This window comes from Sceloporus occidentalis, unplaced genomic scaffold (genome assembly GCF_023333645.1).
Source record: "Sceloporus occidentalis isolate IW3139 unplaced genomic scaffold, rSceOcc1.0.p SCAF_3, whole genome shotgun sequence".
NCBI classification, from domain to species: domain Eukaryota; kingdom Metazoa; phylum Chordata; class Lepidosauria; order Squamata; family Phrynosomatidae; genus Sceloporus; species Sceloporus occidentalis.
The window spans coordinates 248,454,974-248,993,855 of record NW_028316983.1 but is presented as its reverse complement, the minus strand read 5'-3'; the positions used below and the strand labels follow the sequence as shown (position 1 = coordinate 248,993,855).

Genomic DNA, 538,882 nt, shown 5'->3' with positions numbered 1-538,882 from the left:
GCAGAATCCCAGCCTGACTTTTAGCAAGGGTTATTCTGGAAAGCATCCTTGGCTGGAGGACCACAGCACTGAATTTCCAGCAAAAACCATGGCTCAGACTTCTGCAGAGACTCCCATCCTCTAGGGAGCCAGAAAGACACACACACACACACACACAAAGGTCACTCCATCCCTTGCCAGGACTTTGCACAGCAGAGATTGCAACCTGCCAGAAATTTGCACACATTGCAAGAGCCACCATCAATTGCACAACCTTTGCAACATGCAAAAGAAAAGGCAGCAGTTGCATTGGAGGGAGGGGGGTCCTTTGCAAAGTCCCTTCCAAAGAGGGACCCCCAGCCTCCTCTTGACTAGCCCTGGGAGCCTTTTGCTTGCCATGCTGGGCGACCAGGGCCTTTGCAAGGCTCCTCCTTTGATCCCAGCTGCTGGGATGCTCTTGGCAGCCTCATTAACAAGAAGAGCAGCTGATGGGGAAAAAAAGAGCACCCAGGCGCGCTCCCGAGGCCCAGGCGCGCTCCCGGGGCCCCTTTCCTTGCCTTTCTCGCCCGCCCGAGCGACTCCCAGCGAGAAAGCGGCGCCGCCAACCAAGCGATCAATCCCCAGTCACCCAAAGTTTACCAGTCACCCTCTGACATCACAGCCCTTGAGCCAATGGGGTTGGAGGCATGCTAATGAGGGGGGAGGCTTGGAGGGAGGGGGAGGGAGAGCAGAGGGTCCTCCTCCTCCTCCTGCTGCCCCCTCCCCTTTTTTGCAGAAGGATGCCTTTAGGAGACATATGTCCCTAATTAGCAAAGAGCCCGGACTCCGCCGGGATGCGATGCTCTGCTGCTGGCCTTCTGCAGGTGGCTGGGCTTCTGGGGGGCAGCCAAGGAGGGCCAAGAAAACCCCAAAAAGGGACATTCCCAGGCTTTGGGGCTCCCTGGGGCCTCCTTTGCAAGACCCCCAGGAAGCCCACCTGGCCAAGGAGGGGGCAAGCAGGCAGATACAGGGAAACCCTAGGCTTCCATTTAGCCCCAAAGGAATGGGGGCTAGGGGAAACCGTGTCAAGGGTTTGGGGTTGGAAGGGAACCCCAAGGGGCAGCTAACCCAGCCCCATTGTGCCATGCAGGAAGGCTCATGAAAGATGGCCACTCGGCCTCTGCTTAAAGACCTCCAAAAAGTGGGGGTCCTCCGTCCTCTGAGTCCTGCCATCGGGCAGCACTTGCAGGTGAGAAAGTCTTCCTAATATCTGAGTGGGATCTCTTTCCTTGCAAACTAAATCCATCCATTTAGCCCCCAGTCTCTGCAACAATAGTAAACAAGTGTATTCTGTTCATGACAAATTCTTCCCAGGACAGTCCTCAACTGAGATCATAGAAGAGTTGGGAGGGAGGGACGCCAAGGGTCATCCAAGCCAACCCCCTTCAGCCATGCAGGAATACACAGCTAGAGCCATCCTAAGAGATGCCCAGCCAGGCTGGTTTTAAAGGCTTCCAAAGATGAAGAGCTCATCATCCTTTGAGGCATTTGAAACCTTAAAAGAGCTCTCCAAGGCGGTGGAAGTCTAGCTTCCAAATGAATGCAGCATCTTGGAGACCACTTCAAGCCAATTCCAAAACCTGGCATAGATTCACTGCCTCCCTGACCTGGGATTCTGCCCTAGTTCTCACCGTTAATGGCGAGGGAACCTGGGAAGTGCAGTCCCATGACACTTTGGGCACTATGACTCTGGAGACCAGGATTCAATTCCCAGGTAAGCCATGAAAATGCACTAAGTGACCCTGGGTGAGTCACACTCTCTCAGCCTCAGAAGATGGCAAAGGCAAACCCCCTTTGAAGAAACTTGCCAAGAAAACCCCATGATAGGTTTGCCTTAAGGTCGCCATAAGTTGCAAATGAAGGCACACAACAACAAAATGATTCCTTCTCCTGGTTCACCCTGCAGCATCTCCAGGGGCTCCTTCCCTCTTTGCTGTGGAAGGTGCCCAGGATGATGGGACATCTCAGTTGGGGTCCATGCAACTATCCTCTATGGTACTCAGCTCATGCCCAAAGCAAGGCTGCTTTAAACTCAGGGCTCTTCCAAAGGAGAGAGGCCTTTCTACACAGACAGTGTGCTCTGACCAAGGTGCTGAAGTGGCTTTGCAAGGCTTCTGCTTCCGATGTGCTGATGGTGCAATGCACTGAACTTGCAAATGAATGCACAACCAAAGGAAGGCTGCCAGACAAGCTGGTCATGGGGGCCAAAACTGAGAAAATGAGTTTCAGTACAGAGAAATGTAAAGTACTGCACTTAGGCTGAAAAGATTAAATGCCTAGATATAGGCCGGGGGACATCTGGCTTAAGGAGATTCATACATGTGAAAGGGACCTAGGAGTCCAAGTAGACCACAAGTTAAACATGAGTCAACAGTGCGATGTGACAGCTAAAAAGGCCAATGGATGGCCAGCTGTCACTGGGGATGCTTTGATTGAGAGTTCCTGCAGGGCGGAAAATGGGGATTGGACTGAATGACGCTTGGGGTCTCTTCCAACTCTATGATCCAGTTGAGCTTCAAAAGCTTGCAATGTGCATATTGTGCATTTTGGTTGGCCCAATGACGGCATCACTGGTGGGTTTTTGATGTTATTGGATTTGCTATATGGCCAACACAGGTACCCTTGGATATGCTTTCTGCATTTCAAGATACTGCATTATAGATGCAACAGGGGAATCCTAAAGAGAGAGCCAATGGACTGGGACCTTTCCATTTGAGGTTTCCACCTCCAACAAAGATAAAACTTTTTTCTTCTTAAATTTGGACGCATTGCCGTGTTTTCCCTCAACATCACCTACAGTTTTCCTGATGCAAAAGCATAAAGACCTTTTGAGAAATGTATTGTTCTTTGCCAAAAAAGGGCCTTGTGGCCTCACCAAGGATGGAGACTCTTGGGTTGCAAAGGAAGTATCTGTTTGTTTTACAAATACTTGGGACTAAGCCCTGAGATCTAACAGTCCTGACAATATGGAAAAGCCTTGGCCTCACAAAGGATGGGGATGTATTGGATTGCAAAGGAAGTGTCTTTGTTGTGATGCAAATGGATGTCACATTTCCTGGATTTTGAGTATCTTGTATACTTGCAAGATATGCCCCTCCATAAGATCTGAATTGAGAACAAAAACAGCAAAATGTAGGCCTATGACTAACATCTTCACTTGTTTTTCTCCTCTGTGGTTTTTAACACTTCGCCTGATGAAGAAGAAGCCAGTGAAGCTTCGAAAGCTTGCAAGATGTATATTGCGCATTTTGGTTGGCCCTATCACTGTTTGGTGGATTTTGGGTGTTATTGGATTTCCTGTCTGAATCTTCATTCGCGAAGCAAAGCCAGAGAGGGGGGGATTTCCTGTATGGCCAACACAGCTACCCCTGGATGTTCTCCAACATCTTAAGGTCATGGGCCTGAATTTGCATATATATATATAGGATGGGGGACACTTTGCTTAGGGAGACTTATCCATGTGAAAGGGATCTAGAAGTCCAAGTAGACCACAAGTTGAATATGAGTCAACAGTGCGATGCAGCAGCTAAAAAGGCTAATGCGATTCTAGGCTGCATCAATAGAAGTATAGTGTCTAGATCAAGGGACGTAATAGTAATAATTCTACTTTGGTCAGGCTTCAACTGGAATACCCCTGTGTCCAGTTCTGGGGACCATAATTCAGAAAGGATGTTGAGAAACTTGAGCCATGTGTCCAAAGGAGAGCAGCTAAAATGGTCAAGGGTCTGGAGACCATGAAGCCCTATGAGGAGAGACTTAGGGAGCTGGGGATGTTTAGGCTGGAGAAGAGAAGGTTAAGAGGTGATAAGATATCCTTGTTCAAATATTTGAAGGGATGTCATGTTGAGGAGGGAGCAAGCTTGTTTTCTGCTGCTCCAGAGAATAGGACACAGAACAATGGATGCAAGCTCCAGGGAAAGAGATTCCGGCTCAACATTAGGAAGAACTTCCTGACAGTAAGGGCTGTTCGACAGTGGAACAAATTCCTTCAGAGAGTGGTGGAGTCTCCTTCCTTGGAGGTCTTTAAACAGAGGCTAGATTGCCATCTTTCGGGGATGCTTTGATTGAGGGTTCCTGCATGGCAGGAAAGGGTTGGAATGAATTGCCCTTGGGGTCTCTTCCAACCCTAAGATTCTATGCTTCTATGGGCCCGAACAGACAGGCCAAAATAAAGCTGCTTTGGATCACTTTGGAGGTATGCTGTTTAAATGACACACACATCTTAAGAGGCCAGAAGTTGTGCCAAAGCTGCACTCCAGTCCTTAGGATCAGAGTGTGGCTTTGGCATGGCTTCTGGCCTCTTAGGATGCATGCATCATTTAAACAGCACACTTAGTTCCAAAGTGGCCCAAAGCAGCTTTATTTTGGCCTGTCTGTTTGGGCCCTAAGATTTATTTTCTCCTGTAGTATGAAGACACCAAGGTCCAGCATGGCCTAGTGGTTTGAGTGTTGGACTGCAGGGTTTGATTCCCAGCTCAGCCATGGAAACCCACTGGGAGACCTTGGGCAGGTCACACTCTCTCAGCTTCAGGGGAAGGCAATGGGGACAAACCTCCTCTGAACAAATCTTGCCAAGGAAACCTCATGATAGGATTGCCTTAGGGTTGCCATAAGTCAGAAACAACTTGAGAACACAAGACAATGACAACAACTTTCAAAGCTAGTAGTGAGCAAATGAGGGGTATTAAATGAGGGCAAGAGAAGACCTTGGAGAGCACCAGCATGGTGCAAGTGGGTTGAGCGTTGGACCATGACTCTGGAGAGCAGGGTTCGAATCTCCACTCGGACATATAAACCCACTGGGTGGCCTTTTGGGCAAGTCACACTCTTTCAGCCTCAGGGGAAGACCATGGCAAACCTCCTCTGGACAAATCTGGCCAGGAAAACCCCATGATGGGTTTGCCTTAAGGTTGCCAGAAGTCAGGAAGTACTTGAAGGCATGCAACAACAACAAAGGAAGACATCCCCAGCTGTTTTTAATTCTTGCAAGTGAGGATGAGGGAGTCAAGGATTTCCATCTGAGGTCCACAGTTTGGGACCAAGGAGCATCCTTTGCTGGGTTTAGTATTCTGGAGCAAGCGGTGCCACCATCCAGAGGGACAGTCCTTTCTCCAAGGGCTCAGACTCGTTACTTGGCTGCAAAGGACCAGGCAAGGCTCTGAACAGTTTGTTTGGGGTGCCTTTTGAAATATTTAAGCGATTCTCATTTCATCTTTCTGATGGGTATTAATGCCTTTGGGAACAGGGTGGCTAATTAAAAGCCATGTAAACGAATGGATAAACAAACAACCACCAAGGTGTGAGGATGGAGGCAGGACCAAAGGCAGTGCCTGGCTGCCAGGGGTGCATTGCAGCCCCCCAAGGCCCTGGGGTGACCCCTTGCCCCTCCGTCCCCCATGATGTTGACCTCCCCTGCAATGGCCAGGGGTGCCAAGGCAAGCGAGGGCCACTTGGTGGGTGCCTTCCTCTTCCTCTGCCCCCATCAATTGTACTGCCATCCTGAAGAAGCAGGTGAGTGCAGTCCTTGGCCTTTGCATGGAGCCAGGAAGAGAGGATTCCAGCCAAATGGGGGAGAGAGATCTGATTTGCATAATAATAGTCTAGGAGGCAACGCAGCAGCACCCAGCCGCCTTGTCTGCCGTTAAATCAAAGCGCTTCATTAGCATTTAATTTTCACTCTTGCAGTTTATAGGGGAAGCCAAGAAGCCGCCCAGGGCTGCTCACTGCTTCCAACCCCCACAACGCACACATAGGCGCACACAGGCACAACTGTGGCAACAGGAGTGCAACACAAGCCATGGCCATGGGGACAGGGTGGCCTTGCAAAGCAAAGAAGGGAAGCCTTGGGCTGGACGGACCCTATTGCCATCCTCTACCTCTGCACTTTTCCTTCTCTCCAAACAGAGCACTTATGTGCTGGAGGCTTTTGCAGCCCCACAGATTGGAAAAGCCTTGGGAGGCATGTGGCCCTTGGAGGGTCAATGCGGCCATTGCAACTCCTAATGACCTCCAAACTCACAGCCCCATCACCACCAATTTCTGTCCACACATAAGAAAGACATTTTAAATTGTTGGCCCAGATCCTGTTCATGTCTTTTGCATGTGTCGGTTCCCTTCCACATACAACAATCTTTTTCCTTTGGAACGATGCATAATGTTTGTATTCCATTGAAGGCTGTGAAAGTCAAGCTATGCATGTGGTGCCATTGCACATCACTGCACATTAGTGTGTTGTGCATTGAACACATTGCTTCGCCGTAGCGTAAATATCCGCTGGCGGGGTGTACATTCTGCAACTCCTGCGCTGAATGTTAGCATAGGTGGATGTGCATGGATCAGTGCTCAGTGCGTATGGATGACAACCCATTGTGGAATGCGCACAATGCACAAAGTCAGTTTGCAAAGGCAATGTTCACTCCTATGCTGCTCCGCTTGCATTCAGGTGCTACTGCATGTGCCATGCTCCCAGAAGTGAAAGTGCACTTATGCCATTCTCAGCTGGACACCAGCAACAGGGAAGTGGTCAAGACAGTGGACACAATGGCTCCTGAGCATCTCCTCTTGCACAGTGGAGCCAAGCCAATCCTCTGCTTTTCCTGGGAATTTGTGGTGATGAAGCAAGTGAGACAGAGACTAGCGCAACCTTGTTGTTAACTGTCCCTGAATAGTGATCCTATGGATGAGAAACCTCCAAGACCCCTGTCCTCCACTACTGTGCCTAGGTCCTGCAAATGCATACTTGTGACCTTCTTAACTGAATCTATCCATCTGGAATGCAGCCTTCCCTTCTTTCTCATTGAATCATGGAATCATAGAGTTGGAAGAGACCCCAAGAGCAATCCAGTCCAACTCTATTCTGCCATGCAGGAACTCTCCATCAAAGCATCCCCGACAGATGGCCATCCAGCCATGGGTCTGTTTAGCCTGGAGGAGAGACCGCTGAGAGGTGATATCTGAAAGAGGTGTCATGTAGAGGATGGAGCAAGCTTTTTTTCCTTCGCTCCAGAGACTGAGACATGGAGCAATGGATGCAAACTTCAGGAAAAGAGATTCTAGCTCAACATTAGGAGGAACTTACTGACAGTAAGAGCTATTCGACAGTGGAACACACTCCTTCCTCGGACATTTTGGTGGAGTCGCCTTCTTTGGAGGGCTTTAAGCAGAGGCTGGATGGCCAACTTTCAGGGATGCTTTAATTGTAATTTCCTGCATGGCAGAATGGGGTTGGACTGGATCAGGGCCCTTTTTGGGGCCTCTTCCAACTCTATGATTCGATGACTCTGTGGTTCTGTGTCTCTACATTGTGTGCTGGCAGTGGTCTCTTGTCCTAAGCACAGCTTTCTCATCAGGACTAACCGATGTAGTGGCACTCCCAGGACTCAAAGACCCAACACTAGACCATATTGGAAGACCTGCTCCATGGCATTGCAGGCAGCAGCAAAGACATTACCTTTGGCTCCCACCATTGCATCTGCAAGGAGCTCTGCCAAGTGGTCAGAGGTCTATAACACACTTCTCTTCAAGTACAAAATGCAGACAACCCAACAGCCTGCTGCAAAGAATTTGTGTGGCACTTTGTAGACAAAACCTCTCAGATGTGCTCCAATGTGGATGCTGGGGTCGATATGCAGTTCTGGTGGAGGTACCCTTAGCTCCTGCTTGTCCAGTATTTGGATATCTTTCGATTTGGGCAAGCTGAGGATTTGGACAGGGTCCTCAGAGAGGCGAGAGCCACCAAATGTGTGTTAGTTTGCAGAGAGATCTTGTAGCACCTCTGAGACTCACTGAAAAAAAGAAGTTGGCAGCAGGAGCTTTTGTAGAAGAAAGTCTACTTCCTTGGATGCATTTGTTGGAATGGAAAGCCAGGGACAGACCTATATATGCCATGAGGGGTATGGGGATGTCATTTCAAATTCAAGATCCTTGTATATGGAAATGAAGTGGCAAATCCAGTTTTAATGATGGGCGATGGGGGACAAAGGCATTGGGAACTAGCCTTTGTGTACGGATATGAAGTGGCAAGGCCATTTCCAGACACAATTTCTAATGCCTTTGTTCACAAACATTGTTAAAACTGGACTTCATTTCCATACACAAAGGACTTTGAATTGCCATGCTCACATACTAATGGCATATATATGTCTGTCCCTGGCTTTCCATTCCACCAAATGCATCTGAGGAAGTAGACTTCAGTCTAGGAAAGCTCCTGCTGCCAACTTCTTTCAAGGCGTCTCAAAGGTGCTGCAAGATCTCTCCACATACTGATTCTACAGAGTAATACGGCTATATTTTTGAATTTTGCCAAATGTGTGTTAAATCCTTGTCCTTCCTGGTTTATCAGACAGGTGAGACAGGCAGTCAATGCCTCCCGACAAACAAGAACATCCTGATGGCAAGAAGTGGTCCATAAAGGAATGGACTCCCCCAGACTCTTTGAAGGCAGAGGATTCTCCTTCTTTGAAGGTTTCTAGACCTACGCTGCTTGGCATTTTTCCACCCAAAGTGCAGTACCTTACATTTCTCTGTGTTGAAGTTCATTTTGTTAGCTTTGGCCCAGCTTTCTAGTCTGTTCAGGTCATTTTGAATTTTGATCCTGTCCTCTGGAGTATTAGCTGTTCTTCTTAATTTGGTGTCATCTGCAAATCTGATAGGCATGCTTTCTATTCTTTCATCCAAGTCATTTTAAAAAATGTTGAATAGCAAACTGGGCCCAGGACAGAGCCCCACTGGACACCCCTCTGGTCACTTCTCTCCAGGATGAAGAAGAGGGGCCACTGCTGAGCAAACTTTGGATTCGGCGCCGTCAACCAAGTACAAATCCTGGGCCCAGGCCAGAGTAGGTGACCCTTGGTGTCCCTTCCTGCTGCCATGGCTCCTCTGCCTTCTTTGCTTTGAGCAGTTCTGTGGCCCAAAGGACCGTTGTGGTTTTGCACATGCATGCGCCGGCTTCTGATCCTGCACAGGGGCCTTTGCAGAAGAGCCGCCATCCCTCCATCTATGTATCCATCCTTCCCTCCCTCCCTCCATGCCAGGCCCAGGCGATGCGCTTTCCTCCCTGGGGAGGCCTCAGTGAACTCCCCTTCTCCTCTGATCACTTGATTTTTGCCTCATCATGCTCCGCCGGGGCACTTGGGCTTGAATAGCTTATTAACTTTATTGTCAGGTTGTGCAACTGAGGTTGAGCTGCATTAGCATCCATGGCCCAAGGGCTTTTGTGAGGAGGTGCAGCTGGGACCAATTCAGCAACCAAAAAGAAAAGAAAGCCACAAAAAACACCCTCAACCCTTTTTCCTTCCTCTTCTCCTTCTCCTCTTCCTCCTCCATCCAAACTCAGCATCATTTCCACAGTCTGGAAACAGAGATGCACACAGAGCATTGCAAGCATCCCTAGCATGGAAATAGCCCTTGGAGATTTTGTGGGGGGAGATTTTGTAGCAGCCGGGAACCTTGGAAAGAGGTTTGCAGCAGTTGCAGATTTGCAGGACTGGGTCCAACTCCCCCCAAAAATAAAGGGGTGAGATGGTGCACCAACACCCAGCACAAACCCTCCTTAACATGTTGCTCCAGGTTGGAACAGAGACTGGGAGACGTTTATTTTGGGCTAACTGGGGGATGCTGGAGGTTGTAGTCATGCCTAACCCTAACCCTAAAAGGAATTTCCCCAAAAACTCTGTGCCAAAAGCAATATAGGTCCAATTTGGCACCATAAGCCTTTCTAAACTATCTGTGGAAGTAGACTCAAAGATCCAAAACACACTGCAGAAATAATCCAGTTTGAGACCACTTTAACTGCCCCTGATCAGTGCTAGGGAGTCCTGGGAATTGTGGTTTATTGTGGCACCAGAGCTTTTTCTGACAGAAAACTACAACTCCCAGCATTCCCCTAGCCTTCAACCGGGGCAGCAAAAGCGGTCTCAAACTGGATTATTTCTGCAGTGTGGATGCATCCTGGGATGTTGGGATGCAACACAGAGGGGGAACAGCAACAGCAAAAGGCAATAAGCTTCTCCAAATCTTTCCAAAGATTGCTTTAAAGAGAAATATTTAGGTAGGAAGAGAAAAGGATGAGCCTCGGAGTTGATGGTGGACCATGGAAGAAGCAAAAGTGTCCAGAGTCAGAGCTCTGGTTTTTGAAGGGCTGCCACACTGTGGAGGGAGCAAGCTTGTTTTCTGCTGCTCCAGAGAACAGGACACAATGGAACAATGGATGCAAGGTACAGGAAAAGAGATTCCACCTCAACATTAGGAAGAATATTCAGGTCTGTAAGCCATGCCCTATGAGGAGTACCGTAGTTTAGAGAGCTGAGTATGTTTAGCCTGGAGAAGAGAATCACAGAATCATAGAGTTGGAAGAGACCCCCAAAAGGGCCGTTCAGTCCAACCCCATTCTGCCATGCAGGAACTCACAATCAAAGCAACCCTGACAGATGGTCATCCAGATTCTGTATAAAAACCTCCAAAGAAGGAGACTCCAACAAGATCAAGAGGGGACATGATAGCCCTGTTTAAATATTTGAAGGAATGTGATACTGAAGATGTAGTGAGCTTGTTTTCTGAAGCTCCAGAGAACAGGATGCAGAACAATGGATGCAAACTACAGGAAAAGAGATTCCAGCTCAACATTAGGAGAAACGTCTTGGCAGTAAGAGCTTGTTTGACAGTGGAAGACACTTCTTTGGAAAACGGAGGATTCTTCTTCTTTGGAGGTCTTTAAACAGAGGTTGGATGGCCATCTGTCCCAGAGAGGATTGTGAGTTCCTGCATGGCAGAAAGGGGCTGGACTGGATGGCCCTTGGAGTCTAGGAATCTATGATTCTATGAAGCCATTGCAACCGTAGCCCAAGAGGGTACACACTGTTGCAGCCACCTGCGAAGAAAACCCACGCTTGTTCTGTGCGCACCTTTGCATGGAAGTGTGTGGGTCTCTGCAATGCCATTATGGGAAGCATTTTCACCTCTTGCTCTTGCTCTTGCTCCATAACGTCCCCCTAGGCCCCTGAATTTTGGGGAGCAATGCACGGGCGATTGGGCTTAGGCAGAAAGCGGGGAGGCGGATGTCTGTAACAAAGGTACACGCAAGGAGACAAATGCAAACACAGGCCCTTGCGCACCCCCTTCCCTTTTGCTGCCCAGCTGGCGCCTAGGCCTGTGGGTGCTATAACCCATCTTGCTTGGTGCAGAGGCCTTTGTGCGTCCCGGACAAGGTGGCAGCGGCGACATTAATCTTATTTGTCATAACCGGTCCCCGGAGGGTCTCAGGGAAGGGGGGCTGGGGTCTCGGCGCCGCCTGATTGGCCAGCAGGGACCGGTCCCCTTTATCTCGGCTCTGCAGTGTGGAAAGTTGGGGGGGAAGACCCTCGGTTATGCAAATGCCGCCTCTGATCCTTGTCACCGGGCCCCACAGGGGAAGACCCCTTTCTTCCAGGCGGGGAACAAAGCCCACCCCCCACAGACTCCAACAAGGGGATGGAGGCCACGTTTGTTCATTCGTTCATTCGCATGAACCAAGAGGCCCACCTGCCAGGGCATCATCTTCGCAAGCCCACCCTGCGCCCCTCTGGAAGACGAGGCCGGACTGGGTTCCTCTTGCTCCCACTTCCCAGCATTTGTGCAGATGTTCAAAAGATATTGCAAAGACGCTGCTGCTGCAATGGAGCAGGCACCTGGACCACAAACCCTGCTTTCTGGGCTCACCTGAATCCTGTATCCCTAGAAGCAGGAGAGACCCTCCTCTGTCCAAGGGCATTGATGCCCAGTTGGCCCAAATCTCTCTAAGGGCATGCAGGGCACTGCCAAGAATGCCAACTTAGGCTTGTGTCTGGACACTTCACTGTTGTTTTGGATGCATCTTCGGTCTCTTAACGGCTGGAAGAGAAGGCTTCAGGTTGCCCTCAACTTATACACATAAGCATGCACACACACACAAACACACATACTTGAGACTAACTGAAATACAGAAGTTGGCAGCATGAGCTTTTGTAGATGTCACCCTACTTCCTCAGATTCATTTGTTGGAATGGAAGCCAGGGACAGACCTATATATGCCATTTGGTATGGGAGGATGTCAATTCAAATTCAAAATCTACTTCATTTCCATGTACAAAGGATTTTGAATTGGAACTGACCTTCTCACATACCAATGGTATATATAGGTCTGTCCCTGGCTTTCCATTCCAACAGATGCATTTGGAGGAAGTAGCCTTTAGTCTAGGAAAGCTCCTGCTGCCAACTTCTTTCTTTCATTTAGTCTCAAAGGTGCTGCAAGATCTCTCTACATACTGATGCTACAAACTGACACGGCTATATCTTTGAAGTCTTATATATATAATCATTAACTGCCCTCAAGTCAATGGCAACCATGTGCATGAGACATGTCCACGACCCCCTGTCCTCCTCCTTTGGAGGTCTTTAAACGGGCTGGATGGCCATCTGTCAATGGGGATGCCTTGACTGAGAGTTCCTGAATGATAATAGGGTTGGACTGGATGGCCCTTGGGGTCTCTTCCAACTTTATGATCCTATGATTCTCCACTGTTCTGCTCAGGTCCTGTAAATTCAAACCATCCATCTTGCTTCCTGTCTTCCTCTCTTTCTACTTCCCTTCACATTTTCTAGCATTGGCGGGGTACAGGCCGCCAGAAAGAGGTGGCCGGAAGCCACATCTCTTTTCTGCGTAGCCACACCGCAGCAATCAAATTGCACAGCATGGCTATGCGGAAAACAAAGAAGCACTGAAAAGCAGCTCCTTTTAGCACCGCCGCAAACTTCTGCTGGCGGCACAAGCACGTCGCTGCTGCATGGGTCCATTTGGATGGCGTGCAGCAGTGATGTCACAGCCAGTCACGCCGTGTATACGGTACCATGCAGCGATGACATCCTGGTGATGTGCTAGGGTTGCAGGGCATCTGGAAACGGCACCCTGAGGCAACCCTAGCATGTCACCAGTATGTGCTAATGGGCCCGTCTGGACCGGATCATTATTGTTTTTTCTAATTAATCTTCATTCTTGGCCCCACAATTCCAAAAGGGATGTTGAGAAACTGGAGCCATGTGTCCAAAGGAGGGCGACTAAAATGGTGAAGGGTCTGGAAACCATGAAGCCCTATGAGGAGAGAAAGCCAGATATGTTTAGCCCGGAGGAGAGGTGCTATGATAGCCCTGTTTAACTATTTGGAGGGGTGTCATGTTGAGGAGGGAGCAAGCTTGTTTTCTGCTGCTCCAGAGAATAGGACACAATGGAGCAATGGATGCAAGCTCCAGGAAAAGAGATTCCAACTCAACATTAGGAAGAACTTCCTGACAGTAAGAACTGTTTTGTTAGTGAAAGATGCTACCTCTGAAGATGGTGAAGTCTTCTCTGGAGGCTTTCAAACAGAGGCTGGATGGCTATCGGTCAGGGCTGTTTTAATTGAGAGTTCCTGCATGGCAGGGGTTTGGACTGGCCTTTGGGGTCTCTTCCAACTCCATGATTCTATGATCCTATGAACAACAGCAACAACAAACGTCTCTGTCTTATCACTGGAAAGTCCTGGGTTCAATCTTCGCCAACTTTTGTTGCTTGGAGAAACCAACTGAGCAGCCTTGAGTGCCTTCTGCACAAGTCGGACTGCAACTCCCCAGACAGCTGTGGCTGTGCTGCCTCAGGGATGGTGGGAGATAAGAGTCCCACACACAAGAGGGCACAGCAGAGCCTTTGCTTCCAAAGGACGGTTCCTTTCTGGGATGGCATTTCTGGGGTGCAGACGGGGCAGGAGTGAGAAAGAGGACTGCCCTGGGGTCTGAGGCCCAGCTGAGCATTGGTCTGAAGGAGGAGGGTTGGGGTGCCCTCTGTGTGCGTTTGTGTGTCTGCATTTCGGGAGGGGGTTTCTACCACATTAGCATTTTGATGAGAGCCTGGAGATCCATCGTGGCTCGTTCCAGGAGGCTGCCCAGGGAGAGCGTGGCACCATCTGGACACGGCCAGGATCTCGTTACAGACACCGGGAGTCCCCTGGCCTTTAGAAATCCTTCACTCCACATGTGAGCCCACCTGGTACCCACGCATCGCTCTTTTCCACCATGCGGGGCATCAGGTTTCGAATATGCGGAAAACCAAAGGACAGGATCACCTTCAGCCTCGGATGCAAACATGCCGGGATTTGCCCAACATTTCTGGACAGTCTAAATGGCTGCACAACAGTCTTGCAGAGAAGCTGGTAAAATGTGGGCTAGACAAGGCAGCTGTTAAATGGATTTGTAATTGGTTGATTGTCCGAACCCAAAGGATGCTCAGCAATGGCTCCTCTCCTGGAGAGAAGTGACCAGTGGGATGTCCAGTGGGGTTCTCATCACTCTCTGAGGGAGTGCCATCCAATGTTGAACAGCTCTTACTGTCAAGAAGAGCTAGAATATCTTTTGCTGCAGTTTGCATCCATTGCTCCATTGTGTCCTATTCTCTGGAGCAGCAGAAAACAAGCTTGCTTCCTCCTGAATATGACCCCTTCAACTATTTGAACAGGGCTCTCATATCACCTCTTAACCTTCTCTTCTCCAGGCTATACATCCCCAGCTCCCTAAGTCTTTCCTCACAGGGCTTCATGGTTTCCAGACCCTTCATCATTTTGATGGCTCTCCTTTGGACATAATCCAATTTGTCCAAATCCTTTTTTGGATTGTGTTGCCCAGAACTGGAGACAGGGTTTGCAAGCACCAGAGCCCAGCTGGTTCTCCTTGATGCTCCACAGGCAGCTGCAGATGCCAAGCCATGAGATGACCTTCCCTGGACACTTTCCAGTCTCACGAATGCCAGCAACAGCAGCAGAAGAAGCAGCCTGGCAGACTATAATGCTTGGTAACATGGAGGGCTGTAGGAAATTGAAATAGTCAAATATTTCCCATGCCTTGGATCAAACATTGCAATCAGGAAAACAGAAGAGGATTAGGAATGGGAAGGGCAGCCATGAAAGAAGTGAGATCGCAAAAAGCAAAGATATAGGACTGAACACTAAAGTTAGGATGGCCTAAGCCATTGCATTTCCTATCAGCATGTATGGATCTGAGAGCTGGATGATGAAGAAAGTGAATAAAACGAAAGTCAGTTCATCTGAGATATGTGTTGCTGGAGAAGAGTGATGGGGATCCCATGGGCAGCCAAAAGGACAAACAGGTGGGGCCCAGAACAAAGCCTGGACTCTCTTTGGAAGCCAAGACGACTAAACTGGGGCTGTCATACTTTGGCCACATCATGAGAAGGCAAGACCCATTAGAAAAGACAATAATGCCAGGAAAGGTAGAGGGGAACAGAAAGAGAGGAAGACCACCAGCAAGATGGATGGACTCTAGTAAGGAGGTCACAGGTATGAATTTGTAGGACCTGAGCAGAGCAGTGGAGGGCAAGGAGTGTGTCCAAAGGAGGGAGACTAAAATGGTGAAGGGTCTGCAAACCATGAAGCCCTATGAGGACAGACCTAGGTTGCTGGGGATGCTTAGCCTGGAGAAGGTTAAGAGGTGATATGATGAGAGCCCTGTTTCAGTACTTGAAGGGAGGTTATATTGAGGAGGGAGCAAGCTTGTTTTCTGCTGCTCCAGAGAACAGGACCCAGAACAATATGCAAACAGCAGGAAAAGAGATTCCAGCTCACCATTAGGAGGAACTTCCTGAGAGTAAGGGCTGTTCGACAGTGGAACACACTCCTTCCTCGGGAGATTGTGATGGAATCTCCTTCCTTGGAGGTCTTTAAACAGAGGCTGAATGGCCATCTGTCAATGGGGATGCTTTGATTGAGAGTTCCTGCACGGCAGAAGAAGGGGGTTGGACTGGATCAGGGCCCTTGGGGATCTTTTCTAACTCTAGGATTCTATGATTTTATGATAAGAGGTGGCCATCTAATCTCTGCTTCAAAACTTCCTCCCAAGAAGAAGAAGCCTTTTTCAAACAGCTCTTATTATCAGTTATTCTCCCAGGCTGTGCTTAGAAGAACTGTGGGAAAGGAGCTGAAGTTGTATAGCAATAGCAAAAGAGCTGTTTGACAGTGGAATGCACTCTCTCAGAGAGTGATGGAGTCTCTTTCTTTGGAGGTCTTTAAACAGAGGCTGGATGGCCATCTGTCAATGGAGATGCTTTGACTGGGAGTTCCTGCATGGCAGAAGGGGTTGGATTGGATCAGGGCCCTTGGGGTCTCTTCCAGCTCTATGATTCTATGATTCTATGACTAGAAGTCAGTAAACAATAACAACAACAAGATAGCCAAACCCTGGCTCTGATCCGGATTGGAAAGAAGAGGAACGATGAGCCCATAGAGAGGTCAGTAGAGACCAAGATGAACTATAATGCTTGGTAACATGGAGTAGGAAGAGAGGGAGAATGCGCTACAAGTGGATAGACCCCATCAAGGATGCCCTGAGTTTGTAAGACCTAAATAGGGTTGTTGAGTTCAAAGTCTCTCAGTCATAGGTTTGCCGTAAATGGAGAGTGACCTGAAGGCAGTTCACACACACACACACACACGCAACATACACACGGCCAGAGACCCACATTGTGTGCTCCCTCCTGCACTGATGCAACTCAGGGCTGGGAATTTTTGGACGACAACCCATTGCATCCTCAGAGTTGCAGCGCATTTCCAAAGTCCTGTTGCAAATAATACCATTGTGGCCTGTGGGAGCTGCCCAGTCCGAAAGAGGCTCTGTGTTGCATGACTGCGGTGCTGGCAGTGGGCAGTCCCGGCTGAGGACTAATTGGAGGATAATCAACTGAAAGGCGCATGTGGCGGCCTGGTTAATGTTCTCTAAACCTGCCTCCCCTGCCAATTCCCTCTCCCTTAATGGCAAAGGATTTCCAAACACATGTGCCCCTTTGGCAGGCAAGGGACTGAGGGGGAAGGGGTGCTCCAGGCCAAGCTGGGTGCAGAGGAACAACGACTGGGGTGTGTGCATGTGTGTCTGTGCAAGGGCGCGCATGCCGGGGTGATTTATCGCCCTGCGCGGAGCTGGCGTGGAGCAGATGTGCATGTTGATTCCCTATCAGACCCCAGCGCCAGCCGGCAATCTTCCCACATGTGCCTCCCCACCTTTAATTAGCCTTGAGCCCCCCTGGACCCATCGCCCTCATTTCCCTGGGGGGCCCTTGGCTACCCTCAGCTGCCATGCCCAGCCCCCCTGGCCCCCCGGCTGTAATTGCCCCTAAAACACAGACCCCTGAACCCCTGTCACACGCACGCACCCCCCTGCCAGCAATGGGCTGCTGGTTGCCCAAACAGGTAGCCCATATCCTCCAAAGTGGACCAAGGTGGCAGGGCTGGTCCCAATGAATCCTCTGGTGTCCCATGGAATTGGCTACTTTTGAAATGTCCCATTTCCTCTCTCTTTCCTCCACCTGCTTTCCCTCTTTCATAGAATCCTAGAGTTGGGAGGGATCTCCCAAAAGCCATCCACTTCAACCCCATTCTGCCATGCAGGAACTCTCAATCAAAGCCCTCCCTGGGACAGATGGCCATCCAGCCTCTGTTTAAAAACCTCCAAGGAAGGAAACTCCATCACTCTCCAAGGGAACGTCTTCCACTGTTGAACAACTCTTATTGTCAGGAGGTTCTTCCTAACGTTTAGGAAGGAATCTCTTTTCCTGGAGCTTGCATCCATTGCTCCAGGTCCTGTTCTTCTGTCCTGCAGGAAGACACCATCCAAGCCCTTCCTGGGATAGATGACTGCCTCTGTATAAAAACAGCCCCCAAAGAAGGAGGCTCCACCACAATCTCCAAGTGAGCGCCTTCCACAGTCGAACAGCCCTGACTCTCAGGAAGCTCCTCTGAATGTTGAGCTGGAATCTCTTTTCCTGGAGCTTGCATCCATTCCTCCGTGGGGTCCTATTCTCTGGAGCAGCAGAAAAAAAAAAGATTGCTCTATCCTCAATATGGCATCCTTTCAAAGGAGTTTATCACACTGGATGGATCCGGTGCAAAAACTGAATTTCAAATGCAAAAAAACCCACAATAGTGGGTAGATTTTAAGATGATGTCAGGGGTTAACCCAAACAGAAAGTGGACAAAACCCACAAAAGTGGGTTGATTTTCACACGACGTAAGGGTTAATGAGCAAGAACGCGGCATTAACCCAATGGAAACTCAACAAAGCCACTCATTTTTATTTTCAGAAAATCCCAAAAGCAAAAAGGGGAAGGCTTTGTCGAGTTTCCTTCCAGGTTAATGTTGTTTTATTGCTTATTAACCCTGACATGTCTGAAAATCAACCTGCTTTTGTGGGGATTCCAGATTTTTAAATCCCATTTCTGCATGGGATCAGAATCATGGAATCACAGTGTTGGAAGAGACCCTAAAAAGGGCCATCCAGTCCAACGTCTTCTGCCATGCAGGAACTCACAATCAAAGCATCCCCATTGACAGGTAGCCATCCAGCCTCTGCTTAAAAGCAGCCTCCAAAGAAGAACACTACTCTCCATTGAGGGAGTGTGTCCCACTGTCCAACAGCCCTTACTCTCAGGAAGGTCCTCTTAATGTTTATATGTGGAATTTCTTTTCTACTACCTTAAATCCATTGCTCCATGTCCTGTTCTCTGGAGCAGCAGAAAAGAAGCTTGCTCCCTCCTCAGTGTGACATCCCTTCAAATATTTAAACAGGGCGATCATATCACCTCTTAGCTGTCTCTTCCCCAGGCTAAACATCCCCAGCTCCCTAAGTCTCTCCTCAGAGGGCTTGGTTGGCTTCCAGATGATCCACCATTTTGGTCACCTTTCTCTGGACACACCTGTGGCCACTGGCTTCTATACTTGACATGACATGACATGAGTCAAAAGTGCGATGCAGCAGCTAACAAGGCCAATGCGATTTGAGGCTGCATTAATAGAAGTCTAGTGTCTGGATCAAGAGGGGTAATAGTGCCATTCTCTTCTGCTTTGGTCAGGCCCCACCTGGAATATTGCATCCAGTTCTGGGGAAAACAATTCAAAAAGGACATTGAGAAACTGGAGCCATGTGCCCAAAGGAGGGGAACCAAAATGGTGAAGAGTCTGGAAACCATGAAGCCCTATGAGGAGCAACTGAGGGAACTGCTGGGGATGTTTAGCCCGGAGAAGAGAAGGTTAAGAGGTGATATGACAGCCCTGTTTAAATACTTGAAGGGATGTCATATTGAGGATGGAGCAAGCTTGTTTTCTGCTGCTCCAGAGAACAGGACCCGGAACAATGGATGCAAGCTCCAGGAAAAGAGATTCCAGCTCAACATTAGGAAGAACTTCCTGAGAGTAAGGGCTGTTTGACAGTGGAACACACTCCTTCCTCTGAGATTATAGTGGAGTCTCCTTACTTGGAGGTCTTTAAAGAGAGGCTGGACGGCCATCTGTCAGTGAAGTGCTTTGATTGAGAGTTCCTGCATGGCAGAATGGAGATGGCCCTTGGGGTCTCTTCCAACTCTAGGATTCAAAGATTCTCCTTGCCTCGCTTCTGCTGCCGTCTAACGGCTGCTGCAGCAAAATATCTCTCCAGTAACAGTAGCAAGTTACATGACTTCTTGGGTGATGAAGATAGTGATTAAAGTAAAGAAGTTGTCCCAATCTATTCTAACCTCATATGTTTTGATAGAGAATACTGCAGGCTCTCTAGATCAGAGGAGTCTGGAGGGTAAGTGGATGTAGGACAGCAGCCCCTTGCTATGTGTGGGGTTTCCGTTCCACACACACACACATCCCACGCGGATAGCAAAAAACGTGGATGCTCAAATCCCATTGTTTTCAGTGGGCACACCCATTGAAAAAGCTAGGGCTTGCCATCCACGGAAGCTCAACAGTTGGCATGGGTGCACTGTGTACCTTAATTCAGCAATGTCCAAACTCTGGCCCCCCAGTTGTTTTGGACTTGGGCTCCCAGAAGCCTCAGCCACTTTGGCCAATGGTCTAGAATTCTGGAGGGCCAGAGTTTGGACATCACTGCTGATTTCAGTCAGGTTTTTGATAAGGTTTTGCCACAATACTCTTGCAGGCAAATTTTTGAACTGTGAGCTATACAGTCCTGCTGTTGGGTGGGTTTGTAATAGCTCAACCAACAAACCCAAAGATGGTTAACCGATGTCTCCTCTTCATAGAATCATTGCATCACTGAGTTGGAAGAGACCTCAAGGGCCATCAATGCCAACTCCATTGTGCCATGCATTCTCTCATCCAGGAGAGAAGTGACCAGTGGTGTGCCACAGGGGTCAGTCCTGGGCCTAGTTTGCTATTCAACAACTTCATCAATGACTCAGATGAAAGAATAGAGGCCATGCTTATCAAATTTGCAGGTGACACCAAATTAGGAGGAGTCGCAAATACCCCAGAGGACAGGATCAAAATTCAAAATGACCTTAAGAGACTAGAAAGCTGGGCCAAAGCTAACAAATGAACTTCAACAGGGAGAAATGTAAGGGTGAAAAAATGAAATGTATAGATATAAGATCATGGGGGACACCTGGCTTAACAAAATCCATGTGAAAAGAATCCAGGAGTCCTAGAAGACCACAAGTTGAACATGAGTCAAAAGTGGGATGCGGCAGCTAAAAAGGCCAATGCGATTCTAGGCTGCATCAATAGAAAAATAGTGTCTAGAATGAAGGAAGGAATCATGCAACTCTATTCAGCTTTGGTCACACCTTGTGTCTAGTTCTGGGCAACACAATTCAAGAAGGATCCAGTGGAAGATGGCCAAAATGGTGAAGGGTCTGGAAACCATGAAGCCCTATGAGGAAAGACTTAGGGAGCTGGATATGCTCAGCCTGGAGAAGAGAAAGTTAAGAGGTGATATGAGAGCCCTGTTAAATATCTGAAGGGGAATCGTAAGCTTGTTTTCTGCTGCTCCAGAGAATAGGACCCAGAATAATGGATGCAAGCTCCATGAAAACAAGCTTGCTTCATCCCCAATGTGACACCCCTTCAAATACCTAAACAGGGCCATCATATCACCTCTTAACTGCCTCTTTAGCCTGGAAAAGAAAGGTGATATGATAACCCTGTTTAGATATTTGAAAAGCTGCCATACTGAGGATGGAGCGAGCTTGTTTTCTGCTGCTCCAGAGAATAGAACATGGAACAGTGGATGCAGCAAGGGATAGGAAAAGAGATTCCAGCTCAGCATTAGGAAGACCTTTTTCTTTCTGTAAGCCCTGTCCCATGGTGAAATAAACTGTCCTGGAGGGTGAGGGGGTCTCCATCCTTTGGGGTCTTTAAACAGAGGTTGGGTGGACCTCTTTTAGCACACTTTAGCAGTGGGTTCCTGCATTTCAAGGGTGGATTAGTGGCCTTTTACAAACCTAAAAACGTAATATTCTAATGAGTTCTTTTTAAAAAACCCAAGCTCTGGAGACCATCCTAAAAGGCAGCCAAATGAGGCATACTGGAGCTGAGGGTCTGGAGCCCACAATGAGCTTTAGCAAGCAGAAGGCCCAGGGAGCTGACCAGTGGTGGCTTCCAAGTCAGTAGGGCCTTGAGTCCGCTCTGGGTTTTAGTCTGAACCTGAGAGGAAGCCATTCAAGGGTCTGCTGGGTTTCCAAGAGAGCTTCCTGGCTTTGGGTAGCCACCTCCACAGCCAGCCAAGGGGCATCCCTCTCCGCCTGCCACGGCCGATGCGAAGAAGGATCGTGGCCATCCTCTCATTAGTGTGGCTGCCAACCGACCGGCTCCAAAGCTGCTGTCGGTGGAGCCAATTAACTGGAGATGGCTAATTACTGGCACCTGGACCCAGCCGAGGAGGAGATGCCCGGCAGCCACTGGCGCAAGTGTAGTGGAGTGTAAAGCCTCTGCATTAACCCCCTCCGTGCCACGCCTGGTGCCATGGCAAACCACATGGCAAACATGTTGGCCACCATGGCAAGGCCAAACCTCCTTGGCCAAGCCAATGTTATTGTGAGGTCAATGTGAGGCCCATGCAGGGACCCTCCCTCCCTTTTGGTCCTTTTGCCCCAAGGATTAGGAGAAGGAGAAAAGGAGGAGGAGAAAGAGAGTAGGAAGAAGGAGAAGGAGAGAGGGAGGAAGATGAAGAATAAGAGAAAGAAAAGGAAGAGAAGGAGGAAAATGAAGAAGATAAACAGGAGGAGGAGGAGGAGGAAGAGAAAGAGGAGGAGAAGAATGGAGAAGAAGAGAAATAAGAGAAAGAGGAGGAGGAAGGAGAAGAAGGATGAAGAGAAAGAAGACGTGGAGGAGAAGGAATAAGAGGAAGAAAGAGAAGAAGAGGAGCAGGAGAAGAGGAAGAAGACAAGATGAAAGGAGGAAGAGAGGAAGAGGAAAAAGAGAAGGAGGAGGATGAAAAAGGAAGAGAAGTAGGAGGAAGAGAAGAGGAAGCAAACAAAAAAGATAAAGAAGAGGAGAAAGAGGGAAAGAGGAAATGGGAAGGAGGGGAAAGAAGAGGAAGAAGAAGAAAAAGAAAAAGAGGAGGAGGAAGAGGAAGAAGAAGAAGAAGAAGAGAAGGGGAAGAAGAAAAGAGGAAGAGGAGGAAGAGGCTCGCTCTGGTACTCTTCTACAGAATTGATGGGATTTATTGTGCCCTTTGCCTCTGTCTGGCCCAGTGCTGGCAGCCATGGCCCTCCAGGCTCTCAGGCGGCAGGCTCCAAGTGCGGATCCTTGAGGTTTGCAGGTGGCCCCCCAGGAGCTGAGTACCAGCCTGACCTTCTGCTTCTTCTTTCAGCAGAGGCTGGATGGCCGCTCCTTCAGTTAGCAATCCTTTGCTGTGGATTCCTCCATTTGGACGGAGGGTCTTTGGGGTGCCTTCCAACTCTGTGGGTCTGTGAGGTTCACATGCGATCACCCGGATTTGGCAGGAAGGTTTGGTCCTCGCTACTGAGCCAGGTGGATGGGCGACTTCCCACATGCCAAGTCCGGCTCCAGACCCACAAGCCCTTTGTTGTGTGTATGTGTGTGTGTGTGTGTGTGTGTGTGTCTGCGTCTCTTTCCGGATTGCGTGTGGCTTCTTTCTCAGGCCACAAGTGGGCCCTGCAGGGCTCAGACCCCACACATCTGTCTCCTTGCTAATGAGGGTTGCTTTGGCCCTGAGCTGGGCTTCCGTGCAAACTGGGTTTGCTGGGATGGCGAAGGGCGGGGGAATCCCATGATCCCGAAAAGCCAGGTGAGGATGCAGGAATGGTTCCTTCGTAATGGCAAATTTATAGATTCATTAATCCCAGAGCTGGAAGAGACCCCAAGGGCCATCTACTCTAATCCCATTCTGCCATGCAGGAACTCACAATCAAAGCACCCTGGACAAATAGCCATGCAGCCTCTGTTTAAAGACAGCCTCCAAAGAAGGAGACTCCATCACAATCTCTGAGGAAGGAGTGTGTCCTACTGTCAAACAGCCCTTACTCTCAGGAAGTTCCTCCTAATGTTTAGATGGAATCTCTTTTCCTGCAGCTTGCATCCATTGCTCTGGGTTCTATTCTCTGGAGCAGCAGAAAACAAGCTTGCTTCCTCCTAAATATGACACCCCTTCAAATACTTAAACAAGTCAAACTGCAGGAATTGTGAGTTCCTGCATGGAAGAATGAGATTAGATCGGATGGCCTTTGGGGTCTTTTCCAACTCTGCGATTCTATGATTCCAAGAGGGATGAGTTTGTGAGATGATAGAAGAAGAAGAAGCAAGGGGTGGAAAGGCTTGAGTGTGCCTGGCGGAGTTTGGTTGGCACCTTCAGGGTCCAAGGCTCACACAAACACACAAAAGCACAGAGGATGGGACGGGACAGAAGCAACAAAGGAGCCAGAGCCGGGTGATGTAGATGGGAGCTGGCAGCCGCACCGACGGAGGAAGCTAATGAGCGCCTGAAACATCTGTTGGCCCTGCCAGGCACCTGCCAGAGATTCCTGCGCAACATGCACCCACACGCCACCTGGCACCTGGCCGCACAACTCCCTTGCCCTCTGGGCACATACCTCCTCCTCCTCCTCCTGCTCCTCCTACGCCTTCCCAAGGCCTCTCTTCCAGCCCTGGGTTCAAAGTAGTGCATCATTTCCTGGGGAGGAGCTCCCTGGACTCAGAGGTATATGGGAATGATCACCCGCTTGCAAATATATGGGCAAGGTGCTTCAGCACGTGAAGGCTGTAAAACCTCAGGTATTCTTGGAGGAAACAGCTTATCCGGACCCATTTCAGTCTGGTTTCAGGATACAGTTTGTTGTTGTTGTTGTTGTTGTTGTTGTTAACTGCCCTCCAGTTGATTTTGACCCGTGGCAACTCAGTGGATGAGACGTCTCCAAGACTCCCTATCCTCCCCTGCTCTGCTTGTTGTTTATTTGTTGTTGTTAGCTGCCCTGGAGTTGGTTCTGACTCATGGCGACCCATGGATGAGGCATCTCCAAGAGTCCCTCTCCTCCGCCGCAGTCTTGCCCAGACCCTGCAATAAGCCCTTGGCCATAAGACCCCCCCCCCCATGGAGTCTCTCCGTCTGGTTTATGGTCTTCCTCTCTTTCTTCTACCTTTCCTAGCCTTACTGTTTTTCCTAGCGATCCGTTCCTTCTCATGATGTGGCCAAAGTACGATAGTCACTGCTTGGCCATCTTTGCTTCCAAGGAGAGCCCTGGTCTGATCTGTTCAAGAACCCATTTGTCTGTCTTCTTGGCTGTCCATGGGATCATCCTAAATCCTCTTCTCCATCCCCACATTTCATAGGAGTTGGCTTTCTTTCTCTCTGCTTCCTTCCCTGTCCATCTCTCCCATCCGTTCATGGGGATGATGGGGAATACAGTGGCCTGGACCATTCTGACTTTAGAACTCAGTTATATGTCTTTCCTTTCATAGCTGCCCTTCCCATTCCTAGCCTCCTTTGTATTCCTTGACCGCAGTCTCCATTCTGGTCAAGGTTTGATCCTGGGTAATATGGGAATTCTTTAACTTTTTCAATTTCCTCCTTCTCTAGATTGAATCTCTGTATTTCTTCTGCAGTCATTATTTTTGTTTTCTTTATGTTCAGCATCAGACCTGCCTTTGCATTTTCATCTTATTAACTATTCCAATTCCTGAATGTCTGTTGCTAATATTCTGGTGTCATTGTCTGCATCATATCTTCAGTTGTTAATGTTGCTTCCTCCTTTCTTTGCTGCTCTTTTTTCCGATTCCAGTTCCGCTCTGCTTAGTTCCCATAAACTCATACTTGTGATCTCTTTAAAAGAGTCCATCCTCCATCTGGCCTGTGGCCTTCCTCTCTTCCTCCTTCCCTCCATCTTTCCCAGCATTATGGTCTTTTCCAAGAGTCCTTCCTTCTCATGTTGTGGCCAAAATACGACAGCCACAGTCTAGTAATCTTGGCTTCTTCCAGAGAGATTTCCAGCTTGATTTGCTCCAGGACCCATTGGTTTGTCCTTTCGGCTTTCCATGGGATCCTCAGCCCTCTTCTCCAGCCCTACATAACCTCAAAGGAATAGATTTCCCTCTTATCATCTTAACTTTCCATCTCTCACATCCATCCATGGCAACAGGGAATACAATGGCTTGTATGATTCTAACTTTTGTGCTCAGTTGTGTAATCTTGGCATTTTAGGATCTTTTCTCGTTCCGTCATAGCTGCCCTTGCCATTCCTAATCTTTTGGTTTCTAGACTGCAGTCCCCATTCTGATCCATGTTTGATCCAAGGCATGGGAACTCTCTATATAACTCAGTATCCAGACCCCACAAGCATGGCTAGACCTTCTTCCCTCTGAGCATAAACCGTAAAAGGTTCCGAAAATAAAAGTACATTTTTATTGTTTTCCCGTAATTACGGAATTGTGGTAAAAATAAAAATAAAAGAAAGGCACACATGTGCGGAGGAGGGCACTCATAAGTGGGAAGGTTGATCTAGTGCCGAATAGATCATGGATTGCCAAAGCAGCGCACTGGCAGTGCTCTTGCGCAATTGCGGAGAAGTGTCATACTGAAAGTGTTAGCTTCACTAATGCGATAATTGCAAAAAAAGAAGAGGCTGTTGTGATAAAGTCTTCTGTTGCAACAGCAAAACCAATACAAAGCTCTTTGTTCTGTCCTTGTGCACTCAGACCTTTGCATTAATAGAATCATAGAATCGTAGAGTTGGAAGAGACCCCAAGGGACATCCAGTCCAATTTCTTGCCATGCAGGAAATCTCAATCACAGCATCCCGGACAGATAGCCATCCAGCCTCTGCTTAAAGGCCGCCAAAGAAGGAGACTCCTTTTTGTGTAGGCCTGCAAGTGGCCTTTCGGGGGTCAAAGGTTGTCGGGTATCTGATGCCTTCCCTTCCAGAATCTATCCTTCCTTCCTTCCTTCTTTCCTTCCTTCTGCTTCATCCTCAGAGATCCTCCTGACTTGGGCATGGCTGGCCCTGGGGCATTTGGAAACCCAGCTGCTGAAAGAGCAAACAATCCTTCAACACACTTATGCACACACACAACACACATGCACCCAGCATCTCGCAATTGCCCAAAAGGGAGAGCTCAGAGCTGGAATTCTTTCCTTCCCTTCCTCTGTGTTTTTGCACCTCTAGCATCCTTCCCAGATCTTGCTGCAACCCACGGCTGGCACTGGGCAGTTTGTGCATGGGAATTGGGGTATCGGGGTGGACAGGGCCCTGATGGACAGCTCACACACACAAGCGCACACAAGCGCACACACCCCGGTGGCTGTCTGTCCCGTCACACATCAGATTGGGCTGCCGTTAATCAGTTTAATTGCTCCAGACCGACCCTCCTGCTGTGCCAAACTCAAGGCGTCTGTTGGCTCACTTTCCACGCACCTGCCTTTTTTTGCAAAACGCCCTTTTGCGCAGAAGGAAGATGCGGCTCTGTGCACTTGTGCGCTTCCCAGCAATGTGTGTTTTCCACACCTACAGGTTTGCACACCACACACGGAGAGAGTTTGGGATGCGCGGCCTGACTCACAAACCAGTCAAAAGCAGAGCCTTGCCAAAGAAAGCCAGGAGATGTTGAAAAGTACAGGTTGAGCCTCTCTTATCCGAAATGCTTGGACCCAGAAGTGGTTTGGGAGTTTTTGGGGTTTTGCAATATTCACCTATATATATAAGATATCTTGGAGATGGGACCCGAATCTAAAATTCATTTACATTTTGTATATGAATCTTATTATACAGTGGTCCCTCCACATTTGCTTTTGTTAGGGGTGAAGGACTCCCGTGAATGTGGAAAACCTGAACTATTCTTCATTCTTTTTACCTCTCTAGGAATCTCCAAATCTTCCAGTGCAACTCTATGGTCAACATCTGCCAGAGGTTGATCATAGAATCACGCTGGAGGACCTACATATGCCTAGAGAAGTGTTTTTCTCCCTTACATTTCTCCGTGTTGAATTTCATTTTGCTAGTTTTGGCCCAGCTTTCTAGTCTATTCGGGTCAATTTGAATGTTGATCCTGTCCTCTGGAGTATTAGCGATTCCTCCTAATTTGTTGTCATCTGCACATTTGATAAGTATGCACCAATTCTGTCCTCAAGTCATTGATAAAGATGTTGAACAGTACTGGCCCCAGGACAGAGCCCCACTGGACACCCCCCTGGTCACTTCTCTCCAGGATGAAGAAAAGGAGCCATGGCTGACCATCCTTTGGGTTTGGCTGGTCAACCAATGACAAATCCATGTAACAGTTGCCTTGTCTATCCCACATTTTACAAGCTTGTTTGCAAGAATGTCATGGGAAACCTTGTCAAAGACCTTACTGAAAGCAAGCCTGTAGCTCTATCATAAAGACAGAGTTGTTCTTGTTGCAGAGATTTCTTTACTGCCTTTGCCCAAAGTGGCTGCATAGGAAGAAAGGACCAATGTGGGTCCCCATCCCGTCCCATTCCCCGCATCCAGCCCCACGGAGCAAGCTGGGCCCCCTCCCTTTGGACTTGGGGGGGGGGGAGACCGTGGCTGCCCTTATGATTGATGGGCAAAGGTGGCAGCGGAGATAAGGCTCATGAAGGCAAAGCCCAGTCTGAGACCCCCAGCCCCAAAATCTCTAGGGAGTGAGGGGCAGGCCTGGAGGAAAGGGGGGTTTGGCCAGTCTCTGTCTGTGGGAAGCAGCGCAGGATCCAGCCAGAAAAGCCTCTCTCTCTTATTCATACACACACAGAATGCACACTCGTTGTCACAAACACACAGACACACGTGCCTCTGGCCTTGCAGCACAGGTCAGTGTGGGATGTTCAAATGCAGAGCCCAGGGTTACAAAGATGCTTGGAAGATGCAACTTTTGGAACATGCGCAGCACCAGCTCAGGCAGACTCCTATTGGACAATGCAGCTGTCCAGAGAGCCAAAGACGTTGTACATTTGTCCCCCCACATTTGCAGCTTTGATTATTCACGGATTTTATTAATATCTTCTCTCTCTAGGAATGTCTAGGTCCTCCAGCGCAACTCTATGGTCACCTTTAACCAAAAGTCACACAGAAGGACCTAGAGATTCCTAGAGAGAACGTTCCCCTAGGCATTGGTAGTTCCTCCTGCACAACTCTATGGTCAGTGTCTGGCAGAGATTCCTAGAGAGGTGTCCTCTCAGGTAAAAACATGGTTTTTGCAGTTTTTCCATGTTCATGGGGGTCCTGTGCCCCTAACCCCAGTGAATGTGAAGGGAGCTGGGGCTGTTCAGGATGGAGGAAAGAAGGTTAAGAGGTGATATGATGGCTCTGTTTAAATATTTGAAGGGATGTCATATTCAGGAGGGAGCAAGCTTGTTTTCTGCTGCTCCAGAGAATAGGACTCAATGGAAGAATGGATTAAAGCTCCAGGAAAAGAGATTCCACCAAAACATTAGAAAGAACTTCCTGGGAGTAAGGGCTGTTCGACAGAGGAACACACTCCTTCCTTGGAGATTGTGGTGGAGTCTCCTTCTTTGGAGGTCTTTAAGCAGAGGCTGGATGGCCATCTGTTGGGGATGCTTTGATTGAGAGTTCCTGCATGGCAGAAGGGGTTTGGGTTGGATCAGGGCCCTTGGGGTCTCTTCCAACTCTACGATTCTATGATTCTATTTTGGGCCCTTGGCCCTGCCTATACCTGGGATGCAGATCTAGTGAATTTCTGCCAGGGTCAGCCCTGGGTTGTACTTGGATGGGAGACCAGCAATGGATCCCAGGTGCTGGAGTCTCTATTTTAGAGGAAGGAACTGGCAAAAACCCCTTTGAGGATGCCTTGAGCAATAAAACCCTGCAAAATTAATGGCCATCTTTGATTGTGAGTTCCTGCATGACAGAATGGGGTTGGACTGGATGGCCCTTTTGGGGGTCTCTTCCAACTTTGTGATTCCATGATTCTATGACTCTAAGAAGCAATGAAATGGAGTACCAACTCAAAATTTGGAATTAAGAAGTATGTTTAGTAGAGTAGGATGCATAATATACCTGTCATTGTGGAATAATGTTGTAATGTTTGGTGCCTATGTATGGTTTGTGTCAGTTGCATCAATGTCTTTTAGCTATATGTAAAATGGTTAAAACATAAAACAAAACAGGAGTGTGCTATAATTCCTGAGGAAGGTTGCTGGAGGGAAGCAAAGAGACAGGTGGGCTCCCAAGATGGATGTCCTGCAGTCCTTGGAAGAGATTGCATTCAGTGCTGCAACGGTGCGCAGCAGTGTGAGGGCTGAACAGGTGCAGAGGGAGCCATGCGCAGAATCAAGGCATGCAGGAACCCCTCTCTTGCCGCCTGCAAGGGCCAGCTGGGTCCTCCCTCTCAGGCACCTTCCTGAGCCTTGAGCCCTTGGAGGGTCCCTCTGCCCATGCTCTGCAGCCCCTTTGCCAGAGAGAGGGAGGGAACTGGGCCAGTCCCAGGGATGGCAGGCAGCATGCAAGGCAAGGCAGCCTCCAGCAGAGAAGGCCAGCAGCGCCACCTCGTGGCGGCAAGCGGGAAGGACGGGTCCTTCACATTCCTCCTCTTTCCATAGAACTACAGAACCCTAGAGCTGGAAGGGACCCCAAAAGCCATATAATCCAATCCCCTTCTGCCATGCAGGAAGACATAAAATCCACAATCATAGAGTTGGAAGAGACCTCAAATTCCATCCAGTCCAACCCCCTTCAGACATGCAGGAATACATAGATTCATAGAGTTGCAAGGGGCCTCTAAGAACCCACCTGTTCAACCTCCTTCTGCTATGCAGGAATACACAGAATCCTAGAGCTGGAAGAGACCCTCAAAGGCCATCCAGCCCAACCCCATTCTGCCATGCAGGAACTCACAATCAAAGCATCCCCATTGACAGATGACCATCCAGCCTCTGCTTAAAGACAGCCTCCAAAGAAGGAGTCTCCATCACTCTCCATTGAAGGAGTGTTCCACTGTCAAACAGCTCTTACTATCAGGAAGTTTTCTAAGGTTTAGGTAGAACCTCTTTTCCTGTATTTTGCATCCATTGCTCTGGATCCTATTCTCTGGAGCAGCAGAAAACAAGCTTGCTCCATCCTCAATATGACAAGCGTTGTTTGTTTGCTACCCCGGGTTTGCATTCTTTTTGATTTTGGTGCACCCAACAGCGGACCTTATCACACGTGGGGGGGTTTGCAGCTCAGATCCGCAGTCACTCCTGTTCTAGCAATGCGAAATGTCATGTTTTTCCACACCAGATCCGGAGTCTCTCCTGTCTAGCAATGCGAATTAAGGTTAAAATGTGATGTTTTTCCACACCTGTTTGCCTTTCTGCTGCCCTTCTGAATTGAGGGGGAAGCGAAGTCAGTTCTATTCCAAGCAAGTCACATGATGCGGATTCAAGCAAAGCGGAGTGAGCACACATTGTATTACCACACCAGAGCATACTTTGAGGGGTCAACGATTCAAATCGGCACATTTGCACATGCTCAGTGGGGCTCTGGATGCTGCCCTCCTTCCCTGCCCCCTCCTTAGCTGTCATCCTTCATCAGGGTGAAGAAACAGTCAGGGGATGATGGGATAGGTGGCAGGTTGGCAGAGAGGGTGAGATGGGGATGCCAGAGCAGTCGGGGGATGATGGGATGGATGGCAGGGGGTCACTGGGGCCAGGATTGGGATGCAGGAGAAGGCAGGGGATGATGGGAATGATGGGATGGGTTGCAGGGTGGCAGAGGGGGCGAGATGGCATGAAGGAGGAGGAGGGGGATGACGGAGCAGGAGGCAGGGGCCAAGGGGGGTGGCATCGGAGTGCTTTTCCACACCAGACCAATTCAAAGTGCAAGCGAAGGCAGCCTGGAAGCCAGTTCTCTGGAGTCACTTTTTTTTCTGGTTTTACCAAAATGAGGGGTCACTTTGGAATCACTGCGGAAGCAATTCACAAGCAGCTCCCATAGAAATCAATGGCATCTGATAACACAGTCCCTTTATGAGGTGAATGCGCATCGTTGGAAGCGCACTCACGTCGGAAATGAGCCAGAAAAGCTCCAGAAAGCTCCGTGTGACATACTCCAGCGTTGTTGCTTTAAATAAAACTTCCTTGTTCTCAAAGTTTGTGGTCCATCATTTTTCTCATCCCAGGAGGGACATCCCCAAGACCTTTGACATTTGACAGCCGGATGGACTGCCTTGGCAGTTGGTGGACTCTATCTATCCTTGAAGGTCTTTAATGCAGAGGCCAGGCTGCCCACCTCGCAGGGCTGTCTTTGGGTGCATCTGCACTGTAGAAATAATGCTGTTCGCCACTACTTTAAATGCTGGCGCTCCATGCTATGGCATTCTGGCCTTTAGTTTCTGGTGTGTTTTGCCTTCTTTGCAGAAAGAGTGGTAGCGCAAAACTACGAATCCCAGGACTCTGTAGGATGGAGCCATTATTTCTGCAGCGCAGATGCACCTTTTAATCTGTGTCTTCCTGCATGGCAGGGCGCTGCGGATAAGCTACAGAAGTGGATCTTTGTATAGTATAGATGGGGCAAAGTATGGCATGAGAAAGAAGCAAAGCTCTGTGTGGAGAAAAAGAAACCAGCTTAATAGAAAAGCGGGTGCCTTTTCTTAGGAATATAAATAATGGGACGGAGGGATGGAGGTTTTGGAGAGAGAGGCCAGAAGAGGAATGCTTTATTTGATAACAGCAGCTAGAATAGTAATAGCAAAAGAGCGGAAGATGGAAAAGCAGATGCATAAAGTGAAGTAAGAGAAATGGGTCGTCTTATAACGCATAACAGTCCAATGTTTAAAGTAGAAAAGTAGAGACCTGGGGAATAAAAAAGATTTTGGGGGGGAAATTAAAAATTAAAGTAGTCAAAAAACAAGATAAAGACGCAAAGGACAAGAAAAGAAGCTGCGAAATCAACAAATACATGGAAGAAAAGGGGGAAAGAGTTGGAATCCTGCCATGTAAAGGGAAATAGATCAATGTTGTTGACAGTTTTGTGGTTGAGTTTTTCTAGGGAAAGTAAGGAAGCATTATTATTATTATTATTATTATTATTATTATTATTATTATTATTATTAATTTGTATCCCGCTCTTTTCCCAGAATTGGGACCCAGAGCAGCTTCACAACATTAAAAACAGTACAATTAAAAACAATTAACAGGGATTAAAATGTCAGAGTATTAAAATAGGTAGCTATTAAAGGAATGAAACACATGTAGGATTACATTTGAAAAAGTGGGACCGTGAGTGAGGAAGAAAAACAGGCTTCTTCTAGGAAACCGGAGGGACAGTCGGAAGCCACCGGCCAGAAAAAGGTGCCCAACAAACCTCCCAAAGAACAAATTTATTGTAAGAATAGCAATAATAAAAATATATTTTTCTTTACAGAAAGATGTTTTGGAGAGAAGCGCCAAGACTTTCTCAGCCGACTTTGGAAGACCTGCTTAAAAGAGAAAGGGAGACAGAACAGAAAGCATGAGATTCTCATTGGGAACCAGAACGCTGCAAACTTTGGAACTGGCTCCAAAACTCTGGGTCAGTTTTGAAATCTATCCGATCTGAAGAAGCCAGGCCTTTCCCTCTGGGCTCCTGGGCGCCTTGGGTTCCCCTGGCTGTCTTTGGCTTTCAAAGGCTCTAAAGCAGCGGTCCCCAAACTGTGCCCTTTATAAGAAATTTTGGACTCCATCTCCCAGAAGCCACAGCCACGTTGGCCAATGGTCTGGGATTCTGGGAGCTGAAGTCCAAAATCCCTTAAAGAGCACAGTTGGGGGACCCTGCTCTAAAGGGAGGCAATAATGGCATTTCATGGCAACACTGGCATTTTGGGGAGGGGGACTGTTAGCACACCTTGCATACCCCACATCCATAGAATCACAGAACCATGGAATCCTAAAGTTGGAAGAGACCCCTCTAAGGGCCCTGATCCGGTCCAACGCCCTTCTTCTGCCATGCAGGAACTCTCCATCTAAGCATCCCCATTTGCAGATGGCCATCCAGCCTCTGTTTATTGTATTGCTTCTTTGGGGACAAATATTTTGTTATACAGTGGTCCCTTCCCTTACGCAGGGGATCCGTTTCGGACCCTCCCCCCACATAAGGAAAATCCTGTGTACGCTTGAGACCCATTAAAGACAATGGGACTTGTGTGTGCAGCAGCATGCCCGCCATCACTCTTTCCGGCATGGCTTTCAGTGTATGCTGAAATATATATTGCGCCCGCGTATGGCACAGGCACACTGTAATGGCAGTTAGAGAGAGAGCAAAAAGCATGGACCTGGGAAGCATGATGACCTTTCCCTCGGAGAGTGGAAAGTGGAGAGAGACCTTCTTCAGAGGTCTTTAAACAGAGGCTGGATGGCCATCTGTCAATGGGGATGCTTTGATGGAGAGTCCCTGCATGGGAGAATAAAGCAGTTGGACTGGATCAGGGCCCTTCTTGGTGTCTCTTCCAACTCTATGATTCTATGACCGTTAATGGACTGGTCACATAGACCTGAGGTCATGTGGAAAGGACCCATGTGCTGTGAATATTGCTGCTTCCCAACCCCCTGCCATGTGCATTTTCCTCTCGATGGTCACAAAGAAGTCTTTCAGCCTAAACCCAAAAGCATTAAAGCATCTTTCTGCAATCCCCATTGTGTTTTCCCCACATCTCATCCTATACCAGACTCTCTGGGGTTGTCCTGACCTTATTCCTGCTTGATTAAACCAATGTCACTGCCATCTACCAAAAATGTTCCTTTTGCAACTCTGAAGTTAAAACCACCAACCAACTGGGAATCCCATTGTTTCTGGGATTCCCAGAAGGTCAGCTCTAATTGCCTCGAGACAAGTTCAGCCCATAAATATGACCACTTTGGCCATTCCCAGTTTGGTCCAGTTTGGAACCAGGCAGAAACTCTGTCCGATTCAAGCTTGGCCCCACAGTACTTCTGGCTGGACCACTGAGTCCCATTAACTCCCAGCTTCTCCCAGTCTGGAGCCTGGCTCTAGGGACTGGAAAGCCTTGCCCATTGCAATGCTTTAATTTGCTACTCACTGCCACCTTTTGCATCTTAGTTCTTGGTTGTGTGTGTGTGAGTGCTTCATGTGAATGCTGAAATCCTCTTGTTATTCAAACAATTAAAATGAGTTGCACTTAGTACTCTGGAGTTGTAGGTTTTTGGAACCGGTAAACATGGCCCTCTGGCTGCTAAATTATTGAGCTGAATTAATTCCCCCATTGAATACAATTTGTGGGTGCCCTCCTGGGACCCTCGGTTTTTGGATAACAGCTCCATCATTTCTACAGAGCAGATGTACCCAGAGAGTTGGGAGGGACTCTGATGGCCATCCAGACCAGAGGTTCTCAACCTTTGGTCCTTCAGGTTTTTCTTCATTGCCCAAAATGCCTGCCTTCATCGCCCAGAATGCCTGACCATTGGTCATGTTAGCAAAGGCTTCTGGGAGTTGAAGTCCAAAATGCCTCCTTCGTTGGAGGTCTTGAAAGAGAGGCTGGATATCCACCTCTTAGGGGTGCTTCAGCCACGGATTTCTTGCACTGACAGAGGGCTGGACTAGGTGACCCCTGGGGACCCCTTTACCCTCCTATGAACCCTCACCCCTCCTCCCCCTTGACCCCAGGAGGCCCACCTTCACACGCTGGTTTCGGTCTCTGCATCCTCATCTTCATCCTTGGTGACGGTGGTGGGGGGCAGGTGGCGGATTACGTGGCGGGTGGAGATGTCCTCATAGTCAAAGTAGTTCAGGTTCAGGTTGCGGGCGATGCGGCGCCCAAGGGCATCTAGGACCTGGTGGGGCAATGCGTGGGTGGGTGGGTGGGATGGATGGATGGATGAGTGGATGGATGGATGGATGGATGGATGGATGGATGAGTTGGTGGATGGATGGATGGGTGGAGGAAGGGAGGGAGGGATGAATGGATGGATGGATGGATGGAGAGGTGGATGGATGGATGCCAAGACACAGAGGAGGAGATAGAGAGGAAGTTTGGGCCAACTTAACAGCAGAAAGGACAACATAATAAAATAAATAATAAAAGTTTTATTTTTATACCGCCCTTCTTCAAATCAGGGCGGTGCACAACAAGATTATACAAATACAATGTACAACAAGGCAATTACAAAAAACGTATCACAATAAAAAGCCTAAACTTATTAAAAACATTACAGACTCATGCCAGTCTATTGTGCTGGCAGAGAAAAGGGGGGGGGGGGGAGGTGAGCAATTCTGGAGGGGAGTATTCCGGGGTAGGCCTGCTCAAATAAATAGGTTTTCAGCCCCTTTTTAAATTGGGGTAGGGAAGTGGCTGCGCGGAGCTCTGTGGGCAGCGAGTTCCAGAGGCTGGGGGCCAAGATCGTGAATGCCCTCCTTGATGTAGAAGCTAGTCTAACCACCGGAACTCTTAAAAGTTGCTGCCCTGATGTTCTGAGGGTGCGGGGCGGATTATATGGGGAGAGGCGGTCCATCAGATACCCTGGGCCCAAGCCATTTAGGGCTTTATAGGTAACGATCAACACCTTGTATTGCGCCCGGAAGCGAATAGGCAGCCAGTGCAATTCTTTAAGCACTGGTGTTATGTGACTGGCCCTAGATGTATTGGTAACCAGTTGGGCTGCAATATTCTGCACTAATTGCAGCTTCTGGGTATGGTACAAGGGTTGCCCCATGTAGAGCGCATTGCAGAAGTCCAAGCGAGAGGTTACCAGAGCATGTACGACAGTTTCAAGGTCCCCCCGGCCCAGGTAGGGACGCAGCTGGCGTATCCGCCGAAGCTGATAGCAGGTGCTCCTGACTGTCGCATCCACTTGAGGTGTAAGGTGGAGCGACGAGTCAAGGAGCACCCCCAGACTGCGCACGGAGTCCTTCACAGGAAGCGTGATCCCGTTCAGGACAGGTGGAACCACCGCCATTCCTGGACCAGGGGAACCTATCACAAGTACCTCCGTTTTCTCTGGATTCAGACTGAGTCGGTTTTCCCTCATCCAGCCCATTACCGACTCCAGACAGGCCACGAGAGAAGAGGTGCCATCCCCGGTCACTGCATCAGTCGGAGGCATAGAGAAGACTATTTGGGTGTCATCAGCGTACTGATAACCCCGCACCCCATGTCTCCGGATGATCTCTCCCAGCAGTTTCATGTAAATGTTAAAAAGCGTGGGAGACAAAATGGCTCCTTGGGGGACCCCAGATGATAGGGGTCTCCTGTCAGAGCACACGTCTCCCAGCTGCACCATCTGGAACCTCCCAGAGAGGTAGGACTGGAACCACTGGAGCGCAGTGCCCCCGATTCCCACCTCCGCCAGGCGCTCCAGAAGGATACCATGGTCTATGGTATCGAAAGCCGCTGAGATGTCCAAGAGCACCAACAGGGACACGCTTCCCCTGTCGATGCCCAGATGGAGGTCATTGACCAAGGCGACCATGGCCGTCTGAACCCCGTAGCCCGCCCGAAAGCCGGTTTGAAATGGGTCCAGATAATCCGTTTCATCCAAGATCGATTGAAGCTGGATTGCAACTGCCTTCTCGATCACCTTCCCCAAGAATGGCAGCAGCGAGACTGGCCGATAATTATTATGCATCAGGGGGTCGAGGGAGGGCTTTTTTAACAGCGGTTTTATAGTGGCCAATTTCAAGCTGGATGGAAATTGCCCATCCCTCAGAGATGTGTTAATAATCCGGTGTAACAACGAAGTTACCACCGGTCCCCCCTGAGCCGCTAGCCATGAGGGACAGGGATCGAGGGAGCAGGTTGTCTTCCGAACGCTTCGAAGGATCTTGTCCACATCCTCGGTACTAACCGACTCAAACTGATCCAGTTTAATAGAGTCCACGGAGGCTCTGGATGCCTCTACCCTAGGTTCTGCCCTAATGCCGGCATTAAGACCTTCACTTATCCGAGAGGTTTTATCCGCGAAGAAGTTGTTAAATTGGTCACCGCAGGCCTTAGTAGGTTCAAGGATCTGGTTCAGGGTGGGAGGGAGCTGAGTTAGCTCCTTGACCACCCTGAACAACTCTGCTGGACGCGACTCTGCGGACGCGATATGAGCACCATAGAACGAATTCTTAGCTGCCTGTATCCGTAGTCCTCCAAGAGGTGGTCCAGGAGAGTCTTGTCGGTTAAGCGTAACATAAACCATCTCATCTCCTTCCTGAACCCTGGGGTGCCCATCTGGGGCCCGTTCCTGACTTTCACTGGAGCTCCTTCATGACTTGCTTTCAGTTCAGAGGAAGGCCAGCCATGCCAACTCCCATAATCCCCCAAACAGCTATGCTGTATACATAAAGCCCAGCCTTCTGTCTAAGTGGGTGTCCTCCATAGGTGACTCCAGCTCCCACCATCCCCAGCCAGCTTTGCTATATAAATCTCAGCTATAAAAATATCAGCCTTCCCACCGAGGTGAGTTTCCTCTTGTTGTTTTTGACTCCAGCTCCCATTATCCCCAGCCAACCATGCCACAGAAGTATTGGCTATGAAAATAACAACTTTCCCCAAGCAAGTATGCTCCAGATGTGTTTGACTCCAGCTCCCATGATCCCCCAGCCATCCCAGCCCAGATGTGATGGGCTTTAACTCCTAGAAGAGGGGCATTATGGGATACGGGGATCCAACATAACATCCAACTGACAGCATCCTAAAGCTGGAAGTTGGACAAAAAAACTAATAGCAAATTCTGCACCTTTCCCATAAAGAAGAAGAAGAAGAAGAAGAAGGGAAATGCAAGCTATAAAAATTAATTGTATTGATTAATTGATATCTATTACGATGTTTATATCCAGCCCTGCCTCAGAAGATCTCTTGCAAATCCTATCTCTTTAAACTATTCCAAACTGTTTTACAAAAGCAAAGCAGAAGGGAACGCTTAAACCATCCGAAAACACATTGAACCATTTGCCAGTTTAAAACAAGCGAACGCATTTTGAAACTATGTGTAGATGCTATAAAGATCTGGGTGGGATCATTAGATCCCGGAGGCCTTTAGTCAAAGCGGATGCCATCTGCCCGGCGTGCCAACCTAGGCCCACTTCCCCAATGTTTTCCTTAGTTTAGGCATACAGAGAGAGATGTGTTCATGGCTCTCGGGAAGCCATGCAAAACTGCTTCTTCGGATCTTAAAAACGGGGGAGCATTTCATAAATGGGTCAGGAAGGCTTGACTTGATTACAGACGCCTCTTTCTCACCATTCACAGCCCAAAGGTCTCATCCGCACTGCAGAATTAATGCCGTTTGACACCACTTTAACTGCCATAGTGCCATGCTATGGAATTCTGGGAACTGGACTTTTGTGAGACGTTTGGCCTTCTCTGTCAGAGAGGTCCGGGGGCAGCAATAAACTACAAATCCCAGGATTCCATAGCATTGAGCCATGGCAGTTAAAGCAGTGTCAAACTGCATTAATTCTGCTGTGCAGATGCAGCCCAGGAGAGGGACTGGAATACATTGATTATTATTATTATCTAATCAATAATCGATAATTGGTTATTAGTTTTATTCTGTATTTTGTGTTTGTGTGTGTAGCATTTAAGTTTTGTTTTGCACTGTAGTTTTAATTTTAATTTGTTGTCTGCCTTATTTTATTGAATGTTAATATCTATTAATAGGTATTATATTTAATTATTCTCACAGAATGTATGCAGAGCCAGGTTTATTTTATCTGTTCTAATTGACTGTATCTACAGCGCTATCTAAATAAAGCTTTATTATTATTATTATTATTATTATTATTATAGTTGACTATTGTATTTTACTGTTGCGTTTTACTATTGTACTTCAGTATTGTATTCTACTACTGCAGTTTTGTATTTTATATTGAAGTAGTTATATTGCAGCTGTCTTTTGTATTGAAGTGTTTTACTCTGTTGCAAACTGCCATCTACATCAATGGTACGATGCAAATAAACAATATTACTACTACTACTACTAATAGTAATAATAGTCTAAAATCCAACAGGTACACAGAATATCCTGGGCAGGAGGAGAGAGGAAGCCTCACCCTTGACATTCTGTAATTTGTAATTTTACATCATCATCATCATCATCATCATAATTGTTTTTCCCGCTTCTCTCTTCGGATTGAAGAGGGATGACAGCAAGTAAAAACATCACAAAAATGCATACATAATTTGGAATACATCAATCCCATGTATAAGTCGAGGGCATGTTTTGGGGCCACAATTCTGGATTTTGCTATGACCCATCATGGGAAAGTCAAGGGAAAAACTTAGGGGCAAAGGACGAAGCAAAGGAAAACAAGGCCAAGCAATGCATAACTATGTGTGCTCTTACTAAAGGCTGGATGGATGAGAGAGTAGAAGGGGATCAGTGCTTCCAGGGCATATGCGCGCATATATATATATATATATATATATATTTGGCTTAAAATACAGTACTTACATTGACCCATGGATAAGTCAACTCAGGTTTTTTGGGTCGATTTTTTAACCTAGACTTATAGCTGAGTATATATAGAGTAGGTCAGAGCAGCTACCTGCATGCCTAGACTTTCCTTTGGGGTGATGCTACAGGGACCATCGTGGCAAAAGCATGCCCCCCGAAATTTATCCCCACAACACTGGGGTCAAAGGGGTCCAGAGGCAAGGCCTCCCCAGCCGTGGGGCCCTTTCTTGGCACATCTTTCCCCATCCGCAAACCCGCGTTTTCTCACCTCGTATTGGTTTGACAGGTGTGCCAAGGTGAGCACCTCCAAATGGTATCCGTTGATGATCAGGCTGTAGAACAGCTTGCCATAGGCTAGAAGGGAAAGGAAGGAGGGTCGGGTTTATTACAGCAGTTGTAATTATGACTTAATTGTTTTTAAAAATATATCAATCAATCAATCAATCAATCAATCTCCTGCCTTTCTCCCCAGAGGGACCTCAAGGCAGCTCACAGATAGAAGCTTTAAAACTGCAATAGAATTCAAACAATTAAAACGCTTATATATAAAATCACATAAAATATAGACAAGTTAGAAACAGACTAAAAACCCACCGGCTCCATAGAACCACATTGATTTCATATATGAATAGTTTCATAAGTTTGCATTGCAAGCTTTTAAATTATGACGGGAACTGCCTTGCATCATCATCATCATCATCATCATCATCTGTATTGTTATAGATAAGCTTAAAATTTTATGTATAATGTTTATAGTTGATTTAACAGATGATTTTAATTGTCATATGTTTAATTGTCGTTTTAAGGGCTGGGTGGGAAGACTGGGCTATTACATAGGATATTGTTGGAATTTTAAATTGTAAGCCGCTCTGGTTGTTTCTTTTAACAGAAAAGCGGGATATAAATACATTATTATTATTATTATTCAGGTGGGGCCTGACCAAAGTAGAACAGAGTGGCACTATGACTTCCCTTGATCTGGACACTATACTTCTATTGATGCAGCCTAGAATCGCATTGGCCTTGTTAGCTGCTGCGTTGCGCTCTTGACTAATGGTCAACCTGTGGTCTACTAGGACTCCTAAATCCCTTCCATGCGTTGTCTTGTTGAGGCAGCTAATGTTACCGGCTTCTTTCTTTCACATAGTTTCAAGAGGCTGTCGTATTTTGGGCATATCCTGAGAGAGCAAGAGTCATTGGAAAAGGGGATGTATGCTGGGGAAAGAGAGAGACAAAGTGCAGGTGGATCCTGCTCCATCAACTGGACGTCTGCTTGGTTTTGGTTATTGGTATTTGTCTTGAATTGTCATTTTAAATCTGAGGGCGGGTGGGTCTTTGGGTTATAAGGTTTTATGATATTAATTATTTGTCAAGGAAATGCAACATGGGACATGCAGATATAGAAATAAAATATGTATGTCAGAGTCAGAATGACTAAGCAATTAAGAAATCACACAGGAGTAAAGGATGATATCATTTAGAAGTCTTGGAAGCCAAGGACAAAATTAAGGAATGTACATTGGTAACACCTGAGACTTGTTACTTGTACAAGGTGATCAGATGATGTTCAGGGGTTGGACTTGAGTCAACCAATCATTGTGAGAGTACACACCCGCTGGGTGGAAATTGTCTAGTGGGTGGTAACAAACATTTGCTATAATAATGGCCAGTTTTGCTAATGTAACCTGTGGGTAGTTGTGGAGTATTGGTGGAGTGTAGGGATATTGTGGATTGTTGGGCATATAGAGATAGTAACTGTATATAGTAGAATAAAGTAGATCTTTTATCTAAGACTACTGAGTTGTGTTGGTGTCTTGAGTGAAGATACAAGAACCAGCAGAATCCTGATGGTGTTTGGAGACATCTGAAGAAGAAGAAGAAGAGAGAGAAGGCTTGGAGAAGATTGTCAGGGTCTTCAGCCTATTCTCAGAAAACTCTGCTGCTTTGGGAGAAAGCAATAACCACTGACCAAAGCTGGTCAGCTCAGCTTCATTAACAAGGTGTTGCCTGAGGTGTAGAGCAACAACTCCCATCATCCCTGACATTATTATGTTGTATTGTACTGTATTTTAATGTTGTAAATCGCCTTGATCCAGTTGGACAGGCGGGATATTGATGATGATGATGATGATCCTTTCCATCCAGGAAGGCATCATTGTTGCAAGGCCTGAGCCAGGCTGTGGATGACCAGTGACCTTGGAGGTCTCTCGGTCAGAGAGTCGCCATAGGTCCAAGTCAACTTGGCAGCAAATGCCAACAATGCCAGCCAGTGCCCCTCGGTCCCTCCCTGCCTTTGACCATTACCATCCCGCTGGGCTACGTTCCGGACGTAGATCTGGTGCAAGGGCCCTTCGTGCCACAGGATGCCCTTGATGTAGAACTGGTAGTAGTTCTTGGCATGGTTGATGATCAGCCGCCGCTTGTTCATGTTGCTGATGACCAGCCAGAGTCCGGTCAGCATGGCATAGACAAAGAGGACCGAGAAGTCCTGGGAGCCCTGCAGCGGGAACAAGAGGTCAAGCAGAGAGAGGTTGGGTGACCAACACACTGGCGGTCCCAGCATCCTCTGCTACTAAATGCTGACCACCCGCTGACCATCCCAGTTGATGGCCTTCCCCATTGTTGGCATTTTCTTTGGCCAACAAGCTTTGGGGAATGGACTGCGATGGGCTTTTAATGGGGTGCTGCATGGTTGGTTTTTATCTTCTGTCCTCTCACTGAGTGTTTAATTCTTCTTGTTGTGGTTGTTGTGTGCCTTCAAGTCATATCTGACTTATGGCAATCTATCACTTAGGGTTTTCTTTGCAAGATTGCTTCAGAGGTATTTTGCCATTGCCATCCTCTGAAATGTTTTGCCCAGAACTGGACACAATATTATTCCAGGTGGGGCCTGACCAGAGCAGAATAGAGTGGCCCTATGACTTCCCTTGATCTCGACACTAGACTTCTGTTGATGCACCCTAGAATCACATTGGTCTTTTTAGCTGCCGCATCACACTGTTGACTCATGTTCAACTTGTGTTCTACTTGGACTCCCAGATCCCTTTCACACGTAGAAGTCTCCTTAAGCCAAGTGTCCCCCACTTCTATATCTATATATTCGTTTTTCCACCCTAAGTGCAATACCTTACATTTTTCTGTATTGCATATCATTTTGTTAGCTTTGGCCCAGCTTTCTAATCTATTCAGGTCATTTTGAATTTGGATCCTGTCCTCTGGGGTATTAGCTACTCCTCCTAGTTTGGTGCTATCTGCAGATCTGAACAGAGCAACTTTCCTAATGCCATGACCCTTTAATACAGTTCCTCATGTTGTGCTGACCCCCAACCATACAGGAGCAGTGTCTCGGTTCCTAAAACCATAGGAAATACAGTGCGCCCTTGCTTTACGCTGGGGATCCGTTCCAGACTCCCCCGCGTAAAGCAAATACCGCCTATGCCCGAGCCCCTTTTAAATGAATGGGGCTTGTGCACATGGCAGCGCAGCAGCATGTGTGCACCACAAACACAAGGCCCATTAGTCCCTATGGGACATGCTGCTCCTTCTCCCCGTGAGGCTTTCAGCGTATGATGTGGGTGCACTGTATGTGTTTTCCAATGGTCTTAGGTGACCCCTGTGAAAGGGTCATTTGACCCCCCAAAGGGGTCACGACTCACAAATTGAGAACCTCTGGAATAGGGGTAGCACAATGGCCCAGAGGAAAAGGGAACTTGGCAGAGCGTCCTGGGGTTGCGTTTATTCACCTTCTCTGCTCTGAAGTAGAAGACACTGCCCACCAGAGAGACCACAAAGATCAAGGCTCCTTTCCAGATCAGGTCCTTGTAGTACTCCATGACAAACACTGCAGGAAGGAGGGACAAAGGGACGTGGTCAAAGCCCACCTCAATGGACCCCAGTTAGGAACCGCAGCCCACCCACCCTCCACCTCTCTCTCTTTCGAATGTCAAAACTCTCTCTCACACACAACCCTTGCACAAAAATGCAACTTCCTGAAGGTATTTTCAGAGCGGCTCTCTCGCCCTGAGATCCTGCCTCTTAATTATGCCCCTTCCTCCTAGAGTTGGGACTCAAGGCAGCTCACAAGGGAACACTGACTCAGAACTTACCCAAGCAATGGGCATCATTTCATCTGAACAGTATGAAATTATAGTGAAGCACTTAGACCGGGCTCTACAGGTAAATGGTTATTCCAGCACTGTATAAACAAAGTGCTATATAAAGCATAATAATAATAATAATAATAATAATAATAATAATAATAATAATAATGGCTGCCAGGCCCAGGAAAACCCAGAGGAGGGAAGACAAGCAGCCCCCCAAAGGGAAGGTATTTTTACCACACATCAAAGGAGTCACAGACAGAATAGGCAAAGTGGTGGGAAGCACAACCTTCAAATGGTTTACAAACCGACAAAGAAAATCCAGCAAATGCTTGGCTCAGCCAAGGACCAGAGAGACCCTCTCACAGCCGCAGGAAGAGTTTAGCGCATGCCATGCAGCTGCAGACAAGTCTTCATAGGGACCCCCAAACGCAGTGTGCAAACAAGGATCAAGGAACACGGGAGACACTGCAGACTGGGCCAGCCAGAAAAACCAGCCCTAGCAGAACATGCCACTAACCATCCTGGGCACAAAATACTGTTTGAAAACACTGAAGGTATGGACCATGCCAAGCATTACCATGTCAGGATGCTCAGGGAAGCCATTGAGATCCACAAACACCTGGACAATTTCAACAGGAAAGAGGAATCCCTTAAAGTGAACAAAATTTGGCTTCCAGTCCTGAGGAATAGCAAAGTGAGGACCCAGCAAATGCAAATGGGAAACCACTCAGAGTCAGGGCCTTTCCCAGCAGATCATGATCCCCAATTAGCAGACACTCATCCTGCTTTGCATTATTAGCCTCCCAGCCTGAGGCCGGCCTTCAGCACAGAACAAGACACAGATTAACACAGGAATCACTCCTCCTCACCCAGGGTCTCACACACACACACACACACCCTCTCTCTTCCATGTTAACATTCTCTGAAGATGCCAGCCACAAATGCTGGCAAAACATCAGGAATAAATCCTTCTAGAACACGTCCACAGAGCCTGAACCCCCCCCCCCCAAACTATTTACATGTCAGTTAACCCATCAGTTACATTCTCATAGATCTGGCTCAAGGTATGAACCGTAACAAAATGGATCCTGCTGCAATCCCAATATCCACAATGATATAACCATTCCTGGCAGGGGCTCTCTTTGGAGCTGCTGCCTATTGAGCAAAGGATGGCATAGATCGGGGAGCTACTGGACCCTTGCTCCAAGGGGACCCTTCAAGGACCAACTCACCCTTGGGCTGCTGCAGCTGGAATGGGAAATATTTGTTCTCCTGGAGCTTCTCGGTCAGTTTCTTCTCCGAGTGGAAGAAGTTGAAATGCCAGAGGGCCAGGGAGCCTTTGAAGGGAGACACGGGCATCTTGCTGGGCCCTATAGGGAACGTCTGCAGGGCTCTCTGCCTGGAAGAAGAAACCCTGGAAAGGAGAGAGAGGGGGAACCTGTCGGGTGGTGGGTCTGCCCCAAACCCACGCCTGGCAAACTAGGCACCCGGGGCAGCAGAGGTGAAAGCGGAGACCCCAAGAGAGCCCTTGGGTAGTTGTGGGTCTCAGGAGCAGCCTGGCCCCCTGTCTCTGTTTTGTAAACCTTGGGTCAGGCAGCTGTGGGGAGGAAGGGCCAGAAAAAGACTAGAGTTGCTCAGCCTGGCGTCTGAAGAAATCGGACCAAAACTTCTGCTGCAACATCTTTTGCACAGTTAGCCTCAAAGGTGCCACAAGATCCCTTCGCATCCTGATATTTTCAGACCAACATAGCAATGTCTCTAAATTAATACATGTAGTCATAGAATCACAGGATCCTAGAGTTGGAAGAGACCTCAAGAAGGGCCTTGATCCAGTCCAACCCCAGTCTTCTGCCATGCAGGAACTCTCAGTCAAAGCAGCCCCATTGACAGATGGCCATCCGGCCTCTGTTTAAAGGCCTCCAAAGAAGGAGACTCCACCATCATCCAAGTCTTCCACTGTCGAACAGCTCTTATACTCTCAGGAAGTTCCTCCTAATGTTGAGCTGGAATCTCTTTTCCTGGAGCTTGCATCCATTGCTCCTTTGGCTCCTATTCTCTGGAGCAGCAGAAAACAAGCTTGCTCCCTCCTCAATATGAGATCCCTTCAAATACTTAAACAGGGCTATCATATCACCTCTTAGAATCACAGATTCATAGAGTTGGAAGAGACCTTTGCATTTCTATTGCTCTTGCTATTCATACCTCTGCTAATGGATGGGGATTTCTGAATATGTTTCAGTTCAACTGGTCCCTGCATGTTTCCTGGATAGAAAGAAACCGCTGCAGCCAAAGGGCACAGGTTTAGTGCCAATCCTTGGAACACAATGGAAGAAAATCGTTGCTGATCCAGCACAGCAAATCGCCTGAAGTGCACTGTTCTCTCTTTAAATACTTGGAGGGATGTGGCATAAAAGATGGAGCCAGCTTGTTTTCGGCTGCTCCAGAGCAAAGGACCCGGAGCAATGGGTTCAAACTACAGGAAAAGAGATTCCACATAAACATTCAAGCCTGCCATAGACTTCCTCAGAGAGCCTCCTTCTTTGGAGGTCTTTCAATAGCCACTGGATTGGCATCTTTAGGAAAGGCTTTAGTGGAGAGTTCTTCTATGGCAGCGGGTTGGACTATGGGAGATGGCCCTTGCGGTCCCTTCCCATTCTATGACCCTGTGCAAAGGATACTACATTTAACCATTAACACGCTCCAAATTGATTAAATGGCATTTTATGTTAGAGAGGGAGAAAATACAGGTAATGAATGCCACTTCGTAGCTTTTTGACTTAATTTTAAATGGGAATTTAGCATGAACCCAATAGTTGACCTCTGGTGTCCCTTCGCTATTGGCGATCCTATCATTCTGAGGTCTGCCACACAGAAAAATGGACGCGTCTTCGCTCTCCGGTCCGCCTTCCTGCAAAGCAACTTCCACCTTGGAGGGAAAAAGGGAGACGGCCCAGAGTCCAAAGTGACTCCAAGGGTTTCAGTGTAATAGCTGCCTCCAGCTGGCCATTCAACCCTACCTGAGCCTCTGGCAGCCCACACGCCGTGGCAACTGTGGGCAACAGAACCCCACATCCCCATGGAGACTGGGCATGCTCTCTGCACGACCCACGCCAGGCCTTTGGGAAAGGAAGGCAACAGAAGTGGTCACGAACCATAAAACCAGAGGGTTGGAAGGGACCCTAAGGGTCAGGAGTCAACAGTGTGATGCGGCAGCTAAAAAGGCCAATGCAATTCTAGGCTGCATCAATAGAAGTACAGTGCCTAGATCAAGGGAAGTCATAGTGCCGCTCTATTCTGCTTTGGTCAGGCCCCACCTGGAATAACACTGTGTCCAGTTCTGGGCACAAACAATTCAAAAAGGACATTGAGAAACTGGAGCCATGTGTCCAAAGGAGGGTGACTACAATGGTGAAGGGCCTGGAAACCATGAAGCCCTATGAAGAGAGACTGAGGGATCTGGGGATGTTCAGCCTGGAAAAGAGAGGGTTAAGAGGGGATACGATAGGCCTGTTTAAGTATTTGAAGGGAGGTCATATTGAGGAGGGAGCAAGCTTGTTTTCTGATGCTCCAAAGATTAGAATAAGGGACAATGGAGTCAAAGGAAAAGGGATTCCACCTTAACATTAGGAGGACCTTCCTGAGAGTAAGGGCGGTTCGACAGAGATACACACTTCCTTGGAGAGCAATGGAGCCTCCTTCTTCAGAGGTCTTTAAACAGAGGCTGGATGGCCATCTGTCAATGGAGATGCTTTGATGGATCATTCCTGCATGGCAGAAAGGGGTTGGACTGGATGGTCCTTCTTGGGGTCTCTTCCAACTACGATTCTATGATTCTATGATCTGCTCTATCCCCTTCCCAATGCAGGAAAGCCAAAGCTAAAGCCCCCTGGACAGATGGCCAAGCAGAGGCAAGGAGGGGCAAGATCTTGTAAAATCAAATGTTCTTCCTTTTTAATAACTTTAGCATCTTAACCACTCTCTTGATGTTGCTTAGGCACATGTGTCCCAGTTTCCACCTGTGGTGTTGGAAGGGATGTGACGTGACTTTTCAGGTAGATGCATAGAGTTGGAAGAGACCCCAAGGGCCCTAATCCAGTCCCACCCCATTCTGCCATGCAGGAAGACACCATCCAAGCCCTCCCTGTGACAGACGTCCATCCAGCCTCTGCATAAAGACCCCCAAAGAAGGTGACTCCACCAAACTCCAAGGGAGCAACGCCTTCCACTGTTGAACTGCTCTTACTACCATGACGTTCTTCCTAATGTTGAGGTGGAATCTCTACTCCTACAGTTTGCATCCATTGCTCCACGTCCTAATCTCTGAAGCAGCAGAAAACAAGCTTTCGCCACCCTCAGAATAGGACACAGGAGTCTAAGTAAGGTCTTACTGTCAGGAAGTTCCTCCTGGTGTTTAGGTGGAATCTCTTTTCCTGGAGCTTGCATCCATTGCTCCATTGTGTCCTATTCTCTGTAGCAACAGAAAACAAGCTTGCTCCCTCCTCAATATGGCATCCCTTCAGATACTTAACCTTCTCTTCTCCAGGCTGGCAATCCGAACGCACTCCAAACGCAATCACGCGTCACTCCAGTTAATTCGGTGAACTAGCAAAGTCACAAACCCTGTTCCTAGGCAATTTCACGCTCAGTGCGCTGTTGTTTGGTGTGATGTGCATGTCTGCTTTGGCCCTGGTCCCCCCCCAATCTGGAAGGGGGAGTTCCCATGAAGCCACGCTGCAATTCCGTTTCAGTTTTGCTTCTGCTTATCCTTCAGCATTGCTGAGGGGGGGCTGCTGCCTGCTAATGAAAAGGCATGGACCAGGAGCTAAGGGATAACCATTATATTCATGTTTTAACGTGACAAGAGTGAATATATGCTCCTTTTAATATGAATAGCGCATGTTCTTTCAACCCTTCTTCCCGCCACCCCTCCAACCTCTTCTGTAAATTGTGGGGTTCCTTGGTTCCTCTCTCTCACTCGCCTAAATATGCCATGCTCCAGTCATATGGAGTCTCCCTGAGCATGCGCAAGGGGGCCAATGCGCAATTAAGAATCCACCGATGTGATGGTTTACTTTGCACGGAATCTGGGTCATGTTCGGGGAGGCCATTGCAGCGAATTTAAGGTGTGATAAGGAATCACGTAATTGCGTGGATTTTCGAATTGCCCGCGCGATCTTCTCTTTCGAAATTGAGAGCCTCCCGTCGCGCGTGATAAACTCCGTTGAGGTGGAATCTCTTTTCCTGCAGTTTGCATCCATTGCATTGAACTGATGAATTCAAATTCCTAGAAAGGTAATGCCAGCAAGGTATTCACACTGGATTTGGCCATCTGTAATCTGTGCCCTTTGAAGGAGTCAGATGTAGGCAAACTGGACCTTGTATTATTACAGTGGGATTTGGTTCCAGGACTCTTTGTGGATACCAAAATCCATGGATGCCCAAGTTCCATTAAACATAATGGCACAGCACAATGGTGTCCCTTATACAAAATGGAAAACCAAGGTTTGCTATTTGGAATTTATACTTTTTGCATTATTTTCAAGCTGTGGATGCCTGAATCTGTGGAAAAGGAGAACTGGCGGTATTATCATCATAAGATTTATTTGTATGCCGCTCTTTTCCCAGAACTGGAACTCAGAGCGACTTCACAATATTAAAAAAATAATACAATTAAAAACATAGAAAAGAGGTGCATTAAAAGGAATTAAACTATTACAATGTTAAAATAGATAGCTATTAAAAGAATAAAATGCATTTAAAAAAGATAGAACTGTATAAAACACTTTAAAATGAAACAACATCCCAAGCCAGTCCTTTACAACCGTCCTGTTTCAAAAGCCTGTCTGAGGTGGGCTTTGAATGATTTCTGAATCACACTTTTGCCATAAGTAGCAAACCTAGAGGCACTAAATAACCACAGTTTCCCCTGAACTTCTTGCTCCCATTTTGGAAGGGAAAACAGCTTGGGTCCCAGAGGCAGGAAAAGACCGAATCAGGGAACGGCTGACAAGAGTAAGGAAATCTTTTAGCAAAAGTCTTTATGTTGCTCTGATGACTCAGGCTGCATCTACATTGTAGAAATAATTCAGTTTGACACTACTTTAACTGCCACGGCCCCATCCTACAGAATTCTGGGAGTTGTAGTTTTTGTAGGGCACCAGCACTCTTGGACAAAGAAGGCTAAAGGCCTTGTAAAGCTACACATCTCAGGATCCCACAGGATGGAGCTACAGCACTTAAAAGTGGTGTCAAACTGCAGTATTTCTACAGCACAGACGCACCCTCAGACTCAAATGGGTCACAAGAGGTTACTCTCGTGACAACCCTTTAACAATCAATTACTCAAGAGACGAAAGTGCCGGCATTCGCAATGAGGAAAGCTAGACCTTCTTGATTTGGGGGGAATAACAGACTCATTGTGTTTCTATCAAATAGGTCTTTTAATCTGAGGATTTTATGGTCTATTGACTATAAATAAAGACAGTGATCGTTCAGTAGTTCCCTTTGCACCCTTTAAGTCCCCTTATAACCAGAGAGAAATGATGGGTCCCATACAGAGTGGAAATTTAAAAAAAACAACACCTTTTATTCAGGTAGAGTTTGCATCTACAAACATTAGAAAAGACAACAGAAATAAGGTACAAAAAAGAGGGAGGGCTTGGCAGCCCAAATACCAACATCCCCAGCCACCATACAGTGCAGGTGAATTTGTTTCTGGCCTCTTTGCTGCCCACGGTCCTTGCAAAGGGCATGGAGACTGGCACCCTGGCAACACCCATCCTGGAAAACTCCAGAACCTGATCAGCCAAGGAAGACAGAGACTATACCGGCAATGGAGGCTCTGCAGGGTCCTTGGAGGCTGAACTGCTCATGTGGTGCCTTCTGGTCCAGCAGACTCCTCTGAGCTGGCCAAGAGCTGGCGCAAGCACTGACGGATCTCGTCGTGACCACGATACACCTTCTTCATCCCTCTTGGCAAATGGCGGCAGGAGGAAAGGTTGAGGTAGTTGAGGGCAGGGCAGCTAGCAATCAGGGAGCTTGCAGGACCAGAAGGAGGGAGACAGGAATTGAATTAGCCAGATGCCCAGTGCTCTGTGCCCACTCCGCCCCCCACTTGAGGAACTGGCAAAGCTAACGTCAAGGCCAACAGTGCAAATAAATACAGAATTTGCAACCTCAGAGCTTCAACGTGGCTGTGCTTTCCCAGCTGCCTACAGAAATGAGCATTCAGAGCCTGGGAGAAAAGCCCCCTCCTCTCTGCCCCCGTCGTATCTGCCTTCCAGCAGAATTTAATGGCAGAGCGACACTAAGGCCACAAATGCATCAGGCGAGTCATAAAAAGGAACAGGCAGAAGACGCTTAGTGCCCATTCTCTGCCCCAGCTCATTAAAATGGCATTGCATTAAAAATGGAGGAAAGATCTAAATAGTCTCTAAACAAACGGCAGAAATGTGGAAGAGCACAAAGGTCTTGCCAGCTAGCTGGTAGGACCATGAATGCGCTCCCAGAGGAGAGCAGGACAAGCAAAGTGGAAGAACGGACAAAGAGAGGAGGGACTGCCTGTAGGTGGGCCCTGATGGAGAGACCCTTCTGGGACTCGAGTTCGAGAACAACAACAAAAAGGATCTAAGAATGGCTGAATCTTTTGAGGCTCCCAGGGGAAGCTTCCCCGCCAGGCAGGTAAAGTGCTAGGAGAGACTGGTAAGTCTCTGTTTCCACAAAGCACCAGCTAGGAGTGCAGGACTGGAGCTTGGGAAGTTACTTTTTAAGCAAATAATTAGTTACCAAGACCTAGCCAACTAGTAGTTGTTCCAACTTACAATGCTAAGATGAACCTGTGATGGGGTTTATTTGACTAGGCTTCTTCAGACAAGTGCTGCCATGACTGCTTGCCTCTGAGGCTAAAAAAGCGTGACTCATCCATGGCCACCAAGTGGATTTCCATGGCTCAGCAGGGATTTGAACACTGGTCTCCCAGTTCAGCATTCAAATCACTACAACACAGGGGCTATGGATTCCTTCAGAAGAGGTTGGCCATGATTGCCTTCCTTTAATGCTGCCTGAGTGACTTGGTCATGATCACTCATTGCGTTTCTGTGGCTGAGTGGGGGATTCGAACCCTGGCCTCTTGAAGCTGTACTCCAATGCTCAAACCACTATTCCATATTGCCTCTTCTAGGGTTTTCTTGCCAAGATTTGTTCAGAGGAGGTATGCCATTGCCTTAAGCTGAAAGAATGTGAGTTTTCACCCAGTGGGTTTCCAGGCCTGAGCATGGATTTTTAACCTGGTCTCTCAGGTCCTAGTCTGGCACTCAAACCACAACACTCACTGGTCCCCCAATTGGCATCCTACACAAAGTACATCTTTCAGCCAAATGTGTCGCCTGCAATGGCTTTTCTTCATCGAACACATACAAGAGTCTCAGCCTCTGTCAGCATCCCATAGGCCAGTGATGGCGAACCTATGGCACATGTGCCAGAGGTGGCACTCAGAGTCCTCTCTGTGGGCACATATGCTGTAGCCCTAGCACAGAGTTTGTCAGAGTTTCTTACTAGAAAGCCAGAGGGACATTGCACTTTGCAATAAATAAGTGGGATATGGGTTGTAGTTTGGGCACTCGGTCTTTAAAAGGTTCACCATCACTGCCATAGGCAATCAGTAATGCAAACCCACCATTGCCACTGGACAAGGGCCACGTGGCCCCCAGCCTGTGGAACACTCCCCCAGAGTACTTACACTGTTGTCTTTCTGGCACCGCAAAAAGGCCTCAGAATTTTCTTGAGGTGCTTTTTGTGTGTGCAGTTAGACCATTTCCAAGAGCAGAAAGAGGTCTACTTCCCGAGGCCACCAAGATGGAGCAGAAAGTTAAAGCAACTTCCTAGATTTATTTATGACATGACACATGTTTAGCTACCTGCAGAGGGAAGACAGAGGGCCTTTCCCCTCCCAAATAAGAATTCTGGCATCCCCAGTGAAATTTTCTTTCAGTCTCCAAATGTCTAGCATTGCTGCCACTTAAACCTTTGCTGGGCATTCAGAAATCCAGTTCAGCATCCAAAGAAAAGGGATTAGGCAAAGTGGCCCAGGGAAGGTAGAGTTTTAGGTGGGAACTATTTTCAAGGTCTCATCTCTGCAACATCAGAAATGTGGGGACTGAAGGAAAATTTTATTGGAGAGCAGAATTCTTATTTGGAAGGCAATGTCCAACTGTCGCGGATGCTTGGACTGAGAGTTCCTGCATGGCAGAATGGAGTTGGACTGGATGGCCCTTGGGGTCTCTTCCAACGCTATGATTCTATGGACTCTGACTCATAGAATGAAGCAGTAGACATGCTGGAACCTTCTGTTGAACCAGAGCAGGAGAAGGTTCTAGAGTCCAGAGACTGAGAGTCCTGCTGCCCATTCAGATGCAGACGTCAGTTTACCCTTACCTACCTTTGCCAAGTGGAGACAACAAAGGGAGGGCTTGAGGAGGGCTCAGAGGATTTATAGGAAGCACCAATTAATTCAGCAACAGCCTGACTGAGCTGTTGATCTATAAATTCCTAGCCCTGACCTTCAGGAGTTGTCAGAGATTATCTAACCTACCTGGCTCCCTGTCAGATTCCTGAACTCTGTGCTTGACCTGGACTGTGTTTGTAGACTCTGGATACCAAGTACCTGATACTACTGAGCTCTGACGGACCTGAAGCTTATGAATGAACTCTATTTGGGACTTAAAGCTTGTATTTATTAAGTAAAATAAGTGCTGAACTGTAAGCTGCTCTGTTAACATGTTTGTTCATTAGCTGGTGTCTACTATTAGCTGCGTAGCAATCAGTCTTCGGCTGGTTGCCTGGACTGTGCATTGGGCAGCTACATCCCCAGGTCCTGCCCCTTCTCTGATTAGTTAAAAATAGCAAAACGTGATTCTCTCAATACAGCCCACTTTCCTGTTACAAGCTAAAAAGTGGAGATAAAGAAGGTGAGTCCCATTTTGAGACGGAGTGTGTAGAGAAAAAGGAAAACCTCTGGGAAACCGCTTCCTGCACCTGGCTCACCTGACGGTTCTGTGGGTGATCTTGGTCCCTGTGAGGCTGAGGGAACGCAGGGCCGGCTCCCCTCTTGTGCCCTCCTTCTGACAGAAAGCAGCCATGCCCTCCTCCAGGTCGTGCTCACTGAAGCTCTGTCCGGTGAGGTCCAGCTCCCGCAGGCTATGGCTCCACTTCCAGGTGATGAGAGGGCAGCCTTCAAGGGGCAGGTGGAGGTGGATAGCGCTGCAGTACAGGCCCAGGTAAAGCTGCTCTAGGTCTGAAGAACATATCTGACATTAGGAGGGAGGAGCGTAACAGCCATCAGAACTTGCACACAAGACTTTTGACATGAGAAGATGGAGCAGAGCTAAGTTATCATTATTCAGCAGGATGGAGGCAATCAAACTTTCAATATTACCAAGGCTGATATTTTACTTTCAGATGATACCAATTACGATTAAAAAATATATATTTAAAAATTGGCACAAAGAAATTTCATCTTTCATTTGGCAAGGGAAAAAACCCAGATCTAGGTTAAAATTTTACAGGATTCCAAACAAAGAGGTGGATTGGCAATACCAAATTTTGAGCTATATTATGACTCATGTTGTTTGTCTTGGTTGAGGGACTGGATCACATTGGAGAATGCCAATCTCTTGGCCATTGAAGGGGCGAACCTCTGATTTGGTTGGCACGCATACCTTATTTATGATAAAGAGAAGGCCAATCCTGAGGTCAATAACCATTGTATTAGAAGATCTCTGTTAAACGTTTGGAAAAGATACAAAAAGCGCTGGGTGCAAAAGTTGCCTGACTGGGTCTCCCCCAGAGAATCGTTACAAAGGAGGGACACCATCCAAAACGAAAACTGGCTCACATATAAAACGTTATTAAAATTTCAGGCTGGAAGAGTGATGCTAAAAACCCGAGAGGAATTAGAATCGGAAGGTTTTGAGATTGGCTGGTTTCCCTATAGACAGATGTTTGAAAGATTCCAATTGGATAAAAACCGTTTGGCTAATGTGGGGAAGGAAGGGAGAAGGATCTGAAGTATTTAAAATCATTACTGCAGGGAAAAAAGGATTGATTGGGAAACTCTATAATATTTTACTGAGAGAAAGTATGGAAACTGAAAGCATTAAAGAAGTGATGGTAAAATGGGCACAAAACATCGGACACAATTTGGATTTAGCAAAATGGGAAAAGGCATGGCAGAATATTAGAAAGTATACTGTATCTCAGAGAATCAGAGAAAACTGTGACAAACTTTTCTATCGTTGGTACCTGACACCAGAGAAAATTTCTAAGATGTGTAAAAAAAGTTGCAACCTATGTTGGAAATGTAAGAATGATCCCGGCACTTTCTTCCATTCCTGGTGGTCTTGTAAGAAGGTAGGAGATTACTGGGATATGGTTAATGACACGTTATCGGAAATATTAGGAACTCCAGTACAAAAGAAACCTGAAATGTATTTGTTAAACATATTCGATGAAACATTAGGAAAAAAATTTGGTAAAATCTTATTTTATGCAATTACTACAGCTAGGATCCTGTTGGCGCAGAAATGGAAGATTGAGGATACCCCTGGAAAAACTGATTGGTTAAGCAACCTCTATGAAGCACTAGAAATGGATAGACTTACTCAAATTATAAGAGGGAAAACCACAAATTCAGTAGATGAAGCTTGGAAACCTGTAACAGAGTATCTGAAGAAGTTTTGGACACATAACGACAATCATTGATAGGATGAAGCAGTGTGTAATTCAATATTTAAAGCGAAGGTGGTATATATGTTATATTGAAGGGGATTTATTAGTTAACAGTGTGAATAGTAGAACGCAAAAGATCGCTTAGAGAAAGTGTTTAATTTGTGATGTTGTACTAATAACAGATCAGGCTCGGCTGACCTCAAAGATTTTATTTGCTTGTTTTTTTTACCATTATGAAATCGAGTGTAGCTACACTTAGTGTATACGAGAAGAAAGTCACTATTTGTTATGATTTGTATAAACAGCGGGAGGAGGAAATGGAAGTCGCATGAATGCTAGAATGATAGGTTGAAGAGTGATTGGGACGTCATAGGAGTTAGATCCGGATACGAAGAGAGTGGAGAGAGGAGAAGAAAGATCTAAGGAACTAATTTCTCAATTGAATGTAACTGTTGATTGGAGGGGAAGAATGTTAATGTTGAGTAAATTAAGTAGAATGTTTAGAGTTAAGTTAGTATGTAGTGAATATGTATGCATATGTTTTAAGCTAATAAAATTTATTAAAAAAAAAAGAACTTGCACACAAGACTTTAAAGATGACACGGAATCATAAAACCATAAAGTTGGAAGGCATCGCAAGGGCCTCCCTCCGCCATGCAGAGGTTTACAGCAATGGTGCTCCCAAAAGAGATTATAAGCATGCACACCAATGTCAAATGACAAGAAAGGAGATTTCAGCTAAACATTAAGAAAAACTTGCTGACTGTTCAAGCTGTTTGACTGTGGAAGGTGGACTGCCTTGTGGAGTGGTGGACACTCCTTTTTCAGAGGCCTTTAAACAAAGGTTGGGTGGGAATTTTGGGGGGGTGCTTTGTGTATTCCTGCATGGCAAAGGTTAATAAGCTTTATTATTGGTTGGACTAGATTGCCCTTATCATCCCATTCAGCTCTAAGATTCAATAATTCAATAATTCCTAAAATGCAGGGAGTGATACCTAGTCTCTATTTTATACCCAATGGGCCTTTCTTGGGTGGGTACTTCACACTACGTGTGAAAGAGGTCTAGGAGTCCAAGTAGACCACAAACTGAACATGAGTCAACAGTGTGATGCGGCAGCTAAAAAGGCCAATGCAATTTTAGGCTGCATCAATAAAAGTATAGTGTCTAGATCAAGGGAAGTCATGGTGCCACTCTATTCTGCTCTGGTCAGGCCCCACCTGGAATATTGTGTCCAGTTCTGGGCGCAACAATTCAAAAAGGACATTGAGAACCTGGAGCCATGTGTCCAGAGGAGGGCGACTAAAATGGTGAAAGGTCTGGAAACCATGAAGCCCTATGAGGAACGACTCAGGGAACTGCTGGGGATGTGTAGCCTGGAGAAGAGAAGATTAAGAGGTGATATGACAGCCCTGTTTTAATATTTGAAGGGATGCCATATTGAGGAGGGAGCAAGCTTGTTTTCTGCTGCTCCAGAGAACAGGATCCAATGGAGCAATGGATGCAAGCTGCAGGAGAAGAGATTCCAGCTCAACATTAAGAGGAACTTCCTGACAGTAAGGGCTGTTCGACAGTGGAACGCACTCCCTCAGAGAGTGGTGGAGTCTCCTTCTTTGGAGGTCTTTAAGCAGAGGCTGGATGACCATCTGTCAGGGATACTTTGATTGAGAGTTCCTGCATGGCAGGGGGTTGGTCTGGATGGCCCTTGTGGTCTCTTCTAACTCTACAATTCTATGATTCGAGATGCACCAATATATATCACGTTAGCCTGAGTGAAGGGCAGGACAGAAAGTGGTACAAAAAATACAGAGGCATATGGGCCTTCTAAACCTCAACCGAGCAAAGCATGTTCCATGCAAGGCCATTTCTGTGGCCCACAAAGTGTCCCTACACATCCACTTAAATCTGTCATTCCCAAATACATCACAGCCTCAAGATAACATCTGATGTGCCCCCCTCAAAGCCTCTCTGGGGCACTTCAGGGCATTTTGGAATATTTTTGGGTTCCTTGAAGTTTTCCAGGCATATACATGCCCTTTTTCTGAACACGAAGCAGACAGGTGGTCTCTTTCTGTTTTGGGGGAAAACCTGTACATGCCTGAAAAGGGTAAAGATGATAACAAAACACCCCCAAAATGTGGTAAATGGCATCCACATATAAGGGGAAATGTGGCATGGGATGTGTGAAAATGGGAGGGTCTTTCTCTCAACGCTCCCCCCATTCTAAACCCACCTGGGCATGGCAGCAGCTCCAGCCCTTTGGGTGTGACACGGAAGCAGCCACGCAGGTCCAGCACACGCAGTTTGGTGGAGGCGCACAGGATCCGGCGCAGCATGTTGTTGTCAACGAAGGAGAAGGAGGTGGTGGCCAGGCAGAGCTCCTCCAGCTGCGGGAATCCGGGGGACTGTGGAGCTGAAGAGGGGATGGATTTCGGGTAGCAGATGACATTCAGCAATCTCAGCACCTGGTAGGAGGCAGCACAAACCAAACAGCAGAGTGAGGAAAGGCCAAAGGAAAATGTAGAAGCAGCTGCCCCTGTGCACATCTAGCAGAGAGCAGCCTAAATGGTGAATGGTTTGGACACCACTGAGCCCCATCAGGAGCAGCTTAGGGAGCCTGGGTCTGTTTAGCCTGGAGAAGAGATGGTTAAGAGGTGATATGATAGCCCTGTTTAAGTATTTGAAGGGATGTCATCTTGAGGAGGAAGCAAGCTTGTTTTCTGCTGCTCCAGAGAATAGGACACAATGGAGCAATGGATAAAAGCTACAGGAAAAGACTCCACTTCAACATTAGGAGGAACTTCTTGAGAGTAAGAGCTGTTTGACAGTGGAACAGACTCCCTTGGAAGGCAGTGCAGTCCCCTTCTTTAGATGTTTTCCAGCAGATGCTGGATGCCCATCTGTCGGGGGTGCTTTTATTATTTGTCTTATTTGTGGTTTGTCTAGTAACTTTGTCATATTGTTATGTGTTTTTAACAATGTTTTATTGTTTAATTTTATACTTGGGAGGGAGGGTTGGGCTGGGGTCTTGTGGGGCTTGTTGTTTTTATTGTTGTATATTGTTGTTACCTGCCTTGATCCTCAAAACGGAAGAGGCGGGATATAAATAAATATTTATTATTATTATTATTATTATTTGATTGTGTCTTCCTGTATGGCAGAAGGGGGGTCAGACTGGATGGCCCTGGGGGGGTCTCCTCCAACTCTAGGATCCTATGATTCTACACAATTCATCAATAAGCAAACTATCCACTGGAATCATAAAGACAGGAAGTCAATGAGTTCAGATCCCCAGTACAGGCCACCCCCTTTAACAAAGACTCGCGCAACGAAACTCAGGCCCATGACCTCCCTGGATGGCATCCATCCATCTGGCTGGCGTCTTCCCCTCTTTCTACTTCCCTCCACCTTTCCTAGCACTGCTGTCTTTTCTAATGAGCCATGCCTTCTCATGATGTGGCCAAAGAATAACAGCCTCAGCTTGACAATCTTGGCTTCCGTGGAGATTTCTGGCTTGATTTCTTCTCAGACTTACTTGCTGGTCTTTTTTTGCTGTCCACAGTATCCTCAACACTCTTCTCCAGCACCATATCTCAAACGAATTGACTTTCGTTTTATTCACTTTCTTCATTGTCCAATTCTCACATCCATCCATGGTGATGGCTATCCATGGTCATGGGGAATACAGTGACATGGACAATCTTGACTTTGGTATTCAATTATATATCTTTACACTTTAGGATGTTGCCTAGTTCTTTCACAGTCCTAGTCTTCTCCTGATTTCCTGACCCTATTCCAGTCAATGATTTGATCCAAAGTATGGGAAGTCTTTAATTATTTCAATTTCCTCTTCATGTACACTGAATGTGTGTGTTACCTGAGAGTAAAAAAAAAATCTCACATGGGAACAGGCTATTGGTCTCACTGAAGTTGTGGCATGGGAAATGGGATTCGACAATGAAGATTCTAGTGTTGTTCTCTACTGGGCTGTGTACCTTATTTATCCTTCCTTCCTTCCTTCCTTCCTTCCTTCCTTCCTTCCTTCCTTCCTCCTTCTCTCCCACTTCTATGCCATTGCTCCTGGAACAGCCCTCATGAATATGGAGAAAGGAGAGTACATTTTGGAATGGCTCCCATCTGCCTTAATGAGGCCTTGGCCCCAGGGCCATGAGTCAGTGTCACTGAGGGAACTCTTTAAGTTAAACCATGCTCACCTGAAGTTTTGGGCAGGCTGCTTGAAGCTGTTCAATGGGGAGCTGGAAGTGTTGGGTGCTTTGCTTTATCTCCGTGTTCACCTCTAGAAGCTGCAGCTCTGGGCAGCTGCCATTCTGGAAGGGAAAGTCAGACATAGATGGCTAATGGGAAAAGCACAAGGACCCAGCCTCACACATCAACACCCAAATGCGAGGAGGAAACGTCATTCTGCACTCCCTCCAGTCTAGCTTCAAACAGTGATAGGGACCCTGAGCTACCTCTGAAGATCTCAATGGATGAAGCCCTGGTGGCGCAGGGGTTAATAATAATAATGATATTAATAATAATAATAATAAAATTTATTTGTATCCCGCCCCTCTGAGAACAATCGGGGCGGCTAACAAAGTTAAAAATACAGCACATATAAAATCCCTGGTGCCCTCCCCTCCTTAAAAAAGTATTAAATCCAATGCAGAATTAAAAACAAACAAACAAACAAAGAAAAACATACAAGTTAAAAACTGTCCAGAAGGTCAACAACATCACATCAGCAAACCATCAATGGGAGCGGCAGTATCTTATTCCCAGACATTTTTCTGAGGCAGGGTTCTCTATTCTGGGAAGGCCTGCCAGAAGAGATCCATCTTAACAGCCTTTTTAAAGCTGTCTAAGGATGTAAGCAGACGGATCTCATCCGGAGGCCCTTCCACAGTCTGGGGGCGACGATGGAAAATGTCCTCTGGGAGGTAGCCGAAAGCCTAGATTTTTGTAGCTGAAGTAGGCCTCTCCCAGAGGAGCGGAGTGCGCAGGGAGGATTGTAGGGGAGAAGGCAGTCCCGGAGATAGCTTGGACCCAAGCCATTTAGGGCTTTAAAGGTGATAACCAACACCTTGTACTGGGTCTGGAAGCTAATGGGCAGCCAGTGGAGGGACTTTAGAACTGGCGTAATATGGTCCCTTCTAGATGTTCCAGAAATTACTCTGGCTGCCATATTCTGTACTAGTTGCAGTTTCCGGACCAAGCACAAGGGTAGCCCCATGTAGAGCGCATTACAGAAGTCTAGACGTGAGGTTACCAGCGCGTGCACAACAGTCTCAAGATCCCTTACCAGGTTAAATGCCTGTACTGCAGCCATTCACAGCCACAAGGTTGCGAGTTCAAACTCAGGGGCTCCAGTTAAGCTTACCAAAAGCACGCCAATAATGGCACTCATTCGGCTGCTGTACGTCAGCCACAGGTGCCGGATCCGAGACCCAGCCGCTTCCAGAAAGCTGAGTACCGCTGAAGCATCCATCTGGAAACACAGAAGGCAGGCAAGGGTTGTTAGAGCTCTCTCTCACTCCACAGTGGAAGAGCTCCAAGAGAAGCCCTCCAAGCACTGGCCCTGTCTGTTGTGCTGCGACCACCCTTGCCCTCTCCTCCCCAGTCCCTGATCCCAGCATGCCCTGCAGCACAGCTAGCGTTCACCTGGGAATTCTGCAGGTTGAGACTTTCCAGTTGCTGGCAGCTTTCAGCCAATGTACAGAGAGACTCTGTGGTCACCCCACTGCAATGGGACAGCTTGAGGGAGGCCAGGAGAGGGCAAGAGTGGCCAATCGCCTAGAAAATTGGGATAATGGAGATTAGTTCTGGCAGGAGGCGCCCAGGGCTGTAGCAACTGGGGGCACAGGAATAAGAGCACTGCCTGCCCAGGTAAGAATTGTGCTCTACCAAATGAAATTGCCCTTCTGTCCCCAAACGTCTAGCCCTGCAGAGAGGGACACACTGAAAAATCATCTACACTTAGAACTGCTCTTCTATTTGCTGCGTTCACATTCTCTTGACCACTCTGTCTGCCCCTTTTTGTTGGTTGCCTCATTTGTCTTTTGTGAAAGCTCAGCTGAAGTTTTAAGGTGCTACAGTTCTAGAGATGTGGAGAATGAAGGAAAACTTTAATTGAATGGGGAGCAGAATTTTTATTTCGGGGCATTGCTCTTGTTTTGCCGCCCTACACCCCTGCCAATACTCCAAACATTATGGGATACATATACAGTGATGGATGCTAAAAATTAAGCAAAACTCTTAGCTATTGGCTTCTTCTGCATCAGTTTGTCTATTTCCAAAATTCCATTTTTAGAAGCCAGGTATAAAGGCAAACGAACCAGGGCATGGCATAGAATCATAGAGTTGGATGCTGGCACAACATCAACCAGTCTCACTCACCTTCAGGACAAAAGGCACCTGACTTTTCCAATGACAAAGGGAAAACTCCCGAAGGTGGGAAAACCTACAAGGAGCAAACAGGGATAAAGTGATTCCCAGTTCCAAGCCTTATGCATACAGGGCAGGTGGGGAAAGTGTGGCCCATAGGCTGCGTCTTGCTCTCCAGGACCCACTATGGCTTAGGGCCAGGTTATCTGGCAGACTGTTTCTCCTGATACAAACCCAAGGAAATCCATAGGCCCACAGTTGGTAGGAAAACAAGTAAGACCCCTCTCAGTGGCTGCTCCTAGACTCTGGGACTACAATAGTCCCTTCCTTGCTGTCCTGTCGGCAAGCAAAACCCTTTTCATTCTGACACACTTTTAAAACAGGAAGTTTTAAAGCACCCCAAAACCTCCTTAAAACAGGAGGTTTTAAAAGACTGGGCTAGGGAGCAGTGGGTCACTAGGTTTGGCATCACCTGGTGCAGTCATTCATGGTGTCACCCCTGGTGCTACAATAAACTACAATTCCCAGGATTCCCTAGCACTGAGCCAGGGCAGATAAAGCGGTCTTAAACTAGATTATCTCTGCAGTGTGATTTGGACCTTGGACAGGGATTTGGCTGCCAAGTGGTTGTTGTAGAAGGGTTTTACAATGGAGGGCATCATAGTTTTATCACAATTACCATGTTTCCAAAGATTTTGGAACTCTTTTAAGTTAAGTGCTTTGAATAGGTTTGTATTTCTTTTAAAGTTTCCACTGTAATTGGTTTTAGTTGTAACTGGACAACCCTCAGCAATTAGGAGATTAGCTGTATTTTATTTTAACCTATGCTGCAAGCAGAGAGAAAGCATGAGTAGTGGTTTAAGTGTTGGTCTGGAAGACCAAGGTTCGAATCACTGCTCAGCCATGGAAACCCCTAGGACACTCTCTGAGCCTAAAAAGAAGGCAATGGTAAACCTTGTCTGAACAAGTCTAGCCAAGAAAAGTCTAGGAGAGGCAGTATGAGGTAGTGGTTTGGGGGTTGGCCTAAGACTCTGTGAGATCAGGTTCAAATCCCCCCCATAGCCATGGAAATGCCCTGGGTGACCTTGGGTGAGTTACTCTCTCAACCTCAGAGGAAGGCAAGAGCAAACTTCATCCAAATAAATCTTGCAATGAGAGCCAGAGAGGTATAGTTGTTTTCTTGTTGGAGTCAAGACTGATAGAGAGCAGGGTTCAAATCTCCAGGTAGCTGTGGAAAGCATCTAGTGATCGTGGGCAAGTCACACTCCCTCAGTTCAAAAGGAAGACCATGAAAACCCTCTCTGAAGAAATCTGGCCAAAAAAACAAAACAATCTCTACAAGAAGGCAGTAAGGTGTAGTGGTTTGAGTGCTGGACTTTGGGAGACCAATTTGAGTATCTGCATGGCCCTGGAGATCCCATGGGTGACGCTGGGCGATAAGTCAGGCTTTCTCAGCCTCAGAGGATGGCCATGGTAAACCCACTTGGAAGAAATCTTGCCAAGAAACCCCTTGATAAATTTGCCTTTGGGTTGCCTAAGTCAGAAAGAACATGAAGGCACACAACAACAAAAACAACAACAACAATGCCGTAAGCAGGACATCCATTAAATAATCATCACCTGTTGGCAACCAACCACTCCATGGTGCTGAGGACTTTCTTCTCTACAGCAGGAGGGAGTTTTTTGCCTGGGGCTACCCAGCAATGGCCAACGGACACCTTCTGCCACAGGACAGGGCTGGACGCTGCTCCGCACCAGAGCCGGCACACGCGGGAGACCCTGCAGACAAGAACAGCAGTCAATGGGGTGGCTTATTTCTTCATTATTTGTGATTAACACACACACACACAGACACACACACACACAGCCCTCTATCTAAAGACCTCAGAGTGGAGTACAATAAAATAATCCTGATAATTTTAAAACAATGGAAACAATCAAAAATGGTTTCAAAGGGCTAAAAAGCACATGAACATATCTGACAACTTAAAAGAATGTAGATGAGATTCAGTTATAGTAAAACCATTTAAAACCAGACCTATGTGTGGATTTGTGTAACATCACTTAGAATCCATAAGCTTGAGTAAACAGCCATGCTTTCAATTGAGATGAGAATGGCAGCATCGCTGGTATCAACCAGGCCTCAAACGGGAGGGTCATCCGTAATTGGGTTTCCGTAGCAGGGAAGGCGCTCGCATGCAAGCCTCATTCAGACTGTAATGCATTTTAAATTTTAATGTACAGTGGGCCCTTGTTATCTGCTGGGGTTTGGTTCCAAGATCCCCCGTGGATAACAAAATCCATGGATGTTCAAATCCCATTAAATGTAATGATATAGCAAAATGGTGTCCCTTATAAAACATGGAAAATCAAGGTTTGATATTTGAAATGTATACTTTTTTGGAACATTTTCAAACAGTGGATGCTTGAATCTGTGTATAAAAAATATGTGTATAAGAAGGCTGACTGTATAATTGTTGTAACTTTGTATTGTTTTTAAATTGTATTGTTTTAAACTTGATGTTTGTTGCCTTGAGTCCCTCCCTATATTGGGAGAAAGATGAGATACAAGTTGTTGTTGCTGTTGTTATTATTATTATTACTGCTATTATTGTTATTGCTGGGGAGTCTAGCCAAAAAGGAGTTCCAAGGCTCCACGCTGCGCACAAGACGCTCCTTGCTCCCAGATACAGATATGCATGTAAATAGTCTGTCATATCTGTATGGAATTCCTCAGCAGATAACATGTGAGGTGTGTGATGCTTCATGTACTGCAAATCAGGGTTGGCTGGGTTAAAACAGGTTGCTTTAACCAAATTACTTTTAAAAAAGCACTCCTGGTTTTCTAAGATGATCATTACTTTTTTTAAAAGGCTAGCTATTACTGTATTACTATTTTGCAATCTTCTTACTAAAACAACAGTGACTGTTTGAACTAAACGTTAAATTCAAAGATATAGCAGTGTTAGTCTGCAGAATCAATATGTAGAGAGATCTTGTAGCACCTTTAGACTAGCTGAAATTTCTTTCTTTCAGTTAGTCTCAAAGGCGTTAGTCTTTCAGTTAGTCTCAAACATGCCACAAGATCTCTCTACGTATTGAATTAACAGTTAATTCAAGTTAAAATGTGGAAACTTTAGTTTATTGGCAGTTAGTTGTTCATTGTTAGACCAGTATCTAGTGCCAGTTGCATCTTTTAACACTTTTTGTAGTGCAAGCAATTCAATTCAGAAACAGATCCTTCAATTTAATGTAAGTTCAACCAAAGCAATTCTTGAGAGTACTTTGTTTGTTTTATTATGTATAGTTATACATATATTCAGATTTAATAGAAATAATAAGCAGTAAAAAGCTGGTTTTATTGAAAGATGTATATCCTATCAAAGCAGACTAACTTTGGATTGTTAGTTTTAGAAAGCATTAAAATATGGTTGATCAAGCTTTCTAATTCACAAAGTATTGTTTCACAGTATTGATATAAGTAGGATTCAATGTTTTTCATTTAAAAATAATGCAAAAAAACTGGTTTAAACTAAGAAAGAAAGAAAGAGAGGAAGGGAGGGATTTGGAGTACTCTCTGAAACAGTGAGCTATGCTGAACTGATGCAACTGTATGTGCTTCATTACCAAAGTAAGCTGAAAAGTGTCCGAACTGAAGTATGCTAGAATCCTTATGGATTATGCAATGCCATGGCGTTCCCATCAGGGATAAAATGTGCCCAGACTATTGTAGAGACACATTCCTTACTCCCCAGCCACAGATGGGTTTTAGAGTTATTGTTAGTAATATGTTCAAACATTGACAGCTGTCCAATTGCATGAAAGAGTTGCCTTGTGCTGCAGATTGAGTCTCTGAAAAGGTTGGGACCAGATTTTGGATTTGTTTGGATTTTGGAATATTTGGAGATGGGACCTGAGTCTAAACATGAAATTCATTTATGTTTCACATACACCTTATGAAGGTGGTTTTTTATAAAACGTGTAACAACTTTGTGTATCAAACAAAAGTTTATGGACACTGAATCACCAGAAAGCAAAGGTGTCAATGTCTCAGCCACCCATGTGGACAATTTGGGATTTTGCAGTATTTTGGATTCCAGAGTTCTGGATATGGGATACTCAACCCGTAGTGACTTTGCTGGACACTTTTTGCATTCACTTTGCAGTTTGAGGCTGGGAAAAGCTAGGAAGGGTTCCATCTTCCACTGGGAGGAAGTGCTTCCCAACCCAGCTGCCCTGTGTCCAGGGAAAGGGATTGGGTTTAATTGCCAGCTGAAAGAATAGGTCTGGGTACAATTCTTTTGGGGGCCCAATTCTTCCATTGGCCGTGAAGGGTGCTGGACTCCATAAACAAAAGGGCTGGGATGCTTCTCTGCTGTGGATCACCTGCAGCATCATTTACCAACAATCAAGTTGATCCTAAAGCAGTGTCTGCGTTCTGCACTTTAAAAACCCTTAGGAAAGCCTGGAACTAGACCCAGTTCCACATCATGACAACTATGAAGTGTCTATCTGATATGATGGACCTCTAGAAGGGATGTTTAACCACTTGAGCTAACTGTTTTACACAACATATATATAGAAGCAAATATGAACCTGTGTGTTTAATCTCCTGTCATATGCATTTCTTGAAAGTTCAAAGCTTAAGTTGTTCTCAAGAGGAACGCTGATGCTGACCTGTCTGCTAGACAACACTGTTTGCAAACATGGGAGCACGGATGTCCAAAATGGAGAGCTGTAAGGAACTCCAGATAGATACTGGCTGGGAGTCAAAGGCCAATGGACCTTCTATCCCTCACTACGAGAGAGGAATGGAGGAACATCTCCTGTTTCATTTTGCTGTGGCCAGTGCTTCCATTTACCTGCAAAGGAAGGGCACCGCTCCATCCAAAGCCACTACGACCTGGAAGATCTGCACCAGGATCTCCACTGGGAGATGCTCCCCCCAGGAGCTACCAGTGCCTGACTGGGGGGCAATGGGAAGTGACTTGCTGCCTTCTCCTAGGACTCCAGCAGTCCCTCGCTGGCTGGCCAAAGTCTTTCCTTTGGTGCTTTTCCCTTGCTTCGTTGGTTGCTTCTTTGGACTCTTCCATTGACGCTGTATTGGCTTCCGCTTCTTCTTCTTCTTCTTTAGCGTCTTTCGGAGGGGTCGCTCTGGCGCTTCACCCACGTTGGAGATGATCAGCAGCATGTCATTGTCTGTCTCATGCACAAAGTAATGTGGGGCAGCCGTCCTGGGCGCTCTGTGGGATTTCTTCCTCCTCTTCTCCTTTGGGATCTGGCCGGCAGATTCTGTATTCCCACTCACCTCTCGCTTCCTCTTCCGAGGAGCCCGTGACCGTGAGCAGGCTGCTGGGGGTGACCCTGGAGACCCCAGGCTGCCTCTGGGTTCCTCCTCATCCATCTTGGACCTCTTCTCATTGATGGCTGATCAACAGCGCTCGCCCAGTGAATCCTACCTGGGAGAAGTTCAAAACAAAACAGTCTGGTGAGGCACAATAACAGCTGGTACTTACAGGACAGTATTTATTCATTTAATTAATTTATATCCTGCATTTCCCCTGGCATGGGACCCAAAGCAGCTTAAACACAGGATAAACAATGAGAAGAATAGTATGTTAAAATGTTTTAAATCTACTCTTCTGCCAGAAATGTTCCCATGCTGGTTTACGAAGATCCGTAATAAGATGTTCCATACCTTCAAGCTTAAGATACGAAACCAAACATGAGAGAAAGGGGGGAAAGGACCACTCGAAGGCAGCTAACAACAGCAACAAAGAAATGGAGAATGGGGGAAGCAAACTCAGGTACTAGATTTTAGACATAATGAAACATAGTAAGAAGTGCAAGGTACTACACTTAGGGTAAAAAAATGAAAAGCACCAATATAGGATGAAAGTCACCTGGCTTGACAATATGTGAAAGGGATCAGGAGTCCTAGTAGACCACAAGTTGAATATGAGTCAACAGTGTGATGCAGCAGCGAAAAAAGCCAATGCAATTCTAGGTTGCATCAACAGAAGCATAGGCCTGTTACAGACAGGCCAAAATAAAGCTGCTTTGAGTCACTTTGGAGGTATGGTATTTCAATGATGCATGTGTCCTAAGAGTCCAAAAGCCGGACCAAAGCCACACTCCAGTTCTAAGGAGTGGAATGCAGCTTTGATGCGGCTTTTGGACTCTTAGGACGCATGCATCATTGAAATACCATACCTCCAAAGGGACTCGAAGCAGCTTTATTTTGGCCTGTCTGTAACAGGCCATAGTGTCTAGATCAAGGGAAGTCATAGTCCCACTCTTTTCTGCTTTGGTCAGGCCTCATTTGGAATACATTGGCCTGAAACATAGGCCTGTGTATGCAGACAACATACACTCCCAGATCAGCTGGAAGCCACTCCAGGGCCGCCAAAGCTGTCCAGAGGCCATCAGAAAAAGGAGTATGGAAAATGCACTCCTTGCTGATGGCCTGTCTGGCACTACATTGGCAGCCTGCTTTCAGAGCAGGCCGTGCGGTTGCCACAGTCCCCGGCTGATCAGGGCTGGAGTGGCCAGAGGCCATTCCAAGTCCCTAATCTTCTTCAGTCCTGTCCAGTTCTGAGCACCACAGTTCAAGAAAGATGTGGACATGTTGGAGTGCGTCCAGAGGAGGGCAACCAAAATGGTGAGGGGTCTGGAAACCAAGCTCTATGAGGAGCAGCTTAGAGAACTGCTTATGTTTAGCCTGGAGAAGAGAAGGTTGAGAAGTGACATGATAGCCATTGTTAAATATTTGAAGGGATGTCACATTGAGGATGGAGCAAGCTTGTTTGCCAGAGAATAGAACCCAGAGCAACAGATGCAAGCTACAGCAAAAGAGATTCCGCCTAAATATTAGGAAGAACCTCATGAAGGCAAGAGCTGTTTGACGGTGGAAGACGTTGCTGCCTTGGAATGTGTTAGGAGTCTCCTTCTCTGGAGGTTTTTAAACAGAGGCTGGATGGACGTCTGCCACAGGGAGGGCTTGGATGGTGTATTCTTGCATGGAAGAAGGGGCTTGGACTATATGGCGCCTGTGGTCTCTTCCAACTCTGGTCTTATGAGGACTGTCTCTGCTAAATCAAAACAATTTGAAAGTATGTGAAGAAAAAGGCTTAAGACTAGGGTCTTATGCTGACCTTTAATGCTGGAATTACCCTCATGTTCTGTCTTCAACTCATCACTGCTGAATCTTCCCAAAGTCCAAGGCTGGCCCTTCAGGGACACTTGCCTTGGCAGGAAAACCATTCTTATCTTTATTACGGACATGCCGGAAAAGTCTATCATTACGAGTTTTCCCTTTGGCCACAGTCCACTGCAGTTCAAACTGGTTTACATCACTGACCTCTGATACAGAGAGTGAGGCCAAAAGAAATGCATCCCCTTTCCTGCAAAGTGCTGATGCATTCACAAAGCAAGAGATGGCAATCGGGGCTTTAAAAAGGCAGCTGAAGACACTTTGCCTTCTCTTTCCCCAAACCCTTCTTTACTAACTCTGCAGACTCAGATCAGATGCCTCAATCATTACAGGGACTGCATTGCACTGCAGAAATAATCCAGTTTGACACCGCTTTACTTGCCATGGCTCAGTGCTATGGGGAAGTGTCGCCTTGAGTCCCTGCAGTGGGAGAAGGGAAGGAGATAAGTGAATTATTATTTTGGGATGTGTAATGTTTTTCTGGGATGTCTATTTCTGGGAGAGCTTTAGCCTTCTCTACCAGAGAGCTCTGGTGTCACAACCAACTCAGAGTCCCAGGAGTTCATAGGATGGAGCCACAACAGTTTAAAGTTGTGTCAAACTGGATTATTTCTGCAATGTGGATACAACCTGGAAGAGCCAGATTTGGCACAATCAGGGTGGCCAGATGTCATAACCACAAAGGAAGACAAGGCACCGCAAAATGTAGGGCATTCATGAAAAATGGGGGACATCACCAAATAAAAGCTAAAAACATTCAAGTCAATGTAAATTCATGCTTCTTGGTGATGCTCAAAATAGAGGACATTTAGAAATTCCTCCTGGACAGGAGGTTGAAATGCAGGACATGTCTTGAAAAAGGAGGACATCTGGTCACGCTGGGCGCAACGCCCCACATTTTGGCTTAAAGAAGGTATTCCAACTGCACAAATTCTTTCCAAATAACCTCCCACCAAAAAATAAAAGAGCCGTACAAACACAAATGCTGTTTTGCTCCTCTGCAGGAGGGGCCATTTCATCACAGGACGCTATAATTGATGATATGCAACCATGAATTCCTTAATCTGCTTGACTTTATTAACCAAGAGGCCAATCTGAGGCGAACCTGTGCCAGGGCCATTCGCTATCCCTGATGCCAAAATCTGGTACCTCTCCTGTTTGCAACCAACTGCCTGGTAAGCACAACTCCGCCAAAAGTGTAAAATGACTCCAGCAGGATTTCCAGCACAGTTTTTCCGTCACGGTTTGGCTGAGTTGGACTCTGGGCCACTGCAATGGCAGCAGAAGAAAGCAGGTTGGACAGGAGACAGGCCTTGGGAAGAAAAACAAGGCTCTCCCAAGGACATTTACACAGGTGCCACAAATGGTTGGCCAAGGGCGCGCATGGGGATTGTGGGAAGGAGACACATGATGCAGAGGATGCTGGAAGGAAAACAACATCCGGGTGCAGGGCTCAATGGAGGTAGGAGAAATCAATAGGAGGGGAAATGGAGCCCTCGCTCTGGCCAAGGATGCACATGAGGAGGGAGACAATGGCTGTCATGTGCGCTGAAGATGCTGGGAGGAAAACAATGTTGGGGAGGAGGGGCTTAAGGAGGGCAGGGGCATAATGGGGGCGGGAGACGTCAAGAGGAAGGAAAAGAGAAAATTCAGCCCCCACTTTAGGCAATGGTGCACGCAGGGCATTCTGGGAAGGAGTCATAGAATCCTAGAGTTGAAAGAGACCCCAAGAAGGGCCCTGATCCAGCCCCAGCCCCTTCTTCTGCCATGCAGGAACTCTCCCTCAAAGCATCCCTATTTTGACAGATGGCTATCCAGCCTCTGCTTAAAGACAGCCTCCAAAGAAGGAGACTCCACCACAATCTCAAAGGGATTTGTGTTCTACAGTCTAACAGCTCTTACTGTCAGGAGGATCCTCTGAATGTTGAGCTGGAATCTCTTTTGCTGGAGCTTGCATCCATTATTTCATGTTCTTCTGAGGGACAGCAACCCGGCCCCCGGCTCAAAAAGGTTGCCTACCCCTGTTCTAGTCTCTGGGGCAGCAGAAAATAGTACCCCAGCTTGCTCCCTCCTCAATATGACTCCCCTTCAAACACTTAAACAGGGCTCTCATATCACCTCTGAACTGTCTCTTCCTCAAGCTAAACAAATCTAGCTCCCTAAGTCCTTCTTCATAAGGCTTCATGGTTTCCAGACCCTTCACCATTTTGGTTGCCCTCCTTTGGACACATGGCTCCAGGTTCTCAATCTCCTTTTGGAATTGTTTTGCCCAGAACTGGACCCAGGATTATTCCAGGTGGGGCCTGACCAAAGCAGAATAGAGGGGCACTATGACTTCCCTTGATCTAGACTTCTATTGATGCAGCCTAAAATCGCATTGGCCATTTTAGCTGCTGCATCACACTGTTGACTCAATGGTTGTGAGGCGTGCTAAGGATGGTGGGAGAAAACCAATGTCAAAGTGTGGGGCACTTAATGAAGGCAGGAAGGGTTTGTGGGGGCAATGGGGTGTCCTCCCTGGGAGAGATGGCGACCACTTTGTGGGCCTGAGGAGCCCCACTTTGGCCAAGGGCGCCTGGCTGTGGGGCATTGTGGGAAGGAAGGAAGGAGACCCTGGAGTAGAGGATGCTGTGGGGGCGATTAATGAGGGGAGATGGGATCCGTCAACAGAAAGAGGGAAAGAGGAACTGGAGCCCCGCTTTGGCCAAAGATGCAGGCAGGGCATTGTGGGAAGGAGGCAAGGCAAGGCCTGAGGCGCGCTGAGGATGCTGGGAGGAAAGCAGCGTCATGGCGGACGGAGGGGGGGTTTGCTCGGAGGAGCCCCCGCGCGGGGCATTGTGGGAGGGGATGAAGAAGGCACGGGGGCGAAGGGGGTCAGGCGGGGAGAGCCCTGAGGGGCGGCGTCCAGGGGGAGGCCAGGGGCTCGGGAGGGAGGGAGGTCCCCGGCGGGGCCTTGTGGGAGGAGGCGGGCAGGGAAGATGGCGCCGCTCTGGCTCCCTCTGGGCCCCCGTCTCTCCCTCTCAGTCTCACCTGCCCGCCTTTCCTTCGCCCGGACGGCTCCCAGGCCGGAAGGGAGCAAGGAGGAGGAGGAGGAGGAGGCAGGCCCGCCGGGGCGGAGCTTTCCGGGGAAGAAGGAGGAGGAGGAGGAGGAGGAGAGGCCCGAGCGAGCGAGCGACCGACCTCCTCTCCTCTCCTTCTCCTTCTCCTCCGAGGCTGGCGGCGCGTGAGTCGGGCGGGAAGGGGCTGCCTTTTGGGGGACCTGAGGAGGGTCTGCCCTGGCCTTGGCGCTGGAGGAGGTCTTGGGCAAAGAAGGGCCATTGGCCAAGCTCTTGTGCGGTTGGGGTGGACTCTAGGAGGACTACACCCCCCAGAATCCCCGTCCTCCTGCCATGCTGGGAGTTGCATCTCCCCCCCCCAAAAGAAGGCGAAGGGGTAGAAAGAGGGATGACAGTTCCCAGAATCCCCCATCGTTGTGGCTCGGGGATTGTGGGAGTTGCAGTCGGAAAAAGCAGCTTCTTTCAACCCACTCCATCGATCTGGGTTGGGTTTTTAGAAAGAGGGACTACACTTCCCAGAATCCCCACTGTTATTAGTGGATTCTGGCAGTTGTAGTCCAGAAAGCAGCTTCCTCCACTCACCTGTCGATCTGCCTTGCCTTGGGGATTCTGAGAGTGGAAGCCAGGGAGGGGTTGAAAGGAGGACTACAGTTCCCAGAATCCCCCTCGTTGTGCCCAGGAATTCTGGCAGTTGTAGTCCAAAAAGCAGCTTCCTCCACTCGCCATCTGGGGAAAAAGGATTGCAGTTCCCAGAATCCCCCAACCACAACAATGGGGATTTGGGGAGTTGTATATCCCCCCCAAAAGCAGAAAGCAGGGAGGCTGTTTTGGTTTTGTATATCTTGGGTGGGTGGGTTTCTGAAAGCCTATGTGAGCCAGGGATTATGGGGATTGTAGTCCCAGAATGCTGCTCCCCCCCCCCCCCACCATCATCCACTGTTTTCTTTGGAGTGAAAGGAAGGGAAGGACACACACTTTGGTCTGTCTTTGGCTTTGCGCACATGGGTCCGATGTGGCCAGGAGAGTCTGGGGCTGAGGGATTCTGGGAGTTGTAGTCCATAAAAGGCACCATTCCCTTGCCCAAGGTTTGGGGTAAACACACAATCACTGGTTGATTGATTGATTGATGCAATATTGATTTCTTGCTCTCTAGATCTCTGGGCAAAATCCCTTTAAAATTTTGAAAGGCTAAAAGAAAACCCATTAAAGAATTGCATCCAGTCAGAAGAAAGACTAATTAAAACCAGTTGGAATGCTTTTGAAACAGTTTGAACACAGGCTTTTGTCCTCCAGCCAGACTGAGGCTCCGGGGCATTCTGGGATTTGTAGTCGCTTTCCCAAGTGCTGGGTTTGGAGAAGAGGGAAGGAAGATAGGCCAATTTATTATTCTTTATTTCATTTCTGTGGCTCCTGTCCCCCAAAAAGGGACCCAAGGCGGCTGCCAATGGTTTTTGGCTTTGTGCCTGGGGGATGCTGGGAGTGGTTGTCCCCAGAAGTGACCTTCTCCCAGCTCCAGGTTGAGGGTTGAAGGGCAGAGGAGAGGCGCACGTGCTTTTGGCTTTGAACGCTCCTTACTCAAAGGGGGACAAAGTGGGGCCTGCCAAGAACAGAGGGAGGGTGTGACCAGGCTCTTTGCAAGTGCTGTCGCTCTGAAAGATTCATGGAGTTTGCAGGAGATAAACCAGAAGATAAACAGGGTCATCGTGACGAAGGCATATTTTGCAAGAAGCCAGAGGCAAATCCATGGATTGCTGCGGTTGACTGCCTCCCAGTCAGTTCCACCCTACGAACGAGGGATTTCCAAATCCCCTTATCCTGAGCTGCTCTGCTCAGCTCTTGTAGGTTCATCATAGGACAGGATCCTAGAATCTTAGAGTTGGGAGAGACCTCAAGGGCCACCCAGTCCAGCCCTGTTCTGCCATGCAGGAACTCTCAATCAAAGCATACCCAACAGAAGATGGCCATCCAGCCTCTGCTTAAAGACAGCCTCCAAAGAAGGAGATGCCACCAAAGTCTCCGAGGGAGTGTCTTCCACTGTGCAACAGCTCTTACTGTCAGGCAGTTCTTCCTAACGTTGAGGTGGAATCTCTTTTCCTGTAGTTTGAATCCATTGTTCTGGAGCAACAGAAAACAAGCTTGCTCCATCCTCAACATGGCACCCCTTTAAATACTACAGGGCTATCATATCACTTCTTAACCGTCTCTTCTCCAGGTTAAACATACCCAGCTCCTTAAGCTGTTCCTCATAAGTCATGGTTTCCAGACTTTGATCACCCTCCTTTGGACACATGGCTCCAGATTCTCAATGTCCTTTTTGAATTGTGGTGCCCAGAACTGGACACAGGATTATTCCAGGTGAGGCCTGACCAAAGCAGAAGAGAATGTCACTATTGCTTCCCTTGATGCAGCCTAGAATCGCATTGGCCTTTTTGGTGGCCATATCACATTGTTGACTCATGTTCAACTTGTGGTCTCCTAGGACTCCCTTTCATACGTAGAAGACTCCTTAAGCCAGGGGTCCCCATCCCACTTCTGTGCATTTCATTTTTTCCTGCCTAAGTGCAGTGCCTTACATATCTGTTTCTGTCCAGGAAGAATTTCCACGATGAGTGTTTCTAGCTTTTATTTGGTAATGCCCTTCACTTTTCTGGAATGTCTTACATTTTACAGTGCCTTGTCCACTTTTGTGGTTATGACGTCCGATCACCCTGAGCCTGCCTTGAGACCTTGGGCAAGTCTCAGCCTCATAGAATCATAGAGTTGGAAGAGACCGCAAGGGCCCTGATCCAGTCCAACCCCATTCTGCCATGCAGGAAATTTAAATCAAAGCTTCCCTGACAGATGGCCATCCAGCCTCTGCTTAAAGACCTCTAAGGAAGGATAATCTCTTTTCCTGCAGTTTGCATCCATTGCTCCGGGTCCTAGTCTCTGGAGCAGCAGAAAACAAGATTGCTCCCTCCTCAATATGACACCCCTTCAAGTATTTAAACAGGGCTATCATATCACCTCTTAACCTTCTCTTCTCCGGGCTAAACATCCCCAGCTCCCTAAGTCCTTCCTCATAGGGCATGGTTTCCAGACCCTTCACCATTTTTGTCGCCCTCCTTTGGACACATGGCTCCAGTTTCTCAATGTCCTTTTTAAACTGTGGTGCCCAGAACTGGACACAGTATTCCAAGTGGGGCCTGACCAAAGCAGAATAGAGTGGTACTATGACTTCTCTTGATCTAGACACTGTACTTCTATTGATGCAGTCTAAAATTGCATTGGCTTTTTTAGCTGCTGCATCACACTGTTGACTCATGTTCAATTTGTGGTCTACTTGGATTCCCAGATCCCTTTCACACATATAAATCTCGTTCACCCAAATGTCACCCATCCTCGGGAAGGCAATGGCAAACCTTTGAACAACTCTTGCCAAGAAAACCCTAGCATAGCTTAGTTTTAGGATTGCCATAAGTTGGAAGTGATTTGAAAGCACACAACAACAGTAAAATGAATATGACATTGAAGGCATCCATAGTTTTTGTGGAGCTGGTCCTTGAACAGTCTCACTGTGTGTCCAGGAAGGTTGCAATGTTCTGCAACTGGTTTTTGGGCATTGCTATTTGTAATGTTGGATTTGTATGTCCATTAACATAGAGGCAGTCCTGTTTGTCCAGTGTAGAGCGTGGAGGGGCATTGCATTGCCATATATATCGTGTTGGAAGAAGAGCAAGGAAATGTACTCAATGCATTTACCTTCACTTATCAATCTGAACAAGTGATCAAATTAGGCCTTGCTTGTGAGCATCTCTGGGGGACTGTGTCCCAGGAGAAACACTGAGCTAGCTGGCCTGTTGCATGCAACTCCTTTGGAAGAAGGAAGTTGTCTCTTGCTGAGCCTTTGCCTCTAAAGAAAGCTTGGAGTACAGAGTCCAGCATAAAGAGAGATCTGGGGTGAACTCGCTATACATGGCAGGGTCAGTTCAGGTGAGCATTTCAGTGCAATTGATTTTAAAAGCCAAGAACGTAAGAGGAGGCCTGCTGGGCCAGAGCAAAGGTCTATCTCATCCAGCTGCCTTTGTCTCCTAATGGCCAACTAGAAGGTTCTGGAAACTTACACTAACTTATTTCCCGCCTTCTCCCTTAAATTGCCAGTCCAGGTACCTTACAAATTAAAATGGAACCGGCACAAGGAGAGGCGGGAAATAAATAAATAACAAATAGGAATTAAACATACTAAAGGTCTATGTAAAACCAGACTTTAGCTGCCAATAATAATAATGTGTGTGTGAGAAAGAAAGAGTTTTTGCTGTATCCCCTTAACCACGTTTCCCCCCTAAACTAGCCCCGTCCCCCCGTGCTTTAGGCATTAGCAGCCCCATAACAATTGGAGAACCGGCTGCATTAATTTCTGTCAAGCCGGAAGAGTTTCATTGTCTTTCCTGATACAGTGGGCCCACCCCATTTACAGCTTTGACTTTTGTGAATTGGATTATTCACAGATTTGATTACTGTGTTCTCTCTCGGTGCCAGTCTGTGGTCAGTTTCCACCAGAGATTGCAGAGGTCACCCAGAGAGAACACTTCTCCAGGCATTGGGTTTTTTTGGTCCTCCAGTGAATTCGGTGGTCACCCTCTGGCAGGCGCTGGCAATAGAATAGAGAGATTCCTAGAGAGGTGTTTTCTCAGGTAAAAGAAACAGTGGTCTTTTTATTTGCCATCTTTCCACTTTCTAGGGGCCCTGTGTCCCTAACGCCAGCGAATGTGGAGGACCCACTGTAAACCATTGCATGGACTTAGTATATTCTTTCATCCAGTGTGGGAGCCTTGGCGTTTCACAGAATAGATTAAAACAAAAGCATGGCTGAAATGCAGTTTTATAGAGTCAGCCCTCAACTTTCGCAGGGTTGGGTGCAAGATCCCTGCAAAAGTGGGAAAGGCACAAATATAGGTCTGCTGTTGTTTTTACCTAACTTAACACTTCTCTGGGCAATTCTAGATCCTCCGGCACAATTCTGTGGAATCAATCTGGAGGACCTAGAAATCCCCAGAGAAAACATGTTTCCAGTTGCAAATAGGGCAGCAGAGGGGAGGTGACAGCAAGGGCAGCAGATTAATTTGAGCCGTCTGCAGATAATCAAATCTGCAAATACTTAACCCATAAATGTGGAAGGACCTCCGCATATTTTAAAAAGCTCATATCCTATGAAAAACAGCAGTAATGTAAAATAGTTTGAAAACATTTACAACGTAACAGAGGATAAAAATGCAGCGCTCCCCCTTTAAAAGCCTCTTCCAGAGCAACCAGTTAATGGCCCAAAGCCTGTCTGAATGAAAAGCCCTTTGCCTGCAGATGAAGGAGACAGAAAGGGGCCCAGTCTAGCTTCCAGTGGGAGGGAGTCCCACAGCCTCCTGGGAGCAACCCCCACCAACACCTTCTTTACACAGAACTGCCTTTGCCACTTGCTTGTCCTTTCACCCAGCCTGAAGAGGTCCCTTTGAAGCCCTTTGAAATCCACTTGTATTTTCTCCAGGCAGATAAGTTTGTGCAACCCAGAGGCCTGAGCAGCTCCTGCTGGTTCTTTGTTCCTGATAAGGTAAACACGCTTTTTAAAAGCCCAGATTCCCTTCATTGTGAAAACAGTCTCTTCCCCTCTGCTTCCTGTCCTTTTAACTTGTTTCTAAACTTGTATAGGGACCCATCCTTTAATCTCCCCTGTTCTAGCCAAAGGCTTGCTGCCCTCCTTTCAACTGTGGGGAGCCTGGAGGTGGGCGAGAGTCTGGTTGTTTTTCTGCAAGGTCCCGGACTTAAAGAGTTTCATGTTTGGGCGCTCTTGATAAGGATCTCCTTTGGAGCTGTAAAGGAGTAATTGAAGGGCAGAAGAGGAAAGTCTCTTTGCATTTGTGACTGTGGTGCTGCTGGTGCCCATTTCAGAGTTTGCCAGAAGGAAGAGGAACAGGGGCCTGAAAACCTAAAAGGGTTGGCAGAGCCAGAAATGTCCCTGTTGAGGTGCTGAGGATGGTTGAGAAACTGGGAAAGAGCTTGTCTAGATCCCCTGGTCTGGGGGAAATCAGCCCTGGATTGGTTGGTGGGATCTCATCAGCTTTATGGTGCCCTGGAAAGAAGATCTGGCTGGAAGCTGACCAGAAGGTGGACAGCAGGGAGGGGGCATGACACCGGCAGAGCAACTGTTCCATTTGTATAGATATTTCTTGCATGTGTGTTCTTCCCTTCCTTTAAGGAGCTCAGGGTAGTGTTTCAGCCTGGTCCAGACCTAGCAAGGCGGCGGGCACAGAGAGTCTCTGTTGCTAATGGGAGTTGTGTTTTCAGGATCTCCAGAAAGGCACACCTGGCAATGGAAGATACTTGACATTTGCGTGGCATTTGGCATCTGGGACCTTGTCTTTGGCTCCCCTGTTTGTGCACTTGGGAATGATGTTTCTGGCTCCATGGCCTTGCAGAGGAGGATGCACCTGAAACAGCTGGTGGCAGGTAAGAATGGTCAGGAGAACTCCTTAAAGCTGACCATCAGACAGACTGTCTCATGCCTGGAGATTGAACCTAGGATGCCTTCTCTTAGGGAGTCTGTCTAAGCCAGACCTGTCAGGTTTCAGGCAGGGGTAATTCCCAGCTCTACCCAGAAAGGCTGCTGGGACCTTCCACATTGGAAGAGAGGAAGCTTCCCTGACACTGAGTCTGACCTTGGTTCAGGTGGCCTAGTATTATCCATGCTGACTGGCGGCAGCCATAGCTTTCCAGCAGGGCTTCAGGTAGGATTCCTTTCCTAGTCCTGTTTGGACATGCCACCCTTGGGGCCTTCTTCCTAGGCACATAAGAAGCTGAGTCAGACCTATTGGGAGCTGTAAGGTTATACGGAAGATGTTGTTTTATGTGTTAAATGTTGTGGTGATAAGGAGGTGTTGGGAGCAGGTGGCTGAACAGGGTGGAATAAGGCTGGGGAATGACAGTTGGTAGACTAAAACAAAATACACAGAAGTGTGATACCCTTATTGGCCAGGAAAAAGGCACAAAACACTTCATGCAGGCTTTCAGAGCTCCATTGGCTTCTTCATCTAACAAAAGATGTTAATCATACAGGAGAAAGGAAGAAAACTGACAGTATTGGAGTCGCAGGCCTACATTTTGCCTATAAGTTGTCTCTGTTGTAGTTCCATGGGTTTGGAGGGATCTCAGTGCAGACAGAGGCCATGCCTTTCTTGACCATGTTGTGACTGAGACAAAGGACAATAAAATCTAGACCCCATTTAAATTGGGTTGATACCCAGTTAGTAGAGTTAGCAGTTAGAGAGTTGTGTGGTGAAGTGAGTGAACAGGTGAAGATTAGGGTTGAGAGAGCCATCTAGTATTTATGAGCCCATTAGAGCTCTAAGATCATCTGGAGAGACTCTCATCTCTGTCTTTGTTAATCTTCAGGTGGAAGAGCTCTCAGTTTTCTACGTGGGCGCGCAGAATTTAGGGCTCTTCCACCTTCATTTCCTCTATCTACTTAGGGCAGGGGTAGGCAACCTTTTTGAGCCGGGGGCCAGGTTGCTGTCCCTCAGACAACTGGGAGGCCGAAGCCAAAAAATAAACAATTTTATATATATATATATATATATATATATATATATATATATATATAAATAAACCGGAACAAATGTGAGACAACATTTTCAAATGGAGGACACTTTTTAAAAAAAAAAAAATGGAAGACATGCGAAAAAATTTGCTAATTTTTAAAAAAATGTTAATATAAATGCATGTTTCTGAGGCTTCTATAGACAATTGCTCCCCCTTGCCCCCCTCCTCCTGATAGGCCAAAGGCCCCTTGCCCTCGCGCGAGAGGCCAAAGGCCCTGGTGGCAATAGGCGGCAGGACCAGGCTGGGGCTGGTCCCAAGGCCTCACCGGGCCGCATCCGGCTCGTGGGCTGTAGGTTGCCTACCCCTACTTAGGGCAGGGGTAGGCAACCTTTTTGAGCCAGGGGCCGGGTTGTTGTCCCTCGGACAATTCGGGGGGCCGAAGCCAAAAAAAAATAATAATTAAATAATTTTTTAAAAATTTAAATAAATAAATAAACTGGGACAAATGTAGGACAAAATTTTCAAATGGAGGACACTTTTATATAAAAAGGGGGAGGACACGCAAAAAAATTTGCTGATTTTTTAAAAAAATGTTAATATAAATGCATGTTTCTGAGGCTTCTATAGACAATTGCCCCCCCTTGCCCACCACTTGCCCCCACTTGCTCCTCCTTGCCCGCCGATTCTGGAGATCTGGGATCGATTCCCAGGTCAGCCATGGAAACCCATTGAGTGACTTTGGGCAAGTCACACTCTCTCAGCCTCAGGCAATGACAAACCCCCTCTGCACCAACTTTGCCAACAAAACCTAGGAAAGGCTCGCCATAAGTCAGAAACAACTTGAAGGCACACAACAACAACAACAACAACAAGCTCCATGCAAGACCTAACCTGCATCTGCACCGGAGAAATAACCTGGTTTGGCACCACTTTCACTGCTATGGAATTCTGAAAAGTGTGTCAAACTTCTGGTATCAAACTGGGTTATTCCCCCAGTGTGGATGCTTCCTAAGACTCTTCTATACCCAAGGACTCCATCTCTCTACACTTCCCAGAACCCCACAGCCATGGCAGTGAAAGTGGTATCAAACCGGGTTATTCCCCCAGTGTGGATGCAGCCTAAGTCTCTTCTAGGAAACCCAAGGACTCCATCTTCTTCCTCTTCCCCTTGTTTTGGCATTTTGCACACAAAGCACCCGCGCCTGTTGTGGCTGCAGACCCGGAGGCGAAGTTACCTTCTCCAAAGGCGGGAGTAGGTGAGAGCCTCTGCGGCCAAAGCCTTCCAATCGAGGCCGGGGGTGGAGATGAGGCCTCTTGGGACCTTGGGACCGGCCCCAGCATGGACCTGCCGCCTTTGGCCTCTCGTGCGAGGGTGCAGGGCCTTTGGCGGGGTCAAAGGCCACTCGCGCGAGAGGCCAAAGACCCCGCGCCTGTGGCAAGCGGCGGCAGGTCTGTGCTGGGGGCGGTCCCGAGGCCTTGCCGGGCCGGATCCGGCTCGTGGGCCGGGTTTGCCGACCCCTGACTTAGAGCATCATAGAGTTTTCATAGGCAAGGTGTGGACTTGCTGTTGCCTTCCTCTAAAATATTGTCTACAGCCCCTGGTATTATTCCTTGACCGACTGACCCCCACTCAAATACTAACCAGGGTTGACTCTGCTTGGCTTCCAGGATCAGATGTGATCTGATGATTTCTGGTGCTGAGCCCCAAATGTGTGCTAATAGGAGGACAAAGAGGGAGACAGCCTAGCCTCCATTGAAAGTGAGTTCCACAGCCCGAGAGCAGCCCATAAGGAAGCCCCCGCCACAAAAGGTATTGGAAACCAAGCCAGATTGAGTGGAAGAATACAGGGTTTGGAGAGCTTTATAGATCAGAGCCAGCACTTTGCTGGTGAAGCTGTCATAAAGAGGGCACTGCATGCTTCCTGCAACTGACCCCAGTCTATGCCAGCTGAAATTCTTGGACACATTTCAAAGGCAAGGCACGTTACAGTAGTCCAAATGGAGTGTAACAAAGGCGCGTTCCGGACAGGCCCTATGGGGTGCCGTTGTTACGTGCGAGGAGCGGCACTTCCTGACACACCTTGCCCCTCGCACGTAAGGAGGGCGTCAAAATGGCAGCGTCCTGTACAGATGGGCACTGCCATTTTGACTTGACGGACGCTTAGCGTCCGCACGTCTTGGCGGCCTTGTGACACCACAAGGGCGCCATTGGCACCTTGCAACTTCACAACGTCACTGCAAGAAGAACCCGCTTTTTGCAGGCTCTTTTTGTTGCGCGGAGGAGCCGCGCGGTTTGTCTGCTGCGGCTCCTTCACGCAGCAGAGAAGGGCGGCGGCATGCATCCATCAGCAAGGCATATTAAAACTTTGTTTTCTGTGTATGAATACAAATCATTACTGCAAACAAAACATAGTCTATGACATCTTCTGTCCTGGTAGAAACAGGGGTATTCCTGAGCATGCCTAGGGAACATCACATCTGATAAAGAGGAAAAGGGGGGCAGGCTGTTGTTTATAATTATTAAAATGGATTGATTTCCTGACTTTTGGAACTGTCTGGGTACAGATTGCCTCCATTGCTCAGTATGTGAAAGAGGAAACTGCCATCTTGTGGTGAAAGATGGACGTCTACCTTCTTAATTTCCTCCAAAGGGAAACTGAGGCAGCTTCCTTTTACATTTATTGTAGTGGGGGCTTATGTGGGAGTGTCACTGCACCGGACATGAAGATGCACCACAAACAGGGCGATGCAGCAAATGGGTGAAACTGTGTCCAGACTTTGATTTCCAAACATTCCTTTCAGCATTGCCAGCAAGGTTCTTTCAGGTCTGAATTGACATTTTCAGCAAAAGCATATGCCACTTCTATGATTCCATCTTCTGTTTTCTTTTCAGGAGTGGTTTTCTGAGAAACACTTGGCACATTTCTGTTTTCTTTCTTTCCTCTGGATTCTAAGAAATCCACTTCATACAACAAACATTTATTTTCTAAATAAGTTACCCCCCAGCTCCCCCCTCCTGCAAGCAGTTGCTTAAACCTATTTCTTAAGAAGACCTGGTAATCTTGGAGAGATGCATAAACATTTAATTGGAGGGACCCCTTCAAACCAGCCAACTTCAAATAATAGAAATCCACATCTGAAATGTCCCTGAGAGGTGGTCTCTGTTTAAAAACCTCCAGCCAAAGAAAACCCTCTGCTGTTACTCCTTCTCACTACACATGTTGGGGGACCTGCTTGCCCCAAATAAGGAAGTGGCCCTATCAACTATAAAATGGGGATTGGGTGTCTCTCCTTGCATTTTATGAAGTATAGAATCTAAGAGTTGGAAGAGACCACAAGGGCCATCTAGTCCAACCCCATGCCATACAGGAATGCACAACTAAAGTGCTCCTGAAAGATGCCCACTCAACCTCAGTTTATACACCACCAGAGACAGAGAGCCCACCACCCTCTGAAGCAGCCCATATTCCATTCTCAACCTGTTCTTACCGTCAAGAAGTTCTTCCTAATGTTTAAGTGGGATCTCTTGCTGTTTGAATCCATTGGCTCATGTTTTACTCTCTGGAGCAGCAGAAAACAAGCTGGCTGCATCTTCCACATGACATCCCTTCAGATACTTGAAGGTGGTTATGTCAGGTCACCTCCCAGTCTTCTCCAAGCTTAACATACCCAGTTCCCTAAGTATTCCTCATAAGGCTTGGTTTCCAGCCCTTTGAGCAACATGGTTGCTCTTGGTCTCTAGTCATGTTCCATCTGGTCAGTATCCTTCCCAAACAGTGGTGCCAAGGACTGGAAACACTATTCTGAATGAGGGCCAACAAAGCTGAATAGAGTAGAATATACAGTCAAAAATTCAAATTCAGGTTTGCATTCAAAACATTTAATTCACAACAGGCATTTGCAGGTTAACATTCCTCCAGAGAAGCTAATCCTTCTAATACATGAGACTAATACAGAAGGAGACATGAAAGGAAGGGGATTCAGTGAGTCTGCAAATGCAGGGAGCCAGAATCATCATCATCATCATCATCATCATCATCATCATTATTTGTATCCGCCTCTCCCTGTATTGGATCAAGGCGGGTCTTTCAGAAGGATCTGAAAGAAGCTTTGGCCATATTTGAGCATGCAACAACCTGAGATTTTTGTGGAGAAGAAAGTTTGGCTTGGGTTTAGCAGAGCTGTTTTCCCAGGGATGGAGATCAGGTTTGGAAGAAAGGTTTGGAGAGGGGGCAAGGGAAGGCTTGTGGGGGGATGGGGAAAGATTTGGGTCTACTTTTTAGCAGGTTTAGGATGCTTTGAAAGTGATGGGGTTGTGAAGGGAAAGGAAGAGACAGTGAAGAGGGAATCAGCTGAAATGGGAAAAAGATTGGGGTCTGACAGTGAGGAAAGAGATGCAGATCCAGAGTTTTACATCTAAGAAATTCTGTGCTATCTAAACCCCACTTACTCTAAATAACAAAGAGGGAGGGAAGAAAGACTGCTGAAATTTCCCAGCAGAACAGACCCTCCATTTGCAGGCGTTTGGTGTCCATCTCAAAAACAGAATGCCCAGCTGTTTTATAGAAACGGAGAGGAAGGCCTACAGGTGGGAAGGCAACTGGTGGGGAGCCCAGCCGTGGCCTCTCTTTGGTCATTTTCTCTTTCCTCTCCTTTGGTCTCCATGGAGTCTGTACAGGTACAAGGGACCCCAAAGCAGAAGAGGACAGCCTCTTCCCTTTGTATCTGACTTTCTGGCAAAGGCTTTGCTCTGTAGAGCAAGTGACCTGACTGGTCAGGCCAGCCAGGTAAGCAGGGCAGGAAAGAGGCCTTTCGTGCCTCACCTTTCACAGGGATAAAGGAACCTGCCCTGACTTTCTCAAGCATCATATTTCCGCTTTTCTCCTGCAAGAGTTGACACAGCAAGAAACAGGCGTGACTCTTCCATCCACCTCTATTCCAGACACTGAGAGTTGTAAAAGATTACATTTCTCAACATTCTCAGGGGAGCCGGCTTTCCAATAACTTCCCAGAGGCTTTTCATTTCCTCCTGTGATTCCAAAATCACTTTTTCAGTAGCTGCTCAGAATCTGTTTCATCTTTCGTGGCAATCCCTCCTCGGTCTCCATATTGCTCAGGCCTCAGCCTCTTGCTTCTCCATCTGTCTGGAAGGCCCTCAACAGCTCTTTCTGAGAGAAATGGGGGCCTGCTTACCCCATAGACCAACCTAGTCACTTTGGTCTAAGGAAGAGGCTTGTGTGGTCAAAGAACCAAAGAGTTGGAGCATTCAGCTAGTGCCACATTCACCAGAGATGCTTCTTAGGGTGAGTCAGAGGAAGTCATCTTCTCAATGATCCCTCCATTGAGGATTGACTTCCCTTTAGAGCATGGGTGGGCAGACAGTATTGCCCCCCAGTGCTCATTTTTGCTCCTCCTCTCTCACCTTTAGTTGTTGTTGGCTGCCCTTGAGTCATCCTTGACTCCTGGCAACCCTGTGGATGGGACATCTCCAAGCCCCTTGTCCCCACTGCTCTATAGAAGTCTTGTAGATTCAGACCCATGTCCTTGTCATGCTTGGATTAATCCTGCCGTGATGTAGTGCTGGGGGAACCTGTTTGATCCTAGAGGTATCAGATGTTATATGATATGAAACATGTATGGTTATGATTTGTTGTTCTTATTTGTTGTTATAGCATGTAGTATGGAAGATGGGTACTTGGGGAAATATATACAAGGGGGGTGTATTTGGGAGTGGGTTGGATTCATATCATAGGGTAGTCAAATATGTGTTATTTTATAGGTTTAAACTGTTGTTAACAGCATGGATTGAGACAGCTGCAGGGAGAGCTTGCTATAACTGGGCCTAGAGAAAGAATGTGGGAGAGTGGTCCCCCCCCCCCCCTTTAGCTGCTTCAGCGGCTACAAGGACAGGGTTATCTCTGGATGGAGATCCTGACTGAGAAACCAGACATTGTAACTGAAGTAGGCATTGTTTTGGGAGAAAATCATTTTCAAGTGCTTTTATTATGTGTGTGTGTCCCTGATTTCTAACTTCTAATCTTCTGTGATTCCAGTAATAAATGTCTTTCTAATCATCCACTGAAGACTGGTAGACTGTGTCTGAGTTCACCTCATTCTGACAGTCCTCCTTAACTGACTCCATCCATCTGGCTGGATGGCCATCTGTCAATGGGGATGCTTTGATTGTGTTTTTCTGCATGGCAGAATGGGGTTGGACTGGATGGCCCTTGCGGTCTCTTCCAACTCTACGATTCTATGATTCTATGATTCTATGGGGTCTTTCTCTCTTTCTGCTGCCTTCTACCTTTCCTAGTATTCTTATCTTTTCCATTGAGATGTGCTTTCTCGTGATGGAGCCAAAGTATGACAGCCTCAGTTTAGTCATCTTGGCTTCCAGGGAGATTTCAGGTTTGATCTGTTCAAGGACCTATTTGCTTTTCTTTTTGGCTGTCCTCTGTGTCCTCAGCAGTCTTCTCTAGTAAATTACTTTTCTTTTTAATCACTTTTTTTCACTGTCCAGCTCTCACATCTGTACTTGGGGATGGGAATACAATGGCTTGGAGCTGTTGCTGAATTTGATGGTGCAGAGGCAGTGATGAAATAAAGCACATTCCCAGTTTAAAACAAGGCACAGGAAAACTTACACCTCCTTTTAAAGGGGACCCACATACCTCAAAGTTCAATTTTATTTTAAAACAAGCCATATGCTCCCAGCATAACTTGTTTTAACCTAGAAATAAGACTTTAATCTGCCATTGCCCCAGCAGATTTCCAAGTCTGTGTTTCTCCTGTGTATTCAGTCTCATGTATTTTCTGCTGGGCAATTTGCTGCCAGGGTAGCTGGAGCTAGGCTAGAGCAGGGACTGATGGTCTGGCTCAGTCTAAGTAAGCAGCCTGTGTTCATTTGTACACTGCATCTTAGATCCATAGAATCACAGAGTTGGAAGAGACCCTAAGGGGCCGTTAAATCCAACCCCATTTTGCCAAGCAGTAATGCACAATTAGAAGCACGCCTGAAAGATGTCCATCCAACCTCCTTTTAAAGACACCCAGTGATTTATTTTATTTTATTTGCAATTTGAATCCTCTGCTTTGTGTCCTATCCTCTAAAGCAGCAGAAAACAAATCGGCTCCATTTTTGACATGATATCCCTGCAGAGATTTAAAAATGGCTCTCATCATGCCACCTCTTAAAAACAAAGCTGTTTTCTCTCCCTAGGGATGAGCAGCAGTGCTCCAGAGGACCTCCTGGCATAGCTCAGGCTGCAAGATCCAGTCCTCCTTTGGATTCCTGGGCTGGTGGCCTTCACCAAAGGTATGGCTGCCCCACTCTTGTCCTTCCCTCTTCTTTTGGCCCCAGGCAGCAACCATCCCTTTGGTTGGGGCTCTGAGGCCCCTTCCTGTCCAATAGGCAGGCCTGTGTACTCTTCAGTCCCTGAGGAAGAATCCAAAGACATTACTGTATTAGTCTGAATCAGAGTGGAAACAGAATCTTGTAGCACCTTAGAGGCTGCCTAAGAGAAAAACATTAGTAGCGTAACCTTTCGTAGACCTAAATCTGCTTCATCTGATGCAGATTACTCAAGTGCAGATCTGATTCCTTGGATCCCTAAGGAAGGGCACGGCATGGCCAGGATCCAGGCCTTGCAGGTTCCTCAGCTGGCAGGAACAGGATTCAAAGAGGGCCACCAGTGCCCATGGTGGTTGGCAGCATAAGGGAGACAGAGGGGGGAAGTCAGGCCCTGCCCCTAGAAGATTCCTAGCTTGATATTGGTGGTGAGGGGGGATGGAGAGCTTTGAGGGACAGGCATGAGAAGAGGTGGTTGCAAATGCTTCATTGCAATTGGAAATAAAGGTCACATTCATTCATTGCTTGCTTGTTTTGGTCTCTTCCCCTGCCCGCTTCCTTTCTCTCTCTTATCCCCAGGCGAAGATGTCTCCCTCCCTGAACGGCCGGGCTGTGGTCACCCACTTTCTGGTGGCCCTCTTTGGGATGGGCTCCTGGGTCTCTGTCAACTCCCTATGGGTAGAGCTGCCGGTTGTGGTGAAGAGGCTTCCAGAAGGTAACCGCTGGGGCTGGAAAGTTGCTGGCCAAAGGTGGAGAAGCTTCTGCTTTGAGCACAGTTCCATGCTGGCTGGTTTAGCAGAGAAAGGAGGGCAAAGCTGAGTGCTCCCTTTGAAATTCATAAGAACGAGGCGCTTAGAGGAGGGGCCATATTTGAGTTGCAGAGCATGTGCTTGGCATGCAGAAGGTCCCAGCTTCATGCCCTGGCTTGCCTAGCTAGATCAGTTCCATAGGGTCTGGTAAGATCAGCTTTAGTGTTCCTGTGCAGAAGGTCTCAAGTTCAGTTCTTAGCCTCTTTTCACAGTTCTAGAGAAGAACCATGCGAAACCCACGCCAGAGTTGATAATATTGGCTTAGAAGGACCTCCATGGCTCAGACTCGTGGTTTTCCAAGCCTTTACAAGAAGCAGAAGGAAGAGGACCTGGCAAGGGATGCCAGAGAGATGCTGTCTCCTTTCCTCACCCCTTGATAGGTTGCTAAATTCCTTGACTCATGGTCCCATGACAGAGACAGCACCTCCATTATGGTTGACCCTGGGAGCTCTGGGTCATTCCCAGACAAGGATTCACCTAGTGAGGACATGAGAATAAGCCTTTCCTGTGTATGTATGACCTCTTTGTTTAAGCAGAGCCTCCCCCTCTGGATCCATAGAGGCACCCACCCCCTGCTCCTTATTGGAACACAGTGAAGGAGACAAAGAAGGCCTTTTTTGCTCAGTCTCTTTGGCCTGGGAGAGGGGAGGTACAGCTGCTTGTGATATCCATAGAATGCAGGCAGGCAGCTGTGGATTACTATCATTAACTCATCAGTTGCATGGCAGTGCTTCACCAAGAAGCCACACTTCTGCTAAGGAGACCCCAGTTTCCCTGTGCAGGTTGAATTACTATATATACTCATGTATAAGTCAAGGAATTTTAGTTAAAAAAATGGATCAAACCACCTGCGTTGACTTATTCACATGTCAGTGTAGGTTCTGTACTCTTATGAAAAAAGGTACCATTGACTGAGAGAAGGAGTGGCAAAGGTGACTGTTTAGTCCTTCCCAAGAGAACCTAAAAGAAGCACTGCCCCCTCTACTCTTTCTGCCATGGCGCCACTTTGGCCTTTTTTGAATGCCTGGTGCGAAAATAACAGCGGTATTTATCCATCCAGCCTTTAGGGTGAGCGCAAATAGTTATGCTGGAATTTTGTAAGTTCTTTGGCATTGTTTCCCTTTGCTTCATCCTTTATACCCTATGTTACATGCACTTATATTTTACCCTCGACCTATCCATGGGTCATATCAAACCCCCTAATTCTGGCCACAAAACCTATCCTCGACTTATACATGAGGTGGGCTTATAATCAAGTATACACAATAAAGTCACAGAGTTGGAAAGGACTGCAAGGGCTAGTCCAACCCCCTGCCTTGCAGGTATGCACAGCTAAAGTACCCCTGAGAGATGCCCACCTAAACTCTGTTTGAGGACCTTCAAAGAAGGAGAGCCTACCACCGTCCATTCTTGCAATTTGAACCCATGGGTTTGGATGGATTCATCCATCCTCTGGAGCATCAGAATATAAACCTGTTCCAGCATCCACCTGAAAGTCCTTCAGATATTTGTCTGTGGCTGTTAGATGACTTCTCCACCTGCTGTTGTCCAAGCTAAGCATATACATCTTCAGACCATTTTATCATCTTAGGGTGCATCTACACTGTAAAAATAATGAAGTTTGACACCACTTTTAAGTGCTGTAGCTCTATCTTATGGAATCTTGGGATTTGTTGTTTTACAGGGTCATTAGCCTTCTCTGCCAAAGAGTGCTGGTGTCTGACAAAACTACAAATCCCAGAATACTGTAAGAAAGAGCCATTGGCAGTCAAAGTAGTGCCAAACTGTATTATTTCTACATTGTAGATGCACCTTAATTTTCCTTCCTTGGATCACTATTATATTTGTGCTTATAAATGTAATGCAAATACAGTTGCGCCTCCTTTTTTGCGGACTTGGAATCCGCGTCCCTCGCCCATTCATGGGCGGCAAATGGAGGGGGACAAAATGGGGCACACCAATGGGGCTTGAATATCGGCAATTTCCCATTTTTGCAGGGGAGTCCGGAACAGATCCCCGTGAGAACGGAGGGGCGAGTGTAATTCCAATTTTTAAAATTGCATTGGATTGGGTAGGGGTCATGGCATTCAAGCTACTTTGGCACAGTTTTCTGGGGCAAACAAGAAAAAGGAAAAGGTGTGAAGGAGGGCTGGAGGCTCAGCAGTGGAGGGGACAGACTAGGACCATCTGAGGTTGGGGGGGCAAAGCCATATTTCCCACAAAGCCTTTTTTGAAAGGAAAGGCTGCAGGGATTCTATAGTAAACGATGTACACCTTTGGGATGTCAGCTCAGCTCCACTCTCTTCCCTTCTTTTTAGCATGGAACCTCCCTGCCTACCTGTCTGTCCTGATTGCCCTGGGAAACATTGGTCCCGTGGGCGTGACCCTGGTTCACCACTTTGCCCCTGGGAAGCTGAAAGAGCGTTGGCTCATCCACTCCATCCAGGCCTTAGCTGTGGGGGCATCCCTCTTCCTGGCGCTCTTCTGGGACCACACATCCACGGTGGCTGGTGAACAGCACAGCGTGGCCTACTTGGTGCTGGCGTTCCTGCTGGCCTTGGTCTGCTGCACTTCCAATGTCTCATCTCTGCCCTTCATGTACCAGTTCCCACAGCTCTACATCCGGACCTTCTTCATTGGGCAGGGACTGAGTGCCCTCCTGCCCTGCGTGTTGGCCCTGGGGCAGGGTGTGGGGCAGCTGGAATGCCCCAATGCCACGCAGGGTGGCAACGCATCCCAACCCCACTATTTGGAGGAGAATTTCTCAGCCACTACTTACTTCTGGCTCCTCATGAGCATGCTGGCCATCTCAGGGCTTTCCTTCCTGGCCCTGGTGATCTGGCATGAGCATGGTAATGGTGACGGTAGTGGCTCGGCTGGGGAGAAGAGCTCTTCCAAGGAGAGTGTGGAAACTGAGGAGTCCTTCCCACTGCAGACTGATAGCACACCTGCCTCTGAGTGCGCCCTGGAGAATGCAGCCACTACGGGGGATTCGGCCAAGCCTCCAGCTGCCCCTTTTTGGACGGGGAGGAACATCTTCCTGCTGGTGCTGCTGGGGGTCTCCAATGCCCTGACCAATGGGGTCCTACCCTCTGTGCAGACCTACTCCTGCCTGCCTTACGGGGTCATGGCCTACCACCTGTCGGTGGTGCTCAGCAACATTGCCAACCCTGTGGCCTGCTTCCTTGCCATGTTCCTGCTCTGTAGGTGAGTCACTAGTGATGACATTCATCGTTGGCATCATGGGCTTTGCTACACATGTTTGCTCCTGCATTATTGTTGTTAGTATTAATGTTGTTTTTGTGTACCTTCAAGTTATTTCCAACTTAGGGTGACCCTAAGGAATACCATTGGCATCAGCATCTTTACATTTATTTATTGAATTATTAATATACAGTGGGTCCTCGGTATCTATGATATCCGTGGGGGATCCATTCTGGACTCCCCCCCCCCCCACTGTGGGTATCAGAATCCGCAGATGATCAAGCTTACATTGTCTCCAATGACGGTGCGTGCATGTGGCTGCACCATCATTAGGGATAACCCTCATTCCCAGTGGCGACGCGTGCATGCAGCCTTTCAGGTGAAGTCCTGTCCATGTGTACATGTTTCATTTAGGACAACACAGGTTTGCCAGCCACGGATGCTCAAATCCATGGATAGCAAGTCCACAGATACCAAGGTCCCACCATACAGTCTTCCCTCCATTCTCGCAGTCTTAAAACTATGTTTTTTGCTTATGTGCAAGGGGCGAACGGAGAGGGAAACAATGGAGTGCGTGCCCGCATGCTCCCCCAGCAGCGCGTCATATTCTAGCTAATGGGGCTTGAATATAAGCAAAAACGCCATGAAAAAGGAGGGGTGACTTTATTGCCTTTTCCCTAGGCTGGGTCTCAGGGTGGCTTACAAAAATTATTACAGGATACATTAAAGATTATATTCTTTTCATTATCATCATTATTTCTTGCCCACCTCTCCCTATGGATGGAGACTGCAAATACGCAGAATGAGTCAAAGACACACATCAGTTTAAAATAACAAGACAAAAACATATTAGAACAATCAATCCAGATTTTAAAATTCAACATTTAAAATTCACAATTTAGAAATAATCTGGTTAGGCCTGTTGGAAGAGACTGGTCTTGAATGCTCTTTTAAATTCAGACAGCTTATTCAGTTGTCGGTCATTCCGCAGTCTCTGGGCAGCTGAAGAAAAGTCCTCTGGCTGACTGGAGCAACTGTCCCCCAGTATATGCCAGTAAAAACAGGCAACAAATAACTAAACTAGATGCTGAATTAAAAGCAGTTTAAAACACATCCATTAAAAAGGCAAGAAATGAAAATTAGAAGCCCTTATAATTCCTTATAATTTAGAAGCACAAGCCCTTTCCTTATATAAACAGTCAGTTCCCAGAGGCCTGTCAACAAACAAACAAACAAACCCTGGCTTACCTGGTAAGGGAAGGACAGAAAAGATGGAACCATTCCAACCTCCCAGAGAAGGGAGCTCCAGAAACTGGCAGCAGCCACCAAGAAGGCCCTGTCTCACTTGGTGCCTTCCTAGGATGGCTTCTCTGGGATGTGGCCCTCTAGACCACAAAGAGGCAGTACATGGCTGAGGTTCCAGTAGGAAAAGACCCTTCCTTTACTGGTCCTTGAACTGACCGTCCCCATGGCTGTGAGGGAGCTGGGTGAGGGTTGGATCCTGCTCTGACTGTCAGCTCTTTTGAGCCACATCGGAGGATTGCACTGAAGAGTCAAAACTGACGCATGCACACAAACTGGAGTGGGGCATCTCAGGGCCACCCCACTGGATTCCCTGCTTCTCTGTCTTCCAGGTCGTCCCTGGGTCTGAGCATCATCTCAGCTGCAGGCTGTGTCTTTGGAGCCTACCTGATGGGGCTGGCAGCCTTAAGCCCCTGCCCACCGCTGCTGGACAGCCCTGTTGGCACCGCCGTGGTGGTGAGTATGGCGGTTATTCTGGCTGCACTGCTTTCAGCATTGGGGTGAGGGAGAGGAACATAGCTGCCCCTTTCCCCCAAGGAGCAGTTCTCTGTGGCCTTCCTCTAGGTCAGGAGTGCCAAACCAGCTCTCCAGGCTTCCCAGTCTTTTGTTGGCAAGAAAGGAGGGGCATAAGCATTACCTGCCAGGGAAGCCTCCAGGAATAGTACCTGTTAGTCCTTCAAATAAGTCCCACCTTTACTGTTTAACTCAGAAAATGCCAATTTTTGTCTCCAAAGTCAAATGTGGTCTTGTGGCCACTTGTGACGACAGGAGACTTTTGATGGCTGAAGTGGCTGCGTGGACAGAATTGGGCCTGGAATGGGTAGCCTTCTCCTGTGCTTGATAGCCACAGCTCCTGTAGGAAACCATGTAGTTCCATTCTTTGTCCAGGTCATATTGTAAGAAAGAGCTTGTATGACTTCATGTCCTGCAATAACAGAATCCTACCCGGAGGAAGGCTGTGCTGGGTCCCCAAGTTCCCACTCAACTGTGGGGCTGGCTAGGCAGTGGTAGACTGGTTGGGCTGGCTTCCAACCTCACCGACAAAATGCACATTGCTGTGAGGGTAACAATGCTGGCTGGCAAGAGGTCAGGGAGACTAGTGGCCTACACAGCACCAGCTGTGCTGGTTAGGGCACATGGGAGCTGTAGCCCCAACAACACCTGGAGGGTCTCCTGCTCCAGCTGGGAGTAGCATTTCGATTTAGACCAACCTTCCCTCAATCCATTTGCTGTTCTTACCTAGAGCAGCCCACTGAGTCAATTGCAGAATGGTAAATCAACACTTACACAGATTGTGTGGCCTCAGAGCTACTCTTTTTGGGACTAGCAGTTGGATTTAGAGCAGGGATGAGAATCAGACAGCCCTCCATACATCTGCAACTCCAAGCATCACTTATCCTTTGCTGTGCTGGATGGGAGTTGCAATCTGACAGTATCTGGTCCCCATCCTTGATTTAGGGCCACATTTGGAAAGATGAGTTGCTGATGTAGTGAAAAAACAATGTCACTCATGTTTGAAATTGCTGCTTTTGAAAGAGAGGGTTCATGATTCTCAGTTGCTCCTAAACCTGTCAGCCCCAGGCCCAGCTGTTTGCCTCCTCCTGGTGCCCCTGCCAGACAGTGCCACCCACCCCAGTAGGCAAAGGAATGGAGCCCAGCTGAAGGCAAGTCTTCTCTTGGCAGGTGATCTCCTGGATTCTCTTCCTGGGCCTCTTCTCCTACCTGAAGGTGGTGATCGGCAGCTTGCTCCATGAGGCTGGACACACCGCCTTGGTCTGGTGTGGGGCCAGTATCCAGGCTGGCTCCCTGGTGGGGGCCCTGGTCATGTTCCCTCTCATCAGCGTCTACCATCTCTTTGAGAGCGGGAAGGACTGTGTGGACAACTGCAGGGTGTGAGCATTGCTGGGGGATGGCAAGAGGGGTCCCCAAGGACTGGAGGCCTCTCCGCTAGAGCCGGTCCCTGAGGCCTCAGAAGAACGGTTCCTCCGGCTTCCAAGGTGGCACTTCACGTTTAGCACTTGCGGCAGCCATCGCTGCCAGAGAGGTTTCTTTGACCTCTTTCCTAGCTTTTGGGGGGAAATCTCTCCTCCCAGACAATCAGTCTCCCCAGTCCTGGCTTTCCTGTCTCAGGCAGGTTTTCCATGGGAGTGGGGAGGAGGAGGAGGAGGAGGAGGAGAGGGTCTCCTGTAAGACCTCCAAACCCTTACCGTCTCCTTGGACCTAGCCTGTCGGTGGAGAGGCAATTTCTTATACTGCACACATGCACACTTCTTCCCAGGAAACCTCTGTTGCTTTTTGCCTTGGGCTGTGGGAAGTGTTGACCTTTTCTCTGTAGCCATACTGTAGCCATACAGTGCCAAGCTGGCCTCTGCAAATCTGTGGGTTGCCAGGTAAGCAAGTGCAGCAGTGGTGGGGGACTCATGTGTCTCAGGTCTCTGACTGTCCGCCTCAGAAGAGAGTGGTGGGTAGTGAACTATTGTATATGCTCATGTATAAATCTAGAGATTTTAATCAAAAAATCAACCCAAATAACCTAGATCCATTTATCCATGGGTCAGTATAGTGGGCCCTACTCTTACGTGGGGGATCCATTCTGGATCCCCCCCCCCGCGTAAGAGAAAAACTACATAAGCTCAAGCCCCATAAGGAGTAATGGGGTTGTGCCTGCGGCATGCTGTGTGGCGCACAACACAGTCACGCACTCCATTACTCCTCCTGGGGCACAGGAGCCTTTTTCTGGCACGGGTTCCAGCGTATGCTGAAAGCCGCGTATGGTGTACCCGCATATGACACAGGTGCACTGTATACTTACTGTTCCTTAACTCTTATTGACAAAGGAATCAGTCCCTTCTCTGAGTAGAATAGCAAAAGGGGAGAGCTTAGTCCATCCCGGAAGAATCTAAAAGAAGCACAAGATTCCCTCTACTCTGTTTACCATAGTGCCATTTCTGACCTTTTTGAATGCCTAGGTGAGAAAATGGCGCTGGTGACACCTCTTTGGCACTTCCCTTAAAGCAGCACTAAGAGAGTAGAGGAGGTCATTGCTTCTTTTAGGTTCTCCCGGGACGGACTAAGTTCTCTCCTTTAGCTACTCAGAGAAGAGGATGGTTCCTTTTTAAATAAGAGTTAATAGTGTACCTTTTAGCTTTTGCCTCCTTTTTGATGTGTATGTTTCCTGAGTTCTGTCTGTCCCATATCACACGGAAACCGTTTCCCTTTGTTCCCTCCTCATCCATCCAGCCTTTAAGGTGAGCACAAACAGTTATGCCTGCTGGAATACTGTAAGTACTTTGGCATCGTTTTGCTTTACTTTGTCCTTTATATCCTTGGTTAGATAGCCCTAAGTTTTACCCTTGACTTATCTATGGGTCATATCAAAAATCCATAATTTTGGCCCCAAAACCTGCCCTTGACTTATACAAGAAGTTGACTTATACATGAATATATACAGTAAAGCAGGCGTGGATGCTTCCATGCCCCTGGCTTGACTGCTGCTCCTCTCCTCTTCAGTAGATAAGCCTCATGCAGCTCTGGAGAATGGAGGAGTTTTCCTAATTCCCTTCTGCAGGGGCTGCTTTGTCCCAGGTTTGTGGGGCTCCCCTCCCTCACCAGCCTTGCCTTAAGCGTAGCACTCTCTTTACGTTGGGACCAAAGTCACCCCTGCTGCGGGGGGCTCCCTTTTCCTCCCCCAAATTCCTTGTCCTGAGTCTGGTAGGGCTGCAGCCTTCCTGGAATGGTTTTGGTAATGGCAACGGCTTCAAGGATGCCACAAGGAAAGGCAGTGACTGCCTTGTGGCACTGAACAGTAGGAAAGACTCGGCCTTGTAATGGGCAGCAGGTGACAGTCTGCATTGCGGGGAGATCAGGAATAAACTTTTTTTCTATCTCAGACTTTGCTTCCTTTGAATGCTTCATGTTCTGCAGCTTTTGCAAGAGAAAACTGCGAGCCACAACAAAATGAGGTGCCAGTGAGGTTTGTTGGCACTTTGCTGCACGCACCACTCACCTAACCCACAAATCAGTTCCCAAAATGTCCTTCCCCCCATTCCTGCCATTTAGAAAAGTAACAGGTATATCTCTGTTCCTGGGCACAGTTACTGCTTTTACAGAAAATCTGGTACCAAGAGGTAGAAATAGCACCGTTCCTACACCCCCAGAGAGCCAAAACAGGTCAGGTGAGCATTGCAAAAGCTTTTTAAAACTGTTTTGAACTGTCTAGGAACCATGTTAAAAAATTTCAAAAATTCACGCAGGGATGTCTTTTCTTCCTTTTCACCCGTCTCCATCCTTGTTACCATTTCCATTTGGGAGGCAAAAATGATAGTACCCTGTTTTAAAACATTGGTTGGTAGCTGTTGAGGCAGTCCTCCTTGCTCTGCCCTTTCCTCTCTGTTTTGCTGTCATGCTCAATAAGGGATTCTGGAGGCAGTGCTCTTTACTTGCCCTCTTGTAGGCAAGCCCACTGTGATGGTTCCCTGGAGAGAGCAATGCCCTGTGCTGGGCCCTTACTCTCAGGGAGCCCCTTAAAAAGAACTATATTTCCGCTGCCACCACTCAGTGAATTGTCAATGAACTATATTTCCCAAGCACACACTGAGACTTGCTGGGAAGAGAGATCTAGTTTCCTTTCTTGCTAACCCAGAGCAATCAGGGGAGTTAAGGCACGTGTACAGGAGCAAAGAGATAGCAGATGCTTTTAAAAGAAAGAGTTTATTTTAAAGAAATAATATAGAATAGGAAGGTATCACTCATGCCAGGCCTCCTTGCCTTGCAGGTCAGAAAACACAGTTACAAAGATATTCATTTCAGGCAAGCTATTAGATAAACATAACCAAAAAGACCTAGACGTACTGACTAACACTGTTCCTGAACTACTCACACAATGATGGGATTTGCAGTCCTTGTGGAGTTCTTGGAATCAGGGAGCTGGCTCCTTGCCAACTCTACCTGCATTCCTGAGCCGGTCCTCCGGCTGCTCAGAGGACAAAGACAAGCCTCTGGTTTCCCCAAGCAAAGCCAAGATGGAGAACGAAGGACACATGGTCCTACAGGGGTATTTAAAGCCCTCTCTTGGAATCTTTTGAAACTGCCGCTCTGGCACTGGTGATTGGACAAGTGAGCCTTACATCAGCTATGATGCTACAGCTCATTAGCATGTGATGTCATCTCTCATTAGCATGTACCTCCTCCCAGATTAACCCTTTGTAGTTCAGGAGAAGTCCTCAGGTGACTGGGACCAGTCATCACACCCACAATGCCAAATGGGGCTCAGCTGGGGCTCAATCCTATTCTTTCCCAGCTTTGTTTATTGTAGACATATTGATGCAACCTAACACTGAAAGTCTAGACTCATAGAGTTGGAAGAGACCGCAGGGCCATCCAGTTCCACCCTCTGCCATGCAGGAACTCACAATCAAAGCATCCCCGACAGCCTCTGCTTAAAAATCCCCCAAGACAGAAACTCCATCACACTCCAAGGGAGTCTGTTCCACTGTCCTACAGCTCTTACCATCAGGACGTTCTTCCTAATGTTGAGGTGAATCTCTTTTCTGCAGTTTGAATCCATTGTGTCTTATTCTCTAGAGCAGCAGAAAACAAGCTTGCTTCCTCCTCAATATGACATCCCTTCAAGTATTTAAACAGAGCTTTCATATCATCTCTTAACCTTCTCTTCTCCAGGCTAAACATCCCCAGCTCCCTAAGTCCTTCCTCATAGGGCTTCATGGTTTCCAGACCCTTCACCATTTTAGTCGCCCTCCTTTGGACACATGGCTCCAGTTTATCAATGTCCTTTTTGAATTGTGGTGCCCAGAAATGGACACAGTATTCCAGGTGGGGCCTGACCAGAGCAGAATAGAGTGGCACCATGACTTCTCTTGATCTAGACACTATACTTTTATTGATGCAGCCTAAAATCGCATTGGCCTTTTTAGCTGCCACATCACACTATTGACTCATGTCCAACTTATGGTCTACTTGGACTCCCAGATCCCTTTCACACGTAGTTTCATTCAGCCAGGTGTCCCCCATCATCCTATATCTGTGCATTTCATTTTTCTGCCCTAAGTGCAGTACCTTACATTTCTCCGTGTTGAATTTCATTTTGTTAGCTTTGGCCCAGCTTTCTAGTCTATTCAGATCATTTTGAATTTTGATCCTGTCCTCTGGGGTATTAGCTATTCCTCCTAATTTGGTGTCATCTGCAAATTTGATAAATGTGCTCCCAATTCTGTCACCCAAGTCATTGATAAAGATGTTGAATAGCCCTGGGCCCAGGACAGAGCCCCACTGGACACCCCACTGGTCACTTCTCTCCAGGATGAAAAGGAGCCATTGCTGAGCAGCCTTTGGGTTTGGCTGGTCAATCAGTTACAAATCCATGTAACAGTTACTTTGCCTAGTCCACATTTTACCAGCTGCCATCCTTCTAATGCTAATGCTATAAACCTTCCAGTTAGATAGGACAGGGAGGAAAAGGGTGGCTCTGGGTGTAAAGGTTTTGTAAAAAGGAGTTTTATTGTCAGGGGACTTGTTTTTGGGGCTGTGCCTGTAGTTGCCTTTCTGTGCTCAAGGCTGAACCGATTGCCTGGGCATTTTGTAGCCTCTCCCCAGGAGCCGGTGGCCGTAGCCAAGGGGCCCTGCTTGACCAGTCCTGGCTGTGTGCCGCTGGCATGTTCTTGGCACAGAGGAAGCAGAAGACATCTGGGCTGTCCCCTTTGTGTTGGGAGGGAAAGGCTTTGTTTATAAGCCCCCAGCCTTGCCAGGGACAAGGTTGTGTTCTTTATCTTCCTGGAATTCCTTTATCTCCCCAGCAATTTGAGGCCTTGATAGGGACCCAGAGTGCTGGCCTTGGAGGAGTTCGCCTTCTTGGGGGAATTCAGTTAGTACTGGATAATGATGATGATGGTGGTGGTGATGATGATGAAGACGAGCAAGAGCAATGCAGGTTGGCTTTTAAAAGCTAGCTCCCAGTTTGTACTAACAGCTTGTGAGGCTTGTAGCGAATACTCCGAAATCCAGCATTGTCCAGTTTGCTCCGAACATGCACCAAAAGTTGGGTTTTTCAATCCTAGGACCGTTGCAAAACGTGGTTGTCTTTCTGCTAAACAATTGCAAAGTGTTGGAGCAAATCAAGCAATTTAAAAAAATAATAATTTTATTTACAGAGACAAATTATAAAATGTAGCACTCATTATAAAACCAGAAACACAAAACAAACCATGCAAACAAAAACACAAACTAACAGTCACTTTCTACAAACATCCGGTACTTCCTTCCTGATTTCCGTAGTCTGCTTTACAAAGAAAGTCATACCTTTCACTTCATTTGTTCTTGTTTTCCTTATACCTCTATCTTATTCTTTGACTGATTCTGTAAAGACCGTTGCATTCAGAAGTTAGTTTCTCGTTCTGAATTCTTACTTTTGCAAGACATGTTCAAATGCCGACATAATCTGAGGCATCGTATTCCAAACATTTTCTGACTATTGGTATATGCATCTGAATATTATTTATCTGCATTTTATGTATCTTAATAGTAATGACTTCAAACATTTATCTTTATCAAATTCTTCTATTGGGACATCTCTAAGTAGCAAAGTTAGTTTATCATTTTCCATAGAGTCACACATCTTCACCTTCCATCCTGAAAGGTCAGGAATCTCAGTCTCTTTCCATCTTCTTGCGCATAGGATCCTAGCTGCTGAAACCAGAGAGAATCTATTTTCCCCAAATGTATTTTTCACAATTATCATCTATCATAGCTAGCAGAAAAAATTTAAATCGTTTGAGATGTGGAGAGCTTAAGCACTGGTTTGAAAAGTCTATTGCTCCCTTTTAAAGACAATCAGACTCTGTTCCTTGGACTTCCATTCACCTTTGCCTTCATAAACATGGGACCTAAAAGAAAGTAACGCAGTCTGAAGTGCCACAGTTGTCATTTTAACATTTCAGGTTTGTGGCTGTTAGTATCACTCACAGATGGCACTTCGAATCCATAGAGCATCAGCGAGACGGTGCCTCTCTCTTGCTTTGCATCCTCTTGTATTTGAAGGAGGAGTAGCTAATACTCCAGAGGACAGGATTAAAATTCAAAACGATCTGAACAGACTAGAAAGCTGGGCCAAGGCTAACAAAATGAAATTCAACACGGAGAAATGTAAGGTACTGCACTTAGGGCAGAAAAATGAAATGCATAGATATAGGATTATGGGGGACATCTGGCTGAATGAGAGACTTATACATGTGAAAGAGATATGGGAGTCCAAGTAAACCACAAGTTGAACATGAGTCAACAGTGCGATGCGGCAGCTAACAAGGCCAATGCGATTTTAGGTTGCATTAATAGAAGTATAGCATCTAGATCAAGAGAAGTAATAGTGCCACTGCTCTGGTCAGGCCCCACCTGGAATACTGTGTCCAGTTCTGGGCCCCACAATTCAAAAAGGACATTGAGAAACTGGAGCCATGTGTCCAAAGGAGGGTGACTAAAATGGTGAAGGGTCTGGAAATGATGCCCTATGAGGAAGGACTTAGGGAGCTGGTGATATGATAGCCCTGTTTACATACTTGAAGGGATGTCATATTGAGGAGGAAGCAATCTTGTTTTCTGCTGCTCCAGAGAATAGGACACAATGGAGCAATGCATTCAAACCACAGGAAGAGATTCCAGCTCAACATTCGGAGGAACTTCCTGACAGTAAGAGCTGTTTTGATAGTGAAAGATACTCCCTTTCTTTTCCCTCCAAACAGCATTTCCAGCCCTGAAATCCTTATGGAGCTGCCTGATGTTTACAGCTATGTCAAAATACTCCATGTCTGAGTGTGATGTATACACATGCGCACATCAGTTGTGTGTCCCCCTCTTGAACTCTGGGAGGCCTTTGTGCCCGACAGACCCCTCTTTGTTCTGAGCCATGTCAGGTGAGCAGCAAAGCTGCTGCATGGAGAAACTCGAGGCTCTTGCTGTAAACACTCACAAGACCGGCCAAAGGTTATCTTGAACCCCTGGGCATCTGCAAGCCATTTGTGCATGTGTTTGTGTGTGTGTGTGTGTGTGAAGCACCCTCCAGATTGTCTTTGCCAAGGAAGCCTTTCCTGGAGCCCCTGCCTCTTGCTGGCCCTCTAGCCCCACCTTTCACTGCATTGTGGCTTGCAAACATTCAACTGGAGGAAGCCTTTCCTAACATGGAGGGGTAAGATGCCCTCAGAATGGGCAAGGCTGGGTCAAAAGGGGCTCAACACTCTAGGTCAGGGGTTCCCAAACTTTATAGCCATCCAAATGTTTGGACTTCATCTCCCAAAACCCCCCAGCTAGCATGGTCAATGGTCAGGAATTTTGGGAGCTAAAGCCCAAATCATCTGGAGGTCCAACGTTTGGGAACCACTGCACTAGATGGACAGAGGTCATCACCCCGCTCCAGTCTTCTTGGGTCAGACCTCACCTGGAATAATCCTGTGTCCAGTTCTGGGCCCCACAATTCAAAAAGGACAGTGAGAAACTGGAGCCTTGTGTCCAAAGGAGGGCAACTGAAATGGTGAAGGGTCTGGAAACCATGGAGCCCTATGAGGAGAGACTTAGGGAGCTGGGGATGTTTAGCCTGGAGAAGAGAAGGTTAAGAAGTGATATGATAGCCCTGTTTAAATATTTGAAGGGATGTCACATTGAGGAGGGAACAATCTTGTTTTCTGCTTCTCCGGAAAAAAGGACCCAGAGCAATGGATGCAAGCCACAAGAGGACCTTCCTGACAGAGCTGTTTAATGGTGGAAGACACTGCTGCCTCCATGGAGAGCAGTGGAGTCTCCTCCTTTGGAGGTTTCCAAGCAGAGGCTGGATGGCCATCTGTCCCAGGGAGGGCTTGGATGGTGTCTTTTTGCATGACCAAAGGAAGGGGTTGGATCGGATGACCCTTGGGCTGTTTTCCCACTCTATGATTCTTGGTGGGAAGAGGAATGGCAACAGCCACTGAACCTTGTCCACAGATTACAGAACTGTAGCACTGGAAAGAGACCCCAAAGGCCACCAACTCCTTTGAGATGCAGTGCTGGGGAAGAGTGCTGAGGACCCCATGGACAGCCCAAAAGACAAACAAATGGGTCCTTGAGGAAATCAAGCTGGGAATGTCCCTGGACACCCAAATGATCAAATTGAGGTTGTAGTACTTTGGACACATAGACTCATGGAAGAGACCCCAAGAAGGGCCCTCCAGTCCAACGCCCTTCTGCCATGCAGGAACTCACCCTGAGAAGGCAGGACTCACTGGGAAAAAGCAATAAGGCTAGGAAAGTTAGAAGGCAGCAGAAAGAGGAAGGCCCCACGCCAGACGGATGGACTCAATTCGGGAGGTCAAGGGCTCCCAAAGCTGCAAGGCCAAAGCAGAGCAGTGGAGGACGGGGCGCTCCTGAAGATGCTTTGTCCAGAGTGTTGCCATACATTGGGGTCTCCCCGAAGGCAGCTAAGGCTCATTTTGAAAGAGGCAGCCTTTCAGATAGGCTGGATCCAAGCTGTTTGTTGCGATGTGCCTTCAAGTTATTTCTGACTCCTGGTGACCCTAAGGCAAACCTATCCGGGGGGGTTTCTCGGGAAGATTTGCTCAGAGGTCTGCCATTGCCTTCCTCTGAGGCTGAGAAAGTGTGACTTGCCTAAAGTCACCCAGTGGGTTTCATCTCTGAGCAGGAAATCGAACTCTGGTCTCCAGAGTCTGAGTCCTATGCTCAAACCACACCGGCTCTCTAAGGCATCGTGCTAAAATCAAAACTCAACCCTGGTCTCCAGAGTCTCAGCCCAAGACACAAACCACCAGTTGCACAGGACTTTAAAGGTCTGACTTCTGCCTGGACCTGTGTCCCTTCATTCCACATTCTCTGCAGAGGAGGCCAAATGGACCCGATCCCTTCCTCCCATTCTGCCCAGTTCCAAAGTATTGCCCCAGTTAAGGAACAAGGAACTGGCAGCCGTCTGTTGCAGCAGCATTGCTTAGAATCATGGAATCCTAGAGTTGGAAGAGACTCCCAAAAGACATCCATTCCAACCCCATTCTGCCATGCAGGAACTCTCCATCAAAGGGCCATCATATCACCCCTTAACCTTCTCTTCTCCAGGCTAAACCTACCCAGCATCTCCCTAAGTCTTTCCTCATAAGGCATGGTTTCATTTTGGTGACCCTCCTTTGGACACGGTTCCAGTTTCTCAACATCCTTTATGAATTTTTGGTGCCCAGAACTGGACACAGGATTATTCCAGGTGAGGCCTGACCAAAGCAGAATAGAGAGGCACTTAGCTTTGCCAGCCGGACGTTCTCGTTCTGGACCAAATGGGGCTCGGTGGTGCTTAGCTTGTCCCCTTCATGTGGATGTTGGAGGGTGGCCTGGTCTTGGCCCCATGCCCAAGAAGCCAAGGCCAAAGGCAAGGAAGCCAAGCAGGCCAGGAGGACTCAACCCAGCCCTTGGCCAGGAGCCCATGGCACGCCTCCCGGCCTTCTTGCAAAGCTGGGAGTGTGGCCTTCGCAAGGAAGGAGATGGAGGAGAGAGGAGAAGGAGGGCCACTCCATGCTGGGCTCCCTTTGCAGCGCCAGAAGCCAAGGGGCACCTCCTTCCATCAGGTAAGGAACCATTGGGCCAAGAGGGGTGGCCTTTGCATGGGATGGGGGCCGTTCAGACACAGGGAGAAAGCCTCATGCTCCCCAAGGACAGCGCCTTCTTCTCAAAACCATTTCTGCCATGAGAAGAAGATCAATCCAAATTTGCAAGATTAGCCTTGAAAACAAGGTTATTGTTCTCCAAGTGTACAGTTATTTTTAAAAATATATATTTTATTGATTAAGTAAAAATTATATCAAACATATAATATTCACTTCCCAGGTACAGTTTGAGTTTGTCTTCTTCGTTTGACTTCCATCTCTCCGTTCCGACTTGATTTGCTTCAGAGGACATCTCTGTATCCGTTTCTTTACGCTTTTCTCATACACCGGTTTTATTCTGACCAGAAACTAGAAAGACAATGATGTTTCTGTCCCTCTTTGTTCTGTTTCGTTCAACTTAGTTGACGAATAAAGAACTCCTTTAGGAACTCACTAAGCTCTTATTTCCTTATGTTTCCAGTATCTTGAATTATAGATAATGCCTCTAAATATTTTTTTATTTTATATTTTTACATTACACAAATTCAAATGCAGTAGAAAAGGAACCTATACAGAAAAAGGTACAAAATTATAAAATATGCTATAACATTTTGCAAATATAAATCTATATACAAGAGGAAAAAGCATATGTACTTCCTATACTTTCTCATTGGGAGCAATAAATGGTATATTAATATGAGCCTCTCTACTATTATTCATCTAATGATATATAATTCTGAATGTTTATTGCTTATATTAATCACTTTCCATGAAAAGTTTAAGTACAGTCCAGCCTTGCTAACATGAAGAGTGTCATCTTGCATGATTCCTTTCTATCACGCCGTTTATATCATTAGATCATCTTAGTTACCAACAACTTTCTTTTCTATAAAGACTTGCTTGAAAATATAACTTATAGAGCTCATTCTATTTTTCCCCAGAATCATTACAATTTGACATTAGCTTAATTTGATTGCATACAAATTATGTTTGCATTACATCTCTAAGTGCCTCTAAATATTGAGATGTGTGCAGTAAACATATTTGTTCCAAAATGCTAATGCAAAAAACAAATTGCTAATACCAAAAAATGCAAAAATGTAGAGTCATATCATGAATATGATGATGCCTTGGGTCCTTGTTGGGAGAAAAGTCACATCCAAATTAAATGAAGGAATGAACAGGTAAAGAAGACTTCCTCCCTTCAAGTAGTTTGTGCTGATTAGATTAAAATGCCCATTTATATACATAGACCTCAACCTACATACAGACTCTCCTGCTGACAAATTCCTCGCCTCTCTTTCACTTCTGTAATAGCAAAGTCATTTCAATGCAGATGCTAAACTAAACATTTAGATAACCAAAAGGATTCTTCTTAGTACATGCTCTAAGAACTTTTTTAAGTCTCAAGACACACAAAGACAAAGGCCCAGTCCTGATTGAATGTGTTTGCATTATGGTTAGTTGCCTACCTTATGCTGGCTGCTTCTGAAATCTGGCAGGGCAGCGGGAGCACCATTGGTTTTAGAGGGATTTGTTTTCGACTCATCATCCATGTGGCCCTTGCTATTCAGCTGCGGAGTGCGCATGTCTGTGGGAAAGGTGGCAAAAGTGGGGTTTAACAGCTGTGGGTTTGGCTAGAGAAAGGATGGACAGGTTCCAGGGCAGCTGGTGCTCAGTTTCTACACTGAGAGATTAAAAGAATGGACCCCAAGAAGGGCCCTGATCCAGTCCAAGCCCCTTCTTCTGCCATGCAGGAACTCTCCCTCAAAGCATCCCCATTGACAGATGGCCATCCAGCCTCTGCTTAAAGACAGCCTCCAAAGAAGGAGACTCCACCAAAACCTTCTGGGAAGGAGTGTGTTCCACCACCAAATATCTCTTACCATCAGGAAGGTCTTCCTAATGTTTAGGTGGCATCTCTTTTCCTTTAGTTTGTATCCATTGTTCTGGATCCATTTCTCTGGAGCAGCAGAAAACAAGCTTGCCTCAATATGACACTCCTTCACATACTTAAACAGGGCTATCATTATTGCCTCTTAACCTTTCTCCTTCACGCTAAACATCCCCAGCTCCCTAAGTCTCTCAGCATAGGACTTGGTGGTTTCCAGACCCTTCACCATTTTGGTTGCCCTCCTTTGGACACAGTTCCAGTTTCTCAACAGAACTGGACACAGGGCTATTCCAGCTGAAGCCTTACCTAAACAGTGCGATGCAGCAGCTAAAAAGGCCAATGCGATTCTAGGCTCCATCAAGAGAAGAGGGGAGAGAGGCCTGTTATGTTTGTTTGTTTGTTTGTTTACTTTGTATTGTACTTCCTGTTGTACAACGCTTTGATCTAATTTGGAAAAGCGGTATATAAATAAACTTATTATTATTATTATTATTATTATTATTATTATTATTATTATTAAGTATAGTGTCCAGATCAAGGGAAGTCATAGTGCCCCTCTATTCTGCTTTGGCCTCACCTGAAATAATCCTGTGTCCAGTTCTGGGCAACACAGTTCAAAAAGGAGGCTGAGAAACTGGAGCATGTTAGTTTTATTTATTAACGGAAATCTCTTAAACAGAGGACAGAAAAAGCCAGGGTTTAGGGAGGGAATAAATATCCATGGCCCCCATTCCCTGCCTTGAAGGAGGAGGAGCAGCAACCTGTGATCAGGATCCATAGGATTGTTCTGGTGCATTTGAGATGAATGGGTTTGTTTCAGCCCTTGCAAGACTGGTGCGCCTCCTCACTCTCTCTCTGGAAGGAGGTCCAAAAGGGTTCACTGAAGCCCAGGGGAGATTTGGGCAGACCTTGTTCCCTCCGCTCTGCTCTGGATCAGGTCCAAAGCCCAGGGAGGGAGACCCGGGAGAGGTGAAAGGCTAACCGGGCGGCAGGGGTCATGTTGCTATGGCCGGCCCTTCTGAATCCCTTGGGCAGAGGCTGAGGAGGATGCGGGTGACTGGCGGTGGGCAGAGGGAGCCCAGGAAGATCAATGCTGACAAATTAATTTCAACAGGGAGGGGAGGTACTGCACCTAGGCAGAGAAAATGAAATGCATGGATATAGGATGTGGGACACCTGGCTTAAAGAGTCTTCTACGTGTGAAAGGGATCTAGGAGTCCAAGTAGACCACAAATTGAACATGAAGCAATAGTGTGATGCAGCAGCTAACAAGGCCAATGCAATCCTAGGCTGCATCAATAGAAGTCTAGTGTCTAGATCAAGGGAAGCAATAGTGCCAGTCTATTCTGCTCTGGTCAGGCCCCACCTGGAATAATCCTGGGTCCAGTTCTGGGCAAAACAATTCAAAAAGGATGTGGAGAAACTGGAGCCATGTGTCCAAAGGAGGGCGGCTAAAATGGTGAAGGGTCTGGAAACCATGAAGCCCTATGAGGAGAGACTCAGGGAATTGGGGTTGCTGAGCCTGGAGAAGAGAAGGTTAAGAGGTGATATGATTGCCCTTTTAAAGTATTTGAAGGGGTGTCATGTTGAGGATGGAGCAAGCTTGTTTCCTGCTGCTCCAGAGAATGGGACACAATGGATGCAAGCTCCAGGAAAAGAGATTCCACCTAAATGTTAGGAGGAATGTCCTGATGGTCAGAGTTGTTTGAAAGTGGACAGTGCTGCTGCTTCAGAGGGTCATGGTGTCTTCTTCTTTGGAAGTCTTTAAGCAGAGGCTGGATGGCCATTTATTGGAAGTGCTTTGACGGTGTGTTCCTGCATGGCAGAAGAAGGGCTTGGACTGGAGGGTCTTTGGGGGTCTCCTCCAACTCTATGATTCTCTGAAGATCTTCCCTCCCCTGGAAGCTGGTGGCACCACAAAACAATGTTTCTGAAATGATATTTCCCAGAAGCCTTCTTGCGCAGATGCAGTGGAGGGAAGCCACAACTAAGGCACCTCTGAACAGTGAGGAAATAGCCAGGAAGCATCTAACACCGGCAAGAGACTCTATTGCAGCAATATCCCAAAGGAAGGCCAAAAAGACTCCATGGTAGACAAAATTTACCATAACTGAATGTAAAAATCTGCTTGGTAGGGATACTAGTAGCAAACACATGAATACATCATGCAAAATGCAATAAATACATAATGCAATTATATTGTCAAAAAGCGTGGTTTAGGAAGGATTGGAAGGAATCTAGCGCAAATGCATGGCTTTTGAAAACACTGAAGGGTTTTATGGAATGATAGGAAAGTATGTAGGACCTGTTCGGATAAATGGGGTGCAGTTATGTGATCCTGGTGTGTGAGGAAATGCATAGAGAAATTGCTAATGTGTAAACAGAGGGAAAATAAAAACTGATTTTGAGAAATGCCTAATGCACAACGCCCCATGATTTCTGATCTTAACACAATGAAGGAACAGCTTGCCCTGAGGAAGAAGCCAGTGGAGCTCCCAAAGCTTGCAACACGTACTTTTTTTTTGGGGGGGGGGTGAATAAAATTTATTCATTAAAAAAGAAAACCCCCAAATTAACATGAGAAAGGAAGATTGACAGCACAAAAACACTGAGAAATGCTTACGTAGAACATAGAGCATGGGTTATGTGATCCTGATCCTGAGCTTGCAAGCAGAACAATGCGCATTTGGGTTGGCCCTATAAAGGCATCCCTCTTTTGTCGTTTAGGGACAGAAACAGTCATCCTTCTTAGCTCTCTGAGGTTCAAAACTTTTCAAGCAGGCGGATGGGAGAAAGTGGGAAGAGGCAGAAAGTGTCCCTCCTTGCTTCCTAAAGGACTCCTCTGTTCTCTCCCAAGGTTTCACTATCTCTGCTTATCTCCTCCTTGGAATTTACACTTGCCCCTGCCTTTCGTTGTCCAGACTCTCAGGCCCCGGGTGCAAAACCAGACAGAACATTGGCCGCCTTGTTTTATCAGCTGCTTGGAGGTTTCTTTGGGTTCAGGGAGGGAGGTCTAGTAGGATTTGGGGGAAAGAGGACCCATCCTGAGGTCAGCGGAGGGATGCCTCCGCTTGGATCAGTGCCATTGTCCAAAACAGTGACGGAGGGATGTTCCAAATGCACAGATTTTAAGAAAGAAAGGCAGAGCCACACAGGCCAGAACGGTATAGCGGTTCGAGCATTGGACTGTGACTCTGGAGACCAGGGGTCAAACCCTCACTTGACCACTGGGTGACCATGGGTAAGTCACACTCTCTCAGCCTCAGAGGAAGGCAATGGGGGGGAAACCCCTCTGAACAAATTCGGCCAAGAAAATCCAGTGATAGAGTCGCCTTAGAATCACCCGAAGTTGGAAACAAAGGCTCACAACAAGAGAGTCTCCATCTTCTCTTCTCCAAGCTCCCTCAGCATTTTATAAGGCTTGCTTTCCAGGCCTTTGGCCACCTTGGTCATCCTCTCTGGACACTGTCCAGCTTGTCCATATCCTTCTTGAGCTTTGGTGCCCAGAAACTGGAGACAATATTGTCAAAAACAAAGGGCATGCTATCAGATCCCATTTATTTTAGCATGAGCATTTGTGGATATCAGCCCACTTTTTCAGGTGCACTGACAGAATGATATTAAACTATCCCTTAAGTTGGGAATAATAAGGAGTAATATTTAAGTTAGGGTTAATATTAAAGCCAGTCACACAGTCGTAGGATTGTGGCAGAATGCAATGTGATGCACAAACAAGCAAAGGGTCAGCCTGGCCATAAACCTGCAAAGAGCTGCAAGTGAGATGATACACAGAGCGATGAGTATTGTCATTTTAAGAACTTAATGAGTGTTTCCTGTCTCTGCTTTCCCTTTAACTTTTGCATGACCACAGTACCAGTTTTCCAACTACACCATTTCCCCCCAACTGCACATTCTGTGTCCCTAAAAAGAAAAAGGGAAACGTGACACCGAATGCAAGCAACCTGGCCCATCATCCTGAACTAGGCTCCCTTCCTTCCCTGAGGTTCTGGGTTGAGATTTTTTCCTAGTACCAGAAGTTTGAGGATTTGAGGCCAGCGTCTTCTTTATGACCCAAACAAATGTACTTTTTGGGGTTGTTGTGGAACTTGGTATTCCCGTCCTCCCTCTGCAGCATCCAAAGCCTCCCAGGATAGCTGCCTCCAATGGCCACATGGATGCTGGTGGAGAGTGGAGGGGTCAAAGAAGAATCTTGCTATGTTGCCATAGCCAGAGACCAAGCAGTGACTTCATCCATGAGACGGCCATTGGATCTGGCTGGAAGATGGCCTCCATGTGCCTCTGGCTATGTCCCCATAGCCAGACACAAAGCAGTGACATCTTCCATAAGATCTCCATTGGATCTGGGTGGAGGAGGTCCTCAGTCTGCTTCTCGCTATGTCCCCATAAAAGGTAAAGGTAGTCCCTTGACATGAATGTCTAGTTGTAACCGACTTTAGGGGATGGTGCCCATCTCCATTTCTAAGCCAAAGAGCCAGTGTTGCCCAAAGAACAGTGGTCCTATGGCCAGCATGACTGCACTGAGTGCTGTTACCTCCCCACTGAGAAGTGGTAGCTATCTATCAATTTGCACTTGCATGCTTTCGAACTGCTAGGTTGGCAGAAGCTGGGACAAGTGACAAGTGCTCACCCCATCATGCGGCACTCGGGCCTCGAACTGCCAGCCTTCTGATCTTCTGATTATATAGCCAGACACAAAGCTGTGACATTATCCATGAGACCTTCACTGGATCTGGGAAAAAGATGTCCTTAGTCTGCCTCCAGTGACATCCCCATAGCCAGAAAAAGAGCAGGGGCATCATCTGTGAGACCTCTGGTGAATCTGGCTGGAAGATGTCCTACATCCCCATAGCCAGACACAGAGACATCATCTGTAAGCGAGGGAAGTGACATTATCCGTGAAACGTCCGGTGCATCTGAGTTAAAGATGTCCTCTATCTGCCACTGGTGGCGTCCCCATAGCCAGAGACAGAGCCGTGACATCCGTGAGATGACCCCATAGCCAGTGGATTCTCTGGTCCTCTCCATCTTCTGCCAGCAACAGAGTGGCCATTGGTGGAATTATCAAAATGCAAGGATGGTTTCTGGAGGGTGGTGACAAGGAAGCTATATGGACGTCTACATGTGGCACTCTTATGCACTGCTGACACGAGAAATCTGCCATGCTCAAATGAATCTGTCAATGGTTAGCTTGTGTGTGACCCATTAATGCCTCGTCTCCTTGTTTTCCTCTTCCAGAGCTGTCCATAGGGCAAGGAATTGACTTGGCTGTCATGGGCTTGGCGGTCCACCTCCTGGTCTGCCTGCTGGGCACGGGCTCCTGGGTCGCCATCAACGGCATGTGGGTAGAGCTGCCCCTCATTGTGCCTAGCACCCCCGAGGGCTGGCTGCTGCCCTCTTACCTGACGGTCATCATCCAGCTGGCCAACGTGGGACCCCTGGCCTTCACCCTGGCCCACCGCTTCCGCCCAGGGGGGCTGAGCGAGGTGGGGGTCATCTACGCCATCCTGAGCTTGGGCTGCCTGGCGTGCCTCTTGCTGGCCTTCTTCTGGAGGTCCACCAGCCCGGTGGGAGGCATCCCTCGCAGCATGGCCCTCCTTGCCCTCCTCTTCTTCTTGGCCTTGGTAGATTGCACCTCCTCTGTCACCTTCTTGCCCTACATGCGGAGGCTGCGGCTGGACTACTTGACCACCTACTTCGTGGGCGAAGGGTTGAGCGGCCTCCTGCCTGGCCTGGTGGCCTTAGGGCAAGGTGTGGGCACCCTCCGCTGCAATGGCACAGGCAACGGCACGGGGAGGCCACAGGAGGACCTCCAAGAGCCCCACTTCTCCGTCCAGACCTTCTTCCTCTTCTTAACCAGCATGATGGGCCTCTCGCTGGCATCCTTTGTCCTCCTCAACTACCTGCCAGTGGCCAAGAGAGAGCGGGCAAAGGAGAAGTACCACGCGCGGGTGCAAATGGAGAAGACGGTGGGCACCCAGGAGACGGTGGAGGAGCGGCCCATGATCAGAGGGACGCCTGGACGCTCCTTCGGCTCTGGGACTTATTCCCGGGCCCAGCTGGCCATCATCTTTGTGCTGCTGGGCTGGGTCAACGCCTTGACCAACGGGGTCCTGCCGGCCGTCCAGTCCTACTCCTGCTTGCCCTATGGGAACGCTGCCTACCACCTTTCAGCCACTTTGGCCGCCTTGGCCAACCCTCTGGCCTGCTTCCTGGGGATGTTCCTGCCCCACAGGTGAAGGGGCTGGCGGGGAAGGGAAGGGAATGGCCCCCCAAGAAGGAGCCCAGCTGGAAAGAGAAGGGGACAAGCAGGCTCCATTTTGCCTATTTCATTGGGTTTGTAGGATATGATGGAGAGTCAGTGTAGCATACTGGTTTGAGTGCTGGACCAGAGTTCAAATCTCCACTCAGTTATGCAAACCCACTGGGTGACTTTGGACAGGTCACACTCTCTCAGCCTCATTAGAAGGTAATGGCAAACCCCCTCTGAAGAAGTCTTGCAAAGAAAACCCCATGATAGGTTTGCCTTAGGGTCGCCGTAAGTCTGAAGGACATGAACAACAACAAAGGTATGATGACAAAGGGTGTGTCTACACTGTAGAAATAATGCTGTTTGACCCCACTTTAAGTGCCGTAGCTCCGTCCTAAGTAATCCTGGGATTTGTAGATTTGCAAGGTCTGTAGCCTTCTCTGCCAAAAAAGGCTGGTGCCTCTGTTGTTGTTGTGTCTTGCCTTCAAGACATTTCTGACTTATGGCAACCCTATGTTGACTCTATCATGGGGTTTTCATGGCAAGATTTCTTCAGAGGGGGTTTGCCAAGGCCTTCCCTTGGGGCGGAGAGAGTGTGACTTGGCCAAGGTCACCCATGGGATTCATGTCTGAGCCAGGATTCGAACCCTGGTCTCCAGAGTCATAGTCCAACCCTCAAACCCCTATACTACAAATCCCAGGATAAGAAGGAGCCAGGGCAGCTAAAGTGGTGCCAAACTGCATTCATTCTGCAGTGTAAATGCACCCAAAGAAAGAGAAAGAGAGATAAGGAAAAGAGGGAAAATTAAAAGGGAAGGGGAAGGATGTAAAAACATACCTCCCAATTGGGAAGGACAGTCCCCATTAATCCTCTGCCTTCCCACTTTTCCAACTGCTTTTAAAAAGTCCCAGTTTCTCACTTTTCCTCCCACTTTCCTCATTCATTTTCAGCTTACTTCATTTGTTGCAAACTTAAATCAAAGTTTAAAAGGAGTTTCTATTCAGTTACTAACAGATGTTGGGAGTAGAGAGAGGATTTAAGGGTTTAAGGCAGGGTCCTCCTTTTCCAGGACATGTCCTCCACTTCAGCCTTCTGTCCAGGAGGAATTCCATAACATCCTTCTTTTTAAGCATGACTAAGAAGTATGATAGCTTTTATTTTGGAATACCTTCTGGTTTTTTGGAGGGAATGTCCTACATTTTGCAGTGCCGTGTCCTCCTTTGCAGTTATTAGGACATCTGGTGGTCCTGCTTTAAAGAAAGTGAAGAGGAGGTTGAGGAGGAACCAGAGGAGGCATCACAGCAATGGTACTCCATCCAGGACATGGATGATAGCTAGCATGGCATTCGCTTTGGCCATTGGGGTCAGATTTGGCATCCAGAACACGGGCAATACCCAGAATGGGGTTCCCTTTGGGGTCAGATTTGGGAGAAACTGCTAAAGTTGTTCCTCACCGTCTTTCTTTCTTCCTTCCTTCCTTCCTTCCTTTCTCTCTCTCTCAGGTCCGTGGTGGTCTTGGGCTGCCTCTCTTTGGCTGGATCCTTCCTTGCCTGCTACATCATGGCCGCGGCGGTGCTCAGCCCCTGCCCTCCGTTGCTTCATGTGCCTCTCGGAGCCATCCTCATCGTAAGTAACAGTGCCACTCTATTCTGCTCTGGTCAGGCCCCACCTGGAATATTGTGTCTAGTTCTGGGCACCACAATTCAAAAAGGACATTGAGAAACTGGAGCCATGTGTCCAGAGGAGGGCAACTAAAATGGTGAAAGGTCTGGAAACCATGAAGCCCTATGAGGAAGGACTCAGGGAGCTGGGGATGTTCAGCCTGGAGAAGAGAAGGTTAAGAGGTGATATGATAGCCCTGTTTAAATATTTGAAGGGATGTCATATTGAGGAGGGAGCAAGCTTGTTTTCTGCTGCTCCAGAGACTAGGACCCAATGGAGTAATGGATGAAAGCTACAGGAAAAAAGATTCCACCTCAACATTCGGAGGAAGTTCCTGAGAGTAAGGGCTGTTCGACAGTGGAACACACTCCTTCCTTGGAGTGTGGTGGAGTCTCTGTCTTTGGAGGTCTGTAAAGAGAGGCTGGATGGCCATCTGTCGGGGATGCTTTGATTGAGATTTCCTGCATGGCAGGTGGTTAGACTGCATGGCCCTTGCGGTCTCTTCCAGCTCTACAATTCTATGATTCTATGATTCTAAGTAGCCATGGGCTGGTGATTTGAATGTGGTGCTTGCACCCTCCCAGCTCCATCCCAGCTGAAGTGTTCAGTGCAGCCTTAGGGATGTCCAGCACTGCAGGGTCAGCGGGAAGCACAGTGGGACATCTCACAGGTCTGGGGGTACAACAGCCAGCCTGGCGGTGTATGGCTGCTTTGTTGTGCTTTGATGGTGCATTCTTGCATGGCTGAATTGGATGACCTTTGGGGTCTCTTCCAACTCTAGGGTCCTGTGTTGGGGACTGCTGCTCCTCTAAGTCCTGGAGTGGATGCTGGACCCTGCAGTTCTGGCTCCGATGTCAGGGGAGCAGTGAATCCACTCTGGGCTCTATTTGGAAGCTTCAACGAGCTGCAGAGTCATAGAGCGGGAAGAGAACTCAAGGGCCATCTTGTCCAACTCCAATCTGCCATGCAGGGAAAGGTTAAACAACGGTTTCACATGCAGGAAATGCGATGCTATCCAAACTTTATTGGTGGAGAGAGAATGCTAGGGGTTTTCCAGCAACAGAGGACAGAATGGTCCAGGGAGCCTTAGAGGAAAAGGCCTTCCATGCCACTGTCTCCTTGAGAACCCACCTGTCCATCTCATGCATTCATATTTATGCCCACCTTCCTCATGTGCCAAAGGCTCTCTTTGCTGTCTGGGCATCCATTTGCCTTCATGATTTCAGTAAGGCCTTTGACAAGGTCCTCCATGATATTCTTGCAAACAAGCTGGTAAAATGTGGGTTAGACAATGCACCTGTTACATGGATTTGTAATTGGTTGTCAGGCCAAACCCAAGGTTTGCTCAGCAACAGCTCCTCCTCTTCTTCATCCTGAAGAGAAGTGACCAGTGGGGTGTCCAATGGGGCTCTGTCCTGGGCCCAGTTTGCTATTCCACATCTTTATCAATGACGTGGATGAAGGAATAGAGGGCATGCTTATCAAGTTTGCAGATGACACCAAACTAGGAGGAGCAGCTGATAGCCCAGAGGAGAGGATCAAAATTCAAAATGATCTTAATAGATTAGAATGCTGGGCCAAAGTTATCAAAATGAATTTCAAAGGGGACAAATGCAATGTACTGCACTTAGGCAGAAAAAATAAAATCCATAGATATAGGCTGGGGGACACCTGGCTTAAGGAGAGTTAGAGCTGTTCAACAGTGGAAGATGCTCCATGGAAGAATGGTGGAGTCTCCTTCTTTGGAAGTCTTTAAGCAGAGGCTGGATGGGGATGCTTTGATTGTGAGTTCCTGCATGGCAGAATGGGGTTGGACTGGATGGCTCTTCTTGGGGTCTCTTCCAACTCTATGATTGTATTATTCATCTTCTTGATGCCCTGTTTTTCCCTGCAGGTCCTGTGCTGGGTGCTCTTTGTCGGGGTCCTCTCCTACGTCAAGCTGATGATCGGGGTGATTCTGCGAGACGAAGGCCGGAGTGCCCTGGTCTGGTGTGGAGCCGTGGTCCAGCTGGGCTCCATGGTGGGCGCCCTCACCATGTTCCCCTTGGTCAGCGTCTATGGCCTCTTCCGCTCTGGAGAGCCCTGTGGCAACACCTGCCCTGGTTAGAAGAGCACCGGAGAACAGACAGGGCCCTGGGGGGCATTACATGCATCCCCAAGACTGGCACCCTAGATGCCCTGCCAAGGATGCAGAGGGCCCTTGGCCACATCTCCAGGACTTCAGGTGCAGCTGCACTGTAGCAGGTAGACACTTTAGCAGGTAGTGCCATAGGCCAGGATGTCTCACCTGGGATACTCCCAGCGCCTCTTCTTCAGGTATAACCATAGTTAGGACTGAATCTCCCAGCATCCACACGGCCAGAAGGAGGAGGGGCCCGCCCTGCATCAGTACCCTTCCATACTATCTGAACTGAGGACCACAACAACAATATCTGGACCAAATGCAGGGTTGTGACTAACTTCATCAATTTCTTTCTCTCTTGCTCCTGTATCATTTTAACACCTTTTCCTGATGAAGAAACCAGCAGAGCTTTGAAAAGCTTGCAACAAGAATAATGTGCATTTTGGTTGGCCCAATAAAAGTAACACTGCTTTGTGGATTTTGGATGATGCAGTCCATAGTAAGGACTTGAATTCTCTTGCTCTCTTACTCATCTGTGAGTAAGTTCCCCTACCGAAGCCATCAGACATTTTTGTGCAATGCAGTTTTGCATTTAGCCCAGAGTTTTGGAAGTGCAGTTGTGCATGTGCTGCCGTTGCACAGGTGCTATTCTTTTGTACTTTCTCATTTATAATGCATCAAATGCAAAACTTTGGAATAAATCTGCACCACTGCGGTTTATTTTCAACAGCAGAATGGTGTCAGTTTTGAAAAACGTATTGCCTCCTTATTGTCTCTCTTCTTCTTACCTTTTGTTATTCTGTGCCTTGCATCTGACTCTGACTTATAGGGACAACACTGAGACCCTACTGAGCTTTGCAACCCCTGGGCATGGCATTCAGCATTATGTATTAAGTGCCAACCCAATTGCTCAGTGTCAGCGTATCTGTCATTCAAATACGCACACATGCACCATATTTTTTTCCTGTTTGGGAATTAAGGCAGAAATCCTAGCTAAAGAGGCTCTTCCCAGAACAAGTTGGCTAGTTGGGGAGGAACTCATCTAACTATAATTATATGATTCTATGAAAGGGCGAGGAGCCCTTCTCAGTTTTCAATCTGGCAACCTCAGCAGTCCAGAAAATATGCACCCAACGGTGTCTGGCATCTCCACTGTGTCCATTTTTCTGGCATGGCCATCGAGGCCCACACCCCAAAAGGCTGCCAGGAATGCAAGCAAGGCAGAGAAGAAAAGTCCTGGAGATCAGCAACCAGCCCTTTGACTCCATGAATGGGCAGAAATGGAGAGCCTTGGGTTGCAGTTCCGCATGGAAGCTCCCAGGGGGCAGCAGAGACCCACGAGAGAGACCTGTGTGGCTCCCCAAGTTGGCAGCGGGTTTAGTGGGCACAGCAGCAGGGCTGAAAAGAGAGGAATACATGGAATCCTGGAGTTGGAAGACACCCCAAGGACCATCCTGCCATGCAGGAATTCATAAGCTCCTAGAGCTGGAAGAAACCCCAAGGGCTATCCTGTTCAACCTCCTTCAGCCATGCAGGAATATATAGGATCCTAGAGTTGGAAGGGACCCTAAGGGGCCATCCTGTCCCACCCCTTCTTCTGCCCTGCAGAAATACACAGACTCCTAGAATTGGAAGTAATACCCAAGAACCACCCAGTCTGTTCTCCTTCTGCCATGCAGGAATACACAGAACCCCAGAATTGGAAGGGATCCCAAAAGGCCATCCAGTCCAAACACCTTCTTCTGCCATGAAGGAATACATACAGTCCTAGAGTTAGAAGAGATCCCCAAGGGCCATCCAATCCAATCCCTTCTGCCATGCAGGAATACATAGAGTCCTGGAGTCAGAAGCGATCCCTCGGGGGCCATTCAGTATGGCCCCCTTCTGCCATGCAGGAAGACGCCATCCAAGACCTCCCTGGGACAAATGGCCATCCAGCCTCTGCTGAAAACCCTCCAACAAAGACTCCACCACCCTTCAAGGCAGTGTCTTCTACTTCTGCCATCTTCAGGGCTAGAATAAACTTTTGATGTGGCAACCCTGGGGGGGGGGCATTGGGGAAGGAGGTGGACAACATCCACCAGCTGGTGTTCAAAGGATGGCCGGCTGGCCTGGCATTAGGGCGCCAAGGTGGCTGCAGAGTGACCAAGAGCCCGCCAGACCCCCACCTGCCCACCCCACCTGTCCAGCTCCAGGTACCAATCTCAGACTGCCATCTCCTGAGCCAGACCCCTCCCTCCAAAGGGACCCTTTCATCTGGGAACAAAGGGGCATTGATGCCTCCTGCCCCACAGCAAAGGGGCCCTTGTTCTGCTGGGGAAGAGGGGAGGGAGGCATGGGGGCGGCCCTGCCCATCACAGACGCTCCGGCTGCACTCTCTGGGTCAGGATATTAAACACACACACACACCAAGCAAACACACTTGTGCACTCCCCTGAGCATTGGTGCGCATGGTTGGGTGCTGAGAGTCATAGAATCAATGAATCCTAGAGATGGAAGAGACTCCAAGGGCCCTGATCCAGTCCAAACCCCTTCTGACATGCAGGAACTCTCAGTCAAAGCACCCCTGAGAGATGGCCATCCAGCCTTTGTTTAAAGACCTCCAAAGAAAGAGAGTCTATCATTCTCTGATGCAAAATAATTCACTGTTGAACAGCCCTTACTGTTAGGAAGTTCCTCCTAATGTTGAGCTGGAATCTCTTTTCCTGGAGCCTGCATCCATTGCTCTGGGTCCTGTTCTTTGGAGCAGCGGAAAACAAACTCCATTCATCCTCAATATGACACCCAAAATATCCAAACAAGGCTATTATGTCACTAACCCTAACCCTTTTAACCATCTCTTCTCCAGGGTAAACTTACCCAGCTCTCTAAACCACACCTCATAGGACATGTTTTCCAGATCCAAAAGTCTGGGTGTTGAGGTAGAACCTCTTTTCCTTGTAGCTTGCATCCATTGATGCAGGTCCTGTTCTCTGGAGCAGCAGGAAACATGTTTGCTTCATCCTCAATGGAACACCCCTTTAAATACTTAAATATCCTCAACCCATGGGTTCAGCAGGTGCTGCCATGTCCCATTATCCTCCACCAGGCCTCCATCGCTCCCTGGAGCCAGAGCCAGCTGCACACTTGGCCACAGGCGAGAGCTGATCCAAGGAAGGCTTTACGATGAGCGCATGGGGAGCCTTCCTCCCTGCAGCTGCTAACTGCCTTTCAAGCAACTCGGTTGCAAGAGGCCAGACACTCAGCTGAGGCCTGGACAATGTTGAGATGGGAGTCAAGAGAGACCCCTCTTTCTCCTCCCACATCCCTGGTCCTTCAAATGCACTGCTTTGGGGTCAGATCCTCACTCTGGCTAGCATGGCATCTCCTTCCCCAAATGCCAGTCCTTGGTCTGCCCCAAGGAACAGGGCCTCAGTTTCATCCCAGAAACAACACTGGTAATAGCAGCATCGGGATCCCCAACGGCCACCCATTCCAAGCTCCATCTGCCATTCAGGAATATGTAGAATCCTAGAGTTGGAAGAGACCCTAAGGGCCATCCAGTACAAACCTCCCTTCTGCCCTGCAGGAATACACAGAATCCAAGAGTTGGAAGGAACCCCCAAGGACCATCCAGCCCAACCCCATTATGCCATGCAGGAATACATGGGACCCTAGAGTTGGAAGGGATCATCCAATGCAATCCCCAGGGTTTGGTGTAAGCCCGCATCCCTTGCCCACCACCTTTGGGCAGGTGAGATGGCCAAGAGGAGCTCATCATACAGCCTCCTTTGCAGGGCTGTGGGTGGCACCCCAGACTGTCCTTCTGTGGGGAGGTGCTCTTTTGCACTTGGATCTGGGCCCCACAGCCCTCCAGCCCCCCTCAAGTGGCTGCCAGAGCCTTTAATCCAAGTGAGCCAAAATAAAAGGGGAGGCAACAAGGAGGGAAGCCTGAACAAAAGGCCATTGAGCTGCTCCAGAGCTACAAAGCTGCCTTTGTCTCCTGGGTGGTAAGGCCTGTCTCTGTTTGGGGCATATGGGGCATGGAGGGGCTGGATGGAGGGGGCTTGGGCTGGACATCTGCCCAGGCAAGATGGACCCAGATCTGGTCCTCCCTCCTCTGGGCTCTGGCTTGCAGCTTCACCTGGCTGTGCACCTGCAAATCATTTCCAACTTATGGCGATCCTACCCTGGGGTTTCCTTGGAAAGATTGGTTCATCTGAGGTTGGCTCTTGCTTTACCCCAAGGGTTCAGACTGTATCTGGGTTCAGACTGTATATTTTAACCTTGTAAGCCGCCCCGACTGCATTTTGTAGAGAGGCAGGATATAAATAAATTTTATTATATTATTATACAGTTGTCCCTCCATATTTGCTAGGGTCAGAGGAACAAGACCCCCGTGAATATGGAAAAACCGCAAATAACAAAAACACCATGTTTTTACCTGAAAGACACCTCTCTAGGAATCTCTAGGTCCTCCAGTGCAACTCTGTGGTCAATGTCCAACATACACTGACCATAGAATGGCACTGGAGTAGCTACAAATGGTCTTTCAGTGCAACTTTTAGTTAAAGTTGACCACAGAGTTGCACTGGAGGACCTAGACAGTCCTAGAGAGAACATATTAATGAAATCTGTGAATAATCAAATCCACAAATATCAAAGCCACAAATATGGAGGGATGACTGTATTATTATTATTATTATTATTATTATTATTATTATTATTATTATTATTATTATTATGGCTGAAAGAGTGCAACTTGACCAAGGTCACCCAATGGGTTTCCATGGCTGAGCAGGGATTCAAACTCTGGCCTCCAGAGCCATAGCTCAAACCATTAGACCGCACTGGTTCACTAAACTACAAAACTACAAATCCTGGAATTCTGTAACGTTGAGCCCTGGCAAATGGATTATTTCTGCAGTGTGAATGCAATCCTAGTCTTTTGAGTCACAGAATCTTAGAGTTGGAAGAGACTCCCCAGGAGTCATCCTGCGCAACCGCCTTCTGCCATGCAGGAATATACAGAATCCTAGGGTTGGAAGGGATCCCTTTAGGGCCATTCAATCTAATCTCCTTCAGGCGTGCAATAATACAGAGAATCTTAGACCTGGAAGGGACTCCTGCAGGAATACATGGAATCTAGGAAGAGTTAGAAGGGACCCCCAAGAGCCATCGGGTCATTCTCCTGCCATGCAGAAAGACACAATTCAAGCCCTCCCTGTAATATATTCCCAGCTAGTCTCCAGGTTTCTTGGTGGAGCTGGGATTCGAACTCTGGTCTCCAGACCTGTAGTCCAACACTCAAACCACTATGCCATACTGGCCCTTACTGGCTGGCTAAAGCCCCTCAGACCAAGAATGTGTGTCTGCACTAAGCAGTTGCAGCAGTTTGATCCTGCTTTCATCACTGATGTTTGCAAGATGATGAAACTGAGGCTGTTGTACTTTGGCCACGTCACCAGAAGGCAGGACTCATTGGAAAAGACAATAGTGCATGGGAAAGTTAAAGACTCCATTACAGGTGGATGGGCTCCTTCAAGGAGGGCACAATGGCTGTCCTGAGTTTGCAAGACCTGAGCAGAGCAGTGGATGTCAGGATGGCCTGGAGGTCTCTCATCCGTGGGGTCCTTGTAAGTTGAAGGTGTTGGCAAGGAATGACAGCATGAGTGGGGTGCTACTGGGGCTGGTGGTCTGCTTCCAGGAGAGCTATTCCCACTTGGGGGCAGCTGGAAAAGGATGGTCCGGGGGGCCTGGAGGGATTTGAGAGCCATGTCAGAGGTTTATCTGGCCCAGCAGATACACTTTATGCCCTCCAGCCCTGAAGGTTGTGCCAGCTGGAGAAGAGAGTGGACATTACCCGGCCGGACCAGGAAAGGGAAGGAGCAAGATGGCCAGATCTCATAACTGCAAAGGAGGACAAGGCACTCCAAAATGTAGGGCGATGTGGGAAAAGGAAGGTATCATCCATGCATTGGATGACAAATCTGCCCCCACATTTGCCAAATTTGCACTCAAATGTGCTAAATGTGCCCCCAATGTGCCAAATATGTTCCCAATGGCCAAAGTGAGCCTCACGCTAGTAGCTATCATCCCTGTTCTGGATGGGGCACCATTGCTGTGATGTCTCCTCTGGTTGCTCCTAAATCCTCCTCCTTCACTTGCTTTAAAGCAGGGTGACCACCAGATGTCCTAATAACTGCAAAGGAGGACACGGCACTGCAAAATGTAGGGCACTGCAAAACAAAAGCTGAAAACACTTGCAGAAATATAAATCCATGCTTCTTAGTCGTCTCAGAATGGAGGGCATTTTGGAATTTCTCCCCTCTCTTCCAGCTCTAGGATTCTGGGCAGAAGATTGAAATGGAGGACATGTCCTGGAAAAGTACCCTGGGAAGGAGAGACCCAAGTGCTGGCCAGGAATAAGAACTCTGCACCTTTGGGTCAGAATGCCTGGCACATCACTGCCCCTTGCCACGTTTTAGGTAGCTTCTCAGGTGCACTTCTCCATCCCTCCACAAGCCCCTGCCCCCTTTTTGAGATTGGCTGTGCCCCACAGCAACGCACTGCATGCTCCATGGGGCCTGGCTCCTCCCTGGACAGATAGAGACCTATATAATGGGTCCCTTTGTCCCTGCGGCTTCTCTGCGCACAGAGGGCATCATCGCAGTGTCCCTACCTGCATCCCAGATTCACCCTCCTGCCTTGGTCCACAGCATCACCTGGGATCATGCAGGTGCAACACAGGTGAGCAATGGGCATCTTCCAAGGGAGGATGGGCATGGCAGTGGTCCAGGGCCAGAATGTATGGGTTGGGGCTGCAAGGAAGGCAGGGTGACCAGGTGTCTGCAAAGGAGGACAAGGCAGCGCAAGATGGAAGCCATTCTGGGAAAATGGAGGGCATCGCCAAATAAAAGCTCAAAACACTCCTATAAAGGTAAATTCGTGCTCCTTGGTTGGGCTCAGAATGGAAGACGGTTTGGAATTCCTCCTGGGCAGAAGGTTGAAATGGAAGGAGTTTATCTCGCTGGGGCTAATTTTGGCATTGGAGAGAGATTAAAGTGCATTTAAAGCATCCTGCAAATAAAGCGAAAATGACAAGTAATTGTGCAAATGATTATCACACGCAACGATACTGGAATTGTGTTGTCACTGAAATCCCAAAAGTAAAAAGATGCACGTTAATGCTTCTTTGTGACCACTTTAATGGTGGGCTTTGTGTGACGTTGTGTGAAATCGTTACATGTAATTACACGATTTTTCCAGGATAGCCACAGGATAAACTCCCGATCTCCTTCGTGTGATAAACTCCTAAGACAGGTCCTGGAAAAGGAGGACTTTGGTCACCCAGCCCAAAAGTTAATCCTCTGAAAAGTGAATCCAGTACTCTCAAGTAACATGGCCAGTGGCCAGTGGATTCTGGGAACTGCATTCCCAAGATCTACTCTTACTGCTGGTTGAGTATTGCTTGACCATAATTCCAAAATCTCCAAAATTGTCCACTTGGGTGGCTGACAGAGTGACGCACCTTTGTTTTCTGGTGGTTCGTTGCGCATACATCCAAATGTACATGCTACATAAATGTTTGTTTCATGCACAAAATTGTTAGAAATATTGTGTCTAACATTACCTCCAGACTCAGGCGCATGGAAGACACCTTGGCTTTCTGGTGGTCTGTCCTCCTGGGCAGAAGGTTGAAATGGAGGACGCACTTTGAGAAAGGAGGACATGTCTGGTCATCCTGAAGGAAGGAGTCTACTGGGTTCAGGTAGCCGCTCTGTTTCAAGGGACGGAGCTAGTCCTACCTGGACAGGTGCATTGCAGGGCTCTGTTTTTCCCCAGCTGGACAGCCACAGAGGCCATTGCATGGGCCATAATGGCCGCAGCGGATGCTGCCTTGGCTCCTTGCTGACCACAGAGGCCATTATGGCCCATGCAATGGCCACAGTGCCTGTCCAGCTGGAAAGAAAAGAAACCTTGGCTCTGCAATGCACCTGTCCAGGTGAGTCTTGAGCCAGGCCCCTGCCATGATGGCTCAATGCTACAGAATTCTGGGATTTGTAGTTCTGTGAGATACCCAGCCTTCTCTCTCAGAGAGCTCTGTCACTGCAGGAAACTGCAAATCCCAGGGTTTCCTAGCATGGAGCCATAGCAGGTAAAGTGGTGTCAAACTGTGTTAACGCTGCAGTGTGGATGCAGCATTAGTCCATCAGCTTCCAGTTGAGTCTGAATGCTGGATCCCAGTCTGTGAACAGGGCAGCCACCGACAGGGTGACCAGACGTCCTCCTTTTCCAGGACTCATCCTCCATTCCAACCTTCTGAATTGCAAAAGGTCCTCCATTTTGAGCATGACTAAGAAGGATGAGTTTATATTTCTAGGAGGGTTTTCAGCTTTCAGCTTTTTCCTTGAATGCCCTCCATTTGACGGTGCCCTGTCCTCCTTTGCGGAGAGGACACTTGATCACCCTGAGCCCCTGAGCATGTGCAGAAGGTATTTTCAGCACAGGGAGTGGGTTAACTCCATCTCCATTTAGGATCAAGAGTCTCTCCTTTTTGTTAAGTAGCCCCACACAAAATAAAACTTTGTTTACAATGGTCCATATCTAGGATATAAGCAGCACCTTTCTTAAAGAGTCAAAATGCCCTTTGCTAGCATTAGTGCTGCAATCCTAAAGCAGCAAACTTTAAGAATAACTACTTTAAGTGATAGGAATTTGTCCTAGCTTTTTCCTTTGGAATCCTGGGATTTGTAGTTTGGGGGAGAGACTGAAAATTCTGTGCCCAAAAGCCCTAGTCCAAGGAGTCTTTGGTCTTCCAGATGTTTTGGACTTCAGGTGCTAGAAATCCCAGGCAGCTTGGTCAATGGGATGCTTTTTGCAAATCCCAGAAATTCTACAACTACAAATCCCAGAAGCCATGGCAGATACAGCATTGCCAAACTCCATCTAGTAAGATTCATCTGCTGCCCCATCCCTTGCTTCAATGGGGAGGCAGAGATGGATCTCCAAATTTGGGATCCCATGGCCAGGGAGAGCGAGAGAAAGAGAAGTCCAGAACATCCAGAAACACCAAAGTTTGAGACCACCGCTCCAGACGGCTTCCCTGAAATACTACTCTAGAGCTCTTATCAGTAAGGACCTCCCTAAACTACAAGTCCCTGGGTTCCAAAAGAAGGAGCCATGGCAGTCCAAGCAGTATGCAAGTGTGTTAACTGCACAGTGTGGACAGTCGATATTTTTACCTTTGCACATTGCATGCCTCAGGTCAACCAGGAGGGTCCCAGGTGAGGTTAGCTTTCTGATTCCAAAGACTTAGGAGTTATTCAGACCGTGAAAATAATCTAGGTAGAATCTGGGTTGAATCTTTGTTGTTCACATGCATTTCAAATGCATTCAATTAAGGGGTTATTTTTTTCTTGGGGGGGGGGGGGAGCTGCCAAAATCCACCCTGAACCCAGAATAATTGATGTCAGATTTTCCTCCTGAGTTTTCCTAAAAGATCTGCATTCTCAGCTGTGTGAATAACTAATGCAAATAGACCTGGAATAAACCGGGATAAAACTGTATGCTTTGAATGTGCTTTGAATACATTTGCATCGTTGACTCCATCTTTATTTGAGTGTTGACAAACATGAGCAGAGGTGCAATTCCATAGCGTGACTAACACTCCCGGAATGTGTGAGTGAGCTTATTCGCATCAATGTGCTAAAAAACAACAACGTGTGAATGACCCCTTAGCTGTGTTGTTAGTCTGGAAAACCAGTCTGCAAAGGGATCTTACAGCCCCTTTGAGACTAACTGGAAGAAAGAAGCTGGTGGCATGAGCTTTCATGGACTTGAGCCTACTTCCTCAGATGCATTTGGTGGAGTGGAAAGCCCAGGGACAGACTGACAGAGCAGTCTCTGCGTGAGAATCTCGATAAGAATGCAAAACTTTGTGGATGTGGAAATGTGAGACAAGTCCAGTTTTAATGATAGTCGTTGGGGGGCAAAGGCAGGAGGAAGGATGTTGCCTAAAGCCATATGAGTGAGGACTGGGAATTTAGGGTGGGAGCCAAGAAGAAAATGGGATGAACTGGCCAAGAGAGTTTGCAAAGGGATCTTGCAGCAAACTGAAAGAGAGAAGTTGGGAGCATGAGAGGCCAAGAGGGCTTTCTGGTGTGACTCTGAACTCAGGCGCTTATCCCTCTTCCTATTCTTCTCCAACACATTTCCAGTCATAGTCTTCCCTCCTCCATCGCCCTTTAGCCCAAGATCCAGCTCTTAGTCGCCTTTCTGTTACCTTTGATACCAATTCTATATCAAGATGGGATGTTTTAGGCAAGTAGCCCAAATAGGGGCTCCCCATTGAAGGAAAGCAGCTATATACTCTATTGATCCCGATGGCTCATCCTGGGAGAAGCCTAAGGCACTTGGCCAGGATGAGATCTCCCCAGATCGGAACCAGCACAATCCCTTGACTACGGGAAGGTGGCTCTGGACTGGGAGATGGTTTGCATACAACAGGCAAAGGGAATGTCCTTCTGGGAATTAAACTCTTCATTACTGTATATCATATCCCATTCTTCTCCCATGGGAAAGTTGCTTAAGCCCATCAGCTCCTGAAATACTGCCCTTAGGACCCATTTCTGGGTATCAATACTCAAAGGCTTTCATGACCGGCATCCAAACATACTTTTTTGTGGGTTTTTTGGGCTCTGTGGCCATGTTCTAGAAGAGTTTATTCCTGACATTTTGCCTGCATCTGTGGCTGGCATCATCAGAGAAGGCTGGCATAAAAGAATGCTGCCATGCCAGCATTCTCTGAAGAGGCCAGCCATAGATGCAGGCAAAATGTCAGGCATAAACTCTTCTAGAACATAGCTACTGAGCCTGAAAAACCCACAAAAAGCCATGTGTCTGAACCGTAGCAATTCGGCTGAGTTTTCCGTAAGGCAGAAGCATTGTCAGATTCACACTTGGACCCTCAGTACTGCTGATTCGGTTACACAGCAAGCAGACTGGGTCACATTCAACTCCCAGTTTCCTCCCAGTTTGGAGCCTGGCCTCTGGGACTGGTACGTATTGCCCATTGCAATACTGTAATGTTCTATCCAGTATCACCTCTTATACGTCTTACTTCATCTGTGTGTGTGCGTATGCTTTTGTGTGAATGGCGGTTTCCCCCTTTGCTGTTCATAAAACTGAGTTGTACTTGGCATTCCAGAGTCCTAGTTTTTCAAAGGGTACAAAGACACTTGGTGTACAAAGGGGTACAAAGGCTTGTGTCCCAGCCTGTGTTACCCTGGCCCTCTCGCCGCCATTAATTGGAGCTATTACAGTTCCCTTATTATATACACGTGTCCCTCCATATTCACTAGGGTTAGGGGCACAGGGCCCCCGTGAATGTGAAAAATCACAAATAACAAAACCACTATTTTTTTACCTGAGAGAACACCTCTCTAGGAATCTCTAGCTCCTCCAGCGCAACTCTGTGGTCAACATCTGCTGGACATTGACCACAGAGTTGCGCAGGAGGAGCAACAAATGCCTGGAGGAGGGTCCTCTCTAAGAATCGCTAGGTCCTTCAGTGCGACTTTTGATTAAAGTTGACCACAGAGTTGCCTTGGGGGACCTAGAGACTCCTAGTAAAACCCATTAATAACCACATCCACAAAAGTCAAAGCCATAGTGCAGGGGGACGAGTGTACAGTATGCCCACATTAAACGCAGGCGTGCCTTATGTGGCTTCCAGCATACGCTGGAAGTCCCGCCGGAAAAAACCCTGGCGCGCCCCGGAGGAAGTAATGGGGTGCGCACGCACACCATGTGCCCCATGCTGTGCCACAGGCACAAGCGTTATTACTTCTAATGAGGCTCAAGAATCAGCGTTTTCCCCCTTATGTGGGGGTGGGTGGGTCCGGAATGGATCCCCCACATAAGGGAAGGGCCCACTGTACTAATTTGTGGGTGCCATCTTGCTAACCCAGCAATTTGGGTAACAGCGCTCTTCTTCCTTGCAGGTTCCTCTTGCTCACGGCCGCCGCGGTTCTGCTCCTGGCCATTGTGGTTGCAGATGGTAAGACTCAGCCGGTGCCCCATGCCTCACCTCAGAGATGGGAAGGGCTCTCCACATTTGGGACCTTGTGGGGAGAGAGATGGGGGAGGCGGGGTATCACCTGTTGCAATGAAAACCACAGAGTTTGCTGGTACCTTGGAGTTGTTGTTGTTGTCGACTGCCCTTGAGTGGACCCCAACTCCTGGCACCTCCATGGATGGGATATCTCCAAGACCCCCGTCCTTCACTTTTCTGCCCAGGTCCTGCAAATTAAGTCTGGCATCCTCCCAGGTTGAAAGAGGAGAATATTCCATTCCTTTCAGCTTTGGCTTTTATCTAATAGTCTCTAGGATACTTCCCTCAATCAGGGCATAAAGCCAAGGTCCCAAGGAAGGCAATATTAGCCTTACTTGGCAGGCAAGAGAAGGCCAGGAGTGATGCCAGGGAGGGCAGAGCTCAGCCAAGTGCAAGAAATACAAAAAGGGATGGTTGATTTAAAGGCTGCCACCTTGAGTCCCTATATCGGGAGAAAGGGGGATATAAGTGCATTTGTCCCTCCCCATTCACTGGGGTTAGGAGCACAGGACCCCCCTGAATGGGGAAAAACCGCAAATAGCAAAAACACTATGTTTTTACCTGAGAAAACGCCTCTCTAGGAATCTCTAGGTCCTCCAGTGCGAATTTTGGTTTAAGTGACTATAGAGTTGCGCTGGAGGACCTAGATATTCCTATTAATAAACATATTAATAAAATCCGTGAATAATGAAGGCCGCAAAATTCAAAGCGTAAATCTGTAACAAGAGCCATTGCGGTGTAGTGGTTTGAGCCTTGGACTGTGCAGGCAGTCACTGATGACATTGTAGGCTTGGTCTCCTCCTGTGAGGCCAAAAGGACCTGTCGCTTTCCCCCAAAGCAGGTCCTCCACCTACTCTTCTGCGTAACAAACCCCTCTCTCTGCTCCCATTCTGCAGAGCCCTTGACTTCCCCGGATCCCACGTCTCCAGCAGGGAGCCAGGCGCCAGGTAAGCCGGAGGGAGCGTTCCTGCTTTCCTGAAGTGGGTTTGGGCAGAGCAAAAATCCCTGCCCTTTTCAACGTCTTTATCAATGACTTGGACAAAAGAATAGAGGGCACGCGTATCAACTTTGCAGATGGCACCAAATTAGGAGGAGTAGCAAATACTCCAGAGGACAGGATCAACATTCAAAGTGACCTTAATAGATTAGAAAGCTGGGCCAAAGCTAACAAAATGAAATTCAACAGGGAGAAATGTAAGGTTCTGCACTTAGGGCAGAAAAAGGAAATGCACAGATATCGGATTATGGGGGACACCTGGCTGAATGAAACTACGTCTGAAAGGGATCTAGGAGTCCAAGTAGACCACAAGTTGAACATGAGTCAACAGTGCGATGCAGCAGCTAACAAGGCCAATGCAATTCTAGGCTGTGGCCAAGCAAGATCATAGAATCGTAGAGTTGGCATAGACTATGGTGGCCGTGAGAGTGTGGCCGCAGTGTCATAAGTTATTCATGAGGAAGAACGGACAAGCCAGGGATTTGCTTTTGCCTGAGCCTCCTGGGAAGGGCGAGATTCGGACCCCCATCTCCTCTCCCTCCAGCGGATTGAATGCAAACTAATTTTGTACTCTGGACTCAGTTTGCAGCAATGGAAGTAAGATAAGGACAAAGTGGGAGAAGAAACCGAGACACTTTAAAAGCAGCTGGGGAAATGGGATGGCAGAGGATTAATCAGGACTGTCTGTGCCAAACCAGGACAATGAGAGGGTCTGGGGCATGGGTTCTCAAGGAGAAGCGTGGTCTCTGTCTCTATCTATGATGCATTCTCTGCCTCTCTTCCAGAGCTGATGGCAAACTCAGAGCCCACCGTCCCCGGCAAATCTGAGGCTTCAGGAGAAAGTGAGTCAAACCCCATAGATGGGAGAGGTATCGGGGTGGAAGAGGGAAAATGCGCATTTTGCATCCAACTGAAGGCTAAAAAAAAGAGAAGACCCCTGTACACAGGCCCAGGGTCTTAGGGTGCATCTACACTGTAGAAATAATGCAGTTTGACATGCCTTTATTGCAGTGTAGCTCCATCCTACAGAATATTGGGATCTGGAGTTTGGTGAGGCTCCAGCACTCTTTGGCAGAGAAGGCAAAAGACCTTGCAAAACTACAAACCTCAGGATTCAATGACATTGGAGTTACAGTACTTACAAGTGGTGTCAAACTGCATTATTTCTACAGTGCAGACGCACCTTCAGATAGCAGGAGGTGAGAAAGATCCGTCTTGGAGAGCCAAAGCTGGCAGAAGAGACCCATTTGCTGCTGAGGTACAAAAATGTGGGGAAGGAGCAGAAGAAACAGGTTTGTGGGGTGGTTTTTTTGACACATGTCTTCCTGCCACAGGTGAGATCGGGAGCCCCCTGGAACAGGTGACGGCAGGTAGGTTTGACAAGCCTCCATCCCACCCACCTCATGTCTGTGGAGTGGCGAGTCCGTTCCAGGCTTTAGTACGAACTGTAATGGAGTTCTCCCAGGTGTGCTATGGGCCTTCAAGTTATTTCCAACTTACAGCAAACGTAAGGTGAACCTATCATAGGTCTTTCTTGGCAAGATTTGCTCAGAGGGAATTTGCCACTGCCTTCCTCTGGGGCTGAGAGAGTGTAACTTGCCCAAGGTCTCCCAGTGGGTTTCTGTGGCCGAGCAGAGATTCAAACCCTGGTCTCCTGAGTCACAGTCCAGCAGTCAAATCACTGACCCCTCGCTGGCTCTTCCCCAAGGTGTATTTGAGGAACCCCATTCCCCAAAACAGGTGCAGTTTGCCTCGGAGAGGCTTAGACTAACATCTGGACTGGATTCTCCACCCCACTGACCTGGATCCCCATAGCTGGGCGCGTCCTGCCCCTCTCCTCCCTTGGCTCCATCCAACCCACAACCTTTTTGTGCCAAAGGGGGATTTGCTTAACCTTTAAAGGTTTGTGAATGGAGTATTTTAGTAGATGAACTCACTGGTCATAAACATTTGATAGTACGGTGCTGTCTTTAAGGTTGCCCTAAGTTAGAAACAACTTGAAGGCTCACAACAACAGCAGCAACAAAGCTATCCCTGTTTTGTGGATTTTGGATGTTATTGCACTTTACTGTATGGGATAGCCTTGGAGATGTAGGGTTTCTAGTAAGCTGTCCTCCCAATTCTGGGAGTGCAAGGTGGACCCCCGTCTTGCTGAAACTGACTGTCCTTGCCCCTCCTGGACAGGGGTGGCCCCTGTGAGCTTTGCAGCCGCTGACCGCTCCCACACGGACGAGGTGAACGGGGACCTTCTCCTCAACGGCGATGCCTCCAACCTCGGATCCTTCAGCTTGGACCCGCTGCCAGGAGATGCACAGAGCGGTAGGACAGCCGGGGTCTTTGTGGCCAGGAGTTGTGGGGTCAGTGGGGAGAAAGAGCGGGTCTTCTTGGCCTCCCAGCCCTCCTTCCTTGCAGATACCCTGACCTTTAGCCTTTGTCTTTGCGCAGGTGCCAGGTAGCCCCTCTCTCCTCTGTGCCCACCTGCAGGCATGCGCACTGTTTGCAAAAGACTTTCTAAACATGTGCACATGGGTCAACAGTTCTGGAGAGCATACTTTCATGCTTTCCACCATTTCACACATGAAACCCAAAGGGTGCTCAGCAATGGCTCCTCTTCTTCATCTTGGAGAGAAGTGACCATTGGGATGCCACAAGGTTCTGTCCTGGATCCAGTACTATTCAAAGAACCATACAATCTTATTGGAAGAGACCCCAAGGGCCCTGATCCAGTCTAACCCCGTTCTGCCATGCAGGAACTCTCCATTAAAGCATCCCCATTGACAGATGGCCATCCAGCCTCTGTTTAAAGACCTCAAAGGAAGGAGGCTCCATGTTTCTCCATGGAGCCAGCAGCATCTTCCGCTGTCGAACAGCCCTTACTCTCAGGAAGTTCCTCCTAATGTTTTGGTGGAATCTCTTTTCCTGGAGCTTGCATCCACTGCTCCATGTCCTATTCTCTGAAGCAGCAGGAAAAAAGCTTGCTCCATCCTCAGTATGACACCCCCTCCAAATATTTAAGCAGGGCTATCATATCACCTCTTAACATCTTATTCAACATCTTTATCAATGACTTGGATGCAAGAATAGAGAGCATGCTTATCAAATTTGCAAATGACACCAAATTAGGCAGAATAGCTAATTGATTATTTCCAGGATGTATCAAATGTCTGGTTCTGTTGGTTTGCTTGTTTGTTTTTTAAAGTGATTTTTATATTTTTAAAATTGTATTCCAATATTAAAGGGATGATCTAACTTTTTAGTATTACAATAATAAATAGTTTACAATAATTTAATCCCATTTTAATTATCTATTGTGTAAGTTTTTAATTGTACTGTGTTTTTTAGACCGTAAGCTGCTTTGGATCCCAGTCTTGGTAGAAAAGCAGGATGATGGTGATGATGATGGTGATGATGATGATGTCTTACATTTTGTGGTGCCTCGTCCTCCTTTGCAGTCAGGACATCTGGTCACCTTGTCCTTTTATGTCCATTTCTCACGTCTGGCTCTTTTGCAGGTCCTGCTCCGGACATAACGGCTCAATCCCACGAATCCCAAGAAAGTAAGTTCTCCCTGGTGGCCTGGGTTTGAGTTTGGTGGCACACTGCCCTTGGCCACTGTGCCACCCTGGCCTCTAATCCTTCCCAAAGGGACACGCGGGGGTCTGGCCGGTCAGTCAGCGGTCAGTGTCCTCCCCAAGAGGCGTTCACCCATAACCTGGAATGCTATCCTCCACAGGTTTGGACCACGAATTGGATTCAGAGGAGTCGCTTGCGTCCCAAGATAAGTATCCCAGGAAGGGCCCAGAATGAGCTATCCTTTGGGCCAGGAGTTCGAATCCTTCGGCCTTGCAGGGGTTTCCAGCCTAGGGCTACCAAATCTCAGGGTCTGGCCCTTCCTTTCCAGTTTTCAGGAGGAATCCCAAGGTCAAAGCGCTGCCTTGAAAAGTGTATATGTGTGCATCAGGGTCTTTGCATCCCTCCTTTGTTAAACTGGGTCCTTTCTATTTGAAAGGAGGACACTTTGCAATGATGGATGACCCTTAAGGAGTTTTTACACCTTGTAGGGGTGGTCCGCGCCTTGTGACATCACCCAGGCCCCCCATGACATCACAAAGGGGTCATTTGTAGGCCTCAAGGTCTGACCCCCAAATCTCCATCCTGACCTGGCATCTGACTGCAACTCCCAGCATTCCTCACTGTGGGAGCTGCTGGAAGGGGCAATCCAACCATACCTGGAGGGTTGCCAATTGTCATCCTGCCTGTTTCTTGCTTTATATCCCAATTTCCCCCAACACTGCGGCTCAAAGCGGCTTAAAATATTCAAAACAGACAGACAGAAAAATCAGCAAAAGCACTCAAAGCTATTTTTTTTAAATGTAATTATTCCACCGATAAAATTTAAAACGTTTTTCAAAACAAAGTTGCCGGGTCGGGACTATCCTGGGCCCTGGGATTTTGGGGCTGAACCTGGCACCTGGTGATGCCAGAAGAGATGGTGAGGCTGGATGGCCATGCTTTGATTGAGAGTTCCTGCATGGCAGAATGGGGTTGGACTGGATAGCCCTTGGGGGTCACTTCCAAACCTATGACCCTATGGACACAAGAGGAGGAGACTGGGACTCCTGGGCAATGGGAGGGAGAGGATGGGGGCAAATGCATGCCAGGACGAGGTGGTGAGCTGGTGTCTGTTTCCCTTCTCCTCCACAGGCATGTGAAGAGGACTGCTGCCCGCTCTTCCTCCTTCTCCTCCGCCGACACCAACAACGCCAACACCCTTTGCTGAAGATCCCAGGATGCCCCAGCGAAGATATAGTCCGCGCCTGACCCTGCGCCAGCTGTACCCGGGCCAGAAATGCTAGCCTTGCTCCACATCGCAGCTCCCACTGCCTGTTGCTCTCTCTGCCCCATTGTTCCTGCCCCGGCTGGTTTCCAGATGTGCACAAAGTGCAAATCCAGGGGTGCGCAGAAAGGAGGCGCAAATGGCGCACTGAGATCCTCATGCCACCTCTTTTTGCATCTCTTTTTTTTGCAGCGGTTTGATCCCACTTCAAATGCCATGGCCGCATCCTTCCAATGAAATTCCAGGATTAGGAAGTTTCATGCTGGAGAAGTTCTGGTGCTTTGCAGATTCTCTACATTTTGTGGGATGCAGCCACGGCGGTTAAAAGTGGGACCAAACTACATTAATTACATGCTTCTATAAAATAAATCCCCCGTCTTGACCACTGTCCTGAACCACCTTGAGATTAAATGGCTCAAGAGGTGAGAATTCTAGGGATCTCTCAAAGGCTATCTAAACTGACCCCTTGACAAACTCAGCCCACCAAGTTCCTGCCATTTAGCCAGATTCCCCCAAACAGAGCCAAAGTAATGTGTTGTAAGATGGCTGCAAACGGAGGGACCGAGCTCCAGCTGGCTCTAGCAAGTGAGCCAGGCTGCACAGAACAAGGGAAATCAGGACACATGCAGACAACCACCATTGGAGGGAAATACCTTGCCAGGCATAGGGAGGCAGCTATCCAGATGGACAAGTACCACATGCAAAAGCCAGGCCCCATCTCTCCCCAAAGGAAGGGTGCCCTGGACGCTGGCACCAGCCATTGGCATCCTGTTCATTCTTCAGGAATGGCAACCTGGTGGGTCTCAGACCCCCCCCCCCCAATACCCAGCACCACTTACAGGAATATGGCTGCGGGCAGCTTATTCGTTCCCAGCAGGGCTATGGCCCTATATATATCCTCAGACTGCAGCTCCCATCATCTTTTGACCTGGCTAGGGCTGACGGGAGCTGCAGTCCAGCAACATCTCAGTGTGAAGTTGCTGGGGGCTCTCAATTACCTTAAAAAAGGAAGCCATGGCAGATGAATTGTAGAATCCTAGACTTGAAAGAGACCCAAAAGGCCATCCAGTCCAATGCGCTTCTGCCATGCAGGAACTCCCAGTCAAAGCATCCCCTATGAGACATGGCCATCCAGCCTCTGTTTAAAATAATAATATTATATTAATTATATTAAAGACCTCCAAAGAAGGAGAATCCATTATTCTCCAAGGGAGTATATTCCACCATCAAATAGTTCTTACTATGAGGAAGTTCTTCCTAATATTTAGTGGAATCTCTTTTTCTGTAGCTTGCATTCATTGCTCTGGGTCCTGTTCACTGCAGCAGCAGGAAACAAGCTTGCTCCCTCCTCAATATGACATTCCTTAAACAAGTAGTGACCTCAGCTTTCAAACACTGACGGCATTGATATATTTCTGGGCAAATTCCTTTGCCCCACTTTCAGGTTTCCAGCCATTTTGAGGATGTAATGCTGGGTGGGAAATTGGGCAGGACCCTGAGAGAAGAAACTACCCTAAAACTATCATAATTTGTCCTAAAAGCCCAACAATATTCCTGCTAGCAGGGCTCCAAAATGGGATGGGAGATGGCAGCCTCCTCATTCCACATGCAAACCCAGTTTAACTGGGCAACTGGGACCCATGGTGGGTGGGCCAGATCCACCATGGTCCCTCTCCCCCTTGCACTGCCCTTATGGCCAGGGGCAAGAGAAGGACCCATAGGTCAAGAGGGAGGCCCAGTTTTGAGCATCCATTGCCCCAGAGATATTCCCAAGGAAGTCTGCAAAGCCAGCAAGGTTGGTACAGACGGTTGTGCCATTCTTCCTCTGTCTTGAGAAGAGCTGGATAAAAGTTCCTTATTTAAGACAACAGCTTCGAGATTGCTGGCTGGGGATTCTGGGAGTTGCTGTACCAAAAAGAGAACTTTTCACAGATCTAGCATAGCCTTGTCCTTTTTCCTAGGCTGCATTTGCATTGCAGAACCAATGCTCATTGATACTACGCTAACTGCCATGGCTCATGCTGAGATATTTGTCAGAGAGCTATGGTGCCATAACAAACTACAAATCCCAGGATTCCATAGCACTTGAAACAGTGTCAAACTGCATTATTATGCAGATGCAGCTCTAGACAGATGTAAGACATGTATCTGAGGTAGTAGGCTCAAGTCTACAAAAGCTCATGCTACCAACTTCTTTCTTTCGGTTAGCCTCAAAGTTAGTTTCAGTCTTTGCAGGCTGATTTTCCAGACTAACATGGCTCCATCTTTGAAGTCTAGAAAAGGAGGGTTTAGGATTGGGGTCTGGAGAACCAGGTGGCAATTTCTGGGCTCAATCCCAATCCCAAATCAGTCCTGTTTGGCCAGAAGAGTGGTTGGAGATGTAGTGCAATCCACAGGATGGTCCCAGGAATTTGGTGGCTTCCCAAAAATACAGGACAGTGTTGGCGACCCCTTGATACTCTTCTGTCCAGTCAACCTGAGGTCAAGAACTCCTTCCCAGCCTCTGTGCAAATCTCCTTGGAGCCATCTGGGTCAGGGCCAATGGTTGGCACAGGCAAGATGGGGAGCCAGCCTTGTGAACTCCCAGTCCCTACATTTGAGACGCTGGGGGCAATGATTCTCAAAGAGGTGGGATGTTTCTTAGCCATGCTATATAGCAAAAGGGGAGGTGCGTGTATGTTTAGAGGGGGGGGTCTATGGCTCCCTTGGAGGACAGAGCTGCACCAATGCCTTGCCCAGCTTTGGGGTTTTCTCCTAGATATGTGGTGTTGGGTGGGTCTGCCTTTTCTTTCGCTATCTCTTGCTGCGCCTTGCCTGCTTTTGCAGCAAGATGGCACACATGTGTCTCCTTGTTCAATAAAGACAAGCAAACAGCACCTCCGGGTCTCAACTTCTTACAATCCTAACATTGGAAGGGACCACCAAGGGGCATCCAAACCAAGCCCCTTCTGCCATGCAAAACTCAAGCCCTCCCTTTGACCACTGGCCATCCAGCTTCTATTTCAAAACCTTCAAAGGAGGTTTCACTTCTGTGAAAGTGATTTCCAACTATCGGAAACCAAATAGCTTGGAGAAAAGGGCTGGGACCAGACTGTAAGCTGGTCGCAGATGCCAGTTTCTGCTGACAAGAAGTTTGCAACTCTTTGGGGGAACCTGCAGTCAAGTTAAATTTCAAACCAGAAGCGTGCTTTGTGTAAACTTGGGTCTGCAAAGGGTCTGTGGTTAAGTTGTCGGGGCTGACATTGAAAGATTACATGGAAAAAACTAGTTGCAAAGGGACAAAAGTCAAAAGGGCATTGCTAGGAAGGTAATTATTTCCCCAATAAATCAGAAACATGATGGCATGGGAGATTCTGACTTTGGCACTTTCTGGTATTTCACTATTATTGGTTATAAATGTTTGCAGTAGGTGGTGGGAAAACCCTGGGCTTGCCTTCCAGTTGCCATGTTAGAAACGACTTGAAGGCACCCAGCAACGACACAGAGTTCCTGAGATATCCACAATCCCAAGAGCTAACTATCAGGAGGCTGGTTCTTTGGACTCCATGGCCCAAGCCCTTGCCATTGCCACCTCCTCTCCTCGAGCCTCTTGTTTCTAGTTTCTCCATCCCCTGCCCTCCTGGGGCTCCAATGCCACCATCTTTGGAGGGTTCAAATGCTACTTCTCCACTGATGCATCCCCATCTTGCAAAGAATGGCAAAGGCAGCCAATCAGTCACCTCATTAGGAAGTCCAGAAAAAGCACAGGGAAACATGGGAACAGAATCAGAACTAAATGGCAATTCCAGCTGCCTAGGTGCAGGGAGGCTTTTGGGAAGCCATGGCAAGAAGACTGGCCTCCCAGCTGCCCCAAGTCTGACCCGCCTGCCCTTGTCAGAGAGGCTGGCAAAAAACGAAAAAGCCAATTTTTCTTTTTCCTTTTCTGGAACATGGCCACATAGCCCAAAAACCCCACAAAAAACTACCAATTTTTCTTCTCTGGGAAACAGCTGCTCATTTGTCATCCGCAGCATCCCACCCCTGCAGCCACGGCTGGCTTGACCGGGAGGGTTGGGGTTCGGTGGGTTTCCCCTGCGGGACCCTTCCTCCCTCCTCTCCTCTTCCTTCTCCAAGACAGGCCACAGTTCACTGGCGCTGAGCTGCAAACTCAGCGCTCTTGCTCTCCTCTCCATCACGCCAGGCCCAGCCGCACTCGGCACGGCCCCACTGGTCTCTGGGTTGGCCACCAGTCGGGGGGCGCTGCCCTCTGACACAACCAAGGGAGACCACAACACTCCCCACACTTGCATGGGCACCTGCCAACTTCTAGCATTGCAGGAACTTGAAAGATCAGTCAAGTGTTTAGAAATATTGTTTTGATGTCCAAGGAAAAGTGCAAAAGCTAAAGCAACCGAGGGAACGCGAACATTGCCAATAGTTCCAGGCATGAATAATTTTCAACGTCTTACTCTCTGCAGTGCTAGAAATTTGGAGAGTGAAGGGAAAATTTCCTCTGGGTGAGGGCACAATTAGCGGAGTGGGAAGGGGCAAGGCTGCCATTTGCCCCCTCTGTAGCTATATCCAGTGTGGTCTCCATGGGGCACTGCCATGGAAGCTCAGGTGGCACCTAGGGAAACAATGGAAAGCATTGAGCGTGAGCCTGGGATGTTCTTCCAGCTTCCTTCTTATTCTTGGCCTTATTTTGAAAGGCAGACCTCTTAGATTACCTGGGGGAGCACCAGGCTCTGGGGTGATGGGGCCACCTTTGCCACAAGGATTTCTGTTCTCTGCTGAGCCGCTGAGCCTCGCAAGCTCCCTCTTGCAGCCATCTTGCACCCACAGGAAAGTGACTGGGAAAAGACATGGGCAAGTGTGCGCACACGTATTTTGCAGTGTCAACAGGGTAGGCAAGTGATGCCATCACTCCAGCCCATCTCAAGGGCAATGCCAAATGCCCAAGATGGACATGGGGCCTAGGGGCTCAGCATCATAGTTTATACCATGCCTTCAGCCATGGCCCTGATGCAGAGAGAAGCACGTGGCCCTGGCTCGCCATTAACACAACAAGGCAGAGAGCAAACCGCACAGCAAGGTGACCCTTGAAAGCAGGGCTGGCAGACTATTGAAGGCTTAGAAAACATGGAAGAAGATCCTCTGCTGCCCCCAACACCACCAAAAACTGGGGCTTTGGTGCTTCCAAATGCCATCCAACACCCCTTGGAAGCTTGGGATGAATTCTGCCACATTTGGGCCCTTTCAGGCCATTTTAGATGGAGGCCTTTTTCCCCAATAGGAAGTAACGCAGAAATCAATTTCCAGTTCCTGTTTAAAAAAAGGCCTCTCAAAGCCTCTAAAGGGCCATAAATCATGAAATCATAGAGTTGGAAGAGACCCCAGGAGCTACTGAGTTCAACCCATTGCTGTGCAGGAACTCTCAATCAAAGCACTTCCAATAAATGACCATCCAGCTTCTGTTTAAAAGCCTCCAAAGAAGGAGACTCCACCACTTTCCAAAGCAACATATTCCACCGTCAAACAGCTCTTACTTGCAGGAAGGCCTTCCTAATGTTGAGGTGGAATCTCTTTTCCTCTAGTTTGAACCCATTGCTTCTTGTCCTAGTTTCTGGAGCTGCGGAAAACAAGCCTGTTCTCTTTTTGATACAACATCCCTTCAAATATTAAAACAAATATTTAAACAAATAGCCCAGCAGGGTCCCAAATGCCCCTTCCCCAGACCGAAAAAGTAGAAAAATAAACCAATAGGTCTGGGAGGCCACCAAAATGGCCCTGGATCCAGACCTCAAAGAGGGAAGCAGGCAGAAGGACGCAGGGCATTCCTTGGAGACCCTGACCCAGAGGTGCCTGGTCTCCCATTATTCAGTCCAGTACCTTCAACTCAGTCCAGGGAACCATCTGAAGGCTGTAGAATAGCGACTATTTGGCTGTTCTGGCCATTTTTGGAGCATGGAAGTAGAATTGCTGTTGTTGTCTAACTGTTGACTTGAACAGACAACCAGAATCCTCAGCAGGGACTGGCTAGGCCCATCCAGAAACTTCTGCCCCGAAGGAGTGGGGCCACTCTTTAAAGGGAGGGTCTTTCGGTTCTCCCCCTCGGCAGCCCCCAGCCAGAAGGAACATTCCCAGGTCACGGACTGGGACCGGCTTCCCAGGATGGTCAGCTTGCCCACTTTGAAAGAACAAACCACAAGAATAAACTTGCCAATACACAACACAGCCTACAAAGGTGGGAGACCACTTGATATAGATATAGATAATATATTTGGGGTATGTATATAGAGATATTTATATAGCAGGGAAGGTTGAGAGGGGAAGGAGGGGGGGACTTCTCTCGTGTAAAAATCCAAAATACAATTTCTTCTAGTAACAATCAAAGTGTAAATGTACAAATTCCTTACTGCTAAGCCAAGGAAAACAGACCGGAGCAGGGGGTATGTGGATGGCCAGGGGAGGTGGGAGAGAACTGTATCACCCCCTCCCCCCCAAAAAAACCTGGTAAAACGACTTTAGAGGCAACCAAGGGACCCAGCCCTTGAGCCCCAGAGGGAGGGGGCGGCTTTTTTTGCCTTTTAAAACCAACAAGTCCATCCTGGCAGAAGGCAGGGAAGGGGCATTCTCCATCGGCTCCTCTTCTAAAGTGACCCCTGCCACGCCACTTCCACTGCAACCTCAGGGGCAAGGCCAGAGCTGATCGTGAATGTCACAGGCCACAGGCGCTTGGCAGCCAATGTCCACACCACTTCCGCCATGCCAGCCTGGCACCCCTTGTTCACATCTGTGCTGTGCTTGCCCTGGAGTGGCCGCCATTCATCCCTGGCAGAGGGCAGGGGCTGAACCCCTTGTTAAAGTGCGCACGCGCACACGCACACGCACACACATACGCACACACACACAACAACCCTTGCGACCTCCAAGAGCCAAAGAGAGCAGGGAGGTCAACACAAAGTTGGCGGGAAAGCAAGGAGGCAGCTGGCAGAGCCCCTTGTCCAGTTCATTCCTTCCACCACGCTGGCCCAGACTTGGCCTCTTAGGAAACAGCAGGATCCGGGGGCTTGGGGGTCTCTGTTCCGGAGAGGAGGGAGATGGTGGGGTCCTCTAAGTACTCGTCTCCCTCCGTGAAGCCAGGCGTTTCCCCCAACTCAAAGAAAATGGGCATGTCGGTGCTGCCCACGTCCATGGAGCTTGAGTCCACCAGGAAGAGGGGCTGGGCTGTGTAGTGCACCAACTGCTTGCCTGGGAAGGAAGGAAGGAAGGAAGGAAGGAAGGAAGGAAGGAAGGAAGGAAGGAAGGGGAAAGAGACAGAATGAACACCAGGAAGAATGGAGGGGGGTACATCTGTGCTATGGGGTCAGCCTAGCGGGTGACTCCAAGGGAGCCCTCAACCTCACACAAGTTCTGAAGGCATCACAGAAACTGACGGTACCCCAAGGTCCACCTAGTCCAACCACCTAGCAGATCAGTCTCCAGATGAAGGGGTCTTTGCCACAAAGCAGTCCGTTACACTGCTGAACAGCTCTAACTGGCAAGAAATTCCTCCTAATACTTAGTTTGAATCTCCTTTTCTAATATTTGAATCCATTGAGTCGTGTCCTAATCTCTGAGCAGCAGAAAACAAGATCAATCCCAATGGAGACATATTGAATTGCAAAAGAGGGGTCCCTGTTGAGATGCAAATGGACTTTAAATTTCTTGGACTTTGAAAATCTTCCTATTGCCAGAAGGAAGAGGAGCCTGCCTGCAAAAGATATACTCCCCAGCATACTATCTTTACTAAGGACTGAAACAACATGGAGGCAGCATCTGACTAACGTCTCCAATTATTTTGTTGTTGTTTTTTCTCTCCTGTTTGGTTTGCAACATCTTGCCTGATGATGAAGCCCATGGAGCTTTGAATGCTTGCGACAAGTATATTGTGCATTTTGGTTGGTCAATAAAGTTATCACTGATAGATTTTTGTTTGGATTTGTTAAATGGCCAACACAGCCACCCCTGCATGTTTTCTCAATCCCATCTTCTATGTGATATCTCTTCCGATATTTAAAGATGGCTATCATTATCTCTTGGGGAGCCAGTGTGGTGTAGTGATTTGCACACTGGATTACAGCTCTGGAGACCAGGGTTTGAGTCCCCGCTTGGCCATGAAAACCCACTGGGTGCCCTTGGGCAAATCACACACTCTCAGACTCAGAGGAAGGCAGAGGCAAACCCCTTCTGAACCAATCTAGCCAAGAAAACCCTGTGATAAGTTCTTAGCATCACCATAAGTTGGAAACAATGTCTTTCCATGCTAAAATTCCTCAGCTTCTTCAGCCTTTCATCAGGCAGCCTTTGGTTTCCAGACCTATGACTATCTTTGTCACACTGGTCTGGGGCACATTCTAGCCTGTCAACTGGGGGAATCCAGAACTGGATATAGGGCTATTTCTGGCAAGAACTGACCCAAGAAGAAGAGAGGCCACTACAGTGTCCTGGCATGGCAAGCTCACATCTTAATTTGCATGGAGTCCCTCAACAGACCAATATCTGGTACACAAAAAACCTTCTGAAGCAGAAAGGATAGGAGCTGGGGACCCCCTTGCCCTCCAAAAGCTCCCACAGAATGACCCACTGTATGCCTCCAGCCCACAAGGGACAGCATGTCCTGCCCCAGCTGGAATTGTTGGGTTGCGTATACAAGGAGAAAGGAATTATGTGGTGAAGAAGGAGGGATGTAATTCTTCACTAATTTTGTTCTCAAAGAAAACAACAAGCAAGTTAAGCATTTTAATTCCTGCAGCAAAGAAGTCATCAGAAAATGTGCAGTTGTATTTAAAAACTGCACAAACTTAAAGTTTGGGACTGTTATTGTTATGTGCCATCAAGGCGTTTCTGAGTTATGGTGCCCCTAAAGCGATTATTTGGCAAGATTTGTTGAGAGTGAGGTTGCCTTTGCCTTCCTCTGAGGCTGAGAGAGTGTGACCTGCCCAAGGTCTGCCAGGAGGTTTCCAGAGCTGTGAAGGGATTCAAACCCTGGTCTCCAGAGTCCTAGTCCAATGCTCAAACCATCACACCACATTTTCCGTGCCCAAAATAGCATTTTCTGCAGAGACAATAATATTTCTGCACAAAATATGATTTCTCTGTACAGAAAACACTATTTCCTCTGCACAAAATGCTGTTTTCTCTGCTAAAAAAGAAAGAAAAGGCCCTGGTATGAATTCTGCACAGAATACATCCTAAAGTGTGAAGATTCTAATCATTCCAGTATTGTTCTCATCAGGGTTTCCTGATTCTCGAGAAACATTGTTTTGACCATTTCCCAAGTATTTCTAAATATTGCATCCCTATTAAGAGCCAGTGTGTGACATGCAAGGGCAGCGTTGAGGGCAACCATTGCCACCCTGGCAGCAGAAGCAAAGAGCCCTCATGCCTACCTGTGTCTGCTGAAGAGTCCTCTGCCTCTGTCGGCTTCTGCTGCTCCTGGGAGGAGATAAGGTCTTGAATCTGTGAAGCAAGAAAGTGCAATTTGTTCAGCCAAAGCCAGCAAGGAGATCCAGAGGGTGAGATCAAGCCCAAGGACTAGCTTTGCGAGGCTGGAAGTCAGAGTCAAGACTATGAGCACCTTCCGTGGGGCAAGTGTTACACATCTTGCTTTCAATGCCAGCACAAATATTATAGGCAGGAGAATGGAACGTTGGACTTACCTGAAAGACGTCCCTTTACAGCAGAGAAGGTACGAGCATCCTGACTTCGGGTGGCTCCGCCCACTTGGCTCCTGGTAGGCAGGTAGGAAACAAAGAACAAAGGAAGTGACCGGGGCCCTGGCCCCCTCGCCCTTGCGGGCGGAGCTACCCAGGAACCCCAGTCAATTTTAAGCCGAGAAGCGTAATATTAATGTGGTATTGAAGAACTCAAATCCGCCCACCCGCGCCAGTAGGCCAGTAGGGTGGGGAGGATGCTCGTACCTTCTCTGCTGTAAAGGGACGTCTTTCAGGTAAGTCCAACGTTCCATTTAGCAGCAGAGAAGGGGCCGAGCATCCTGACTTCGGGATTTATAAAAGCAGACCAGTTACTAGGGAGGGCTGGCTGGCGCGGAGGGCGGATCCGAAACCACCTGTTGTAAAACCCTCCGGCCAAAGGCCGCCTCTGCCGATTGGAAGAGGTCAAGTTTATAGTGTCTGGTGAATGTCGACGGGGACTTCCAAGTGGCCGCCCTGCAGATTTCAGCCAACGGAGCATTGGTGGATAAGGCCGCAGATGTAGCTGCACTTCTCGTCGAGTGAGCGGTGATGTCAGCCGGAGGTTGAAGCTTAAGTGACTTGTAGCACTGGACGATACACTGTTTGATCCACCTTGCTAAGGTAGAGCCTGACACCTTTTTGCCCTTGGAGTTAGGTCGAAAGGATACGAATAGTGCCTCCGATCTCCTGAACGTGGCCGTTCTCTTGAGGTAAACTTTTATGGCTCTGCGAACATCGAGAGTATGCCAGCACTTTTCTAGGTCTTCAGTGGGTCGGGGGCAGAAGGACGGGAGGACAATGTCATGGGAGGTGTGGAACACGGAGTTAACCTTAGGGACAAAGGTTGGGTCAGGCCTCAGGAGAACAGAGTCCGGCCTGATGATGCACAATCCTTTGCGGACGGATAGGGCACCGATTTCGGAGATGCGCCTCGCTGATGTGAGCGCCGTCAGTATCAGTGTCTTGAAGGTCAGGAACTTGAGGGGTACTTCCCTCAGTGGCTCGAAAGGCGGGATGGTCAAGGCCTTGAGGACTTTATGCAGGTCCCAGGACGGGAATCGATGCTTTGTTGGGGGCGCCTTGTTGGCGACCCCTTTGAGCAGCCTGCGGATATGGGGGTGTTGGGAAATCCTGGCTGCGACCTTATGGGGCAGTATGGAGGTGATGGCTGCCACTTGTCTCTTGATGGTGTTGGGCCGCAGGCCCTGGAGGAAGCCATCCTGTAAGAACTGGAGCACTGTCGGAACAGAGATCTTGATGAAGTCCTTGTTTTTGACCTTGCACCACCTTTTGAATGCCCTAAAGGTGTATTCGTAGATCCTATTTGTAGATTGGCGTCTCGAAGCGAGAATGGAGTCAACCACTTCTGGAGAGTAGCCATATCCGCTCAGCATGTGGCGTTCAATTTCCAGGCGTGAAGCCGTAGCCAGGCTGGGTCCGGGTGATGGATCTGCCCTTGTGCGAGGAGGTCCGGCCTGAGCGGGAGGGCGAATCCTTGAGTTGCCATGGCAAGAATCTCTGAGAACCAGGGTCGCCGCGGCCATGCCGGGGCCACGAGAATAACCTGTGCGTTGGTCCTGCGTATCCTGGCTAGGAGCTTCGTGAGCAACGGAGTCGGCGGGAAAGCATAGAGGAGGCCTGGTGGCCAGGGGCAGTTGAGGGCGTCCATTCCTTCGGCCCCTTCCGTTTGGAACCTTGAGAGAAACCTGGGAGTTTTGGCATTGGCGGGGGAGGCGAACAGGTCCAGTACGGGTTGGCCGAGTCTGTCTGTGATGATCTGGAAGGTCTGAGGGTGGAGGCTCCACTCCCCTTGGTCGATATCTATTCTGCTCAGCCAGTCGGCTTTTGAGTTTAGGGATCCTTGAAGGTGTTCGGCCTCCAGGGTTATGAGATTGGCCTCTGCCCATGTTAGAAGGGATCGAGCCTCGCTCATCAGGGACCTGGATCTGGTTCCCCCTTGACGATTGACATGTGCCTTGGCTGTGGTGTTGTCCGTCCTGACCAGGACTGACCTCTGGTGAATCGCCTGACTGAAGGCGAGGAGAGAAAGGCGGATTGCCCGGAGCTCCAACCAATTGATGCTGTGTGTTTGTTCTTCTGGGCTCCATTTGCCCTGGGCCAGCTGTGTTCCGCATATCGCTCCCCAGCCCCGGAGGCTGGCATCCGTGGTGACCTGAACACTCGGGGGCCTCCAGATTTGGCGACCTCGGTGGACTGCCTTGGACATCCACCAACGAAACGACTGTCTTACTTCGCTGGAGAGCTGTATTTTCTTGTGTCTCCTGAGGATAATGGCCCGCTGGTGAGGGAGAAGGAGCCATTGCAGGGGCCTGGCGTGGAACCTCGCCCAGGGAAGGCACTGGATGGCTGCGATCATGAGGCCCTGGAGGTGGGCCAAGAGCTGGAGGCTGGGACGCGTGGTCTGCAGGACCTTCGAGATGGCGTTCTGTATGGACTGGATGCGGTCCGGAAGTAGGCGTACCGTCCCCGCCTGGGTGTCTATTATGGCTCCCAGATGGTGGATCTGTTGACCTGGAGTCAGCGAGCTCTTCTCGAGATTCAGGAGGAAGCCATGACCCTGGAGGGACCTGAGGATGTGATTGATGTCGAGAACCCCCTGGAGTCTGGAGGATGACCGGATTAGCAGGTCGTCGAGGTAGGGATAGATGTGCAATCACTGGGTTCTCCATCGGGCGACAAGTGCCACCATGATCTTGGTGAACACTCTGGGGGAAGAGGCTAGCCCAAAGGGAAGGGCTCTGTATTGGTAGTGGCGCTTGCCATATCTGAATCTGAGGAATCTTCTTGAGCAAGGGTGAATCAAAATATGAAGATAAGCATCTTGTAGGTCCAGCGAGGAGAGGTAGTCTTCTGGCTGGAGACTGTCTAGGATGGACTTGAGTGTCTCCATTCTGAATCTTTTCTTTAGGACGAACCGGTTGACCCCTCTGAGGTTCAATATGGCTCTCCAGGATCCGTTTTTCTTGGGAACAAGGAAGAAGGTGGAATAGCAGCCTTGTCCCCTCTCTTGTCTCGGGACGGGCTCGATGGCCTTGATGTGTAGTAGGCGCTCGATGGCCTCCAGTAGGAGGCGGTGTTTGTTGGGGTCGGCTGATCTGGGAGATGGTATAAACTTGTCGGGGGGCGTACGATGGAATATTATCTTGTAGCCCTGACGGATGGTATCTAGGACCCATTTGTCTGAGGTGGATGTCTCCCAAATGTGGCCGAACCCCTGCAGCCTGCCTCCTACTGGGGGAACGCCGTCATTGTGAACTATTTTTGCGGGGTTGTTTGGGCCCCGCTCCTTCTTTGGAGGGGAAGGGAGGTTTAGCCTGTTTGCTAAATCTTGAATCTCCCCAATGAGATCTGTTGGGCCTGGACTCTCTGGCTCGAAAGGAATTGGAGGAAGAGGGGTAGGAGGATTGGTTGGGGCGAAAGGAAGAGCGGTTCCTATACAGTGGTACCCCGGGTTACGAAATTAATTCGTTCCGCCGCCGCTTTCGTAACCCGGAAACTTTCGCTAGCCGAAAAGCCCATAGGCTTTAATAGCGAAAGCCGCGATTTCGTGTGAAATCGCGCCGAAAAGCACCAAAAATTTTCTTCGTAACCCGGAATAACCTTCGTAACCCGGAAACATTTAATTACATGGATTTTTTTCGTAACCCGGAAATTTCGTAAGGCGGCGCATTCGTATCCCGGGGTACCACTGTATTGTCTCTTATCGTCCCTTTTCTTGGAGGTGGGAAGAGCCTTTCTCTTGTCCTTTCCCTCTACTAGCACTGGCTCTAGGGATTCTCCAAACAGCTTGGAACCAAGGAATGGGGAAAAGGCCAGGTTCTGCTTGGATTTGGAATCCACGTTCCAGTTCTTAAGCCAGAACTGCCTGCGGACTGCCACAGCTGCTGCCTGGGCTCAAGCACACTGTTGGATGGTGTCAAGGGTGCCATCGGCAGCGAAGGCTGTCGCTTTGGCAATTTTGTTAATGGTTTGCTTAACCTTGGTGTCTGGGCTGGGCAGGAGGTCCAGAAGCTGGCGGGACCACTGGAGACTGGCCCGCATCACCATGGATACAGTGGACGCGGCCCTGATGGCGATGGATAGGGCCTCATGGGCCTTTTTAAGTGCCCCCTCGGCCCTACGGTCCTCTGGGTTTCTGAGGGTGTCCTCCCCATCCCTAGAGAAGACAGCTGATGAGACGAGCGCCGACACAGGGGCGTCCACGGCTGGAATCTTGAGCTTGTCCATGACGGCTGGCTGCAATACGTAGTACTTGCGGGTGATGCCGTGATTGGATCTGGCGGAGGCTGGCTTCGCCCACTCGTCCCTAATAATCTGCATGATGTTAAGCGGTCAGGGAATCTGCTGGACTGGAGAGACCGACACTGGGAACAAATCCTCGCTCATCTTGGGGAGGTCTGAATCGGGGGAGGGGGTGGTCTGTCCTGTGGGTGGGGTAATGCCCAGGGTCTTAGTTGTCTTTCTAATGAGTGGCACATAGTCCTCCGGTTTAAACAGGCGCGAGGACAGTTGTGCGTCTGTTTTGGGCTCTCCTTCATCTTATGACAGTTCGCCCTCCTCTGCCTCTGAGGCTGAAGGGCTGTGAGAGTCCTCCGAGATTTCGTCGTCAGAGGGAAGCGTGGTGCGAGGGCGCTTGCGGCTAGAGGTCCTATCGTGGCGGGGGCGCTTGGTTGGCGGGAGGTAGGAGCGCTCTGAGCCGGAGGAAGAGCATGAAGCCCCTTCCTCTTCTGAACAGTGGGCCCCTGTCTGGCTTAGGGGGGTGTGACTGGGGGAGGACTCCCTGGTGCCTAACCCTCGTGCCGGGGAGCTCCGTTTTCTGGACGCTTTGCGTCCTTGTCGCTCACTGGGCTGGCCCGTGAGCTGAGGCTCGCTGGCGGCGGAGGGGGCCTCCCCGACCCCCCCGGTGACACCACCATCCCGCGCTGCTGAATCCGGCCCCGCCGCCGCGTGTCCGCGGTGGCGGTGGCCGCTGGCCTCTGACTGGCCAAGATGGCGGCGCCCATGGGCGGCCGCATGGCCAAGATGGCGGCGCCCATGAGCGGCCACGTGGTGCCGCCAGGGCACTTCCGGGTCCTCCGGAAGTGGGCGGGGCGCGGGCCGGCGAGCATGGCAGCCGCCATGAGCCCCCGGAGAGAAGTCCGCGTTGGCCTGGGGGAAGCCCGGCGCCATCCCCCACCCCCTTGGGAAGGAGTCGCTGGGGAGAAAGGCCTGTGGGAGCATGGCCCCTGGCCACATCAGGAGTGGTCCCCCCCCTGGGAAGGCAGCAGTCCCCCAAGCTGGTGTGCTGGCCTCGCGGGAGCGCGAGCCTGCGCCTTCGTTCCCTCCCTGGAGTGCCCTGGTGGTGGAGGGAGCTTCCTGCTCCAGGAAGGCCCTGAACCACCTCAAAATCTGTGGCGGCGGGGGAGAGTTACTCACGTCCTCGCCGGTGTTGGAAGGTGAGGGCTCTCCCTCTTCTGACCACACCTGGGCCGCTTGGGAGTCCCTTGACCCGACAGCAGAAGGGAGGGCTTCCTCCGGTCGCTGCGGTCGCGCTTCCACTTCCAGGGGCGCTGATGGAGATGCCGCTCGGCGAGCAGCCGGCAAAGCCGGGGCTGGCCCGGGCAGAGTGGAAGCGAGCTCCCCTGTGGCTCTGGCATCCCTGTCGGTAGCCATGTCTCCCGCGGTGGGGGGGGGGAAGAGAAGGGGGGGAAGAAACAAGGTCGGGAGGTAGAACAGGAGATGGGCTGGTTTTTTTTTTTTTTTTTGAGAGGAGATTGAGGGAGGAAAGAGAGAGAGATGAGGAAGAGAGAGAAAGGAGCCAGGCGGGTCCGGGGAGCGATGAGCTGAAAACTCTGGAGCTGGATGAGAAACGTCCTACCAGGTGCGAGGCAGGAAGAAGACTGGGGTTCCTGGGTAGCTCCGCCCGCAAGGGCGAGGGGGCCAGGGCCCCGGTCACTTCCTTTGTTCTTTGTTTCCTACCTGCCTACCAGGAGCCAAGTGGGCGGAGCCACCCGAAGTCAGGATGCTCGGCCCCTTCTCTGCTGCTAAATGTCTGGGTGGGATGCAGTGGCAAAGGTATTTGGCCACCCACCTGAGTGGGTATATGGCAACCAAATACCTCCCCTTCATCTGGGCCAGCACCTGCAATGCTGTTGTGCATCCCCTATTCCTTTCGATAGGGCTTGCACAAAAGATTTTCCTGCTGGATCAGGCCCCCATGGACTGCATCACCTTGTCCCCTGTGCTTTCCTCAGAACTGACTCACCTTCCAACCCAGTGCCTGGCTGTGTGTGGTGTGTTAAAGGTCTGTGGAGGACCTAAAGATGGCAGTGCATGCACTGGTAAACTCACGGCTGGATTTCTGCAAGGCACTCTACATTGGGCAACCTTTATACCAAGATCGGAAACCAACCGGTTCCGAATATGGCAGCCAGACTGATTATGGGTACATCCAGGAGCGATCATATTACACCAATCTTAAAATCACTCAACTGGTTGCCAATTACTTTCTTGTCAAAATGCAAAGTATTGGTTATTACCTTTAAAGCCCTACAAGGTTTGAGTCCAGGTTATCTATGGGATTGCCTTCTGCCATACAATCTGCGCTATATGCTCAAGTCCTCTGGGAAATGGTCTCTCCAACTGTCCAGGAACAAACTGGCAATGGTTTCCCAGAGGCCTTTTTTTGTCTGCTGCCCCCAGACTGTGGAATGACCTGCTGGAAGAGATAGGACACCTGAATATGCTGATGGCATTTAGAATCATAGAGTTGTAGAGTTGGAAGAGACCGCAAGGGCCCTGGTCCAGTCCAACCTCATTCTGCCATGCAGGAACTCTCAATGAAAGCATCCCTGACAGATGGCCATCCAGCCTCTGTTTAAAAACCTCTATGGAAGAAGACTCCACTGCACTCTGAGGAAGGAGTTTGTTCCACTGTCGAACAGCCCTTACTGTCAGGAAGTTCCTCCTAATGTTGAACTGGAATCTTTTTTCCTGCAGCTTGCATCCATTGCTCGAGGTCCTAGTCTCTGGAGCAGCAGAAAACAAGCTTGCTCCCTCATTTAAAACAGGACTGAAGACACATATCTTCTGGCAAGCCTACCCAGTCAATTTTAAATCACGATTTTCAATTAGTACATTTTAAAGAATGTTTTTATATGAAATCATTTAAAGGTTAAATCACAATATATATTAACTGTTGGTTTTATGTGTTCTCTCTTTAAATTGTTTTTTGTATCTTAATGTGTTGTACTCGGCCTTGAGCTTTGCAGTGAGGTGGGAAAGAAATCAAAATTACTACTACTACTACTACTACTACTAGACTGGGAAACAGTGGCTCTCAGACTGGGCTGGATTTTCTGGGATACAAAACCATTTCTTTTTGTGTATACTGAGGGGGGGGGGGCGGGGTAGAGGGAGGGAGGGAGCTCTGTTGTCCAGGCTTTTGAGGCGATGAAGGCGACTTCTGCCGGCATCATCACCTTCATCGCCTGAGACAAACGACTTTAGAGAGGCTGAGAAGCCCAAGGCTGTTTTGAGAAAGGAGCACTCAGCACCTCATTAGCTGCATGTGAGTGATACGGCTGCTGCTTCTGCAAAGGAAAAAGCCCTGACCGAACAGAACGGCAGGGCTGCGGGGGAGGCTGAGCATTTCCTTCCGACCCTCCAATATGCGGTTGAGGGTCTGCTGAGGAACATGGTGGGAAGGGGGCTGTGTCTGTCTGCCCACCCACTCTTCTGGAGGTTTGCAAGATCTAACTCCCAGTGACACCATTGCACCTTTTTTGGAAAGAAGTTGACTACTTCAAATAAGAGATGCCATGCAGATAAAGCTGGGCGTAGGATGTCTAGTTCTTTATGGCTAAAGGTATTATAGAGTATTAATTATGTATCAGAGAAATATCTGTCATTAGTAAGCACACATATTCCTTTAAATTGTTTTCTTGTGATGGAAAATTTAGCTGAGGGTTAAAGTGGTTGGATCCCGTGTGCTTTTACTGCTGCAAAAGTATTTATATATCCAAGACTGGAAAGATAAAGATCCTCTTGTGAAGTTGGTCAGAAGTTCTTAACTGCCTTATCTTCTCCTGAATGTGTACCTCAAAGTAGACCTGCATTTGATCACCTTAATGCACAGTCTGTCCTTCACATTTGCAGCTTTGCCTTTTGCAGATTTGATTACTTGCATGTTTTATTCATATGTTCTCTGTAGGAATCTCTAGGTCCTCCAGGGCAACTCTGCCAGAGGTTGACCATAGAGTTGTGTTGGATGACCTTGAAGTTCCTAAAGAAAACCCTTCTCTGATAATAATAATAATAATAATAATAATAATAATAATTTTTATTTCTATCTCCCGCCTCTCCCAGTGGATCGAAGCAGAATCACAACAGAGTTAAAATTACAGTTACAGCATTAAAACCACAGTTAAAATAAAAGCATAAAAACATAAAAACATACATAAAAGCATAAAAGCCTAAAAACATTAACAACTATCAATCACAGGGGCAGCTGGTCTCGTTCCATACTAGTGGTCTTCATAGTAGGTCAGGAGGATGAGCGCGGCGGAAGAGCTCTGTCTTTACCGCCTTCTTGAAGGTTTCTAGGGATGTAACAAAGCGGGTCTCCTCTGGGAGTCCATTCCAAAGCCTGGGGCAGCTATGCTGAATGCCTTTAGGGAAGCGGAGACATGCTTGGATGATGGTATTTCCAGCAAGTTCTTCCCACTTGTTCTAAGAGTGCGGGGCAGATTGTATAGGGAGATGCGATCCCGTAAGTAACCCGGACCCAAGCCATGTAGGGCTTTAAAGGTAATAACCAACACCTTGTATTGTGCCTGGAAGCTAAATGGGAGCCAGTGTAGATCTTTCAAGATAGGTGTTAAATGGTCAAGTCTCGAAGAACTAGTGACCAACCTCGCTGCCGCATTTTGCACTAATTGAAGCTTCCGAACTTGATACAAGGGTAGCCCCATGTAGAGTGCATTACAGAAGTTGAGATGAGAGATTACCAGAGCATGTACTACAGCTTCAAGGTCCTTTCGGTTGAGGTAGGGTTGCAGTTGGCGTATCAACCGAAGTTGGTACCAAGCACTTCTGGCCGTCGCATCCACTTGAGATGACAAACGTAGAGACGGATCCAGAAGTACTCCCAGACTGCGAACTTCATCCTTCAGGGGAAGTGTAACCCTGTCTAAGAGGGGAGGAGAAATTTCCTTCCCCAGACCTAAGGAGCCTATGGCAAGTACCTCCGTTTTCCCTGGATTCAGCTTGAGTTTGTTTTTCCTCATCCAGCCCATTACTGACTCAAGGCAGGGATTCAGAGGGGAGAAGTCAGCCTTAGTTACTGTAGCAGTTGGGGACATAGAGAAGCATATTTGGGTGTTACCAGTGTATTGATAACCTCGCGCCCCATGTCTCCGGATGATCTCTCCCAGCGGTTTCATGTAAATGTTAAATAGCATGGGGGACAGAATGGCGCCTTGAGGGACGCCAGATGTCAGCTCTTTCCTAGAAGAGCAACTGTCCCCCAGCCTCACCATCTGGAACCTGCCTGAGAGGTAGGATCGGATCCACTGGAGCACAGTGCTTCCTATGCCCAGCTCCCTCAGGCGCTCCAGAAGGATAACATGGTTGATGGTATCGAAAGCCGCTGAGATGTCCAAGAGCACTAACAGGGTCACACTTCCCCTGTCTGTGCCCAGACGGAGGTCATCGATTAAGGCGACCATGGCTGTCTCCACTCCATATCCCGCCCTGAAGCCAGTTTGAAATGGGTCCAGATAATTGGTTTCATCCAAGACAGCCTGGAGTCGGAAGGCAACTGCTCTCTTGATCACTTTGCCCAAGAATGGTAAAAGGGAGACCGATCTGTAATTGTTTCTCTCTGGGGGATCTAGGGAGGGCTTTTTTAAAAGTGGGTTAACCACTGCCAATTTTAGCTGTGATGGAAATTTGCCCTCCCTAAAGTATGCATTGATTATTGATTGTAATAATGTAGTCATAGCATCTCCTCCCTGGACAGGGCAAGGATTGAGGGCGCACGTCGTCCTCCTTACGCTTCCAAGGAGCTTGCCACTTCATTGGTACTTACAAACTCAAGGTGATCCAGTCTAACATGGCCCACGGAGTCTCTGGTCACCTCTCTACATCTAGGCATATGTAGGTCCTCCAGCATGATTCTATGATTAACATCTGGTAGATGTTGACCATAGAGTTGCCCTGGAGGACATGGAGATTCCTAGAGAAGTGTTTTCTTAGGCAAAAACAATAGTGTTTTCTTTATTTGTGGTTTCCCCACATTCACAGGGGTCCTTTACCCCCAACCCCAGCAAATGTGGAGGGACCACTGTATATGCTTAGCCCAGGCACTAGTCTGCATTTTTCTTCTTTCTCTCTTTTTCCTTTCCTTTCATTCTAATAATACTGTCTTTGTTTTTTAAAAGAGTCAACTCACACTGGCCAAGCTGCTGTCCAGATCTGGCAAGTTCATATCCGTCATCGTCACCGAAGGACTGAACAGCTGTTGACAGGGAGGAAAGGATGCACAGGTTAGGAGTGAGGCACAGCCGCCTGGAAGCCGACACCCTTCATGCCAGAACTTCCACAATGGGAAGAAGGAAGAGGAGGAGGAAGGGGGCTTACGTCCAGCAAGGCGCTTGTGTCCACGCTGAAGCCATGGGTGGTGAGCATGGCCTGAAGGTTATCCAGGCTGGAATCGATGGTGTCAAGGTGCTCGTTCAGCTCATTCCTGGGGAAACAAGACAGATGAAGCCATGTGAGCCCAGGGTGGTTCTTTTAGTCCCCCTGCAAGCAACAGCACTATCTTGCCCCCGTGCCCAATGAAGAGATTGGCTTGGACTCTGAAGGGGGCAGTCCAGGGCAGATTTGACACTTCAGGTAAGACCCCCCCCCCCCCGCCATCCCACCCTGGATATGCAGTTTCTGAACAGTCACTGGTCTATTTATCTTTTGGAACGAAGAGTCCCACATGTATAAACACACCATCTGCACTCCTGAGGCCTGTGTATGCTCCCCCCTTCAGTAAACAGCTAGAAACAGACAGAGAAGAGGCTCCCTTAATGCTGATGTAGGCATACCATGCCTCTAGCTGGGCCTCACCCAACAATTTTGGGATGGGATGGGAAGGGCTTCTCAGCCCTAAGCTTTAGAGGGAACCCAGGAACTCCTAGACAAAGCTCATGTGCTCCCCACCAATGGACAAATCCACAGATTCTTCAGAGCTTCTTGAACCGAGAGAGCACTTTCTTCAGTGCGCATTGCAGTAATGCTGGTGCTTAGCCAGAGGTTCTCTGCATCTGTCACACTGAGAAGAGGAGGAGGAGGAGGAGGAGGGACTGAAGCAAGCCTTCCATGGATCTTGCAACTCGGAAGCCCCATGGTGCGCCTTATGAATGCATTGTACATGGCGTGCCTCATGGATGCCTCCTCTCGAGCCAGGATGCTGGCCCCAGTAGGCCCAGCATGGTCTATCTAGAACAGCAGGAGTGATTCTCCAAGATCTCCCCCAAGACAGCAATTCTGTGACTCTATCCCCAGGGCCTTGGAGGTGAGGACAGGACCTAGGAGGACTTCTCCTCCACCATCTACCTCCTGAGGGTGTGTCCCAGGTGCCAAACCCATCTCTTTAATACAAGGAAGACTTCCAAGTAATCTCATATAAGGGTCTGAAAGTGGAGGATGCAGTTGCACCTTGTGCCTAACACATAGACTGGCTCCTGTTTTTGAACCCACACCCAGATTCTGACATGTGTTCATTGGGGTCAAAGGCTGAGGTTCTCTGGGCAGTGTCTTATCTTTGGCTTGACCACTGTCTGTGGTTCCCCAATATTCCCCAAAGGTAACTGACCCCCCTGACAGTGTGGACAAGCCCCGACGAGAGGGTCAACTGGTTTGGCAGAAGAGATGTCTCCCAGCATCTCCTGCCTGGTCACCCCTTTCCCCCTCAGTGTAGAGCAAGGCCTGGGGAGCAGCGAGCGACAGAAGTGCTAACCCTTGCTGTGGTCTGCAGTGCAGTGAGGAAGAGGAAGGGCTGGGGAAAAGGCAGGTGACCTCAGACATCTGCGGAGTACGAGCCAAACTGAAAGATACAAAGAGAAGAGGAACACTCGATTCAGAATACCCAGAGCGCCGCATGCGTCACCTTTAGGGAGTAAAGGGTGGTTAACTTTCAAAAGGCAAGGAAGAGCAGGCAGTCTAAGGGGAGAGCAGAGGGTGCAGGGCAAGTGTTAGTACAGTCTGGGGCCTCTTGGCAGGACGGCCAAGTCAAGACCAGTGAATCGGAACAGAGATCCTGAGGATGGGTGAGAGCGAGATGCAAGTAGAGTAGAAGAGCAACTGTACACCCTGCACCCTGGTCTAAAACAGAGTATAACTGTCTGGTGCAAGCTCTGTTCCTGCCTCTGCTTCTCTCACAAAGATAAAGACCTCACCCTCCTGTCTACACTCAGTTGGCAATGAGCTTTCTTCCATCTCATAAGCCTCTGGATAAGTGTGTGTGGGTGGGTGCATGCATTCCCACTGTGACAGAGAGCAGAGTGGATCCACATTTGATAAGGAGCAACTGATCTGCATTTGTGGATCTTAGTGACAGATCCTTGGTGCAGGTTGGCCACTCCAAAACACAGAATGGAGAAGGTTTAAGGCCATGGGCAAGAGAGACCCTGAGGTCAGGTTCAGCCCTGGGCTAAAACCCAGATGGATGAAGAGAGAAGAGGGGGAGTCTGGCACTCCAAGGAAGGAAGGTTCTTCTCAGGAGTGGTATTTGGGGGTGGGGGTGGGTGGGAAATAACACCATTGGACACCTGCCCACAGCCCAGAAAATCCACAGCCAACCCCACAGAGCAGGTGTCGTCAGCCACACTCACTGCTATCTCCCCCTCAACAGCCAAACCCCACTGGCCTATCATACTGCTGCAAAATATAAGTCCTCCTGTCAGAGGAATAGGCAGGACTCCGGCTGGGAGGGATTACTGTGCCCCCAGCGGGTGCATAACAAATGCTTGCTTCCTATGTGTTGGAGCAAGAGGAAGAGGCGCCAGCCACCTTGAGTCCTAGTGACTGACTGACTGACTGACTAACCCACCTGAGGATGCCCTTCCTCCAGTGCTAGGAAATGGAGGACTCAGCTTCTCTGCTGGTGCTGTATCGCCTCCCCCCCTCCCGAACCAGCCCCTTCCAACACATTACAAGGTCCGGATCCTTCCTGTGGCCCCCAGCACCTCATCAGCTGGAGCTGGGAGTCCCCAGTTTGTTCATGAGCAGCAAGAGGATCTCTGCTACATTTGGAAGCCAACACAAGTGTGGTTTCTAGCAGCTTCTGGCATCTTTTTATCAGAGGTACTGTCATGAGGATATAGATGCCTGCACACAGGAAATGTTGTGACTCTGTAAGTATCTGAGACTAGGCAACCCCTTGTTGAGTCTCATGCAGAAGCCTGACATTTTGCAGCAGGAAGAAATCTGAGGGCTACATCTGGAGTTGATGTCCCAGACATACTCCCTGGCATCTCCCCACCACACCCATTTTTTCTGAAGGATCTTTGCTTGAAACCCTTGGGAGCTTCTGTGGACAGTTAGTGTCGACAATCCTTGGCTCAGTGGAACCACAGTCTGGTCCATGCAGGACAGCTTAACCGCTGGGGAGAAGAGATGCCATTGGCAGCTAGAGCTCACTGCCCAGGGCTGAGCCCAGTGCTCTGGTGAACTACTGGCAAAGGAGGTTGGAGAAAAGGGCAGGGTACCAGTTGGAGGTTTTGCCACTTCCTTCACCTGCTCTCATTCTACACAGATTGTACATGTACACAGCTACATCTTGCCTGTTTTAGGCTCTTATGATCCACCCTGTGTTTTGGGGCTGTGACTGGCTAAAAACGTTAACCATCAATCTACCTTTCAGAAAAAAATGGAAGCCTGCTGTGAGAGCTGGAGATTGAAGTCCTTGTGTATGGTTCCCCTTTACTGTGCAAAGGAACTCTGAGCTGCGTTTAGTGCAAGGAGAATGAATGACAGAAGTGGAAGAGCTTAGTTCCCTCTTGACTATATGGCTACTCCAGACTGTGACTTGGACCTGAGTCTTGTGCCTCTGCCAAGAGATCCAGCAACACACATGCACCTTGCACATAGACAACTCATTTTGAGGGAGAAAGCGAGGCTGGCACACTCCTTCTCTTTAACATATCCACTTTATCCCTTAGAGGGGCCTGGTCTCACACGACACTTCCCCATGTCACTCACAACCTGAAGGGCACATGATGAGTGGCTTAGTGAGGATGATAAGGTCAAAGCCTTCCAGAGAAGGAAAAGTGATCCATGAGAAACTGGTTCAGGGCCTCTGGAACACTGTGCTACTTTGGGGGTCCACTAAAAATGCAGGTCTGGGAAGCTGGTTGGTTAAACTGACAAGGAGGGGACTATCCTGAGAGGACAGGGCACAAAGCACAGCACCAGCAGGGAGCTGCTTGCTACCCCCCCCCCCAACTCCTAGAGATGGAAAGGATATTTAAAAATATTCTGTAACTGTAGGGAAACCTGATGAGGAGAATCCTGGACTGACAAGAGTCTTTGCGGTAGAATTCAAAGACAGGGCCACGTTGGTCTTAAAAATCAGTCTGCAAAGTGATCTTGTTTTACATGCATCAGAAAAGGTAGACTCAAATCTACAAAAACTCATGTTTACAACTTCTTTCTTTCATTTACTCTCAGAGAGTTTTGGAAGCTTAGGAATTATTCTGCCCAAAAATTCACCACACGTGGAGCTGTTTTGCACAAGACCCAATGTATTTTGCACAGGGAACAACGTTATTTAATTCTTTTCTTTGCAGACAATTCTGTTTCCTGTGCAATAGGCCAGATATGAACTATGTACAGACTAAATCTTCAACTGTTTTTGAAAACTGCAGAGGAAGAACACTGGCAAATTACTTGATGCTTCCTTCAAGAATGAAATTAGTGAAGAGTGACATCCCTGGTCCCTTGCCTTTAGCTGCTCCCACAAAAGGCAGAAACTCAGCTGCTGCCCAGAGGTGCTTTCCTCATTGGGAACAGCAGCTCCCTGGAGGCAAAGGAGGCCTGTAGAATCGACAGCACCAAAGTGAGAGGATAGCGTCCCCACAGGCCACACATAGTACAGTTCCTGCACACGCTGCTTCCTCCCTGTCAGAAGTGGGCTGGCAGGTGATCTGGAGCTTTTTGGGGCAGCAACCACCTGAAAGAATCCCAAACCATGTCCTGGCAAGGTACCCCTCTGGCTGGCCAGACCTGTTCACTAGCACTTATCTGTTCACCAACTGTGGGGCACTTTCATATGTAAGTTTGGTGTGACCTGAGATTATCACAGCCATGGCCTCCCAGGAGGGCATGACTGTGGCATTCTGCTCATGCTCCTGGGCTCTGTCTGTGGTGTCAGACATTCATGGGAAAGAAACCAGCAGCTGAGCATGTTCAACATGGTGAAGAGCAGATTGTGGGGTGATATGATGCCACTTAGTGTGTTTTATAGTGTTATTTTAACATGTTTTATATATATTCTGTTGCCCAATGGCCTGTTGGCTGAAATAAAGGTATGGTGAGAGACCTGATGCCCCTCTTTATATACCTCAAGGGCTACCACAGAGAGAAGGGGATAGGCATGTTTTCTGCTGCCTCAGAAGGTAGAAAGGGGTTGAAAGGCTTTAAGTTACAGGAGGGTAGATTTCAATTGCCTAGGAGAAAGAACTTCTTGACAGTGAGAGTGGTCTGGGAATGGAGTCAATTGCCTAGAAAAAGTGGTGGGGTCTCTTCCAAAAGACTCTGGACAACTACCTGCTACTGGGGATGCTCTAGTTCAGTGATTCCTAAACGTTTGTCTTCCAGATGTTTTGGATTTCATCTCCCAGAATTCCTGACTGTTGGCCAAGCTGGCAGGGACTTTTGGGAGTTGATGTTCAAAACATCTGGAAGACCAAAGTTTGGGAACCAAACACCTGCAAGGGGGAAGGACCGTCCATTTCGCATTGTGTGCAGGGGGAAGCTAACAGATTTGTTTTAAGTGGTTTGAATCCTAAGGATGGTTTACAGGTTTCCTGTGTTTTCATTTAAGTCTTCATATGTGCTTTTCTTGGTATCTCTTCTAACTTTTGTAAGATGGCTGCAATCCCAGTTTTGGAAAAGGCAGGGTATAAGTGAACGGATGCTGCTGGCAGTAGTGGCGCTAAGGGTGGCAATGACATCTGGGACATCTGGGAGCAAGAAGACCCTGGGTCACTGTTGCTTGGCTCTTTTTGGGGGGGGGCAGCTCTAAACTCTGTCATGGCCACAGACTTCCCCAGCCCCTGGTTTACTCTTCCCTCTACTTACTTGTCAAGGCAAGCAATGCTGAGGCACTTTTCTGGGGACTGGGGCTGAACGGTGGCGCTGCTGGCAGAAGGGGCCGTGTCAGCGGCAGCGGTGGACGCGTCATCTTGCAAGATGGAGTCGATGAAGGTGGTGGGTGAGAGAGGGGTTTCCACAGCGGGCACGCCGGCAGGGCTGGCTTCCTCAATGTGGGGGCTGCGAGAAGGGCTGGGGGGCTCCTCTTTGATATGGACCAAAGGGCTACTGCTCCTGAGGGAGAGAGGAAGGCAGATGGAAAGTAAGAGGTGACATGCTTCCACCCGGCCAAGGAGACTGAGTGCCACCCCTTCGACTTAGTCAGAAGCCACCCCATTATTATTATTATTATTATTATTATTATTATTATTACTATTATAATTATTTGCACCCCGCTTTCCTCCCAAAATTGGGACTCAAAGCTACTTTCCTCCAAATAAAACCTTTTTGTCTGACTAAAACTGCTCTTGGCTGGAGGGTACGGAGGAGGCTTGTCTTTCTCCCATCCTAAAGCTCTCTTTTGAGGCATAGTAAACCCATCAGTCCTGAGCTTTGCCCCCTGCCTCAGCCGTAGCTTCTCAGCTGGAGGGAGTCATCAGGCAGACCCAGCAACGTCAGGGACTGTCTGAAGGAAGAGGCCCCTCCCTCCTAAACTGTCATCTTGGCCTCAGAGATCAGGCAGACCCAGCAACATCAGTAACTGCCTGAAGGAAGACGCCCCTCCCTCCTCAACTGTCATCTTGGCCTCAGAGGGAGCGATCAGGCAGACCCAGCAACATCAGGGACTGCCTGAAGGAAGAGGCCCCTCCCTCCTAAACTGACATCTTGGCCTCAGAGGGAGCAATCAGGCAGACCCAGCAACATCAGGGACTGCCTGAAGGAAGAGGCCCCTCCCTCCTAAACTGACATCTTGGCCTCAGAGGGAGCGATCAGGCAGACCCAGCAACATCAGGGACTGCCTGAAGGAAGAGGCCCCTCCCTCCTAAACTGTCATCTTGGCCTCAGAGGGAGAGATCAGGCAGACCCAGCAACATCAGGGACTGCCTGAAGGAAGAGGCCCCTCCCTCCTCAACTGTCATCTTGGCCTCAGAGGGAGCGATCAGGCAGACCCAGCAACATCAGGGACTGCCTGAAGGAAGAGGCCCCTCCCTCCTAAACTGACATCTTGGCCTCAGAGGGAGCGATCAGGCAGACCCAGCAACATCAGTAACTGCCTGAAGGAAGACGCCCCTCCCTCCTCAACTGTCATCTTGGCCTCAGAGGGAGCGATCAGGCAGACCCAGCAACATCAGGGACTGCCTGAAGGAAGAGGCCCCTCCCTCCTAAACTGACATCTTGGCCTCAGAGGGAGCGATCAGGCAGACCCAGCAACATCAGGGACTGCCTGAAGGAAGAGGCCCCTCCCTCCTAAACTGACATCTTGGCCTCAGAGGGAGCGATCAGGCAGACCCAGCAACATCAGGGACTGCCTGAAGGAAGAGGCCCCTCCCTCCTAAACTGTCATCTTGGCCTCAGAGGGAGAGATCAGGCAGACCCAGCAACATCAGGGACTGCCTGAAGGAAGAGGCCCCTCCCTCCTAAACTGTCATCTTGGCCTCAGAGGGAGAGATCAGGCAGACCCAGCAACATCAGGGACTGCCTGAAGGAAGAGGCCCCTCCCTCCTCAACTGTCATCTCGGCCTCAGAGGGAGAGATCAGGCAGACCCAGCAACATCAGGGACTGCCTGAAGGAAGAGGCCCCTCCCTCCTAAACTGACATCTTGGCCTCAGAGGGAGTCATCAGGCAGACCCAGCAACATCGGGGACTGCCTGAAGGAAGAGGCCCCTCCCTCCTAAACTGACATCTAGGCCTCAGAGGGAGCGATCAGGCAGACCCAGCAACATCAGGGACTGCCTGAAGGAAGAGGCCCCTCCCTCCCCAACTGTCATCTTGGCCTCAGAGGGAGCGATCAGGCAGACCCAGCAACATCAGGGACTGCCTGAAGGAAGAGGCCCCTCCCTCCTAAACTGACATCTTGGCCTCAGAGGGAGTGATCAGGCAGACCCAGCAACATCAGGGACTGCCTGAAGGAAGAGACCCCTCCCTCCTAAACTGACATCTTGGCCTCAGAGGGAGCGATCAGGCAGACCCAGCAACATCAGGGACTGCCTGAAGGAAGAGGCCCCTCCCTCCTAAACTGTCATCTTGGCCTCAGAGGGAGAGATCAGGCAGACCCAGCAACATCAGGGACTGCCTGAAGGAAGAGGCCCCTCCCTCCTCAACTGTCATCTCGGCCTCAGAGGGAGCCATCAGGCAGACCCAGCAACATCTTGGACTGCCTGAAGGAAGAGGCCCCTCCCTCCTCAACTGTCATCTCGGCCTCAGAGGGAGCCATCAGGCAGACCCAGCAACATCAGGGACTGCCTGAAGGAAGAGGCCCCTCCCTCCTCAACTGTCATCTCGGCCTCAGAGGGAGAGATCAGGCAGACCCAGCAACATCAGGGACTGCCTGAAGGAAGAGGCCCCTCCCTCCTAAACTGACATCTTGGCCTCAGAGGGAGAGATCAGGCAGACCCAGCAACATCAGGGACTGCCTGAAGGAAGAGGCCCCTCCCTCCCCAACTGTCATCTTGGCCTCAGAGGGAGCGATCAGGCAGACCCAGCAACATCAGGGACTGCCTGAAGGAAGAGGCCCCTCCCTCCTAAACTGTCATCTTGGCCTCAGAGGGAGAGATCAGGCAGACCCAGCAACATCAGGGACTGCCTGAAGGAAGAGGCCCCTCCCTCCTCAACTGTCATCTTGGCCTCAGAGGGAGCGATCAGGCAGACCCAGCAACATCAGGGACTGCCTGAAGGAAGAGGCCCCTCCCTCCTAAACTGACATCTTGGCCTCAGAGGGAGCGATCAGGCAGACCCAGGAACATCAGGGACTGCCTGAAGGAAGAGGCCCCTCCTTCCTAAACTGTCATCTTGGCCTCAGAGGGAGAGATCAGGCAGACCCAGCAACATCAGGGACTGCCTGAAGGAAGAGGCCCCTCCCTCCTAAACTGTCATCTTGGCCTCAGAGGGAGTCATCAGGCAGACCGAGCAACATCAGGGACTGCCTGAAGGACGAGACTTCTCCCTCCTTTCTCACCTTGTATTTTGTATTGCATTATGATTTTTACTGTACACCGCTATGATCATTGCGGAATAGCGGTCTATAAATAAAACATATTATTATTATTATCATGGGAATTTTTAAAAAGAGGGAAATGCTTTCCTGGCAGATGGAAATGGCCTCTCGCACCCAAACTCCCCAAAAGACTCAATTAGCCCCGCCAGAACGGTCACCAGGTATAAAAGAACAAAGTGGCGATGGGCTGTTTTAGGCCAGCATCTGGTTCCCATTTCCAAGGGATGGTTCCTGGTAGATGAGGCACAGAAACACAGGTAATAAAGAGAGGCTGTCGGGACTTGGCACCAGTGCCTGCAATATTCAACCTTCCCATGTGCTGTGAGTGCAGGGGATGATAATAAACACAATACGCCAGGCTTTGCCCCTCCTGGGAGTGCCCAGGCTGCAAATATCTGGGCAGAAAAGGAGGACAAGGGACAAGGGCTGAGCTGCACAGAGACCCAAGGAAGGAACATTCCCTATTTTCTTCACTTTTACCTACATGTTATCTACCCACATTTCTTTTTATCTTCTAAGTCACCTTGAGTCCCAACTTTGAAAAAAAAGATTGGGTATAAACAACGTCATGCAATGTAGAATGATTGCTTCTGGGTCAGCTGCATTATACTGCATTGTATTACTTTGGCTGCATCCACACTGCGGAAATAATCAAGTTTGACACCACCTTAATTTCCGTGGCTTCATGCTATTGAATTTGGGGATTTGTAGAGTTGTGAGATTCCTTCTGAAACTAATCCCAAGCTTTGCACCCCACATATGGCAAGAAAACACTTTTTGCATTCTTTGGGCTCATTCACACAGCCACATATCCTCACACATCTCAACACAATTCAACATCATTACTGTGAAATGAGCAAAAAGAAAACCAGCCATCGCTGGCAAGAACAGGTCCGCCTCAAGTTCCTCCCTTGGAAAAGTTAACTTGGATACACACACAAACCAAAAAGCCATGATGCTCTCTAGTGTAAGGCCCTTAAAACCTCCACAGAGTTGGCACACAGCTAGAAAGGAATAAGTTCAGACATGTCCAGCTACTTAGCATAGCCCTGAGAAAACTACATCTCACTCTTTGGTTGGACATGGAGGAAGCACAAAAGAGCATACATTTTCATTGAGAATCTCAAACTTTAAAAGGACAAAAACATACATCTTGCAGCAATGCAAGAGGCAGAGGTAAAAACTGAACAGTTGCAGCCAAGGAGAACCTCAGCCAGGGAGGTGATGGGCACTTGTACAACATGCTGCAATAGCCTCCCTTTCAGGCTTCCAATCTAATTTAGGGCTTTTCATGCTTTCACGAACCAGGAACCAAGGCCGGCAATCTGCCAGGTCCGTTCATGCTAAAGTGAATCATTGGGCCAAAGGAGACTCTGTTGTGTACCTTTCATTGTCAAGGCTGCTGCTGGGCGAAGCGGAGGGGCTGGATGGGGCCAGTTCTGTCACATCTGAGATAATGGGGCCAGAGTTGGAGGAGGAGTCGGGCGAATACAGGTTGGAGCCGCTGTATGCCGGGGAGGCAGCCTGCAAGAGGAAAGGCAAAGACGGCTGTGAGGCCCACCCATCCTGCAAATCAGGGTTGGAAACCCCCCTACCGCCTGATCCCTGCTGGTTGCATAAGCCCTCTAAGTAGCCCACCCTCACCCTCTATTTCCCAGGCAAGACCTAGGAAAGAAACAGGTCCATCCTCAGCAAATGGGACCCTTTCCCATAAGCTTCATTGACATGTGGGAGTGCAGAGACTGAGGGAGGAAGAGCTAAACTTCTTCCTTCCTTCCTCCAAAATCAGCCTTGTGCAGCCATTAAGCTAGCTTTTTTTGTGGGTTTTTCGAGCTATGTGGCCATATTCTAGAAGAGAACTTCTAGAACATGGCCACATAGCCCGAAAAACCCACAAAAAATTATGTATGCGGGCCATGAAAGCCTTCGACTTCACATTAAGTTAGCCTTTCCTTTTCATTGCCGGAGCCCCCTGAGAAATCATCCCCCATGGCAATGAGCAATACCTGGAAAAATACTTTGGATTACACAGGAGTCCATCTGCAAGTATCTGGATGACAATGCAGGAGCAAGGAAGGATTTGTCAAGAACAAATCCTGCCAAACTAACCTTGTACCTTTTTGATCACTAGTTTAGAAGATGGTGGGAATGCTGTGGCTGTAATTTATCTGGATTTCAGCAAAACATCTGATAAGTTCCCCCATGAGAATTTGATTAGCAAACTGATTAAATATGGAATACATGGGAAAACACCATCAGATTGATCCAAAACTGGTTGGAAAACTGTACTCAAAGAATTGTAACCTGTGGCTGTGCTTCAAACTGGAGGTAAACTCAAGCGGAGGGCTGCAGGGTTCTGTCCTGGGGCCAACACGCTTCAGTGCTTTTATCAAAGAATTGGAGAATAAGGATGAGAAACCCCTATCAACTTTGTGGATGATACAAAACTGGGAGGAGTAGCTGACACTAGGTCTAATGTTTTTAAGTTACAGGAGGGTAGATTTTGTTTGAACATTATGAGGAACTTTCGGACAGTGAGAACGGATGGAGAATGGAATCAGTTGCCTAGGGAGGTGCTGAAATCTCCTTCTTTGGATGTCCTTAAAAAGAGGCTGGACAGCTACCTGATGCTGGAGAACCTGCACTGAGTTGGGGGTTGGACTCAGTGGTCCATGAAGCCCCTTGCAAATCTGTGATTCTATAATTCTGACTATTGTGAGAATTGTGCAGCCTTCCACATACTGTTGTGCTAATTGTACTGTCATCTACATCTACATCATCACCATCATCATCACCATCATCATTTACCCACCTCTCCCAACAACATGTGAGATCCATGGGGAAAGGCAGGTAAGAAATAAACAGAAGTGTGGGGTGAATGGATGGAGGAAAGGGGTATGAGCTTGGAGGAATGGATGGTTTGTGTGTAAGTGCAGGTATGACTGGCTCTTGCCACAGCTGGCATATGGCTCCCAATAAGATTTCCTTGAAGAAACATAAAAAGGGGGAAATGAGATGAAACCAAAACAGAATCTAGCTGCACCTTTAAGGCTGCCTTATTTTTTAGTATGAGCTCTCACAGATATCAACCCACTTGCTCAGATGCAAGGACAGAGTGATATTAAAGCCTTGGGTTATTAAGCATATTCAAAAAGTGGAACAGAATATAATCGAATCCAGAAAGATTCAAACTGTGACCCTTGTCTTGTACCTTCCTAGGGCTGTGTGAGGTGACATGGGTCTTCCAGGTCTTCCTCCCTCTCCTCTTTCTTGTTCTATGCTGCCACAGAATAACATGGCTGCTTCCCTGAGGAAACATGGCCCTTGGTATGTGAGTTGGGAGGGTGACTTTACAGGGTGCAGAGACCGGCCTCTGCCGTCCCCTCCTCACCCACAAAATACTTACGGAATAAGAGGACGGGCCGTGGACGTGCTCCAAAGAGTACTGGCGGCCATACTTGGGCATGGAATGGGCTGAGCTACCATCATTCAACATCAAGGGGCTGTAAGGAAAAGGAAGAGAGCAATGAGGTGCAGATGCCCCAGGAGGTCTCCTCAAGGGAGGGATGGGGGGGGCAGATAGGATATGCCAGGGTCCTGGGGACCACTACATTAAGATACTACATACACCCCCTGCAAAGTGGCAAACTCCCTCTCAGAATGCTGCACAGAAAAGGAAGAAAGGAAGCTGTGGGACGACTGTGGGGTCAGCTCTGATGCTGCGTCCACAGAGGGCACTTCTGGGGGAAAGAATTTCCATGCCGTACAGAGTCCAGGATTGTGCTGGCCACCAGGGAATCCTTTCCCACCTTTCCCCACAGAGTTTCTGGGCCAAAGGATCAAACGCGTATGGCTTGCTGCCCCAGGTGTGTAAACCAGATGCTCTAAGGTCAGACTGGGCAGGACCTCAGGGAAAAGGCTACTGTAGCTTCCTTGGGTTGCACATAAAGAAAATCATGACCGCTCTGAAGCTGGATCAGACTAGAAAGCCTATCCAGTCTAGCACCCTGTTTGCCAGTGGCTACCAAACGTCTCCAGAGTTGGAAACAAACACAACCACACTCTCTTGTCCTTCCCCACAAGCAACTGGTATCAAAAGGTACTCTGCCTCTGATACTAGTAGCATCACCTAGCATTGTGACTAACAGCCTTTGATGAACTTAACCTCCACCAATTCACCTAGTCTTCCTTTACAGCTGCCTTTCACTGGTGGCCATCACCATATCTTGCAGAAGCCAGTTACACTGTTTTAACACTATAGCAGGGATGCAGGAGTACAGACTGGCCCAAAGAACCTGCATTTCTTGTACTAGTCCTTCTCATCATCAGGCCAAAGAAGAGAGCCAACCAACTCAAAGCCTCATAAATCTGAGCAGAAACACAACTGCACAAGGGAGCAGTTGTATGTACAAGAGGGAACAAAAAGAAAACTCCACCGAATACATGCAGCAAGGGATAAACGCAGGCAGGGAAAGGAAAAGCAGGTACAGATAAGAGAACCTACTTGGGGGGGGGGGGGGGGAAGCTTACCAAGGCCATTTACATTTTGGTCAATATGAAGTGACTGGGTTTCCAAGGACATTTACAAGTCTCCAGAAGACATTAGTTTTGTATTTCAATTCCACAGTTTGAGATTGTAAAGTCTGTTTCATAGTGACCACCAAAGGTCTTCTCAGACAAGAGTGAGCCTCAAGGCCTTGCCTACAGTCAGCTTGCCCCCTGAACTGGACTCCAAACAGCACCCAACGCTCCACTTACATCTTTCGTTTCACCCCAAGAATACGGTTGGACTGCACCAAGGAAATCAAGAACTGGATGAGCTGTGGGGAAGAAAGACACAGAGAGAGAAGCCCTATAAACATGATTAACCTTTTGCCCAGGCAACCAAGCTCCCCAAAGCATGCCAGGAAAAGGGACACACACTTCAAATGTGGGGATCCTTCCCTTACCCTCAGTAACAATTCATGCTTAAAAATTCAGGGCTGATATAGACAGCCCTAAAGGGGTGGCCTGACACCGCCGTTTTGATTGCGGGATCGAGATCATGGCAACCATACACCGCAGCCCTGACCTGGCGTTTTTCCAGTCCAAAAAGAAGTGGTGGAAAAAAGCCAACCTTTCCACCACCGCCACCTGAGCTTATTGGTGCTCAGGCAAAGTGCCGTAAAGCCGGCCCACATGTGGGTTGGCAAGTGGCTCCAGGCGGCATCAACGCATGTGTCACGCATACGCCAAGCTGCCAGCAAGGAGGCTTTTATTGCTGGTCTGTACCAGCTCTCAGTTGTGCTAAACTGAAGCCTTTGATCCTAGCCCCACTTATGGAGGGAACTGGTGTTGGTTGCTCAGTTGGCAAAGGGAAGCCACTTTGCACATGCTTGGAAGCTCTCGCACATTTCTTTGCTTCAAGAGGCATTGCAAGATGGCAGCAACATACTTAGCATTTTTAGCTGTCAAGTCAGCTTTGATGTATGGCAACACTACAGACAAAGGATCTCCAAAATCCCTGTTCTTAATAGTCTTGCTTAGCTCTTGCAGACTCAGGGCTGCAGCCATAGCTTCACTGATGAAGCCAATCCACCTGCAGTGCAGCCTTCCTATGGCTCCTCATGGAAGGCTGGCAACTAGAAAAGGAAGAGCCCCACAAGGGGAAAGGGGCACTTACCTTATTGACCACCTTCTGCTGCTGAGCGTGCTTCTGCCGCAAACTGGCCACCTCCCGCCACAGCGCCTCGTTCTCACTGAAAGAAAGGAAGCAGACATTGTGAGCTGGCCAGCAAGACTCCCAGAGACACTGCCAGCCTCCTCCCAGCCGTTACATCAAGTCATGGTAGGTTTTCATTTTTATTCTAGCCTACTTGTACTGACACTTTATTTGTTTGGTAACATTTGTTTAGAAACTGAACCAACAAGGACTGGAAGGATCCATTGTACACAACCACCATGACAACATAATGGCCCACATTCACAAAGGCAACCATGTCCCTCTTAATGCCAGCTGCCAGAAAAAGTGGGGTAGCAAGTAGAGCATAGCAGGATGTCTTCCAGTTCATGCACATGAGCTTCTCAAAAGATATAGGAATCTGGATGCTCCATCAGTTACTGACAGAGAGGCCTCAGTCTGTTCCAGCAGACCCACGTATCTGACAAAACTGAGGAAGTGAGGCTTCAGTGAGAATGTCAGTTAGACTTTCTTTGGGAACAAAATACACAACACAGGAGTCGCCAGCATTAATTTGGATGGACTGGAAATGGAGAATCTCCAGGAGAACTTCATGACCACAAGAGGCATCCTCCACAGAAAGAGAAACCCTCTGAGATGTTATGCAAATGCTGGATTTCGTCACAAGTCTTGCCGATGCAGATGGCAAGATTGAGAGAATCCTGCTGCATTTGTGATCTACATTTGTGGCTTGCAGCACAAGCCAGCCCAGCCCTGTCCATTTACAACAAAAATACTGTTAGTAACCAGCATCCCACAGTCACATACCTTTACCACAGCCCCCTGCACTCACACCAGGGTCACAGTTGCTGGGCATGGTATCCAGCGCAACCTGCATCCCTGAAAGCCTACCAGCACTTCCCAAGTTCTATGGCAGGATGATGTTGAAAGGAAGGCATGTGGCGCTAGAGTTGGCGATCCCTGGGGGACAGGTTTTAAGAGAAGCAGGTGGGCAGGGGATGGAAGTTTATGGATAATCCTGTCCAATGGTGGATAAATAAAACACCCCTAAGTTCATTTCATAACCCCAGCCATGAAACCTTTGAAGCCAAGCCTTATAAACTCTTCACAGTCATTTAATTGCTCTATAAAAACATTGTGTGAAGAAAAGCATCTGAGCCTGGGCTTCTTTTAACTCTTTGCAGGCCTTCTGGAACTGCTGCCCCTTCCCCAGAATCTCCAAAGCCAGAAGAATGGCTGTAAGTGGCCTTTGGCCTCACTGAAATGCAGGAAAGTCATGCTCCACAAAAAAGAGGAGCCTGGAGCAAGCAGCCTTCATGCCCACCTCCCATGCCAAGGCCATGGGAATCTAGGTGGGATTCCCCAGGGATCAGGGGTGATCCAGGCTCAGCCAGGGATCCCATGTCTCCTAGACTAAATGCCACACCACACTGACTCCCAATTGGTTGTTTCTTGTTAACTGCCTTCAACTCGACTTCAACCTATGGAGACCCTATGAATGAGAAACCTCCAAGTCCGCCTGTCTTCAACCACTCTGCTAGCGCTTGCAGATTCATGGCTGCAGCTTCTGACTGAATCCATCCATCTGATATACAGTCATCTTCTTTTCTTACTGCCCTCAGCATTACTAAGCACCATCATCTTTTCTAATGAGTCCTTCCTTCTCATGATATGGCCAAAATGTGACCTCAATCTAGTCATCTTTGCCTCTAGGGAGAGTTTGGGCATGATTTGCTGTAGGATGCATTTATCTCAACCCAAAGCCTCAGAATTCTTTTGGATTATGCTGGACAAGGGATTTCTGGGATGCAATCTCAAAATGTACAGTAAGCTTCCAAAGCTTTGCACAATTCCACCACACAGAACATCAAGACCCCAGGAAAGGAAAAGTTTTGCTGCCCATGCTCACTGGGGCTACTCGGTTCAGGTGTAGATCCTGAGGAGATCACAGGCTCTCACAACCCTCAACATGTCAGTCTTACAACCTTCCTCCTTCCCATCACTAGTCATATTCCTCCATTCTAATAAGCATTTGCTCCTTCCTACCCGGTGGGTCTCAGTTTTGCATCACTGAAACAAGAGAGGCCAATGCTTTGCTGGTGCTCTAGATAGCAGAAAGGCTCATTTCTACTTGCTTAACTCTTTCCTTGTGATTCATATTGGACAAATGATACTTCCCAGCGACTAGAAGCATCTGAGTAAGAAGCTAAAGAACTTGGGGCGCAGATTGCTATTCCATCACTCCTTCCTGTTGAAGGATGTGACCCAGGAAGAGGGAGAAGAATGCAAGAAGTGAACAACTGGCTCTGAAGATGGTGCTTTCAAGAAAGGTCTGACTTCTTGGACCACTGGGGTCTGTGCTTTCTGAAGAGGACCTTCTGGGCAGAGATGGGCTGCACCTCACAGGAACTGGAAGAAATGTGTTTGCTAGGAATCTTGCACACCTGATCAGGAGGGCTTTAACCTGAGTGAAACAGGAGAGGAAGAGTGTGTTCTAGAGGGCAGAGGAACACTAGGTACTGGGAACAAGAGCCTGAGTAATATGGGAGGAACTGGGCCAAGAGTACAAGTGCACACCAGTGGGCAGAAAAACATCATCAGCTGAAGAGGATCTGCTGGAGAGAATGACCTCTATCTAAGAGACATCTTAGGTATCTCTACACTAATGCACAGAGCCTGGCAAATAAACAAGAGGAACTACTTCTTCTTCTGGGAACTGAGCCCTTCCCAGAAGACATCTGGCTCCATCCGGGCCTCTGAGGGAAGAGAAGGTAGGCCAATCCCACCAGGTCTCCGCAATGCCACCGGGCCTTAAGAAACAGAGCCCTCCCTCCAGTCCATCTGTCTTGGTCCAGGCCTCACCATATCTTGCAGAAGCCAGTTACACTGTTTTAACACTATAGCAGGGATGCAGGAGTACAGACTGGCCCAAAGAACCTGCATTTCTTGTACTAGTCCTTCTCATCATCAGGCCAAAGAAGAGAGCCAACCAACTCAAAGCCTCATAAATCTGAGCAGAAACACAACGCCAGGACTTGATCCCTTTCCCACCACCATTCCCTTCCCCTTTTGTGTTGTGTCTTCTTAGACTGTAAGCCTGAGAGCAGGGAACCGTCTAGTTAAAAGATTGTATGTACAGTGCTGTGTAAATTTACAGCGCTATATAAATAAAGCTTAATAATAATAATAATAATAATAATAATAATAATAATAATAATAATAAAGGACTTCTTCACTGTAAGACCAGTTTGACAGTGGAATGGGCTGTCTCCAACTGTGGTGGACTCTCCTTCTTTGGAGTCTTTTAAAAAGGTGCTGGATGGCCATCTCTCAGAGTGCTTTAGCTGCGCATTCCTGACTGGTGCGGGGTTGGATTAGATGACCCTTGGAGTCCCTTCCAACTGTTCATTCTAATTGTGGAAGGAATCAAAGAAAGCCTAGGTGAACAAAAAGGGGCATGAAGTACAGTTTAAAGCCCACAATGCCACTCACGCTTTGCCCGGAGGGGGTGGGGGCTCCTCTTTTTGCAGCCTGAGCTTCCCCTGCCCTCACCCCCCACCGGGCCTGGGACCCCGACCAGCACACCCGCTAAGCATTACAGCCTCCCGCAATGGCTCCTGGTTCCTCCGATCAAGCATGACCAGGCCCTCAGTCAAGGCATTCTTCAGCGGCAGGCTGGAAGCGCTTCCTGGAAGACGAACAGACAGCTGGCGCGGCTGGACCAGCTCCTCTGAGAACTTTGCAGAGCGTTCCCAAAGTAGAAGAGAAGCACAGACCTACTCAGCCAAGTTCCTTTTCCATTCATCTTTAAACAAAAGATTAATGCATACTGCCCCACATTAGGGCCAAAAACCTCCTTTTCCAGCTGCTAAATCTAGATGTTGCTGCAGTGGGGGAAAAGGCATGGGTGCAGGGAGTGGCTATGCCTGGGCTCCAGCATTAAAACCCTCAAGGGACCTGGAGGCTGTTTTAGCAGGATTCAACAATGACCTTCCTCCAGTCTAGCCATAAGCTCCCCAAGGAACAAGATTAAGCTATTAAACAATAGTCCCCTGAGGAGCCCTGCCAAGCCTTCTGAACCTCTCCTTTCGGCCCAGAAAGATCAAACACAGAGAGATCAGAGAGGGGTTTGTTTCACAGCACCTGCAGCATGGCCCTTATCAAACTCAGCTTCATAATGAGGTTGCTGGCAGATCCCTGGGAGGCCAGCCAGGCTGGGAACGGCAAAGACCATGGCATCAGACTGCCCTCTCTGCAGCCTCCCTGCCTAAAGGGAAGAGGCAGCCGCAGAGGGAAAGAGGCGCCGCCATGCTTCGAGATGGGCTCTCTTTGGGATCAGTCTTTCTGGCTTAATCCCACTCTCTTCTCGCAGGAGTAGGGCAGAGTGACTATACACCCATCCACACACAAAGAGTCGTGGGCAGAAATGTGCTACAAAGGGGACAGTGGGGTGTATGGAGAATCAGCAGGCAAGCCACAGCTCTGCATGGAAAGTGCTTTTTCTGAGGCCTCTCTTCTTCCCACCTTCTTTTAAGCAACATGAGCAAACACGAGCAAGCTAATGTTTCAAGGGAAGGTAATAGTGGGGAAGTAATAGTGCCACTCTATTCTGCTTTAGTCAGGCCTCACCTGGAATAATGCTGTGTCCAGTTCTGGGCAACACAAATCAAGAAGGATGTGGAACCAAAACTGGAGCATGTCCAGAGGAGTGCAACCAAAATTGTGAAGGGTCTGGAAACCATGCCTTATGAGGAGAGGTTTAGGGAGCTGGGTATGTTTAGCCTGAAGAAGAGAAAGTTAAGAGGTGATATGATAGCCCTGTTTAAATATTTGAAAGGCTGTCAGAGAATAGGACCCAGAGCAATGGATTCAAACTACAGGAAAAGAGATCCCAGCTCAACATTAGGAGGATCTTCCTGAGAGTAAGGGCTTGTTCAGCAGTGGAACACACTCCTTCCTCAGAGATTGTGGTAGTCTCCTTCCATGGAGGTCTTTAAGCAGAGGCTGGATGGCCATCTGTCAATGGGGATGCTTTGAGGGAGAGTTCCTGCATGGCAGAATGGGGCTGGACTGGCTGGCCCCTTTTGGTCTTTTCCAACTCCATGATTCTGTGATTCTATATTTCAAAACCAGGGTCTTCAAAGGCAGCCCAGTGTAAAAGGCAATGCAGTAGTCTACCCTAGTGTTTTTTTGTTTTGTTTTTTACCACAACAAGGATCATTATGGTCTTTTAGACATTATGGGGATTCAAGGCAGCTCAAGGATAATGGCAGCTAGGCTGCCTCTGGCCAAGAGATGATGCAGCTGACCTTCTGGCCTGAAGCAGGTGGAACAGCACTCTTTGGACACAGCAGCTGCCACAGGACCCACCGTAAAGCCACCCCAAGCAACCCTCTCCCTCCCCATGTAGTAGCCAGCCAACTTCAGACAAGTTCAGGAGAAACAGACCTTCTAGTCCAGGGGCAGGACATGGAGCTGATTCTCCTCAATTTCTCAGAGTCTTCTGAAACCAATGGCCACTGTATTCTCCTGGACCACTCAGTGAGGTGGGCTATGGTACTTCCACTCCTGTTTGTATGGTCACTTCCAGGGGACTAGGCAGCACTGGAAGAGAGGGCCTCAGCAACATGGTGCCTGAACTGTAGGATACCATCTTGCCCCCCCCCCCCCCAAATGCTTTTTAATGGGATATGAAGCTTCTCGGGGAGATTCGAGGAAAGGTGTCATCACTACAGCACTCTGATTCTTCACACCAACTGTATCCAGTGAGCCAGTGCTGGGAATGATCAGTTCTTAGAAACAGTCTAATAATAGGCTGGAGGAAGGCTAATAGATCATAAGAGTTGGAAGAGGCCCCCAGGGGCTATCCAACCACCTTCAGCCATGTAGAAAAACACAGTCAAAAAGCTCTCTGGGACAGATGACCATCCAGCCTCTGTTTGGAAACCTCCAAAGAAGGAGACTCCATGACACCCCAAGGAAGTGTATTCCACTGTCAAACAGCTCTTATAGTCAGAAGTTCTTCCTAATGTTCAGGTGGAATCCCCTTTCTTGTAGTTTGAATCCATTGCTCAGGGTCCTATTCTCTGGAGCAGCAGAAAACAAGCTTGCTCCACCCTCAATATGACATCCCTCAAATATTTAAACAGGGCCATTATATCATCCCTTAGCCCCCTCTTATCCAGGCTAAACATACCCAGCTCCCTATGGCTGGTAGTTTCCAGACCCTTACCTCTTCTGGCCATGCTCCAGCTTGTCCATGACCTTCTTGAAGTGTGATGCCCAGAACTGGACACAGTACTCCAGGTGATGTCTGATAAACAAGACTCCTCCATGGCAGGGGTTAGACTGGATGGCCTTGTGGGCACCTCCAACTCTGTTTTTCTGATTCAAAGGTGCACTCTTGGTAGGCATTTCCCAGGAGTGGAAAGATGGCCTGGAACTGATGCATAAGTTGAGGGTATGCCTGGAAACAGCTTTGTCACTAGTGACCCAAGTGCCTCCAAGTAAATTCTTCCACCGATGGCTGGTTCCCCTTCCAGCCTGGTCACAGTACCTTTGTAAGCTCACCTATTGACTGCTGTAATGCATTCTAGCTTGGGCTACCCATGAAGATAACTCAGAGGCCGTGTAAGGCTGATGCTCAATTATTCACTACTACACAAAGATAGCATCGTAGTGAATCACCTACTTGCTGTGATCTGCTATTTGCTTTCCATTCATCTTCAAGGTACTGCCATGGACCTCTCAGACTGGAGCCCAAGTACCTTGTCAGGGCTCACAGCTGACCATGCAGCAGTTTTGTAGCAGAGGGGGATTCTCATGGTCCCTTTTGCAGGCAGTTCCCAGGGGAGCTAAGCAAGGGTCTTCTCACCTGTGATATCCTCTGTTATGGAACTTCCTGCCAGGAAAAGTACACTGCTAAAAGTATAAGAAAATGAAGTCTGAGAGAGTGCCAAGGAAGACTGGTAAGGCAAAAAGTCCTGTGGCTGAGATGGAGTCCATGAAAAGGCCTCTTGTCTCCCTTCACCCAGGCCTAGACCATACACAAGGCAGCTTTAACCATGATCTAGGTCATTAAATAACCTATATCAACCAGACACAAACATCTGGATCAGAGCTGCTGGCATGGCAGAAAATAAATGTAGTGCAGCTAGAGCTCCAGATGACTTGTCCTGGACAAGTGACTTATGGAAGCTGCTTGCATTTTGCTGTATTCGTTGTCATCTGTGAGCTGGCTTGAGTCTCATTTGTGGAGAAAAGTTATAATCAGCCACAGCCACCTCTTATTATCTTCAATTCTACTATTCTCAGAGATGGCCCCATCCATAATTGAAGCATTTTTAAATATCTCAGCTGACAACACATCTGAATGAGATTCAGTCTGCCAGAGAATAGGCTCACAAAAGTGACACTATGATACTTCACAGATTCCTAACTTTTCGGATAGAATCCACAATACTGATAGCCCCGAACGCCTGCCAGTTATACGGATCCTGTCAGAAAAGAAGTGCCTGAGAGTGGGCCAAGCTCTCTTTTGCCTATTAGAGGAGAATGTGGCTGGTTGTCTTGGCTTTAAACAGGCAAGCTAGGCACCTGGGAGGAGGGAGGTGGGCAAAGGGGCCACAAGGGGCACTGAATTTCCTGGCAATCTCTCAGGTTGCGGCTACTAACATGTGACACATCTGTGCCTCCTCTCTCCCCTCCTAGTAATAAACTAAGGCCCCAAAGGCCCTTAACCTTATACAACAGCATGGCCAATAAAACCAGCTTCAGATGAGCTCCAGCAGTAAGTAAGCTCAAAGCACAGCTGTGCAAGAAGGCGGCGGCGGCGGACTGGGGAGGGGTGAAGGAAGACCGAGAGAGATTTTACACACTGAACGCCTTGCTTGGAGCCCATCAAAGCAACACTGAGACCAATGCTGACGGTTGACTCCAGGCCAGCAGAGTCCCCAGTGACTCTGAGAGCGCATGCAGCAAGACCACAGCCGGCCAGAACAGCTGGAGCCCATGCGGTGCTGTGCGCAGGGAGGCCATAACACGCCACATTACAATAGCCTAATTGAGAGGTCATAAAAGCCTGGCCCACAGTATCTGCCTCAGGCAGGAGAGGCCAGGCAGACTGGTGTCAGAAGGAAGGTGGCCCTTCATGCAGGCTGCAAAATCAGACCGGGCCACTTGCACTGTCCCTTTGGCTACCACCTGCCCAGCCCATGGAACATGAGGAGATTCTCTAGTATTCCCTCCCTTCACAACCCCAAGTAAGAATTAGGGGGACTAGAGCTCCTTTTCAGATCGGAAAGCTTCAGCTACCAACATGCTTGGAAGCTGCAGATGCTCTCAGGTGATGCTGGCAAGAAAGCACCTGAACCTTATGTCTGAAACCTAGAAAAGAGAATAAGCAGGGAGGAAGAAGAGAACTGTCTGGCCGCTTTTCCTGGTGCATGAAAGAGGAAGGCTAGGAGGACTCAGCAGCAACATGGAGCCCATCTTTTGGCTCACAAGGTGGGGCTGGGGCAGGAAGAGTCCAAGAGGCTAGAAGCCAAGAGGTCATCTCCCCATCTCTCTGACTGTCTTGATGGCAGGAAACCTTACTCCTAAGGTACACCTGGGAAGGAAGCCAGGAGGCCTCCACCACAGGGATGGCCTCACCTCCAAGGACAGAGGGGCCTTGGACTGTTGAACCAAAGCAAGAGTTCTCCTTCACAAAGTCTTCCCTCCTCTCTCAGCTGCCTGTGCTGGGGAGGGATTTCTTGTTATCAGGAGCCCTGGTGGTGCAGTGGTTCAATGCTGCCTGTACTGCAGCCACTCACTCAGAACCATAAGGTTGCGAGTTCAAGACCAGCAAAAGGGCTCAAGCTTGACTCAGGCTTGCATCCTTCCGAGGAGGTTGCTAAAATGAGTACCCAGATTGTTGGGGGCAAATTAGCTTATAGTTGTAAACCGCTTAGACACTGCTTAGGTATATAAATGAAGCTTGTTTGTTATGAGACAGTTGTTGTTGATTACTCTTATATTATTATAGTTCATTCATAAAGCACTGTAAGGTGGCACAGTGCTGTACATGCCATACAGTTTCCTACCAAACAAAAGTGGTTGACAGTGCTGGAGTTTCTCTTTTAAAGAGACCAAGCCTGAAGAAGAGTTCTGTGAAATGCAGAGGCCTGTTACTGCCCTGGCACACTTAGCTTTCATCATGAGAGATTTCCAGTCAGACTAACTTGGCAGCTGGGATTTTCTGTCCAACAAAGCACACAAGGCAATAGCCGTGGAAAGAAGAAAGAACGGGTGGGATAAACAGGGTCCAAGTATGCCAGCCCTTACCAAAGGTGAGAAGGACACAACAAGCTTCCCTCTGGAATGAGAGGACAGGACATAAGATACAGCTGGGACAGAGTGGCATTAAATGCCAGCTGTCTGGCAGCTAGAGCAACTCAGGCTCTCCCACAGGAGTATTTCCCTCTGGTGCCTCTGCCTAGTTTGGCCCTCTCTCCTCACCTCTGGGGTGGGAAGAGGTTTTTGTTGTTGTCGTGTGTCTGGAAGTTCATTCTGGCTTCTGCAGATCCTAAGATGACCCTTGTTGTTGTTGTTGTTGTTGTGTGCCTTCAAGTCATTTTGGACTTATGGCAACTCAGAGGTTTCATGGGTTTTCTTGGCTTGCCATTGCCTTCCCCTGAGCCTGAGAGCATGCGGCTTGCTCAAGGTCACCTAGTGTGTCTCATGGCCAAGTGGGGAGTTGAACCCTGGTCTCCAGAGTCATAGTCCAATACTCAAACCACAACACCATGCTCAGATTATCAGCCTATAATAATCAGCCTGCTATGACTCCATCCCAGGGTTTTCTGGGGCTGAGAGTGTGTGACTCATCCAAGGTCAGCCCATGGGTCTCTATGGCCTAGTCGAGTATCAGACCCTTACCTCCAGAGCCATAGTCCAACACTTGAACCACAACACCACACTGGATCTCAGGAAGAGATCATCAGCCTATAAATAGAGGATGGGCAAAATGCTGCCTACAGGCTAGATACAGCACGGTCTTCCAGAAACTCTTGCTCCTAGGCAACCACCTGAGCATCAGAATGGGTGGAAGGCCCAACTATCTCTCCCTGCCCTGGTGCAAAGCAGAAGTGATCGGAAGGCTTCTTGAGGCACAAGTGTCAAGTGTCCTGAATGGGATCACACTTTCCGTGAGGGACTCTGTACGCAGTCTGGGGGTGCTCCTTGACTCGTTACTCCACCTCACATCTCAGGTGGATGCGACGGTCAGGAGCACCTGTTATCAGCTTCGGCTGATACGCCAGCTGCGTCCCTACCTGAGCCGGGGGGACCTAGAAACAGTGGTACACGCTCTGGTAACCTCTCGGTTGGATTTCTGAAATGCGCTCTACATGGGGCAACCCTTGTACCAAACTCGGAAGCTGCAATTAGTGCAGAATATGGCAGCAAGGCTGGTCACTAATACACCTAGGACCAGTCATATAACACCGGTCTTAAAAGACCTACGTTGGCTGCCTATTCGCTTCCGGGCGCAATACAAGGTGTTGGTTATGACCTATAAAGCCCTAAATGGCTTGGGCCCAGAGTACTTGAAGGACCGCCTCTCCCCGTACAATCCGCCCCGCACACTCAGATCCAGTAGGCAGCAGTTGCTAAGAGTTCCAGAGGCTAGATTGGTTAACACCACCAGAAGGGCCTTTTCGACCTCGGCCCCCATCCTCTGGAACGCGCTGCCTATTGAGCTCCGTTCAGCAACCTCCCTGGCCCAATTTAAGAAGGAGCTAAAGACGCTTCTCTTCAGGCAGGCTTATCCCTGAGTCTTGCCTTGAGAGCCCTTCCCCCCCTTTTTGTCAGTTTCCTCCGTTAGTTCCCTTCAGTTAGTCCCCCTGTTAGCCATCTGTGAGCCATCCGGGATCTGGCACAGATTCTTTTATTGTATTTATGGTTTTTAATGATGTTGTTAATGATGTTGTTTTAAAATTGTATTGAGTATTTGTTGTGAACCGCCCTGATGTTTCGAAGGGCGGTATACAAATAAAGTTTATTTATTTTATTTTTATTTAACACTGAGCTTCTTCACTTGTGTCCATGTGCGTGGGGGTCAAGGGTGCAACCCACCAAGGACCAGGAGGAGGGTGAAAATGGCTCCCAGGCCTTTTAAAGATGCCCATCTCCTGGTCTGCACAGCAGATGGACAAACTGCTACCTGGCAGCTTTAAACAAGCCCCCCTCACACACTGTAGTTCTTCACTCTTTGGAGTAGGCTTCATTCCTGGCTTGCCACACACTGCTGAAACCAATACTTTAGTGTTCAAAAGCACAAACGGAAGGGCAAAGAGAGGGACCCCCCAAACTACCCCCAGAGCTGCCTGTGAAGGCGCCCCCTCCTCCCTGTTCCCCTACGGAGGCCTTTCTGAGGCGGGAGGGGGCTGCAGTTTGGCCGTCCGTCTGGCCCTTCCTTGGCTCCATTAGTCCCAAGCTCAGCTTTTCTCGGCCACGTTACTGACAGACACAATCTTTTCAGCAAATGTTCCGATGCAAAATATCCCTCTGGTGAGTGTCAAAAGGATAATATATATTGTTGCTTTTGGAACGGCGGAACCATAAAGAGAGCAACATGGGTCAAAATTATTATTTGGTATGATTTAGGGGGGAGGGATTGGAGCAGAAGGTAAACTAATTCTGGGGAAGGACAGCACCGGCAGAAGGCCAGGGAAGGGTGTCTGCTCCGATTTATTTTTACCAGGAGAAACTTTAAACCTTGACGTTCTGTGGGCAACGGGGGCCTTGTAAAAACGGCAGGGCCTTATAAACGCAGTCTGGCCAGGAGGAAGTGCTTGTGATGTCCCAGCGGCAGAGCCTCATGCGCCGAGCCAAGCTAAATGGGAGCCCCCAAAGATGGCGGCGGTGGCCAGGAGGGGGGAGGACACCGATAAACACAGGTGCAGTCACCCCAGCCACCCCCCTTGCCTTCGGCAATCTGTTTAGAATTAAGGCTGCGGATGCACTGCTGCTCCCGGAGGGCCCCGACCCAGCCAAGCCTTGCAAAGGCGGAAGGCCCCAGCCTCCCTTTCTTGCAGAGATGAAAAACTTTGCAAATATCAGTGGAAGCAGAGGAAATAGTACCACTCTATTTTGCCTTGGTCAGGCTTCACCTGGAATAATCCTGCATCCAGTTCTAGGCACCACAATTCAAAAAGGATGTGGATAAGCTGGAGCCTGTCCAGAAGAGGAGGACCAAAATGGTGAATGGTCTGGAAGCCCTAAGAGGAGCGACTTAGGGAACTGAGTATGTTTAGCCTGGAGAAAAGAAGGTTAAGAGTGAACGTTATGGCCATGTTTGAATATTTGAATGTGTGTCACATTGAGGTGCAGCAAGCTTGTTTTCAGCTGCTCCAGAGACTAGGACACAGAGCAATGGATTCCAACTAAACATTAGGAAGACCTAGACCTGATCCCTTCCCCACTGCCATTCCCTTCTCCTTTTGTGTCATGTCTTTTTAGATTGTAAGCCTGAGGGTAGGGCACCATCTAATTAACCATTTGTAAGCCACGCTGAGAGGCTTTGTGGCTGGAGAGTGGGGTAGAAATACCCTAAACAAACAAATAAAGAAGAACTTCTAGGTCTGGAAACTATGCCCTCTGAGGAGCAACTTAGGGAGCTGGGGTATGTTTAGGTTGGAGAAGAGAAGGTTAGGAGGGAACATGATAGCCCTGTTTAAATATTTGAAGTGATGCCAAATTGCAGATGAAGCATGCTTGTTTTCTGCTGCTCCAGAGACCAGGTCACTGAGCAATGCATTCAAACTAAAGGAAAAGAAATTCCACCTCGACATTAGGAAGAACCTCCTGACATTAAGAGCTGTTTCATAGCGGAAGACACAGCTGCCTTGGAGAGTGCGGAGTGGTCTCCTTCTTTGGAAGCTGTTTTGAAACAGAGTTTGTTGAAACGTCCTGTCACAGGAAGGGCTTGGTGGGGGTCTTTTCCACCTCTATCATTCTATGAGTCTCTTTCCCCATCTCCTCCCTCTCTGAGAGCCCCTCCATTGGCACAGCCAACATGCCAAGGAAAACAGGCAGTGTGGGGCATGGTGGGCACACTGCCTGAGAGCCACAGAGAGAGCCCGACATGCCCCTCTGCTCAGGGAAACCAGAAGCGTCTCAAAGAGCCAACTGTCCACCCGCAGGCACAATCCAATTCCATCCACCGGCTTCAAACAGGAAATGATCTGGGACTGAAAAGAAAGGCAAATGTCCTCTGCTGTCAGCTAGTGAAGGTAAATCTTCACAGTCAGGCCTCCCCCCCGGCAGCCAGGAACCAAGAGGAGGGTCTGAAACGAACCCCTCCACTTGGCAGATTTGTTTTTTCTTTCTACGGGAAGGCCAGCAAAATGTATTCTACAACCAAAGGCCATTTTGGCTGTGCTGTTTTCCTGAGGCTAGAGAATAACCCACTATTCCAGATTCCCAAACAGATGACAGAAAAGAGGGTCAAAAGACCAAGGCTTTCATGGCCGGTATCCATAGGTTTTTGTGGGTTTTTTCAGGCTCTGTGGCCATGTTCTAGAAGAGTTTATTCCTGACATTTCACCAGCATCTGTGGCTGGCTCCTTCAGGTCTTTCTCTGAAGATGCCAGCCACAGATGCAGATGAAACATCAGGAATAAACACTTCTGGAACATGGCCACACAGCCCCAAAAACCCACAAAAAACTATAGGGTCAGAAGAGTTTGTATTCAGTGCAACCTGAAGAGTTGAAATTCTAGGGGGATTTTTTTTCAATATCCTCAACAAAGACTCCTGTCTTGAAGTTGTGGATGAAATGTATTTTAAACTGAAATCCATAATAAAGGGTTTTTGGGGCCTCACATAGCCCTTGGGGTGTAATCCTTGCAAGGGCTGCTTTATAGCAGGCACAACGCAAAAGGCTTCTCTGCCATTTTCTCAACCCTGTCCAGCTGTAAGTCCCGGAGGAAGGGGGACCTGAAATCAGGCCTATGGTTTGTTACTCCAGATTTTGATGATACACCAGCTTCCCTGCTGTCCCTGAAGCATTTCAGGATCCGACTGGGAAATATTTGCCTTAAGGGTGACAGGCCCTGTGACGAAAGAGCTCAGGGCAGCTTTTAAAAGGGGAGCTCTCAGGTTTTAAAACCACAAATGTTCCAGACTCTTTTTCTTACAAAAACCCCCCGCATCTCTGAAAGGAAGCTTCTGGCTCACAGCTTCCATTTTTAGGAGGAGTTTGGGATCCAAAACAAACGGAAACACAGGAAGGGGAAATGGAGGCCATAGGAAGGTGGAGCTCCTTGGAAGGCCCAGGGAAGATTTTCCAAAGCAAAAGCCTGCCAAAGCCCACCTGCTCTCACAACGCCAGTCCCAGCCTCATCCTGGCTTCAGAACAATGTGCCAGCTGTTCAAACCATCAAGTCGCCTGTGATGTTCATTTCAACAGGTCCTCAGCCTGTCATCCACATGGCGGATAATACAGTATTCTCTTTTCACCAGGAAGGCTTTGACTACGGCAAGGCTGGATTTGAACTCAAGGCCCCAAAACCCAGCATTCTTACTCACTGAGCCACCTGGGCCTCTTGTGTCAAAGCTATTTCACCTTTCCCTGCTAACATTTCCCTCCTTCAGATCACCAGTGCTCCCCCTCTCTCACACACGCACTACTGTGCACAAGCGAAGTATTTTTCCATACCAGTGCTTTGGAGGATGATCATTTGACTTCTGCCCTCCAATGCTCTGGAGGATGCGCTGGCCTGTTTCTGGACATGGGGCTGGAGGTCTGACAGTAGAGGCATTGTGTTTTCTAATTTCCAGAGTGAAAAATCCAAGTGCAGTTCACAGGTAAGGGACACAGAGATACAGAACATTGAAGCAACTAAATGCTCTGCATCAAATCAATTTTTAGAAATGTGAAGAGAGTATTTTTGCAGCGGGGAACAATTCCATGCAGGGGAAGCCTGGGGAAGGATATTTAAGGAATGAGTGGGTGCTTAGCCAAATTCACAACAGAAGGAAGCCCGGTGCTCAACCCAGGGATGGAGCTAGCACTGAAAGAGATGAAGATCATCTTATGGAGAAAAACAAGCCATCATCACCCGAGTGCAAGACCACTAAGGGAGCAGATATAGGTGAGAAGCGGAGGAGACAGTGGCACCAGAGGGAGAGCAAGCAGGAGCTTCAGGTTCCTTTGAACAGAAGGACAGATGTCAGCTACAGAACTGATTTGGGCTCTCAGCCAGCTCTACAGCGAAGGTTAGGCAGAGCAATGAAGGCTTCAGTCTGTCCATGCTCAGGCCAAACCTCTTTTCCACCTTAAGTTTCCACTGTTCTCCTGTAGTTTGAGTTGCAATGAGGCAGGTGCTCAGCAGACACACAACACTCTGTTGTGATTTGCTGTCTCCTCTGTCACCTGGTACACTTAGGAAGAACCATATAACTGCAAGAGACACCAAGGGACATCCAGTCCAACCCCTTTCTGCCATGCAGGAACTCTCAATCAAAGAACCCCTGACAGATGGCCATCCAGCCTCTATTTAAAATCCTCCAAAGGAGGAGACTCCACTACTCTCCCAGGCAACATATTCCACTGTCAAAGAGCTCTTACTGTCAATAAGTTCCTGCTAACATTTAGGTGGAATCTCTTTTCCTGGAGCTTGCATCCATTGTTCTGAGTCATATTCTCTGGAGCAGCAGAAAACAAGCTTGCTCCATCCTCAATATGACATCCCTTCAAATATTTAAATAGAGTTATCATATCACCTCCTAACCATCTTTTCTCAAGGCTAAACATACCCAGCTCTGTCAGTCTCTCCTAAGAGGCCTTCATGGTGTTACCGAGTTTGGTTTTATATACATTTTGGATGCCAAGCGATCAAAAATCATGACCCCTGACTGACCCATCGCAATCCGCCATTACCCTAAAAGCGAGCCGACCACGTAGCCAGCCTGCCTTGCTGGACTTGGTCATAGAAAAGGGGAGATTTAAACCTTAAGAAACCAGTTCTGGGAGTTGCCCTACCAGTTTTGCAGGCAGCCCAAAGAGATAAGGACAAAAGAAGTAGCCTCTCTCCTAATGAGCAAGTGATTGTATTAACAAACTCTGCCATCTAGATATTTGTCTTCCCCTGAAAAGTGTCAGACCTCTTCTTTGTGTGTCCATTGTGAAAGTTTCAGCTTAGACAAAAGATAGCCATCAAGACCTTTGTTCACCAGGCAGCCATAGCCTGAGGATATGTTTCGCAGTATAAAGAGGACCTAGATTTCTGCCCTCATTGGGCTTGTCCAGCTGAAGTTCCGAACCTCAAAACCTTGCTTGTAGAGCTATTGCTCCAGGCTTGAGTTCTCTGAGCCTTGGGCTCCGCTGAAATCACTTGAGCTAAGCCAATGCTCACTGTCTCTCTCGGGCCTCTAAGTTAGCTTTGCCTGCCGGAACTCAGCTCCCAGCCACCACGCTCACCGCTTGCTTTCCCCATTTCCACGGCCATGTTTCACCATCCTCCACCCCTCACATCTGTCGCTTGGAGAAGACTCCTAAGGTAATCATTCCAACGGTGCCTCTATCCTTTCTCCTTTACTCCCAAACTCTTCTCCCTTCCTTGCTTTAGTATTGAATGTGTGTGTGCGTGTGTGATCCCTTTGGTTGCGTGGCTTTAATAAATGTTTATACTTTAATTGCAACTCATTGGCATTGGAGTCTCTGTTTCTGGGGGTTGGACTAGATGACCTCTGGTATACACACAGGGACACAATCCGCTGTGTGCGTTGTTAGGACACGTCTCTCGTAAATTTGAGCTAATTAAATTCCCCTAATTTGATCCTTCCTAACAATGGTTTCCAGACTCCTTATCATTTTAGTTGCCCTCCTTTGGACATGTTCCACTTTCTCAACAGTCTTCATGAATTGTGGTGCCCAGAACTGGATACAGGATTATTCCAGGTGAGGTCTGACCAAAGCAGAATCTCTCTCTCTCTGGCTTTGCTTCACGAACGAAGATTCAGGAAGAACTCATGATCCCTCGCTTTCTACAAGTGCGCTGATGACTAAAAAGGCCAATCTGAGATAAACAAGTCCGGTTGCAGAAAGTCTCCTTGTGTGATGTTTCCGGGTTGTGGTTCTTTCTGCGTTGTCGTTTCACTTCAAGATTCGTTCGGCATGAGCTTTCAAAAAAGGCTGCAGCATTGTGGATAGTGTGTCTCCATGCCTCCTGATGCGAGGCCAGGGCGGACCATTGTTGGTGATCAATTTGGCCAAGCCTGAGATGTTGTTTCAAGGAGTCCTTGTATCTCTTCTTTAGGGCGCCCCTCTTACACTCTTGACCCGTGGCGAGTTCACCGTAGAATACTATTTTAGGGAGGCGATGGTCCTCCATCCTAGAAACGTGTCCTGCCCAGCGCAGCTGCGTCCTCAATAGCATGGCCTTAATGCTAGTGATCCCTGCTTGCTCAAGGACAGCAACATTCATCACATAGTCAGTCCAGTGTGTATTTAGAATTGTGCGTAAACAGCGCTGATGAAAGCATTCAAGGAGTCGTAGGTGTTGGTGATAGGTGACCCATGTTTCAGACCCGTAAAGGAGAATAGACAGTACAATGGCTCTATACACACTGATTTTTGTGCTTCGTCTCAAGTGTTTGTTACTCCAGACTCTTTTGTGAAGCCTTCCAAATGCGCTATATGCCTTTGCCAGTCTGTGATCGATCTCTTTATCAATCTTGGCATCTGAGGAGATGATGCTTCCCAGGCAGGTGAACTGCTGGAAGGACTTAAGCACAGATGTGCCTACGGTGATGTGGGGATGGTAGTGTTCTTCCTGAGGTGAGGCTGGTAGAGAACTTCCTTTTTCTTCAGACTGACTGCCAGCCCAAAGAGCTCTGCAGCTGTAGTAAAACAAGATGTTAGGCGCTGCAGAGCTGCTTCCGTATGGGCAACGAGGGCAGCATCGTCAGCAAAAAGCAGCTCACGGACTAGATAGTTGAGAGTCTTAGTGCGGGCCCTCAGGCGGCTTAAATTAAACAGGCTACCATCAGTACGGTAGCGTATGTAAATGCCGTCATCTTCTTCTTTGAGATCTGCCATAGCCCTTTGGAGCATCATGCTGAAGAAGATTGTGAATAGAGTTGGAGCGAGAACACAACCTTGTTTCACACCGTTAGTTATTAGAAAGGGCTCCGAGAGACTTGACCTTGCTGGCCCTCATGTAACAGAGTAATCATTTTGAGGGAGCATCCTCGTCGTTCCAGGATCTGCCACAGACCTTTTCTACTCACAGTGTCAAAGGCTTTGGTGAGTTCAACAAATGTTACATAGAGTCCTTTGTTCTGCTCTCTACATTTCTCTTGCAGTTGTCTAAGGGCAAATGCCATATCTGTAGTGCTCCTATTAGCTATAAAGCCGCACTGGCTTTCAGGAAGAGGTTCTTCTGCAATGGCAGGAACTAATCTGTTCAGGAGTATCCTTGCAAGGATTTTTCCAGCGACGGAGAGCAGTGTTACACCTCGATCGTTTGAGCAATCGGATTTTGCTCCTTTTTTCTTGTACAGGGTGATGATGATGACTGCGTCTGGGAGATCTGATGGCAGTTCGCCTTTTTTCCAGCAACTCACAAGGAGCTCGTGGAGTTTAGCATGGAGTACATGACTTCCGTGTTTCCAAGCTTCAGGTGGAATTCCATCAATCCCGGCTGCCTTGCCATTTTTCATCTGTTGTATGGCTTTAAGGGTCTCTTCCAAAGTGGGAGCTATGTCCAATTCCTTCTTCATCGGTTGTTGTGTCATATGTTGAATAGCTGAGTCTTGGACTACTCAGTTGGCACTAAAGAGGCTTTGGAAATGTTCAGCCCATCGGTTCAGAATGGAAGCTTTATCTGTGATTAGTGTTTGACCATCTGTACTGTATAGGGAGCTTTGGACCTGATATGTAGGTCCAAACACCGCTCTGAGAGCTTCATAAAATCCTCTGGAATCACCCAGATCTGCACAGTGTTGTGTCTTTTCTGCTAAATTGATTCACCACTTGTTCTGGAGTTGACTACATGCAAGGCGAAAGGCTGCTTTTCTGACATGGCAGGATGGCTGGGCAAGGTGTGCCTGGTGAGCAGTTCTCTTCTTTGCCAACAGCTCCTGGATCTCTTGGTTGCTTTCATCAAACCAGTCTTGGTTTTTCTTGAGGGAGAATCCTAAGGATTCTTCCACAGATTGCAGGATGCTGTTTTTGATAAGTTGCCAAAGCGCTGTAGGAAAAGATTCGACAGGATGGTCTTCAAGTTTTGTTTGCAAGTTTGCCTGGAAGTTGTCTCTCATGGCAGCTTGTTGAAGATTGTTGACTTGGAGTTTCCTCTTTAGGATGCCACCCCTCTTAGGTTTAAACTTGAAATGAAGATTTAGTTTGCATCTTATGAGGCGATGATCTGTTTGACATTCTGCACTGGGCATCACCCGAAAGCAGAATAGAGGGGCACTATTACTTCCCTTGATCTAGACACTATACTTCTATCGATGCAACCTAGAATCTCATTGGGCTTTTTAGTTGTTGCATCACACTGTTGACTCATCTCCATCTTGGGGTCTACTCCTAGATCCCTTTCACATGAATTTCAGCAAAAGAAACCTCAAATGTGGGCTGTGGTCAGTGGGTTGCCAGGAATTTCATTTGATGGTTTCAGCAAAGCTGAAAAACTCCAGTGGCACCCTCATACTCCACAGCTCCACTCTCCCAGAACCAAAGCCTCTCCAGCTCCTCAAGTAACACTTATGGGAAAGTAAGAGTATGAGTGTAGGAGAAGCCACCTTTCTCCTCTCCTCCAAGCAATTCATAGCATACTTAAGAACTGGGGAGGCTACAGAACAAAGTTTGGGGTTTTTTCATCTTCCCCTTTCTAGCACACCCAAGTCACGTTCTACACTGACAAATAAAATATTCTGAGAAGAAACCATGCATTAATGTCTTCTGCCAGCAAGGGAGAAGACAGAGATGGAATACAATGCAAAATGCTGCAGCCCTCAGCCAGCAATTATGGAACAGTTTGCTTCCATTTTAATGTCCAAGATTTGGGACGGCAGAGTAAGGTGTGAGAGAATGCCTTGGGCAAGCTGAAGACCTCCTTGCTGTCATGTCTAGAAATCTAGGTTTAAATAAAACAGGAGGTCAGGCTTCTTGGGAGGCCACTTTTATGTGCATCCATCAGCTCTGCAGCACAACTGTGTGGACAGATAGAAGACCTGCAGTCTTGCACTCGGCTCAGCAAAAGTACCTCCTGGCTACCTGAGGAAAACCGCCAGCAACGAAGTCTGGGAAGGATGCCATCTGGCACAAACACACACTCGCCACCAGCAGTGTCCGGTGGTTCAGCACAATCCGACACTGGCCAGCAAAATGGCAAAAGGTAACATCATTTATGGCTACTGCTGGCAATAAAACAGCGGGGCCAGCACTGCCCCAAGAAAGACCAGGAATGGGTGACTGATGAAGACGACTGACTAATCTTCCAGGAAAAGCAGAATCTGCAAGCTTCGGACTTCATGCTGACACCGATATGAGCCATCCTTCACACCTGCATAAGACTCACAACAGCACAACAGTCTGCAGCTACACCCTCTGACTGCAGACCCCTACCTCTTCATTGTTGCTGTTGTCTTCCTTCTAGTTGTTTCCAACTAATGGCGACCCTAAGGTAGACCTGTCACGGGTTTTCTCGGCAAGGTTTGTTCAGAAGGGATTTGTCTTTACCTTCCTCTGCAGCTGAGAGAATGAGACTTGCCCAAGGTCACCCAGAGGACTTCCATGGCTGAGCTAGGAATTGAACCCTGATCTCCAGAGCTGTAGTCCAACATTCAAACCACTACATCATGCTGGCTCCCCTTCACTTTTGTTGTTGTTGCATGCCTTCAAGCCATTTCAGACTTACAGCGACCCCAAGGTTTCATGGGGTTTTCTTGACAAATTTCTTCAAAGGAGGTTTGCCACTGCTATTCTTGGAGGCTGAGAGAGTGTTACTTGCCCAAGTTCACCCAGTGGGTTTACATGGCCGAGAAGGAATCAAACTCTGGTCACCAGCGTTGTAGTACGACACTCAAACCACTATGGCACACTTTTACACATGGGGAAAGAAAGGGTCAGGGACCAGATGGGGATGAAGAAACTGAAACCAAAGAGAGAGGTGGTATTGCTTGTCCACCCATCTGCATCAGAGGCACCCAGCCTGCTCGAGATGAGGCTACACCCCAGCTTAAAGGGTCAGGCTGGCAATCCTGGGGTGTTTTATTAATCCAGCCCTGTCCTTCGAGACTCACATGAGCCCTATAGCTAACTGCCGTTCATCAGCTTTGACTGGCACAGATGGAAACAGCCCAGCCACGTTTACTTGTGGCCCTGGCAGCCCACCCCACATCTGGACAATGGCAATGTGCTGCGTGGAAGGCTGCTTCTAAGAAATGGCAGCTGGCCCAGAGCAGGGCTGCCTGGTTGAGTAACTCAAGTGTGCTTTTCAACACATTATATCTATACCTCTGCAGAGGCAATGGCACCCAGTTCACTGTCAGGCCCACATTAAAGTGCTCACCCTCACCTTTATAGCCCTAAAAAGCTTGGAGCCAGCTTGACAGCCCTGCCTCTAGCTGTGGAGCCTGACTGTTTTGATGTAGGCCGAGACCCTGCAGACAGATTTAAAACAAAACAAAACAAAACAGGGCATCTCATTTTAAAATTCTTTTCAATCCTACTAGCATACTGGATTAATGTTATATTTGTTTTGGGCTGTCCAGAAAACTTCTGCTCTGGGAGTAGTTATAAAAAACAGAATAATAAATAAAAACGGGGACACTTTGCCCACAGCCATGAAATTCTCACCAGCATGCCTCCTGGCACTGTAGGCCATACTACTGAAAACACCTTGAGGGTTTAGTGTTTGTGAATAGTATCTCCATCTAACCCCACCTTAAAAAGCCACTTTCCTCCAGGTGGAAGAGGCACAAACTCTTTCCCAAGCTTCTGCAGGAGAAGTTGTGCAAGGCTATAGTAGAAGTCAAGGCACAGGAGCCAACCACCTGCTTCCCTTTCATCTGTGTTTCATGGGGGAGCCTGCGCACCAGCCTGATGCGCTACAGAGGGGTAGACACATGTGGATGTAAGCCCTCACTCTTATTGAGTATACACAGTTGTGACCTAGTGCTGGCTGAATGCCTGGCTTCAGCGGATTTCACCTTCCAGAAAGTCTGACTGACCCACCCCATTTAAGTCAAATGGGATTTGCAATAACCAAATTAAAGAAATCTCATCCCTCCACCTTGCTTTACAGAGAGGCTTAAAAGACTCTTGCAATGTAAGGGGCATTGAAGGGCAGCATCCCATCTGACAGCCATGTAATGAAAAATGAGAGCAAAAGCATGCCTGACTGGGGTTGGAGGCAAGATAGGATTGCTGGTGAGCTGAGCAACACAGGCTGGGCAGGGGCTGCCCTTCAGGATGCACAAACGTCCATTGTGCCCACTTTACTTCCCACACGATTGAAGAGATAAAGCTAACCTACTTTTTCCTCTTTGCTTTGCTAAAAAAAGCAAAGGAGGGAACATTCTCACTTCCCTCTTTGGGTGATCACATTTGGCTTAGTTGTGCTGGTTGTTAGGCTACTTCCAAGGAGGAAAAAATGCAAGGCACAGCTTGGGCTTCAAACAGGCCAGGCTCAGCAAACACTACCTAGTTCTCCCACCACCCTTCATGACCTTTCTGGCACGGGGGCTCCATCCTGAATGCCTCATCCTCTCCAGCTGTTCTCAGGGTGGGGCCTTGCTAGATCTATTCATCCCAAACTGGATCAAGCTAGGAGCTGTTTAATGTCACACCTGAAAAAACGAAGGTCCCAGCATGTTCTACCTCAGAAGGGAGGTAAGCCAGGCAAGGCCCTACTGGGTAGCATTGTTGTGAAGGATGAGGGACTTGGATGAGACTCATAGGGGCTATACAGACCGACCATTAAGGCCAGCCTGGGGGTGGAGTCAGGGCGTGGCATCCACATAAGGCACAGTTCCACTCCGCCCCCAGGCTGGCATAACGCCGCGTGCCACAACACACAGTGGACAGCATCACGGTGCTCCTCTGGCGCTATGTCTACATGACACAGTGCCAAAGGAGAGCAGAAAAACCGTGGTGCAGGCTGCCATGGCTCCCTTTCTGCAGCACTTTTTGTGGCTCCTTTTTGCTCTGCAGAAAGGCGAGATTGGGGCTGCAGCGTGTGGTTGCCGCACCCCTGATCTGGCTTTAAAAGGGGTGGCTTGTACAGCCCCTTAGTGTAGGCTGTTTCTAAACTGAGTTCTGGCATTTTTAGAAGCTATTTATTCTCGTGGTGTCTGGCTTTTGTGTTCCACATCATGCTGGGTGGCAGGAAAAAGATGGGATAGAACTTTCTCAGGCCTGATCAAAGGAATCAAGACAAAAATCAGGCTAGCCCAGCAGCACTTGGCAAGAAAGTCTGCCAAGGAGTCATTGCAGCCCCTGCAGCAGCACTCAAATGGCCGCCATGGAATCTGCCAGCAGAGGGGGCTCGAGTACAGAGCAAGGGAGACTCATATCCCAGCTAACCCTTTAAACACAGGAGGCCCGGCTTGCCCCAACCCCTGCCAAGGGTGGCATACGTACTGCTTCATGGTGATCAGCTTGGAGTCCATGCTCTCCTGCTTGCCCTTCATCACTTGGACGTCTGTCAACAGCTTGGTCATGCTGTCCTGGCGAACTTTGATGTCTTCACTCTTTATGCTGGACACCTAGAAGCAGGGAGAGACTCATCACTGACCATGACCTGTCACTTCCATGCATCCTTCACTGGAGGCACAGGGCAGTTTCTCTTCTCAATCCAAAAGGGCAGCCTGTGGCCAGGAGAGCTGAAGAACAACACAGGCCCCACTTCTGGGGCACCACAACTCCCCAGGCAGCCCCAAAGGTAAAGGGCAGCAGTGTTAGGATCAATACTGTCTGTCAGCATAGCACACAAACAGGGCATTGCTGCCAATTTCAATTTTGCTTCCCTTGGTTTCGAATGTACCCCACCTGTCTGCTTCGCAACTCAGCTCCTGCATTCCTAGATTCCCTAGCAAGGTTGCTACAGATGTTCCAGACACAGCTGCATATTGCTTGCATCTACCTTGCACATGTGCAGAGTCATATATGTGTATGTGTACATTGTGGGAAGAGAAAGAGAAAAAGAGAGAGGACTGATCACACTGACAGGCAAACGACTTGTATCTGGAATATCCAAGCATCCTTACTGGTATTTTTAACTTGTTCAGAAACGATCTGGAATCACGGTTGAGCAATGAGGTGGGCAGTGAGCTGGTACCAATTTTTTTTAGGATGATAAATACAGTGAAGAGCTCAAAAGGGATCTCCCCAAATTGGGTGTTAAAATAGCCAATGTAGTTCTCTCCAAGGCAGTTAACAATGAAAATAACAACCAAGTTCACTGTGTGTGAAAAGTGATGAATCTTGAATGGAAACCATAACTTCATGTATACACTGAATTACTTCTTTTACTTTATTCGTATTCCATTAAAAACAGAGTGTTGGGGGTGGTGGTGAATAGATAAGGGTTCTATGTGGCTCCTGACTCTCCCATCCCTTAGAAGAAACAACTACTCTCCTTTCCCAATAGTGAACAGCTTGAGAAAAAAAACCTTTGTTGCATCCTTTGGTCTAAAAGTGTCCAAACGCATGCAGCATGACAACTCAGTCTGAAATTGCAGAATCACTAGGAAACACGACTGACTACAGAGTCTACAAGTGCTGGAAACACACAGAGAGTCTGGAGTTCAAGAGAGGTGCTCAGCAAAACGTGATGTGAAATGCAACAAACACTAAAGGATAATTTAAGCTTAGCCAGAGGCTAAACCAGACCTGCTTCAAACCACTTCACTAGCAAGAAGCCCCAGTATAGGAACAGGGATCACCTTCCCCTAGCCATAAATTGTAAAAGCTGTTTTGTTTTTCTATGCATACACACACACACCTGGTTGCTTGTTACGGGCAACCACAGTTGGGAAACTGAACATCTATCTGTCTGACCAAGCCTGAAGTCAAAGGAAACCCCAAGAAGCAAGCGGAAGACCCCCCCTCCCCGCAACCAGGTGGTGGCAGGTACCGGCTGGTGGAAAGAGTGCCCCTTCCTGCAGCCCTTCAGCGAGCTGCTCAGGAGGTCCTTTGAATCTGGGCCAGCCATTGTTTAGGCCGACTCACATTAGTGACTTTCCTTTTGATGTTCTCCAGGAGATGCTCCTGGCCACGGAGGAAGAAGGGGTGCTGGAACTCCGTGTCGTCTTTCTCCGGCTTCACCAGACCACCCTGTTCGATGTGAATCACCTTCCGAAAGCCATCTGAAGGACAAGGAACGAGAAACAGTTTGGCAACAGGACCAGGGAATGTTTGAGAAGCCAGGTCTGAATTTCATGCAGACAACATTCTCTCTGAACCTACAGTTTTAATTGTGTGGAGCTTGCAGGATCCTTAGCTGGATCTCCAAAGCTCTATCCTACCCTAGTTTCAGGTCTAGAAACTAGTATTTGCTGAGCCTGATTTAATGTTGTGATATTTATGAGCCAGTTTTCTAAAATCAGCCCCACAAAGCAGAGGCTGACTCTGTTTCACAAGTCAATTACCTCAGTCAGCAAAATGCAACACAGGCCTCCAAGAGGAAAAGCACAGAAAACGTCTTTTGGAGGAAGACAAGGTTCATATGGTCCAGAACTCTGTACCTCAGAGGGATCAGGCTGACCAGAGTGGCAGCACCTAAGCAACAGGCAGGGATCAGGGGAAGTCACTGGACTCCAACTTCCATCATCCCTGGCCAGGCAGAGTCGAGGTGAGGGAAGATAAAAGTTGCAGGAAGACAACATTTGGAAGGCAGATTTCCCCTTTCCCCCCAAAATGATTAGTATCTCATCCATCCCTAGCATTAAGATTCAAACAATACTCTCTGCAGTAAGTATCAAGTAAGTATTCTTAAATCTATTGTCCACGACTATCTCTCCTTTTAAGAGTGCTTCTTTAGATGGAATAATTGATTCTAACAGACCTCCTGTAGTCTAACTTGCTGTGTTTACTGGGCTATCGGGCACAGTATGCAACCTTTTCTTTAACCTTTGGCAATCTGCCCTGCAAAAGGAGGAAAGAATCAAAACATTATTTAAAATAATCCTAAATCTTCTAAAGCCCAGACTGACATATAGGTCTGAAAGACCCAAGCGTTTTTCTTTTTAATCATGGCCTGTTACAGACTGCCAAAATAAAGTTGCTCCGAGTCTCTTTGGAGGCATGCTATTTAAATGATGCATGGGTTCTAAGAGTCTGGAGGTCGCGCCAAAGCCACACTCCATTCCTAAGCACTGGAGGGCAGGCTTTGGTGCAGCTTCCGGATTCTTAGGATGCATGCATCATTTAAACAGCATACCTCCAAAGAGACCTGAAGCAGCTTTATTTTGGCAGTCTGTAACAGGCCCATATTAATCAAATTGTAGTTGAATGTTTTAATGTTTTTACTGTGTTTTAATGCTTTTATGTTAATAATAATAATAATAATAATAATATGACTGTTTAATCCTGTTTTAGCATTGGGAATGGGGGGTATAGGGATTGTTTTCTTCTTGGATTTTATTGTAACTTTGATGTATTTTACTGTTGTAACCCACCCAGATTCTCTGTGATAGGGTGGGCTAGAAATAAATCTTTATTATTATTATTACTATTATATTCTACTGGTCCAACAAGGGTATTGCCCAAGTCAGATTTTTGATTTTACTCACAAACCAAATGGCTGAGTTTCTTTTTTTAGTTATACAGTGTGCCTGCTCTATAAGCGGGTGCACCATACGCAGCTCCCACTTTATACGGAAGCTGCACTGCAATCAAATGAATGGGGTGCATGCCCATGGTGCGTGCACCCCACTGCAAGCACAAGCCCTATTCTATTGAATGGGGCTTGTGCTTACGCAGAATTTTCCTTACGTGGGAGGATAGGGTCCAGAACGGATCCCCCGCGTAAGAAGAGGCTGCACTGTATTGTGCCTTTCTACTGCAATACAATGTCAAGGTGGCATGTAAAAAAACAAAACACTACATCCAAAAAGCAGCACAGACACACACACATTTGCCTGGTAATGTTTTAAAACCTTAGGTCTGCAGAGCCTGAAGTGTCACAGAAGCAAACAATTCTCAGCTGGTGACGCAATGGCCCCCAGGAAGGGGGCAAAGGAGGTCTCCAGAGAAAGAGGCCTCCAGAGAAAGAGGCCTCCAGAGGCACTGCAGAGAACGGCTGCTCTGGCACATCCACTGGTTTCTGATACCAGCTGGATGCAAGGCCTGCCTCACAATGACCTGAGTGAGCAGGAACAACCAGGCTGAAGATGTAGCCCTTCAAGCATTCTGCTGTTGAAGGCTCTGTGATTTTAGGAGTCAACTCAGCACATGGATAGACTGGAAGGCCATTACAGCTGGTCCCAGATAATGTTTGGCCTTGGTTAAGCCTCAAGACCAGCTGTGGGAAAGTGTGACCCACTGCAGCCTGTTTTGCAGCGGCCAAGGGCCACACACATCCCAAATATTTGCGTTGGAAGAAAGGCAAAACCAAAAAAAAAGGCCTCCCCCCAAACCCTCCGCATGAAAACCACTGAATTTAGTCTAATTTCTAGAATTGGCATTCTCACCTCTGCTAGCCTTAGGAACGGCCGAGTGACCTGCGGTGGGAAGGGGCAGCAGAGGGGCCTGCAACCTTCTGCAACTGCCCACACCTGCTCTAGCTGCAGGTTTCCCAGATACTCCCTGACAGCAGCCAGCCTGTAAAACATAGCAGTTTAGCTGTGATGCCTCTAACGCATGTGGGACCTTGACCAGATCCCCCTGCCCCTCACAATGGTTCCAGTCAGTTCAGTGCCATCAAGGCTGCCCCCAACATTCAGGGGTACCCCCAGACACAGCCCTGGTGAGCTCTAAAAGCAACCATTTCCCCCAGCTTGTAACTCTGAAGAGTAATTTAAGAGAGACTTTAGTAGCTGGTACATACACAACTAGCTAGTACATAGACAATTCTTTTCTGCTACAATCAAATTGACGCTGGAGAAATGAGGTTAATGCTTATTCAGAAAAACAGAACAAATGGGGGCACGACAAAGTAAATTATGGCAGGCAAAGCAGAAATGCACCCAGATGTTTGACTTTTTTTTAACAGGCAGTCATGGATAAAAGACAAACACTACACTGAGTGACAAAAATTCAGTGATAACTCTCCCAAGAGTTATCCCAATGATAACTCTTGCAAGAGCATAGCTTGGCCCTAGAGCTCCTAAAAGAGGCAATCCATGTCCTGCTAAGCTCTCCTTGTTCTGCCTCCCTTCAAGGCACTGAAGCACTAAAGGGACATCTGAAGTGAAAGGGGTACATGCTGAGTTATCATGGCACACCTCTCCTCAGCAGGGAGTAGGCTGTACTTACACATGTTCAGCTGTCGTACAAAGCTGGCCATGTTGTTGTGTTTGAAGTATTTGGGGAGTACCTCCTTGGCAAACTGGCCTTGGTCAAAAACATGGAAGCTGTTTCCACTCTGCAAGAAGAACAGAAAAGAAGGTGAAAGAGATGGACTGGAGGTTGCTTCTACTGACCTCAAGTGAGTTGGCTGGCCCAATTTTGCACAGAGGAGACACACAGCCACCAGGGAGGACCTTGTGGCAATTTATAAAGACTCTGAACACCTTGGGAGATGGTTTTCCCAAAAGACCACCTTCTCCCTTAAGGGCGGGTCCCTGAGGTCAACTATGGAGGCCCTTCTGATGGTGCCACATGCTCCTAAGACCCACTGGGCAGTTGTTAAGAGCAGGATGAGGAGGATCTCTGAACTACGGCAAGGATAGTTGTTCAAGGCAGCAAGCAAGCGTGGCTGAAACGGCCTAAAAACCTTTAAGTGGTCTCTGAGGATACACACTGTAAGACGGCAACCTCTGAACTTCAGCTGTATAAACAAGATCCATGATTCTCAATTTCATGGCAGATTAAAGAAAAGGCCACATTAAACTTCTCTAAGGCCAGGGCCTGACAGTTCCCAGAACTGCCTGTCATCTCCACACTGTTCAATGTGTCCCTTGGGAAGGGCTGACGCTAAGAACAAAAGATCTGACTGAAGGCCTCTCCTGTCCAGCATTTTGTTCACCCAGGGGCTGATCGGCTGCCTATAATAGAAAGCCCATAAGCAGGACAGGAATGCAACAGCAGCTTGCCTCTTGCAGCCCTCCAGCAACTGATGTAAAGGGTCAGGCTGCGTCTGGTACTAGAGATGAAGTATGGGCACCTTGACTAGTACCAAGATGGCCCTAGCCTCCAGGAATTTATCTGCCTGACAACCATCATGGTAACTTGTGACAGCAAATCCTACAGTTTATGAACTATGGAATACTTACTTACTGGCGAGAAAGTAAGAAACACATCTTCCAACCTATTTTCTGGCATCATTTTACACATCCCTATCATGTGTCTAGCCTTACTCACCTGTTCTCCTAAAGCAAACAGTTCGAAATTTTACAAACTTTGTAGGAACATGCTCCAGCCTCTTGATCCTTTTGGTTGCCCTTCCTGGCACCCTTTCCAATTCAAGAGGATTCCCTTTTTTAGGTGTGGCAACCTGAACTGTACATATAGATTATCTCAGATGCGGCCACACTATGAATGCTTATAAAGATGGTGCAAAACAGGCAGTCTTGTGTTTGATTCTTTTTCTAATTATGCATTCAAGGTTTAGGTTTATTTAATGCCATTTTCCCAAAGGAAGATTGACGTAGTAGATAAAGCAAAGCACATGTATTCATAGAATCATAGAGTTGGAAGAGCCCACAAGGGCCATCCAGTCCAACCCCCGCCATGCAGGAACTCAAAATCAGTTCCTACCCAGCATGCATGAAATTCACAATGCAGATGGTTTCTCTGAGGATAGATACAAGGGCAAGAGTGCATGTGTGTGTCTTTAAGTGAGGTGTCAAGGCCTGGCCTCAAATGGCAATTCCTAGCACGTGGCAGGTGGCCAAATGCAACTTAACACCCGACTTTTGGCTTCCTCCTTTTCCTCACGTGCTTTGGCTTGACTACAATTTATCTTTCAGCTTAGGAACGTCCAGACGCAGAGGGGGTTCCCCCCTTCAGAGAGCCCTCCTGCATCCTCTCTGAAGCCCCAAATGTGTCAACAACCCCATGCCTTAGTCGCAAGTTGTCACTGGCCTTCTTACTAGCCACCAGTAAGGCAGCCTTCCTCAAGACTAGTAGCTGACTGGTAGGAGCAAGAGTTCAGCTGTTTTGGGATGGAAAACAGTCATGCAACTGTTTTACTAACCACGGTGTCATTACTTTTCTGGCTCGCATGGCAGGAATTTTATTGTCAAAATATAATGGCGTCTACAGAAGAGAAGGCGAGGGAGAAAATATTTTCAATCTGGCAGGGTGATATAAGAGAAGTAAAGGACTGTTTTACAACTGGATTTTCTTTCATGGCAGGAAAAAGCTCTGCCACTGAGTCATCTTCCTGTTAAGACAATTCCATATGGCGGGAGAACAAACACAGCTGATACCAATACGAGGTGGGAACCGAACCAGACAGGCTGCCGACAAATCACAACTCTGCAACGAAATTAAGTTGGCTAGCTCCAGAGAAAGGCAGGACCCCTCGGACCACCCCTGAGCAGGGACAGGGCTAGCTGGCCACCTGAGCCCCTCTTGCGCTTAGCAATGCACCATGCAAAGGTAGGGCAAACAGGGAAGACTCCCCGCAATGAGGCATTTCTACAACAGGACACTCGTGTGGTTAGCACCTGGCAAAATCAACAATACCGCCACGTTTTACACACACACACACAGAGAATCATAAGAGTTGGAAGAAACCCCAAGGGCCATCCAGCCCAACCCCATTCTGCCATGCAGGAACTCACAATCAAAGCACCAAAGACAGATGGCCATCCATCCTTTGTATAAAGACCTCCAAAGAAAGAGACTCCACCAAAATCTCCAAAGCAGCATCTTCCACTGTCAGACTGTTGGCTCATGTTCAACTTGTGATCTATTAGGACCCCTAGATTCCTTTCACAAGTGTAAGTCTCCTTAAGCCAGGTGCCCCCCATCCGATATCTGTGCATTTCATTTTCTCAGCCTAAATGCCAGTACCCTGGCACCCTCATCAGCCTGGGCCTAATAACTGCAAAGCAACAGACTCCACAGAGACAATTAATAACAAATGCCATTGCTATGCATTGTGAAGGGGTTGCGCCAAGGTTTTTGGTGTGTGCTGGATCTTCAATACTAAAAAGTCAGGAACAGCAGCAGCAGAAAGGGGCTTTGTTGGCTATTTACCTCTAAGGATGGCAAGAATTAGGTAGCAAAACTCAAGGAATGGGTGTTGGCATTTAATTTTTGACATTGAAAGGGCAGCACAGCTGAGCTTCTGCAGAGTTTGGGGAAGACCAACAAGGAGTCACCATCAGCCCTGAGTTCTGGTACCCATGCCAGTCTTGTGGAAATCCAGCATGACAATATGGCAGAATCTCTAAGCCAACTAATCCTTTGTACAACACCATTGCATGCTCGCTTTTAAAAGTGTAAGACGCTTTGGTATGAATTTGCTTTTGCTGCTTGGCTTATTGCAGAGGTGGGAAACTGCACAGAAGGCGAGGGGTCATTTTACTTCTCTGTGCTCCCTGACCCCAAAGGCCACACTGGCGCATTTCAGCATGCCTGAACTGCCACATCACCCATTTGGGCCCACTGTCTTTCTTTTTGTGTGTGCATTCAGGGGACCTTTAGGGAGCACTGGAGGTTAGGGAAAACAAACTGCTGCATTTTTGGTAGATCTGGTAGATTCTGCTTGCTTTCTGCTTCCCTTAAAGCTTTCAGCAGCTCCCTGTAAGGTCTGTCTGATCTCTCTCATCCTGCAGGTAAAGATTCCCTCTTCATCCCATTGCTGACTACAATTTTGGAGCGAAATTGTTAAAAACGTGAAGTCAAAGGCTTTCAGGGCCGGCATCCATGGTTTTTTGTGGTTTTTTTCAGGCTATGTGGCCATGTTCTAGAAAATTTTCTTCCTGACGTTTCGCCAGCATCTGTGAGAAGATGCCAGCCACAGATGCTGGCAAAACGTCAGGAAGAAAATTTTCTAGAACATGGCCACATAGACCACAAAAAAACATTTTTAAAAACCTTTCACGGAGATCTGGGGGTCCCAAGGGCCACACTTCAACATACCCCCCCCCACCAGATTACCAGGTGCTGCTTTTTCTCTGGGAGTTTATCTCTAACACCCCTCTTAGAAATCCAACCATTTCAAAGCAACAGTCCAGCCACAGCACTTTGTGGTTTCAGTTCTAGATTATGCTCAGCTGCAGCTGAGACTGAAGGTTCATTAACCGGCTTCACACACATGAACTGATTCTGTTTTGGGTTATTTGAGAACATCTAAACACTCACATCGTGATGCTGACTGGCAGAATCAGTGGGGCAAGCCAAAGGTCTGCTCAAGGCCCTCAGATAAGTGTGGACACAAGGAGGTTTTTGGCTGAACCACCATAATGTTCTGTGGTCAGTTGTGTATAGCTGTGTCTCCTTGTGTGGGTTGTGGGCTTTAACCTAGAATCAGCACACTCTTCTTGCAACAGGAGGCTCTCAAGATGGAAATCAGCAACAAGAGGCAGCTCAATTTCCACATAATGAAATCTGACATGTGTTACTTAAACAAAAAGATTGATTCATTCCACAGACAGCGTTCAGGTTGGATTGGCAGCCGCTTCATTAATTCCCAGGGGTGGCTGGGAAGAAATGAGGCAACTGTTCTGGGGAGGAAGGGCTGAAATGTAGCAGGAAAAGACTTGCTTGGCCAGACAAAGGCTCTACCGCTTGGGAAGCAAGAGGAGAAAGATACAACCGGAAGGACACAAGTATTACCCCTTTCAATGAGCAACAGGATGGAAGAGAGAATCCTTACCTGTAGGATGAGAGAGATCAGACAGACCTTACAGGGAGCTGCTGAAAGCATTAAGGGAAGCAGAAAGCAAGCAGAGTCATTACAGGTCCTGAGGGGTTTCAGGCTAAGGGCTTCCTTGGACAGAGGCTTTGGAGGAATAATAGAATCATAGAGTTGGAAGAGACCCCAAGGGGTATCCAGTCTAAACCACTTCATCCATACATGTATACACCTAAGACAGATGGCCATCCAGCCATCTCCAAGAAGGAGACTTCACCACCATTTGAGGCAGCAGCCTCTTCCACTATCAAACAGCTCTAAGCAGCAGGAAGTTTCTCCTGAGATTTAGGTGGAATCTCTTTTCCTGGAGTTTGAATCCATTGCTCTGTGTCCTAGTCTCTGGAACAGCAGAAAGCAAGCTGGCTGCACCATCAATATGGCTTTCCGTCAACCATTTAAATTGGGCTGTTATCATGTCACTTCTTAACCTTCTCTTCTCCAGGCCGAACATACCCAGCTCCCTAAACTGCTTGGTATTTTCCAGACCTTTCACCATTTTGGTTGCCCTTACTTCTGTGGGATATGAAGCTGTGTGTCAAACTGAGTATGCAAAATAATAGAGGATGAAATGGAGGAGGAATACTTAATGAAAAGGGAAGGAGGACAAGCAACAGTAACCCAGGAGGGGGCTGTGTCACAAGGACAGCCATAACCATAGTCTGGGCTTCAATTAAGGGAAGCTCAGAGCTGGCTTAGCTTTTCTATCTCTCTCTTCCCCATGATTCAAAGCAAAGGGACTGTTCCTACCCCAGGCTCCTGCACAGACTATGGTTACTTTTACAACAGCACAAAGCTGAATCACCACCAAAGATTGATTTACAGAAGAATTTGCAACCAAGAAGTACGTTTCATATTCTGCTTTAAGGGAAACAGCAGCCTGCATTCACTTCAGAGAGAGGGGAGGGTCAGAATCAGAACCGTTTCCATGGTATGTTAGGCATAATGTGTGAAAGACTCAGGTCAGCATTTGCCTTTTTATAAATGGAGAACCAAGGCCACACAAATGTCTCTTTCTTGAGGTCCCACTGAGCTGATGGCCAGAGATGAGACTTGAACCCAATCCCCTTTGGTTCTAGCATATATACTCAGGATAACCTTGATTTCTTTTAATATTCTCAAATATTAAAACCTAATGGGCACCTAATGGAACAATAAGTCAGGATGCTAGAATCTGAACTACCGCTATTACTTTTTGGGACTGGCTCCATCTTCGAAGGAGTACTAGACTAAGTTGACAATGAAAGAAAAGAAAGAAAGACCGATAGAATGTGGCAACCCCAAGCCACTAACTTTTGGCTACTAACACACAGGCCATCCCTTGGTATAAGGATCCAACATTTAAAATGTAAAAGATAAACCTCCAACATTTAAGTGCCCACCAAAGCAACAGTTAAGGCAGGCAGAATCTGAGCATCCTGGCAGAAGGAAAGCGTGTGGAAAGCTTGCTTTCTCTTTTGTATTACAGCCTTATGTGTCGTAAGGACAGACCAGAGATGAATATCAAATGCATGCAACATTGGCCATGTCTGCAAGAGAGTGCAATGCAGGCATGCAAAGAAGGCAAGGTGATAAAGGCCTGAGAACATGCTCAGTATCAGAAGGGAAGCGAGAGAGAGAGAGACCCTGACTCCTGAATGTTCTGAAACAGCTTCACGCTTGCCAAAAGGGAAAAGGGTCCGAACAGGGAGAGGGAAAAGCCGGCACATAACGTGGCAGCAGCCACTAATGATGTTTCCAAGCCCACAGGGCTTATTTATTATTGGCTTACAGGCTCCCACCCAACTAGACATGCTGCCATGCTTCTTCCTAATTCACTCACTCTCCCAACCCAAGCCCTATTTTGAGATTATGTTCATAGCAGCTTCTTAGACAGTATGTCAAAAGAGAAGGTATTAGCATAGACAAAATGAAAGCATTTAATCAGCTCTACCATGCTTTGGAAAACAAGAGCCATGGTGAAATCAGGCCCAAGTCCAACATTTGCCAACTGGGGGAATACCTGGATTTGTCCTACAATCCTTCATATTTTTCCAAGCTGGCAAAAGGCAGGATATACAGTGGGCCCTCCACATTCACTGCCAATAAAAACACGTTTTTTCTTTACCTGAGAGAACACCTTTCTAGGCATCTCTAGGTCCTCCACTGCAGCTCTATGGCCAGCACTCAGCAGAAGGTGGCCATGGAATTGCACTAAAGGACCTACAAATACATAGATAAGTGTTTTCTCTAGGAATCTCTAGGTCCTCCAGTGTGACCATATAGAATCATAGAATTGCAGAGTTGGAAGAGACATGCTGAAGGAGACAGAGATGCCTAGAGAGAACATTGTAATCAAATCTGTGAATAATCAAACCCACAAAAGTCAAAGCCACAAATGCGGAGGGACAACTGTACACTTTAAAAACTAATACAGTATTAACCCCATCAAGGGAAACCTGAGGTTTACTTGGAAATGAAAGGAAGCCTGAAGTTTCTGTTCCCTGAACCCCAAATTAAGACCTTAGAAATTGTTTAATATTTTAAATTTTATTTAATTTATATTTTGCTCTCTCCCATCATGGAATTCAAGATGGCATATAACATGGGCAACCCTGGTAACTCCTTTCTCTATCAGTGACTTGGCTGACAGAGTTGGGAGCATGCTTATCAACTTTACAGATGACACCAAATTAGGAGGAATAGCTAATACTCCAGAGGACAGGATCAACATTCAAAATGACCTGAATAGACTAGAAAGCTGGGCCAAAAGGAACTTCAACAAGGAGAAATGTAAGATACTGCACTTAGGGCCTGTTACAGACTGTCAAAATAAAGCTGCTTCGGTCTCTTTGGAGGTATGCTATTTAAATGAAGCATGCATCCTAAGAATCTGGAAGCTGCACCAAAGCTGCACTCCGGTGCTTAGGAATGAAGTGTGGCTTTGGTGAGACCTCCGGACTCTTAGGACCCATGCATCATTTAAATAGCATACTTCCAAAGAGACCTGAAGCAGCTTTATTTTGGCAGTCTGTAACAGGCCTTAGTTAGAAAAAATGAAATGCATAGATGTAGGATGGGGGACACCTGGCTAAAAGAGACTACATGTGAAAGGGATCTGGGAGTCCAAGCAGACCACAAGTTGAACATGAGTCAACAGCGTGATGCGGCCGCTAAAAAGGCCAATGAAATTTTAGGCTGCGTCAATAGAAGCATAGTCTCCAGATCAAGGGAAGTAATAGTGCCACTCTATTCTGCCTTGGTCAGGCCTCACCTAGAATACCCTCACTTTAGGAGGGTGACCAAAATGGTGAAAGGTCTGGAAACCATGAAGCCCTATGAGGAATGACTCAGAGAGCTGGGTATGTTCAGCCTGGAGAAGTTTAAGAAGTGATAGGAGCCCTGGTGGCGCAGTGGTTAAATGCCTGTACTGCAGCCATTCACTCAAAACCACAAGGTTGCGAGTTCAAGACCAGCAAAAGGGCCCAAGCTCGACTCAGGCTTGCATCCTTCCGAGGAGGGAGCTAAAATGAGTACCCAGACTGTTGGGGGCAAATTAGCTTACTTGCTAATTAGCTTACTTGCTGTTCACTGCTATGATCTTTGGAATAGCGGTATATAAATAAAACAAATTATTATTATTATTATTATTATTATTATTATTATTATTATTATATGAAAGCCCTGTCTAAATATTTGAAGGGATGTCACATTGAGGATGGAGCAAGCTTGTTTTCTGCTGCTCCAGAGAAGAGGACTCAGAACAATGGATTCATAGAATCACAGAATCATAGAGCTGGAAGAGACCTCAAAAAGGGCCATCCAGTCCAACCCCATTCTGTCATGCAGGAACTCACAATCAATGCATCCCTGACAGATGGCCATCCAGTCTCTGTTTAAAGACTTCCAGGGAAGGAGACTCCATCAAACTCCATGGGTTTGTAGATTCAAACTAAACGAAAAGAGATTCCACCTCAACATTAGGAAGAACTTCCTGACAGTAAGGGCTGTTCAAGGGGCTATGTGAAGGGAATGCCAGTGTTTAAATAACCCAGTAAAAACGATACTGAGGAATCTGAAAATGAACACTATAATCACAGAACATGTTTAATCTCCAGGAAACTTTACAGTCTTCCATTTTTTTTTGGGGGGGGGGGTTCACAAAAAAACTGATATACAAGGCACAACAGGGGTATCACAAGTAACAGTCCTGTTCCATCACAGTATACAGCACTCACTGATATTCAGAAAGCTGTTTAAAACTCCTTCCCAGTTTATACAATCTGTTCACTTCCAAATCTGTTCAATTCCAACATTAGGAAGAACTTCCTGACAGTAAGGGTTGTTTGACAGTGGAACCCACTCCTTCCTCGGAGTGTAGTGGAGTCTCCTTCCATGGAGGTCTTTAAGCAGAGGCTGGATGGCCATCTGTCGGGGATACTTTGATTGAGATTTCCTGCATGGCAGAATGGGATTGGACTGGATCAGGGCCCTTGCGGTCTCTTCCAACTCTATGATTCTATGATTCTAAATATTGCATGTGGGATAACTGGCACTGTTCATCCTTGCCCAAAGATACCCTACTGATTTCACAACTAACTGAGAAGTGGCATCTGATAGTTCAACCTTACTGGAGCTCAGTAGCTCTCATGTCCCACAAAACCAGTGCTTCCAGCACTGCAACTGAGCCAATCCAGACTGTCTCCTAGCACAGTGCTTCTCTGACTTCCTAATGAAGAGGAAAAGCACATTCTTCTCAATGTACTATTGACTGGCAGAATGGCTCCCAGACTGGCACTGGTCCCCAGACCATCACTAAGTAGCAATGCCCTAGAAAGCACAGCCTAGCTGTAGATGAAGCCAGAATAATAAATTGAACAGGGGCCCTGGAATTTGCCTCTGTCTGAGATGGCCTAGACTAGAGACATCTTCCACAGCAGCTGCTACTACCGTGCATGTTAAACTGCGGCATCCAAGAACTAGCAGAGAAGGAAGGGACCCCCAAGTGTCTAGATTGAGGGAAGTAACAATGCCCCTTTACTCTGCCTTGGTCAGGACTAACCTGGAGTAACATTCTGTCCAGTGCTGGGCCCCACAATTCAAAAGGATGTTGAGAAGCTGTCCAAATGTCCAGAGGGGGGCAACTAAAATGGCAAAGGGTCTGGAAACCATGAACCCCTATGAGGAGAGACTTAGGGAGCTGGATATGTTTAGCCTGGAAAAGCGAAGGTTTTTAAGAGAGGACATGATAGCCATGTTTAAATATTTGAAAGGATGTCATATTGAGGATGGAGCAAGCTTGTTTTCTGCTGCTCCAGATAATAGGACAAGGAGCTATGGATGCAAGCTACAGGAAAAGAGATTCCACCAAAACATTAGCAAGACCTTCCTGAGAGTAAGAGCTGTTCAACAGTGGAAGATGGTGCTTTGGAGATTTTGTTGGAGTCTCCTTCTTTGGAGCTCTTTAAACAGAGACTGGGTGGTCATCTGTCCCAAGGGTTGCTTTGAAGGTGTCTTCCTGCATGGCAGAATGGGGCTGGACTGGAAGGCCCTTGGGGTAGGTTTTCATAGACTTGGTTGATGACTTCACTCCATGCAGCTGAAGAAATAGACCTAGTCTAGGAAAGCTTATGCTACAACTCCTTTCACACGGTTAGTCTCAAAGACGCTACAAAATCCCTTTGCACACTTATATTCCAAGCTAACATGAATGGCCATGTCTCTGAATTTTCAGTCATGGAAATCATGCCTGACTTGAGTTTGCCGGACCTGAACAGGGCAGTGGATGACTGGGGCTCTCTGATTCAGAGGGGTCAACACAGCTGAAGTTGACTTGATGGCACATAATGTCAAAGAAACACACAGAACCGCACGGCGCCACTGTCACCCGCTGCATGCAGCCCTGAGCTTCCAAGACCTCAAAAGCACAACGAATAACAAGATGTCTTGGATGCAAAGGGATCCTGTAGCACCTCTGAGACTAACTGAGGGAAACAGGTTTCAGCATCGGATGTTGAGATGCTGGAGCCATGTGTCCAAAGGAGGGTGACCAAAATGGTGAAGGGTCTGGAAACCATGAAGCCCTATGAGGAGTGACTGAGGGAACTGCTGGGGATGTTTAGCCTGGAGAAGAGAAGGTTAAGAGGGGATATGATGATAGCCCTGTTTCAATATTTAAAGGGAGGTCATATTGAGGAGGGAGCAAGCTTGTTTTCTGCTGCTCTAGGGAATAGGACCTGGAACAGAGTCTAAGCAACAATTTGTAAGCTGCTCTGAGAGCCTTTTGGCTGAAGAACGGGGAATCAAGCTCCAGGAAAGCCCTTGCTGAGAGCGGGAGCTGAAGGGCAGCGGAAGGGGCTCCTTTGGAGATCTTTTCTTGTGACTTGTTTCCAGGATGTATATCCTGCCTTCCTCCCATCTTTTGGGGGTTTTAAGCTGTCAGAACTCCCCTGCATTCATATATTCATTTGTCATTTATATATTCATTTGGGGGTTCTGTCAGAGGGATTATTAGTTTAGGGTTTTGTTTAGATATTATTTGATTAAGGACATAATGGGTTTGATATATAACGGTTAGTTAGAATGTGCTAGAAGGTGATAGATAGATGGTTGGCTTCTGTGCTTGCTTATTAGGATTGGAATGTTACAATGTTAGGGAGTTACCCAGCCAGGCAGAGACTGCTCTTGTGTTGGGAGGGGTGAGTTAAACCTTAGGAGTTAATGCTACTACTTATAGGCTGTTATAGTAATATGTTCATGATGTTAATATATGTTGTTGTTATGCTTTATATGCTGCCATGTATGTTGGGTTGTGGGTTGATGGGATATATAACCATTCTTACATATACTCATAGGTTGTTAAGGTTTTATAATACTTAGTTCAGTAGTGAGAGATGTCTGAGTTTCAAGGTCACAGGTGCAAGGAGGAGATAACGCTTGGTGAGAACTTAATTGTTTTGAGAACAGGCCAGAGAGCCCGGACGAGAGGACACTACGTCATCGGGGTGGAGATTCCTCACTGCGCGGGAAAGACTGATCCAATTAATTAACTTTATTGCTTTATGGGGGTGGGTCTGCTCATAGGACTATATAACCCATCTGTAACTATGTATCTTCATTCCTGACAAAGAAGTCACTTCTGTTGCCTATACCTTCACCTTTCAATAAAGCTGTTACTCTTTAGAAGCACAGCCTCTTGTTGTTTGGGGGGTGGCAATTGGGAGCCTGACATAAGCGGAGGCTGGGGGGGGGGGGGGTTGACGGTGTCAGAAGGGGCCTGGGCCGGGGGCCCTGAGGATGCTAAGCCTTCCTGCCTGGCAGAAGGGGCCTGGGCTGGGGGCCCTGAGGATGCTAAGCCTTCCTGCCTGGAAGAAGGGGCTTGGGCTGGGGGCCCTGAGGATGCTAAGCCTTCCTGCCTGGAAGAAGGGGCTTGGGCTGGGGGCCCTGAGGATGCTAAGCCTTCCTGCCTGGAAGAAGGGGCCTGGGCTGGGGGCCCTGAGGATGCTAAGCCTTCCTGCCTGGCAGAAGGGGCCTGGGCTGGGGGCCCTGAGGATGCTAAGCCTTCCTGCCTGGAAGAAGGGGTTTGGGCTGGGGGCCCTGAGGATGCTAAGCCTTCCTGCCTGGAAGAAGGGGCCTGGGCTGGGGGCCCTGAGGATGCTAAGCCTTCCTGCCTGGAAGAAGGGGCCTGGGCTGGGGGCCCTGAGGATGCTAAGCCTTCCTGCCTGGAAGAAGGGGCCTGGGCTGGGGGCCCTGAGGATGCTAAGCCTTCCTGCCTGGAAGAAGGGGTTTGGGCTGGGGGCCCTGAGGATGCTAAGCCTTCCTGCCTGGAAGAAGGGGCCTGGGCTGGGGGCCCTGAGGATGCTAAGCCTTCCTGCCTGGAAGAAGGGGCCTGGGCTGGGGGCCCTGAGGATGCTAAGCCTTCCTGCCTGGAAGAAGGGGCCTGGGCTGGGGGCCCTGAGGATGCTAAGCCTTCCTGCCTGGAAGAAGGGGCTTGGGCTGGGGGCCCTGAGGATGCTAAGCCTTCCTGCCTGGAAGAAGGGGCTTGGGCTGGGGGCTCTGAGGATGCTAAGCCTTCCTGCCTGGAAGAAGGGGTTTGGGCTGGGGGCCCTGAGGATGCTAAGCCTTCCTGCCTGGCAGAAGGGGCCTGGGCTGGGGGCCCTGAGGATGCTAAGCCTTCCTGCCTGGCAGAAGGGGCCTGGGCTGGGGGCCCTGAGGATGCTAAGCCTTCCTGCCTGGAAGAAGGGGCCTGGGCTGGATGGCTCCTGGAGGTCTCTTCCAGCCCAATCCTAGTTGGAGGAGGCCCCCAGAAGGGCCCTGGCCCAGTCCAACCCCGTTCTCCTGCCATGCAGGAACTCTGAATCTAAGCCTCCCCAATGACAGGGGGCCATCCAGCTTCTCTTTAGAGACGTCCGAAGAAGGAGACTCTGCCGATCCCTGCTTTTGGGGCGGTCTCCCAACTTGGGAGCCGAAGCATTGCTGCAGGGCAGCGGGGCCTGGGCTGGGGGCCTTGGAAGGCCCTTCTGACTCCTATGGCTCTCCGTATCCCTGCCTGGCAGAAGGGCTGGCTGTCCCTTTGGGGCCCCTTCCGAGGAGGAGGAGGAGGAGGAGGAGGGGCTTCCGACCGGGGCCTCCAGGCTGCCCTTCTCACCGGGCTCCAGCAGATCAGGGCGTCTGTCTCGGGGTCCTCCACCAGCGTCCAGAGCTTGGTCAGGAAGGCGGGGACGTTGCTGCCCGCCCCGCCCCCGAGTCCCACCGCGGCGCCCGAGCTCTCCATGGCCGCCTCCGCTGCTGCCTCGGGAGAGGGAAGGCTCTAGCGGCGGAGCTTCGGGGGAGCGGCCCTCCTCTGCGCACTTCTTGGCCCCTCAGAACAGCCAGGCATGGCCGCCGCCATCTTGGGACGCCCACTGCGCATGCGCACTAGGCCCGAGCTCCGCCGCTGGCTGTCGACTCGCGTTTGACAGCCTCGCGCGTGCGCACTTCCCCCCTCTCTTATCCTCTTCTTTTGCGCATGCGCCGAAAAGAGACTGCCTTGAGGGCTTTCTTTTCTTTTTTTATGGACCACAACTCCCAGAAGCGCCGGCGACTCCAAGCCTGGGCTGAGACATCTGGGAGTTGTAGTCTAAAAGGAAGAAGGAAGGCTCCAAGGTCTTGTTTTTATGTGTACTTGGGATGGAGAAATCTTCTACCTTGGAGAAATAAAGCACTTTGGCACCACTTTCAAAGGCCTATGCTGCCCTGGGATTTGTAGTTCTGAGAGTTCCTTGGCCTCTTTCGGGGCCTCACAGAACTACAAATTCCAGGATTCCGAAGGATGGGGCCTACAGCTGTCAAAGTGGTCATCAAGCTTGTCATTATTTCTACAGCGTAGATGTATTTGGGTGCGTCTACACTGTTGAAATCAATGCAGTTTAACATCACTTTTAAGTGCTGTAGCTCCAGCCCATGGAATCCTGGGATTTGTAGTTTCACACGGTCCTTAGGCTTCTCGGCCCAAGATGGCAGGGGCCTCACAAAAACTGCAAATCCTAGGATTCTGTGGGATGGAGCCCTGGCTGTCAGTATTATTGTTGTTGTTGTTGTTGTTGCATTTATTGGGACTCAGAGTGGCTTGCAGTCTAAAAGCACAGTATAATTAAACACTTACAAAGCTGACACTTAAAATGGAAAGGAAAGGCCCAGAAAACAGAAACGTAAACAGCATAAATAAGTAAAACAGCTAACAAAGGCCAGGCTCCAGATGCTGAGCTCTGCCTGCTTCTCTCTGAAACGACGCGTCGCTTGCTATTTGATGTTCTTTTGATGCCTGTTTTATCGAACCATTTCCTGTATTGCTATGTACTTTATTGCTCTGGGTCCTAGTCTCTGGAGCAGCAGAAAACCAGCTTGCTCCCTCCTCAATATGACATCCCTTCAAATATTTAAATAGGGCTATCATATCACCTCTTAACTTGGAGAAGAGAAGGTTAAGAGGTGATATGATAGCCCTGTTTAAATATTTGAAGGGATGTCATATTGGGGAGGGAACAAGCTTGTTTTCTGCTGCTCCAGAGAACAGGACCCAATGGAGCAATGGATGCCAGCTCCAGGAAAAGAGATTCCAGCTCAACATTAGGAGGAACTTCTTGACAGTCAGGGCTGTTCGACAGTGGAAGACACTCCTTCCTCCGAGTGTACTGGAGTCTCCCTCCTTGGAGGTCTTCAAACGGAGGCTGGATGGCCATCTGTCAATGGGGATGCTTTGATCTGGATTTCCTGCATGGCAGAAGGGGGTTGGACTGGATCAGGGCCCTTGCGGTCTCTTGCAACTCTACGATTCTATGATTCTATATGTATTAGCCTACTAGCCCCACCACCTTTCCCTTCTCCCTTTATGTCATGTCTTTTTAGATTGTAAGCCTGAGGGCAGGGAACCGTCCAATTAAAAAGATTGTATGTACAGCGCTGTGTAAATTTACAGCGCTTTATAAATAAAGGATAATAATAATAATAATAATAATAATAATAATAATAATAATAATAATAATAATAATCTGGAGGGCTTTGAGCAGCAGCGCATGCGCAGTTCTTCAAAGTCGGGACCGTAGACTTAGGCATTTGCCTCCTCCAAGCTAGTCTTCCGGCGCATGCGCGTGGTTGAGAGCCTCTGTGGGTCCAACTGCGCATGCGTCTCCGCGTGACACGGCCACCTTTGACCTTTGCCCCTCAGGAGGATGAGGGCAGGAAAGCCAGGCGCCGGAACTGAGGAGATTTAAGGGGGAAAACGGCGTCTCCTGAGGGACCGTGAGGGAGGGGGCGTGGCTGCGCATGCGCAGTGCGGGTGGAGCGGCGCAGACACGCGGCGGAGGAGCCTCTGAGGGAGCCTTCGGGGAAATGGAGCGCCGCGCGGACGGAGGGCGCCTCGCCCGGGTGAGCCCTGTTCCCTCGACACGCCTCCCGTGGCTGGGAGGAGCAGAAGGCTCCCAGAATCCCCCGGAGGAGCTGTCCCTCCCACCAACCCCATGGCATTCTGGGAAGTGGAGTCCCACAGGAAACATTCACTGGTGGCTGGGGATTCTGGGAAGTGGAGTCCAATAGGGAACTAATTGCTGGGGGATTCTGGGAGCTGTAGGAAGTATTTCCTGTTGGCTGGAGGATTCTGGGAAGTGGAGTCCTGTAGGTAACCGATGGCTGGAGGATTCTGGGAAGTGGAGTCCTGTAGGTAACCGATGGCTGGGGCATTCTGGGAAGTGGAGTCCTGTAGGTAACCGATGGCTGGGGCATTCTGGGAAGTGGAGTCCTGTAGGTAAGCGATGGCTGGGGCATTCTGGGAAGTGGAGTCCTGTAGGTAAGCGATGGCTGGGGCATTCTGGGAAGTGGAGTCCTGTAGCTAACCGATGGCTGGGGCATTCTGGGAAGTGGAGTCCTGTAGGTAACCGATGGCTGGGGGATTCTGGGAAGTGGAGTCCTGTAGGTAACCGATGGCTGGGGGATTCTGGGAAGTGGAGTCCTGTAGGTAACCGATGGCTGGGGCATTCTGGGAAGTGGAGTCCTGTAGGTAACCGATGGCTGGGGCATTCTGGGAAGTGGAGTCCTGTAGGTAACCGATGGCTGGGGCATTCTGGGAAGTGGAGTCCTGTAGGTAACCGATGGCTGGGGCATTCTGGGAAGTGGAGTCCTGTAGGTAACCGATGGCTGGGGGATTCTGGGAAGTGGAGTCCTGTAGGTAACCGATGGCTGGGGGATTCTGGGAAGTGGAGTCCTGTAGGTAAGCGATGGCTGGGGCATTCTGGGAAGTGGAGTCCTGTAGCTAACCGATGGCTGGGGCATTCTGGGAAGTGCTGTCCTGTAGGTAACCGATGGCTGGGGGATTCTGGGAAGTGGAGTCCTGTAGCTGACCGATGGCTGGAGGATTCTGGGAAGTGGAGTCCTGTAGGTAAGCGATGGCTGGGGCATTCTGGGAAGTGGAGTCCTGTAGGTAACCGATGGCTGGGGCATTCTGGGAAGTGGAGTCCTGTAGCTAACCGATGGCTGGGGCATTCTGGGAAGTGGAGTCCTGTAGGTAACCGATGGCTGGGGGATTCTGGGAAGTGGAGTCCTGTAGGTAACCGATGGCTGGGGCATTCTGGGAAGTGGAGTCCTGTAGGTAACCGATGGCTGGGGCATTCTGGGAAGTGGAGTCCTGTAGGTAACCGATGGCTGGGGGATTCTGGGAAGTGGAGTCCCACAGGAAACATTCACTGGTGGCTGGGGATTCTGGGAAGTGGAGTCCAATAGGGAACTAATTGCTGGGGGATTCTGGGAGCTGTAGGAAGTATTTCCTGTTGGCTGGAGGATTCTGGGAAGTGGAGTCCTGTAGGTAACCGATGGCTGGGGCATTCTGGGAAGTGGAGTCCTGTAGGTAAGCGATGGCTGGGGCATTCTGGGAAGTGGAGTCCTGTAGGTAACCGATGGCTGGGGCATTCTGGGAAGTGGAGTCCTGTAGGTAACCGATGGCTGGGGCATTCTGGGAAGTGGAGTCCTGTAGGTAACCGATGGCTGGGGCATTCTGGGAAGTGGAGTCCTGTAGGTAACCGATGGCTGGGGCATTCTGGGAAGTGGAGTCCTGTAGGTAACCGATGGCTGGGGCATTCTGGGAAGTGGAGTCCTGTAGGTAACCGATGGCTGGGGGATTCTGGGAAGTGGAGTCCTGTAGGTAACCGATGGCTGGGGCATTCTGGGAAGTGGAGTCCTGTAGGTAAGCGATGGCTGGGGCATTCTGGGAAGTGGAGTCCTGTAGGTAACCGATGGCTGGGGCATTCTGGGAAGTGGAGTCCTGTAGGTAACCGATGGCTGGGGCATTCTGGGAAGTGGAGTCCTGTAGGTAACCGATGGCTGGGGCATTCTGGGAAGTGGAGTCCTGTAGGTAACCGATGGCTGGGGCATTCTGGGAAGTGGAGTCCCACAGGAAACATTCACTGGTGGCTGGGGATTCTGGGAAGTGGAGTCCAATAGGGAACTAATTGCTGGGGGATTCTGGGAGCTGTAGGAAGTATTTCCTGTTGGCTGGAGGATTCTGGGAAGTGGAGTCCTGTAGGTAACCGATGGCTGGAGGATTCTGGGAAGTGGTGTCCTGTAGGTAACCGATGGCTGGGGCATTCTGGGAAGTGGAGTCCTGTAGGTAACCGATGGCTGGGGCATTCTGGGAAGTGGAGTCCTGTAGGTAACCGATGGCTGGGGGATTCTGGGAAGTGGAGTCCTGTAGGTAACCGATGGCTGGGGCATTCTGGGAAGTGGAGTCCTGTAGGTAACCGATGGCTGGGGCATTCTGGGAAGTGGAGTCCTGTAGGTAACCGATGGCTGGAGGATTCTGGGAAGTGGTGTCCTGTAGGTAACCGATGGCTGGGGCATTCTGGGAAGTGGAGTCCTGTAGGTAACCGATGGCTGGGGCATTCTGGGAAGTGGAGTCCTGTAGGTAACCGATGGCTGGGGCATTCTGGGAAGTGGAGTCCTGTAGGTAACCGATGGCTGGGGCATTCTGGGAAGTGGAGTCCTGTAGGTAACCGATGGCTGGGGCATTCTGGGAAGTGGAGTCCTGTAGGTAAGCGATGGCTGGGGCATTCTGGGAAGTGGAGTCCTGTAGGTAACCGATGGCTGGAGGATTCTGGGAAGTGGAGTCCTGTAGGTAACCGATGGCTGGGGCATTCTGGGAAGTGGAGTCCTGTAGGTAACCGATGGCTGGGGCATTCTGGGAAGTGGAGTCCTGTAGGTAACCGATGGCTGGAGGATTCTGGGAAGTGGTGTCCTGTAGGTAACCGATGGCTGGGGCATTCTGGGAAGTGGAGTCCTGTAGGTAAGCGATGGCTGGGGCATTCTGGGAAGTGGAGTCCTGTAGGTAACCGATGGCTGGGGGATTCTGGGAAGTGGAGTCCTGTAGGTAACCGATGGCTGGGGCATTCTGGGAAGTGGAGTCCTGTAGGTAAGCGATGGCTGGGGCATTCTGGGAAGTGGAGTCCTGTAGGTAACCGATGGCTGGGGCATTCTGGGAAGTGGAGTCCTGTAGGTAACCGATGGCTGGAGGATTCTGGGAAGTGGTGTCCTGTAGGTAAGCGATGGCTGGGGCATTCTGGGAAGTGGAGTCCTGTAGGTAACCGATGGCTGGGGGATTCTGGGAAGTGGAGTCCTGTAGGTAACCGATGGCTGGGGCATTCTGGGAAGTGGAGTCCTGTAGGTAAGCGATGGCTGGGGCATTCTGGGAAGTGGAGTCCTGTAGGTAAGCGATGGCTGGGGCATTCTGGGAAGTGGAGTCCTGTAGGTAAGCGATGGCTGGGGCATTCTGGGAAGTGGAGTCCTGTAGGTAACCGATGGCTGGGGGATTCTGGGAAGTGGAGTCCTGTAGGTAACCGATGGCTGGGGCATTCTGGGAAGTGGAGTCCTGTAGGTAAGCGATGGCTGGGGCATTCTGGGAAGTGGAGTCCTGTAGGTAACCGATGGCTGGGGCATTCTGGGAAGTGGAGTCCTGTAGGTAACCGATGGCTGGGGGATTCTGGGAAGTGGAGTCCTGTAGGTAACCGATGGCTGGGGGATTCTGGGAAGTGGAGTCCTGTAGGTAACCGATGGCTGGGGCATTCTGGGAAGTGGAGTCCTGTAGGTAACCGATGGCTGGGGGATTCTGGGAAGTGGAGTCCTGTAGGTAACCGATGGCTGGGGCATTCTGGGAAGTGGAGTCCTGTAGGTAACCGATGGCTGGGGGATTCTGTCTTCTTTTTAAAATAATTTTTATTGAGTTTTGAAAGAAGTATAGAAGTATATATATATATATATATAATCAAATTATTCATACATAACATAGACATAACGCATACATAAGGTACAGAAGAAAAAAGAAAGAAGAAAAAGGAGAGAAAAGGAGAGAAACTGATAGAAGAGATAAAGAAGAAAAAAGAAAAGAGAGGAGGAAAGGGAAAAAGTATAGAAGAGAGGTAGTGAAAAGAATATTCCAACATCTGACCCACATTGCTTCCCTGCTTCATGTCTGGGAGTCTGTCTTTCCCACTCACTGCCAATCACTGGGGGATTCTGGGAGGTGGAGTCCCACAGGAAATGTTTCTGGCTCGCTGGGCATTCTGGGAAGTGGAGTCCCATAGGAAACATTCTCTGGTGAGTGGGGGATTCTGGGAGGTGAGGACCCGTAGGTTACTTTTCCCACTGGCTTGGGGATTCTGGGAGTGGAACTCCATGGATAACTAATTGCTGGGGGATTCTGGGAGGTGGATCCCATAGGAAACATTTCTTTCTGGCTGGGGGACACTGGGAGGTGGACTCCTGTAGTTAACATTCCGTGCTGGTTGGGGGATTTTGGGTGTTAGAGTCCAGAGAGGACTCCCCTTCCATGCTTAAAGGAAGCATTTTGAATAGAGTAGTAGTTTAAACTCTGTAGCCAGTTCAATTGCATTTTAATTGTGAAGGGATCCTGCAGCACCTTTGAGACTAACTGCGCAAAAGAAGTTCTAGCACAAGCTTTCCTAGCCTTGAACCGACTTCCTCCGATTCATGCTTACTCACCTGCAGCTCCCACCCTGAACACCCCTCCGGACCCATCGTCCACAGCCAAATCCTCCGGTACCATCACATCTCCTTGGACTCACAAGACAGGGATGCCAAATTCACAGAGTTACAACCAACACTGAATTACTCCTATGAAGAGAGACTTAGGGAGCTGGAGATGTTTAGCCTGGAGAAGAGATGGTTAAGAGGTGATGTGATGATAGCCCTGTTTCAATACTTGAAGGGATGCCATATTGAGGAGGGAGCAAGCTTGTTTTCTGCTGCTCCAGAGAATAGGACACAATGGATGCAAGCTGCAGGAAAAAAGATTCCCCCTAAACATTAGGAGGCACCTCCTGAGAGTAAGGGCTGTTCGACAGTGGAAGATGCAGCTGCCTTGGAGGGTGATGGAGTCTCCTTCTTTGGAGGTGTTTAATCAGAGGCCAGGTGGCCATCTGTCCCAGGAAGGGCTTTGATTGTGCATTCCTCTGATATGAGAGCCATGTTTGAATGGATGTCATGTTGAGGATTGAGCAAGCTTGCTTTCTGCTTCTCCATAGAATAGGACCTGGAATAATGGATGGATTCCAGCTCAACATTAGGAAGAATGTCCTGACAGTTAGAGGTACTCAATAGTGGAAGATGCTTCTGCCTTTTAAATTGTGGTGGAGTCTCCATCTTTGGAGGTTTTTCAGCAGAGGCTGGATGGCTTCTGTCACAGGGAGGGCTTGGATGGTGTCTTCCTCCATGCTGAAGAAGCAGGTTGAACTGGGTGGTCCCTAGGGGTCTTTTCCAACTTTATGATTCTAAGACGTGAAGAGGGAGCCCCTCAATTAGGCAGACCTCAGGTTTGAGGATCAGGCTCAAAGCGGCTGCTCTTTGGATTCACGCCAGGAGCACAGAGAGCCAGGAAGGGGCTCCTTCAGAGATCTAGAGCACTAGTGTTTGGGCATATAAATAGACAGATTTCACAGAATCATAGGGTACTTTTATGCCTTCTATTTTTCCTCCAGGAAGCCCAGTATGTGTGAGTGTAAAATGAGAGAAACACAGTACGGTAGAACTGGCCCAGAATTCATTTCATTGGGCTTTTGAAAAGTCTTTCAGTCCAGCTCCAGTGCTGACCATCTTGTTCCATGGCAGGGAGTTTGTGTAGTACAGAGATACTACACAGAAAATCCAAAAGCAGTGTTAGAATAAAGTGGTGGTGCTGTGATTACTTGCAATCAAAAAACCACATTTCTTTCCTTAACAAGTCAAACTAAGTTTGACTGGATGGCCCTTGTGGTCTCTTCCAACTCTATGATTCTGTAAGTACACAAGAGTTCACAGTGCTTTGAATAAAATTGGATGGTGATGCTGGGACCAGATAAAATAACCCAAGGGGGTGGTGGTAGGATTGTTGATTTCTCAGTCCCACTGAGAACAAGAGACAGAGCTGAATGACAGGCTATGATGGGTAGCTGCCTGGTATCTAAGGGGATTAACATCGGATGCATCTAATTAAATATTGATTTCCCCCCCTTTCAGAAGCTTTGGCTTTCCCATATTGGTGCTTGTGACCTGCAAGGTGTTTGGTGCCACTAATAATTCCTTTCTTTCAATGCCTGCTGTTTCCTCTCACCAGCCTCTTCTCAGCAGCCTGGCCCTTGAGGAGCAAGAAGGGGAAAGTGGTGATCTGACAGACAGTGAAGAAAGTGTCTTCTCTGGTCTAGAGGATTCTGGGAGTGACAGCCTCACAGAGGAGGAGGAAGAGGATGGCGACCATGGCAGTGGAGCGGAGGAGAATCCCGATGACCCGTTGTCCTCAGAAAGTACCCATGTAAGTGTATGTCAAAAGTACAAGGTGGCAAGCCAAGCCATTGAAAACCTTATGAGAAAGATATGCCTAAGTACAACCTGCTCTTGGTATGCACAGGGTTGGGTTCGAGGACCTTGCACAATTAGCAAAAAATTGCACTGATCAAGTCCCTCTTAATAATACTGCGTAGGGCAACAGCAGAGGCAGCAGCAAGCCCCAGCCACCACATGCAACTAAAATTGTGAAGGGTCTTGAAACCATGCCCTGTGAGGAACAGCTTAGGGAGCTGGGGATGTTTCGTCTGGAGAAGAGATGGTTAAGATGTGATATGATAGCCTTGTTTAAGGGTGTTCAACAATGGCTCCTTTTCATCCTGGAGAGAGGTGACCAGTGGGGTCCCACAGGGCTCTGTCGTGGGCCCAGTACTGTTCAACATCTTTATCAGTGACTTGGAGGACAAAATTGGGGGCATACTTATCAAAGTTGCAGATGACACCAAATTAGGAAGAATAGCTAATACCCCTGAGGACAGGATCAAACTTCAGAATGACCTTAATAGATTAGAAAGCTGGGCCAAAGTTAACAAAATGAATTTCAACACGGAGAAATGTAAAGTACTGCACTTAGGACGAAAAAATGAAATGCACAGGATGGGGAACACCTGGCTGAATGAGAAACTTCTACATGTGAAAGGGATCTGGAAGTCCAAGTAGACCACAAGTTGAACATGAGTCACCAGTGCGATGTGGCAGCTAACAAGGCCAATGCGATTTTAGGCTGCCTCAATAGAAGTCTAGTGTCTAGATCAAGGGAAGTAATAGTGCCACTCTATTCTGCTCTAGTCATGCCCCAACTGGAATATTGTGACCAGTTCTGGGCACCACAATTTAAGAAGGACATTGAGAAACTGGAGCCATGTGTCCAAAGGAGGGCGACTAAAATGGTGAAGGGTCTGCAAACCATGAATCCCTATGAGGAGAGACTTAGGGAGCTGGGGATGTTTAACCTGGAGAAGAGAAGGTTAAGAGGGGATATGATAGCTCTGTTTAAATACTTGAAGGGATGTCATATTGAGCAGAGAGCTAGCTTGTTTTCCTCGGAGTTTTGTGGAGTCTCCTTCCTTGGAGGTTTTTAAGTAGAGGCTTGATGGCCATCTGTCGGGGATGCTTTGATTGAGAGTTCCTGTGTGGCATGGGGTTGGACTGGATAGCCCTTGGGGTCTCTTCCAACTCTATGATTCTATGCTTCTAGCACGTTTTTCAGGTTCTCCCATCTCCAGGGAGCCTTCCACCTCCTTCCACCTTTGAGGCAGCAGCTATGGTGCTTCTGCTCATTATTCCAGAGGCTGGTGGCTGGTGAGCTCCCAAAAGGCAGTGGTGGGGGCTTGCCACCTCCTCCACTGCTGCCCTACACCATATTAGTTACAGGGACTTATAGATAAGGGGTTATATAGGGGAAATCTCCTGTACTGTGCTGTACAATACTGCATTCCCCCCAAATACTGTAGTCTGAATCTCCTTGTTCCTGAATCCCCTCCCCTCTGGTAAGAAAGAGCAGCTCTCACCGCCTCCTCCCCACCCTCGAAGCTTTAGGGTGTTGTGTGCAGGAAGCTTTTTGGGCAGAGCTCAAGGGTAAGATACCCCAAAAGATGTGAGGCTGCAGAGAGATGCGAAGATCTGTGACATGGCAGGAGGTATAGATTTGCCCTAAGCACTACATCTGGATTCCCACCATGTCACAGATCACTGCATCTCTCTCCCCTGCCTCTGGAGAACACACAGCCTCCCACCTCCCCTTCACATCTTCCTGTAACCTCTCCAGCCTCGTAAATACAGTACTGTACATACTACGCTACTCATGTTGTGGAAAGTATTGTGTCGTGTACAGTACTGCAGATATCACAGGCCCACTGTAATGGATTTTTTGAGATGCTGCTGCAAGATGATGGGTTTTCCAGGAGTATCAAAGCGTCACCTCAGGTTCTTGGGTTCTTTCCATCATGGGAGAAGGCTATATGGGAAAAGGCTGGCCCATCTCCCTCAGGGCTAGCCTCAGGAAGAAGAGTTTATTGTTATTATTATATGATAGACTCCCACAGTCTTCCCCCAGAGCATGGTGTCCAGGTTATGCTGCCATCTTTTGTTCACCTCCAGGAGTTTACCTCTCTTATAGAAAAGGAAATGAGGGAACAGTGCCAGCTATTACTCCCATTATTTCACATTCCCAAAATGGAATGGGGTGTGTGTCTCTCAGGCCTATTCTGGGTCTTGGAGACATCATGGAATTCAATGAGGTGAAGAAATTCAGAATGGTCTTCATTAGGATTATTTTGAGGCTATTGACTTTTGCAGTGTCTCTTTCTACATCTCCAGCTGTCACTGTTCACATCTTTCATGTGTTTCTCTGTGGCTGATGAGGCCTATCAGCTCAGGGCCCTGCCCTTTGGACTGTCCACCTCTCAAAGGATTTTCACCAAGTGCATGGCAATGGTGGCAGCTCACTTGTCTATCCTGGGAATGGTGGTGTACCCTTATATTGACAGCTGGCTTGATGTGTCTCACACAATCTGTCAGTTTTATACTAGTCTCCATCTGACCACCTCTATTCTTTGTGCTATGGGTTATCTCATCAGTGAGAAAAAGTCCAATCTAATTCCAGCCCAATGCATTCAGTTCATCAGTGCAGTCCTTGATTTGACAGTAGGGGCAATTTTCCTCCGCAACAACAAGGCAACCAGGTTGGTGAAGGCAGCCACTTGCCTAATCAAACTGAGGCATGCAAGAGCCCACCAGGTGCAAGTTCTTCTTACTGTTATAGTGTCATCAAGTCAGTATTATCCCCGGCTCAGTTACACATGAGACCGCACTGACGTTGCTTCCTAGCCAACATCAGTGATATATATGGTCAACTCCCTGTCAAAGTGGCCAACAGTAACACTCCGTGTGTTTCACTCTCTACAGTGGTAGAACTCCATGATTAATTTGCCAAGTGTCCTTTTGACCACTGACACCAGCACATGCCCTCACAACAGATGCTTCCCTTTTGGGTTGGGGGACACCTCAACTGTTTGCCAACAGTGGCCTGTGAAACTCAGGCACATAAATGAGCTGGCAATGGTCTGAAATCTTTGCATGTATCCAACCCCTTCTGTGAAGATAAATTGTCCAGGTCCCAGACGACAACACTGCTGTCATATTCTGCTTCAGCAAGCAAGAAGATGGGGGACTCACTCTATGCATCTCTGGACACAGTGTGTGGGGAGGAACATTTTCCCTGTCATAATACATGACTTGGGAAGACGACAACTGAGCTAACATGCTAAGTGGACATTTGTGCCATCTGTGGTTAAAGCATGTCTTGGTCACCCAGGGACTTGGAAGATCAATCTGTGTGCAACCCATGCAGAACTCCCAGTACAAGAGGTTTTGCTGCAGAGGCTGCAAGATGCAGGCTTCGTTGGGAGACACCTTTCTTTAAACTTGGGAAGTGAAGAGACCTGAAGCCTTTGCTCCTTGTCCGTTGCTGATGAGGGTGATAGCAAAACTACAAGATGACTATGGTGGCGTCTTCGGGCATATTTTGCAATCTTTGGATTGCAAAAGAGTGTTATCGTTGCCTTTCATCCAGCCAATTTTCACTGGCGCAGCATGTGGCAGAGCCAGACATCTGGACCTTCTGACATTGTACCTCATAGAGTCGCTGATCCTTCCTGTCTGAAATTATTGGAGTCGAGGTACAGATAGGCTGGTTCACACCTCCCAGCTCTCTTAGCAGGCTTTTTAAAAATGCCCTCCTCAGCTGTATTCTGGCTCCTTGGCCATTTGCTATGCTAGTATGATCCATTTCTCATTTCTGTTCTGCTTCACTCTCTAAAATGTATTACCAGGGACAGCTGCAGTGAAGGGAACTACAGGGCAAGCAAGCTTTGCTTTCTTCAAAACCCAGAAATTTTACGCAGAGCAATGAAGGAGCCTCCTGCAGAGTCAGAATGCTCTGAGCCATTAGGAAAGTCCAGGGAATAAAGCCCGGGGAATCAAAGACACATTTCTCTCTTCATGGAGGCAGCAGAATTTACAATGAGAAGCAAAAGTAGCTTTCCTCTGCAGGGAAGGAAATCTGTGTTTATTCTTTGCTGTTACTATTCCTTCACTCATTCTTCACTGTTGCTCTGCTGGTTTTCTTTGCTGCTCTGGAAGCACCAGAGGAGGAGACTGAGCTGAACCTGTAGGAGCTCTTCTGGCTTCCTGCAGCACCATGGATTCTTCATTACTAAGGGCATTAAATCTTGATTTTAGGAGCCTTCCCTGAGGATAAGAATGATCTGTAGACTGTCCTGACTGGATCTTGTGTAGAGGCTGTTGCAAGATGGGAGTCTGTGTTTCTTGCTGCATTGAGCAATAGCTATACATTTTGCCACTGTATGCTCTTGGCTCTTCACATGGCTTTAATGCTGGCAATTTGAAGGCCATCTTGCTCAGCCCCGGTGGTGCCAGGGGGGGAAAAACGCTCCAAGTTCCTGAAAAGGGAGTAGTGCATGCCAACACCAGTCCTTCTTTAGAGATGTTGGGCATTATAGCCACAGTGTCTGTGGCACGGTTCCTGTTAGATGCTTCCTTTCACTAGCAGGATTTAGGGTTTCTGAAAGACTCCTGAAGTTGCCCTCTAGCGGAAGGGGGAAGCCAGGCCAAGGGTAATGCTTGAAATTTTGCTTTATTTCACATCCAGCTGTCTTGCTTTTTTCTAAAGGCTGTAAGATGTTCCTTGAGTGTTCTCTCTGGCATGCAGGTGGCTGAAATGAAAGCAGTAAAGGCTAGGAAAGAAGCTTGTCTTACCCCCATTGTCAAACACGAATAGGGAAAAGGATAGTTCCCTACAGTAAGTTTCCTGAGGGTCTCTTCCCCTTTGGGATTCTACTTCTCAGTGTCTGGATGGATACACAGTCAAATGCTGGAGTAACTGGTCCTGCAGGCACCCTGTGATGCAGTCCTGATAAGTGTTGAAAATGCAAGGGCTTGGATGCTATTACTGGTCACACCGATATTGGATTCTACCCTCTGGGTCTAATGCTGCAGCTCAGTTGAGCAGCTGCCCTGGATGTGTCATACTGGCCTCCCTCTCCCTCCGTAATCTCTTTCCTCTGGCTTGGCTGTAGACAGGACACTTTGTCTGATGCATAGGTGACTTGTAAATAATAATGTTAATAAGGATGATAGGGAAAAAAGCATGCAAGGTCTCTCTCCTTTTATCATCAGTCTTATTCATCAGGGTTTGGCAGTTGGTTAACTTGGGGAAAGGGAATGTGTTGAATGGAACTGGCAGCTGTGGAGGTAGAAAGCCCCAGGGTATGTTAGGGCACCTCTGTGTGCTCTGGCACTGTGGGCCCTTCCACCTTGTTTTTGACAGGCCTCCTGCCATTGGAGGCTTCCCTCCCAAGCATAACCTGGCTTATTTTGCTGGGTTAATTCTTGGGTGCCTGAGGCTGGAGCGCTATCCCAACCTTGGCTGGCCCCAGTAGTGTTCCTCAGGAATAGCAGGGAAAGAGATTTGGATTTACTGTTACCTGTGCAGTTTTTAATAAGGTCAGGATCCCAGCCAGCTTGTCCTCTTCTGGTGGCTAGGAGCATACAGTGGCAAATCTAGATAGATAGATAGATAGATAGATAGATACATACATAGATCTTCGTCCTTGGAAGGCCTACTTCACCTGTGGAATGTGTTAACAGTCCTTCACACACAGTGACCGGTTTCTGTCCCCGGTGGACAGCCATTTTTGGATAGAGGGAAGGCAGTTGGTTGGTAGAAGGCAGGACCATAATATTTGAGACAGTTCAGTCTGTGAGGCTGACCTCACCTCTTCTTGCCCCTGTGCCGTTTTCACGCATGAGAGAAGTTACCCTTTCCTCAGCCTTTTAAGTACAACTGTGGGAGCCTTCGCAGCAGGCACTCCAGTGGCAGCACTCAGAGGGTTGAGTTCCAGGAGCATTGCTGGAGCATCCTCAGTTGGCCTGACTTTGGTGTGGGCTAATAAGCCAGTTGCCTGAAGACCACAGGTGGCCTGCATGGGCTCTAGAGAAAGTGTAGTATAAGGGACTCATTCACTTGGGGGACCAGAGTACAGATCCTGTACAGAAAATCCAGTGCAGTTCTTGGAGCACAGTGTCCAGATCAAGGGAAGTAGTAGTGCCATTCATTTCTCCCTTGGTCAGACCTCACCTAGAGGAACCCTGTGTCCAGTTCTGAACAATAATAATAATAATAATAATAATAATAATAATAATAATTTGTATACCGCCCTATGGGAAACCAATCTGGGTGGTTGACAACAGTAAAATATAAAATACAACAATTAAAAACACTTTATCCCTCCCCCCCTTAAGACAGTATTAAACAGTATAACATATTAAAAACACAATATCAAAGCATAAAAACAACAATTAAAAACTAAAACCCCTGATGTCCCTCTGTTGATCCTCAACCATCACTAAGATGGGGCCACGGGAGGAATGAGGGAATCAGGGAACCTGGGCCGGGATGGTTAATCTGGAAAGGCCTGCCGGAAGAGATCCATCTTGACAGCTTTTTTAAAGCTGTCTAATGATGTCAACTGACGGATCTCATCTGGCAGGTCGTTCCAGAGTTTGGGGGCAACAGCAGAGAATGCCAGTTCTATTTAGATTCCACTTAAACCTTAAGTAGAACTTTTTTTTACTGAAACAGCTGTTCAATGGTGGAATGGATTGTCCCAGAGAGCAGTGGATGCTCTGTCTTTGGAGGTATTTAAGCAGAAGTTGGATGGGAATCTTTTGGGAGTGCTTTAGTTGGATATTCCTGCATGGTAGTGGATTGGACAAGATAACAATTCTTTGTTGAAGGTCAGGAGTCAGCCTTGTTCCAGTAGCTCTCAGCCTAACCTATTTCACCGGGTGATTGTGCGCGCTTGTGCACCGTGAAGCTTGGAGTCACTGATCCTGGAATTCTGTGGTGATACCCTGATGTGAGGAAGGAAGGAAGGAAGGAGAGAGCTGTGGGGTTGCTGATGAATTTTGTTTGCCCCTTTGGGGGAATAATGGGCTATGAATGAGCTGAGTTCAGTGCATGTGTGTGGTTTTGTCTTTTAAGTTGTTTCCAACTTATGGCAACCCTTCTTCACAGTTTTCATCAGAGGGGTTTTTCCACTGCCATCCTCTGAGGCTGAGAGAGTGACTTGCCGAGGGTCATCCAGTGGGTTTTCATGGCTGAGTGGCTAATCAAACCCTGGTCTGCAGAGTCATTTGCTCAAACCATTATACCCCACTGGCCCCTGAGCATTTAAGAAATGTTTTTTCTTGCCAGTGGCTCTGATGAAGAGACCACTTCATAGTAGAGGAGAAGTCCTGTGGAGGCTGATGGCTTAAAGCAGTGGTCCCCAAAATGTGCCCTTTAAGAGATTTTGGACTTCAGCTCCCAGAAGCCTCAGCCATTTTGGCCAATTGTCTGGGATACTGGGAGCTGAAGTCCAAAATCCTTTAAAGAGCACAGTTTGGGGACCACTGGTTTAAAGGAATCTCTATATTCTGGGGATTCTTTGAATACCAGTGACTTGGGAAGTTTCTCTGCAGATTACCTTTGCCCTTTGTGGCCTTCTCCTGGAAGTCTGGGTGGCGACACTTGATGGCAGAATAGTGGGTTAAAGAAACCTTTGGACTCATGGCTCTTCTTTCAACATGGCTAGCGACTACTGCTTGCCCTCAGTCATTGTTTGGCTTCCGCAGAAGTCCCCATCCTCAGCAATAGGGCTAGTGGAAGTGTTTTCAAGATGGGCAAGTGTGTCAGGGTTCGCTAAGGCCCCAGGCTGACGGTCTTTTCCGCACCAGCCCTCCATCCAGCCATCATTTCTGGTGTTTCTGGCTGATTCAGCAGATGGAGCCAGGGTGACCTGACCTGCTCACCTCAGGAGTCCCGGCTGCTTCAGCTGCTGCAATTACTCCTTCCGATTGCTTTTCCTGACTGCGTTGGTTCCGCTCCCGTCACCTGGGCTCCTTTTGGGTTTTCGTGCTGCCCTCTGGCGGCCTCTTGGCACATCTTGCAGGAGAGACTTGGAATCCAAGGAAAGAGAGCTCTCCTGCAACAGAGGAACGCTTCCTGGAGGCACTTCATCTGGGCAAATATTTTTAATGCCCTTTGATTAGTAACCACTTGGGACAGCTTTTCCTTTCAGTTTGCTGAAGTAGGAAGCGCTCTCCTTTCCGCTGCCCCAGCCCTCCTGGGGTGACACAGGCCAGTTGCTCCATCTTGCAAATGAATAAATATGTTTTAAAAAGAAGCCTCTGAAAAGTCTTCAGCAGAGAGGGGGGATGGCGGTAGAAGCTGGCGCTGTCTGGGTGACCCACACTCATATGCCTTTTCCTGGCTTCCCACTTCCCAGATCACTGTGGATTTGGTTGGCCAGCTGTAGTTCTGGGCATGTGCTGTCTTCAGAGCAGTGTGGGTCTAGTGTTAAAGCCCTACTCTGAAGCCTCTTGGGGATGAGGGGCTTAGCCAGGGATGTTGGGAGGGGTCTCATGACAGCAAAAGGTGATGGGGGGCTTCCATGATACAGCCTGACCAGCCAAGGCAACTTGCTGCACTACAGGAGTCAGCAGTGTGAAGCAGCAGCCAAGAAAGCCAACCCAATTCTTGGCTGCATCAGCAGAGTATAGTGTCTAGATGAAGGGAAGTCATAGTGCCACTCTATTCTGCTTTGGTCAGGCCTCACCTGGAATAACACTGTGTCCAGTTCTGGGCAACACAATTCAAAAAGGATGTTGAGAAAGTGGAGCATGTCCAAAGAGGGCCCCCAAAATGGTGAAGGGTCTGGAAACCATGAAGCCCTATAAGGAAAGACTTAGGGAGCTGGGGATGTGTAGCATGGATAAGAGAAGGTTAAGAGGTGACATGATAGCCCTGTTTAAGTGTTTGAAGGGATGTCATATTGAGGATGGAGTAAGCTTGTTTGCTACTGCTCCAGAGAATAGGACCTGGAACAATGGATGAAAGCTACAGGAAAAGAGATTCCACCTCAACATTAGAAGGAACTTGCTGACAGTAAGAGCTGTTCAACAGTGAAAGATGCTGCCTGGGAGGCTGTGATGGAGTCTCCTTTGGAGGATTTTATTCAGAGGCAGGATGGCTATCTGTTGGGGATGTTTTGATTGTGAGTTCCTGCATGGCAGAATGAAGTTTGATTGGCTGGCCCTTGTGGTCTCTTCCAACTGTATGATTCTGTGACCCCTTTCTGTGCCCTGGGTCTCTACTCTGAGCCCATGAAGTATTGGGAGGAAGGGAAAATCAGGGAAGGGAGGAGGGGGGAAGAGAGGAGGAGAGTGAGACAGACAAAACCTCTCCGATGCCAAAAGCCTGGGGAAAAACTTACCTCCAATCAGCCCCCCCCCCCAAGCCTTTAATAAAGCCTTTTTTTTTTGCTGTAATCCCATCTTCTCCTTGGCCCTGTGCTTTCTAGGCCCCCAGCCCCACTTTCTATCTTTGGCCAGGAGGGTGGAAGTTGAAGAAGGGAGAGGAGGCACGCAGGACCTGTGCGCTTTGGGGTTGCATACAGCAGAAGGTGATCACACACTGCGCGGGCTTTACTGCTCCCAGGAGGGGTGTTTTGTAGGGCTGCTTTTCTGATTATTCCGTCAAATCCTCTGGTAAAACCCACTGCAGGCTGGGTCCCCTCAGAGCGGGGGAGGAGGAGGGCAAATCTCTTTTCCAGGGAAGGATGTGCAGTTTTGCCGGCACCCGCACGCCAGGCCAAGGCGTAGGTGCCGTCTGGAACGCCAGGGCCGTGGGCTGGGATCTGGCTGGCTGGCCGGGGCCTGGATCCCTTCCCATCCCAAAATCCCAGCGTGGATGGAGCGCTTATTCCATGCTGAGCCTAGGGCAAAGGCGAAGACGTAAAAGGAGCCGCACTGGTTCGGACCAAGAGGGGAGACTAGCCCCAGAGAGCCAGGCAGATGTCTCTGGGAAGCCCACAAGTAGAGCACAAAGACAACAGCCTCTCAACTCTTTCTCTGGTGTTGCTATTGCCTGTTGGTGGACCAAGTAGAAATACGCACTTAAATAGCAATTTGATACCATTTTAAGGCACCATCACTTCAATCATGGGATTTATAGTTTTGTGAGGTACTAACATTTTATGCTGGAAAATTCTATTGCAATTATAGAATCTTAGAATTATAGAGTTGGAAAGGAACCCAAGGGCTATCGAGACCAATCCTGTTCTTCCATGCAGGAATACACAATCCAAGCCCTCCCTGTGACAGATGGCCATCCAGCCTCCATTAAAAACCTCCAATAGCAGGCCTTTCTAGTTAGCCTTCCTAGACAAGCCTCCCCTTACCAATACTATTGACTCCGCTCCTCTCCTAGAAGACGCCCAAATCTACCCGCAATCCTTAGTTAATTTGTAATTGAAATATTTTAATTTATTCTGTAGTTTAATATCTTTGTATGGCTTTTGTTTTTATGATCGGGGGGAGGGTTGGGATATGGTGTTGTCCTTTTTAATTGCAATTTTAACTGTATGATGCTTTATTCCTATATTTGTTGTAATCCGCATTGATTCCTCTGCGAAAAAGTGGAATAAAAATAAATTATATTAATTTGTATTAATAGGATCCTAGAGTTGGAAGGGACTCCCAAAGGCCATCCAGTCCAACTCACTTCTGCCATGCAGGAAGACACAAAATCCTCCCATCCAGCCTCTATTAGAAACCTCCAAAGGAGACTCCACACATTCTAAGGGAATGTATTCCAATGTCAAACATGTCTTACTCTCAGGAAGTCCTTCCTAATGTTGAGGTGGAATCTCTTTTCCTGTAGTTTGCATCCATTGCTCTGTGTCCTATTCTCTGCAGCAACCAAAAACAAGCTTGCTCCATCCTCAATATGATATCCCTCCAAATACTTAAACAGAGCTATCATAGCACCTCTTAACCGTCTCTTCTCCAGGCTGAATATACTCAGCTTCCAAGGTCACTCCTCATATGGCTTTATGGTTTCCAGATCTTTCACCATTTTGGTCACCTGCCTCTGATTTACAGTACTTTGACCTATCTAGCAGAGAATTTTATGTTCTCCACTGAATGGGAAATCCCAGGATTCCATTGGAAAGAGCCATGGCATTTAAAGTGGTATAAAACTATTATAACTATCCTACATACCTTGGATGTGCTCCAAGCCATCTAAATTGCTAAAACTTTCTTTGCCATTCATGCCGGAAAGGTGGATGGAACTATTTGTTTCATTTGACTCTTGACACAGGATGGCACAAGGGACACATGTTGTGTCTTTGCCTGTTGCAACTGGATTCCATTGTATAGCAATGACAAAACCACTCCATCTGAAACAGGTGGTTTCTACTTCAGTCCAAGTGCATGGGGCCATGAACCTTGTTTTGAAGCTGAATTGCAATTAGGCTTCAAAATGAGGTACATATTCCCCATGCGTCTTGTGTTCATTATTATGAAACTCAGGGGTTAGCTGTCTCGGGGCATGTGCTTCTGATGGCTTGGAGAGAAGACACACTGCTGACCTTCAGAAATTATCTGGTGGTTGAACAGTGGCCTATCAAAGGAGTAGGCTGTACTTTTAATACACTATGCAATGGAGTCTTTTAGGTTTAGTAGTTGCACATTTACCCCAGGAGGGAAGGTTGTATGGAGCTGGTTGCATACAAGCCAGCATGGCTGGCAGCTTGTTGTCAGTTACATAAATGCCCCATGGCCACAAGCAAGCTGCCTCTTGAGTAGCATCTCCCAGCTGGCGCCCTCCAGGTGGCTAGAACAGCGCCTGCCATCATCAGCGATGGTCAGTGGTTAAGGCTAATGAGAGCAGCTACTACAGAAGTAGACCATGGCCCAGATGCTCTATGGATTAGTGGGACATGTTTTTTCTGCACCAAGGAAGAACAAACTTGAGAGGGAATCATATTTGAAGTACAGATCCTTCATACCATTTGTCAGTTTAAGTATTTTAGTTAATGCTTCTTGTCTGTTCAATCTATGGGACTGCATATCTTGTTCACACACACACACACACACACTTTTGTCCTCATGCTACTTTATCACTCAGTTTCATTCACCCTTGGAAGCCAGGAAAGGAGAAGTAGATGGAACTGAGGATATTCTCCCCGATTCCCTGGTGTGAGGCAGGCTCCATGAATTTGTAGTTCCAGCCCTGAGGTGGAGCAGGGGGTCCAGGTTACTAGCAGCAAGCCCCTGCCCTCTTCCCCAGCTTTGAGGGCTTTTCTCTGTCACCTGAGACACAGAGAGGCTCATGCTGAGTGAAGGTTCAAGGAGAAGCCCTTGTACTCTCTAAGGTTCAGAAGAGCAAAAGAATGCATTTTAGCCATCCAGCCCTCCTGCAGCCAGGAAACTGCAAATTGGATGGAATCACACACACACACACAAAATAGGTTTCAATGGTTTTTATGCACACATGGTGGGTGTGACTCCTCTGGGGAGGGCAGCTGCAGGTGGATGGTACAGATGCCTTCACCAGGTGTGAGGGGCCCCTTGGGATTCCAGGGAGACGCAGCATGTGCAACCTGGAAGGTCTCAGAAGTGGCGATTTGAGGCTTAGACCCTGGAGGGAAGGAGAGCGGGAGGGAGGCCGGCATGCCTGAGCTCTTCAGTTGCTGTTAACCATGCCACACAGTTTGTGGAGGCCTCCAGTAAAACTGCGTGTGATGCTTCCTGTTCCTGTGTTTGTATCATAACTGTTTGCACTGTCCTGTTTTACAGGCTGGAGAAGTTCCCAAGAAGAAAGTGACATGGGGCCGGAAGATGAAGGGCACAAGGACCGGCCAGCGCACAGAGACCAGTCAACAGGAAGCGCCCCTGGAGAATGAATATGCAGAAGACAGCTCTGATGAGGAGGTAAGACCCATTGTCTGCTCCCTTTCTGTTCAAAAGCGGTTTGCCTGTCTCTGTGGTACCCAGCAAATCACAGTCATTGCAGAAGGGGCAGCAGACTCATTGCTCTTCAGGAGCAGAAAAGCAGCAGAGAACCTGCTGCCTCACTGAGTGGGCAGAAGCATTCACAGACCAGAGCCTCTTCCTTGGGATGTATAAGGAATTACCCATAGCTTTAGGTGTATGTGCATCTGGATTAGTGGTGGGGACTTGAAGCACTGGGATTCAGAGGGGTAATTAAATGCAGAACAGATAGACAGTGGCAGTTACACTCTTAACAACACCATTCAACAAAACATGTTGCTCAGGAAGCAGACAGCCTGTGTTAGTAAATCAATTAAGACAATATAAAATTGATTGAAAGCCGCACCAAACTTGATCCCTTTTCAAGCCAGAGATGATAGAATTGAACCCTTTGCTGTAGTTCTGTGTTGCAAACTCCCCTTTGTACTTCCTGCATTCAAGAACAGCTGCCTTTAAAATCTGTTATAGAGATTCCTAGGAACCTAGTTTTGTTCGCTGGTTTGTTTAAATGTCACCCTCTCCGATGTCAGGTTATGTCTACTTATTCTATAGGCCCGTACTTATTCTATTGGCCTATATGTTCTCTGTAGAGCACAAGAGTATTGCTGGCAATTGATTGAAGCATTGATGATGCGTGGAGAACAAGGCATCTGTGGTTGCTAGTTATGATGGCTATGTGTTATCTCCATTTGTCAGATGCGGTATGCTTGATGGTACCCCTTACAAGGGAACACAAGTGGGAGGATGTTGTTGTACTCACATCTTACTTGTGGGCTTTCCAGAGGCCTATCTGGTTGGCCTGTGATCTGATCCACCAACACTGTGCTTCTGGGTGCTTTTAGCATGCAGTGTAGAAAACGTTGAAGAAGGGTGGCATTATCTTCTTGTTTTTTCTGGGAAGAGAGGATTTTCTAATTCTGTTTCTGAATTTCTGTGTGCGGTTTGACTGCTCACCCACTGTCAACTCTAGTTTTGTTCCCTGAGCCATTGACTGTGTGGGTCCCATTGGCATTTCCTCTTTACTGGCGGTGGGTAGTAGAAACTGATTGAGTAGCATGAGAGCTTGAGATGAACATACACATCTTGCACTTGTGGTGACAATTGGACTTCTTGTATGTTGAGGCCCTGGGAGCTGGATGGAATTGTGGGCTTGTTATCAGGATTAAGGGAAGCAAGATTTATTCGCATTGATGCAAGAATCATAAGATTTTAGAGTTGGAAGGGGGCCACAATGGTTGTCTAGACCAAACTCTTGCCATGTCTGAGTACACAACTAAAGTACTCCTGAGGGATGCCCATCCAACCTCTGTGTAAAGACCACCAGCCTTCGAGGCAGTCCATTTCACTGTCAGACAGCAGTTACAGTGAAGAAGTTCTTCCTAATGTTCAGGTGGCATCCCTTTTCTTGTAATTAGAATACATTGGTTTGTGTTTTAATCTCTGGAGCTACAGAAAATAATCTCACTCCCATCTTCTATATGACATTGCTTCAGATAATTAATGATGGTTATATCAAGCCCTCTCTCAGTCTTCTCCTCTCTTTTCAACATGCCCAGCTCCCTGAGTCCTTCCTCATAAGGTTTGGTTTCTAGATGTTTGATCATCTTAGTTACTCTTTGGATATGTTCCATCTGGTCAGTATTCTCTTCAAACTCTGGTGCCTAGAACTGGACACAGGATTCTTCCAGGTGAGGTCTGACTAAAGTAGAATAGAATGGCACTAATAATTCAACTGGAATATTATAATCCTGTTGATACACACCAGAATTGCATTGGCTTTTTAAACCCGTGCATCACAGTGGTGACTCATTTCTAGCTTGTGGTCTACCAAAACATGTAGATCCTGCTGACAAGCCAGGTGTCACCACCCATCCTGCAAAGAAAGATAAGCTGGCATTTGCTTGTGAAGTGCCAGGTGATCTGAGAGAAGAAGAGGAGAAGCACAGTTTACCTTCGTTCAGGTGAAATTTTAGGAGGCAACTCCTTTCTGAGTTTTTTGCCTGGACTAAAAAAAGAAAACCTGAAGATTTGAGCAGTGAGCTGGAAACAACTGGATTAAATTCCAGCCTTTAGAGAGGCACGTGTGATAAATACACGTCTGGATGATATCCAGCATTCACAATGCTGGAGAAAGTGCAACTGGGTAGGCCAGCATCATTCAGAGAAACTCTTGGCGTATGCAGCAAGTGACACTGAAAGTGAGCCCTGTCTCTGGTTGCAAGAGGCTGCAGAAGTCATTACACAGGAAAGACAAGATGGAGCGGCTTCAGGTTTTGCACTCTGGGCTTCTAGGAGGGCTTTGACAAGAGTTCAGATGACCAAGAAAGACCCAGAAAAAGGAGCCATGCAGAGTCTGGGGTGGGGGAGACAACAATTTGGGGGGGGGGAATTTTCACTTGAGCAAAAGACATCTCTGAGCAGGATGGGGAAAAGATGCCAATAGGACAACATGATGCTTAGAGTCCCCTTAGAGATTGCAGAGTAGAATATTTCCAGGTTTGCTGTTGGGGTCTCAGGGTTGTGTGGAAAGAGGTCATGTAGGCCCAGTTGTCACTTTTCGACAGACTTGACATAGAAGGAACTTATTTTGAAAGCTCCTTAAGAAGAAATGCAGAAAGGACAAGGGGTGTGGATTTTTTAAAGCAAGATTTTTCCTTTTGTTTTTAATAACAATACATTACATGTTTATTACTTTTTAAAATGTTGGGGGAATCATCTTTGAAGTTCTCCCTCTGTCCCCATATCCTCCCAAATGACTCCAGTGTTTATTGAAGTAACTAATAAACTTCATGTTTGTATTGACAAAAGTAAAGTCATCATTACCAATCAGTGCATTGTTTTAGTAATGCCATTACACAGAAAGTAATGTCACCGTTGGTATGATGACTTCTGATGCACTGCTTCCAACCTCTCTTTCTCCTCCATGAACAGGAAAGACTGTTTGTGTGTGTGTGCCTTCAAGTTGCATTATTATTATTATTATTATTATTATTATTATTATTATTATTATGGAGAGCTTCCATTAATTTCATCCGTAACTTTTCCCAACTTGCCTCCAACCCCAGATACTGCAGATTCCCCAGTGAGTCTGATTGGGACGATAAAAACATCTTGGAGACTTGGTAAAAGTTGAGTGGATTGCTCCATCTTAAAGCAAAGATGTGGAGAATGAGGAGCCATGTTTCTAGATAGACGTAGCAGTACCAGATTACTCCAGATAATTGAAAAACATGGAGCGATGGGGATCACAGGGCAGACACCTTGAGGTGGAGGATTCCTGAGTTGGCAGTGAAATGATTAAGAGCATCCACATGCTTCTCTCTCTTTCGCTTCTTGCAAGTGGCTGAAGAGACCACTGTATCTTCCAGTAATCCTGAGCTAGCTGTCCTGTGCCATGGAGGAGGAGAGCAGGCCCTGAAGTCTCCCGGGTGCACATAGAATTACCTGAGGGAGAAAGCAAATCTCTTGCATTCCATTAGAACCAGAGGTCCATGGCCAATGTATTGGACGAGGGGTATTAGCAGGGCTTTGAGGTGATATTTCATGGGTCCTTCCCATTGGCATGACCCTGGAGGTAAGGTGGGCTGTGAATCATAGAGTTGCAAGAGACCTCAAGGGACATCAAGTTCAACCCACTTTTGCCATGCAGGAATTATACAATCAAAGTACCCCTGACAGATTAGAAATCTCCAAAGAACGGGACTCCACCACACTTTGAGGCAGCAGTGTCTTCCATTGCCAAACAGCTCTTACCCTCAGGACATTCTACCTAATGTTGAGAGGGACTCTTTTTGCCTTAGTTTGAACCCATTGCCTCCTATTCTCTGGAGCAGCAGAAAGCGAGCTTCCCCCATCCTCAGTGTGACATCCCTTCAAATACTTAAACAGGGCTATCATATCATCTCTTAACCTTCTCTTCTTCAGACTAAACATCCCTGGTAGATTTGGTTCAACTAGGCTTTCAGTGTCAGATCAAATATAACATTATTACTCCATCCTCAATATGACATCACTTGAAATTCCTCTCTTACCTTTAAACAGGGCTAAGATCATATCACCCCTTACCCTTCTCTTCTCCAGGCTGCTCCTCAGAGGGCTTGGGGGTTTTCAGACCTTTTGGTCGTCCTGTGCTTGGCAAGACCACTGGGGGAGATGGGAGTCCTTGCCTGCCCCCTCCTAGCCCCAGAAACCCATGCGATGGGGCACCACTCCAGGCTCCAAGCCCACCTGGTCTGGAGGGGGAACCGTGCGGAAGTGCTGGGTCTGGAATAGAGATTGAGAGCATCGTGAAATATATTGCCATACAGAACGTAGGCTTGTGTAATGTCTCGAGCACAACCCAGGGACTCGGCAGCCCTTTCATGTCGGAGCCCAAGGTCTCTCCCTCCCCAGCTGGTCCTCTTTCAGGGGCCCTGGGGGGAACACTCCTTCAGAACCTGTTGACATCAGAGCAGCTTCCAGGGGCTTTGTTCCTGCTCCCCTCCCTTTCCTCTTCTCCTGTAATTGCATTTATCCTGCTCCGGTGAATTCCGGAGGCTTGTGCCCAGGACAAAACCCTCTCTCTCTGTGTGCTGTTCTTTGCTGCGTTCTGACCCTCAGGACCCTTTGACTCTCTTGAAATTAGCTCAGGCACCCTTCCTTCTAACTGCAGACTTTGAACCAGGAGCAGCCCTGAATCTCATCACATTTCCCCAAAGAGGTCCAAACGGTGGCCATTTCCCGGTTCCGTGGGCAAGGCCTTTGCAGGGCATTGGTTCCAACTAACACCATCCACGTATCTCAGAGGTGTTTGTTTGACCCACAAGAGGAGCAGAAAACTAGGTGCCATAATCTAGCATCATTTTGCCCATGGATCCAGGAGGAGAGATGGTTGTGAGTCCCTACATAGCACTTCGATAAAGCTTCACCAAGTAGTGTGTGGTAGAATTATAACCAGTGCCATTTTGTTTAACAGTATGGCATTGTTTGCCACAGCTGCTAGGAATTATAAGTGTGCTTTTAAAATAAATAAGATGGCTAATGCTTTTAACAAAATTGATTTATGTGAGTAGCAGATACGGATTTTTATCATGACTGATTTTTATAAAGGCTACCGAGGTATGATCTTGTTAAGTGTGTGTGTGTGTGTGTCTTTGTATACACCTGAGATATTCTATCTTCAAGCCCCCTTTCCAGGCTCTCACTCCTAAATAGGTAGATTTGATTCCAGCAGGCTTTCAGTGTCAGATCAGGAACAGCTGTGCTTTCAGGAGCAGGATTGTGCTTTAAAATTTGGTGCATGGGTTCCCTTGCTTTGAAACAAAAAGAAAGTTTTATTGTCACAGCAGTTCCACTGAAGGGGAGGCAGGGTTGGCTTTTTGTTTTTGTTTTCCTAATGCTGAGGTGGAATTTCTTTCCCTGTAGTTTGAATCCTATTCTCTGATTCTCAATGTGACCTCCCTCCAAATACTTAAACAGGGCTCTCATATCACCTCTAAACTTTCTCTTCTCCAGACTAAGCACAGTAAAGGAACAGGTAAGGTGTGCCCAGGCTGCTTTAGGAAGGTCTTTGCAGTGGAAGAGAGGAGAGACTTGGTAAAGAGAGAGGAGGTGTAGCTTGACGCAAAACCTGTGTATTTTGGCTGCCAGGAGAGGTTGCTTAGGCAGGTAAGAGAGGAAAGGTGGGAGGATTGAAGACTGGAAGCTTATCGATCACACTGAAGATGATCAAGTCCTGTAAAACAAAATTCTGATGATGGTAGCAGTCAGGGGCAAGGGATGAGTTAACCCACTTCCCTTCCTTGCCTCCTGTCTGCTTCCTGTGGAAAAAAACGGCTGGAGCCAGGATGCTGGGCTTGCTGAATGTGGTGCAGCGTGACTCAGCCTGGCAAGGGTTTGGGCTGTGCCTTGCTCAACAGCTCCCTCTGTCCTGTGCAGCTGCGAGCTGGCCATGTTCAGCTTTGGGAGAAGGTCACAAGGCTGAAGTTGGGGGAAGAATGAGTAGGAGCAACCCCCTGCCACCCTCCCCAATGTCCAGCTCCTTTCCTTTCCTTTCCTGTCCTCTGCCATCTGCCTCTGGGTTTGCTCTGCTACCTCCTCCTCCTGCTGTCAGATTTGCCGTGCCGAGGCTTTTCTGTCTGGGCACATTCTTGTAGCCTTTTCCAAATGAAAATGGCAAGTGGAGATGTTTTGCTATGAGGTCATGGGTTTAAAAAAAGAGAAGCCCTCCTCACTTTGGCGTTTGGTCTCCCTCCCAAGGCAATTCTCTCCATCTGGATGATTGCTCCTGCAGCTGCCTCCATCGCTAAATGGTACCGGCCGAAGCAGCAGCAAGTGGGGAGATGCGGGGAGGAAAGCGGGCTTTTCGCTGGGCGCTGCCAGGGCTTCCTTGACAGGGGAATGTATATGGTTCAATGGCATCTGCCATGGTAATTCAAGCTCCCCCAATTCAGGCTGAGGCTGAGGGCTTTGTAGTTTGGGTCTCTGCTTTGGAGAAAGTGCAAAGAAAGTCTCTGTCTCTAGACTTCTCCCAATTGGGGCAAGTGGGCAGCCTGATAATCATAGAATCATAGAGTTGGGAGACACCATAGGGGTCATCAAATACAACCCCATTCTGCTATGCAGGAACTCACAATCAAAGCACACCTGACAGGTGGCCATTCAGCCTCTGTTCAAAGAGGAAGGAGACCTCCATTACCCTTGGAGGGAGTGTGTTTTACTGTGGAACAGCCCTTACTGTCAGGAAATTCCTCCTAATGTTGAGGTGGAATCTCTTTTCCTGCAGCTTGCATCCATTGCTCCGCGTTCTAGTCTCTGGAGCAGCAGAAAACAAGCTTGCTCCCTCCTCAATATGACATCCCTTCAAATACTTAAACAGGGCTATCATATCACCTCTTAACCTTCTCTCCTCTAGGATAAACATACCCAGTTTCCTTTTGCATAAGGCTTCTTCCCCCTCCTTTCTCTGGGTGCCCCCTTGGTTGTTTATTGTCTTGCACCGTACCCCAGACACCCTCTTGCTAATTATTTTGGCTTCTCAATGCTGCCAGGAGGCTGGTAGACGCATATGACTCCCTGTTGACTTTCTTGGCTGCTAATTGGACTCCCTGAACACACAGCCTTTGGGGGTTTGGGTGGATCCATTCTGCTTCCTTTCTGGACCGCTGCAGTCCCATTGCCAGTACCCACATTGATGGGCCCACTGCCACCACCACTCCTTATGCCCCCGGGGCCAAGCTCCCTTCTGCCTCCCAGGCCCACGCACGGCGGTCACCACGTCCTCGACGGCAGCGCAGACTAAACTTCCTCCCCTGATTGCTGCTCCACGCGCTCCTACTCAGTTGGCAGCCACCGACGCTGGGCCTGGCAGCCTGCCCAGCTCTTCCGTCTCTCTACCGTGTGTTCTGGGAAGAGACACAACAAAATAAATTGGTTTCCTGGCTGGGCTGTCCCTGTGTAGAAGGAGAAGGCGAAAGAGGCAGCCACCCCAGCAGCACCAGCGCCGTGGCCTTTCCCTCCTTTGCACCCCTGCGTGGCCCTCCGTGGGCGAGGGCAGAGCCAGGGCACCGCCTCGGCTAAATGCATCCTCCGGCTGGGGAAACCCCTTCTCTCTTTTCCTTGTGGTTACTTCTTCCCCTCCCTGCCATAGCTGCCTATCCAGCACTTTTGTCCGGCAGACTCAGCACATCCCTCCTCCTCCTCCTCCTTGAGATGAATGGCCAGGAGCTGGTGAGGCTGTCAAGGCCTCACTGGGAGGAAGCAGTTTGGGGCTCTTGTTTGGTCCTGCTTCCTCCCACAATGACTATTCCATATGTCGGCGGATAATGAATGACGGCGCGTTGAGTGCTCCTCTGCTGCACGCCAGCAGTGGCCCTTCCAAGCCCACTTCCCTCCTTCCTTCGTGGTGCAGCTGACTGACCAAAGCGGAGGAGAAGGAGGCCTGGCAGGGTTGAGGGAGCTCTTCTTTCAGTAGCTGATTAGCTGAGAGAGGGAATCTTTCAGAAATGCTCGGCTGCCGCTGCTGCTGCTGCTGGTGGCAGGCAGCTCCTTCAGCTCTTCAGGCTGCTGCTGCTGCTGCTGCTGTTGCACATGGCTTCACATCCCAGCTGCTTCCACGCTCCCTCCTGCGGAATGCATTTGTTCCATTTCACTTAAAAATACTCAAGCCACTCACTCTTTCATTCACGAATACTGTAGAGCCATGTCTGTACCTCTGCATGTGTACATTCCACCATTATATTAAAAATAACACTAAAGGGGGGATGTCTGTTTTAAAATACAGTCAGCCCTCCATATCCATGGATTTCTTATACATGGATTCAAGCATCCATGACTTGAAAATACACTTGGTCCTCCGTTTTCACAGGGGGATCCGTTCCAGTTCCCCCGCCGCAAAAACGAAGGATCACTCATATTCAAGCCTCATAGGCTTGAATGAGATGTGTCCCTGGGTGCATGCACTGGGCACGCATGCCATCGGAAATAGCAGAGGTCGCCCCTCTACAGATATTCAAGGGCACGGATGCCAGATCCGTGACTTAGGAAGGGCGAATGTATTTCAAAAATACAGTCGGCCCTTCTTATACACGGATTTTTTATACACAGATTCAAGCATACATGGTTTGAAAATTTTCAAAAAAAATAAATTTCAAATATCAAACCTTAATTTTCCATTTTTATAAAGGACACCATTTTGCTATTACATTATATTTAATGGGACTTGAGCATACACAGATTTTGTTATACACGGGGGATCTTGGAACCAAACCCCAGTGTATAACAAGGGTCTACTGTACATCGATTCCAATAAGCAAACCTTGATTTTGCCATTTGTATATTTTTGTTGTTATTAATGGTCCTCGAGTTGATCTTGACCCACGGCGACCCTATGGATAAGACATCTCCAAGACCCCATGTCCTCCTTAATAGAGTTCATCCATCTTGCATATGGCCTTCCTCTCTTTCCACTTCCCTCCACCTTTCCTAGCATTATTGTCTTTTCCAGTGATCCATGCCTTCTCTTTATGTGCCCAAAGAACAACAGCCTCAATTTTGTCATCTTGGCTTTCGGAGAGATTTCTGGTTTGTTCTTTTCTAGGGCCCACGTTTTTTAGTATAAGGGACAGCATTTCACTATGCCATTGTATTTAATGGGATTTGAGCATCCACGGATTTTGGTATCTACATGGGGACCTGGAACCAAACCCCAGCGGATACCAAGGGCCCACTGTACCATGTTATGATTAAAGCATAGAAATAAATAAATGAAGAGCAAGTTATGAAATGAAATAAAGTGGACTCACCAGTTAAAAAGCAGAAAAGTTATTTTACAAGCCAAAAGGCTGCCTAATTTTATAGCGTATATCAAAAAAGTCTTCCACATACCTAGGGAAGGATGAGAGGAAGAGATGTCTTTCTTTGGTAAGAGCCTTGAGGGCAGCCACTGAGTGTGCCCCAGATCATGTTCCAACCAAATGTGCCTCAGAAGAGGGAAAAATCAAGAGATTTCCTTCTTCAAAGACTTAGATAGGAGATTAGCCAGGTCCCAAGTCATGTAGGGTTTTGCAGATCACAACTAGTGCTTTACATTGAGCCTAGAAACAGGCCACTAACTGGTGAGGGTGTCATAAGAAAGGAATAATAAAGGAGGATAAGGAGATTGCATGAGGCTGAATGAATTCTGTGTGTCCTGTCTTCATGGTAGAATCATAGAACAGGAGAATTGGAAGAGACCACAAGGCCCATCCAGTCCAACCCCATTCTGCCATGCAGGAAATCTCAATCAAAGTATCCTCGACAGATGGCCATCCAGCCTCTGCTTAAAGACCTCCAAAGAAGGAGACTCCACTACACTCCGAGGAAGGAGTGTGTTCCACTGTCGAACAGCCCTTACTGAGAAGATGGAGGACAAATATCTGCACTTGAATTGACATTGAGCGGAGATACTGGGGCAAAGAGTGGTTACAGGAAGTGTCCGCAGCAAAAGGAAGAAGAAGGAAACAGTAGGGCCACTGCGTGGAAAAGATGGCAAATGCTAACAAGACAGAGAAAAGGCAGAATTACTCAACACTTTCTTTGCCTCAGTCTTCTCAGAAAAGGAAAAGGATGCTCAACCTGAGGATAATGGAGCAGAGAACAGAATAGGGGAATTTCAGCACAGAATAAGTCAAGAGATAGTAGAAGAATACCTTGTTAATCTAAATGAATGTAAGTCTCCAGGACCAGATGAACTACATCCAGGGGTACTAAAAGAACTGGCAAATGTAATATCGGAGCCATTGGCAATAATAGTCTTTGAGGACTCCTGGAGAACAGGAGAAATCCCAGCCGACTGGAGGAGGGCAAACGTTGTCCCCATCTTCAAAAAGGGGAAGAAAGAGGATCCCAACAATCATCGTCCAGTTAGTCTGACCTCAATCCCAGGAAAGATTCTGGAGCAGATCATTAAACAGAGAGTCTGTGAACATCTAGAAGGCAATGCCATCATCACAAAAAGTCAACATCGGTTTCAGAGAAAGAAGTCATGCCAGACAAATCTGATCTCTTTCTTTGATAAAATGACCATCTTGGTAGATGAAGGGAATGCTGTGGATATAGTATATCTTGATTTCAGTAAGGCCTTTGACAGGGTTCCCCATGACATTCTTGCAAACAAGCTTGTAAAAGGTGGGCTAGACAAGGCAACTGTTACATGGATTTGGAATTGGTTGACCGGATGAAGCCAAAGGGTGCTCAACAATGGCTCTTTTTCACCCTGGAGAGAAGTGACCAGAGGGGTGTCCAGTGGGGCTCTGTCCTGGGCCTAGTACTGTTCAACATCTTTATCAATGACCTGGATGACAGAATTGGGAGCATACTTATCAAATTTGCAGATGGCACCAAATTAGGAGGAATAGCTAATACTCCGGAGGACAGGATCAAGATTCAAAATGACCTGAATAGACAAGAAAGCTGGGCCAAAGCTAACAAAATGAAATTCAACACAGAGAAATGTAAGGTACTGCACTTAGGGCAGAAAAATGAAATGCACAGATATAGGATGGGAGACACATGGCTGAATGAAACTACATGTGAAAGGGATCTAGGAGTCCAAGTAGACCATACATTGAACATGAGTCAACAGTGTGATGCGGCAGCTAACAAGGCCAATGCGATTTTAGGCTGCATCAATAGAAGTATAATGTCTAGATCAAGGGAAGTAATAGTGCCACTATATTCTGCTCTGGTCAGGCCCCACCTGGAATATTGTGTCCAGTTCTGGGCACAACAATTCAGAAAGGACATTGAGAAACTGGAGCCATGTGTCCAAAAGAGGGGAACCAAAATGGTGAAAGGTCTGGAAACCATGAAGCCCTATGAGGAACGACTCAGGGAGCTGTGTAGGTTCAGCCTGGAGAAGAGAAGGTTAAGAGGTGATATGATAGCCCTATTTAAATATTTGAAGGGATGTCATATTGAGGAGGGAGCAAGCTTGTTTTCTGCTGCTCCAGAGAACAGGACCAGGAACAATGGATCCAAGCTGCAGGAAAAGAGATTCCAGCTCAACATTAGGAGGAACGTCCTGACAGTAAGGGCTGTTCAACAGTGGAACACACTCCTTCCTCGGAGATTATAGTGGAGTCTCCCTCCTTGGAGGTCTTCAAACGGAGGCTAGATGGCCATCTGTCGGGGATGCTTTGATCTGGATTTCCTGCATGGCAGAATGGGTTTGGACTGGATGGCCCTTGTGGTCTCTTCCAACTATGATTCTATGATTATTTAAGAACAAATAATTTGCTCTAATCAGTTGGTGTCACTCCAGCCATTCTTCCCAATGTCTTCAGCATGACAAGCCTTCACATATTTCATGTGGCTGTATTTAGTCCCCGCTCTGTCTTTGATTCTCCAGTATGTAGTATACTAAACATACCCAAGCTCCCTCAGCCATTCCTCATAGGTTTGGTCTTTAGCCCTTTTATCCTCTTGGTTGTCCTTCCTTCAGTATGTTGCAACCTGTAAATATCTTTGCATATAGCTGCTTGCGTTTGACAGTAATGATGGCATCTTTGTTTGTACACCACCTTTCCCCCCCAACGGACTCAAAGGTGAATTACAAATTAAAATACTATCCTCCAGTCAATTTTGACACATGGCAACTACACACACTACACACACACACACACACACACACACACACAGTCATCCCTCCATATTTGCGGCTTTGATATTTGCGGATTTGATTATTCACAGATTTCATTAATATGTTCTCTCTAGGACTGTCTAGGTCCTCCAGTGCAAATCTGGTCAACGTTAACTACAAGTTGCACTGAAAGACCATTTGTAGCTACTCCAGTGCCATTTTATGGTCAGTGTATGTTGGACATTGACCACAGAGTTGCACTGGAGGACCTAGACAGTCCTAGAGAGGTGTCTTTCAGGTAAAAACAGTGTTTTTGTTATTTGCCGTTTTGCCATATTCACGGAGTTCTTGTTTCCCTAACCCTAGCGAATACGGAGGGACAACTCTTTCTCTCTCTCTCTCTCTATCTCTCTCTCTCTCTGTGTGTGTGTGTGTGTGTGTGTGTGTGTAAAATTGCCTTTCTTGGGGAAAGGTTCTGCACCTTTCTGTTAAGCAGACAAAAGGCTGGGCAGTAGGTGGAAAAAGCAGAAACGGGTCCTTCCGAAGGGCCCCTTGTGACACCACGTCGGTTAACACAATGCGTTGGGTTTGCTGGAGTCTTGGCCTGTTGGGTGTGGGGAGAGGAATGCTGCAGGGAGGGTGGTTTCAGATTTGGGTGTTGTGAGCCCATGGAAGGCCTCTGGAGCAAAGCTGGTTTCTTAATCTGGAACATCATAATGAGAATGCCCCTCAGTGCGCCTGGCAGGGCTGTGTTACGCCAGCAAAGACATGGTATGGGGTCGAAGTCCCTTTGCCACCCTGTACACACCTGTTACAGAAATAAAAGGTGGAAAGAGACCATCATCCCTTTGGTTGGGCGGAATGCAGGCGCTGCATGGAGCTGGTAGGCGTCCATTGCTATACGTTATCAGGGAGGCCAGTGCACTAGCTCAATCCAAATAAGATTTTATGGGAACAGGGAAGACATCTGGAGAGAGGAGCAGGTTGAAACATCTGGATTAGGGCATGAACAGCCACTGACTTGCGTTGTAGAAGTGCATAGGAGGCCTCCCTACCATCACTGTTGGAGGTTCAGTTGAGTCCTGCATGCCACTAAATAAGTGAGTGCCTCCATCCAACTCCCTGCCCTAGTGATGGAGAAGGACCAGAAGATGCTCAGAGCATTCCCCCACCCCCCGCAGCCCCGGTCCTTGGACTCCGGATTCATTCAGCCTCCTGGCTTCAGCGAGCTTGTGATTCATTGCCTGTGTGCTTCCAAGGCTGTGTTCAGGGCCAGCCGCAAGAGGTTCGCTTCTTTAAAAAAATAACATCTGAAAGTCTTTAGCAGTGGGATTCTGCACCCAAGAGCCCATGATTTCCAACGGTTTCTTGGAACTACAGGCTTACAGTTTGTTTCTGGCTCCATTTTAAGTGGCATAACCTCTTGCAAAGGAAGGTGAGATACCCCTCTTGTCCTCTCCTTGCCATGCTGAGACAAAGATCTCTTTTTTTCCTACCCAGCCTTATATACCCAAATATATATCCTTATATATCCTTAGTATATATGCTCATTTTGCTGGTTGTGGCTTTGGTTTGTTTGCTTTTTCTTTGTCCTTTGGGTGGCTAAAAGGCACCATTATCACCTCTGGCAGAGGGAGATGCTAGACTGACCCATTGGCCACCAAAGCAGCTGGGAAGAGCTATTGGGCAGCAAGTGACCACACTGAGGAGCGATCCGAAGATGGAAGGGGCAGAGAAACAGAGGACTGGGGCTACCAGTAAGTCAGGTGAGTTGGAGGTTAGGGAAGATACAGGTAGCAAAAGATGTTCAGCTTTGAGGAGTTGAGGGCTGGCATTTAGGGTCAAGGAGGATGGATGGTCTGGCTCAGGATATGTTTTAGAGAACTAAAAATATAGGGGTTATTTTTGTAGCTGCTCAGTATCAGGGGCAGTTGAAAACCTGCCAGCCTTTGTGCTCAAAAGAGCCTATTACATTCCTAGGAATTCAAATGAATTCAAAAGCAAAGACCAGTTCTTTACATATGTTTGCCCACCATACAGTGGGCCCACCGTATCGGAAGGCTAGCCATCTGCAGATTGGAGCTCCTACGAATCACCCTGCTCCATCTTAGCTAATGGCAGTGTGTGCCAGTGCAGATACACACATGTTGTCCCCCATTATACAGTCTGTACTTGAGCTCCCATGGCTTCCCCATCTATATATGGGACCAGAATCAAACCTTTGCATGTGAGAGGGGCCCATTGTACTTTTGCATTGTCCTGCTGCAAGGAAGTCTAGCCTGCCCATGTTTTGATGTCTTCTAGGGAGACCCATCTCTCTGTCCCACCACCTTCATAGTTACATCTGGTGGAAACATAGGAGATGGGACCTTCTTGGTGGCTGCTCCCAGCCACTAGATCACCTTTCTGAGAGAGTTTAGTCTGTGCCTCTCCTGGCTATCCTTTAGTGGCCAGGGGAAGACTTTAGTCTCAAGTGTGAAGGAGGGCCTTGAATAATGTGCTGTTTGCATTTTTAACTGGTTTTAATTGTATTGGTAGCTTAATTACATTCTTAGGAGCCAGTGTGGCGTAGTGGTTTGAGCGCTGGACTACAACTCTGGAGACCAGGGTTCGATTCCCTTTTTGACCATCAAACCCACTGGGTAACCTTGGGCAAGTCACACTCTCTCAGCCTCAGGGAAAGGCAATGGCAAGCCCCCTCTGAACAAAGTTGCCAAGAAAACCCCAGGATAGGTTCACCTTAGGGTTGCCATAAATAAGAGATGACTTGAAGACACACAACACAAACACAATTACATTCTAAACTTTTGTATAATGTAACTTTTTTCACGGTACAATTGCCCCTCCTTTCTTGCAGATTTGAGGTCCATGGTCTTGATTATTCACAGAGGGTCGGCCTCCATTATTTTTAATGGGGTGCGCCCCCACAGCAGACAAACGCCCCATTCAAGTCTATGGGACTTGAAAATCGGCGAATCTCCGTTTTTGCGGAGGGGTCCGGAATGGATCCCCTACGAAAACGGAGGGCTGACCATATTTGCTTTAAACTCTGTAAGCCAGCTTGAGTCCCAAAGTAGGCAAAGGGCAGAACCCACAACTCTTAGGGTTCTGCTTTCTGGAACACTTGTGAAAATGGTGGTCAACTGTTTTCTGCTCCCCTTGTTTTCCAGGACCACACTGGACAGAACGCCAGCCCCGTTTGGCTCGGACTGTGTGTCCGGAGGAGGAAAAGGCAGGGCAATGGCAGGTTGTGTAGGGACTGGGCAGAATGATGCCCTAAGGGAGGTCCTCCTTTCAGTCACCCTGCCCTGCTCTTGCTGAGCCAGTTGTCTGATTCATCTCCCCCACCAATCCCTACTGCCCCCCAAAATCTGGGCTGCTTCATGGAGATGCTGACGGGGCAGCTAAGTGTGGCCGCAGTACTATTTTGGGCTCTCCCAGTGGAGAGCTTTCCCTCTTGGCATGTGGCTGGGTATGGTGCAGAGCCCTCTTTCTGGAGAATGGGTGTGGATATCCTCATTAAAATGAAAGGGGGGGGGGGATTACAGTCTTCTGGCCACCCCAGGACTGACTTTTGATGTGTGGAAGCGTACGAATGCAGAGAGGAGGCGAGAAATGGGGCTGGCAGGGAGAAGGGTTTTTTTACCCTGGAAAAAATGACATCAGTGAATAGTTGAAATGATCCTCTTTCTCTCTCTCTCTCTCTCTCTGACCCAGAAAGGGAGAGAAGCCCGCAGCAGCTTTGAGGTGAGGAGTGGAAACTTTTTTCTTTCCCCCATTTCTTCCCCCCCTTCTGCGCATTGGGCCCGTCTCAGCTTACGGCTGCCCTTTTGGAGACAAATTTTTACCTCCGTTTTGTAGGGCTCTGCTGGGATCCCTGCCTCGCTGCCAAGACCCGTCTTCCAGAAGGAAGGAAAGCCGGCTTAGTCAACCCAGCCGTGTCTGGCACTGTCGGCAGTCAGTGGCTGCTGCTGATTTTACTTCTGCTGTTGTTTGTTGCATCCAGCCAGCCACCTTTGCATCTAGACACTGGGATGCCTTTTGAGATCTGCCTTAGCCAAGATCTAACACTAAAATGATTTCTCAGCTCTAGGACAAGTTGCAGAAGAGGTCGAAAACTCTCCTCCATTGTTGTTGTTTTTGTTGTGGGCCTCCAAGTCCTTTTTGACTTAGGGCAAACCTATTATAGGATTTTCTTAGCACGTTTCATAGAATCATAGAGTTGGAAGGGATTCCCAAAGACCATCCAGTCCATCCCAATCTGCCATGCAGGAATACACAATTAAAGCACTCCTTGTGACTGATGGCCATCCAGCCTCTATTTAAAAACCTCCAAAGAAGGAGACTCTACCAGATACTGAGGGAGTGTGTTCCACCATCGAACAGCTCTTACCATCAGTAAGTTCCTCCTAATGTTTAGCTGGGAACTCTTTTCCTGTAGTTTGAACCCATTGCTCCGCATCCTAGTCTCTGGAGCAGCAGGAAAAAAGCTTCTTCAGAGGGGGTTTACCATTGCAAACCTCTGAGGGTGAAAGATGTAACTTGCTCAGTGTCACCCAGTGGGTTCTTTGGCTGGGTGAGAAATTGAACCCTCTCCAGAGTCAGAATCAACACTCAAACCACTAGGCCATGTTAACTCTTCGTTTCATTTGATTTCTCCTTCGTTGATGGTTTTTAAACAGAATGCTACCTCTTGGGGGTACTTTGGCAGCAGACGCCTACACCGGCATCAAGAGTTGGACTATATGTCCCTTGTGATCCCTTCCAACTCTAGGACGCTATGCTATAGCCATACCAAGCTCAGGAAACAGGGCACCACATGGGGAAAAGGCGGGTTCACCCGCGTGGTCACCATCTGGCCAACTGGTTGCCCAACCCCAAGTGAGAAGCAGCTCTCTGCAGATCCCTAAAAACCAAGTGAGGAGGAGTTCCTCTCTATGCCCCATTAGATAAGGAGCGGACTTTTAAATCCTTGTTTTGGAAACAGTTGTGTGGAGTGAGGGCTTCGCCATTTCCAAGTTGGCCGACAGCTCAGAAAAGTCAACCTTTTTGATGGCAGCTCCCAGAATCCTCTATCCAGCGTTGGTCCTTCTGCCTTGGGGATTCATGGAATCACAGTCTGAAAAGTAGTTTTTCTGGGCTGTAACCTAGCATGAAATGAAGCTGATATCTTCCCCGTTCTTTTATAGAATCCTAGAGTTGGAAGAGACCCCAAGGGCCATCCAGTCTAACCCTCTGTCATGCAGGAACTCACAATCAAAACATACCCGACAGATGGCCATCCAGCCTCTGCTTAAGGACCTCCAAAGAAGGAGGAACCTGATGGCTACGAGGGTAATTAATAGGTGAATTAAGCCCATCCTGGTGCTTACAGACTCAAACAACATTCTGTGGCATTTGAAAATTTGCATACTGCTTTGTAAATCTTGAATACTCTTGATATATTCGCCTTCGTATTGATCTTGCTAATTTTGTTCTGTTGAGGTTTATTTCTTAGGAGTTAACGGAACTTGGAGTTTGGATAATTAATTAATTAACTAGCACCGTATGTCAAGAATTGGCATTAAAAAGCTAGAGAGTCCAGTCTTTCAGAAGTGGGCTTTTGCATTTTCAAGGTTGATTTTGTGAGCGGGCAGATCGGTGGGTAGCCATGTGTCCTAGGTGTCGCAAAACCCCGGAGTGCCATAGCGCCCTTAAAAATAAGCTCAGTCCTGCCATGAAGTTGATTTTTGCATTACTAAGCAGCTTCATGCTCCTCTGTGGGGATGCAGATGTACATCAGGGGCAGGAAACGGCTGTAGGGACCGATGGCCTAGGTTCTGGCAGTTCTGTTTGGGTCAGTTTAGGAAGCAAGGCAGTAGATTCCCCTTCCCAGGGGTTAAGTGGGAGTGATGGGAAGGGGCATGGGAAACCTGCCAGGGGAGGCATGAACTTCTCTCCCCATTTAGGTGACCATAGAGCTGCTGCTTATCCATGCGCCTTTGTGTATAGTCACACAGCAGGGAACTCTCCTCCTCTCCAAATGTCTCTTGGCACTAAGGATGCTGCGCTCTTTCTGCTTTCCCAAAACCACTCTCACTGCCAAGAAGTTCCTTCTGCTAATGTTCAGCCAAAATCTACCCTCAGACCATTAGACCTAGTCTTGCCCTCTGGGGCAGCAGAGAACCAACCTGCCTCCTCCTCTTTGTGGCAGCCCTTGAGGTGTTTAAAGAGGGCATTCATTCATATCACTCCTCAGTCTTCTCTTCAAGCTGAACATGCCCAACTCCTTCAAGCTCCCCACATATGTTTTGTTCTCTGCACCTCTTACCATCTTCATTGCTCTTCCCTGAACTCACTTCAACTTCTCTCTATCCTTCTTAAAATGAGGTGCTCAGAACTGAATGCCATACTCCAGGTGAGGCCTGACCAATGCAGAATATATTGGGACTATTACTTCCCTCAACTTGGCAACTATACTTCTATTAATGCAGGCTAAGATAGCATTTGCCTTCTGTGCTGCAGCATCACATTGCTGGCTTAAGTTCTACTTATGGTCAGTAATAATCCCAAAACCCTTTTCACATGTACTACTTCTGAGCCAAGTATCCACCATCCAATACCTGTGCATTTGTTGTTGGTTTTGTTTGTGTGTGGCCTAAACGTAAAATATTGCATTGTCTCTGTAGAATTTCATTTTATTAATTTCAGCCCAGCTTTCTACTTTATCTATGTCCTTTTGAATTCAGCTCCTATCTTCCAGTATGTTAACTATTTTGCCCTGGTTTTGTGTCATCTATAAATCTAATAAGAATTCCCTCTACTCCATCATAAATCACTGATCAAAATACTGAATACATTTGCCCCAGGACAGAACCCTGCGGCGTTCCATGCGAAACCTCCTTCCGGTTTCCAAAATATCATGAAACCAGATGAATGACATCCACAGTGTTCTCACCGTCTACCGAACTGGTGTCCCAATTGAAAAAAGACATAAGGGTAATTTGGCACGATCTGTTCTTCACAAACCTGTGCTGGTTCCTAACTGGCACGGTCATCGCGATGCTTGCAGATGGACTCCTATATTATAATCTCTTGTAATGTTTTCCCCAGTATTGAGGTCAGGCTGACTGGCCTGTCATTTCCTGGATGGCCTTGTTTGCCTTTTCTGAAGAGAGGGACAATGTTTGCTTGTCTCCAGTCTTCTCCAAGTTTTCTCAGAAATGATGGCAAATGGTTCTGCGAATATGTCAGCAAGTTCTTTCAATATTCTTGGGTGCAGTTCATCTGGCCCTGCAGATTTGAACATATGTTGGATAGCTAGGTGGTTCCTGACCAACTCCTTATCAATCATGATTTGCAACCAGTTCATTGCCATGGTCTCTGGCGATGCATGGAAGCACACAGTCCTATTTTGTGGGGAGAAAACGGAAGCAAAATAAGTCTGGAACAATTCTTCCTTTTCATTGTGATCTGTTGGCATTTTACTATCCTGGCTGAGCAGCATTCCCTGCATTTCCTTTGTCGTTCTCTTCCTTCAGACACATTTGGAAAAGCCCTTTTTCCTTGCTTCTTACTTGCCTAGCCAGTCTCAACTCATTTTGAGATTTAGCTTTCTATGTATTCTTCCTGCAAGCTTGGGCTACACATCTGTATTCTTCCTTAGTGATTCGTCCTTCCTTCCATTTTTTAATATATGCTCTTCTTTTCTTTCCACTTTGCTGCATTTTTGAGATGTTTCCTATTTCTCTTTTTCCATGAAATGGTTGGTGATGATGCTTTTAGCAAAGTCTTCTGGAAGGCATGAGGTTTCTCTCTGCTCTCCCCCCGCCCCCCATTTTAATGAGACTTCTTGGAGACAAATCCAAAAAGATTGCCCAGGAGAAGCAGTTAGGTCTTAGGTTTGGAAATCACTGGTCACTAGAAAGCCTCAGTTAGACAGAAGAAAGTCAGCTGATGGATTTTGAAGGAATCATACTTCAATGATTCAGTAATGTCAGAACTTCAAGTGATGTCAGAGATGATGCAACATAAGATATAAATGATGTCAAAATTATGGTCTGGAAAATATATGGTTCCCAAGCTAAAATTTGCAATGGGAAGAGGGAATCCAAATGATGTATAGATGCGAGTTGGGAGAATACCAGCCGTCTGAAGGGCCTGGTGGGTTTAATGGATGAAAAATCATGCTTAACAAATGATGTTAATGCTAATGCTAAATAAGAGGCGTAGTAATGATGGAGATGCTGCCTGGTCACAAAAAGAGCAACAGCTCCCTTCAGATGATGAAGAAGGACGGTCTCCAAGCCTGACTCTAAGATTCAGTTGTTTTTGTTCTATTCCCCCAAGTTGACTCCAACTTATGCCAATCTTCATAGGGTTTTTTTCCTTGCAAGATTTCTTCAGGAGAGGTTTGCAGTCACCTCTCTCTAAGTCTGAGAGAGTGTGACTTGTCTAGGGTCATCCAAGTGGGTTTCCATGGCTAAGCAGGGATCCAGACCCAGGTCTCCTAAAGTCCTAGTCAAGCAGCCAAACTACAACACCACACTGGCTCTCCTGGGCAAACGTTCTTCAGAAGAGGTTTGCCAGGGCCTTCCTCCAAGGCTGAGAGAGCGTGGCTTAACCAGGGTCACTCTCAGTTCTGTTTACTCTTGAGGAGGGAAAGCATCTCATTGGCCCTGATCACACGGTTCTTTCCACCACCTAATAGAAGGCATTTTTTGACACGACACCTAGAAATGCTAGAATTGGAGGTTTTTATTGCTTTTGCAATAGGACCAGAAGGAGAGGGTACAAGGTGCATATTTCTAGCCATCAGAAATAAAATTGAATCGGAGGCGGATGGAGACATCATGGAGAGCAGCCGTACTCTTTAACCACTGTCAGTAGGGCTAGAGGTAACCGGATTAAAACTACAGGAAGGCTCAGGATTTTATGTGTGTTGATAGATGCCCCTTGACTACCAAAAACACCCCAGGCTTTCCACTCATTGCATGCAAGCTTTAAGGCAAAGTTTAGGGCCTGAGCTGCTCAGATTCCTTGGCATATTGTTTTTTTGGTTTTGGTTTCTCTGCCTTAAAATAACATAAAGATCCCCAGAGACCTCCTGGCTGCAGTGTATGAAGCAAAGCAGTGGGCCATTTCCAGAAGAAGTTTACTGTCGGACTCATGTCTGGTGTATAGAATTGTGATCTTCTGGTAGCTCTCAGGGCCTGTTACAGGCTTATGGGGGGGACATTTGGACAGGAGAGGGGAAGAGAGAGTGTGGGTCAAACTGGGACCTCTCTTGAGTTGAATTACATCAGTGGGCTGGAGTTTTTATAAGTACATGCACATGCACATCCCTACCATTGTGTGTGTGTATGCACACACACATGCAGACGCAGTGGGCCCTTGGTATCCTATGGGTTTTCGTTCCAGGACCTCCCGTGGATGCCCAAAATCATGGATGCTCAAGTCCCATTATATGTAATGGGGTATTATTACTGCTACTACTACTACTTAAGGTTAAGGGGTGATATGATAGCCCTCTTTAAGTATTTGAAGGGGTGTGACATTGAGGATGGAGCAAGCTTGTTTTCTGCTGCTCCAGAGAATAGGACACAATGGAGCAATGGATGCAGACTGCAGGAAAAGAGATTCCAACTCAACATTAGGAGGAACTGCCTGACAGTAATAATAAGTATTTGAAGGGATGTCATGTTGAAGAGGGAGCAAGCTTGTTTTCTGCTGCTCCAGAGAACAGGACCCAGAGCAATGGATGCAAGCTGCAGGAAAAAAGATTCCACCTCAACATTGGGAGGAAGTTCCTGACAGTAAGGGCTGTTTGACAGTGGAACACACTTCTTCCTTGGAGATTGTGGTGCAGCCTCCTTCCTTGGAGATCTTTAAACAGAGGCTGGATGGCCATCTGTCGGGGGTGCTTTGATTGAGAGTTCCTGCATGGCAGAATGGGGTTGGACTGGATGGTTCTTCTTGAGATCTCTTCCAACTCTACAGTTTTATGATGCTACTGCTACTACTATTACTGCTATTGCTACTACTGCCCTTGGTATCCTCTGGGATTTGGTTCCAGGAACTCCTATGGATACCCAAAATTGTGTAATTATAGAAAATGGCAAAAAGGGTTTGCTTTTTGGAATTCAAGCTGTAGATGGTTGAATCCATAGATAAAGAATCCATACAGTAGATGTGGAGGGCTGACAGTTATGATTGTGTGTGTGTGTATACACGAATATATTCCTCAGTAGCCAGTATTGAACAGTATGCCAAGCTTCATTTGAAATCCTTAAAAAGAGCCCGCTAGGCTTCCATCCGTGAGAAGAGTGGCTTACCTGCGTGGGGCGGAAGGATGTTGTTTGGAAGCCAAATGCCTACAAAGGAGGCGGCCGAAGATTAACGGAGCCGGGGGCTCTGCAGTAGTGCTTGGGGGCCGAGAGGGAGTGGAACTCTAGGAGCTGGGTTATGACTTCCCCATGAATCTCATCATAGGGGTCTTTAATACAGATCAAAAATTACCTTGGGGGAAATTGGAGAATTGATTTGAAAACAGTAAGGCAGAGCTCAGCGAATCTGCAGAATATTATGTAAGGGAAGGAGGAACCAAATCAGACTTGGAAGGGGCAGAGGGTTGTCTGGTCCACTTCCACCGACCCACCCACTCAAAAGGCAGGCCTTCCATCAACCCCCCCCCCCAAAAAAAAAAAAACCCAAGGCAGGTGCTATGGAGGAAAAGTGCTTAGAGAGTGGGTGGCTCTTCCATTGATTAAAACGGTCAAGCCAAGGCACATAGCTGCAGCAGGAGAAAAGAGGGAAGACTCCTCTGGCATCCCCTTGCAAGTCAAGCTGGGAGCAAATTCCTCCCCAGACCCAAATTCTAGCAAGTGTTTGAATCCTTGCATTCGTCTCTCTAAAGAGAAGCTATGCAGAATTGGAACTGCTTTGGGATGAAATCCAGTGTGAGATGTTTGAATTAAACTGGAGTGCTTAGCTGCAAGCAGCTGAAGGAAGGGTTGGGGGGCCACATGCCACGAGACTTACGTGTCACAGCCTGGCCTTGCTGCCACTGTGCCATTGAAATTCAATTCCTGCCTTGTTTCCACTGTGAGTGTTTATTGTATTCTAGCTCGATATGGGGTGTCCAGTGGGGCATAGCATTCAGTGTAAAATGCTCAAGACTGGATGGCAGTTCTCAGGAGCAGAGCTAGCAAGAAGAAGCCTAGGAGATGCTGTGCTGGAAGGCTTCTTCCTGCCATAGAATCATAGAGTTGGAAGAGACCCCAGGGGCCATCCAGTTCAACCCCATTTGCGGTGTAGGAATTTATGTAGAAGGGGAGTCCAGGGCCTTTGGCGTAGAGGAGAAAGACTAATTTTCCTTTCCTTTCTGTGGGCTTTATTTGGGGAGAGCACAGTTTTGCTAAAAACAATACATGTCAAGTCTCAGAAGGATAGGTGCAGATACCTAGAGCATTAGGACCCTTGAAAGCCAGTTTGACTTTAAAATAGTCCCATCCATGCCTCACTGCAGCGCACAGCGACTGAAGAGCCCTGTCCCCTAGGACCAGAAGATGGACCATCTGGTCACTCCATCCTCCATCCTTTTCTTCCTCCATTTCTTCTCTCTGGGCATTTTCACTGATGGGAAGAGGAAGAGAGGCATACCATAATAGTGCACAGTTCTGCCATTACTGAGCACGCCTTCAGCTTTGTGGTCTGCCTTCCTTGGTTCTGGGATTGCAGAAAGGCCTACAGCATAGTTTTGAATGAGTCCCTGTTGTTGCTAACACCATTCTGCAGTGGAGTCTTGGCAGGGATATGAGCTCCCTCCATTCAGTTGTTCTGCCTTCTGAAGAAAATTTGTCTTTTCTGTAGAGCTGAGCTTTAGCAAGCCAAAGGGATATTGACATGGAAGTCTTGGCTGCCTCCCTGAGAAGTCGGAGGTGTCTGGGGGCGGCAGCCCTAAGTTAAAGCCAACTCCAGTCCACTTATGGCTTACCTGCTTGCAGCACTCTGGCAAATTTTCATCTTTTATTGTCTGTGATCAGTCGCCTGATCTTTGTCATCACATGCAGCAAATATCAAAGGAGGGGAATGATGGAAGGAAAACAAACATTTATTAATTCAAATCATAGCATACTTTTAAAGAAATGTACAAGAATACCACCTGAGAGGAAGAGATAGGTGCACAGTGAGAGCCAGAGAGTTCAAGTCCCTACTGAGCCACTAGGCAACCTTAGCATTTTCCATTTTTAGTGGCCTCACTTCCTACCTGCAAAATGGGAACAAGAGTAATTTGCTTGGCAGGATGTTTGTGACCAGAGACACATACCCAAGCCAAGCTACAGCAGGTTGTAAAGTGTGTGATAGAATTCATGGATAGGGGACCTGCTTCTAGCCCAAGGGCCACATTTGGTTTCGGAGCCATCTTCTAGTGCCGGGTTCTTGGGGGGGGGGGAGTTGTGGCCAAAAATGCCTGTTCTTTCTTAAAGCTCCTACTGTGAGTAGCTAAGCCTTGGGAGAGGACTTGGAGTAGGGGAAACAATCCATACCAAGGTAAGTGCACCGTCAGTCAAGTCTTCCTGAGGAATAGGAAGTGTGGTGGTCTGAGGATGCCCAGTTTGGGGCACCAGCAGGACTGAGTTTGGTCCCCAATCATAGAATCCTAGAGTTGGAAGAGACCCCAAGGGCCATCCAGTCCAACCTCCTGCCATGCAGGAATTCTCAATCAAAGCACTCCTGACAGATGGTTGAATTAACAGGATAATCCCTGTGGCATCTGGTGGCTTCTGTGGCAGAAGGTGGTGGACTTGCCTCCTTTGGAAGTCTGTAACAGAAGTTTTGTAGCTATCTCCCAGGAGTGCTTTAACTGGATTCCTGCAGGCAGGGGTTGGATTAGATGGCCTTTGCAGTCCCTTAAATTCTGTGCTTCTTGCCCAGGCTTTCAGTGAGTTGTCTAGGGTGTTGAACCTGGTCCTCAAAACATCTCCAATCACTTGAATGGCCCCTTGAATTTCATAATAAAATCCAGAGCAGATCCACCACCCCGCCAACACAGAAGGCCCCAGCCAATACACTTGGTTTGCGTCTGTTAGGAGGGAAAGGTCTTGGGAGGTGCTGACCTTTCACACCAGGCATCTTTGCTTCTCTCTTAGGACCTGATGCCCAATTGCCATGCTGACGTGGTTCCTCCCATCCCTGCTCTCACCCTAAAGAAGGGTTGAGGGGGTCTCAGCAGGAAACATTTGCAGGCTGGAGGCATGCTGGGCTTCCTCTGTCTCTCTCTCTCTCTCTCTCTCTCTCTAATAACTCTTTAATAAGCTGAGCCTGGTTTGCACAGAAGCAAGGCCTGGGTGGTTCCTTTATGAGGGGAAGGAGAGAAAGGGTGGGGGGCAGTGAGCTGCCCTTGATCCCCACCCCATATCCCCCTCCCCAGCAGCCATACAGACTTGGAAACTGCTCCCTGCACCTTCTCCAGAAAGAACACGCAGCGGCCTTGTGGGGAGTCCTTTGCCAGAAGGACATCTGTGTGGCTGACTGCAAATGCTCACAGCATGGGCAGACGGCAGCGCCAAACCTCCAACTGCGTGGAGCTCTTGGGAGTCTCCGGCAGGAGCACTCGGCAGCGCTGCCATCCCTGCAGGCAAGCAGCCAGTTCCCAAAGCAGCTTGCTCTGCAGAGGAGAGAGCTGGAGGGGTCCCTGCAGCTGACTCCTCTTGCAAAGGGCCTTTTCTCTCCAGTCCCAGCCAGCCCAGAGACGGGGTGCTCAGCTAGATGTGGGCCTGGGCTGGAGAGGCCTTTCGTGTAGGTGAGGTAGGACCAGCTGAGGTCAGAATGAAAGGGTCAGGAAGCCATGAAGACTTACGAGGAGAGACTTAGGGAGCTGGGTGTGTTTAGCCTGGAGAAGAGGCCGTTAAGAGATCATATGATAGCTCTGTTTAAGTATTTGAAGGGAAGTCATATTGGTTGACGAGCCAAGCCCAAAGGATGCTCAACAATGGCTGCTCTTCATTCTGGAGAGAAGTGACCAGTGGGATGTCCAATGGGGTTCTTCTGTTCTGGGCCCAGTGCAAGGTTCTGCACTTAGGTAGAAAAAATGAAATGCATAGATATAGGATGGGAGACACCTGGCTTAAGGAAATGTATACGTGTGAAAGGGGTCTAGGAGTCCTAGTAGACCACAAGTTGACCATGAGTCAACAGTGTGATGCAGCAGCTAAAAAGGCCAATGCAATTCTCGGCTGCATCAATAGGAGTATAGTGTCTAGATCAAGAGAAGTAATAGTGCCAGTCTATTCTGCTCTGGTCAGGCCCCACCTGGAATAATCCTGGGTCCAGTTCTGGGCAAAACAATTCAAAAAGGACATTGAGAAACTGAAGCCATGTGTCCAAAGGAGGAAGACTAAAATGGTGAAGGGTCTGGAAACCATGTCCTATGAGGAACAACTAAGGGAGCTGGGGATGTTTAGCCTGGAGAAGAGAAGCTTAAGGGGTGATAAGATAGCCTTGTTCAAATATTTGAAGGGATGTCATATTAAGGAGGGAGCAAGCTTGTTTTCTGCTGCTCCAGAGGTTAGAACACTGAGCAATGGATGCAAGCTCCAGTAAAAGAGATTCCACCTCAGGATTAAGAGGAACTTCCTGACAGTAAGAGCTGTTTGACTGTAGAACACAAATCCCTTGGAGATTGTGATGGAGTCTCCTTCCTTGAATGTCTTTAAACAGAGGCTGGATGGCCATCTGTCAGGGATGCTTTGATTGTGAGTTCCTGCAGAATGGGGTTGGACTGGATAGCCCTTGGGGTCTCTTCCAACTCTATTATTCTGTGAGTTGTGGGGGGAGAAGGAGAAGCTGTTTGTGTGGGCAGTACACCATCTTGGGAAAGAGGGGATGATGGGGCTTGGCACAGAAAATGACAGGAGAGGGGCAAGGAAGCTGGGGTGCTGCTGACCACCCAAAGGAGGGCTTTGTTCCTTTGGTGGGTTTCTGGTGTCTCCTTTCATGCCATTTACATTGTGGGGGCCCAACCTTGCCAGAGGAGCTAAAGGGGGCTGATGCTGCCAATTGGGCCAAATGATGCCTTGGTCTTGCTTTGGTGGTACCACCGGACCCCGCCCTCTCCTTCCCACTCTCTGTGTATTATTTACACAGTACTTTGTGTATTCCCGTATGTCAGTGGGTTGGACTTGATAGCTCTTGAGGTCTTTTCCAACTCTGTGATTCTATGATTTCAGAATCTGAGATGGAAAAGTAGATTGGGAGGCATATAAAAACAGTGGTGGAATCTCTTCTGACACTTCTTCCATCTAACAGCCTGTAGCACTCCTGGCCCTACAGAAACGCATGTGGTGGTGGTTATATAAATACCCCTGTTCCATACTATGAAGGATAATCTCCATGTCAGGGGGAAAAGAAGTTTTCTGGCACTTTAAAGATGAAGGAATCCTAGAATCCTTGAGTTGGAAGCAGCCCCCTCAGCCATCGACTCCAAACCCACCCACCCACGCACCCCATTCAGCACAGGAACTCCAGCTAGAGTAGTGGTTCCCAACATTTAGTTCTCCATTTGTTTTGGATTTAAGTTCCCAGAACCCCCAGCCAACTTGGCCAACAGTCAGGAGCTATGGAAGCTGAAGTCCAAATCATCTGGAGGAACAAAGGTTGGGAATGACTGAGCTAAAGTGTCCCCAGCAGGTAGCTGTCCAGTTTCTTCCTGAAGAGGTTCAGAGAAAGAGACCCACTCTATCTCTCTAGGGCAGGGGTAGGCAACCCTTTTGAGCTGGGGGCCAGGTTGCTGTCCCTCAGACAACTGGGGGGCCAAAGCCAAAAAATAAATAATTAAATAAATTAAATAAATTAATTAAATAAATAAACCGGGACAAATGTAGGACAAAATTTTCAAATGGAGGACACTTTTTAAATAAAAAATGGAGGTCATGCGAAAAAATTTGCTGATTTTTAAAAAAATGTTAAGATAAATGCATGTTTCTGAGGCTTCTATAGACAATTGCCCCACCATGCCCCTTGCGCGAGACGCCAAAGGCCCCGGCAGCAATTGGTGGCAGGACCGGGCTGGGGCCAGTCCCAAGGCCTCGCCGGGCCGCATCTGGCCCGCGGGCCGCAGGTTGCCTACCCCTGCTCTAGGGAATTGTTTCTCTTGTCGTAGAAGTGTGTGGAGTATTGCCTCAGTTGGCAGACTGCTTTACACATATGTGGGGTTTGGGGTTCAATGTTAAGGGGTTGAGAGAACTGAATTGCAAACTGAGACATTAGAAGATATCACTCGCCAGAGCTGAGTTTGCTGATCCCACCTTTCATTTCCATGAAGATGCCAGCCACAGATGCTGGCGAAACGTCAGGAGGAAATTCTTCTAGAACATGGCCACATAGCCCGAAAAACCCACAAAAAAACCATGGATGCCGGCCATGAAAGCCTTCGACTTCACATGTTTGGCATGTTAATCCTTGGAACATGAAACTTTGAAAATTGGGCCTCAGATTACGGCTGACATCATGAAGGTTCCAGTTGCCCAGATTCCATTTGCATTCTTTATTATGTCTTCATTCTGTGGCTTTCGTTCTCAATAAAACGTGCCCAATCCTTTAATACAGCAAATACCCCTAAATGCATGCATATTGGATGTGTCTGAAGAAGTCAAGTGAAGCTCACGAGAGCTCATGCTAAAAAAAGCTTGTCTCACAAGGGCCCCAAGACTTCTCTCTTTCTCCTTCTCCTTCTTTGCATGTGGGTCTGGATGACCTATGGCTCTCCAGGTTTTTGTGGACTCCAACTCCCAGTGTTTCTCACCATTGGCCATGCTGGCTAGGACCGATGGACATCCCAGTCCAACATTAGGAGATTCCCTGATGTGGATTCTCACTCCTGCTGTGATACGTCAGTGGCTTTAAGAAATCTTATTTTTGGTTTGCCAGCAAATTCTGTCTGCAGCTCCTGTCTTCTAATCCTGAAAATGCCTCTGGATTCACACTACAGAACAGTAGTGTTCTGGACTGTTTCAGGAGGAATCCAGAGAAGTGTGTGGTTCGAAACACTGGAAGGGTGATCAGGGTCTTTCACAGGGCTGTGAATGTAATGTCAGAGCACCCTTCTTGAACCTGGCGCTTTCCAAGTGTGGTGGCATACTGGTCCCTTGAGGTATCGCCAGTCCCCCTGAGTTTGTCACTAGGGCAGGGGAGACACGGGTGTGATCAGTGGAATGACCCCTCTGCCCTTTCAGGATGCTGGACTTCCCTTTTTTGGCTTTGGAAGAGGTCCTAGAGACGGTGAGTTTGCAGGAAGAGGGGGACCAAACTGATAATAATTTCAACACACAGACCCCCAACCTGCTCTTTCTGCTCCTTTGAACCCATGTCCTGCTTGGCTTTTGGCGTTGCCTCTGTCCAGGGCTGATAGGTGGCTGCAGGCGGTCCATTCGCTGGCCACGCACCCCCCCCCCCCGGCCTGCTCACCACCATCACCACCGCTGTGGCCGTGTGATTCCCCCTTCCCTAGTCTCGCTGCTTTCAATTGGCGCTGACGCGCGCTGTTTTGTCGGAGATAAAAAATAGCGGAGGAGTAATGGAAAGACAGAAGGCACAGGAAGGCGGTTTGGTCGTCGGAGACAGAAGAGCAGAATTAACGTGCGGTGGGGGATTTGGAGGGAACACTGCCTGCATTGTAATCGGAGAGGGGCAGGGGGGAGCAAAGGAGAGACCGAGCGAGCGAGACTGACCCCCAATCCCCCCGAGGGACCTGGGGAGAGTAGCAACGAGGAGAGAGTGAAGGATTCCAGAGGTGGACTGGCTTCCTCTTTCACCAGACAGACACAAGGGAGACGGGCAGCGGGCCAGACCCGGTACCTGCACTTCCAATCTGGGCCACTGACAGCTGGAGCTACTTTGCAGGGGAAGAAAGAAGGAGGGGAGGGGGCGGGCGATGGGGAGGGGGGCGCACATGGAGGGGAAGGGGGGCAGGCAGCAGCCACAGCCACCGCCACCTCAAGGAGGATTTCTTGCTGCTGCTGCTGGTGGTCATGGTGGTGGCCCTGGGACAGTCCTGGCTAGCTGGCTTCTCCCCTTGGCTGGCTGCAAGGGTCCCATTGTCCTTCTGGCATTGCTTGGCCATGGGGCAGTGAAGCTGCAGGCACAATTCCTGCCGCTGCTGCCGCCACCGCTGGGTCTTGAGCCCAGAGCCCAGCCCTCCCTTGGGGTGGTGTGGGGAGGGAGGAAGGCGAGGGGGGAAAGCCTCACAGCAGCTAAATCAGGGGAAGAAAGGGCTGCCAAGCCAGTCCCAAGGGGGGAGAGGGGCCCACATGTGTTTCTTGGCAGCCTCGCAGGTGCGAAAGAGTGACTCAGGCAGTAAGCACCTTGTGATGGATCATGTGGTGAGGGTGGCAGCTCATTCACTCACCCCCCGCCCACCCCCGGCGTTTGGGGACAGGGCCATCCGAAGCAGGAGCCTTGGGTCCTTCTTGGGCTCCTGTTCCCCCGTTCAGCCGCTCTTCCTCCTGGGCAGAGGGACAGAGGGGTTGCTGCGCTCGACAAAAGTCCCCCTTGCTGCCTCAGGAGCAAAGTGACCACGCAGCCCAAAAGCAGAAGTGATGATGATGATAGCCACCATCAGTTTTCTGGTGTGTTTGGCCTCCTGGAAGCTCCCCAGTACCTTGTCTTGGTTGCTTAGGAAAAGATGCCAAGCCCACATTTCATCTGATGTCCAGAAACTCCAACATCTGACACTCTCCTTGTTGATCTAGGCCAGGGGTAGGCAACCCTTTTGAGCCGGGGGCCGGGTTGCTGTCCCTCAGACAACTGGGGGGGCCAAAGCAAAAAAAATAAATAATTAAATATTTTTTAAAAAAATTAAATAAATAAATAAACCAGGACAAATGTAGGACAAAATTTTCAAATGGAGGACACACAAAAAAATAGCAGATTTTTTTAAAAAATGTTAAGATAAATGCATGTTTCTGAGGCTTCTATAGACAATTGCCCCACCATGCCCCTCGCGCGAGACGCCAAAGGCCCCGGCACCAATCGGCGGCAGGACCGGGCTGGGGCCGGTCCCAAGGCCTCACTGGGCCGCATCTGGCCTGCGGGCCGCAGGTTGCCTACCCCTGATCTAGGCAATGATGACTGGCCTGGGCCAAGTTTTGTTTTTGGTGTTTGCCCCATTCTCAGTTGGTTTGGGGGATCTTTTCTCTGGCTCCAAAAGCAAAAGCCCATCAAACTTGAGAGACCCTACAAGGAGCCCTGCTACCATCAGTATAATCTTTTGCTTCACAGGAACACACAGTCTCACCACCAGCATTGAAAAGGAGTGACCATTGGTGGCCACTGCTGTGCTTCCAGTGACAATAGGTTCTCCAGGAACAGTTTCCCAGGAGAGGAGGAAGTGCCAGTGCATGGGAGGAGAATACAGGGCAAGGTGTCCAAACGGAGTCCTTGGTGCCCACTTTCTTCAGCCCACTGTGCCTCCTTATTTTGGCAGATGTTTCCTTGCAGTCTTGAAGGCCGGAGGTTCACTGTGCTGAACTGCTTTAAGAAATCTGGACCCCAACTTGCAAACGTTGCAGGCAGTTTGGACCTTTCTTTGACAGGGCCCTTTACCTGTGACCCAGTGGGAGGGCGTGAAGCTGCTGTGAGTATCCAGTTAGCACCCCTGGTATGCTTGTTGTGGGATGTGACTCATAGATTTGGCATATCCATGCAGTGCATCTCAGATGGAGGCATGGTGGTGGAGTGATTCAGTGCACACTGTGTGCCAGCATTGGACTACAACTCTGGAGACCAGGATTTGAATCTCCTAGGAAGCCACTGGATCATAGAGTCATAGACTTGGCAGAAACCTCAAAGGCCATCAACTCCAACTCCATTCTGCCATGTAGGAATACACAAACCTGAACTCAGGCCCTTGGGGTCTTCTCCTGTTCTGCCAACCTTTGTTTGTTTCCAGCCAGGGATGAAGCAAGAAGGATTGAAGGGTTTTCATGAATTGGGGGGCAGGCTTCCTCCTCCTTCCTCCCCATCCATCCATCCATCCATCCTTCCATCTGTGGGTTCCTGGAGGATTAGGAGGAGGAAATCGGGGCTCAGGTTTCTCTCAGTATTGAACCTGCCATTAGAATGTGTTTTTATTTTGTTTGCTTCTGATGGGCTTGGCTGCATTTTAAGAAAGGGGGGGGGCTTTCACCGCCACCCCATAATGGCTTGGCTTTGAGAGCTTCCTCCCCAATTACCCTCCTGGCTTCCTGTTTCCAGAGCTCATGTTTTGGGGGGGGGGGAGTCTGTAGCCTTGTGGAAAACTGGGCACTTCATCCATCCATGGAGGTTGGAGCAGTAGCAGGGAAGAGGGGAATTTTGGAAGTTAGCTCTGGCGGTGGGTGTGCTTATGGGCTCATGCTCCTCGCTCGTGTGTGTTTCCGCACTTGAAGATTTCACTCACCCTGCGGGAGCCAAAGCCTGGAGGCTTGTAAACAGATCCAGCTCATGGCCTGCCTGCCTTTTTGCTGCAGAGAAAATCTCTGCCCGACAGAGCAGCAAAGCAGAGGCTCCTTCCGGCTCTGGCATTGCTTGACACAGCTGAAGATGCCATGCATTGCCCTCCTGTGTTAAACTGGCAGACATTGGTAGGATGGAGGGGGGGCACCTGCAAGAAAGGAGGGCACTGTGTCTGGAGGAGGACCGGGTCTTTCCAATCCCTCCACTTGTGTCCTGAATACAGTCGGCCCTCCTTATCCACAGATTTTTTTATTCACAGATTCAAGCATCCACAGCTTGAAAATATTCCCAGAAAGTCTAAATTCCAAATAGCAAACCTTGATTTTCCATTTCATAAAAGGAGCACCCTTTTACTATGCCACTGTATTTAATAGGACTCAATTATCCACGGATTTTGGAATCAAACCCCAGCGGATAACAAGGGCCCACTGTACTTTTCTCAAGGAGAACCTTTTTGCCCAGCAGATCCTAGTCTTCTACTCTGGTGCTTTTCTCGGACCCTTGCTCCTTTCTCCTCCGGTCAGATCAGATGCAGATCAGAGGAAGACTAGGAATGGGAAGGGCAGCCAGGAAAGAACTAGACAAGATCCTAAAGAGTAAAACATACAACTGAGTGCTAAAGTTAGAACCCTCCAAGCCATGGTATTCATCATTGCCATGTATGGATGCAAACATTGGACAGTGAAGAAAGAAGATAGGAAGAAAATCAGTTCATTCAAAATGTGATGCTAAAGATCCATGGACAGCCAAAAGGACAAGCCAAGATGATAAAATTGAGGCTGTTGTACTTTGGCCACATCATGAGAAGGCACAGATCACTAGAAAAAAACAAGAATGCTAGGAAAGGTGGAGTGAATCAGAAAGAGAGGAAGATCCCACACAGACTCTCTTAAGGAGGTCATGAAATTACAGGAACCAAGCAGTGCAGTGGAGGATAGTGGGGCTTAGAGATGTCTCATTCACCTGGGTACTCCTGGATGACTCTAGGGCAGTTAACGACAACATCAGCAACCTAGCCCAGTGGGCCCTTCACTCCTGAACCAAGCCATGCTGTTTAATTGGTCTTGAAACCACCTTGCGAGTCATGATGCATTTTGGTGCTGGCAATTCCCATCACTCCCTCATCTGGCAAGTGGGTCAGTGGTGTTCCTCTGCAGAAGGTATAAGGCCCATGCTCAAGGTGCTCATCTTTCTTGCTCCCTGGGACTGAAACAGCCTTGTCTGCTCTCTTCTGTGTTACTTTTGAGAAGAAAGGTAGTGAAAAACTACATCCCTAGGTAGTTGAGACTTGCTCATCCTCTGCCCCCATGGCAGCATAGAATCGTAGAGTTGGAAGGGAAACCCAAGGGCTATCCAGTCCAACCCCCTTCTGCCATGCAGGAACTCTCAATCAAAGCATCCCTGACAGATGGCCATCCAGCCTCTGCTTAAAAGCCTCCAAAGGAGACTCCACTACCCTTCGAGGAAGGAGTGTGTTCCACTGTCAGACAGCTCTTACTGTCAGAAAGATCCTCCTAAGATTTAGGTGGAATCTCTTCTCCTGCAGCTTGCATCCATTGCTCCGGGTCCTAGTCTCTGGAGCAGCATAAAACAAGCTTGCTCCCTCCTCAATAGGACATCCCTTCAAATGTTTAAACAGGGCTATCATATCACCTCTTAACCATCTTGCCACTTTGCTGTTCCTGTTTGGCAGATGCCCACCTCACCAATTTAGAGGAAGAGGGATTAACAGCTTTTCTCCCACTCCCCAATTCCACACCAATCCAAAAAAGCTGCCACCCTGCACAGATCTCTGAGATAGTAGACCCCCTGGGTTTACCCCTTTCCAGCTTCCTGGAGTGAGGGCATGGCCCACCAGATGATGTTGAACAAAAGCTTCCATCAGCCCTGGCCAGCGCATTACACCATGAGAAATGCTGGGAGTTGTAGTCCAACATCTTCTAGATACCCACACTTTATTCAGCTCTCAGCATAGTGGAAACCCAGCTGCATTGAGGCCATGGCCTGTTCCACTCTCTTTCTGGAGGGCCTGAGAGAGCTTTTCCAGCTGCCAGGACCAGAGATGCTTCTCATCCTATCCACGTCAGGGAAGGAATATTTCCTCTGGTGAATAGGTTTACAATCTCTCCAAAGAGCAGCTATTCCCAGTTGGGTGCTTCTCTTTAAGGGAGTGCCTGGTCTATGCTTTCCAGCTCTCTCCCAAGAGGACACAGCAAGGAAAAGCTATTTGTTCCTTCTTCCCCCCCAAAATCACCAAAACAGGGCTGTGGAAAGGAGCAGACCTGCTGCCAGTGGCAGCTCAAACGAGAAGCTTCTCTGATGCTTCCAAAGGGTGTGCAGGTCTTGACTTCTGTGAGCCTTTGGCCAGAGAGAGGGCAAAGGGACACAGCTACCAGGTAGCTGCTGGGTATTCGGACTCGAAAGCTTTTGCTGCCTGGACTTGCCATGGGGCAGCGTGGTCGAGAGGGCGTTCTTTCTTACTTACAGGTTTCAGGGCCCTGCCAACCAAGATTGCATGCTCCCACCACTACCAACAACAACAGAAGATGTCTCAAGAAATACAAAATGCATCTGAAGAAGTAGACTTAAGTCTACGAAAGCCCATGCTGATAACTTCTTTCTTTCAGTTAGCCTCAAAGGTGCTACTGTTAGAAAAATTGTTTTGGGTGATGTCTCTTGCCCTTGGTTCCCAAACTGGTATCAACTGGATGTAGATACAGTCTTCTCTGGAACTCAGGATCAAAGCAAACTCCAACACAGGCTTTTCAGATTGCTGGAACAACGCCTAGTGCAACAGCTGCTTAATCAAAGAAACAAACTCCCGCAGTATTCACTCATTATGAGGGCCTTTATTGTGTGGTTCTATATACACGAGCTAATAGCTAATAACTGTACAACACGTCTTCCTCTTTCAGAGTCCATTCTCACAGAAACAGACTAGAACAGTCTTTGTTCTCATAAGATCAACTTTCCCACGATGCAGCTTTCCCACAAGTTGCCATGCAACATAGGAACCAATCACAGTACAAACAGAAAACATGTCTTGTTTACCTTTGTCTTGTTCCGTCGTCCTTGAACACTTTGTCTTCGGACGAGGCTTTTTGGCCTTCAGTCTGTAACCAATTTTAAACTTTAGCAACCAATGTCACATCTGAACATTTTCACCATAAATATACACTAACAGCTACAAGATCTCTCTCTGTAAGGAGCATCAGAGTCAGCATGAATTGCATGCATGGGAGAGCTCTGTGTTTGCAGGAACCCATGTGCAAATTGCAGAAGGTGGCACGCAACCTCAGTCAGCTAGTTTAGGCAAAGGCTTTAGTGCCACTTTCTGCCAAGCCTGGAGGGATCACCTGCAGAAGCTGCAGACCAAGAAGTCCCTTATCAGGGTTTCCTTGCCACTTCAGACTCCCTGCTATCCACCCATAGGCTGATTCTTGGGCAACGAAAAGCCCTTGGAAAGAATTCAGGTGAGCTCACCAAGTGTTTTCAGTTGAAACATGGAATACCTGGCTATAGACTCAAAGGAGAGGAAAAAAATACCCAATCTACAAGAGATTGCATCTCTTAGACCCACACCTGTGCTGCCATCTGCAGGTGTGGCGTGTGGCAGAGGAAGACCCTATCACCTGATATTACAGGACCAGGTGTGTCTCATAGAATCGTAGAGTTGGAAGAGACCGCAAGGGCCATCCAGTCCAACCCCATTCTGCCATGCAGGAAATCCAAATCAAAGCATCCCCAACAGATGGCCATTTAGCCTCTGTTTAAAGACCTCTAAGGAAGGAGACTCCACTTTAATCTTCGAGGAAGGAGTACATTCCTCTGTCAAACAGCCCTTACTCTCAGGAAGTTCTTCCTAATGTTGAGCTGGAATCTCTTTTCCTGGAGCTTGCATCCATTGTTCTGCGTTCTAGTCTCTAGAGCAGCTGAAAACAAACTTGTTCCCTGCTCAATATGACATCCCTTTAAGTATTTAAGTATATCACCTCTTAACCTTCTCTTCTCCAGGCTAAACATCCCCAGCTCCCTAAGTCTCTCCTCAAAGGGCTTTAGATGTTGACAGACTCTCTGTTTAATCATAGAATCATAGAATCATAGAATCGTAGAGTTGGAAGAGACCACTAGGGCCATCCAGTCCAACCCCCTTCTGCCATGCAGGAAATCCAAATCAAAGCATCCCTGACAGATGGCCATCCAGCCTCTGTTTAAAGACCTCCAAGGAAGGAGACTCTATCACCCTCCGAGGGAGTGTGTTCCACTGTCGAACAGCCCTGACTGTCAGGAAGTTCCTCCTAATGTTCAGGTGGAATCTCTTTTCCTGCAGCTTGCATCCATTGTTCCGGGTCCTGTTCTCTGGAGCAGCAGAAAACAAGCTTGCTCCCTCCTCAATATGACATCCCTTCACGTATTTAAACAGGGCTATCATATCACCTCTTAACCTTCTTTTCTCCAGGCTAAACATCCCGAGCTCCCTAAGTCGTTCCTCATAGGGCATGGTTTCCAGACCCTTCACCATTTTTGTCGCCCTCCTTTGGACACGCTCCAGTTTCTCAATGTCCTTTTTGAATTGTGGCTCCCAGAACTGGACACAATATTCTAGGTGGGGCCTGACTAATGATCTGCTCCAGAATCTTTCCTGGGATTGATGTCAGACTAACTGGGGGATAATTGTTGGGATCCTCTTTTTTTCCCCTTTTTGAAGATGGGGACAACGTTTGCCCTCCTCCGGTCTGCTGGGATTTCTCCTGTTTTCCAGGAGTTTCCAAATATGATTGCCAATGGCTCTGATATTGCATTTGCCAGTTCTTTTAATACCCTTGGATGTAGTTCATCTGGTCCTGGAGACTTACATTCATTTAGATTAACAAGGTATTCCTCTACTATCGCTTTACTTATTCTGTGCTGAAATTCCCCTATTCTGTCCTCTGCTCCATTATCCTCAGGTTGAGCACCCTTTTCCTTTTCTGAGAAGACTGAGGCAAAGAAGGTGTTGAGTAATTCTGCCTTTTCTCTGTCTTCTGTTAGCATTTTGCCATCTTCTCCACGCAGTGAACCTACCGTTTCCTCCTCCTTCCTTTTGCTGCGGACATATCCATAAAAGCCTTTTTTGTTGTTCTTAATCTCTCTAGCAAGTCTGAGTTCATTCTGCGCTTTAGCTTTTCTGACTTTACCCTACAAATGCCTGCTATTTCTTTGAATTCCTTTTTTGTGATTTCCCCCTTTTTCCATTTCTTATACATCTTCCGTTTCAAACTTAGCTGAGTTGAAAGTCTCCCTTGGAAATAAACACCTCAGTCTCTGCTATCTCGGGATGTAGTTCTTCACTACAGTGGTAGCAACGAGTAATTTCAGCAATTTTCAATATTTCAGAAATGAATACCTGTGCATAAACTGCTGTTGTCTGTGCAGAGAATGCTGTTCCTTTTTGGAACTTGCATAAAGGGGCTTACCTGCAGCTGTGCAGAGCATCTCTCCGAACCTTCTAGAGCTTTGCTACACATGTTTTGGCAGTATTACCTCTTATCCTCTGTGCGCATGACCAATGCACTTCCCACCTAAATCATTGGGTCCTGTTCATCCACTACAGCAGCAGCAGCAGCAGCATCAATAGGAACAGTTCTTGAACATTTCTTCTTCTCGGCATGTTTTGACAGAATTTTCTGCGCAACAACTTTTCTGCGCTCAAAAATTGTTTTCCACCCAGAAAATGCTATTTTCTGTGCAACACAATCACAAGCGAATTTTGAACAAAATAAGTCCTGAATGGCAAAGATTGTTGGTGGTCCAGGATCCTTCTCATCAGATTTTCTCAATACTGGAAAGACATATTTGTCAACCATTTTTCAAATATTTTTTAAATTAATCTTTATCAGATTTTCCATAAAATACAACAAATAAAATTGACATTTAGCAAGTAACAAGCTTGATTCCTTGTCTTCTTAAGGTCCTTGTTTTGTCTTCCTTTGAGCTTCTTGTGCCAAAGGGTATACTTTATAACATAAAGAAAACACTAATCTGAAGTCGAAGGCCTTCATGGCTGGCATCCATGGCTGTCTCTGAAGATGCCAGCCACAGATGCTGGCGAAACGTCAGGAAGAAACTCTGCTAGAACATGGCATTCACAGAGCCCCCCGAAAAACCCACAAAAGACACTAACCCTCAATGCTTGAATTGTATTTAGCTTTCTTATCTACCAGAAAGAGAAAAAAGACAGGGAATAGGAACAAAAATGGAGTTTTACATCTCACACTGTAATACCCTCCACTATGAAGGGAAATATTTTCAGGTAGTCCTTCTTTCATCAGGCGGTTGGTTACCTACAATCTTCTTCTCTCCTATCTGCAGAATATCTGGGTCTTTGGGGTTTGTTCCAAGGGGTTTGAGATCCCAGCTCCTATTCTGATGCCCCACATATGTTATAAACATCTCTGCTTCCTCTCCTGATCTTGTCCCAAGGATTCGGGTCACATATAACATGATCTGTTTCACTCACCCTTTGTTAGTCCAGCCTCAAAATAGGCTCACTAGTAAGTAGTTCAGTATTCTTTTATTCTGTCTTCCAACATTGAATTTTAATTGTGGTTTGTTTGTTTGTTTGTCTTGTTTTAAAAAGCTTAGCTATATCATAAGATATAGCTTTGCAAAGGCATTTGAACTTGAAAAGTGGAAGTTTAATCAAAAGATATATAACTAGAACTGGCAGGAACTAAAGGGAGCCTTTTAACTCCATCTTTCACATTTTTACTCTGACTCTCCAGTTAAGCTTGAGACATACAGCAGTATTGCCTTTCAATTATAGTGTGTCCTATTTTAGAAAATGAAATTTGAATGTAACGCATGTGCATTCTGCAGATACCTAATCTGCTAAAACCGCTTCCAGGCTGCATAAAAGGCCCAGCTATTTGAAGCTGGGGAAGTGACAAGATATAGCTGGAGGTCAGCTGGTGTCAGTGATGGGGCAGATCATGTTTTGCAGTCATTATTGGGGGAAATTACAGATATTTATGGCTCAGCCGGCCCAAAGCCCAAAGAGCACTCTCAGTTGCAATGGGAGTTTGCTGAACAGTTCATGGAAGGAGGAGGGAGGCTGTGGCTGAATGGAGCAGCTGCACCTACAGCCCTCCTGAGCGCCTGGAAATGGTTTCATGATGGTTCCAACCCTGCCTTTAATCTCTAACTGATATGTTCAGTGTTGTTTCCAAGGCACAGAGCCCCAAAAAGGAGGGCTTGCTTAACTGCACTTTTGCCCTAGCCCCAAAGCTGACAGTAGGTGCCAGGCAACCATGGCAGTTCCTGAGGCCAGTTTTCTGCCCCTGAAGATGCAGAGACTGCCACAAATGCTAACTAAAAAACCAAAATAAAGGCTGGATGTGGCTGAAGTTCACTTAAAATTGGGGATTTTTAAAAATGTTGCCGCTGTTATTAGCCATCTAATACCTAAAGGAGGACAGGCTCCCTCCACTGCCAGACCTCACCATTGATTCCTCCTTTCTGCCGTTGTGTTCTTTGACCAGTTTTCATTCCATAAGAATCCAAAGATGGTTTGGAAGTCAGAGTAGGCAGCATCTTCCCATTAACTCCTGCTCACATATTCATTGACAATCTTAAAGGTTAGGTGGCACTTTCCTTTGCAGAAGTACTGTTGACTCGGTTTCTGTAGGGCTTGCCTTTCTGTATGCTTCACTATTCTCTCCTTACCTGGGAGCAGAAATCAGTGACATTGTGGCGTTAGTTATTTCATTGTGCAAAAGGATCTTATAGCGCCTTTGAGACGTAACTGTGTGAAAGAAGTCGTAGCATAAGCTTTGGTAGACATGCATCTCCAGAAGTAGACCATGTCTACGAAAGCGTATGCCGCAGCTTCTTTTGCACAGCTAGTCTCAAAGGTGCTATAAGATCCCTTTGCAAACTGATATTCTATCCCTAATAACACTTTCCAACATTTTTTCTGGAATGAAGCTTTGGCAAACTGACCCACGGTTTGGAACTCCCCTACATCTCATTTTAAAAATGGTGTTGCATTGGCCACTGTCCAGTCTTCTGATATAGAAGCTGTTCTTAGGGATGTGTTATATATTGTACTTAAAAGGCCAGGGATTCCACTTTTGAGTTCTTCAGGAAAGTTTCTGTGGACATCATCTGGACCTGGCGATTTATTTCTTTGTTTTTTGTTAGTGAAGACTCAGCCGTTCTTGATCCTCACTCCCCGCTCCTCGAAATATTAATTTAGGCATGTGTAAGCAGGTTATAGCTGAATATTAAGAACAAAAATAACTTAGAAGATTTATATTACTTTAAAGTAGATGATGAAGACATCAACATTGTTAAAAGGTTTACTATACTTGGGCTTAGTCATTAATCCAAAGGGAGGTTGTGGTCAAGAGATCAGAAGAAGACTAAGACTTGGAAAGACAGCTTCTCAAGTATAGAGATATATAATTGGATATCAAAGTTTGGATCGTCCATGCCTTTGTATTTCTGATTTCTGTGTATGGTTATGAAAGCTGGACAGTGAAGAAAACTGACAGACTGAAAACCAACTTACTTGAAATGTGGTGCTAAAGGAGAGTTCTGCAGATACCTTGGATTGTTAAAAAGACACATGAAAGGGTCTTAAGATCAAATCAAGTCACAAGCCAAAATGCCTAAACTGAGGCCATACTTTGGACATGACTCAGTGAAAAGACATTTTTAAAGCAAGGGGGGAAAACATGAAGGTGAGACATTGTTGGTTATAACTCTAACCATTGAAAGTGGGAAACAGTTTTAAAGGCACTGCCATGGTTCTCCAGAAGGGATTTGGCAAGATTTCTGGCTCTGCAAGAAATGACTCTGTGAAAAGACAATAATGCTCAGTCAAACGGAAGGCAGCAGGAAAAGAAGGAGATTGCATGATAGTTGTACTGACTTCATGAAGGGAGCCCTGAGTTTGCAAGACCTGAGCAGGGCTGTTAAGACCAAGGTTTCTTGGAGGCCTCTGATTCAAAGGGTTGTCCTAAGTCAAAACCTACTTGACAGGAACAGCTATGGCAAAAACAACAATTCCCCCTATATCTTCAATCATGAAGACCCAATGAGAAGAATTCATTCAACTTCTTTGCAGTCTCCTTATCCTCCTTCAGAACCCTTTTAGAATCCTAGAATCCTAGACTTGAAAGAGACCTCAAAGGCCATAAAGTCTAACCCCATTCTGTCATGCTTGGACCATGGCAAGAAAGTGCCATTTTGATTCTGTTGTCAACTGCTCCCTTGCCGGCTGCCAGCTCTTGGTGTATTTGAGTACCGTTTATTATTGTAGGTCTTGATGCTATTAGCACCACACTTCTCAAACCTTCCCCCCCCCCTTTTTTTTTTTTTTTTTTTTTGCACCTCTGGCTTTGTGCTTGCATTTCCTTTGTGCAAATGTGTGTTCTTGCACAACACATCTGTTCTTAATAGCAGGCTATTATGCTTTACTTGTTCTAGCAGACAAGTTAGTAAGCACGCTTGCTCTGAAAAGGTGTGGATTACAAAGTGGGACAATTGGTTTAATTCAGGCTTTTCTTTCCCTTTGCTGTCTCAAATCAAAGCTTTTAGTAGCCTTGCCTTAAATGTGACTCCCAACCAAGTAACAGTGGTTTTGGCAAAACCAATTGCAGAATTTGGTTGTCGGTGATTCCTTGTGCCCAAAGAAGGCATCAGATGGTCCTCTGTCTGGAGAAGCTAACCCATGGTTTGTTTAGCCATAACAAGGAGCCATTAGAGCCCCTGCCGTCTTAGCCAGCTGGAATGGTGTTGAATTCTGGCTTCTCCTGCATGCAAAACCAGCTGTCCTGTTAACACAAAATGGTGCTGCTGAAGAGAGGAGTAGGGAAGGATGGCTCTGCTGGGGGGGGGGTGGGCTGTATTTTGCCTTTTCCCCTCCCAAGCTGGGCATGAGAAGGAGGTGAGCCATCTTGGAGGGCCTACGCCAGCGGCCAGCCTCCATGCGGGTGTGGAGAGTTTGGCCAGCCGGCCGACCGGCCTGCCTTGGCAGTAAATGGGTGCCCTGGGGCAGCTCTTTTCAACAGCCGCTGGAAAGGTGTGTAAAAGGAGGGTTTCCCTTTCTTCTCCAAGACCTTTCCAGCTTTTAATAGCCATCCTATAATTTTCACCTGTGTTCTTTTAATAGCTTGCCAGCTGCGTGTGTTGCCAAAGGGTATCTGGCAGGAGGCCTGCATCAGGAGAGGAGGGGGAGGGGGGGAGTCTGCACAAGGAGCCATGGGTGGGAGGCCGGCTCGAGCAACCAACGCTGGACCTTTGCGGTGTTGGCTTAGGGGGGGTCCTCTCCTAGCTGACCCCTCTGTGAGCCAAGGGCATGGAATGATAAACCTGCTGTCAGTGTCAAGAATGGACCCCAGCCAAAAAGGCATCTGGCCCTTGCCTGGCCCATATCAGTGGCTGCCAGGCCAAGGGCTCCCTGGGCGCTCATTGGACTAACAAGCAAGAAAGTGCCATAAAGTGGCCCTTGCTGCCTGGACCACCGGCCCCGTTGCTGTCTCTCTGCCCTTGGCTCCACAGATAGGGAGATGCCTCTGTGGGGTCAAAATGTGTGTGGGGAGGAATGGGGAGCAGCAGCGGTGGGGGGAAGCCCCATGTTGCCTTGACGGAGACAGGCTGGGCTCAGGTTGCTGCTGGGGCTTTGGAGTCCCTAATTTGCCCCAGATCCGTGACGGGAGGATGGGAAAGGCGGGGAACAAGGTTATTTCTTTACTGCAAGGGGAAAGAGAATGCAGCTGGGGAAACTGGAGACAGAGAGACCCACCAAGAAGGAATGGGGACTGGGGTGGCAGGGTTGGTAATGGGGAGGAAAGCAGTGGAAACAATGGAGCATCAACCGAAGGGTGGAGAGGACCTTCTGTTCCCGTCTCCTTTGGCTCACTTGGAAGTCAGCAGGAAAGAGCATCCGAGGATTATTTCCTCTTCCTTGATATCCTATGACTCCTGCAGCTCTCAGGGACGAGGGAGGTTGGGTTTTTTCTGCCTCCTGAATATATGGTGATGGGCAGATTTTGGTCTTGGCTAGGGAATGTGAACTTGGAGCCAGGTGCATGACGGATCATGTAGGTAGCACCAACTTGGCAAAATGTTAAGGGACCCAACGTCTGCAAGAGAGGTTCAAACCATCCCCTCCCCACCCAAAAAGTCTAATAATTAGAACCATAGAGTTGGAAGGGACCTCAAGGGCCATCCTGTCCAACCTCATGCTGCCATACAAGAAGACACAATCAAAGCACTCCTGACAGTTGGGCCTAAACCTTCATTCATGTATGTACAGTTTGTCCCCCACCTGCAAGTCATGTTTAAGCCTGACTCATAAATCTTTATCAAAAGCAATTCCTCACTCAGAGTCTTCCTTCAGTCTCTTGAACTGGTATCCACAGTGGGTTTTTGGCAGTGCCTTTGGTTTGGAGGTGGGTTGCCCCTTCAGTCTACCTGTTGTCCTTCCCACCACAACACACTGGTCTGGTCAGTTTTGCCTTTGTAAAAGTCCAAGGTGGGTGTGAAAGGCTGGCCCAAGGCCTGTCTGGTCCAGTGTGCTGCTTCCACCACAATGGCTGACCAGACAGCTCAGTGCACTTGTCCTTGCCAGGGGCCACTTCGCTACAGGTGGCACACACAGCCACCAGGAAGGCTAGTAACTGTTGGTACCCTTTCCCTCCATGGATTTATCTGCTCTCCCATTAAAGCCATTAGAGACTTTGCACACAGACAGTGCTGAGTCTCCTGTGGACCTCAAGTAATAGTAGTGCCCATTAAATCCATTTCAGTTCCAGCTTTATAACACAGCAAAATGCAGAAATGGCAAGGGCATGTGTGAATATTTCTGCAGACACTGTCCATTGGTGACTGGTTCCCTGTTTATCCTTTCCATGTGCCACCATACCTCCTTTTGTTTCTTCCAAATCTCTCCTCTACTTCATCTTTATCAGATAACCACACTGATTTCTAGATTCATATGAAAGAAAGGGGAATTTTTTTTCCTAACTCATGCATAACTTTCCATGGCTCTTTCATGTGCCCCCAAACCTTGTCACCTTTTTGTCATAAGGGAGTAGCTCTGGTCCCTTGGTTATTTTTGGCTCCCCTTTCTGCACCTTTTCCAGGTTTGCAGTATCCCTTTTCAGGTGTGGCAACCAGAACAGTGCAAAGTTTTCCTAGCATGGTTGCTCAGTAGATTTGAATGGAGCACCTTCCAGACTTTTTGGACTGCAACCTCCATCAGCCCAGCAGGCATGGTCAGGAGTCAGGAATGATTATATATCTGTATGGCACTAGGTTGAGGAAGGCTGGTATAAATTGTATTATTCATTTATTTATTGCATTTATATGCTGCCTTTCTCCTGAGATGGGGTCCAAGGCAACTTTTAGCAAGTTAAAATAAAATTAAATTAAAATGTTGTTTTACAAACATTTAAAAAAGAATTAAATAACAATATTATAAAAACCATAGTTAAATTATAGAGTTGGCGATTGTGTTATCACTCTCTTTCCTCATGATCTCCAACATGAAATGCACATTTCACAGCTGCCCTCACACTTGACATTTTCATTATGCTGCCCACCTCAACCCTAAGATCCCATTTCCTGGCATCTTCCTCAACAATGTGTGTGAAGTTTTCATCTAACCGGCATTACTTTATAGTTGCGTACATTGAGCAGCATTTGATGTTTTCTCTTACATTCACACTGTCTGTAGGGATCCTTTCTGCATCATCCCTTTTGGTTTTAGCCATCCTGAGTACAGGTTCAGTCTCCCTTATTTGACGTTATAAAATCTGTAATATTCCAAAATACATCTGGCCCCAAGCATTTTGCATAAAGGAGACCCAACCTGTAATTGGGTGCCATCTGAAACTTGGCCACTGCAATGCTCACACCAGGTCACTGGTTCCAAAGGTCCAGTCCACATACAGGCCCTTGAGGGAGCCTGCTTCTTCCTCCCTCCATTTCTCTTTCTCTTCTTCTGTATGATTTTAAATGCAGCTGTGCATACGGAGGGAGGCCAAGGGAGGAATAAGTAACGGGGACGGGCCCAAGCAAATGTTGGCGTACCAAAGCTTTGCAGGACAAACATCTTCCCCTCCACCTTCTAGGTATCTGCCACTTCAGCCTACAGTGTAAGAGCAGGATTGGGAATTATGCATTCCCTCCAAATAATAATAATAATAATAATAATAATAATAATAATAATAATAATAATAATAATAGATATTATTATTTATATCCCGCCTCCCTACAAAATGCAATACTCTTGGACAGCAACTCCTAGCACTCCTCACTACTAACTGTGGCTAGCTGTGGTAGATGGGAGCCCATCAACATCTGGAGGGTTGCACAGTTCCCACCCCTGTAAGGAGTCCTGTTTAAATATTTGAAGGGATGTCACATTGAGGATGGAAGAAGCTTGTTTTCTGCTGCTCCAGAGAATAGAATCCAGAGCAATGGATGCAAGCTCCAGGAAAAGAGATTCCACCTAAATATTAGGAAGGCCTTTCTTACTGTAAGAACTGTTCAACAAAGAAAGACACTCCATCGGAGCATCATAGAATCATAGAGTTGGAAGAGACCACAAGAGCCATCCAGTCCAAACCCATTCTGCCATTTCTTTGGACTTCTTTGGAGGCAGTTTTTAAACAGGTTGGATGGCCATCTGTCCCATGGGGTGCTTTGATTGTGTATTCCTGCATGGCAGAAGGGGGTTGGGTTTTGATGGCCCTTGTGGTCTCTGATTCCATGGGACAGGTGAGTTCTTCACCTCTTTCCCTCTGGCATTGACCCTCCTTTGCCCACTTGTTTCTGGCCACTGCCTGTTTGCAAAAACTTTGCTTGCTGCATCATGGCCCTTGCAGTCCTCCCTTCTTATAGTCCACCGCCTCCTTCCTGCCAAACACACACTTTATTCACATCTTCCACATAAATTCCAAGGGGTTTGGGCTGGGCTGACTCAAGGCGAATGGTGTTTTTTTTAGAGCAGGAGTCACGGGAATGTTTTGGAAAGTTGCAAACCTGCTGGAAAAATAATTTGCCATGGAAATGCTTATGCTAGAAGCCTATGGAAGTGGGAGTTAGGAGAGGAGAGGGGATTCTTGAGAGAAGGCCCTGCGCTGTAAAGAAAATATAATCCCAGCAAAGATGTCGATGAGCATCTGAGCCTCCAAAGAGACCTTGCCTTCTCTTTGTCTTTGTTCTTCGAAGGTACCCATCCAGCCTCTGGCCATACTTCTTGGGCCCTGGGTCTGCAAAAGCTCTATGAGCTACAGTTGGCCTCCTCTTGATCCTGTTTGTGTATAATATTCCTTACATTGGAATAACAAAGTAACAAAAAGTTGGGGACACACACACACACACACACACACACACACACACACACACGGGGCAAACTCCCCCCCCCTCCCAAAAAAACCCCCCAAATTTGCTTGGATGGCAAGAGCCATGCAAAATCTCTTTGCTGGGTCCTTTCTTTCAGACTGCTTTATGTTACTGCAGAGCGAGACCAAGAAGTGGATCGGTCTCTGGATCCACCGCTTTCTCTGTCTTTTGCAGAAGAGGCATTGCAAAGCTATGTCCCAAATCAAAATAGCTTCTCTCTCCCTATTTTTATTTGCAAGGAGCTAAAAATTATTGCGTGCTTGTTTTGTCTTGGGAAAACCCACATAACATCTTCCCATCAATTCCCATCAATGGCTGATTGTGTTTTTAACTTGTTTTTAATGTATGTTCATTTTTATGATTTTTGCTTTTTGTTATTATTGTACTGTATTATTATGCTGTTCACCGCCCTGATCGATGGAAGGGCGGTATACAAATAAAAATTTTATTTTATTTATTATTATTTATTATCTCAATTGGTGTGTGATAAAGAGATTTCCTCCTGCGGCTGCTCAGAGGTGGCCCTGGGCGTTTCCAGTACTGTTCTGACCAAATTTAGCTGCCTGGTTTCTCCTAAAATGGTCAGGGAGGGTGCAGCTAGCATTTGGAGGCACAGTGCAGGAGGTACATGAAGGTGCAGTTTAGCTGCAACCACCAATAACCTTGGATAGACTTCCTCCACTTTCTCCTTCTGTCCTTCCTCTTTGGCTTTCCAAGCCCACATCTGGGACCAAAGAAATCTATGAATTAATAATGCATTTTGCCAGGAAGTATTTTTTGACTCTCCTGAATCTCCAGCAAGCTAACCACTGAGTCTACACACACTGGCAACTGGGTGCGCCTCCATGGCTTCTGGGTGCTAATAGCTAATAAAGCCATTGATGCCCATAGCCACATCTTGTTATGACATCCTGTGCTGTGTTTGTTAACCATTGCTCTTTCCTACTTGCTCACAACTCTATTCCTCACCTGAAATACTGTGTCCAGTTCAAAAAGGACATTGAGAAACTGGAGCCATGTGTCCAGAAGAGGGTGAACAAAATGGTGGAAGGTTTAGAAACCACTAAGCCCTATGAGGAAAGACTTAGGGAGCTGGGGGTGTTTAGCCTGGAGAAGAGAAGGTTAAGGGATGATATGATAGCCCTGTTTAAGTATTTGAAAGGATGTCACATTGAAGATGGAGGGAGCTTGTTTTCTGCTGTTCCAGAGAATAAGACCCAGAACAATGGATTCAAACTACAGGAAAAGAGATTCCACCAAAACATTAGGAAGAACTTCTTGATGGTAAGAGCTGCTCAACAGTGGAAGGCACTGTTTCCTTGGAGTGTGCTAGATCGCCTTCTTTGGGGGCTTTTAAACAGAGGCTGGATGGCCATCTGTCACAGAGAGTACATACTTGGATTGTGTCTTTCTGCATGGCAGAATGGGGTTGCACTGGTTGGCCCTTGGGTCTCTTCCAAATTTATATTCTATGATCTACTCCATCTTTATTCGAGTTCTGGCACATGTGAGCAACGAACTCTCAGAGATGTGCAGAGATGCATTTCCTTAGTGTGAACTAGAAACCCGGAATGAGTGAGTGAGAGTTCCTGCATGGCAGAGAGTTGGACTGGATGGCCCTTGTGGTCTCTTCCAACACACGCAATGATTCTATGATTCTGAGTATTTGCATAGTCGTACTAAAAACAACAATGTCTAAATGACCCCATAGTCCTCCCAGGCCCTTTTCCTCTTAATACAGAGGTAGGAATAATCCTTCCTTGAAGGTATTGCTGCTTCCACCATTCCTCCGTCACCATTCACACTCACACAACACACACACAAGCTCTGAAGAGCCACAGTAAGCACTCTGAGGAAGACAGAGGAGTCTGAAAGGAAGCTCACCTCTCACAAGAACAACAGCCTCTTCGCACTATACAAACAACTTGGGTTTATATTATTGTTATCAATGACATGAAACTCCAGCATGTATTGACTGTAACCCCACCCGAGGTTCTGAGCGCCGAGTGGCCGGACAGGAAGGCACAAGTCCAGGGGGCCAACGTGGTTCTGCCTCCGCCAAAAGAGAAATGTCATGGCTTAATTGTTGCCACCACCACTGCTTTTCTTCCAGCAGGATTCAGAGTCATGGGGAGTCTTCTGGAGCAAACCACAGCCGTCCTTCTGTTTGAGCAGAAGAGTCTCTCCCTTGGTGGCTGCGGACATACTGACCGCGCCTGGCTCTCCTTCCAGCGCAGCCAAACACAGTCCTGCAGTCCTGCCTTCCTTCAAAGGTCAAAACCTGCATTTCTTGGCCACAAAATCCAGGCTCCAAAGGTGCTCAGTCTTTCTCTTTTTCTCTCTCTGGGTCAGCCTGCCCCATAAGTTCATCCATGGTGGACCCACACAGCTCCAGGGTTGGGGCAGCAGTTGAGGGGCAGGGGACAGGCTGGAAGGCTCTGTCTCTTTGTTTTGCGTGTGTGGGTTCTCCATCTTTCCGTCCCCCTTATCATCATCATCATCTCCTCCTCCTCCTCCTCCTCCTCCTGGGGGGCTGCTGCTGCCGCCTTCCTAGATCTATAACTGTCTAACTCCGAATTGCCGTCTTCCTGTCTCGATCTTTACTCTGCAAAATGGAAGAAAGGTTAGACAACCACACCAGAGGCAGCACATTTCTCCAAAGCTGCCAAAGGGAGTTTTGTTTTCCATCTTCCTGGCAAGATTTTGTTGCACCCCATGCATGGATCACCCTTCCCCATTTTGATGCCTGCCTCTCTCCCCCATGGGGTCCCTGCGGCTGCCACTGCAGCACCACCCCATTGCTGGCCACTTCTCTCAGAAGGCCTTTTCTTGGGATCCAGCCACAGTCGTACCCGTCGCAGCCACCAATACCTGGCTCCCCACAGCCTGCCACCTGTTTCTCGGTGCATGTCAAAATCTTATGTGTGAAACAAACGCTGTGAGGAGTTACTTAGGGAGCTGGGCATGTTCAGTCTGGAGAAGAGACAGTTAAGAGGTGATATGGGGTAGCCCTGTTTAAGTATTTGAAGGGATGTCATATTGAGGAGGGAGCAAGCTTGTTTTCTGCTGCTCCAGAGAACAGGGCCCGGAACAATGGATGCAAGCTCCAGGAAAAGAGATTCCACCTCAACATTAGGAAGAACTTCCTGACAGTAAGAGCTGTTCGACAGTGGAACAGACTCCCTTGGAGAGTAGTGGAGTCTCCTTCTTTGGAGGCTTTTTTAAAGCTGAGTCTTGATGGCCATCTGTCACAAGGAAGAATTGGATGGTGCTTACCTGCAGGACAGAAAGGAGTTAGACTGGATGACCCTTGTGGTCTCTTCTAACTCTGTGATTCTATGAAATATGGGGCCTCAGCCAGAGAGTGGGGAGAGGGTGATGGGTAGGCCCCGCACCCTTGAATCCAGCCACAACCATCACTTTCCACCATGGAGCTCCTAGCCTCCATTTGCTGGCCTTCTCTTGCTGCGAGAACAGAGATGTCCTTCCTTTGAAGAAGTAGTAGCTGGTTCTGCAGCTGAGTATGGACCCCAAAGCTGCATATTCAGTGTCATATAAATCACAACGTCTGTACAGCCTTTCCCCCTTCCCTCCTTTATTCAGCCTCCCAGTCATCCCAGTGAATTTGGTAGTAGTAGTACTAATGCTTGACCAGCCATGTTCCCGGAGGACAAAGGCAAAGGTCCCTTGGCCACTCTTCCCTGCAGGGGAAGAAACAGTTGTGAGCATCACACACGCACACTCTGCACCCCTCAGCTGCTCCCCTTTGGGTCAGTTTACACATTTCCCAAACAGTTGTCCAGAACTGAGCCTTGTGTCCTGGAGCTGAACCGAGATTAGCCCCTCCACGGCCGCCACATTTGCAGGGCTCTGCCCGGAGTCTCCTGACTCCGTCATCTTTTGCTGCTCAAAGGGCTGCCTTCCCTCAGTGCGCTCCCTCCCTCTTTGGCGCATGGGGAGCATCCCCCCCTTGTATGTTTTATTTGGGGAGGGGGAACCTAGGTTTGGGATTAACAGCCAGTGCAGGCTCTGCTAACAACAAGGCAGCCCCTCATCCTTTGTTAAAGGGGAGCAAGAAGGGGGGCCTTGGGCTCAGAAATGGTAAAATTAAATTTCCCAGATGTTCAGGCCCCAGGAGTTCTCTTGCTGTCTGGAGAGGAAATGGGGATTCGGAAAATCCCGCCTCATATTTTTTCCCCTATCACCTTGCCTTTCCGCTGCCATTAAGTTAAGCAGGAACAGTAAATTAAGGGGATTCTGAAGCAGGCCCATCTTCAAGGGGTGTTTGGGGAGGGGGAGTAGGGCAGCCAGGTGGCACTTGGGGGGAGGGTCTTTTGAGGAGGATGCTTGGCCTCGGTTGTGCCCCTGCCCCACTGATATTTGCTTGGCGCGTGTGGGGGATGAGTCTCTTGCTCTGGGGGGGATCTGTCCAAGAAAGTTCATCTTTTGGCTGATATGGGAAGGTGGCATTAAAAATGTGACAAGTGGTTCGCACCCCTCAATCACTTTAAGGGCCAGGTCCAAGCTTCCTGGCAGACTATCATTTTTAATTGTTATCTATTTTTATATTCTGTTGTACTATATTGCTGTTTTTATTGTTGTGATTTGTATTTGTATATTGTATTGGGTTGTAATCCCTCCTCGATCCACCTGGGAGAGGTGGGAAAATACAAATAAAGATATTATTATTATTATTATTATTATTATTATTATTATTATTATTATTACTCTCTGTATGACCCTTGGGCTCCAAGAGTCAGCCCTGCCACCCCAACAAGTGCAGTTGGGGGGACAGGAGACTTCTCTGTGGCTTTCCGTGGCCTTCTCCATGGCTGCCCGGCTCCCTCTTTGCTCTCCTTCAGTCCGTCAACGACCAAATACCTTTTTATTCCTATAGGCTTTTAAAACAGAAGGTTTTTAAAGAATGGGCTAAAGTAGCGAGTGCTGTATTGTTTTAATACCTGTTAATCTTTTAATTGCATTTTTAATCCCTCTGCGTATGAGTTTGAATTGCTTTAATACAGTGAATAGTTTTACTGTGTTGTAGTATGCCTTCAAGTCACTTCTCACTTACGGCAGTCCTAAGGCAAACCTATCCCAGGGCTTTCTTGGCAAGATTTCTTCAGAGAGGGGTTGCCATTGCCTTCCAGCGAGGCTGAGAGAGTGTGATTTGCCCAAGAACACATGACTCACTGACCTGAGACATATGCTCAAAAAATCCCATGCTCAAACCACCTCACCAGGCTGCCCCTCGCAAATACCGTCGACCCTCTATATCCACAGTTTCTTTATCCAGAGATTCAACTACCCATGGCTTGAAAACAGTACAAAAATATATACATTCTAAAAAGCAAACCGTTTTGCTATTTTATATAAAGGACACCATTTTATTATGCCATTTTATATAATGGGATTTCAACATGGATTTTGGTATCCATGGGAGGTCTTAATTGGTTTTTAAAGTCCACGTTTTGTGTGTTTCTAGCTGTGTTGTTCTTTTTAAATTGGAACCCCTCCTTGTGTCCAGATTTGGGGAGAAAGGTGGGATACAAAAAAGTGTGATAATGTGAATAATAATAATTACATCACAGCAGGCCTTCTGACATGAGACTAGTCTATATCTGCAGATATTGATGAGAGCTAGTTCAAAAATTGAGACCGCCAAAATATTATTGTAAAATTCAAAGATATAGCCATGTTAGTCTATACAGAATCAGTGTGTAGACAGATCTTGTAGCATTTTGATACTAACTGAAAGAAAGAAGTTGGCAGCGTGAGCTTTTGTAGACTTAAGTCTACTTTCTCAGATGCATTTGGTCAAATTTGGTCAGATGCAAATGCATCAGAGGAAGTAGACTTAAGTTTACAAAAGCTCATACTGCCAACTTCTTTCTTTCAGTTAGTTTGAAAGCTGCTAGGAGATCTCTCTACAAAATATTCTTGTCTTATATTGCTTCTTTTATATGTGCAAATAGGGTTCCTTTTCCCAGCACTGAGCCACAGCCCCCCAACCTCCTTCCTGATCCCAGTGGGGCTCAATGTCTGCACCCTCCTGCAAGGCCCTTTTGGCCAAGGGTTGCCTCTCCGTGGGGCAGAAGGCCTCCAGCGTGTGCCATTTGTCTTGGATTCAGAAGGGATAGGCGGCTGTGAACGGATGGCCCCGGCCTCGTTCCTTGCCCCATGGCAGAGAGTCCAAAATCCCCAAGTGAGTTAGTTCTGTTCATTTGCGGTTGTTGCTTCTGGCTTTGTGCTCTGAATTTCAGGTCCTCCCTTGGGCACACTGCGGCTGAATTCATCAAGCAGGCGAACCTTGTGGGGAACAACTCCCCCTTTGTCCTCCCTTCCTTTTATCCTTTCCATCATTAATATGGACTAGAATGTGAATCCCTGCGTAAGGGAGGACAGACGCCACTTTGCCCACATCTGCCTGGCTCACCTGCCTCATGCCACTTTACCCCAGAATGGCATGGGATCCAACCAAAACAGTGGAACCCACTTGTTTGTCTCCGTAAGATCTCAGCTGAACAGGAGAGAAAAGACCACCTTCTTCCACTGGGTGCCATATGGGGCAACCACACAATGCCCCAAAAGGTACTGGAGAAAGAAGACCACCTTCTGCCCCTGGGTACCAAATGGGGCAACTATGCAATGCCCCAAAGGGTATGGAGAGAGAAGACCACCTTCTGTCACTGGGTGCCAAATGGGGCAACCACACAGTGCCCCAAAAGATACCCATGGACAGCATTCCTGCCTTCTGACCTGTCATTTTCCTGGGTGAGGCCTTTATGGCTGCTGCTCCACCTGGCCGGGGGCGAAGGAGGGAGGACCGTTTGCCCCTTTTCCTTCCTGCCCCCCTTTCCCCCACAACAGTTGGTGCCCTGGAAGCCTGACCCCCTCAGACCTCCGGAGGTGCAGCTGCCTCTATAGTTTTCGAACCCACTTAGCTGCCTGCTGAGCCACGACTTCAAAGTGGCAGCCTTTTCCTGCTCTTAAAGAAACAGCTGCTTTGGGGCCAGGGCTGGGTGGGGAGTGTTAGAAAAGAGCAAAAAGGGGGAAATGTCTTAATTTGCTGCTAAGGGTAGGCTAGCCCTGAGCAAACTGGTAACATTTGCTTCCATTGTTGGGGTATTTGCAGGGCAGAGCGAGACAAGACGTGAGGCTGAGTGTTTAGGGCCATAGTGGACAAAAGGGCGGCAGAGTCTTTCCCGGGACATGATGTCTTTGTGCCCAAGATATTCCAAGTAGAAACCCACCAGACACATTTGTAGGCCATGGCACCAGGTTGGGCAATAACGGGTAGGGGCCAGGATCCTCTTAGGGAATTCCTCCATAGGGCTTGTTTTGGTGTCCCATGAAGGGACTGGAGAGAAAGTTGTCTCCTTTACCCAGGACAGGTGCACCATCATCTGGTTAGCTTTCACTTCCTCGACAGTTCCTCCCTGTCTCTCACCTCTGTGGTGCCCATGCCTCTCTTGCCCTAATACTGTGCCACCTACATCAGTGGAGCTACATTGACCTTTAGGGTTGTGGTCAGCAGGCCAAAGGCATCCATCGCCTGTTGCACATTTTAAGATGCACAGAGCATATTTATCTTGTGAGCCACCTTGGGTCCCTTTGTGGGAGAAGGGTGGCATAAAAATGATGATGATGATGATGATGATGATGATGGTGATGATGATGATGATGATGATGTTCTGGTACTGCCGCTTCCACCCCTTTTTTCACAAAGAACATTTATGAATATTTATAGTTTGCAGAGAGAGCTTAGGAAAAGAAAAAGCTAAAGGTCGAATAAAGTGGCCCATGAAAAAGGAAAGCCAGTGAAATTATTTCTAGGGCGGTGACAGGATTTTTTTGCTGTTAACACAGCACCCAGACCGTGCGTGGCACATAGTGTGCTGTAACCCAGTAATGTGGAAAAGCATTACATGGCAACCTTGCGTTGGCACACACACACACACAAGTGGCTACCATTGCCTGGCTTTCTTTTGGGACTTCCACTGGTCCAGGGACAGCAACTGGGACGGAGGAACTTCATGCTCTGTTCTTAAAAAGAAAAGCATTCATGCTTTCAGGGGCAAGGGAAATAGGATGCGGAGACCACTTATCCCTTTATGAGCCTGCCCAAGTTCTAAGAGAGTTCTTTCTCTAGTCCTAATACGATTGTGGGCATGAGAGACAGCCTTCCCGGTGGCTGCTTCCAGCTTGTGGAATTCCCTCCCAGGCTGATGCCACACTGCAGAATGAATGTGGTTTGACACCACTTTAACTGCTATGACTCCATGCTATGAAATCCTGGGATTTATAGTTTGTTGACTAACCTGGGCTCTCTTGACAGAGAAGGTAAACTGTCTCACAAAGCAACAGAGCCCAGAATCCCACTGCATTGAGTCGGCTTCTTCTTTGCTGTTTTACCTTCAGCAGGCAAAGACCTTTTCATTTAGGCAGGGCTTTTACTGTTAACTCATTTAATGGGGTGTGCAATGCTTTTTTATTTTCAAATCTTTCTTGTTATGTCTTAAACTTTTAACTTTGTGCCTTTAATAGAATTATTTGGGGTTTTTTTTAGTGTGAGTATTAGTAAGACTTTTCCCGTTAGCTAAGGACGTATCGACTTGGTTTAGCTGTAAATAGGCAGCGCTTTCAGTCTCAACTCATTTATTGGGATGTGCAGTGCTTTTATTTATATTTTAAAATCTTTCTGAATTGTGTTTTATATTTGTTTTAAACCTTTAAATTTATGCCTTTAATAATTTGTTTTTTAACTTTAGTATTGGTAAGATTTTTTTTCTTTAACTAAGGACATATCTACTTGGTTTATCACAGACCAGTCTGTTTAAGAACTGCAAATTCTCCATCTGAGGACTTCATGTGCTAATTCCTTATTGCCTGACATTGTCGCCAGTAATGCTGGGAGCACCTGCGGTGTCAATGAGAACAGCACAACATAAACACAGCTGGGGAAAAACCCCAAACAGACGGCCCTCCTCTGCTCCCTTGACCCTTCCTCACTGAGTGCCTAGCAAATGCCCAACTTGTGGGCTTTGGCGGCAAGGCTACCCAAAAAATATGTGTGGCATAACTTAAATAGAAATGCCTATATAAACCTGGCTGACCTTTGTGGTCACAGGACACTGGAATCCATGCTTCAGCAGGGTTTCTCTCAACAAAGTGAGTAGCAGCAGCAGGTGAAAGATGCTCCGCTCCAACCTGTGGCTCTTGGAGTCAGAGACAGGTAGCTGCCCAGTTATTCCCAGCAATGGGGTGGTTCATTGTGCTGAGACAACGGCAACAACTACATGGTGGAAACATGCATATGGTTGCTGAATTGATCAAGTCTGCATATAGCGGCAGATGGGTGCGGAAGAAAGGGGTGCAGCCTATGAAGTTAGGTCAAGAGGTATCGAACCCCAAGGAAATCTTGGGATGGGATGAGATCCTAGCATCTGCTTTCATAGTAAAAATCTACACTGATGTACTGTAAGTGTCTGTTGTTGGGCTACACCACTCTCTTGCTGAATACCAACATTGTGCAACCAGTTGTGTATCTGCGTGCCTGCCAACTGCCCCGTTACGCAATGTTTTCTGCGCCATAGCTGTTCCCATCAAACCAGTCAGTTAATGCATACCTCGAAGTACTGACAAACAGTTACACACCATCCAAGAATGTACAACTGTGGTGTGCAGCTCCGGTTATGCAACTGTGGGATAAATAGGGATCTTATATGGTGGCCAAAAAATGTGCCACTGCGTACATGAAGGAACTTGGATGTGTGCATGATTAGGACACGGAAGATTGGATGCAAACTACAGAAAAAGAGGTTCCACCTTAATGTTAGGAAGAACTTTGTGACAGTAAGATCATACTTTGAATTCCCTTAGGAGGTCACCTTCCTTGGACCCAGGTTGCCATCCTTTGCTCTTCTCATGATCACCCCTGGCCTGCCCCCCGCCAGCCCCAAACGCTGCTCTTTCCTCTTCCTCTGGAGAAAAGCCAGAGCTCAGTTGTAGAGGACCTATGTGGCATGCGGATGGCCATGAGTTCAAGGCTTGAAAGATCAGGGACCAGGGCTTTGCTTCTGGAAGGACCCTGGTGAAGAAGGCAGTGCTGGGCTGGAGGGATGCATGGGCCAGAATCCCACTCTTGGCACCAGCTAGACTGGATCCCTTGGATTTACCTACATGTTTATTTGTCTTTCAGCAATTGATTCAGTGGGTCTGTGGATTTGAGCCTGATTCTGACTAATCTGGTGTAGTGCTCAGGGATCTTCCTTTGTTCCATGAATAAAGGATACAAGATCCGTGTGCAGACATTTCGACACATGTACACACCAAACTGCACTGCCTTTGGCCATCAAGCCATTTTCCACTCCTTACTTACCCAACTCAGTGGGTACTAGATGTGTCTTTGGGAGGATGATTCTCACTTTTCTCAAATGCTAGGAAAAGAGGGAGAGAAAAGATCACCCCAATCTCTCTGGCCATAGGTGGGGAACTTGGGAGCCTTCAGCTGTCCTTTTGTGAACAACAGCTCACATGGGATGCTGGGAACCGGTCACCTGACAACATCAAGCGGGGCACAGGTTGCATCTAAGGGTTATGAGCCATTTATAACTGGCCAGTCTGTCCAGCTCTTTCTGCATCGGAGCCACAGCGTGGTTGGGGCATCTTCCAGTAATCCTGACCAAAGCAGCAGTGAATGCTTGCTAGGGCTAAGTAGGATACGGTTGGGCCTAAATACTTTAAAGGCACCAGAACCTGTCTGATCTGGGAAAGTAAGCAGGGTCAGTCCTGGCTAGTACTTGGAGGGGAGACTGCCAACCAATCCCAGGTGCTATAGGTGATATTTCAGAGCAAGAAAGTGGCAAAACCCACCTCTGAGGATTCTTTGCTTAGGAAGACCCTAGGAAACCCATGGGGCCAGCATAAGCTGACAGGTCACTTGAAGGGATGTGTATACACACATACACACCCAGGGTACATGCAAATCACACCCTGATATGGACATGCCCACCTATAAATGGGCAGGGTCCATGACTATACAAATGATGGGTGGAATCTAGTTTGAATCATAGAGTTTGAAGAGACCCCAAGAAGGGCCTTGACCCAGTCCAACCCCATTCTGCCATGCAGGAACTCTCAGTCAAAGCATCCCCAACAGATGACCATCCAACCTCTGTTTAAAAACCTCCAAAGAAGGAGACCCCAACTCTTTCCGAGGGACTGTGTTCCACTATCAAACAACTCTTACTGTCAAGAAGTTCCTCCTAATGTTAAGGTGGAATCTCTTTTCCTGTAGTTTGAATCCATTGTTCTGTATTCTTGTCTCTGGAGCAGAACACAAGCTTGCTCCTTACTTGGCCTCTCTTCCGCACCTAGTGTATGTCTCTTCTTTTTAAGCAAGCTTTTAATCTATAATGGCTTCTTACTGAAGTGTGTTTATTTTTATAACTTTTGCATCCTGCTAAAAATAATGTTATACTGTTTTAAATGAGATGATTTTAATTGTTTTTATAACTGTATTGTTATGATTTCCTCCATGAGCTGCCTTGAGTCCCACTCTGGAAGGAAGGTGGCATATACTATAATGTAATGTAATGTAATAGGATTAACTGTCACAGCCAGGGTGAGAGACCACCACAGCTGCTTTCTGAAGCCCCACTTGTGCTGTGTTGTTAATGGGAAATGGCTTTCACCAAATCAAATTTCCAGTGCCTTATCACAAGATACTGGGAGTTTTCCTTCTCCTTGTCAGGACTTGCTCCTTGACTACGCTTTAAAATGCCATGTTCTCCCAGTGCTTCCCACTCTTTAGCCTCGACCCCTTTCCGAATCCTATGTTAGTCCTTGTTTACAGACCCTATGTGAAAAGAGCATATGAGAAAATCTCTTGGGAGGAAGCCTCCCATTCAGAGGTTTCCCCTAAGTCCAAGCCAACTGGACGGCAAATATAGATTTAAGGGAAGGGCAGGATATAAATTCAAGAAATAAATAACAACAAAACAGCAACATTTGCAGAGATGAGAAAATTCACTCCATGTCCCCCAAACATCTTTTTTAAAAATCAGAAAAATGCGTTCTGAATTCGCAAATAACTGTTTCCTTCTAAAAAAACAAAGCATTCAATTGGAGTCAATTCTCTCCTAGGTGGGTTAAGTAATAGTGAGAGAAATGCAATCAGCCCTCCATATCCACAGACTTTTTATCCACGGATTCAAGCATCCACGTTTTTGAAATATTTTGAAAATGTATAAATTCCCAAAAGCAAACCTTCATTTTACCATTTTAAAAGGAATCCATTTTATTATGCGTGCAATTGTGTTTAATTAGACTTGAGCATCCACTGATATTGTCATCCACTGGGGTTCCTGGAAGCAAACACCAGCGGATACCAAGGGCCCACTATACATTGTTTGCCACTTGCCCACCCAGAAATGGGGGCCATGCATCAGCGTCAAAGCCAGTGGCTAGCTGGAGATGGTTGCCACTGTCCTGGCCCCTCTTTCCCCCCTTCATCCTGAGGGATGGTGCCTTCCCTGCCATGACCTTTGGAAGTTCCTCTGCTTGAGAGATAGGTTTACATGGGTCCCTGCACTGGAGCAGAAGGGATTCCCTTTCCGTTGCAAATCTCCCTTTTCACGCCGAAACTCAAGAAGGCCTATTTTCCATGCCTCTGTCTCTTGTTGCTTTGCAACATCTTTGATGGACCCTAGGGACCTTGCTGGACCCATACGTTGTGCACATGTTGTGCATACCTTCATTGTGCTTTTTGTCAAGGTTTAGAACATCTGTGTTTGTGCATTCACATACACCCCACACACTCACCCCTATCTATGCCACTTTGCTTTTCTTTGTCCCTGGGTGCTGAATGTACTTTACCCCCTTTTGAAGGTTTACCCCCTTTCGATAGGTGTAGCAGTATATGGCCTGGGGTTTGGGGTGTCAGAGTGCTTTAAGAATTTGGTTGTTCTTGGACCCATAAGTTGTGCAACTGCAGAGAAAGCAGGACATTGTGCGCTCCCAGCTTTGGGTTTCAGGAGGAAAACGTTACTCATTCCAGATCTGCGCATTCCCAAATGCAAGCACCAAAACCTTCACCAAATAGAAGAATAAATGAAAATAAAATAAAGTAGGTATGTTCACCTTCTTAATTTGGGTGAAAATGGGCGCCAGGGGCACAGTTCTCTCTGTTTAATAATTTAAGCCAAAACCCAGAGAACGAAAGCCGTCAGGAGGAATTGTGCGGCGAATTCAGAGCTACGCCACCTTTTACAAATAGCTCGCTTTTCAGGCAGCGTCCTTTCCCTGCCAGTTGCCACGCACATAGCGAAGGAGATATTTGTTTTCTAGGCTTCTGGATAATCCTTTTCATAGAATCCTGGAGTGGGAAGAGACCACAAGGGCCATCCAGTCCAACCCCATTCTGCCATGCAGGAACTCACATAAAGTGGGGCATACCTGTACAAGGATGTGATCTTTCCTTTTCTTTCTGAACGTTGCATAGATCCCTTGAGGGATTTGCCATGTGTTTCACAACACAACGGATCTCACATATGAAGAAAGTTGCTGGGATGTGGCGGTGGCATCCTAAAAACTGGGCTCCCTTGTGCCAATGGGGTCATGGGAGAAGAGCTCCCAGCTGGCATGGGAATCCATCTATTCTTCTCATAGCCCCCCAGACCTTGTCACTTTTGGATCTTGTCATTTTATCTGCCCCCAAAAAACCTGAGTCCCTTCCTTCTCTTCTCTTCCGTCTTTGTTTTCGTGTGGTTTGGACATCAAAGTTGCTCCCAGGCTGGTCTTTCCCTAGTCCTCATTCATGTCTTTAAAGAACTGGTTGAAGAGGTTAAGAGCTTAAGGAAAAAAGACATGTCCATAACTTTCCTATATTGTTTTCCTCCATGCTGTACCAACTTCTTAGTGATTCCACTTGCTTGGCTGTGACAGTATGAAAGGGAGATGGGAGAAAGCAAGGAGAGCTGTGCGGTGGATGCACCTCTGGTTCTCCCTAGAGCAGTGGGACCCTGGCTTTGGAGGCTAGATTGATATGACAGAGTTGCCTTCTCCTGTGCAGACTATTGTGCTCTTATCCCTTCTGCTTTATTGGGAAAAGGTTGGCTGTGTAGCTGCAAGTGTCCACACACATTGCACTTTCAGACCCAGAAGAAGCTGCACACTTTAATTTCCATTGGGGTCTTTTCTGTTGCAGAACATTTAGCCCATTTTCCTCTGTTGAAGGGGAATTGAGATGAGGTTACCCAAATGGCCAAGCTTGGGTCCTGACCCTTTCCTTCACTCTTACGATTCTGTTTCACATTTGCTGGAAATCTACAAAACCTACAAAGTACACTGGGCCCTTGGTATCTGCCGAGGTTTGGCTCCAGGGTCCCTCGTGGATGGTCAAATCTCATGGTGAGCCAGTGTGGCACAGTGGTTCAAGTGCTGGTCTATGACTCTGGAGACTAGGGTTCAAATGCCCACCTGGCCATGTAAACCCACTAGTCACACTCTCTCAGCCTCAATGGCAAAACCCCTCTAAAGAAATTTGCCATGAAAACACTGTGATAGGTTTGCCTTAGGGTCAAGCCATGGATGGCTGAATGCGCAGATAAAGAATCCATGGATATGGAAGGCCAACTGTAGTTCAGGATACAGCTTGCCTGAGACTAAATTCAGTACCTCCCTTTCTGCTCAAACCAGTATTCATAAGAGAAGAGCCAGAGATACAACTACAAAGAGGGACACAAGGTTCAATACTCCATCCTCTCCAGGTCCTTTTGGTGGGACTTTGCTGTCCATTCGGCTGCACTCAGTGGTTGTGGCCCGCTGACCGTTCTGGGTGCGGACACGCCATCTTTTCTGACACTCGTTCTGCTGCTAGGGCAAGCGGGGAATTTTGTCGGAGGAGCCTTCCTTTTCCCCCTCTCCAAGGTTTCCGAACAAAAAGGATCTGCTTTCCAGAAGCTCAAAACCCAGTCCAAATAACTGGTAAAATATTTAACCGTGAGTTTCCAAAGGGCAGCTTTAATTTTGGAGTTGCAGTTGCCTTTGGTGGGGAGCTGGACTGGCTGTCCTTCCCCAGCAGAAAGCAAAAGCTCTTTCTACCCCTGTGGACCTTTTAGCACTATTTGCCTGGCTGCTCAGGAAGGGGCTTTTGACAGGTGGGCCCTGTACTTTGCGGCATTGTTTTCTCTTCTGTTGTATTTTCCGGTAGCTTTTAATACAGATGTGTTTTAGTGTTGCAGTTTCTTTGTCGATATCAAAACAAGTTGTGCTTTGCTCTGTGCCCTTTTTAGTTAAAGGTGAACCATCTTGAATCTCAGTTTGGGGAGAAAGGTGGGATGTAAATCACATGCGTAAATAAAAGCAATCTTCTGAAAGAGTGTTGTGCATAAAGAATTTGCTTGGCATGTCGGTTCTCTCCTAGGTCCCAAGTTATTTGTTGCCATAATAATTGAATTCCTGTTCCCTTTTAGACCCCCCAAAATAATATCCTGCACTGGAATACTTTCTCTTTGGGCTAAAATGTGGGCAGTGTATTTGCAGTATCCTTGTCCCATTCTGCTGAATGAATTAGTTGATCCTTCTAAGCTCACTTACTAAGAGAGGCTGGTGTCCATGGCCTGCTGATGGAGTTTGTTCTGGGGGCTGTAGGGTTTTGAGAGGGCCAGACCACCCACCCGTTCCAGCTTGGTTGTCTTTTTTCCGCTGTTAAGAAGTCCCTTCCTACTCTCCTAACAGTGGCCAGCGACCCATTCTACTTCAAAGCTGAGGAAGGTCTTGACCTCCAGACCTAAAAGGTCAACAAGAGCTGGGCTGGAATGACCCGCTGGTGACCAAGGCATCCCATTCAGGAGGAGAGGGACTGTTATCCGTTATCTCACTTGGAAAGCCAACAGAAGACGTTGGCAAAGCTACTTTTCCTTTAGAGAGCATCATCATATTTGAAAGGTGTCATATTGAGGATGCAGCAAGCTTTTTTTCTGTTGCTCCAGAGAACAGGACCAGGAACAATGGATGTAAGCTACAGAGAAAGAGATTCCACCTCAACATTAGAAGGAACTTCCTGACAGTAAGAGCTGTGGGACAGTGGACTATGGTGCCTTAGAGGGTGGTGGAGTCTCCTTCTTTGGGGGGTCTTTAAACAGAGGCTGGATGGCCATCTGTCAGGGATGCTTTGACAGAGAGTTCCTGCATGGCAGAATGGGGTTGAACTAGATGGCTCTTTTTGGGGTCTCTTCCATCTCTAGGATTTTATGATTCTAATGTACATTTCTCTCTGTGGCCAGAAAGATGCAAAGTATGAGGAGAAAAATTTGGGGTAGGAACCCCTGGGAAAAAGAGTGGGGCATAGAACTGGATAAAAGTCCTCCCATGGCTGTGCCCCAAGATGGGTGTGGGGGGGTCTCTTCCCAGTCATTGGCCGGAGAAGAGGCTTAAGGCAAGGGGTGGGCACCCTTTGCTACTTTCTATCACAAGAATTGTCTGATAGCAACTCAGAAAGATGGTCCATAGTGTCCCTGTGAGCAGAGGCTCCACTTAGGGGTTTGGTTCCTACCTGAACTGCTGGAGCTCTCTCTCTCTCTCTCTCTCTCTCTCTCTCTCACACACACACACACACACACACACACACTGCAAACAAGGGTACTTTTTTCCCTCTAAGCTTCCTTGATTTTCGCAGCATATTTGTGTGGGAAAGGCTTTTCCTCCCATTCTTGTCAGATCAGTGGCTGCTGCACAGTGGGCAACCACCTCCAGTTAGCCACTGGTTTTGATGGGAATGCGTGAACACACATTCCTGGGTGGGCAAATGGCAAACAGCATGCTTCTCTCATTATCAGTCAACCCACTTAGAATTAGCTCCACCACCTTGATGCTTTTATTTTCCTAGGGGGGAAATAGATAATGCAAAGGGATCTTGCAGCACCTTTAAGACTAAGTGAAAGAAAGAGGTTGGTAACAGGAGCTTTCGTAGATTTGAACCTCCGTCAGATCACCCAGAGGCCTTCCAGTAGATTCTCCTGTCTGCTTTCTGCTGGAACTGGGCTTAACTGGTCAGTATGGGAAACAGTGGAGGGGACAGGCAGTCTCTTGCCTTCCTTCTTGGGGTTCAGTGAGCCAGTTGCAGCTGACTGTTCTGCACCCCAAAACCTCCCCGGATTGAAGAGGTTATAGTCTTTAGGCTGATGGGCTGAACTGATGTAGGATAGACTGGGGAAACCTTTCTTTTGCTCACTCTCATTTTCTGTCTCCCTTTGTATTCCATCCCACCCACCCCGCCCCATTCATTCTTTGGATGGGATCATCTTGCACCCGTGTGTCTGGGCAAACAACGCAGGGTCCAGTGCAGGAATCTGGAGCTGGGTCCTGGTAACCTGCTTGTTTGTGAATCCGAGTAGAGGTACCTTGGAGAAGCCATTGCCTTTCTGCCTCGGTCTGCTGTGTGCAAGGCATGAATCCTCTGGCTATGAGGTGTTGCAGAAATGGTAGACTCCACTTCAGCATGTGCATAAATTTTGCTTAACTAACACTTCTGGTTTCCCCCGTCTGGTCCCCCAGCCTGCAGCTTCTTCACTGTTTGCCATGTCTCTTTGCTTTCTCCCCCACTTCTCTGCCCCAGTCTCTGGTCAGTCTACAGGTCACAGGGCTGTGTCTTTGGCCACCTTACAGAAGCTCTTTAATTCCTTCTAGGACTTAAGAAGAAAGATGGGTCCTGGCTCGGAGGAAGCATTCCTCACTAGTTCTGACTCTCCTTTTCCTTGGTGGTCAATGGGACGTAGTGGTCTCGGCCAAGTTCTCTTGCAAAAGAACTAGAATTTGGGGAGATTCTGCTTTCAGAGCAGGAGGCAGTGCATGGCCACAACAACTAGTAGCCATTGAGGTAGTTTCCAAAGTAGCCATGTTCGTCTCTTGCAGCATAAAAAGAAAGGAAGGGAAAAAGAATGTGGTAGCACCTTTAAGACTAACTGGTTTTTATTTTTGCACGCACTTCTGCTAATATAAACCCACTTCTTCGGAAGCAGTACCAAATGGTATCAGGGCCTCATGCGATTGATAGTGTCATCTCCCATTAATTTGTCCAGTTCCCCTTCCAAAACCACTGTCCAAGTTGGTGGCCACGGCTGCATCTTATGAACCCAAATTCCATAGTTTTAACAGTGTGCTCTGTGAGAAGTTGGTGTTCCTTTTGTCTGTCCTCCATCTCTTTCTGTGCAGCTTCATTGGATGACAACCCCCACCCCCCAAAAAAGTTCTAGTATGATCAGGGAGAAATGCTTCTTCTCCATGTCTTCTTTTACACACCTCTTGCACCTCTCCGCTTACTCTCCATTTTTATAAGCTTAAAAAAATAACAATAACCCAAAATTATAACCTTTCCTTCCTCCTCGTCCTCCTTGTGAGGGAACTGCTCTGGACCCTTCATTATTTAGGTAGCTCTTTCTGCTCCTTTCCCAGTTTCCTCCTTTTTTCTCAGTGTGGTCTAGTGTGGTGTGACATAGTCCTTCAAGTGTTGTCACACCACAGAGGTATAGAATTGGTAGCCATCTAGGCTCCCATTTTTTGGACATATAAATATAGTTAATAATGGGTCAGTATGAAACGAATAATGGGGGCCAGTTATAGTACATATCCTCTGGAGATGTGTTCTGGATCCCCCTCCCCACAGATACAAGAAAAGAGGTTCCATTGTTCCTAATGGCGGCATGATGTGCACACGCTTGCTACTGTGGCCATACGCACATGCCGCCATTTGGGACAACAGGGCTTGCCATCCATGGATGCTCAGATCCACAGATGACAAGTCTACAGATACAGAGGTCCGACTGTTTTGGCAGGGCTTCATTTTTAGTTACTTTACTAGCATTTATTGAGAAGGTTTTTACGGTTTTCCATTTCCCCCCACACAACTACCGGCTGGAGATGAAGGGTCTGTCCTGTACTCACCATCTTCCTCTGGTTGCTGAGGCAGAAAGTGCAGATCTGTTTAGGCTGTGAGTTCTCACTTTCCCGCGCAGGTGGGCTGCTGCTGCCAACGCTACTGCTGTGGTGGAAAAAGGCTGGCGTGGTATGGCATGGTTGTCCATCCCCGCAAGCCTCTCCTACCAGGAGGACGTTGCCCAGGTGGGAGATGTAGCTGGAGGCCAGGCGGAGGGTCTCGATTTTGGAGAGCTTCCGGTCAGCTGGCTCAGTGGGGATGAGAGTCCGCAGGGCAGTGAAGGCTGTGTTGACACTGTTGGTACGGTCCCTTTCCCGCGCGTTGGCCGTGTGGCGCTGGCGGGGCTCCCGGTTGATCCGGTTGCTCTTCTTGGAGCCGGACCTGCGCTGGCCGCTTTTGAGACCATACCCACCGTCGTCCATGTGGTACGGCTTCTCATCCGAACCCGAACTCTCACTGCCGTTTTCCTCGTCCTCTGACAACATGCTGATCTCGGGGTAGAGGAACCGGCTGGGGGGCGAGCGCAGCATGGCGAACGACATGGCTGTGCGGCAGGTGAGGGGAGCAGCGCGGCACGCTCCTTGTGGCCTGGGGACCCTCAGCTCCAACCACTCATCCTGTGGTTGCTTCCCACACACGTTCCCAGTGGCTCCTGTGCTGAATCTCCCCGTCTCGCCTTTATGCCTTCAATTCACCTTCCCCAGAGGCTGCTTAGTCTGCGTCCAGAACTGGGTCCACTTTGGATGGTTGGCTAGCCGGCCGGCTGTCTTGGCAGGGAAGGAAAGGAGTTAAGTCTGGTTGCCTGTAAGTTCCAGCTTGTGTTTCCGCCTTGCACACGTGTGTCTGTGCCTCTTAGGGCTCCCCTTGGAGTGCAGCAGGAGCAGAACGAGGAAGAGTTTTATAGTGAGTGGCGACTAGTCAGTCTGGCCCCTCCTCTGTCTTGCAGCAGCTTCACGCCTACCTGAGCATTCCTCTCTTTCAGCTCACAATGGAGGAGGAGGCACACATGCTGACCATTACCGCTGGGGAGCTGTGGGTCCGGAGGCTGCAAGGATAATCTCTCCCATGTGGATTTCACCTGTTGGGCATGTGGGGTCAGCAGGCACAACACATCCTGGCTTGTCTGCCCCTGGAAGGGGAACACTGTAGCTGCTCTCCTTTCACTATCCCAAGGCGTTGGGCTGCTCAGAAGCCTCCCCTGCCTAGGAAAGCCAAGGCTGTGCCAGGGGAGAGGGCAGCGTGGATGGAGCTGGAGTGGCCCTAGGTTTTCCACCCACCCACCGACCCATGCTCCCTTCCCCTGCCATAGCCTGGAGTCGCTCCTGAAGAAGGAACACTCGCCTTCCTTCCCATTCCCTGGAATCCCATCAAGCATCACCAAATTGATCCTGCCACTGCTGCTTCTGCTGCTGCTGCTAATGGGGCCCAGCAGGAAGGATTAACCCACACAAAGCCATGCATGGAGAACTCCTGCTCCGGAGAAAGGAACAGCCGCTGGTCTTCTCCAGATGCCTCTTCAGAGCCCTCAGAACTGAGCGGCACATGTTAATGGTTGCTATTTGCTCCCCCTCCTCATCATTCCCTGAACACTCAAGCCAGAGTCAGGAATACCCCTCTGAAGGAGGGGTGGCTTCAGTGGATGCCGCTGTTTTTCCTTTTGACACCCTCAGTTCCCCAAAGGAATGGCGGGGGGGGGGGCTGACCCACCCTGGTCCAGGAGAGAAACCCATTTGGCTTGCTTCCATCTGTCTGGCATATTTGGGGGCTGTGAAGGCCAGTTCTGTGGCATTCTCAGAAGCTGGGTGTATGTATGTGGTTGTGGATGGAGAGGCTTTAGAGCAGAGGGGGAATTGTGTTGCTCTCCAGAGGGTATTGGACTGCGGCCCCCAGCACTCCTCACCATTGGCAGTAGAGACTGGTGGAAGTGGGAGTTCAGCAACAACCCCCAGAGCAGTTTCTTGCGTCGAATGGTGATGTCCCTTCCCAGGCAGTTCAGAACAGAAGGACCAGTCTGTTTGCGCCTCTGTCTTGTAGGGGAGGTTGCCCATGTCTTCCCTCTTTGTGGGCTGCCACACTTTTGTGGTCCTGCTGTTAGTTTCTTTGGGTCCCAGTAGTAAATTTGGAGGCAGTAGACACAAGAGCAGGAAGCAGGTGGCATGCACAGGCAACCATGATGGATGGATACCCCCCCCCCCCCGTGGCACCTGGGTGTGCCATTAGCCAAGAGATGTCAGGGAAGGGAGGTCAGGTGAGGCAGGCACCGCCACATTTGGAGCTGTTCACAACCACGGACCTTATTTTTTGTGCCACAACAAATCAGAGGTCTAGAAATGTAACGGTTTCACAAAACACACACTCATTAAGTTTTAAAATAGTCTTTTATGTTTTCCAGGGAAGCAGGGACAGGATGGTTCTTCCCACATCCTTCTGCTTTTTGTTTTTTTTTAGCTGCCCTTCAGTCGACTTCAACTCACGGTGACCCTGTGGATGAGACACCCTCAAATACCCCTGTCCTTCACTGCTCTCTTCAGTCCCTGCAAGACCATGACCATGTTCCCCTGGTTGACTCCATCCATCTGGCATGTGGTCTTCCCCTCCTCCTTCTACCTTTCCTAGCATTATTGTCTTTTCCACTGATCTGTGCCTTCTCATGATGCGGCCAAAGTATGACACCCTCAATCTGATCATCTTGGCTTCCAGGGAGATCTCTGGTTTGATCTGTCCAAGGACCCATGTATGTATGTATGTGTAGATAGATAGATAGATAGATAGATAGATAGATAGATAGATAGATAGATAGATAGATAATGTCTTTTTGGCCTCTGCAGTATGCTCAACACTCTTCTCCAGCACCACATCTCGAATGCACTGATTTTATTTTTATTCACTTTCTTCATTGACCAGCCCTCGCATCCATACATAGCAATGAGGAATACATCGACCTGGACGATTCTGACTTTAGTGCTCAGTTGTATATCTTTACTCTTCAGGGTCTTTCCTAGTTCTTTCATAGCTGCCCTTCCCATTCCTAGTCTTCTTCAGATTTCTTGACTGCAGTCTCTGGTCAGTGTCATTTGGGGTTAGTGAGCTTTGCCCCAGGTGACTTTTGGAAAGGGCTGGGGTCAGGGGACAGGTTGCCTCTATTGTTATCCCCTTGCGCGTGCGCACCCCCCCCCCCCACACACACACACGTCCCGTGATAAAGTGGATAAAGAGACACATGTCACCCTGGAGAAGTTCCCAGTCAGTTTGCCCTGGGAGAAAGGAAGGGGCAGCTCTTTCCCCCATCTCTGCCCCCCATGCCGCCCCTCTTCCTTCCCCCTGGGCTCCCAGCTTTCCTTCAGACCCCCTTCCCCCCCTTCTCTCTCTCTCTCTCTTCCTCTTCTCTCCACGTGGACCAGCTATTTTCAAGAAAGTGCTACTGGGAAAAGAATCCTTCTGCTTGCCAGGAATGTACACCAAGGAGGAATGCCTCTGCCGTTCCAAGAGCAACTTCCAGACGTGTGGCTGAGTGACGGCAGCTCCTGGGGGGGAGGATGATTGGGCTGGGGGGATGTGGAGGCAAAGAAGAAGGCGGCTGCCCCTTTTTCTCACTCAGGGTGGGGTGTTAAATGCACAGGAGGCAACTGGGAAGCAGGAGGGGAAGGGAAAGAAGGCCTCTCCTGGCATGGGCTGCATGGTGGGCTGAACCTCTAGCCTTGGCCTGGCTCACTGGCTCCTGTGGCAGGTCTGCCAAATCCCCTCTTGCCATTGACATGGGCTGAGACCCACCTTCAAAAGGAGGAGAAAGAGGCTCCAAATGCAATACCTGCAAGGAGAAGGAAGGAAGGAAGGTGTATCCGGAAGGAAGGAAGGTGCACCCAGAAGGAAGAAGGAAGGAAGGAAGGAAGGAAGGAAGGAAGGAAGGAAGGAAGCAAGCTGCATCCTGGACACCTGTAGGCCAGGCACATGGAGGGGGCAAGCGCTGGATCCTGCTCAGTCCACCATTGAGACCATGCCAGAGTGTCATGTATGCCTGACCCCAGTCATCTTTCTCCTGCAGAACCAGAATGAGTAAAAGACAGCTGAGGTTCTGGGGGTGCTCCCTTCTAGGTCCAGAACCTCCTCTTTTCCCTCACAGTCACATGTAGAGGAGTCCAGCCACAGTTTCCAAGGAGTCTCACATGGGAGCTGCCCAGCTCCTTCATGCCAAAGGCACACAGGCAAACAGCAAGGATTGTCATGGGAGTGAGGTGGCATCACGGCCGAAACTTAGAAGCAAACAAATAGGTACCTGGTGCTGGGGTCAGGATTCTCTTTCTGGTGATGAGGTGGGGCTAGTTTCTCCCCATCACAATGGGCATCCCCAAACAAAGGAGGGAAGCACCAGCAAAGGTTCCCCTCCCAGGTTGGTTGGGTCCCCCCCTCCCCAGCCCTGGGAGGGAGAGGAAAAAGGGATGCCTTGCTCATGACTCAGTTGGCTGTCCCTGCCATCCTCCTGCCTTCCCTTCCTCCCCAGGCTCAGCCATCTTTTCCTGGCTGGGAAATTCCTGGCAGGCAGGCAGGCAGGAGCCTTGGAGGGGTTGTGGGGGAGACCAGGAGTGATGCCATGATGGATGGGCTGGAGGAGGGCCGGGAGGAGGGATGCCCCTTCTGGGGGATCCGAACCATCCACTCCCTCCCCATCCTCCCCAGGAACCACTTGTGCTTTCCACGTGTTTATGGGGAACAGATGGCGGCAGCCTGGCAGAGGTGACGGGGTGGTGAGTGTCTCAGGGAAGAGGTCACATTCACACCTCCCTACCAGACAGGCCTGCAGTGTTCTGCTGTGTTGGACATTTGGGGGGAGGGGGAGGCTGGAGGAAAGGAAGGGGGCTTTCTTTGGTCTTTCTCCAAGCTGTCCTGATAGTTATAGGTGGAAGACACCAGTTGGAGCCAAGGAGAATCCCACCGCTTGTTCATAAAAAGATCTGCGTCGTGCAATGTAGAATCCTAGAGTTGGAAGAGACCTCAAGGGCCATCCAGTCCAACCCCATTCTGCCATGCAGGAATTCACAATCAAAACACCCAGTGGGAAAGATGGCCAATCCATCCAGCCGCTGTTTGAAAACCTCGAAAGGAGGAGACCCCACCATTCTCAGAGGGAGTTAGACAGCTCCTGTTGTCAGGAAGTTCTTCCTAATGTTAAGATGGCATCTCTTTTCCTGTAGCTTGCATCCATTGCTCCATTGTGTCCTAGTCTCTGGAGCAGCAGAAAACAAGCTTGCTCCCTCCTCAATGTGACATCCCTTCAGATACTTAAACAGGGCTATCATGTCTCCTTTTAATCTCCTTGTCTCTGGGCTAAACATACCCAGCCCTCTAAGTCTCTCCTCACAGGGCTTTATAGTTTCCAGGCCCTTCTCCATTTTGGTCACCCTCCTCTGGACACGGTCCAGCTTCTCAACATCCTTTTTGAATTGTGGGGCCCAGAACTGGACACAGTATTATTCCAGGTGAGGTTTGACCAAAACATGAATCTGTTTACCTGATTTGCCCAGTAAGGTTTGTGTCTGGATGGTTATTCAGCCTGAGGAGCCCACAAGTGGGGTGGTGGTGGTCAGAGGGTTAAGCCAAGATGTGGGCATATCCTCACCTCTATGTGAAACCAAAACTCAGGAGCACCTGCATTCTGAGTCCTGTGGGCTACCTTGGTGTGTTTCCAGCAGTGGCAACTTCTGCCCTCCACCCCACCGAGAAACCAGGTGGAGGTGGCTTTTATCCTCTCGCTAGTCCCCTCGGCCACAGTCCTCCCCCTACAGCCATGCATCGCTCCTGCAACCGCTGAGCTGTGGTAGAGGCAAAGCTGGCCAAGCAAGAGGCAGGCAGTTGCCAGCCAGCCAGCCTTGGGAGGACTGGAAAATGTGAGGCACTCTCCTTTGCCTGGACGGGTCCTGGAACACATGCAGGCACGCACACAGCCCCCGGCACTGCTGACCACCCTTCCCAGCCCCTGTCTGTGCTTTAACAAGTTTCTGAAGGGCACCCATAAATCCCCGGCTCTGCTGTTAATGAGCCACTGGCTTGCAGCATTCAGCTCTGGGCTGCGCTTCTAATCATGGATCCATTGTAGGTGCCACCACTGACTTCCCACCCGCCCCAAAGCAGGCCTTCTGCCCGGTTTCCCAGATGGAGCTGCCCTTGATGGATTCCAGAGGAAGGAGCAGGAGCAGTGCTGGAAGCAGGCAGAGGAGCTCCTCCACAGGAGTTTGGACCATTGTGGGCAGGGTGACATCTGCACCACGCTCATAGAATAATAGAATTGGAAGAGACCCCAAGGGCCATCCAGTCCAACCTCATTCTGCCATACAGGAACTCTCAATCAAAGCATACCCAACAGATGGCCATCCAGCCTCTGTTTAAAGACCTCCAAAGAAGGAGGCTCCACCAAAATCTCCAAAGAAGGAGTGTGTTCGACTGTCGAACAGCTCTTACTGTCAGGAAGTTCTTCTTAGTGTTTAGATGGAATCTCTTTTCCTGTAATTTGCATCCATTGCTCCATGTTCTATCTAGTCTCTGGAACTGCAAAAATTAAGCTTTCTCCATCCTCAACATGACATCCCTTCAAATACTTAAATAGGGCTATCGTATCATCCCTTAACCATCTCTTCTCCAGGCTAAACATACCCAGCTTCCTAAGCTTTTCCTCATAAGGCATGGTTTCCATGCTGTCCCCTTGTCCATCTAGGGCAGGGGTTCCTAAACTTTGATTTTCTAGATGTTTTGAACTTCAGTTCTCAGATGTCCCAGACAGCTTGGGCAACAGTCAGGAATTCTGGGAACTGCAGTCCAAAACATCTGGAGGATCAAAGTTTGGGAACCACTGATCCAGGGCAATCAGAAGGGGGTGGTTGGCACCAAGGCAATCCTGCTCACTTGCCCTGTTCTGCTTGCCCAGCTCCTGCTCTTGCTGTTGGTTTGGAGAAAATAGGAGCAGCCTGGCACCTGCCTTCCCTTCTTTCCCAATGGCTTCTGTTCACAAAACCATAGAGTTGGAAGAGACCCCCAGGACTATCTAACCAACACCCTTCCAGGTGGCGTATTCTACGGTCCAACAGCTTTCATTGTCAGGAAGTTCTTTCTAATGTTTACATGGAATCTCTTTGCCTGTTTGGATCTGTTGCTCCATTGTGCTCTATTATTTGGAGCAGCAGAAAACAAGCTTGCTCCATCTTCAATATGGCATCCCTTCCAGTATTAAAACATGGTCATCATGTTCCCTCTTAACCTTCTCTTCCCCAGACTAAGATGCTTCTCAGAGGGGTTGGTGGTTTCCAGACCTTTCGCTATTTTGGTTGCCCTCCTCTGGACACGAAACACAGGCTTGCAGTGCCCCTTTCTTTACAGAATCTTAGCTTTGGGCCTTTATATCATTCCATCCTGGCCTATTTTGGGGATGGAGACAAGATGACCAGGGACCAAACTAGGGATGAACTGCCCAGCCTTAGTTCATCATGGGTGTTTGAGTGACCTGTAAAGTGAGCGGGGAGGGGATTCTGCAAGAGCACAATAGGAGAGAGAGGTCTTTTGGGGGGGGGGGTGGAATGACTTCCTGAGCGAGGCTTGACTGGTACTTACTCTGTGATCATTTGGATAGTAAGCAAAGACCTTTTAGTCTTCCATCTTGTTTAAAATATCTCCAAAACTTTTAATCTTCTAGTATTTGCATTTAATTTTATTGATCAGCATCTTTGCTACTTGGAATGTTCTTCTGCTTTGCCATTTGATGCTTGACTGATGCTTTTGACATTTCACTGATACCTCTAATGGCCCAGTGTGTGTTGTCTGTCTACAAATAGTTTCTGACTTATGACAGCCCTAAGGCATCATGGGATTTTCTTGGCCGTTTTCTCCAAAGGGAGTTTGCCTTTGCTGTCCTCTGAGGCCAAGGGAGCCAATGGGTTTGGATGAGATAGGATTCAAACCCTGCTCTCCAGAACCATAGTCCAACACTCAAACCACTATGCCATTCTGGCTCTCTCTAATTGCCAAGAGTACCTTGTTATTTGTTGTTGCTGTTGTGTGCCTTCAAGTCCGGCTTATGGTGATCCTAAGTTGAACCTATCATGGGGCTTTCTTGGCAAGATTCATTCAAAGTGGGTTTGGCTTTGCCTTCTTCAGACTTGCCCAAGGCCACCCAGCAGCTGTCCATAGCTCAGAGGAGACTCAAATCCTGGTCTCCCAGAGGAGTCCTGGTCCAGCATTCAAACCACTACACTATTCTGCATCTTGCAGAGTTTTTCTTGGCAAATGTCTTCAGAGGAAGTTTAACTTTGACTTCTTCTAAAGCTGGTTTCATTCATTCCAAGTGGGTTTGAGCAGGGATTGATCCATAGCTGAGCAGGGATTCAAACCTCAGTCTTGCGGACTCTCAATCCAACCTTCAATCCACTACACCCTGCTGGCTCTTACTGCATTATTTGGCTGTAAGCAAACACAGCTAACCAAGTAACATTGCTACATAATTAACTCCAGGAAGATGTGGAAGGAGAATGCTTGGGAGGGGGGAATGCCCTTTGTCTTCAGAAGTGCTTTTTGGGGTTCATCCTGTCCATAAATGTTGTGCAGAGGAGGGACTTGCCTCCTCCATCATAGTCCTGTGTCCTCATCCTTCTTTCTCTTTCCTCCAGGACATTCGCAACACGGTGGGCAACATCCCCATGGAATGGTACCAGGATTTCCCCCACATTGGCTACGACCTGGATGGCAAGAAGATTTACAAGCCCATCCGCACCAAGGATGAACTGGACAAGTTCTTGGAGAAGATGGAGAACCCTGAATACTGGTGAGGATCTCAGGGCAGGGTGGGCGGTGGGCTATGAAGACAAGAGCTCTCCCCCCATTCATGTCTCTGCAGCCAAGGAGAATGGGAAGCAACTAAATAAAGGCCACAGTGCTTCCTATATGTTCAGCTTTCCCCACCTTGTCTCCAGGGGGAAAAGAGAGGCAGCTGTGCTAGTCTGTTTCAGTGGAAACCACAAAGAGAAACCTTAATGGCTAATGAGTTTTATTTGGCTCAAGCTTTTTTGCAACGCAGGCCACAGCTGCTTCTTAAAGATGCCGCAAGAGTCTCTTCTCATTAGGCCTCTGTGAAGGTTCTCTGTGGCTCCTGCTGAGCTACATGGGACTCCTTGAGAGACCACCTTTTCCCTAAAAACAAACCTTGCTGCTCCCACCCAATGATAAACTTGTTAGGCCTTCGCAGCACATTGGGATGTTGCTGGGAATTCCAGTGGATTTTCCCTGGCCAATTTAGGGAAGAACTAGCCAAGCTAAGGCACTTAAAAAGGAGTGCAAAGAGGCAGAGTGCTTTAAAGGACAACTTTATTCTAACTGAAAGAATTCTGCAGCAAAAGGATATCACTGCACGAAGGACCAACTTGTCCTCCAGGCACAGACAGAAGGTATAAGTTATAGAATACAATCATTTCAGCCAAACTGGGAAAATAAATCCAAAATCATGATGCCACTGACTGGTACATGTTCTTAATCTTACTCACAGATAAGTCCCAACCCTCTCTGAACCAGGCAGGGTGCTTAGCCCAGTGTGAAGCTTAGGCCTTGTTGGCTACAGTGGCCTATGACAAAAAAGAGACTTTCTCCATGATTTCTCTTCCTGAGCTGAGAAAGCTTTAGAAATGCAACAGTGTGTGGCTTTGAGGTCTTCTTGTTTGGGAAAAGCTCTGGTGAAGAAGCTTCTTCCAGGGCTAAGAACTCTGAAACACACTTGCACATGCATGTATCTGGAGGCTTGAGGGATGTCTGTGTTCCTTGCTAAGACCCCGGGGTCCCTGCATGCACAACCGAGGGGTGAGCTTGGTCTGCCTTGGAGGTCACAGGGCAAGCAGAAACCCCTGTTGGGACTGGAGCTGGGACAGCTCAATTATGGTCTTTCAGGCATTGCCTGAATCCCTCCTGTCATGCCAAACCCTGATGTCTGGGGCTGATGGTAGTTAGAGTTCTATGTATTTGGAGAACTACAATCTGTCTACCCCTGGTTTAGAGGAGGCCCTCTTTGGCTGCATGTTGTATGAAGAGTAGGATGCATGACAGTGACGTGGGGGCATCTCTGGTCAATTTCAGTGATGCTTCTACAGCCATTGCCAGTGAAGGGCTGGGATGGGACAGTGTGGATGGGACAAGATGTTGCTATCATAGGGCAGAGAGCTTGCCATCTGTTCCCAATCAGGCTGGCCTCAGCTCGATGCCAGGAGATGACTGGTGGTTGTGCCCTGCTGGTAGGGCAGCCCACGACAGTAACCCATCCTTTTCCGCCACACTTTACCCCCCACAAAACAGGAGAACAGTCAATGACAAGAAGACCGGGGTGGACGTGAAGCTGACCGATGAACAGGTGGAGCTGGTGAACCGTCTCCAGCAAGGGCAGTTTGGCGATGTGAATTTCAATCCTTATGAGGTGAGGAGAGGGTCTGCACCGTGCCAGCCTGGCCCCCTTTGGGGTCTTTGGCTCTCCTGTGGGCTGGAGGAGGAGGAGGAAGAGGCAAGAGCTCTCCAGAAGCCACCTCCTCTAAGCCAGACCCCCCTTGATCCCCACCTTTCTTTCCACCTCCACCTTTGCAGCCCTCAGTGGATTTCTTCAGCAGCCAGGTGATGATCCATCCTGTGACCAACCGCCCAGCGGACAAGCGAAGTTTCATCCCTTCTCTCATTGAGAAGGAGAAGGTAAGAGGCAGGCAGGCAGTGGGAGGGTGGTTTTTGTCTGACCTTTGAGCAGGAGATGAAAGTCTTTTCAGCAGTTTAAAACAATACAGAATTTAAACCAATGGAAATAATTTAAGCAGACTAAATGTATTGTTGTTTCATGCTTTGGAGTTGATTTCAACTTACGGTAACCACATCATGGGGTTTTGCTATCATTGCTTTCCTCTGAGGCTTAGAGAGTGTGGCCTACCCCAGGTCACTCAGTGGATTTCCATGGCTGAGGAGAGATTTGAACCCTTACCTAATGGAGTCCTAGGCCAGCACTCAAGCCACTGCATCAAACTGCCTCTTCTAGGTGTTTCCTTGGCATTCTTTCTTTCAGTTAGTCATAAAGGTGCTGTAAGACCCTTTTGCACACTGACCCAGACTGACATGGCTGTGGCCTTGACTATTCAGGGGAGACTTGCCATTGGCTTCCTCTGAAGTTGAGAGATCCTGACTTGCCCAAGCTCGCCCTTTGGGTTTCCATGGCTGGGTGGACTCTCATTTGAACACTCATCTCCCAGTCTCAGTCCAACATTGAAACTACTACACCACACTGGCTCTCTGCACTAGAAACTTCCTAACGGAATTTACAAGTTAAAAACAGGTTAAACGCTTTTACAAATTTGAAAGCATATATATGAACCATTTGGAAGAAATCAATTTGGCTTCCGAGGCTTTAATTCAGTTTAATTTAATTTTTTAAGCCAAGCTTTTGTTGGGCAGTGGAAGGAAACCAGCACCAGAGAGGAAGCCCCACAAACAGGCGCCACAGCAGAGAAGGCCTGGCTGGCTGGATGACATGGGGAAGAGGAAAGTCTGTTGTTGTGGTGGTGGTGGTGGTTGTTGCACTTCAGCCTCTGAGCCAGAGCACAGGGACTGGAATCTTGACCTGCGGAAAGGCTTGGACTCTGCTTTCCCTTTGGGAAACAGGCAAGGAATAACTGCCCACTTTGGAGAACAGTTAAAGGTGCAGCTCTGTCTTGGCTGCTTCCCCATGAAGGTCTTTGCAGGGACGGTAAAGGAAGACCATGCAGGAGGGAAAGGAAGCTGCTTGATGTCTTTGGGGTCTCCCCTCTCACCCCCCGCAGGTCTCTCGCTTGGTCCATGCCATCAAGATGGGCTGGATCAAACCACGGAAGCCCAAGGAGGAGACGCCAGCCTTCTATGACCTTTGGGCTCAGGAGGACCCCAACTCCATTCTGGGCCGCCACAAGATGCATGTGCCAGCCCCCAAGCTCCCTCTGCCAGGCCATGAGGAGTCCTACAACCCACCGCCTGAGTATCTTCCCACGGAGGAAGAGGTGAGTGCGTCTGAGGCCAGGCTGGCTGAGGAGAAGCTGGGATTTGGGGCAAGGGATGGGGGAATTGGCAGGGAGGGAAGGAGGGAGACAGTTGTCACTGATGGATTGGGGAGGTAGGTCTGGGCATTGGAGGGGAGTGTAGCGTAGTGGTGGAACCAGGGGGTTGGGGAACAGGGATGATGAGAATCAGACAATACCTGAATGGTTAAACATTCCCCAGCTCTGATGCAGACAGTCCTGAATTGGATCCCTGGCAAATCCAAGGGCCACCTCCAGCACTGGGGGTCTCAGAAAGGTCTTTCCAATCCATCCAGCAAGAACCCCGGAGAGTCTCTGCTTCACATCAGGTTGGCCAGCAAGGCCACTGGTTGCCTTAGGCAATTTTATCTTTCCCTCTCTCTTTCGTCAGAAATGAAGGAAGGTGGCCTTCAGAGATTACAGTGGTACCCCGGGTTACGAAATTAATTCGTTCCGCCGCCGCTTTCGTAACCCGGAAACTTTCGCTAGCCGAAAAGCCCATAGGCGCTAATAGCGAAAGCCGCGATTCCGTGTGAAATCGCGCCGAAAAGCACCAAATTTTTCTTCGTAACCCGAAATAACCTTCGTAACCTGGAAAACTGTTTTTAAATGGATTTTTTTCGTAACCCGGAAATTTCGTAAGGCGGCGCATTCGTATCCCGGGGTACCACTGTATGTCCATATTGCTCTCTCAACCTCTCTCTTTCTCTCCTTCCAGAAACTGGCCTGGGAGCAGCAGGAGCCCTCAGAGCGCAAGCTGAGCTTCCTGCCCCAGCACTATGAGCAGCTCCGCCGGGTACCGGCCTTCCCTCGCTTCATCCACGAGCGCTTTGAGCGCTGCCTCGACCTTTATCTGTGCCCACGCCAGAGGAAGATGCGGGTAGGCAGCTGCGTGCCAGTGGAGGGGGGAGTCTGGGCAGGGATGGGTGGGCAGAACCCAGCCTTTACGCCCTGCCTGCCTATTGCACATGTACATCTGACATCCTGTAGTGACTCACTTGGGAGCCGTTGGAAAGTGACCCACCGGACAGTCCTGCTTTAATGTCTGGCAGCACCTCCAGAGGGGTGGGAATGACAAAGGCAGCAACACTGTTGTGGGGAAAGGTCAATCATAGAATCATAGAGTTGGAAGAGACTGCAAGGGCCATCCATTCCAACCCCCTGCCATGCAGGAAAGCTAAATCAAAGCATCCCTGACAGATGGCCATCCAGCCTCTGCTTAAAGACCTCTAAGGAAGGAGACTCCACTACACTCCGAGGAAGTGTGTTCCACTGTTGAACAGCCCTTACTGTCAGGAAGTTCCTCCTAATGTTGAGGTGGAATCTCTTTTCCTCTAGCTTGCATCCATTGTTCCGGGTCCTGTTCTCTGGAGTAGCTGAAAACAAGCTTGCTCCCTCCTCAATATGACATCCCTTCAAATACTTAAACAGGGTTATCATATCACCTCTTAACCTTCTCTTCTCCAGGCTAAACATCCCCAGCTCCCTAAGGCATTCCTCATAGGGCATCGTTTACAGACCCTTCACCATTTAGTCGCCCGCCTTTGGACACGCTCCGGTTTCTCAATGTCCTTTTTGAATTGTTTGTGCCCAGAACTGGACACAGTATTCCAGGTGGGACCTGACCAGAGCAGAATAGAGTGGCACTATTACTTCCCTTGATCTAAACACTATACTTCTATTGATGCAGCCTAATATCGCATTGGCCTTGTTAGCTGCCTCATCGCACTGTTGACTCATGTTCAACTTGTGGTCTACTTGGACTCCTAGATCCCTTTCACATGTAGTTTCATTCAGGGCTCAAGGTTGCTGCACAGTTCTATGGAAGTTTATTTATACACCCCCCCCCCCCACTTCTATGATTCTATTATTCTTTCCCAGTCCTGGGACTCCTAGCAAGGCACCTTGCAAAAACTGAAAGAGATCCATCAAAACATGGCCAGGAGTTAACACTTTTTTGCTGAACTCAGAGACCTGTGGTCTGATGGCAACCCATCATGTCCTCCCCCTGGCCTGGCAACCAGATGCTGCAGTTGGTGCCTGCCTTCTTCAGTATAGTGAAGCCCAGAAGGATGGCAGCGTCCCATCCATCATTGTTTTTGCGTGTGACATTTGGTGACCTCAGCTTCTCCCCACAACCCACCTACTTATTCTGGATGGTGAGGCGGGAGCCATTTGCCTGGGCAGCATGCTTGCTTGCTTATGGATTCTTACTCTATTCAGGTCAGTGTGGATCCTGAGGATTTGATCCCCAAGCTGCCCAAGCCACGAGATCTGCAGCCGTTCCCCACAGTCCAGGCCTTGGTAAGTCTTCCAGTGGATGTCAGGAGAGTGGGTCAGCTTCCATCTCTGCTCGCTCTCTTCCCCTGCCATTTCTGCTGTGGGAACATTTCTAACTGGGGCAGAAAATGGGCTGGATTGGTAGAGTAACTTTGGCTTCAGCATGGATGGGGGTGGTTTGGCATGGGTTGTTTTGATTGAGGGGGCAAGGTGAGGGGTTACAGTGGCATCTTAGCCTTCGTAGGAGGGGGAGACGGGGTCCTAAGAGTACCTGGCAACAGACCCAGGGAAGAATCCTCTGGGTGGATCACATGTGTGTTAGTGTGGCTTATGTGCACAGATATCACCCTTTGGATGGGGCACAGAGGAGGCTATTTTCCCTTGTGCTCTGCCCAAAACCTCTCATCCACCCACCCACAGCCCAGAAAATGCTGATGCTGCTCCTTACAGGTCTGGAATGAGTAGAGAGGGAAGGCAATGCAGAGGAGGACCAAGGAGCAGGTCTTCATTGTGAAGGGAAGGAAATGGATGCTGTGGTCTATCTGGGAACACTCCCTCTTTTCTTCCTCCATTAGCTGTTCCTCTGTTCCCTCTCCATTGTTGGAGTGCAGCCACAAAAGACCCTCCCAGATATCCCCCTACCCTGGCACATCCGTCACTCATGCTCTCCTCTCCCCAGGTCTACCGTGGCCATACCAGCATCGTGCGCTGCCTCAGTGTCTCCCCCAGCGGACAGTGGTTGGCATCAGGTGAGCTCAACACTGGCATGAGATTCTGTTGAATCCCTGACCCTGTGGCACAGGGTTGTAGGGTTGTGCCTCCCACCCCAGCCTTGCCCTCTGCCCTCATTCCTGGCCTGTGATGCTATATCTGGAAGCTTGCAAAAGGCACAAGGAAGGGAGGGATCCATTATGGAGGAAGCACGGGAGGCACCTGTGCCAATTGGAGGCCAAGGCTTTTCTGGGCCCAACACACTCATGACTCTTGTGCAGGTTCTGATGATGGCACCGTGAAATTCTGGGAGGTCTGCACAGCACGGTGCATGAAGACCCTCCCCGTGCAAAGCTGTGTGAAGAGCGTGGCTTGGAACCCCAACCCCACCGTCTGCTTGGTTGCCATCGCCGTGTGAGTGGGGCATTGGGGCGGGCAAAGACTTGAATACATTTGCTAGTGGCCTCACGTTATCCAGGGAAGTCAAATCCCCAAGGGACCTGGCAAAGAATGCCCTCCAGGGGGCATTCAGCAGGGGCAAGAATGGGCATCCTCAAAGCCAGGGCCCTTCAGGGCCTGTAAGAGGAAAGCATTGAAATCACACCGATCTGGTTCTCAAGAGACAGTGACTAAACAGGAAAAGTCGGGATTTTGGTGTCATGGGAAGACAAACATTTTGGGTAAAGGAGGTAGGGAGAAACCTTTCTTTCTACTTACTATCCTAGCACTCCTTCAGCTTCCCCAGTGAAACAGATTGTCAGGAGAGAGGGCACACCATACAGACAACACCTGCCCATGACCACTGGCCACTGAGCGCATGAATGACCATTGAGGACTGAGAGAGAACACCTTGTCCATGTCTGATGGAGTTCCCTGTTCAGAGGCCTTCTGCCCCTGAATGTTTGAAGAGGGCCCCAGGAGGGGGAGGCTGGAAGCAGTGTTAAAAGGGCTGTGGTCCTCATGAGGCCTTCTGAGTTTCCATTTGGCATCTACCTGGCTAGCCACTGTCTCACAGTTTTATTGGGGCATAGAGAGAAAAGCCTTCTTCTGCCCTGGGCACCCCTGAGGGCAGCACCCTCCTTCCCTCCCTCCGGGCTGAGGTGTGTTTCCTCTTCCTTCCCCTCGCAGAGAGCAGTTGGTGCTGCTGGTGAACCCTGGCCTTGGGGACAAGCTGCTGTACGGGGCCACTGACCAGCTCCTGGAGAACTACATGCCCCCTGAGGAGGAGCGTCCGCAGCCGGTCAAGTGGGAGGAAGCAGACGGAGAGGACCGCACCTGGGGCGTGCGGCTCATCGTCAGGCATGGGAAGGTACTGGCATGGGAGGGGAGGATGGGTGGGTGGCCTCATGGCAGGGGTGCATGCCTGGGTATGCATTGGCACACTGCTTCCAGCAGGAGAGGGTGGCGTGGGCCTGACCGTCCTCCTCCACCCGTAAATCCCATAGCCTCCTCTGCTGTCCCTGAAACCAGGCAGCAACAACCCTTGTGCTCACGGACTACCCTCCTTCTCTCTGTCCTCTCCCAGCCCCTGAAGCAGGTGACGTGGCATGGGAAGGGAGACTACTTTGCCACGGTGGTCTCTGACAACAGCCACCTGCAGGTCCTGATCCACCAGGTCAGCAAGCGGTGGAGCCAAGCACCCTTCCGCCGGAGCAAAGGCCAGGTGCAGTGTGTCCTCTTCCACCCGCTGCGGCCCTTCTTCTTTGTGGCCACACAGCGCTTCATTCGCGTCTACAACCTCCTCAAGCAGGAGCTGACCAAGAAGCTCCTTACCAACTGCAAGTGGGTCTCCAGCATTGCTGTCCACCCAGGAGGTGAGCAACATGCACAGGCAAGCTTGGGCAGGGCAGGGCAGCACTGTAGGAGAAGGGTCTGGAGATACTTGCTGGAATGGGACATACAGGAGAGACTAAGAGGCTCTGGGTGTTTGAGAAAGGGGTCCATTGCTCAGCTTAGCCCAGTGAAATTCAGCTAAGAAAGACTTCTTTGGTACTTTTGTGGGCCTTTTTCAGGGATTGAGCAGCTGAGGTGAAGTGGCCCTCTTCCTTGGTGGCATGGCTGGTGTCAACAGAGCCTTACTGGGAAGGGAAGCCCAGGAACTGAGGGCAGTGGTCCTCGGTATGGGAGACTCACCCAGTGTCACTCCCCTGCCCTCCCTATGCCACACAGCAAGTGTGGCTGGACTAGAGCTGCAGCCTGTTTGTGCCATGCTCTTAGCCACAAGGTTTGAGGCCTTTCCAAGAGAAGCCCTAGCTGATGGCTGTTTCCATCCCTTGTCGTCCCCAATTTCAGGTGACAACTTGATCTGTGGCAGCTACGACAGCAAGCTCGCCTGGTTTGACCTGGACCTCTCCACAAAGCCCTATCGTGTTTTGAGGTGAGTAGAAGGGAAGCGCTTCACCTTTACTTGCTGGAGGCATGATCACCTCAATACACCTGACCCAAGGAGACTGGCAGAGATCAGTGCTGCTTCCTGGCATCACTAGGCACCTGAGGAGGTCTTCCTGCCCTTCAGCTGCTGCTTCACCTGCTTCACCCTGCCTTTCACCTGCTTCTGTGTCACAGCAGAATCAGCCCAGCTGCAGGATGTCAGCTGAAACAAAACAAACAGAACTGGCCCAGCCCTTGGTTTTCCTCCATAGAGGCAGGCATGGCCTTGGAGTGGGTGAGGGTGGTGGCACAGTGGTTAAATACATGTACTGCAGCCACTCACTCAGAACCCTAAGGTTGTGAGTTCAAGACCAGCAAAAGGGCTCAAGCTTGACTCAGGCTTGCATCCTTCCAAGGAGGTGGCTAAAATGAGTACCCAGATTGTTGGGGGCAAATTAGCTTACAGTTGTAAACTGCTTAGACACTGCTTAGGAGCTATGAAGTGGTATATAAATGAAGCTTGTTTGTTGTTTGTTTGTTTTACCCCCTCCATGAAGGAGGATCCCACTTTCATTCCGACCTCTATGTGTGAATGACCCTGGGTCTGGCACAGCTCAGTTGGCTGGAGTCTCCCCTCCGTCTAGCTATTGGATCTCTTTGAGAGCTGCAGACCTTTTAGGAGCCATGTTTCTCTTTAGAAGTGCTCCCAGCCAGGAGGAAAATTTGGGAAGAGTAACTGAGGAGCCTCCGCTGGGGAAGCTGGACAGGGCCTGACCTCCCTTGCTGGGGGCTTTCCATCCCCTCCCGCCTGCCAGTCCCTATTCTGGAACAGCTACAGATCTGCCCCAAACCCTCCTTGCTGGGAAGAAGGGGCTGTGAACCCCACTCCCACATGGCCTTGCATAGAAGAGTGAATCTGTCTCACACTGAGGGCTGTGGAGGTGGGAGTTGGAGGAAGCTGGCATCCAGGGCCAGACGGCAACAATTTCTCACAAGTGCCCTCCCTCCTTCCCTTCCTACCAGGCACCACAAGGCAGCGCTGAGAGCTGTGGCTTTCCACTCGCACTACCCACTCTTCGCCTCAGGCTCCGACGATGGCAGCGTCATTGTTTGCCACGGAATGGTCTACAAGTGCGTATGGGGCTTGGGAGTTACTTCTCCTCCTGTCACTAAGGAGTGGGATGTGGGGTGAAAGAGTGGTGCCCATTCTCCTGACCTCGGGAGAGTTGAGGACACGCCTGGAGCTCATTTCTCCCCCTCTTTTCCCCTCCGCAGTGACCTGCTTCAGAACCCCCTCATTGTGCCTGTGAAGGTGCTGAAGGGCCACACGCTGACCCACGACCTGGGGGTCCTCGACGTCCTCTTCCACCCCAGCCAGCCCTGGCTCTTCTCTGCGGGGGCCGACGCCACCATCCGCCTCTTCACGTAGCCCCCTCCCCTCCCAGCCACCTCGGGGGTCTCCTGAAGAGCAGAAGGGCAGCTGGGGCCTTTGCCTTGGCCCAGACCTCTCACTCTTCAGAGGAAAAGAGAGGGCCGGAGCCTTTGGCCAGGGAGCTCAGCAGACTCTGCAGAACTGGTTTTGTAATTAAATGTGAGGTCTTTTTGTCCATGCAGAGTCCTTTCTTCCTGGGGCTGAAGGCGTTACAATGATAGCTGTGCAGACAAGCCAGTTCTCCTGCTCTTTGCGACTGACTGGGGAGGGGGACTCAGCTCCCGAGAGTCCACCTCTTTCTCTGGGGAGGGGGCTTCAGCTAGAAAGTTTCTCATGCTGAGGTTTGTGTCCGTCTCCACTTTTGCAAGTGGTAGGGACTCCTCTGAAATGTTTCTTGTTGCATCTCACCACATCACCCCCCCCCCCTTTCATTTCATGGTGACACGGCCCATTATTAGCATTACGATTGCCGTTATCATTTTATTCATTCATACACTACCTTTTTGCCAGTACTGGAACTCAAGGGGGCTTACAGGTTATTTCCAATTGAAGACATAGATAAAAATACATTTTAAAAAGTTACTTTAGAAACAATGTGAAGTTCAGGTTTTTTGGGATCTGAGGCTGTTCTAGAAAATTTTATTCCTGACCAGCATCTGTGGCTGGCATCTTCAGAGATACTCCGTGCCATCTTCCATGCCAGCATTCTCTGGAGATGCCAGCCAGAGATGCCGGTGAAACAGGAATAAACTCTTCTTGAATATCTGCAGATTTCCATTTTCGCCGGGGGTCCAGATCTGTAGAGTTAAAACCCTTTAAAATTAATTAGAAGACAAATTCTAAATATCCTACATCTGCAGTCCAACAGTGTTCTGGGAGTCTGGCCTTATCGTTCAGTGCACTGATCCAGTCGGTGCCAGAAAAATTTGTCACAGGAGAGCAAGCGCATCCAAAGCACGTGAGCATTTCTCAAGCAGTAGTACAGTGTGGGAGCCAGAGCTGGATTTTGCACCTTTTGGGCCGGTGATGCCCTCCTGCCTCTTGTCTCCATTCAACCCCCTCCACCATTTCACTTGCCTTCCTGCCCCAGAGAGTGAGGCAGAACCAGTGGGGGACAGCCTCTTCTCGGAGCCAGGTCTCTCCATGCACCTCTTCTCCTTCAACCATTGCAGGAGCACTTGTGCTGATGCAACTGTGTTCCCTTGAGGCCAGCCCTGCTGTGCCCAACTGATGGGTAGAGAAAGGCCTTTTTTAGGGTGCAGGAAGGGAGAGTAGGGGACACACCACTTTGCCTCTCTGCTTAACAATGCAGCACACCAGGTCTAGCTCAGAAAAGGAGCTTGAAGTGACATTAAGGAAAGCTGGTGGGGCTCTGCTCTTTCTAGTTATATAGAGGTTGGATCTATCCATCTCCATGAATGAAGGAATTGAGGGCATGCTTATCAAATTTGCAGATGATACCAAATCAGGAGTAGCAGCTAATACTCCAGAGTACAGGATCAAAATTCAAAATAACCTGAATAGATTAGAAAGCTGGCCAACACTAACAAAATGAATATCAACAGAGAGAAACATAAGGTACTGCACTTCGGGCAGGAAAATGAAATGCACAGATCTAAGATGGGGACACCTGGCTTAAGGAGACTTCTGCATGCAAAAGGGATCTAGGAGTCCAAGCAGACCCCCCAAGCAGACATGAGTCAACAATGCGATGTGGCAGCTAAAAAGGCCAGTGCCATTCTAGGCTGCATCCATATAAGTATAGTGTCTAGATCAAGGGCAGTAATAGTGCCACTCTGTTCTGCTTTGGTCAGGCTTGAAGAAGGACAATAGGTAGATAGAAGCAATATGCTTAAGAGGAGTGTAGAGTGGTCCCTCAACATGCAGTGGGGTTAGGGGTGAAGGACCCCCGTGAATGGGGGAAAGCACTATTCTGTTTGCCGGAGTGAACGCATCCCTAGGAATTGCCAGGTCCTTCAGTGCAACTCTCTGGTCAATGTCAGGTAGAAGCTGATCACAGACTTGTGCTGGAGGACCTACCAATGCCTAGAGAAGTGTTTTCTCTGGGAAGTCTACCTTCTCCAGCACAACTCTGGTCATAATGTCTGGAAGAACTGCGCTGGAAGTCCTAGAGATTCCTAGAGACAACATATGAATCAAAACCGCAAATAAAGCCACAAATGTAGAGGGCCAACTATATTTTCACATACCAATTGCCATGGACAAACAAGAGGGCTCTCCAGACTTTGCCCACTTGTGGACTTTACAAAATCATGGAGAGGGAGAGAGATCATAAATCTGTTTTGTCCAGATCCAGCAAAGCAGCTCTTTCTGGCATTCCCCCCCAAGTCTCCTTAATTCCATACAAGCCTGATGCCAGGCCAAGGAGTGGACTTCCATGGGTGACGGATGCCTCTGGTCTGGGCAAGAAGTGGGCAGCAGGGCAATGCCAGCAGCCATTAATCAAAGCTCCTTGTCCCCAGCATCCCAGAGGGAAGAAGAGGCCTTGACCACCACCACTGGTTTCCTGAGAAGCACTTCATTTATTAAAAATAAGTTGTCTGATTGTATGTACAAGTTCCTCCCCAGAGGAGCAATGGATGAACCTGTGGAAGCTCTGGAAGGGGCAGGAGCTGTTTGTCCCAGCAAACCCATGGCAGAGAGGGAAGGTGCGTGGGCAATGCCGGCCATGGGTGCCAAAAGGGGACTTACTGTTTCCGAGGCGTGACGGGGAAAGTGCCGATCTGCCCACCCCATCAAAGTCCCTGTTTGGGGAAAGGCGCCATGTTGTGTGTCCTGGAGAAGGTCCATGATGGCCAAGGAGAAAGGGATGTGGGCAGAAGGAAGGAAGGAAGGGTGACGGGTGCGCAAGGGTCCTCTTTGGAGGAGTGGGGATGCTTGTGAAAATAACCATATAACCATCCTAGGCTCTGCCGAGTGGCTCCCACAGCATTCAAAGTGCATCGGAAGACTTCTGCCACGTTGGGGGAGGGAAGAAGGTGCTGGCTCCTGCTGCCGTGGGCCATCCCTTGGAAGATGGATGTGACAGTCAAGGTGCATTTGTGTTGCTCTGGAAGACGTACCGTGCCCAAGAGGTGCCCGCCACAAGGGACAGATTTAGGGTGGAGGGGAGAAAGAGTCCAACCGGGTTCTGTCCCTTCAGGCATCATCCTGCTTGGGCCCCTCGGAAGAAAGGTGGCCCTCAAACGATCCTGACCAGACGGCCCAAGGTCTCGGCCACCTTCATGCGCACGGCAGCCACAGGGTCCTTCAGCAGCACAGTGAGAGCTATGGGGAAACAGGAGGAATGGTGAGGGACCTTCACTGGTGGTCTTGGTTGTCTTTTGAGTGGTTTAGGGATGGGTTCCTTCATGGCATGGGGCTGGAGTAGATGGCCATTGGGGTCCCCCCCAACTCTAAGAATGGGAAAGGAATTGGGGTCCCCCCCATTCTATGAATGGGAAAGGAAGTGTCACTCAAGGAGAGGACTCTTCCCAGGCAAAGGCCACCCGCGAGTGTGGACCCAAGCAGGGTGACCAGATGTCCTAACCGCAAAGGCGGACCAGGCACCACAAAGTGGACATTCTACAAAAATGTGGGATGTGACAAACTATAAAGCTAAGAACACTCAAAGAAATGTAGATGCACACTTAGTCATGCTCAAAATGGAGGAGATGGTGAAATTCCTCCTGGACAGAAGGTTGAAATGTAGGGCATGTCCTGGGAAAAGAGGACTTCTGGCCACCCTAGACCAGTGGTTCTCAACCTTCCTAATGCTGCGACCCTTTAATACAGATCCTCATGTTGTGACCCCCAACCATAAAATTATTTTCATCTTGGTTCCTAAGCCCATCGGAAATACGTGTTTTCCGATGGTCTTAGATGTCTCCCCTGAAGGGGTCATGACCCACAGATTGAGAACTGCTGCTTTAGACCCAAGGGACCCTTTTCTGCTCTCTGGGCACCATCTTTCCCGCTGCTCCCCATAACTAGCTAGGAAAGGCCCAAGACCTGCCCTGTGAGGATGCCAACATCTGGGTCTTCCTCCCGCTTGGAGCTGTGCCCACATCCTGCTGGTCAGTGGACAGCCAAGGGCCAGGGAGGGTGGCCAGGCAAAGGCTGCAGGCGCCTGCGACAGGCCCAGGCGGGCGCTGGGTTGGCACAGTCCCAGCTGCGAGGAGGAAGCGCAGGGCAGGAGTTCCTCCCGAGCAGCAGAGATAGAATAATATTTTTCCAGTAGCATGTTTACACTGCAAATCTGAGACTCTCCCGTCCCTCCAGAGCAAGAGACGGCCTGATTTATGTGCCGATCATCAGCCCCAGCCAGCTGCAGGAGCTTTTTTGGGAGGGGGCTGTGCTGGCAGGCCGACCGCTGCCTCGCGCTCAATATGGGAAGCTGCGGTGACCCCATCCGGAGCCCTCGCTCGACTGCGCACTGCTTCCCCTCCAAAGCCTCTCTTCTCCCCCCTTTCCCCCCATGGCCCTCCTGCAAACAGACGGGCCTCTCTCTTCGGACCCCTCCGGCAGCCAACGGAAAGATAGTTTTCCCTTTTTTAGTGGTTTTTAAGCTCTGCTGGAAAGCGCAGAGATTTTCCAAGCCTTGCTCTCAAGCGATGAGGTCACTGCTGACAAGGAAAAACAGCCCTGAAATCCAGGAAAGTTAGTTACTTAACTGGCTTCCATTTTGAGTGGCAGGGCCCTGACCAAGGAGCAACTTGGCACTGGGCACAGGAATGCGCCAGCAATCCTCCCTGCTTTCCATGGCCCTTCGCCTCCATGAGTCCAGAGTGGCTGCATTGGGGGCTATCGGGGGGGGGGGGGGAGGGGGAAAAGAGGACTTGCTGGTCCTCCCTCCAACTAGCCAGCTGGCCAGCCTTGCCACAGCTGGACCAAAGGACTGTTTATTAAAATATTAATATAATAATAATAATAATAATCATCATCATCATCTTACCCGCCTCTCCCCATGGATTGAGACAGAGACAAACAGGCCAACAAATACAGTACACTCAGCCCTCCATATCCATGGATTCTTTTTTATCCTCCATGGCTTGAAAATATTTTTAAAATATATAAATTCCAAAAAGCAACCCTTGATTTTGCAATTCTGTATAAGGGATGCCATTTTACTCTGCCATTGTATTTAATGGAACTTGAGCATCCTCAGATTTTAAATATCCAGCGAGGGTCCTGGAACCAAACCCCAGTCGATACCAAGGGCCCACTGTATGCATTAGCTAAAACAATGCATTTTTTAAAACAAACAAGACACATATGTATTAAAGCAACCTAGGTTTAAAATTTACTATTTTAAAAATCGTCTGGATAGGCTGCCAGAAGAGGTTAGTCTTCAACACTCTTCTAAATTCAGGTTGTTCCACAATTTGGGGGCGGCTGAAGAAAACATCCTCTTGCTGACAGTTGCCAACCTAATCCTGTCTGATGGGAGTAAATGTCCGCCAGAGGACTTGAGCATATGGGGCGGATTATATGGGACGTGTCTGTGAGGCTGATGGAACCAAGAGAAAGCCCTCCCTGAAGGATCCCATGGGAACTCTGCCTCCAAAGGGCGATCAGGTGGCCCTCAAAGCCAGAGGGCCAGCCCAGGGTGGCACTGCAGGCTCCTTGCATGGCCACTTACCCCACTCACCTGCAATGAGCTCATCCAGGTTCAGTTGCTGGCCGTGGACTTGGTCGACATGAAGGACGAGGAAGCCTGGAAGGGAAGGGGATGCTCCATGGTCATGGCAGTCAAAAGGAAACAGCGCCCACAACACCAAAGATGGTGGGGGACGGGGACGGGATCTAGGCCATCCACACCTTCCCACCCCACCCTTTCCATGGCACCTCACCTACAAACATAGGGGCGGCAGCTCGGATGTCCGCCCAGTTGCTCTTGAAGTAGAAGAGATTGGTGGCGACCAAGCGGCTCAAAGTGTCCGGGTAGCTCTGCATCTGCAAGAGAGAAGAGAGAAGGCCCAGAGCGGTCAGAGAGCTAAATCCAGAATTGCACAGGAGACCATGCCCTATGAGGAGAGACTTAGGGAGCTGGGGATGTTTAGCCTGGAGAAGAGAAGGTTAAATAGTGATATGATGATAGCCCTCTGTAAGTCATACTGAGGAGGGAGCAAGCTTGTTTTCTGCTGCTCCAGAGAATAGGACACAATGGACCAACGGATGCAAAGTACAGGAAAAGAGATTCCAACTCAACATTAGGAGGAACTTCCTGAAAGTAAGGGCTGTTCGACAGTCAAACACACTCCTTCCTTGGAGATTTTGGTGGAGTCTCCTTCTTTGGCGGTCTTTAAACAGAGGCTGGATGGCCATCTGTCGGGGATGCTTCGATTGTGAGTTCCTGCATGGCAGATGTGGGTTGCTCTTGATGGTCCTTAGGGGTCATTCCCAAGGCTAATATGCTCTGACTGTCTGGCTCACCATCAGACCTCAGCAAAGCCACTTCGCCAGCACCTGACCCACGCCTGCTGCCCCAGTTATCAGGACTGGCAGCTGTCAGAGAAGGAAGGGAGGCTGGAACAATTGCAATGATTCTCAGTGCTTGTGATCCATGGAGGGAGCAGCTAAACCAAGAGGGGAAAACAGCAGTGCTCCAGATGCTTTCCAGACTACAAATCCCATAATCTTTCACCACTGGCTATGCTGGCTAGGGCTGATGGGAACTGCAGGTCAATAAGTGCTGGAGAGCCATGTGGTCTCCACCCAACACAGCCTCTGGGAACTAGACGCTAAGAGAGACCAAAAGACTTTTAAAGAGGAGACCATCAACTGGATGCCTTATTCCTCAGCCTAAAGGGCACACCGAGGCCTCTACAACCCAAAAGGGAGCTACAGAATCCCTGACCCCATGCGCCAAGGGCTCCAACCCAATGCTCTAAGCAGGATCTTCAGGCGGTGATTCTCAAACCTTTGTCTTCCAGATGTTTTGGACTTCAGCTCCCAGAATCCCTAACTGTTGTCCAAACTGGATGATGCTTCTGGGACTCAAAGTCCAAAACACTCGGAGGACCAAAGTTTGGAAATCACTGAATCTGCAGCAGTGAATGGAAGTAGCTTGTATTGCCCTAAATTTTTCTACATTTAGTTGCGGCTATATTCAGTTTACAGCAGAACTTTGGAAGCTCTGGACTATATTGGACTTTTCATTAGCAATGGTGATTTAATATTTCACTGTCTCTCATTAGTTGTTGGTGTTAACACATATGAATATCTTTGCATACATAAAGGTTTTCCAGTATCTTCATTAGTGTCAGAACCAGTCATGTGGGGTCCATTTATAATGGTAATTCATGTATCTGTATTCCCTCATATAACTGCTTCTATTCCTGCTCTGTCTAAAGGTATTATAGTGGGAGGGGGCTGGGAAGAGAGTAGAAAAGTTTAGCAGATGATCGCTTGCTGGAGAGGCCTAGCCGGCAGTTTGGAAGGTTAGTGCTCAGGCCCTGGGAAGCATCTGGCATCCAAGGTTGAGGCCTTGAGGAAGCCGTGGTTGCCATGGCCAGCTGTGTGCGATGTGGGGATGGAACTGGGCTGGAGAAAGGAGGGGCTGGGGAAGGTTACAAGTGGGACTTTTTCCCTGTGGACCTCAGATTCTGCAAAAACGTGTCAATGGATTACTTCTGCCGTATTTCTACAATAAACTTGATTTCTTTGCAATAAGTTTCCTTGTGGATTACTGGTCTAAGGATCCCAGATCTCTCAATTAGTTTTTAGTGCATGTACTGTGGGATATACAGCATGGGACACTTTGCTATCCTCTCCCTGTTGTTTTGGGCTGGTGTTAGTGAAACCCTCCTGTTGTGTTTGGGGAAACAGCTGGACAGGGTGGGCTTGGGAGCGCTCCCCTTGCCATGCTCTTTCTGACTGACTCACCAGATGTTTGCACACATCGTTCATGAACTCGCCATAGTGGAGAGTCCGGTCTTCATGGAGGTGGTTCTGGAACATGTCGCAAAGGACTGGGCAGCCCATGCTGGGGCCACACATGCGCAGCGCAAACTTGCAGGCCTGTAAAAGAGGAGGATGAGCCATGGCCATGAGCCTTGCTCCTGCTGCCAATCCACCCGCCTCAAAGGGCCAGGCACTCTAATGGGAGATGCCCCCCTACCTTGATGACCTCTGGCTTTGGGTCCTGAAGGTGCAGCAGCAGCGTCACCAGACCATTCAGGATCTGCTCAAAGAAGGCGTCCTCACAACTCCCGGCACTGAACTTGGTCAGGTTCCCAAAGAGGACGATGGACGACCGTCGGAGTTCATGGTTCTCCTGTGGGCGAAGCAGAACCGTGGGGTAGGGGCCGGGAAGAGCCCCGATTCTCAGACCCCCATCTCCCCATAAGTCAAGACAGGGAAGGCCTCCTGTCTCCTTCCTGGGAATATGACCCATCAACTGGAAAAGGACGTAGACCCTTTATATGCTCTGCAGACAGCTCAATCGCACTTGGATAACAACTTTTTGTATGCGAAGTCAAAGGCTTTTATGGCCAGCATCCATAGTTCTATGTTCTAGAAAAGTTTATTCCTGACGTTTCGCTGGCATCTGTGGCTGCTGGCATCTTCAGAGAATGCTGGCATGGAAGTGAGTGGGGTATGTGTGTGCGTGTGTGCGCATGCACACACACACACACACACACACACACACACACACACTGTGTGTGACTCTAGGTATGTTTTGTATGTTTCTACTTATAGCTTGTATGTGCTTTTATCATCATTTTTTCTGATCTTTGCAAGTCACCTTGAGAAAGAAAGGAAGGAAGGAAGGACTGAAGTTTTGGGAAGTATTGCACTATGACCAAGGAAAAGAAGAGGGAAAATCACGCCCCAATCCAAGCTTCTTCCTCTGCCCTCCCGGGGTATCAAGCATACTCTTTATTGTCCTCTACATGGATCTGCCTTCCTTCTCAGAAATAGCCCTCCTCTCAGTTGGAAGAATTCAGCAATCTCTCTCTCCCTCCTCATACAGGATTCCCTACAAACAAATTCAGCTGTCTTCCTTCATTGAAAGGTCCCATTTGCTCCGACTTAATCACAACCTTTGTAAGTTGACAAATAACCCTCGTGATTCAGCTAACATCCTTTGAGCAAGATTCTCCTGCCCAGTCTCTACCCCATTTCCCTCCTCTCTCCACTTTCTTTGGAAAGATGGTGAGATTAAAGATCATCTTCTTTTACCTCAACTGTTCATTAGCTTTAGTTAGGATGTAGCCTCTCTGCACAAGTAGATTCAAGCCATTAGTAAACTTTTGTTTTAAACTGCATGCTATTTGTGTTTGTCGTTTCAGAGTCAGTCTCAGTTCTCAGAGAAGCATCCTTAGACATCTCTGTTACTCTGGAGATTTAAAGCGAGACCCTAACAGCCTTAGGCTTTGATATTTCTGATAGTTAAATATTTTTGTGTCCTGAACAAAGGCAGAAGCCTTAGGAAACTTGAACTGCCCACATAGCCTTTGCTGTGGGGCACATGTCCGCCACCTCCTCCCCACAAGCTGGACCTGGTTTGCCCTGCAGCAGGGGGTCCCTGGGGTCCACTCCACCTACCCCATTGTGCCCTTCCCCACACCACCTTCTGCCCTATACATGCCAGCATGGCCAACGCCACCAGTGCCCCTTTGTGCCCTCTCCACTGCCCACCTAGAGAGGGCACTGCCCTTTCCCTTCCATCACCCTGCCTGCCCCTTACGCTGTCAAAGAACGGCCGGATGCGGATGGCAATGTGGAGCAGCATGGAGCGGACGTCCCTCTCCTCAACGAAGGCCAGGAGCTTGGAGAGGCTGGACATGACTTCCAGGGCGACGGCGTGGTGGGGGTCATCCTTGTCGTCCATGCCGTTCATCATGGAGGCCAGGAGCTGGGCCCCGTGCTTCCTCACCTGGAGGGCAGACGGAGCACCAATGGGGGACAGTCAGTGTCAATTGGGGGGCTTTCTGCAAGACCCCATCCCTCCCCAGAGATGTCTGGTGGACTTTAATTCACCTACCCAACTCCCTCAAAGACCAGGGCGTTGGCACTGAGCAAAGTGGACGCCACAGGGCAAGGCCACTGCTCTCCAACTTGGACATCTGTATGTCTTTAGCCAAAGCCCTGCTGGACATGAGAAGCAGGAGGAACATGTAAATGGAGGGAGGGCAGAAACAAGTGATGGAGAAAACAGAGCAGAGTAGGTGCAGCTTTAGATAAGGAGCAGGCAGCGAAGCCAGCCAGAGAAAATGCAAAGTACTGTATCGATGCAGGAAAAATGAAATGCACGAATAAAGGATGGGTGACATCTGGCTTGAAAGCAAGAAATGTAAAAGGGATCACAGGATCATGGTAGACCACAAGCTAAACATGAGTTGACTGTGATGCAGCAACCAAAAATGCCAATGCAATTCTAGGCTGCATCTCCAGGAGTATAGTGTGCCAATCAAGGGGCATACTAGTGCCATTCTCTTCGGCTTTGGTCAGACCACACCTGCAATAATATTGTGCCGTATTCTGGGCACCACTGTTCTAGAAGGCCATTGATAAGCTGGAACCTGTCCAGAGATGGGCAACCAAGATGATATAAGGTCTGGAAACCATGCTTTGTAAGGAACAACTGAGAGAGTTGGGTAGGTGAAACTTGGAGAAGTCTGAGAGGTGACATGATGCAGCCATCTTTACTTAAAAGCAACCATTTCCAACTTTGGACCCCCAGGTGTTTTGAACTTCAACTCCCAGAAGCCCCAGCCAGCTTGGTGATCAGTCAAGAATTCTGGGAGCTGAAGTGCAAAACATCTGGAGGACCAAAGTTTTCGAGCCACTGACCTAGAAGGATCTCATGCAGACGAGGGATCCAGCTTATTTTCTGTTGCTCTAGATATGCTAAAACAAGAGATTCCACCTAAAGACTAGGAAGAACTCTTTCATGCAAGAGCTGTTTGACGGCAGAACAGTCTGCCTTAGATGGTGGCCAACTATCCCTCTTAGAATCATAGAGTCGGAAGAGACCCCAAAAAGGGCCATCCAGTCTAACCCCATTCTGCCATGCAGGAACTCTCAATCAAAGCATATCCTTTGGAGACCTTTAAACAGATTGGACAAGCATCTGCTTTAGCTTTGGATTCCTGCAATGGCAGGTCAGACTGGATGGCCACTGGGGTTCCTCTCAAATGTATAGTTCTCTGATTCTAAACTGCGGCCAACATTTTTCTGCCAAGAGAGAAGCCTGCAGCGCAAACTCTACCTAGGAATCTCTAGATCCTCCAGTGCAACTCTACAAGAAGTTAATCATAGAGTTGTGCTGGAGAACCTAATGTTTTTAGAAAAAAGGGGGAGAAAGCTTCCTGGAGGCAGGTGCTGGTCATTTTGTTGCTGGACAAAGCCAGAAGTGCACCAGGGAAGACATGGTCACTGTGGCTGGAGATGTTAGTGGCCTGCAGCTACCAAGCAGCCTGTGCCCGCCCCCCCCCCCCAGAGACCACCCTCCAAAAGCATCCCTCCCACCCTAAAGGCTGCAGGGAGACACACAGCTGGCAGACCTGGAGACCAGGACAGTCTCAGCCAACGCATGTTGCGCATAGTGCATTGCCAGCGCCACTGACGGCTTCCCCTCGGCCCTCACCTTCTCTGGCGATCCTGAGGCGATGTTGCCCAGCCCGCGGAGAGCCAGCATGCGCACGAGGGTGCAAGGGTCCCTCTGCCGGGCGGTCATGCTGTCCATGATGGACTCCAGGAGAATCAGGTCATTCACTACATTGCTGCTGAGGAGCTGCAAGAGAGGAGGTGCAACAGTTGGGACGATGACAAAGGGACACATATATGCGGGGAGCTGATGGTGGTTTTCAGAAGGTGTCACTTTTGTGGCTTTCATTATTTGCGGTTTTGATTAAGATGTTCTCTCTAGGAATCTCTGGGTCCTCCAGCGCAACTCTGCCAGAAGTTAACCATAGAGAGTTGTGCTGCAGAACCCAGAAGCTCCAAGAAAAAACACTTCTCTAGGCATCTGAAGGTCCTCAAGCATGATTCTATAGCCAACCTCTGAGAGACGTTGACTAAAGAGTTGCACTGGAGGAGCTGGAGATTCCTAGAGAGGTGTTCTCTTTTTTTTCCAAATTCAGGGGGTCCTTTTCCCCTAGCCACAGAGAATGTAGAGTGGTAGCCACAGCTGGGGGGCAGCTGGAATCGGGGGGTTGTATCTCAAGCCGCCGCACGCACACACCCCAACTTCCAGACAGGAAGGCCAAGTCCCCTCTGGCCACCAATTCTCCGGAGTGGCTGTGGCACAGAGTTATCTGTGGGCCATTCCAAGGTGGCGCAGCCCCACAAGAGAGAAAATGATGGCCCGCTGTTTGCCCAAGCACTGAGGTGGTCGCTTCCAGCAGGTCTTCTCCACAAAGAGGCCCCTCGACTTTCTGAGGTTGAACCAGGAGGGGCTGGGACCCCCACAGCCACACCTATATCCTTGGCAGCCCCCTAACCAGCTTGCCTCTGTCTTGGGCAGGACTGTGAGCGAAGGGAAGAGAACAGAACAGTCCAGAATACCTCAGTGCCTTTCCAAGGGAGAAGAGGGGAGATGGAGGCACCCCTTCCTCCTCCTCCTGCTCTTCCTCAGTGATGCTATTTCCCTCCCCTCTGCAACTGAGGGGGGATCTGGGCCGGGGTCCAGCTGTATGGCTCCCCACCCGCCCTTCCCACAGCCAAGCGGTGGCCTTAATCCCTGGCTGCTCCATCAGCTGAGACTTTAAGAGGGGCTTTACGAGTAGAGATTGAGCATGGCGGCTGCCGTGGCAGAGGCTGTGGTGGGAGTGGGAGGTTTCTTTTGGAACAAAGGCTGCCTGGATTCCCTCCTCCCTGGGCTAGGAGGTGGCAAGATGGCCAACAAAGGGGTCGCCATGTGTCCTGGGTGGCAGGAAGGGGGTCTGAATGTCTGGTTACCTCTTTCGGCTGGACTTCCCTGAATGGGGCACGGGATTAATAATGGGGAGGGGAAGAAAAGGAAAGGCACCTCACTCCCCCAAAGGGCCCATAATGAAGCACATGCCTCACTCGGGGGACGGGCCAGGTGATGGGGGTCTTGGAACCATCCCCAAAGATTGGGGTCCCCTCCAGCCTTTCAGACTGTTCTGGGAGCCACGGCACAGAAATTAGCTACTTCAATAAATGACACATGGAACGTAACAGGACCAAAACCTTCACGCACGGATCCCAATCTAAACACTTTGTTCCCTTGCAGTTTTCTTCCATTGCTTAAGTCAACACACAAAATGTTGATGATATCAGAAACACCGGGAGATTTGGGTAATGGCAAGGGAAGGAACAGTGAAGGAAGCAAGGGAAGTAATAGTGCCACTCTATTCTGCTCTGGTCAGGCTCCAACTGGAATAATCCTGTGTTTAATTCTGGGCAAAACAATTCAAAAAGGACATTGAGAAACTGGAGCCATGTGTCCAAAGGAGGGAGACTAAAATAGTGAAGGGTCTGGAAACCATGAGGAATGGTTTAGGGAGCTGGGTATGTTTAGCCTGGAGAAGAGACCATTAAGGGGTGATATGATAGCCCTGTTTAAGTTTTTGAAGGGATGTCACATTGCGGAGGGAGCAAGCTTCTTTTCTGCTGCTCAAGAATAGGACCTGGAGCAATGGATGCAAGCTCCAGGAAAAGAGATTCCACTTAAATGTTAGGAAGAACATCCTGACAGTAAGAGCTGTTTGACAGTGGAACATACTTCTTCCTCAGAAATTGTGGTGGAGTCTCCTTCCTTGGAGGTCTTTAAACAGAAGCTGGATGGTCATCTGTCAATGGGGATGCTTTAATTGTGAGTTCCTGCATGGCAGAATGGGGTCTCTTCCAACTCTATGATTCTATGGAAGCAAGCAGCCCCTTTCTTCCTCAGCCCTGGGCCTTCTTGGTCTGTGAGCTGCCCAGAGCCATTGTTCCGGCCAAACCAACCAGGGATAATCTGGGCATCAGGAAGAATTTTCCTAACAATAAGAGCTCTTTGATAGTGGAATACACTCCCTCAGTGGAGAGCAGTGGAGTCTCCTTCATTGGAGGTTTTGAAACAGAGACTGGATGGACATCTGTCCCAGGGAGGGCTTTGTTTGTGTGTTCCTGCATGGCAGAATGGGGCTGGACTGGATGGCTCCTTGGGGTCTCCATGATTCTGTGATTCCCCCTCAGGCTGCAGACAGGTGTAGGTGGGATGAGAGGCAGAATGGCCAACTCTAGAAAGGTTTGAAAGCTCTTGTGGAGAAGCCAGGATTCTGTCTCCTGGTTTTGGGTGGGTTTCCCTCTGCTTTGCATAAGTCCCAAGGGCTCCTCCTCGCTGCCCTGGCAGAGGCACACAGACATTCCCCCAAGAACCCCCAACTCACCTCCGCAAAGAAGGCCGTGGTGGTCACTCGCTGGCTGTCATAGAGGCTGTTGAGCATCGGGGAAAGGCTCTTCACGATCGGGGAGAGTTTGGGCCCCGCATGCTTCGCCATGGCACTGGAGAAACAAGGGCAACATGAGCACAGAGAGTTTGAGAGAGAGCAGGACAGCAGAAAACAAAGAGGTCAAAATCCTGCCTCAATGAGACAGAGCTTAACATGGGTTACAAGGCTAGGTTACAAGGCAATTGCACAAGGCCATCTTGATTGTGAATGGTAAGACTGGATTTTCAACCCAAATTATCTACATGTGCAACAGCAAACCAGGTACATCAATGGACAATGCACAACTATGCATGGTGGCACTTCAGAGGAAGCTCAGCTTCTGCAATGTTCACACACATTGCACACATACAGAGAGATTTGCCTCACTGATCCAGTTCTTGAGGAGCTGGAGGTGGCCTGTTGTCCCATCATCCAATGCCAATCTTGCACCAGGAGAGGGGGTTCCCTGGCCGCCATGAGAGGGCAAGTGTACGGGAAATGGGTGCTGCCTGGGTGGATTCCAACCCACATCCCACCAACGCTTAGGGTCTGGAAAACCACTGCATCCTGAACTCCACTTCCACACCAAGAGAGGGGCCACCTCAATGGCTGCCACTGGCAGACTCAGAAGTGTCAGCCTATGGACCTCAACACTTGGTCTGGTCAGACCTCTGAGGGTCCACCTGTTCCCTTCTTCAGGGGCTCGCTTGGACGCAGGAAGCTGGACTGGACTGAGGCACCAAGAGGGTCCACAGGCCAGACTGGTCTGGCCCAGGCTTCAAAAGGTTCACTCTCTTAGCGCAAGATAGGTCAAGAACTGCCACTGGCAGGGCAAGAGTGGACAGAAGACCTTGTCCAAAGAGCCCCAAGTGTTCAGGGGAGAAAAGGGAGAGGGGACACACATGGATGAAGGAAGCTGGACTGGCGGGAGGGACCCAGAGGGGTCACAGACCAGACTGGAGTAGCCCAGGCTTCAAAAGGCTCACTCTCTTGGCCAATAGGACCACTGCTGGCTGGATGATGAGGGACAGAAGCCCTGGCCTGAGCAGCCCCAAGGAATCCTGGGAAATGGGGAAAGTTCAGAGGAGACAAGGGAGAAGAATTCCCCAACCCAGAGATCAGAGCCAACCTTGTCCAAAAAGAAATGGGGCCAAGGCCTAAGGTGGCCCAAGGGCGATTCGGGAGCCCTGCTGTGGCCAGAGATAATGCGGCCAAAGCCCCAGTGGACAACACAAGGGCCAGTTCCCTCGCTTGGCTTACCTGGCCAGAAGGGCTACTCCGTCGTGGTGCCTTTCCATGCTCCGGAGCCACTCCCAGCCCTCCGCCTCGGCCACAGCCCGGACCACCTCTTCGCTGCCCCCCTGGGTCAGCATGGCCTTCAGGGTCTCCACTGCAGAACTAGAGAGGGGACAGATATGAAAAGGCCACCTGGCTCCATCGAGAGGGGCTAAGTCCCCCAACTATGGGGCAAGAGGTGCAAGGAGGCCTGTGAGGGCAACGTCGGAGGGAGGGCGGAGGGGAAGCGCAGCAGCCATAACTCATGGCTCCTTCGCACCCGGAGCAGCCCCTCTTTGAGCGGCAGCCGAGACACACCGGCTGAGTAGCTAAGAGGGCCAGAGCCGCTTGAAGGAGGGCTCCAAGGCCTTAACGTTTTATAGGGGGATTATGGTGCGGCGAGCAAGCCCGACATCTGGGAAAGATACATTACCCTGTCACAGCAAATCCAAAATATTAGGAAGGGATAATATTTGGGGGTCTCTAAAGCAGGAAACAGGCTCTCTCTCTCCCTCACACAAACACACACAGACACATGTGTGCCCAAGGAAGGAATGGGTTGCAAAAAGAGGCCCTATTTAGTCAAAGAGGAGCAGGGGTGCGTTTTGAAGGACTTGCAACACACAGACACACACACAGGCCCTTCCAACACAACCTTGCACAGATTCCTCACAAGTCACAGAATCATAGGACTTTATCACACAGGACAAATTTAAACTGGAAACAACCCACATTTGGGGGTTGTTTTTCAGATGACGTTCAGGGTTAACATGAACAGAAAGTGGAAAAAAGCCACATTTGCGGGATGTTTTTCAGACAGCATGTGCGTGAAAGAGAAATAACGCAAAAATAACCCTAACGCGAAGTGGTCAAAACCAGTTCCTTTTTACTTTCACTAAATTCTGAAAGTACAAAGGAGCTTTCCGTTCGGATTATTTTCGCGTTATAATGAACAATCTCTGAGGAAGGTCAAGGAAGAAAGTGCAAAGGCAGGATTACTGTTGAATATAAAGAACACAAAAATAACGAGCATGGAGGATCTACACACATTCATCCTAGACAACGAGGAAATGGCCCTTGTGGTCTCTTCCAACCCTAGGATTCTATGACTAAAGGGAGACCCAAGATGGCCTCAGATGCCAGAAAGGAGCGCCAGTGTCCATGCTGGGTCCGGCTAACTGTCAAGCCTCCCAACTGCCGCAAAGTCTCCCCCTGCAAAATGCAAGGTCCTTCTCCCCTCCACTGTTCATTCTCACAATTACACACACACAATGGCTTTGCTCCTTGGCTTTGCTCACCTTCATTGTCACCTCTGAGACCTATGTTCCAGGTATTTCCAGCTCAAGGACCCCCACTTTGCCCCCCATCCCAGTTCCTTGCAACCCACCAGCCTCGATGGGAAAGGATGGAATCCAGACAGGAAGGGGCCTGCAGCGGTGTAAGCAAACCCACCTCCCAGGGAAAGCTGGAATTTCACAACTCAGCACTCTTCTCTCTTACACACACACACATACAACTTCCCCCTGACCCCCGATGCTGCTCACCCTCCTCTGCCGATTGTGAGCAAGACCAAAGTCATGACCCCCCCAGAAGGCTGGGAGACCCCCCAAAGGGTCCAGAAATGTCCCCCCCCCCCCCCATATCCCATACCCTTGCATCAGCAAGCAAAGACCTTTATATTCAGGCAGGTTTTCCAAACAGAAAGAAATGGCTTTTGAGAGAGAACTGTTTTGCTTTTATTGAACTCTTTAACTTTTTATCCTTTTTTGAGTGATGCATTTTAATTTTAAACGGTGAGTGGTTTAATTCTATTTTAGAGTTGACTTTTATATATCTTTAGCTCTATTGCTCTTGATTTAAATTGTAAGCCACCTTGAATCCAATTTTTGGGGGAAAGCAGGAGGTGGTAGTGATGAGAGTGATGATGATGATGATGATGATGATGATGGCAGCAGCCATGCCCACCCCTGCTGCTTCTGCTACTGCCCTTGGGCTCTATGCTCACAGCAAAGCTGCAAGGCCACAGAGCAGACAGACAGAAGGGACAGAAAATGGCACAGAACTGTTTGCAGAATACGAGGCTGTTAAGAGTTGGAAGGGACTGCAAGGGCCATCTACTCCAAACCCATTCTGCCATGCAGGAATCCACAACTAAAGCACCCCCAAAAGATGCCCATCCAATCTCTGTTTAAAGACCTCCAACGATGGAGCGCCCGCCACCCCTTGGGGCAGCCCATATTCCAACTTTTCGAGTCCTCATTACAGTCAAGACATTCTTCCTAACATTTAGGTGGAATTTTTGTTTTTTATCTTGAATCCATCGGTTCGTGTCCTTATCCTCGAGGAGCCCCTTTGTTCTTGACAGCAGTGAGAACTATAGGCTTTCAAGAGTGCAAAGCAGAGGGACAGCAGCCAAGCCATGCAAGAAAGACAAAGTTTATCCAAACATGATCCAATGCCAGGCACAAGACTGGCAAGAAGGGTCGAATCCAGGTGGAGGAATGAAGCAGAGAAGAAGCCCGACAAAAGGTGTCCAGGAATGGCACTTCTCTCCAGACTCTACAGGTCTAAGGGGTGGGGATGGGGCCAGACTTTGGTCCCAGGGGACCAAAGTTGCCTTTTCTCCCAGAAACCCCTCTCCCAAGGGTCATCTGCTGGAGCCACAGGAGAAAGACTAATAGAATCCTGGAGCTGGAAGAGACCCCAAGGGCCATCCAGTCCAACCCCATTCTGCCATGCAGGAACTCTCAATCAAAACAGCCCCCAAAAAGACAGCCATCCAGCCTCTGTTTAAAGACCTCCAAAAAGGAAACGTCACAATTCTGCATTGAGGGAGTGTGATCCACTGTCAAACAGCTGTTAACATCAAGAAGTCCTTACTAATGTTGAGCTGGAATCTCTTTTCCTGTAGTTTGAGTCCACTGCTCAGTATCCTATTCTCTGGAGCATCAGAAAATAAGCTTGCTCCCTCCTCAAAGTGACATCAAATACTTAAACAGGGCTATCATATCACCTCTTAACCATCTCTTTTCCAGGCTAAACATCCCCAGCTTCCTAAGTCTTTCTTAGACTGTACGCCATGGGCAGGTTTACTCTTATCTATTTTATTGTTTGTATGTACAGTGCTGTGCAAATCTACAGCACCATATAAAAAAGCATAATGTGGCATGGTTTCCAGACCCTTCACCATTTTAGTCACCATCCTTTGGACATGCTCCAGTTTCTCCACATCATTTTTGAATTGTGTCCAATTCTGGGCACCGCAATTTAAAAAGGATGCTGAGAAGCTGGAGTGTGTCCAGAGGAGGGCAACCAAAATGGTGAAGGGTCTGGAAACCATAAAGCCCTATGAGGAGCAACTTAGGGGGACCGATAAGAGAGAGTAGGGGGCTTAGGTGGCACAGACACACAAGGAATGGAGGAGCAGGGCCTTCTAAGAGCCCAGGAATGAGTGAGCAGATCCCGAACCAGGATTACAGAAGCCGCTTTGTGCAAAAATTGTGTCTTTGACTGTGTCTTCCTGCATGGCAGGGAGCTGGCCCTTGTGGCCTCTTCCAACTCTATGATCCTAAAAACCGTATCCTGGCCATCGTCCATTCTGCCTCCCTCCCCCCAAGTCTTTTTTTCCGGCAGCTTCATTTTGTTGTTGCTCTTGCCAACACAACTTGGAAGTCGGAAAACTTTGCCAACTGACAGGACATCAGCCAGCAATCTAGTACAGACCCTTGTAGAAATATTCACACACACACACACACACACACACACACACACACACACACACACACACACACACACAGAGAGACTTCACCACTTTTTGGAGTGTTGCAGCCTGCAATTTTGACATTTACTCCTGTGCTATGATTTAAAAAAATACTTTGCAATGCCACCGCACTGAGCATCCTGCCTGCATCAAGTGTTACACAAAGACAGTTACATCCATGCCAGAATCCTGCTGGAAAACAAGAAAAATGTGGAAAACTCAAAACAGGGGTGAGGGGAGGGGGTGCTGAATACTTCTGCAACCTATTCCATCCTCAATGCTGACTTTTCCCGTTTGCTTTGGTTAACGTTTGTGCCACAATGCTTAAAAAGCACCTTTGCCTTGTGTGTGTGTGTATTGAGAGGGAATGCCGTCAATTAAATGCAATCTCATTTGCAGGCAGGGATGTTGGAGAGGGGTGTGTGTGATTTGTGAATGCTTCTGCAAAGCACTTTAAGTAGATCCTGAGTGATCTCCTCTTGGCTAATTTGGGAGCTAAATGTCTTTTGTGTGGAGGAAAGACAGCTTTGAATGCTCATGCTTGTACACAGCCAGACGTTGGATCTGATTTTAATCCGAGAGAGTAGCGTATGCCTCCTCCCTTGCCTGCCTGTCTGTGCCAAGGCCCTGGGGCCGCCGCCGCCGCTCACCCCCAGCAGCAATTCCGTCAATTCCAGCAGTTTGGAAAGGCCTCCTCCGTAATCCAATCCGGCAGCCCCGCGAGCGGCCGGCACGGGCACCTCAGCGCCGTTGGAGGAATGCAAATGCAAACCACAAGCCAGGCTGCAGCAGGAAGAGCGATTTAATATTTCCTGATTTAGGGAGAGACGAGTGTGTGGAAAACGGGGGGCTTAATCCCACCCTCTACCCCCACGGAGGTCAGACCTGCCTTCATACCTCGTACGTTATGGGCCGTGGAGTATTATCCAACCATCATATTACACACACGAAGAGTGCTTGCGATTGTGTTTGTGAAAAGACAGGGCGGGGGATGCAGGGAGAACACACACACACATAGAATCAGTTCCACATGGAAGGTAAAGGAAGTGGTTCCATTGCACACACATCTCTCACAAACACACAGATACACACACAGGGCTCTTGCTACCAGCATCCGGTCAGCAGCCCGGTTATTCTGCTGCCCAGGTGCCCCATGCCCACCCTGCTGCCCGCATACCTGCAGGGATCCAGAGTCCGGAAGGGCTGCCCACCGCCGCGTCCTCCGGTGCTCTTCCTCTCTTTGGGCTGCAGGTTCTTGGGAGGATGGACGCCCACCGTACAGCTGACCCGAAGCAGGAGGGACACAAACAGCTCTGCATAGAGGCCCACAACCGCTGGCCCAGACTCCCGGACAGACACAATCTCATGCAAAGCGCATGTGGCCTGTAGAGTAGAGCAGACAAAGGAGACATGGAAAGGGGTCAAAAGGGATCCTCCATAACCATATCAGACAGGAGTCAGCAAATATCCTCTTCCCTTCCAGCCAGGGCTTGACTTCTTGGTCAGCAATGGGCAGCCGCAGTCACCCAGGAGTATGGAGCCAGGGGTCCCAAAAGACACAGTAAGGATTAAGCACTCAAGCATGGCCAATGGAAGGGCACACAGATCTGGAGGGGGGAGACTGCCTTTCCAATGCCACAGACAGGCCAAGAGCTCGTTGTCCACACAGGATGCGTGAGGGGCCAGCTCCCTGAGTCACAAGGGACCGGGCAGCAAACAACCCAGAAGGCAGGGCAGAGAAGGCAAACGGGGCTCCCTGCCAAATTTGCCTTCCCTTGACATTGCTCCCACCTCCCCAAGTCTCCGTCTCCAGAGGCCCCCCCCCCGATTGCCACTAGGGAGGATTACCCCCTCCTTTTGAGGCCTGGTCATCTTCTGCGTTGAGGTAGACTGCTTCTAGACAGGGAGGGTCAACTGGCCAGACCTTCCTCTATGGAGACAGCTCAAGCTACACAAATGTGACAAATCCAATTCTGGGGAGGGGGGGAGGAAGGACCCCCATTTAACAAAGAATCCAAGGGGGCTGATGGGGAATCCTTGACTGCTCTGGGACCTCTCTTCAGAAACTGTTGGTCCATACACACACAAACACACATAGAGAGGATACAGCTTCCAGGGCTACTCATACCAATTTGGACCCTTTTCCAAGTGGGGCAGCCAAGCCTAGCACTCATGCATGATGGGTCAATGTGGGTCTAGTGCTGACCAGGGACATGAGCGTCATGCAATCGACCAACAGATGATCAGTCCCAACACTGAAGATTTCATTTTGTTTGAAGAGTTAAGTGGCTCTTTGGGCATTTGCAGAGCCAACTGACGTGAAATTTTTATTTTCCATCAAAAGAATTCCTTCGCAGTCGTTGAAAAGGTTCCCACAAAAGCAATGCACATACTTTTTAAAAAATGTTCTAACTGGCACAGCTTTGAAGGTTAGCACAGAAGGCGAGCGGCAGGCATCCGAGTGCCAAAGCCGCACCTCTTACAACCCTGTGCAAAAGTCAGTCCTTGAAGCCTTTGGGGGCTTTTGCTGCCCTGCCCTCCTTGGCTGAACTCATTTATTGACTCTGCCAAGGAAACCAGAGCTGCTGCCTTGACTTTGCAAGACCAGAGCAGGGCTGTTAAGTGTCAGGATCTTTTGGAGGTCTCTCATTCACAGGATCTCCAGAAGTTAAAGCTGATGGCACTTTGCAATACACACATACACATTACAGGCCCTGATTTTACAAGACATGAGCAGGGCTGTTAATAAGAGGGTCTCCAGAAACCAAAGCTGGTTTGACATCACATAACAACAACTACAGCCACCCACATCTGTATCACAAAACAGTCATCTTCTACAGCCCTTTGCAAGACCTGAGAAGAGTTGTTAATAACAACATCTCTTACTCAAAGGGAACCATGAATCAAAGCTGACCTGAGGGCAGAGTTATTCTTTTATTTTATTTCTTCATGTCTGCCCCAAATCAAGCCAATCTCGGGGCACAGTACAGTCAGTAAGATCACCCTAAAACACCCTCATCATTCAAAACAAAATCTGCAAAGGGAAAAAACTCAGTGGAGATCATACAAGGCCCTAAACGCCCAGGTGAACACTGTTAAGGAAATTTTGGTGCCATGTGCAGTGACCTAAAACCAGCTTCGGCTTCTAGAGACTCTGTTATTAACAGCTGTTGGAAAATCATTGCATTCTCTCTGCTCCTCCTCAGAGAGAGAGGATTTTCTGCATGCATCTCTACTGTCTTCTATCTCTCTTTGCATGCCATTTGGTCCTGCTAAATTCCAGGGGCAATAAATACCTTTTTAAGTTGGTAAACAGATCATGTGATCTAAGTGACTTCCTTAGGAAGTTCTCTCACACAATAGATCTCTCCTGCTTTCCTTCGGGTCTCTCCATCACCATGCTTTCTCAACTTTCCTCCCAAAGATGGTGAGATACAAACTCCTTCTTTTACCTAAACTATTCACCAGATAGGTTAGGATGTAGCTTCCATGCATATGTAGATTTAAGTCATTAGTAAAGTTTTGTTTTTTAAACTACAAGCTATTTGTGTCAGCCTCAGTTCTTATAGAAGCATCTTAAGGCAAAAGACGTTTCTGCTGCTCTGCTGATTTACAAGCTAGACCCTCACAGGCTTGGCTTTGATAGTTTTGATATTTTTTGTTTCCTTACCAAGGGCTGAAGCCTTAGGAAACTTGAATTCCCCTACAACAGCTCTGCTCATAGCTTGCAAAATCAGGGCCTATAATGTGTATGTGTGCATCCTGCAAGTGGGTCACAGGATAAGAGAGGAAGACTTCTGTGTTTGGAAGCAGCAGGAGAGCAGGCCAGGACTGAAGGGTGATTGCTGGAGGGGGTCAACTTTTCATTATGGGGATCACTGGCAGCCCCAGAGCCAGAGATGGGGGGCACACACTTCCCCACTGCAGCCTTCCAGAAGCAGAACAGACGCAGTGTGGCAAATGCCTGGGTCGGGGTCTTACTCACTGCCAGGGACTAGTGCAGGGAAGGTCGGCTCCCTCCCAGTCTTCACAGATTTCAGCTTTCACTGCCATCTGCTTTAAGGCCGGAGCAGAGGAGGAAATATCCACAGCTGTTCCCCTGCTCCCTGCCAGGGCAGTGTTTATTTTCCTTGGGGGGAGACAGAATAAAATGCAAAGCAATCCCCCTGGGGAGGAACACCTGAGAGGCTCTTTATGAGCCGGAGGATTAGCACTAACAGGCATGGCACCAGTGGCGGACAACGGATGGAGAGGCCCTTCCCAGATCCAGCGTCCCAAGAGAAGGGGAGTTGTTTTGGATAGGGGGGCAAAATAGATCTGTCCTGGGGAAAGGAAGGGGACACCGGGGTTGGTAGACTTCAGCCAGGATGCTCACTCACCGAAAGGGGGAAGACAGTGGCCACGCGTTCTGCACCGCTTCCCCGCAAGAAGGACCTGCTCTCCTTGTATGGGACGTCCCGGTTGACTTTCTCCAGCAGCAGCTCCAAGACCTGGGAGGTCAGGGGGGGCTCCGAAGCCAGTGCCTGCCACATGGTGCAGGTGTAGCTGCAGGTAGAGGAGGAAGGTGGGTTGCCATTATCAGCACAAGGTGAGCGAGGAACGTCTTGCAGGAGAGTCGCTTGCAAGGAGCTCCAGAGCAGAGCTGGGAGTCCCTCATTCATGACCAGAGGAGCAGGGGCACTGCCCACAGCAAAGAGCCACGGTGGGGGCAAAGGCAGGCTTCCCCTCCCAAACAACCATGACCCTAAGTGCTCCCACACTCTCATCTATTCCTCCAGCATCCAGACCCCCAAAGACCAGGGACTTTGCAGAAGGAAGGAAGGACTGGATAGCAAAGAGACCCCACAGCCAAGGAAGCCTCCCCTCTCAGCTTTCCAGCTCTGAAAGCCCGAACATTCCTCTGAACCTGCCTGAGTTTGGATAGCCTCATGGGGGGACGTTCTCTTGGTTCCCCTCTCCCCACACGCACATCTAGGGAGGATCCAGGAGATGGGGTCTGCTCTAACTCTGCCCCCAGAAGAATGTGGAACTCCCTCCCACAGCAGACTAGTTTGGTCCCCTCTCTGCTCTCCTTCCCTGGAAGGTCAAGACTTTTCCTTTTAGGCAGGTATTTCGGGGGAGACAGGACTGTGCTGTGCTCTCTTTGTCCTTACTATTATGTTCTAAATTAGTGGCGTTTTACTGGGTGATTCAAAAAGAATGATGCGAAAGTAAAACTGTTCTTACTGGGTTTTGCAGCATTCTTTTCAAATCATCCTGTATTGACACCTCATCTGATCGTTTTTCACTTTTGCATTTGAGAGTGTTCTTGGTCTTGAGTGTTGGACTATGACTCTGGAGACCAGGGTTCAAATTCCTGCTCAGCTATGGAAACCCACAGGATGACCTTGGGCACAAGTCACTCTCTCTCAGCCTCAGAGGAAGGCAATGGCAACCCCACTTTCTTGGCAACACCTGTCAAGAAAACCTCATGATGGCTTTGCCTTAGGTTCGCCGTAAGTTGGAAGCGATTTTGAAGGCACACAACAATTACCAAATTTAACAGGAAAAAAAAAGGATGGACCTAAATTAATTCAATAAAGAAATACACAGTGCACCCGCGCCATACGCAGGCGCACTATACACGGCTTCCAGTGTACGCGGAAGCCACATGACAATAAAGCAATGGTGCGCACACCGCTGTGCCAATGCGTGCACACGCCCCATTATTTTCTATGGGGCATGAGCATACACATATTTCCCCTTACATGGAGGGATCCAGAATGGATCCTTCATGTAAGGGGAGGGCCCACTGTATAATAGTAGGAACAAGACCCCAGGAGATTGTACGCCAAATGTCAGGAATAGGCCAAGGACTGAGACCACCACCACCCACATCACCTACACAGACAAGCAAGGACTCTGCCAAAAGGGCCCCCACTGAGGACCAGCTGAGCCCCTATCCTTCCAACCCAGAAAGTGAAAATGTTCAAAGCAAATGGACGGTGACACTATCACGGCTGCCCTACCTGTCCAAGGGAAGCGTGTGGCTCAGGAGGCTGGAGACCACGGCTGTCTTGTGCTGGGTGGCCAGTATGTAGACTGTCTGCTGGGCGGCCTTCCGGACGGGCTCTTCGTCCACCTCCTGAAGCTTGGAGTGCACCATCTCCAGGATCTCAGGGACCTGCGGGAGAGAAGAGGCCAGAGCAGGATGTAAGGAGACCTTATCTGGAATCATACTGCGTCCAGTTCTGGGCACCACAATTCAAGTGGGATGTGGATAAGCTGGAGTGTGTCTAGAGGAGGGCAACCAAAATGAAGAAAGGTCTCGAAACCATAAAGGCCTAAGAGTGCTGGGTATGTTTAGCATGGAGAAGACACAGTTAAGAAGTGATACGATAGGGCCCATACAGACAGGCCAAAATAAAGCTGCTTCGGGTCACTTTGGAAGTATGCTGTTTTAATTATTTCTGCATCCTAAGAGGCCGGAAGCCACGCCAAAGCTATGCTGCACTCCTTAGGAGTGTGGCTTTGGCGTGGCTTCCGGCCTCTTAGGACGCAAGCATCATTAAAACAGCAAGCTTGTTTTCTGCTGCTCCAGAGAACAGGACCCGGAACAATGGATGCAAGCTACAGGAAAAGAGATTCCACCTGAACATTAGGAGGAACTTCCTGACAGTAAGGGCTGTTCGGCAGTGGAATGCACTTCCTCGGAAGGTGATAGAGTCTCCTTCCTTGGAGGTCTTTAAACAGAGGCTGGATGGCCATCTGTCAGGGATGCTTTGATTTGGATTTCCTGCATGGCAGAATGGGGTTGGACTGGATGGCCCTAGTGGTCTCTTCCAACTCTACGATTCTATGATTCTATGATATGTCCAAAGTGACCTGAAGCAGCTTCATTTTGGCCTGTCTGTATGGGGCCGATAACTAGGGATATCATGTCAAGGATGGAGCAAGCTTGTTTTCTGCTGCTCCATATTCTTTGATTCTGTGTTCCCGCATGGCAGAAAAGGGGGTTGCACTGGATGGCCCTTGGGGTCCCTTCCAACTCTAAGATTCTATATAGGAATCCAGCCCTGAGAGATTACCATGATCCAACCTCCATTTTGAGACCTCCAGCGAAGAAGATTCCACCACCTTCCAGGACAAAATGGTCAAATCACTGGAATATAGCATTGAAAGGAGACACACAACAACAGAGTTGGAAAGGGTAATTGGGAAGGGGGCATCTAGTCCAGCCCCTGCCACACAGGGGTCCACAGCTCAAAGTGGACACCCAATAGGTGTCCATACGATCCAGCCTCAGTCCAGCAGCCTCTGATGAAGGACAATCTACCTCTTTCTAAGGGAGACTGTTCCACCGCCAAACATCTTTTACCATCAAGTAATTGCTGGTGTGGTTAACCTTATTTATGCCTCACATTTCTCTCAACATAGTTCTTCATACCACATACCTGTCCCGGCTGGACCAAGGGCCTGGTTGTGGAGGATCTCTGGGCCACAGAGGTAAAGGGCACCCTGGTACTCAAGATCAAGGCAAACTGTGGGGCCGCTGGCCAAAAGGAGTTATAGAATCCTAGAGCAGGAAGGGTCCTCCAGAGGTCATTTATTCCAGCCCCTGCTCAGTGCAGGGTCTCCAGCTACAGCACCCCTAGGATGCGGAATGCCTCCGGCCACATCCCCAATGAAGCACCCTTGATCCTCAAGCCGCGAGGTAATAAAGGGAGAGAGGCCTGAGGACTCTCTAGCCCAGCGCTCTGCTCCCAGAGAGATTGTCCAGATGCCCTGAAGTAAGGAAAGTCCACCAGCAGGACGCCAGGCCAAGAGGACCCTTGTACTGTCCATGCTCCACACCAGGCGCGACTGGGAGGCAGGAGGTAACCAATGGCTGCCCTGATCAGCACCAACAGTTCAAATGCCATGGTTCCAGCCAAGGTCCTTCCTTTCCTCACTCCAGAATCTCCCTGCCCTACATGCATACTATGATTCAGCTTCTCCCGAAAAGTGAAGGTCATCCCCTGTGGAAAAAACAGCTGGACAAAGAGGTCACCAAGCCAGACGCAGGAAGCAGTGCAAGATCACCACCTGATGGCAGGAAAGAGGAAGTGCAGGAAGGCTTCCTGGGTGCCTTCAAGTTGTTTAGGACTTATGGCAACCCTAAGATGAACCTATCATTGAGGTTTCTTCACCAGATTTGTTCAGAAGAGGTTTGCCTTTGCCTTCCTTTGAGGCTGAGAGAGTGGGACTTGCCTAAAGTCACCCAGTGGGTTTCCATGGACATGCAGGAATTTGAACTCTGGTCTCACAATGTCCTAGTCCAACACCCAAACCACTACACCTGGCTGGCTCTCTTAGGCCCGCCATCCACGTGACCTCAAGTCCATGTATGGTGAGCCCGTATACGGCACAGGTACAATGTATTGTTGTTGTTGTTGCAGTGGGCCCTTGGCATCCGCTGGGGTTTGGTTGCAGGACCCTCCCCCCGCCCCCATCATAGGTAACAAAATTCATGGATACTCAAGTCCCATTAAATGCAATGGCATAGTGAAATGGTGTCCCTTATACAAAAAGGTAAAAATCAACGTTTGCTTTTTGGAATTTATACATTTTAAAAAATATTTTCAAATCATGGATGCTTAAATCTGTGGATAGAAAATCCATGGATACAGAGGGTCAATGGCATATGAATTTACTGCCCACCTTTGCCATAACTGCTTCCTCCAGCCAATATGGGCTTCCACAGGACCACCACCAAGGCCCCTCTCCAAACCCACAGAATCCTCCCAACTCAGGAGGGTTGTTGGCTGCAACCCACTAGCCCCAGCTTGGCAGTCTGGCAACTGGGCGGCCCAGAAGGGTTGCCAAGCTGGCCGGTGACTTAGGACAGCCATGGCCCAAAGCCACCCCAAGGGACACGTGGCTTCCAGAGTCCAAATCACTAGAGGGGAACTCAAAAAAAGCCATGTTCACTAGAGCCTGGTCTCCTTTCATTTCATCCATAACTGAGCAAGAATCCCCACGTGGTCTACAACAGCATTAGTAAGCCACTTGGGCCGCACCTTCTGCATAAATGCATGCAATTGTGCCATTAAAGGGATGCTGTGTAATTGTTTTAGGCAAGGGCACCCTGGAGCCCAGGAATCAAAGGTTGCCACCTTGACCGCATGGTCCCCTGAGGGAGCCAAGGGGTCCTGGCGCTGAGTGCTCCCTCCTCACCTTCTCCAGCAAGACAGCCCCCCGTTCTTTCAGAATGGAATTGATCATCACAGTGGCCGCCCGCGAACAGTTCCGGTCTGGATCTGCCAAGCCCTCCAGCATGGAGAGGAGGAGGCTCAGCATCTGGTCAGGCGGGAGGCGCTTGGCAATGACCTGGTTGGAGGGTGGCAAGACGTGCAAAGGTCAGAAGGATGGCTGGAATCAGATTGCCCCACACACCCCACGCCCCAAGCAGACCCTATGGCTCAAGCAAGAGGCAGAAACATCCCTCCGGCACAATTTGAAATGCTATTGCTTAACACCAGAAACAAGCCGTCCCTGGGTTCTACATTGAACTCTTTCCCCAATTAAGAATTTCTAGGGAGTAATCCTAGAAATGTGGCAGCACCTTTTGGTTTTTATTTTTACATGAGCTTTTGTGTGTATAAATCCATCAAGAGTAGAATATGGAAGAAAGGAATGGTGCTATCGGATACTGAATAACAGGCACGGTGGGACTCCAGGAGAACGGCAGTCCCCCCATAGCCTGACCAGCACAGAATATGGGGGGACTATTACTTCCCTCAGCCTGCAAACTATCCTTTTATTAATGGGAGCTAAGACAGTATTTGCCATCTTTGCTGCAGCATTACACTGTTGGCCTATGCTCAACTGATGGTCAGCAAAAATCCCAAGGTCCTTTTTCCATGCAGTAGTGCTGAGCCAATTATCCCCCATCCTATAACTCTGCATTTGGTTTTTGTGGCCTATTGCCACAGGGGCCTCTCTGACTGGCACTGTGGCTGCAAGGGACTGCAAGTGTGGCAATGCTTACCATGGCAGCCAGGGACTGGGATGCTTGCTGCAGATATGGCCTTACCTTGGCAATGTTGCAGCAGGCCTGGAAGAGGATGTTGACATCAGGGTCCTTGAGTCCGGGCTTCATGGCTTTCAACCTCTCAATGGACTCGTCCCTGTGGTCCCGGGAAAACCCTGCAAGCGAGGAGGAAGAGGAACCAAAGCCTGAGACCACTGGACTCTCCTGCTGGACTCAGAGGGGCTTTGTGACCATTAACCCTTTCTGAAGGGGAAAACGGAAATGCTTTGTAAAAAGAGCCTACTGCTTTGTTCTTGGCTCCTGCACAGGGTGACCAGATGTCATAACTGCAAAGGAGGACAAGGCCATTATATATAGGACAGTCCAATTTTTAGATAGGGATGTGAAAGCTGGACATTGATGGTGAATACCAAGAGGGAGAAAGAAATCAACTTTTTTGAAACATGGTGCTGGAGGAGAGTTCTGTGGAAACCCTGGACTGCCAAAAGAAAACCCCACATACACAAATAAATGGGTCTGAGAGCAAATCAAGTGTGAAATCTCTCTAGAAGCCAAACTAGCCAAACTGATAGTTTGGACACATCATGAGACAACCTGACTCACTGATAAAGTGGAAGGCGGCAGAAAAAGAGGGGGAAAGCATGGCAGCTGGATGGACTCCATAAGGCAGTGGTTCCCAACCTGTGGGTCAGGACCCCTTTGGGGGTCAAATGACCCTTTCACAGGGGTCACCTAAGACCATTGGAAAACACATATTTGCATGTAGCAATGAAAATAATTTTGTGGCTGAGAGTCACCAAAACATGAGGATCTATATTAAACGGTTGTGGCATTAGGAAGGTTGAGAACAACTGCCATAAGGAAACCACTGCTGCTGAGTTTGCAAGACCTGAGTAGTGCTGTGGATGAGAAGGTGCCCTTTGTGTAACTCAACTTGATTACAAACAACAACAACAAACAACAGGAGCTGCATCCACGGACATTTCTGGGAAAACTCCGCATGGGCCCTGTCCACACAGAGACCGCCAAAGCATCAAGTGTTACTCAGACACTGTTTGTCCTTTGTGACCTGGGACAAGTCACACTCTCTCAGCTTCAGGAGAAGGCAATGGCAAACCTCCTGTGAACAAATCTTGCCAAGAAAACCCTATGACCTTAGGCATGCCATAAGTCGGAAATGACAACAACAACAACGGTGGGAGCAATGAGGAAGGCTCAGGGGAAGTCCCAGAAGGGATGCCCAACCATTCATATCCGCTTCCTGGTGCTGCTGACCATTACCTTCGTAGCAGAGCTGGACATAGAGGAGGGAGTAGACGCAGTCCACGGCGTGCTGGCGGACGCTGGCCAGGGAGTCGGTGCAGCGAGGGGAGAAGAGGGCCATGAGCAGCCCCAGGTTGTAGAAAGGGACCACCGTCTGGAGAGGAAAAGAAAGGGCCAGAGAGAGGCCATTGGAGCACCCTTCCTCACCCGGCCAAACTCACACTGTTCTAGATTTCCTATAAGTTGCTAAGAAATCTTGCTCAACTCTCACCAACAAGCAGTCAGGTAGGAGACCCAGAAACCTTAACATGAAATCAGCTTTATCACTTAAGCCGGCTGGCTTCAGAAGGAAATAACTTTCCAGAGCTCTGAAGCCCAGAGCAAAAAGTAACTTATGGTTTTATAGGGTTTCAGACAAAGGAAACTCTTCTCCATCATGGATTGGCTACAAAAAAAATGTTAAACATACATAATTCTTACATTCATTGGATACAAACATGCATATATTTGGAACCTTGCATGTGTACATTCTGTCTCTTGTTTTAACTACCAGTACCAGGATGCTCCAAGATATCATTCCATGACATTATTAATTATGTCCTAATGCAAGCTCTCAGGTGCCATTTTGGGTGGAAAAGCCTTCAAGATGTTACTCTGACCCTTTTAAGCTTATCTATCTCAAGACACCCTCTCAGCCTGGGCTCTAAATCATTTTCCATTAGCTTGCTAGCTATATATATTGATTACAAATTGAATATTTTGAATATAGCTACCATAACGCCAGCGGGGAGAACCCAAGGTAAGCAGCCCAAGAGCAGTGGGAGACTAACGGACCCAATGGGGGGAACTCACGCTGACGTTCAGCTTCTCCCGATAGAACTCCAAGATGGCCGCCCCAACCTCCACGGCTCGCTCTCGCTCGTGCTCCTTGGCCGACTTGACCCAAGGGCTCAGATGCTGCGGAGAGAAGAGTGGGCGCATGAGTGGGCCAGGAGACCCCAACAAGCAGGTCCTGCCCCCCACCCTCCCCAGGCAGGGCACTTGGGAAAAGGCAACCTCCCAGCAACGTTGAGGGGGCACTGGGAGTGCCAGAAGTTCAGGGCCAGAGGAGGCCCCAGCTGTTTTACTTTCAGCTCCCCAGAGAAAGGGAGAAGACACACAGCTCCTGCCATTGCAGAGACTGTGCCAGCCACATCTGCCCCAAGGAGAACAGGAGGAAGAGGGACACCGATGAGACGTAAAGAGAGACTGGGGGTGCATCTACACTGTAGAAACAAGACAGTTTGATACCACTTTAAGTGCTGTAGCTCCATCCGATGGAAGAGTGGGATCTGTAGTTTTACAACACCTCCAGCCTCCTCTGCCAAAGAGTGATGGTGACACATAAAACTGCAAATCCCAAGATTCTGTAGAATAGAGCCCTAGCAGTTAGAGTGGTGTCAAACCGCATTATCTCTATGTAACCATTTTTAGATATTTGAAGGGATGTCCTATTGAGCAAGCTTATTTTCTGCTGTTCCAGAGAATAGGACACAGAGCCATGGATCAAAACTGAAGGAAAACAGATACCAACTCAACATTAGGAGGCATTTCCTGATGGTAAGAACTATTTCCCAGTGGAAGGCACTGCTGCCTCAGAGTGTGGTGGTGTCTCCTTCTTTGGAGGTCTTTAAACAGAGGCTGGATAGCCATCTGTCACAGGGAGGGTTTGATGGTGTCTTCCTGAATGGCTGAAGGGGTTGGAGTGGATCAGGGCCCTTGCGGTCTCTTCCAACTCCATGATTCTCCAGTGTAGATGCACCCTCACAATCTCTCCAGACCTCCATCCCCAAAGGGCATGAGTCGCAACTGGCTCCCAGGGACCTCCCCGTCTCCCAACCCCATCCCACCATCTTGGGCTGTCTTCTACCTCAAACATGTTCTGCAGGCCGTGGGGCGTCATGTGCCGGTGGAGGAGGCTCTTCAGCAAGTCCTTCAGGGAGTGAAGGGTGTTGCTCCACAGAGGCTGGAGGAGTAAAGGAAGAGAAGTGTGGTGCGTTTACGGAGGAGGACAAACAAAGACGGCCAGACACAAGCACATCACAGGAGCTCCCTACATCCCAACAGGGCATGGAAGTGCCCTCGCTCTCTACAGGTAGACCTCTGTTAATGCAAATTCTGTGTTTTCCTGGGCATTCCTTCTTTAACAGAAAATTTGGTACCTGAGGGAGAAGTAACATAGAAAGAAAGAACAGGGAAAGGTTCCTACCCCACAAAAAAAAAGAAGAGCAGTTCAACACGTTCCAGCAAAATGTTTATCCAAAACTAATAATATGCAAATGTGTGCAAAAACTAACAATATGCATATGTACGCAAAGGGAACTTGCAGCACCTTTGAGACTTACTGCGAGAAAGAAATTGTAGCATGAGCTTTCATAGGCTTAGGTCTGCTTCCTGAGATGCATGGAGTGAATGAACAGATGCATTAGTTCACTCTGAGGAAGTAGACCATGCCTATGGAAGTTTATGCTCACTTCACAGTCTACCAAAGCTTATGCTACAACTTCTTTCACACAATTAGTCTCAAGGGTGCTGCAAGATCCCTTGGCATACTGATTTTCCAGAGGGTGACCAGTGATGTACCAATATGCATACATGACATGGAAAAACAGGGTGAGGCTTGCACATTAAAGAAAAACATGCCGAGTCTTCTAGAGGCCACTTTCTCTAGCAGTTTCCAAAACGCACCCAGGGATGACTTCTCCTTTCTCCAGCCCCCACACTTCCTATGATTTCCTTTCTGGTGGCCGGACTTCTAGATCCATACTTTTTCTTAACATGCTGGAGAGGAAGGCTTATCGGCTCTCCTGTTTTCTTTCTGCACAGATATGCCCAGATAGGGAATCTGGGGGAAGCTGCTGTTTACCTAGTCTGTTGTAGGCAAGCAGAGCAGAATCCCATTCTTTCCCTGCAGATATGGTATTACAACCCACCACCAAAAGTCTGTGTTCCTCCAGCCCTCCTTCTTATGCCAATGCAGCCAGAAAATGTTCAGCTTGCAGAGGAAATGAAGGAAAAGGCAGAGGGCAGGCAGATGTAAAAACAGCTGGTAAAAAGGAACCTCTTTGTCAGAGGATTTGTTACCTGAGGTTAGGCCTGTATTTATTTACTTGTCAATTTTGCAACAAGGAACCCAAAGGACAGGTTAAAACAAAGTATGGTATAGCTAAAAAGCAATTAGGGCTTTTGCAAAATTATAATGCACGGTCCAAAGTCAGTCTGCTTCCCACCGGTCCCTACATCAAGGTGAGCAAAACATGGTTTATGAGTTATATGCAGCCCTTGGGACCCCAAAGTGTGGCCCCTCTCCAATTTAAAAAACAAGTCAGGCAATTTTTTTTACCCAAAAAGCTGCCTAAATGTGTCAAAACCAATGCAAATGGAGGACCAAAGGTTGGGAACCACTGAGTTGGAGCAACGCTTTGCCCATGGGTGTGTATGTGCAGACATGATGCCCACTGATCCCTGTGCCAACCAAAGGCGAGGGTGGCCAGGGCTCCTGTACCCCATACCTCTCTGTGCCCAGGGTCTGCCGCCAGGCCCTCTTTTTCCCGTGGGGCATCCGGAAGAGGCAGGGGGAGGACACTGCCAAGGCAGGTTTCGATCAGCTCAGCCTTCTCCACATCGCTCAGAGGTGGCTCCAGGACGCTGGAGGAGAAAGTTAAGGGCACCAAGATGGAAGGAAAGGAAACAAAACAAGGGGGAAATCAGATCTGGAGAAAGGCATGTGCGACTACTTGAGAAATATCCACTGGATGGAATCTGTCTTTTGAGAAGAATGAAAAGGGTCAATGTAATACATGATTTCTGTCCTATAGGGAAAAAAATGAAACATCAAACATATCTGGCTTTTTAAAAGCATTTGGTATTTGCAGTGTTCCTCACCATTCCTCCATTATGGATGAGGTTCATGCTTAATTGGCCTTTACAGGATTCGATGCCTCATGTCAAAATATTTATCAACTCCAAAATCACCTGAAAGACTCAGAAGGCAAAACTAGGAGTCGACTTGAAGGCACACAACACACACAGAAACAAGTGTGCAAAGGATAGACTGCAGACTGACTATTCCTAGGAAGGCTCAACAACAATGGTCATCTTAATAGTTCTGAGCGTTTGATTATTTAATAGACATCTGACTAATGATGTTTCAGAAGGCAGAACATCATAAGAGTCTTGGTGGTCCAATCTGGCCAGGGCACGAAGGGGGACTCACTGCACCCGTTTTCCCAGTCCATGGGTCCAAAGTTGTGGCTGGATGGAGGGCAGAGAAGAGAAAGGATACACCAGGTACATGCAGGCCATCATGGCTCTCTGGCGGATGGGAGTGCGCAAGGAGTCCAGAGGTTCAGCTTTGATGAAGTCCTGCGGAAGAGGAAGAGGAGGAAGAGGGGCTGGTGAAAAGCCAACGCAGCCACAGCCGGCCCTGGATGACCACCTGGGGTCCATTGAAGGAGATGGCTGAGCCCATGTTTGCCTTGGGGATTAAGAAACTGGGGGAGGGGACTACCTCATGCTGGGCCCTGTAGGGCCTTGGAGAACTACATCTCCCCTTCCCCAATCTATTTGCAGTGCCTTGGGGAAGTTATTAGCACACCCCTTTGACTTTCCCACTCAAACAGTCTTACTGATTCACCATTCAGTAATTGATTCTATGGTCTTAGTCTAGCCACAACCAACTAACTGGACTCCATCTGCAGGTGTATCCCCACAACACAGACAGAAATATATACAAACACATGCCCCATTTATCGCCCCTTACCATCATCTGAGATACAAGCTCAGCCTTGCGGGAGAAGGTGAAGTCCCCAGACTGGGAGCTGGCACAGATGGCCTGGCAAATCATGCAAATGCTCCGGATGAGACACAGCTTCAGGGTTAGGTCCTGAGGGCAGCGATCCCATTAGGCAGGGCAGGAGAAAGAGAGACAGCATGGACAGATCAGAAATAATTGATAAGCACAACTTTTCTAAGGGGTGGGCAGGCTACGTAATATGCTGTGATATTTGATTGGTATCTTTAGTTGCTTATATTTGCTTGTTGTCCATAATGATTTAATAAAGGACAACAAGCCTTGACGGTCCTTCCCCTGCTAACCCCCCCCCCTCCAGGTTCCCCAGAGAAGTCCAGGTTGCAGCCTCACAGCCCTTTGGCCCACTGCTGGGAAAGGAAGGAGGAATTGGTGCCCACCTGTGCATGCCCACCCAAAGTCCAGCTGAGCTCAGCCAGGTTCAAGACTCAGGTCCACTGAAAGTCAGTGACCAATGTAGTGCAAAAACCAGAGACCTGTACAAGCTTAGAGGCCCCGATGATGATGATGATGATGATGATGATGATGATGATGATGATGATGATGATGCAACAAAAGCTTCTGTGGATTATGGCCCAGGCACATGAATTTTTCTCCTCAACTAGGCTGAGTCTCCCTTATCCAAAATGGTTGGGACCAGAAGTGTTTGGGATTCAGTATTTATTTATTTATTTATTTATTTATTTATGGAGTTTGGAATACCTGCATTTGCATATATACACATAATATCTTGGATATATTAAACACAAAATTAATTTATGCATAGTATTCATCTTATGCACATTTCCTAGGGGTAATTTTATGCCAGGGTTCAAATCCCAGCTCAGCCATGTAAACCCACTGGGTTGACCATGGGCAAGTAGTAATCTCTCAGCTTGAGAGGATGGCAAAGGCAAACCCCCCTCTGAAGAAACTTATCAAGAAATCCCCATGATAGATTCACCTTAGGGTCACCACAAGTAAGAAACGAAGGCACACAATTTACAACAACTTCATACAACATTTTTAATGATTTTGTGCACGGAGCAAACTTGGTGCACACTGAACCACCAGTGTACTCTCTAAGCCACCCATGAAAAGAGTTTTGGAATATTTCAGATTTCTGGATAAGGGAGACTCAGCCTGTATATCCCCCCACCGTTCCCAAGGGCTGAAGGCTGAAAGGGAAAAAGTAGAAGCCAGTGGACAGAGCCCCAGGAGTTTCTGCTCCAGAGAGCAGAGCAATAGAGAAAGGTGGGACCCTAACTTTGGACCTTGATCCAGTGACCTGCGCATGGAAGAATCAGGGACAGAGCTTGCGCCACACCAGAAACCTCCTCCAGGCGGTGGAAGATGACCTTCCCCTTGGCAGATCAGGCTCTGAGAGCAAAGCAAACTTTGGGGAAACTTCATGTTGACCCTATGCTGATTGATGGGTGTGCAGCCACAGCCTGCCCTGCTGGCCTTCTTCTATGTGGGGTTCCAGCCTGTTTTCCCACCCCAAAAACACCCACACATCAGGCTGTCCCCCCCCCCAGTTTTTAGGGTTGGGTCCCCCAGGGAAGTGGGGCCGCCACCCTCGCAACCACCCAGCACATTCCCACAGAGGTTAGTACAAAGAGACCAGGAAGAAAAAGGCATTAGTGAACTCTTACAGATTCGCACACAGCTCCCTTTGTGCAAGGGGCAGGTATGGGGGGGGGGGGGCTTCACAGCTGCTGCTCATCTGGGGGAAGGCTCCTGCCAGAATTGGGTTAATCCTGCCATGATTCTGTTCTGTTTGACTTGCTGCCCTGAGTCTGTCCTGGTTAACAAATGCCATGATTCTAAACTGCTTTATATGCTATGTGTCTTATAATAATAGGCCTAGGTCATACCTGTGCTGAGCCCCCTCCATTTTTGCGAACTTGAGATCTGCATCCCTCGCATATTCGCAAGTAGGAAACAGGGGGGGAAACAATGGAGCATGTACTGCATTGCTAATGGGGCTTGAATATATGTGAACTTCCATTTTCACGGGGGCGGGGGGTCTGGAATGGATCCCCTGCAAAAATGGAGGGGCAAGTGTATATATAGGCACAGCCTTTGTAAAAGGTGGGTGGGCCATGTAAATATACTTTGATATTTGATTGATATATTTGGTTGCTTATATTTCCTACTTGTCCTTTATGATATTCTTACTGGTTATTATACTGGTTAATGGGCATATGAGATTTGGAATGCGTATCATATGAAGGGGCATGTTGGTAAGACACCTGTTTGGGAGACAGATACAACAGGTTGTTATCCTCAAGGCTGTGCAAAAAGGATCAATGATGGATAACAGAGAAACTACTAAGGGCTTTTATATGTCAGAAATACAGGAGTTGAATATTATGTGTTTGGCATCCCAGTGTAAGGCTGGAGAAAAGACCGTTCAGCTGCATGCCCTCCAGAGCGGCTTCTCTGGGAGGGTTTGGACCCTGGCTTGGTTCTACCGTGACAGCTGCCAGGAGGTGGGAGCAAATGTAAACCAGCATAGTCCCCAGGGGTGCTTTTGGTTTTTTGAGTTCAACAGTGGAACACACTTCCTCGGAGTCTGGTGGAGTCTCCCTTCTTGGAGGTCTTTAAACAGAGGCTGGATGGCCATCTGTCATTGGGGATGCTTTGACTGAGAGTTCCTGCATGGCAGAATGGGGTTGGACTGGATGGCCCTTGGGATCTCTTCCAATTCTACGATTCTATGAACCACCATACTCCCTTGGGGGAGAGCAGCCCTAGGGGTGGCAGTTTCCTTGCTTTCAATGCACTGTAACTCATCTTACTCACTGTAACAACACAATTTTGCACCAAAATATGGCATCACTGTTTTTAAGGGTGCTCTGGAGGTCCCCAAGAAGTCTGTGGGTCCCACGATTCCCACCTGGGGGGTGGAGATGGGTGGGATACATTCCAAATATACTGAAGGCCACCTCCTCCTCCTCCTCCCCCAAACCCCACTTTGATCCTTCAGACTGGAAAGCAAACTCCAGACTGCCTACTGTAAGGTGCGACACTCACAAACTGCTCCTCCCTTCAAAGGTTTGCCAGATGTCAGTTTGGGAAGCAGAGCTGGTCCGATATCTCAGTCTGCCCTAGAGAGGAACAGGTTGGCTTGTTCTGGGCTATCCTAGAGGGTAAGATCAGGTCTACTGGTTTTAAGTTACACAAGGGTAGATTTTGGTTGAATGTTAGCAGAAGGAACTTCTTAAGGGAAAGAGCAGATGGACAATGGGACTAATTGCCTAGAGAAGTGGTGGCTCTCACTTTTGAAAAGTGTCTGGAGAGCTACCTGCTGGGGATTCTCTAGATCAGTGGTTCCCAGAATTTGGTCCTCCAGATGTTTTGGACTTTAGCGCCCAGAATTCCTGACTGCTGGCCAAGCTGGGAGATGAAGACAAAAGTTTGGGAATCATTGCACTGGATGGAGATCTTGCATTGAGCAAGGGTTTAGTTGCAATGGTCTTTGGGTGACCCTTCCACCTCCAGGATTCTGTGGTTCTAAGTCCTGGGCAGCCTTTCCCTTTCCCCCACTGCCAGAAGGGAATAGTGCCTTCCTATTCTATGCCTTCTTGGAAAAGTGGAGGATATAAGGAGCTGCAAGGAATTCTGCTTTTCTTCCCCCTGTCCTTGCTGCCATGTCTCCTGTGAGTTTGATCCTACAAGCTTGCTAGAAAACAGAGAGAGATAGGCAGACTGAAAGGACAGAAGAGGGCAAGGCAAGGGCCTCACACTGTACCTTGGTTTCTACCTTTATTCCCAGAACCTGAACAAAATAAAGGAGACACAGGTTAAGGATTCAGGGGGCTCATGACGCAGAGTCCTGACTCTCTGTCCCCCTCCCAGTCCCACAAAAAGAAAGAGAGACCCACCTTTGTGTTGAAGTAAAGGAAGACATTTCGGAGGATTTCAGCGTCCATCCGGGCCAGCACCAGCTCTCCCGGCGCATGCCTGGCCACATAGCCGTAGCATAAGATGAGGGTGCTCTTGACCTTCTCCACCTCATGGTCGCTGCGATCCTGGGGGCAAGGAGAGGCAACCAGGAGGCATTAAGGAGGACTGCAGGGCCCCATGGCCTAATTCTTAAACTATTGGCTGTGAGGCTGGGAAGGACTCCAAAGCCCATTTGCCCATTGGCAAATGCTCAGCTCCCTACAGAGTATCATGGCAAAGGGAAGGGAGGGCTGGCACTCACCTTGAAGATGCTGAAGAGGCCTGCAGACTTCTTGAAGACGTCCGACTTGACAAACTCCTCCAGCTTGGTGAGGGCATCATCCAGGTGGGTTACCGCACAGAGCCCCAGGCAAGAGGCAAGACCCTGGAGGGGAAGGGAAAGGAGAGCAGAAGAAGTCTGACTCGGTTGCTTGCTGCCATGGGAAGCAGCAAGCCTGGCCTGGGAAGGCTATGCCAGCAGACCCCTCAAACCCCTGCAAGGTTGGGCAACAGCAGCCTTCTCCTGGTACCAGGCCTCTTCGTTGATGGAAAACCCAGGGTCAGATGGATGCAGTCAGAAATGCCCCCAGAACACCTTCCGAGAGACAATGGTTCAGCTCCTGAGATACCAGAAACGCTCCAAGGATCCACAAATGGTCCCAGTTCAGAGGCCAACATGTGGGGGACACCTGCTTCTTGAGAGCCAGAAGCTGCACCAGGCCTCTCTGTCAAGAAGGCCTTGCTCCAGCCAGCTCAGACTTCAGCCTCCTTCCCTCACTGCCCTCTGGTCTGAGTTTCACTGCCCCTTCTGACTCCATCGTAAGGGGGCAATAAGCAGCTTGCATCTCAGCCCAGAAAAACACACATGGTCCTGGGTCCCATCCTTGTTCATGTTCAGCAAGATGGCAGTGGACTCTGCTTTGTGGAGATTGGATGTCCACTTCTTGGTGTGTTTCATCTGTGGGTTTCTTGAACTGGCTTTAAGGGATTGGATCAGATGGCCCTTGAGATCCCTTCCAACTCTGATTATAGAGGAGCTACCACCACTACCCACTTCCCTAGCTTCCTTACCTCCCTTTCGGCCTCCTCCTGATAACGGGCTGTTTCCAGGAGCTCCTGAAGCTGTTTCCGCACCAGATCCTTGTTGGCACAGGTGGCTAGTGCAGTCCCAATGCATTTGTAGAGGAAGTTCTGGTGGAAGATAGAAGAGATGTGAGCAAGACCAAGGCATGGCAGCCCTGGCTCTGCCCCCGTAAGTAGGAGCCATTCTGGGGAGCTCTAGGTACATGGAAGCAGCCCCAACAGAGCCTTGCCCATCATGGCCCAAAGTAGGAAGGACTCCGTGGTGCGGCCGGGCACAGCCTTGGCCCAGAGTGATTTAAACGAGCCAGATTCTTCCAGCCTCCAGCCCACATGCCCATCCCAAAGCAGGGAGACTCAAGACTGCTTCTGCTGGTTAGGAGGAAGCGGAGTTGAGCCTCTGATTCTGCAAAAACTGGTCCTGGTCTGACTTTGGCTCAGTTCAAGTGACAGACCTTCTCCAAAGGCGATCCGTTGTAACTGTTCAGCTGCCGGCACATTTCCAGAATCAGCTGAGAAGTCCAAGAAGTGTCTGAAATGGTATCCAGGGTCTCCTGAAGAAACTGCAGAAAGATGGGTAGTATTAGGCAAATGCAAAGTTTTCAAATGTATGGGCTTTCTTTAAAGAGGAAAAACAAAAGGAGACAAAGTCCCACGTGCTTCATGATAACCAAAAACTTTAATTTTTTAAAAAGCCCAATGTGTTTCAGCCTTATCACTAACTTGCCTTCTTTGGGGACTATTCAATTCTCAGAAATGTCTGATGGTGCAGTCCACACTCTCTATAGAAGTGGACCTTTGAGGATTAGAAGGTTACTCCTTCTAAGGATACTGCCTTCCTTCTAACACTGCAACTCCCAGCAGCTCCTTAACCAGAGGTGGACCTTTAAGGAGGTGCTGGGAGTTGCACTCCAGCAGCTTCTGCAGGGCCATGCAATTCCCAGCCTTGCCTTTTCCAATGTCTTACATGCCAAAAAAAATTCTGTCTTTGCAAAGATTTCACGCTGTTCATTTCCTATGATAACGGAGATTGTCAAATCCACCAGTTAATCAAGTTCAGAAATTCAGTAGTTAAACAACTCAGCAAACCTTTCTTCTGTAGCTATAGATCTGCACCAGAGACATTCATTGTCATAACTAAACAGCAAGTGTCAATAGTATCTAATTTAAAACACCCATAATTTCAAAATACTGGTCAGTTCACAGTTGATTTGTTACACACTCAAAACAATTTTGGCTCCCCCCCCCCCCCCCCCCAAATACTGCCCTTCTTTGTTCTCTCCTTCAGTTCTTCACCAGCTGAATGAGCCTGGATGTTTCGGTCTATACCCAGCCGCTCCCTTCTACTATCATACTGGGTGACAGTCATTCCCTTTCACCATTTCTTACACTGCATATCCCATCACTGTACTTTAGCCTGCTCCTAAAACCATGGCAGGAAAGATGCAAAAGCTGCTTACCTTCAGCAGCTTTTCCTCCCACTCCTTCTGGAACAGAGAGGACTTTGTGTTTGCTGGAAGAGGCAAAAGAAGAAAAGAGGAGGAAAGCCTTATGGTCAAGCAGAAGAAGCAGCCACCTCATTCAAGGAGGAGGATGGCTTGGTAGTGCTCCACCACTACCCTCATTGATGTCTCAACCCCATCCCACTGCTGAAAAGATCCAGCAAGGGCTCAGGATCTATTCTTCAGGAATCATGGCCCTTGGATTCTCCGCATTTGATGAAAGGATAGGGTGCCCAAAATGGTGGAAGGTCTGAAAATCACCAAACCCTCTGAGGAGTGGCTTGGAGAGCTGGGTAGGTTTAGCCGGGAGAAGAGAAGGTTAAGAAGGAACAAGTCTGGTTTAAATATTTCAAAAGATGTCATATCAAAGGAGGAGTAAGATTGTCTTTGCTGCTCCAGAGACTAGGACTTGGAACAATGGATGAAAGCTACTGGAAAAGAGATTCCACCTCAACATTAGGAGGAACTTCCTGACAGTTAGGGCTGGTCGACATTGGAAGACTCTTCCTTTGGGGGACTTTGACCTTAGAAGGTAGATTGCTGTGGGATCCCCATGAAGGCTTATGGCAGGGAGGGAAGGCAAGCAGATGACTCTCCCTCCAGGACTAAAATCTGGAGTCCCCCAATGAAGCTGACCGACACCAGGATGGGAACACGAGAGATATTGTCTTTGATGAAAAGTGGTGTTTTTTACCACCGTCTGAATGAGACACGCAGCTTTTCAAAAGAACCACCAGGTTTAGAGGAGACAGGCCTACAACAGCCCACATAGGGGCCAAGGAGAGCGCCCCACATGGGCAGCAGCCAGACTGCTGGCGGGAGCCCCAGGCAGACTCTGTATCTATACATCACTGGCCTTAAGGGAATTGTACTGGTTGCTAATAACACTTCCAGACTCAAGATGCTGGGGAGGGTATTTAAAACCCTCAACAGCTTAGAGTCCCGATACTTGGAAAAAGAGCCTCTCCCTCCCCATATAATCTTCCCAAAGGCTTGAAGTTGCAGGAGGGGCCCAGTGAGGGCAATACGGCGTGTGAGGGCCAGGGCTTTCTCTGGGGTGGCATCCCAGTTAGGGAATGCCCTTCCCTTTGAGGTTCAATTGGCACCAACTTCAGCACCAAGCTAAGCCATGGCTGTTGCTTTTTATTAAAGGTCTAGCTCAGTAGTTCCTAAACTTTGGTCCGCCAGGTGTTTTGCACTTCAGTTCCCAGAATTCCTGACTGCTAGGCCAAGCTGGTTGGGGCTTCTGGGAGCTGAAGTCTAAAACACCTGGAGGACCAAAGTTTGGGACTTACTGGAGCCATTTAATTCCAAAACTTCACATGCACAGGGTTTTGAATGGCTTTAAATTTAAAACTATTTAAACTGTTCAATATGCTTCCTAGCTGTTGCCACACTACGGAATTAATGCAGCTTGGCACCCCTTTAACTGCCATGGTGCAAGGGTATGGGATTCTGGGATTTGTAGTTTGTTGTGGCCCCAGAGCTCTCCGATGGAGAAGGCCAAATATCTCACAAAACTACAAATCCCAAAATTCCATGGCAGTTCAAGCTGTGTCAAACTGCATTATTTCTACAGTGTAGATGCAGCTTAATCCTTTTTGTTCTTTTAATTTGTTTTTAACTGCATAAAGTGATTTTACTTGTATGCTGCCCTGAGACCCTGTCAGTATTGGGGAGAACATAGATATATTCAATATATATCTATATGGTGACACCAAGGTGAACCTATCATGGAGTTTTCTTGGCAAGTTTCTTCAGAGGGGGTTTGCCATAGCCATCCTCTGAGGCTGAGAGAGTGTATTTGCCCAGTGGGTTTCTGTGCCTGAGACGAGATCCGAACCCTGGTTTCCAGAGCCATAGTCCGGTGCTCAAACCACTACACTATGCTGGCCCTGATATCTACAATAGAAAAATTAATAAAGCTTTGCTGACTCGCAGAGGGGAGCAGCTGCCCCTTTACCTTCCAGGTGTTCCACCAGAGCTGGGATCTTCTTGCTCCAGAGGGGCTTCAGGGCCTTGTGGACGCTGAGGTTGAGGATGTTCAGGAGGCGGAGGGAGGCTGCTCCCCGGCCGTCCCCCAGGTAAGGCTGGGAAGCCGCCACCTGCGTTGGAAGGAGAAGCTGGGACTGAGGGGGGAATGCGGGCGAGAGGGTGACCACGATGCCCCACTCCCCTCTCTCTTAGAAGCCCCCAAAGCCTTTCAAGGCTGGGCCTTTCCTTGGCATGTCATGGAAGAGGCTTCCAAAGCAGAAGGACAGGGCTGGTTAGCTGTGATGGACAGGGGACAAATAAATTCCCCATTTGCCCAAAGGTCCAGGAGGCCCAACAGCAAAGGAGCTGACCGATGGGGACAGGAGGTGATGCCTCTGACTGGGGTTGGGACCCCATGGAAGCCCCACTTTTGCAGCCCCTGAGGATCCACATTGGATCCCTGGTGGTGCAGCCATAGTGGCAGACTGGTTAAATGGCCAAAGATAGAATGGAAATGGAAAAATTATGACATGGGAGAAATGGACAGAGTGACAGCAATGTTAAACAAATATATATATATATGGAGAAATGGTGCAAAGAATGGAAAAAAAAACATTATTAGATAATCTAGAAGAAGAAAAAAGAAAGAACCTAGAGTCTCAAGTCAAAACTACACTTGATGGGGAATTATACATATATAGCTTTCTTTTAGAGAAACTAGGAAAAGAATGACAAAAATCTCAGTATTAAAGGAGAAATAAGGGGAGTGCACTCAACAAACAAAGTTGTTTTGTGGGGTTTTCGGGCTAAGTGGCCATGTTCTAGAAGACGTTTAGCTGATGCTGGAGAAACATCAGGAAGAAAACACTTCTAGAACATAGCCCAAAAACCCCACAAAAAACTATGGATGCCGGCCACGAAAGCCTTCAACTCCATAACTTAAAGGTCATTATTTACTTATTTTTTATGTATTATGGAAAATGGGAAAGATGTGTTTAATTTATAAAATATGAAATTACAGTGGACCCTTGTTCTCCGCTGGGGTTTGGTTCCAAGGTCCCCCGTGGATAACAAAATCCATGGATGCTCAAGTCCCATTAAACATATTGACATAGCAAAAGGGTGTCCCTTAAAAAATGGAAAATCAAGGTTTGATATCTGAAATTTATACTTTTGGGAAACATTTTCAAACCGTGTATGCTTGAATCTGTGTATAAAAAATCCGTGTATAAGAAGGGCCGACTGTAAGTGGAATAAGGGATCAAGGTATTAGAACCCAGTTTTGGAAATGACTCTTTAGTTAAGAATGGGGGAAGGAATCTGAAAGAAACAATACTTTCTTTTGGGGAAAACAAGAAGTTAAAAGCCCAACTAAGGATATATATATCTTAGAAGCAGGAAGGAAAAGCAAACTTTGATTTGACTATTGTATGACAGACAAATGTGTAAAATATAATAATGATGGAAATAATGTAACTTGGCATGATTTTAACAAATAAAAAATGGGAAAATATTGTTATTTTTTTAAATGCCAATGCTGCTGCCATTCACAACAACAAGGCTGTGAGTTCAATCCCAGCCAGGAGCTCAGGGTCAACTCAGCCTGGCATCCTTCCACTAAAATGAGTATCCAGTTTGTTGGGGGCAAATGGCTTGCACATTGTAAACCGCTTAGGGAGCGCTGATAAGCGGTATAGAAATGAACTTGCTATTGCTACTGCTATATTGCCCAATCCTCACAAATGAAAAACAATTAGCACAATTTTCCAGTCATTTTTTTTGCCTGAGAAGCATATCCCCGAGATGGTCATCTTTGCTTTGATTGTGTATTCCTGCATGGCAGAAGTGAGTTGGACTGGATGGCCCTTTGGGGTCACTTCCAACTCTAGGATTCTGGGATTCTCTGAAAAGTGTGCGCGCACAGACTTGGGAAACCAGAGCCCCACTGGATCCTGGTCTAAGAGGAAGAAACAGCACTTACCAGCAGCCTGGCCGTCAGGGCAAATGGGGACGGAAGGCCTGCTGCAAGGAAAGAAAATGAGAGCTCAGATTAAAATATCTGCATGCGAAGTAAAGGGCTGGCATTCTCAGAAGGGGAATAATAATAATAACAATAATAAAACGTATTCGTTTATTTAAAATCTCTGACACGGAACAGCAACACTGCAAGGTGCAGAATGGAAACTGGCAGGAATGTATGCAAAGCCACTGCTGCGATGGCTGCTTTTGAGGAGGACAAAATTAATGAAATAGAAAAATAGCAAATAGGTTTTATAGCTAGAATGCCTAGATCTAGATGAGGATGAACTAGGGGAAAGGACTGTTTGTGTGAAAGGTAACAGAACAGGTCAAAGAGATCTTTTCATGGCATTCGGGGCCTGTTTATTGCCCTAAGTGTCTGCATTTGATGTCTGCCTTTGCCCAAAATAAGGAAAGCTGGAATGCCATGCTGGGACAGTGAGTCAAAACAGTCCTGATATGAGAATTGATGGTGGTACCCACGAGGGGCTTGGGAATATATAGTTTTTTTAACCAATGATTGAGAAAGATTAATTGTATGTATCTTATCAATGTATGGCTTGGGGCTTCTTTCTTTGAATTCCTATAAAAAGGTACGTCACTTGTGTGCCTCTGAAGCCAGCCGGTTAATAAACTGCTGAACTTTCATTCTCTTCTTGGGCTCCCTGGCTTGTCTTTCTGGAATATCTGCAATATTTTGACCAGCTACAAAAAAGGGGCCACATGGCAAGTCTGGGATAGAAGGGGCTCAGCAAATGGAATCAAATCTGCTAAGCAGATGCAACCCCATTTCCTTAAGTTCCAGGCCACCGTCAAAAAGAGCCTGCAACTGAGCAGACCTTCCAACCAAAGTCCTCCTCCACTGAATGCATCAAAGCTTGTCTATTTGCAGAAACAAAGACTAAGAAAGGACCCAAGGACCCCAAGCAAGCCCAGCTCCTGCCATGGCCGGATACGCACCATTGTTGTTGTAGGGGAGCTGGAAATCGGCCCCTTCCTCCTCTTGCCTCTGGGCAGCCAGAAAGATGAGGCTCTTGCAAAGCGGGGTCAAGGCGTTGGTCAAGTGGATGGGAGTCACAAACGCCAGGAGGTACGGCCAGAGAACCTGAGGGAGAGGCAGAAGGAGAGATCCCAGTAAAGCTGGGCAAAGGACTGGCCGCTCAACAGAGCCAGAGAAAACCTACCACCTGCCCCTTCCTGGCCTCTCCATCCAAACCAGATAGACTTCTCCAAAGTAGGACCAAGTCAGGGAAAGGGGCTTGTTTCTTCCAAGCTCTAGAGAGGCTTAGGGTTGGGGAGTGAAGCTTCTTTGCCTGCAAAACCAGGCCTTCCTTTGCTCCCAGCACTTGTGGGCTTCTTGCTCTCCTCACCTCTATTTTGGCCTGATGCCCCCAAGCCAGAGTCTCCCAAATGGTGCAGAATCCCTGCAGAGGCTTGGATGCCAAGCAGCCTCTCTCCAAGGATACATCCACATCGTCATACACTGAACCTGGTAGCATCCACACCATAGAATCATAGAGTTGGAAGAGACCCAAAGTGCCATCCAGCCATGCAGGAAATCTCAATCAAAGCATCCCCATTGACAGATGGCCATCCAGCCTCTGTTTAAAGACCGCTAAGGAAGGAGACTACACTGCACTCCGAGGAAGGAGTGTGTTCCACTGTCAAAGAGCCCTTACTGTTAGGAAGTTCCTCCTAATGTTGAGGCGAAATCTCTTTTCCTGTAGCTTGCATCCATTCCTCTGGGTCCTATTCTCTGGAGCAGTAGAAAACAAGCTTGCTCCTCCTCAATATGTCATCCCTTCAAGTATTTAAACAGGGCTTTCATATCACCTCTTAACCTTCTCTTCTCCAGGCTAAACATCCCCAGCTCCCTAAGTCTCTCCTCCTAAGGCATGGTTTCCAGATCTAAAAACTCTTCCTGATGTTGATGTCAATTTTCTTTTTCTGTAGCATGAATCCATTGCTTCAGGTCCTATTCTCTGGAGCTCTTACTGTCTGGAAGTTCCTCCTAATGTTGAGGTGGAATCTCTTTTCCTGTAGTTTGCACCCATTGTTCCAGGTCCTGTTCTCTGGAGCAGCAGAAAACAGGCTTGCTCCATATTCCACCTGACCCCCCCCCCCCTTCACATATTTAAATAGGGCTATATTCTCTCCTCCAGGCTAAACATCCCAAGTTCCCTCTCCTCATAGGGCTTTATGCTTTCCAGACCCTTTACCATTTTAGTCACCCTCCTTAGGACATGCTCCCAGCAATCTTAATACCCTGGAAGTTGCTTCCTGCTTGGCAAATGTCTGCCTGCTCCTCATATGATCCTGAGAGGCCAAGAAGGAGCCAGAAATCCTTGGCCACTTCTCAGGTTACAGATGAAAGGAAAGGGTACGAATTGGTTACCCCCCCCCCCCCCAGTGCTGTTTTCAAGCCTGACCAGCAGCAGCCTTAACTTGCAAGTAGTAAATCTGTAATACCCCAGATGCCCCCCTCCATGCATAAAGCAGCCATCCCACCCCTCCGCCTCCCAGGGCAGACTCACGTCGGCCATCCTGTCCACCGTGGTGCTGATGAGGAAGAGGGTGTTGACGCTGATGTCCCTGACATGGCTGTCGGTCAAGTCCTCCGTCTCCAGGGAATGCCGCCGGGGCACCTGCGGGGACTGAGAACAAACATCATACTTAGTCTGTTGTGGGTATTTTGGGCTATGTGGTTTTTCAGAGAAGATGAAGATGCCAGCCAGAGATGCTGGCAAAACGTCAGGAAGAAACTCTGCTAGAACATGGCCACGTGGCCCAAAACCCACAAAAAACTATGGATGCCAGCCATGAAAGCCTTCGACTTCACAAACATGATACTGCTGGACACAAAAGTATTTTCAAGGATTTGGGCTTTGTTTCCCAAGTTCCTGAGCCATTAAAATTGAAGTCATTCTATAGGTTAAAATCTCTGAAATCCAGTTGTGAGTCTGTCTCGCTTGTTTCTTGTTAGCTGCTGGCATTGCAGGACCAATGTCATAGTTATAGGAATAGGAATAATTCTGAAAATGACTGTCCTACCATGACAATATCCATTTATCTAACAAAAATGAGGATGTTTCTACTGGAATGTCACAATGACTCTGTTCTCTAGGAATAAGGCCTCGCAACCTGTGCAAAACCACTCTCCCCCCCAATGCACACTTTCTCTCTGTTCATGAAATGCTGAAAGTTGTCTAAATTGGTGATGCTTCCAAATAAGATTTGTCTATCTGATGACCTCTGGTCTTTCAGCTAGACTGGAGGCAAGGGCTGGCAGGTTGGAAGGAACCTCTGGCCAAAGACTTTGTGTAGTACCTTCCTATCCAGCTCTGTGTCCTACTCAGAGGAAATAGTGGGGCTAATATTTTACCCCAAACCCAACATCCGGTAGTATGATAGGAGCACCTGAAGGGGCTGAGCAGAAGCATCATACCGAGCCGAGACATGTCCAACCACCCACAGCCGTCTATCTTCCACAAGACCATTAGGAACCGCAGCCGGAGGGCATGCTAGGACGGTCCTTGGCAAGCCCACCTGCCCCACTGCAGCCAGCTTTCTCCCTCTGCACCCCATTTATTTATTAAAATCCTCTGACTTCAGGTCAACATATCATAAAATCAGTTTAACTGATTTAAAATGTGTTATATAAAACAGTAAGAAATAATTTAAACATACTAAAAGTATAGTACACATAAATTTAAACATAAGAATACCATCACACACAATCTGACAAGATGAAACAGGGCAATTAAAATTGGGCAAAACTGTCTCAGACAATAGAACTGTAATGCATGTGCAATTTAAATTATATCAACTAAGCCTCCACGTTTTCAACAAAAAGCCACGTTTTTGGTGGGTTTTTTGGGCTCTGTGGCAATGATCTGGAAGAATTTATTCTTGATGTTTCGCCTGCATCTGTGGCTGGCATCTTCAGGGAACGGTGCCATGACAGACCAACACAGAAATGAACATATAAATCATTTCCTCTCACCCAAAGTATATATACTCCACTCTCTTCCATGCCAACAACCTCTGAAGATGGCAGACACAGATGCAGGCGAAACGTCAGGAATAAAATCTCCCAGAACATGGCCATATAGCCTGAAAAACCCACAAAAAAACTATGGATGCTGGCTGTGAAAGCCTTAGACTTCACAAAAAGCCATGTGTTCCACACGGTGCTGGAATGACCCCCACATTGACATCAAATGGGCCTCTATAAAAGAAGGTGTTTTTCACAGTTGAGGTGCTACAATAGAGGACCATTAGAGGAGCCCCGTCCTGTACTTCAGTTGGTAACTCAGACATGGCAAGGCACCGCGAGGAACAGCACTTGAATCCATGGGAGTCGGTCAGTCTATTAGCATCCATTTAGAAGGCACCAGAGGAATGGCTCCACTGCCCATTGGAACCAACCCACCCACTTGCCAAGTTAGGATGCTGGTACCCAGTGGTCCCCAAACTGTGCCCTGTGAGGGATTTTGGACTTCAGCTCCCAGAATCTCAAACCATTGGCCAACATGGCTGAGGCTTCTGGGAGCTGAAGTCCAAAATCTCTTAAAGGGCAGTTTGGGAACCAGTACGCTACACTGAAGAAATAATGCAGTTTGGCACCACTTTAAGTGTCATAGCCCCATCCAACAGATCTGCAATTTGGTAAGGAACCAGCACTCTTTGGCAGAGAAGGCTGAAGACCTTGTAAAACTAGACATGCTAGGATTCCCTAGGATAAAGCTACAGTGCTTAAAGTGGTGTCAAACTGCATTATTTCTACAGTGTAGATGCACCATTAGCCCTCTCAAGACCTGGGTCAGTGCTGTGGGACACCCTGAGCAGGTGGTCCTGGAACAGCTGTGCTCCACCTGCACCCGGTGACCATCTTTGGCATGAGCCTTACCTGGTTGACAGGGAGGGCACATTGCCGGATGAGGAACTCCATCAAGGCTTCTCCACCTGGCTGCTCCAGGTATCCATGGTGGGCCATTGCGCTGATCACGTGGACCACCGCCCGCTTCACCTGCAAGGGAGCAGCCAAGGAAGTTGCCAGGGAGATACCAGCCAACATGCCCACACAGGCCTCAAAACTTCAAGACACACCAAGCAGGCTGGAAAGGACACGGTGCAAAGTACAGGAAAAGAGAGTCCACCCAAACATTAGGAGGAACTTTCCTAAGAGTAAGAGATGCCCCACAATGGAAGATGCTGTTTTGGAGATTGTGCTGGAGTCTCCTTCTTTGGAGGTTTTTAAACAGAGGCTGGGTGTCCATCAGTTGGGGGTGCTTTGATTGGATATTCCTGCATGGCAGAAAGAGGTCAGACTAGATCTCCCTTGGGATCCCTTCCAGCTCTAGGATTCTAGAATGAAAAAAAAAAGCTAAAAGATAATTCTTTGGAGGTTCTTAAACAGAGGCTGGATGGCCATCTGTCACAGGGAGGGCTTGGATGGTGTCATCCTGCAGAAGCAGGCTGCACTGGATGACTCCTAGGATCTCTTTCAACTAAGGATTGAAGATGGAGCAAGCTTCATTTTTTCTGCTCCAGAGACTAGGACATGGAGCAATGGATGCAAACTACAGGAAAAGAGATTCCACCTAAACAGTGTAGTGAAGTCTCCATCTTTGGAGGTTTTTATGCAGAGGCTGGGTAACCATTGGTCACAGGGAGGGCTTGGATGGTGTCTTCCTCCATGGCAGAATGAGGCTGCAACTGGATGGCCCCTTGGGCTCCCTTCCAACTCTAGGATTATATGATTCTGTGACTGTTAACCCCCTCCTTTCCATAAGCACCTTCCTGAACACTGGGAACTTCGGAGACACTTCCAGAGATAGGGAAGGCCTTCTCATTGGCAACCTCTCCCTAAACAATCCTCCAAGGAGGGCTTGCTGGGCACCAGGCAAGGTCTTTCAAAATGATCAGGAAGGCAGTTCTGAATCTGCCCCTGCCTTATCTTGCTGCTGTGCCATTGCACTGTAAATTGTTCCTGTATCTGCCTTTTATTGCCAGCTGCCCCAAGCATACTGGCTGAAGGAGAGGGAAATAAATTGGCACTATAAGGATAGCTATTGTTGTTGGTGTGTCTTAAGTAGGGTGATCCATAGAATCATAGATTCTGTTCCCAAGGTGAACTTATCACAGTTTCTTCCTGGCATGATTTCTTCAAAGTTTGCCACTGCCTTCCTCTTAGGACAAGAGTGTGTGACCAGCCCAAGATGACCAGGTGAGTTTCCATGGCCGAATGAGAATTCAAACCCTGGTCTCCCACCTTGTGTGCTAGTCTAACACACAAACCACTGACTCTCAGCTCCAAAAAACTAAAGAACTAAATATAGATACTACATTTTCCCCAAGAGGACAGGGATGTCACATTGAGGAGGGAGCTAGCTTGTTTTCTGCTGCTCCAGAGAACAGGTCACAAAGCAATGGATGTAAGCTCCAGGAAAAGAGATTTCATCTCAACATTAGGAGGAACTTTCTGAGAGGAAGAACTGTTTGACAGTGGAAGATGCTGCCTTGGGGGATGGCAGAGTCTCCTCCTTTGGAGGTTTTTAAACAGAGCATAGTTGGCCATCTGTTTGGGGTGTTTTGATGGTGTCTTCTTGCATGGCAGATGGGGGTTGCACTGGATGGCCCTTGAGGTCTCTTCCAGCTCAATGATTCTATGAAAAGAAACCAGCACTAAGCCCAGGCTAGGTCAGACAATGAACAGGGAGGGAAGAAGCCTGGTTGGCACGTGGAGAAAGCACAGGCAGAGTTGTCCCCCAACACACACACACACACCTTACCTTGTTGCTGTTGTCCTGCAGAGGCAGCTTCATGGAAGACAGGATGAAGGGTTTCTTGATCTCCATCTGAGAAGCTGGGCAGAAAAGGGATGGAAATCAGTGTGCCATGCGAGGGACCCTGCACCTACAGTGGGGCATAAAGCCTCAAGCGCCAGATCACCTGGGCAACAGGGAAGGAGTTGGAATCCCACCCCAAAAAACTCTTCTGATCCATGACTTTGAAAACTGGATAATGGGGGCCCATTTGAGAGGAAGGAACAGACTTTGAACCAGCCCCCCTCCCCCTTTGCAAAACCTTGCAATGTCAACCCCCGCTTTACCAACTCAGTGGATGGCATGAGAACAGACGGTGAAGTCTGAAGCAGCCCAAACCACAAGGAAAGGAAAACTGGCTTCTGTGTAGAAGGGGTTCCACACCCTCATTCCACTTCTGTCTCCTTCTCCTCCCCATTTTAACATTCTGCAATGTGATGCTGCCTACAGCCCCACACTCCCAACTTGTCCAGCTCTGCTTTTTCAAAGGAAAAGCAGGAGACCACAGCTGTGACTGCAAACCCTTCCCTTGCCTCTGCTCTCCGCAAGGGATGAGAGCAAAGCCTCAGGCTTTGTGGTTCAGCCATGCATATGCAGAAGCCACCCGAGGCTCCAGCAGTGAGCTTCGCTCCAAAGCACCTGAAGACCGCCATGAGCTTTCCGGCAACCCAGAAGCGCCATACCCACCATGGCCTTCCTGCATCTCCTCAGCTGCTTCAGTACAACAGAGGAAGCATCTCAGGTGACTCAAGAGATCATAGAATCATAGAGTTGAAAGAAACGCCAAGGGCCATCCAGCCCAACCCCTGCCATGCAGGAACTCTCAATCAAAGATAGTTGGCCACCCAGCCTCTGTTTAAAAACCTCCAAGGAGGGAGACTCAACCAAAATCTCCAAGGGAAAAACTCTTACTGTCAGGAGGTTCCTCCTAATCTTGAGCTGGAATCTCTTTTCCTGGAGCTTGCATCTATTGTTCCGGGTCCTGTTCTCTGGAGCAGCAGAAAACAAACTTGCTCCCTCCTCGATATGACATCCCTTCAAATATTTGAACAGGGCTATCATATCACCCCTTAACCGTCTCTTCTCCAGGCTAAACATCCCCAGCTCCCTAAGTCTCAGTGCCTCTTCAGCCTCTCTCCAGCAGACCAGTTCCCCCACAAAACATGGGGCTGGGCTTCTCCCACAGGTGAGATCAACCTAATTCAGATCAGACTAAGGGCTAAGCTCCAGAGGCCTTAGGGGCTGAATTTGTGGGGTCACATCACACCCCAAAGCCCAAAGCAGAAGTGGCTATTCTATTCTAAAACAAAGGAAACCCGCTGAAGAGCAGAAGGGCAAAACAAGCTAAAGTGAGCCCTTGTTTTAGGGCAAACTAAGCTCCATTCCTGGAAGTGCCCAGGAGCAGAGACTGACAGATTTAGCCAACTTGCCAAAAGTGGCTGATATTTATTATTAAGTGGAAGGGCTCAGGGAATAATTGACAAAACAGCCCTGTGGGACACAAGCCCACAAGGTTCCTGTTGTTGTTGTGTGCCTTCAAGTTGTTTCCTGCTTATGGCAACCCTAAAGTAAAGCTATCATGGGGTTTTCTTGGTAAGATTTGTTCAGAGGAGGTTTGTCATTGCCTTCCTGAGGCTGAGAGAGTGTGGCTTGCTCAATGTCACACAATGGGTTTTATGGCTGAGCTGGGAATTGAACTCAAGTCTCCAGAGTCCTAGTCCAGCACTCAAAACACAAAGCCACACTGGCTCTCTACCCTTTGCCTAATTCTATAGCATCAAAAAGTGGTTAAATGGCAGTCCGGCAGCCACAAGGTTGTGAGTTCGATCCCTGGGCTCCAAGGTTGATGCTTAGAGAGTGCTGAGTTCATTATGAAGCAGTATCGAAACATACAGTCGCCCCTCTGTTTTTGCAGGGGATCCATTCCGGACCCACCCCCCCACGCGCAAAAACGGAAATCTGGAAGGGGGTTGGACTGGATGGCCTTGTGGTCCCTTCCAACTCTATGATTCTATGATTCAAACTCTATTGGCTTGAATAGTTGCACTCCCACAGGCACACCATTTTAAGTCCCTCTGTTTGCCCCTCGTGAGTAAGTGAGGGACATGGATTCATAGCCCATGCAAACGGAGGAACAACTGCAAATGCTATTGCTAAAACATACACAACAGTGTTACAGTTGTGCCTTTGACCAATGAACCCCAAGATCCAAGGGCTCACCTTGCGAAGCTGAGCAGAACCTGCCAGGAGAGGGGCTAAGAAAGCATGGGGCCCAGGAAGGCCAGGGGGACAATCTGCCCCTCATCGCTACCCCCAACAACCCCATGCACACCCCACTCACAGGCGCTGTTGATGATCTGCCGCAGGATGGTGAGGGTCCCCACCCGGGTCCTTTCATTGCCTGACTCCAGTTTCGGGAGCAGGAATCCTAGCAGGCGGTCTGGGAAGGAGGAGGCTGCAAGAGAATCAGAAGCCAGAGGTCATGGCCACACGGGTGCAAACAGCAAGTGAGTGACCCCAGCCAGGGCCAGCTCTGGTCAGTCCAACAGAGAAGGCCCCTGAGAGCCTGCCCTACTCTCATTTGCCCCAATCCTGGACAGGAAGACACGGACCAGGAAGGGCTAAAATGTTCACAGATGTGGGAGGTAGGGAACCCAGTTCTGGACGCTTTAATTTGAGTCACAAGAGGTGCCCTGGAGAAACTCTGCAGGCCTCCATAACATGTATAAGTCCACAAAATGTGAGGCAAGATGGAGAGAGGAATTCATGCCCCAGCACTGCAAGGCAGCCTCTTTAATGTTATCCAATGTTACGTATTTTAATTTGTTGTCTGCCACATTTTATTGTTTGAATGTTAAGATGTATTAATATGCACTATGTTCATAGAATGTATGCCATAGGCAGGTTAATTTTATCTATTTTAATTGACTGTATAGACAGCGCTGTGTAAATTTGCAGCATTTTATAAATAAAGCTTAACAACAACAACAACAACAACAATAATAATAAGAGGGCAAATACACAGCTGCCAATTTTTGCCTCAGAGAGCCATGTAGATATTTCCCAGTATATTGGAAACGATGTTGTGCAACCATTTCCAACCTTAAAGAACCCAAAGATATAGCCAGTTTGTCTAGAGTCAGTATGTAATGCTTCTTTGCAACAACTCTAATGGCAGGTTTTGTGCGACATCATGTGAAATCATTTTTATACGTAATTACGCCATTTTTCACAGGATAAACTCTACACTGACCTTGCAAAAAAGCATTTTCTGCCCTCCAAGCTTCTTCTGCAATAAGGGGATCTCAGAACTGTTTTGACCACCTGGGACACACTGAAACCTCATATGCTACACTGAGCCCCCACCCCAATCTCACCCACAGACCCACTCCTTCATGAGGAGAGACTGCCTGCCTGGAAACACATCATGCCCCCCATCCCCAAGTAGCCCTGGTCCAAGCGCTATGCACCCTGGACACACAAATCCCAAGCAGGAGCAGCCAAAAAGCAGGCCATGGCTGCAGATGCTCTGCACTTACAACACAAGCCAACAAATCATTCTGCACCAGGAAAAAAAGCAAACATATGCAGCTCTCCATCATCAGACAAGGAGGCCAAGTTGCATTGTGTGTAGGGTTGGCAAAGAGCCCAGCTCCAAACCCAGAAAAATCCTGCCCTCCACCTTCAGATATTTCCCCAGGCACAAACCCCACACAAGTCCATCTACGCAGCCCCGAGGGGCAAGGTATTCCCCATAGGAAAAGGTGTTTTCATCCCATTTTCATGATGGTTCCCGCAATCAGATTTCGTGTCTGTTCACAAACAATGGCAGAATTGTCAGAACCGGGGCCAAACAGAGTCTTCTCCCATACAAAACACCTGTGAAGGAGCACATCACCACAGCAAAACCCTCCAAGAAATATGGCTCCCTGCATACAGACAGGCATCCTCTAAGCTCTTACCAAGCACAGTGAAGCACCGAAGGACCTCGTTGTGATTCTTCAGAGGGACTGGCATGGAGGAATCCAGAGGGGCACAGATCTGGTCAAGAGGGAGAAGAGATCAGCGAGTTAGGTGTCGGATCAGAAAAAAAGGGTGAGGATGATGTTTGAAGAAAACCAACGTGGCACATTGGTTTGAGCATTGGACTATATCTCTAGAGACCAGTGTTCAAATCTCTACTTGGCCATGGAAACCCACTGGGTGACCTTGGCAAGTCACACTTTCTCAGCCTCAGAGGGAGACAAAGGCAAAAAACCCTCCTCTGAAAAATCTTGCCAAAAAAACCTTGTGATAAGGTTGGTTGCTTTAGGATCGCTGTAAGTCAGAAACAACTTGGAGGCACACAACAAGCTTTTTCCCCACTTTCACAGGGATCTTGCACCCCTAGCACCAGTGAATGTGGAGGGCCATCTGCAGAAGCAGTAACATCCCACTTGGGGGGAAAGGTGGGATATAAGTGCAATAAACAAATAATAAGTAGACATCACCCTGCATGTCCTCACCTCTCTCCCAGTCACCCCAACTCTCTGCCTCCCATAGCATATGGCACCTTTTCCCCCAGGGATGCAAGGTCCAGAGGCCCCAACCAGGCTCCAGGATTTGGGGAGAAAAGGAGAGCCATGCCCTACTCAGATCTTGGCATCCCCAGCTCAAATGTTCTCTGGCTGCTGGTCATGCCTGGCACCCACTTTGAGCTGTTCCTGTTCTCCAGCTGCCAAGAACATTTCTGGTGCCAAGGGACACTTCACAAATTACAGTGCAGAGCCCTTGCCCTTTGGGGGCAAGACTCAAAACAGGAGTCGCTTCCATTTGTCAGCAAACTGTGCACCTCCCTCCAAAAACCCAAAAGGAGCAGGAGGAAGAGACATGTCTGGGCAGAGGAAAAGTCCCAGAAACTCCCACTAATGCTTGTCGGAATCTGAATGCAGCAAAGAAGCAGTCGGAGGGTTGCCTGTATTTATAGCAATAGCGACATAGCAATAGCAAGTACATTTCTACACCGCTTATCAGTGAACTAGCACTCCCTATGCAGTTTACAATATGGAAGCCAATTGCCTCCAAAAAGCTGATTATTTCAAACCTAAACCTCTGTCCGGTTGGAAGAATGCCCATCTCAGGCTGCATTCCCACTATGATTTAAAGCGAATTGCTGACTGGGTTATATGACCACCGTTCCCATTTGAAACCAGTTCTGATCCTACTGTGATAATCACAATGAAGTGAGGCAAACACACAAAAAAGTTCCTTCTTGACACTAGTTCTTTGGCAGTTCTTGTGAAAAGAATCAATTCCGGAGCAGGTTCAACAAGTGGGAATGATAGGTCTGGATCGCATCATTCTGGAGAGAGGGACTAATGGCAGAGGGGTGTTTACCATCCCTCCTCAGTTTTTGGTAGATCCATCATCCCACCCCCAGCGCTGCCTTTGCGCTTATGATGTGACCTATGGGCATATGATTATTATTATTAAATTGAGAGAAGATTTGATTCATTGATTTTGCAAGCCAGGCAATCGGGCCGATAGCAGCTCAGTGAGGCAAGTAGCTGAAAAATGAATGAATCGAATCTTCCATTTATTTATTTTTTTAAATATAGTTCCCAAGCCAAGCTGCCGTTTATGTCACCGATGACACGCAGATGATTGACATGCATTTTGAAGTGGCGCAAAGTAGTGGGGACCACAATCGTGCCAAAAAAGAAGTGATTACAAGGGGAAAATGAAAAGATCTGCTTTCATAGTGGGAATGACGGACTTTTGGAATCGATTTACCAACACAGAGCAAAGGCAAATCGCAATCTGGTTTAAATGTAAGTGGAAATGGGGTCTCGTATGGCTGGTTGAACCTGTCCCTTCCCTCCTGCACAATCCCTGGACACAGAATGGGCTGGGAAAACAGAAGCCCCCCTGCCACGGCCCCCAAAATTACCTGGAGCTGCAGGGCATTGAGGAGGGTGTCCAGCTGCGTATCCAATGTCCGGCTCCCGATGTTTACAGAGGCTTCGAGGATCTGGCACAAACTCTGTTCAGAGGCACAAAGAACAACATGGGGTTAGCATCACCCAGAACATTTCACACTGTCAGGACTGGGTTAACCCTGCCATGATTCTGTCCTGACTGACCTGATGGGATTGGGGCCGGCTGGTTTTGTTTCTGTGAAGCCGAAGGCTTTCATGGTCAGCATCCATAGTTTTCTGTGGGTTTTTCAGGCTATGTGGATGCATTCTGGAAGAATTTATTCTTGACGTTTCTCTAGAATCTGTGGCTGGCATTTTCAGAGGTTGGTGGCATGGCAATATGTGGGGTATATATAACATGCAAACCACTTCCTCTCAAACAAGGGTCCCAGATGTATATATACTCCACACACTTCCATGTCTTTGAAAATGCCAGCCACAGATGCAGGCAAAACATCAGGAATAAATTCTTCCAGAACGCAGCCACACAGCCTGAAAAACCCACAAAAGCTATGGTCTTGTTTCTGTGTTGTTTGGCATGGTATCATGAGTTTGTCTTGCATAATATGTGGTGTGCTATATAAGACTAGGCCATTGATGCTGGGCTTTATATAGTTACACAGTGGGTTGGGTAACATAAAAAGGGAGACATAACATGCTTTTTGTAGGTGGTTGATACGTCCAGTTTCTTATATTTATTTGCTACATTCAACGATTTCACTGATTGAGAGTTCCTGCATGGCAGAATGGGGTTGGACTGGATGGCCCTTGTGGTCTCTTCCAGCTCTAGGATTCTGTAATATTTTACTGGTTGGTAACTGAGATCTGTAATGCAATTTACAAAAGGGGGCAAATTTGTAAAATACATGTTTGGTAAATAAATAAAACTAGGTATTATTTTGTAGGCTTCAAAAGTAGGATTAATGATAGATGCAACAAAGAAATGCTTAATAGTCTTCACATAAGAATAGTATGTGATTCCTTAGTGAAAGAAGACTTAAATACAGTCGTCCCTCCATATGTATGGATTTGGAGTCCGTGGTCTCGCTCTCTGCGGGATGAGCTGCTATATTTAAAATGGGTGTGCATGCCCGCGTGCAGCCCCAAGCGTGCTCCATGGGCACACGGACCATTATTCTCTATGGGACCCCCTACAGTCGGTTATGACAAGACATTCATGTCAAGGGAGCACCTTTACCTTTAGAACTGTAGAATCGTAGGACTGTAGAGCTGGAAGGGATCTCAGAGTCGCACCATCATGTCACCAGCCACTGCCACCCCCATTCACACTCCCACTTACACCTACCTTGGAGACGTAGTAGGCCTCTGCGGGCTTCCGGTAGAGCGCCAGGATGCCTGGGATGAGGCGAGGGAGCTGCTCCTCCAGCTTCTCGCTGGGCATGAGGTGGCTCATGGGCCCCAGGGCCTCCACCACCGCCAGCCTCAGCTGCAAAGATGGGAGAAAAGGAGGGTGACTTATGCACACCACAGACTCTCTGGGAGAAAAGATGGCTAAGAGGTGATACTATAGCCCTGTTTGAAGAGGTGCCATGTTGAGGAGGGAGCAAGCTTGTTTTCTGCTGCTCCAGAGAACAGGACCCAGAGCAATGGAAAAGAAACTCCACCTAAACCTTAGGAAGAACTTCTATGTCTGGAAACCACAAAGCCCTCTGAGGAGAGACTTAGGCAGCTGGGGATGTTTCTGCATTTGAAGGTATGTCATATTGAGGAGGTAGCAATCTTTTTTCCTTATGCTCCAGAGAATAGGACACAATGAAGCAACGGATGCAAGCTACAGGAAAAGAGATGCCACCTAAACTTTCCTTGGAGTGTGGTAGAGTCTGGAGGTCTTTAAACAGAGGCTGGATGTCCATCTGTCAGGGATGCTGTGATTGAGAATTCCTGCATGGCAGAATGGGGTTGGACTGGATGGCCCTTGGGGTCCCTTCCAAAACTATTAATCTATGACACAGACATCAAGGCAAAGCCCGGGGGATATCAAGCTTGACATGGTTTGTCCTGATAGGAAAACATTAATTCTTTTCATAGCATCCTCTCCACTGCAGGAGATTATAACAACTCTGGCTATGTTTTTCTGGATTCCCCTACTCAGCTACTAGAGTATTAATTTTATATGCTGTTTTATATCTTGTTTTATTGATTATTGTAATTTTATCTGGATTTGTACGCCGCTTTGATCTGAATTGGAAAAGCGGGATAGAAATAAACTTGTATTATTATTATTATTATTATTATTATTAAGATTATATTCTGCTACATTCTGTTATATTCCCGTTACTTTCCGCCCCACTCCATAGACCTCCAGCCTGCTTTCAACAGCTCAGCCCTACCTTGGCTTCCCGGCTCTGGAGCCAACTGTTGAAAAGCACTTCATAGGCGCTGAAGATCTCACTGGAGAAGGTGTCGCGCCGGACGGTGGGGTCCGGAGCCTTGTCCAGGTTTGCCAAGTACTCCTGGATGCTCTCGCTGAAGTACTGCAAAGCTACAGAACCAATTACATGCCCATTAGCACTGCTGCCACCATGCTTTCTCTTTTCACCCCTCCACCTCTCTCTTTTTTTGCTAGGAAAGCAACAGGAGAGCTCAGAGGGGACCAGGCTTCATCTTCCACCAGACCCTCACCACCCTTAAAACTGTTGCTCAAGCTCTCCCTATATATTCTAACGCAGATGGTAAAACAAAAGTGCAGACAACTGACATAAGCAGACAAACAGCCACTGTGACCCAGGCACTCCCAAGGGTCTGGGGTCTCACAGAGATCCCTCCATCACACTTCCTTCCCTTCCTCTCTCTTCTGTCCCAACCCCACCAAGCTCCTCTACCTGAAACTCTCTCCTGCTTAGTTACAAGTTAGGAAAGCTAAGGGGCTGTTCAGACCAGCCTTAAAGGCCAGCATGGGGGCAGAGTTAAGGCGTAGCATCTTCACAACACACGCCCCGGCTCCGGTCCCCCATGGAGGCATGAAACATGGCGCACGGCTCACGGTGCTCCTCTGGCACCGCATCTGCACAACGCAGTACCAAAGGAGTGCTGCCAAGCCACAGCAACACAGCTAGCAGGCCCTTTGCAGGGCGCCAAAAGAGGCCACTTTTGGTGGCTCCTCTTTTCAGCCTGCAAAGGCTGGATCAGTTGTGGTTGCTGCAGCCCCAATCTAACTATTAAAGGGTCAGCTGCACACCACCCCTTTGGGGCTCTATATACAGCCCCTAAATTTATGTTCAAAAAAGCAAAATAATCTCTTCCAGTATATATGCTTAATGCTGCTTGTTCACCTTTTATTTTTGAGACAATAAATAAATAGTCGGCCCTTCGTATCCACAGAGGTTCCGTTCCAGATCCCTCCTCCCACAGATGCCAAATACTGCAGCACCTCAAGTACCACTATAGTCAATGTCAGCACAATGTATGCGGGACTGCACTGGTGCACCCGTGGTGCACATGCCACCATTGAGGAGAATGGTTTGAGGCCATTCACGGATGCTCTAATCTGCAGATGGCAAGCCTGCCAGTACAGAGGGCTGATTGTAAAACTTAGAGGGACACACTAGAGATTCAATCGTTTTCTCCACATGCACTCCATAGAAGTCTCCTTAACACAGATCCACTCTTCCATCTTTTCCTGAAAGCAGCCAAAAGCCCAGGAAACTCACACGGCTAAAACAACAGGTAGCCCTTCATGCTGAGCCCACCCCATGAATCCAGAAGCAGGAAACAGACTGACATAGAACTTTAGAAGGTTCTCGTGGTACATTTGGGAAGACTATTCAATCCATGTGTTAAAAAGAAGCTCTTCACTTGGATCCAGACTCTTTCTCTCTTACACACACTCAGGCACATTTCCATGTTTGGCCAGAGACCAGATTCTGCAGAGTTGCAGACCACCAGCCTCCTTGCTTCTCCAAACCAGACCTCAAAGAAGCCTCCACCTGCATTTCGTCATTCCAGCTCTGGACCAGAAAAGCCCCAGGAGCAGAGGTGCGTCCTCTTACCGTAGCAGAAGACGGACTTCATGTTGTCTTGCTTGGCCATCGCCAACATGGGCAGCATGGTCCCCAGAATGGAGTTGAGGAAAGGCACCATCCCAAAAACTGAGCAGAGGGGAGGGAAATTATGAAAATAGCAGAAGGGGCAGAAGAGGGAGAGAGAATTAGACCCAAGTCCTTCAGCGAACACTGGCCATAAAAGCCATCGACTTCACATTTGCCCTCTCCAGGGAAAGCCACCTGCCCCTACACAGGTACCAGCCACCTTCCTAGAGCTTGGCCAGGAATTGCTGAACAAGTCAGGTGAACATCCTTCATCTCTTCATGAGCAACAGAACCCTGAAGTTCATGTTTCAGGAAGGGAACCACTGGTACCTAGGCCAGCACCCTTGAACAGGCATGCCAACACTGGTTTTAAGATCTAACAGTAGCAAAGAAACCCACTCAGCTAAAAAAGTGGCTGGAGCAAAGTCACACTGGGTACACCAGGATACCTATAGCAGCTCTGCTTCAGGACTTTGGGGAAACAGAAACTGGCTGATAGCCAATCGCTCCACTCCTATGCCGTCTCTCTCCTGGACCAGTGGTATCCACATATGCTTGCCTTGCTTGCAGATCCTCTGCCCCCAGAGGTGCTTTCCAATTGGGCCTGCTTTACCGATGTGTCTGCCTGGCAGAACTCCCTTCCCACCATCACCTTCAGCATCTCTCCCAGTCCAATCTGCAGATGGCAAGCCTGTCAGTACAGAGGGCCGACTGTAAAGCTTAGGGGGACACACTAGAGATTCAATCGTTTTCTCCACACCTTTGGCTCAGTTTAGTCCAGGGCCCACTTGCACCTCTCTGACTTTAGCACCCAGCTTCTGGATTTCACTTTGACTGGCCTTCATTTTACGGACTGCACAATATTTAACACTGCGGATTCCTGTATGGCAGGGGGCTGGGCGAGATTGAAGGTGGGCTGAATGCAGGCTCCTAGAAGCCCCAGATCCATTTTTTGCCCCCAAATCAGCCCAAGTGTGCCCAAATTACAGTAATATGCTTCCCTTAACCCTCCAAAGCCCCAGAAATACAGAAAAGGGAAAAATGCCTGAAAATCAGCCCAAATGGAAGGTGGAAGTTATGTGGTATCACATCAGGTGTGCCAAAACACACCAGTGAAGCCCACCAGGAAGGTGGCAGTGTGGAACCATAGAACCCTCCTCTGCACTGTTGTCCGTTCCTGGACTATGTGGCCCCTGGGGTCCTTTCCAACTCTATGATTCCAGAGCAACCCCCCAAAACTTTCTTTCTTGGGGCTGCAGGAGAAGGGGGAGAAATGGCTTCGGAAGAATGCCGCCTCATACCGTTTGCCACAGAGAGGTTGGCAAAAGTCTGCACAATGAAGTAGTGAGGCAGGACTCCCGGCTGGAACTTGGTCAGCACCTCCTCCATCACCTTGTTGATGAAGCGCCTTCCCACCGCCACGAGGACGTTGCTGGCCGCCTGCTGCCACTCAAAGATGACTTCCTGAACCAGGCAGAAAGGGGTGCCATTAGGAACCAGGGGTGCTCTGTTCCATCTCTGACTCCTTGGGCTGGTTTACAATGGCACAAGATGGCGGGCACAAGGCCCATGAGTGTGGCATGTCTATGCAACCAAGTCCAAAGTGGTCACCCAGGGCAAAAGTCAAAACCAACATAGAAGCATCATGTACCCCTTTCAGGTAGGAAGAATGACCCAAAGGGTCACATACGGGGCAGGAACTGGTTGCCATTCCAGGTCTTTCCAAGAATTTGTTTGATACCAAGGACTGGCACACTTTTCTTGCTGTAAAATATTTTGAACTGGAGGTAAATGGGAGGCAGTGGGTGCTCTACAGCACAAAAAAGCATCACAGTCCTTCAGATGATGGTCTCCCCAAGACTTCAAGCCTCTTGGTGTTCTGAGTTGGAACTAGCTGCCATTCCTGACCCCCAAAACATGGATACCAGAAACTGACACAAATGTCTGCAGTCAAGTAAGGCAGTTAATGGATACAGCAAACGCTCCACAGCAGGGGAATGTTTCTCAGCTCTCCAGCTGATGGGTTCCAGCTTCCCCTCACAGCTAGAGGTAGAATTGGGCCCCTAAGCAACACATTCTGCTCAGACTACCCCAGGACCAACACCTGATCCCCATGACTGGATTATGGGTCTCTTGAGCTGGGGTCCCCTCAATTTCCAAGGGCTGTAGAGTTCAGAAACCGACATTCTGCACTATACACTACAAAGTATTTTGCATGTACAGTGCAGGAGAAATCAAAGTGTCCAAGAATGGTCCATCTTCCATCCTAGCATATGTGAGAGCAATTCAAGCCAGTTGCGAACAAGGTGTGATGCCCTGTCTCTTGCTAACTCAGTAACCAGGCTTCATGGATGAACCAGTAAGAGTTTATCACAGCAGTTCAGAACAGAAAGTCATTTCTTGCCAGAACTGGGCTCAAACATCCAGTTCAATCCTATATCCCTTTTCAGGCCCTCAGTCTCTTGCATCCCTTCCCAAGCTAAATGACCCTAGAGGCTTGCAGTAACAGTCATTGTCTTTCTCTTTCCCACCATTAGGCTGGACAACTGTTCACAATGCAAGCCTTTAAAACTGAAACTACTTCTAAGGAATAATAACAAGTGCAACATAAAATAATAAATCCATGGCAAAGGGAATCTGCAAAGGGGACCTGTCTGTACAGCTCAAAAGGCCCATTTCTCCCCCATTCTGGTGTCATCCTGTTCAGATGATGCACAGTCCTAGTTCTAACAGTCTGCTTAAAATAAATTACAGCTCTTATTCTGGATCATCTGGGAAGCCGGCTACTAACGTTGGCCATGAATCTGACAAGCATCGTTTCACAATCCATCTGCTCGGAGAAGCGGCTGGACTGCATCCTCTACAGCCCCCATGGGAAAGGAAGCCCCCACTTGAGGGGCTGAGATGATGGTGGCAAGGGTCCTAGAAGCCACCGGTCTGGTCATGGGACATCACTATGGTGGCCCCAACCAGGTAAGCAAGTAACAGCTCCAGGACGTACCTTCGATTTGGTCATTTCATTGGAGGCCAAGAAGATGACGATCTTGGCAGTGCTCTTGTCCAGCTGAGCCAGGCTGCTCCTCACCACCGCCTCCATGGCCCTCAGGATGATGATCCGGTGGGGGTAAGCCAGCTGAGAGGAGAGGCAAGAGGAGGTCAGAGATCCCAGCCCAGGGACCTTCGGGTCCTTTTGCAGCACAAAGCCACCGGGCAATGTCCCTCCCCCATAGCCAATCCTGTTTTATTTTAAATTATTATCAAACATACAGTAATTACAAATTTACACATCTTATGTTACATAAAGTTGTCATATTATGTCTACAAAATAAACTTCCCCTAATCATACTTCCCCTAGTTCTCTAGTATCTTTTGTTCCATTTTAATATTCCATATAGACTTATTCTTCTTTATAATCACTCAAAAAATATTCTCAAGCTTAACATATACAATAAATACAGCCTATTACTAGTATCATTATAATTCCCATTTAGTACATTTACTGTTCTGTCTTATTCTTAGATATTCTTGCTCTTTTCTTTTATTGCCATTCTTTTTTGGGGGGCAGTAAAGATGTAGAGAGATCAGACCATTCCTCGTCTGATCTCTCTACATCTTTGCAATTTAACCAGGTAGTGAGTTTGCCCATTTCTTCTCTTTCTGATAGCTTCAATAGCCAACCATCAACTGATGGCAATTCTTGACTTTTCCACTTTGGGGCAATCAATATTCTGGCCACATATCCTCTCCTGTTTCCACATTAACTGAGGAGGAGAACTGTGCACCAGGATTTTCCCCAGAGCAGAAAGAACTTGAGCCCAACTCAAGCCCAGGGCTGCTGGGGCTCCTTGTGTCCAAGAGGAAGCTTTCTAGCAGGCAGAGCTACCCTGGGAAACCTATTCATGGAATCCTAGAGTGAGAAGAGACCCCACGGGCCATCCATCCAACCCCATTTTGCTATACAGAAAGGCAAACCCAACCGATCTACTAATGGGGCAGGAGTAGAAGAAGAAAGGCCTCAGCAAGAGTGTGTTCTGCTGCTCCCAGGGGTAGGACATGAATCCATGGGTTCAAATTGCAAGAAAAGAGATTCCAGCTAAACGTTAAGAGGAAGAACTTCTCGACAAGAGTGGAGGAGATTGCCTTGGAAGGTGGACTCTCCCTCTTTGGAGGTCTTTAAAAACAGAGTGGATGGGCATCTGTACCCTGCATGGCAGGAGATTGAACTAGATGGCCCATGTGGTCCTTTAAAACTCTGTGAATCTATGGTACACACTTTTGCATCAGACCTTGCCCCATATTTCCCCCCTTCCAGGCTCTCAGCCCCACAAATGGTGTAAAGGAACCGAGGCCTGCAAAGTTGAATCACTGGGACCTTTTGACTAGCAGGGACTGCAATGTCATATTCCACACACACATACACCACACAGTTCCCTATTACTTCTGAGTTTGGCTGCAACTCCCATAGGAACTGAATGGAGATAATTGTTGCTGTCTAACAGTGTATTGTTATGAACTAAACTCCTGTTATAATCCAGTGTATTTCTTGGCTTGGTCTTGAGTGGGCAAGACCCATTAGCTTCGCCAAAGGCCTGGTCTGGGGGGAGAAGGAATCAAAAGGATAGACATTGGTTGGTGCTTTTTAAAAAATAATAAATAAAGACCAACACTGCCTCCTGTATTTTTGGACACTTCTTTGGGAGCCACTACAGGTCCAGTCCCCTGTATCCAAAATGCTTGAGACTGGAAACGTTTGGATTTTGGAATCCCTGTATTTACATGCATCTATACTCAATCTTGGAGATGGGACCCAAATCTAAACACAGAGTTCATTTATGTTTGACAAGCACCTTCTACACGTAGCCTGAAAGTAATTTTATACAACACTTTAAAAATAATTGTGCACATGTTTAACTGTAGTTTAAGGGGGGGTGGGTTGAGGGTTTGGATTGTATATTTTAACTTTGTAAGCCGCCCCAATTGCTTTTGTAGAGAGGCGGGATATAAATTATGATGAAGATGATGATGATGGTGAAACAAACTTTGAAAGGTGTCACTATCTCAGCCACCGCTAATTAAGTTTTGGGATATTTTGAATTTTGGATTCCTGGAGAAGGGAGGCTCCACCTTGACAGGGGCAGGTATGGGCAACTATGAAAGGAGAGCACCATGTACCTACCCCTCACCTGTATGCCACACACCTTTGCTCCTGGCACAACTGGAAGTGATACAACCTCACTCCCTGTTCTAGAATTTAGACTACAAATAGCTGATATTTGAAGGGTTTGGCACCTGGTGCGGGAGGGCAAGAGAATCACATTTTCATGACAACTTGGGGGCATTTTCCAGTCTATAAAGTGGCTGAAAAACATTAAAAGAGGGGGAGAGGGTAAGCCCTTGGGGGTTCAGCTGTCTCCTCAAGCCACAACCCTACAAGCCACAACTTTCCCCATTCCTGCCTCAGAGATAGTTAAGAGGTGCCATGATAGCCCTGTTTAAGTCTTTGAAGAGGGTGTCACATTGAGGGTGGAGCAAGCTTGTTTTCTGCTGCTCAAGAGAACAGGACACAATGGAGCAATGGATTCAAACCACAGGAAAAGAGATTCCACTTCAGTATTAGGAGGAACTTCCTGAAAGTAGGGGCTGTTCGACAGTGGAACACACTCCCTTGGAGAAAGATGGAGTCTCTTTCCCTGGAGGTCTTTAAACAGAGGCTGGATGGCCATCTGTTGGGGGTACTTTGATTGAGAGTTACTGCATGGCAGAAGAAGGGGTTGGACTGGATCAGGGCCCTTGGGGTCTCTTCCAACTCTGTGATTCTATGATTGCCATGATGAGGGCTGCACTTCAGATGGTTGGCCACCGCACCAGAATGGCTCCTTCCCACCCCCAACTGCATGTGACTTCCCCAGTTCCATTCTCCCCATACCTCTTGTCTCCTATGCATGCATACTAGCTGCAAGCATGTTCAGCCAAGGCAAGCCCAAGACGCTGCAAGATCCAGCCCAGACACCCCTCGCAATGGAGGAGATGGCGGCCTTACCTTGTCATGCTGCCGCAGGTACTCCTCGCAGGCATTCAAGATCTCTTCCGGCTCCTGCCCGCCCAAATAGCAAAGGGCGCTGAAGATTTGCTCGTGGACCATCGGGTCCTTATCTGTGGTGGCATCCATCAGTGTAGTGGCCAGCCCTGGAGGAAGGGAAAAGAAAGGATTGACGCTCCCATCCATTGAGGTCCTGCTACTCCAGCCTTCCAGAGGATCCCACCACATCCATGGCCCTTCCTCTTGCAAGACCCCAAGAAGTACCCAAAGGAAGCATCTACCCTTCAGGTCAGATAAAGCCACCACAGAGCCATGCCACTGCGTGGGTCTTACAATGCCAAGGCAGGTTACTGATGCTCATGTTTGCCCAGGCACGCTCCCGAGAGCTGAACTCCCAGTTTTATCATTGCTGTGTGTTGTTATGTGCCCTCAAGGTGACTTTCACTTATACAGTTATACTAAACCGGCTGTCAGAATATAAAACACACTTGAAGACCCACCTCTTACGGCAGGCCTATCCAGGTAGTTTTTAAATCATGGATTTAAGCATGAATTGTATATCTAAGTATTGTCCTACATATTGTAATATAAATACTGTGTAGAGATGCAGCTTAATATGTGTATTTTATGTAATGATTGTGGTTTAATTATGTTGTAACCCACCATGAGCCGTGAGAAGAGGCAGGTAAGAAATAAAATAATAATAATAATAATAATAATAATAAAGTTGTCCCTCCGCATTTGCAGCTTTGACTTTTGTGGATTTGATTACCTGCGGTTTTGATTAATATGTTCTCTCTGGGAATCTCTAGGCCCTCCAGTGCAATTCTGATGGGAGCTGACTATAGAATTGTGCTGGAGGAGAAGTTCCTAGAGAAAATACACTTGTCCTCCATATTCGCTCGAGTTAAGGGGCACAAGACCCCCGTGAATATGGACAAACCACAAATAACAAAAACACCATGTTTTTACCTGAGAGGACACCTCTCTAGGAATTTCTAGGTCCTCCAGTGAAACTCAGTGGTCAACGTCCGACAGACACTGACCACAGAGTAGCACTGGAGGAGCTACAAAGGCCTAGTAGAATATTCTCTCTAGGAATTAGCTCTAGGTCTTTCAGTGCAGCTTTTAGTTAAATTTGACCATAGAATTGCACTGGAGGAGGACCTAGATATTCCTAGAGAGAACATATCAATCAAATCTGTAAATACGGAGGGAGAAGTGTAGTTTTCTAGGCATTTGTAGCTTCTCAAACATGATTCTATGATCTTCTGGCAGATGTTGACCTCAGAGTTGCATTGGAGGACCTGCAGATTCCTAGAGAGGTGTTCTCTTAGGTAAAAAGAAATGGGTTCTTTCATTTGTGGTTTTCCCACATTCGCAGGGGTCCTTCACCCTAACCTTAGCAAATATGGGGGGATCACTGCAGTAAATTTATAAATAGGAGACTAGAGACCCTGTTATGAACAGCCTTCCTCAGGTTTTCCAACTCCAGTAGGTTGCAGTAGGTGACTGATGTTATACAGTTGCTGTTATTTGCTGTCAAGCTGACTTTGACTTATGGCAACACTATGAATGAGGGACCTCCAAGAAAAAGGGTTATAAACAGCCCTGTTCAGGCCTTGGAAGCAGAGGTGGCTGCAGAGTTAACTTTACAGATTATCTGAAATGCTTGGGACCAGGAGCGTTCCATATTTCTGATTTTGCCCTGATTTTGGAATGCCTGTATTTGCATACATGCGCATAATGACATATCCTAAAGTCAGGTCCCTGAGTCTAAACATGACATTCATTTATGTTTCATATAGCCCTTACACTAACTGCTTGGACCTGGAACAACTACTAAAGAAGATCAAAGGCAGGCCTACTGTTGAATCTAAAGAAAACAAAAATAATGACCATGGAGGATCTACACAAATTCAACAAAGATGAGGAAATAGAAATGATAAAGGAGTTCCCATACCTTGGACCAAACACTGAGCAGAATGGAGACTGCAGTCAATAAATCAGAAGAAGACTAAGAATGGGAAAGACAGCTATGAGAGAACTAGAAAAGATAGTAAAGAGTAAAGACACAGGCATTAAAGTCAGAGCCATACAAGCCATTGTATCCCCATTGCCATGTACAGGTATGAGAGCAGGGCCTGTAAGAAACAAAATGGGAAGAAAAGCATGTGTTGCTGGAGAAGAGTGCCAAGGATCCCATGGACAGCCAAAAGGACAGACAAATGGGTCCTTGAACAGATCAAGCCTGAAATCTCCCTGGAAGCCAAAATAACCAGACTGGGGCCGTTGTATGTGAAGTCAAAGACTTCCATGGCAGGCATCCATAGTTTTTTGTAGGTTTTGGGGGCTATGTGGTAGAGCTTGTTCCTGAGGCTGTTTGTACTTCGGCCACATCTATTCTGCTTTGCCACTCTATTCTGTTCTATTCTGCTTTGGTCAGGCCCCACCTGGAATAACCCTATGTCCAGTTCTGGGAGTAACAATTCAAAAAGGATGTGGAGAAACTGGAGCCATGTGTCCAAAGGAGGGCAACTAAAATGGTGACGGGTCTGGAAACCATAAAGCCCTATGAAGAGTGGCTTAGGTAGCTAGGGATGTTAAGAGGTGATATGATGAGAGCCCTGTTTAAATACTTGAAGGGATGTCACATTGAGGAGGGAGCAAGCTTGTTTTCTGCTGCTCCAGAGACTAGAACACAGAATCATAAAATCATGAAGTTGGAAGAGACCACAGGGAACAATGGATGCAAGCTACAGGAAAAGAGATTCCAGCTCAACATTAGAAGGAACACCTGACAGTAAGAGCTCTTCAACAGTGGAATACACTCCTTTGGAGATTTTTGGGGAGTATCCTTCCTTGGAGGTCTTTAAACAGAGGCTCTTGGAGATGTTTTGATTGGGAGTTCCTGCATGGCAGAATGGAGTTGCACTGGATGGCCGTTCTTGGGGTCTTTTCCAGCTCTATGGTCCTATGATTTCATGATTCTACATCATGAGAAGGCATAGATCACTGTAAAAGGCAATAATGCTGGGAAAGGAGGAGGGAAGTAGAAAGAGTAAGACAGCATGCTAGATGGATGGTCACAGGTATGAATTTATAGGAGCTCAGCAGAGCAGTGGAGGACAGGAGGGCTTGGAAATATCTCACTGTCAAGACTCACTGGAAGGCGGCTAACAATAACCACAAAGGCCCCTTAGGCACAGCTGGACCCCTTTGGATGCCACTGGAGCAGAGGAGGGAATCTGGGCCACTTTTCACCAGCGCACATGATCTCAGGAGGAGACCTTGCCTTCAGAGTCCTCTTTGCAATCTCCATCTGCAATGCTTCAAACCACCGAGTCTTTTTATACACAGCAGGGGCAGGAAGGAACTTCCAAATCAGCAGATGAAGTGAAATGGATGTGTTATGACATTTTTCATTCTGTATTAGAAAAATCTTTGGCATTTGCAGATGCAAAGCTCCTTTTAAATTATATTCTAGTCATGCACTATTTAATGAGGGTCAAAGCCTTTGGACCTTCTGTGCTTTTGTTGTTGCAAAAGGATCCATGTATTGCAAGGTCAGAAACATAAAGACGCATATCGCTGAATGGTCAGAAAGCCTAATTGCTTTGGAGCATGTATTTTATAGACATTAACTTCAAGAAAGTTTGCTTTTTTGGAGATAAGGTCTGCTAATATTAATGCATGTGTGCGTCTGTTGTGTGCCTTCAAGTCATTTCCAACTTATGGAGCCCTGAAGGCAACTCTTTAATGGGGTTTTCTTGATAAGATTCATTCAGAAGGGGTTTGCCATTGAATTACCTTGAGGCTGAGATGGTGTGACTTGCCCAAAGTCACCCAGCAAGTTTCATGCCATATGCCCAGCCTGTGTTTGCATCCCATCTATCTCTCCTTCTTGTCTTCTCATTTTCTCCTACTTTCTTCCTTTCTTTTCTTTCCGTTTCCTTTCTTTGTGAGCATGCTTTAAAAATCCAACAAGACTAGTTTTAAATATTAACCAGCGGATGAGAAGCATGACGAATGGCCAGTCGGAGCAGCATTCTTGCTCCTTGGGGTGGAAAAGAGAGGAGGACGGTGGGGTGGTTAGGGGCAGACAAATGGGAAAGGACTGAGCCAATGCTGGTGCTGGAGAAGCCATACTAGGAGCTGCAAAGGCAAACCAGCCACTGAGACCAACCAGTTAACCCCACCTGGCCTTGGCAGCCCTGCAATGAGCCGGGCACAGGATTTACAAAATGCAGGGAAGGAAGAAAACAGCCTCTCCCTCCATCCCCAGATGTGTTGCAATTCAGCCTGGCATTCCTCCATCATACAAGAGAGAGACCCAGCCACTCTCCGGCAGAGAGGTCCATTGCCCTCCTTGGCAGAAGATGAGAAGAAATGGCTGCAAATCCTTTCCATTGCTAAAGGTCAAAGAGGCTCATAAACCCAACCAACAGCAAAGGAAAAGGGGGGAAAGCTCTTTACCCTCCGCTCTATGAGGAGTTCAGCTTCAAATGCAACCCAGGATGCTGAGGATGAGTATCCGCTGTTTGGGATGACACAAGAAATCAGTTTTGCAAGTGAGTGGAGTTGCCAGGAATCCCTTACAATAAAGGGATGTCTCCAATTTGCATGACAGAAAGCAATTCTTTTTTATATAGACTGAATGAAATGTCAAAAATATGGCCATTTTTTGGACTGCAGAAATGTGTACACCATGAGTCAACAGTGTGATGCGGCAGCTAAAAAGGCCAATGCAATTTCAGGTTGCATCAATAGAAGGATAGTCTCTAGATCAAGGGAAGTAATAGGGCCACTCTATTCTGCTTTGGTCAGGCCCCACCTGGAATATTGTGTCCAGTTCTGGGCACCACAATTCAAAAAGGATGTTGAGAAACTGGAGCCATGTGTCCAAAGGAGGAAGGCTAAAATGGTGAAGGGCCTGGAAACCATGCCCTATGAGGAACATCTTCTTAGGGAGCTGGGGATGTTTAGCCTGGAGATGAGAAGGTTAAGAGGTGATATGATAGCCCTGTTTAAGTATTTGAAGGGATGTCATACTGAGGAGGGAGCAAGCTTGTTTTCTGCTGCTCCAGAGAACAGGACCCGGAACAATAGATGCAAGCTGAAGGGAAAGAGATTCCAGCTCAACATTAGGAGGAGCTTCCTGAGAGTAAGGGCTGTTCGACAGTGGAACAAACTCCTTCCTCGGAGTGTAGTGGAGTCTCCTTCCTTGGAGGTCTTTAAGCAGAGGCTGGATGGCCATCTGTCAATGGGGATGCTTTGAGGGAGAGTTCCTGCATGGCAGGATAGGGCTGGACTGGATGGCCTTTGGGGTCTCTTCCAACTCTATGATTCTATGATGTCATGTAATTTATGAATGTGGATTATATGTTAATTTTGCAGACAAATGAATGGCTTGGTTAACTGGGATTAATAACTTTCATTTGGGACTGGGGTAGAAGTTTCTGACGGTCAATCGTGCGTATCATGAACTTCAACTGCCCCTTACTGCTATTTAAAAAACCTGGCAAGGCCACCTAAAATCATGGAATCCTAGAGTTGGAAGAGACGGCCATCCAGCTTTTATCAATTAATGTTAATCCTGCATTTCAGACTGAGAGGAAACAGGTGCGAAACCTGGCAGAAACAACATCAACAATTTAGGATATGAAGACAGCACCAGCCTGTCAGTCATCCCAGGGACCCACTGTAGTAGTGATGATGATGATGATGATCTCTGATTATTAGAGCAGTAAAACAAGAAGACAAAGACAGGCGCCTGGCGTTGCTTTTCCTAAAAGTCCACTGAGTCACATACACACCTGAAGGCCAGCCTAGCTCACCTGCCTTTCTGGTGTGGAAGTGGCCTTTTGTGTACGATGCAGAGCAATGGAAGGATTCTCCATTCAATTTTGGAAAAGGACAAATGGATGCAACAAGCAAAGGAAAGCTATGGTCAGAAGAGGATACAGAGGGCAAGCCAACCTCCGGTCAAAGCCACAGAGGAACCTCTCCTTCCTCTCCATGTTCTCTCAGGAGAACTTTCAGGTCACACACAAACACACACACACAATTAAAGCCGGCAAAGACTGACCAGCCGGTGTGTCCAGGTTGAGCCTACTTCATCCAAAAATGCTTGGGAATTTCAGTTTTTGCATTTTGGAATACAGTATTTGCATATACATAATGTAATCTCTTGGAGAAGGGCTCAAGACTAACCATGAAATTCATTTATGTTTCATATACACCTTAAACACATAACCTGAAGGTAATCTTACGCACCGTATTTTTAACAATTTTGTGCAAAGAACAAAGTATGTATACACCAAATGGAAAAAGTTTAGACTTTTGGAGTATTTAGGATTTCAGAATTCTGGATCAGGGAGACGCAGTGTGTATTTTACTTTCCCCTTTGCCCAGACTCATCCTTTTTAAATAGGTTTATTTCTCCATCTGGCTGGCAGCTACATCTACCTAAGACACAGCTTTTGTACAGACATGCTAAGAAATGACACTGTATTACTAGCAGAAAACATCACAGATTTGGAACAATTACTTAAGAAGGCCAAAGATGAAAGTGCAAAGGGAGGCTTAAGGCTGAGCATAAAGAAAACAAAAATAATGACCACGCAAGAACTACGCACATCCAACCTGACAATGAGGAGATCGAAATGGTAAAAGAGTTCCCGTATCTTAGGTCAAACATTGATCAGAAAGGAGATGGCAGTCAAGAAATCAGAAGACAACTAAGACGACAAGGAGGTTTGGAGAGCTCTTATCCAGGGGCCCAGCATGAGTAGAGGCCTACTCAAGGGCAGTCAACAACAACAACAATAACAAGCTGAGAAACACAAATGAGATGTCCTGAGTCTAGGTGGCTTGGATTACTGTAAACAGTGCTGCAGCTTGTGCTGCCGTCCTGAGCCTGACACTCCTCTGCCCACCAGCCAAGACATTCAGCAGGTAAGCTCAGCCCAGGAATGCCCCCTTTCACCACCTGCTCATTGCCGCAAAAGGGAAATGCAGTGGAGCACAGCTCCTGGGGCTCTTTTTTTAGCCCAGAAGTGGCTGAAATAGTTGAGGGAGCTGCATACGTTTAACTCAGACAAGACAGAGAGGCTGAGAAGAGAAAAACATCTTCCAATCTCTTAAAGGCTGGCATCACAAGAATCATAGAATCATAGAGTTGGAAGAGACCACTAGGGCCATCCAGTCCAACCCCATTCTGCCATGCAGGAAATCCAAATCAAAGCATCCCCTCATAGGACTTCATGGTTTCCAGACCTTTCACCATTTTAGTCACCCTCCTTTGGACACATGGCTCCCGTTTCTCAATGTCGTTTTTGAATTGTGGCGCCCAGAACTGGACACAATATTCCAGGTGGGGCCTGACCAAAGCAGAATGTAGTGGCACTATTACTTCTCTTGATCTAGACACTATACTTTTATTGATGCAGCCTAAAATCGCATTGGCCTTTTTAGCTGCCACATCACACTATTGACTCATGTTCAACTTATGGTCTACTTGGACTCCCAGATCCCTTTCACATGTACTTTCATTCAGCCATGTGTCTCCCATAATCCTATATCTGTGCATTTCATTTTTCTGCCCTAAGTGCAGTACCTTACATTTCTCCGTGTTGAAATTCATTTTGTTAGCTTTGGCCCAGCTTTCTAGTCTATTCAGGTCATTTTGAATCTTGATCCTGTCCTCTGGGGTATTAGCTATTCCTCCTAATTTGGTGTCATCTGCAAATTTGATAAGTATGCTCCCAATTCTGTCATCCAGGTCATTGATAAAGATGTTGAATAGCCCTGGGCCCAGGACAGAGCCCTGTGGGACCCCACTGGTCACTTCTCTCCAGGATGAAAAGGAGACATGGCTTCAGCCAGTCAGCCAATTACAAATCCATGTAACAGTTACTTTGTCTAGCCCACCTTTTACAAGCTTGTTTGCAAGAATGTCATGGGAAACTTTGTCAAAGGCCTTACTGAAATCAAGATATACTATATCCACAGCATTCCCTTCCTCCAACAAACTAGTCATTTTATCAAAGAAAGAGATCAGAAAACCTGAATAGATTGGAAAGCTGGGCCAAAGCTAACAAAATTAATTTCAACAAGGAGAAATGTAATGTGCTGACGTTAGGTTGGAAAAATGAAATGCATAGATATAGGATTATGGGGGACACCTGGCTTAAGGAGACTTATACATGTGAAAGGGATCTAGGAGTTCAAATAGACCACAAGTTGGACATGAGTCAACTTTGTGATGTGGCAGCTAAAAAGGCCAATGCAATTCTAGGCTGCATCAACAGAGGTCTAGTGTCTAGATCAAGGGAAGTAAGAGCGCACCTCTATTCTGCTTTGGTCAGGCCCCACCTGGAATAATCCTGGGTCCAGTTCTGGGCAAAACAATTAAAAAAGGACATTGATAAACTGGAGCCATGTGTTCAAAGGAGGAAGACTAAAATGGTGAAGGGTCTGGAAACCATGAAACCTTATGAGGAGCTGGGGATGTTTAGCCTGGAGAAGGGAAGGTAAAGGGTTATATGATAGCCCTGTTTGAACATTTGAAGGAATGTCATATTGAGGATGGAGCAAGCTTGTTTTCTGCTCTCCAGAGAATAGGACACAATGCAGCAATGGATGGAAGCTACAGGAAAAGAGATGCCAGCTAATCGAAATGGCAAAGGGCCTGGAAACCATGAAGCTCTATGAAGAGAGACTTAGGATATATTTAGCCTGGAAAAGAGACTGTTAAGAGGTGATGTGATAGCCCTGCTGAAGTATTTGATGAACTGTTGTACTGAGGATGGAGCAAGCTTATTTTCTGCTGTTACAGCGAATAGGACACAGAACAATGGATTTAAGCTACACAAAAAGAAATTCCACCCAAATATTAAGAATAATTTCCTGACAGTAAGAGCTGTTCAACAGTGGAACACTCTCCTTCAATGGAGACTTTGTTGGAGTCTTCTCCTTTGGAGGTCTTTAAACGGAGGCTGGAGGGCCACCTGTCTTTGAAAGTTGCTGCATGGCAGAATGGGGTTGTGGTCTCTTCCATCGCTATGATTCTATGATGTGTGCTTGTTTTCTGCTGTGCCAGAGACCAGGACCCCAACCAATGGACTCAAATGACCAAGACAGGATACTACAGCTAAGCATTAGAGGAGCTTCCAGATGGACAGCGAAAAGGACACCTTAGGAAGGTGGTGAACTCTCCTTCGTTGAAGGTGTTTAAACAAGAGGCTGGAGGGGCACCTGCCTACAACATCTGAGTTGTGGGTTTCCAGCACTGACAATGGGTTGGATTAGATGACCCTTCAGTCATCCCTTCCAGTTCTGCCATTTTATGATTTGCTGAATTGCCAACAGGTTCCTTTTGTTCTGGCCAGTGAAGGTGGCGATGATAATGGCCGTTTCCAACTTCATTAATGTTTCACTGTTTTGTGACAGAGAAGTGCAGAGATCAGAATTATTATGAAACATAATAAACCAGAAGCTGGAACATGTCTTTTCTTTGATGAAGTTCCTTTTTCCAGCTAGCAGTTTAAATTGTAACTCTTCTGGGCAGGAGAGTTTGCACTCTGAATTAAGAAGGAAAAGTTACATTATAGATGGCAGGTCTTTGGTCAAGCTCTGTGTCTTTTATAAGCTCAACCTGCATATTAAGACTGTATTACAGTCAACCCTCCATATCCACAGATTTTATATCCACGGATTCAAGAATCAATTTTAAAATATATAAATTACAAAGAGCATGCCTCAATTTTGTCATTTTATACAAGGGACACCCTCTTACTGTGGCATTGTATTTAATGGGACTTCAGCATCTACGGATTTTGGTATCCATAGGGGGTTTGGAATCAAACCCCAGCAGATACCAAGGGCCCACTGTACTACTGACCCTCCAAGACCCAGGTAGCTGTGAACAGGATTGCATTTACACTGATCCCAATGAATGCTATGGCCACACACACACACACAGTTGCAATGAGTTTTTGCACTTTGCAAAGCAAGGAGCCTACTTCACCAAACAAATATTTGGCCAGAGAATGATCTGTCTTCCTACTCACAGTTTGGGAGAAGTCTGCAAAGGGATCTTGCAGCACCTTTGAGACTAACTGAGAAAAAGAAGTTGGTAGCATGAGCTTTCATAGCCTGAGTCTGCCTCCTCAGATGCATTTGGTGGAGGGTCCAGGGACAGAACTACTCCATGCATCTGAGGAAGAAGACTCACATCTCACATAGATGTATAGTGTCTAGATCAAGTCATAGTGCCACTCTATTCTGTCTCAGTCAGGCCTCACTTACAATACTGTGTCCAGTTCTGGACACTACAATTTAAAAAGGATGTTGAGAAACTGGAGCCATGGGTCCAATGGAGGGCAACTAAAATGGTGAAGGGTCTGGAAACCATGAAGCTCTATGAGGAATGACTGAGGGAACTGGGGATGTTTAGCCTGAAGAAGAGACAGTTAAGAGGTGATAGGAAAGCCATATTTAAATATCTGAAGGGTCTAGCAAGCTTGTTTTCTGCTCTCAAGAGAACAGGACCTGGAACAATGGATGCAAGCTCCAGGAAAAGATATTCCAGCTCAACATTAGGAGGACCTTCCTGACAGTAAGGGCTGTTCAACAGTGAAACACATTACCTCAGAGATTGTGGTGGAGTCTCCTTCTTTGGAGGTCTTTAAACTGAGGCTGGATGGCCATCTGTCAGGGATGTTTTGGTTGAGAGTTCCTGCATGGCAGAATAAAGGGGTTGGACTGGATGGCCATTCTTGGGGTCTCCACCAACTCTTTGATTCTATCTATGTAAACTCATGCTATTATTATTATTATTATTATTATTATTATTATTAAGCTTTATTTAGATAGCGCTGTAAATTTACACAACGCTGTACATACAATCAAAATAGATAAAATAAATCTGTCTATGGTGTACATTCAATGAAAGTAATTAAACATGGCTATGGCTTCATCCCTACAGAATCCTGGGATTGGTAGTTTTGTAAGGCTTCTCTTTGGCAGAGAAGGCTAAAGACCTTGTAAACTACAAATCCCTTCATTTAGGAGGATGAGACTGTACTAAAGTGAGTCATAAGCAGATTTATGTAGAAGCAATGTGAGAATTAAAGGACAAATTCCAGGAAAAGTGTGTTCAGAAAATGGGTGAACAAGGCACCAGTGTAAATCCTTTCTGTACATCCCAGTCTCCCCATCCATCTATCTATTTATCTACACACACACACACATATATATACACATATGCACACATATTTGTTTCCCATAGAGAAGCAGCCAGGTGCCTACCAGCTTCCTTGCACTCCATGCATCTGAGGAAGTTGGCTCAAGCTCATGCCACCGCCTTCCCTTCACTCCATGAATGTGAAGAAGAACACTCATGACTACAAATGCTCATGCTACCAGCTTCTCTCTTTCAATTAGGCTCAAAGGTACTACAAGGTCCCTTTGAATACTGAGTAGGAAAAGGTTGAGGGATGCTCCCAGAAAGGATACCATCTTTGAAGCCCCAGAAGTGACCCTAAGAAGCCAGGAACCTCGTAAATTGGACCCACCAACACCACCTTCCTACAATCTCTGTACTCACTCTTCACCCGTGACTCTGACATCTTCGGTGTCTTTGGGTCTCCGGCCAAAGGGTCCAAGTCCAGCAGCCCTATTTTGGCACAGGACTCCCGCTAGGCTTCTCTCTATGAAAACAGCAGCTGAGGGTTGCTCCTCGGTTCCAGAAGCGAAGGACCAGAGTTCACACTCCGAGGCTCAAGGCAGGGTCAGGACTGCAAAAGATCTTCAGGAGCCGGCTCCCAGGTAACTGTCGCTCAGGTGCAACCTGCACCAGTCCTTGCTCTATGTCTCCAAGTCCCCAGCCAAGACCAGGCGATGAGCAGCAGCGGTCATCTCCATCTCAGTCATCCTTGCGAGGGAAACATCTGAGAAAAATACACGGGAAGAGCTGGGTTCCAGAGACGCTCGCTTCCTTCTTTCTTGCCCTGTGAAAAAGGAAAACAATTGTTAGCACAAATCTTTACGTTCATGCCTAGGATGTGAGCCACTCACAACAAACAGTTTCCATTGCCAGCAACCAATCCAACAAACAGCCACATTGGCTATGCAGGTGCGCAAGGAAAGTGCGGCAGAAAGAGAAAGGAGAGATGTAGATGTCATAGAGAGATAAGATGTTTTTTAATTTAATTTTTTTTAATCAATCAAAATGCAATTGGCTTTCAGGACAAAAGTGCTTGTTAAAGACAAAGTACACAAGGCCATCGCCATTAAAATCAGAAGTGAAAACAGTCAGAACCAACTGGAGGGGGGAAATTCAGAATAAAATTTGCATTATTTGGAAACCAAAGCCTTCCAGGCTCAGGTGCTTTCACCCACACAGAAGCTACTCATGCGGAGCGCTTTCTGGTTGCAAACAGTATCATTGCTGACCCTCCAAGACCCTTACCCCCAATTGCAGGCTCCTCCAATAGAAACCAGACCCCCCCACCCTCAACTGCAAGCTCCCCCAATTGAAACTATATGCCTACCCCAAAGTGATAGCTCCCCCAATCAACCCCAGACCCCTACTCCAATTGCAGGCTCCCCCAATGGAAGCCAGATCCCTATCCCAATTGCAGGCTCCCACAATGTAAACCAGACAACCACCCTAATTTTATGCTCCAATGGAGACTAGACCCCTACCCCCAATTCAAAGTTCCCCCAATGGAAACCAGATCCCTATGTCAATCTTCATAGAAGCATAGAGTTGGAAGAGACCCCGAGGGCCATGCAGTGCAACTCCCTTCTGCCATGCAGGAGACACAATCCAAGCCCCCTGGGACAGATGGGCATCAGCAGTGAGAGGAAGTCCCACTCCTTCCTCTCAAGATGCAGCCCTGCACTCAAGATCTTCTACAAAACTTAATCAGAAGAACACCACATTGTGGTTGGCAGCTTATATAACAACACTAAGGATGGAGCCAGCTTGTTTTCTGCTGCTCCAGAGAATAGGACACAGAACAATGGATGCAAACTGCAGGAAAAGAGATTCCAGCTCAACATTAGGAGGCACTTCTGAGAGTAAGGGCTCTTCAACAGTCGAACACACTCCTTCCTTGGAGATTTTGGTGGAGTCACCTTCTTTGGAGGTCTTTAAACAGAGGCTGGATGGCCATCTGTCAATAGAGATGCTTTGATTGGGAGTTCCTGTATGGCAGAAGAAGGGGGTTGGACTGGATCAGGGCCCTTGCGGTCTCTTCCAACTCTATGATTCTATGATAACAGTAATAATATTTATTTGCAACCCAACTCTCCCTGTGGAGCAAGGTGGGAACAACAACAAATAACACAACACATAACATCAGTTAAAAGAGGATATAAAGCAATATCTATTGTATATATTGTGAGCCATCTTGGGTCCCAATGTGGGATAAAAAATATTAACAACCATCACTAAATACTTTAAAAGCCATAATTTTTAACCTAATCTGGATAGGCTTGCCAGAAGAGAATGGTTTTCACTGCTCTTAAACTCAATTCAGCATCTCAAGCTGACGAATGTATTGTGTTTCATTCAGATGACTCTTGAATGCCATCATTTTATTGTCCCCTATCCTTTATCTTTGGATAAATGGAGGGATGTCAGTATTTCAATAAATAGATAATACTCTTCTTTTATCTTTTTGTAATCCTGACAGAGAACCTTTGTCACTTGGGGGGTTAAATGTGGAAGAAAAAGCAAGAAAGCAGGACCTCTGGCCAGCCCAACAAATGCCCTCTGTGCAAGTTAATGGCCAGCTCCCACCTGCTTGTCTTTGACCCCTCCTACAAACACGAGGGTTCCTGACCATGTGCAGAGTGCCTTCCTCACAACCAGACATCACACAAGGGACTGAAGGGAAGAGCTTGAGCTCTGGCACCTTGCTTTCCAAAGCTGAGAGCCGTTACGAGTCACTTTTGTTCTGCAAACTGGGCAATGAGATGTCCCTTTGGACAGAATTTTAGAAGGAGGCCAGCTTGACCGCAGCCGTTCAGAGTCCAGGGGGATCCCAGGATGCTCTGGTCTCCTCACCTGAGTGACCAGTTCCTGGCAAGGCCAGCAGGTCAGGAAAAGCAAACATGGCAGGATCATTTAGAAAGCTTTCACTTTTAGTAAGCCATCCTTGCATCCTCTGAGCTGCAAAACGCTTTTGAAGACCAGACTTAGAGCAGTGCTCAAAGTAATAAGACTACTCCAAATACAGCAAGGTGGAGGATCATGCAGTCCTCTAGATGCCGTTGGACTACAAATCCCATCTGCCCCAGCCAGCCATTACCAATAGTGAGGCAAGCTGGAAGAGTATCAGTCCACCTGGAGGACCTGGACAATGAAATTCCTGCCCTAGAAATAGAGGAAACAGTTTAATGCCTTGGAAAAACTGGACTCTAGTGTAGTGGTTCCCAAACTTTAGTCTTCCAGATGTTTTGGACTTCAGCTCCCAGAATTCCTGACTGTTGGCCAAGCTGGCTAGGACTTCTGGGAGTTAAAGTCCAAAACACCTGGAGCACCAAAGTTTGGAAACCACTGCTCTAGTCCATAAAAGCCCTGCAGAATGCCACAAAATGTCACCAACCCCCCCTTCATTTCTGCAAAACTTTCCGTTCTCCCTGACCTCAGAGACAAAGCTGAGAGACTAATTTGCACTGCAGAAATAATGTGGTTTGAAATCCCTTTGACTGTCACAGTTCAGTGCTATGGAATTCTGGGATATGTAGTTTTGTGAGATATTTAACCTTCTCTGCCAGAGAGATTTTGTTTCACAACAAACTACAAATTCCAGGATTCCGTACGATGCAGCCTCAGCAATTAAAGCAGTGTCAAAGTGCATTAATTCTGCAGTGTGGATTAGACCAAATAATAAAGTGGGCCCTTGGGATCCGCTGGGGTTTGGTTCCATGAACCCCATGGATCCCAAAATGTGTGGATGCTCAAGTCTCGTTGTATACAATGGAGTAATTATTATTATTATTGTTGTTGTTGTTGTTGTTGTTGTTGTTACTGTACTAAAGTGAGTTCTTGGTTATCCACTGGTTCCAGGTCCTCCCTGGATACCAAAATGTGTGGATCCCAAGTCCCATTGTATACAGTAAGATATTATTATTACTATAGTGAGTCCTTGGTATCCTCTGGGGTTTGGAAACCAAAATGTGTGGATGCTCAAATCCCATTATATACAATGGGGTATTATTACTATTACTATTACTATTGTGGGTCCTTGGTATCTGCCGGGCTTTGGTTCTGGGACACCCCCCTCCCCATACCAAAACGCTCAGTCAAGCCCCATTGATCCAGTGGGTTAGTAAAATTGTGTCCCTCAACATAAGATGGCAAAAGCAAAGTTTTCTTTTTGGAGTATATAAATTATTTGGGAAGATTCTGGACCTGTGGAGAAAGAACTGGTGGCTATGGAGGGCGACTGTCTGTAGATGAAATGCAGCAATATGGGCAGCAGGAGGAAAGCGGCCTGCCCTAAAGAGCATTCCCAAAATGCAGAAGTAGGTCAGCCGGGGAAATGTGGCAAGGCCTCTTCCGTAACTCCGGGCAAAGAGTGGCCCAGCTGGGCAGATAAGAGAAGGAGGCAGCCTTCCCTACCAGGAGGAGCAGCTGGAGTCCAAGTCAGGATTATGGAGGGCTCCGGACAAAAAGAAAACTCAGCCACAGAGAAGCCAATCTGCTGCTGCTGCTGCTGCAGAGGAGAGTCTCTGCTCTCAGGATTAGCAGCATCCAAGTGACCCAAATAGCTGAGAGAGCCAGAGGAAGGGCAGCAAGTGATGAAGCCAGGCTGGTCCTGCAAAGGCAGAGGATGCACCAAGAGGAAGAGTGGGGGGAAGCCTCAGGCGGCAATTATCCCCTCCCCAAGTAACCCCAATGGCATTGGCAAGATACCCCAATAGAAACCAGACCCTTAAACCTAACGGCAGGTTCCTCCAATTGAAACTATATGCCTACCCCTAAGCACAAGCTCCCCCAATGGACCCCAGACTCCTGCTCCCAATTGCAGGTTCCCCCAATGGACCCCACACTGTCGATTCCCCCAATGGAAACCAGGCTCCTATCCCAATTGCAAGCTGCCCCAATGGAAACAAGACACCCCCCCCCCCCCCGCTCGATGGCAAGCACTCTCAATAGAAACCAGACCCCTACCCCTGATTGTAAACTCCACCAATTTAAACCAGATCCTCACTTCTAATTTAGGCTCCAGTGGAGACCAGACCTCCACCCTAATTGTGGGCTCCCGCAATGGAAACCAGACCCCTACTACCCCCAATGGCAAGCCCCTTCCCAGTGGAAACAGACCCCTAGCCCTAGTTGCAAGCTCCCCCAATGGAAACCAGACCCCCCCCCTCAATGGTGAGGACCCCCAATGGAAACCAGAGCCCTACTCCCAATGGCAATCTCCAAAGGACCCCCAGAGCTGCAAAAAGGGACTGCCTTACTCAGAGATATGAGTGGGCAAAGATGCACACACCCCATTCCCTTTTGCAAGCAGGAAAAATGGCTTTGGCTGGGAAGGTGGGCCTCCAGAGGAAGACCCCAAAGTGCAACCTGAGCAAGAGAAGGAAGGGGCTGGAGGAGGAGGAGGAAGGGGGTCCCCAACTGGAGACCCCCCTTCACACCAGAAACACACAGCAGTATACGAAAAGCCTCCTGAAGAGGGTACAGGAAAGAAATAGGGCTAAAAGGGGGCAATAAAGGACTTTGGGCGAGGGGGTCCTAAAGTGACCCCAGCCACAATTGCAAGCTGCCCAGGCATCCCAGCCCCTCCTTCCTGAGCAGCCCACTGGGGCAGTCTGCAATGGGGGGGGGGGGTCTGAGCTGCTTGCCCTTGGGGAGCTTGCAATTGGGGCTGGGGGTCTGGTTTGTATTGGGGGAGCTTGCAATTGGGGCTGGGGGAGCTGGTTTGCATTAGGGGAGCTTGCAATTGGGGCTGGGGGTCTGGTTTGTATTGGGGGAGCTTGCAATTGGGGCTGGGGGGGCTGGTTTGCATTAGGGGAGCTTGCAATTGGGGCTGGGGGTCTGGTTTGCATTGGGAGCTTGCAATTGGGGCTGGGGGCTGGTTTCCATTGGGGTTGCTGGCAATTGGGTGGGCCTGCTTCCCATTGGGGGGTGCTTCCCATTAGGGGTGGGAAGGAGGTGGGTGGGAGCCCTAAAATGACCCCAGACCCCCACCCACAACTGCAACCTGCCCAGACACCCCAGCCCCTCCCAAGGAGCCCGTTTTGGGGGGGGGTGCTTGCAACTGGGGCTGGGGGGTCTACTTTCCATTGAGGGGAGCTTTTATTTAGAGGTGGGGGTCTTCTTTCCACTGGGGAACTTTCCATTAGGGGTGGGAGGGTTGGTTACCATTGAGGGGATCTGCAATTGGGTCTGGGGGTCTGGCTGCGACTGGGGGGTGCTTCCATTTAGTAATGGGGTCTGTTTGCCATTGGGGCAGCTGCCATTGGGGCTGAGGGCTGGGTTCCCTTGGGGGGCTTGCAGTTAAGGGTGGGGTCTGGTGTCCATTTGGGGGTGCTTTCCATTAGGAGTGAGGGGTCTGCTTGCCTTGAGGAATGCTTCTAATAGAGGGGGGTCTGGATTCCACTGGGGGTCTAGCGTCCAATGAGGGGCATTTGCAATTGAGGCTGGGGGCCTGCGTTCTCTTGAGAGGAGCTTGCAACTGGGGGAGGGAGCCTGCTTTCCATTGGGGGTCCATTTGCCGTGGGGGGGCTGCTTGCCATTGGGACAGTTGCAATGGGGGCTTGCAGTTAAGGGTGGGGTCTGGTGTCCATTTGGGGGGTGCTTAAGGGTGGGGTCTGGTGTCTCTGGGGGCGTGTGCTTCCCATGAGGAAGGGGCGTCTGTCAGCCACTGGGGGGCTTCCAATGGAGGGCGGGGGCCAGGACTTCACTGACAGTCCCCTCCTCAGAATAAAGGTGTCTCTGTCCCTGCAGGAAAGGCGGGTCACGTGACCAGGAAGACCCCCCCCCAGGCGCCCCCTTACCTGTCTGGCCTGGCCCCAGGAGAACCACGTGACACTCCTCACCTGTCTGCCTCTCGCGCACCAGCGCCTCTTCCGGGTATTTAAGACCACGCCCTCCCTCCCTCACCTGCCCGAGAAGGGGCGGGGAATCACGTGTGGCCACGCCCCTCCACCCTCTCCCGCCCCGCCCTTTCCCCAGCATAGAGCGACGAAAGTAGTAGAGGTGCGAGACTACCGAATGGAGAAGTGACTTCCGGGTTACACCTAAAAAGGCTAATCATTATATATTTTTTAAAATGGTAGCTCCCCGCTCCTCGCATCCTAGGTTCTCACAGGAGGGGTCTGGTTGCAATTAGGGGTAGGGATATGGTTCCCATTGTAGGAGTTTGCCATGAGAGGGAGAAGTCCAGTTTCCATTGGGAGTTGTTTTCAATTAGAGCAAAGTAGGAGGCACTGTCCATCATGTTGCAATCACAGCTTGGAGAATAGACAATAGCACTAGTAAAGCAGTGGATTCTCCCACTTTCCTGGAGCAAAGTCTGTGCGAGCCCCCCTTTTCTTTGCATCTCACACACTCATGGTGCTCTATTCTTTTTTATCTCTATGGGTCTTTCCTCCCTGACTCCGCCCCTTTCCTATGAAAAGCCGCCCTGTTCGAAAGAGAATTCAGTGCGCAGGCGCAGCCACTTTTCGAAGCTCCGCCCTGCCTTGTAGGCGGAGCCAAATCTCCCTCCCGCCTGGTCTCGTGACAGTGACAAAGGCGGGGGCGTGGCTGTTGCTCGCACCGCCTGTTTTGTGAGGGACGGCCGCGCCCATTTCCCCTCCCAGACACGCGTCTATTAACGTCTCGTGAGAACCTCAAAAGCAGGCAAAAGTTTCCCTTCACACAAGTCACACAAGCATATACGTATTCCTATTCTGGGGCCTTTCCACTTCTTCCCTGAGGCAATTCATGAGGTGACTCGAGCGATCCTGAAGGGGAAAAGAGACTATGGGGATTTTCGACCCACAAAATGGCGGCTCTTCAGTGGGTATAAGGGACCCTCCACTTCCTTTACTCAGGGCCAGGATTCGCCAAGTGGTCACCGAAAGCCCTTTATATCGCCTCACAATCCTACTTTTCACCTCAGAAGTAACTTTAAAAAGCACGTAACCTTTCCACGCTGCATAATTATATCACAAGTGCCACTGAAATAATCCAGTTCGAGACCACTTTAATGCTGCATCCACACTGGAGAAATAATCCGGTTTGGCACTTCTTTTCAGCATCCTGGCTCAAGGCTATGGAATTCTGGGAGTTGGAGTTTGTTGTGGGGCCCAATGTCTCACAGAAACTCCAACTCCCAGAATTCCATAGCCTTGAGCCAAGGCAATGAAAGGCAATGAAAGTGATACCAAACCAGGTTATTTCTCCAGTGTGGATGCAGCCTCCCAGCACAATGCTAGGGAATTCTGGGAACTGTAGTTTCTGTGAGTCATTGAGCTTTCTCTGTCAGAGAGAGAGAGAGAGAGAGCTCTGTGTGCCACAACAAACTACAATTCCCAGGATCCCCTAGCACTGAGCCAGGGCAGTCCAAGCGGTCTCAAACTGGGTTATTATTTCTGCGGTGTGTTTCAATCGGACCAGAGTCTGAAATCCTGGGATTTATAGTTTTACCATATTTTATTTTTACTTTATATTTATGCCATGCTTCTTCCAGGCGAGGGCCTAAGGTGGCTTCCATAACAATGGCTCTCTGTTGCTGCTAAATTTGTTGTTGTTGACTGCCCTCGGGTCGATCTCGACTCATGGTGACCCTATGGATGAGACATCTCCAAGACCCTGGCCTCAACTGTCCTCCGCTTAATCCCTGCAAACACAACAAAACCCATAGTGACCTCCATCTCGCATCTGGCCTTCCTCTCTCCCTCCTTCCCTCCATCTTTCCCAGCATCATTGTCTTTTCCAGTGAGTCCTTCCTTCTCATGATATCTCCAAAGTACAATTCCCTCAGTTTGGTCATCCTGGCTTCTTCCAGGGACTAATTCAGGCTTGATCTGCTCCAGGACCCATTGGTTTGTCTTCTAGACCATCCATGGGACCCTCAGTCCTCTTCTCCAGCCCCACATCGTCTCAACTTTAATTCACTTTCTTCCTCTCTTCTTTCTAAACTGTCCAGCTCTTGCATCCATCCATAAGAGGCAATTACAACAGCTTCTATTACTCTGACTTTCGTGCTCAGTTGTGTATCTTTGCATTGTAGGATCTTATCTCGTTCTTTCATAGCTGTCCTTCTCATTCTTAATCTTCTGATTTCCTGACTGCAGCCCCCATTTCTATCAATGTAATTCTTTTACTCTTTCTATTTCTTCATTGTCGAGGCTGAATGTGTGTAAGTTCTCTGTGGTCATTCTTTTGGCTTTCTTTCTGTTCAGCAGTAAGCCTGCCTTTGCACTTTCTTCCTTGATCTTCCTTGGTAGTTGTTCCAGGTCTGGGAGGTCTTCTGCTAGGATTATGGTGTCATCTGCGTATTTTATATTGTTGGTGTTCCTTCCTCCTATTTTCACTCCTCCTCCTTTTGTGTCCAAGCCTGCTTTCCTTACAGTATGTTCTGCATATAGATTAAATAAATGGGGTCATAAGATGCAGCCTTGTCTGACCCCTTTGCCAGTTGGGAACCATTCTGTTTCTCCAAATTCAGTTCTTATCATGGCCTCTTGTCCAGAATACAGATTCCGCATTAGATGTGTTGGCACTCCCATCATGTCTTTAAGGGCCTTCCATAGCCTTTCGTGATCTATGCTGTCAAAGGCCTTGCTATACTCTAAAAAGCACATGCTGGTTTTTTTTTTTGAATTCTCTCATTCGCTCCATTAGCCGTCATATGTTTGCAATGTGGTCCCTAGTGCCTCTAAATGGTAATTGTGGTAAAGGATGCCCCACAGCTATGCGAACCATGTTATCAGGTTAGCGACAGAAGTTAAGTTCAGCTTTTCACAGCCTTCATAGCTTTTTCTCAGGCTGCTGCCACATTGCAGAAATAATGCAGTCGGATACGGCTTTAACTGCCGTGGCTCCATCCTAATGAAACCCTGGGATTTGTAGTTTTGCCTCTCTGACAGAGAATGCTGAATAGCTCACAGATCCCAAATTTGCAAATCCCAGAACTGCATAGCATTGAGCCATGGCAAGGGGTGCCAAAGTGCATTAATTCAGCAGTATAGATGCAGTCTCAAACCGCCGGGCGAATTAAAAAGGCATCCAGCAAAGTCACTAATACTAATCATCTCTTTTTGCACCACCAGGCAACTGTTGATCCTTGATGGTGCCAGCAACAAGGACTCTAGAACCCATCTGCCTGCTGACAGAGGCCCAACTCACGACAAGCCCTCGCCAGTTTTCAATCCAGCAAGCCATGGTCCAAGGTGAGATCCCAGGAAACTAAGTGGATATGACAATAGGGTCATAGAGTTGGAAGAGACCACAAGGGCCATCTAGTCGAACTCCCTGCCATGCAGGAACTCACAATCTTTCTGCCATGGATTTGCCATAGTCTGGGGGTTCTAAACCCCAGGACCAGTTTGTTTCTGTTTTTATAACATGTTATGAAGCTACTGATGGATAATATAATCAAAGGCTGAACTCAAAACAGTCCTGGGAGAGCGGTTCTGTTCAGGCCTGTTTTGCCAAGCCATGAATGATAGGATATGTTAAGAATAAATTGATAACCTAAGAATAGAATAGAATGATAAATCATAGAGTTGAAAGGGACCCCAAGGGCCATCCAGGCCAGCCCCATTCTGCCACGCAGGAACTCTCAATCAAAGCATCCTAAGTATGTCTTTCCCAATAAAGACCACCAAGGAGACTCCATTACACTCTAAGGCAGCATCTTCCACCGTCAAACAGCCCTCACTGTCAGGAAGTTCCTCCTAATGTTGAGGTGGAATCTCTTTTCCTGCAGCTTGGATCCATTGTTGCGGGTCCTGTTCTCTGGAGCAGCAGAAAACAAGCTTGCTCCCTCCTCATTATGACATCCCTTCAAATATTTATACAGGGCTATCATATCACCTCTTGACCGCCCCTGTGGCAGAAATACAGGGCCATTCTCTGGCACGCAGGGAGTGTTGGCCAGCCACATCAGACAGCTTGAGAAGCACTGAATTAAGTAATGGGTCTCGTGATGAGACACCCATCTGACTCATCCTCCGCAAGGGCTCCGAACATGCCGTCTATTTAGCCACAAGGTTGTCACAAGCATCCTTGGCTGCCTCCCAAGATTAAACAGCAGAGGCTTTGGATTTCAGGAATGGAGAAACCAGACTTGCTCCTGAACACATGTCCAGGAGTAGCCATGCTGGCCGTTCAGCCAAGTTACCAGAGTCCACTGCTAGCCAAACCTCATTGACATAGGTGCTGTCAGCTCTGAACTGCAATTGTCCAACTATACACTTCTATAGGTTTTCCACTGGGGTGTGAGAAATTCCATTTTTAGACTGAGCACAAGCAACTGCAGCACAATGAATGATGGGCAGTAGGGCAGAAAGACCTGGCAACAGAGACACCGTGACCAGTGCAGTCTAAGCTACCAGGGCTGACCAGGAAAGAGACTTTGGGGTCACTGTGAGCAATTGCTCAATAAAGGTATTAACAATACCTGGCAGAAGTGAAAACGAGTGCAAAATGACGGACAGCAAAATAACCAGTGGTTATTAAGAAGAGAGCCTGAAAAGCACAACAAAGCACCAACAAAGCAAATATAATAGGCATCACTGAAACATGGTGGGATGAGTCTCATGCTTGGAATGTAGTAATAGGGAGGTATAGCCTTTTAAAGATAAATAGGCCAAACAAGAAAGGAGGGGTAATAACACGATAACAATAGGGATGTTGTCATGGGAGTCTTTGATGGAGAGTTCTTACATGGCAGAATGGGGTTGGACTGGATGGCCCCTGGAGTCTCTTCCAACTCTATGATTCTATATTAGATTCTCCTGCAGCTCCATACTTGCAGGAATGGCTGCCCCATATATTGAAAAAACCAGAAAGGTGCCAAAGAAACAGGAAAAGTCCAGAAAGCAGCAAGCAACACATAATACCAGAAAAAGTGGACACATCTGGGGAGTTTTAGCACCTCCCAGCCATAATGGGGGTCAAAGTGCTTGGCCTGATCCAGTAGAGTTCAATTTATGGTCTTAAAACAGTGATAGGACATGAGAGACATTTAGACCCCTGGCCATTACACTCTCTTCTTGGTGTTCTCAGGTGCCTAATCCACCCCACATATTCTCCCTTTTCTTCAGCAGCTCAAGACTTGGGCTTCCCCCTCATCCTCCTGAAAGCCACTTTTCATTGGAGAGTGTGCAATGTGAAGTTGCAGCCCTGTGGAAATAGTCCTGCCTGACTCCCTACAGTGGCTGAGACACATCAGATGAGCACAGAAGAAGGCCTTTTCAATTCGGCTAGTGATCTGGACATTTGGAGGCCATGGCATCTATGGCTTTATTCAACTTGAGCTAACCATAAAAGATACCAAGGGGAAGGCGGATGTACCTGTTTCCCCCCATGTAGCAACCTTGCTCATCCTGAACATCTGAAGGAGGGCTATAGTAGTTCTTCAGGTGAAATACACAGCCACCTCCAGCCCCTTTTTCTCTACCTCCATTTCCTTGCTCTCCTCTCTTTGGCACATCACTTCTCTGAAGAGGACAGAGCAAGGGCAGAAGGGCCAAAGGTAACCCTAAAGATCTGCTTGTCAGGAAGCCCATAAAAGGAAAGAGTCCCTTTTAGATCTTTAAATTATAGAATCCTAAAGTTGGAAGAGACTTCAAAGGCTATCCAATCCAATCCCCTTCTGCCATGCAAGAATACATAGGATCCTAGAGTTGGAAGGGACCTCCAAGACCATCCAGTCCAGTCCCATTCTGGCATGCAGAAATACACAATCCAAGCCCTTCCTGTGACGCATGGCCACCCAGCCTCTGTTTATAAACAGCCTCCAAAGGAGACTCCACCACATTCATGGTTGAATAGCTCTTACCATCAGGAAGTTCCTCCTAATGTTGACCTGGAATCTCTTTTCCTGGAGCTTGCATCCATTGTTCCAGATCCTGTTCTCTGAAGCAGCAGAAAAGAAGCTTGCTCCCTCCTCAATATGTCATCCCTTCAAATATTTAAACAGGGCTATCATTTCACCTCTTAACCTTCTCTTCTCCAGACTAAACATCCCCAGCTCTTTAAGTCTCTCCTCATAGGGATTCATGGTTTCCAGACCCTTCACCATTTTGGTCTCCCTCCTTTGGACACATGGCTCCAGTTTCTCCATGTCCCTTTTGAATTGTTTTGCCCAGAACTGGACACAGTGTTATTCCAGGTGAAGCATGAACAAAGCAAAATAAGGTGGTACTGTTAGTTCCCTCAATCTAGACAGTAGAAGCAAAAGGGCTTCCAAACCCTGGTGAAGGTTTTAACCAAAATTCCTCCTGCTTTTCATGATTTGGATTTTGCTAGCATGAACTTCAATCCTTCTATCGGGTCTCTGTTTCCGGATGCTGCTGTCCCTCTCTCTGGCTGGGAAGCCAGATCCACATGAGGGATCTCTCCAAGCTACTTTGAGACCCTCAGGTCAGGTTATCACCAGGTTACAAAAGTCAACAAAGCATTTTGTCACAGGATGTGAGATATAAATATCAAAACAAAGAATGAAAGCCTCCTTAAAATTCTTAGTGTGTTGTCGTGTCTACAGCTTCTATATGTATATATAAATATTATGCAGCCTACAGTAAACTATACAGCAGAGCTTTCTGTGTTCCTGATACAAAACTTCACTGTCTAGACTTTGGATCAAAAACACGCCAACAGTGCTGACTGAGGTTGCAGTCCAACACGAAGACACATCAATACCTATATAATGCATGCCCATTGGTTAGATTGCTGCCTGAAGCAAAAGCATACAATTCTCTTTCACCCACCTCCGGACGAAAAGGAGCCACAGCTGCCAGCATCAGACCCAGCAGGAAAGAAGGGAAGGCAAGCCAGCTTCCAGGTGGTAAAATGGGCATCAAAATACATCTGCCCCAGCATTGGCCCCTTCGGTCAATGTCAGCCACTGTTCTTGCTCTTCTTCGGTAGAGTTTCCTTTCTCCGCAGGCCAAATTCCTTGCTGGAAAGCACCTGCCAGAGCCAGAGGTGAAGGAGAGGGTTTCTTCTGCTGCAAGGGCATAAGACTGGATTGCATTCAGGCTGTGAGTGTGTGTCTGTGTGTACGTATGTGGTGTGGCTTACTCCCATGCTAATTCAGCCGCAACAAGAGGCCCCCCGGATGTCATTGTCCACTTGTTCTTTTCTGGTTCCCGGCTGGAAGAAAGGCTGAGGCTTGCAGACCTGACTTGGCTTGCTGTTGAAGCAGACAGGAGGGATGCTGCAAGAAGGCTGGGGACCGGCAGGAGGAAAAAGGCATCTCTCTGTGCCATCTGCTGGCGCTGTTCAGAAGAACTTGGCAAGAACAGAGCCTCTCACTTCGGGAACCTCTCTCTGCGCTGCTCTTGTACTTTGGAAATGTCATTGAAAAAGCACAACTCCCTGGAAAAGAGGATATGCTGGCAAAAAGCGGAAGACAGTAGGAGAAGAGGAAGGCTTCATTACAGAGGGATGGACTCCATCAAGGAAGCCATGACTGCTTCCTTGAGTTTGCAAGGCCTGAGCATGACAGTGGATGATGGGAGATGCTTGGAGGTCTCTCCTTCAGAGGGGTGCCGTAAGTTGGAGCTGACTTCACATCATATAAAACAACAATACACACAAAACCTACAGAACTTCCCAGTCACCAACTACAGCCCTACATTTCCAAGACCTGAGCAATGATGTTAATAACAGGATCTTTTAGAGGTCTCTCATTCATTCATTCATTCCAGAACTCAAAGTCAGTTTGACAGCATATAACAACAGTACCTCAACAATGCAATTAATCGCTGGCCGTCTTGAAGGTCTCCCAATCATAGAGTCACCATAACTGTCCTCCCTCCATACCTGTCATCTTTCGGCCTGCGAGGGAGTTGACTAGGCAGGCCCAGCTCCACCAGGGCTAGCCTGAAGAAGAAGAGCCCTCCCTCCAGTCCATCTGCCTTGGTCCAGGCCTCAGAGGGAGAGAAGAATGCTGGACCTGATCCCCCCCCCTCACCATTACCTTCTCCTTTTGTGTCCTGTCTTTTCAGATTGTAAGCCTGAGGGCAGGGAACCGTCAATTATCCCCTCTGTTGTAAGCCGCCCGGATTCCCAGTGATTGGGTGGCATATAAATAAATCCTATTATTATTATTATTATTATTATTATTATTATTATTAGCTGAAATGGACTGGATGATACATGATGACAACCACCATCACAAATTATCCCTTTACAGGATTGCAAATAATAATAATAATAATAATAATAATAATAATAATAATAATAATTTATTTATACCCCACTCTTCAGACAAGGCTATCAGAGCAGCTTAGGTTAGATGTGGACAAGTTGGAGCATGTCCAGAGGCAGGCCATCAAAATGGTGACAGGTCTGAAAACCATAAAGCCTTATGAGGAGAGACTTAGGGAGCTGGGTATGTTTAGCCTGGAGAAGAGACAGTTATAAGAGGTGATATGATAGCCCTGTTTAAGTATTTGGAAAGGATGTCATGTTGAGGATGGAGCAAACTTGTTTTCTGCTGCTCCAGAGAACAGGAGATAGAACAACAGATGCAAGTTACAGGAAAAGGGATTCCACCCAAATATTAGGAAGGACTTCCTGACCGTAAGAACTGTTTGACAGTGGAAGACAATCCCTCAATGGAGAGTAGTGGAGTTTCCTTCTTTGGAGGTCTTTAAACAGAGGCTGGATGGCTATCTGTCAGCAGTGCTTTGATTATGAACTCCTGCATGGCAGAAGGGGCTTGGACTGGGTGGCCCTTGTCTCTTCCAACTCTATGACTATGACTCTATGTCCATCTGGTACCAACCTTGGCTTTCTTACTGCACCAAGTTAAAACATGGTGTGTGTTTTAGTTAATGTATTTGAGGCCTAATGATTCACCCAAATTTACATTCAAATGGGGACTCATTGGAAAAGACAATAATGCTAGGAAAAGCAGAGGGAAGGAGAAAGAGAGGAAGACCACAGGCTAGATGGATGAACTCCATTAAGGAGGCCACGGGTATGAATTTGCAAGAACTAAGAAAAGTAGTGGAAGATGGGGAGTCTTGGGATGCCTCATCCACCGGGTCGCCATGAGCCTTGAGATCAACTTGGAGGCAGTTTAACAACAACAACAAGGAGTTTCAGCCTGTTCTAGAAATATTTAATTCATTTAGTGGTTCTTCTATTCTTGTAGAATGTTGGAATTAATGTTTAGTATTTTAAACCCATATAAATGTTTGATTAGAGGGATGAAAGGTGGATAAGAGGATGGATAGATGGATGGATGGATAAGGTAACCAACCTGCTAGACTTCCAGGATGCTCTACCTGGACATACCTCTTCTTGCAAAGCAATTTTTGCAGGTGTTTCGCCCACGGTGCTTGTGCTGCTGACCGTGGGTGAGTGGCAGTGCTGGTCAGATGAGGTCCTGAATGGTGTCCGCTCTCCCCCAGGCCAGAGGTTCTAAAACTGCTTGTTATGCTTCGGTTCTAGAACAGTGGCTTCGGAATGCTGGTTCCACCGGGCCGTCACTGTGGAAACTCCTCCATCCAAAGAGCAACAAGGAACCCTCCGGTCTCGTCATTCCCTATGTCTGGCCCCTGGCATCAGTGGCCAATGTGAAAGATGAGACAGGTGCTGTGCTGAGAGAGACAGAGAGAGAGTGACCCTCGCTTGGCGCTTTCCCTTCCTTTGTAGAGCTGATGTGTTTGTCTGGATCCGGGTTTCTTCGGCGTTCGCCCCCGGCCCCAGCGCACTTGTGACTGCTGCTGCTCCTTTGCCCACCTCAGCGGAGCCCCTCGGCCGCCCTCTCTTTCGCACGGTGGGCTTTGCTGCTATGAAGAGCTTCACGAAGCGCGAGGCAGACAGGAGGACGTTCCTGGAGCAGGTTCGGGAAAGCAAGGAGAACGGCTACCTGCTCTCCTCCAAGAAGATAGGCTCGGGCGCTTTCTCCAAGGTCTACCTGGGTTACGCCACCCAAGAGAAGATGATGCATAACTACAAGCTGGCCTCAGACCTCCGGAGCAAGCGGCACTCCATGGTGAGACCCAGAACAAGGGAGGCCTGGCCTTGTCACTGGACCTGTCACCACTGCAGAGTTTTGAGCAGAGGCTGGATGGCAAGGGGTCAGAGGTGCTTTAGCTGTGGATTTCCTGCACCGCCATCACAGGGCTGGACTCTACGGCCCGCTATGTTCCTGTCTATTCTTGTGATTCTGTGCTTTGCACATATCCAGGAGAACACATGCCAGCGTCGGCAATACTCAGAGGAAGCCCTCTTGCCAGGTTTTCTTGGTCTCCTTTCTGGGAGGGCATGCTAGGACACAGGCCAAAATCATAGAATCATAGAATTGTGGAATTGGAAGAGACCCCAAGAATGGCCATCTAGTCCAACCTCGTTCTGCCATGCAGGAATTCCCAATCAAAGCATCCCTGACAGGTGGCCATCCAGCCTCTGTTTAAAGACCTCAAAGTAAGGAGACTCCATTATACTCCAAGGGAATGTGTTCCACTGTCGAACAGCCTTTACTGTCAGGAAGTTCATACTAATGTTTAGGTTGAATCTCTTTTCCTGTAGCTTATGCCCATTGTTCCAGGTCCTATTCCCTGCACAGTAGAAAAGAAGCTTGTTCCATCCTTAGTGTCAAATACTTAAACAGGGCTATCATATCACCTCTTAACTGTCTCTTCTCCTTGAGTCTCTCCTTCTAGGATATGCTTTCCAGACCCTTCACCATTTTGGGTGCCCTCCTCTGGACATGCTCCAGTTTCTCAATGTCCTTCTTGAATTGTTTTGCCCAGAGCTGGACATGGGGTTATTCTAGGTGAGGCCTGAGCAAAGCAGAATAGAGTGGACCATTACTTCCCTTGATCTAGAGACTACATTTCTATCATATTGGCCATTATTGCCTTTTTTGTGTAGAGTATCAAAGTGTTTGTGTGCGTCACCAGTTAACGTGGGTATTCCCATAGGATTTTCTTAGGCAAGCACTACTCAGGAAGTGGTTTTGACATCTCCTTCCTTGAAATACAGCCAACGGCACCTGGTATTCCTTGGCCATCTCCCATCCAAGTCCTAACCAGGACTGGCCCATTTTAGTTTCTCCAGTTTCTCAACATCCTTGTTGAATTGTGGGGCCCAGAACTGGACATTGTGCTATTCCAGGTGCTCACAAGATCAGGAGCGCATGAGTCCTCTTATCCATCACATTCAATCCCTCTGTCCTTTCATTGTCCTCCCAGGTGGCTATCAAGATCATCTCCACGGCAGAAGCACCTGTAGAATATACCAAAAAGTTCCTTCCCAGAGAAATCTACTCCCTCAATGTAACCTACAAGCACTTAAATGTGGTGAGTTTCTGTAGCTTCCTCCATCCTTGTTCCCCTTGAATCCCTGTATCAGGAGAAAGGCAGGATATAAAACAAACAAACAAACAAACCCTTGGTGTTGAGGAAGTGCAGATGGAGCCCTGAAATTGAAGGGAAACAGCCTGCTTCTCGTACCCTTTCCCCTTCCCTGAAGGTCAACCCATAATCCGCACCCAGGGCTGCAGAAAGCAAACACTCTCTGGCCTCATTCCCATTTACAAATAAATCAGTTTGTGATCCGAATCGATGGATCGATTCAACAGCTTGGCATGGTTCACACTACATTTGCTCAGATTGCATTTTCTTCCTGTAAAACAGCCCACTTGTCGTTCACATTGACAAATTAATTGATTCAAAGTGGACCCACTTCAGCCGGCCAAAGGGCAAATTTAAACTGATTCTGATCCGTGTCTCATTCACATTTGGGCAGAGTTGATTTATCAAAAAAGATGCAGGGGAAAAAACAGCATCAAAAAGACGTGCGTCAAATGGATCTAGCACAGGGGTCCCCTCGCCAAACGGCTTCAGTGATTTGGTTCAAGTGCGAACCAGGGTCATTTAAACCACTTCAAACTGGTTTGCAAACTGGTTTCAAACGTAGTGGGAATGAGGCCTCTGTTTGATTCAGACTGGATTTGGGTCTGTGGAAACGGGGGGATTGCTGACCAGTCTGTCTGGTGCAGCGCTTTTACAAAAACATCATTATGAACCTCTTAAAGCCTTTGGGGCCTAAGTGCTTGACCCCAATGGTTTTAAACTGTTTAACTTTTTAAACCCAATTTAATCTCTTAAACTGTTTTAACAAGCTTTGTTTGTAGTTTTAAAAACAAGCATCATAATTGTTCCAGTTTTTTGTTTAAATGTTAAACAGTTTAATTTATTTTTATCTGTATGCTGCTCTGAGAACTTAGAACATAGGAGTGGATAGAAATACAATGGGCTCTCCACATTCGCTGGGGCTAAGACCCCCGTGAAAGTGGAAAACCACCAATAAAAAAGGCTTTTTTAACCTGAGAAAACACCTCTCTCGAAATCTCTAGGTCCTCTAGTGCAACTCTGTGGTCAATATCGGCTGGACACTGACCAGAGAACTGCATCTGGAGGACCTACAGATGTCTAGAGAAATATTCTTTCTAGGATTTTCCAGGGCAATTGTCCACCAGGAATTGCACTGGAAGACCTAGACAATCCTAGATAGACTATTTCTCTAAACATCTGTAGGTCCAGCCAATATCTATAGGTCCAGCCGATATTGACCACAGAGTTGCAGTAGTCTTGCTGGAGGACCTTGAGATTCCTAGAAAGAACATATTAATCAAATAAGTGAATACTTGGATCCGCAAAAATCAAATGTGGAGGGCCAGTTGTATACTTTAATCAGTCTGTCATCCCGTCAATCAATCAGTCAATCTGATGGCCATGTCCTGGTAGGTTTAAACAAGGGAAAGTCAAGAGTCTGCTTGACCTCAGCCTAGAAAGCAATCAGCCCTGATGCAAAGTCTCTGCAATGAGAGCCAAAGAAGGGAGAGAGGAAAACACAGAAGCTGTTGCCACACTGCAGAATTAATGCAGTTTCACAGCGCTTTAACTGTCATGGCTCCATCCTGTGGAATCCTGGGGTTTGTAGCTGATTGTGGAACCAGAGCTTTCTGAGAATGTGGACAGTCCAATGTATTTTAATCATAATGCTTTTATATGATTTTAGCCACATGTGTTTTGACTTGTCGTTTTTATAAAAATCTTGTGAGTCACCAGCTTTGGGGGAAAAGCAGGCTGTAAAGAAAGCCATGGAAAAGAATAGCTAAATGCTAAAACCAAAAAAAACTTAAGCCTCAGAGCAGTTCAGGCCAAGGTCTTGACTGTGCGGCTGGACCATTGGATCTGCTCCAGGTTCACATGTGGATTTGGAGCCCCGCTGGTTGCAGTTATTGGGACCAGGTCTCCACCATTAGCCCCACTGGGACAGCCAGCCCTTGGGATCTCCTTCTCCTGCTCCTCCTTCTGCCCCTCTTTTCATGGCCTCTGGGCTCCCCACAGATCCAGCTCTATGAGATGTATCGGAACAGCAAGCGCACCTACCTGGTCCTGGAGCTGGCGTCCCGCGGGGACCTCCTGGAGCACATCAACGCCACGTCCGACCGGAGGGAGTTCCCGGGGCTGGAGGAAGAGGAGGCACGGAGGCTCTTCCGCCAGATTGTCAGTGCCGTGGCACACTGCCACAATGTTGGCATCGTCCACAGGTGGGAAGGGGAGCTGGTGGGGAAGAGGAGGACAGGGTGGGCACGGCACACATTCCAGCACTTCACATATGAAAACCAAAGACACCTGTGGCCAAGAAACATAGCAATAGCAAGCACATTTCTATACCGGTTTACAAAATGTAAGCTAACCCTAACCAGACTGTGGTCAAGATGGCAAAAGTTATTAATGAGGCAGAACACACAAGCCAGGAGATGCTGCCACATGTTGCTTTTGCCTGAGCTGACTGGGAATTCAAACCAGAGGAAAAGAGATTCGAGCTCAACATTAGGAGGAACTTCCTGAAAGTAAAAGCTGTTTGACAGTGGAACACACTCCGTCAGAGATTTTGGTAGTGTCTCTTTCTTTGGAGGTTTTTAAACAGAGGCTGAATGGCCATCGGTCAGGGGTGCTTTGATTGTGATTTCCTGCATGGCAGAATGGGGCTGAACTGGATGGCCCTTGGGGTCTCTTCCAACTCTATGACTCTATGGTTTTAAATTGTGATTCATTTTATCTGTGCACCACCTTGAAATCCCACAATAAACGGTGGGAAATATTTTTATACATTTAAAAACAATACGTAAATATTGCCGTCACACTAAATTGCTACACATCCAAAAGCAGTGGGTGCATGTTTGTGGGGTTAATTCCACACACAGGCTTTGGATGCACCGGAGCAAGCCCCACTTGCCTGGCTGGTGCTGCCTTTTCCTGGCCTTTGCTAAGAGGTCAATACAATACAATACAATACAATACAATACAATATCTCTGCAGGGTCAGGTGGGCCAGCTGGCCCACCTGAGCATAGTGACCATGAAATGCTGCTGCCTCCCCAGAGAAGGTGGGAACATTTGGCTGCTAACCAACAGGTGCAATTCACCTGCTCTTACTGTTTTTGTTTTCCCCAGGGACTTGAAATGCGAGAACATTTTGCTAGATGAACGTGGCTTCATTAAGCTGACAGGTAAGTGGTTTTCCTTCCTGGAGAGAAGAGAGAAATGCTTTCTGCAACATGTATTTGCATAACATGTCTTTACACATAATGGATGCAGGCTTCCAAGCCAAGCAGTGAGCTGCCTTAATAAGGCTCACCTGACAAAAAATTTTAACACTACTGAACATCGCATCCTCTCAATATTTGCCATCAAGTCAACTTTGGCTTATGGCAACCCTGCACATGAGAAAGACTTTCATGAGCCCTGCTTGCCAACAGACCTGCTCAGGTCTGGCAAACTCAGGGCAGCACCTATGGCTTCTTCGTTGGGGTCAACCCACCTGCAGTGCGGCCTTCCTCTTCTCCTACTGCCTTCAACTTTGCTGAGCATGGTCATCCTTTCCACTGAGTCACTTCATCTCAAGATATGTCCAAAGTATGACAGACTCAGTTTATTCATGTTGGTTTATAGGGAGAGGTCAGACTCGCTCTCTGACCATTCATTTATCCTTTTAGCTATTCTACACTATCTTCTAGCACTCCAGTTGGAATCATTTGTTTCATCACGGTTTTTAGTGGAGTCTTCTTCCTTGAAGGTCTTTAAATAAATCTGTTGGTTATGCCTTGATTTAGAGTTCCTGCATGGCAGAAGGGGATTGGCCTGGATGGCCCTTGGGGTCTCTTCCAACTCTTATTACTCTGTGATTCTAGGGACAGACACATATATGCTATTGGTATGTGAGAATTTCAATTCAAATTGAAAATCCTTTGTGTATGGAAAAGAAATAGCAAGTCCAATTTTGATGATGGTCATTTGTGGACAAAGACATAGCCATTGGGTATGGAAATGGGGGGGGGAGGGCCTTTGCTTAACGATGCCACACGGTCCTTTTGCATATGGCACAAATGGCCCCAATTCTGATATTTAACGATGGAGCACGTCTGGAAAATGTTTTCAGGACCAGAACATATTAGTTTTCCCCTCCACCCATATTAATATTTTATAATTTCAAGTTGGGACAGACTAGTTACACTAAATGAGATCTTTGTAATGCTTCAAGTAGACCCTTTGAAATCACTGTGGCATTCAAGATTAATCCCATTTATTTCAATAAGTAGAGAGATCTTATAGCACCTTTGAGACTCACTGAAACAAAGAAGTTGGCAGCATGAGCTTTCCTAGACTTCAGTCTACTTCCTCAGATGCATATTATTATTATTATTATTATTATTATTATTATTATTATTATTATTGGAAGGTAATAATAGACTGTATAATCCATATGTAAAAAAATCTTGTAGCACCTTTGAGACTCACTGAAAGAATTAAGTTGGCAGCAGGAGCTTTCCTAGACTTCAGTCTGCTTCCTCAAATGGATTTAGTGGAAAGGAAACTAGGGACAGACCTATATATGTCATTGGTATGTGAGGATGTCAATTCAAAATCCACTTCATTTCCATACCCAAAGGATTTCGGATTTGAATTGGCATTCTCACATACCTATGGCATCCATAGGTTGGTCCCTGGCTTCCACTTCACCAAATGCATCTGAGGAAGCAGACTGAAGGCTGCTGCTAATTTAATTATTTCACTCAGTCTCAAAGGTGCTGCAAGATCTCTCTACATACTTATTCTACAGACTAACATGGCTATATTTTGAATTATTTTAATAAGTTTGCTATTCTGCCCCAAACACAATGAACTCTGGAGCCAGGCAGTCAAGGGACAGACGTACAGTGAAAGTTGCTGGAATTTCTAATCCCAATGTGGCTCTATGACTTTCCAAGGGAAATGGTATATCTGTTTCTAACATGAAAGGGCTTAGCAAAAGCATGCATACTCCAGCAGATGCAAGGCAAATACAGTAATGTGGAAGAAAAGGCTTATCCAATTTCTTTTGATAAATTGCACTTTTTTAAAACAGGTTTTGCTCCTGCTTTCCTTGCTTTCCTTTCCTTGGCAGACACAGTTCCCAGAGGAGCGTGGCTAGTTAGCAAATGGGTTTCGTAGCTAAAGGACACATTTCTTCCATGGTCAGTTTGGCATGGAGAGGTCAGCATCTCCTCCACTCCGCACGAGACACTAACCAGCCGCGTCTTTCTTGCAGATTTTGGGTTTGCCAACCGCTATTCCCTGAAGAACTCCCTGATGAGCACATTCTGTGGCTCCGTGGCCTACACCGCCCCAGAGATTCTCATGAGCAAGAAGTACAACGGGGAGCTGGCTGACCTATGGAGCCTGTGAGTAGTACAATTTGGGAAAGGGAGAGCAGGGATGGGAGCAGAGGAAGCTGTAATGGGGAAGGGGCAATGGGGTGCCCACCAGGATTTTCCAAGGGGCAAAGAAAATGGAACTACAGTGGTCTCCCCACATTTGCTGGGGTTAGGAGTGTAGGACCCCCGCAAATGGGGGGAAAACTGCAAAAGAAAAACACTATTCTTTTTACCCAAGAGAACACCTCTCTAGGAATCTCCAGGTCCTCCAGGACAGCTCTATAGAATCATGCTGGAGGCCCTACAAATGCCTAGAGAAGTGTTTTCTCTATAAACATCTACCTTCTTGAACACAAGTATATGGTCTGCCTCTGGCAGAGTTGCGCTGGAGGACCCAGAGGTTCCTAGACAGAACCCATATATAAGTCTAGAAATTTTAGTAAAAAAATTGACCCAAAAAATCTGGGTCGACCTATAGTACTGTATGGTTGCCCCTCCTTTCTTGAGGACTTGAATGTTCACAGAGAGGCAACCTCCGTTATTTTTAATGGGGTGTGCCCCCATGGTGTATACCCCCCACACAGTCATGGGCATGATTATAGGCGAGTCTCCGTTTTCACGGAGGAAGGGGGAGGTCCAAAATGGAGCCCCGCGAAAACAGAAGGCCGGCTGTACTGTGTGACCCTGGGTTGGGAGGAGTGATTAGACACAAATCCTCTTTGCATATCCTCCCATCTTGAGGCCTTGCCATTCAACAACAGAACAATACACAGATTAACATGGAAACCACTCCTCCTAATCCAGGGTCACACAATATATATATATACCTCACTCTCTTCCATGCCAGCATTCTCTGAGGATGCCAGCCATAGATGCTGGTGAAACGTCATCAGTAACAAACTCTACTAGAACATGGCCACATAGCCCAAAAAACCCACAAAAAACAATTGGAATACAAACTAGAGTAATTTGCCCATTTGGAATAATTTGCACAACATGCAAAGTTCATACTTGGGTTTGGGTAAATGGAACATGGCAACCCTAGAGAAGCCCCTCCCAATGACTGACCTGGTCTTCCCCATCTTTCCTCCCTTGCGCAGTGGGGTGATCCTCTATGCCATGGTGACAGGGAAGCTCCCCTTCAAGGAGCGCCAGCCGCACAAGATGATCCATGTGATCAAGCAGGGACTTGCCTTCCGGCAGCCGGTCTCTCCAGGTATGGACGAAACACCTGCTCTGCCGCAGCGGTCATCATGGGAGAGGTGGGCAAGGAGGGTTGCAATGGACCCAGCTGTGCTCCTCCTGCAACTCTGTGCCCAACACCTGTTTCCCCAAACCCATGGAGCGCCTGATCCAAGGAAGCAGGGAGGGCAGGCAAGGATGGCTGTTTGGAGTGGCAGTCCTTTCTGGGGCCCAGGGGTGTAGTTTTTGGTATGGCAAAGTGGGGGCAGGGAAGGATGGAGCAAGAACCTTTGGCCCCTTTTGCCTGACCAAAGGTCCTCCCAGTCAGTTTCTGCCCTCACCTGCTCTTCTTTCCACTCCAGAATGTCAGAACCTCATTGAGGGCTTGCTCCAGCTGAAGCCGGCGTCCCGCCTGGGGCTGCAGCAAGTGGCCACGCACCGCTGGATGCTGCCAGCCACGTCAGCCATCTTCCACCGGGTGATGAGCTCCATGGGGGTCCATCCAGAGTGCAAAATGAGCCAGGAGAAGTCGCAGGTGACACAAGGTATGGACACCACTGCAGCCCATCCTGAGTCCTCTTCAGGGAACAAACCACAAAGATGGAAACAGACAAGTAGCAGGGAACGCTCCCATGACCACCAGAGGAGCCTCAGCGTGCCAAGGCAAAGGAAGAGACCCCATGCTGCCTCTCACAGAGCTTTCTTGGTCAGGTTTCGTCAGAGGAAGTTTGCCATCACCGCCTTCTTAGGGAGTGTGACTTCCCCAAGTGGTTGAGAGGGGTCCTCCTCCATCCCTCCAACCACAATACCATGCTGGCTGTCTAAACATGAATTACAGTGACCTTCTCCTAGGGTTCTTCAGGCTTTGACTGAAGGAGGTTTTTTAATTTTATTATATAATACACATTTAAAAGACACAGATATACAAACTGTCATATATACAAACAAGATAAGACGAAAGAGGTTTGCATGGCTGAAGGGTGTTGGGACTAGTTGGCCCTTGCGTATAAGATAAAATTTAGGGACTAAAACATGAATCAATGGATTCAGACTACAAGAAAAGTTGTTCTATTTAAATAAAAAAAGTACTTTATGGGGTGTTTGACAGTGGAACAGGTTGATTGGATTCTCATCTAGACACCTTTAAAGAGGCTGGGTGGCCATCTCTTGGGAGTAATTTAGCAGTGTATTGGTGCATGGCAGAAGGGGGTTGGTGATCCTTGGGGTCCCTTCCAAACCCCCAACCCAACTCCCACCATCTGGAAACCATGGCCTATGAAGAGCAACTGAGGGAGCTGGGTAGGTTTAGCTTGGAGAAGAGACAGTGTTTGAAGGGGTGTCACATCGAGGATACAGCAAGCTTATTTTCTGCTGCTCCAGAGAACAGGACCCAGAGCAATGGATGCAAGCTCCAGGAAAAGAGATTCCACTTCAACATTAGGAGGAACTTTCTGAAAGTAAGAGCTGTTGGACAATGGAAGATGCTACCTTGGAGTCTGGTGGAGTCTCCTTTTTGGTAGTTTTTAAATAGAGGCTAGATGGTCTGAGGTTTGTAGATCATAGAATCACAGAGTTGGAAGAGACCCCAAGGGCTATCCAGTCCAACCCCTTTCTGCCATGCAGGAACTCTCAATCAAAGCATCCCCATTGACAGATGGCCATCCAGCCTCTGCTTAAAAACCTCCAAAGAAAGAGACTTCACCAAAATATCTGAAGGAGTGGACTCCACTGTCAAAAACAGCTCTTACTGTCAGGAGGTTCCTCCTGTTTAGTAGGAATTCCTTTAGTTTGAATCCATTGCTCTTATTCTCTGGATCAGCAGAAAACAAGCTTGCTTCCTCCTCAACATGACATCCTTTCCAAATACTTAAACAGGGCTATCATATCACCTCTTAACCATCACTTTTCCAGGTTAAACATCCCCACCTCGCCAAGTCTTTCCTCATAAGGCCACTTGTCACTATCTCTTTGATGATGTTGGACTGGACAGCCCTTTTGGTCACTTCCAACTCTGTGATTCTATCTCTTAGCCACTCTGAGTCAATGGCCCTGTGTCTCCTTTGTAGGTGAGACGGGAAGCTCCAAGTCGCAACTCCCTGGCCTGGACAGCACAGCGAAGGCCTCTGAAGGCCCAGCCAAGGAAGCCAAGCCACTCTCGGCAACCACCCCGGTGCGCGCCTCCTCAGCCACGGGAGCCTTCGCCGCCCGGAGCAAGGTGGTGGAGAAGAGGAGTCCCGAGTCCCCCGTGACCACCAACTGCATCCTCCAACTCCCCTCCCCGCGGAAGACGGAGCGCCCCCCACGGCTCTCCTTGTACCGGCCCAGCCTGCTGACCACCCTGCAGCCCTTCCACCACCTGCCCAACTTTCGCAAGCCCGGCTCGGGCTTCTCCACCAGCGCCTACGTGACCAGCAAGCGGCTGGGGGACAAGGTGCCGGCCCGGGCAGCGGCACTGAGCGGCGGTGGCTCTTCCAGCCTCTCCAAGCAAGTGCATTCCCTCTACACCATGACTCCGTGCCCATGACCCAAGGCCAGCCCCACGCCGCGCCCCCCAACCTCAGACTCTTGAGCGGCTCCACCAGTGGGGCCAAATCTCCCTGTGGAAAGACAGCGAAGCCAAAGGACAGGAAGCAGTGAGCACTATTAAATATTATTCAGAGTCCCACCTGGGGTGAATGACGTGTGTGTGCTCCCCGCCCGGGTCGCTTGCCTTTGGGCACTTGCTGCTGCCGCAGAGGAGGAACTGAGGAGGCGTCCCACCGGGCCGCCTCAGGCGTCGCTGTTTACCTGCCTTACACGTGTGGTTGTCCACTGTTTCTCTCTATATACATCAGTGTATCTTTGCTCTGTGTGGCTGTCTCACACCCTCTTGTTGTTGCCGTCTCTGCCATCGCAAGGTTTCCGTTTGGGCCTCTAAACCCTGTAGGGCCCGGGGAAGGGGTTTCCTGCAAAATGCCTCCAGTTAAAGCAGTGGTCCTCAACCTTCCTAATGCCGGCACCTCTTAATAGAGTTCCTCGTGTTGTGGTGACCCCCCGAATAGAAGACTAGTGTCTTGGTTCCTAAGACCATCGCAAATATGTGTTTTCCGATGGTCTTAGGTGACCCCTGTAAAGGGATCGTTTGACCCCCAAATTGGGAACCACTAAGTTAAAGGGATCCTGCTCTGCCTCCCTGGACACTGTCAGGATGCTCACCAGAAAGAGCATCCCAACTGTCCCCATTCAACAGGGACAGTCACAATTAATCCTCTGCCGTCCCACTTTTTCAGCTGCTTTTAAAGCGTCCCAGTTTCTCTCTCCTCCTCCTCCATGCACTTCCCCCTTCGTCCTCAGCTTACATCGGTGGCTGAAAACTGAGGCCAAACTGCAAAAGGATTTTGCATTCAGTTAATTCAGTCAAGAGGAGGGAGAGTCTTGTCTTCCCAGGAGGCTTAAGCAAAAGCCAACTGCTGCAGCCTCTCCTGGCTTGTGTAATGTTCACCATCTTGTCCACACTCTCAGGCACACATTTTCCCGTTTCCATTAGTGGCATGTTGTAAGGCTATGGAAGGGCTGCCCTACAAGGTAATGCACTTTGCTACCTGGTTTATTCCCCCAAATAAAACTGCCACCACCTTCCTTGGGTACCACCTTCATGCATGCATTTTACAAGTCCACTCATCCTCCTCTCGTGCCACAAAGTGGTACTTTCCCTTGATCCGTTCTTTTTCGACAAACAACAAAGCAACCTGCACAACGCACCTAGTAATAGGGGAAGAAATGCTTCCACGGTCCATACCTTTGCCAGGTCTGCAATGCAGGTCTCCAATTAAACATGCACAGCTCAGAGGAAAGAGCACATGAAGGTGCATGTATTACTGAAAGCATACCAAAATGGACTACAATCCAGAAAACTGTTTTCAGAAATGCATATGCACTCATCCCTCCACATTTGTTGGGTTAGGGCCACAGCACCCCGTGAATGTGGGGAAAAACAAAGAACAAAAACACTGTTTTTACCTAAGAGAACACCTCTCTAGGAATCTCTAGGTCCTCCAGTGCAACTCTGTGGTCAACATCAGCCAGACATTGACCATGGAGTTGCGCTGGAGGAGCTACAAATGCCCAGTGGAGTGTTCTCTCTAGGAATCCTCTAGGTCCTTTAGTGCAACTTTTGGTTCAAACTGACCACAGAGTTGCACTGGAGGACCTAGATATTTCTAGAGAGAACATATTAATAAAATCCATGAATAACCAAAGCTGCAAAAGTGAAAGCCGCAAAGGTATTAGGAAAGGGTCAAAAATATATATATGCATGTTAGAGAAGAAATGGGCACAAAAAGCACACACAGTTTAAACTTCTTTAAGAAGAACAATGGATGCAGAAACAAGGATGAATTAACTTAGGGAAGGAAAAGTGACTGACAAATTCACCCATCTCTCTTGTGGATTTCAACCCACTTCTTCAGCCATATTGGCCGCTCTGGACATTCTGCTTCGTTGGCAGGGAGTTCTTTGCAAATGCCTTCTGCTTCGACAATTCTGTAGTTCTCTAGTGCACAAGAATAATTTGAGGCACTGCTTTTTCATGGCTCCCCTTTGCATAAATGGGCCTTTTAAGGTTGCCTGTGTGTTGCCATGTCTCGTATACCAGTCCTTACCTCTGCCATCTTTCAGGGTCAACCCAAAGTCATGTCTCCTGCCCACAATGTGGCCAAGGGAGCCATGTTCTCTTGGCATGGGACCCACCTCACAAATGTCCTACACAACTTCAAAATCCAGTGGGGATGCCCCCACTTCCTCCCACTTCTCCTGCCCCATCTATTTAAGCGCCAAGCCCCATAGACACTGTGGCCCCAGAGTCTGGTTCCAGAGAGAGACATTAGAGGCATGCACTCTCCTTGCCAGGGAAAGAAGAGGGCAGCATCCAAAGAACAAACAACCAGGCATGGAACACCATCCATCCCAGGATGAGAGGTTTTCTGGAAAGAGCTCTGGCACTGCCAATTAAGATGCAGCTGGCATGGAACAACAGGGCAGAGTATGGGGAAGAGACATAATACAACCATCACTGGGGAAATGCTGCCAACCTGGCGGTGGCAGGTAGATGATAGTCTCTCGGCCTGCCCCTTGAATGGCAGAGGTGGGCAGGCAAGCAGGCAGGGAACCTGGGAGCCGAGTTGCATGTCTGAATCGGAGAGCCCTTCTGTCCAGGAAAGCCTTTACTGGGAAGGACCAGCGCAGCTGCCAACCTATTCTTCCTCTTCTGTGAGAGAGGAACCCAGGCAGCTTGGAACAGGAATCCCAGGAGACGAAGGACGCGGGCCCTAGTCCCCGTTTGTGGGGCTCCTCACACATTCTCTTGGACAGAAGGCAATGGAAGTCCTCTGCAGCCAGGGCAATGGGCACAAAAGGCAAGTCTCGCTTTGGCCCCGGTGTCCCCAAACAGGTGGCCTTTGCCATCCCAGTGCTCAGCTTATCTGCCCCTTATCTGCGTAGTCCTTCTGCGCAGGATGCAGGTCCCTCGCTCCCCGCCACCTCTTCTTGCTGTTGCTGCCGCTGCCTTTCTTCCTCCTCCTTTTCCTCCAGGTCTAGACGCCGTAGTTGTTCCTCCACCTTGGATGGGATCTCCACCTCCAGCAAGTTGTCCATCCCAGGCTGGGGCTCATTGCTGATCAGGACCTGCCAAGGCAAAACAGACCTAGGCCTCAAAAGAAGGAAAGGAGCCCTCAGGCCCCCAAGTGAAGCCCATCTGAAGCCCAGGCCCTGGTGGAAACAGCAGCAGCAGCCTCTGCAGAATGAACTTCTCTTTCAGGACGAGCAGCAGAGCTGAGGCTAGTTTTCTGCCCCTTCATCTGCAGCATTCTGACACCTAAAATGCTTCCCCGCAGCCCTGGAAAACAGGAAACAACACCAGAAGTCGCTGGACATCCACAGCTGGTTTTTAAATACAGGCTGAATCTCCCTTATTGTCCAGAATTCCAAAATAGAGTGGTCCTTCCAGATTTGCTAGCGCTAGGGGTGAAGGACCCCCATGAATATGGAAAACCCATAAACAAAAAAGCAAGACTATTATTTTTACCTGAAAGAACACCTCTCTAGGAATCTCCAGATCCTCCAGTGGTTAACATCTGCCAGACGTTGATCACAGACTCAGGCTGGAGGACCTACAAATGCCCAATTAGTTTTTCCTCTAGGGACTTTTAGGTTTTCCAGGAGAACTCTATGGTCAACCTCTGGCAGAATTGCTCTGAAGGAACTAGAGATTCTTAGAGAGGACATATTAATCAAAACTGCAAGGCATCAAACCCACAAGAGTCAAAGCTGCAAACGCAGAGGGCCAGCTGCTCAAGTCCTATTAAAGAAAATGGAGTGGCATTATTATTATTATTATTATTACTACTACTACTACTACTACTACTACTACAGTGGACCCTAGGTATCTGCTGCGGTTTGGTTCCAGGACCCCCCCCTCAACGATACCAAAACCCCAAGTCCCATTCAATACAATGGCATAGTAAAATGGTGCCCCATTCAATAACATTGCAAAACCATCTTTCTGGAGGAGTTTTATATTTGTGTTGAATATATTGAAGCAGTGGATGCTTGAATCCATGGGTGAAGAATCTGTAGTTACAGAGGGCTGACTGCAATTCAGTTTGACACCACTTGAACTGCTATTGCCTCACTATCCTACCCAACATTCAGAACTCTTTGGCAGAGAAAGCTAAAGAGAGCTTGTAAAATTGCAAATCCCAGGATTCCATAGGATGGAGATGGAACACTTAGAGCAGTGTCAAAGTGCATTATTTCAACAGTGTAGATGCACCTTTGATGGCCAGCCTTGCAGGGACAGGGGCTTAGCCACGCACTCCCTGCCTTGGCAATGGGGTTGGAGTAAGCGGTCTTTGCGAAGCCCTTCCAACTCTGAAGAGAAGGACGTTGCACTCAATCATGGATCTCTCCCAGAATTCCCTGGGGCTGAGTGACCACTGGGAGCCAGAGGGAAAATCCTGCTACTGCCCAATGCCGGAGCACCTTCCTCACTCACCTGTATCAGCTTTTCACAGGCGGCCCGCACGCCAGGGTCCGTCTCCCACTTGTGCAGCTCTCGCAGGATCACGTAAGTGCCTTTCTCTCGGACCAGAAGCCGCCCCGGCTTTGTGGCTGTGAGCTGCAAAGGGAGACAGAAAGTCAGAAAGCCAGGCAGGCAGAAAAAGGAAGGAAGGAAGGAAGGAAGGAAGGAAGGAAGGAAGGAAGGAAGGACGGAAGGAGCTACTCAAAGTCTTGCAGATTTTATATTATCTAATATTAATTGTATGTTTTGTGCAAGTCTGTTCCAACCCATGGCACCCCTGAGGCAGACTTATAATGGGCTTTTCTTTGCAAGATTTGTCCAGAGAAAGTTTGCCTTTGCCTCCCTCTGAGGCTGGAAAACCATGACTTGCCCAAGTTAAACCAGTGGGTTTCATGGCTGACCCAGGAATCGAACCCTGGTCTCCAGAGTCATAGTCCAACACTCAACCCACTACACCACACTGGCTGTCATTTAACTGATTAATGAATATTATTAATTTCCCTATATGGGACTCAAGGCTGCTTGTAGCTTAGCCCTCTAAAACAATTTAAAGTATCAATGTTTTTTTTAAAGCCAGTGTAATAAGCAATTCTATTAGGAACTCTGATTTAGAACAATGTTAAAAGCCTGGTAATGATGATAAAAATGCAGCCACCCCATTAAAACATCCTCCTGAAAACAAGCAGCTTGGGTCTAAATAAGGAAGATGTTGGGCTTTTCATGAAAGAGAGCCCCCCCCCACCTCCAGTGGGAGGGCATTTCAATCAATCAATCAATCAATCAATGCCTTATTATGGTCATAGTCCAGCATAGCCAAAGGTAACAGATTTTTCTATAAAACACATAGGATATGATGAATCATATAAAACAGAGTGGCATGAAATGCAATACAATGAACACAATGCAATGCAATACTGCAAATGCAATACAATAAACACAACTCAAAACCTCCAAAGCAGACTCCGAGAGAGGAGCGTCTTGAATCCCTTCCCATATATAAACATGCTCACTCTCCCAAAAAATAAGAAACTGGCATACACACCTGCATTTTTTAAAAAACAGGCTCGTTTTGGTGTTGGACGAGGTGCAGACACAGGATGACTCTCCCTTATCAGGAATCCTGAAATCCAAAGTACTCCAAAATCCAAAACTGCCCACATGGGGCGGCTGAGACAGTGGTGCCCTTGCTTTCTGATGGCTCAGTGTACACAAATATTTGTTTCATGCACATGATACTCACCAGCATGACGGCCTCCAGCAGCATCTTGCGTATGTCCGGGTCCGGCTCTCGCTCCTTCTCTGGCGGCAAGTACTGCAGATCCAGGGGCAACTCTGGGAAGACCATGCGTGGGCTCAGCCATGGGGACAGTAGCCAAGGACTGGCCAGAGCCACCCAGCTGCCCAATGCCGCTGTGCCAGGATGACCAAGGCAGGGAACGTGGGGACGAGGGGCCAGCCAACCCCCTTCCCAGTCAAAACAAAACACTGCAATGGGCCCTTGGGATCCGCTGGAGTTTGGTTCCAGGACCCCATGGATGCCAAAATCCATGGATGCTCAAAGCCCATTATATACAGTGGGATATTATTATTATTATTATTATTATTATTATTATTATTATTATTGGCCCTTGGTATCTTCTGGGGCTTGGTTCCAGGGACCCCTTCCCCCTACCATGGGGTATAATAATAATAATAATAATAATAATAATAATAATAATAATAATACAATGGGCCCTTGTTATCTGCTGGTATCCAAGGATACCCCCCATGGATATAAAAATCTGTGGATACTCATGTCCCATTGCATGCAATGGATATTATTATTATTATTATTATTATTATTATTATTATTATTATTATTAGGCCTTGGGATCCGCTGGGGTTTGGTTCCAGTACCCCCTCCATGGATGCTCAAGGCCCATTCTATACAATGGGATATTATTGTTATTGTTACGACTACTACTACTACTACAGTGGACCCTTGGGATCTGCTGGGGTTTGGCCCTAGGACCCCCATGGATACCAAAATCCATGGATGCTCAAGTTCATTAAATACAATGGGGTATTATTACTATTATTATTATTATTGCCCCTTGGTATTTGCTAGGGTTAATTCCAGGATCACCAGCATATACCAAAACCTGAGGATGCTCATGTCCCATTAAATATGACAGCATAGTAAAACAGTGGCAAAAACCAATTTTTGCTTTTGGAGTTGGTATTATTTTCGAATTGTTTCCTAGCCCTGGTTGCTTGAATCCATGGATAAGGAACCAGTGGATATGAAGGGCCAACTCTATGTCTGTCCTACACATTAATGCAAAAAAAGTGTTTGGAATCACACAAAAAAGATGGTTTCAACAGCAACAAAACCACATTTTGTTGGTTTCGTTTCCAGCCTTCCCTAATAATGCTGCAGGAGGCCTTGCAGGGCTGGCGTAGAGCCGAATTTCCCACCAAGGAGGTTCAACTTCCTCTTCTGAGGGAGACTCACTTTCCATCTCATCCTCCGGAAAGTCCTCCGGACCGGCCAGCGGGAGCAGCAAGAAGGGCAGCACATCCACCTCTTTGCTCAGAAGCCACTCGTGGCAACCTGGGAAAAGAGTAAACCTGGGCTTATGGACTCACACAGGAAGAAGCCATTGCACTCCTAGGAGGAAAAAATGAAATGCACAGACATAGGATCATGGGGGACACCTGGCTTAAGGAGACTTATAAATTTGAAAGGGATCTATGAGTCCAAGTAGACCACAAATTGAACATGAATCAATAGTGTGATGCAGCAGCTAACAAGGCCAATGCAATCCTAGGCTGCATCAATAAAAGTATAGTGTCTAGATCAAGAGAAGTAATAATGCCACTCTATTCTGCTCTGGTCAGGCCCCACCTGGAATAATCCTGTCTCCAGTTCTGGGGGAAACAAATCGAAAAGGACATTGAGAAACTGGAGCCATGTGTCCAAAGGAGGGAGACTAAAATGGTGAAGGGTCTGGAAACCATGAAGCCCTATGAGGAGAGACTCAGGGCGCTGGGGATGTTTGGCTTGGAGAAGGTGATATGACAGCCTTGTTTAAATATTTGAAGGGATGTCACATTGAGGAGGGAGCAAGTTTGTTTTCTGCTGCTTCAGAGAATAGGATCCGGAGCAATGGATTCAAACTGCAGGAAAAGAGATTCCAGCTCAACATTAAGAGGAACTTCCTGACAGTAAGGGTTTTGGTGAAGTCTTCTTCCTTGGAGGTCTTTAAACAGAGGCTGGATGGCCACTTGTCAATGGGGATGTTTTGACTGTGAGTTCTTGCATGGCAGAAGGGGCTCTTGGGGTCCTCTTCCAACTCTACGATTCTGCGATTCATGGCCAAACGTGAGCTGGAATATGTCAACCGGAAGGCGCTGCATCCAGGGAAGTTGGAAGTTTTGAAAGAGAGGATGGATGGCCATCTGCCAGCGGGAGGGCTTGGGTTGCATCTTCCTGCATGGCAGAAGAGGGGGCTTGGACGGTTCCTGGGGGTCCCTTCCAACTCTAGGATTCTGCCAGCAGCAAGCAGGATCTTGGTTCCCAAGAAGACAACCTCACCCACCAAGCACCCATCCTTCCTCAAACCCCCGCGAGACCCCCACCCACCCCACAAGCGAGGGCCCCACTCACGGTAGTCGAAGCAGCAGTTCCGGAGGGTGCCAACCACCCCTCCTCTTCGGACAGCCGACCCCGGGTCCTGCGTGAACGGCAGCAGCCTCTGCACCACACACCTGGGCCAAAAGCAAAGGAGGAGAGGAGGGAGCGCTTAGGAGAAGGAAGGGCAGGGGAACATGGGCTCCAGACCCCTCCCGCCCTCGTCCCATGCGCTTCAGACCCAGCAAAGCCAAAGGGGCTGTCTAGCGCAGCTGCCAAGCGGCCCAGGTGCAGCTAGAGAACCCCAAACTTCAAGAGGGAAGGCCTGGTTTGCCCACCCCCCACACGCCACTGACCCTGGGGTCCTCATTCCACCTTGTGCCCCAAGTTTGGGGAGAAGGTGGGATAACAGATGCACAATGATGATAGCCACCACCATCAAACCCTTCAGGGTCCCTCTCACTCCAGATTTGGCAGAAAGGTCTCCCTGCCAACGCTGTTCTGGGGGAAAAGCAGGGTATATGTCGATATTCATTTCTCCTAGCACACGGCCCCAAGGGATTTACGACACATTAACACAAAGCCTATTGATACAAAAGGTGTAATGCCGTTAAAATAAATGATAGATATAAAGATATAATGCTACAGTGGGCCCTCCACATTCGCTGGGGTTAGGGGCAGAAGACCCCCAGGAAAGTGGGAAATCTGCAACCCCCCCCCACAACAACTATTTTTTAACCTGAGAAAGCACCTCTCTAGGAATCTCTAGGTCCCCCAATGCAAATCTATTGTCATTATCCATCAGAAGTTGACAATGAAGTGTAGTGGTGCAAGCACTGGACTAGAACTAGACCAGGGTTCGAATCCCAGCTCAATCATATAAACCCACTGGGGGACCTTAGATAAGTCACACTCTCTCAGCCTCGGAGGAAGGCCATGGCAAACCCCCTCTTAAGAAACTTGCCAAGAAGACCCCATGATGGGTTGCCCTTAGGGTTGCAATAAGTTGGAAATGACCTGAAGGCACACAACACACACACACAAAACACCCTCTGGTTGCTATATAAGTTAAAATACAGCTCAAAGAGTTAATGGAATCATAGAGTTGGTTGAAAACAAAATTTGCAACAAGACAATTAATTTAAACAGACTGAAAAGACATCAAGTAACCTGATCAAGCCATTGGAGAAAGGCAGGATATAAGTAAATAAAATAATAATAGTAGTAGCAATAAGTGATGATGGTGATGATGATGATGATGAGAATAAGAATAATATGGTAAACATGGTTTCAAGGATTAGAACAGTTCACTGTGCAAAGAAATTGAGTTAGGTATTGTAAACACAACCCAGTCTTTGTGATATCAGAAGCTGAGTACAGCCAGCCTTCCTTAAACATGGATTTTTCTTTCCACGGATTCAAGCATCCACTGCTTGTTGCAAAAAAAATCCAAATAGCAAACCTTGATTTTCCATTATATATATATATATATGGGACACCATTTTGTTCTGCCATTATTTTTATATTGTAAGCTGCTCTTACAAAATATTTTGTTGCCCCACTGAGTTTTTAATCACTCATAACCCTGTATGTATAAACATATCTTTAACTTGGTTTTTATAGACTCGGTTATATAATAATAATAATGATAATAATAATAATAATAATAATAAAATGTCACAATATACTCCATTGCTTTGCTCCTTTTGCATTGGTTAGGATTTAGTCCCCTTTCTTTGTATCTTTTAGGGTTCACCTTACAACCCAGAGGTGTCCCCCCAACGAACCTGGAGGGGTCCAGGAGGACCTGGCGGGCTTCGGGGAGCTGGCTGAGGTTGGAGAGGAGGGGTCCCAGGTAGTGGAGGCTGGCCTGGGGGTTGAAGCCCCCTCCGGCGCAGAAGGCGTCCACGAGGGCCACCAGCCCCCTGGACCTCTCCGCCTGAAGGGCCGCCAAGAGATCCCGGCCAGCAGCCTCCTCGCGGGAAAGGTTGGAGAGCAAGGCACAGGACTGGTCAGCCAGCGGGGAAGCCGGGTCCAGCAGGTGGCTCAAGAGGCCGGGCAGCCCTTTGGCCAGGGCCCTCTGGGCGGCCGGCTCCGTAGCCAAGTTGATGAGGGCATGGTAGGCCTCCTTGGCTATGGGCAGCGCGACGTCGCCAGTCAGGGCCAGCAGGGCCTCCACAACCTCTGGCTGGGTGGCCAACAGCTGCCGGCCCTCAGGGCTGCCTGTGAGCCCCGTCAGGTACTGGACAGCCCGGCCTTTCAGGTCCAAGCGGGTCTCGGGACGGAGGAAGCCCAACAGCTCCTGGGTCTGTTGCTCGTCCATCCCAAGGAGGGTGAAGGCGGACGCGGAACGGAACGGACCTGTAAGGGAGACAATGGAAGGGACCCCATCAGCCAGACCCTTCCAGGGGCCTCCTAAAACCACTAAGAGTGGCATCTGACCCCAAGGCCTTCATTACAGCCAGCCATAATAGTAATAATAATTTATCTATATCCCGCCTCTCTAGAAATGCAACCGGGCGGCCATCCCTCTCCCCCAATTCTTTATCCACAGATTCAACCATCCATGGCTTCAAATCATTCCAAGAAATACCAATTCCCAAAGCAAACCTCAATGACACCGTTTTATACAAGGGAAAGCATTTTATTTCATCTTCCTTTCTTTTCCAGTTGGCCCTCCATGGTTTTGGCTTTTGCAGATGTGATTACAGTACTTTGCCATTGTATTGAATGGGACTTGAGCAGCCCTGGGATGATGTCCTGGAGCCCAACCCAGCCAAGGCCATGGCTGCCTCAGGCATTGGTCCATTGCAGCCATTGCAAAGCCATGCTTTCTGCCAATAAGGACAGAGAGGAAGGCTTGATATCATCTCGCAAAACCACACTTCCCAGGATTCCACAGCACTGAGCCAGGGCAGTTAAAGCGCCCTCAAACCGGATTGTTTCTGCAGCCAGACTGCGTGGCATGCCTTGTGTTTTCTTCTGATGGGCTTCCCGTGGTTAGAAGGCCTTCTGGGCTCCTTGCAAGAGCCTTGTGCCTACGCTTAAATCAGGGTTTGTAGCTTTTATTTGGCAACGTCCTACATCTTCTGGGATGTCCTACATTTCGGGGTGCCTCGTCCTCCTTTACGGTGAGGACATCGGGCCCACTTGGCAAAGGTTCCCCCCAAAAGCCCCCCAAATCCTGGCCTTGCCTTACCTGGCTGCCTGGCTTCCCTGCCAGCACCCTCCACGTGTTTCCCAGCTCGCTTCCGGGTTTGAGAGCCTTCAGCCAATCAGCGCCGTTCCTGGCACGAAGGGCGGGACCAAGGCCAGGCGCCCGGATGCCGGCAGCCAATTGGAAACGGCGCCCAGGCGCAAAGCCTGATGGGGCTTGGAGTCCACTTGTCTTCTTCCCCCATTAAGTCTCCTCCAAGGGGCCCTGCAGCCTTCAGCCCAGCCCTGGCCCTGCAGACTTTGGGGAAGTTACTTTTTCTGGCCTGCTACGAGTCCCCAGCTAGAGCTGTGTGGGGTGGGGAGGGTTCTGGGAGTTGTAGTCCCGTTTTGGGGACTGCAAATCCCAGAATCCCCAGACAGCCACATGCTGGAGAATTGTAGGCCAAAAGAACTACTATGGTTTACTTCCCAGAGCTCTGTTTTATAGCCTTGAAAATGAACATTTATGGAGGAATTATGATTTATGAGGACATTGTATTCTTCTTCTTCTCTCCTTGTAGTTGGGAGAAGGATGCATGTAGTAGGTTTGCCAGGCAAGTGGGGCTGGGGCCGAAGAACAGGGAGCCTTTGGGGGGCTGGCTGCCTTGGAGACCAATGGACCCTTTGTTAACAAGAGGCCAGATGCTCCTTGGCGCATGGCAAGCCCCAGCGAACACAGATAGGGCTCTGTGTAAGCTCATAGTTACTACTCCTCCAAATTCAGAGGAGGGTAAACCAAGAGCTTTTGCAAAAGCTGGAGAGGAAAGGCAAAGGCATCCATCGTTTTTTGTGGGTCTTTTGGGCTCGGTGGCCATGTTCTGGGAGAGTTTCTTCCTGACGCAAACACCAAAGGGAAGGCATTTCTACTCTGCATCAAAGGAGTCAAAGGCAGAATTGGGAGACTGAGGAAACGCAACCTCCAAATGGTCTACAAACTGACCAAGAAAACCCAGCAAATGCGACGCTCAGCAAAGGGCAGGAGGGACCCTCTTGCGGCCGCAGGACTTGACCGCATGCAGCTGCGGACAAGTCCACGCAGGGACCGCCAGGTGCAGCGTTCAAACGCAAATCAAGGAACACAAGAGACACTGCAGACTAAGTCAGCCAGAAAAACCACACACCGCAAACCACCCGGGGCATAAAATGCTGCTTGAAAACACTGAAGTCCTGGTCCGTGCCAAGAGCTATCAGGCCAGGATGCTCAGGGAAGCCCCTGAGACCCAGAAAGACCTGGACCACTTCCACAGGGAAGGAGAAACCCTTAAAGTGAACGAAGGTGCAGTACAAACCACCCCAAAGGGGTGGCCTGCCCCTTTCCGCAGTGGATTGGGACCAGGGCAGCGTCACCGCTTCTCCATGGTCCGGAAAAGGGGTGTCCTGGGGGCTTCATGACCCTGGACACCCCAACAGCCACAGACATGGGCCCTTTTCTCCTCGGCATTGTTCCTGCAGCCATTTAATTGCCGTGGGAACTATGCGCGTGGCCAAAAGGAGCTCCTTTTTTGCAATGCTCCAAGGGCGCCATAAGTGCCCTGGAGCATCGTGCTGAAGTCACATGCGTGCCGCTCTGTTTGACATGATGCACACGTGACCTTATTGTCGTGTGCTGTGTATGGACAGGACGGCTTCAGAATGGCGCTGTCCATACACATTGGGGCTGGGGAGTGTGCAGTTGCTGCACACTCCCCAGCCGTAGTTTGGCCCCAGGCCAGTCTGTACTGGGCCAAAGTTTGGCTACCAAACACTAAAATCAAGAGCCAGCAAATGCAAATGAAAGCTGAGAAGAGTCACGGGTTTTTCCCCAGCAGGCAATGGATCTCGGATTAAGCAGAGCCTAATCCTCCTCGCAGATCCTCCCACCTGGAGGCCTTGCCCTTCAGCCACGGAACAAGACATGGATATATATATATATATATATATATATATATATATATATATATAATGTGGTGGAAATATTCCTTGTTGAAATAAAAAGCTATAGAAAGATGGAGTCACCTTTGTCAGCCAGAGAGATGGTTTTTAAAATAAAGGCTTGGAGTTTGGAAAAACTAGAGCAAAGGAATAATGAGTGCATCTTGACCTGGATGGAAGCTGGCACCAGTAAAAAGACATAACATAAACTACTGAGATAAGGACATTCAGGAGCAAGGTTAGGAGGAAAGCTACTGAATTCCTACAGGAGGGGGTAAGGAGTGATGATGCAGTTTTAATGTATGCATGTATTTCTGTTCTGATTGTAAGAATTCTGTATGTTTAAATTGTAATTAGCCAACCAGGTGTATTGAAGAAGCTTCTTTGTCTTCAATAATATAAAAAGAGCCATTTTGTCTTGTTCGGGGTCTCAGCTTTTTGGAACTTGAATTCCACTGAGTTCATTGTTTTCCTTTGTCGACAATTGGAAATAAACTTATGGATTTTCAATTACTAGGTCCTCTTGCCAATTCTATTGTTCTGCAAATCCTAGAAATTTAAGTTTCCTGAAATTTCTGTTACAATATATATATATATATATATATAGGGCCCGAGCAGACAGGGCAAAATAAAGCTGCTTTGGGTCACTTTAGAGGTATGTTGTTTAAATGATGCATGCTTCCTAAGAGTCCAAAAGCCATACCAAAGCCATGCTTCAGTCCTAAGGACTGGAGGGCAACTTTGGCACAGCTTCTGGCCTCATAAGATGCAAGTGTCACTTCAACAGCATTACCTCCAAAGTGACCCGGAGCAGCTTAATTTTGGCCTGTCTGTCTGGGCCCATAGCCACTCTCTTCCTTGTCAGCATCCTCTGAAGATGCCAGCCATGGATGCTGGCGAAACGTCAGGAATACTATCTGTACTCATGTATAAGTCTAGAAATTTTAGCCCAAAAATGGACACCAAACATCTTAGGCCAACGTATCCATGGGTCAATATAGGCACTGTCAGTACTGCACTTCAACGGTCACCTTAAAAAAAGGAACAATCCCCTCCTTGGCTGAGGCACCGCTTCTTGCAAGGTTGTAATTAATAAATTGGCAATGACTGCTTCACTTGTTTTGTCCTGATGCATTTGATTGGGTACTTTGGTACTTAGAAAAATCTATAGCTCACGCTCCTCAATATGCCCTCCCTTGAAGCATTTAAACAGGGCTATCATCATATCACCTCTTAACCTTCTCTTCTCCAGGCTAAACATCCCCAGCTCCCTAAATCCTTCCTCATAGGGCTTCATGGATTCCAGACCCTTCACCATTTTAGTCTCCCTCCTTTGGACACATGGCTCCAGTGTTTAATACTTAGCATCAGTTGAATTTGTTTTCCTAAAAGAGATGTTGAAGAATTCAGATTTCTGTTGTATATGGAAGTCTAAATTAACTTAAACTGTCTCCTTTATATAGATCCTTAAGGCGCGTTACAGACCGCCCAGCCGGTTGCTCCATGAGGGAGCTGCAGCAGCCAAACTGCACGGCTCCCTCGCAGAGCAAAAAGAAGCCCCAAAATGGCGCTTCTTCCACCCCGGATGAGACGCCATGAGGCGCTACTCGCGCACTCGCGGCATCACATCTGGGGTGCGACGTGCGGATGCTATGCATCCAGCATGTAAAGATGGCGGTGTCCATGTGTATAGGGTGCCGCCATCTTTACGCCCTGGTCATGTGCTAGGGGTGAGGCCGGTGTGGACGCTAGGTCCTCGGCCAAGCCCTAGCATGTGACGGGGGTGCCGCAAAGGCCCGTCTGTTTACGGGCCTAAATATACAACTATTTCTATCAAATATCTTTATTCTTTGTACTGTAAATTATTATTTCAATATTTCAATAGCAGAAAAATAACTATTACCATCATTCAGTTGATGCAATATTCATATTTTCTTTTCTTTTTCTTTTACGTTTTGCATATAACTTATCCCAGATTCCCGTTCTGTCTGGGATTCTTTTGGAGAGTCTTTGTTCAGGAAGCAAGTTACTTTTTCCATTTCGCATATTTCATGTACTTTTGAGTCTCCATTCTTCTCTATGTGAATGCCATGCTCCAGCGGAGTTTCTTCCTGATGTTTCGCCAGCATCATTCTCTGAAGAAGCCAAAGCCACAGATGCTGCTGGCGAAACGTCCAGAAGAGACTCTGCTGGAACATGGCATTCACAGAGCCCCCCAAAAGACCTAAGACAAATTGTTACTAAAGGATTGGTCTATGAAATTATATGATACGATAGAATCAGATAACCTCACAAATATGCTAAGAGAAGGAAAAGAAGGAAGATGGGGAAATGAATGGCTCCTGTTATGCAACATCTTGAAGGGGGGAAAAAGAAAGTTCCAGACCTAATAGAAAAAGAAAAGACATGAAAGCATATAGAGTATGAATATTGTATGTGTGAGAATAAATCCCGGTGGGCACACTACACTTCCTTGGAGTGTAGTGGAGTCTCCCTCCTTGGAGGTCTTCAAACGGAGGCTGGATGGCCATCTGTCGGGGATGCTTTGATTGGATTTCCTGCATGGCAGAATGGGGTTGGACTGGATGGCCCTTGTGGTCTCTTCCAACTCTACGATTCTATGATTCTATGATTCTATATCTAGGAACAACCCATTGTGATATCTCCAAGTATTGTATATCACTTTAAGGAAATGAAATGTTAGAATATAAGGAATGATCCATAGAGTACAGGAGAAAGAGATAAAATTATAGGTTTAATATGTTAGATACAGGAATAAATCATGGTGTAATATGATACAAAATGAAAGGTATATATCAGTCAATAAGGAAAGGTTGAAAAAGTACAACTGAAAAAGGAGAAGTATAATTGGAAAATACATAAAACAACAGATAATCTTCAGTTTGGAGGAATGAAGTGGTTTTTAAATGTTAAGGTAAATGTCTGCAAAAACATATAGTGGTTAAAAGTGGGTTGGAAATATATATTTATAACATATTTGTATTATATTATTATATTTGTATTACAATTTTCTAATTATACTAGAATATATAAAATGTATATTATTATGCCAATGTGTCTAGAAAAGGATGGAAATACAGATACAAGGGGCGTGAGTGTGCAAAAGTGGGGCACAAATACAAACAAGAGTTATAGATAGGAGCACAGATTGATGGAAATAAATACAAGGAGTATGATGGTTCAAAAGTGGGGCCTAAATATATGAAAGGGGCTGATGATGGTGTCCATATGCAAGAGTGGTATCCATGTAAAGAGCCGATGGTGAATATCATAGGTATGAATAGGGAGTAATAGTGATTAATCCTGAGGGAAGAGGGTGGTCTCTGTGGCAATGGAGGGCTCCAGAGGAAGGAAGGAAGGACGGAAGACGCAGTTTCCTCCCCGCCTGCTACGTTGCCTTCCACCGAATCTCGGACGAAGGGGTCGATGCTGCCATTCTGCCAGCCATGTCACCCCGTGGAGGCTCTTCCCGAAGTCGTCGGTCTCCCACACCGGTTCCTCGGGTTCAAGTCCACCAGGCAAAGATTCACCAGCCTCCTCGTTTCCTCCAACAGGAAGACTCCGACTACTTCTACCACAGCAAGACGGACAAGTATTAGTCTCTGTCAGTCACAATACTGTCTTGTCGTCACTTGGGCCAGAAATCCATCAATGACATAATCCACTTTACCACGAACAGCTTTGGTACCCTCTGTTATCTCGGTACCTGGATCTCTTTCCGCTGTGGCTGCTGCTACACAGACGTTACCCTTGCCTTCTCAAGCGGTAATGGATGATGATGTCTCGGGGTCGGACCATGATGTGTCCCAGCATGGAGACCCTCATGCGTCACATGCCGACTCGGGCTCCTTGGATGAGGCTGCCCAGCATTCTCCTCAGGAGCTGTTCCAACCAGGTGCTTTGTCTCCCACCTATGACGTCTGTACCTTTGCGGAGCTTATCCTTAGCATGGGTAAAGCGTTCGACCTGCAGATCACTCACATGGAGGATGACGCCGCTGACCCTATTGAAAGGTGGGTCCACAGCAAGGTTCCATCCCACTACTGCCTTCGTTGGAAAGGATAGCCAAACGCTCTTGGGATGCACCAGCTTCTGTGGTGCCCACGACCAGGAAGATTGAATCTTTGTATAGGATTTCTCCATCCCAATCTTCTTGGTTGTTTGCCCATCCCATGCAGAACTCTGCTATTGTCGAAGGGTCTCAGCAGTCCTTCACGCCAAAGACTTCCACATCGCCTGCTGACCGGGAGGCTAAGAAAATTGATGGCTTGGCGAAGAAAGCCTATGCCTCCTCTGTTCTTGGACTCAAAGTGGCAAATTACAATGCCTGTATGGGAGCATACATACAGTGTTTGATAGAAAGGATCTCCCCTATCATTCCAGACGTCCCAGATGACATTCAGGCCATCCTGACGGAGATCAGAGATGAGGCTCACTCTAATGGGAGCTGGCTAATAACTTCAGCCCGACACTCCACTGATTGCTCAGCCAAGTCTATGGCGGCTGCCATTGCTTTGAGAAGACACGCTTGGCTTTGTTCCTGTTGGGAAATGTAGTTCTTTCTTGGGGATCGTTAGAAACTCAGGAAAGTAAGCAAGATTGTTTAATTTCACTAGCAGAGCTTACACAGCAGAAAATGGGGCGAGCAGGAAAAACATTTAACTAGCTCCACTCCTTTCTCTTCCAGCCCCCAGTGTCCCCAATAAAAACACACACTCACTTGGTTAAAAGTGAAAAAGAAAATAAGTTTACTTACAAAATCATGTGTATGAAGAGATACACAGGTCTAGCTTCATGTTGCAAGAAAAATGAGGTAGAAAAGGGTAGTCTCCATGCATCTTAAGAAAGATACTTTCTCAGTCTCTTTTCAGCTCCAGGCATAGGCATGCTGATTAGTTAGTAAGCAAGTTTAGTAATGGAGTCTCATCTCTGCTGCTTCTTCACCCAAGAACAAAGGAAATTAGGTGTCCTCATGGTAAACAGGAAATGAGGAGGGGGTTTGTTAGTAAGCAATAAAACTACCATTGACATGCATTACTAGAAAGTCTTAACATGCAAACCATCGATATGTATTGCTAGAAAGTCTTAGCATGCGAAGTTGCTATATCCCAACAGTTCCTCAGATCTGAACCCGAACGCAAAGGCCACCACTGAGGACATGCCATTCGACAATGCAGGCCTGTTCAATCGTGAGACGGATGAGCGCCTCAACTTCATGCTCCGTATGAAGACGGCTGCCAAGAAACACGGTATGTCCACACCTTCTCAACCCTCTTTTCGGAAGAGTTTTGGAAGTCAGCAACAGTGGTATGGCCAGAGCCAGCGGCCCTTTCAACAAGACCACCAATACCAGCAACAGGAGCACCAGAGGCAGTGCTACCCATCCCAGTCCCCTTGTTCTGGCCACCACCAGCCCCCTGCCTGGTACCAGAAGAACTACCGCAGACAGGATACCAACCAGGGCAAGAAGAGATCCTGAAGGATTGCTGCGTGCTCCGTCGTCTCCTCCGGCTCCTCCTTGCATGACATTTGGAGGCCCTTCTCTGACACCTGGGCCACTGTGACTTCCGACTCTTGGGTCCTTGACGTTGTCTGTAGGGGCTATGCCCTCGGGTTCGAAGAGTTCCCTCCAACTGGACCTGTGGTTTCCACCGCCCCTTCAGACACCCTCGACTCCTGAACTCCTATTTGGCCTATCATCGATTCCGCATGGTAACTCTTGCCGTTATTTTGCCCTTATTACACCAGGGCCTGTGGTTCGCGACGATCGACCTGAAGGAAGCGTACTTCCACACGGGAATTCGGGAGAGTCACCAGAGGTTCCTGTCCTTTGCTGTCGGTCCCAACATGTACCACTACAATGTCCTTCCCTTCGGCCTCTCCACAGCTTCGAGAGTCTTCACCAAGGGCATAGCTCCAGTGATGGCTTACCTTCACCAGCGATGCTCCGGAGTCTTCCAGAGTTACGGAGAGATGTCAACTTCACCTTGTCGCTCCTCTCGTCCCTCGGACTCACCCCAGTCAAACAGATCAGATCCATCGGCACCGTCCTCGATTCCGAAGACTGCATTGCCTGTCTCCCTCAGGACCGTTTCAGGCTCTTTGCGCTGAGGTCAGGACTTGTCTCGCCCACAGATGAGTGAGGACCAGGGATGTCCAAATAGCCCTGGGACACATGGCCTCCACGACCTTCGTGACTCCGTGGGCAAGACTGTGATTTCGGCCCCTCCAGTCATGGTTCCTGTTGGCCTTCAATGCAGTGACGGACCAAATGGATCACGGTCCCAAGACCAGTTTCCCGCTCGCTCCGCTGTGGCTCGACTTCCAGAATGTTTGCGTCGGCATGCCTTTTTCACCCTGACCACAGGCGAATACATACAAATCCCACCCGTCCTCCCCTCAGTGTCCTGCTCTGCATTGGCTCACTCCCATGTCGCTTACACAGCGTAAATCTTTCTAGTCTGAATTTTTAAACCCAATTTTAGCCCCAAATCCTAAGTAATTTGCTATACTTTTGTATACATAGTCACTGTCCATAACAATGTAGGACTCTTCCTCCTCTCCTACTTGTTCTTTTAAGAACATCAGAACTTCAATTACAGCTTGTTCTTTGGCTTTCTGGGCTCCAAAATTATTATCCATCGTTCTTTAAACCTTTGGGGATTATAAATGTCCAAGATGTCTGTCTAACTCCTGATTCATGCCATGAGCCTCCATCTGTGAAAAACACATCTTGTCTTTCCTTTATGGCGTCAAGCTCTACCGATCCATGTCATTTGTTCTTATTTGTACACTTATGAACACTTTGTTCTCTTATTATGCACAACATTAGGTCTGGGTTTTGAATAGTCTCATACTTTACTCCTTTCTGGTTTAAAAACACAGTCCACTGGTTTAACTGGGTAGAACGTATTGCGGACATTTCCCCTTCTAATATATATTTTAAAACGTCCAGCTTCATGGTTCCAGACCCTTCACCATTTTGGTGCCCCTCCTTTGGACACATGGCTCCAGCTTCTCAACATCCTTTTTAAACTGTGGTTCTCAGAACTGGACAGTCTTATTCCAGGTGAGGTCTGCTGACCAGAGCAGAATACAGTAGCACTATTACTTCTCTTGATCTAGACACTATACTTTGTTGATGCAGCCTACAATCGCATTGGCCTTTTTAGCTGCCGCATCACACTGTTCACTCATGTTCAACTTGTGGTCTACTTGGACTCCTAGATCCCTTTCAGATGTAGTTTCATTCAGCCAGGTGTCCCCCATAATCCTATATCTGTGCATTTCATTTTTTTTGCCCTAAGTGCAGAACCTTACATTTCTCCATATTGAATTTCATTTTGTTAGGTTTGGCCCAGCTTTCTAGTCTATTCAGGTCATTCTGAAGTTTGATCCTGTCCTCTGGAGTATTAGCTATTCCTATTAATTTGGTGCCACCTGCCCCAAAGGCATCATGGCCAAATCCTGGCCCTCTTTGGATCTACCAGACAGGTAAGAGGCCAGACAAAAGGAGCTGGATGTAACTGAGGTTTATTGCAGTACAATTGCTGATTTCTCCCATCTGCTTTAGGGTGAGTCACACACTCTCAGCCCTAGAATACCCTGTGATAGCTTTGCCTTAGAGTTGCCATAAGTCAGAAATGACTTGAAGTCACAACAACAACAAGAACTAGAACTGGTGATGTTTAGCACACATTGTGTATCTTGGTCCCATACACTTCCACCTCGCAGAGATTGAGGTACTCTCTCCGGTTGGGGATGATGATGCTCACGTAGCGGCCCTTGAACCCATAGCAGTGTATGGTGCTGATGGAGCCTGGTCTGGTGTCTGTGATGGACCCACAGCTGCAGAGGGAAAGAGAGCAGGTGAGAGGAATCGGAAATTCACATTTATTAATTTTCATAGTACAGTGAGCCCGAGTCATACGCTGAAAGCCGCCCGGGGAGGAAGGGGTGGCGTGTCCCATAGGGACTAATGGGGTGCGCACCTCTGGCGCACATGTGCCGTCGCGCTGCTGCGCTGCCACGTGCATGAGCCCCATTCATTTAAATGAGGCTCAAGCATACGTGGAATTTGCTTTATGCGGGGGAGTCCGGAACGGATCCCCTGCGTAAAGCAAGGGCACACTTACATAGTACAAGTTATATGATCCATAAAGTATAATATACAATTTGTTTTTTGCTAAAAAGACAACTAATTAAGTCTTAGAATGGATCAAGCCTAAAATCTCCCTGGAAGTCAAGACAATTAAACTGAGACTGACACACTTTGGAAACGTCTTGAGAAGATATGACTCCTTGGAAAAGTCAACAGTGCTAGAAAACATGGTTCTAGAAAGAGAGGAAGATCGCAATGGATTTACCGTATTTTCTGGCATAAAAGATGACCCCCAACTTTTCCAGTTAAAATGTAGAGTTTGGGATATACTCGCCGTATAAGACTACCCCTCATACGGTAAAGGGGTTATTTTCATTTAAGAAGAACTCCCAAAGTCTCCCAGGAGAATGGGAGCAAGGGAAATTCAGCCCCAGTGCCTGTGAGGGAGAGAGGCCACTAAATCTGGAAAAGGCCCTCAAAGGGGCCAAAATGGGGCAGGGAGCCCAGGGAGCCCAATGGAGCCCCGAAAATACACCCGAGTGCCTGAGGGAGGGAGAAAGGCCCCTGAAAGCGGCCAAAATGGTGCAGGGAGCCAGGGAAACGTTTTTGCGCTCCCCACATCATATGTGGCGACCGCAGATTCTCCGGTCCGGCTCGGAACAACACTCGCCATATAAGACGACCCCGACTTTTGAGAAGATTTTTCTGGGTTAAAAAGTTGTCTTATATGCCAGAAAATACGGTACTCCTCAGCATATCTGATTATTTTCAGTAGCAAAGCTGATTGAACATAAAATCAAAGCACCCCCAACAGATGGGCCTCCAGTCTCTGTTTAAAAACCTCCAAAGAAGGAGATGCCACCAAAATCTCTGAGGGACTGTGTTTCATCATAGAATAGTTCTTGCTGTTAGGAGGTTTCTCCTAATGTTGAGGTGGAATCGCTTTTCCTGTAGCTCCATTTTGTTAGCTTTGGCCCAGCTTTCTAGTCTATTCAGGTCATTCTGAATTTTGATCCTGTCCTCTGGAGTATTAGCTATTCCTCTTAATTTGGTGTCATCTGCAAATTTGATAAGTATGCCCCCATTTTTGGCATCCAAGTCGTTGATAAAGATGTTGAATAGCACTGGCCCCAGGATAGAGCCCCATTGGACACCCCACTGGTCACTTCTCTCCAGGAGGAAGAAGAGCTATAGCTGAGGACCCTTTGGGTTCAGCCGGTCAACCAATTACAAATCCATGTAACAGTTGCCTTGTCTAGCCCACATTTTACAATCTGGTCCTGGAGACTTATATTCATTTAGGTTAACCAAGTATTCCTGTACTATCTCTTTACTCATTCTGTGCTGAATTTCCCCTATTCTGTGCTCTGCTCCATCTAACAGCCTACATTTTATGCATAGATGTGTGCAATGCAGAGAGGAAAGCTAAGGGACTCACAGGGGGTTGGATTTGCCATGGTCCTCCAGGTTGTCTCCCACGTGGATCTGGGCTCCCCAAATCCTGTCCCCACAGCAGTCCCCCCGGTTTTTCACAACCACGGCAGCGATGGCGTAGTGATCTCCCAGGTCCACATACCACCAGGGCTCCTGGTCCCGGTCAGTGTGGATGCAGGAGCTGCTTTTATACCAGTCTCCATTGCAATCCCCATCCACAGCCTTGTTTGCGAAGCAGGTTTCCATATTTTCTAAGAAGGAGGACTGAAAAGCCGGACGGTTTTCAGCTAAGTTGCGAACTGCAGATGCAACAAGAGGGAGAAAATATCCTTGTCCTTGTTTTGGTATTCACACACATAAGTTCTTCTCTAGTCAAGGAAAAGAGACTAAAAGGAGGGGAAAGAATGGGGTTGGACTGGATAGCTATCGTGGTCTCTTCCAACTCTATGACTCTATGAAAGTGCCCTGAATGATGACCCCAAGAGGTGGACATGCATTTTGTGGCCTGTTTCGCTATGGAAGATAAGATTATAGGAAGACTGGTGATTGTCCAGTTTGATCTTTAGGGCCAAGCCTCCCTCCATCCCTGGCCTTCTTACCAAGGCCTTTCAACTCTGGCTTGCAGCTCTGGGCTTCTCCATCTCCACTCAGCAGCGCCAGGGCAAGAAGACCAGTCCAGAGGATGGACATCCCGTAGAAAGGCAAGGTCCCAGTGCTGGATCTTGGGCTGCAGAGGGGTCCTCCTTTGTCCCACAAGGAAAACTTGGGAGAGGGGGAGAGAGAAACAGGGTGTTACCAAAATTGGTAGGTTGCTGAGACGACACCCACAAATTAATATATAATAGGGGAATAATATTCATAGCTGCGAGAGGACTCCTGGTAACTTCCAAGAGTCTAGATCCTGCCTTCGTATATTGGCTCCGTATATTGGCCCTTACTGTCAGACTGCTAAGTACAACTTAGTATTATTGACTAACAGCAAAAGGGGAAATCACAATTCATGCAATAGCATTCTATCTCTCACACACACCCACACAGAGGAACTAACAAAATTAAAGGTAGCAGCTTGAAGCAAGGTTGAGCGAAGTCAAAACTTTCCCAGTCCAGGAGACAATGGAAGTGACAGTGTGTCAGAACTGGGGACTCCAAGTGCAATCAATGAGGCTTGTATGGTAAACCAAAGGAATGAACTTTATTGAAGCCACAAAGCCAGAAGTTCACCAACTGAGTATCTGAGCTGAAACTGGCCACTGTTTGGACCAAACACCAGATCAGGACCCCCAGATCCATGACTCCACAAATTGGCACGAACAATACATTCCCTCCAACAAATTCCCATGATCTGAACACCCCTCAACCCCACTGATCCTAAGCCAAGGCACTACCAAGCTATGCGCTCACCATCGCCGCCCTCCTACACATCCCACACTCTAGATTAAGCTCACTAAGCAAAGCAGCCACATCCCCAAGGTTATATGAAACAGACACCAGCCACCTGGTCCCACAGCAAAAGCAAAAAGCAGGCAGCCCATTATCCCCTAGCATCTTATCCGATTGTGGATCAGATGCCAGGTCCTTAAAAAGATCCAATGCCCCTCTGCTTGTCATGACACAATTCTTTTTTTTAATTAAATGTTATTCGTTTAAAAAGAAAAATACGGTGTATTAAGTGACATATATACGTCTTTCTATATTACAGTTATATGTTCATTTTGCATAAATTGACTATTCCAAATAAATATATTTAGCATTTATGTTGACAATACTAACCTTCTAATAGAGAAAACAATCCTATAAAGGGTGGTCATCATTTTCTTTCTTCTCTTTCTATATTATTCTACATAGCTTCTTTTTAACTTAGTCATACTAATTATTTTGATTGCCTCAAAGAATACAAAGCTTGAACTCAATACAAATGCTCATGAAAATAACACTCTGTGAATATAAATGTCTCTTAGCCGGTCATTTCCGAGTAATAATTCTAATTTGTGGCACAATTCTTAATTCTCAAAGCCTGGGGGATGTAAACTTCTGGTCATTTGTACCTCAGTGCATTTTCCTTATTTTCTAAGGTGCTGCAGTGGCTCTTGTGACCAAGAGTCCGTCTCTGTGGCTTGGTGGATTTCGGTGTGCAAAGGGTCAGAAGCCTCTGGCTCCTGCTCCTCTTGCTTGCGCGACTGGCTCCGCGTCATCACTGCCAGCCGCAATTGCTCCGGTGTGAAGATGGCTTTTATCGAGTCTTTTGTCTTACTTTCAAGTTGGAGGAATTGGGATAGAACCAAAACGTTTTGTTTACCAGGAAAGAATTTTAATCTGAACTGAAACTGAGAAAAGTCTTTTGCCCACTGGCGCTGCTTGGGGCTCAATTTGCGAAGGGTCTGTAGGGCTACCCAAATTGTGGTGGTCAGTCCATACCTCAAAGGGACGGGGCGCTCCTTCCAGGAACTGGCCCCAATTCTGCAGGGACCACTTTATTGCAAATGCCTCCTTCTCCCAGGTGGGCCAGTCCAGCTCTGCCCCTTGGAACTTTTTGGACAAATGAGTGCATGGCCTCAGTGGCCCCTTTGGCATCATCACCGCCCCCATCGCCACACCATTGGCATCCATTTGCAGAACAAAGGATCGATCTGGGTCAGTGTGCTTGAAAAGTATGAGTTCTGTGCTAAAGAGTTGTTTAAGCTTTTCAAAAGGCACTTGACAATTGAGGGTCCACACCATCTTAGTGGATGGCCCAGGCTTTCCTATGGCCCCTCCTCTAGCTTCCCTTTCAGGCCAGTTTTTGTCTTTAAGAGATCAGTGATGGGTAGGGCAATTTGGGCAAAGTTCAGGATAAACAAACTATCTATAGACATTGGCAAATCTCCCAAAAAATTCTGCTTGTGTGTCTTAGGAGGGCCCCAGTCGAATACATTTTGGACTTTGCCGGGTCCATTTCCATCCTCGCTTCTGACACCATGTACCCCTAGCCAGTCTAGGCAGTTTGTGTGAAAATGACATTTAGACAACTTCACATAAAGCTGGTTCTCTAACAGGCAGATTAGCACTTCTTGCACCAACGTAACACGAGACTCCAAGTCCTGGAAGTAAATCTAAGTCAACCTGGACCCCCTCAAGCAATGGATCATGTAGGATTTCATTAACCAGTCTCATAAACATCCTGGGGCCCCCCACTAGCCCCAAAGGCATAACTAAATGTTCAGAAACCCCCAGGGGGCAATTGAAAGCCATTTTGTGTTAGTCCCCTTCCTGGATTCGTACTCATAAATGAGTGTCTCTCAAGTCTAACTTAGTGAACACCTTTCCAGTGGCCAGGTGTCCCAACACCTACAGAGGACCTGGGCAGAGTTGGAGGAGTTGGAAGATACCCCCAGGGCCCTGATCCAGTCCATTGTGCCATGCAGGAACTCTCCATCAAACCATCCCTGACAGATGGCCATCCAGCCTCTGTTTAAAAACCTCCGAAGAAGGACAATCTTAATACCTCACCAAACTACAAATCCCAGAATCCCACAGGACAGAGCCAGGGTAGTTAAAGAGAGGCCAAACTGCTTTAGTTCTGCAGTGTGGCTGCATCCTCTGAAACTTACCTTGCCTCTTTTTCTTAGGGAAAAAGAGAAATGTTGGTGGCCCTTCTTGGCAAATTGGCAACCAGAACTTCTTTTCTTCAACTGGGGTGGGGAAAAGAGAGCAATAATTCATTAAAATTAAGAAATGGATAAGAACAACCCCTTCCTCAGTGGCTCTTTAACCAACAATGTAAAGTCTGGATTAAAAATTCATTCTTCTGATGAGGCTCAGTTCAATTTAGCCATGCCTGTTTAGTTTAATAAAGACCTTTCCTTAGAAATGCAAGGTGGACAGATAAAAAGACGTAACACCTAATGCCCAAGACAGAATAAATAATAAAGACCTTCCTTGAAAAAGCCAGAATGGTTGAGAAAAAGATGCAGCAGCTAAGGCCAAATAAATAATAAAGACTTTCCTTGGAAAAGCAAGATGGACAGAAGAAAAGATGCAGCGCCAAACGCGAAAGACAGAATACCTGCAGGATTCACTGTCAGAAATGGGAAAGTTCCTCCTCTCAAGTCGGAGGACTTGCCTCCAGGAAGCCAAAAGGGACACCTGTCTTTCTGAGTCCCCGTTTTTATAGACCTCCTGGCTCCACCTTCAGGGATGGAAATGAGAAATTATAGTCCAGCTCAGATGAAGAATGGCTCTTGCCACGCTTGAACCCGTCCGTTCCAGGAAGGAAGGCCTTTTTTCTCTTTGTGGTCACTTCCTTATTACCTTGCTTTTGACTGACCACAGTTTTTTTAGAAAAACACTTCCAAAGATCTGCCCCATTTGTCATGCTAAGCTCAAACTAAACTTGCCCCAAAATCTGACCTCCAACCGGTTGCATTGTCAGTGGGTACTGCAATTTGGATCCTGGGCCAAGTGCAAGCCAGTGATGACCAAATACAAAAAAATAAGCTTTAAGAATCATAGAGTTCCTAGAGTTGGAAGAGACCCCAAGGGCCATCCAGTCCAGCCCTCCATTGCCATGCAGAACGCACCATCCAAAACCTTCGTGAGACAGATGCCCATCCAGACTCTGTTTAAAAACCTCCAAAGAAGGAGACTCCACCATCCTCTAAAGGATCATCTTCCATTGTTGAACCACTCTTACAGTCAGGAAGTTCCTCCTAATGTTGAGATGGAATATCTTTTCGTGTAGTTTGAACTCATTGGTCCATTTCCCAGTCTCTGGAACAGCAGACAACAAGATCCCTCCGTCCTCAGTATGGCACCCCTTCCAATATTTAAACATGGCTATCATGAGAAGGAGGGAGACAGGAGTTCATCAAGGGCTGGAGATAATAGCCAAGGAGTCACGGAGAGAGCAAGACAAACAGTGCGAGGACCCAACAGTTGGATGCACTGAGGATGGAGCAAGCTTGTTTCCTGCTGCTCCAGAGAATAGGACACAGAACGATGGATGCAAGCTCCAGGAACAGAGATTCTTCCTCAACATTAGGAGGAACTTTCTGACAAGAGCGTGGTGGGATCTCCTCCACTTGTGGTCTTTAAACAGAGGCTGGGTGGCCATCTGTCCCAAGGAGTGCTTTGAATGAGAGTTCCTGCATGGCAGAATGGACTTGGACTGGATGGCTCATGGGATCTCTTCCAGCTCTACAATTCTGTGATTCTATGACTCTAGAGTGGGTTTTGGGGGACAGGTCAGGAGATGGAGTTTAGCCGCAAGATCATGGCTATGTCTCTGCTGCATGATCTCAATCAGTCCATTTCACAGAATCTTAGCGTCATAGAGCTGGAGGAGATCCCCAAGGGCCATCCAGTCCATCCCCCTTCTCCCATGCACAGATAGCCATCCAGCCTCTGTTTAAAAACCTCCAAAGGAGACTCCATTGCGCTCCGAGGGAGTGTGCGCCACTGTCAAACAGCTCTTACTGTTAGGACAGGAGGTTCTTTATAATGTTTAAGTGGAATCTCTTTTCCTGTAGTTTGCATCCATTGCTCCTTGTCCAATTCTCTGGAGCAGCAAAAAACAAGTTTGCTCCATCCTGAATGTGATGTCCCTTCAAATGTTTTAACATGGCTATCATGTCACCCCTTAAATTTCTCTTCCCCAGACTAAACATACCAAGCTCCCTAGGTCTCTCTCTCATTTCTAATCTGTTGTGGTCATTTTGAATTTTGATCCTGTCCTCTGGGGTATTAGTCACTGCTCCTAATTTGGCATCATCTGCCCCAAAGGCACCATGGCCAAATCCTGACCCTCTTTGGTTGAACCAGACAGGCAATAGGACAGACAAAAGGAGATGCATGAAAGGGAGGTTTATTGCAGTACAATTGCTGATTTCTCCATCTGCTTTAGGGTGAGTCACACATTCTCAGCCCTAGAAAACCCTGTGATAGGTTTGCCTCAGGATTGTCATAAGTCAGAAATGACTGGAAGGCACAACAACAGCAAGAACTGGTGATCTTTAGCACACGTCTTCTATCTTGGTCCCATAGACTTCCACCTCGCAGACGTGGAGATACTCTTTCCGGCCCGGGATGATGATGCTCAAATAGCGTCCCTTCAACCCATAGCAGCTGATGATGATGATGGATCCCAGGCCAGTTTCTGTGATGGTCCCACAGCTGCAGAGGGAGGAAGAGGGGTGGGAGGAATCGGAAATTTACATTTATCAATTTACATACTGTAGTACACAATACAAATTACATGACACAGTTCATAATATACAAATTCTTTTTGCCAAAAAGACAAACAATTAAGCCCTAGAATGGGTCAAGCCTCTCTGGAAGTCAAGATGACAAAATTGAGGCTGTTGTATTTTGGCCACATCATAAGAAGAGAGGACTTCTTGGAAAAGCTAATAATGCTAGGAAATCACTGTTGGAGGGATGTAGAATGAGAGGAAGACCTCAACGGATGGACTCCATCAGCGTATTTGACTGTTTTCAATGGAGAAGCTGAATGAACATACAAAGCATCCCCCGACAGATGGGCATCCAGCCTCTGTTTAAAAACCTCCAAGGAAAGAGACATCACCACTCTTTCCACGGTCAAAGAGCTCTTACTGTCAGGCAGTTCTTCCTAATGTTGAAGTGGATTCTCTTCTCCCGTGGTTTCATTTTGTTAGTCTTTGTCCAGCTTTCTAATCTATTCAGTTTATTCTGAAAGTTCATCTTCTCCTCTGGGGTCTTAGCTACCCCTCCTAGTCTGGTGTCATATGAAAATCTGATAAGCAGGCCCTCTATTCTTTCATCCAAGTCATTGATAAAGATGTTGAATAGCCCTGGGCCCAGGACAGAGCCCCACTGGACACCCCTCTGGTCACTTCTCTCCAGGAGGAAGAAGAGCCATTGCTGAGCACCCTTTGGGTTCGGCCAGTCAACCAATTACTAATCCATGTAATAGTTACCTTTTCTAGCGCACATTTTACAAGCTTGTTTGCAAAAATGTCATGGAGGACCTTGTCAAAAGCCTTACTGAAATCAAGATATACTATATCCACAGTATTCCCTTCATCTACCAAAATGGACATTTTATCAAAGAAAGAGATTAGATTAGTCTGGCATGACTTGTTTCTCAGAAACGCATGTTGACTTTTTGTGATTATGGCGTTCCATTCTAAATGTTCACAGACTCTCTGTTTAATTATCTGCTCTAGAAGCTTTCTTGATATTGATGTCAGACTAAGGGACTATACACACAGTTCCGAAGGGGCATCCTATAGCCGCCCCTTTTACAGCCAGATTGGAGCCACAGCAACTTCGCACTCCGTCCCCGATCTTGTCTTTCCAGGGTGTGGAAAGGAGCTGTATAAAGGGGCTCCTTTTTGTGCCTTGGAAAGGGTGTGATAGCCATGGCTCTGCGGCTATGTGCTGCTTTGGTGCTGCGTTGTGCAGATGCAGCACTAGAGGAGTACCGTGACACTGTGTGCCATGTGGAGTAGCATGCCGCATTACGCCACCCTGGGGGCAGAGCTGGGGCATGTGTCATATGGACATTGCGCTCCAATTCTGTCCCCAAGATGGCCTTCAAGGGCAGTCTGCACAGGGCCCCACTGGAGGATAATTTTTGGGATCCTCTTTTCCCCCCTTTTGAAGAGGGGGACAACGTTTGCCCTCCTCCAGTCTGCTGGGACTTCTGTTCTCCAGGAGTTCTCAAAGACTATTATTACCAGTGGCTCCGATATTATATTTGCCAGTTCTTTTAATACCCTTGGATGGAGTTCATCTGGTCCCAGAGACTTAAATTCACTGAGATTAACCAAGTATTCCTGTACTACCCCTATTGCAGTGGTTCTCAACCTTTCTAATGCCGCGACGCTTTAATACAGTTCCTCATGTTGTGGTGACCCCCAACGGATAGAGGAGTGGTGCCTCGGTTCCTAAGACCATCAGAAATATGTGTTTTCCAATGGTTTTAGGTAACCTGTGATAGGGTCGTTCGACCCCTAAAGGCCTCGCGACCCATAGGTGGAGAACCACTGCCCTATTCTGTGCTCTGCTCCACTTAACAGCCCACATTTTATGCATAGATGTGTGCAACGCAGAGAGGAAAGCTAAGGGACTCACAGGGGGTTGGATTTGCCATGGTCCTTCAGGTTGTCTCCCACGCGGACCTGGGCTCCCTGAATTCTGTGCCCACAGCAGTCCCCACGGTTTTTCACAACCACGGTAGCGATGGCGTAGCTGTCCCCCAAATCCACGTACCACCAGGGCTCCCAGTTCCATTCAGTGTGGCTGCAGGACTGGCCTTTAGCAAAGTCCCCATCGCAATTCCCATCCACAGCCTTGGTTGCCACAGTGATGCCCAAATTTGCAAACATGGAGGACTGAAAGGCTGGACGGTGTTTGGCTAAGTTGCGCACTGCATGCAACAAAAGGGAGAAAATGTCCTTGTCCTTGTTTTGGAATTCACAGACATAACTTCTTCTCTAGTCAAGGAAAAGAGACTGAAAAGAGGGAAACAGTAGAAGGAGGTCCAGCAAAGCCATTTGGGCATCTCCTTTGGGTGACATTTGTGGGGAAAAGGACCACAAAAAGGGATGAGAAAGAGGGTAGTTTTCACATGAACCTAGGGAGGGAATCGCTCTTCTATAACCCTACTTTCATTCTTAATAAGGAAACTGGAATTTGGAGGAATTGGTGCATTATGCAACCATTTATCAAGTGTTAGTCGTCACTATGTGCTTATAAAGACTGAGCAGAGTTTATTCTGCTTTGTTCAGACATCACCTAGAAAACACTGTGTCCAGTTTTGGGCACCATAATTCCAAAAGGATGTCGACAAGCCGGAGTGTGTCCAGAGAAGGCTGAACAAAATGGTGGAAGGTTTGGAAACCACCCTAAGGGTGACTTAGGGATCTGGGTATGTTTAGCCTGGAGAAGGGAAGGTTAAGAGGTGACATGATAACCATGTTTAAATATCTGAAGGAGCATCCTATTGAAAAAGGAGCAAGCTTGTTTTCTGTTGCTCCAGAGAATAAGGGGTTCAAGCTACAGGAAAAGGGATTCCACCTAAACCTTAGGAGGAACTTCCGTAGGGTAAGAGCTGTTCCACCGTGGGATACGCTGCCTTGGAGATCGTGGTGGGAGCTCCTTTTTTGGAGGATTTTAAGCGAAGGCTGGAGGGGCATCTCTCACAAGGAGTGCTTTGATGGTGTCTTCCTGCATGGCAGAATGGGGTTGGATGCAATGGTCCTTGGGGTATCTTCCAACTCTATGATTCTATGTAAGTGCCCTGAATGATGACCCCAAGAAGCAAACATGCATTTTGTGGAGTGTTTTGCTATGGATCATAGGAAAACAGACTCATAGGAAGACTCTGGTGATTGTCTGGTTTGACCTCTAGGGCCAAGCCTCCCTCCGTCCCTGGCCTTCTTACCAAGGCCTCTCAGCTCTGGTTTGCAGCTCTGGGCTTCTCCATCTCCACTCAGCAGCACCAGGGCAAGCAGCAAAGTCCAGAGGATGGACAGCATCCTGCAAAAGGGGGAAAGGAATTAGGAGTGAAAAGGTCTGATTGATGGATCCTGGGGGTGCACAGGGGTCCCCCTTTTCCTCCACAAGGAAAACTGGGTGGGGGGGGGAGACAGAGTGTTACCCAAATTGATAGATTGCTGAGATGGTGCCTGAGATGACATCTGGTAACTACCGGCTCCAAAAAACTAGAACTCTCAGACTGCTAAGTACAACTTAGTTTTATTGACTAAGGCCCTATTTCCACTGGCCCATTTACCCTGGATGGAACTGGGCACATCCTGGTCTCTCCCTCCTGAATCTCTCCAGAAGCAAGTGCCCACTATAATTTATCTTATTTGGGGTAATTTACCCCTGAATTCCATTGCAGCTCTTTGTGGAGAATTCACATTTGTGGTACCGGTTTAAAATGAGGGCTCCTGTGCGGTCCATCAAATTCACTTCCACTTTCATCAAGGTGACGTTTCCTGCAGCCATTGGGCAATCAGATGTGTGCTTTCTCCCCTCCTTTTAAAAAACAACTGGCGGCAGTGTGCGCATATTTTGTCAAATTTAAAAACCTCCAGGTGTGTGTGTGTGTGTGTGTGTGTTGTGTGTATTTGGGTCACTACAAATTATGGATCTTCCCCTGCCTCCACTTTTCAACCCCAAAATGCAATCTAATGCCATCTCTGCATCCTCCCTCCTTGTGACCCCAGAATGCCTCATACACATACAATAACAATAACAATAATAATAATAATAATAATAATAAATTCCTCACCTTGGAATGCCAGGAAAGGATGCCATGCACCCTTTGCTTTCCCTCAGATTGCCACCCCAGAATTCCTTACAAACACAAACAGTAGCAAAAGCATTCTGTATCAATTTACCAAATTGAAAGAGAAACATCTGTAACATTCGCATTGTAGCATTAGAAAAAAAGCCTCTTGCAAAGTGCATGCTGGGAGCAAGCAAATGAAAGGGAAGTGTAGCACAAGCACACACATTCTATCTAGATATGTATCACCCTTTAGAAAAATCATTCACAGAGAGAGAGAGAGAGAGAGAGAGAAAGCCGCCTGGTGCGCAAGGGAGGCTTGTTCCATTCTCTGCCCTCCCTCTGACCATCACTCCCCTGAACTTGATCCTTTTCTCGACTCCATCCTCCTCCTTCACCCAATTCTGCCCCCCTTGGCCCTCTTCACCCTGCTCCCTCCTCCTCCTCCTCCTCCTCCTCCATCCCGATGAAGGGGAGGCATGTTCCACCCTCTGCCCTCCTGGCTTAAATCCCTCCCCTGAACCCAGTCATGATTGGGACCAAGTTCATATTTGCCGGACCCATTCCCCCGCCCCAAAAAAGATACAGCTTTTACTCCACTTTCAAAAGACCCACCGCACCAAAGGGCATTTGCCCCTGAACGTTTATGAAAGCCTCATTTTTGCTTGTGGAAGGATCGGGGCCAATATGAACTTCTTGTGGTTAATTCGGGTTCTGATCTGGGGTAAATGGTAGTCTGAATGGCCCCTAACTGCAAACAGGAAAATCACAGTTCATGCAATAGCATTCTCTCTCTTTCTCTCTCTCTCTGTCACACACACACACACACACACACACACACACACACACACACACACAGAGGAAGTAACAAAATTAAAGGTAGTGGCTTGAAGCAAGATGAAGGTAAGGCAAAACTTTACCAGTCCAGAAGTGGAGCTCCAATCAGGGGATGATGGGAGTGACAGTGCATGGGAAATGGGAAAGTTCCTCCTCTCAAGTCCAAGGTCTTGCCTCCAGGAAGAAAAAGGGAGACCTGTAACTTTCTGAGCCACCATTTTTATAGGCCTCCTGGCTCCACCTTCAGGGATGGAAATGATTCCTGCTAAGTTATGGTCCAGCCCAGGTGAAGAATGGCTCTTGCCACGCTTGAACCCGTCCGTTCCAGGAAGGAAGGCACTTTTCCTCCTTCTGGTCACCTGTTTATTCCCTTGGTTTTGACTGACTGCATTCCCTTCAGTGGCTGCTGCAATTTGGATCCTGGGCCAAAGGCAAGCAGTGATCACCAAATATCAAAACATTAGCTTTACGAATCATAAAATTATAGAACCCTAGAGTTGGAGGAGACCCCAAGGGCCACCCAGCCCAGCCCTCCATTGCCACCAGAACCCACCATCCCAGGCAGATGGCTGTCCAGTCTCTGTTTGAAAACCTCCAAAGAAGGAGACCACCAGCCTCTGAAGAAGCAGCATCTTCCATTGTTGAACAGCCCTCACTGTCAGGAAGTTCCTCCTAATGCTGAGGTGGATTCTCTTTCCTGGAGTTTGAACCCATTGGTCCATGTTCTATTCTCTGAAGCAGCAGAAAACAAGCTCCACATCTGTTATCAATAGAGTGGTAATAGTGCCACTGCATTCTGTTTTGGTCAGGCCTCATGTGGACTATTGTGTCCAATTCTGGGCACCACAATTTAAAAAGGATGTTGAAAAACTGGAGCGTGTCCAAAGGAGGGTGACTAAAATGGTGAAGGGTCTGGAAACCATGAAGCCCTATGAGGAGAGACTCAGGGCGCTGGGGATGTTTGGCTTGGAGAAGGTGACACGACAGCCTTGTTTAAATATTTGAAGGGATGTCACATTGAGGAGGGAGCAAGCTTGTTTTCTGCTGCTTCAGAGAATAGGATCCGGAGCAATGGATGCAAGCTCCAGGAAAAGAGATTGCACCTCAACATTAGGAGGAACTTCTTGAAAGTAAGGGCTGTTCGACAGTGGAACAGACTCCTTCCTCGGAGTGTAGTGAAGTCTCCTTCTTTGGAGGTCTTTAAGCAGAGGCTGGATGGCCATCTCTCTCTGGGGATGCTTTGATTGGGAGTTCCCTTCAATGGCAGAATGGGGTTGGACTGGATCAGGGCCCTTGAGGTCTCTTCTAGCTCTAGGAGTGTATGATTCTATGATTCTTTCAGTTTAGGTTACTTTGATGATCACATAGGTAAATGCTTGTTGACTTCACTATCCAGGGCACTTATTTTTTACGTAGCGTATATACTTGTCTACAAGTCGACCTCATGCATAAGTCAAGGGAAAGTTTCAGGGTAAGAATCATGGGTTTTGATATGAACCTGGGATAAGTGGAGGGTAAAACATAGGGGCCTATAATGAAGGATGGAAAGGGGGAAATGCCACTTGCGTCCCTCCGTCTCCTTCTCTGATCCTCTCTCAACCGATTCCCAGGCGCTGGAGGAGAGGTTTTAACCTGGGATTGAGAAGAGGAGCAAAATGTGTGTATAACATTGGTTTTGGTTTAATTATAATTGAGCAAGGTGTAGTAACACTTTAGTTTCTAGAGCAAAGAACATGATTAAGAAGAAAGAAATGTATAGCTGGTTGTGATAATAATAATAATAATAATAATAATAATAATAATAATAATAATTTTTATTTATATCCCGAGGCATCTTGGGAAAGGCAAGGGCAAACCGTAGCAATATAACAAGACGGTCAGTCAGTTTTATGGGTAAGTCATACGTTTATATAAAAATAATTTTGTTTTGTGACGTTTGCAATATATGGAAATAGGACGCTGTACTGATATAATGTATACAATAAATTGTTTGTTAGTTATTGTTATTTGCATTATGATCTATGGGAAGACTGAAGAAGACTATGGAACAGCTTAATATTTCCAGATGTGCCATCTCTTCTTTCCTGCATTCTCCATTGCTTCTATGCATCTCCCATTAAGGATCTAAAAGAAGGACTTTGTTAAGAAATTGCAACAGCGAAGGTAGTGCCACGGTACAACAAAATGCCGGTTTGTTGCAATAGACAGTTTGGCTTTGTAAGTCACTGAATCAATGCATTAGAGTTGAATTGGCATTAATTTTGGTGCTCTGTTCTTGTGTTACTACATTTTGCAGTGCCTTGTCCTCCTTTGCGCTTAGGACATCTCATCACTTGGGATTTGAGTGTCGCTTGCCTTTGCCGGCCAGCGTTAAGCAGACAAGTCAAAGCCTTTCATGGCCGGCTTCCATAGTTTTTGTGGGTTTTTCAGGCTCTGTGGCCATGTTCTAGAAGAGTTTATTCCTGACGTTTTGCAAGCATCTGTGGCTGGCATCTCCAGAGAAAGACAAGATTATTACCCAGCTCCTTGTTCCTCTTATGGCTTGATTTCCGGACTATCCATAATCTTGGCCATCTTTCTCTGGACACCTTCTTGCTGATAGCTGATGGGATACTACTACCCTAAATAAATAAGATAAATGCTTCCCTTGATCTGGACACTATGCACCTTTTGATGCGGCCAAGGATTGAACTGGCTCTTTTGGCTGCCACATCACACAGTTGGCTTGTGCATTAAGCTACATGTCTTTGGATTGAGAAAAGAAGAGTATTCCAGAGACCTCTGAACCATACAAGGCAAGGGACCTATGTATTCTCCAACGAATCCCTATGGGCAAGTATGGTTTCTCTGTGGGCAAGCATTGCCATTTGTTTTAGTATGTCCGGGGTCCTATTGCATCAGTTGCTGACTCCTGAGGTTTGTATTGCCGTTCTTATGATTCCCAACAGAAAACAGATGGCTAGCAAGCAGAAATCTGGACAAGGAAAGAGGAACTTGTTTCTGGCTCTGGGCAGAAGAGAGAGCTTCTGGTCAGCTGCACTTTTTAGGAAGTAAAACTGCACTCCTAGCCAAACCCAAAGGCTTTAGAAAGCTGCTCTTTGCAGAAACACGGGTCTCCTGGACTGCTTCGTTGTTGTTGTTGTTGTTGTTATTGTTATTTTTTTAAAATAGCCAATCGTTTCAAGAGAAGAGGCATCATTATTAAAATAGGTCTCTGTTAGTGTGCGTAAGTGAAAGGCTTAGAAGGAGGGGACAACGTTTGCTAAAAAAGATTGCATGATGTGCCTTTCCCTTTTGAGACTCTTCCAGTTTTGCAACTCATGCGGAGACTTCTGGCGCCAGCCTTTGCCTTTTTTCCTTATCTGATTCTGTAAGTTCTTTTTGTGTGACTTTTTCCTGCAATCCTGCATTGTTTTAAATCCTATGTACTTTGTGTTGTTCCGGGTTTAAACTTGCATTCAAAATAAAACTGGGATTTTTAAAAACTGGACTCGGGAGTCATCTGACAGCTGGGTTGAGACAGGATCCTGAATCTTATTGTTTTATTTCTATGGAAACAATAATAATAATAATAATAATAATAATAGATTGATATTCTGCTTTTTTCCTCACTGAATCAATAATTGACTTGTGGGTCAATGCTTGCATAAATCCCATTAATTCAACATTGATTGTTGCCGATTCATAATTCAGCTCATAAACCACACATCATTTTATTATTATTATTATTATTACTTTTTAAAAAACGTTCAATAAAACGATACAAATTTGCATAAGACATACAAAAGTTTAAATGGAAAAGACCCCTTGTATAAAAGCCTCCCTGAAGACGATTATATACTAAAACCCTGATTAATCTTCCAGGGCTCTTTTTGGATGCTTTTAATATTCTTAATTTTTAATTGAAATGGTTTTCACTCTGTTTTATTAATACTAGTCGTTGTTGCTGTGTGCCTTCAGGTCATTTTGGACCTATGGCAACCTATGGCTGGGTTTTCTGGGCAAGTTCCTTCAGAAGGGTTTGCCTTTGCCATCCTCTGAGGCTGAGAGAGTGCCACTTCTTGCCCAAAGGTCTGAAGAGCAAACTTTGCTTTTGCCATTGTATATAAGGGGCACCGTTTTACCATTCCATTGCATTTACTGGAATTTGAGCCTCCATGGATTTTGGTATCTATGGGTGTGTGTGTGTCCTGGGACCAAACCCCAATGGATACCAAGGGCCCACTGTGGTGGTGGTAGTAGTAGTAGTAGTAGTAGTGATAATAATAATATTCCATTGTATATAATGAGACATGAGCCTCCATAATAAATAAGAAATAAATAAACTGTTTATTTATAACCCGCTTTTCCTTTGCAGATCAAAGCGGGTTACACAGAAGTACAACAAATGTACAATTTTGCAAACAGTATCCATAAAAAACCCAAACAATATAATAATACAGATTAAAAACAAGATAAAAAGCTTACAGATCGTGACTCCTGGAACCAAACCCCAGGGCCAATAACAACAACAACAACACCCATTGTATTTAATGGGACATGAGCATCCATAGATTTTGCTATCCATGGTGGGTCCTGGAACCAAATCCTAGCAGATACCAAAGGCCTATCATCATCATCATCATCATCATCATCATCATCATCATCATCATCATGATCATCATCATCATCATCATCATCATCATCCATTGTATTTACTGGGCCTTGAGCATCCACAAATTTGGGTATCCATGGTCCTGGAGCCAAACCCCAGCAGATACCAAGGGCCCATGATGATGATGATAGAATCATAGAATCATAGAGTTGGAAGAGACCACAAGGGCCCTGATCCAGTCCAACCCCATTCTGCCATGCAGGAAATCCAAATCAAAGCATCCCCGACAGATGGCCATCCAGCCTCTGTTTAAAGACCTCCAAGGAAGGAGACTCCACTACACTCCGAGGAAGGAGTGTGTTCCTCTGTCGAACAGCCCTTACTGTCAGGATGTTCTTCCTAATGTTGAGGTGGAATCTCTTTTCTTGTAGCTTGCATCCATTGCTCCATTGGGTCCTAGTCTCTGGAGCAAGTGAAAACAAGTCAGCTCCCTCCTCAGTATGACATCCTTTCAAATATTTAAACAGGGCTCTCATATCACCTCTTAACCTTCTCTTCTCCAGGCTGAACCTACACAGATCCCTGAGTCGTTCCTCATAGGGCTTCATGGTTTCCAGACCTTTCACCATTTTTGTCGCCCTCCTTTGGACACGCTCCAGTTTCTCAATGTCCTTTTTGAATTGTGGTGCCCAGAACTGGACACAATATTCCAGGTGGGGCCTGACCAAAGCAGAATAGAGTGGCACTATTACTTCCCTGGATCTAGATACAATACTTCTATTGATGCAGCCTAAAATCGCATTGGCCTTGTTAGCTGCCACATCACACTGTTGACTCATGTTCAGCTTGTGGTCTACTTGGACTCCCAGATCCCTTTCACATGTACTTTCATTCAGCCATGTGTCACCCATCCTATATCTGTGCATTTCATTTTTCTGCCCTAAGTGCAGTACCTTACATTTCTCTGTGTTGAATTTCATTTTGTTAGCTTTGGCCCAGCTTTCTAGTCTATTCAGGTCATTTTGAATCTTGATCCTGTCCTCTGGAGTATTAGCTATTCCTCCTAATTTGGTGCCATCTGCAAATTTGATAAGTATGCCCCCAATTTTTTCCTCCAAGTCATTGATAAAGATGTTGAACAGTACTAGGCCCAGGACAGAGCCCCACTGGACACCCCTCTGGTCACTTCTCTCCAGGCTGAAAAAGAGCCATTGTTGAGCACCCTTTGGCTTCGTCCGGTCAACCAATTCCAAACCCACGTAACAGTTGCCTTGTCTAGTCCACATTTTACAAGCTTGTTTGCAAGAATATCATGGGGAACCCTGTCAAAGACCTTACTGAAATCAAGATATACTACATCCACAGCATTCCCTTCATCTACCAAGATGGTCATTTTATCAAAGAAAGAGATAAGGTTTGTCTGGCATGACTTCTTTCTCTGAAACCCATGTTGACTTTTGTGATGATGGCATTGCCTTCTAGATGTTCACAGACTCTCTGTTTAATGATCTGCTCTAGAATCTTTCCTGGGATTGAGGTCAGACTAACTGGCCTTAATTATTTGGATCCTCTTTCTTCCCCTTTTTGAAGATGGGGACAACGTTTGCCCTCCTCCAGTCTATGATGATGATGACAAACCATTGTATGTAACAGGACTTGAGCATCCATGGATTTTTTTTATCCATGGAGGGTCCTGGAACCAAACCCCAGTGAATACCAATAGCCCACTGTAATAATAATAACAGCTCCATTGTATTTAATTGGACTTGAGCATCCACAGATTTTTGTATCCACAGGGGTTCCTGGAACCAAATCCAGTGTAAATAAATCCATAAGTGAGTGCCAACATGGCTTTTGAGGCTCAGAGCCTCTGCCCCTGTGGGCACTGGTGCTAATGGGCAGCCTGCCCCATCCATCCCTTGGGCACCAACCCTGGCACCCTTTCATGGCCCACTCTGCTTCCCTTTTGCAGGATGCTCCACATCTGGACTGGGATACTGGTCCTGGCACTGCTGTCCAGGGATGGAGAGGCCCAGAGCTGCAAGCCAGGGGTGCAAGAAGTTGGTAAGGACTGGAGAAGGGCAAGGAAATTGTGGGGCAGAGGCTCTTCCAACCGAAAAGATCTTCCTTATATCTCAGTTCACCTTGGTTCCCAAAGCATCCTATGCATGTGTTCTTCCCATAGCTTGGAAGAAGTTACTCTTTCTGGATTACAAGTCCCAGAATTCCCCCCCCCCGCCCCGAGCCAGTGTGCCCAGTAGCTATACTAGCTGGGGGATTCTGGGATCGACTTTTCTCAACCCCATTCCCATACCCTCCGACATTTCAGAAATTAAAGCTGGGGCACATAGTCAAGATGGTAAGGAATATTAATGAGGAGGAATAGACAATCTAGGAGAGGCTGCAGCAGTTTGCTTTTGCTTGAGTCTCCTGGGAAGGGAAAGACTCTGCACTTCACTGCCCTATCACTGCGTTAACTGAGTACAAACTAGTCTGCGGCAATGGAAGTAAGCTGAGGCTGATGGGATAAAGTGAGGGGAGGATGGGACATCTTAACATCTTGATTTCTGCAATGCACTCTACATGGGGCTTCCCTTGTGCTTGGTCCGGAAACTTCAATTAGTTCAGAACATGGCAGCCAGACTGCTCTCTGGTGCATCCAGAAGAGACCATATAACACTGATCTTAAGATCGCTCCACTGGCTGCCCATCAGTTTCTGGGCCCAGTACAAGGTGTTGGTGATCACCTTTAAAGCCCTAAATGGCTTGGGTCCAACCTATCTTCGGGACCACCTCCTTCCATATAATCCTCCCCACATACTTAGATCCTCAGGGAAAAAACTGTTACAGCCTTGTAAAACTAGGCTGTCTATGACTTCCCAAGGGACCTTCTCAGCTGTTGCTCCCAGATTGTGGAATGGCTGCCGGACGAGATCCGTCATATTGCCACCCCAAACAGCTTTAAGAAAGCTATAAAGAAGACAGGTCTTTCCTGAATAGTTCTCTGGCCATCAGAAGGAAAATCTAACTGCTGACCTCTGACTTCACCACAGTTTATTGAATTGTTTTTAAAGTATGTTTTATGTTTTAAATTCTACACTGTTTAATTGTATTTTTTTTAATTATTTTATTCAAAATTCAGAAAATTCCAAAACATACAGTCTTTGTAAAATACAATTCATAACAAAAAAGAATTCAACCCCCCCTCCCCCACCTTCTTAGATACTATGTACCCTACCGTTGTCATTACCGTGCTTTTCCTACACAATCTCTTAGTTAGCTTATACCATCTCAAGCATAGGATATATTAACCCGTGTCAGACTGCAAATTATTCTTTACCTTCGTAATAATTATTACATATGCATGGTCATTTCATATATCCCTGTTTATCTTTCTTCTCTATCTGTATTAGAACTAGGCTCGTACTTTACGTGTTAACCTTTCCACCCTTCTCCTTCATTCCTTAAATAATTTGACCATGGGATCCATTCCCTATAAAAATCCTCTAACGTATTTTCCTCCCACAGCGCTGTAAGTTTATCCATTTCGTATATCTCTGCTATTTTCAATTTCCAGTCTTCCACAGTGGGTATTTCTTCTGATTTCCATTTACGGGCGATCACTAGTCTTGCAGCTACTGAAATATAAAGCATAATTTTCTCGTTTCCTTTCCCAGAGTTCTCCCCCTGAAAGTCTGCCATGTCCAGAAGGTACACTTTAGGGTCCAGTTTAGCTTTAACCCCCAACATTTTTTTTGTTTCCTCATGAATTTGCCGCCAAAATTTATTTATCTTTACACAGTTCCACCAGCAGTGGAGATACGTACCTACTTGCGTTTTGCATTTCCAGCATTTATTATTTTGATTATACATCTTTGATATTTTATATGGTGTGAGATACCATCTTACCAATGATTTATAAATTGCCTCCTTAACTTCTACACTAGGGGATTTTTTCAATTTTTTTATCCAAACTTTCTCCCAACACTCTAGATCTATATTTTGTTTCAGGTCTATAGCCCATTTGACCATGTAGTCTTTAATCACTTCAGATTCCAGTTCAATACTCCTGATCATATCATAGAAGTTCGCAATTCTTTTGTTTGGGTTTATAATACTTCTTTCAAATTGTTTATCCATTGCTGCAAACCCTATAGTTTTGGTATCCAGCCAAAATCTTTCCTTTAATTGCCTATACGAGAACCAATCAATCTTAAATCCTTCCTTCTCTAGATCTGTCAGCGACTTCAACGTTATCTTCTCTTCTACTTTTTTCGTTATATCTCCATATGTAGCCCATTGCTTTCGCTTTAGATCCATTCTTTTGACCCAGGTTCCCAATGGTTCTTGTGAAACCTGGGAACCTCCCCAAATCCTGCAGAATTTCCCAGGCAGTGTGTCCATCCTAAAATCATAGACTCACAGAGTAGAAAGAGACCCCAAGAATGGCCATCCAGTCCAACCCCCTTCTTCTGCCATGCAGGAACTCTCAATCAAAGCATCCCCAAGAGAAGATGGCCATCCAGCCTCTGCCTAAAGACCTCCAAAGAAGGAGACTCCACCACAATCTCTGAGGAAGAGTATTATTCCACTGTCAAACAGCTCTTACTGTCAGGAAGTTGCTCCTAAGGTTTGGGTGGAATTTCCTTTCTTGTAGCATCCATTGCTCCATTGTGTCCTATTCTCTGGAGCAACAGAAAAGAAGCTAGCTCCCTCCTCAATATGGCATCCCTTCAAGTATTTAAACAGAGCCATCATATCCCCTCTTAACCTTCTCTTCTCCAGGCTAAACATCCCCAGCTCCTTAAATCGTTCCTCGTAGGGCTTCATGGTTTCCAGACCCTTCACCATTTTAGTTGTCCTCCTTTGGACACATGGCTCCAGTTTCTCAATGTCCTTTTTGAATTGTTTTGCCCAGAAACACAGGATTATTCCAGGTGGGGCCTGACCAAAGCAGAATAGAGTGGCACTATTACATCTCTTGATCTAGATTCTATACTTCTATTGATGCAGCCTAGGATTGCATTGGCCTTGTTAGCTGCCACATCACACTGTTGACTCCTGTTCATCTTGTGGTCCACTTGGACTCCTAGATCCCTTTCACATGTAATCCTGTCAAGCCAGGTGTCCCCCATAATCCTATATCTGTGCATTTCATAGAATCATACATTCATAGAGTTGGAAGAAGAGACCTTAAGGGCATCAAGTCCAACCCCATTCTGCCAGTCAGAAACACATCCCATCACTCTCTGTGTCCTATACCTGTGCATTTCATTGCTCCATGCTGCCTGGGGCATTCTGGATGTCCCTTCCCAAACCCTTTCCTGTTCCCAGGGGGAACATATTCTCTGTGTATTTCCTGGCCATTGCTGAGAAGGAAGGAAGGGAGTCTGGGGAAATGTGGCCGGTTCCTTCTCCTCACCTGGCATTTCTGCCTCCATCTCTGTCCAGTTCCCAACCTGGCCAAAGGCCGCCCGGCCTTCCAGTCCTCCACCTATGAGTACACGAAAAGCCTTGCGGCAGACAAAGCTGTGGACGGGAACTGCCACGGGCATCTGGACCACGTTGGCTCCTGCACCCACACCAATGGCGACCTGGAGCCCTGGTGGTACGTTGACTTGGGAGACCACTATGCCATCTTCGCTGTGGTTGTGAAAAACCGTGAGGAATGCTGCGGGGAGAGATTGCGGGGAGCCGAGATCCACGTGGGAGACTCCGTGGCAGAGAACGGCAAGTTCAACCCCCTGTGAGTCCCACTTTTGCACTCGGTTGCACAATCTAGAATCCTGTTAGTGACTTAGGCATGGGACAGACGGGCATGATAGGGTGCCCTTGTCAAGTGCGAGGGGCAATGCTTGCAGATGCCCCTCGCCCATCTCACATGACAAGGGCATCAAAATGGCAGCGCCCTGTACAGATGGGCGCTGCCATTTTGACGCGATGGACGCTTAGCATCTGCACGTCATGGCACCATAATGATATTGCAAGTGCACTATTGGTGCACTGTAGTGTCATTATGGCACCGCAAAAAGAACCTGCTTTTTGTGGGTTCTTTTTGTGGTGCGAGGAAGCTGCGTGGTTTGTTCCTCGCGCAGCAAAACAAGGCGCAGGCAGAACGCCCTTTTTGGGTGCTCTGTATTGGACCTTAGGCATGCATTAGATAGATAGATAGATAGATAGATAGATAGATAGATAGATAGATACTGTATATACTCATTTATAAGTCTAAAAATTTTAGCCAAAAATTGACCCCAAAAATCTGTGCCGACTACCCAGGGGTCCATGTAAATACTTACCCAGGGGTCCATGTAAATAGGAGCCATCCCTGGGTAAAAGGCAAGAGCGTAATCTGTCCTGGAAGCCGCTCTACTCTCTCATCCACAAACAGTAATACTGGCTTGAATTTTGTAAATTCTTTGGCACTGTTTTCCTTTGCTTTATCCTTTATAAATCCTTTGTTAATACATCCATAAATTTTACCCTTGACTTATCCATGGATTGTATCAAAATCCATCATTTTGGCCCCAAAACGTGCCCCCGACTTATACATGAGGTCGACTTATAGACTGGGGTCCCTTCCGGCTCTAGAATCCACGAATGGCTCCCAGCCTGCAACTGCCCCTTGGGCTGACCGGCCTTTCCTCCCTCGGCAGATGTGGCACCGTCATGGACACCAGCCTGGGCTCCATCAGCACCGTCCGCTGCCATGGGCTCAGGGGACGCTACGTGACGGTCATCATCCCTGGTCGGTCTGAGGTCCTGACCCTCTGCGAGGTGGAGGTCTATGGGATGAAGGTGGAGGAGATGTGCCGCTGACCACTACCCCTGGCATCTGTCGACTCAAAGGAATGAGACCTTGCCAATGAACACCTTTCCTTAAGCAAAAGGCCTTTTCTCTTTGAGGTGTTGCATTGCTTTACCTGAACTGGTTTATTTTAAAAGAGCTTTTATCTTTTTAACAATGGCATTTTATTCTTTTATGGTGTGATTTGTTTTACTGCCAGAATAGTTTGATTCTCGTTAAGTTTTTAATTGTGTTGTTCTTTTAAACTGTGAGCTAAAGTTTTCCTTCCTTATCCACAGATCCTTTATCCACGGATTCAACCATCCATGGGTTTAATGAATATATATATATATATATATATATATATATATATATATTCCAAAAAGCAAGCCTTGATTTTGCCATTCTGTATAAGGGACACCATTTTACTATGCCATTGTATCATTATTTTGGTACCTATGGGTAGCAAATCCTTGCAGATACTAAGGGCTTTCCGGGGGGGGGGGGGGGGGAGCAGGAAATTAATAATAATAATAATGTGAAGTTGAAGGATTTCATGGCCAGAATCCATAGTTTTTTTGTAGGTTTTTCAGGCTTTGTGACTGTGTCTTGGAAGAGTTTATTCCTGACTTTTTGCCAGGATCCAGCCACAGATGCTGGCAAAACGTCAGGATCCAGAAAATAATACTACTACTACCAGTAATAATAATAATAATAATAATAATAATAATAATAATAATAATAATAATCAAAGACATAGCTGTGTCAGTCTGGAAAATCAGTATGCAAAGGGATCTTGTAGCCCCTTTGAGACTGAGGCTGCATCTGCACTGCAGTACTAAAGCAGTTTGACACCACTTTTTAACTGCCCTGACTCCATGCTATGGAATTCTGGGAACTGTAGTTTGCTGTAAATGTCTCACAAAACTGCAGTTCCCAGAATTCCATAGCATTTGACCATGGCAGTTAAAGTGGTGTCAAACTGCATTGTTTCCGCAGTGTAGATGTAGCTAAACCGCATGATTTCTACAGTGTAGACGCAATAAGTGATAGCCAAGGCAAGGGCTGCGTTGGGCCGCAAAATCCACTAGATGGCAGCAGAGGATGCTTGCAGCAGGTTTGGAGACTCTGGCCAAAAAAGTAAGAGGCCACAATGCAAGTGTTGAAAGGGGTTCCCCCCTTAATTTCAACCCAAGGGACACATGAAAGGGATAATTTAAATCTTCTCTGAAGGTGTCAGCCACAGATGCAGGCGAAAAGTCAGGAATAAACTCTTCTAGAACAAGGCCACAGAGCCCCCAAAACCCACAACAAACTAATACTTTAAATGTAGAGTCAATCAAGGGTTCGTTGCTAGAAAAATCCAGTTTTAAGCCTTGGTCTTGCTAAGAGTTCCAGAAGTATCTTGCAAGCCAACAAGGCATTTTAACAAAGATACGTTCGTTGGAAAAGTACGGTTGAGTACATAATAAAATACAGTATATGTAATATAGCCGTAAATAAACCATATGAAATGACTTTATATTTGTTTGAATGTTTGTAATGTCTTGTAATGTCCTAGATATTTGTTGAACATCCTACATTTTGTGGTACTGTGTCTTCCTTTGGACATCTGGGGGTCACCTTTTGCTAGACTGTTAAGTATATGAAAAATATGTAATGTAATAGGGCAAATAGGATCCTGGCAAATAACACTTATCAACAGCTAAAATGATAACAGTAAAGTTAAATACTCAATAATGTTTGTGCCATATTTTATTATAGTTTTGTTTTGATTGTTGTTAGGCACCTTTAAGTTGACTCTAATCTGTGGTTATATTCTCCTAGGGCTTTCCGGGTAAGGCATGTCCAGCGTTGGCACCCCCTTCCTCTGAGGCCGAGAGAGTGTGACTTTTGCAAGGTCACCCAGAGTGTTTCTCTGGCTGAGCATGGATTTGAACCCTAATTCAGCGTTCAAACCAATTATGTCAGGCTGGCTCTCCGTTGCCAATTGTTCTTGTGTGCCTTCAAATTGTTTCCCACTTATGGAGACCCCAAGGGGGGCTCTTATGGAGTTTTCTTGGCAAGATTTGGGTTCAATCTGAGGCTGAGAGAGTGTGACTCACCCAAGGTTGCCCAGTGGGTTTCATAACCAAAAGTGGGATTCGAACCCCAGTCTCCAGAGTAGTAGTCCAACACCCAAACCACTGCCCCACACTGGCTCTTGTTTGAGTATAAATGCCCCTTGCAACACAGTTGCAATTCCATCCAAGGGTTGCATAATAGCACAATTAATGTGCAATTTCACGCAATATGCAACCCCAAGGTGGGATGTGTCAGCCATGATGTGGCACCGATAATGCAATGTGCTTTTTCACAGAGCTAGAAGAGACCACAAGTATGGTAAGTCTTTGCTGGGATTGCCTGTTCCAGCCAAACAAGAACACAGAGATTCCTGCTTTGTGTCCTCTTGCCTTTTTGGTTGTTCCTAGCATTCATCTCTCAGCCGGGAGCCATAGACCTCCAACTCGCAAAGGGTCAGGTACTCGGTCCGGCCAGGAATAACGATGCTCACATGGCGACCTTTGAGTCCGTCGCAACAGATGATGCTCAGGGACCCAGCGCTGCCATTGGTGACTGTCCCACAGCTGCAAAAAAGAAAGGCAAGGCAACCAATTCCTTAGCAATTCCAAAAAATGTATTCCCTTCCCAATATTGTAAAACCTTTGGATGACTTACAATCAAATCAGATTAAACCATTTAAAATATCAAACAGGGGAAAATAACTTAATACATGTTAAGAAGTAAGATATGATAGCCCTCTTTAAGTCTTTGAAGGGTGTCGTATTGAGGATGGAGCAAGGTTGTTTTCTGCTCCTCCAGAGAATAGGACACAATGAAACAATGGATGCAAACTACAGGGGAAAAAGAGATCCCACTTCAACATTAGGAGGATGACATTATGACCTCAGTTAGATTCCTGTGTCTAGTTCTGGGCACCACAATTCAAGAAGGATATGGACAAACTGGAGTGTGTCCAGAGGAGGGAACCATGAAGCCCTCTGAGGAGCGGCTGAAGGAGATGGGTATGTTTAGCCTAGAAAAAGAAGGTTCAGAGGGGACATAATAGCTGTGATGTAGCCAAGTCTTTTAGGTCCTCTACAGACCAGAAAGAAGAGCCAGCGTGGGGGCAGGGGGGGGCATTGTGAATGCACACCGGCCGCCCTGACTCTGCCCCCACACCACCCACCAGACCAGAAGGCATTTTGCGGCTTCTTTTTGCACCGGGGAAAGGCTGGATCTAGGTTTGGCATGTAGTTGCCACGGCACCAATCTGGTGAGGAAAGAGACCACTCCAAAGGGGTGTCTGTTGAGCCCCAAAGTCCAAGACTCAGGTCATGTCTCAAGTCTCCACCCTTCAGGTCTCAAGCTGAGTCTCAAGTCCTTGCAAGACATTTCCAAATCAAGTCTCAAGTGGAATCTCAAGTCTGGGAGCCAACTTTTAGCAAACAAACAAACAAACAAACAAAAAAGGAAGCATGGTGCATTTCTTGGAAGGAACAGCAAATGCATTAGGCAATAGACTTGAGGTGGGGATTGCGGTCTGCTTGGCAGCCTGTCTCTGCTGCACATCTATCAAGCTATTGAAAAGCTTTATAAGGATCCTTCCGCCTCAAGAGCATTGCCTAATGCATTTGCTGGCCTGATTCCCACTACCTTTTAAACCAGATCACAAATCGGCTTGAATTAGTTCAAATGACCCTGGTTCCCACTTGAATCAATTCGCTGAAGTGATTCGGGGGGGGGGGGGGCATGCACTAGACCCATTTAACCCATGTCTTTTTGATGCTGATGTTTTCCGCATCTTCTTGGATAAATCGATTCTGCACAAGTGTGAACCAGATGCAGATTGGAATCGATTTAAATTTGCCCATTGCTTCTTCCTGGAACGCCGAGGCTTCTTCTGGTATGGGTTCCAAGCGTATGCTGGAAGCCGCGTAAGGTGCGCCTGTGTATAATGCGGGTGCACTGTATGTATATAATGTTATTATCTGTGTTTTATTTTATGTGTTTTATATGTTATAAATAAAATGTTTTAATTATTTGAAGGGATGTCATACTGAGGATGGAGCAAGCTTGTTTTCTGATGCTCTAGAGACTAGGCCTAAAATGGTTCAAAAAGGGTAAATATGTGCTGAAATTGGCCCCCCCAAACCCTCTGAGGACATTGGGGCCAAAATGAGAAGAAATGGGAGGTGGTTGAGGGTTCCCCCAACCATTGTTGTCCAGGCTTGGCTTACACAGAGCTGCATTTGCCGTAGTGGTCTTCATAGTCCCCAACGTGGATCTGGGCTCCCTTGATCCGCTCTGAGCAGCAGTCCAAGCGGTTCTTCACCACAACGGCCGCGATGGCATGGCGGGCGCCCAGGTCCACGCTCCACCAGGGCTCCATCTCCTCCATGGTGTGGCTGCAGGATCCATGGCTCCAGTCTCCGTCTCGGTCCCCGTCCACGGCGCTCTCCGCCTGGCTGTAGACAAGGCCCCACTGCGGGTAAGTGGACGACTGAGCGGCCGGACGGTCCCTGGCCAAGTTCTTGGCTAAGGTCAAGAAAGAAGATACCAGCTCATTACTACCTTGGGTCAATTCTGAACAGAAGAAATAATGCAATTGCCACGGCTGTGGATATAGTACATCTTGATTTCAGTAAGGCCTTTGACAAGATTTCCCATGACATACTTGCAAACAAGCTTGTAAAATGTGGACTAGACAAGGTAATTGTTACATGGATCTGTAATTGGTTGACCGGACGAACCCAAACGGTGCTCAACAATGGCTCCTTTTCATCCTGGAGAGAAGTGACCAGTGGGGTGTCCAGTGGGGCTCTGTCCTGGGCCCAGGGCTATTCAACATCTTTATCAATGACTTGGGTGACAGAATTGGGAGCATACTTATCAAATTTGCAGATGACACCAAATTAGGGGGAATAGCTAATACTCCAGAGGACAGGATCAACATTCAAAATGACCTGAATAGACTAGAAAGCTGGGCCAAACTAACAAAATGAAATTCAACTCAGAGAAATGTAAGGTACTGCCAATGATGTATGTCTTTCTGTGCACGCATATATATATATATATATATATATATATATATATATATATATCTCCTCCACAATACAATTTTTTATACACACATAGATAGAAAGAGATAGCATAACATTGTGAGCCACCTTGGGCTCTAGTTAGGAAGTGGGGGATATAAGAACAATACATTTATAATAACAAATGTGACCGGGTGTTTGTGTTTATGTCCCCACATTGAATATGGAGGAAGCTTGTTTTCTGCTGCTCCAGAGAATAGGACACAAAGGAGCAATGGATGCAAACGACAGGAAAAGAGATTCCAGCTCAACATTAGGAGAAACTTCCTGAGAGTAAGGGCTGTTCGACAGTGGAACACACTTCTTCCTTGGAGATTATGGTGGCATCTCCTTCCTTGGGGGTCTTTAAGCAGAGGCTGGATGGACATCTGTTGGGGATGCTTTGATGGAGAGTTCCTGCATGGCAGAAGGGGGTTGGACTGGATGGCCCTTGCGGTCTCTTCCAACTCTAAGACTCTGTGTTTCTAAGTGTGTGCCTATCCACACAGAATAAATGGAAACTAACTTGATGGCACATAGCAAACCTTTCATGGAATGAGTGTTTATATACACCGAAGCACTGGAGGAGGGCATGCCCATGATATGGACTGGCCATATGTGGGCTCCATTTTGCCCTCCCTGGCCCCCTTTGCCCACTTTCCTTACCCCCCGGCGGTGGCAAACAGCTCTCTGCCTTCCTCAGCCCATCCAGGAGCTCAGTGGCCAGCAGCCAGGCCCAGAGCAAGGCCATTCTGCAAATGGAGAGAAGAGACACAAGTGAGAGAGGGAGCAAAAAGTCAGGGCTAACATGGCTGAGGTCTCCATAGAGGGGGATGGAGCTGAAACAAGCCCCAGCCAGTGAAAGACCTCTCTGGATGCATCCACACTGGAGAAATAACCCGGTTTGGCACCGCTTTAACTGCCCTGGCTCAAGGCTATGGAATTCTGGGAGATGGTGTTTGTTGTGGCCCCAGAGCAGAGTGGAGTGAAGCTTCACATTAAACCTGCACAGTTTCCTATGGCACTGTGATAGGGCTCAGTGGTCTCCAGAGACCCTACACCAGGGTAGGCAACCTTTTTGAGCCGGGGGCCGGGTTGCTGTCCCCCAGACAACTGGGGGGCCAAAGCTAAAAAATAATTAGTTTTTTAAATAAATAAATAAATATATAAATAAACCGGAACAAATGTAGGGCAGAATTTTCACATGGATGACACTCTTTTTAAAAAAAATGGAGGACACGTGAAAAAAATTGCTGATTTAAAAAAAAATGTTAATATAAATGCATGTTTCTGAGGCTTCTATAGACAATTGCCCCCCAAAGGCCCCGGCGGCAATCGGTGGTAGGACTGGGCTGGGGCCGGTCCCAAGGCCTCGCCAGGCCAGATCCGGCCCGCGGGCTGCAGTTTGCCTACCCCTGCCCTACACCATTTTGGTTGCTCTCCTCTGGATGCACTTCTTTTTTCAATGTCCTTTTTGAATTTGAATCCCATGCTATGTAATTCTGGAATTAGTAATGTTTTGCGCTGTTTAGCCCTCTCATTCAGAAAGCGCATGCCACAGCAAACTGCCAATCCCAGGATTCCACAGCACGGAGCCATGGCAGTTAAAGGGATATCAAACTGCATTAATGCTGCAGTATGGCAGCAGCTGCAGTGGGCTCCCTTTCACACTAGGGTTTTAAGGATATGTTGGAGGGTCAGCTTTCAGGGATGCTTTAGCTATGGATTCCTTCACTGGCAATTGGGGGGGGGGCGCAGGTTGGACTAGACAGAGTCCCTTCCAACTCTTCCATGGTATGAAAGCACTGCACTCTGCTACCATCCATTATGCAGAGGTTCTAGAGGACACTCAAGGTCCTCTCTGGTTTTATAATTCTATGGCCTTTTTCACACGGAGGAATGCATCACCGTCACGAAAGAAGAAGAAAGGGAGGGGGCAATCCGAATATGCAAGAAATTACATTGTAGTTTATCACACTCACAGACGAAGACAGCGTCCATCCGAAAGAGAAAGCAGTGTGGATGTGAATGAATTCATCACATGAGTATGTACCCATCGCCTTATTGATTTTGAATTAGCACGTTTGCGCATGCGCAGGGAGGACAGGACCCCATGGCCAACAGTAATCCCACGGCCCAACCGGAGATGCATTTCATACGAACTTCACAGTGGAAAAGGATTTATCAATTCAATATTTTTTTCCAAATCCAGCTATTCCTGGGATGTCTTGGGATTGCATTTGCATTGCCTTCCGTTTGGGTGCGATGCCGATTGAAAATCTTTTGCAAAATTTCATGAAATACCTTGGATGTCTCTGGATTAACCTTTGGTTAACCTTCCAATTTTCCCCGTGTGATAAAGTCCTATGAAAAATAAGAGGGGAGGGGGTGTCTTTTCTGATGGTATTAATTCCACAATCATTTGGAAAAATTAAGTGGAAAGAAAAAGCAGCACCATGAAACCCTCCCCATTTTACCTTGAGGACTGGAGTTCTGGATCTCTTGTCCTTCTCAGCTGCTGGACCATTTTGGGGAGAACAGGGGTCCTTCGGCCTTTGGGGCATCACACAACACAACGAAATTTAAGGGGTGGCTATTTCAGCCAACAAGGAGATGGAGAACCGTGTGTAGCCTGCTTTTGTCTCCTTCTCAGAGGGAGGTTCCTGACAGGTTCAAAGCCAATTGGACCCTAAGAGGCTAAAGTTTTAGCTTTACAGATCTTATCACGCTCATTTTCCCTTGCAAAGGGATGCCTATCTGTCCATCCATCTCAGCGTTCTTTTATTTCCTTCCTTCTCAATCCTGCTATAGGATCTCAGCCTTAGCATCCGGAATCATGGGGCTCAGAGTGATGCATTTTACCAGGACAAAACATTGCATCCCTCTGTTTCAACAGTTTTCTCAGAACTGATGGCTGTTAGAGTGCATCTATAATGTAGAAATAATGCAGTTTGACACCCCTTTAAATTCTGGGATTTGCAGTTTTGTAAGGTCTTTAGCCTTCTTGGCCAAAGAGTTCTGTGGCCTCACAAAACTATACATCCCAGGATTCTTTAGGATGGACTTAAAGTGGTGTCGAACTGCATTATTTCTACAGCGTAGATGCACCCGTAGTGGTGTCCTTCAGCCATTTCATGGTCATGTATTTAGACAATAGCTGTGCAGACAACTGGGCTTGAGCATCCTTGATCCATGAAGTGTAGGAATAGTGACTCCCTGAAAAGACTCCCTTTGTCTTGCAGTGGCACTAAATGCTTCTAGGGAGTCAGACCAGTCTGACCGACAGATTGGTTTTGACTTTGTTCCAGGTCCTCCTCTGGCAAACATTGTGGGCACAAGAGGAGTCAGTCCTCTCTGGTATGCCAACCAGATGCCACCAGAAAGCCCACTGGCAAGAGCCCAGTTGCTACACAAACTCCCCCAGCTGATGTGTGCAGGTAGACTGCTTCTGCGTCAGGAATTTCCATGCAGGATTCCTGAATAAGAGCCATGGAGACTCTGGGAGACCAGGGTTTGAACCTCCACTCAGCCATGGATAGCCACTAGGTGATCTTGGGCAAGTCCCACTCTCTCAGCCTCAGCAGAAGGCAATGGTGGCAATCTCCCTCTGAACAAATCTGGCCAAGAAAATCCTAGAAGAGGGTCATTGGGAGTGGAGACGGAGGTGTCAGCGCAACTGCTGGGGTCCAACAACCACTGTCAGTCAGCAGCTCCACGAGTCCTGGGGTTAAATCAGACCCTTGTAGCAGAGCTGGCAACTTCCAGAAGCCGAAGCATGGCTCCAAAGTCCAATTTGGGATAACAGCCACTGGATGTCTTCCAGGAACTGCAGCAATGCAGGAACCTCCGGGGACACACAGCCAACTGATGCTATAACTTCTTCTGATAAACCACCAGAGAAACTAAGTCTCCCAAAGTGCTCTTTATTCACAGTGCTATAATACAAAACTAGATCTCTAAAACTCCAAACCATACCAATCCTACTCCTTCTACAAACCCACAAGCTATCCCTTGCAACCCCTGGGCTTATGTAGTCTCCAGACCATGTGGTCTCCCAAACCCAGTGAGTTCAGGTGTGTAGCCATGTCATGTGTCTCCTGTGCAATCCAGACACATGGTTTCATCAGCCATGACTATGTGCACCTAGACACTAAAGTGTCCTTGAGCCAATGAGCTTCATCTGTGCTGATCAGCCTTGTCCTTCTGCTGAATGCTCATGGCCAAACACACACACATCAAGCATTTCCCTGTGTGCTGTGTTTTAACCCTTCAAATCCCTGACAGGAGGAGGGATAGTCAGAGGGAGGGAGGATGTTCCCCCAGGTGCTACTGCTTCCTGCTGGGTCTTATGGGAGTTGCAATCCCATACATCTGGAGATTGCCAGGTTGCAACCCAAACTGACCTATACTAAGGCCTCATTCCCACTACCTTTTAAACCAGATCATAAATTGGTTTGAACTGGTTCAAATGACCCTGGTTCCCACTTAATCTGAATTGCTGAAGTTATGTGTTAGACCCATTTAACCTGTGTCTTTTTGACACTGATTGTTTCCACTTCTTTTCTGATAAATCAAATCTGCGCAAGTGTGAACCACATCGGAATTGATTCAAATTTCCCCTTTGGCCGTCTGGAACCAAATCATTTTGAATCGATTCATTTGTGAATGGGAACCACAAGTGGATTATTTTGGAGGGAAAAAATGCGATCAGGGCAAATGAGGTGGGAACCATGCTCTGCTGTTGAATCGATCCATTGATTCAGATTTCACACCGATTTATCTGTAAGTGGGAATGGGGCCTAAGACAGCAGTTCACAAACTTTGGTACTCCAGATACTTTAGACTTCAGCTCCCAGAATTCCTGACTGTTGGCTAAACTGGCTAAGTCTTCTGGGAGTTGCAGTCGAAAACACATGGAGGACCAAAGTTTGGGAACCACTGCACTAAGAGATGCACAAATAGGATGGTCTTATTTTGTGGGTCTCAAATGCTCCTCTCAGCTGTTTAGAGATGCTTATGTTTGGCAGCCAACAAACCAGAAATTGACTGATTAGATCTTGCAAAAGAAGAGAGAGGTTTATTAGCACAAAGCTCCTTGTGTTCTTTTCACCCAAGACATTGTCTGTGCCCTGTATAGAGGAAGACGTGACCTGAGATAAGCGAGAACACTTTGCAAACGTGTGTTATTTCTTCATGTTCGAATTTCAACCATTTCCATTGTCTTCCTCAATGTTAGCTGTGCCTCCAGGTCATCTCCGCAGCTGAGGTTGTGGAAAGTCTTGTCGATGTGAAGATGGAGAGTCCACTCTGGCACACTTTTTGTCTAGACTTTAAGAGAATTATCCAAGGTGTTGAACCTATTTTGGGGCAAAAGGATCCAGCAAATTGGATTGGTCTTTAAACACTCACAGGGAGCCAGCATTGTGTGGCAGTTTCAGTGTTGGCCTAGACCTTTGGGAGACCAGGGTTCAAATCCTAGTTTTGGTAAGAAAAATCGCTGGTTGATTGTGAGGAAGTCACTCCCTCTCACTGTTAGAGGAAGGCTATAGCAAGCCTGAATTGAATATATCTGGCCTAGAAAACTCCAAGTGAGGATTGCCATGAGTCAGAATTGACTTGAAGGCACATAGGATGGAGGCCCCCATGGTATAGTGGTTTGAATAAGGGACTAGATTCCAGGAGACTAGGGTTCAAATCCCCATTCATCCAGGGAAACCCAATGGGTGACCTGGACAAGTCACACTCTCACAGCTTTAGAGGACGCCAATGGCACAGCTCCTCAGGATAAATCTGGCCAAGAACACTGTGAGAGGCAGTGTGGGATAGTGGTTTGAATGTTGGATTAGGACACTAGAGAAATCATAGAGCCCTACGATCCTGGCACTGGAAGGAACCACAAGGGCTACCCGCTCCAAACCCCTTGTTCAACTGGACCACTAGCAAATCCAATAGAGTAGCCACATCATGGTCAGAATCCTGTTGGTGCCATTGCTAACTGCCATCAAGTTGGCTTCAACATATGGTGGCTTTACGCATGAGAGCCCTCCTAGATGCTGTGTTCTTAACATCTCTACTCAATCCATCTATAATGAGGCTTTCCTCTTTTCCTTCTGCAAATTCAGGGAAACCAAGACCTGAGCTGGGCAGTTGAAGATGAAGTAACTTGGAAGTCTCTCATTCATAGAGTTGCAATGAATCCAAGTCAACTTGATGGCCATTGACAACATGGGGGCTTCCTTGGTTGAATCAATCCATCTATAATATGGCCTTCCTCTTTTCCTTCTGCCTCCCCCCTGGCCAAAAATTGTTGTCTTTTCTAAAGAGTCATTTCATCTTGTGATGTGTCCAAAATATGGTCATTCTGGATTCTAAGAATTTGCTCTGGACACAATGATCTGTCTTTTTTAGCAATCCATGGTATCTGTAAAACTCATCCAGCACATTTCAAATGCCTTGGTTTTCTTCCTGCCCTACACCTGTGTAAGTTCCCCTCCATGTACAGTTTTACTTTTTTTGGCTGTTGTGCAATGGACATAGTCTGTGGTCTTATGAGAGGAGTTCCACAAACATAACCATTTCACATGGGCTTAAATCCCATTGGTAGTCCTGACTAGGGCAGAACCATCAATTGGATTTACCTATGTGTTGACTCCCCATACAACAGTTGATCCAATGGGCCAATGGTTACCAACCTTTGGTTCTCCTTTGGTTTTGGACTTCAGATCCCAGAAGCCACAGAAGTCAACTTGGCCAGCCATCAGGAAGTTAGGCAAATGAAGTCCAAAACATCTGGAGAACCAAAGGTTGGGAACTACACTACTAACCACCAGGATCCTAGCCAAACAGTTGTGTATTATTGGATGGAGCATAATGTTTTGTCGGTGCCTTCAATGTGCCACTTGATTTCCTGGGACTGCAGAAACAGTCCCTGTGCATGATTCTTTGTAGTGCAAAGGGGCTGGTCCAGCACTGGTTGAACAATATTGGTATTCTGCAGAAGGGTGGCTTTGGCAAAACCATCACTTAACTACATGAGTGTAGGTTCACACTATGTGGGTGTAGGATCGCTGCCTGCATGTCCTTCCCAAAGAGTGTTGGTCTCCAACAGCTTCCTTGAACCCATGTGAGTTCACACACCCTTCTCCCAATCTGAGCACATGGAATACCTCAAAGATGAGATGCATCCTTGGACCCCCACCAGGTCAAGAAAGACCTAATTTAGGGGGGGTATCCCCTGATGCCTACATTTTCTCCTGTCTCCAAACCTTTGCTATCAGACATAACAGGGTCTTCTTGGTGGCTGTTCCCAGGCAGTGGAACTCCCTGCCAAGGGAGGCTAGACTGGGCCTCCAGCTTTTTTATTCAGGCAACCAACCTCAGATCTTTGAACCAAGCAGGTCCTCTTTCTTAATCCATGCCTAAATGGGTTGCATTTCCTGTGAATCCACAGAGATGAGAACCTCTCCTTCCAGTGTGTCCACCATGTGGGTTTTATTGATCCTTGTCTGTCCATCTCTCACATTCACAGAACTGCGAGGACTGGCTGGGAAGAGGACAACTGGAGGACCCTAAGCCTGAGTCCAAATGTCCGTGTTGGAAGACTATTTTGGTGCCGACCCAACAAGAATGGTACTTTCTTTCACCACTGGAAGCACCATGGATAGTGACTTCCATCCTTAAAGGCCTCAGGCTCCCTTAGGAGAGGAGAGCATCCCAAAGGAAAAGCTGAGCATATCAGAGGCAGCAAAAAAAGGCACATTTCTGTCCACTGGCACAAATGGGCACCATTGGCACCACAGGAATGGTAAAAGAAGATAAGGGTGGAGGGATCACTGATAAGACTGAGCAGGTCATTTCTATGACCACAGCGGCTGGTGCTGGGCTCTACTGTGGCCAAATGGAAGCCATGAGATGTCAAGTGGATAATGGAGACAGCAGAGTTGTCCCACATCCCTGGCCATACCCAACTGGCATGGGCCTCTTGCGTGGAGCATTAAAGATAATAGATAAGAAGAATGGGATGGTTGTACAGTCTGGAGGTGAGTTGGGCACAGGCCCATCGCCACTTCCGGCTCACTACTAGCCAAGCTTGTTGGCCATCCGCTCTGCCTGGGGCTATGAATACTCTTGGGTGAACTTGTCATGGAATTGGCTCAGCTTCTTCAAGACGAGCTCCAACTTCTCCAAGGGTGGCAGGATGGTCATCCTGGGTTTGGAGAAAGAGAGTAAGAAAGATAGAAGCATCAGAGGGATGAAAACAGGATGCCAATTACTTTCATAGAATAGCATCCTAGAATCCTAGAGTTGGAAGGGACCCCATTTTGCCATGTAGGAACTCCAAATCAAAGCACCCCTGACATATGGCCATCCAACCTCTGTTTAAAGACCTCCAAAGAAGGAGACTCCACCAAACTTCGAGAAAGCAGCATCTTCCGCTGTTGAACAGCCCTTACTCTCAGGAGGTTCCTCCTAATGTTGAGCTGGAATCTCTTTTCCTGTAGTTTGTATCCATTGCTCTATTGTGTCCTATTCTCTGGAGCAGCAGAAAACAAGCTTGCTCCATCCTCAATATGACATCCCTTCAAATAATTAAACAGGGCTATCATATCACTTCTTAACTATCTCTTCTCCAGGTTAAAAATACCCAGCTCTCTCAGTCACTCCTCAGAGAGGGTTTCCAGACCCTTCACCCTTCGCCCACGTTTGGACACACTCCAGTTTCTCAACATCTTTTTGAACTGTGGTGCCCAGAATTGGGGAGCAGAATGGCCCTAAAATAGTCCTACAGCCCCCCCCCCCCATAAGGTCTGGCGCCCAACCTTCCCTGGGTGACTTATGGGGAACGTCTTGTGCTCCTGAGCTGGGACTGGTGTGATCGCCTCCAGACAGATGTTTGGGGCTGTTCCCTTGCTCTCCTTGGACTATGCCAAGGGCACCAGCCCCAAGAGAACCAGAAGGGGTCTTACCTGAAGTGAAAGGTCCCCTCTTTTTGTCCGAAGCCGCTCCCGGGAACGACGCAGATCCCCGTCTCCTCCAGCAGCTTGAGACAGAAGAACATGTCCGGAGCCTGCCCTTGGGCCTGGAGAACAGAGGGGAGAAGCAAGGGGTCCCTTATAACCACAGAATCTGGGCCATACCCCAAAGGTCATCCTGTCCAAAGCCCTGCCAGGGAAGGAACTGACCACTAAAGCACTCTTAGGAGGTGGTCATCCCACCTGTCTTTACAAATCTCTAATGAAGGAGAGATTCTGAAGTTAACTTTAGGTCTGTTTAATAGCTAGTTGGCAGACCACCAGCAGATAAATCCAGGGATCTCTGGACAGGGCTTAGGAAAGGCATTCTGCATGGAAGAAAGTCTGGCCAACCACCATGGCTACTCAGAGTGGACAGTACTAGGCCTAGGTATTGTCCACTCCTGGGTCCAACTTGGTGGAAGGGAAGCTTTGTATGTTTGCATGATCTCCCACAGATCTTGAAAATGACTGTATAGAGAGTGGCCACTTAAAGAAAAGCATGCCTTTCTCAGACAAGGAAACACAAGGAAAGAATAATGCACTGAATGATTTCAGCAGCTAGATGAGCTGGACACTGGGGATTTTGACCCCCTTACTTAAGCCCCCTTCTCTCTCCTCACCTTTGCTTCTTGGACGGCTCGAGGGGGCAGCTGAATTTGGGGGAAGGCATACATGGCCCCCTGGACTGGGTTGCAATGGATCCCCGGTGTCTGGTTGAAGGTCTCCTCCGTGAGCCGGGCTTTTTTGGCCAAAGCGCCCAGCACTGCCTGTTTCTCCTGCAAAGAGAAGGGTCCAGGTCAGAGGAGGATCGACATGAAGACTCTAAGACAAGCCAAGACTCTGGGGCTGCATCCATACTGGAGAAATAACCGGGTTAGGCACTGCTTTAACTGCCCTGGCTCAAGGCTATGGAATTCTGGGAGTTGGAGCATGTTGCGGGCCTAGCATGCTGGGGGTAGTTTTATGGTTTTTTGTGGGTTTTTCGGGCTCTTGGCCATGTTCTAGAAGAGTTTATTCCTGACATTTCACCAGCATCTGTGGCATCTGGCATCTTCAGAGAAGAGTTCAGAGTTATGTTCTCTAACTCATTCTTATCTATTTTTTTAAATTTTAGGCATTCCAGCTAATATTATTTTGCAATTTTGTTAATTTTTGTCTTCCTCATCCCCCCCCCCCTGTTTGTGATGAAAACAATCTACATATTGTATTACATCAATAAATTACAGATTGCATTCAGCATATTGTCTTTCTATTGCCTTTTCTTGGGCCTGAAAAACTGAGCAAGGTACCGATCCTAGAGGCAGTTTTTGTCTCAATCCATTGTTCCATTCTATCTCTAAAAAGCTTAACAATACAAGGCGTACACATACTATTCTATCTCTATTGACACACCTGTTTAAATACTTGAATGGATGTCATACTGAGGAGGGAGCAAGCTTGTTTTCTGCTGCTCCAGAGAAATGGATGAGGAGCAATGGGTACAAAGTATAGGAAAAAGAAATTCTACCTCAACATTAGGAAGAACTGCCAAACAGTAAGAACTATTTGACAGTGGAAGAGACTGGTGGAGTCTCCTTCTTTGGCTGGATGGCCATCTGTCAGGGATGCTTTGATTGAGAGTTCCTGCATGGCAGATGAAGGGGATTGGACTGGATCAGGGCCCTTGGGGTCTCTTCCAACTCTAGGATTCCATGACCTGATACAGACTGGGGCTGATTTTAGGGCTTGGGAGAGCGGAGTGTCCAAGCCCTACTGTGCCATAATGGCTTGCCCCCATCCACATGGGGGCCGCCATGATGACATACGCAAGGTGCAGCGTTCAAACAGCACAGCACCGCATGGACATCATTGTTGCATGTGAAGGTGCCAATGGCACCCTGCACACGTCCTAAAAAGAACTCGCTGGGAGCAGGTTCTTTTTAGGGCTCCTGGAGACTGTGTTGTTTGGTTGCTGCGGCCTCTGTGTGGGGCAGAAAGGGGCGGCGTCTCAGCGCTCCTTTCTCCCCATCTGTATCCCCCCTGATTCTATAAATAAAGATGGCTATTTTTTCCATCCCTAAGTCAGAAGTCAGATATCCCCATGTGCATCTGTTCCATCCGCTGCCACAGCCCTTCCTCTGTGTACGGGTTTTGCCCTGGTGTTGCTCACCTGGCTGAATTGTTGGTAGGAAGGGTCTCCCGGCTGGGGCTGGTTCACAACCACATCAAGGAGGATCTGCCCCGTCACAGGCGGGCACAGCCGCACTGAGACCAGCTTCGTCAGCTGCTGCTGGACTTCGGGGTCCAAGTTGATCACCTCCATGTAGCCCCCCCGGAAGCCACACCTGGAAACGAAAGGCAAATGGGAGATGGCTTTGAGCAATATGACTTTGGAACATGACAAGCAGGAAAGCACAAGTCAGAATGTGAGCCCAATATTTCCTTGGTTTTGCTTTCATTCAACTTCAGGTGTCCCTCTCTTTCAGTTTTACAAATGGCATACAACAAAATCTGGCCTCCTGGAGCCCCAATCTGGCCCACTTGGCTTCCTGAAATTGCCTTCTCATCTCCTGACATCATCATTCAGTTATGATCATTCATTAAGATGTTGATCACCTCTATGCAAATCCCCCCCCCAAAAGCTGCACCTGGTAATATAAGGAAATGAGGTGATTATGGCCAACCCCGGCTTTGCTTTCGTCCAAGCTCGGATGTCCAAGGCTTTACAGATGGTATACAACAGGCCACAGGGCCAAATATGGCTTCCTGAAGCCCCAATCGGGCCCACTTGGTTTCCCCAAATAGCCTTCTCATCCCCTGATACCATCATTCAGTGATGTTCATTTGTTCAGATGCTGATCACCTCTTTGTAACACCCCCCCCCCCCGGCCCCCAAAAGCTGCACCTGGTAATGTAAGGAAGATGAGAGATGTCTTTTGGAATATGACAAATAGGAAAGCTCAAGTCTTAGGATATCAATCCAATATTTTGCTTTCATCCAATTTCAAGTGTCCAACACTTCCAGCTTTACAGATGGCATACAATTGGCTATGGGGCTAAATATGGCCTCCAAGTGCCCCAATGTGGCCCACTTGGTTTCCCCAAATAGCCTTCTTGTCTCCTGATATCAACATTCAACTATGTTCATCCATTCCCTTGTATGTAAGCCCTCCCAGAAGCTGCACTTGGTAATGTAAGGAAAGTGGGAGATGACTCTGGGCAAGCCTTTTGGAATATGACAAAGAGGAAAACTCAAGTATTAGAATGTCAACCTGATGTTTCTTTTTGGTTCTGCTTCCATCCTGGATCAGAGGCAGTGGAAACCTACTTCAGGGGTCCAACTCCTTTGGGCTTACAGATGGTCTAAAACAGGGGAATTTTAGCCCATGGGGCCAAATGTGGCCTCCTGGAGCCCCAGTCTGGCCTGCTCAGCTTCCCCAAATAGAAGGAGCCTTCTTGCCTCCTGATACCATCATGCAGTCTGCATCTACACTGCAGAATTAATGCAGCTTGACACTACTTTAACTGCCATGGCTCCAGGCTATGGTGTTCTGGGATTTGTAGTTTGGTGAGATATTTAGTCAGAGGAGCTCTAGGTGCCACAGTGAACTGCAAATCCCAGGATTCCACAGGATGTAGCCATGGCAATTAATGTGGTGTCAAAATGCATTAACTGTGCAAAGCGGCAGCAGCCTTAGGGATGTCCCAGCTTTCCTCCCATTCTAAAAGGTTGAAAAATGCCTCTCCTAAGTCTTAGTAAATGATAGCAAGGGTTTTGGGGTAAAATGGGCTGGCACTTTTTGGGCTACACACCTTTAACCTTTGTCCCTACCCAAATGATGCCTCCATTTCAAATGTATCTTTGAAAGCAAATACAGCCTTTGGGCTGCATCCACACTGGAGAAATAACCCGGTTTGGCTCTGCTTTAACTTTTTCTGGCTCAAGTCTATGAAATTCTGGGAGTTGGAGTTTGTTGTGGGCCCAGAGCAGAGAAGAGCTTAAGGAAAGCCCCACAACGAACTCCAACTCCCAGAATTCCATAGCCTTGAGCCAGAAAAGAGTTAAAGCGGTGCCAAACTGGGTTATTTCTCCAGTGTGGATGCAGCTTTGGGTTACCCATGCTGACAGGTGCAAAAGTATAAGCTGCAACCATGGCAGAAGCAGATGCAGGAGTAGAAACGTGGTACTTACTCGCCCACGAAGCCCTTGGAGATGGAGTGGAAGGAGGCCAGCTCCAAGGTGTCTGAGTACTTGGGCCCCATCTCAAAGAGCACCTTCTTGAAGGAGTGGAATTGGGAGCCCTCTGCGTAAACGTTGTCCTGATATACCTGCAGATGCAAAACCCAGAAAGTTGGCGTTCAGACATCGAGGGGCAACAAGGGACCAAAGCAAGGGTAGGCCTGGTCTTAGGGTCCACTCCAAGACCAAGGCCCTGCTTTGTAGTTGTGTAATGATACTGAGTTGAGCATCTGCCAGCGGGAAGATGGAATTTGGAGTCCTTGCAGGTTTCATTGCCAAACATTTCAGCATTTGCTCTTCCTCCCAAATAGGATTTTAGAAAGCATAGCATTTCCTGCACCTCAAACTGTCACATGAGTGAAATCCAGCTGAGAAATGGGATTTGAACTAGATTTAAGTTTTTAATAAAACCCTGCAAATGCGGGAAGTTTATCACAACACATTCCTCCAAATGTGAAATAACGTGAAGGTAAAATGGCGTAAAATGGCAGCTTTTTACTTTCGGGAAGTTCCAAAAGTAAAAAACTGCCATTTTTGTCCCCTTTGCCTTCGCTTTAACTTCCAGTTATTTCACGTTTGCAGGAACGTCGTCTGATAAACTTCCCACATTTGTGGGTTTTTTCTAATTTAAATCTGCTTCAAATCCCATTTCTCAGTGGGATTTCACTAGTATGAGAAGGTCCTCTGTTGTCTTTCTTCATTGACATTTCCCATTTGCTTTCTACTATCCCTGAATTGCATGGTCCTAAGTACTTGTTGCAACCAAATAAACAAACACCTTCCTTTTTAAAGTTACTCACACAAAGATATTCTTCATCTCCTCCTCCTAAATCTCTCCTTGGGAAAGATGTGAGGCTAAAGCTTCCTTCTTTTACCTGATCTATTCATGAACAAGTTAGGATATAGGCTCCCTATGCAGAGGCAGAGTCAAGCCACTAGCAAACAGTGCATTAATTGCAAGCTACCCACCGTCTTGTTTGTTTCCAAATCAGGTTTGGTTCTCAGGGAAGCAACCTCAGCCTGGGACATGTTTCTTTCACTACTCTGCAAACAAAAAGCTAATCTCTACCAGGCTTAATTTTGATATTTAAATATTTTGTTTCCTAAACAAAGGCTGAAAAGGCTTAGGAAACTTGAATTGCCCAACAGTCCAGGGGCATGAAAGGGCTCATTTGTTCTAGTACCTGTGTTCAGTACCTTTTGCATTTACCTTGCAGTTTGAGGCTGGGAAAAGATATGAAGGTTGGGAACAGACTGGAGGAGCAAATTTCCTTTTGTTGCTAACCTGTTTGCTCTGTTTGCTCTGGGTCCTAGTCTCTGGAACAGCAGAAAACAAGCTTGCTCCCTCCTCCTCAATATGACATCCCTTCAAGTATTTAAACAGGGCTCTCATCATATCACCTCTTAACCTTCTCTTCTCCAGGCTAAACATCCCCAGCTCCCTAAGTCCTTCCTCATAGGGCTTTATGGTTTACAGACCCTTCACCATTTTGGTCATTTGTCCACATCTTTCTTGAATTGTGGAGCCCAGAACTGGACATATAATTATTCCAGGTGAGGCCTGACCAAAGCACAATAGAGTGGTCCTATTACGTCCCTCAATTTTGACACTAGACTTCAATTGATGCAGCCTAGAATCGCATTGGCTTTTATTATCTGCCACATCACAATGTTAACTCATGTTCAGTTTGTGCTCTACTAGGAAGGTGGTTGTTCCACATTGACAACAGCAACAAAAAAGTCCAACAGCTTCCTTATGGGAACTTTAGACATATAGTGTCTAGATCAAGGGAAGTAATAGTGCCACTCTATTCTGCTCTGGTCAGGCCCCACCTGGAATACTGTGTCCAATTCTGGGCCCCACAATTCAAAAAGGAGATTGAGAAACTGGAGCCATGTGTCCAAAGGAGGGCAACCAAAATGGTGAAGGCTCTGGAAACCATGAAACCCTATGAGGAAAGACTTAGGGAGCTGGGGATGTTTAGCCTGGAGAAGAGAAGTGTAAGAGGTGATATGATAGCCCTGTTTAAATATTTGAAGGGATGTCATATTGAGGAGGAAAGAGCAAGCTTGTTTTCTGCTGCTCCAGAGAATAGGACCCAGAACAATGGATGCAAGCTCCAGGAAAAGTGATTCTACCTGAACATATTAGGAGGAACTTCCTAAGAGTAAGAGCTCTTTAACAATGGAAGACATTCCCTTGTAGTGCGATGGAATCTCCTTTCTTGGAGGTCTTTAAATGCTTTGACTGCCATGCAGGAACTCTGAGGGGGGTTGGACTGGATGGCCCTTGGGGTCTCTTCCAGCTCTATGATTCAATGAAGATACCAACAAGATATCAGCCAAAATAGTTTGGAGGACAGCTTCTCCCACTGGAGTTGCTGGAGGCAGCTGACTGGAGAGATAGTCACAAAACATCTGGGAAGCATCATGTTGAGGAAGCCACATCTGTGAGCAGGAAGGCAAGATGGGCCCATATTTCTGGACCTCCCTAGCTGGCAGAGACCCTCCAGGAGAGAGGCAGAGAGAGATCCCCAGCTTTAGCCAAAAGGAACATATGGGAAGTAGGAGTGGGGAGGACCCCCCAAACTTCACCTCATCAGCCAAGAGGAAGAGCTTCTCCTCCGAAGCAAAACGGATGACATCCTCAATGCACTGGCGGCTTTGAACCTGTCCTGGGATGGAAGGAAAGGAAAAGAAAGAGAAGGGGTTAAATATATGTAATGTCTTCTTCAAAATTTGGGGGGAAATGAAAGCTGAGAGTTTGTTTACACAGTCAGTTATCCTGGATTAGCAGCCCATAAACTCCAGAGTGTCTCATGTCAGTGGGTAGAGAGCCCATTCCAGATCTAATTCCAGATCTCAAAAGGAGCTTTCCAAGATGCTGAACCTCCATTTCACAAATTTGGTTCAGCATCTTTACCTTCTGAATTCAAACCTGGAGTGGCTTCATTGCACTTTGCAACATGAATGCCACTGTTGCCACTCCCTTGGTTCCTTTTGCACAATCGTGGCAGTGTGCCACATGTCAGAAGAGAGCGGAAAGGAGGCCAGCTAGCCCTGGAAGAAGGCCACAGGTGCTGTTCGCTCACCTCTCTTTCATTCCAGGATAAAGGGTTGCACAAACAGCAGTAGAGCTGTCATTCCAGGGTGGGCTGCCAAGACCCCTGGAGACATAGAGTGACCTAGAAATGTCATATGGAAGAAGGAGCAGGCTTGTCTCCAAAGAAAGGGATTCCACTACTCTCCAAGGGAGACTCTTCCACGGTGAAGTCGCAGGCTTTCATGGATGGCATCCATAGATTTTTGTTGGTTTTTCGGGTGATGTGGCCATGTTCTACAAGAATTTATTCCTGACATTTTGCCAGTGTCTGGCTGGCATCTTCAGAATAGCTCTTACTATCAGGAGGTTCTTCCTAATGTTGAGGTGGAATCTGTTTTCTTATACCTTTAATCCACTGTTCTGTGTCCTAGCCTCTGGAGCAGCAGAAAACAAGGTTGATCCATTCTCAGTTCCCTAAACCACTCCTCATAGAGCTTGGTGGTCTCCAGGCCCTTCACCATTTTGGTTGTCCTCCTTGAGAAGCTGGAGCGTGTCCAAACATCCTTTTTGAACTGTGGTGCCCAGAACTGGGCACAATATTCCAGTGAAGTAGGATCAAAGCAGAACAGCATCATAGAATCCTAAAGTTGGAAGAGACTCCAAGGGCCATCCAGTCCAACCCCCTTCTGCCATGCAGGAACTCTCAGTCAAAGCATACCCAACAAATGGCCATCCAGCCTCTGTATAAAGACCTCCAAGGAAGGAGACTCCACCACCTTCTGAGGGAGTGAATTACTCTACTGTCGATCAGCCCTTATGGTCAAGAAGTTCCTCCTAATGTTGAGGTGGAATCTCTTTTCCTGGAGCTTGCATCCATTGTTTCGGGTCCTGTTCTCTGGAGCAGCAGAAAACAAGCTTGCTCCCTCCTCAACATGAAAACCCTTTAAATATTTAAACAGGGCTATCATATCACCTCTGAACCATCTCTTTTCCAGGCTAACCCCCCCCCCCCCAGCTCCCTAAGCCATTTCTCATAGGGCTTTTTGGTTTCAGACCCTTCACCATTTTAGTCATTCTCCTCTGGACATGCTCCAACTTGTCAACATCCTTTTTGAATTGTGGTGCCCAGAACTGGACACAGTATTCCAGGTGGGGCCTGACCAGAGCAATCATCGCACTGTTGACTCATGTTCAGCTTGTGGTCTACTTGGACTCCTAGGTCCCCTAGACACATAGTCTTGTTAAGCCAGGTGTCCCCATCCTATATCTATGCATTTCATTTTCCCACCCTAACTGCAGTATCTTACATATCTCCATGTCAAAATACTTTTCTCAATCTAGATACTATACTCTTATTAATGCAGCCTAGAATTGCATTGGCTTTCTTAGATGCCACACCACATTGTTGACTCATGTTCAGCTTGTGGTCCATGAAGACTCCTAGATCCTTTTTGCATGTCAAGCCATGTGTCCCCCATGCTATATCTGTGCATTCCTGTGGTTGCGCATTCCCAGACACGTACCGGTTGGGTTTCCAGGGTTGATGATGCAGAGGGCTTTTGGGCAGCAATGTTTCTGGGCTTGGCGCAGGGCCCTTCGCAGCTCCCCGATATCCAGGGCCCAGCACCTCTCCTCGTCCAGGTAGTAGTTGATCTGCACAGCATTGAGTTCGGACAAGGCGGCCGAGTAGAGAGGGTACTGCGGGATGGGGATCATCACCCCCGTGCGGGAACGGCCCTCTCCTGATACCAGCAGCTTTAGGATCGTCTGGGGAGAGAACAACAGGGGAAAGGGACATGGAGATGACAGAGTAGCAGCACAGCCCCTTCCTGCCCCATTTCTGACCTCTCCCAAATCCTTGTCCTGGGGAATCATGGGAGCTGTTGTGCAAAAAGGAAGGTTTTCTGGACTAGAGAGAACTGTCTGAACTTAAAAGAGCATCAAAGACCATGCAGACCTATCCGGATGATTTTTAAATTGTGAATTTTGAATGATGAGTTTTAAATGTGAATTGTTTTAATATGTGTATGTTTTATTTTCCTTTTAAACTGATGTGTGTTTTAGCTGATGTTGTTGTTTGTTGGTTAATTGTTGTTGTCCCTTGCCTTGATCCATAGGGAGAGGCAGGTAAGAGATGATGATGATGATGATGATGATGATGATGATGATGATGATGATGTAAATGTTCTTTGCACTAGGTATCCCTGGTTGAAGCTGGGAAAGGAGAAAATGGGGACAGGGGAACAATAATTGGTAGTAACAACAACAACAATATACCAAAAAGAGATCATTAAGACAAGAACAGAAAAGAGAGCTTCTTTAGCAGTGAAGAAGGAATGAGGAATGCGACTGGAGAAGAAACTGCTCTCCAAACAAAGGCAGAGAAAATAAAAAGCACCCAGAAATTGTCCCAGATTTCATTTGGAAGAACCCTTATGAAAAGCTGAGCATGGCACAAAACATGCGTCAGGTTCGTTGGCACTCTTTAATGAGAGTTGACTGTGGCACTGTACTTTAGAAATCATCCAACAAAATTCCTATCTGAAACATATTCTCCTCCCTGCTGCCGCACTGCAAAAAAGATATACCTCAAGGTTTCCCAGTTCTGCAAGTGAGGGGTGAATAGGGGTGGGTGGCCATGATGGAGGACTGTGCCAGCTGTGTCCCCTCTATCTTCAGTATTTCTGGCATGGCTCAAGTCTTCCACTTTTCCAAGGCCTCTGCAGCCCTCCTCCAAATCTAAAGAGGGTCTGAGTGCTCCTGTCCCCATTTTCTCCTTTCCCAACTTCGACCAGGGCTGCCCAGTGCCAAAAACCATACAAATGGAGCTTTGTGAAGCTGTCCAAGTTCCCAGGAGTGGGCATTGGCAAATGCACCGAAATGACAAAAGGAGCGCTTGGACACTGTCCAGTTGCAGAAATGCTAATCAAATTTGTGTAGATGCACAAATCCGATGAGTATTTCTGATGGCCGGACAATGTCCAAGCATCCCTTTGCTTGACTGGCACCAACATTCCCCAATAAGCATTTGGGGCTTGGGAATCATTGCAGCATGCGACGGCCACTTTTCTGTCTGATATAGGTGCAGCCTCTGATATAGAATCATGGAATTCTAGTCAACATCTTTATCAATGACTTGGAAGAAGGAATAGAGGGCAGGCTTTTCAAATTTGCAGATGACATCAAATTAGGAGGAATAGCTAATACTCCAGAGGACAGGATCAAGATTCAAAATGACTTGAATAGACTAGAAAGCTGGGCCAAAGGTAACAAAATGAACTTCAACACGGAGAAAGGTAAGGTACTGCACTTAGGGTGGTAAAATAAAATGCACAGATATAGGATTATGAGGGACACCTGCCTGAATGAGAGACTTATCCGTGTGAAAGGGATCTAGGAGTCCAAATAGACCACAAGTTGAACATGAGTCAACAATGTGATGCGGCAGCTAAAAAGGCCAATGCGATTCTAGGCTGCATCAATAGAAGTATAGTGTCTAGATCAAGGGAAGGAATAGGGCCACTCATTCTCTCCCCTCAAAAAAAGAAAATGGCCATACCACAATCCCATCGCTGGCGCCTGTAGAAAGGAAGATGTTGTCAGGGTTGGAGGGAATCCCACCGTCCCGGCGTTCGATGAAGCGGGCCACGTCTTGGCGGATGAGTTCGATGCCTGGGCTGGCACTGTAGGCACCTGGAAGGGATGGAAGAGGGAGCGTTCCTGAGAAAAGGGGCCGATTGCCTGCGGTTCCCTGAATTCAGGACCCAGAGGGAGGAATCTCAGGATGAGAGCACCATCTTGAAAGATAGGTGAACACATATACTGTGGACCCTTGGTATCCACTGGGGTCCCCTGTGGATACCAAAATCCATGCATGCACAAATTCCATTATATACAATCACAAAGTAAAATGGTGTCCCTTATATGAGGATGAATCTCACAGTGAGAGTGCTGCCTTGAAATGTATAGTCAGCCCTCCTTATCCACAGATCTTTTATCCACAGATTCAAGCATCCACGGCTTACTGTCAAGAAGTTCCTCCTAATGTTGAGCTGGAATCTCTTTTCCTGTAGTTTGCATCCATTGTTTCATTGTGTCTTATTCTTTGGAGCAGCAGAAAAGAAGCTTGCTCCCTCCTCAATATGACATCCCTTCAAATACTTAAAGAGGGCTATCATATCACTTCTTAGCTGTCTTTTCTCCAGGCTAAACCTATCTAGTTCCCCAAGTCCCCCCCCCAACTCCAAAAGGGATGCAGAAGGAAAGATGGAGGGCACTCACCGATGCTATGTCCCCCGCAGGCATCCAGCAGCCTCCGCGCTTTCTCTTTGGCATCCTCTGGAAAGTTGGGGTCCTCCAAGAGATCGGGGTGCATGCAGAGGGCACTGACCTGTCAAGGGAGAGCTCGGGTGAAGCCCCTGCTTTGGAAATCTCAGCTATATCCCACCCGCCCCCTTCCTATCCCCGCTTGCCTCAGTGGGTTTTCCCCTCATCCCTAAAATGGGTGCATTCTGATCACAGTGAGGCAAATGCACTCTGCACATGGGCAGAGTGGCATTCCCCACCACTGTGAACCACTTTTGTACTTTGAACTCAGTTTGCAGCGATGGAAGTAAGATCAGAATAAAAAGGGAAAGTGGGAAGTGGAGAAAGAAACCGGGACATTGGAAAAGTAGCTGGAGAAATGGGATGACAGAGGATTTATTGAGATTCTCTCTGTCAAATCAGGAGGGTAGGCAGTTCTTTTGCATTCTGAACTCAGTTTGCAGCAATTAAAGTAAATTCAGGATTAAGGGGGAAACTGGGAGGAGGAGGAGAAGGAAACCGGGACATTGGAAACGTAACTGAGAAAGTGGGATGGCAGAGGATTAATTGGGATTCTGGGTGCCAAATCAGGGCAGCTAGAGGGGAGACAATTCCTTTCCTCCAGCCTCTCTACATTGAAGTATTTCCTCCAAGCCTTTCCACTTTTGGGGGCAAGCAGAGAATGATGTGCCATCCCACACTAGGCAGGATTTGGAGTTCTCCATGAGAATGGTGGTTGCCCCCTTCTGATCTTACCTGGCGGAAGAAGGTAATGGGCTTTTGCCCCATGGCTTGGGCATCCCCGATGTTGGCTCGGATGACCTCTGAGAAGGGCTTCTTGACCCCCTGCAAGAAGGAGAGAGAAAGAGGGAGATGGGTTCAGATGCACACAAAGAGGGTGGGGAAAGAGGGAGTGGGGCCTGATGCCCAGAAGGGCACTGGGCAGCAATGAAGATGCCACCCTAGCTGGAATCCTATGGGTTTCCAACACCTCTGTCAGCCAACCTCAGAGAGTCAGTGCCATGTAGTGTTTTGAATGCTGGACTAAGACTCTGGAGACCAGGATTCAATTCCTAGCTTGACATGACAGCCACCTTTGGCAAGTCAAACTATTTCAGCCTGAGAGGAAGGCCATGGTAAACATCCTCTGAACGAACCTTGCCAGAAAACCCCATGATAGGTTCACCTTAGTGTAGCCAAGGGTCCGTTTAGGGGAATTTTATTATTGTAGTTTAGCTCAAATATTGCAAGAGGAGGGCCTGCTACGACGGCCCTTGCAGAATCGTCTCCCGATGTGTATACGGAGTAGACCAGGGGATCCCAATAAATAGAGCCGACACAGACTTCTAGAATTAATAACCAATTTATTTATAAGGGGAAAAACACATACGATTCACTAGCATACCCACATACATACAAGGCTCAGGAAAAGCATAGGTTAGCATGGAATAGGATTTTAGGCATCACTGGGGTGATACGTCCCAGAATGTAGACTCCCTCCAGGAATCCACATGGAATATGATGAAGATGGCAGGAGGCTCAGCCATGGAATGACTGGCCAGGAGTCAGGAGTCAGGAGCCAGGTCAGGGTTCAAGGGGACAGAGCTTCCCCCCCGAAGTCCAGACTGGCCCAGTGAACAGGCAAATCTGAGAGTATTTGTAGGCAAAATCTTGCCTCTGGCAAAGGGGCTTGATGGTGAGAACAAAGGTGTTTAATGACTTTCTTTTCACCTGGATGTCCCTGTCTGATTGTCTTAGTGGTCTTAAGCTGCTGGGACAACAGACCCTGGGAGGGGGCAAGAGCCTCAGGCAAGGCAAACATTTGCTCTTCCTGGTCCTATGATAATCCTCTTATGCGACTCCCTAGATATGATGATGTGGGTGCCCCTCAGGGGTGTGTGTACATGTCCTCATGCCTTGCTGGCAACGGAGGACAGGCTACTAGAGTTCTTCTAGGGGTCATTAAGGGCTATCATTTATACCAAAATTTATATGGAGCAGCATGGGTAACATTAGGGTTACCATACATCGGAAATGACTTGAAGGCACACAACAATATAGATTTCTCTATGTCACTCACTTGGGGACATGAGATGGAGAGTAAACTACCCTGCAAGAGACATCGGACATTCCTGTCAAACACTAAGCAGGCTTTTAGTTCAAGGTTACAGAACCACAGAATCATAGAGTTGGAATAGACCCCTAAAGGCCATACAGTCCAACCTCATTCTGCCATGCAGGAATACGCCATCCAAGCACTCCCTTTGACAGATGGCCATCCAGCCTCTATTTAAAGACCTCCAAGGAAGGAGAATGCATCACACTTCGAGGCAGCAGCATCTTCCACTGTTGAAGAGCTCTTACTGTCAGGAAGTGCCTCCTAGTGTTGAGCTGGAATTTCTTTTCCTGGAGCTTCCATCCACTGCTCCATTGTGTCCTATTCTCTGGAGCATCAGAAAACAAGCTTGCTCCCTCCTCAATGTGATGTCCCTTCAAATGTTTTAACATGGTCATCATGTCACCCCTTAAATTCCTCTTCCCCAGACTAAACATATCAAGCTCCCTAGGTCTCTCTCTCTCTCTCTCTCATTTCCAGACCCTTCAACATTTTGGTTGCCCTCCTTTGGACACATGGCTCCAGTTTCTCAATGTCCTTTTTGAATTGTTTGTGCCCAGAACTGGACACAATATTCCAGGTGGGGCCTAACCAAAGCAGAACAGAGTGGCACAATTCCTTCCCTTGATCTAGACACTAGACGTCTATTGAGGCAGCCTAAAATCGCATTGGCCTTGTTAGCTGCCGCATCGCACTGTTGACTCATGTTCAACTTGTGGTCTACTTGGACTCCTACATCCTTTTCACAAGTAGCATCCTACATTTGTCACTGTTGAAATTCATTTTGTTAGCTTTGGCCCAGCTTTCTAATCTATTCAGATCATTCTGAATTTTCATCGTGTCCTTTATCTAAGTCATTGATAAAGATGTTGAATAACGCTGGCGCCAGGACAGAGCCCCACTGGACACCCCACTGGTCACTTCTCCCCAGGATGAAAAGGAGCCATTGTTGAGCCTCCTTTGGGTTCGGCCGGTCAACCAGTTACAAATCCACTTAGCAGTCACATTGTCTAGCCCACGTTTCACAAGCTTGTTTGCAAGAATGTCATGGGGGACCTGGTCAAATATCATCTTTAACGTGGTAAGCTCTTGTTATGTGTGTGTGAGCAAGTGCCTTTGAGTGAAAGCCAGTTTGCCCTTGCTGTTGCAATTAAAACTGATTAATTTGGAATCCGCTGTCTGGAGTTCTGTGTTTGGGCCCAATATACCTAGGCTGAGAGTCCTGGCTTAGGGTTGCCCAAGCCCTCTCATTGCTTCTATTCAGCTAAATTAATTCTCCCATTCAAGTCAATAAGTGGGTGCCCTCTTGGCACCCCCTGAAATTTGGGTAACAGCACCTTTAGTGCACAAAACAGGGCTTTTGCTGACTAGGTTACAATTCCTAAACACCTCTGAGCCTAGCTTTCAGAGAAAAGCCACCATTTCACCTCCGGTGTGGCTTTTCTATTGCATGGAGAAGCCACAAGTGAAGGCATTTCCCCCTTCTGTACAAACCCCTGAAAAGGAGGAGAAACCTTCCAAGGGTCCAGAGTCCAAAATCCTTGGTAGAAAGACCTCCTTTCCATACAGGAGTCAGATTTTTCCATTCCCCACCTGACTTTTCTCTCCAGTTTCTTCCACAAACCCCACGGCTGGCCTCACTTAATGGCCTGCTCTCACCTTGCTGTGTTTACTTGTGACAGAAGGAGCTAATGCACTTTACAGCTAGCTCCCTGTAGATGGAAGGAAAGCATTTAAATTACTTTAGAGTTGCCAACTTACCCACTGCCTAGGCTTGCATTAACAACAGCTTCCTTTGCAGACATTAGCATGGGGTATCAACAATCTCCACTCCATGAAAGGTTTCACTTTTTGCTGACTTCTGTACAACATACAAATGCCAAAAAAGCACACAGGAGCAGGCCAGAACTATTATTCTGGTAAGCTGGCAACCTTGCTGAGCAAGCCAGAATGCAAAACGTTTTTTCGAGTCTTTAGATGCAGAGTTGGGGGTTCATTTAGCTCCCGCACCCCTTCCTATAATCCCATCCATTGGCCACCCTCCCCTCCCCACAAAACCATCTAAGATTCCTGGACAAAATATAGAATCATAAAGTTGGAAGAAGCCCCAGAAAGGGCCCTGATCCAGTCCAACCCCATTCTGCCATGCAGGAACTCACAAGCAAAGTATCCCTGACACATGGCCATCCAGCCTCTGTTTAAAGACCTCCAAGGAAGGAGACTCCACTACACTCCGAGGAAGGAGTGGGTTCCTTTGTCGAACAGCCCTTACTGTCAGGAAGTTCCTCCTAATGTTGAGGTGGAATCTCTTTTCCTGTAGCTTGCATCCATTGTTCCAGGTCCTGTTCTCTGGAGCAGCAGAAAACAAGCTTGCTCCCTCCTCAATATGACATCCTTTCAAATATTTAAACAGGGCTATCATATCACCTCTTAACCTTCTTTTCTCCAGGCTAAACATCCCCAGCTCCCTAAGTCGTTCCTCATAGGGCATGGTCTCCAGACCCTTCACCATTTTAGTTGCCCTCCTCTGGACACGCTCCAGTTTCTCAATGTCCTTTTTGAATTGTGGCGCCCAGAACTGGACACAATATTCTAGGTGGGGCCTGACCAAAGCAGAATACAGTGGCACTATTACTTCTCTTGATCTAGACACTATACTTCTATTGATGCAGCCTAAAATAGCATTGGCCTTTTTAGCTGCCGCATCACACTGTTCACTCATGTTCAACTTGTGGTCTACTTGGACTCCTAGATCCCTTTCACACGTAGTTTCATTCAGCCAGGTGTCACCCATCCTATATCTGTGCATTTTATTTTTCCGCCCTAAGTGCAATACCTTACATTTCTCCGTGTTGAATTTCATTTTGTTAGCTTTGGCCCAGCTTTCTAGTCCATTCAGGACCATTGTTGGTCCTCCAGATGTTTTGGACTTCAGCCCCCAGAACCCTCATCCATCTCAGCCAATAGTTTGGGATTCTGGGAACCAAAGTACAAAACACCTGTAACACCTGAGTTTGGGAATCAGTGAGAAAAAACACATTAGCAAGGAGAGGCTGCAGCAGTTTGCTTTTGCCAGAGTTGGCAGGGAAGGGCAAGGTTTCACCCCATCTTCTTCTTTTTCCCTTGCAGAGTTAAATGAGTGCAACTCCGTTTGCAGCGGAGCGGAAAGTGGAAGGAGGAGGAGAGAGAAAGCGGGACATTTTACAAGGAGCTGGAAAATTGGGATGACAGAGGAGTAATATTGGAACTCAAATTTGCAGCCATGGAAGTCAGTTGAGGAGGAGAGAGAAACCAAGACATTTTGGCCCAGTACATACCACCAAGAAGCGGCGTCCAGGCAGCGATTCTAGGGTTATGGACCGCGCACCAACCGCACGGTCCATAACCCATCACGACAGTGGTGTAATGGTGACCTCCCGTCCATGTGGGGGGCCACCATCATGATGTAAGTGACACACAGTGCATAGACATCGCTGTGTGTCGCTTACGTCATGAGTGCGCTCATGTGGCGTCCCAAGAAGAACCCGTTTTTTCCCAGGTTTTTGGGGGGGCAGAGGGACGCCGCACACAAGGACACACGCTGCCATGACAGAATTCATTTTGCAGGAACTGAAATAAACTGAGGACAAAAGGAGAAGGAGAGCAGAGGAGAGAGAAACCAGGACATTTTAAAAGCATCTGAAAAGGGGAGATGACAGATTAATTGGGAATTCCTTTCCTAAATTGGGACAATTGGAAGGTTTGTATTTTCCAGGGTTAGCAAAATGCATGGTATTTTGGCCTTTGCCTTTTGGCCTGGAATTGCAAAGTTTTGGTTAAGCCACTTTTTATATTTCTGGGCAAAAGTGGCCACGTTCGTGTATCGGAGCTGCGTAGCCGAAATCTTTGCAAATGGAGATACAGGTTGAGTCTCCCTTATCATCCGAAAGGCTTGGGACTAGAAGTGCTATTTTGGATTTGTTTTTTCAGATTATGGGATATTTGCATGGACATAATGAGATTTTCTTGGAGACGGGATCCAAGTCTAAACATGCCATTCATTCATTTATGTTTTGAATACACCTTCTAGCCCCGGAGGTCATTTTTAGACATAATATTTTTAATAATTTTGTGCATGAAGCAAAGTTTGTGTACACTGAAAGCAAAGCTGTCACTTTCTCACCTGTGGATGATTCTGGCCTCTTTCTGAATTGCGAATAAGGGCTATTCAACTTGGACACAGTGATTGTGTGATGCAGCCTCTGTGTTGGATGGCAATGCACCGCAGCCAGATGGACAACTGAATGTGCAACGAAACGCACAACACAATGTGGGTTCACATGCGCAACTCCACTTCCCAGCCTTGCATTGGACCCAAGCAAAGCACATCAAAACAAAATGTTTAACCTAAACATCTGGAAGGCACTCACATTTTTCCGGTCCATGTCTTTTAAATGAATAGATCAAATCAACTCACCTGGACGAAATATACAGTGCAGAAATAATCCAGTTTGAGACTGCTTTTTCTGCCCTGGTTCAATGCTAGAGAGTTCTGGGAACCGTAGTTTTGTGTGAGATTTGGCTTTCTCTGTCAGACAGCTCTGGTGTCACAATGAACTACAATTCCCAGGATTCTCTAGAACTCAGCCAGGGCAGTTAAAGCGGTCCCAAACTGGATTATTTCTGCAGTGTGTTTTGGGCACTAGCCTTGTTTTGGTACTACAAATCCCACATATGGATCAAAATAATCCAAAAGCATACATAGTCCCTGCATTCTTTAAATGAATTCAAACTATTTTGCATTGCTTTAAACTGCTGGTGGTTGCAGCGTGTGCCTTCAAGCCATTTCCAACTTATGGCAACCCTAAGGCAACTCTTTCATGGGGTTTTCCTGGCAAGATTTGTTCAGAGGTTTTCCCCCATTGCTTCCCCTGAGGCTGAGAGAGTGTCACCCAGTGGGTTTCTATGGCTGAGCTGGGAATCGAACCCTGGTCTCCAGAGTCATTATTTCTTTACTGCAGGTGCAGCCACAGATATATATGTGTGTGTGTGTGTGTGTGTGTGTGTGTGTATATATATATATATACTGTATATATATATATAATTCTCTTCTTTTTTTAAAAAAAAATTATTAATCATTTTGAAAACATAAAAATACAGCGAACATATCCAGAGTTCCAACATCTCAATAACGTCTTTTCAGATTCAAAGGTGTACATATAATTTCCAAGGCAGTGTTCTTGCCCTGGCCTTGCATCAGTGCTATGGGATCCTGGGATGTGAAGTTTGGCGAGATTATTTAGCTTTCTCTGGTGCTAAGCGGACAAACTACAAATCCCAGGACTCCAAAGGATGGAGCCATGGCAGCTAAAGCAGCGTCAATCTGCATCCATTCTGCAGTGTGAGACCAGGGTTCGAATCCCTTTTGCTCTGCCATGGAAACCCACTGGGTGACCTCTGGCAAGTGCCACTCTCTCAGCCTTAAAAGAAGGTCATGGCAAACCTCCTCCGGCCAATAAAACCTTTGGATAGATTGAAGGCACAGAACAAAAGACAAGATAATGCTTTAGGCATCCAACTAAAGAGCCTTATTAGGGCTGGGATGCTTCCGACAGGTAGATTGCCCTTACCTGCTGAAGCTCCTTCTCCAGCTGGACGGCGCGGGTGACGATGGGACCCCGGACGGCGTACTCCACTTTCTTGACAAAGGGGTTCATGGACTCCAAGGTCAGGACCTTGTCCTTCTGCGGGGGAAGCCCATTCTCCGCCATCCCCGGTTGGCACACCTGTTGCGCCAAGCCTCTGCAAAGCAAGAAGGGGACAGAGCTGAGCAATGGGCATGGGAAGGTTGGCATCAGCCGTGGGCACCTTTCTATCCTGGCACAGCAGCCCAGGAGTGCCCTGGCAATCCCTCTCCTTGGCACTGCCTCCATGGGATTAAAGTCCTGCCACCTGGCGATCCAGGCGAGGGTGGGGCGGGAGCCGTCCAGGTGGCAAAGGCCTGGCCCAGTCCCAAACTGGTGAGAAGTTGGCAAGCTCAGGAGGAGAAGGGAAGGAAGTCCTCCTTGCTTTTGCACCACTTCAAGGTTCAAGGGCCAGCTTTCTTGACTGCCATCCTTGCCTTGCAAGAGACAGGCACCTACCCAGTCCCAGGCGGGCAAAGACAAGGCTGGGACAGTCCCCAGATTGGCAAGGCAGAGGCAGAACAGCTCCTTTTAATGCAGGGCAGGAAGGAGGAGACTCTGGACTGGAAGAAAGAACCACATTGTGGAGTGGAATTGAAAGGGACTCTTTGGGAGACAAAGGCCGAAAGGAAAATGACCCCCTTCTTTCCCTCTCTGGCCCCCTACAGAGCCTTCCTCTGGCTTTGGGCAAGTGGCCCGTATGCAAGGGAGCAATGCGCAGGGCGGGTACTGGGGACCGGACGGTACACCCCTTCCTTTGCAACAGCGCTGGGCACAGTGTGCATGCAGGCATGCATGCGAAGGAGTCAAAGAAAGTGAGCTTCTGTGCCATGCCAGCATTAGGTGGGTGGCAGACAGTGTGGCGTTGCAGGATGGCCAGAGGCCTGAAGGTAGCAGGGCTGGGCCCTGAGTCCTAGAGATGACCCTCCCTGGTGAGGTCACAAGAGGGATGTAATAGTAGTAGAAGTAGTACAGTCACCCCTTGGAACTCATGAGAGATCTGTTCTGGACCCCCCACAAGTCCCAAATTTCGTGCATATTCAAGCCTCATAGGCTTGAATGGGGTGTGTGCATGCGGGGCGTGCGCCACAGGCACGTGCCTCATTAAGGTTAATGGCGGTCGTCCCTCCGCGGATTTTCAAGCACATGGATTTCAAGTCTGTGGACTTGGAGGGGTGACTCTATTGGTAATGTTTATTTATCATAACAACAATAGAATCATAGAGTCATAGAACTGTAGAGTTGGAGGAGACCCCAAGGGCCTGATCCAGTCCAACCCATTTCTGCCATGCAGGAACTTTCAATCAACGCAGCCCCAACCGATGGCCATCCAGCCTCTATTTAAAGACCTCCAGTATGCCAATGGGTCTCTCTGGCTGCCTGTTTTCCACATGCCCCCCAGCCAGGTACCTCTGTTTTGTTTGGATTCAGTTTTAGTCTGTTTTTCCTAGAATCATAGAATCCTAGAGTTGGAAGAGACCACAAACAGCTTCATTTAACAGCTTCATTTATATACTGCTTCATAGCGCCTAAGCAGTGTCTAAGCAGTTTACAACTGAATGCTAATTGCCCCCAACAATCTGGGGACTCATTTTAGCCACCTCCTCAGAAGGATGCAAGCCTGAGTCAAGCTTGAGCCCTTTCGCTGGTATTGAACTCGCAACCTTATGGCTTTGAATGTGTGGCTGCAGTACAGGCAATTAACCATTGCGCCACAAGAGCCATCCAGTCCAACCCCATTCTGCCATGCAGGAAATCTCAATCAAAGCATCCCAAAAAGTCATCCAGTCCATTGCTGTATTAAGACAGGCATTCAGAGGAGAGACAACATCCTTAGTCACTGCATCGGTCTGAGACATAGAGAAATATATCTGGGTGTCATCAGCATACTGATAACACCCCGCTCCATATCTCCAAATGATTTCTCCCAACGGCTTCATATATATATTGAATAGCATCGGGGACAGGATGGCACATTGAGGGACACCAATTTTAACCTCCTTTTTTGAAGAGCAACTGTCCCCAAGCTTCTGGAATCTGTGCAAGAGGAAGGAGCGGAGCCATTGCAACGCAATGCCTCCAATTCCTTACTCTCTCAGGCGTTCCAGAAGGATGTCATGGTCAATCGTATCCATGGTGGGATACAGACGCCCCAAAAGGGCAGTCTGCCCATGCCTTGTTTTGCTGTGCGAGGGAGCCATAGTGGACAAAACGCACGGTTCTTTCTGCGGTGTCATTGTCATTGTGATGCCAGGATGTGCAGACGCTAGGCGTCCGTCACGTCAAAATGGCGACACCTGTGTGTACAGGGCACCGCCATTTTGACGCCCTAGTCACATGCGAGGGGTGAGGCACATATGGGCAGTGCGCCCTCGGCCAACCCCAGCACATGATGAGGGCGCACTTTAGGACCGTCTAGATTGGGCCCATGGCCGCAGAGAAGTCCAAAACAAGCACCAACATGGCCACACTTCCCGTGTCGATGTCCAGACGAAGGTCATCAGCCAAGAGGACCATGGCAGTCTCAACTCCAAATCCTGTCCTAAAGCCGGTTCTAAACTTGCTCAGCTCAGGCAACACGCTTCATGATATAATTTCAAGGTAGGTACACCTAAAGCCCCTCTTCCTTTTGTATCTTGCAAACATTTTAAAACGGATCCTTGGGTTTTGTTTGGTTTTTACCTTTCCAGATAAATGCAGACAATTCTTTGTGCCATGATTTAAGTTCTTTTTCACTTATCGCAACTGGAATCATCTGGAAGAGAAACAATATTTTTGGGAAGGACTGGCGTTTTCTATGGCTGCGATCCTAACCAAGAGAGATAAATTTGTCTTGTTCCACCGCAACAAATCTCTTCTTAAACCCCCCCCCCCCATATTTTTGTATAATTTTTCTCTCCAAATATATTTATAGCTTTGTTTGGGATGTTTATTCCTAGATACCTCATATTTTTTGGTGTTTTGATTCCAATATCTTCTTCTAATTTTTGGTTTTCTGCTTTTGACAAGGTTTTTTGTGTGATAAGGATCAATGATTTTTCTTTGTTGATTCTACACCCTGCAGTTTCTGCACATTCTTCCCAGACTCTAAAAGGTGCGTCTAAACTGTAGAAACAATGCAGTTTGACACCACTTTAACTGCAATGGCTCCATTATTATTAAACTGTGTACATCTACAGCACTTCATAAATAAAGTTTAATAACAATAATAATAATCCTACAGAATCCTGGGATTTATAGTTTTGTGAGGCACCAGCACTCTTTTGGCAGAGAAGGCAAAAGACTTTGAAAAACTACAAATCCCAGGGTTCCACAGGATGGAGCTACAGCACTTAAAGCGGTGTCAAAGTGCATTTATTTCTACAGTGGAGATGCACCCAGTTTGCAGACTTCAGACAGTGTTGAGGAGTTGTTGCTCTTGTTGTTGTTGTGTTCCTCCAAGTCATTTTTTGACTTATAGCAACCCGAAGGTGAAGCTATCGTGGGGCTTTCTTGGCAAGTCTCTTGCCAAAGGGTTTTGCCATTGCCTTCCTCTGAGGCTGAGAGAGTGTGACTTTGCCCATTCCCACAATTCCCATAGCATTAAGCCATGACAGTTAAAGTGGCATGAAACTGGGTTATTTCCGCAGTGCGGATGCAGCCTGGGACTTCAGATGGAAAAGTGGAGACTCAAAAAGGTTGGGGCTTTGCAGAAGGCAGTGGCAGCGAATCTGCTCTGGACTTTAGTCCGAACTTTGGCCTGGGCTCTGGACTTTAGTGACTTTGGACAAGTCACACTCTCTCAGCCTCAGAGGAAAGCAATGGCAAAAACCCTTGCCAAGTCCAGAGGACCTATCCAAGGTCCTGAAACCCATTCCTCCCTTTCCCAAAACAGGTTACTCACCCCAAAAAGCCCTTTTAAACCATTTATTTATTTATAATGTTATTCATTCATTAAAACACATCTAAACAACACAACCACAACAACCACAAAATAAAGAAAAGTATACAGTTTTCTTTGAAGTGGTTTGACTCTGTATTTTTAAATGCTTTGTGTTGTTTCAACTTGGATGGTTTTCAATTTTGTAAGCTGCCTTGTACCGGGAGGAAGGCGGGATACAAACAAACAAACAAACAAACAAACAAACAAGGCTTTATTGTTGTTAACAAACCACAAGGCAAAACAACAACAACAACAACCCAACAGCAACAAAATAAACCAAAACACCCCAACTGTTATATGCATCTTATACACCTCTATGCAAAATTGTGAGCTCTCCTTATTGGAAGGTAAGAGCAAACCACATCAAAATAAAACAGTGGGTATAGTTAAGTGCAAATGAAAGCCTCTTAAGAACAGCTTAGTAAACTGTGTTTAAAATTCATGACAAAACAGTTATGATTAAAACAGATAAAAATATTTGGTGTGTAGGGGTGTGTGTGTGTGTGTGTGTGTGTGTGTGTGTATATATATATATATATATATATGAATATATGTGTGTGTGTGTGTTATATTAAAATATATATTAAACCCGTGCAGTCTATGGTCATACTTCCCTGTATGCGCCTAATAATAATAACAACAAAACAACAACAACTCTCCCATGACTTTCCTCTTAATAGGGAAGTCAATTTATCCGTTTTCATAGAATCCAATGCTGTCATCAATCATTCCTTGCAATTGGGATTTTCTTTCCTCTTCCATTTGGAAGCAGACCATTTATGTTCTGCAGTTATCAAGTCAAATAGAAGCTCATTTTCCAATTTCTGGCCCAAACATTGCACTTTGGAAAGATGTTGGAGTTAGGCAGGGTTTGCATTGGGGCAAAAAAAGAGCACAGAATGGCTGGTTGTTCCTGGGATTTTGCCAGTTCTCCCCTATTAGCCCAAAGACCCACACATTCCCCCATGATCAGCCATGGACAAAGCAAGCCCCACAGGGACAGAGTCACAGCTAGAAATAAAAGGACAGACGCAGGGGACTGAATGCAATTGCAAGTCCCAGTCAATAGCTGCAGGGTTGTTAAATCAATATTGACATGACTTCCATTGATTAACTGGATCTGCATTAGCTGGGATTAAACAACTGGATCCAGTCCAGAAAAGAGCTGCAGTCCCCAAGAAAGTGGAAATGTTCTCCCTTGCATGCAAGAATTCCATTTCAACTCTGGAGACCAGGGTTCGAATCCCATTTCGGCCATGAAACCCATTGGGTCACCTTGGGTTGAGTCACACTTTCTCAGCCTAAGAGGAGGGCCATGACAAACCTCCTCTGAACAAATCATGCCAAGAAAACCCCAGGATAGGTTTGCCTTGGAGGGTCACCATAAGTCAGAAGCGACTTGAAGGCACACAGCAACAATGAAATGTGAACCAGCATGGCACAGTGGCCTAAGGGTTGGAGTAGGACTCTGGGAGACCAGGGTTCAAATCCCTCCTTGGTCATGAAAACCAGAAGGCGATCCTGGGCAAGTCACACTCTCTCAGCATCTGACCTCCTTAGATTAATTTTTATCTAATTGCAACCAGGGTGGTGTAATGGCTCAGATCTGAAGGCGCATAGCATGGAAACCACCATGACATAGTGGTTTCAGTGTTGGAGTAAGGGTGCATCTATACTGTAGAAATCATGCAGTTTGATACCACTTTAAATGCTGTAGCTCCATCCGATGGAATGATGGGATCTGCAGTTTTACAAAGCCTTTGGCCTTCTCAGCCAAAGAGTGCTGGCGGCTCATGAAACTACACATCCCAAGGGTCTCTAGGATGGAGTCATGGCAGTTAAAGTGGTGCCAAACTGCATTATTTCTACAGTGTAGATGTAGCCCAGGAGTCTGGGAAACATGGCCTTCCTATGAATGTGAGAGAGTGTGACTTGAGAGATACATGGTCCTTCGTTCAAGTGTTAGTCCCAACATGAGACATGCCCCAGCTCTGGCCATTCCAGTTGACCACCAGCCTCCCGTCATAGTGGTCAAGCACTGGCCGTGGCTGCTCTTGAGCGGTGTTTTTCCACACCAGCTCTGACCACAGAAGCCCTCTTTCCTCACCTGGTGTTTCATGCTCAGGTGCCCACTGGGGCCACTGTCTTGCTTTGGCCCTGGGAAACCTCATCCCATGATGGAGACTGAATGTGGGCCCCAGAACATGGCGCGTCTCATGCCTTCTGAGGAACAAAGCGGAATGTCTGGACAAAGCGGAGTGTTTTGGACATTCCCTGGACAACTGAAGGCAGAGGAAAGGGAAGCCAATGTCAGCTTCAAGCTTCACATCCAGGGCCACCGAGTATTTATTTCACCTGCTGACAATGCAAACCAATAGCCGTAAATGAGCCCTGATGCTCATCTGGATTTCTGGGTGGAGAGTTCATAGACTCCTAGGACTTTTTCATGCGGAGGAATGTATTACTGTCCCGAAAATGCAAGAAATTACGTTGTAGCTCATCACACGCAGAGATGAACACAGCATCCATCCGAAAGAGAAAGCCATGCGAACGCAAATGAACTCATCACATGAGTATGGACCCATTGGCTTCTTGATTCCAAATTACCATGTTTGCACATGTGCAGAGAGGACAGGATCCCATGGCTGACAGCAATCCCATGGCCGAACTGGAGATGCATTTCATACTAATGCAAATGTGAATTGACTGTGAATTCGTAGTCGAAAAGGATTCATAAATTCAATATTTTTCCAAATTCCTGGGATGTCTCACAATTGCGTTTGGACTGCCTTCCATTTGGGTGCGGTGCCATTTGGAAATCTTTTGCGAAATTACTTGAAATACCTTGGATGACTCCGGATTAACCTTTGGTTAACCTTCCAATTTTCCCTGTGTGATAAAGTCCCTAGACTTGGAAGAGACCCCAAAGGCCATCCCACTCAACCCCATTTTTCCATGCAGCAATACACAGAATCATAGCATCCTAAAGTTGGAAGGGACCCCAACTTTGGCCATGCAAGAAGACACGATCCAAGCACTCTGGACAGATGGCCATCCAGCCTCCGCTTAAAATCCTCCAAAGGAGACTCCACCTGCTTTGAGGCAACTTCTTCCACCATCAAACCATCAGAAAGTTCTTCCGAATGTTGAGGTGGCATCTCTTTTCCTGTAGTTTGAATCTATTGCTCCTATTCTCTGGAGCAGGAGAAAACAAGCTTGCTCCCTCCTCAATAGGACATCCCTTCAAATACTTAAAGAGGACTATTATCATATCACCTCTTAACCTTATCTTCTCCAGGCTAAACATCCTCAGCTACTCCTCATAGGACTTGGTGGTTTCCAGACATATACATATAATTCTCAAGGCACTGCTCTTGCACTGAGATTCCTCCCCTTCCCCCTAAAACGAGAGCCTGAGACTCAGGACAAAGTGGTGAGATCTGGGAACCTTAATCTGCATTAGGCCCATTTCTAGAAGAGGACTATCAAGGACTTCCAGCCAGAATGCCAGTATACCTCCTAGATGGCCAGAGATGGTTTGCCCATCAGCTCTGGTGGCTGACCATGGGGTGCTGTGTGGCATGCTTTTGGCATAGCCCCCAATGATATTGTATATGAACCATAAATGAATTCTGGGTTCAGACCTGGGTCCCATCTCAAAGATATCTCTTTATGGGGCTGTACAAATTGGGCTAAAGGGACGGCAGGACACTACCCCTTTTCGCCCTGGATCGGGGCCGTGGCAACCGCACGCCGCTGCCCCGTTCTGGCCTTTGGAGGATTCCAAAAGAAGCCGCCTCAAGCAGCTCCTTTTTGCATCTAGAAGGGGCACCATAGCTGCAACAGGTGCACGCGTGTGTGTGTGTGTGTGTGTGATGACGCCCCTTCGGTACTGCATCGTTTGGGCATTGTGCCAGAGGTGTGTCATCATGGTGTATGCTGTGTGGACTGGCACATGCTAAAATGGTGCCCTGGTGGCAGCATAAGGTAATTGAGTGTCAAGACGCTCAGCCCTGACTCCGTCCACAGGCCGGCCTTTTTCACTGGTCTGTAGCGGTCCTATGTGTTTACTGTGTTGGCAAAATCCCCCCCCAAATTAAAAAATCCAAAATCCCAAACACTTCCGATCCCAAGCATTTCAATTAATGGAATGCTTCCATCTGATCCATAGAATCCTAGAGTTGGAAGAGACCCCAAGGGCCATGCAGGCCAACCCTATTCTGCCATGCAGGAATTCTCAATCAAAGCATCCCCGACGCCGCCAAAATCTCCAAGAGAGTGTCTTTTACCATTGAACAGCCCTTACTGTCAGGAAGTTCTTCCTAATGTTTGGGTGGGATCCCTTTTCCTGGAATTTGAATCTATTGCTCCCTTGTCTCCTATTCTCTGGAGCAGCAGAAAACAAGCTTGCTCCTTTCTCAATATAACATCCCTTCAAATACTTAAACATCTTGCAGGCGCACAGCCACCCTTACATTTTCTTCCTCTGGTTTTCTCCCAGGGTGACCTTCCGTCACCAAAGGGCCATTTGCTGGAGCAAACAAGGCTCTATCTGTTTGCACAGAACTCCTTCTAAAGGACTTGCTTTTTCATATACTGCTGGGCACAACCTGGCATCCGCTGTCAGGAAAAAGCCACATGGGATATATAGTCACAAGAAATATAATATGTATATGAATGTATTTGAAAGTAACATGACACAGCAAAAGTTATTGAATTGTCACACAGGTGTTGTAAGTAATGTAATTAGAAGGTCCTGAAAGCCAAGGACATATGAGGCAATGACAAAGTGAAAAGGTGCAAATTGATATCACCTGAGAGTCATTGAGTGGACAGTAATGTATGATGCAATGTGAGGTCTAGATTGAGCCAAGTATGGTATGTCAATCATAATGTATGTACACGCCCAGGAGGTGGCAACTGTATAATGAATAGAGAGACAAATGTCTATATAAACAATAATGTATGGCAATACTTTTTGTGGGTATTGAGGAGTATAGTAGTGTGGGTATTGAGGAGTATAGTAGTGAGAGTTTTGTGAGTAGTGAATTGTTTTGTGCATAGTGTATATAGTAGAATAAAAGTAGATCTCTTTAAGAAGACTACTGTGTTGACTGGTGTCTTGAGAGCTGAACAAGAGCCAGCAGACTCCAGAGAAGATTGGAAGACATCTTCAGCCAATTCTCAGAGCTACTGGTCAAACTGGTTGTTCTTCCGCTGACCAAAGGGGGTGAGAGTGAAAGCCAGGAGAAGAGCTGCAACTCCCATCATCCCTAACAAGGGTTATGGGCCCAGCGCCAGTTACTGGAACACCCAGCATCCACAGAAGCTGAACTTTCCTGGAAGAGAAAGAAAGTTTTGTGGACGACCGATCAGAGCAAGCTGTGTACGCTGCACTGGTAAGCTCGTGAGTGAAGTGTTTTGTGTTTTGGAAAAGCCCGAGACGAGGCAGCTGTGCAAACTCAGGAAGGACTTTACCAAATTGAGTCACTGCACAAGATAAGATGGAAGTGTTGAAGTTTAGCAAGTTAAACTCCCACAATTACTCCACCTGGAAAGTTTATGCACAGTCACTACTGATTAAAGAAGGTTTATGGGCCACAGTCGAGACGGGGCTAACAGCCGATGCAAATGCAGCCGCCAAAGAAAGAGATAGCAAGGCAAAAGCATGCTTGTATTTGATGCTCGAGGAGGACATGATAAACGATGTGAGAGATAAGGGCTCCGCAAAAGAAGTTTGGGAGACTCTTGAAAGGCTACATACTCCAACTACAGCTTTTGCCAAAATGCTTTGGTCTAAAAGAATCTATAGACAAAAGATGACTAAGGGACAGTGTGTGGTTGAACATTTAAAGAAAATGCAAAACCTGTTTGTGGAGGCAGAATTAAGAGGTGTCCAAATAAACAAAGAACAGCAATGTTACATCCTAATAGAGTCTTTAGACAGTTCATGGGACTCCATCACTAACAGTCTTCAGAATCTGCCTGAGGCTGAACTAAGCAGAGACTTAATAGTAGCAAGAATTTTGGAGGAAAATCAGAGAAGATTGTCTGAAAAAGAAGACTCACAGAAATCAGCACCAAGACTGCACCAGGCTCCTGAGTTAAGAGAACACCAAGCAGCAGCTCCCGTGAGAGAAAAACGACGTTGTTACCACTGTGGAAAGGCAGGACATTTGCAAAGAAACTGTCAACAATTGGCTGCTGACCAGTACAGACAGAGAGATAACAGACCGCAGACGCGGAACTTTCAGCAACAGAGACAGAACAAGCCGACATTTTTCAGGGGCAGTTACAACAAGAAGGAACGTGCAACAATGATAAAAGAGAAACATAGAAAAGATTCTAAATGGTTAATAGATTCTGGTGCAACTAGTAATATGTGTAATGACATTGAGTTGATTGAAAATAGGAAATCTGCCAATATTAATGCAGTAATTCTAGCTAATGGCAATGAAGTAAGTTCAGTAAAAGAAATGGGATCTGTTTACATTCCGGGGTTAAAACAAGAATTTAATAATGTGCTACATGTGAGAGAGTTGGAAAACAATTTATTATCAGTCAGTAGATTAACAGACCAGGACTACACTGTAATTTTTGAAAAGAATTTTTGCAAGATAAAGTTAAATGGTGAGCTTTGCGGAATAGGGCTAAAGAAAGATAAGCTTTATTTTCTAGAGGAAAATGTTGATCATTACAAAGTAGAGAATGTAAACAATGTTGATAATGTTCCGTTACACAAGGATTGTATACATGAGTTACATAGAAAATTTGGTCATGCAAGCTTTAAATGCTTAAAGAACCTAATCAGTATGTGCCCTGATCTGAGAGTGGCAGACTGTAAAAATCATTTGGATTGTACCATTTGTAGTCAAGTGAAAATTAAGTCATATCCTGTAGCAAAAAAAGACAAAAAGAATTGCACGAAGACCTTTTGAATTTGTACATGCTGACGTTGCCCACGCAAACTGTTTATCTATAGGAGGTTGCAAGTATTATTTGGTAATTGTGGACAGATACACTAGATTTACATTTGTCAGAATACTGAAAAATAAGTCAGACGCTGGGCAAAGCTTAAAATCTTGGATAAGAATGGTTGAAAGAAAATTTGATTTCAGAGTAGACACAATTATAACTGATAAAGGCGGGGAATTTTTATCTAATGAATTGTTTTATTGGTTTCAAAAGGTTGGCATAACACACCACACAACAAATCCTGCATGTCCTAGTGAGGATGGGCTTGCAGAGAGAAAGATTCAAGAAATCAAAAAGTTAACTGCTTGTATGATGGCTGACGTGGGTGTAAGTGATAATTTTTGGGGTGAAGCTGTTTTGACAGCTGTACACATAACCAATAGACTCTATCATTCAGTAATAGATGATATTCCTTATAGAGTTCTATATGGTAGAATTCCTAATTTTAAATACCTAAGAATCTTTGGTCAATATGCATATGTGTACACACCTGCATGCTTTAGAAACAAAGGTGAACCCAAGAGTAGAAGAATGATGTTTTTGGGGTATTCTGGAAACAGTTACAAATTCTATTTAGGAGGAAAAGAAGTGAGACATTCGAGATCTGCCAATTTTGAAAGATATGCTGGTTGGGAAAAACTCCATGCAAATAAGGAAGTGTTTGTGAAGTTAGGCAACTCAAGTGAGGCAGAGACTCAGACCCAAAGCCAAGCATCTCCAGAAAATGGAGGGGTTATAGTAAAACCAGAAGAACCATCCACGAGTAGCAGTGATAGCTCCTCAGATAGTGAAATGTCCAGACCAAAAACCACACGCATGACAGAGGACAAGAGATTCAGTAAGAAAGCCACAACTTCCAGTGTAGACAGAGATGAGGAAGAGAGAGGCAGAACAACAGAGTTAGTACCTAGACGTAGTCAAAGAACTAGAAAATCTCCTGACAGATTTGTGGTGACCAATGCAAAAGCTTGTTTGGTTTTTGAAGAACCAGAAAGTTTTGCTGAAATAGAAAATTTTCCTAAAGAGGAACAGGAGAAGTGGTGTGAAGCAATGGAGTGTGAATTTGATTGCTTAGAAAGGAAAGATGTTTTTGAAATAGTAGGAAGACCCAAGGATAGAAAAGTCATTGGTTGCAAGTGGGTTTATAAAAGGAAAGACATGCCTGATGGTAGTGTGAAATATAAGGCAAGGTTGGTAGCAAAAGGCTTTTCACAGGAACAGTTTGAAAATTATGACAAAACTTTTTCTCCAACCGCAAAAGCAGAGAGTTTAAGAATGGTATTAGCAGTTGCAGGAAAGAGAGATCTGATTGTAGAGCATTTTGATTTTGAGACGGCTTATTTAAATGCCAATTTAGAAGAAGAAATTTTCATGGAGCAACCTCAAGGTTTTGAAGTAGGTGGTAGTCAGAATGTATACAGGTTGAAAAAAGCATTGTACGGTCTCAAGCAAAGTGCAAGAGCTTGGAATATATGCATCAATGATGAATTGGAGAAGTTAGGTTACAAGAGAAGTGTTGCAGATGCTTGTGTATACACAAAAGGAGATGTAATTTTGTTGATCTATGTGGATGATTTGTGCGTTGCAGCCAAATCAAAGAAAGAAATTGAGTTGGTGAAAAATGAATTGTCAAAGAAATTTGTGTTGAAAGATTTAGGTATGTTGAAGTCTTACTTAGGGATAAATGTAGAATGGACTGAAGAAGGGCATTGTTTGCTGAGTCAAAGCAAGAAAATTGAAAGGTTAATTGAGAAATGTGGTTTACAGAGTGCAAAGGTTGTGAAAACTCCGATGACTACAAGTTTTCTGTCAGAGGAAGTTACAAGAGCTTTTGAGGATAAAAGATTGTTTAGAAGTGTTGTTGGATCTTTACAGTTTATTTCTAGCCATACCAGACCAGACATCTCGTACGCGGTTCATGTTTTGGCAAGAAGAGTAAACGACCCGAGAATTGAGGATTGGACAGCAGTGAAACATTTGATTAGGTATCTGAAAGGAACCATAGACAAGAGGTTGATAATTAGAAAAAGCAATGCTGATTTGGAATGTTATGTAGATAGTTCATTTGCTTCGGAATCAGGGGACAAAAAGTCAGTGACTGGAATGATTATAAGATACAGCGAAAGTCCCATTGTGTGGAGAAGTAGAAAACAGACAAACGTAGCATTGAGCACTAGTGAGGCTGAGTTCGCAGCTTTGAATGAAGTCACAAATGAGGTACAGTGGATAGAACAATTATTGATTGATTTGAATGAAAGCTTTAAAATTCCTGTAGAAATTCATGAAGATTCGCAGTCCTGTATAGCAATGGCAGAAACAGAAAGTCTGAAAAACAGAACAAAGTACGTAGGTGTAAGATACCAGAACGTAAGAGAAATGGTCCAGAAAGGAGAAATAGAGTTAAAGTACATAGAGACACAACACAACATAGCAGACATTTTTACAAAGGCTTTGACAGTTGAAAAACACGAGAGATTGTCTCAGTTGATTGGAATGACAATATAATTCACATACAATATTCTATTTCGGAGGGGATTGTCAGGAAAAAGCCACATGGGATATATAGTCACAAGAAATATAATATGTATATGAATGTATTTGAAAGTAACATGACACAGCAAAAGTTATTGAATTGTCACACAGGTGTTGTAAGTAATGTAATTAGAAGGTCCTGAAAGCCAAGGACATATGAGGCAATGACAAAGTGAAAAGGTGCAAATTGATATCACCTGAGAGTCATTGAGTGGACAGTAATGTATGATACAATGTGAGGTCTAGATTGAGCCAAGTATGGTATGTCAATCATAATGTATGTACACGCCCAGGAGGTGGCAACTGTATAATGAATAGAGAGACAAATGTCTATATAAACAATAATGTATGGCAATACTTTTTGTGGGTATTGAGGAGTATAGTAGTGTGGGTATTGAGGAGTATAGTAGTGTGGGTATTGAGTTTTGTGAGTAGTGAATTGTTTTGTGCATAGTGTATATAGTAGAATAAAAGTAGATCTATTTAAAGAAGACTACTGTGTTGACTGGTGTCTTGAGAGCTGAACAAGAACCAGCAGACTCCAGAGAAGATTGGAAGACATCTTCAGCCAATTCTCAGAGCTACTGGTCAAACTGGTTGTTCTTCCGCTGACCAAGGGGGTGAGAGTGAAAGCCAGGAGAAGAGCTGCAACTCCCATCATCCCCAACATCCGCTGGCAGTGCCAACTCTCTGATGCAGAGCAAACAACGATAGGACCAGAGAAAAGGGAAAGGTCCAGGGGGTCAAACAGCCATTTTGCGATTAAAGCATTCACACTCCATTATCCGCACGCTTGGCTAAGCGACTGAGCCCTAGCTTTACCCAGCTGCAGATCATATTTTCCTGAGGGCTGCATCCACACTGCAACGTTATAGCATTTCCATTCCACTTTAATTGCCACGGCTCCATCCTACAGAATCCTGGGATCTGTAGTTTTTGTGAGGCACCAGCACACTTTGGAAGAGAAGGCTAAAGAGTAAGACCTTGTAAAACCACCAAACCCAGGATTCCTTAGGATGGAGCGGCCCACAGTCCAGAATACCCTGGAGAAATAACCTGGTTTTAGACCGTTATAACTACTCTGGCTCAGTGCTAGAGGATCCTGGGATTTGTATTTTGTTGTGGCACTAGAAAACTATCAGAAAACCCACAAAACTACAGTTCCCAGGATCCCTTAGCATTGGTATTTTAAAGTTTTCTTTTCTTTTTTTAGTACAGAGGAATGAGAGAAGAAAGGAAAAGTGCAATTGGGTCTAGAGTTTTCCACCAAAAAAGCAATGCATGTCCCATGTTGCTTAAAGGGTTTAAAGTGGAGTCAGTGGGGACTGCATTTTTTTAAGGTCAGCTGGGGAAGCTTTGCACAACACAAAGTCTATGCAGCTGGGTAAATGAACAGAGGAGCAGTTGGCAGCCAAGAAGTTGGCAACCCTCCTCCCAGGTTTGGAAAGAAGGAAGACTTACTGGGTCTGGAGCCGAAAAAGTGTCCTCCTAAATCAGGCGACAGAAGGAACATCCAGCCAGCCATGGAAATGTGGGAAGCCGCCTGAGGCCCAGAAAGCAGCTGGGGAGATCTTTCAGAACAAACTTTTAAAGAACTTTGCAAAGTGCTTCCTTTAAAGTTCAGACTAAAACCCGGAGCAGAACCATCTGTTGCTACCGGTCGGAGTTCTGGGTCTTTCTAGCTCCCCGGTGCCTATACTGGAGAGGGGCACATGGAGTCCTATGGGTGTTTTGGACTAGAATTTCCATCATCCATCAACACTGCCTCTGCTGGCTAGGTCCCCTTTCCTTTCCTTCCCTTTCTCTCAAGATGGGACCCTGATGGGAGTTGCAGTCCATCAAATTCTGGAAGGCTATTTATTTTCCCACTTGGGGTCTGCACTGCTAAGCAACCTGCAGGTTTCCAGATTTCTTGCAAGGGTCTTTTTCTCTGGACCAATATCTTGTTTCCAAGAGTGGGCAGCCAAGTGCACACACATGCGCACGCCAAACTCATGCTCAGGTCACACAGAGGCTGCATCTGCACTGCAGAAATAATCCAGTCACTTTTAACTCTCCTGGCTCAATGCTATGGAATCCTGGGAATTGTAGTTTTGTGTGAGATACTTAGCCTTTTCTGTCAGAGAGCCCAGGGCCACAATAAATTACAACCCCTAGCTACAATTCCATAGCATTGAGCCATTGGCAGTTAAAGTGGTGTCAAACCAGATTATTTCTGCAGTGTAGATGCAGCCAGAGACAACAAGCCTCCCCTCTTCCTTGCCCCACAAGTCTCTGCCTCTCCTCCCTTGTGCTCTATGTCCCCTGACCAGACAAACCCAGTTTCATCCAGTGATATGACCAGTGCGGACAGAGGCAATAACCAGTTTACAGCAACACTTACATTTTGGTGCTTTTAGTCGTGGTTGCTATCCTGGCAACACTTGCTAGGAAGTAAGTGATGCTCATAGTAGTAGTAGTAGGGTTTACTTCCAAGGAAACACATTTAGCACAGTGCTTTGGAAAACCCAGAGGATGTGTGAGCAAACCTGCAATTTTTGGAAGTCAGACACCAATTTGGGGGGTTCAGAGAAAATTGCATTTGTTCACAACTTGGACCCACAACTAGAAACAGGGGAAGGGTGTAAGTGTTGAGAGCACAACTTGAATAAAGTTACTAGCCCTATGAATCTGCCTCAGTCCAGAGTCTGGAAATGTTACTTTTGTAGAGTACAATAGCATCCCAAATCCACAAAACTGCGGTACCTTTTATTGGGCCAGCCCAAATACACAAAATACACATTGCAAGCTTTCCAAGCTCCACCGCCTTCGACATCAGGCAAAGTGAACCTTCGAAACCTTGTAATGTGTATTTTGTTCATTTGGGTTGCCTCAATGAAAGGTATCCCTCATTTGTGATTTTGGGATGCTATGGCCAACATGACTACCCCTAGATATGTTACTTTCGCAGACACTTCCCAGAATCCCCCAGCCAACATGGCCTTGGGAAGATTTGGGGAAGCTGTTGTCCCAAAGCTGTAACTTTCCTGAGCTATAGATGAGGATGGCCACATTTCTTTTACAGGGATGTTCCTTTGCATTTAACAGCTGTCTCTTAATATAATGTGAGGGCGATCTGGCTGCGACATCTGTCACCGCATTGATCACAAGGGTTGATTTGGTTGATCTGGCTGGCTAGGCAGGTGTCCCCTTCCTCCCTCCCTCCCTCACTGCTCCATGTGCGTCCCTCCTGAAGCTGCGCACGCAGTGGAAGAGGACGATAGAAGGAGCATATAAATCAAAATTTGCACTTACGGTGGAAAAATGAAATGCATAGCTATAGGATGGGGAACACCTGGCTTAAGGAGACTTAGACATGTGAAAGGGATCTAGGAGTCCAAGTAGACCACAAGTTGAACATGAGTCAACAGTGCCATGCGGAAGCTAACAAGGCCAATGTGATTCTAGGCTGCATCAACAGAAGTCTAGTGTCTAGATCAAGGGAAGTAATAGTGCCACTGTACTCTGCCTTGGTCAGGCCCCACCTGGAATAATCCTGTGTCCAGTTCTGGGCTCCACAATTCAAAAAGGACATTGAGAAACTGGAGCCATGTGTCCAAAGGAGGGCAACTAAAATGGTGAAGGGTCTGGAAACCATCAATCCCTATGAGGAGAGACTTAGGGAGCTGGGGATGTTTAGCCTGGAGAAGAGAAGGTTAAGAGGTGATATGAATATGATAGCCCTGTTTAAATACTTGAAGGGATGTCATATTGAGGAGGGAGCAAACTTGTTTTCTGCTGCTCCAGAGAAGAGGACCCAATGGAGCAATGGATGCAAACTGCAGGAAAAGAGATTCCACCTAAACATTAGGAATGGCTTAGTAAGAGCTGTTCGACAGTGGAAGATGTTCCATGGAAGAATGACGGAATCTCCTTCCTTGTAGGCCTTTAAACAGAGGCTGGATGGCCATCTGTCAATGGGGATGCTTTGATTGAGAGTTCCTGCATGGCAGATTGGGGTTGGACTGGATGGCCCTTGTTGGGATCTCTTCCAACTCTGTTTTTACGATTGTATTATTCACGCACAGTCCAACCGCAGCCTCTTGAGCTTGGTACAGATTTTTCACCAGGTGATGTGATAGCCCTGTTTATAAATATTCAAAAGGAGGTCATATTGAAGATGGAGCAAGCTTTATTTCTGCTTTGATTGAGAGCTGCTGCATGGCAGAATGGGGTTGGACTGGATGGCCCTTGTTGGGATCTCTTCCAACTCTGTTTTTACGATTGTATTATTCACGCACAGTCCAACCGCAGCCTCTTGAGCTTGGTACAGATTTTTCACCAGGTGATGTGATAGCCCTGTTTATAAATATTCAAAAGGAGGTCATATTGAAGATGGAGCAAGCTTTATTTCTGCTTTGATTGAGAGCTGCTGCATGGCAGAATGGGGTTGGACTGGATCAGGGCCCTTGTGGCCCCTTCCAACTCTATGATTCTGTGATTCTATACATATAGTAAACCTTCTCAAGGCAAAATGAAATACGGGGGGGGGGGGGGTCAAGACCCTTCATCCATTGTTCACAACCAACTTGCCCTAAAGGGGTCAATGGGGCACTCAAGGGCAGCGTTGGCCAAAGGTCGCAGGGGGCCTTCCAGGTGCAGCACATGCTCCCTGCCCCATTCCTGCCCTTTGTCCTTTTTCTTCCCCTTTTTGCTGGGGAATCTGAACTCTGAGTACCTTGGACTCTTCTCGGTCCCTGTTCAAACACCAAAGAGCTGGCAGTGCCAGGAGTGCTGCCCTTCCACACCTTGAACAACTGTGCAACAGGTAGAAGTCCAACCGGTCCAGCTCTGGCTGCTTCCCTATCCTTTGCTTTGATGATCGCCTTTGAGGTTAAAAGAGCGAGCCAATCTTAGAGTCATTTCCAATTTATGACGACCCTAAGGTGAACCAATCATGGGGTTTTCTTGGTAAGGTTTGTTCAGAGGGGTTTGCCCTTGCCTCCCTCTGAGGCTGAGCGAGTGTGACTTGCCCAGGTTCACCCAGTGGGTTTCATGGCTGAGCCAGGAATCGAACCCTGATCTGCAGAGCCATAGTCCAATGCTTAAACCACTACACCATGCCAGCTATCTCTGTTTATCTTTACAAACCCTTCCCTAAAGTTGCTCTCCTCAAGTTGGAGTTCACTTGATGTTTCTGACTCCAACTCTCTGTGGACATGTTGCATGGGGATAATGGGTGTTGTAGCCCAAGACATTGGAAGGCTGCTCTAAAGGAAATGCTTGCCCAAAGGATGGTTCTATAACAACTCACTGCTTTGCATACGCCCAAATTGCAGAAGAGAGGCAGGAAGGCTCTTGCAAAATTATAATTACAGCTGACTCACTTTGCGGGGTTTCCATAAATCTCATCTGATAATGAGAGGTTTGCGGTGAGGCCTCTCAGGATGATGCCACTCCCCTTTGTGACCATCTGCAAGGGCCCTGGCAACATTCGGGAGCAATTAACTCATTAATTAGCCACTCCCAATCAGAAAATGGGGGCAGAAAAGCAGGGGCCCATGCAAGTTAATGGCCACTCCTGACAATCCCTCCACCCACAAATGTCAAATGGTATACAAAACGGCACACAAGAATGGGAGCAGGCACCTCAAGTTTCCTTGTGGTCCCCTTTTCCCTTCGTTGGAAAATTCGGGGTGTGTGTGTGGACTACATCTCCCAGAATGCCCCCATTCAGGAGGCTGGGGAATTCTGGGAGTGAAAGAAAAGCAGGAAAAACAACAGCGTTCAAACACATCCAATAAAGTCTGATGTATAGGAAAGACTGATATTGTGTTTGCAGTGCATAGCTTCACACAGCTGTAACTGTCATGGCTCCATCCTATGGAATTCTGGGATTTCTCTGCTGGCCAAACGAGAAAGAGAGGCAATGCTCCTTCTTTGGAAGTTTTTAAACAGAGGTTGGATGGCCATCTGTTGGGGGTGCTTTGATTGTGAGTTCCTGCATGGCAGAATGGGGTTGGACTGGATGGCCCTCGAGGTCTCATTCAACAAATTCTATGATTCTGTGGTTTTCTTTCCCATCAGGTCAGTGGCTCTGCCATACCTGGAAAGGGCTGCCAGGTGGCATCAGTATCCCACCATCTCCATGGCAGAGGTGGCTTGGCTGGCAGAGGGCTTTAGGATGGACAGGATTGACCGTCCCACTGGACATTCACCTCCCCACTGAAGTGTCACCCAGTGCTGACCGTACCCCTCGCACTGCCCTATTGGCGCCTTTGGCAGCCCAGATTCACATAACAATGACAGTTCTGCACAATTGTGCCATTGATGCACCATGCATCAGTAGCATCATTACGGGGTGCAAGGGGTGCGATCCACACCAGGTGACGCCATAAAGGGGTGACCCCACTGCTCCTCCGCTTTTTTGCCCAAATCAGCTTTAGCTGACCATGAAACAAGGTGGAACATTTATTTTTTAAAGCCAGAATGCAGGACTTGGGAGGGAAACGTAAATCTACTTTTGCACTGCAGCTCCCAGTATCCCCAAGCTGCCAGGGCTGCTCCCAGAATTCTGATGTAAAGAATCATAGGCCCCATATAGACAGGCCAAAATAAAGCTGCTTCGAGTCACTTTGGAGGTATGCTGTTTAAATGATACATGCGTCCTAAGAGTCCGGAAGCTGCTGCTCCAGTCCTTAGGACTGTAGCGTGGCTTTGGCATGGCTTCTGGCCTCTTAGGACGCATGCATCATTTAAACAACATACCTCCAAAGTGACCCGAAGCAGCTTTATTTTGGCCTGTCTGTATGGGGTCATTGAATCCTAAAAGAATCTCTTTAAAATGCTGAAGAGATGGCGCAGGTGATGCTTCAATGGGGACTTTAAAATTGAATTTAAAATTTCAACATGGGAACCATCTAATTAAAAATAATAATTGTAAGCCGCTCTAATAGCCTTTAGGGCTGAAGGGCGGGGTATAAACACCACCAACACCAACACCACCACCACCACAACAACAACAACAACGGGATAGTCAAAGTGACCAGATGCAATAATAGTAATAGTAATAATAATAATACAATGGGCTCTTGGTATCCGCTGGGGTTTTGTTCCAGGACCTCCTGTGGATCCCAAAATCTACGGATGCTCAAGTCCCATTAAATACAATGGGATAGTCAGAGTGACCAGACATAATAATAATAATAGCAATAATACAATACTGTGGGCCCTTTTAATCTGCTGGGGTTTGGTGGCAGGTATAACAAAATCTGTGGGTAAAACATCCGAGGATAAAGAGGGCCGACTGTAACCATCATCCTGGGAATCCTAGTTTGTTGTGGCATTCAGTGATAGATGGGAATTACAATTTATGAGTAACATTAGTGCAAGCCCAGTAACATCCTAACAATGATACCTTCCCCGAAAACCCCACAAAAAACTATGGATGCTGGCCATGAAAGCCTTCAACTTCACAATGACACCTTCAGTTTTTTGTGGGTGTTTCGGGCGATGTGTCCATGTTCCAGAAGAGTTTATTCCTGCCGTTTCGCTGGCATCTGTGGCTCTGGCATCTTTGGAGAATGATACCTTTATTGGACCAATCAATTACATGTCGCAAGCTTCACTGGGAGATGTTCAAAGTCAAGGACATTTAATGTCCATTTGCATTTCAAAGAAGAAGTTTCCTTGTGACCTTGAAAACTTGCCACATGTAATTGTGCATGTTGGTTGTTCCAATAAAGGTATCATTGTTTGGATGTTATTGGATTTGCTATATGGCCAACACAGCTAGCCCTAGATGTTGGGGTTGGGCTTTCGGATTAGTACAAACAACTGTTAATAAGGATTCTGGATTATGGGAGGTCAGTGGGGCTGGTGGCACCTTGAGTGACCGCACCGAGTGACACCAACCCTAGTCATGCATCCTGGTTGATGGCCTCATTGCAGGCCGTACTGGGTTGCATCATGAGGGGTCATCCCTGGTTCTCAGGCCTCGGCCCTGAAATTTCGGGACCTGACCTGGTAACCCTATTGAGTCATGCTTTGGGAGCTGGCGCATGGCCCAGAGGCACATCAAACTCACCAGGGAGCCTATCTCAAACCTGTACAATGACACCACCTTCTCCCTGCTCACATTTGTGCCAAGCAGGTGTGCCATATTCCCACAGTGCCAAGTCCCACATAGGGCTTTCTCCTTCCTGCTTAACCCCTGGGATGCTCAGCTCCTCCAAGGTAAGCACCAGGTAAGCAAGGGAGCTGCATAATGCGTTCTGCACCAGGTGAGACCCTGAAGCAAGGCAGAACATTTCTCTTCAACCCAGAATGCAAGACTTGGGGGGAAAAACAACTACTTTTTGGACTGTGTCTCCAAAAATCCCCAAGCTGCCATGATTACTCCCTGAATTCTGATGTAAAGGAATGACCCAGGCTGCATCTACACACTGCAGAGTTGATGCAGTTTGGCACTCTTTCATCTGCCATGGCTCAATGCTATGGGATTCAGGGATTTGTAGTTTTGGGAGACGTTTAGCCTTTTCTGTCAGTGAGCTCTGGTACCACAACAAACTATAAATCCCCAGGGATTGCAGAGTAATGTATTTTGCATTTTAAAGCACAGCTGTTTTAACTTTTAAGACTGCTTTTTAAATTTTATTATTTATGGATTTTAATGATTTTATTATTTTGTATTGTTTTTAAATTGTATCATATTAAATGTGCTATTCGCTGTCTTCCCACTGGATAGCCACTGCCATGGATGCTTTAGCTTCAAATTCCTTAGCATTGGTCATGGGGTTGGATTAGATGACCTTTGGGGTCCCCTTCCAGGCCCCCCCCCCATTCTGCATTTTCAAGGTCCCTTTTCTCTCAGGGCGATCTGAACAGCATAGAATCAAGGCAGGTGAATGCATATCTTTAAAGATAGCAAAGCGTGATGTCCCATTGGGACCCCAAAGAGGTGTCCAGGATTGCTGGAGGTCAGAGGTGGGCATAACTCTCCCATCCTCCCCTCTTTGGGGCAGCAAAATGCCCTCTGCAACTCCAAATTCCTCAAAAGCCAGTCCCTTCCCAGCCACATAGATTAATGCACACCCCACTCCCAGCCCCACAGAAATCTCACAAGCCCATTGACAAAGAGGAGTGCCCAGCACCATGGGATAGCCAGTCCCTCAGCTGTCCCAGTGGAGCTCTTGATGCCAACATCACACCCACAGCACCACAAAAACCATGTGTCACTAGTCACTGCTCTCATCATCACTCCAAAGCCAGGGGTTATGGGCGGCATCAATTGGCACAATTCAGGGGTCCCTCGAAAGCTAGCATGGTATAGTGGTTTGAGCCCTGGACTAGGATTCTGGAGACCAGGGTTCAAATCCCAGTTTGGTCATGGAAACCCATTGGGTGGTCTTGGGCAAATCACACTCTCACAGCCTCCTCAGAGGATGGCAATGGCAGAACCTCCCTGAAGAAAACCAGTTTGTTGTGTGCCTTCAAGCCATTTCTGATGCATGGCAATCACAATAGGGTTGCCATAAGTCAGAAATGACTTGGAGGCACACAACTACAAGGGGTCCCTCTCCCCTTGGGTGGCAATGCCAGCTTCCAAGGTGCCCTCCCTCAATTCTCTCAAAGCCAATGCAATGGGAAAAAGTGCCAAAGATGCCCCCTGGCACCAAAAAAATGTCAGAGAACATGAGTTGGTCAATCCAATCCCTGGCATCAAAAATGGCACCCTGCGTAAAAGATGTGCCAGTCTCTCAGCCTTGCCCCCTTCTTTGGGCAAAAGGCTGCCTTCCCTTTGCCAGGCTGAAGGGGGTGCTGTGGGGCATTGCCCCCTTTCCTTTGCAAAGCTTCCAACTACCCACCTGCCCAGGTGTCTTTGGTGTGCCTCTGCGTATGCCTTTCTCTGTCTTCCTGTGCCAATCTTGCCAGAAAGACTGGACAGTCTGGACAATCTGGACAGCAGCCTGGCCCTCTGTGCAAACTCCCTCCTTCTCCTCCCTTGGGCTAATAATAAGGCCAGCAAAGGGAGGGCTTTGGGGGCAGGCAGCAGGCGTTACACCACCTCCTTTCCCCAAGGCTGGCTTGACCTTTGGCGCAGCAGCTGCCTCCGGGGTTAAAAGACCAGGCAGTTTCCAAATCACTAAATTTAAACCTGGTCCCCTTCAGGGAGAGGGAAAGAAAAAGGCAGCCTTGCAGGAGTTCCCAGGCTTTCTCGGCCCCTGGAAGGACTCTGGAGGAAAGCACCAGGTCCAGTCACCCTCCGAATAGTAACAAGAAGTGCTGTCCAGTTCCCTGTTGCATAGGGCGCATGGTTACATGCACACAGGGAACCCAAACATGCTTGCATTGATAGCCAGGGTTATGCCAGATGACCCTCGGGGGTCCCACCAAAAGGACCCCCAAAGGCCATCCAGCCCAATGATTTATAAACTCTGGTCCTACAGATGGTTTGAACGTCAGTACTCAGAAGCTCCAGCCAACAATCAGGATTTCGGGGAGCCTGAACTCCAAAACATCTGGAGGACCAAAGTCTGGGAATCCCGGATCCAGTCCAACATCTGGACTGCTGTGGGAATCCATTGCCAAAGCACCTCTGAGAAGGGAGCCTTCTTATTTAAATTGTGGGTTTTAAATGATTGATTTTAAATGTGGATTAATATGGGTATGTCTTGTCCTTTTAAATTGTTTATATATGTGTGTGTGGTGTGTGTGTGTGCTTTTAAATTGATGTGTAACTTATGTGTAACTCACCCCCCCCCCCACCACCACCTAAACTTTTGTAAATACATCAACTTTGGAGTTGTGTAAAGGATTCATCCGTGCCTCTGTGCATGTGCAGAGTGCGTTTTGCAGTCAAGCCACATATCTGACCTTTAGGGACAGAACAGTCTGGTCTGTGTGGTTTCTGGCAGAACAAAGTCCTGACTATTTATCTCTTTTTTTAAAACAACAACAACAACAACAACAACAACATGTTATTCTGTCGCGGCAGAGAGACGCAGAGACAGGAATGGGGGTGCAAAGCTTCTCCTGGCCAGGTCTTGGCCAGCCCCTTTTATTGACATCAGGGTTACACTAGGTTTTCATTATCTCATAGTACATCAGAAGGCAATTTGCAGAATCAGGGACCAATGTGTATTCAGGAAAATCCTAATTAGCAAAGGGAACAGGATGTGTACACTGTCTCAGCCGAATCAACATGGGCTTATCCAATTATGGATAAAGCATTGTCAACCAGAAGGTGAGTCATGACCTCGTGGTTTGCCAGCGAGGCCATCACATCCTATTCTCGGTAGACATTGCTATCCTGGGAGGGGGTGCATCCCCTGGGCTTTCCAGGGGATGCCACATCTCCCTCTTTTTTGTTTTTTATGAGCTGATGTACATATCCTGTGACCAGCTGCTTCTCTACAGTTGTCATTGTCTTTTGCGAAAACATAGAACACAAGGTAGGGATACATTGGATGAGATGGCAAAATAGGATCATAACACAAAAATGATAATGCCACGTACAAGAAGTCTTTTCAGCCAAGGAAGGTCTGGCAAATAGTAAATCAATCAGCTTCATAATCCAGAATATCCAATGTTCTGGTGGACCTGAGTCAGGTAAATCATGTAGTTCTTCAATCAAATTATTAATGGAACAAGAGTTATCTGACAATTTGAAACAACACATATCTTGACGTCTTCACACAGCAAAAGTATTCAGTTGGGCTATGGAGGTATATTGTAGTCAGAGATGAGTGTTACTGCTCTTTGAACCCTGGAAACATCCAAGATAAAAGGGTGTTGGAGAACAGGAACAAGCCTACTCAGACAGCACTGTGTGCCATCAGACACATTGGCAGGTATAGAATTATAGGTTTGACAGTTACAATTAAAAAACTATCCATGTGGCAATAAAATATGGATATATATAAATGAAATCTCTTTTCCCAAACATTTTGATCTCCTCTTTGATACCACTGGGCTGAAGGGGCTCCACTGCTCAAACATAATAAACCAAGTACAACAGTTAACATAGAATTATGGGTTAATACAGCACATATTTTTGATTTCTTCACATAGCAAAAGTAAATAGTCTATGGCTGCTCCATTGTCCAGAGTGGCATTTCTAAGTTCATGTTGTTCATGATTTAGCATCATGTGAAATTGTTGATTGGGTTGAAATATTAGGTTCTGTGGGTTTAAGATACTTGGCTGATGTCCACACTGTGCCTATTGGGGTTGACACTGCTGCACAACCTCTTCCCCAAATGACGGGGGTTGCTGGTCCTTTCCGCTGTCTCTGGAAACTGTCAATATCACACCAAGGGCCACAGCAGCAGGGAAAATGAAGAAAAATGTTTCTCTGTTGGAAATAAATAATCAAACAGTGCAATTAAATTATTCCAGGCAAATCAAATACAACAGATATGGCCCGGTTCACAACCTTTTTGTGTTGATTGGGGGGGTTGCATTCCCCCTTTTTTGTTTATAGAAGAAGGCTATCCATAGGGAAAAACATAGAAGAATGGCAATAGCAGACTTTAGTAAAGAAGGTAGGATACCAATTTTAGCAAAAATGAGGAAATCTATTTTAACAAATCCTTTTCTGCAAGCAGACCTATGGAGTACAGGATTAACCTCAAAAACAAAAAAGACGAGGCAGAGGAGAAGGAGGGGGTTCTCCCCCCCCCCCCCAGTAATCCCACTATAGCTAACCCAGATGAAGAGTAAGAGAGACAGATAGACTATGCTGGTAAGAGAAGCTCTCTCTCTAGGAAACAATGTATAAAAGAAGGAAGCAAAACAACACAAATGTAGGAAGAGTACAAGAAATTCAGGCTTATGAGTTGCAAAAGTGAAGCACAAATCCAAACACATTAACAGACAGACAAATGAACAATTTCTAGGTGCAAGAGGACTAGAATCTGTTTCTAAACATGTACCACAATTTAGGTAGATGGGATATGGAGTCCTTTAGCCATGAGGACACAAAGCAACCTAGACAAAACTTTCTTCCTACTTTAGCCAAGACAGTTTTTACAGATAGACTATGCTGACCAGAGTGAGGCTTAACAGCAAGGAAAAAGACTCTTGAGAACAGGAATTAATCCCTATCAAAAAACCAATGCAGCAAAGACCTTTGGACTAAAGGAAGGGAGCTGTCTTCAGATTTGCAGATCACAAGCAGCCAAACAAACAAGCAAATTAACAAATACAAACAACAATTAATAGGATCCACAACACCCATTCTGGCCTCTAGCTGTTGCAATTCTCCAGCCAAGCCTGGGCAAATCAAACACATAAAGGAGACAGAGCGTAAGCCAAGCTGACTACTAGAAGAATAAGACATAGTTTTCCAAGCACACTCTAAGTATTGATTTTATTCCATAAAATGGTATGTTCACTTTGTCTGTAAGATTTGTGCATCCAAAGAGAATTTCAATTATGCTTTATCACAACCAAAAATGCAAAATTAACACAGATTTGAGTGGGGAAAAAACCTAGAAACTCTTGTCCCTTTACAATTTCCACAATTGAATAGGAGAGAACAAACTAAAGGCATACAGAATCTTCTGAAAACAGAATGTAGAGACAAAAAGTTGAGACAGTGTCACTCTGCCTGAGCACATGTAGAACGCCAGCAACAGAAGATAGTGAGACATTTCTCAATCTCAATTTGCAAAGCGGGAACAGAAGAGGGGGAATTTGGAATTTCCTACTGAATGATCTTATCCACTTGCCTCATGGGCACAAAGGAAAATGCAGAAATATAAAAAACACAGACTACTGAATAAACTGGACTTACTGAGGGGAAGGAAAACTTCCTGTCTTTTAAGATCCCAACACTTACAAAAGTTCTCTGAAATGCTTAAAATGCCTGTAGGGTTTTGAGTTTCTCAAAGAGCAGTTTCTACGATTCCTTTCCGAGAACTACCTTCTGAGGTCTTTGTTCTGGGAGCTGAGGCTGAAACAGTGTGCCTGACCTCTTGCTCAAGGAGCTGGGTTGAAGCTGAGACGGTGTCATCCCTTTTCACTGTTTTTCCCAGGGAGCTGGGCTTTTGCCTCTTCCAGGAAACACATCTCCCAGTGCCACTCCAATCTGAACCACGGGAATGGGAAATATGACCTCTGAGGTTCCCTTTCTCTGGCATGTCTGGCTGGAAAGGTTTCCAAAGCTTGGGGTTTTGTGGTTGAGTCCATGCCCTGTTTTCTGGGGTTTTGACCCTCTTGGCCTCGAAGTGCTTATTTGTGGTATGGTTCTGATCTCTCTGTTTGTAGACTGTAGTCCGAACAGTAGCAGAGGTGTCTCCAAAAGAAAGTGAGACATTTTTCTTTCCATTTGGGCAAGGGGGGCTTGCTTTCCTGAGATTTACAGAGCAACTACTAATATAGGGGCTCTTGGAGTGGAGTCCCTTGGGGGTCTCTGGCAATTTCTGCTTGCCATGGTGAGGCAGGCCTTCGGGTGTTTCCATCTCTCTTTGGGGAAAGAGAGAAGGCTGAGTAGGGCTTTTAGATGGATCTAAAGAGTGTTTTTAAGGGAATTTTCCCTAGCTTTCTTCTTTGGGACTCGGGACTTTTCTTGTCTCTGTGCTATCATCAGATGAAATTTTGAAGAGAGCTGCCTTAGGTGCTGGGAAAAGGTTTCCCAACCCGCAAATAGCTCTGACTCTTTGATTTAGCATCCCAGAGACTCCTTGCTCTTGGGATGAAGTCCTCTATATATTTCACCCATGAACTCTTTATTCACAGCTTTGGAGGGGAGAGCTATTCTTGCAAGCAACATTTTCCTAGCCATGTATGTTTCTGGACCCTCATTTGTTTTTTGCTCTTGTGCATAGTATAAATCCTCGGCCAGTTGTCCTGGCCACAATAGGCTCAAGATATGTCCCATCCAGGAGTACATATCTTGGGACAAAAGGTTTCGACACATCACTGCTGCTTCCAGGTTGTCTCTGTCCACAGAGGACATGCACAGCCTAGCCAACTGTGTCAGATGAAATCCTGCAGCATATGGATAACTATTTGCAGCCCGAATCATCCATTTTATGCTCGTTTCCTGATTTAAGGGACCTAACAAATCTGCCATTATACATGCTTCTGCGATGGAGAAATGGGTTTGTTCTTGATTTGATGTTGCTTCCCATTTTTGAACCTTGGCTGCCAAAATGGAATTTTCCTCCCTGAGGAGGTTGACTTGGGCTACCAATTCTTTAATCTCTTTCTTCATTTTGTTGGGGAAAGCCCTAGCAATTTTGGGAGCTTATCTGAGTCTTATCCTCCAGTGGGAGGATGAAGGGCAGAAAAGCTGAGAAAACTTACTGTTCCTTTCCTTGGAAGAATGTCCTCCAAGTCTGTCATGAAGCTGTAAAGCCTCTTAGGCGTGATTGGCTTAGGGTTTAGACCCAATTTTTAGCTGAAGTTGGTGGATACCTTAAAAGGTTTGTCCAATGAAGAGTCTGGGTTAAAACCACTTGCTCCAAACCAAAATTGGCCAAGACCTTTAGGGATTTATTGGCATTCCCTCCACCTTTCAACTCAGGTAGAGTTTAAAGCCAGGCCACTTCTAGTGTTCTGACTTTAGGATTTGTCTTTGCTTCAGCCATTCCTGCTTTTACCGCTCCCAGCCGGGGCCTTACAGGCGATAAGGGAGGAGCAACCACTGGAACGGGGTAACCAGGTGGATCTCCTGGAGGAGCTAATGTGGCTAGATGAGCGGGGGGCTGTGGGCAGGATTTTGGGGGGCCGTGGATTGGCTTAGCCGTCCCACGGCCGTATTTACCACCTGCCAGGCAATCAAATGGGGTGCCGCGGCACGAGGCTCAGCCTTAAGATGATTGCCTATCTTCTCCCATTCCTCCGCAGAGAGTATTCCCCTCTCTGGGTACCAGGGACACTGGCATGAGATCTCTGCGACTAAATTTTTAATGTCTCTCCGGGTGATTTGTTTATCCCCTGACAACCGCTTAACTATAACTCCCTAGCGTGAGACCTTTGCTTGGCGGTCAGCGTTCCTCCCATACTCACGGGATCCTTTGAGGATGTGCGCGCAGACTATTCCAGTCGAGTGAGCTGGGCCAAAGCCACCTTCTCCGTATCACGTCGGGGTCACCAGCTGTCGCGGCAGAGAGACGCAGAGACAGGAATGGGGGTGCAAAGCTTCTCCTGGCCAGGTCTTGGCCAGCCCCTTTTATTGACATCAGGGTTACACTAGGTTTTCATTATCTCATAGTACATCAGAAGGCAATTTGCAGAATCAGGGACCAATGTGTATTCAGGAAAATCCTAATTAGCAAAGGGAACAGGATGTGTACACTGTCTCAGCCGAATCAACATGGGCTTATCCAATTATGGATAAAGCATTGTCAACCAGAAGATGAGTCATGACCTCGTGGTTTGCCAGCGAGGCCATCACATCCTATTCTCGGTAGACATTGCTATCCTGGGAGGGGGTGCATCCCCTGGGCTTTCCAGGGGATGCCACATTATTCCTTCAAAGATAAAGTTGTATGGATGGCTCACAAGTTAGAAACAGGAATGTGAACCTTTAACCATAGAAAACAATAGGCTTATGCTGTAATAAGATAAAGCTCAGGATCAGAACAGCATCAGATACGAAGAGCTAAGTTCCAGTGATTCCCAGACTTGAGTCCTCCAGATGTTTGGAACCCCAGCCAACTCAGCCAGATGTCAGAATGCTGGGAGCTGAGGTCCAAAACATCTGGAGGACCAAAATTTGGGAACCATTGGAAGTTACAGCATCATTTAAAAGGTTTACACTCCTCCCTCCATATTTGCGGCTTTATCCATGGATTTGATTATTATGTTCTCTCTAGGAATCTCTAGGTCCTCCAGTGCAACTCTGTGGTCAACTAAAGGTTGCACTGAAAGACCTAGAGATTATTCCTAGAGAGAACACACTACTAGGCCTTTGTAGCTCCTCCGGCGCAGTTGGAGCGTCTGTTGGACATTGACCACAGAGTTGCTCTGGAGGACCTAGAGATTATTCCTAGAGAGGTGCCCTCGCAGGTTAAAAACATTGTGGTTTTGGTTATTTGCGGTTTTTCCATATTCACGGGGCCCTGTGTCTCTAACCCTAGCAAATAGGGAGGGACTATTTATATATATGGGGGGCACTGCGAAGACATTAGGGCCAAAGGGACTGGAGTGGGAATGCCATTCCCCAAACTGGTGTGGCCCCTCCAAAGACCCAGTTGCTTCACATTTAATAATATTTCTTAATACTAATACTTGGAAGGGAGACTTGAGAGGGTCCCAAAATGTGGGTCTCAGGGTCCAGGGAGGGACCTGTGATGGAAAAGTTTTTCCATCTGAGCTTTCCAACAGCGGAAGAGACCAGTGCGAAAGGCGATGGAAAATTCCTTCACTGGAAATTTTTAAAGCCATCCACCGGTCAGAGATGCTTTAGCTGTGGATTCCTATCATGAAAGGCAGCATAGGATAGATTGGCTTTGGGATACCCTCTTGTTATTGCTAACTGCCATCTAATCGACTTTGGCTTATGGTGACCCCATGAAAGAGAGACCTCCAAGTCACCCTAAATGGATGGAAGGCTTTGGGATAAAACAATGCTAAATTATTATTATATTTTACCTATGCTTTTATTGTTAGTCATTTCGATCTGTCTGGAGAAGTGGGATAAGAATAAATTGTTGTTGTTGTTGTTGTTGTTGTTATCCTCAACTGCTCAGGTTTTTCAGACTCAGGGCAACCAATGGGGCTTAGAAGAATAGAACTGCAGAATTCGAAGAGAGCTCCAAGGGCCATTCAGTTTAACCCCCTTTTGCCAGGCAAGAAGGCACCATCCAAGACTTCCGATAACAAAAACAACAACAACAACAACAATTTATTTATATCCCTTCTTTCCAAAGGATCAAGGTGGGTTACAAAAAATACATAAACAAATACATAACACATACATAGCTAAAAAATTACACATCCCCTTATCCCTTATATTTGCTTAGATAGCCTCCTCCTTCCCCTTCCATTTGTTGTGGTGCCAGGATTCACCCTCCACTCTGCTCTGCATCTACCTTCTGGATAGAAGCAAGCATTGTTGTCGTGTGCCTTCAAGTCGTTTCCAAATTACGGTAACCCCAAGGCAAAGCTATCCTGGGTTTTTTTTTGGCAAGTTTCTCCGGAGGCGGTTTGCCATTGCCTTCTAATGAGGCTGAGAGAGTGTGACTTCCCCAAGGTTACCCAATGGGTTTACATAGAAGCAAGCAGGCTCTTTATCTGTTTTCTACCCTAAATGCTCTTTATCTGTTTTCTACCCTGAAAGGATGTGATAAAAATATTTTAATAGATAATAAATATGTCAAATCAATAACCAGCTGTCTATGCGTACTGGCAGACTGAAAGGTGTTTTAAATGATTCGTCACACACATGCATTTTATACCCATGTGCGATGTGCGCTCTTCCAGGTGGCAGATTAGATAAATCCATGCAGCATATCAAAGACTTCTAGTCATTATGGCCTTACAAGGAGATTAGATAACTTCACGGAGGCTGTGGCTCGCTCTCAGTGTGGCTCCTGCGCTCAGTGGCTCCAGAAGGCATCCAGGAAACGAGAAAGCAGTCTGACATTACTTTTTATGTATTAGAGCACTTATACCCCGCTTTCAGCCCTAAAGGCTATCAGAGCGGCTTACAATTATTATTTTTAATTATTTTAATTTAATCCCTGCCCTCAAGTTTACAATCCAAAAAGACACAACACAAAAGGAGAAGGCAGTGGTGGTGGCGAAGGGGATCAGGTCCTCATTCAAAACCCTATATGGGTCCAGGCTCAGATCCCGATTAAGTGAAGGGCTGTTATCTCCCCATATGAGCCAGGCTAAACATCCCCAGTTCCCTAAGTGTTTCTTCATAGGGCTTTATGGTTTCCAGACCCTTCACCATTTCGGTTGCCCTCCTTTGGACACATGGCTCCAGTTTCTCAACATCCTTTTTGAATTGGAAGAGGTGCTTTGGCAATGGATTCCCACAGAACTGGAAGCAGGATTATTCCAGGAGAGGCCTAAGGCAGAACAGAGCAGCCCTATTACTTCCCTTGATCTAGACACTAGACTATTGATGCAGCCTAGAATCACATTGGTTGCCATGAGTTGGGGATGACGCCAACCACAAGTGTGCCTCTGCACCCACCCTTTTCTCTGGGCGCATGTCTGGGTCACAAGCAGGAGGAGGAGGAGGAGGAAGGGGGGCCGGACAAGGGAACCTGCAAGGCTGAAGCATGCAAGGGCTGCCAGCCAGGAGTTGGAAGGAGAGCATGTCCTTTCAGGCGGCTCAAGTGTCAGCAGCCGGTCAAGAACTCATTCCAACAAAACCCAAAGTTGGAGGATTGGATACTAACATTGACGGAAGTGGCAGAAATGGATAGACTTGCAAATCAACTCAACAATAGATTGATGCAATTTTATAACAGAGAATGGGAGAAGATATCTAATCTCTGGAGATAATACAAGTAAATATGATATAATAATAAGGATAAATAGAAGCAAAGACTGGAATCAAGCCCAGAAAACAAGATATAAGGCCTGATCATATGTTTAGGAATTTAAATAAATGGAAACCAATCCCTCGGAGAATGATGGCGCCTCCTTCCTTGGAAGTCTTTAAGCAGAGGCTGGATGGCCATCTGTCAATGGGGATGCTTTGATGGAGAGTTCCTGCATGGCAGAAGAAGGGGGCTGGACTGGATCAGGGCCCTTCTTGGGGGCTCTTCTGATTCTATGATTCCATGATTCAATGCACACCTTTCCTCCCTCAACATGTTCTTCAAACTGACCCAGTGGTTTGAGTGTTGGACCATGACTCTGGAGACCAGGGTCTGAATCCCAGCCTGGCCATGTAAACCCACTGGGGGACCTTGGGTGAGAGAGACACAGATTCTCAGCCTCAGACCTTCTCTGAACATATCTTGCCAAGAAAACCCCAGGATAGCTTGGGGTTGCCATAAGTCTGAAAAGTCACCCAGGGACAACAACCCCACCAGAGGCAATCCCTAGCCAACTAGAACAATCCTAGAATCCTAGAGTTGGAAGGGACCGCAAGGGCCATCTAGTCCAACCCCCTTCTTCTGCCATGCAGGAACTCTCAATCAAAGCGTCCCCAACAAATGGCCATCCAGCCTGTTTAAAAACCTCCAAAAAAGAAGAATCCACCATTTTCCAAACAGTTTTTACTGTCAAACAATTTTTACTGTCAAGACATTCCTCCTAATGTTGAGCTGGAATCTCTTTTCCTGCAGCTTGCATCCATTGTTCTGGGTCAGAGGAGTTTACCACATAGGGTCAGTTCGCATTGGTCGATGCGTATTTGCATTATATTGCATTGGTGTTCCACACCTGTGAGCTCAGAATACGTATTGACCAATGCGATATAACGTGAATACGCTTTGGCCAATGCATATTCACGGCTGGGTTCCGAACTGAAGGCAGCCGGCTCCTCCGTTTTCCGAGTACGCTAAATTAGGGGATCGGGCTGGGGAGCAATTTCCCCACTGACCGTCGAGATAAAGCAGAACCCTTTTGTGTGTGTGTGGGGGGGAATGTACAGTGGATCCTTGTTATACGCTGGGGTTTGGTTCCAAGATCCCCCGTGTATAACAAAATCCGTGTATGCTCAAGTCCCATTAAGTAGAATGACATAGCAAAATGGTGTCCCTAATAAAAAATGGAACATCAAGGTAAATGTATACTTTTTTGGAACATTTTCAAACCGTGTATGCTTAAATCCGTGTATAAAAAATCCGTGTATAAGAAGGGCCGACTGTATATGTATATGTGTGTGTAAGCATACACATGCAGCATTACACTTTCGGCTGCTCCACAGTTTGTGTGTGTGTATATATATATATATATGTGTGTGTGTGTGTGTGTGTGTGTATATATGTCTGTCTGTCTGTATATATATAAGTATGTATGTATGTATTTATGTGTGTGCATACACACACACACACACACATATATACAGATGGTGCATACCACTTTCGTAAGTGGCCAAAGGCAGCAAATCTCGCGATATACCGCGCTAAACAGTGACCTCATTCTTCACCCTGGAAGTTAAAAATGTTGCCCTGTTCAAAGCCCCACAGAGCATGTGCAAGGCTGCCAATGCGCATCGGCCAATACACATTGTATTGGGCTGGTGTGGTGATCCAATCTGCACTTGCCTCACTTTGCCTGAATACGCATTGGCCGATTCGCAAAACCTCGATTCGGAAGGCCGCCCAGGTGTGAATGAACGATGCGATATGACGCAAATACGAATTGGCAAAGCGTATTCAGAGAGCGCGAGTGTGAATGAACGATGCAATATGACGTGAATACGAATCGACCAATGCGAACTGACCCTACTTCTGTGCCCTGTGTGGTAAGGTCCCTAGTCTCTGGAGCAGCAGAAAACAAGCTTGCTCCCTCCTCAATATGACACCCCTTCAAATATTTAAACAGGGCTATCGCATCAGGACAAGTGTGGTTCCAACATACAGGGTCTTGACCCTGGGCTGCTGGTTCAACCTGCAAGGCCTCCTCCTCTGTCTGACCATCTCTCCTATCACCTGAAGGGTGCAAATTCCTTGAGTCAATGGCCCTTTTCTAGAGGACTGGGGGAGGCTGACTAAGCCCAGGAACCCAGCTCAGCAATTATTTGGTCCCTTGGAGGCAAAGGTCTGTGGGACAGTCCTGGCTTTGTTTTCCTCCAGCCAGGCTTGGCCTGATTTCCTCTGAATGCCAGTCCAAAGGAGATAATTGCAGAGGAGCAAATAAGCAGAGCAGCTGACGGAGCATCATCTCCAAAGGCATCCTGGGTTTCCAAACCCTCCAACTGTCCTGATTCGGAAGGGACAGTCCTCCTTCGTCCCACTTTCTTTCGACTGCATTTAAAAGGTCCTAGTTTCTCTCTCATTGCCCCCCCCCTTTCCCTTCATCCTCTGCTTCTTTTCCATTGCTGCAAATTAAGTTTAAAGTGCAGTAGTAGTTTGCACTCAGTTAACTTGGAGAGGAGAGTAGGAGGCAGAATCTTGAAAGAGTTGGAAGGGATCCCAAAGGGCCATCCAGTCCAACCCCATTTTGCCATGCAGGAAATCACAATCAAAGCATCCCCATTGACAGATGGCCATCCAGCCTCTGATTAAAGACCTCCAAAATAGGAGACTCCACCACAATCTCAAAGGGAGTGTGTTCCACTGTCGAACAGCCTTTACTCTCAGAAGTTCCCCCTAATGTTAAGGTGGAATCTCTTCTCCTGTAGCTTCCATCCATTGTTCCGCGTTCTAGTCTCTGGAGCAGCAGAAAACAAGCTTGTTCCCTCCTCAATGACATCCCTTCAAATATCTAAACAGGGCTATCATATCAACCTTCTCTTCT

The 538,882-nt window shown here is 47.7% G+C and overlaps 14 protein-coding genes and 1 pseudogene across 34 annotated transcripts; 5 read left to right on the top strand and 10 right to left on the bottom strand.

The window, feature by feature from the left end:
- Window positions 1–32,605: 32,605 nt before the first annotated feature.
- On the bottom strand, window positions 32,606–45,128 carry CATSPERQ (catsper channel auxiliary subunit theta). The gene is made up of 6 exons (XM_089518996.1): window positions 45,002–45,128; window positions 43,410–43,507; window positions 41,971–42,163; window positions 39,935–40,020; window positions 34,901–35,058; window positions 32,606–32,708 (listed from the first exon to the last, which is right to left on the bottom strand). The coding sequence occupies exons 1-5, from the start codon at window positions 45,126–45,128 to the stop codon at window positions 34,903–34,905; spliced, it is 660 nt and encodes a 219-aa protein (XP_089375122.1). The 3' UTR covers window positions 32,606–32,708; window positions 34,901–34,902.
- Window positions 45,129–50,330: 5,202 nt separating this feature from the next.
- FBXL6 (F-box and leucine rich repeat protein 6) lies at window positions 50,331–72,210 on the bottom strand. 6 transcript variants are annotated; one of them, XM_089518183.1, is made up of 10 exons: window positions 72,119–72,210; window positions 66,738–67,330; window positions 63,496–63,654; window positions 61,888–61,951; window positions 61,153–61,284; window positions 60,872–60,979; window positions 59,706–59,819; window positions 57,725–57,956; window positions 53,811–54,060; window positions 50,331–50,806 (listed from the first exon to the last, which is right to left on the bottom strand). In XM_089518183.1, the coding sequence occupies exons 2-10, from the start codon at window positions 67,277–67,279 to the stop codon at window positions 50,638–50,640; spliced, it is 1,770 nt and encodes a 589-aa protein (XP_089374309.1). In that variant the 5' UTR covers window positions 67,280–67,330; window positions 72,119–72,210; the 3' UTR covers window positions 50,331–50,637. The 6 variants fall into 6 exon arrangements, with proteins under 6 accessions (XP_089374309.1, XP_089374308.1, XP_089374310.1 ...); XM_089518182.1 differs by having other exon boundaries at window positions 66,738–67,334; window positions 72,119–72,202; XM_089518184.1 differs by lacking the exon at window positions 72,119–72,210 and adding an exon at window positions 70,991–71,755 and having other exon boundaries at window positions 66,738–67,334.
- A 63-nt stretch (window positions 72,211–72,273) lies between these two features.
- Window positions 72,274–96,262, top strand: LOC149317772 (solute carrier family 52, riboflavin transporter, member 1-like). Of its 8 annotated transcripts, none has more exons than XM_089518180.1 (8): window positions 72,274–72,311; window positions 74,357–74,499; window positions 78,460–78,621; window positions 86,930–87,025; window positions 87,638–87,773; window positions 90,186–91,074; window positions 92,706–92,829; window positions 94,057–96,262. In XM_089518180.1, the coding sequence occupies exons 5-8, from the start codon at window positions 87,644–87,646 to the stop codon at window positions 94,267–94,269; spliced, it is 1,356 nt and encodes a 451-aa protein (XP_089374306.1). In that variant the 5' UTR covers window positions 72,274–72,311; window positions 74,357–74,499; window positions 78,460–78,621; window positions 86,930–87,025; window positions 87,638–87,643; the 3' UTR covers window positions 94,270–96,262. The 8 variants fall into 8 exon arrangements, with proteins under 8 accessions (XP_089374306.1, XP_089374305.1, XP_089374307.1 ...); XM_089518179.1 differs by lacking the exon at window positions 74,357–74,499 and adding an exon at window positions 77,663–77,725 and having other exon boundaries at window positions 72,283–72,311; XM_089518177.1 differs by lacking the exons at window positions 72,274–72,311; window positions 74,357–74,499 and adding exons at window positions 75,109–76,116; window positions 77,667–77,725.
- Window positions 96,263–102,603: 6,341 nt separating this feature from the next.
- Window positions 102,604–116,656, top strand: LOC149317771 (riboflavin transporter 2-like). Its single transcript, XM_089518995.1, has 4 exons — window positions 102,604–103,973; window positions 111,142–112,138; window positions 113,657–113,780; window positions 115,711–116,656. The coding sequence occupies exons 1-4, from the start codon at window positions 103,574–103,576 to the stop codon at window positions 115,921–115,923; spliced, it is 1,734 nt and encodes a 577-aa protein (XP_089375121.1). The 5' UTR covers window positions 102,604–103,573; the 3' UTR covers window positions 115,924–116,656.
- Window positions 116,657–140,107: 23,451 nt separating this feature from the next.
- On the bottom strand, window positions 140,108–210,682 carry HSF1 (heat shock transcription factor 1). 3 transcript variants are annotated; one of them, XM_089518170.1, is made up of 14 exons: window positions 210,435–210,682; window positions 197,257–197,365; window positions 194,011–194,147; window positions 192,421–192,545; window positions 168,765–168,840; window positions 167,861–167,922; window positions 166,509–166,605; window positions 164,487–164,626; window positions 159,936–160,181; window positions 155,593–155,679; window positions 154,224–154,329; window positions 154,036–154,101; window positions 143,277–143,346; window positions 140,108–141,096 (listed from the first exon to the last, which is right to left on the bottom strand). In XM_089518170.1, exons 1-14 carry the CDS (start codon window positions 210,558–210,560, stop codon window positions 140,891–140,893), a joined length of 1,653 nt encoding a protein of 550 aa, XP_089374296.1. In that variant the 5' UTR covers window positions 210,561–210,682; the 3' UTR covers window positions 140,108–140,890. The 3 variants fall into 3 exon arrangements, with proteins under 3 accessions (XP_089374296.1, XP_089374297.1, XP_089374298.1); XM_089518171.1 differs by lacking the exon at window positions 155,593–155,679; XM_089518172.1 differs by lacking the exons at window positions 140,108–141,096; window positions 143,277–143,346 and adding an exon at window positions 152,000–152,251.
- A 1,810-nt stretch (window positions 210,683–212,492) lies between these two features.
- BOP1 (BOP1 ribosomal biogenesis factor) lies at window positions 212,493–316,960 on the top strand. The gene is made up of 16 exons (XM_089518169.1): window positions 212,493–212,692; window positions 218,916–219,110; window positions 231,851–231,985; window positions 306,597–306,751; window positions 308,266–308,383; window positions 308,548–308,649; window positions 309,762–309,974; window positions 310,711–310,872; window positions 312,216–312,296; window positions 312,952–313,021; window positions 313,265–313,397; window positions 314,112–314,292; window positions 314,509–314,797; window positions 315,276–315,360; window positions 316,377–316,484; window positions 316,629–316,960. The coding sequence occupies exons 1-16, from the start codon at window positions 212,591–212,593 to the stop codon at window positions 316,780–316,782; spliced, it is 2,283 nt and encodes a 760-aa protein (XP_089374295.1). The 5' UTR covers window positions 212,493–212,590; the 3' UTR covers window positions 316,783–316,960.
- SCX (scleraxis bHLH transcription factor) lies at window positions 280,979–298,628 on the bottom strand. Its single transcript, XM_089518994.1, has 2 exons — window positions 297,957–298,628; window positions 280,979–281,616 (listed from the first exon to the last, which is right to left on the bottom strand). Exons 1-2 carry the CDS (start codon window positions 298,488–298,490, stop codon window positions 281,578–281,580), a joined length of 573 nt encoding a protein of 190 aa, XP_089375120.1. The 5' UTR covers window positions 298,491–298,628; the 3' UTR covers window positions 280,979–281,577.
- A 1,831-nt stretch (window positions 316,961–318,791) lies between the features above and the next one.
- Window positions 318,792–403,851, bottom strand: MROH1 (maestro heat like repeat family member 1). Of its 5 annotated transcripts, none has more exons than XM_089518165.1 (43): window positions 403,782–403,851; window positions 397,324–397,726; window positions 385,713–385,858; window positions 382,674–382,805; window positions 380,974–381,136; window positions 379,634–379,732; window positions 377,975–378,126; window positions 376,930–377,070; window positions 375,596–375,688; window positions 373,629–373,707; window positions 372,008–372,121; window positions 369,634–369,707; window positions 367,749–367,868; window positions 365,374–365,493; window positions 363,800–363,944; window positions 362,802–362,842; window positions 360,810–360,951; window positions 358,805–358,857; window positions 357,800–357,907; window positions 357,336–357,455; window positions 356,527–356,649; window positions 356,204–356,350; window positions 356,071–356,097; window positions 352,287–352,409; window positions 351,810–351,889; window positions 351,037–351,172; window positions 349,395–349,490; window positions 348,338–348,442; window positions 347,504–347,639; window positions 346,265–346,377; window positions 345,406–345,558; window positions 342,219–342,373; window positions 340,590–340,755; window positions 337,388–337,593; window positions 332,436–332,573; window positions 331,134–331,248; window positions 328,382–328,528; window positions 326,480–326,668; window positions 324,908–325,063; window positions 324,673–324,807; window positions 322,638–322,740; window positions 322,436–322,501; window positions 318,792–320,073 (listed from the first exon to the last, which is right to left on the bottom strand). In XM_089518165.1, exons 2-43 carry the CDS (start codon window positions 397,343–397,345, stop codon window positions 319,988–319,990), a joined length of 4,965 nt encoding a protein of 1,654 aa, XP_089374291.1. In that variant the 5' UTR covers window positions 397,346–397,726; window positions 403,782–403,851; the 3' UTR covers window positions 318,792–319,987. The 5 variants fall into 5 exon arrangements, with proteins under 5 accessions (XP_089374291.1, XP_089374290.1, XP_089374292.1 ...); XM_089518164.1 differs by having other exon boundaries at window positions 403,740–403,824; XM_089518166.1 differs by having other exon boundaries at window positions 362,802–362,839; window positions 403,740–403,824.
- Window positions 403,852–413,361: 9,510 nt separating this feature from the next.
- On the top strand, window positions 413,362–424,653 carry LOC149317766 (testis-specific serine/threonine-protein kinase 5-like). The gene is made up of 8 exons (XM_089518160.1): window positions 413,362–413,911; window positions 415,113–415,220; window positions 417,276–417,478; window positions 418,388–418,443; window positions 420,522–420,654; window positions 421,728–421,843; window positions 422,172–422,354; window positions 423,876–424,653. The coding sequence occupies exons 1-8, from the start codon at window positions 413,708–413,710 to the stop codon at window positions 424,331–424,333; spliced, it is 1,461 nt and encodes a 486-aa protein (XP_089374286.1). The 5' UTR covers window positions 413,362–413,707; the 3' UTR covers window positions 424,334–424,653.
- Window positions 424,654–426,068: 1,415 nt separating this feature from the next.
- On the bottom strand, window positions 426,069–435,715 carry HGH1 (HGH1 cochaperone). 2 transcript variants are annotated; one of them, XM_089518162.1, is made up of 7 exons: window positions 435,679–435,715; window positions 434,267–434,840; window positions 432,516–432,616; window positions 431,361–431,459; window positions 430,107–430,198; window positions 428,840–428,962; window positions 426,069–427,470 (listed from the first exon to the last, which is right to left on the bottom strand). In XM_089518162.1, exons 2-7 carry the CDS (start codon window positions 434,800–434,802, stop codon window positions 427,276–427,278), a joined length of 1,146 nt encoding a protein of 381 aa, XP_089374288.1. In that variant the 5' UTR covers window positions 434,803–434,840; window positions 435,679–435,715; the 3' UTR covers window positions 426,069–427,275. The 2 variants fall into 2 exon arrangements, with proteins under 2 accessions (XP_089374288.1, XP_089374289.1); XM_089518163.1 differs by having other exon boundaries at window positions 427,377–427,681.
- Window positions 435,716–445,294: 9,579 nt separating this feature from the next.
- LOC149317764 (fucolectin pseudogene) lies at window positions 445,295–447,831 on the bottom strand (annotated as a pseudogene).
- Window positions 447,832–453,027: 5,196 nt separating this feature from the next.
- On the bottom strand, window positions 453,028–456,638 carry LOC149317763 (fucolectin-like). Of its 2 annotated transcripts, XM_089518993.1 has the most exons (3): window positions 456,545–456,638; window positions 455,233–455,527; window positions 453,028–453,288 (listed from the first exon to the last, which is right to left on the bottom strand). In XM_089518993.1, the coding sequence occupies exons 1-3, from the start codon at window positions 456,636–456,638 to the stop codon at window positions 453,129–453,131; spliced, it is 549 nt and encodes a 182-aa protein (XP_089375119.1). In that variant the 3' UTR covers window positions 453,028–453,128. The 2 variants fall into 2 exon arrangements, 1 of the variants encoding a protein (XP_089375119.1); XR_016280756.1 differs by lacking the exon at window positions 455,233–455,527 and having other exon boundaries at window positions 453,210–453,288; window positions 456,545–456,577.
- An 8,121-nt stretch (window positions 456,639–464,759) lies between these two features.
- Window positions 464,760–470,021, top strand: LOC149317762 (fucolectin-like). Its single transcript, XM_089518159.1, has 3 exons — window positions 464,760–464,891; window positions 468,279–468,573; window positions 469,481–470,021. Exons 1-3 carry the CDS (start codon window positions 464,801–464,803, stop codon window positions 469,641–469,643), a joined length of 549 nt encoding a protein of 182 aa, XP_089374285.1. The 5' UTR covers window positions 464,760–464,800; the 3' UTR covers window positions 469,644–470,021.
- Window positions 470,022–471,370: 1,349 nt separating this feature from the next.
- Window positions 471,371–477,258, bottom strand: LOC149317761 (fucolectin-1-like). Its single transcript, XM_089518416.1, has 4 exons — window positions 477,209–477,258; window positions 475,398–475,483; window positions 473,892–474,285; window positions 471,371–472,238 (listed from the first exon to the last, which is right to left on the bottom strand). Exons 1-4 carry the CDS (start codon window positions 477,256–477,258, stop codon window positions 472,079–472,081), a joined length of 690 nt encoding a protein of 229 aa, XP_089374542.1. The 3' UTR covers window positions 471,371–472,078.
- Window positions 477,259–479,793: 2,535 nt separating this feature from the next.
- On the bottom strand, window positions 479,794–526,511 carry LOC149317760 (alanine aminotransferase 1-like). Its single transcript, XM_089518158.1, has 13 exons — window positions 526,366–526,511; window positions 505,774–505,846; window positions 503,038–503,209; window positions 496,069–496,158; window positions 495,289–495,397; window positions 494,567–494,700; window positions 492,531–492,774; window positions 490,560–490,639; window positions 487,917–488,053; window positions 485,895–486,069; window positions 484,366–484,521; window positions 483,698–483,810; window positions 479,794–482,937 (listed from the first exon to the last, which is right to left on the bottom strand). The coding sequence occupies exons 2-13, from the start codon at window positions 505,806–505,808 to the stop codon at window positions 482,847–482,849; spliced, it is 1,536 nt and encodes a 511-aa protein (XP_089374284.1). The 5' UTR covers window positions 505,809–505,846; window positions 526,366–526,511; the 3' UTR covers window positions 479,794–482,846.
- Between the last annotated feature and the right edge of the window lie 12,371 nt (window positions 526,512–538,882).

What these genes read in the sequence shown, in the direction of transcription:
- CATSPERQ (XM_089518996.1), bottom strand. Translation starts at nt 45,128, where the DNA reads ATGCCCGTGTCTCCCTTCAAAGGCTCCCTGGCCCTCTGGCATTTCAAC. An exon ending in CCAGCTGCAGCAGCCCAAGG is followed by an intron (nt 43,508 to 45,001) that starts GTGAGTTGGTCC and finishes TCCTTCCTGCAG; the next exon opens with TGTTTGTCATGGAGTACTAC. An exon ending in ACCTGTCAAACCAATACGAG is followed by an intron (nt 35,059 to 39,934) that starts GTGAGAAAACGC and finishes TTGCCCCACCAG; the next exon opens with GTCCTAGATGCCCTTGGGCG.
- FBXL6 (XM_089518183.1), bottom strand. Translation starts at nt 67,279, where the DNA reads ATGGATGAGGAGGAACCCAGAGGCAGCCTGGGGTCTCCAGGGTCACCC. An exon ending in AGGTGCCTTTTGTCCTGAAG is followed by an intron (nt 61,285 to 61,887) that starts GTGAGTGAGACT and finishes CCAATTTTCTAG; the next exon opens with GCGATTGGCCACTCTTGCCC. An exon ending in CCATTATTGGCGTGCTTTTG is followed by an intron (nt 59,820 to 60,871) that starts GTAAGCTTAACT and finishes TTTCCCTTCCAG; the next exon opens with AATGGCAGCTGCCCAGAGCT.
- LOC149317772 (XM_089518180.1), top strand. Translation starts at nt 87,644, where the DNA reads ATGTCTCCCTCCCTGAACGGCCGGGCTGTGGTCACCCACTTTCTGGTG. An exon ending in GGTGAAGAGGCTTCCAGAAG is followed by an intron (nt 87,774 to 90,185) that starts GTAACCGCTGGG and finishes CCTTCTTTTTAG; the next exon opens with CATGGAACCTCCCTGCCTAC. An exon ending in GCCATGTTCCTGCTCTGTAG is followed by an intron (nt 91,075 to 92,705) that starts GTGAGTCACTAG and finishes TCTGTCTTCCAG; the next exon opens with GTCGTCCCTGGGTCTGAGCA.
- LOC149317771 (XM_089518995.1), top strand. Translation starts at nt 103,574, where the DNA reads ATGAATTTTTGGTGCCCAGAACTGGACACAGGATTATTCCAGGTGAGG. An exon ending in GGGGCACCTCCTTCCATCAG is followed by an intron (nt 103,974 to 111,141) that starts GTAAGGAACCAT and finishes TTCCTCTTCCAG; the next exon opens with AGCTGTCCATAGGGCAAGGA. An exon ending in CTCTCGGAGCCATCCTCATC is followed by an intron (nt 113,781 to 115,710) that starts GTAAGTAACAGT and finishes TTTTCCCTGCAG; the next exon opens with GTCCTGTGCTGGGTGCTCTT.
- HSF1 (XM_089518170.1), bottom strand. Translation starts at nt 210,560, where the DNA reads ATGGAGAGCTCGGGCGCCGCGGTGGGACTCGGGGGCGGGGCGGGCAGC. An exon ending in ACACAAGCGCCTTGCTGGAC is followed by an intron (nt 154,102 to 154,223) that starts GTAAGCCCCCTT and finishes CCCTGTCAACAG; the next exon opens with CTGTTCAGTCCTTCGGTGAC. An exon ending in GGACTCTTCAGCAGACACAG is followed by an intron (nt 141,097 to 143,276) that starts GTAGGCATGAGG and finishes CTTCCTTCCCAG; the next exon opens with GCAAGCAGTTGGTGCACTAC.
- BOP1 (XM_089518169.1), top strand. Translation starts at nt 212,591, where the DNA reads ATGCGCAGTGCGGGTGGAGCGGCGCAGACACGCGGCGGAGGAGCCTCT. An exon ending in ACGGAGGGCGCCTCGCCCGG is followed by an intron (nt 212,693 to 218,915) that starts GTGAGCCCTGTT and finishes TCCTCTCACCAG; the next exon opens with CCTCTTCTCAGCAGCCTGGC. An exon ending in TGCTTGGTTGCCATCGCCGT is followed by an intron (nt 313,398 to 314,111) that starts GTGAGTGGGGCA and finishes TTCCCCTCGCAG; the next exon opens with AGAGCAGTTGGTGCTGCTGG.
- SCX (XM_089518994.1), bottom strand. Translation starts at nt 298,490, where the DNA reads ATGTCGTTCGCCATGCTGCGCTCGCCCCCCAGCCGGTTCCTCTACCCC. An exon ending in TCAGCAACCAGAGGAAGATG is followed by an intron (nt 281,617 to 297,956) that starts GTGAGTACAGGA and finishes TCCATTTTGCAG; the next exon opens with AGTAAAGATCGAGACAGGAA.
- MROH1 (XM_089518165.1), bottom strand. Translation starts at nt 397,345, where the DNA reads ATGTCAGAGTCACGGGTGAAGA. An exon ending in TCGGTGCTTCACTGTGCTTG is followed by an intron (nt 372,122 to 373,628) that starts GTAAGAGCTTAG and finishes ATTCTCTTGCAG; the next exon opens with CCTCCTCCTTCCCAGACCGC. An exon ending in GGGAGGAAAAGCTGCTGAAG is followed by an intron (nt 357,908 to 358,804) that starts GTAAGCAGCTTT and finishes ATCTTTCTGCAG; the next exon opens with TTTCTTCAGGAGACCCTGGA.
- LOC149317766 (XM_089518160.1), top strand. Translation starts at nt 413,708, where the DNA reads ATGAAGAGCTTCACGAAGCGCGAGGCAGACAGGAGGACGTTCCTGGAG. An exon ending in AATGTTGGCATCGTCCACAG is followed by an intron (nt 417,479 to 418,387) that starts GTGGGAAGGGGA and finishes TGTTTTCCCCAG; the next exon opens with GGACTTGAAATGCGAGAACA. An exon ending in TGGCTTCATTAAGCTGACAG is followed by an intron (nt 418,444 to 420,521) that starts GTAAGTGGTTTT and finishes TCTTTCTTGCAG; the next exon opens with ATTTTGGGTTTGCCAACCGC.
- HGH1 (XM_089518162.1), bottom strand. Translation starts at nt 434,802, where the DNA reads ATGGACGAGCAACAGACCCAGGAGCTGTTGGGCTTCCTCCGTCCCGAG. An exon ending in GTCCTCCTGGACCCCTCCAG is followed by an intron (nt 432,617 to 434,266) that starts GTTCGTTGGGGG and finishes CTTTTGGCCCAG; the next exon opens with GTGTGTGGTGCAGAGGCTGC. An exon ending in GAACTGCTGCTTCGACTACC is followed by an intron (nt 431,460 to 432,515) that starts GTGAGTGGGGCC and finishes CTCTTTTCCCAG; the next exon opens with GTTGCCACGAGTGGCTTCTG.
- LOC149317763 (XM_089518993.1), bottom strand. Translation starts at nt 456,638, where the DNA reads ATGCTGTCCATCCTCTGGACTTTGCTGCTTGCCCTGGTGCTGCTGAGT. An exon ending in ACCAGAGCTGAGAGGCCTTG is followed by an intron (nt 455,528 to 456,544) that starts GTAAGAAGGCCA and finishes TGTTGCATGCAG; the next exon opens with TGCGCAACTTAGCCAAACAC. An exon ending in CATGGCAAATCCAACCCCCT is followed by an intron (nt 453,289 to 455,232) that starts GTGAGTCCCTTA and finishes CTCCCTCTGCAG; the next exon opens with CTGTGGGACCATCACAGAAA.
- LOC149317762 (XM_089518159.1), top strand. Translation starts at nt 464,801, where the DNA reads ATGCTCCACATCTGGACTGGGATACTGGTCCTGGCACTGCTGTCCAGG. An exon ending in GCCAGGGGTGCAAGAAGTTG is followed by an intron (nt 464,892 to 468,278) that starts GTAAGGACTGGA and finishes ATCTCTGTCCAG; the next exon opens with TTCCCAACCTGGCCAAAGGC. An exon ending in AACGGCAAGTTCAACCCCCT is followed by an intron (nt 468,574 to 469,480) that starts GTGAGTCCCACT and finishes CTCCCTCGGCAG; the next exon opens with ATGTGGCACCGTCATGGACA.
- LOC149317761 (XM_089518416.1), bottom strand. Translation starts at nt 477,258, where the DNA reads ATGGTCCAGCAGCTGAGAAGGACAAGAGATCCAGAACTCCAGTCCTCA. An exon ending in CCAGAACTCCAGTCCTCAAG is followed by an intron (nt 475,484 to 477,208) that starts GTAAAATGGGGA and finishes CTCCATTTGCAG; the next exon opens with AATGGCCTTGCTCTGGGCCT. An exon ending in CTGTTTGCCACCGCCGGGGG is followed by an intron (nt 474,286 to 475,397) that starts GTAAGGAAAGTG and finishes ACTGAAATCAAG; the next exon opens with ATGTACTATATCCACAGCCG.
- LOC149317760 (XM_089518158.1), bottom strand. Translation starts at nt 505,808, where the DNA reads ATGGCACAAAGAATTGTCTGCATTTATCTGGAAAG. An exon ending in CTGCGGGGGACATAGCATCG is followed by an intron (nt 494,701 to 495,288) that starts GTGAGTGCCCTC and finishes CATCCCTTCCAG; the next exon opens with GTGCCTACAGTGCCAGCCCA. An exon ending in CAACCCTGGAAACCCAACCG is followed by an intron (nt 490,640 to 492,530) that starts GTACGTGTCTGG and finishes CTTCCATCCCAG; the next exon opens with GACAGGTTCAAAGCCGCCAG.